Source organism: Prinia subflava, chromosome 1 (genome assembly GCF_021018805.1).
Source record: "Prinia subflava isolate CZ2003 ecotype Zambia chromosome 1, Cam_Psub_1.2, whole genome shotgun sequence".
Lineage (NCBI taxonomy): Eukaryota > Metazoa > Chordata > Aves > Passeriformes > Cisticolidae > Prinia > Prinia subflava.
In genome coordinates, this window is record NC_086247.1 from 126385455 (window position 1) to 126900675 (window position 515221).

A 515221-nucleotide genomic window follows, 5' to 3' on the forward strand; every position below is an offset into this window, starting at 1 on the left:
CAAGGAGCGTGAGTGTCCATTTTGAATGTGAAAATGCTGTAAATTTGGTCTGACTGTAATTTCCTAATGATATTTTGTGTGCTACGAGGTGGTAATGGAAACTTCTTATTTCTATATTGCAGCTACAGGTTCTGATGATGGCTTAAGTTATTTTTGAATACTTGGAAAAGAGGAACAAGGAAACAGCCATACTTCCATTTACCATCAGTGCAGTAATTAAAGTTAAAAGCATCTAAGTAAAACTGTGGAAGAGAGAAGAGGAAGAGAGTTTTACTTGGAACAAGAATTCAAGAACAATTTGAAGAAAGCACAGTCATCTTCTGGACCCATTTATTAAATATGCAACATCCACTAAGGTCAAACTCTCCAACAAGAGGTCCTTAAATGTGTTGGAGGAGTGCCTGAAATATTGGATATGGCAGTATTGAGAGTGCAGAGAACCCAGGGAAAACAATCTTCTCCATCTGTATAAACCAGTGACTCTTCTAGACATCTACTCACAAAGAGGGAAGGGGTAACAATCGAATCAATAGAAAAGTGGTAATAGGCAAAACTGCTGGTAGGTATCTAAACCGAGGGAAGATTTCAGTTTAACTTATTCCATTGCATTCTTAAAGATGTTTCCCTCATTATTTCCTTGATACTAACTTATCTGAGAAGGTTACTGAAATTAATATAGAAAGGAACGATCATTGTGTGATGTTGAACTAAGATCCTCAGGAAAGGATATTTTTTATAAGTTTCTAATTGCAGGTGTGTTTTGAAATAAAGCTTATTCTGAGATAGCTTTTTCTCTTGCATGGAGACAATGTCAATGCCTTCATGCATTTAAAGGTGCTGGGTGTGAAAAGCAGAGTACTCACAGCATGTACATCTCCTACACCATTTAGCAAGTAGTGCCTCTGAATCCTCACGGAAGGAATAAGCTCATTCATTGCAGCTGATTTCAGTGGTAGATATCCATGGAATAGGCCAGATTCTCTATTACAGGCAAAAAAGTTGTAAGATTATTTAACCATGAAATCCTAAAAATAGGATTTAAGCTTCTTATAGCTTTTTAAAATTTTCAGAATAACACAGTTCACTGCAATGGTATGGCTGTTTTCTAAATACAGAGTAGCTCCTCATTTTCATCACGTCTCACACATAAACTTAACCCGTATTTAGAAATCATGTATTAAAATTAATTTTTTTAAAACATTCATTGACATTCACGTAAAATTTGAAACAACTTCTAAAAGTTTGCATCAGTTTTTAGTTCACTGATCATGAACATTTACTCAAGTCACTAAAATATCTGAAGCAGAAAAGAAGGTGAGGAAGAGAGGAAGTTTTTCTCTTTTCTGACTTTGTGAAAAAAGTCTGCTTGAAGGTTTCTTGAATTTAGTACACCAGCTTGAAAAAATAAAACATTTTCTGGACTGTTCAAAATATCCAGTTCTTACCAAGCTTATATAGGAAAGTGTTTATGTCTCACATTTATTGTTTTAAGCACAGGATTATTGTTATACTTTCATTAATGAAAGTGATTTTAAACTCTCCAAGAATAACACATGTGAGAATTATGAACTTTGTTACTGTGTGTCAGCATTTATGTATTAGCCAAGTTGCCAACACAACACTAAGATCACTAACTAAAGTCCTGTCACAGCATCTTAGAGTTAATACTCTCAGCACTGCTTCAGTTTCAACAGGGCAGCAAAGCTTCCTTGACCAACCTTCCCCAGTTAAATAAGTAGTTTCTAAGATCACAAATATTTATTGGGGATCAGCCCTTTGAATTTAACAGATCTGAAAGCAAAGTTCTCTGAAGAACAAAGGCATCCATACATCCATTTCTACATCAGGGGCACCAGATTTACAAAATTAACTTCTTCCTTTTCTCTGAGGTGTTGAAAGTACAGAATTTGCCAAAAAGCTGCTGACATTTGCAATCCTGCTGAAGGCAGCTTCTAAAATAATTATCTCTGGTAGACCATGTTCAAGATGAGATCTTGATGTTGCTCAAGAGGTCTACAGAAAGATCTATTTTAAATCAAATTCCTGTTTCAAGAGTTTGAGATACAATTACTGGAAAAGGACCCAAAATCTTTGTTTTCTGATTAGCACTATATCAAGAAACACGGAGGTGCCTTGACATTAAATGTAGACCTGCCAACACAACATTTATTTTGAAGTTACTTTCATAAGTCTAAGTGACAAGGAAAGGCATGGAGGAATATATTGTTAGGCTTTTTTGCCACTCATCAGGAACAAGAGAGAAAGTCTGAAGAACACACATTTCCTATCAACAGAAGTCTGATTAGTAAATCATACATGTCCCTCGGCCTTAGATGCCAATGCAAAAGTTAATCCTATAGGAATCAGTACACCTTCTTAGTGCCATGTTATAAGGAACCTATTATCCTAGAGAAGGCATGTCCTCAGGGACACAGTGCATTATCTTTGCAAACCCTGTTCTCCTGATTCCTCTTCCTATCTGCTGACAAAGGGCAGATACCAAATAAAATAAAACATGGGGTAAAATGCATAACTGATTTGAAATAGTGAAATGTGCAGTTTATTTACACACTCTCAATCCTAGCTAGCATTAGGCATAACTCCCAGAATAAATTCATTTTCTCACTAAAAAAAGACTTAAAACCTAATGTCTCTGATATTTGTCATCCCTTTATTTCCTTCACGTTAGTAATATGTGAGAGACCGGAATGTTAATGGTAATGACTCAAAACAAAAAGCCACAGAGTGCTCTGCTGGCCTTGAGCAAAGTAACCACGCGTGTGCAGAGGAGGTGCACATCCACCACAGAGGCTACAAGCTGGGGTTTGAGCCAGTTAAAGGAAGAGGCCAGTAACAAGCAGATCCTGCAAGGTGAGATAGTGCTTTTTATCATGCCAATGTTCTCTCTTAGGTAATTGGCTCAGATGTGAAAACTCCTCTCTGGGGAAGTAGGGGACATTCACACATAGGTCATAATTCACTCAGCTGCACTGATGAGAGGCAGCTCAGCTGAGTAATCTCTTAGGAGGGGTCATAAACCATCAAAGACCCCCAAAGTGCTCCATGATCCACAGTGTTACATCAAAGAGTTAAAATTCCTCACCCCAAGAGGAGGTACCTGGGCATTCCCACCAAACCTGAGACTATGTTAACCCATTCAATCTTGTGTCTTGTGGGCTTTCCCCATCCTCAATGGATCAGGACTGCCACCAATACTCATCAAAATTGCAACCAAGTATTGCTGTGGACCCACAGATGGTAAGTGTATACCCTTCTACTCTTATCCTTTCTTTCCTTTCCCTTATATATTTTCTTTAGTGTTATTTTTATGCTTTTTTTATTATTATAGATAATAACCAAAATGTCTCTACTTCCAGAATAAAACTGTACAACAGGTACCAAACAGCCTTTAGATTTTCTTCCAGATCAGTAGTTTAGGCCTTTTCCCTGGGTTTTCAGTTTATCCTGCTAACTTAAATCCCATCCCACCCCCTCTGTGCAATGCTCTGAGGTCTCTGACATTTTCCTGTCCCAAGGCTTCTTAACTAGACCTGCTAGAAGGCAAGCATAAATGTTATCTGTATCCCAACCATTCCCCCTTCCTATATGACTTCTGAAAGTATATTTCTCAAATTTTTATTTCTAAAAATAAAATCCTAAACAGTACCACAAAAGAATGGGCAATGCCCAGTCTTACAAGACCTACAATGATGTGAAACTGATATTCTGTGTGATGCTAGGGAAAAAATAAACCAAAACAAAAATATAAATAAACAACCCCCCCCACCCAAACCCCATCACAATAGTCAATAGATAAATTCATAAATTTTGGGCTCTTTTTTTTTTTTTCAAAGATAATGCAACAGAAAACCATGTGCATGCACAGTGTGCTTGAAATTGCAGATATGGAAGGCACTTAAGGCTTTGTCCTTCGTGGATTTGAGCATTTTCCTACTCCAAGGTAGCCAACATGACGCACTTGCACAGCTCTGGATAGTAGGGTTCATGTTTTGCACAGGCCGTCCAGCCAGCTTTTAAAGACATAATCAGAGGGATGTAATCCGAAGGACCAGTGCATATTGTAACATTTGTTCCAGTACAGACCATTATGTCCCCTTTCCTTCCTTGCCTTTTCCACAAGGTCAGAAAATTTCCTCTGTTGGGAACAGAAAAATCCCTTTGACTTTCTCTGTTTTTAGTTATTTTCACTAGTAACATTTTGTTATTTACTTTCAAAAGTACATAACAATCAACAAGAACAATTATACTCACAGGAAAAACACAGGAACACAGCTTTTTATGGCTCTGTGTTTTGACATTTCACTGGCTGTCAGGCAATTGCTGTTTTCCCATCCATCTCTTGAGATGAACATTCAAGAAACAGCCATCACTGCTCGAATACTATCTTCTTCAAATAAGCAAGTAATAAGCAAGTGAAAATAACCTGTTTCTCTTTATGAAGTAAAAAATGATAGGCCAAGAGTGACTTGAAGAACGCATTATTACAGATAAATTTATTTTCCAAAGCATAATTTTGGTACAAGCTGCATGACAGACACTTCCTTGATTTGCTTTTGCCAGCTAAGAAAAGGCCTCTGTGGAGGAAAAGTAGCACTTCAAGGTTATAAAGCTTGATGTTTTAAACAGTTGCAGAATAGAGTTTCTTTGTTTCACATGCTGTCTGTTGGTTTGTAATTTGAGCAAATCCCAGGGTACTAAAACTAAACTGACTCATTATGAAAAGAACCATGTACAGGCAGCCTGCAGCCACACGTACCTTTCAGCTATGCACATCCGACTGCCTCTTCCAAAGCCCTCTCCTCATGACTCCACAGCTCCTTTGTCTTTTCCAAGCTCATCCCTGCTTGTTGTCCTGCACCATGGTGTGTACAAAATTCAGCCAGAACAGTCCCAGCACTCCCTGAGCTGTTATAGTGGTTGGTGTCAAAGGAAAAGAGGGTTTTCTTCTCATCTAAGTGAAAGGAGGAATCCCACAATATTTTTCATTTGGCTTCACACGTTTGTTTAGCATTGCACAGGTCTCTATGTGTCTTTTGAGATGCAGTTGGTGCCTTATTAAAGACAGTCCCTTATTTAAAACAAATTATTATTTTTCTTCTTTATATGAACTAAATAGTGCAGTGTTAGCTAACTGCAGTTGTGTTATTAAGGTAACAAAATTACTCCACTGCTATCAGCACAACATGATAAGGTATAATGCAGTACTCAAAGCAATATTCAATGGAGCAGAGAAGTACCCAGCAGAAAATTATTTTTTTCTGTTTTTTCCAGTATATTAATTTTAATTGCGGTCAATACAAGATTTTTTTTTTTTATTGCAAGCCAACCTGCTATTTTTACCATCTTTTGTAAATCAGGTCTCAGAAACATTTTAATACATAATTCTTTATATGATAGATTTTTAGTACATTGGTAAGTTGATTGCTTCATGTCTTTTTATGATTTTCTTCCAGAGGAAAGGCATAAAATTCGGTATTTCAAAGGCTCACTTTAACAAAGATATTAACACTTTCAACAGTACTTAAAATTTGATGACCACCTGAATACTCTGGGGGTGTGTGCTAACATTTTCAAATGTATGGGTTTGTCATGGAGGAAGGATATAGAAATGTGTCTTTTACTTGAACTTGGGCATAAATTCATGGCAAAGAATGTAATCAAAGTTATAGAAGTATTGACAGGTCTTAGATTAGAATTAGGAATCACAGGACCATGAAATCAACCAGGCTGGAAAAGAACTTAAGAGATCATGAAGTCCAATCTATGACCTAGCACCACCTTGTAAACTAGACCATGGCCATAAGTGCCATATCCAGTCTTTTCTTAAAGTCCTGTGTGTAATTCAAACACTGACTTAACCTGCATGGTAATCATTCATGAGTTCCATAAACCACAGTGGACATGGCTAAATCCAACCTAAAGTAAACCAGTTTTAGATATAACACTGAATTTGAAGTATGTGGGGGATGGCAGAGGATGTCCTGAGCAGAGACCGTGAAATTTGTTTTATTATAAAGTTTGTTTTCTGATAAAGATGTATAGGGTAAGTTTTATATGCAAAATACTAGAATTAATAACTTACAGAATCTCCTGATTTGTCTTTATAGAGTCAGTATGTATGGGTGACAGAGCTGAACTTTTGTGCAACACTTGCTCCTTCTGGTCAGCTACGAAATCACAGTATTTACAATTAAGCTGTAAGCCTGCCTCTTCCTTTTAGGATTTCAGAAAGTATCCACATTCTCTCTGCATCTGTGTAAGCTGTAGAGGTTTTCATAAAGCAGTTTCTAAAGGAACAATCTCATAGTGCTGCCTAAAACAAAAGAATTCCCCTCCATTAAGCCTGCTTCAAAGTACACTGAAGTTAATGGAAGAATACAGACTGACTGGAGCAGATTTTAGATCAGTGACATTTTTGGTAATGGCTACTGTACATTACTCCTATACTGGACTAAGAGGTGTTCATATTGAAGCTGACTGTGTGCCCAAAGGCTGATATAGCTGTAAGCAGCATTTACAGTGCATTTTCACCCCCACAATGAGCATGCAAAAGGAAAAAGAATGAAGAGATTTTGACTTTACCCCTAACTGCTGAGGCATGAGAACATCACTTTAGCCAGCCCTTGATACAAAAACCACACTCCGCTTCCTCTGAAGTTTAAGAGCTTTGCAAAGTGAGTCAGAGGAGATGGAGATCAGCCTGAATAGCAAACATCTCTGCAGGGCAGCCTCGGGCCCCTTTGGATTCTGAATTTGAGTGTGTAACAGGGGCACAGGTTGATGCTAAACTGAGGCAAACATGAAGAGTGGTCAGAGCACTCTGCTCAGGTGCTGCACTTCTCCCATGTGTACCTATGAAACCGTGCAATGGGCAATGATGCAGAGACACAGCAGAATGCCAGTGACACTGCACTCCTGCTGGCCTCTGCTGGATGCGGCTGCCATGTAGCAAGCCAACACTGCAGTGCAAGAAGAACTGCTCTCTGGAGAGCCTCTCAATCCTCACGTTGTAAAGCAGCAGCAGCAGCATTTTCAGATCAAGCCACTGCATTGTATTGGTAAGCCTGGGTGGGTAATGGGGGCTTCTGTCTGCACAGCTGGATAACAGCACTGCTGCTGCCTTTCACAACAGCTAAAGCTGAGTGTCACACCCCTGTAGGAATTTGGAAGCAAGATATCTGCCCTGCCAGTAGCAGTAATGCTCTTAAAACTGCTTGATTGCAAGGATGTGCTGTTGGAAGAAAACTTTATACTTCTTCACAGTGTTCTTAACAGGAATAGTTGGGTTTTTCTTACTTACATATATCACATATGGTAAAGGTCTTTAGCATAAACAAAGCAGGTAAACAAAACAAGTCAGCATTTTTTAAAAACTCACCGTTTGTATTCTTATGATATTTCTTATTGTATATTTGGGAGTAAAGAGGATTATCTATGCATAGATTTACTGTAGGCACCTTTGTTTCCTTAATAACCTTTGTGCCTCAAGGTCTCCAGCAATTGCACTGTCCTCACTGCAGAGCAGATCTGTGTGTTTTTCCTGACTCTTCTAAGTGAAAGAGTAAAGTTGCCTAAGCCAGGAAATGAGGGTCTGTAACATGTCCATGTGTCTCACTCTCCACTGCATACTAGCACAAGGGGCTACCTCCAGCTTGTTGGTCATAATGAAGACACCCACATTTTTAAAGATGTGTCATGCACAAAAGTTAAACACGAGTTCATTCCTCTTTTCCTCAGGAGCAGTAGAAATGCCTTCACGTGTTACAGGAGATCAAATTGACTTGCAAGAGTTTGTCTGAAATTGACTCTTCCCTCAGGCTTTTGGGGCAATTAATTTACCCACTCTGTGCCTCCTTTTCTCTATCTGTCAAAAGACCAAGTCAGTATCATTCCTGTGAAGGACTTCCACGTGTGTCACTTGATGATACTGTCACTCCTATTACTATGAGGAGGTCCAGCTAAACCTTTATCATAATCCATGATTAGTATAGATACAATGCTATTATCTTATAATTATGTCTACCAAACTCTAACAAGAACTCCTAACATTTAATTTGTGCCAAGCCTTTCATTTGCCACACACAGAGAAATCACCTTTTGCTGGGCTGGGTTTGCGTGGCATTCAGGAAATGAGTAATTTACAAGCAGAATTTATCCTTCCCAAACTGAAATTTGGGGAACTGCAAATTTGAAGCAATGTCTGGAGATTTGTTGCAATAGACAGGAAGCTCTCTTGAACAACATATATGTACTTTTTTATTGTCAACATCTTGCAGAATTTTTATTTTCAAGTGCTGCATCTGGGAAATCCTAGAGAAATGCCAACCTCCACAACAGTGCACACAGAGACAGAAGATCCTCACATAAAGGATTCTTACTAGTGTCCCTAGCTTTCCACAGTGGTATATAGCTCACTGTCTTTGGAAAAGGCAAAAATGATTCAATGTGCGATTTTCTATGCTAAATCACTTCCTGGCATGCATTTACCATGCAGTTTACACACAGTTTAAGTCTAGAGATTTGTGTCCAAATATGGCTCTGGATACATCTCCAAAGCCCTCAGCAGTGCAGACTATGACTAAAAAGTGCTTTCCCCTGTTGCACTCAACATCCACACACACTGCTTAGAAAAGGAATTGAAACTACCTGAGTGTGTGGAGCTTTCAGCAGTCCATTCTGAGTAATCAGAGTCCAGAGCAAAGCAGATGTGTCTATTGAGGGAAGAGGGAATGTATGAGGGTTTATTTTGGCACAGTCTGCTGATCCCCAGCTCCTGGGTGCAGAGGACAGGCAGTCTCCAAAGTAAGCTCATGATGGCACCTCAGCATCTGTAGTTACCAGGAGCTTGACGGGCTGTGCCCTTTCTTTAATCTCTAGATAATTCAGGAGCTGGTTAGGGAAAAGAATTAGTGATTTAGAAGTGTTGGTAAGTATTTTGTAGCAATAGTGAGGGGAATTAGAGGGGAATTTGTTAAGTAGAAAGATACAATGATATTGATTTCCATGCTATTTCAGAAATTGGGGCCTAAGAGAAAGAGGTTAAATACTCGCTAATATACCAAAGGGCATTTAGTGTGTTTCTGCTCCATAATAATACCTGCTGGTATTTACAGCCATATATATGTTATTTTCCCCTCAATGCTCTATTTGTTTAATGCTAATGCTCTATATTATTTAATCTTTATCTTCAGTAATGTCAGTGGGAGCTGTTTTATAAGCAAAGACATTTGAGTTTGGAGACCTCCACATTTAATAGTTTGGTGTGCATATATAAACCATATAAAACATCCAGCCAGCCTCTGCTCATTGTGAAATAGTCTGTGTCTTTGAACAGTCTAATATGGACATCTTGATTCCTAAAAATGAATTACCACATGCAGTAGTGTGTGATTTTCTGCTAAAGGCTGAAATAAGAAAATGTTCTACAACAGTCTGTCTTTCCAACTCCATCAAAGCTCTCAAAAAAGAGCTAGAGAAAGAATCACACTCTTGAAAAGCTAAAGGAAATGAATGGTCCATGTCTCTAGATCTCCAGTACAGTGACATTTCCCTTAGGATATGCCAGATATCCTCTCAAGACTGGGTGATTCAAAACATTCTGAAATTAATAAACTATTATTGTTGTTATTATTATTGTTGTTATTATTTCAAAATACTTGATACAGAGAAAAGCAAGAAGTTGTCTTTTAATTTGACTAACTGGTAATAAAGCAGATACAGGTGGCCAGGACTCTTTGGCAGTAGCAGATCCTACTGCTTTCATGAGGCTTGTATGTAAGAAATCTCCTGTCAGAGTCCTTTTGCTTTCCTTTCAGTGGTTCAAGTTCAGGATCTGAAAATATGAAGCAAGCAGTATTTATAAAGCTATAGGAAAAACTGTCTGGATTCTAGGATTTGAAAAGCTATTCTTATTGTTAATCAGCTAGGATCCAGAAAAAGGAGCACTTAGACATATGCAGTAAACATTATAAGCAAAAAATATTCTGTCCATGGCCTTGCTGTGAACAAAGCCTTGCCTCTGCCTACACAGAAAGTAGTGTTTTATGCTACGTGGTATGTATGTGTGTACTTTAATTTATGTGTAGTTAATTATTTTCAAAGAAGCTGTCCTTACAGGAGGTGAAGCTAAAGAAACACTAGAGGGCAGGCACCCCTTCCTGGACCATCCACACAGTAGGAACGCAGATAGGGACTAGTGTATCTACAAGGAGTACAGCAGACATTGGACTTGGATCAGTTGCCTGGGAATAACCCCAGTTACAAGGTAGAAATTGCAGTCTTATCAGAAAAATCAACATGAACAAGCAGTTTGCAGCTAGTAATCCTGCTTGTATCAGGTGTCCTTAAATCTAAGTGTCTTCACATTAGTGAACTAGTGTATTTTCTGTGATCTGAGTCTGTTATTTAGAGCTTGGAAGTGGAATTTCTCTTGAAGCTTAGGGGAAAACTACTCTTTGGTCTTCAAGGTTCACCTGAGGCCACTTTGAGACAAGTTTGAGGGTTCTGTGCTCTTACTCCTGCTCCCTATTGTTGAAGTAGTGTTCTTAAATTCTCTAACACAATAAATGTGCATGTTGTGAAGGACTCACCCATGTTTAAATGCTGTGGTTTTAACTTCAGGTTGAAAGGATCTCTGGGGTAGCCTGTCACAGAATTTGGTAAATTAGCTTCATGCTGCATTGAGAAAGGAAAACACATGTTAATATCAGAAAAGCTGCCATGCCTAGAATCAAGACCATTGAGAAATGAAAGAAATTGAAGAAACGAAACCCCATTAAAATTTTTAAAACAAAAAAAATTTGAAACAAGTGAAAACAATAAAACAAAGGGGTGACAGGAAGTACAGGGAAATGGACCAAACCTTGTCGAATTCATACTCATTGAAATTGCAAGGTTTCATTTCCTTTCATGAAATGAAATTAAATCTTGAAATCAGAGAAGAAAGTGTAGCAAACACTCTAGAACAGAGATACAATAAAATTAAATGCAATTAAAAAAAAAAAAAGAAATTTGGAAATGGAGTGAATACAATGAAATGGATTGGGATGACATGAAGTGCAGAGAGATGGGCCATGCCTTGCTGAATTCATCCTCACTGAAGTCACAAGATTGAAATTCTTCATTTCATCAAAGCAAATGAAATTTTGAAATCAGAGAACAAAGTGTAACAAACATTCTGTAAAGAGATTTGAAAAAAAGGAAATTTGGAAATGAGCGAATAAGAGGAAATGGACTGGGATGACATCAGGTCCAGTTCCAAGGACTGAAACTTGCCAAAATTATACCCACTGAAATCTCGAAATGAGGAAACCAAGTGAAATGAAGGAACAGGAGAAGAAATTGAAGAAATGAAATGCCACCAAAAAAACAAACAAACAAACAAAAAAACCAAAAAAAACACCGATTCGAAGTGAAACCAAGGAAATGAAAAGGGATGACATGAGGTGGAACGAAGTTTATTTATAAGGAAAGACACGTGTTCCTACTGAAGGGGTGTAGAACAGGGCGCAGAGAAGGAAAAGGAGAAACCAAGAGAGAAGACAAGGACAGCAGTACCGCTGCACCTCGGGGCGCCCTTAGGTGTCTGTTGGGCAGATGGACCGTGCGAGCAGCGAGCGGCTCTTGGCGACCCGCTGGGCGCGGCTCCCGAGCGGCGGCAGCGGCAGCGGCCTGGCCCGGGCGCTCGCCAACACGGGCTGGCTCCTGAGGGCCGGCTGCCGAGGGCTCCTGACGGCCGGCTGCTGAGGGCTCCTGACGGCCGGCTGCCGAGGGCTCCTGACGGCCGGCTGCCGAGGGCTCCTGACGGCCGGCTGCCGAGGGCCGGCTGCCGAGGGCTCCTGACGGCCGGCTGCTGAGGCCTGGCTGCTGAGGGCCGGCTGCTGAGGGCCGGCTGCTGAGGCCTGGCTGCTGAGGGCCGGCTGCTGAGGCCTGGCTGCTGAGGCCTGGCTGCTGCGGGCCGGCTCCGGGCAGCGCCGGGAACACCGCAGCGGCGGCGGCGGGCCCGGCGCAGGCCGCGGCTTTCCCAGCGGGGAAATAGCGGGTTACGGGGATGTCGCCGCCACCTGCTACCTCGGGGAAGCGGTGAAGCAGGAGAGGAACGGTGCGGACAGGACAGCCAGCCAGGGAAGAAGCAGCACCGCAGGGAGAAAAAGGGGAGGAGGTGGAAGGGCTGACGCTCCAGGCGAGCCCCTGCTTTGTCCAAGAAAACCAGAAAATGGCAGCCCCAGGAGTGTGGTGCTGGTAATTGCTTTTATGTACTAAGGCTCCTCAAAAAAGCCCAATATACCTGGCGTTTTTTCCCTGGGAAGCCAGTGTTCTGCGCCACCTGCAAGAGGGAGTCCCTTGAAGCCAAATCATGGAAGTTTTTCACCCCTCATTGTTAAACAAAGTCGCTGCAGGACTGGGCTTCCTATCATGTCAGTACAGTACATAAAGAATACTTTCACATCATGTAAAACATATGTTGAGGCATAAATAAAAATCAGATTAGTCCCTCCGTACACGGGTGGTGCCAAGGAGCAAGGTGCGGAGGGAGCACTGTCAGGGCACTGTTGTGTCCCCCTTGGCATGCCTTTTGTGTAGTCCTTCTCTCTGAAACCCTTGGGTCTGTGGTTTTCTCAACCCTAATGCTAGGTGTAGCCCAAACCTAATTGCAGCTCTGGCAGGACTGTGGCCTTAGAGGTCCTTTATGGCTTCAGTTCCCCTTTTCCCTATCCTGTGGCTTCTGAGGAAGGTTGGATGACTTATAGAGCTGGTATTTAAAATCAGGAGGTTGTTTCAGCCATAAATCTGTGTTGGCTTTGGGTTGCTGCACAGCAATTTGTTGTTGTGAGAAAGGCCGGTCAAGGTTTGAAGAAAATTTTCCTTGAGTTTCAAATAAAAATTTTCTCTCTTCTTGGTGGAGGATGAACGTAGTGGTCTGATGATTAATTTTTTCTTCTCAAATATTGCAATCCCTGGCAAAAAGAAAAAGAAAAACCCAATACACACCCACATATACAACAGTACTTTTATTACTGATCGCTACTTTCACTCTGACTATACTTGTCTGCACAACACAGCTCATTTACTAAAGATAAATATGTGGTTATACTTTAACATTATTTTGTACTGTGCTTAGAAGAAGTACTGCTTTTTGGTTCTGTCTTTCACTTCTGCAAAGTAACCTAATGAAGAAAACTCCTGAGCCTAGAGAAAGCCCGTCTGAAGTCAAAAGCATGGATGTTAGGAATTTATACACTCATACCAGCCTGTAGGAACAGGAGCTGTGAATTTTATTTTACCTGAAATACTCATCACTATGTAACAACACAAATACACCCTTTTTTCATGTTTGAATTCTTGTCTCATTAAGCAGTACATCCCTGACAGGAGACTAAACCTGTGCACACACAGGGCAGCACAGCAGCGGTTTGGGGTTATAGTGGGGCACACTGGCTGCACACTAGTCTCACTTTGCACAAGTAGAAGTGACAAAAAGAACCTCAAAAGAGGGAAATGTGTAAGCTCTGCTCTCCGTTCTTCCTGACGCATTTTCATCTTTGCATTCCAGGGCACACCCAGGATGCAATGTTAATTAGAGCTACCCCATTGCCATCCTAGAATGTGCCCAGGTGTTATGTCCTGCCATGGGCCATCTCCTCAGCCAGTGCCGTGAGCTTCATCTTTTCACTCAGAGGTAAGGGAAGGTACACCCAAGGATGCCTCTGGGCATTTGAGCAGCATGAATACCCTAAACAGTCAGTAAAGTATTTTATCTGGACACAGATACTCCCCTATCCATGTTTTCTGTTTTGTCTCCACGATCTAAAAGCTGGCCCCAGATTGTCACCTTTCTTACAGAAGAGCTCCTTTTATACTCTGAAAATCTGGAAGAAAGACGTGGATCATAAGGGTATTGCAACAGGCGCAAACACAATACAAACAATTTTTTCCTATTCTAGTACTCAATGCTCAGGAAACCTGAAGGAAAGTTTTAACATTACAACTTTCTCTTCTTTGTACTTATTTATTCCAAGAATAGAATGGGTTTTTTTCTAAAAGAAGGTCATGGTCCATTGAAGGATAAGGGCATATGGAAGTATGTCCTTACCAACACAGCTGTGTTTCTGAACAAGGATTTGGGTGGGCAGCTTCCTGGAGATAAATCAAGTACCCACAAATTACTTCTGGAAGGTCACATTTCTGTGCTCTTTTTTTCAGGTGATTTTGGTTCCAGGCCATACTCAGCTGTGCTGTGCTGCCAAGACAGGTTCCTTCCAGCCCAGGATCCCATGGCTGGAACACTTCCAGCTCCAGGAGATCCCTGCTGCAGGACAGCCTTTGGGAAGGGGCCAAAACTCAGTCTTTGCTTCACAGATTATACCCAGACTATCCAAACACTGAAGCACAACCTGGCCCCTTTCCTGCTTAGGAGGAGGGGAGTAGGCTTGAGTGGGCACTTTGCTTCTGTGTTCTAAGGTGGCCCAGGCTTCCCATCAAGTGTGTGTGGGCAGTCTACAGGCAAACCAGCTGTCCCACTGTAGCCACCTGCTGTGTTTACTCATGATTTAATAAATTTTGGGAAAAAAAAGACAGTTGATACTTTATACACGTAAAGCAACCTTTTCTTGTTTTGCAACTAAACTGAGATACTGCCAGACTGACTAGGCCAGCTTTAGGTCCAGGTAAAACAGGTACCTGCCAAGGTCAATGGGATGAATAGCACAAGTGCTTCTGTTCCTCTACTCGGGGCCAAAATTTTACTATCTGAGACTGTCATTGCTGCTGTTGCCATCATGAAAAGATGAGGTATGCACCTGCCCCTCCACAGGCACCAGGAGCAGAAATGTTCAGCTCTGCAGAGCTGTGTGTCCTTCTCTACCCCCTTTCCTCTCCCCTGTTCTCCTCCCTGTCGGTGGCAATGTGAGTCCCATGGTCTGGAGGCAGCAAAATTCAGAATTTGCTTATGTTTCCAAAAAGACACAAAACTGCCCAACACTTTGTAGAGATTGTGTTAAAAGCGTATATTTTCTCCATTTCAAACACAGGTAACAGACCACTAATGTGTTAGTTGCATGAAGACACATTCCCTCCTTACCTCTCAATCCTCTACCTATTTCCTCCAGCCCTAGTTTCCTTCCTAAAATCAAGGGTTTGCATTCAGAATTTCTAAAGCTGTACAATTCTATGACTCTCCATTGATTCAGCAGAGCAAAAAGTCTATGTACTTTCACACATCCCACCTCTGCCAGCTTTGTTACCATTGATTTTTGGTGCCTATATTTGTACCTTAGAAACTGAAACTCACTGATCCGAAGTACCTACAGATCCATATGCACAGTGGTGAATAAAGATCCCAGAGAGATGCAGAGAACAGAAAAATAGAGATATGACTCACCACTCTGCAAAGACAGGGTCTTCCAGACAAACTTCATCTGCTGTACCTTCCCTTTCCTCCCATCTCTGGGAAATTAGGTGAAGCAATGGACTTGCAGCACACACTTACTCAGGGAATTGTTTATTCTTCCATTGTACAAAAGAGCTGGAATATACAGTCTACCCATCTGTGTTGCTAAGAAACAGGGCACTGTTGCCTTGGGACTTGATTCAGAATTCAAAAATGAGAAGAGTGTCTCAGTAGACTGCATAAATGCAGCTTGAAACCTAGCAACAGGGCCACAAGTTCAATATGCTTCTTTTATATGCTAGAAAACAAGGGTATTAGAAGGAAAACATGTGACTGAGGAAAAGAAATTGTAATTTGAAAATAAAACAGTGGTGTTCTATCACCTATTATCCTAATGGATGGAACTATGTTTTACTAAACATACTTTTATGACCTTAAGATCTGATGCTGCCCTGTGCTTTGAGCAGGTTCATATTTACTGAAACAACTGAATAGAAAGGAGCAATAACATTTACCCCAGTATTTCCTAAATATTCATCTTGTTCAGTATAAGTGACAACACAAGAGCCAGGATAGCAGAATTAATTTCCATTTGTATTTCAGTTTTCAAGCATTCTGCCAACAGAACAGTTTAATAGTTGCTACACACACCTTGAAATGGTCACTTGAAATGGCCTGGATTGTATAATTGGGTGTGATTACTTAGCCACATATACATAGACTGTTTCCTCTATTTGCTTATGTGCAAGTGAAGTATAAATTATAAATCAAAAATACATTATACACCCTTTCACCTTAACAAATGGTCATTATGTGCTGCTGGAAATTACATTGGTACAGCCAGATATTTCATTGTAAAACCTGTTCTCTCTGGTTGCAGAATGTCACTACACCACTGAAACTTTGGCCAGCACTCCAGCAGGGAAGGCCAAGTTTGAACTGAGTTATGCTTCTCAGCTGATTAAACAGAGCTTGCTTGGGGGTTTTTTTGGTGGTGTTTTTTGTTTGTTTGTTTGGGTTTTGGTTTGGGGTTTTTTTCCCCTTTTTGATGTTTTATCATGAAATTATAGAGAGATATTCTTCAGGTGATATGGCTGTGTACATAATGGATTTAACTGGAGATGAAGAAGGAAGCCAAATTCAGAAGTACAAATCACCTAGAGCCACCCAGCAGTCATCATATTTGCTCCCTTGCTTTTCTTTTTATAAAATATACTACTTCAAAAACAAAGAAAGGAACAAAAGCTTTCATCCTTAAGTGTTTCTAAGTTAACAGCACTTCCATGCAGGTCCTTCAGCATTTATATTTTTAAATTTTTCAGAGTCAGGACCAAAAGACTACCAAAAGACTCTGGGACAATACTTTTTTTTTTTGGTTGGTTTTAAAAAACATTCAAATTTCTTTGAGAGGGTACACGTTTTTCTCTGTCTTTAAGGAAATTTACATGTTTTCAGGCTTTTAGCTAAATAGGAGTTTGGAGGTTGTAGTTGAGCTTTGTGATAGGACTTTGTATTGGTTCAAGTAAGAAGGATTTTACAGAGATCTTGAAGTAAATTATAAGATATAATTGAATGGTCTTTATGGTGTTCAGATATCTACAGCTTTACTGAAGAGAAAATATCATCAAACAAGCTTCCTTAAGAATTTGAAGATTTGTATTCGTTAAATCATTTGAAGAGATGAAATAATTTCTCATTACCAACAGATGGCAGCATATTACTTTGCAAAATAAAGGCGTTTAAAACCCAGGAAAGCCAGAGTAAGCCTTTTTGCTCTACCATAGAATAGCGAGAGGGCTTGACATTTTCCTACACAAAACCACCTCATCTTTTCAGCTAAATATAAGCTGTTTGTAGACTTAAATAAGATTAAGGAGATCTTAAGAGTTCAAGCTGGAAAAAGCAGTAAAGCTAGTCAGGATCCTAGTCTGAGCTGCAGAATCGTCTTAGGGACAAGCAAGCACAGATGGAATATCATACCCAGATTTAACCCTGAAAACTGGAGCTATGGCCGACAGGATCTATTCTTTTTACTTTGAGAGAAAGTGTTTCAGGAAGAAGAAAGATAAAGATCCAGAAAGAAAGAGCAAAAAAGAAAGTAAAATCTTTCCATTCATTATGTCTAAATAGTGGAAGAAAAAGGGATGAAATATATTTTTTTCAATCACATTATCAGTCAATCCAAGGTTGTAAGAAAAGCACATCCCTTGAAAGAACCATAGCATAACCTTTGGAGCACATTGTGTTCTTTGATTTTTTTAGGATTTTTTAAACTTTAATTGTTCTATGCTGTATTGATTCCAAAGAATCAACAACAATAACAAAAAGAGAAAGAAATAAAGAAAATAGGAAGTTTACTTTTGATTTTGAAAACAGATAATTCTTATCACCACTTTCCAGCCTGTTTTAGAAATGGAATCTTTTCTTTCCTTTTGGCTCTCAGCTTCTTGGGGTAGTGACCTACTTTTTTCCTGTATTTCTGTGTCAGCTAAGACAAAAAATTTCAGGGCACTTTTTTGGGATATACCCTAGCAATGCTCAAAAATCAGAAAGAAGACACTAGGTGTTTCTGATTAAGGCCTTGCACTCATGCAGAATCTGAGTATGTCCACTGAAGTCAGTGTAAAGGCAATGTGAATCAGAATTATTGAAAACCACTGCTGGAGCCACAGGAAGAAAGATTACATTACAGCAGTTTGCATTCTGTATAAAATGCTGATCAGTATGTGACAACAGAGTAATATTTCATTGTTCCTTAACTAGGATATACAGTGGTGTTTGAGGGTGAATGGAGGCTTAGTGTTCCCTTGCTATAACTCATTTAAGTAAGGAACAAGCCTACAGATTTCATAAATCCACTTCTTACTTCTCAAATCTTATTAGAGACTGAGTAGAATAAATCCTGGTTTACACTAAAATAACTTTCATTTCCCTCACTCTGAGTAGTTGTTCCTCAAACCAACTCTGAAATATCCCAGCTGACTCCAGGATCAATGCCTACAGGTCCAGGCCAAGGTGACACATCCGTGGTTGCTAATTAGTCTTCATAGTCGGTGTCATGCAAACAGAGCTCTTTTGCATTCCAGTGATGGAGTTGAGAAATGCAAGCCAGCTCAGAGCTATTTTAGGCTCTTCTGCACTGCACAAGGAGTTGTGAGGATAACTCCTTATCATCATCCCTTTCACAGAGATGAAGGAAAAATAGAACAATCTCAAAGTTTTGGCAGGGGAAATTCTTATTTCTTGAAAATGAAATAAACATGAAAAACAGCTAGGATACCTAAAATATTAAAATAACAAACCAAACAATAACAAAACCTGAAACCTTAAAACTAGCATCAACACTTGTCCAATTTGAGTCTTTCCTTTTATCTGGGTATGCCTTCAAATATCTTCATTATAGTTTACTGTAAGATATTTTATGACACAAAAACAAAAATCTCATCAGGCTTAACTGTGACAATTACCACAAAATCATTTATAATGGAAAATTTAGAAAGTAACTCATTAAAATCATAAGAAAAATATTTTGTTTTTCTAGTCCATTCTGATAGCAGTCTTTCATTCTGCTGTTTCCAAATGACGCAGAACTGAAAAAATAAACACATAATAAGTCAGCAGTAGAAACAGCAAAAAATAGCCAAAATTTCTCTTATTATTTGTAATATTCTTCTACAGCTAAATTAAACTGGACAGCAATTTTCTCTCCCTTATACTTCTTCTCTCCAGTAAAGGCCAAAATAAAAGTGTATATATGTGTATTAATCAGATTGTATATATTTGGTATTTCTACACTTTAAAATAGCTATCACCTGAATATATTTAGTGTTCTTACACTTCGAAACAATTATCACCCCATCATGTCAGTCTAAGCCAAGTTATGGCCTTTATCACAAAGTTGTAAATCCCTCACAAATAGGATTTAATTTAAAATTGCTGACAAAACCAAAACAGGGAATCCACATTGCTGTGGATTTGAGTTATTGCATTAGTTGCTGATGAAATGTTCTCTTTTCTGAGTTGGAGTTCAGTGGGATTGGATTCTCTGAATTTTGAATTAATAAAAAGCTAGGCACTATAGCAGATAGACACTGTGATTCAGAACATATAGATTATATTTACTTGGTTAAATAATTTGATAGATGTGACATCCACAACTACTCTGGGCTTCCTGTTCAAGTGCCTCACATTCATACACAGCAGAGAGTTTAATGAGTTTAAGCACAACATGTAAACTATATACAAAATATAATAAATGTTCTGAAACCTACAAGTCCGTGAGGGTTTTATAGTAGTCAAAATGACAATGTCATTCCCATCCACAGAAATAAATAGGGGAGTGGTGGGAAATGTCTGTAAATACCTGGGAAAACAAGGGTTTAACATCTCTTTTCAGAGCTTGTCTTCTGAAACCTAACAGAAGTGCCTATTGTATCAGATATTTATGGCTCAGACCAACTTCTACAATTAAGAGCAATGCGTAACAAAATAATTTCATGGAAATATAGCCAAGAAAGATATTTCTTTTAAAGGAAGAAACAGCAGAAGAAATCCTATATCTTAATTTAGATGCTCCTACTGCCCATTGTATTGTTGCAAACAGAATCCTGAGAGTCCAGCTGTCCCTATTCCACACGCTCTGTCTCAGTCGTAGGAATCACTTCTATAGGCGGGCTCCTAACCTGGAGGCATTACAGCAGTATGCACTATAGCTCCTCAAATACTCTATGGGATACATCCTTGGGATTCTTCACACTCCACTATCTTTGACAGGCTGGAAGCTGGACAGAGGAGAGACTGAGTTGCAAGAAAAGCAAGAGGGAGTAGCCAAGTCCCAGAGAGCATCATAGGCATAGACATGATATGGGAAAAGGAACTGAGGCTTGATTAGCGCTACCTTCAGACTTGCAGACAGTGAACAAGAGAATACCTACTGGTTCTGTCCACTGTGAATAAGTAGGGACCTAATAATTGTTCTGTGCAATTGTCTTTGAAAGACAGTTTCTTTGTTGTCATTTGCTAAATACAAATAATTTTTGCAGGATGTTTTTACTAGTAGGAAACTCATTTCTAAAACAGCAGACAAAATTTTATTTTACTAGAATTAAATAATTTGTTAATGAAGTTAATTCTTTAATTATATAAGTCATTTCCTCTTACAAATTATTTTTCCAGTAATATCTGTATTTCTCTGATAGATGAAAATAATTGTATTGGCTCTACTGAATAACTTTAAGTCATGAAAGTCCTTTAGCTAAGCATAGTTTTATGCAACAGCCAAATGAGCACTGTCTTTGTAATGAAGCTCTGCAATCTCAAATGCTTTATAATATAAACACAAAATTCTACCATTAGAGGTTAGATATAAAAGCCAAGACTCCTTCAGGTAAATTGGCTAATAATTTTCCAACACACTAAATTGTAAACCGCACAATAAGGAGTTAAAAGTTCTGAATTCACAAGAGTCTTTGTTCAGTGTTTCAGAAGCCAAATCAGGTATAATTTGCATTACTACAAAGGTGTTAATAAATATACACTGCTTCCAAAGGCTGAATATAAGCTTAAATAGATTGTGTATATGCACAGCTGTAAATCAGATTAATTTATAAATGAAAATCATTAATTCAACCACTATATTATGTTAATATGTCACATTGTCAAACCTGCTATATATTCACATCAAGGTGGATGGAGTTTGTTTTCATTATTCAATGTGCTTAGCCTCCAAAAATAGATGGAAAGCAATAATGAGTCAGATTGATGTGAGCAGATCAGTGCATGAAAAAGCCAGGCATTTATTTATTTAGCAGTAAAATAAATTTCAAAAGAAAATACTTATCTAACAACACCCAGATGTTACTTTTATTCTCTTAAAATATCTCTGCCAAGCTTCTCCTGTTGGAAGCTTGTTGGTGGAAGCACCCTGTCAGTTATGAACTAAACCTGTGTATTAGAGTTCCCTTGTGAAAAAACCATGAAAAGACATAGCCTTTACCACCCTTTGCTGAAATGCCAACTTTAACATGTTCCTTTATGAATTCTTTACAGTTTTATTTCTCCTTCTGTCTCTGTTATGTTGCCTTGGTTTTTGTCTTTTACTTTATTCTCTCCCACCACAGGGGTGGTAGGAGTGTCGCGGTGCCCACTAGAGTCCACCGACTCTGTCCCCGGCAAGCCCAGGCGCGGCGACAGGCGTTCAGTGGGGTCAGCCTGCAAGCAGCGCAGGCAGGGCTGACTCCCTTGGGTTCTTATCCCTGAGAGGCTCTTGTGAGCGGTGTTGAAGCGACAGGCAGTGGAAAGAAAGGAGGAGTCAGTTCTGAGTGCACAGAGGGTTTATTAAAAACACCTCCTCAGCCCAGAACTGGCCGAGGAAGGGAGGGTGCAGTGGGTTTTTGTTAGGGGCTGGCTGGGAGGAGCAAGGGGAGTGGTTGGCTATCACTAGCCAACCGGGAACAGTTGCTGAGGGACCCAGGGGTGTGGAAACATAACGTGGACTAATCAGGAGAGGGTAGGAGGGGAGTTACAAAGGCGGGAAGGGTAACAGATACATCTAACAAATGTGTGCTAAAAATAACTCACTGTGAGGGAGAGTGAAGGAACAAACGAATATTAATGAGGGGGGTGAGGGTACAGAGAACTGAACTATTACAGAGAACATATGCAACAAAACTAATTAAATTAAAGCACTGCCACATAGGAGGGTATACCATCTGTGGGTGGCTCTGCAGACATTGGACGCCTTTTCTCTTGACTAAGCTGAATGTTGAGATATTAGATGTACAGCATTTTTTAGTGAACTGCTCCAGAATTCATGTCTTTATGGCCCATTATACAGAGACTGCTGCAGATGCAGCAAGAAGCCGTTCTTCATAACACGTTTGTACTTTATCCTATCAAATGCAGGTTTTTTTAGAGAAAATACCAGATTCTACAAATCTTCCAAGTGAACATTTTTTCTGTCTGAACCTGTTCAATTTCAATATTTCCTTGTGTAATCTCAAGGATGTTGATGTCACATGGAGCTGGTACACACTACTTTGTACATGAAACTGTGCATCTATTAGAGCTTCACCTTGTATCTTCCTGACTTCTCTCTGTCAAATGTCTTACATTAGCTGCATGGTTCTCACTGAAAGGAGGTACCACCTGTTAGAGTGATATGCAAATTGATTATAACAACAACGCACTCAAAAAATTTGTTATTATCTACTGCTTTATCTTACAGCTCGTTCAGCAATTAGCCATTAATTCAAGAATGTCAACCCCATTGCTTGGTGAAATGCAACCACGTACTTAAGAGATTCTCTGAATAAATACAGGTTTAATTACACAGAGAAGGGTCTTAATGAACTGAGATGGTTGTCCTAAAACATGAACCTGTGTGACAGGTGATTAAAACCTGCCGATGCCCAGTACTTGCTGTGCCAAATCTGATAACAGTGTTCTGTATCTGATAGCTGTATACGTGCTCTGGTTCCAAATGCACCTCTTGTAATGCAAGTGCAACAACATATAGTAGGGTTTGACTCTCAGTTGTCTCGTCAAAAAAGTAGTGAAAAATTCAGAAGGAAGAGCTATCCACTGACCATCTATCAGTTTATTTCTATGACTTTATGAATGCTATCTGTATAAAACTAAAACAGGGAAGCATCTTTGGCACTCGCAATACTGCATGTTTTCAGTTAAAAAAGAAAAGTTAAAATTTTCCACTTCAAACCAAATGATGATACATGCTCATGTTAATAGAGATCAAATAAAAAACAAGTTTATACTGTAACAAGAAGGTATAAATCTTGTATGGTTGGCTGACAGACAAACTCCTTTAGTAAGGAGTGAGGCAGACAGTTAGATTGTAAAAGCCAGGGCAGTGAAGCCAAGTTCAGTGGAAGCTTACGAATGAAACCACAGAGATCCCTAAATCCAGATTGGGATGTGTCATCTGTCAGGCAAGGCTTATCTGGGTGCATAATCCTCACTAGACACAATATGAGCTGCTGTTCTTTAAGCAAGAGATCAGCTCCAAATATCCCTCACTTTTAAAAGACAAGCAATTCATGTTCTGGGAGGCTTCAAATTATGTCCCCTGGTTAGAGATATTCTGCAATTTCCCCAGTGCTGCATCTTGAAAAAACAGGCAGTACCAATGAATGCTAGCAATGAATGTTAGCAATGAATGAAATTACTAGCAATGAGTGAAGTTACTGCATATCAGTAATCATCTGGAAATTCATAATAGGCTTTATACAGAGCTTCTGTAACAGTGATTGGTATGGCAGAAAACCAAAAGCCTCTCTGAGTTCAAATCGCTTGGATCGGGACAGTTAAATATACAGATGAATAAGCTATTAACAAAGCTTTGAAGAGAAACAGCTAGATACTTCCATCTTGAAATGGAGTGGAAACACAATCATTGGCATTAAGTAGAGAAAATGGAAGTTAGCAAAGGTGAAAGTGCACTTTTATGTGCTGAGGTCTCTTCACTTGGACAAACTACTCTTCATCTGCATAGTATGCCTGCAGAGAGACATGGTTAAAAAGAGCTGTGAGTATAGCCATGTAGAGCCAAGTGTTGCTGCTGGAATGAATATTAGTACCTGAAAACCTAATTTTTATTGTTAGGGATAATGGTGTTTAGTTTCTGGGTGGAAAAATGCATTGCATAATTGAAGGCAATTGACACAGAAGTAGAGACACCAGAGAGTTAGAAACTAGCAGTATTTATGGAAGACAATATATGAGTAGGTTATGTATCACAGGTCTGAAGGATGCAGAAAGGTCCAAAGTTCTTTTGGATTATAAATTTGGAAGGCATAGATATAATATAAACATTCATAAGAAATAGTCTACCTAAATCATCTGCCATACAGAGGTCATGGTGGAAAAATTCCAATACTTCAGGAAAGCCAGGATAAAGTTACAGGAAAATCTTTTTTGCCTCCTAATCCCACTCATAATGACAATCATAACTCATAATGACAATAAATTTATTTGCTGACAGACTGATATTGTCTTAATTTAAGGATGTTGAGATAGATAGATTATATTTCCACCTCAGAAAATTCCTTTTATATTTTGGTCAGTGTAGTATTCCTGAGTATCTACTTCTGACTGAGAGAGACTTTGATCTGAATGGTATCACTCTGTCTCCAGCTGCCACCAAGGCTTACTGCTGGCCTTAGAGGGAACAACAGAGGTTTCCTAATCTGTAAATACTCAAAAACAAACTAGAGATAGACTTTCTAAATCAGCTGTTACCGTTTCAGAAGAGACACAAGAAAAACTTTGTAGGGACTTCTCATTTCAGTCTGTTTGCTGATAGTAAAATGCCTGCTTTCTGTCCAATTTCCAGCTTTGGTGTCTAGGTCGCAGAATGTAATTCTGACCTCTAACAAAACTGAAAAAAGTCGACAGATTCAAACAAATTATACTTCCCTTTGGTGTAGGAGTATCCTCTCACTTCCCCACCTCATGTACATTGTAGCATGCCCAGGTCTGGAGATATATTTAATTGATATGATATGTGAAGAGGATTGTAACACTGTGGTTAGGTTCACATTAAAGGTTAGAACCTTTAGCTTGCTTAATTCATCTCATTCACACCTGGCTCTCTGCCAGGCTCAGCTCACGACACAAGTGCAGATGTGGTACTGACTTACATGTACAGAGCAGAAAAATCCACCATCAACCATCAAAGAACTTGTACATCCTGACTCTGTGGAAGGGGGAAAGAAGGGCAGAATTGTCGTTCCTAATTCTTAGAGAAGTGCTGCAAAGGAAGGCAACAGAAGAGCTCTTAGTTACTTCTAGTGAACCACTAGAAGTATCATCTAAATACCGACCAAATCATCCTTCCTGGAAGAACCAGGAATAAGAGAATGAAAAACGAATGGGCTGATTCCATTACTCAGCAAAGGTCATTGTTATGGAAGATGGAATTTTGGGTCCTCCTAGGCAGGCCGTGTCTCCATATGAGTCATTGTAGCGATTTGTTTCCTGTGCCCATTACTCACACTCTTTAGAGACCACAACTTCCCTTGTGCTCTTCCTGTCATATCTGCCCCAACCAGGCATGCAAATGCAGTAAAAAGAACATGGGTTAAGTCTGAAGACTGAAAGGGCTTTATAGATTTGTGCTCAAGCAAAATCAATTTATTCCCAATCCACATCTTCAGAATTTGTGTTATATCTAAGTCAAATATACTTCCATGTGTTTACTCATTGATAGGAAGCAAACAAGGTAGTCCTCCAGATCCTACAAACAGCTGCCTCAGCACAACTGAATAGACAAGTGCTTCTTAAGCCAACCTATCACGAAATTGGTAAAACCTTACATGGTTTACCATGTAAGGAATTAATAAGCTTGCTCAAAAAAAGAGCACAACTTGTTTCCTATCACACAGGTCTTGCAGCTTCCTTTCTATTGACTAATAAATCCAGAATTTCCCACAATGTCTTTCAGTTGAATAGTCTTAAGGACAAGTTGCATACATAGAGCTGGTAGGATTATTGTTTTCAGTTCTGTGGCACAACACGGGACCTGAAAGATATATCTGGAAATCACAATAGGAGCTTTATGTTCCTTTAAAATGCACCACATGCTTTACATTATGTGAATTGCATAATTTTGAAATAGATATGTTCATTCTTTTCAAAGTCAGAAAGTTTTCTTGTATCATGATCACTGAAATAGTCAAACCTTCCCTATGTCAAAGACCTTAAAATCAATTAATTTTGTTAAAAGATTTATGACAGGTCACTGGTTCAAAACTAAATTCAGTTCACAGCTGAATAATTCCTGTTCTTGCCTATCTGTGTGAACAGCTGAAATCCACATAAGTAAGCCTTGTGAACATCAGAAAAGACTTTTTATTGCTCCATGGCAAAGGGCACTTCAAAAATTACTCCTCAGTAACCCACAGCAATGCCTGGTCTGATGTCAGACACCTGTTAAAAGAGAACTTAATTTGTGACAATAATGATTTATATGAGATCTGCATTTTCAACTTCCTGAATCCACTTTTTGACTTGTTAGCAAAGTTACAGAGATATAGTATGCCAAGAAAAACACAGTTCAGTACATAAACCAACTATATTTAGTTTTGTATAAAAGAATTTGGGATATACTGAAAGATAGTCTTTGATATATCTCTAATGCTAGTCTAATTATATAGTGTAACAATACTGTTTGCTTTTTCAAATGACTATTTTTCCAATTTGGTTTACAAAATTTAACTGTGCATGCATTTTAATTCAAGGAAAAACCATTCTGATTTGACCTCTTACGTAAATAGGTCTCAAGAACCTTCTTTTTTCTTGCTACCTATTCAAGCTAATAAAATTATTTTATACTACTTGTAATTTTTTGTTAGAGATATTTTGGGTTTGCTATATGGTGAACTGTCTTATGAAGAAGAAGCAGCCACCTTTACAAATGAAGTAAGTAAAATAAATACATACTGGATTAAAACAATATCATATCTCAAGCCTAAGACGAAAGTGAGAATGTTAAATTTAATTTCCAAATTAAAAGCAGCTGTTTGCTTTTATGAGGGAACATAGAAGGAGCACAGGTTGACATATAGCAAAAATAATTTAGATTGAGCAGAGCACTATGCTAATGCCACTACAGGGTTTTCAGAACTAGACTCCCTGGTTTTCAGTTGTCTCTAATATTTTAACACATGGACATTTCTAATGTCTCAGTAAGACATCTGCAAATGTCATTTAGATTAAAATCTGCATTTTTTCACCAAAGTCTGGAAAAGCCCCATCTCAAGAAAATCTGGATCCCTGTTAGCAAAAAATTGTAACAGCAGCCTTGTGGGGTTGCACTGTGGTATTTCCATCTGTAGTGTCTGACTGTCTTACATCTCATTGTGATTGGGCACCTCAAAGTTAGGGTGTAGCTGCCTGCATTTTATTTAAAGGTATTTGTCACACAGAATGTCTTGGTCAGGTAATGTAAGTGGAAGCATACATTTAGGCAAGGTCTAAAGCTCTCAGGAAAATCAGGAATATATGCAGAAAAAGTCTTGTTTCTTGCCTGTAAAAAAAATGAGATGAGTTTAAACTGGCATTTTGCTTGGCATATCCTCTTGTTTTGTCAGTCCTAACATTGAGTATAGCAGACGTCTTTCAAATCTCTCTAATGGTGCTCAGATGGCTTTCTTTGCTGAATTTCTAGAATTCATTTTTTGAACTATTTAAAAGTCTGGTAGGCCAAATATTTGTTTTAATTATACAGCTTGGAAAAAAGACCTTTTTTTTTCTTTTAAACTGGAAATTTGATTTTTTTAGCAAATGCTCTCTAGTCCTTGTTTTCTGAGAATTTTTTCCTATTTGTTTTCTTCACCCCACTCAATTTTCATAAATCCCTACCCTGTTCCTCACCTGACTCTCTTCATTTCCAAGCAGTAGAGTCCTGCCATGATACAAAAAGTAATGCAAAGTCCAGGGCAGGGGTCAGGTGCTTTCCAGTGAGTGCTCCCATGAGTATCAGCTGGAAACCCAGGCTTGCACCTAATCCTTAGAGCCACAGGTTTTTCAGGCAAAGCCTTGTTTTCAGTATTTCTTAGTGCCCCTAAGCTCAATGCATGTCTCCTATGCAGAAGGCTCTGTATGTGTTTGTTTTGCTTTTAGACATGCCAGGCACAGTAACAGCATCCAGCAGCACTCCAGGGTTACCTCCCTGTTACCCTGTTGATTTCCAGCTTCTACCTGTATTCCATTAAGAGAGGGAAATGTTTTTGATGGAAATAGAGATATTTCTGCTCTCCCACTGGCATCATAGTAAATGAAACATAAAAACAATACTGAAGTGATGAGGAACAGAGATTGTCAGAGTTTCAAGGGGCTGTTTTCTATTAAATGTAACCAAAAATATTTTAAAAATCTAATTTCCATTTCAAATGTTTACATTTTGCATTAGATGAGCCTGATTCAGTGGAACAAACACTGTTTGTCTAACAGGATGTAGACTCTTGCAAAGTGTTCTGGTAAAACAAACCCATTATCTGAGAACCATGGGCTCCATCGACTTTGTTAATCCCTCATTCTTTCATCTTTAATCAAAGACAATGACTCTGTCCCAGCAAACACTCATTCAATGAGTCTTTTCTTTGGGGAAGGGGTTATACAAAAGGAAAGAAACACCTTAATCCAAACCAAACATTCTTACTCTATCAAGTTCCTTCCTGCCATCGGTGTCAATGTCTGTTTTCACTAAATAGAGATTAGATATTACTTATATAGGGTAAATGCAGAATTGCAGAAATATTTTCAATAAAGCCAGTGTATTTAACATCTCAGGAAAGAAACTTATTCTGCATTCCAATTCAGTACAACTCTTCCAACTAAATTGGTGGAGCTGAGCAGCCAAGATGTGCTCTATACCTGGGGCACTATCAAAACTTTTCAACTTGTACATAAGATATACAATTTGTGGATCAGCTTTTCTTACACATGAGAAAAATGACAAATATGGCAGATGCTCTAGAGAATTTAGTGATCAGTACCAAAACAACAAAGATTTAAAGACTAGATGCTCTGAGTCCAGGAGGAATCCAGTGTATCTCTTTTGCCTTCTGTCTAGCTTTCAGGACACCTACTAAGATTTTGGGTCCCAGTGAGAGGAAATGAGCTCCATGAGGTAGCTCACTGTGTGTAAAGATGGTGCATAAATGCCTTTATCGTTTCTCTGTAATTATAGTTTGTTATGACATGTGATTATGATGCATTTCAGAAACTGTGCATTAGCAAATATCGGGAAATACTTTCTGTTGGAAAAGAAAGGTGGTCAGTTACAGTTACAGAAATCCAACCATAAAGGAAATTATTCTAGCTTAGGTGTTCCTGACTCAGACATATAGAATTATTGTGTAACAGGCAGAATCAGCTGCTATTCTGGAGTCAGAAAATTGGACAGATCAGCACTGCTCTGATGCACTACTTTGCTGGGGTTTCTTTGCCATGTCTGTAGCCACCATCCTTACCACAGTATGCACTGGCCCCTTGTCCCGTACTGTTTTCTTAAACAAAATACAAGAGCCTCTCCCTTCCCTGCAGCAGCAGCCTGGCTGCCCCTTTACCCTTCATCTCCAGAGGTCGCTTGGCTCTGAAGCCTGCCTGTCATGGTGCATGCAGGGACAGAGCTGTGGCTGCCCCTCAGCTGTGGCCAAGCAGCAGCGCCTTCCCTTGCCAGCCATTCGTGCCTGTGTTATCTGCTGAGAGTCGTAAGGGAGACAAAATGCTCAGCAGGACACATGAGGCCCCTCTGCCATGTACCCTATAGATATATTCTAAAGGGATGTGTAAAAACTGCAAATTATGCATACAAACAAGAAGACTTCCTCCTTGGTAGCTCTCCGTAGTTCCAAAATCCCTGTGATTTTTGGGTTTTGTTTCTGTTTTTTTACCATGTCTCTTCACAAGACAAAACCTGTAAAAGTATAAGGACTTCAGAAGTAGACTAAAGTGCCCAGAAAACTTTGAAGAGAAATTGTCAGTGGTAACTGCAAAGCTGAGGAGTCTTCATAATTTCTTGTTTATACTGTAAATGAAATATAGTATCTTGGGTTTTATTTTACCTATACAAACAGAAGTGCTACCACAGTTAAAACACTAGAATAAGACTTTTGAATTAACATCTACTTGGAAAAATGTAAAGCCTGTCATTCAGTTTCTGGTAATAAATAGTGCCAATATAATAGGTATTTTTCATTTTCATACCCTCCAATACTTTCTTTGAATTAATCTTATATTTTTTGATTCTTTGTAAAGAGGATGAAAATTTGGAAGGCATTGCACATATCCAGCAGTACATGTTCCAGCACTTTTACTTAGATTTATTAAGATTTTATTTTGGATGAATGTACATTAAAAATTAGTAGAAATTGGTTCTTTGTGTCTGACCAATTGCACAGAAGGATCATCTACAATTACAGTTATAAAGAAGTATGTGCAAAAGCGTGGAAAAAAATGGACAATAAAAAAATCCCTGAGAAAAATTATAAAGGATGTCCTTGAGCTTCTCCAAAAATAAAATTTCTCTCTTTGTTAAAAGATGATGACATGAAGCATAGGCCTTTCACATTACTGTCCTTAAGAATGATAGAATAGAATGGCTTGTGTTGGAAGAGACCTTGAAGATTCCAACCCCTCTGCCATGGGCACGGGCACCTTCCATTAGACCAGGTTGCTCAAGGTTTGCAATCCATGTGAGATATAATCCAAAAGGTCTGCATGCTCCATATACATGATAAATACACTTCCCCAGCAGCTACATACTGTGCACAGCTGCTATGTAACCAACAAAAGACACAACAACCTCCACATTCACCAGGCAGGCACCAACCTCTTTTATGGCACAGAGCCATTCTTCATTCCCGACCCAAATGACATTTCACTGTTTTTCCATTTTTCAGTACCACACAGAAAGTCACCATCTTACATAATCCAGAGCACTCCACGACTTGTAGGTCTGTGCCAATGCCAGATCTACTATGCATCAGAACTTTTCTTTTTAACCTCTGAAATGTTCACCTCACCTAATTAAGGACTTCATCAATTTATTAGGGATCTATGAAGAAAATTTTGCAAAAGGCAAAATCTTAAGAATTTTAAAAAGCAATGCATCCTGACATTCACTCTGGTCCCTGTTGCAGTCTGTGGTAAAACTTGCCTGAATGTTAATGTGCCCAAATTCCTCTTTCACAATTTGAGAGACCTAAAAGAAAACAGCAGGAAGGGTCTGAAGTGATCCACTGTTTCAAAAAACTGAAAAGTCCTAGAGAGTGGCCAAGATAAGGAGTACTGGAACCGATGTTCTCCCTAAATATGAGCCTGTCACTGCCTGCAGCTGAGAATAACGACAAATAGTAACTTCTCCCATTAATTTTAGAAAAGCCTGGCACTGTTTTTACTTCTGTGAGAAACTGCCTAGTCAGCAAAAGAGATTGTGACAGAAATCTCATGCTTAAAGAGATAATAGATGAGGTATTTAACATACACAGTGCTTGGGATCCAGTTAAATGAGGAATGTAGGCTGCAAATGCTCAAGGGGATCTATTAGCAACAATGTCCTGCAGTGAGAGTACCCTGCAAGGTAACAAAATCATTTGTAATAACGGTATTCCTCAGAAAAAATAAATCATTAATGTGTCCCTGCTGTGCTAGGAGTATTCATGACTTATGGAGAGACAGCAGTGGTAACTGAGCTGAAGGAGTAAAACAAGGAGTCCTTTTTACAAGACTGATGGGGTTATTTTATACCAACCAGGTATAGCAGGGAGTAAAACCAATATGCCTAATGATAGCTCGCTAGAGAGGTTATTTAAGCTGTGCCAGAAGATTTCAGATGCTGAACTTAAGCAGCCACCCACCGAGAAAGCATGGAGAAAGAGCAGTAAGACTTGAGACTTAGTTCAGTTTCCAGGCTAAAAATTGATTTTATATAAACAGTGAGATTTGATGGGTGTTTGATCTTTGAATTTCTCTTAATTAATATCTGAACATGCTGTGAAGATTAGAGTTCATTAGAGGCTTGGCATTTGCCCCAGAAATCTCAAAATTTTGGAAGGGTTCTGCCTCAGTCACTACTCCACTGTACATGACCAAGGGTAAGAATTCAGTTCTAGATTCAAAAAATGGCAGATTTTTCAATTTCAGATTTTTTTTTCATAATTTTCCAACCATGTTTCAGAAATCTTTCTGTGTGTGGGAGTCAAGTCCCTTAAAAATGAATGAGAGAATTTTTATCAACACTAATGAGCATTTAATTGGAACCTAAAAGAAAGGAAACTAACTGCATACATCAGCTCTTTCTCAAGTTATACACTTTTGACAATAAGAGTCTGTGTAATCTGTGACTGACTTTCTTCTAATATACTCAATTTTTCATTGGCTTACTGAGGGATGATACCCTTTGATAACAGAGTTAATGGATTTCCTGGCACTTACAGACTTTTGAAAATTCTGACTATCTCCTTTGCAATTACCTAAACTTGTTAATGTTTACTGAATGTTTTTTGAATCCTCTGAAGGAAAGTTTTAGATAAGGCACTGCTGGTTTTTGTCTCTGATAGCTTAATTTGGGATTTGCCTTGATACTGAACAGAGCATTCAGGGGAAAGCTAGAAATCTTCTGGACTTTGGAAGATTCAATCTTACTTCTTAGGCAAGAGAAAGAAAAAAACTTTGGTACTCATTATTTTTACTTCCCTGATGATATATGCAGTTATAAAGAGTTTCATTTGTAAATTCTGGGAAAACAAACAAAAAAAATGACAGCATCTCTCACTAGTCCTTTGAAAATGGTCCTGGAAGGGAAGAAAAAAATGTTTTTGATTTATTCTAGAAGCTCAGAATTTACATGAACAGGAAATATATCCAATGATGGTCTATCACAAGCAACTACCAAAAGCAGGAAATTGAATGTATTACTTTATGCTTTTCAACATTGGCTTTAGGATTTTAGAAAGAGTGTCTCTCTTTATGAAAAACATGAAAAATTCTCTTATCCAGTTCCTCTTGAGATTTGGATTTCCTTTTTTTGCCAATGCAGTAGTGTTGTGTTTTTCTTATTCCATTAATTCATCATTCAGTAAGTCAGTCAGTCATATCAAAATAATATCTTTTTGAAAAATTATAAAGAGAATGAAAAGACAGAAACTTTCATATTCATTAACTAGTTCAATGAGTCCATCTTCTTCCACTCAGGTTTTGCTTCCTGGCGTACAGTAGGTTACCTATTGTCTTCACCCCTCAACCACTGCATATGGAAAAGGGATATTAGTGAGTAAAAAGATTGATTAAAATATTTTTCTGCAGCACCACAGCAGTATAATATAATTTCTAAATTTCTGTTGCAACAGTATCCAAAATATCCAAAATAGATTTCCAAAATAGTATCCAATATAGATTTCTGGTTTGCATTGATTTCTCCTAAAAAACACCTACAGTTATTTCACATTTTCTAAGATTTATCTGTGTATAAGTTTTCCAAACCTTGAAAAACAGCTCTGGTATACTGATTTTGGTAATAACGTGATAATTTTGAAAAGCTGCTTTGGAGCTTCTGCTCTATTTTCCATCCTATATACCTTCTAATTATTAGTTGTGTAATAGCCCAGTGTCCACTTATGAGCTCCTCCATACAGAAGAGTCATGGACACACTGGAGCAGGTCCAGTCAAGGGCCATGAAGATGATTAAGAGTCTGGAGCATCCAGTGAGAATCACAGAATCACTGAGTTGGAAGAGACCTTCAAGACCATTGAGTCCAATCCAAAGAGAAGAGACTGAGAGCTGGGACTCTTTAGCCTTTTTAAGGAGCTCAGGCAGATCTTACCAGTGTGTAGAAGAAGATTTGTTCTAAATGCAGTTTCACTGTTTCTTCCGTCAGGGCTCCAGGGCTGCTTGTGGCAGTTAATAAGTTTAGTACAGTTCTGAAGTTTCTAAAACAGTATCTCATTAACACTTAATTCTATTTTTTTGACTCTGTTTACTCACTTCTCCACTCTGAAAAGTCCAAGACTCTGCATCAGGATAGTCGCATTGAAAAATGTAATATACTCATTTAGTCACAAACTCTTTCTCCATGAGACAGTTTGCTAAAGAATGCCTCTAAGCTGTGACTCTAATGTTCTACAAGTTCCACAATAAGAAACTGAGTGGAGATAAATGTAATTGGACCTTATAGATTGGGGGGGTGGGGGGAGGGGAAAGCAAGCAAGCAGGCAAGTAAGTGGTATGATTTTTATTGTATTACAGGAACCTGTGATCAGATGAAAACCTGTAGGCTAAGTGCCTTCTTTTGTATGACTCTTTTAGCAAACCATTGTTTATTGTTTATAGCTGTATTTGCACTCATATTTGAACAGATTTTTTCTGTAATATGAATGCATATTCAGGGAGTTAAATGGGAAATCTGTTCAGAGCAATTACAGAAGTCCTTAATGATAACATTGCAACACAGCTATCAAAAATGTTTACAATTATACACAGAGATGAGATTGAATTCTGCACTGCCTTGTACTGTGCAAGGCATAAACCAGACAGAAAAACAATTGATATTTCAGAACTATCCAAGTTATCTAGTATTAATTTTTCATCTGCTTTTGGTTTAAATTCTTAATACTTCTGATAGGAGAGCTGTCTGATATGCTGAAGAAGTAACTAATGATCTATCCTGGAACAGTTATAAAGGAAATTACAGTTCTACATGGAAGATTCTGCCACAAACATTGTTTATGAAAGTTTTAAAATGGCATCATGGGTACTACTGGAGAAACAAGAACAAGAAGAAAAGTGCAGAATACTATGAACAAGAAAAGAGGACTGAAAACATCTGTGGAAACAAGTACCATCTCTACAAATAATATTTCTAATGTCATTTTCCAAGTCTTTTAATGTACAGAACTATCTGCTTGAGGCAGTGTAGAAGGGTGAGAATGAATATATCCTCAGCATGCCAGCTGTTGCTCTGCAGATAGATAGGCTATTTTATGCCAGGCAACATTTAGGTTTATAAGAAACCTGTGCACGTGATTTTGGAATAGTTGACTCAATGGGATTCCACTGCCAGGAGCAGCAAGATCAAATATACTATCTCAGATTACAATTACCAATTCATTGCACAAGCAGGAATTAAATTTACAGTCAAGAACATCAGGATGCAGAGGCAATAATCCCACCCTATGAAGCCACCCCGCTGTTTTTTCTTAAGCAAACATAAATGGGTAGATATTCATTAAACTGTTTGGAAAGTGGTAACCTGCCAGCTCCACTGACCACACTTGATTTGGGTGGGTGGGCACCTCGGTGAGAAATCTGATTAGTAGGAGACAGCGCAAAAGCCCCAGTGAAATGTTTTGTGAAAAGAGAGAGCCCTGCTGTGCAATATTGTACTATCTCAGCCATGCCCTGCTGGGATAACAGATAAAGCAGGAGAATTTTTAGCTATAAAAATTTACCATATGACTGCAATGCAGCAAAAGGATTAAACTTCTTTTAGTGACAGCACTCAACTTTAATTGTATCAACATCACCAGAAGGGGAAATTCTGCTGAACAGAGAAAAGATCCATCATTTTCACAGTCTTCAGTGCTGCTACCAAATACACAGCCCAATTCTGGCATAACCAAGTTCTTGGCCATTCTTGGTTTTTATGTCTGAGAAAATATTTGTTGCACATTCAAATGCTTATCTGATTCTTATGACAAAATTCAGACTGTAAAGGAGTATAAACTTTTGAATACACGCACTAGCGTGCTGGTGTAAAACTATGGCTTGTGTACTTTCATCTGCATTGTGCTTTATTCCTAAAATGGGTATAATATGGTGAAATAGGACAATTTTATCTCATTTTGACTAGTACTTTGACTCAATCTCATTGAACAAAGCCACTTGTTCTCCTGCACTGTCAAACCTTTGGGCTTTTGACACACATTTAATTTTTTTTTTAAGAAAACAATACAGCAATGTCTTTATGAATAGCTATTTTAAAAGCTCTGAATGTCCCTTCTGCTACTGCTCTTATGCCACTAACAAAGACAAAGGAATAACCAAGAAAGACAAAGCCTTAAGCTCCTATGACAAATTTTACCTGTTGACACTTAGCATTCTGAGACTATGAGTAACTTGATGTGCTCTGCCTGAGTTTCCTTCCTCATTTAGTTGGCAATGTATTGTGACATTTACTTTCAAATTAGATCCAGACTAGACAGGAGCAATTTTATAGTCATTACTTTGTTAGGTTCACTCTAAGCAAACCTAAGCTTGAATGAATACTACTTTATTATTGAAATCCAAAGTCTGCATCAAGGCAAAAACAGCAGCAGGCAAGAAAATACTCTTAGACAAGTCCATACTTTAGTAGAGAAAAAAGGAACTTAGTCATTCATTGAAGTCCTGGGACTTTAGTTGCCTAAGGCTGCTTGAGAAAAACTGCTGAGAAAATCCTCCCTGCCTGTGTTCGGCCACATTCTTGCTCTTATCGTTTTTGAAAATGTTTACTGGGATGGTTGATTTCTCCACCTTCTTGAGTTTCAAGATGAGGCTGATCAGCCTATAGCTTCTGGATCCTCCTTTCTGTACTTCTTGGAGACAGGGAAGATATTTGATTTCTTCCCAGTCTCAGGAACCTCTTCTGAGGGCCATGACAAGATAATTGAGACATTGGCCAGCTCCCTCAGTACATCTGGCTGCTTTCCACAGAGTCCCAAAAATTTATGTCCAGTTAGTTTAGATGTTCCTAACATAATCATTTTAACAAAGAGAGTTCATTCTGAATGTTTCAACCGGCTTTATTTGTCAGATTTCAAAAATTCTGCATCTTCAGTACATTCTTCATTTATTTCTGAGCCTTACAGTAGCTTGAGTAAAGCATTATCAGTTGTTGCAAGCAATCTTACTAACATTTCTACAAAAATATTCAGAATTTCAAACACTGCAGTTGTGTTGCTACTGGAACAAAAGCATTAAACCTGTTGACCCAGAGTCCTTTGCTTTCAGCTGTGATTTCATATTAGATGTATTCTCTCTACAGTAAATATTAAGACTACTTTTCCAATCTGTGAAAATTATTTAAGTAAAAATAAAATTTATTTAACAAGATATTGCCAGTCTTATAGGGCACAAGAGTGACTTAAAATTTTGAAAAGCACTGCTATGAGTAAATGCAATAATCATGTTTCATATATGAGACCTTGTGTCTCATTCTGTGGAAAAATTCACATCTTTCAATGAAAACAAGGAATTGCTTATGGTTTTCTGTGAGCTAAATGTAAAAGTGTAAGTTCATTTTAGTTTTAACAATGTGTATAAATTTGATTTTACTTAAATCTTGAAGAACCTCTATAACTGTCTAGGCAGATCTTCATGAAAGTGACGTAGTAGAATATACCTGCAAAGTGCTTGTACTTAAATTAGCTGATTATAAATGTGTAGGTAAGTTTTACAGGTCCTCACTAATATACATGCATAGAATATATTGTTTTACCTTCTCATGCATTTTTTGTAGCTGTAGCCCATGGGATCCAGAGGGGTCAGGGGATTAATAGATAGCATCAAAACAATGTAGAAAAACATTTCTCAGCTGCTTGGGAGCGGCACGTTTTGACAGCAGTTCAGCACGAAGACGTGCTTGCTGACCTTGGCTGTGTGCTCCCCTTGCTCTCTGCAGCACAACCATTTGGCACTGTGGCTGTGAGTGGAGATGTCCTGCACCATAACCCTGCAGGACTGGGAGGGCTGCATGCGTGTGTGCGTGCTCGTTGTTATTTCAGTGCTGGCTGAAGGCAGTTTTCAGTAAAAGAAAAAAGAGTACCATAAAAGCTTGCTGAATAAACATTCAAGAAAACTTAGATAGCTGTAAGCCACTGAGACTCATTTGCACTAGAAAATAAAAACATCTATTTCTTTAAAAGCTCTGGTATCACAGGTTTCTCAAGCATAGGCTCCAGAAAAACATAACAAAACAATAGAAACAAAAAAACCTGGATATCTTCCATTTCTCATAGCAGTACATTAATGAAATAAGAGCTACATTTTTGGTATTGATAAGACAGCATTTTTTCCTTTTAAAATGTTTTTCTGTTGTGTATATTTTTCTGTAAAAAATGTAGGAGATATAAAAACCTTTGTCAGAAAGGTTAGTTGTCTCTAGAAGTATTTGCAAGCAAAATATCATGAGGACAATTGTGTCATCTTTTCTCAAGTATATAGAGTGCTTTAGGCCAGAATTCTACAAAAATGTAAGAAAAAACATTTTGATTACAAACATTCCAATTCATGTAAATCATGTGTACAGAGCTGCAGCAACATTCTGCCATGAAAAATTTATTCCTCCTTTCTGTACACTATCTCCCAAAGAATCCCCAGGCTCTTTAAGAGCTGCCACAAACACCAATATCAACACATTTCACACACACTCCTCAGTATTTAGATTATTTCATTGTAAACAATTATGGAGGAAAGTATTACCATCATTTAAGAAATAGGATATTTGAAAGAATCTTGCAGAATAAAAATAATATTAAATAACAATCTTGCATGAAATATAAGACTTTTTAAAATCTTGTGACCCAGTTTAAAAACAAGTTTTTTAGACAAGACTTCTTCTATTATATGTGCAGGAATCACTCTAATTTTGTGTCAATTTCTAAACTAGGTCTAAGTGACAGCAATGACTTAACATGGAGGTAACCTCATACAGTGATTTCCTTTTCCTAGAAAGCAAAACCATAATTACTCTAATTGGACATGACTATAATAAAATTCTGAATACTTGGTAGATGTGTAAACCATTCTTTAGGTATTATAGTTTGTTTGGGCTTTTTTTGCTTAGATGTCAGTATTTAACTACTTGAGAACCTTATTCTTAAAAAACTAAAATCACATTCTCTGGCAACTTTTCACATATCTCAAAAGTTCCCTCTAAATAGGACTAAGTGGAAATGCAAGAAGCACGAAGAATGCTGTGAGGATTTGGAGCACAAGTAGGTTTTGTGAAGGATGCCATTTATAAAACAACTTTAATGATGATCTTTAGACAGTAATGATGGCTTTGAAACTGGCTTGTTTTCTTAACCAATTCCAATGCAGAATGTTGCTCCAGGGTACATGTTTTCCTGACCATCTCTTTTTTTGTCCGTGACAGTACAATCAGATTAAAGGGCAGTTTATTTCCAGGACTGATGAAAAAGAGTGTGCTGATGGAGGATTGTAACACAGGGCTCAAATAGTGAGCAAACCTACTTGCTGAATGAAGTAATGTGTTACTTCACAGCTTAGCTTGCCTTTCAGCTCTTATTACTGAAAAGGAAATGCATCTCCTAGTCACTGCTTGTCATTATGACAATGCCAGCAGCAACTGAATTTACTCAGGAGAAAATTCTGTTCAGCCTCTGGTGTCCTTGTAAACAGATTCTATATGTTGTAATGATTTTTGCCTCTTCATTTTACAGGGTCCTTTAAAAAGAAAACTTCTATTATGCCATTCAAGGACATGATAGCCTTCATTTGGATTTTACAGCAAATATAACCTTAGAAATATCAATGGGCAAGTCAAGTCGTTAATCTGTTTCATGAGTCTAAGAATATCTTTTACCTATATATGTATATATGAGGCAAAAGCACACAAACACATAGATGTAAGAAAAAGCAAAGTTGTACAAAATACTCTTCACCTATCCTATACATGCAAAAAACAATTTGCGTAGGAGTGAAACTGGAAATAGCTAGAAGGAAGGGCTAGAAACAACTATAAAGTTTTCTGTAGTCTCTACTCAGGCAAACCTCTCTTTTCTGTGGCAAAATAAAATATCTTTATGGAAATTCAATTTGTACCTTTGCTTGTAGATAGCTGTATACTTCTCTGTCTGTGAAATCTTTTGGTTTTGTTCCTGACCTCAGCTTTGGATATACATATTTCAATTCCACTCGGTCATCTTAAACATGCATCTGTTGTCATATTCGTTAGTAATGAATGCATATTCTTATGTACATTTATGTTTGAAAATGAGCTCCATGAATTGTTGCTGCATGTGATTCATGAGGAGAAGCATAATATGCAGTGTTCTCCATTGTTAGAACTGTTATTGCCTTTCATATCCAGAAATGGCTGGGAGGGGAAAAGTCAGACCACAGGACACCACTGCATGTGCCTTCTTACCTGGTGTGGGTGGGACGGCAGTAGGCTCAGAATTTTATTGGCCATAAAGCCAGATAAAATATTCTGAGGGAATGACATTAAGGTCCAGTGACATAAAATTCCAGTGAGGTAGAGATAATGATGTTGTATTCATTCTAGGGTTTCCCAAAATATCAACATGGACAGGTCTGTAATTATGCTGTAATTAGGTCCCCACCTGTGCTTGTTTTCAACTCCTTCCATTTCCTACCTAGGAGGTCTGTGATGCATGGAACAAGGAAAATCTAGTCCAAATTAGAGCAGGTTGGCAAGACTTCCAACAAAACAGTTTTCCCTGATGAAAAATACCTTAATTCCTTTGAAATTTCCGTGAAGCAATAATCTCTTCTTTTTGTCAGGTAGGCTGCTTAGGAGACCAGGTCAATCTAAGTCTGTCCTTGCCAACAGCTTCATTATGATTTATTCTGAGGCTAAGAATCCCAAACAATCAAACAGTGAAGCTAGAAGTACAGAACTCTTTTAGCTAAGTGTAGAGGGTTGACTCCAGATGGCAGATAAGCCCCGCTCTAGTGGGATGAGGGAGAGAATCAGAAATAAGAAATAAGAAAACTTGACAGTAGAGACAGATTAATAGGAGAAGGGGGGAAAGAGGGGGAAAAAGCAAGTGATGGAAATGCAATTACTCACTACCAGCTGACTGATGCTCAGTCTCTGAGCAAAGGCTACTTTGGACAAACCCCCACCAAGTTTTATTGCTGAATATGACATTATATGGACTCCCATGCCTGCTGGGGAGAGCTGTCCCAGCTGTGTTCCCTCACAACCTTTTGCCCATCCCAAACCTACTGGCCTTTGGTGGCATAGATGGAGAGAAAGCCTTGACACTGTGCAAGTGCTGTTCAGCAGCAGCCAAAACATTGATGTTCCAGCAACACTGTTTTGGTCACAAATCTAAAACAGCTCCATATGGGCTGCTATAAAGAAAATTAACTCCATCCAATGAGACCGTGTACGTTAAGATTTTTAATAAGTGTTTGGCCTTGAATTCCACAAAACCAATGCCATTTCAATTATAACTGTTTCCTTCTCATTTGCTAATCTGTCCAGTTTTTGTCAGGAAGAGGTGATTGCTTGAAAACAGTTATGGCTTCATATTTACAATGACTTTTTTCTTAGTTATAATCTCTCCTTCTCATGCATGTTTGACAAAGAAGAGAGAATTTAGGAAAACATTCCATATTTACAACATTTACATTTAGACGTTGTATGCTATTTGCTATTTTCTGCCTGCCCTGTGGATCCCCATGGGCTGCAGGGACACAGCTGGTTCACCATCGTCTCACCATGTCCTGCAGAGGAATCTCAGCTCCAGTGCCTGGAGCACCTCCTCCCTCTCCTCCTGCATTGACCTCGGTGTGTCCCTGTTGTTTCCCTCACATGTTCTCATCTCCCCTTCTCTGGCTAGCAAAAACTGCATCCACTTTGTTTTGACTTTTTTTCTTAAATATGTTATCACAGAGGCATTACCAATGTCTCTAATTGGCCCAGTTTTGGCCAGCAGCATGTCCATCTTCAGAGGCATCAGGGACTGACTCTGCTGGACATGGTGGAAGCTTGTGGCATCTTCTCACAGAAGCCACCTCTGTGGCCCCCCCTACCAAAAACCAGGCTGTGTAAAACCAACACACATATTCAATGTGTACCTGCATAACTTGGTAGTGTAGAACAGGAAGGAACAGCATGAGTCATTTCTGCAAAAGTCAGCATGAGGCTTTTGTATCATGGTTTAATAGGATTTAAGTGATGCACTGGCTTTTTACTGGGTTTCATCCAATGGGGACTGTGGGTCAGAGTCTTAAAATTATGAATCCCTAGCTAAATATAGATACCTAGCTCTTCACTGGAAGTCAAACAGCTTCTGGAGACTTTAGCATCTTATTTATTTTTATATGTCTTAAACATCTGTATCATGTGGCTTTCGGATTTGGAGTGTTAAGATTATTGTTTTCTTATCTTAAAGCTGAATTAATCCCACTTGAAATCTGGTGAAGGCAGTGGTGGCTATCTAATTTGTAGTTAATTTTCCTGTAGAGTCAGTCTTTAAGGGCTCTTTTATTTTCCTGAACTGAATTAAATTTTGCTTTCCTGAAATGAATTGAGGGCTATTGCACTATGTACCTTCTATCTACTAGTAACATTTTCTATAAGAAAAAAATGGATGGTTTGTGTTAATAAAGATTATTTTGTTAGAGAAATAAAGTTCACAAATGTGTCACAAAAGTGTCACAAATACAGCCTTCAGACAAAATGTTCTGTGTCAGCTTACAGATGCATTGCCAGGTGAGCAGCCAATGACATGGGAAGAACTGGTGGGTGGTTAAGTTAGTTTGCTGCCTCACACACCAGCTCAGCTTTTAATTCTCTTTATAATTATATATGAGAACACATTATACAAGCAATCAGGATCGGGGGAAGTCCTCTTATTTGTTATCTGAATAAAGTACATTGACATTAAATAACTATCATGAAGAACTAAGTCATTGTCTCCCACAGGAGAGCTGTTCTTTTATCTTGTCTCAGAGATTGATCGTTTCAGAGCCCACAGACAGGTCTCATCTTCTTTACCATGTTTTTCAATTTACATATGCTAATGGCTACTCTGTAGATGGTACCACTTTCCTAAAGCCATTCTTACAGAAAATTAAATTTCCCAGAATTGATTGATGACACAGTTAAGAACATAACTTTATTAAAAAGCATAATTACTAATATGTGAGCTAACCTTGACAGAAAAAGTATCACATAAGGAGTAGACTTAAACAAGTACTATCACAAAAATAGGCAATATAATACATTTATTTTGATCCCTCAGATCCCATAACTGATGAACATAACAGCTATTCTGCTGCTGTAAAGATTATCAGAGTTATGCTCCTCAAGGAAATAAAACTATTCCTTGATTCTTGTAAGTGGAAACGTAACTGCTGACTTCAAGTTTTGTAGGAGTATTTTAAGTTTTCTAGTGTAGTAGTCATAGATGTCAGTACAGTTTATATTGTTGAATGAGGAGGAAAGAAACATATTATGCAGAAATGCCTCCTTCACTACTGTGTAATTTAATGTCATGTTTATTTTCTGTGAGAAGTGCTGTGCATTAGGGTTTAAATTTCTCATGTACACATCAAAGAGGAGGGAAAGAAGAAAGTAGTGTCTGTGTGTACAGCTAAATATTTTACTGAAACTTTTATGGCACATACATAAACTTCGAGAATCAAAAGAACCTGTTGGCATGGAGAAGATAAAGTGGCACTACACCTCTCCCATCTGTGATGATTTGGTGTCTACAGTCCTATGTTCAAAGCTCTCAAGTTGCTGAGCTCTACAGTTGTGCAGGGTTCAATAACAGATTCAGCAATGTTTCCCTTTTGACTTTGCCAAATGCCAGTGACAAACCACAATCATATTTTATTTACATTCAAAAACTGAGGTTGAATTTAGAAGCAAGATACCACATTACAAGACATGGGGAAGAGAATGTCCTTAGGAACCACTGGATGGCATTGTTTAAGAAGTCTGCAGTGGCTAGAAGGAAGAGAGGACAGGTTTTAACTTATTTCTAGGGCTTCTACCAGTCTAACATTACATCTACATGTAAATGGTATAAATATATTTGAATTAATCAATCCTGAAATGGAATCTCTCAGACAAGGTACTTAACCAGGCTAGTCTTCATGTTCCAAAGGAACATGTCAGTAGGTTTTAATCTTAGAATTATAGAATTGTAGAATGGCCTGGGTTGGAAGTGACCTTACAGATCATCTAGTTCTAACCCCCGTGCCACGTACAAGGGATGAAGATTGGACTGTTTCCATGGTCCTTCATCTGTTCTGTGATAAGACTGGACAATACTTTCCAGAGCTACTCATGTAACTTCTTTTTGTTATTTTTAAAGGCTACACAAAGAAAAAAAACTCAGCAATTTTCTTACAGAAGATTTTAAAGATCTTAGCAGAGAATTGATAGTATCAGGTCATGAACACAGAAAACCACTCCATACATATTAAAATTTATTTTCTGTTATGTGACTTACATTGATCACAAAACTATGGTATCACAGTCAAAATTGTGCATAGTTGCTTTAGGCAAATTTACAGTTAAACTATAGTACAAAACAATAAACCTATTATATCCACCAATATCAATAGGTATGTTTTATATTTATGTGAAAGGTACACGTGTATGCATTTACACTGATACACACAAATATATTCTTTATATGAACTTATAAATATATGCACACAAATGTAAGTTATGATGAACTGCTTCAGACCAGCATTGAATGGAAGCAGAGAGGTAGAGATGGAATGTAAGATGAGAAGTAAAAAATGAAAAAGAACATTTGATGAGTTAAACTGTTTTCTAATTTGTAAACTGAATCCTAGTCAATGGTCTGGAATATTGAAAAATGCCTGGAGCTTTGCTAGGCAGAAGAGAATACAAAGAAGCAGTAGTTTATAGATAGGTTATGGAGCTGGACAGAAAACAAAATGTTTTAAAATTTCCACTAATGGGTGGAAATGTTCTAAGGAATATTTGGCAATTCCTTTTCTATTTGCTTTTTTTGTCCAGGAAGCTTATTCTTGTCATTACCATGTCTACATGTGTAAGTGCATGAGTACACACATACACACTAAGGAGATTAGATCACTCAAACAAGATGATAAATCCCAGATACAAGCCATGGATGTTCTCCATTTATACATAAAAGACAACCCCTTGGGGAATCCAGCCACTTTTCAACTGCAAAACATTTAATGGTGCAGAGAAGATGTGGATCTTGATCTTGCAAACACTTAAACATGTGCTGCAGTGTAAGCTGTTAAATAGTCTGAAGAAGTCAAGTGTGTAAAGCTAAGTACATAATTTAGTTGCAAATTGAAGGTTTTAAAACACAGCAGAATGTATTGCTTTTAAAACTCCTAATTCTTTTTTTCTTAGCAATACCATACAAAGCAGGAAGAGATAATCACAGCTTGAAAGTCTTTTAGTAGAATTCTTGTAACAGCAAAGATTACAGTCAGAAGGGGCAACTGTCATAACCTTTATGCTCACAGATGCTGAAAAGATGCTGGTGGTCTAGGGATTATCTTCAAATACACAATGCTAAGACTCCAGTTGAACAGCAGGATGTCTGTTCTTAGCGTTGCAGCAAGTCTGGAAACAAGGAGGCAAGAACATCACAAAGAGACACAGATCTGTAGAAGGGGAATTCCTAGTTTTGCAAATCAGCAAATGTAAAAGCTCTAGATTAAGTCTGTGTCATCAAAGAGGAAAGATGTGAGTACGGACTGATTGATTAGATTGCCTTTGCAGAGAGGGCTTAAAGACTGAGTGTTTTAACTTCATTAAACATGCTGTTAATGGGTTGTGAACTTTAAAATGACCCTTCATCCTCGAAATACAGATGAGCTGGCTTCTACATATGCAGCAGTATTCTGCTGCAAGAGAAGCCAAGGAGGTTATTAAGGACTGGGTGGGAAAGAAATGCTACAGAGGACATTTGCTTAAAAATATTTTCTTAGTTCTAAGACTGTTACTTTATGCAAGGCAAATAGCAGTCTTTTAATCTCCGCTACCTTATATTTCTTCTTCTTGAAGAAGAACCTTTTTCTATGAATAGGTAGAGAAAAATGAACACATTTTAAACCCTGTTCCTTTGTAATATATGTAAGCCTAGACCAGTTAAATACAGCTGAATGAAAGGAAGTATTTCATTGTACTAATTACTTTTACTTCTAAACATCTTCACTTCTGAGTGATAATCACGTTAGGCAAGTAATGAAACAAATCACATTTGCTTTGCGACAGTTAAAGAGCAGCATTGACCAGGGTAATTATTCTTTTCCTTGGAATGGCATCAGCTTGGAATAGTCCTGGTGGGACACAGTAGGTGTGTTTGAGACACATTTTATCTATCAATCTGTACGTGAAGCTTTAAACTGTGATATTTTACATTTTCACAAGGGACTCCTAAGCATTCCTTTCCATCACATTTCAAGGCAGGTTACAAAACAAATTTTTAACAGGTGTTTGAGGGCTATTGAAGACATGGGAACTTTTATTATCCAGTGCTTTTCATTACCTTGTTTCTTGTTTTTATATTTGCGGACTGTATTTTAAATTCACGATAGTGGATTCTGTGAAAGTATTATATGCAGTGGAGAGCTAAAAACGCACAAACAGGACTGAAAGAAAACCCACTTAATGCAAATTCTTTTCCTAATTACTGGAACTGCATAAAAATGAGATAAATCCAGCAGCCAAATTTTATCAGCACAGTCATGTAGTTCCATGGGGCCCACCAGTGTAACAGGGACTATTACAACAACCAATATTCTCCATTCTTTTCAACCTTTCTCCCTCAACTTGCAATCAGACATTGATGCAGTTTAATTTGGCTTTGATTTTTACAGTTTTTTTCTGGTATCTTTTATGTTGATTTCATGTGACAGTTTCAGCAATGACATGCTGAAAGTATTCTCCAAGCCCCTGGGTGGTCTCTGAGCCATACAGAAAAGGAGCTGAAAACTGAACAGTATTATAGAGGAATAGGCCTAACTGGAAGTTATTATTAATAAGGAATATTTATTTAATTTTATATTTTCATAGCTCAGGCATACAAAGATGAATACTTAGAATACCAATAGCAGTAGCAGTAATTCTGTCAGTCCTTAAAGCACTGCAACTCCAAGCTCTTCCAGGTGATGAATTTTACTTAATTTTAGACTGAGATATGGCAGGAAACAGATCTGTTTTTTAGCAGCACTAGCCTTTCCGCTGCTGACAGAAGACATAAGAGTTTGTGGCTTTGCTCTAGTCACCTATCAAAACTTTCAAGTTTGTCAAAATCACATTTCCTCGTCAGAAAAAAACACAAGATGCTGACATTTTCTGAATATTTTCAAGTTTGAAGGAATATTGTATGATACTACGTATATGATGCCTTGACATTAGTAATTATGCAACACCTATGAACTCAGGTTGAGAATATTATCGTTTTTACAGCAAGGGATAAGTTGTCCAACAGACTGGAGCAAATCTTTGCTTAAGGAACACAAAGGAGTTCACTCCTAACTCAGCTGCTTATGTGTTTTCTCAGACACAAACAACAGTCTTCCAAATGTCATGTCAGCCATGATTTCCCTTTAACAGGTCTGAAGCCAGACACATATAGCACAGAAAGGATGCACTTTTAACTGGAAAAAAACCCCAAGAAATTATGTTATGGACATAGGGTTTGGGGAAGGATTAAGGCAAAGACAAATGTCTACACATAGGTTTTGTAGGAGACACAATTTGGGGGAAACAGATTCACTACAGCCTTGTCTAGCTGAAGAAATAAAGTAGCTGGTTTGTTGGATTTTTAAAGTAGTCGTAATATCTCAGTCTAGATTTTATTGATGAAGTTATTGTTTTAATCATTCTTGTCCTGTGTAGTCCTTGGAACAAAACTTGTATCATAAATAAAAAAAAGAAGCCATAAAGGATGTATTTGTCCCCCCACTGACCATCTGGCTTTCATTCTCAGATCTACTTATGATCTATTGTTAAAAGTACAAAAACTGAGATGATTAACAATATTAAATATCAAAATACAGAAGTTAATTTTTTTATCCTTACTCAAAACTCTGTCTCCATAAGCCATTTAATTACCAGCTTCCTTCTAGTCACATCTGGGTGCCAGAATAACATTACATTTAATGCAGTTAATGTCAAAATTCCTAACTATAGAGGAAGAAAGGCAGTGAAACAAAATCTTCATGTTACAGTAACATTGAGAGAGTTGCCAGAAAGTCATACAATTTAAAAAAATTACATAGCATTTACCATAGTTATACTGCAAATAAAATGAGAATTAATATTTATACTAATATATCTTTTTCTGTATCTCTCAGTATAGCTTTCCTTTCACATTTCTGTTCCTTCCTATTGTTAGCATAAGGTCCTGAGGTGTAGATTCATGAGCCAGCTCAGGTTCCCCATTTAAATCTGGTGACGGTTAGGTAGCTGTTTATCTTGGAATTTTATGCAACCCTTTTTCTGCATTTCTACTCTTTACTAAAGATTAAGAGCATAACAAAAATCAAACCACATATTGCTCAGTACCAGTGCCCGAGAGGGACCAGTACCATCCTGCTTAGAGAAAACAGAACATACAAGTGAAATAATTCCTTGTCCTCACTTTTGTCCAATCTGATGCTTTGATTTTCCTGAGCCAGACACCATAGCTGTGTTTAACACTGCTTCATATCTAACACTTCATCAGATTAACAGCACTCAATTCAGAGTAAATAATTTAGCACCAGGTTTTTAAATCTGGTATACTACTGAATTAATATTTTAGTAGATTTTCAGATTTTTTTATTTTTTAGAAATCAAATGAGCAACACTTCTTTGCATGAACTTGTAAACCAGTTTTTGAACGTTTTGTTCACTTCTTTAAAACCAGGTCTGTCTTTTATTCCTGTGTCTGTGACTGTCAGTGTGTGACTGTCTGTGACTTCTGTCAGATCATGTCATGCTCTATTTTTTTAAGCATAATAAAAAGCCATGGTGTTAATGTTAAAATTGAGATGGCCAAACCATCAAAGAAGGAAGTTAACAGGGCACCAGGCAGAGATTGTCCTTCCAGTTTCTTCAAACTACAGATGATAAAAACCATTTTCATAATTTGCTGTGCCAAGAAAATTCTATCTGTAGTGAGATATCTTACTCCTGTCCAAGAAAAAGACTTCATTTTATCTGGGGAACAGACAGGAAACAGATTTTCCATTAGAGTGAGGCAGGGGGATCTGTTTTCCACAAAATACTTGTTTAAAGCCTCAACAAAGCCCAGTGGGAGGGGGAAAAATCACATCTGCTTCTCTCTGCGAGGACACTTCTGTTTTTTCTTAGTGTATAAAGATACAAATGAAAACAGGCATGCTGGGTGAAATCCTCAGCAAATACCAGTGGAACTTCATGTAATAAAGCTAATTGATAATCTGTACTCCTTTAGAGTGCATCTGTTCTTACCATCCCATGCTATATTAATTCAATAAATATTGTCTTTCTCTACAATGCAGGGAAAGGCTTATGGAAAGTCTAGCTCAGTGTAGTAGTTAAAGCAGAGGAACCCCTCTGCCTGTGCTTGCTTCCTTTTATGATCCTCAGCTGTGAACTCCCTCCTTCAGAGACCACAGAGACCTTTTCATAAAACAAAGGCTAAGAATGTGCTTTTCCTGGTTTGGTGAATGCATTTTTTTTTTCCAGGCCAGCCACAGGTTATTTGTTTTCATATTCAGGGTTATCAAATAGCCATGGATTGTGTGTAGGATGTGCCCCTAATGAGGGGCATATTTCTGTATTTGGACACAGCCAGAGGTGGCTGCTCAGTGACTTTACTGACTCACTACCCAGAAAGCTGTCTCCACATATGAAGTAAAAGCTAGGAGGAGAAATGATAGGCCCAGAAAGAAGGAACACAGCTTTTGGCACTAGGCTATGGGATCTGGGAGATTTTTAATACCTCTTCTTCTAGTGGGATTTTATTAAAATACATTTTAACACTTTTAAACACATCTACTAAAACACATTTCAGTGTCTACATGATCAAAGCTTTTAGTACTAACAAAATCTGAAAATTTGAGAAAAATATTCTATTACTTGTTTCTCATCTGCATCTTAGAAGACTGAATAACTTAGTCAAGATTTTACTCAGTAATGTTAATTTTTATTTCACAAATATTAGAAATAGCAGTTCAAAAACAAGTAGATGAAAGCCAGTAAGACTGAGTATGAAGCACACCATTACCTATAAGATCAATGTTTTGCACCTTACTAAAGTAGCATTTATTCTGTATAGAGTAAAGAATTAATTCTATGGTGTCTTACTTTTTAAAAATTGCTACTAAGTGAGCTGTACACACACAAAGACAAACTGCATGGGAGACAGAAAGGGATGAAATAGTAGTTGAGAATTGTATCATAATCAGCTTAGCAATGTAATTACATGTCAGTGCTACATTTAGTATGCATAAAACAAAGATTATTCCATTAATATCCCACTAGCCAAGGGACTTCCCAGAGTTCAAAATATTCTGGCACATTCTGAGTAAATACAGCTGACAGATCATGAACTAAGAATATAAAAATACTTTAGAAAAATGAAAGAGTAAGAGGTTGATCCGAAGATGATTGAAGTTAATAGAAAGCCTGAAAGTGATTTTGACTCTTAATAACTCCTGAAGACAGATCTCCCATCATTTACAATAACTCTTATGCTACTTATCAAAGCCAAATTACATAAGATTTTTAAACTGAAGTCCTTTACTGCATCAGTCAAATAGAGTATATACAAGAGGTCAAATATAAAAGAGAATTAGGGACTAAAACATACAAAAGATGTCATTACTTCTGAAAGTAAAACAAACTGTCAATGCTGAGTACATTTACATGGCAGTTTAAAAAATACCCTCTGCAAATTTTAAAAGCATTTTGGAAAACAAATGTCATTCAAAAGCCCCTCAGTCTTCTGAAACAGCCTCCAGCAGAATAAACATGAGTGAAGTTAACCTCTTGTGATGCTGCAATATTAGCCACAGAATGACCAAAATGAATAAATGCACATGACCATTACCCCTTCTCTGTTTCTATTTATTTGGTGTCAGAGATAGGAAGGGGGATAGGATCAAATATCTTATTCTGAACTGGCACTGGCAATGTATCTTAGTGTGTCTTCCAATGTTTTAGTGATGTTTCAGGACGTTCGTTTCAGAGCTGTTAAACCATGTTTTTAAATCAAATGAACCTTAGCTAAGTTAAAAGTCACACAACCTACAATTTGAAGGGAAGACTGGAATTTGACTTTAAGGGCAGGATTGATTAGGATGTTAAAGAATGTTAACAATTTATTGCTAAAAAAAAAAAAGTACCTACTGTTCACATACATGAACTGGCACAAGCAAAAAGAAAATATTTTTACACAAAGAAAGAACTAGAAACATTAAGGGGCAAATGCAAGAGAAGTCATCCGTCTCTGATACTTCTGGATCTGCCCAGGGCTGCAGGCTATCTCTCAGGCATCTGCTCCTTACAGGAGGGGTGTTATCTGCTGAAGGCAACTCTTTCCAAACATTCAGCACTTGGCAATACTGCAATAACCCTTTGAAGCTTTGCAGGGAAATTTTCTCCCAGTTTCCAAGTTCTGCTCACAGCTTTATTTGGAGTTATCAGCCATGCTCTGTCTCTGCACCGATAACTAATACAGCAACATAGATTTAAAGGGTTTATTCAGATTTACCTTGCCTTACACTACAGACATCCTTAATGGTACAGCATGAAGGATTCATTTAAGAAAGACTTCCATTTGTACTCTTAGCTACACAGTTGGAAAGAAAAAGTTTATAATTAATTAGATACAGTGGGCAATTTTAGCTTAAGTTTAATCAGATCCTTTTCTAAGTATTTCCCTGAGTTTACAAAACCTGGCTAAGAACTTCTGAGTGTCACAGCAAGAAAATCGCTGTGTGTCAGAGCTGGTGATTCATTGTTCAGGACAGCATCCACCTCCCCAGCTGCCTTCAGCTCTCAACCTCTGCTTCCCCTCTTTTGTGCCCTACCATTCACACTACTTGTTATTCTGAGGAACCTACCACGAGTACTGCCTTTCTTGTAGGTGATCTCCTGGAGTTGAGGGTTTTGATACAAATAGGAAAAAACATGTGTGGCTTTGCGTAGAGACAACTTTTAAAACTCAAGTGATTTTTCATTTCCAGTTTAAGCCTGAGCAGCTACACACATCTATTGGTACATATTTTGGCAAATACTGCTGATTGTTCTTCTCAACTTGGTTACCTAAAATAGTCCTTAATCAACATGCTATCCACTTGGCTGCTGTTCACTCTGGACTGTTCCCCCAAATGCAATGTGAGATAATGACATTTGTTAAATAATGTATAGACATGTACTTTGTTTACATTAAGTTAATGATCTAAGGTGTACTGCTACAAACATCCCACTGGCATGGTAGCAACAGAAGTGTTAGATGACAAAGTTGCAATGTTGGCCATGTTTATGAAAAATTCCACTTTTTCCCTTGGACATTTTTTCTGGGATTCCTGTTACCCATACACACATGCTGGAGCTGCAGAGTCATGAACTTATTCAGATAACCTTAAACCAGAACAATATCGTTTCAGATCCAAGAACTTAGCATCAGCAGAGATGCCTTCTTTGTTATCTGAGTTTTTAAACTCTATTTTCAACATTGCCCAAGTTGTGTTCCTTGTCATCCAACATGTCTTTTTTTCTTTGATTTATCACTATACTCTTCCCTGCTTTATGAGACAGTCATGAGTCAGCAAAAGCACTTCTGCTCAGGCTTTGTTCAAATAATTATTTTAATTTATTCATAGACAGGACTTTGGAATACACCTTAAAAGAAATATATATTCAAAAGTTTTACTGAACAGGCTGAGATTACTAAACTCTAAGATAGCTTTGGAATAATTTTCAAAACGAACCTTAAATCTCTCTTTCTTCATTGTTAATAATCATAAAATCCACTCTAAAAAAAAGGCTGCTTTGTGCTGCAGCATTTAAATGCTCCCTAGAATTGATATCATTGCTCCTTACGCCATGTTTTCAGTGGAATATTGAGTAATGACTTGGACTACATAACCATGACAGTATCTTAAATTCTTCCTTCAACATTCTTGGTTTTCCTCCCAAACATCCTGCTATTTAATAATATACACATACAAAATTGCAGTTTGACTTCACATTCCATTGTAAATGAAAGAGGTGTTTTCAGTAGTGCAACACAATTTTACCTAGCCTATGATTTACTTAATTGAAACTATGTAAATTACTAACAGAAACTATCTGAAATTTAACCTGCTGGAAATCCCTATTCTGTTAAAATAGGACTGTCCTAAAATTACTTTCGTTTTCCATAAATTCACTGTCACTGACACAACACTGGTACCATGAGTGCCAAGTACTACTTTTGACAAGTTGTCAGCTCTTTTAACCACAGTATGCTTTTTCTCTGCTGTCACTGCAAGTAAGAGGCTACACGGCTGATAGTAGCAGAGGGAGCTGGCAGAAGAAAACCAGTCTGGAAAAGATGAAAGGTGCCTGGACTCCAGCAGCCATTACTGCCACCTCCTTTATCCCCTGAATGATCCATGACAAAAGGTGTTAATCCTCCTGTAAATACCACTCCATCATGACCAGCAGGGGTCAAAGAAGTAGCTCAATGTTTAAATTTTGTCAAAGCTTCTCACATCTCTCTTTCTAGGTCTTGACTTTGTAACTTATTTTGTAAAATACCTCCTTCTTTCCTCTTGTTTCCTTTATAAACATGTGGTTTGGGAAAAAAAGAGAAATAAACCCCAAACTAATTTCAGACGTATGCAGCATTTCAGGATAAAAGTTTGTCGTATCTGCTGACAAATAACCAAGACAGCTGAGTAAAAAATTAGGAAAACTTATTGTTAAAATTTCCTCGAATCTTTAGGACAAAAGTATCTGCCATAGACAACTGACAGGAATCCAAGACAACAGATTAAATTCTTAGGCTATGCCAGTGATTCCTTTTAAAAATTCACTGCCATTATAGAGCTGAACTGTTTCTTGCAATGAAGAAGCTCAGGGTATGTGGGCAAAAGAAGACTGAGGTTACCCCAACAATGCTGCTCTGCCTCTGCCTTGCCTCCAAGCCCTGATACCTCCTCCTGCAGGGAAAGCTGCTCTGCAAAGAGCCATCCAGGCCAGTACCCCACGGGAGCAGCCTTCGCTGACCATTGTAGCCTGACACATGTTCAGTGGAGGGCAATAAGGTGTGTTCTATTGTCATCAACTTTTATTTTTTAGACTTGGGCCTACATGTGGTACAGAGAATGTGAAACATTTCTGTAAACTGCTGCACTGCTTGGTGTGTGTAAAGTAATTCAATGACTGCACTACTTCAGGACTACAGTGGAAAATACCAGCACTGACAAATCTTAGATGTTGAGATTTGTCCTGCCCTTTGACAGGACCATCTCTGAGGAGATGCATCACTTAGCAAATCCTGAAGCTTGGGCTCTTGCAACTGTTAAATATTTGCTAAACTCAGTCCGCATTAATGGTAATGAAGATTACATATAGTAAGGGTTAAAGAAATATAAAACACTCTTGTTCTACCGAAGGACCTCTTTGAAACCAGCTCTTCTGCAGCATTTTAGTGTACATGCGAAAATAAATACAGTTTGGGTTGGAGGGCAATAGGACACTGCTCACGATGCTGACGTGCTTTGGGTCTGCTTGGACCTCTTTAGGATATGGACAAGCATCTTCACAGAGCCCCCGACGAGAACCAAGGACTGCTTCGTTCGTTTTCTTGCAGAGAATCCCCCCGAGGGAGCCCCGGGCTGAGGATGACATAGCGGGCCGGGCACAAGCCCCCGTCTGTGGCGGCCGCAGAGCCGGGCCGGGCACGGACGGCCCTGGGGCATCCCGGCGGGGCCGGGCCGGGCCGGGCCGGGCAGGGCAGGGCAGGGCAGGGGGGCGGGCCGAGGCCCCCGGAGGAGGGGCTGCGCGGAGGAGCGGAGTGGGTGCACGGAGCGGCCGCAGGCGCCGGGAGCGAGCCGGGCCGGCAGCGAGCGCGGCCGGGAGCGCGGGGAGCGGAGCGGAGCGGAGCGGAGCGGAGCGGAGGGGCCATGCCGGGGAACGCCCCCGCAGCCCCGCGCCTCTGGCTCGGCGCGGCCGTGCTGGGCTGGCTGGCGGCGGCCGGGGCCCGCCGGAGAGGTAAGGGAGCCCGGGCACAGGGAGCGGGCAGGCAGGTGGGTGAGCCGGAGGGGCAGGGACAGCGCCGGGCGCTCCCCGGCCCGAGCATCGCCTGCTGCCCGCGCACAGGCTGCGTGCCACGGGCTTCACTGGAACAGGCTGAACTTCATACCTGCCAGAGTAGGAACTGCCTTGTCACAGCGCACTTCTGGGAAAACCTGCCCGGGGGAACTCCAAGGGTGCTGCGTCTCCCACCCGCTCTTCCTGGCGCTCTTCGCCTGCGTGTTGGAGCACAGGCAGTGCCTTGGCACATCCTTACCTGGGACCTCTGTTAAACCCGTGTCTGTATAGTTCCAAATTTCGGATAGAAAATCTACATGAAGTGTAGATACAATAACGTATTGCAATGAGAATCACTAGAAAACGTTCTATAAACATATATTTTACACTTTCATAAAGGTTATACAATTATTTACTACCTTTGCAAAGCATCTCGTGGCATGTGAACAGAAGTGGTTGAAAAGTGTTTTAATACCCAGACTAACGAGGTCATTTGTAAGAATGTATTAATTTGTGTGTGTTGATTCTATTTGCTTCATTGGTCCATGCATAAGAGTCACCACGTTCCTGTTCCATGGGATTGCAATATACTGTCATTGCTACATTTTTGCTCCTGTTCTTTTATAGGTCTCATCAAAGAAAATGGTATTTTTTAGGTAGTTACAGTAATTTTTATATTTTCCTTTAAAAATATTACTCTAAAAAGTTGTTCCAGGTTAAATTCTTCCAACAAGTGATTTCTTTTCTATTTTATTATTTTGGAAGAGTTTGTGTCCACAAATAAATACTTTTGTTAAATTCAGTCCCAGTTCTAATTTTGGGATGTTGGGATGTTGGTATTCTGCATCCTTTGCAGTCAGTAGATGCAAGAAAAAGCACATTCACACTCACAGTGGGCACTTACTAAAGACACTGTTAGTTTATCAGTGGCCATTTGCCAGACCCCAACCTTTGGGCAGCAGGACATATACACACTCATAAGCTATTTGTACCTGAGGAACTGGACTGCCAGTGCTGCCACTCTGCCCTTGCCTGTCTGTACTCTGCTGTGACTCCTTTCCCTTCTCTACTTCAGTTTGTACCTGGTAGTCCTCAGTTCCTGGCTGTTCCATTGGGTTGGAAACCTTCTGGACAGGTGGCAAATCACTGACCTCTCTTTGCACATGGATGGAACTGAGATGTGAACAGGAAGTTGAAAAGCTTGTCCTTTGTGGAACTCATTTTCCACTTGAGTTCCTCAGAGATAGTAATCAGGAGCCACTTGAGATCTTTGTGGCAAATGAGCTCCTGTGTTGACTTCAGAAACCTCTTTGACTTTTGGTTAAGGTGTTCAGAGAACCTATTATATGACTCAGTTTACAGCTGTGTGGTAGAAACTTAAACATGTTTGCAGAGATTTCATCTGTCTCTCCCAAAAGGCTCATCCTCTAGCACAAGGCTATCCACGTCTTTAAGATGTTGCAGTTTAGGGTCCTATTTCTCAGTAACCATCAGGACCAAAGAATTCTGGGATGGATCAAAGCAAAGCTCACTGCCTAATCCTGAAGACAGTCAGGAAAAAGCCAATACAGAATCAAATTATTCCTGGTGTGCAGAGACATGGGTTGAAGAACAGTAGAGAGCCATATGCAGTATATATAGGGTATTTGTGGAATAAAGCACAGAATATGATACATAAACTCAAATGCTAGGGAAATAGCTGCATCTTTTCCCAGGATGCTGCTTCCTTTCCTCAGACAGTGTGTAGTATCTGGATGTCCAAACAGAATGGGAGAGTTACAACTGTCTAGAAACAAGTCTCTATTAATAACCTATTGATAACCTTTTGTATGTATCTCCTCTAGCTGAAGTGAAAACAGAGGTGCATAATCTACAAAGGAGACTGGATATCATGGTCTTGTTTCTCAAGTATTCTTTTATGTATTTTATAATTGGAAGTTATAGAAAATGTTTAAAATGGAAGCTATTAAATCACTAATACATTTAAAGGCCCATAAAATAATTAAAAAGAATATTCCCATATAAATGGAAAGATTTTCATCAAGAACAATCATGAATAAATGCTAAATTTTTTTAAAACTTACATGAGTTTTCTGTTTTGTGTGAGAGCATGTTAGGATATTTTGTGATTGTGGATGAAGTCAAGTCACCAGTAGTGCACAAATCTTTCCCTAATTTAATGTTCTTCACATCCTGGACAGAGCTGGGGGGTAAGCCTGCCCTGTAGGTAACCTCCCTTAGCACTTCAAAGCTATCAGAACTTGTTTTCAGTTCCTTATAATTTTGTCAGATTTGAATCATCGGGAAGCCGACAAGAAAGATAGAGAAACACTATTTACAAGAGTGTGTCGTGACAGGGCAAGTGGTGATGATTTCAAACTAGAAGAGAGTAGGCTTAAATGAGATATTAGAAAAGTATTCTTTACTGTGGGGGTGGTGAGGCACTGGAACAGATTGCCCAGAGAAGTTGTGGCTGCCCCATCCCTGGAAGTGTTCAAGGTCAGCTTGAATGGAGCTCTGAGCAACCTAGTCTGGTGAAAGGTGTCCCTGCTTGTGTCGTTGAAGGAGGAATTGTATAATCTTTGAAGTCCCTCCCACCCAAACTGCTCCATGATTCTATAAAATTGCTGGGTGTTAGACACAGGCCAAGCTTTTCTGGAGTATTTCATCAAAGTCAGTACTCATCATTCTGAAAATAATATTTGAAAGAATGCTTATATCAAAATCTGTTTTTATTTAAGGTATCCTGAATAAGGAAATCATTATTTTAGTGGAAAATGTAGCCAACTCCCTCTTAAATTCTTAATGTAAATTAAAATTAAACTCCCTCTTAAATGCTTCTGGTTGGTGGAGATCTGTTCTACAGGGGTAATGTTTTTGCAGAGAACATGACATTAATTTTCTATGTGTCTGTCCATACGTATGATAATTTATTTGTTTCTGCTGTTGCTGCAGTTTGACAGCACTTCAGTTCACTCAGGTGTGTAAAAAGGTGGGTTTTATTTGTATTATTGATGATGACAGTTATTTTCAGTTGTTTTACAGAATGAAAAAGAAAAAAGAAAAAAAAAATCAACCATTATTACACAATGTAACACTTCCAAGCAAAAACTGTGGAAATATTAGCATATTTCTAGAAAGAAGAAGAGGATACACTGGATTCATAAAGAGCTGGATGGCCTTTTAAAGTGATGTGCATAATAATAAGAAACTTATAATTTGATCTTTAGTAGGATTTATAACCCTATTACAAGTGACTACAGTCAGCTGTTTTAAAGATCTATCAAATGATGATCTAATTAAACTGTGGAGGGAAAGAAAATAAAGACTTGTCTAATGTCTGGCCTGATTTATTAACAGAGAAGGTAACAGATATTAATTGTTTCAGGAGCGATTCAGTTACAGGAAAGAAAACTAATGAGGGTGCTGTATGAAAGGGAGAATTCCAGTCAAAAATAGAGGACAGGAAGAAACTTTCATCATGGTTCATAAACTGCTTGTGCTGTAGCTTGCTTAGAAAACATTTCGATAGCACACATGACTGACCTGTGATTCTTCAAGGGCTTTTCTTTACATTCCAGTGAAGGGTAAGTTCTCTGTAAGGTCAAATTGTATGGACATGAATAGCCTACAGGCTACTGCAAGAAACTCAGAATCACAGTGGTGGCACAGTCAATCACACTGACTTCCAGCTGCCCTTAGAGGATAGAAGATAAAGCCATTGTTACCTGCCTGGGTAGCCTAAAGCCGTATCAGATTAAATCTTCAGTCTTTCAAAGACTGTAGCATTCTCATACTGTGCTCAAAGAGATAAAGTCTATTCTTTCACTAGGGCATCTTCTCCATTTAAAGGTGGGGAATTACCTGATTTTGAAACTGTTTTATATTTGTGGTTATCTAGAATGACATGAAAAATGTCGAAGATAGTAAACTATCTTATATTAATAAACCAAAATGTTTCTAATCAGTGACACAATTATACCATGCAAAAATATGCGACAAATACAGACAAACCTGGGACCAAAAGCTGGAGTTCAGAGCATTCATATTCAAAATGTAACATTAGACAGCTTTGCTTACAGCTGCATTTTTAAATTCAATAGTAGCATAATAAAGGCAAAAATTAAGATTCACTGCATCATTCAGTATGACCCAAAATTCTGTTCACAGTTACTATCAGTTCATAACCATATTTAAAAGCAAGGTAAATAGATAGGTATACTTTTAATGTCACTTATATATAAATGTTCCTTTACTTTATTTTTCCATTCTTTCACTTCCCAAGCACATTCTTGAACAAGAATGACTATTCAGTATGTTGCACGTAAATATACCATTAGGTAGAACTTTTGTTATCGTTGTCTTTGACAGAAGTCAACTCACCTGCCAGATCAGACTCAAAAATTCTGGCATTCTGCTTTATTTCTAAATGAGTTTGCATTACAAAAAAACAAACCAAAAACAAACAAACCAAACCAACCAAACAAACAAAAAACAAAAAGCAACACAAAAAAACCAAAAAAGCCCACAAACAAACAAACAAACCCCCAGTGATAGACTTCTTCAGATTTTGATCCTTCATTTTATCTATAAGAAAAATTGAGAGTTTTTTGAGACCACAAGGCCACTTAGATGTCAAAAAACATGTTTGGCAGTTGTATTTTCTTTATGATGATTTAGTATGTCATTCATGCAAATTGAATTAAAAAGTGTAGTCAAGTATCTACCCACTTTAATACACACTATTGCTGTGTTCTGCATGTATACATGAAAACTGCATGCAACTATCTAACTATCTCTCATCCATTTGAGGGAATTACTAATTTCATGCAGAGAAGTTTTGTAAAGTGGTAATCTATTCTGAAAAGACCTTTGGATAAACCTTACTCCTCCTGAGGTAAATTTTTTATGTTCTCTTATATCTGATGCCCCATTTGTATTCAGGTTTCATAAATAGCAGTGGAACTAGAAAATCAAAATCCAGTTGGAATGTATAGACGTATTCCTTTGCACTGGTTTTGCATCCAGGGTAAATGCTTATGTGGCTTTTAATGCACTTATTGTTCACTAAAAGAAGGAAAGTTATGACACAAGGAATTCTATTAAATTTCAGAGTGCTAACATGCAAAGTTGTTGCTACTAAGACTTCAATATATTCTTTCATAAAATTAGTTTTGCATGAAATTGCAACATATCTTGATTTTCCTTTAAAAATGCTTAAGATCTTTTCTAAAATACTTGTTGGGCATTCCATCTTGATACTCGAAATACTCTTGCTCCACAGTTCTTGAATGCTCTCCTGGCGGACATCAGATCCTGCAGAGCCCTTACCGAAGTGTGGATTTTGATTCATCCCACCTCCAGCAATCAGCTATTCAGGAGTTGATCTGTGACCATTCCCTAACACCGGGATGGTATCGCTTCATGATTTTTGATAAGCCTGCTGAGATGCCAACCAAGTGCGTGGAGGTATTGTTACAAATCATTTTGTTCTGAGAAATAGACATTTTGGTGAAGAATTTTTCAGTAGGATAGGTATAAGAAAGAGTATGATTGTGGGGACTGATGTGAAACAATATGAAGTTCCTATCTTCTCTAAATACTTGGTTATATTAAAATGTGTTAACTGGAAAATTAAGTCTTAATCACTGAAAATTTTACACTGAATGGGCAATAGCAGAGGATGATAAATTAAATCCCTTTTAGAGCACTCAAAGACTGTAATTTCCACTCAGTGCTAAAGAAATTTTCTCAGGGGCAGCATAGCAAGGCTATCATGTTGTAAAGCTGGAACTGTGTGATGGTCAGTGTGCTGGGAAGGCCATCTGAGAGCAGTATAAAGGCTTGCAGCCACATGATCCCAGTAATTATGGAGCTTTTAAAGTCATCATGTCACAGAAAAGAGATTACTCCTAAAGTGACTTGAACTAACAGAGCTAATCGAATATTAGTTGCCTTGTCATCTGCAAGCCTCCAAAGACTCAAGAATTACTTGAAATATTTAATACTTCAGATGTCTAGTTCTTTATTTCAGGGCTTATTGGTAGCTTTATTTTGGAGCTCTGTTACATTCTGAGATACATCTTTTTAGTTTCCCCTTTTTAAAACATTTCCTTCCTTAAAAAACCTAAAAATGTCATTAGAATATTGTAGCCTTGATTTTTCTAATGAATTGAAATTTCCTTGTCACAGTCTCTTAAAAAAATAAGCTAAAATCCCATCAATTAAGTGCTTTTAAATTAATACAAAACAGTTCAAACATACTAATACATCAGCTGCCCACATCTCTTAGAAGAAATCCAGGTTAGCTGAGCATTCAGTTGGTGGCAAAGGACAGATAAAAGGTGACAGCTTTAACGCCCTTATTTGATACTCAGTGTATTTCTGCTCCACACTGCATTTGAAGAGTGCTGTGCTCTGATAGCACCCACACAGTCACTTACTGTAGGTTAATGGTGCAAAGTAGCTCCCCAAGCCGTAACACAACTGTGAGCTTTTCTGAGCAAAACACTCAGATGTGGCTTCCAGTTAAGTTCCTCAGGCACTAAATTATAGCCTGTCTTTAGAAACAAACACAAATTCACTTGGTTAAATAAAGGAATTAAGTCTTTTGCATGCATTTGTGTTCAGCCTTGAGGAGGACAGTCAGCAATCCCTCTGTTACACTGGCTGAACTTTGCTGAAAGCTCATGTAAGAAATTAATTTCATACGTACCTCTCATTAAAGCACAGCAACAGGTTGCTGTAGCATTAACCATTTCCTGATGTTCTTCTCTGGTGCTGAAGATGAATCACTGTGGGACTCAAGCCCCTGTCTGGTTGTCTCTGAGGGAGTCCGAATCCATGCCTCGCCCTGGTGAGATCAAGCAGTTAACAGCTTGTGCCACATGGCAGTTTTTCTTCAGCACTTCAAAAGACTGCTGCCTTTTCCGAATCCCTGTCAGGGTGAGGAACTGCGGAGATTTCTTTGTTTACTTATTGCAGCCCACCCAGGGATGCATGGGGTACTGTGCAGAAGGTGAGAAAATGCATGCTTTAACTCAGCTAAATGGGTGTGTTTATAAGTAAGTGTTTTTCTGATCTATATCTGTCTGATATTTGGTGGAGTGGAAATGTCAGGAAATAATTTTGCTAAAATTTCTTGCAGTACTTACTTTTAATATTGAAATAATAGAAGAAATGATCTGAAGTGGTGAGATGGATTCACTTCACCCCTCTTTAACTTACATGTAGCATTTGACTAATTTCAAAGGCCAGAAACTTAAGAATTGAAATTTCCATGTAATGAGATGCAGTTATAGGACACATCTAGAAGTCAAAATTCAGTGCACCAAAATTCAGTGTAATTCATGGCACTCAGACTTGTCCAAACAGCCATTACTGAACCTGCATAGAATTATGTAACAGAAAAATTTTTGTCTTAAGAACTTGAGCAAACTGGTTTTATATCAATTATTATTTATCACTGTTAGGAATATATTTTGTTGTTGTAATTCTTATCATCTTTCTGGAGCTTATACATGTTGTTGCTAGAAGAAAATTCAACACAGGAATGCTCTACTGATACACATTTTTTTAGTACTATGGGAATGGAGACCTTTGCAATGTCTCCTATTGTCTTGGGTGCTCATGCTGCAAAAGTATGTTGGTATTCTCATCTCAAAACTTCAGTATTTCATTATTCATGACAGATTTTTCAGATAAGCAAGCCAGGGTTAAATCCTTACAGTTATAAATACTGTGAAACAGTGACAAATTAGTGTAGTAAGAGATTTTTACTAGCTCATATAACACACCATTATGAAAATACTAGCAATATTTTCATGCATTATGTGCTGTATTGCTTGGAGTCATATTCTCTGTTACTGACTACTTTCAAAAGCTTAGTAGCAAATCTATCAGTGGGCTTTAAGGTGCCTTGTTGGCCCATCATAATACCTTTAGATCCAATCCTTAAGTCTTTCTCCAAGGGTTCAGCAAGCATGTGCCTGAAACAATGACGAACTCCTGCACAACAGGACTTGCATTTACTTTGGATCCTGGTACATGATGAGGAAAGAAGATATAAAACCATAGCTAGACAGTGAACTAGCAAATTTTTACTACCTCAAAACAAAGCAGGCAAAAAAAGCATAACTCTTGTTTGCCTCTACTGAACACTAAATCTGAAACACATCTTGAGTTTAAATGCACATATTTAAGGTGAAGTTGTCATGTGAAGCACATTGTACTGTTGTACTGCTTTTTGTATCTAGGTTGCCATGTGTACTGTGTTTTCTCTTTAACCCCTGACAGCTGTAAATATGTGATGCAAATTTTCAGTCTGTCCTCTACATGCTAAGGAATTCAGACATTACACCACTGAAGTGTGGAACAGCAAAATCTAGTCTTCATTCTTTTTGGTGAATGGTGTTTCCAGCGTTGCTGCTGCCCTTCTGATTAGTTTGAGTAGAGTGACTAACTGGCATTTTCATGTTTAAGTCAAGTTCCACTTATTTTTTGTAGGATTCAAAATACAAAACAATAGCAGTGCACAAGCACTTTTACTTAGGCTTCTGGAGGAAAGGTGATTTTTTTCAAAGCAGGTCCGCATTGAATTTCTCTGTCCAGGGTTAAAGAATAAGTGTTCAGATGTGAATTTGGAGAGGCAAACTATATATTTAACAGAGTAGTATAATTCCTTTTTATTCACTAACAATGTGCATAAGTATTGGCCAAGCACATCAGCAGTAAAAGTTGTAGAGGTGGTAGAATGTTCTGTACCCTTCCTCTTAGATGATTTCCAGCACAAGACTGTGCTCAGTGCTGTCATCGCTGTGCAGGGATTGAATTACAAGATTGCTTCTATTCTGAAAATTTGCACTTCAATTAGTGTTTTGGGACATTTGGTCTATAATCTAAGAGCACTGGTGTTCGTACTCTCTGTGTGTGTGAATATACGATGTAAAAACACTTTATAGTTGTTTCAGATGCAAGGCCACAGATCTGTGATCCTGAGGGAATGGAAACTGAAGGCATCTGTAGCAGTGAGTATTATGTTTTGATTTTCAAGGTTTTATGTGCGTCTGTGACCCAATAATGTCAACGTTTAGTGATATTCTGACTTGAATAAAAACATGTTCATGTTGTTAACATTATTCCTTGGTTCGTTGCAAAATGAGCGGTTTGGAGGTAATTTCAGGCAAACTTGAATTACAAAAGTTTTTTCTCAGAATATTTTGAGTAGTTATCAAAATGTCAAAAAGCAACTGTAATGATGCTGAGTGACAGATTACTTTGATTCTGCAGCAGCAAAATATAAGAAGAATCTATAAATCATATTGTTGCTTATTCTGTTCCTTTCTAAATAGCCTTTTTCCTTTTTTCTTTTTCTTTCCCCCACTTTCTTCATAAATAGTGAAATTATTCTTCTGTAAGGCAGATTCCTTTGCATGTTTCTCTCTCCTGTCTGGTAAAATAATCAATTGCATTTTATTCTCTTGTTTATATTTTTTGTTTAGGTTTATTTGGATTGAGTTTTTGCCCTCTCTAGCACCTTCCTATTGTCTAGAATATAAAGAGTTTTTTCTCCATTTAATAATTATTACAAGGAAGATACACATTTTTCTTTGATTCTCTTAAGAAATTATATAGTTTTTCCACATATTAAAAGGTAAATAGTGTATTAATTGGCAAACGATATTGTTGACATTGTCAGTGTCATTGTATACAATGCTGTTTTGCGCAGAATAAAAAGCACAGACCACATTTCTGTTTGACTAGGTAGCCTGGCTCCTACATCATCTCCATCTGTGTCACCACCACTTCCATCTGTTCCTGAAGTTGTGGCAGAGATGATCAAAGGCAGCCTCTACCTGAGGTGTAGCTTTGGCATTCCTTTGGCAAACAGCTCTCTTGGATTCATTGTAACTTGGTCAAGACTTTCTCCTGAAGGTGTCAAAGAAGAACTTACACATGAAACAGCAGTTCATGCCTTCTCACTTCTAGAACTAGATGGGATAAGTGTCAGACTTGGAGACAGGGTATGTTAAAACATTATTATGATTTCTTTGTGTATTTGAAAATATGGCTCAGTAGACACTAACAGTTTTTAGAGAGATGTCCAGCACCTCGCTGTATAATTTTTCATGGCAGAAGCCTACTGCCTCTAGTTATTTACACCAACTGCCCATGTGAATGTGTAAATATCACAGAAATATAACTACCACTGCCTCTGAGGTTTTGAGACTGGTTGTCTCAATACAGTGCAGTGTGCCTCCAGGAGGTAAATTTTTATTCAGATAATGTAAATTAAGAGGATTTGGGGATGAAACTGCATATCAGTGAGAAGCTGTAAGAGCCAGAGGTTGTGAAAAGCTATGTTGTTGATTCATTAGATATATATTTTTCTCTGGATGAGCTGCTGCTTACTCATTTTTTGTCTAGGATTTATGTTTTAATCTCTGCCATGAGAAGCAGTGGGATGCCTTACCCTCCATTGTACCAGGATGAAGACATGGTAACTTTGAGAAGCCTAGACATTGAAAAATCAATACATCTTCTACCTATATATACCAAAATATAGGTTAACTTTTCCTGGAGAAAATAAAAACAAAAAACCCGTAGTTGGTATGCATATGTATGTTCAAGCCAAAGCCAGGCTGCCTGGATGGCTTATGGACAGCAGTAGCAATTGTTACTCTCCAAAATTCATTTGGAGACTTTGCGGAGACTTTCCTGACAGTGTTGGCTTGGTGACAGTCAAAAGGAAAGGCTCAATCATGAGCTACCTCCTGCTGCTATGAATCACTTCTTTTTTTTCAGGTTCGGAAATACTGCAGATGTGGTCAACACATCTCAGAATGGATACAGCCAAAACAAAGGCCAAAACAAACACCAAACCAAAGCAAAACCACAATGTCTGATAGGATGGAACTGGTTCAGTGGAGGGAAATCACACTGAATTCCTCATCTTGAAAAAGATTATCCAGGTCTATAACATCAGGAAAATCATAATCTAAGATCTGATGGTCACTAAAAAAATTAAAAGGCAAAAACTAGTAAATGAAAAAAAAAATAAATAAACAAGTGTAAAATACATTTTCATGGATATCATTGGTTGCAGAAATGCTCCAGAAAAGATTTTTTTAAGTATTCATTAAATATGACTTGTATGCAGCCGTTAGTTAAAGAAGTCTCTGCATCACTGGTAGAATATGCCAGGAAAAGGTCCTAGGATGCTCAGTCTGTTTTTATTTTTTTCTTTAGCTGTATTTATCAATTACCAGTGGCACTGGTACCTTTTGGTGCAACCAGAAGACTGGACCTGATGAATCACTGAATTGACCATGGTGGCCACGTTTTGTCTTCATGTGACCTCTTCATACTAAAAATGTATTCTCTTATTCTGGTTTTACCCTACAGGTCTACTGTAGCAGTTCTTCTTTTTTCATGGACAAGCCAGATATTCAAAGCTCTTCAGTTGAGAGCAAGGAATTTTTTGCTGGAATTAAGGTAACTTTGTAAAAACACAATGTAGTAGGAATTTTTGAGTATTGCTACTGCAGTCAGCCCTCTGACTAGAGGGCTCTTTAAATGTATAAACTGTGAATTAGTAGAGCCTGTTGTTGACTGAGGTGGACTTAGATTTGTCTAAAAGCAGGAGAGTCGCAGCGGTTTGTGTGCTCGGAAGGCTGAATTGGCACCTTGCACACACAGTGCAGGCCTTGGTTTCCAGCAGCTGGAGCTGACTGGTGCTGTGCTCATAGAGTTTGAGGGCACAACCCTGAGCCAACCTGCTCTGGGTTTGAGGAGGGGTGGCTGGGAGGTGTCTGTGCTGTGCTGCTTGGTCAGAGGCCAAGCACCAACCTAGTTTTAGTTCCTACGGTGAATAGAACTGTAGGGACCCATTTGCTGGCCAAGGATGGGACCCCAGTCCCAGAGAGACAGACTGCATGTCATTAATTCCATATTGGGTGTAGTCCTGCTGACTTAGCCTGAGCTTGTTTCTTAGGATTGGGGCCCAGATGTCACTCATGGAGATGCAGTTCTGCAGTGTACTCTGCAAAGAGGCAATGTGTTCTCTTTGTTTTCCTGTGAGCCTGCATTCAGGACTCAACCCAGCCTACCAAGCTCAGCTGTTACTGATCTCTAGCTGTTTGTACCTTACCTTCCAAGGGTTACTCATTTTTGTGGTGAAGATGTGGTTTGCTAACTCCTTCCTTCCTAGCTAACCATTTTTCTTGCCTTTTCCTTATCCTTTCCCCTTTACCCACCTCTTCAAGACTATGGCTGCTGTGTCTGCATCTTCTCCTCAACATGCTGCTGCTCCTCAGCCCATGTAAATAACCAGCACTCCTAGCTGGTTAGGAAGCAGTGCTGGAGTTTACTCACAAAGATAGCATTTTAAGTACAATTTCTTCTGTGCTAGATACATCCAGAAACATATGAAATATCAGAAGATGGGAAGCAATACAGACTGACAATAGAAAGTAGCATTCCTATTCCTTGTCCTGAATTTAGCCAGCTAAAAAGTGACTGCAAAATCTCACTAACATTAAACAGTGTTGATGAAGGTAAGTATTACCCTGATTTTGTTACATTTTGTGTATTTAATTATATTTTTGTATATTTTTATAAATACTGTGCTGGTTTCTTTCTTCTTCAGAGTTGTTACACTGTAAAATACTTTCTGGAATGTTAAAACAAAGTATTCAGAGTCTGCATGATGCTGCTGAAAATATGAAAGAATTAAGTGTTCAAGTTTGCAGGTGTTTTGATAGACATTGATGTCAGAGCCACATTCTTGAACTTGAATAGACAGAATACTGTAACACTTGTAGAGTTTATAATTCAGGTAATTTTGTTTACCTGTTGCATTGCCAGTATTATATATGCAGTCAAAAAGTCATCATTTTTTACTTGTATAGCCATTTTCTGTAATATTTTCTCAAGCACAAATCCTGTGAACCAGAAGGAGCCTTGCCTGTGCAGACAGCCATTTTTTTCACATTATCCAGCCTATCATGGTTTCCATTTGTCTGTCAAACGGGGGAATGCAAAAAAACATTGTCTTGGGTGTGTATATGAAGAGGTAGAGAGGAGGTTTTTTTGCATGACCAAGCCAAACCCAAGAAAAATGCATAATTGTTTTAATTTGTGAAAGTAAATAAGTTAATATCTATGTTAACAGTAGTATGGAGAATGTTGCTTATTTAGAGGAGGAACTCACTAATGATGTATTTTCTTTAAAACAGGTAAAGAGCAGTTAGGTCTAAACCTGGCTCTTTCTTCTTGTCATGTGGATCTTCTCCAGAAATCCTGCAATAATGGGATCTGTAGTCAAGCTGTAATTTATTTCACTGCTGTGACAGACTTCATGCAGGATGGAGACAGGATTACCAGAATTGCAGCTGAACCTATATCCAGTGACAATTTCCTGTGGAATGGCTATGTTCCAGAAAGCACACAGGTTGAAAACCTTCATGTTAAGATCTGTAAACTGCCCAGAAATGTGTCTGGTGTTAGTGAAGCTTTTATTTCAGTTGTGACTTGCTGATTCACACCAAGATTTCTAGGTGGTTGATTTCAGTTGCTTTATTATATATTTTTTTTAATTCTGTGTTTTCATTTGATTTTTTTATTTTACATTTTAATATTGAGGTAACTACTCAGATTTATTACAAGTATAATATAATATTATATACTTTTTAGAATGTAAACTACTATCATAAGTTAAATAATGTAACTGAGTGTATTTATTTCCTAACCTGACATGTACAATTTTTTTCTTTGTTTTGAAGATTACAGTTAAGGATCTACCCACTGCCTACTGTTACTCATTTACTGATCCTCATATAATTACTTTTGATGGAAGGTAATTACTGGCTTGCTGCTCTTAATTTTAAATGTGTTGGGAGTTTTTTTGGATGGGTTTTGAGGAGTGTGTTTTATTTCTTTAATTATTTCTATATTTATTCTAAATCTGTGCTGGTAAGTAAGCAAGTAAGCTGCAGTTTCCTGCAATTGCACTGAGTGTTTTACAATTTCTTTTGACAATAAGGATATATGTGCTTTGGTTGGTAAAAGCTTGCCAGTCATCATGAGGTTTGCATTTCTAAAGGCAAGTTTTGGGGTTGTGGCAGGAGAATGAAGCAAGTGGACAAGAGGAGTTGTAGGTGTGGAGTGAGTCTGTTGACTGCAAAAAATAGAAATGTTCATATATTAAATATGAACCATGATAAAGTGATTGAGTAAACAAAACTTTTAATGCAAAGGTGTTTCCAAACAAAAGCATAGTTTCCCTATTTCTGTGTGTCAGTATCTGAATCCTTGTAAGTACCAAATTATGAGAAGCTGTCTGGTGTCTCAGTAGCATTTTGCTGTGTTTATTAGTGGCATTGAAAGCAGCTTGCTGCTTTCACTTGCACATCACTGGGCAAAAAGGATTTTGAAGTGAAAACAGTTTTCTTAGCCACAGCTGGTTTTGGTGTGCTTCTTTCTTACAAGGTATTTCTGATTCATAAAGGATGTCTGAACAAACACAGGCTCCACACCTGGGAATTTTATATTCTTTGTTCAGCAGAAGCACATTTCAAATGACAGGGTGAGAAGAAGAGGATGTGTTGCCTCCAAAAAAGGATGTTCAGCCCATATATGATAACAGAAGGGGAAATAAAAGTTGTGATTGGTTCTTTGATCGAATTTTGACTATTACTACTAATAAAGTCAATGGGCTTATCCTGATCTTGCAGTTTCTCCTTCAGTGAAGTTTTAGGGCTGTCTTAACTGGGCATTGTAATCACGGATGCATTGTGATCAAGCTTTCTCATGAAGCAGTGTTTTACTGAAATGTGATCTGTCTGGAAACATGATGCTGCAGAGAAAGAACTTTCCTTTTAAGGATAAATTACGTTGCTACTTTATTTTTCAAACGGAGGAAACAAATTACCTACTGAATGATGGACAATCCGATGCAGTCCCAGTAGTGCCGCCATCTGCAGTTTGTCTGCTGGCCCATTATACACAAAGGAAATTGACAGCCTACAATCAACTGTCAAATGCCATTTATAGCCAAGAGGCTATTAAACTTACAGCAAAAGTTTGGGGGTTTTCTTTCTGTTTCTTTCTATTTTTTTTTCTTGCTGCTATATCATTAAATTGGCTATTTTAACCTTGCTTCAGGGGACAGATGGCTAACCCTAAGGAAAAAAAGCAAGTTGCTATTTATGGTATTCATCTTAAATGATCATTGGGAATAAGCACTCCCCATCTCCATCTTAATAAAGCAGACCTTTTTAAAAGGATGTGACTTTCAAAATCATTTTGTCAAGGGTACTTGTGCAGTTTTCAGCAGCTGCCCCCACATGCACACTGCTATGCATTTTATTGCTCTTGCTGTGTAGGTGTACCATTGTACAAACACAAAGCTTGAGAAGTACCCTCCATATGCACTGTTACAATCAAAGAATGGCAGTAGCTTCATGCTTATGTTTCCATTCACAGCCATTGTCTACATATATTCTGCTCACGATCCTTCTTTTCTGCTGTAAAAATAAGATTTTTTTAAATTATTTTTTTTTTTAGAGCTGCTCAGAGAAAGATATGATGGCGTTTGCTTAGGATAAATCTGTGTTTTTCTCTGTGGGCTGTATTGTTTTTTCTGACTTGGGAAAATGAGTTTCAGTATCAATGTTCACCAAATATTAGAAATTTGCTTGAAAATAAAGTTGCTGACATGTAGTGATACAGTTATTTCACAACCAAAGTGATATCACATGCTATTCTTTTAATTCCAGAGTCTATGACAATTTTAAAACAGGAACATTTGTTCTCTATAAGAGTACATCTCGGGATTTTGAAGTTCATGTTCGCCAATGGGACTGTGGAAGTCTTCACTACCCAGCATCCTGCAACTGTGGCTTTGTTGCTAAGGAAGGAAGTGATATAATTGCCTTTGACATGTGCAGTGGTCAGCTCCATGAATCACAGCCACACTTATCGGTAATAAACAGAGACACAACAGGAAGCAATGTCAGAATCACTGAATCCTACCTAGGAAGAAAAGTAACAGTAAGTGGTAAATAATTGCTCACAGAATAGGTAAAATAAAAAATCATGTTTCTCATGAGGCTGTCTTCAATCTCTTTTTAGGTTTTGTTTTCTTCTGGAGCTTTCGTTCGTGCTGATGTGAGTGAATGGGGAATGAGCATTACTCTTAGGGCACCCAGTTCAGATTACAGACATACAGTGGGACTCTGTGGCACCTTTGATGGAAATGCAGAGAATGACTATCACAGTGCAAGTGGCATGGAAATCCCAAACCATGCTAATGTTCCTTTTTCTTTTATTAAGGAATGGAGGTAACAAAATGCTTCTGTTGATAAATCAAATGTCATCATTTTTGGTCCTACCTTTCCTTTACACTCTTAAAAACTTGTTAAAATAATAATAAAAAATCTCCTTAAGTCTTCAAGTTGATATTAGAGTGTCATAATTATGTTCCATAATTAATTTAAGAGAAAATTGAAACTGAATTGCCAAATAAGTATTTAAGCACTATGGTGTAAGATTAGTTTGATTTGGTTTGGAACAAAGTACCAAGGTATACAGAAAATATCTACTCACGTCCATTCTTTTATAAGTTACTCTTGAGATTTTGTATTTTTTAACTGGTGTTTAAATATAGTTGTGTGTTGCAGACTTATGCTGCAGAAGTATGAAACAACCAAGAATAAAAAAAGTTAATACTTTAGTAACACAAAGAAAATAGTTCAGATGATACAGTTTCGCTTTTTCCTTTCCTCACTAGAATTTCACCAGGAGAGAGCTTGTTTGACAAGACACCTGCTTCGTTAACATCCTCTAGAAAAATTTTCTTCTGTGACTGTACACTTGAAGATGCACGATTATATCAACCAGCAAACAAACTGGAGATGGTTACTCAGTCAGAACCTCCTCTGTCTTGTAAAGAAAGTGAAAATGGTCGATTTCTTTCTTTGATACCAGGACTGGATGTCACTGCTGAGTATCTTGGTCCTGCTGATCTTGTCAGGGGCTTAAAGAAACGTTCATCTACACACGAAATGAATTCATCTACGCTCCTGCAGAGGCAGAACAATCAAACCAATCTTCACAAAATATCACAAGTAAACTCCCGTCTCTCTGCCACCTCAGTGGGAAATACAGAAAGAAATACAGGTACAGAAAGAGAGGGAAGTTCAAGCTTAGACATTAGGAGAAATTTTCAGCATTACAGCAGTCATTTTGACAAAAGTCAATCTGCTACAAGTAGAGGGAAGCGACAAAATTATTATGAATACCATCCAGTATTCATCTTCCAAAGTCTCAGCCAAACAGACTTAGAGGGATATAGTTATTTTTTCCCAGAGGACCATGCCATTGACACAGATGAAAAGCTCCTTCCTTCTTGGCCCACACCTTCAGGGCTCACTGAATCCAGTGCTTTGTTCCTGTGCCAGCAGGCAGTAGCTAATTCCAGCATAGGAAGATCCTGTGGTGCCCTCCTTGGCCGGCGAACAGGGGATGCCATCGATATGTGTGTTAAAGATTTGCTGCTGAAAGATGACCTCGGTTGGGCAGAAGCTTCCTTAGCTCTGCTGGAGAATGAATGTGAGAAAAGAATTTTGGAAGAAATAAATTACAACCCACAGGAACTTGAAGAGTCAGTTGAGAGCCTACTTACTGCTTTAAAGTGTCCCAGTCTCTGCAGTGGTAATGGGGAATGTACAGAATGGGGCTGTGCCTGTTTTCAAGGCTACAGCTCATATGACTGCAGCATACTGTCTGGTAAGTGGGGGAAAATGAGATCATGTTCTCAGTGTTTGTGCAAAGTGTGGTTTTTTTGCTGCCTTCCTCTCCTGCTTATGTACAATGACAAGGGTTCTCAATTATTTAGTTACAGTTTACTACAGCTATAATTACTTTGCATTCAGCCACCTTGTTTCCAAGGACAAAACATGAGCTTAGTTTCTAATAGGCCAGATTGAAAAAGTCAGTTTGAAATGCAGAGACTTGTAGCCCCAAGAGACTGGCAATGTTTGCACATGCTGTCTCCTTCAGGGAAAATATGCCACATTCATCCCTCCCCTAGATTTGTATAGTTTATGTGATCCTGTTTATTAACTCTAAGTGGGATGTTTTTGTCGATGTTACATCTCTGTAAGCTGTTAGATGGGATGGGAGCAGAATTGCTGGTGAAGAAAAAAGAGATATAGCAAATTGTGCTGGGCAGGAGTTTTTTTCATTTTCACTAGTAAGATATTCACTAAAACTTCAGTTGAACAATTACACTGGAAAAACATGAATAGTACTACCAAAGTCAAAGCTCTTCCAAAATAAAACCTGTTAATACTTTGGTTTGCAATGGTGTTTTTGTTTTAATAACTTATTTAAGAGCAAATAGAGAAAAAGAGAATAGAATAATAAGAAATATTTGACTTCAAGAGGAATAAAATAAGCTAGTTTTACCTCATAAAATCTGTTTTTGAGTATTCTGATCTGTCAGTTTATTTCCTGAAATAACTCCCATCTGAGATTTTTTTTTTTAGTTTTTAATTTTAAAAAATCTCTATATAAATTATTACATAACTGTCTCCTTTCCAATGCCTATTTATAAGGCCTTAGTTTCATTTCAGTTTTATCCCAGAAGTCTGATGTAAGCAACCATAGGTAAGAAAGCAAAACACGTATTCACAAGTGTTTGTTATAATTTGAAATTTCTCTGCTTCAAATACTGAGGTTCCAAGAGAAAACAGAAGCTTAGCTTTAACTTTAAAGTTTCAGTTTAACAGTGTAAAAGCTTTCTGTTTATGCTTCCCTTCAGCTGGATTCAGATTTTCTTGTGTACATAGTTTTCATGGTTGGATAGAAAAATAAACATATTGCATAATGTAAATGCTTATGAATGAGTTCTCATACTAGCATTTATTGTCTAATCTCTGCTTCCAAGACCAGGCTCCAGAAATTACAGAGCTGGAGAATGCTGGGCTGTGTGATATTCGGCAGTATGAGTGCACATCAGTGAGAGTGTTTGGACATGGCTTCAGGGACTCATTGAACCTGAAATGTGAAATCATCAAATTGCAAGTAGGTCTCCCTGAATAGTGACAATTACATTTTAAACTTCTTAGAGAACAAGAGACAAAATATCAAACATATTATTCATTGATGTGGGCACAACCCAATGCTTTAGTGGAAGCTAAAAGCAAAGGCACTCAGCGCTTTGCAGAAACACTCAAGACTTTGCAAGATTGCCATTTCCTCCATGATAAGAGAAATACAAAACATAATGGGAATGTTCAGCAGCTGGGAGGGAGATAAGAGCACACTGCAGCTATCCATCAGAAAAGGGCAAGGGCAGCCCTATTAGTAACAACCAGTACATCGTTGTATTTTTAAGTGCTTATGGAGAGGAATTGAAGTACCACTTCTTTGAAAAAGGACAGCAAGGTTAAAACCATGACTAGATTTCTGTCTCAAATCTAATGCTTGAAATAGCCTTTTATAAACATAATAAATCTGTTAGGAAAAGATAAAGGCGTTTTTGATATGTTGTCCATTTCACAGAGGTAGAATACTATGGCTATTTCATGATATATGTCAAGTTTGAACAGAAGATTAAAAAATGTTTCACTGTAAACTTTAGGGGAATCTGTGTAGAGAGACTGTTGTTGCTCATCTTTAAAAAAGCTTTTCAAGGCAAATATATAAGCAATTTACAAGTTGTAGCCTGGAATACATGGTCAGCAATTACAACTTTTTATGCCATGTTAGACATGAGAACAAAAAAACCTAAAAGTAAAACTGTATTTTATTAGTGTGATGATGGGGGTGAGAGCTGGCAAAAGGGGAACCATTCAATGGGAAATTTTGTTCCTGAGACAATAGTTTTCCTTAGCTATTTCCAGCATATGCTGAAATTATTTTGACAGATTAGGCAATGCTGGCTATAGATTTTTCTTAAAGTCAACATGTATCCCCTCACGTTGGCTTGAAATGATTGTTGAGAGTAAGTTTATGCTCCTCTTATATTAAAAGACTTTTAGACCAAGCTCACAGTAAGACAATTATTGGGAGTTCACTTATCACAGTTTGAAATTTCTCAGTTTTAACTCATGGCAATTTGTTCTGAAACCTCTCTTGGCAGTGCTGTATTTGGCTCCCTATGCAAAAACTTCCTAATTAGTCATTTTTAATGATGATCACTGACAAGAGCCATTTTACTGCTGTAATTGCAGTTGAGGAGAAAGCTGCAAATTTTTTCCTTGAGAATACAAAAGAAAGGAACTTTGGAGTACTGGTTTTTTTGTTAAGTTTTTCAGGCTGCAGAAATAGTGAATTTAAGGAAATGTCAATGGACTTGCAACAGTATAGGACTGCACATATTTTGAGATTGAACTTAAATGATCAAAATTTTGTGGAGGAGGCATATTGACAGAATTTAGAATTTCTTTTTCTTTTCAATATTTTCACATTTGAAATGTTAAATCAAATCTATTGTTCATAGGCTCTCTTACCCAGTTTAGGGTAGACACTTGATAGAATTTTGGGTAGGAAATAGCCAGGAACCTGTGAGTACAGAGATAGAGAATTTGAAGGTAAAAGATGAGAGCATGTTTAATCTCTGCAAAACAAAAATACAGTTTTATTTCCTTCTGTTTTACATTGAACTCCAATTTCTATGAACCTTATGAGCTGGAATGCTTACAGATCTGAAGGCTTTTTAATTGGTTTTTGAAAGGTTAAACCGTTCCTGAAAAATTATCTGAACTTGCCTCCAGCTAGTAACAAAAGGTTTCTGAAAAAATAGACTGTATCACATTTCAAAGGTTACAGTACTCAAAATTAAATATTTAGAAATATTTAGTTTCTATACTTACCTTCGCTGTGAATTTCTTAAATGAGTATAGGGTGAAAGAAAAGAATGTGTGGTTGGAACAGAAGTAGCACATAGACAAGCACACTTTGTCTTTTAGCAAAAGTGTTTCTTTTTCTGTTAAAAAAAAAAAGGCAAGGGCTATACAGCAGATGACTCTTAATGTGAGGATTGGGATTGAATAACTGTTTTGATTGGCTCCAGTGACTAAAAAAAATGCCAGCTCAGGAAAAGCTACTTAAACTCAAAATGCTTTTTGCTTGCTGTTCTCTTGATTCATAGTCTGCCTGGATTCTTAGTTCCATCTCTATTTATTTATTTTCCATATGCTTATCCCTACCTCCACATGAATGCTTCAGCCAAATAGTATTATCCTCCTTATTATTATCTTGAACTCTCAAGATGGATCCTCGGATGCCCTGTCCTCACAGCAGTTTAGAGGAAAGGTCTGCGGGTCAATGGTGTCTTGTTCTGTTGAACAACCTATTGGCCTGTACAAGGGCTGAATGGCAGGTGTCAGTCTTGCCCAGGCACCCAGAATGATTCCTGAGCCCTGCCAAAACCCTCATCTGTCCCTTTGACTAAAGCCTGTCCTCTCATGGCAGTAGAGATGGAGTGGAACAGAGGCACTTGAACATCAGGTCAGTGGTGCTTGAGGATCACCCACTGCTTCACTCTCCTATTACCTTCCACCAGAAGGACTGTTCATCCTTGGCACTGCAGTGCCAAAGGGCCGTGTGTCAGGAAAGGCTTCTCTGCCTGCTCCTCCACAGTAGCAGGCTGAGGTAAAAATCTGTGTGTGCAAATACTGTCATCTAATGTTTGCCACTGCATTCTAATCCAGACATGTTAGACTTGTTCAAACACATGGGGAGTTTTTCTCTGGTAAAAATGTTTTCGTGATGTATTTCAGTGAAAAACAGTGAAAAACAAATTTTCTTTCTTAACATTCAGTATAGTGATAGACAATTGATTCCTGGAGAACCTCTAACTATGCCAGCTGCCTTCCAAAATGCCAGGACTGTGGACTGCCGGTTACCAAATGATGGCCAGCAGTCTGATGTGATGGATCTGGTTGATGACAAACCCATTGCCAGATGGCAAATAAAGGTACTCTCAGAAATTTCAAATATCCATTTACAAAGATTTCTATTAAGATGAAAATACATCATGTAGATACTATCCTTTATTTAGTGGTACTAAAGGGAGAAGTCAACTCGCTTAACTTGGGGTCTCAGTCTTGTCACCTAAGCTTAAGTGTTAAATATCATTTGATAGTGTTCTCCTGCAATGGGACTGGTAGATACAACCTAGGTCCTGCAGAGACACACATTCTTCAAGAGCAGAAGTTAAAGGCCAAGTAGCTACCCTAGAGTATTTCAAATGACCTTGGCTCCATGTCTGGTAGCACTGAGTTGAGCTCAGGGACATGTACAAATCCCTGTGAGCAGATACCTGAGCTCTCACACAGATGGAGTCAATAAGGTCGGTACAGCCCACACACGATTCAATTTACCTTAAAATGGACACTGACATGTGGTTGGTCAAATCTGCCTAGACCCCTTTGCAGGTTTGATTAGATTTCTGATGACTGTTGTAAGAGTTTAAACCACATCTATGTCAGTGTCTATTAATGAGTGGAAGCTCATGCTAGCAGACCATGTGGGTTATATATCGATACCTGTATCAGTTAATCCATTTTTACTGCTCACCTTGCAGGTTTCTAATGATGGATTTGTTTATAGCAACTCTAAAACAATGATATTATATGATGGAGCTTGTCAGACATGTGAACCACAAGAGTCTGGGCTATGTACATTAAAGGTATGTGTTTCACTACTCTCTATTATGAAAATATGCATTTTTAGGCTGAAAAAATATAGAAAAATTAGCAGAACATACCCTGTTCTTGTTTCCAACAGGGATTTTCAATGCACAGGAAGAGAAGCTGAGATAATTTCAAATGTAAAAAATGAACCCAAAAGCTCTTCATATAACTATCAAGTAAAACCAAACTTGCTGTCAGTGGTTTAGATTTAAAAACAAGCTTAGTTGTTTAATGGAAGGGCAGAATTACTAGATTTTATTTGATAGTTGTAAATTCAAAACCAGTTTTATAACCAAACCCATTAATGAATCACATTTTCATTTCTCTAAAAGGAGAAAACATGCAACATAGATGGACTCTGTTATGGTGAAGGAGACACAAATCCAACCAGCCCTTGCTTACTGTGCAGACCTGACTTATCGAAGTTAACTTGGTCAGTTGTTGAAAGTAAGTTCTAAATAGTTCTTTTTTAATACTAAGTAGTTGAAAGTCTCCAGAGTTTTTAAAATTATGGTAATAGTGATGTTTTAAGTTTAACTAGGTAAGTGTTTTGGCATTTATATTAGTTTCGGAAAATTATATTGTCTTTTCCACAACATATATGTAATATTTTAATTTACTTTCCCTGACTCTCTTGCTGTAGGCATTACAAATAACTAATGAAAATTAACAACTTTCAGCCTGAGTAGCACTTTGGAGTCTTGATATTTAGCACAACTACGTCCACTTATGTTTGTCTTCAACATACAGGTGCAATGGGTATTTTTCAAGAAATTATTCAGATTACAAACAAGTGGAGATCACAGATTAAATGACATGTCATTTATTAGACAGTTAATTCCTTGGTATCATTTACATTGATGGCATAGATATATGGCCTAAATACTTGAAGGTACATCCAAGGATGTTGTACTCCAGTCCAGTTAGAAACCACACTATGAGGGGAAAACTTAGGTCTAAACTTTTCATTTTCCTTCTCTGTAGTACAAAATTCTAACATAGGAGTTGTAGTTCTTTTGGTACAGATTTTAGTCTTTGGATATACACATCACCTTGGTCCCTTCGCCAAATGGAACATTTCTGGGAGCTTTCATATTAACTGTCCAGCCTGCCCTGCCAACCCAAGTCTGTAACATCACAAATACAAGCATCCTATCAGTGTCTTCATGAGTGAAGGACTCATGAAATCAAGACTCTGCCTTGATTAGGAAAGGTCCTGTCTGAATGGGACTTCTGGTGCCTGTCTTGGTAAATCTTGTCCCAGTTCAAACTTGTACTGAAAGCCAAGGTGGATATAGCTATTGTAAAAAGATGAGATATGAATGGAAGGAATGAAATGAAACTCATCCAGCAGACAGAGAATCAAGGGATTGTCATGTTATAGCCATGTTATGGACTGGAATTCAATACAGCCAAAGTCAGAAATGAGTGAAAAATGTAAACCAGAGGCAACACCCCAAGCCTAAGGATCACAACCTCTTCTGCAAAGAGGATGATGTTGGAAATGACTGAGTTTAGCAACTGAAACACTGATCACACCTTCTTCTTCCTTTGTGGTTTTTGCCACAGTGGGTGGATTCCTGATAGCAGCAGGCACTCACTAGTGTTGAAAATATCAAGTGTATTTTCTGTGCCATTCAAACGACAGTAGAATTTAGGAGAAATAAGTAGATGGGATTTCTTTAGTAGGAAGATATATTCCTTTTAATTTTTATAAGAATATTGCAATTTTTCCTCAGAAAAGGAAAATATCTCCTTTGTTACAGGTAACCAGCCTCCAGTGCTTGAAAATTTTCAGGGTATACTACAGACATTTTATGGAGAAGATTTTTTATATCAGTTTTTGGCTTCAGATCCAGAGGGCTCTGCTATTCATTTCACATTGGATTCTGGTCCAGAAGGTGCCAGTCTTTCCCCATCAGGTCTCCTTTTGTGGAAAGCTGTGGCAATGAATGTCCATAAATTAACATTTTCTTTGACAGATGACTGCAATGCAACGACTAAGGTAGAAATAGAGGTAATGAATATTACAGTAAAATGATGCTTACTAATAAGATATCTAAGTTATCTATTTACAGAACTCATTGCTTGTTCATTAAAAAAAAGAAAACTGTCTTATTGGGCGTGTCTTTTAGGTCAGTGTAAAATCATGTGATTGCCTAAATAATGGCTCATGTGTGACAAACATTAATTTCCCACTTGGAAGTGGAAGATATCTTTGTGTGTGTGTGGCTGGATTTGAAGGTGATCTCTGTCAAGTGAATACTGATGACTGTAAACTTAACCAGTGTGGTATTGGCAGATGTGTGGATGGAATAAACAGCTATTACTGTGAATGTCCACATGAACTTCAAGGTAATTTGCTATTTTATTTCCATGCATTTATCATGTTTAGTGATAAACACGAGTTTTTAATTTTATGTCTACAATTTTCTTTTTAAATTTTTCACTGTAAATAACTTACTGTTGTATTATGAAGAAACCTTATAGTCTTGTGGTACAGATGTATGATATACTTCAAGATTTTTCTTGCATGACTATAATAGTTGTTTGTTTTAGTTCATTATGAAAGCTAATTTGCATTGTTTTCCTCTGCAAAGGTAAATTCATCAACACAGGGAAATACAGGAGATTCCTCCTGCAGATAAGCATGTAGTCCCCACAGCCCAACTTGTCCATATTCTACAATTAGCAAAATACTTGATATGAGATGAAAAAAATGTGAATAGCAAAGCTTATCAGCTGTTCTTATTAGATGCACTGAAATGATTGGTTGCACTTTTTTTTTTTTTCTCAGCACTTGCATACATTGTTCTTTTATAAACACACCATCAAAGTCTAGTGACACAATATTATAAAAAGAATTATATCTGTATTTCAATACAGGTAAAAATTGTCAAGAGGATGTAGATGAATGTGCATCCAGTCCTTGCTTCCCTGGAGTATTTTGCTTCAATACTTTTGGTTCCTACTATTGTGGTCCATGCCCAAATAATCTGCAAGGAGATGGGAAGTCATGTCATGGTAATGTTTGATTTTCAGAAGAATGGTATTGTCTTACTGTCAGTCAGATAGAATATCTTTGATTGTGCTTCATGTTCCTAACGATAACTTCAAAACTCTCTTCAGTAGTCAGCAAAGCAGAGCTGTGTCTCTGCTGATGGCAATATTAGACTGCACTGGGTCAACACAGCTAGTGTAGAAAAAAAACAGATACAAAACACACCCTCATTCTTTTACATCAAAATAGAACAATACAGTGGAATATTTTTGGCATGTTTTCTTCATTTATTTTCATAATGTGATAAATTATTAATAAATAATGGAAAAATATATTTCTATTAGATTGATTAACATAGAACTGTTTACTCAAGTCAAGGCAGCTGCCAAACATTTATTTACATGCAATTACTAAATGACTTGTATTTTTAAAACACTCTGTTAAAAAACTTTTAAGAAACATTTTTAACTTTTATCTACTTTCTGAATTTTGAGTTGATTTTATGTAATAAAATTTTAACTCTGTTTGTAATTTATTTAAATTTAAACAAACATAGCTATTTCTGTGCAATACTAATGTGTCTTCACATCTTTTCAGAAAGCTTTGACGACACTGATGTTGAAAGGAAGGATTCCACGGGAGAAATTGGAGGGAATAAAGGTGATTTTTTTCCTGAAGAAAATGGAATTTCTGATTCACATACTGATAAGATTATAGCTGGCAAATAAGGGTTCTAGTCAGTTTTATGCTATTTACTTTATTTTTCAGTTTGAAAATTTATTAATTTATTAATTACTGGGGTTGTATTCTATTCTAAAAAAAAGAGACTGAAATGTCAATATCAACAAATCCCTTGGGTCAGTCAAGCGATTTTATTAACAGTGTGATGTATGACACTCTTACAGTTGCCTTTTGTTTTAGTGACCAACCACTGACATAAAATAGGTAACATGGGGATAGGGACATCTGTTATATGAGATAAACAAAAGTTTATGGCATTATGTTGAATGCCATTTTCCTACTTTAACTCAAAGGAGAGGTGAAGGATATGGCAAGTGAATGTCTTTGTTCCGAAACTCCCTAAGTGCTGTTCCTGGCATTTCCAGGTCTGTGCCTGCTGGGGGTTTCTTTGTAGGAAAGTCTCAGGTGTCTTTTCCCTTTATCTCTGAATTGTTGTTGGGGGGAAGGAAGACTCCCTCACTGCAGTGCCAGTGCTGGATAATTCTTCATCAGCTGCAAAATGGTTTGCTTTTCAGCCATGGGAGATCACACTTTATTACGATTCAGTAAAGTTTAACCTTTTGTGAATCATTATCTAGTTATAAATAGGTTAGGGTTTCATTCATCCACTGCCCCATAATGCTAAAACCCTATATTCAGTATTCTACCAGTCTGAGTTTACAGTGCTGTACTTCTTTCCCCAACACACATTTTCCCTGGGCAGAATGTGAGGAATTTATCATTCATTTTGCGCTGTCTTGAATGAGGAGACTGAGTCAGTCTCTGATTTTCATTAAACAGTGGAAACATTCCACTACTAAAACCCATGCAGAAAGTTTAAGAAAGGTGAATACAAGTTTGAAGAATAAAACATGGTAATACTTGTGCTACAAGTTGGTGGCTTATTCCCCTGGAATACTGTCCATGGTGCATCAGTATGTATAAGCATCTACATACATGTGGTTTTATCTCTGCTTCTAGTGCTTAGACACACTGATGAACCATAAGCAATATCTTTTCTTTAAATTCTTTCAGTTACCTCGTTGAAAGCAATATATGCAGCTGATAATCTGCTGACAGTAAATCTGTTTATTGACCTAATATGGGAAAATCTCTGCTCCTATAAATCATGCCTCCTATGAATCGTGCTTTGTTCTTATCTTCCAGCCAAGGAAAGGCCACGGTGAGGGTGGGAGAGGCTGTAATCAGAATATCTTGATCTTCTCTAATTCTCCCAGTTAGGTTCTACTGCATACTTACGTTCTGACATAGCACAAGGAGAGATTTCCTGAAGCACAGAATGAATGGGCTATATGTTTATCTGTTCAGAAAATATTCCCCATGCTCAAAGGGAAAAAAAAGTCTGATGGTATTCACATACTTCTCCTCCATTTCCTTCTAAAATACTGTAGGTTTGAAATAAATTCCCCTGTAGCCCCTCCAATGTTCCTAGGCTAGCCCAAACCTTAGGGGGCTTTGGAGGAATATTTCACAGACAGGATAAAGGGTTCCAAAAGAGGCTCTGACCCCCAGCTGCAGTTCAAGACGTTTATTCCATGTGGTGTCCAGAGGGGAAAGAGTGTGTGTGCAGATGAAGAGGTTCTTTTCTTAGCTCCTGCCAGGGAGGAACAGTTTGGGACACAGCCAATAGGGTCAGAAAGAGGAGGAAGGGTTAAACTACATGGTTACAAGCTCTAGGGGTCCTTGAGGGGGGAGAAACCGTTCCCCAGGGGAATGTAACATAGGTTTTCAACCACCATCTTTTGAGAAGGTTTTAAGCATGTCAAGTTATATTCCCAGTTCTACAGATGTCCCTAAGAGATTTATTTCTACAGGAATGGTCAGCAGCAGCACACCACCAGCCTCCACAGTAAAAACAATCACTGCCTGGAAGACACCTGATTCTCAGAGAAATGCTTCTGTACAACCTGTGGTTACTGGAAACATTGCTCATGCTCTAGGCACCATCAGTGGTCACTTTGCTGATGCTGGAAACAGCTCTTGGATACGTGCTGTAAAGGCTGCATCTTCAAGGAGCCATGCTGTATCACCTGAGAAGAAAACAAGGGCACAAGTTGAGACCTTTAGCTATTTTGAGAGCAGCAGGAAGACTGCCCCTAGCAGCAGAGCAAGTATAAGCAAAGGACATTCTTTGCCAAACAAAGCATTCGAAGGTAGAAATGCTCAGAGAGTTCTGCACCAATTAGCTAAGCACAAAGCCAGCAATTTACCTTTTACCCTTGCTGAAGTCACTGTCCCACCAAAATTGCTTCCTGAAGAACTGAGGGAAACGGTGATTCCTAAAGCAGTGACCTGTTCTGATTTACCCTGTTTTCCTGGAGTACCCTGTGAGCCAAGCCAGGATGGAAGTGTCAGGTGTGGTCGTTGTCCTTATGGTTATTATGGAGATGGCTTCACTTGCAGAGGTATTACAAATTGTTGCACTTCAACACTTTGAAGAAAAGATTCTTGAGATGTCTTTATAACTTGCAAGTATATTGTTACTGTATTATCAGTGGAAAGTGTGGTGTATTGAACTTTCTCATTTTCATTATTATTATTGGCATAGCCTACAGGCTTTTAGTTGTATGGATGCCCTTAAAAATACTTTCCTGATGCCTCTTAGGCTCTGCATTTATGGGAAGTGTTTAATGGATTCTCTGTAATCAGTTCACTACATTAGGCAAGACACAGTGTGCTGAAATGCCATTTTCATTTTCCTTATTATTTTCTTTGTTTTCTTCATTACCTTTTAGCAAGATGTAGACAACCCTGTGGCAAAAATATGGAATGTGTGGCACCCAATATTTGTAAATGCAGGCCTGGTTATGCTGGTTATAGCTGTCAGGCTGGTGAGTATGGCATGTTAATTTTGCCTGTGGTAACTCATATGCACAAATGAATGATTTGCAGAGTGATGTTAATTTTTTTTTTTTACAGCTCTCTGCAGACCTGATTGCAAAAACCATGGGAAGTGCATTAAACCCAATGTCTGTGAGTGTTTACCTGGATACAGTGGTTCCACCTGTGAGGAAGGTAAATGTAGCAGGTTTTGCTTTTAAATCCATAACTATCCAAAGGATGCTGTGAGCAACTCCCATGGCTGTTCATTCTGACAGCATGAAAGTCTGTTTATTTTACTGTCACTATAACAGAACTCTTCAGTTACATTTTGGTGTATGTCCTGATTTTCTTGATATACACTGTAAATGTTGCTTATGATTGGATATTCCTAAATTTAGCTTCCACATTAAGTAGAGCAGTTCACCAGCAAATCTAGTTGCCTCTAAGCTAAACACTCCTGAAGAGTGGGAAGCACTGTATGGAAATTGTCAGCTTTCATTTCTTCAGGGTGACCCCCACTGTTGGGTCTCTGTACTACTGAAGTGAAGCTGTTCTTGTTACTTACTCTTGTCCAAAGGCATTGCATATATCCTTATTTTGTTTTCATTTTTTTTCTCACTGACAGTTATTAACATTGCTTTTTTTTATAAATCATAATCAGTCCATGCATCTTTGTAGAGGCAATTTCTTGAACATAATTCTGTATCTGCAGCACATTGTAAACCACCGTGTCAAAATGGAGGCACATGCTTGGCCAGAAATCTCTGCACCTGCCCATATGGTTTTGTGGGACCCAGATGTGATACAAGTAAGCAAAAGAGAATAAGAGAAAAACGCACAACATTTTTTCATGTTATTCAGGAGCAAGAAAGCAAATTATGGTTTAAATTTTTTATGCCTTCTGTCTAATGCTAGCAAATGACATAATAGCTGTGCCTTTTTGAAAGTTCCCATACCTATGATTTTTGAACATCAGGTAGTATTTGCATATAACTGTGAAAACATAATGCGCCATAAAAGCTGTAAATAATTTATATTTTATGATTCACAAGCATGGAAAAATTGAGTGCACTGTGTATGTGATACTACCTGTAGAAAAACACAGATGTTTCATATGTTGTGACAGCCTTTTAACATCTATCAGCTCAGATTGATTAAATACTGGAGTACATTCAAAAGCTGGTGTCAGTGAATGGTGTGTCAGAAAGACTGGGATACTGAAAGACTGGGAAAACTGAATTCAGAACCACAAGATGGTCTCTTCTTTCCTTTTACCTGGCCTGAAAATTGAAAAATTTGCTGTGATCACAGCTGAAAGATTGGAATTACTTTGTCTCACATAAATTGTCTTTAACTATCAAGTCATACATGCTGCAATTTGACAACCCCAAATTTTGGGTGGATTTTATATGGGCAATTTTTAACCTTCAGAGAATCCAAATTTAGATATGCTGTTTATATATTGTTCACTGAATGTGCCATAATTGACCCTGAATTCAGACAATCCTCTGTCTCCTCCTCAAATCCCAGGACTTTGGTTTTCAGTTTTCCTTGTTCTAATTTCAGTTCTGGCAAAAATAATGCTGCTCTTTGTGAAGGAGTACTAAAGAGAATGAGATGCTTTCCTGAAGAAGTGATTTATGGTTTTCCCCAGCCATGATATTTTAATGTATTTGCTTGTCAGTCTCATGTTCCTGGGTGCATGCAGCTGCAATTGCATCATGTAACACAGTCCATTTGTCTCTTAGTATTGCATTTCTCATTTAGTTTAGAATTTTTGTTTAAATTTCTACATTTTTAACACTAAATATAATCAGACCATGTATATTTGCATGGAAAGACATTTTGTTTACTTTTGTCATCTGTGCTTGCTATTATGGATTTAAAACTAGATTACTCTGTTTAGCAATTCCTCTTCAGCTAGGAATTGTATGTTACTTCCAGTGTTAATTTTTGGGAAAGAACCAAAAAACGAATCAAGAATAATTTGTAAGGTATTTCTTTCTTGTTCTCCCACCCTCTGTCTCCTCCCCTGCCTTCTCTTATATTTTTGCCCACCTTCTTGGATGGTAGTGGTTTGCAACAGACACTGTGAAAATGGTGGTGAATGTCTCACTCCAGACATCTGCCAGTGTAAGCCTGGCTGGTACGGACCTACCTGCAGCACAGGTAACACCCCTGCAACTTCCACGGTCCTGGGAGAGCACCCACAGGCCCTCCCCTTGTTTGAAATTCGGAACTGCGTGGCTCACGTGGCAGCAATGGGCAGCTGCTCTCTGCTGCAGAGCCCCACACTCCCTGGAGTCTCTGCATGGCAGTTCTGCTGCCAGCAGCTCCTCTGGGAAGTCTTATGGTGATCCTTTAATTTGGGGTAAAGATTTTATGGGAATGCCGTTACCTGCAGTTACCTTAGCTGTTTAATTCCTGTTCCTGAAACAGACACACATATTTTATAGACTTTATTTGGATGTCATGCTTCCCACTCTTCCTGACCCTATTTCTGCAGCCATGTGTAATCCTGTGTGTCTCAATGGTGGTTCCTGTACTAAGCCAGATGTTTGCCTGTGTCCCCATGGATTCTTCGGTGCCCACTGTCAGAATGGTAATATTTTCTTTTTTTCTTCTCCCCACTCTTTAGTTGCCATTATGAGGAAATCTGTGAGAAAACATTAGGACACAAAATTAACAATCAAGTCATGTACGTGAGAAGTGGTATAAAACAGAGATTACATTATTTTTTAGATTTTATAGCTGATTCAACAACTGTCCAAAGAGAATGAAGACTCAAAATTAGTCTTGAGACTAAGACTCAACATTTAAGCAGCTTTCATCCAGTTCCATTGTATGTTATGTGTAGTCTGGTTACTTTTGTACACATACAGTTGCCAACATTGACTCCTTTTTATCCAATTTTGTCTTTACTATTAATTTTTACACTAAATCACATTAATATGCTTTTTACAAGGCAGGACTGATAGTGCTTAATGTCCATACGAGCTGTCAGAATGTTAGTGTTGCACTCTTGTTTTCCAAAAGTATATCACTAAGTCAAAAAGCAAACTACAGCCTTTTCCTCCTGTTTGTATCTTTTAGCTGTCTGCAGCCCTCCTTGTAAGAACGGTGGTCATTGCATGAGAAATAATGTCTGTACTTGTCCTGATGGGTACACTGGCAGAAGATGTGAAAAAAGTAAGCCAGTGTTAAAATCTTCCTGTGATCAAAAAATAGCCAATAAATTATTGTGTCATCAGTTAAATGTATTAAACAGCAGATATTTTTGATTTTAAGGTGTCTGTGAGCCAAGGTGTATGAATGGAGGAAGATGTGTAGGCCCAAATATTTGCTCTTGTCCCTCAGGATGGAGAGGAGAAAGATGTAACACTCGTAAGTACCTTGTGGTTACCAGGAGACCAATACCTTAAAAGTAATATGGGACTCAGGGCAACTTTGCCCATGCAAGTAATACAGAGTTAGTGCCAAAGAACTTAAGAATATATACACATTGAAAAAGCAGTTGTCTATAACCTGGCAGCAAAATTTAGGATGGAGAACTAATACCATGCAGTTCTTAGGTTAAATCATGGCTAATCACAGCAATGTCTGTGACATTCTTGAATAGCAAATATTATTTGTTTCTTTTTGGATTCTTGTGTAAATAAAAACATCTGCATTTCTGCAAAGAGAGAAGTCAAAAAAGTGAAAGAAATCCAGTTCATACTGTAGGACATGAAACTAGATGTAACAGAAAAAGAAGTTCAGTGAAATATTGGAAAACTGTAGAAACAGTTGGACATGATGTGAATGATGCAGTGGGCACAAGCTCTATAGGACAGGTAGAAACAGGACTGTAGCACACCTGTGGGTTACATATCTTAATGAAGATATTAACGGTGCATAAATAAACTGCGTCAGCATGGATAAATGCACAGTCTGCATGAAAATCAGCATGAGGATGGGTGGTAGAAATCCCATAGCTAAAGTTACTAAAGTCTGTCAGAGTACCCACCTGAGGCTTGAGAACTGATGTGGGCAATAAGCTCTAAAATGGCAGGGACAAAAAGTAAATTTCCCTGTATTACTTTCTGTAATTATTGGAAAGGGGGTGTTTTTTTGAAAAAAAAGTATTACCGGTATTTACAGGGGTGAGATATTCTTGGACACTGTGGAAGAGAGACTTGATTATCAAATAGTCAGCTATGATTTAATGGAAATAGTGGTGTATTAGATCATGGCTTAATAAGCAGGGGCAAATAGCCAGACAAATGCGTCACAGAAAATAACTTTTGATCAAATATTCTTGAGTTAATTCATTGGGTGTTCAGCTGAATGATAGACAAAAGATCTCTTGCCAAGGTGTGTGCTTTAGAAAGGTAAATTTGGAGAAAATAAAGCTTTTAATGGTGCTCTCCTAATTCAGTATTTCAGGTTTTTGTAGCAATCTCTGACACAGCAGAACCTCTGAATGGGGGTTTTGGTTGTAGGGTTTTTTGTTTCTAGTTGCCTCTCTTTAATATCCTGTTGGCCTTAGACACAGATTTGAGTGAAGATGATGTGACTCTGGTGTATGAAAAGCGCTCCACCTCTGGTGAGCATCCTGAAATCTGAATAATAACTGAATGTAACACCTTGGGATATAACAATACTTTGTGGTGATGTTTGTGCAGCAATCTGTCTTCAGGAATGTAAGAATGGTGGGGAGTGTGTTGGACCGAGTACCTGTCATTGTCCTCCACAGTGGGAAGGAATCCAGTGTCAAACACGTAAGAATGGTGCAACCTGAAACCTCTTGCTTCTGCACAATTCTGAATGCTTCAGCCATGCACAGTGGAGAGAAGTCCTTCTATACCTTGGGTGTAGTTTATCCACATCTGTGTCAAAGGCAGGGTAAAGAGTAGAGATTGCTCTGCCCCTTCTAAAACGCTCCAGGATCTGATGGCACTCTGGGACAATGGCAGTATCTGTTGGTTTGCTCCAGTGCTATGTGCTGCTGCACAAGCCCTGCGAGGCCATTGTGATTGCTTGAAATAGCAAGGATGTGCTAAAAAACACCTTACTCATGTTCTTTGCTCAGTTTCATTCATGCCCTCAGCATGTTCTCACGTTAAATCTGCATCAAAGCTAAAGTGGGATGGGATAGACATAAGGACACTGTTGGCACCATGTGACCTTTGAGTCTCCTTGTGCTGAGGGGTGTTACCCTGTGAAAATACTTTCCAAGGTCTTGGTCCCTATAACAGACAGAATAAGTATCTAGAGATAGCATCCACTTTTCCTTCAGCAAGGTGTGTCCATGAATAAAGCCTCATATGCACCTCTCCTGTTTTAGCTGTGTGCAACCAGAAGTGTCTGTTTGGAGGCAAGTGTGTATTGCCCAACATGTGCTCCTGTCGTCCAGGCTACACTGGAGTCCTCTGTGGGAAGAAAATTCAGGTAAATGTAGAGCCAAGACACCATCACAATACAGTGATTTGGGAGTTAATTAACCAGTCCACCCGTGGCCAGTGAAGCAGCATGATATACAGCAAATGTGTATTTTGTCTGATTCCTTCCTTTCACCCTGCAGTGAGGGAAAATTAATGGAACTCCTAAGAGCTTTTCCAGTAAGTTTTAGGTTCTAATACGTACAGAATTGTTCTCAGCATCTAATGTAAACTTCCCTTGTTTCAAATTAAATCTGATTGTCCCTTGTCACGCAGTAGGAATTGATAACTATCCTCTTCACAGCAACCACTACTTTCTTTTCCAGCATCTGGCCTCATTTTAGGGAATAGAGTCCTACTTGATGCAAGCTAACTTTCTTTGCTTGCATCAAGTCTAACCCTGATCTTTTTCCAACTACATTGCCAGTCAGTTCATCAAGTCTAACTTGAGAATAACTTTACTTTTTTGTATCAAAGGGAATGATGACCATTTCTATGTTTTGTCATGCCGCAATTTTCTGTTGGATTCTCTTGCTTGGGTGCTGATGCTCCCTCACTGAAGTAATTTGATTAAGCATTTTGTCACAACTAACTTTTTTGTGATGTCTGAAGTAAAAGCATTCTGCTCTTCTTGCATCTTCTGTGGTGTTTCTCCTCTTTTCATTTCAGTGTATTTAGACATTTGTGCTGCCAGCAGAATTGAGAGATGGGGTAGATGTGTGTCAGAAATTGAAACAAAGAAATGCTCATACATATTTTGAAAGTATGCAACTACACATCCTACTGCTTTGAAAGTATTCATGTCAATGAGACTGTAATGTTTGTAATATGGGTTTCCAAAATGTAACAAAAAGAGAAATAATTTTGATTTAAACGTTTTTATAAATATGTCCTGCATAGAGTTAGTCTATTTTTAGTCTAGAAAATATATATATATTGTCAGTCAGTCAGTCAGTGCTGTATCATGCATTGTTCAAAATGACACATTTTCTTAATGAAACAAAAAAACTGTAAGCACAAGTTTAACTTAATGTTGTGATTCTGCATATCAGGCAAGCAGAGATTCATTTAAATTGTTTCATAAACTTTATCATAAAAATGTGTTGCCTCAATAAAATCTAGTTTTAATATTTGTTTTCTCTCTCCAAGGTACAAAGACATAATGGTTGAAGAAGTGTGGCAATTCAATTGCAATACTGCATGGATGCACGAGACTTGAAAATAGCAAAAGGGTTGAAGGCAATTACAGAGTTCATTTAAATGAAAGGAGTATTCAGAAGATATTTAAAAGATCCATATTAATCTTTTAAAAGATTCATATTAATCACAAATGTTGGTGAGCTTCAAAAAATCTTGTAGTCACTAAAGCTTTTGTATATAACTGTAATTTTTTGCTACCTCATGTACAAACCCCACAGCCTCTGATGTCTTAATTGAATTCCCAGATCTGATGACTGAGCACAAAATTCTGCAGTTTATTCATGTAGTCAACTGGACTATGACTTTTCTGTTGAGAGAACAAGACTGTAGCAGCTGTTGGGTGACTCTAGAAGGGAAGGCAGCACTTCTGCACTTGTGAATGGTACCTCCTGTTTGCAAACACTATTTACATACATATTATTTGGCTGTGGACAGAAGAAAAATAACTGTTTTTTCTTGTTTTGTATTTACATCAGTCTTGTTGTAATGACAAGCCAGTAGCAGGGGAGGAGGGGAAACCAGAACTGAAGCTGGGCTACTAACAATGAAGGCAAGGCCTCCTGTCTTGATAACAGACATCCAGGTGCAGAATGACTGATTTATCTATGACAAGCCTTTGCAGCCCAAAAGCCAGATCCCAATTTTTCTGTTTTGACTTCATTACTCACAGTCATGAATTTGAAGAGCCAGCTACTGAATTATTCCTGTCTCTGTAAGACTTTTATGCCCCTGTCTGAGATGGCAGTCAGTAATATGAGGAAATTTTGTTCCCAGGACTCTTAGAGAAATGTAACAATGCTTTCAGTAACGCTGAATGTTAAAATAGGAACTGATAAGAGGAGAAATTTGTTGTACATCATGCCATCCATACTCATCATGTGAGAAAGTATTTTTAAAGACTTCACAGAGGATTTTTTCCATTACCAATTGCTTCAATAAACTGTTAGCACCTACTAGCTGCCAGATAGTTTTTGAAAAAATAAAATTCCAGAAGTTTCCTACAGAGGAGTGCTATATTCTCCTAGAGCTGTGAAAGACATTTCAGTTCCTGCCATAAAAAAGTGAGCTGGTAATAAACACAAACTTCCCTTTAGCTAAGCCATTGAAGTTTACTGCTTTGATTTTTTTAAGCCAAAACTAAATATAATGACTTCCTGTTCTCCTAGCAGTATTCAGGAGAATTATATACCCTAATTTTGAACAGGAAGAAAATAGAGGTAATTTTGCCATTTATTGCCATTCTGGGAGGGTGTTTACCAAATCATAGCTGATAGCAGCTCTGCGCTTAGATTTCTCCTCACCTTTTTTAGTCTTCTTAAGTCATCTTACAAAGTAAGCTGGTGTTTGGAGAGCTTAGCATGATTGCAGAATGGATCTCCAAGTGTCTAACTTGTGTATTTAAAAAATGTCCAATTGCCCACTTGCATTTTAAATGTCAGCATTTCCATAGTTGCTTTCAATCAAGCGTCGATGTGGCTGATAGCCTGGTGATCTGGGAACCATTACATTATTTAAAACCTACTCCTCTTGAACCATTTCCTTTCTCATATCTCACAAAGACATCAATGAACAAAATCTGACTAGCTCTTGAAACTGTTTTGGATACACAAGATACTGAAAAAGTTTTTAGAGTACAAACACACCAATATCACATAATCTCTTATTGTAATCATTGCTGGTCCATGTGTCAGTTATTGAGATGCTGTGCAAAAAAGATAACATCTGCCTGGAGCACTGCTAATAGTACTTTGGTTAATGAGTTTGTGCAATCCTTCACTCACAAAACCTAATCAATACATATATGTGCATTTCTACGATTTCAGCCACAATAAAGGGGTTTTTATTATAATTGTTAGTGTTTGCTGTTTATTTTCTATGGTTTTAAAGCAGAAATTATTTCTTTTACATTTTCCAAATGCAAGATGTGTGAACAAAAGCACATCCAGAGTTTTGCTACAGTAGCTAAAAATCCTCAGTGCTAAGCTGTGCTATTTTTGCTATTTTCCAGCAAGCACATGGTGCAGAAAAATTATTAGTACATGCAAAATGCCAGACAGCTACTTCAAAACAGACAGCTGGCCAGTAATTATGTGATTAGGTGAAACTGTTTTGTTACTACATTGTCCATCATACACATGAAACAGAATTAACTGTAATTAGAAAGCACATGGCAACAATACAGAAAAATTGCTCAGTGTAACAAGATGTGGATTTATATAGACGGCTTGTGTACAGAGGTTAACAGAACTGCTAAAACTATAACCTGCAATTAGACCCAACAGGGATGTGGGAATAGGGAGAGAGTTGACACAGTTCCACATTCTTCTGAAGGAAGGATCAAACTGAAGATTTTGCAGTGATTCTTACCACATTATGCACAACATCGGTATCTTGGTTGAATTTTCTTCCTTGATTTCTTTAGACACTGAAGAGGGCTGGAAGGTACCTGTGTACATCACCCATTTATTACCTGGTCGTACTACAGTTGTTCTGCAGGCCAGCAGAAATTCTCCCAAGTGCACATTGATTTTTGCCCCTGATCTTTAAAAGATCTTTTAAAATACAGTACAGTGAATGTTCTCTGAAGGAAGGGCTTGTGTCACAGAAAGTACCACAAATAATCATGTGGGCTATGATTTAAAAATAAAACCACAAGTGGGCCCTATGGGAAACGTTCTTTCTTTTACAAAAGTTCATTATATATTTTCACATCTGATAAGAAAAAGCAAGTTAACATTTCAATTTACCAGAAACACACTCGTGAAGAAGTATCAGCACAAGCCGTAAAGTAGATAGGTATAAAAACTGAAGCTATCTGACAAATTGGCTACACCCATTCCATTATTTGTCTGAATGGAAAAACCACAAAGTTTAAATTCTCAAAACATGACATTGGGTACATATACAAACCCAAATGTAGAGGTTAGAAAGTTTTGCTAATAACGAAAGTTGTTAATGCAGTTTCTGTCATTTAAAGGTGTCACATGCTGGTATCAGGTCATTTTACCCAACTTCTGCCCACAGCTCAGTTTAGCTAGCAAATGATATTTTACAGCTAGACCAAGTAAATCCATTCTTACCAGAAGCACTTAGAGCAGAAGAGAAAACATAAATAAAAATGTGCATGTAAGTAAACTAAAAAGAAACACCACCTTTCCATGCACACTCTAGAAAGACAGGGTATCAAAAAATTTTATAGTTGCTTTAGTGAAAACCAGAGTATCTGTATAAGGTGTTTGAGTTAGCTCTAATGAATAAGGGAGCTAACATGTTTGTGTTGCTTTCTCAACCTTTTCTTGACTGCATGCATGACTTATCTCCCCACAGGAAGACATAACCATCTCCAAAAATTACATGCTGTAAGTAGCATGTTCAACCCTCCAGTGAGCAGAAAACAAACAAAAGACAATTACTGACAGTTCTTTTAGTCTTTTTAGTATGTTTAACTGTGGAAATAAGAAACTGGGGACACAGACCGTCATTAATAATACATTCTAAGATTGTTTGACTCTAACTAGAAAAATCACTTGTAAACTCAAAGTTTAATTGAATGATAAGAAGAAATATTTCTTAAAATCAAAACCAAAGAGAGCCCACAAAGAACATTGTAGCCAGTAGATGGTGCTACGTTCAAGTAGTATTTCTGAAATACACCATTGCATTCTGTGTGGCATCAAACTACTGCTTACTTCAATCATTTCTAAACAGGAAAGTAAATTACCATTTGTTTTGGTCTGTTCAGAAACACCAATTATAGGTCTCTCAGTGACTGCTTCTGGTCTCTTGCTCCTGACAATGCCAATATCTCTTCCAGCTTCTAGTCACTATTACTGTCACTTTTGTCTTGATAGTAGAAGTCAGTCTTTTTGGGAATAATACTGAGATGTTATACCTCTTTGTATTTACATAGTGCTAATTATTTATTCTAAATTTTGGGTCTGGTGCAAGTATTTTTTTTCCCATTCATTCCTCTGCAAATAGTATGTCACCCAAGGTATTCAGTCTAACTCCTGAATTTCTAAATTATGGCATGATGCAGTGGACTGTGACACAGAACTACATCATCATCATCAACATTATAAAACTTTGGAACCATTGATGAAATCATCTTGTTCTACACATGAGAATCACATTTTCACCAACAGGTGTGAAACAGCCAGTGTATCCCAGCAAAAACAGCACAAAAAAGGTGCATTCCTCTTATGTTGTGCCCTGTTCCTGCAGGAAATCCTTCACAACATCTCTGCAGCAGTATCCCCTGAGAGCCTCCAAAGCAAGTGCAGGAGAAAGCTCAACTGTGCCACACAGCAATTGCTCATAGCAGGAAACAGGAGTCTCAGGAACTGCACCACTGCCTTTCAGTTGCCCTCTGCATGCTTGGGCACTGTCTTGTAGAGAAGATTGGTAACTCAGAAGACCCAATTACCTTTGCCTCTTTGCTCAGTGGCTTGTAATCCTGGGAGAACCAGCTCCACGTAAGTCACTGCCCATGAGAGCTACATGTTCTAGTAGTTAACACAGTTAAAATGTTGTTCCAACATATAGACTAAAGTAATGCATAGCTAAAATTCTCCCATTAAAAAAAAATTAAAATTCCAATTTCATCTAGAAGACAATGAAAATCAATCTCTCAAGAAAATAAAAATTGATCTAAGCATCATTTGCAAAGTTGATTGATTCAGTTTTGGCAAAACCTTCCTCAACAGGACCATTCAAGAAATAGCACAAATGAGACAAGGAACAATGAACAGGAGATTCAGTCCATTCTGCAGCCCATTCAAAAGGCTGCAAAACCCAAATGAAGCCAAACAGGAACATCTCCAGAAGACAAGCATCAACAACCCCCACATGTGATTTGTGACAGGCATGGCTTTTCCTCACTGCTAGTCTGCAGCCTCCCAGTATACTGCTCCTGTAACAACACAGTCTTGAATAGCATAGAATTAACACTGTCTCCAGAAGAAAAATACATTTCCCTGTCTCACTGGGGTAAGGAAAAGAAATTATTGGAAGTCGAGAGATGATCAGATAACATGACTGTAGAAGTAGTCAAGATAAGGACTCTAGGAGTATCAGCATGGATTAAGCTTTTAGGAAGCAACAGCAGAATTGGCTGAAGAGGTATTGGTGGGGAAGTGTTAGTTGTTGGGTTTTTTTTAAATACTGTTTAGCTGATTGAGATCCAGATCAGATTGGAGGGGGAGAGACAGGAAGCAGACATAAAGTGATAACCCTGATTTAAATTAAGATGCTTTGCAGTTTGGTAATGTTCCAGAACTCTGCAAGTTTCCTCTTGCAATTGGTTAATCTCAAGGCAAATTATATTTGAACTAACATTCACTTCTGATGATCTGAATTGAGGGGTTTTTGTTTCATGTGCTTTTAAAAATTAATTATACAACATGATAAGTTTAGTCAAAGGGGAGAAAAATCAAGAAGAAGATCATAGATCTATTCTGAAGTACTTGATTTGAAGAAAATTTTATTTCAAGGTCAGCTGTATCAACCAAGGCATAATACTTCTGCTTATGAAGAAAAGATGAGGAGAAAACGTGTCATACGCTGCACACAGCTGGATATTTGTAACAACTTTCCTACAATCAGCAATACCTTCCCTTCATATAGAAAATCAGGTGCTTAATATAGTGAAGACAAAAAGCTGTCTCAAGTCATGTTACCATGTTTATTTTAAGGTCCCCCACTGCTGCAGCCTTCCTCTCTGTATAGTTACATGAAGAAAAATGCAGCTCATCTTGGCTGAAGTTCTTCATTCCTTCTTTTTCTTTGTACACTGTGGTCCAGCGTACGGCAGTCGACATCGACACACGTTCGGAGCGATGCATTTCCCTCCGTGCTGGCAGGGCAGTTTACATACAGCTGAAACGAGACACCAGATACACAGTGTGTCTTCAGCACAGCACAGGATCATTTTTCTTTTTGTCTCACTGCAGCAGCACAATTGTTCCCTGGTGACTGCACTGGGACTGTATAAATAAAAGCATAATGGAAGAACTGAAAAGCAATGTCTCTCAATTTATGGCATTGTGTCCTTCGCTGGAATACAGGCACAGTCTAGTCTTATTCATGCTCCATTTCCCTTTTAAAATACTGTAATTTCTGTTCTTTAAGGCATAGGCTTTTTTTGAGATGGATGCCCCCATAAAAATGAGATAACAATAACAATTCCTGCTGAAACTTATTCAAGCCAGTGCTTGGATCCACACCCATGAGGAAAGAGTCACCTCATCCTAGCAGTATCTCACACACTGCCCTCCTCTTCCCCCACAAGAGCAGCGGAGGGCTGAGTGGGCACAGCTTCAGATGTCTCCTGGTACACACCAGTTCAGCTGACAAGCCAGGGGCTGCAACTTGCTTATAAGCATGTACACCAAAAGAAGTCAAACTTGATGCAGATCTAGTTAGTTTTTGGGAACACTGATTATTTTGACATTAAGAACCTGAACACTTCTGCCATTACTGCAGCTGCAGAGAGCTAAGCATTCTATAAGTTCTCTGCAACTCCCACACTTGGCTTTTAACATCACCCTCTATCTCAATACACTGATGAATATAAAGGATAAGCATTTTGATGGTCAGTGGGAATATCAAAATATTACTTGTGAATATTTGCTTGACCATATATAATTAGAAGAACTAACACTAGCTGATTTAGTGCCACAGCCGTGCCCACTGCCGTGTGAAAATACCAGATGCAGAGGACTTAATCCGGAGATCCTGCACCCACAATATCTAGTTCAAACCCAATGTTTGCATGAGGGCTTTTCCAGTCTCCCAGAGAGCAAACAAAAAAACCTTTCCTTTTGTAGTCTCAGGATTATTGCCTTTAGCACCAGGGCAGTGCTGTTTCAACCATACAAGGCCCAAGAAACGTAGATTAAAGACTCTTATCACCAGCTTTTGTGAAGCAAAGTTTGTGAAAATGGAAGTGGTTTTTGGGCAAGAGTGTCAGTACTAATCCTGATTACAGGCAGCTTTCATTGTTCTAAGAACACAAGGAATTGATTCTATCAACTTATCCTCAAAGTAAGAAGTATGTTTCAATTTTACATGTCTACGAAATTTAATGAAGCTTCTAACCCACACCAGTAGCACTTTTACTTCTGTAATTTTCAGTTCCTTATACTGGGGTCTCAGTTTACAGACAATATTTCCGAAATACCAACAAAACATACCAAGCAATTAATTTGATGACAATCAAAGTCTGAATCTCTTTCAAAGTGGAAAAGTTCTGTGTTTCTGACCAGGTTGAACAGCCACCTACTCCCTATGCATACTTGTAAGAGCTGCAGTATGTGGAAGCAGCTGACAGTTACTGTTCTAAGATACTTTCCCTAGAAGCTTTGTTAGGCCCTGAAGATTTGAACACTTTGATTGGTAAATCAAACAAGCAGAGGAAAGGATAAATGAAAAATGTCAGAAGTCATTTACCTAAGTGACATGCTCTACCGACCCATCCAGCTGGACAGCTACAAATCCCAGGAGCCACACAAGCCCCATTATTCCGACAACCTTGAGGACAAATTGCTACAAGAAAAAGAATGGGTAAGTCAGCAGGATTTATAAAACTGATGTAAAAGAATCCTGACAGAATGAAAGATTCAGGATGATACAAGACAAAATGGCAAAACGCATTTTCTTCTAGGCCAGAGATTCAACTGGTGTAACTCCAAAAGCATTTCCAGGACCATGGAAATAGGAAAAAAAAATAGGTACTGTGTAATGAATCTTGGTTTAAATGTGAGCAGTTGTACACCTTAATGCAAAATATTTTCACACTAATTTATCTGTGTAAGTACCCATAATGCAGACCACTCGTTTCTGTAGTAATGCAATGACATTTCCATACTTATTAGTCCCTTAATACATTTAAAATGTTTTTGTTACTGCAGTTTTAGAATGAATATCAATATTTGCATGAATGTAGACACATACCTTCCTGGCATCTTGATCCTGTCCAGCCAGAAGCACAGAGGCACTTCACGACTCCATTGACAGAGATGCATTCCCCCCCATTCTGACAGCCTCCTTCACAGCTTACTGTAGAAGACAGCAAGCACCAGGCATTTCAGAGGCAGCACAGGACTTTGAATAATGGTCTTTAAACAGCTCATCTGGCATCAACTACTGGTTTTATCACATCTGCAAAAACTGAAATTTCGACTGCTCAGAGCAAGATGGTGTTCTACTCCTCACCAGTAACATCACTGTTCATCAGCTGCACCACAGGAATTACTAACATGCATATTTGTATCAAACTTGCCAAATCACAGCTGATCAGCCAATAACATGTGGTTAAGGATTCACATATTTCCTTACCTGACAGGGACTACATGTAACAAGAGGAAGAAGAGAAGAGGATATTACTTTGTCAAATGAAACTATGACTATAGTCAAGTTAAGCAGTGCCTTCCCAAAGGCCAAATATTTGAGTTAGCCTCCTCATTTCAAAACTGTTCTACACATCAAAGCCCTGAAGGCCTCATTAATGAAGCATTACTTATGCCAGACATATGATTGGTATCAACTGTAGAGAGCACAGTCACTGTTCTGTACAATCAAATACTTCCTTTCACAAGTATGAAAGTATATAAATATCACCTTCACTGTATTGAAGAGAAACAACTATCCTTCATTATAAAGATGGACAGTTTGGATGTCTGCTTGATAACATGTAGATAAAATATCCAACTCTCTTGTTCAACCACAAGTATTGTGTACAATTTCAGCTAACGGATTTTTGGCACAAATATTGAACATTCAAGGACATGCAAATCAAATCCAGCACAGCTGGAAAAGCTCTTCAATGTTTGTTTGCATATTACTCTGTCATGCAATGTAAGTTCCTGTATTTCATTTTGATTGTATTTGATGAATCGTGGTGTCAGAAAGAAATGCATGAGGACTGGATGAAAGCAAATATTACTCCAGTCTTCTAGAAGGGTAAGAAGCACCCAGGGAACTGCAGGCTGGGCTGCCTCACCTCAGCCTCTGGTGAGGTAGTACAAGAACTGACTCTGGAAACCATTTCCAGCCACATTAAGGACAGGAAAATCATCTGTGGGTCTTCACAGTGAGGGTGACCAAATGCTGGTACAGATTGCCCTGGGAATCGTGGAGTCTCTGTCCTTGGAGTTATTCAGGAGCAATGAAGACACGGCCTTCACCAGCTGGCTCTAGGTAGCCCTGCCTGAGCAGGGAGCTTGGAAATCATGACCTCCAGAGGTCCCTTTGAACCTCACGCAGTCTGGATTTTGAGATTCTGTAACAGCACACTGCCCCACACCACAAGTCTGTACATGTGCAACAGTGATTTATTTCTTGGATTGCCTTTTCCAATACATGCATATATTCAATAGGCTTCACAAAACCACAAAAATTGGTCTTTGCTACTCCTTCTCTGTCATCTCCCATTAACTCTCAACAACACATTGCCACACATATCTTCAGTGACTGGCCCTCGATGTTGCCATCTTGCAGATACTACATAAAAGTTTCAACCACTTAATGCAGAAATATGTATCTATATCAGCTATCTCAATAAATTTAGAAAGCATCTGTTATAGAGCTAAATGGAATATTTATGTAGCACATAAAAAGGGTATTTTCCAAGGCAAAAAACTCACTCAGATTCTCACAACACATTTAAGCACGTGTAGTCCATCCCATCCTCCTGCAAGCATGCTGATCCTCTAGGCCATGCATGTTTTGACAGTAAGGTCAGAGATTTACAGAATTAAGGTCATTATTTCAAAGTGCATTAGGTCCAGGACTTGAGGCATCCTAAATTAATTTACTCTGCTTTCAAACTCGTTGTCTTTCCAAGCTACCGCTTCCTTGGGTCTTACCTTTGTGACAGTATCTACCCCCATACCCAGGTGGACATCTGCATTTTCCAGGCCGGAGGCACTCTCCCCCATTTTTGCATTTTGGATAACATGTAGCTGTAAGACAGACAACAAAGAAAGGTTGGATAAATATTGGTGAATCTTACTAAAGTTACTACTTAAATACATAAGAAATTTGCACATTATAATATTTTCATCAGTTTGAATTAGTATTTTCTAAGATATATCTACCATATCCTCTTACATTGCTGATAAGGTGAAATAATTTTCCTGCACAGGAAACACTCCATACTAAGCTTTTAAGCACTCAAAACCAAGGAATGTTTTGGGCCTGGACAAAACTGGCAGAAGAAAGACCCATATTAAAAAGAAACATAGCTGAACTGCCAAAAAAAGCTTTTGATAACTGAGGTGGAGAAATAACAGGTAAGAAAATAGGTGATAACAAGAAATGATTCAATAAAAAGATGTTGCAACTTGAGAGGCATCATGTGATTCTTAAGAGGAAATATCAGCCTTTTTACTCTTTACTGGATCCCTGTGTTCCTCTTCAGAAAAACCACATGCTCTGTTCCTTATATCTCCTCTAAAATGTCTCCACAAGTAAGTCAGGGTTTCTTTCTCCACCACGCTCCATTTTCTTCCCTTTTTTTTTGCCTCAGCTGACTTTTCAGAAACCTTTCTGACATGTATAGTGTTTGTTTAGCAAGCATCCAAGGTAAATGTAACTTTTCTCATAACTCTAATCATCTGTTGGGAGAAAAGCATCTATGATCATCATAAATCCTGCAACTTTTTCATTGCTGACAGCTTGGACAGGTTTGATAAGGTACAAATAAAAATCTTAATTTTGCAAAATTCCAGATAAATCCAGTCAGATTGCAAATAAATCACCTATCACATAGACTCTTTGCTAGTCATAATCATTCCTGAATCAGCCCTGCTCTCTGAGAAAACATTTGTTTATTCACACACAGGTTTTAGAAATTCATCTGTTCCTGGGAGTTGCATCTGAGTTAACTGCTGGTGTGAGATGAGCGTTCTACTTATTCTTTGATTCTTTGGATGGGTGAAAAGTATGAAAAAGATGAACAATGAGTAACATCCTGATTTTGTCCTCATATACTTATTGCGGTATCAAGAAAACCAGTTGAAGAACAGAGGACTTTTCACATTAGTACCTGCGGAATGAGTATCAGCAGGTAAAGAAAGGACAGATATGTATGAAAAAAACAGCCAGTGCTCAGCTCTCTGTAACTTTTACCAGATGCTCTCATTTCTTTGGAAGTGCCATACAAGAGCTCCCAATTTAAGAAAAAAATCTGTTTCTGTGTTATTTCACAGAGTTTTCAGTCTGGTTTTCTGGACAGAACAAGGCATGAAGCTTCATTTAACTTTTTTTTTCCTACATTGATGACCTTATGAGCGCAGGGATTCAGTGGTTTCCTTAACAATTCCAGACAGTTCTCCTCTCTAGTTCAAGAACCGATCTGCCTCTCCATCAATATTTCACCTCTCCCCAAAACCCCAAAATGTCTAGGAACCAACAGTTTTGGAACAGTTCATACAGCATAGTTTTTAATCTCCACTACACAGCACATTAGCTATACATCATTTGTCACCACCTGCTAGCCTCAGCATCAAAATGAAACATGACTGATTACAGTGCTGAATGAAATTTTCAGCTTCTCCTTTCAGAGTTAAAAAAAATAAATTAAAGACATTGAAAATTAGAACAAACATTGTCCAATTTTATCACCTCTTCACACAGGACAAAATTTCACATATGCTTCATGTTTGCAACCTTACTCTTCCAGGACATCCTCCAGCAAATTCAACACTCATTTCTTCCAAATGTGAACTCTGCTACACACTTTCCTCCCTTCCAGTCACTTAGAAAAATATGATCATGCAAAGCAAAGGAACTCCTGCCACTGAGTGATTTTTTAGCATTTGATAGACACAAGCTCTACAGTTAAACTTTTAAACAAGAAAAATAGAAAATTAGAAATCTAACGTGTTACATTGAACAGGGTTTAAACTAAAACTCTTCTTCACGATGTTTGCTTTTGCATATTAGGTGGCATTTTCAGAAATACTTTGTCTCTCCATGGAAACCAACAGGAACAGACTCCACCCTAGCTTTACACCTCCTACGATGGAAATGGGATGCACAAATGACCCTGTGTGTCAGGTAACATGCAGGAAGGAAACGACAGTACTTTTACAAGCACAACGTATTCCAAATAAAAAGAAATCCAGAAAATAACCTGCTTTCTACACACTCCTTTGATGCTTTTGTTAGTGACTAGTCCTGTCTAATTGCACCTAGAGACACTAGTTAAAAGTTGCTGTGGCTTAGGGCGCTGTCAAGACTCTAAAAGCATTCAAGAGCCATCGGGATGCAATCCTGTGCACTGCGCTCTAGGATGACCCTGCCTGGGCAGGGATGCTGGACCAGATGACCTTCTGGTCCCTTCCAACCTGATTCTGTGATTCCTTAAATACTTCCAGGGAAGTATTGAAGCCTGCAGTTAAAGCAGTAGGAGGAATAAAACACCAAAGCCTGTCCAGCGAGCGGCCTGTTACCCACCATCCAGGTGGCAGAAAGCTCTATTTATGTGGACCCACGGCCATTTCCGACAGCGGGGTCTGCTTACTAACACGAGGTCTTCACGCTCCACGTGCTGTGCTCCATCAGTTTGCTATCGCTGCCTCACCTTACCAAAGGGTGTCTTAACTCTCTTCTTCCACCTCTCCTTCTTTAGGTCCTCCCCGGCCCCTCAGCACCCTCCTCACACAGACCCAGCCCCATCTCCCCAGCCCTTCCCGAGGGATCGCTCTGCGGAGGGCCGGCATGAGCCAGAGCGGAGGCAGCGCTTGTGCCCGTCCCGGCCGGCGCTCGGCGGCCCCCGGGGCCGGCGCACCCCGCCCCCGTTACCGTGCTGGCAGCGCTCGCCCTCGTAGCCCTTGGAGCAGAGGCAGGAGCCGTCGGCCAGGCAGAGCCCGCCGTGCCGGCAGCGCGGGCTGCAGGCGGCGGCCGTGCCGGGGCACAGCGCGCACAGCCACAGGCCCAGCAGCAGCCGCAGCGCCGCCCCGCCGCGCCGCCGCGCCATGGCCCTCAGGGCAGCCGCGGCTCGGCGCTCGTCCCGCTCCGCGCTCCGCTCGCTCCCCTCTCGGCCCCGCTCCTTCACGCTCCTCTCGCTTTTACCCTCTCGGAGCGTTCCCACTCCTCCTCCTCTCCTCCTCAGTGCCGGCCTCCCCCGCCCCGTGTCACTGAGGGTGGGAGCCCCCCCGAGCGGCGGCAGGGCCGGGGCGGCGAGGAGAGGAGGCTGAGGGTGACCTTGGCACCCTCCATAGCTCCCGGGAAGGAGCCTGCAGCCAGCTGGGGGATCGGCCTCTGCTCCCAGACAACCAGCGACAGGACAGGACAAGGGGACAAACTCTCAAACTGCACCAGGGGAGGCTGAGGTTGGCTATTAGGAGGAATTTCTTCACAGAAAGGGTTTCTAGACATTGGAATGGGCTGCCCAAGGAGGTGGTGGAGTCATCATCCCTCGTGGTGTTTAAGGAAAGACTGGATGTGGCACACAGTGATTTAGTGGTGGTTCAGTCATAGACTGGACTCAATCTTCTCAGAGGTCTTTTCCACCCTGACTGAACCTGTGATTTTCTCTGCAGGTCCAGAGGCCTCCAGAGCAGAGGATCAGCCTCCAGGCAGTCACAGTGTGTTGGGCAAGGAGCCCACCTTAGCGCCCTACCTGCTGGCACACCCAACATCTGCTGGCCCTGCCACCGCTTCCAGGACAGCACAGCTCTGAACTCCCACCCCGTTAGAGACCCGGCAGACTCCTCTTTCTGTACACTTCCATCTTTAAAGGTATGTACCATACATGAATATCATGACACGATATTCAAAGGATGATTTCGGAGAGAGGACTGAATGGACTGAACTCACTGACAGAGGGGAGGAATACAGGTCTCTTAGAATCAGAGAATGTTTGGAAGAGGCCTTAAAAACCATTTGGTTCCAACACCTCTGCCATGAACAGGCACACCTTCTACTTCAAAGGCGTATCCAGCCTGGCCTTCAACACTTCCAGGGATGTGACATCCACAGCTTCTTCTGGGCAACTTGTGTTAGTGCCTCACCACCATCACAGTAAATAATTTCTTCTTCATATCTGATCTAAATTTACTCTTTTTCAGTTTGAAGACATTTGCCCATGTCCTATCACTCCATGCCCTTGTCAAAAGTTCCTCTCCCACTCTCCTGTGGGCTCTTTAGGTACTGGAAGGTGCTCTAAATTCTTCCCAGAACATTCTTTTCTTCAGGATGAATAGCCACAGCTCTCAGCCTGGCTTTACAGAATAGGTACCCCAGCCCTCTGAGCATATTGACTGCTCTTCTCTGGACTTGCTGTCTCTGGGAAGAGTACAATTCTGTGACAAAACAGCAATATATTTCAATTTGATCATGAAAATATTTCTGTTACAGAGAACACAAACATAGGCGATCATAAAACATTTTTTCTCTCATTATTTCTAAGATTTCACAAGCATTTCCTATAATTTGAAAAGTTTCCCAGAGAAAACACACACTTTCAGCACCAAGATTCAGCCCAGTGAAGCATTTTCAGATGTGTTGGAAGGACCAGTAGTGGGAAAGAGAAATTATAAGCACCAACACAAACTGTCTACAGAAAAGTGAAATAAACCTCATGACTTTTGGAAAACTAAGGGAAAACTAAGTCTTGTTTTCAATTCTGAGAGCTGACTTTGAATTACTTTTGCAAGTGGCATAAAAGAGCTTAATTTGTTTTCCAGATGAAGCAGGAGTATGATTTGGTAACTGCTTTCACTTTGACTAGAAATTAAAATTTGTGCAATTGCCTTGTAATTGTCAGAATAAAAATCAAAGGTACTTCTGTTGTAGAACTGGTTTTAATCCCTTTTCACACCTACAGCGTGTGGAACATACAGTTCATAGCAGGAGTAGAATACAAGGCAAATCTGTTGCCAGTAGCACGAGGTGCTGTCTGGCTCCTTGCAAAGTTTAAGGCACATAAAACATTATCTTTACAAGACTGCATTCAGACTTTCAAGTAGCAAAATACCATTAAAAGATTAAGCAAGAGTAACCTGAAAGTACAACACTGAATAAATGCCTAAAATGTGCACAATTCCCTCTTGCTCGTGCCTAGGCAACCAAAGGAACATAAATACAATTACATTTGTCCTGTGCAAACCCTCATAGCAAATATCCTTTCAAGTAGTAACAAAGAAGCAAAAAGCCCCGGTGATTTAATTGCTCGTGCACAAGTTGCTGTAGTGTGTTGATTTGCTGTCTAGAATAAGAACATCCAAACCCCATTCCTACTGCAGTTCCAGCTGTGGTGAGGAGAGCAGGGTCTCCTGTTTTCATGTGCAGTATTGCTTCTTGCAAGGACAGGAGCAATGGGATTATGCAGTGATATCACTTTTAGTAAAACTACTTGCCAGAAATATGTGGTGGAATAAATTCTTCCCAAAAGGAATAGCTTCCTTTATGCCATCCCCACAAGAGCAAAATGAGAGAAGAACTGAAGACGCTGACTCTGGGCTGTATTTTTCTCTGGGTGTATCATAATTTTGCACCTCCTTGACTTCTGCCAATAATTTTGTGCATATTGATTTCTTCACAGAAATATTTTTTCCATTACTGTCTTTCCTCTGTAAGACAGTTTTATGTGTAAGTGTGCCTTTCTGATCTAATGCCTAGCAACAACACCTTCATATAGAATTCTTTTCCGATTTTAAGAGCTATTCTTCATTATTCATGATTTTTAAGGCACTATTTATTTTCAGTTCCATATCTCATCTTCTCTATTCCAGAAAGATGACTTTTGGTGGCTCAGGTTAATTAAGACCCCCTTTTTTATTTCTCTCCTCGTTTCCTTTGAGGATCTTAAAATAATTAATAGCAAAGAAAATAATCATATTTTGAAATATGGCGAGTGCCCCATCAGAGGGATAATTAAATGCAAAGACTATATTAAATAAGCTTGCCCAGGTGTTTCACTGAATAATGTAAATTTGTTTAAACATTATCTTCTGTAGGGAGGATTAGGCTGCTTCACCATTTTTGTGCATCTAAATTCATCTCAGGGCTTATCAAATTTGCTGAGTGCATGTCTGCATTTACAAATGATTGAATCATGTTAACAGAAGTTCCCACTGAAAACAGAAATGCTTCCAGGCATCCAACATGCTTTAGCTTAGAGGCACAATCTGATATAAAAAACAACAAAAAAACCCAGCAGGTAATGAAGTTTTTAAGTAGAAAGTTAGACAAAGGGAATTTAGATTCATTCTTTCTTGTCATGATGGTCATATTTAATACCTCTTTTAAAAATAAAACCAAAATAAGGCAGTTTTAGCAGTAGGACATTCACAGGCTCATTTTTGTGTCAACATCCTCCTGATGTGCTGTATCACAGCAATGTATAACAGCCTCTTGAGGAACACTGCTGTCCAGCCCAAAGAAGGCAGGGAAGAAGTGAACAACTCTCCATTATAATGAGAGTTAAGGTACTCTGTAGATTGGTGTACAATGAGAATAAGGATGCTCACCTGGAGCCTGGGATTCTGCTCCATGTAAAGCAAAACAGGTGCAAAACTGGGATCCCCAACCCTGTGGGAAGACACCACTTCTGGCCAGCTTAGAGCTCTTGCCAATTTCAAAGACTTTTTTGTCATTGCAGTGTGAAAATATTCAGGAAGTATAAGCTCAGATCTTCACATGCCATGGGAGTTTATGAGCCAGCCAGCTGTAATCCAGCACCACCTCCTCTCAATAGTAGTAACCTATAGGAAAACAATTAGCTTAGAAATTGGGATATAAAACCTTAGAGGATGCTTGTGCAGATGCACACCCATCTAATAAAATGTCAGTATATCAATAATCAACTAGAATTGCTGGGATGAGAGGTAATGTTGGAAGGTTTATTACTCAGCTACCTCTTTACTAGCCCTGTGCAGTGCCAAGCCCTGGCACAACCATCGCTGAACTGTTACAGCTTCACTGGGTGCTGTACTTAAATACACCTAAAAATGTGTCATCCAGAGATGATGCTTTGTTTGTCAGTGTCTCATCACAGGTAGCAGCCCCATTTATAAGTGCTTTTCAGCATAATTTGGTCTCTGTTCTACCACATGCAGATGAGCCATCAGGTAAGGGTACAGCTAAGTAGCATTGATCACAGCTGTATGTCAACTCAAGCCCACATCAGGGCTGTCAGACAAGAGGACTTATGACCAGCATCAGTCTTCTTTGCTGACAGCTTGAATGCTGATCTCTCTTCCAGTGCAATTGGGCTTCGGTGGCATTTGAATGAAAGTCACTCTAGTTCTGCTGAAAGAAGGAAAATGATATATGGGTTTATTTTCAAACATGCCCATGTGTGAATTAGGTGAGCAGAAATATTATACGTGTACAGGCTGTGTACAAGCATTCATTCACGACTGCCAGGCACATCTCTTCTTGGTGTCCAAAATTAGGGGCCTCTGTGGATTGCATGTACAGATTGCCCCATTAGTGCACCTGGCCCTGGGTCCGTAATATGAAACTCTATTTTAATTTATATGAAATAAATACCTTAATCCAAATTATGCCAGCCCTGCAACTTCAAAACCATTATTATAATAAGTAATTTTCTTCACACAATAACAAACTCTCAATACATGATCTTTAGTCAACAAGACTGATGTGCACTGAAGTTCCTGTTCACAGATTTATCTTGCTTACTAGATAGAAACATGAAAAAGGTGGATGTTAGTGAGATATTTCAGAATTAACACTTCAATCATTGCAATTAGTTATAAATCTCTCAGATTGCCACCTTATGCAGTCATTTGCAATTAGAGTGCAGAATAAATCTGTGCCTGTGGACTCTGGATAACCCAAAGCAATACAAGAGTATTGTCAAAAGAGCAGCCAGGCTGACTGGGAGCAGTTTAACTCTGTTTGAAGCTTTGTTCTGTGCAAGTCAAGGTCACCCAGTCACTACTCCCTCTTTTGAATCTTGGACGTAAATTGCCTGAGGGGAAAAGAAACAACATTTCTTCTGCCCATTAAGAGTACTGAGAATAAAGATCAAGGCTTGTCTTGCTGCTTGGCACACAGCACAGCTTTCAGCAGTAACCTTAATTTGCTGTTGGATCTGGTTCTATCTTTCAGGATAGTTTGATGATGTCTAAGCTAAGAAACCTTCCATTTCTACAGAGTCAGTAGAGCAGTGACTCCTTATCTCATTTCACACACATAAAGCATCACTTCAAAATTGCAATTTTATAAAACAAGGCCCTAACTTTCCACTGCAGGCCACCTTGGTTAGTCACTGCAACCAGGAGAGACCAAATGTCTGCACAAATTAACATCCAATTTAACTTGACAGCTAAGGCCGGTCTCACCTTAATTTAGGGATTTTCTGCTCATGATAAAGGTGTGGAGATCAGGCCCATTCTATAGATGCACCCTCTGAAACATGCTGAGCAGATACCCATCAGTGGAACCCCAAACCTAAGATTAATATTAAAAAATGACTCTTAAGGACCAAAGTCCAGAGAAAGCAAGACTGCAAGACACTTAAGTATCACATCCAGCTTCTTTTAGAGCCATCTGGAAACCTCCTTATTTTTGTCGGGACTATACTATCAGACCCTATATTCTGGCAAATAAGGGACATGACACTGCAAGGTTTCCTGTGAAGTTCTCTTGAATTTCTATTTGGCCTGGAGTTTAGAGGACTCAGTATCTCACAGTACCATCAAAGCCAAACTGAAATAGTCCTCATCTGCTTTTCTTTCTGCATTGCATGAATTTGGCTTGCAAGTTAATGAAAACAATTTGATTTTCTCACCACTCATGGGCTCTCAGCCATGTCCCTCAGAAATAAATATGGGGTTTTTTGGTCACAGAATCATATATTTTTTCCCTTTAAAAAATTTGGCATAATATTCAATGAAAATAGTTATTGAATAGTACTTGATGTAACTATTGAACATAACTCAGATACCACACTACTGTCTATAGTCCAAATACCAGGAGACTTAATGTTGCTGTAAATATGTTGAAGTGGAAAGTCCATATTCACAATTCATCCTGATTAACTGAGGAAAAAAGGCAAGAGGCTAAATACTAATTCTAAGATTTTTTTTTAAAATATTGAGTAGTGAATTTTACAGAATTCAGCCTTATATCAATCAGCTTCCTGCAGTATCAAGTACTACTGATGATTTGATATTTATATAGTTGTTATTGTATCACAATTCCCACACGCACTTTTGCTGCTGTAAGTCAGAGCAGACACTACCAGAGTTGTGCCAGAGTAAAACTGGTGTGAGGGGAAGCATTCAGAGAATCATCCTCAAGACACAGAGATATCACTTTGTCTGCCACAGGAACACTGCCAACCTTAGGGTGAATGTGGCTACTGTTCAGCAGGGCACAGCAGCCTCATCCTCCAGTGTGAAACAGGAAATGAATTTAAAAAAACCCCAAATCTAATTGATATTTAAATATGGTAGGATGTAATTACTCATGCTGGAATTCACTCAAAGCATCAGTACGCTGAATGCTCCCTTATTCAAAAAAAAAAAAAAAAAAAAAGTACAATCAGTTCTTTAGTGTCCACCAACAGAGAAGACTTAGGTTTGGGAGCTGATTGTTAAAAAATTGGTTCAAAACATATTTCTCATATTTTTCTTGTCATTATTATGTTTGTTATGCTTCAAATCTACATCTGAATAAAGAAAGTGGTAGCTCAATTAAATGCTACTTAGAAGTTTAGAAGGCCTTTACAAGTTTAAAATTAATTGCAAATGTTTCCAGTTTCCATTCATTTCCACAGCACTTCTGAGGCAAAATTAAACAGCAGAACCACTTTACAAATGGTGAGACAACAAAAAGTGTTTGGGCAATTCATATTTAGAGCTGATAGCAAAGCAGAAGTATATGTGCTATTGTTTGGTCCACAATTGATACATGACAGCGTGACTAATGCAAATGTGTCTTCATGTGATCTGGGGTTGTCAGGCCAGGAAATGAATATGTTAAAAGAAGGAAGTCAGACAGTAATTTATTTCTACAGAGCTGTCATTCATCTAAAAACCCTGGCAAGCATTATCTTTCCTAACTGCATAGGTATGAGCATGTCAAGGGAGCACACCTCTAACTTAAACAGCTGGAATCTGAGCCCTAGAAACTTAGAAAGTGAGAATTCCTAAACATAAATCCTTAATGGCTACAAACCAAACAGGTTGATATTGAATTAAAATTCATGGTAGTCAACAAAAAAAGGGAAAATTATCATTAATACCAACAAAAATGTCTCAAATCTACTCTCACTCATATATATGTAGGTAACAGGTGGAAGAAATTAGTATATCCAGAAAATTTTAACATTTGTAGAAAAAAAAGTCTTTGTCATTGTCCGTCTTTAAACATCACATTACATAGGTAATCTCCAGTTATTTGGCTCAGCTCTCTCTGCCATTTATACACCACTGTGCTCCATTTAAACCCAATCCCCTGATGGACGCTAACTCTGATGGACACTTGTCTGCACTGATTGAATTTTAAGATGTGTGATAGGGAGTTAAGAATGTAATCCTAAAAAACTCAAGCAGATAAAACAAATTTTTACACTACAATTTCTATTTCTAAATTTTATTTATTTATTTTTGGCTGTGTACCTTTTGAACTCCTAGGGTATGTAACAATTTCTTAATTTCACTTTCTATAAATGCAAAATAGCAACTTTGTACATACGTGCATAGCTGGGAACACATGTTCATGAAACAGAGCCTGAGGTGGCCTGGCATGCTGGCACAGTCCTACTCCAAAAATCCTGAAAATCAGACTTCCAAGACATAAGATTCTCCATTTGCTGGGTTAGACATCCCCTCTATGAGCACTTGCATTACCTTAGGTGATTTTGACATTTGACATTTTTTAAAACAAATTTCTTAGGCTGTATATCTTCTGGGAAGCTTCCTTCTCTTTGTTACAAAATTACAATTGTAAGCTATATGTGAATCTCCAGTGTGGAGAGAGGGAAATCTTCATTTTCTCACCTGATCATTTCACGACTTCTCATTTTATTCATGATTATTCTTAAGTGGTTTAAATCCAGCACTGACATAGCTGGCACATACCAAAGTCTGGGATTCTAGTCCCCACAACTGGCAATTCAGTGTAAATAAAAGAGATGTCTTTCTGCACCTGATTGCCATCCATTGGGAGACTTAGAAGTCCTTGGATGAAATGTGCCCCATGGGCTCAAAATGATCACATATTTGTGCTGATGCCAGAGCTGTGCAGTGGAAGTTGCACCACATATATAAAACTTAGATGCTGAACAGAAGAGCTTAGAGCTGTGGCAAACACAGCTCTGGCTTGAAACACAGTAGAAGAAAGCTCAGCAAAAAACATTTCAGACAATTTAAACCAAAACACTGACTGTTCAAATTCAACTGAGTACACTTGATGAAGATGAGACTAATAAAAGCCCAGCTGCTTAGCACTTTTGACTTTCAGCTCACACTACTTGTATACGAGATGGTTTTTGTTCCAAACTGAATGTTGCTGGCTGGAGATTAATAGGTAGGCTGAACATATGCTCTCTGTCTTGTTTTTAGGAGAAAATAATAACCAAAGTTTAAAACATGAAGTCTGAAAACCAGCCTCAATGATGCAAACATTTCAAGGCACCCTCTTCCTCTGTGCAATGATTAATATTAATGTGAAAATCTTTCATTTTTATGGATTGCAGCGATGAAAAGGTCCAGTCCTGCATAACTGAGCCTCTTCTGTGCCTTAAACAAGACAACCAGACAATACCAAACAGACTTTCCCCCTTTTTAGGTTTTTTTTTTTTTTTACATACTTTCATTAAGGGTCTTAGCAATTTTTCTAAGGCAAAACAGAATAAAACAGCACAAATACAATTTAGTTAATACTGTTAGATTATGATATTTCCATCCTCTCTTTAGGATGTTGCCAGGAGTTTTTATTTCTAAAAATAATTTCATACCTGTATTTTTATTTTACCACAACTAAAACTAGTAATAAACATGCCACAAATAGTATTTGCCAGCAGAATCTTTCAAAAGGTAGCTTATCTGCATAAAAAAATTGTGTAACATTCTCTTACATATTTGCTCTTTTTTGGAGACATGCAGTTCTGTATTAAGCCACCCTATATAGGTGACTACAGAGGTTGACAAAAATACTTCAGTAAAGGATGTCAAATGTTGCTCTGTGAAGTTATTTTAAGGGCCTGTCAAGGTGGATTGCAGAATTAATGTAGGCTGCTGGACCCTGTTTTAAGAGAAGTCATTATTAGAGAGTGCTTGACTTAATCTTCACAGGGGTGATATTTTCATGCTTTTTTATACTGTATTAGCTTATGGGCTAATGTAAACCACATGGCTGATGAAGTAAAGATGAAATTTGTTTCTTTGCTGTCCAGTAGAATTTCTAGAGTTGGTCACTTGCTTTGAGAAACTTGGTGTCCTGCTGCCCTGGCACCTTAAACTCAGATGGCCCTGTGTGTGCAAATCAATATATATTTGCAAGGAAGAAAGTGACAGAACAGGCATGCTCTTTGCTTAAATCATACATCCTCCAACTCCCTTTTTAATGGCACTCAGAGGAGCACATGGGCTGCTGATCACAAATGGGGGCCATCACTTCCCTCCCCAGCCAGCCCAAGGGTGGCATTCAAGTGTTCCAGATGCAATTCAAGCTGCCCTTTACACTTAGTAATCAATAGGAAACATCCCTAATGCTTGACTCACTGTTAGAAGTGTTTTTTTACACTGCCAAAAGAAGATAAGGCTAATGGGAACCTGCACTATCCCAATGGCTCCAAGGACTCTGGGTCACTGCACCCCTCCTTAGCCCTCTGAGTCATCCAGCACCAGCATCCTACACAAGCAAAAACTTCCAGCACAGAAAATCAACCTCTTGAGAAAATTGTGTTGTTTGTCAGAAAGAAACCAGAATATATGAAAGACATAGCCAAAGCTCTCTTTGCTTAAACCTACATGGAATTATCTTAGTGAGAAATTAGAGAAACCAAATAACCCTAAGAAGGGAATGTTTCCCATTATAAATCAAAACCAGGTAGCAGTCATTCTGCCTGCTTAAAAATCACCCCACTGGAGTCCTCCCAGTGCAACAGCAGCAGTATGGCCCAGGTACTGGCAGATAGCAGGCCAGTGCTACTATCCCTGGGTGTGCTTGTGTATACAGGTTCCATGAGTTACTGTCATTGTCCCAATGAGGCTTATCACAGAGATAAAATAAGCACTATGTAGCCAAAGCCAAGCAAGACTGATTTTAAAGTAGCACCAAACAGGGGAAGCCGCAAAAATTGAAATTGTAGAAGCATGTGTTATATTTCTGTTTTATAATAAGAATAAAAATAGTGGTCTGGAAAGAGGAAGTTTTATTTCCTATTTTCAGTGCTAAGAACACCTACATGGAATAATTCCATATCCATAGCTGTTTCTCCTCTACAGCTATTATCTGTGAGCTGACATGGAAGTCAACACACAATACAGTCTAGTGCAGTGAATGGACTCATTATGAGACTGTAAGAACTTTTGTCTTCTTTGCAATCCTCACACTAGCTACTGGCCATTATGGATGTGCAATAGAAGGAGATGACCCAGCAATCTGCACAGCCCACATAGTGCACCACATTGTCTCACTGGGACTTGCTGGGCTGTCCACAGATTATGGATACAGCAGAGCTAAAGTGGAGTGTAAATATCTTAATGTCTTCCTTGCTTATGTCATTCCTGAGCATTAGCTCTGCATCTGTAGAATATTGTCTGAGCTGCTACAGATATGTCTATTCAAATGTGTCTTAATATTCAGCTGACTGTGCCTTTTTGACATGTCCCATCAAATAGCCAATAATGATGTATTTTCTTGGCATTCCTAAAACTGCTTCCCATGTCTCTCAATTACTTGCCCCCAGCAAAATGGCTGCAGTTATTAGCTTGTGCTTCACTGTGTCATTTGTGTTATTCTAGTTCGATGTGAAGTATGACTTCCTGCCACTTATTTGCTGATGGCAACTAGCTGCCTTTCCTTCCCCCCTGAGATTTTGTTTCCCCTCCAAAACATACTAGATTTTTTTGCTGGCCAGAAGCATAATTATTCTTCACTATCAGTAAATTCTTCAGTTTCTCTTCTGTTTAGGTTCTGTTCACATCCAGCATATATGTACGATATTTACTTAGTAACAAATAAACTTTTAGAGTATAATTAAGAAGTATTTTCAAAGTACCAAATCCAAACAGCATACAATATGCGATCTGACATGGTCAACAAAAGACAACCATAGAAAAATTACTTGGAACTTATGATTTTTTGGTTGTTGCTGTTGATCACCTTGAATTGTAGTCTTTGACTTCAAAATACAATTTCATATTAACATATGCACAGTAATGATACAAACTGCCTTGGCAGAGGTATTGAGTTTGGTTTTGTGAAGAATGAGTGTTTAATTTAATCTCCTTAGAATCAGCCAAAAATAAAGCCCACTGAAAATCATTCCTGTCTGTGTTTTTTCCATTTATCAGAAGAAAATAACAATTTTGTAGATTTTTTAAATTCAATCTCCATTAAACACTGGTTTCAGAAAAAGTCTTTTGTCCGTTTCTGGGCATCACACGTAGCTATCCTAGAGTTTCTGATGAAACTGGTAGGAGATTGTAAATGCCTAACACTGAAGTGGAAACAAATAAAATCCAAACAGTGAAAAAAACCCAAGAAACAAACAGCTGAAATCAGGATGAAAGGCAGACAAAGCATGAGGCAACAGAAGCACGTCTATCCCACATAACCCCATGTTCTGGCCTACTTCATTATTCCCTTTACTGTTTTCTGTACATTGTATTTCCAGACTGTGCAACTGGATGATTGTTTGTTGACTGTACATATTACAAGTGGTACTTCAGCGTTCTGCTATTTCCTGATCTGTTTAAATGACAAAGTGTGCCCAGGCCTCTCAGTATTCAGCTGTGAGTCCCCCCCGTGCAGTCATCCTTCCCCTCCATACTCAACTTGGCAAAGTGGCAGCTGTAAGCCTGCAAACCACAAATGGGTCTGACATGATGAATTTGGATGTGGTGAACCAAATCTGTAGGTGAACAGCAAGAACAGATATGAAACCAGCACGAAGTTCATGTAGGTTTGCACTAAACAGTGCCAGGGACTGTTACTGGGAGAATGATAAATGCTGTGTTGCAGGACACTGTTCACATGATCAGGCTGGTCCCTGGCCGTAGGAGCCAGTGTTCTCCCAGGTGGGAGAGGTATTTTCAAAGTACCCCAAGGACACTCACAGGGATGAGCTCCCTGAGCACCATTCCCAGCAGGCAGAGGGTGCCCCACCATGTTGTTTTACAGCCTGTTTACAGGGGCAGGGTAGATCATGCCTGTTGGTCTCTTCACCAGTAAACAAACCTTAATACTTTTAATACCCTAATCTAGATGTAGCTTTACAGCCTTAACATCCCCTAATGTACCACAGAGGTATCTACCCTAGATTCACTGTTATCTAATATATCACTATATTAAGATTTGGACACAGGAAAAACCACAAGTGTGATCCATTTCTGACTGAAAGAGCCTTTTAGTTCAGTGGAACAGCAGCCAGGAGTTTAATTCTGTGCCATATGTTATTATATTTGTATATACTGGGTTAGATATGTAAAGTGTTAGCTCCACATTATGTTGTCAAGGAAGAATTGCTCAGCATTCATTTGATATTATGCACGACATCAGATTTAAAAGGTTTAGGAGGAGAAGTGAGAGAGAAAGTGATATAAACAGATTAATAGAGAACTGTTTAGACCAATTTGTATGGTGTATCATCTAAATGGATATTTGTTTTGTTACTATTTATACTGTTGCTTATTTGCTACAATGTTTTTCTCATACTTTTTGTTTTGGTAGCAAAAATTCAGCCTCTGTCTGGACTACATTTGAGACTAGATAGTAATAAAAATATTCATAGTGCTTTTCTTTATTACTATGATTACTTTTAGAGTGACTCCACAGCTTGACATGATTCGGGAAGAAGACATTCACAAGAAAGCTTATGGAAGAATGAGGGACCTGTCACTCAGAGAGACCAGCTATTAACCTGAAAATAGAGGCATGAGGAAAGCACCACTGGACTGTCTATCACAGCTTTTTAATTCCCACTCTTTTCTCACAGTAACATATATTCATTCCACTTCTGATTTGCTCCTAAAAGCAGGCTTACAGTCTGCAGCCTAACAAAAGCAACACAGAAATAGTTGCAAGCTTTACAAAACAACACAAATTACTTTTCATAGCATTAATCAATTGTCCTACATTTTACTGGGGAAGAGTCATCAGCATAGACAATAATCATTAAGAAAAGAAAACAAATCTGTTTCTCCATCAGGTTCAATATTGCTAAAAAGCAAAGAAATGAGAAAACAAAACCAAACAGTGTGAAAAATGTTTATAACCAAGACAGCTGGGTAAAACAAGCAATTTGAATACATTCTGGAGGCAGAAAATGTTCCTCTAAATTGCCTGCATCTGAGGGTTCACATGTATATGTAATTCACACAGAAATCAATGTAAAGCTCTAGCTATACTTTCTACTGCTCAGCAACTAAGAGAGCCTCAGCGTGAGTCCCATAGAAGACAAAGAGAGAATGATACTTTTAACTTGGCATCTGTAATTTAACACAAACTGTAAAGAAAATGGATGTATTTTAAAATGTTTTATATTTGTTCCAACATCTGAAAAGAAAGGATTGTAGACTTCAGTTTGAATTCAGTCCTGCAAAGTGCTAAGAAAGAAATCCTGGTGTCACGTCAGATGCAGTTTAAAAAACCATCATCTATAGGAAGCTTTACATGCACCACACTTACCTTACTTGTTCTAGGATAAGGCTGTGTATCTCCTCTGAAGTAAATGCAGCAAAAATTTGCTTCATTTTTAGCAAAGAAACAAGCACACACTGCAGAAAAAAAATTTACCCTCCTTTATCTGTATGTGGGGGGTTTGCAGATATTCAAGCATCTCCCTGTTGTGGTGCCAAAGGATTGGTTTTGGTGTTTTTGAACAAGTGGCTCTGAAGGAAGCCAGCAGAAACTAATTGCAAGCCACATTAAATAAGAGAATCAGATGGCAAAGTGGGGAGAAGTTAAATAACTTTAAAGTTACAATGGAAAGTTTACCCATTTCATTAAAAGCTGCTATATATAATGCTGCAAGGCATCGAAAAATCTAGTTTTCTCTTGGCAAATTATTTCAGCTGTCCTAGGCAAAGCCCTTCCTTAATTAAACAGGTGATATACGTCTAGCCTTTGAAATCGGGGTATCTGCCTGCAGGGATTACTCCTGGTTCTAAAAGATACACTGTTAAATAAACAAAATTTAAGGCTAGGCATTAAATAAAGCAAGAAGTAGAAGCTCCCTAGAAAACAGTTCTCTGTTGCAAACAGCTTTCTGAACAGTGAGGTTTCAGCCAGAGAATGTACCATTTTGGTACACAGTGCCCATGACAGGAGGGACAGGTAACAGCAAGGAGGGTGAGAGCTGTCCCTGACGGATGAGTAAAGCATTTCTGTGCTGTCCAGGGGGGCAGCAGAAATTGAGGTGGTAACTTTGGGAACCAGCATGCGTGTGGGATGGCTACAGCTTCTCACCTGCGGAGCAGAGGCCTCTTGTACCCCAGCATGTTACAGGATACAACTGACAAAGTGCTGTCCCCAAAAGGCACCTTGTCCTTAGCAATGTCCTTGGGCACAAAACAATGGAAGGGCTATGCAAACATGAAATTGAGATTAGGAAATGAGTTTCCTAGTTTTAACTGCAAAAGGATCTGTATTGCCCACCAGTAGCACTTACTGCCCCTGCAGCTTTGATGAGACTTTGATGTAGTTACGTGTTACAGTCTCACTGTGAGGCGAGGGAAACCTGCTGTGGGGTGAAGGCAGAACTGGTGAGAAACACCTCAAGCACTTTCCAAGAGCTCTTTGACAGAGAGGAAGGATGTTTTTCAGAGGGTTCACCAGCATCATAGCCCAGAGGTCTGGACTTTAACCTAACCCTCATAAGCAGCTCAGAGGGGACTCAGCTATCTTGAAAGATGTGCAAGAAAATCCAACATATGTAAAGTGGTGAAACAGTGGGATTTTTTGTGTCTGGTTGAACTTAAATACATGAATAATGTTTTTGTGTCTGTTGCATGGTTTGGCTGATGTAGTTTGTGGCTGTTAGCAGCTCGTGACTTTGCAGAAAGTCCTTGTGGCTCTGCAGCAGGGTCCAAGGGACGGAGGTGACAGTAAGCAGTGTATTTCAGAAACCTAGGTATGCTCTACCCAGGGCTAGTCACTGCTTCAGCCCCTAGCAATGCACAGGTTGGAAATGCATGGCTCTGCCCTAAGCCCACCTTAGTCCCCATTTCCTTCAATCTCACACACATTCCAAGCAATCCAGTTAGTGCTTCTTCTCTTGATACTGAAATTGTGATGGGATCTGATTAACCTGCTCCTGATGGATTCAAAACAGGCCCAGCAGCTGTGACTTGCACAGTCAAGAAGAAGGCAGGAGGTATCTTTCATGTTTGAGGGAGACTGCATATTTATCTGAAGAAGCTGGTATTCCTGAGCTTAAAAATAAAACATGCTACCAGGAAAAATGTCCATGTCCCACAGTACTTGTTAGATTTTCTGTCACTCCATGAATGCAGGAAACACTGTCAGCCCATTTACACCTTTGTAGCTCAGTAATGAAAGTCTTTTGTGAAGGAAAAAGAAAGAAAAGCCTAGAAGAGCTAAGCCAAGAAGAGAGTTACACCCTAAACTGAGCAGTCACACAGTCTTCTTGTCAGTGGCTGTATCTCAGTGAACTTTATAAGTAATTCATGATAGTATTTTTTGGTTTTCTTACTCCACAGCATAGTGGCACTGTCCATTGAGACTGTGATTCCTTGTTGGGCTTTACAAAGAGTCAATGGCTGACCAAAAAGAGACAAAGATGGTTTGTGAATCTGTTGAACTGAGGGGCTATTACATTTTTAGCTAAATTTGAGAGGAGGAAAACGTCATCTAGAACAAAAGGAGCATACTCAACCCATATGTCAGAGCCTAATAAATCCTGTCTTTAATTTTGGGATTGTGAATGGATCAATTAAATGGATGTTACATTCCTGAATGAACCCTTGTATTTTTTATCCATCTGACGCATAAAAGCATTTTCCTGAGTGGTAACCAGGGGCTCAGCAACAAAGCACTCTTGAGCCCACTTTCATTTCCTTTCCCCAAAGAGCTCAAGTCTGAAATAGTCTTCAGATTAAACCAGAAATGAGGACTTGACACTTAAGCAAAGTAATAAATGAAGCCTCTCCACAACAGTGGCACTTCTGGCTAAATGATAAAATATGTAGACAAAAGCTTTTCATTTGGAGTATTTCATGAACATATTTCTGAGAGGTAAGAGCACTTCAGAAGCCGAGAAATATATTCTCCCCCCTTTCACAAGAAATAATTATTCTGTAGAACATAGAAAGTGGCAAGGAACATAATTCACCTTCCCACTCTGGGGAAGGTGATAGGCTCTCTTCAGAGCCAGGAAATCAAGTGAAGCCAAACACTGACATCGCACCTGCAGCACCAACTCACCTGTACAGAGTTACACCCTGAACTGAGCAGTCACACAGGCACAGATGAGCCGGCCAGGACCAGCATGACTGCACCTTTGCATGGCCACGATGAGCAGCAGGCTTCCTCCAGTGCAACACTGCCCAGAGGTGAAACATGATAATGGAAACAGCTGGGCAGAAGAAAGGAAGAGCAGAGGGCATGGTGACAAGGGTCTTCTGAGACACCTGGTGCCATGAGCTGGGTGTGCTCTGCCCCAGCTGCTGCCCTGCACTCAGGGGTGTGCACGGCAGGTCAGGGAGCCACATTTTCTGAAATGAACCAGGAATGCAGCAATCCCCACAGAAATATGTCACTAAAGACAGCAACCATGCTCCTGGCACCACTGCAGTTTCTCCCTGCTCTCCACAACTGATAACACATACCAAAGGCAGAGATTTCAATTCCTGCTGGTTTTTGACACTCCAACTTCCACTCTCCTCCCAGAGATTCACAAAATACCAGCTACCTCCTCCTCATCACAGAGCTAAAGTTAGTTCAGCATGTGAATATTTGATCACTGCAGTGACAAACAGGAAAACTTATCTTTAATTTTGTTTGTCTGTGGGACTATCTGCTTGCCTGTGTGGTGTCATTAACAACCCCTGGGATCTGTAGCTCCAAAAAAGTCACCAAGAGGATAAAAAGTTTCAGCACTTCCCGTAAGAGACAGGCTGATCAGGACACTAGGGAAGAAAAACTATTCATAACTTGCATTTACACAGGGCTCTTCCTTAGTTTCCAGGCACCAGAAAAGATGGGTTCATTTTCACCCCTCCTTTTTTGGATGTGGGAAGACTACAACATTGAGAGAGCAAATAACCACACTGAGGTCAGACACCTGTGGAGCAGAACAGAGGAGCTGGGGCTTGTTTATACCATCCTCTGCCACCAACACACAGTGACGCAGCAGTGAAGCCAGTTTCAGAAACCAGCTCCAAATCTGGTGCTTTAAAGAAAAGATGCTTGTGTATCTCATGAATAAGCTTGTTTATTCTGCTCCCTTCATGACCATGTCCCTCACCTGCAGGGCGTGCTGCAGAGAGATTGTCAGGTTTCTCACATTCACCTGGCACTCAGTTATTTGACTCCTGCATCATGCAGAGTTCCATTTACATAAGGAGCTTTGCAAGGCATCTCCAAATCAAAATCACATGAATCAAATCTGTGGGCTAAGTAGCTAACAAGTACAGTCGTAATGGAACAGGGACAACAAGATTTTAGCTTGGTTCTAGAGAACCAAATCAGCATTCACACAGTCTGTCTGCCTGACTCCAGCCTGCCTATTGTCTTTGAACCTGCTCAACACCACCAACCAAACACAGAAGACAACTGAGATGTCAGACCTTTGCAATTGCTGCAAAAATTGATAGTCATGTAAAAGAGAGATGTCAAAAATACTTCCACTGGAGGAAAATCCACCTTTTATGAACCACAGAAGACTCCACATAGAAATGATCCAGTTGCAAAATATCTAATCTAAAGGATTTACTGATTTATCTGACAGTATAATTACTGTTAAAAATGGAAAAGAGAAAGTTCCTGCAGTGTGATAAAAGTTTTAAAGGAAGGAAAATTAGGGGTGCCTAGATTTCCAGACACAGCATCCCTCTAAGAAATAAATCCCAAATTAGTCAGTGCCATAAATAATCCCCTAAGAGCCCATGCTTCGGAGATTGTGGGCTCAATTATTTTTGTCATGAGACTTAGAAGAGATTAAGCAGATAGGGGCAGAGCATGCTGATTAAGGAAAAAGTGGTTTGCTCAGCAGATGTCTTGTCAGAACCACATCCTTTAATCTGAAGTACAAACACCCTAAGACTAGCATTGCAATGATGTGTTTTAGCCATTAGAGCACAGATTATTCTGGGGCACAGCAGCAGGGAATATGAAGGAAGTATGGTCATTAGGGTGCAGAGGAACTATATGGTAAATATCTTTCTGTGAAAGGATAAATGTGCTTGTCTAGGCAGTTTCCCATCAGGAGGAACTTAGGCACAGCCCTCCCTCGTTGCCAACACTCAAGCAGTGTTGTGGTGCTCTGAAGATGTGCCAGGGATGGACTCATCTCTCTGCTAGACCTTTTTCAGGAAAAAGATGCTCTGTGCAGAGCCCATGAGCCAAACAACAAACTAAGAACAGGACCAGTGGTGTGACCCCAACAGAAACCACCCCCGTTCCTGGGAAGCTGGAGACAGATCAAACTCATCTCTCTCCAGAGAGCATTGACACATGCAGATTTACTTGGGCATTGAGCTCAACTCCATGGCTCAGATTTGGTTGTCTGAAGAAATCTGTAGCCAATCAGAGAAACTGAAGATGAGGCTAAGAAAGTGGAAATCTTAAGTCCTGTCTATGTGTTCACTCACGTAACATGTAAACTTGTCTACATGAGAAAATCTTTTCATTTTTATCAGCTGTAATAAGGTGCTTTGAAGTGTTTGTTCACACAAAATTAAAAATAGCAATTTCTCTTTGTCCAAGTATGGGATAGACTCAACCTTGTTCTTCCACAGTTCAAAGGAGACTTCGTGCAAACAGGCGCTGTGCAGTCAGGAACCAGAGACTAGAGACAGTCTTTTGCAATGTTAAATCACAGTTTCATCATAACCCCAAGAAAAGTAACTTTTTCAGCAAGAAACCTGGGATAGAAAGCCCACTGACAATTCTAGTGCTTGGTTCAAGCTGGCTGCAGTCAGTACATTGCATTAAGATAGCCCAAGGAGGGATGGAACTTAGATTTCTTTGCAAACTCTTAGTATTATAATTGCCTTTGTTTCTTCCTCCTAATGTAATTAAATTCTGTGTAGGATTTGTCAGAATTTGCTTGAAGGCTTGAATTTTTGATGGGACACTAACTCATCTAAACACATGTTGTTTAACAATATAAAACAGCATGGGAACTGCAGTACAAAGCTCTTTCATTTCTGAAAATGTAGATACCTGGCAAAGATTATCTTCTGTACAGTATTTTATCCATCATATATAATATTACATAAAGCTAATTTACCTGAGACTTTAAAAATAATGATGTTTCCCTTTTAGTTAATCTGTTCAGATTTCTGAGCATTAGTTTGGTGGAAATCTTAATAGGGTTTGATTAAATATTAACAATGTATTATTACCCATACCTATGTTTTTCCAGCTAAATGTACAATGACCTGAGGGTTCAAGAATCTGAGTGTGTATATTTGAGGGAGTAAACATGTGCAAAAAGCCATTGCCTTGAATGCAGGCATGAAATTAAGATTAAATAAACAACTTCTGTCTATGGACGTGAAATCCCCACACTGATGGGGTCTGACAAGCAGGGCTTGTCACTCATAGAGGTTTCCTGAGGAAAGGCTCAAGGGACTTTGCTGCAGGATGCACACAGGGTGTGTGAGAGAGCCCATCTCTGCCACCCCATGGCCATGGAGCACCCGCAGGCACTCGCAGAGCGCCTGCTGGGGAAAGGCAGAGGAGCGTGGAAAGCCATGGGGGCTCGGGCAGAAGGCATGAGGCAGTGTAAGATCTATCAGAGAACTCTCCTCACGGGTACTGTGTCTGCACCTGAAACTCAAAGGACACTGCCACCCTGGCACTGCCACCCTGTCCTTCTGTCCCTGCATTTCCAATGGGGAATGTGACTGACAAGTTCACCAGATGAGCAGCTTGAAGGTACATTGAACAACCACAAAGCTAAGGGCATTTTCCAGATGTCCAACAGGACTGTCACATCCAGTGCACGAGCAAATGGAATGGGTCAGAGTGTCCAGACAGTCCTTCACATTACATTACAGCCTCTGGATATTATTTGCATCCAGCAGCCTCTCCTGTTTAATTCCTCCCAGTTCCAGCTCCGTGCTGCTTCTGAGCAGGAAGCAAAACAGCTCTAGAGGTGCCAGCCTTTCCACATCACATTAAAATCCTTGGCAGAGTGATGATTGCCCAAACAAAAAATTTAAATAAGTATTTATCCAATCTACAACATTCTTTTTGGCATTAAAAGAAAAGAAAAAAAAAAAAAAAGAGCATCTTCTTGTCTTATTTAAATTATAGTAAAAGTTTCAGTAACATTTTAACATAACATTTGACCAAAGATCTCTACAAAATTTCATAAACTTCACAAAACTCTTAATAAAAGTTTTAAAAAATCAGATACCTAATAAAAGTTATCTTTAAATATGTAACCAAGTACATGAACAAAATTTAGAAAAAAACATTTCCTTGATTCAGCTAAATTGTGCTCCAAATCCCAGTTCAGTGAGTCTTCTGCTGACTGTACTGGGGCTTACACCTAATCTATAGCTAGTTTCTGGTAGAGCAATGAACATTTTATTCTGCATTGACTGTTCACCTTGGTATTTGCAGAATGTGACTAAAAAGGATATTTCCACCTGAATGCTTTAGGTTTGCCAGAGGTGTAGAAATAAGTTTTGCTATCAATTTTTTAAATGAATATTATTGGCCTCCTACTGTTCATGTTTCTTGCTGCAGATTTCACTACAATCTGATGTATAAATTGTGTACTCTGGATATGTGCACAGGCATATGTATTCGTGAGAATAAATAGAAACAAACAATATGGAAAACAATGTGTTAAGTGATCTCCAGCCACCTAAAAGGTGCAATTATTTTTTGCTTGGAATAGCAAAAATTCAATTAAGTAAGTAAGTAAGTAAGAAAATTAATCTTAAGATGGCTTTGTTGGAAAACACCCCAGCGCAGAGGGCAAATGGGAGGTTAGAAACCCATAAGGAGGAATGGGTTTGTGTTAATTTCCTTCCTTCAAGTCTGTGAATATGTTTTGTGGATACCAAGTATTTCACCCACAGAATATAGAAGGGTTTAATGTTTGTTCCTCCCTCCTTCACAGTCCCACTCCAGCTGCTGGCCCAGGCAGCCATTGGAGATCTATTATCAGCTGATTCACCTTTGAGATAGGTACAAAAATTATACCTAGATAAGACAGTGTAAGGACTGTGAGGCTGTAAGGCTCATTTTATACATGAGCAGATGGAAAGTTTCATCTTGGCTATTCCAGGAAAACACACTTGAGTTACTTGTATAAACATTAACTTTACTATTCACTTTCAATGCATCTCAAATGACAGTTAAACTAGAAACTGTATTTCCAGCACCATCCACCTGACATGTCCAGGCTTATGGCTTCCAGGCACCATTGTGTTTATTGCTTAATATGCTTTCAGATACACCCTACACCTCCATCACACACGTTATGAATGGATGCTGCACCATTTGAAGGCAGAAATTAGGTCAGAGGAAAGCAGGAAAGGCCGTTGAATAAACCATGTCAGGAAATTATTTGGATAAAAACACACTGAGGAGAGGTGATGTATACCAATATACAGAATCTGCCTTTAGCTTGAAATACTGTCATATGAAACCTTCAGTCTGTATGTCACTTCAGTTTGAGCCATTAGCCATTTTTCCCAGTCACCCTGTTCTGGAGGGAACATGTCTCTAGAGACAACACTGGATGATACAGTCATTATTTATCATCATGACACCCCTCCCGGGACTGTTAACAAATGGGTCCTGGAAATCTGTCAAGACCATCAGTATATTACAAAGATGGCAGAGAGAGTCAATATATAATAATTCTTCCACAAAAAAAGTGGTTTAAACAACGTGCTATTAAAGCCTAATAGCCTATTCATCAGCAAAAAATCAGAACAATCCTTAGACTCAATGATCCCATCAATGTTTAGGTCTTCTATTATAGGCTTTCAGAGCTGATTAACTAAAATATTAATTCATATAGGTGTGCACATACACATATACACACCTCTTCATGTGCTGGAGGTGAAAACTACAGTGCACTTTTGTGCACACAAGAGAAACAAACCTGATGGGTGAAGGCTGTCAGAACAGCAGTGGTACTGCCACTGCTAATGTCCAGTTCATAGTTTTTGTTTTCTAGTAGGCAAACCATTCACCAATCCCTGGTCTCATACTGAAGTCTTTAGCAAATTTAAATGTCTCTATTCCTGATTTAATCAATTTTAGGATTTCAAAATCCTGGATTTAGCTATGCCTGCAAGATTCCATTGAATCTCTATGGTTTTTGTGTAACCCAGATCCTGCACTCACAAACCACAACAGGGACTGAAGCTGCCTGTAGGACCCTGCTCCTACACCATAGCGAAATACATTACCTGATAACATCCCTATAGTTTGAGTTTCCAAAATATACTTGAATCAGCATTTTCCTGGAAAACTCCTCATTTTTCTTCTGATTCATAATAGAATACATTTTTCTTCCATGGATACCAAATTTCAGTCAGCACTGGTAGTTTAATGCTATGACTTGGGCATCTGAGTAGTAATTTGCAAACATCTACAGATTATACAGTCTATAAAAAGAAAGATCAAGATATTAAAATTACAAAAGCCAAATGTGTCTCTTAAAAATGGTTTAGGACTTTGAATGTTGTACTACATTAATAAAACAATAAAACTTCCTTCCTGATTATTTGATATTACTTTTTAATGGAATTACGTGCGAAAGGGATAAATCATATTTTAATCCCACCAGGAAAGAGCAGTGTATCTTTCTATCCAACTACTTAGAATTCTGTTAGCATTATCTTAATTACACTTTACTTCTTGCTGCATTTGAATGACTGCTTTCCTTATACATAGCACATTTAATATTTCATTAGAAGGACATTTGATTTTAAAATTACTTAAAATTATTCGTTTTATATTTTTAATTTAATGATTAAGTTGACAAAGGAAAACACTGGTGTATTTGTAACAGGAAATGACAAAACACCCTACTACATTTTACTTATTTCTATAAAAAAGAAAAAAATTGGAAATAGTCTTTTCAGTCGAGAAAACAATAGCTAAACAGTGCTGTAAAGTTGATTTTTGTATCTACTTTAGCATTCCTCTGATACCTACATACAGATAGTTTTGTTATTTTCCTTTTGAGGATTTTTTTTAGTTAGTTCATTGACAGTGATTCTTGAGCCATTTAATTTCTCCAGGTTCTGCTGTTTCCTGTCACTGTCTGCCAAATGGGGAAGTACAGAATCTAAATCTGTTAAATAAGAAGTAATATTTCTGCCCAAGAAGAAAGCACAAAAGCCAGAAGTCCACTGAGGTGAATATTCATTTGTCTTTGAAATGAATGGTTTCATTTTGGAAGGTGCAACACCAATGCAAATCTCATTAGCTGTCCAGGGGATATTTAAAAACCCATCCACTTTATCAATGTATCAAATATAGATTCAGCACTTCAGTGTAAAGTACTAGCAAAAGTAACACACTTGTACTTCTTGCCTGGTAATTCCTATTGGGATAGACACACACACACACATATATACATACATACATATATATATATATATATACACACACATTTGGGGTGGGTTTTTTTTGTGTGTATATTACATGTATTACCTAAACCATATATTATATAAAGTATGTGAACATTATTTATCTGTTATATATTACACATTGTAGGGTATTTTATTATGTATATAATTTACTTTTTTAACTTTTTGTTCTCCAACAGGATTCACCAACACACTTAGTACATGATGTATTGCATCAACTCCAAAGAAGTTAATTTGCCATTCAAGAGGATTTTGTTTATAAAAAACTTAACATTTCCATAACTTTGCACATACTTATATGTCCAGATCTTTCTAAGTATGACTATGCTTTGCTAGTTACACAATTATTCAATATTTGCCATTTTTAATGCTTTTTTCAGAGGGACATTTGATGTTATTCAGTGAAAGTGCTCACTAATCTCAAGCTAAAGTTGCAATGCTACATGGCTAGTGGTGATGAGCAGAAATAAGGCTCATCAATCGTAAAATCAGGTCTAAACTACCCTGATACATCACTATTTAGCATTTGTGGAATATGAATGTTTTTCAGAGCAGAGCTGCAGACAGTTCCTTGCAGAGGTCTGTGCTCTGCACACCCACCGCTATCCATCAGCCGCGCAACAGAGAGGCCACTCCTGCTCTCCCACAGGAACACGAACCCCAGGAACGTGGGTGTGTTCCTTTGTAAATCTCTACAGTAGTTAGCTCAGATGGGCAGGCTTTGGTAACGAAACCAACAAAAAACCCTGCAGTGCTGCACTACAGCAATGCACCAGAGGTCATGGCCACAGCCATCTGCTGGAGTGCCGCAATAAAAGCTGCCAACCCAGATCCAAACTTTCCTGAAGATGTAATAGCAAAGAAATGGAGGCTGGATTGCTGGATATAGTTAACCAAACATACATGGAATGTTGGTGTTGAACAATTATCCAGAAGTAGTAATGCATGAGATTCCACCAACTTATGTTTCAGTTTCAGTATCACATCATCAGTAGCACAGAAACGCTCTCCAGAAGACTTTTCCAAAATAAAACAGGAATGCCAGGACCATATTTAGTGAAACTAAACTTAAGAGCATTTCATTGTCAGATGAAGGCTCCACTGATTACCCTGTAAGGTAATACTGCAAATATTTATTATTCATATAGTTCAAGAGATTAAGAAAAGAAACAAAATTAAACAAGGTGCTATTCTCATCAGCGTAAAACCCCAGAGCAGTTTGTCTATTGCATGGTCACTGCAAATATATTCTGCAGCAGCAGAGATGTTCTGCAGTGCCTTAGAGATGTAAAAACTGTGGAGAAATATCTGACACACTAACAAACCTGATCACTGAATTTGTTGTTACACTAAACTTTTACACCCTTCCAGTGAATTTTCCCTCCCTCAACTATGAAGTGATAACTCATTCAGTCCAGGCTATTTTTCAGAGCAGATATCAATTTTTTACAAAATTAAGTGTCTACAGAGAATAGATGCCACTCCTGATACACTGGTACATGTAATTCTCAAATATGGTCTTGTTCATACAACAGGAATATTGCTTTTCATATTCTGATTTGCATTAATAATGATGATTAACATACAGGTCTTGAAAATATTGCATCCTAATAATTCTCTCTGTAATGAATGAGTAAGAATATCCACATTTTCACAATAAGGAAGTCTGCTTTTAAAAAGTCACAATTTAAGAGTCTGGGAATGAATTCAGCAATTTTTTAGTTTTGAGGGCTGGGTCCAAGCCATTAAGCAATATGATATAACTGGCTTTAAATAAATTGCTACATACAAAATTCAAGTCTACTATGTGAGTGTGCTAAAAATGACACAGGGGTGCATGTCTGAGAAGTAAGATTTTCCCAGGCATATGTTAGAGACTGAATTTGGGATAGGTTTCTCAATGTACTGTTAACAACTCACTATCTAAGGATGATCATGCGGTAAATCTCAACAGTCTAAGCAGGTACAATTGTAATTCCTTCCCTAGGTAGCAGCAAAAAGTACATTTTGATGTTAAATATTGATTTTATGTATTTCAAATAACTGATGAAGACATCTCATGAAAAACAGGATCTGACAAGAAAGCACATTTGCACAACGAAAAGGAGATTATTTACATATTAGTACTCTCTAACACAATATGTATTTAAAGCCATCTCTCTGACACTGTTGAGGGACACATGCTCAGGGGTAAAGTCATGGAGCTGTCTCAGTAATAGCATATGTGCCCCTGGCACAGAGTTTACAGTTCTAGTTTTTAACCAAGATCATCTCTTCATGGTGTTTTCCTAGTCCAGAGGATAAACAGAGTACCTCACAGAGCATCTCTGTGTCTAACACACATTTCTCCAATTCTGCCTACATTCATGTTGGTTTAATGGCATCAGCTGCTGTGCCAGTGCCATCCTCTCCCATAGACTTATGGTGACCTTGCAGAGGTCTAGATTTAGGAACAATTCAAACCGACTGAAATCAGAGGCAGTCACGGGTCACAGTTTCAGAAGGATATAAAGTAATGTTGATTTACAGGGATTAAAATATTACTCTCTTTTAGAGTAGTCTTGAAATTCATAACTGTATAACCAAAACATGTTTCTTGGTAGTAGAAAAGCTTCTCCAAAAACTTTCTTTCTGCCTGGATCTTGAATTCACCACTTCATTCTTCACGTGCTGGGCCCCACGCTGCCATTGCAGAGCTGTGGACTCACCTCCTGCAGCTCTGCATCGAGGGGTACTGGGGGAAGCAGCTGATGCCCTTGCAAGGCCAGTCTGCCATTTGAGTCTGTGGAATTCCAGCTACACAGACACAAACAGGGGTTGCTCAAGATCTTTCACTAAATTAAATGTCTCATATTCAGACCTGTTACATTTTAAAATCTGAAATAGACCTCTGAGTGGGAGTATTTCATACATTCAGAATTAAAGTAATATACTGGATTTATTACACTGGAAGTCCATTTCATCTGAACAGTTCAACCAGGACAGCCCTGCTCTTTTCTGGGAGGTTGTTCTTGCATCTGGCTGCACTTAAATACTGGAGTGGAGCAGGCAGTGAAGGGCTGGGAAGCACAAACACATTTTTAACCCTCTTCTTCAGAGAGCACTTTTCAGCTCCTCAAGCATCACACCCATCTCACTAAGGAGGCTGCTGCCACTGGCACATGCTGCAGGCTAGTGGCATCGCTGATGGAGGGAAGGCAGCAGCACTCCATCACCTTGGCACATTCATTCTCCATATTAAAAAACCCTACAACCCATCCCCCACCCCCCCACACGTAATAAAAACTAGGATATCTCAGACTGCACTATAAATTATAACTACATAACTATATATATATAGCTATACATATATATTTATTTATATATACATATAAATTGCTAATAATAGTGGTGGGGTGGTGGGGGGGTTGTTTGTTTGTTAGGGTTCTTTAGGGGGTGCCTTAGATGCCAGGGGGCTTCTTTCTGTTTTTTAAATCAAGGACCCTGCACACACCTTCCCCTGGGTTTAGCTGGTCGCACCAAGGTTACTAAGTAACCTTGAGTTGTATTCAGCTTTTCTACTGTTCTTTTGAGAAGGAAATTGAATCCCTCCCATGTTTGAGAAGCCCAGCTTTCAGTTTAAATAGGATTTTTCAAGTATTAGCATATCAAACAGTATAGTTGACAGCATGCAACATAAGATTAGCACATTTTATTTTTTTCTAAGTCTTAGCTTCCTTCTGTCCTACTAATTTGCATTTTTAGTGAGAGCAAACCAAAGGCAAGCTTGGTAACTATCTGTAGGAGCAAGGCACCAGGTATATTTACACAACAGCTTAATTTGCTTTCAGGACTCAAAGCGTGGCTTTAATCTGCTTGGTCCTCCATGACCACTGCTGGCCCTCTGGAAGCCTACAAGACAACAACATTTCAGCCCTGACCCCTGGCAATATTTATCAGTGCTGAAGGGCTGGATCCAGGAATGGCACAGAGGATGTTAGAAATGTTAAAGAAGACAGAATCCTCTCCTGATCATAAATTGTTCAGGGGACATGCCAGGTCACTTAGCATGTTAAAAGGGACAGGGAAATAGCAACTCTGCCCCATTTCTGGATTGGCACCAAGTAGAAGTGGTTGTAGACATTATGAGTTTTAGAATCTACATTCTGCAGCAATATTTTGGGGTTTTAAGTCTTATTTTAACATTCTGTTGCAAATTTGATGAAAAGCTCACAAATTTAGTATCAGTGTGGAAAGTGAAATAGTTGCATTGATTGTCTCTACATGTTTAAAGACACTGAATGCAAAATTTGGTCACAGATTCATTGCAGGTATGGATCTCAATACAGATAGCCACTAACATTCCACAAATAAATGATTTGAGATAGACTTAGTAACCAAGAAATAATATATATTAGTAGGATATGAGCCTCCAAAACTCATGAAAAACATTGTAGGTCTTTACTTGCTTTTTTAGATATTACCATCTATGTAGGTAATCCTTATATCACTCCTGTGACTAGTACCAGAACAAGAGTCTTGTGGTATAATTGTCATGAGAAAAGACAGACTGAGGCAAATTACATTCATTTCTCAACCTCAACTATATTGCTAGGGCTACTAGAAGCATTACTTCCTAAAAACCTCTCAAGTATGACATATATCATTACCTTCCAGGTACCCATAACTGCAGTCAGTGAAATGTTACATTACAGTGATGCCAAAGCTCCTCAATCAAGTTCTGCTTTTCCTGCATTAGGTGATTCACTGGTTCATGAAAAAGCAGCTCCATTATGGAGCAAGGTCAGCTCCACAGTGCCCATGACAGCTCATTAAACTGCGTGGCACCTGCTACCCATCCACAGGAAAAAAACCTCAGCTCTGAGGCTTAAGAAGAAAGGATTCCTGAAGAAAAACAAGAAGAAAAAAAAAATCACAACAGAAATGTACCAGGATCTTTGCTTCATCTGACATCAAGAGATTTCTAGCAAAATTAAATGTGTGATTTGGTATTCCTTAAGTTGCCAGATAGACATCAACTTTACACTGGGAGGCAATTAGTGTCATTCATAATCAGTGTAACCAGAGCACTCGCAGGTGAACATATCCCAAAACCACATCCCAAGTATGCACTCAGTTACACAGTTATACAGAGATCTGTATGAAATTTTGAGAAGTAAAAGGAAAGCAATGTACAGACAGCCTGGGAAACTTCAACATCTCTCAGAAGTTTCTGTCAATTAGGTCTTTGAAACTAGTCTATTTCAAGATGTCAGACCTTTCAGTAGTTAGATCTCAAAATCATCTGCTTTGAGTGTTCCAGAATAACAATTTCTGGGCCTTTAATTTTGTCCAAATTCATATTTGATTGTCTATTCTCATCTGTCAGTGCATTTATTCAATTTTAATGCTCTTTATACTCTCCAGATAGGCAAAATGGTGTTTGAAATTTACCTGGTAGAATTTCACCTTCGTTCTCTCTACCTGCTTTAAATGGGAAAAAACCCCCAAAATCACAGCACAGGAGAGGAATCCAAATCATGTAGTTTGAAGTTTTTTGATCAAATCAAACTGTTCACCATTAAAGGCATATTTCTGCTGATCCAACTCTAGATGAGTAGAACAAGACAGAAGCAGATCTTCCCATCTCTTCATGCTTTTATCTAAACAAAGGAAAGTAGTGCTTAAAGGTTGTTGTTCTCCCATTTACAGTGTTCTGTACAGGGCTGGGACAATTATAAAAATGGTTATGACAACTCTGGGGTGGAAAAATGACTCTGTGAAAAAGAAAATAGCATGCATGACTGTAGTTATTTTCCCATCTAAACTCAGTTTTTAAAAATCAGCCTTTCTTAAGAGATTCACAAGCTGAAACAAAAATCCTCTACCCACAAAGGATCCCCATGTATTAATCAAACCAGAAAACTGGTGTAGCACTCATGAATATACAATAGGTTTCTCCAGGACAAACATTAAAAATATCCCACTAAGTTATTCCAAAACATCTATGTAAGGCTATTTGTAACATTTGAATATTCTGAATGTTCCAAAGTGTTGGGGGTTAGATTTGGGGTTTTTTTCTTCTCACAGATTTTTTTCCCATAAGTTTCCAAGAGGCCTTGATGACTACTTAGTCAGAACAAAAGGAGTGCTTGAGGGATATGGCAGCACAAAGCTACACCTATTGTTTCTGAGTCCCTGGGAGTGTCCCTCAGAGGGGAGAGATGATGAGCTTTGGGAAAGGCAAAAAGACAGATCTGGGGGAGGGGGAGGCACTCTTGCTCTCAGCGCCGAGGAGGACGGTCAGGCTGCCCCCCGCTGCAGGAAGAGTTCATGGCCATCACTCTGCCTCTGCCTCGTCCTGGGAAATCTACCCTCATCTCCTCGTGTACCCGGGAATCCTGAGCTGGCTTTCTCCAGCCTCTCCTTCCACCACTGCTGCTTCTTCGGAGCTTTGAGGTTCCCCTGCTACTCTGTAGCCCTGCACTGCCCAGCCCTGCCGGGACACCCCTGCTGCTCCAGCTGCCAGCACAGACCTCATCTCATCCACCAGCCCGGGACTTTCCTCCCTTCCAGTTCGGCCTCTCGGAGTCCTGCAGGGGCATCCAGATCAAACTGCTCTGGGCTTTTGTAAAAGAAAGCCCTCAAGGTTCTCGGTTCTGTTTATTATTGATGCTGTAGTTGTTGTTTTTTTGTCATTTTGTCATATATACTAGTAAAGAACTGTTATTCCTACCCCATACCTCTGTCTGAAAGCTCCTTTTTTTTTTTTTTAATTGGAATAATTTGGAGGGAGGTCCTACCCCCTTCCTAGCAGATATCTGTCTTTCAAACCAAGACACAAAATCATGTTCTTTGTTGCCTAGTTTTTAAAGATCAGCGTTTTTCACCAACAATGGCTCCTAAAAGTAACTTTGCAGATAGGTATAACTGGGTCTGTCTGGGATGCAGTTAATTTTCCTTACAGCATCCCAGCCATACAGCTCTGTGCTTTGGGTTAGTGGATAAACTGTGCTGATAACACACCAATGTTTTGGCTAATGCTGAGCAGTATTCACACAGCACCAGAGGTTTCCTTTCTCTTTGCCTCTTTCCCCTTTGTTTCCACCCAAACCTGCGGGGCTTAGGCTGAGAGGGGACGTGGCCAGGACAGATGCTCCCAGCTGACAAAAGGGGTATTCCATATTCCCAGCTCAGGGAATAAAAGCTCAGGGAAAAGAGAAAGGAAGGCTAATTAGGGTTAAGGGATTTGTCTTCCTGTTGTAAACACCTGCCTGCTGCTAGGAAATAAATTTCTTATTTTGTTTTGCTTGTACACACAGTTTTGCTTCTCGTATTAAAACGTCTTCATCTTGACCCAAGTTTTCCTGCCTTTGTCCCAGTTCTCTCCACCATCCTGCTGGGAGGGAAGAGTGTAAGAGCAATGGCTCATCCAGTGGCAGAGGCCAACTCATCACAACAGCCCAAGTTTGAACTCAGTTACTTCAGTAGTTCAGACAACACTAATTTATTCACACATGGTGTTCAGCTTTCAGATACTCAAGTTTATTACAGACTTAACACAATAAAACATAGTATAAAAAAAGTAGATTGCAAAGTCTTCACATCATGGAATGCCAAGTTACAAAAATTGAAGTCATATCCTTGAAAATACATGAAAGCTTGTGGGAAAATATGGTGAGATAGAGGGGAAACTTGTGGGAGACAGGAAAGAAGGGGAGAAAAATATTAAGTCAGTTAAGAAAAAAAGATATACGTGATCCAAGCTTTTTAAATAGAAAATTTAATATCATTCTTTGAGTCAAACAAGCCTGTCTAGAAACATATTCAGAATGAAATTAGGTCCAGATTTTGAACCTCTGAATAACAAGATCCCTTGTGCCCCTGTCAGCTTACATTAGCTTGTCCTACAAGTCATCCCAAAATACTCTTTGACTTCTAGAGAGTTTATCATGCTTTAGTGGATAGATTGTTTGCTACACAGTTACAAGAACATCTTAAGTTACAAAAATAGTTATCACTCATTAGTATTTCTATACATATCTCAAGCTATTATATGCACACTCTGTACAGTGGATGTTAACAGCAGTTAAATTTGCTTCCTTAAAACAAACAAAAGAACTAAATCACAGTCAGTCAGACCCAAAATACTCAGGCACCATAATACACTTCCATGTGTGGTACTAAACATCCCTGCCCGTGCAAAGCAATAGCAGTTTCAGTACCCAGGAAACACATGCATCCAAACTGTAGGACCCTTGTGATGGTTGGAAGAGGAGAATGTGAGGATCAGGATGCTACTCCCACTGAACAGTCTCCCACTGGACTGCAGGGCTCTCCACACAAAGGGTGCAGATCCCATGCAGACTGTTCTTCCTGGCCCACAGGCCTGCCTACCCATGGGAAAGCAGATTCACATGGCAAAAGCTGCAGGTAGTAGAACTACCCTAAACTATCCTCTGGTAATGATCAGAATTCCCAAATAAACATAAAATAGGAAGGGGACTTCTGAAGTGGAACAAACACTGGAAGTTTGCCACAGCCAAATAATTGTTCTCAACATCTTTTGGCTGGGATCTCTTCCTTCTTCCCTGGGGCGAAAGAAAAAAAAATGAGACTTTTTGGAATGACCAGGGCCATCACTAACAAACATTTTGCTGGTTGCAAGTAGTCCATTGCTTAAGTATATTGGTTGCACTTGCAATATTTATCCTTCCCTTTCAGTAGTTTAAAGCCTGGAAGCATTACTAAGGTTGTGGCATTTTGTTAGTCAGGCAAGTAAAAAATTAGTTCTTAGAGGTACCATTGCTAGTCTTGCTCATCTCTTAACAAGTGCAGTTCAGCTGATGTGAAGCTTCCTGCAGCTGCCCAACTCTGCAACAAGTCACCCATTTCAGAAGGTGCTGTCTGGGGACAGATATCTTGCTATAGATAAGAAAGGGTGAGAACAAAACCACAAACCACCACCGCTCAAAAAATGGAGGAAAAATAAAAGAAGTCTTAAATGCTGAATAAGATATAACACTACTTCTCTTTTAATGTGTTCTGAATATAGAAATTTCTCTCATGCCACTCCACGCACCATCCTTTCTATCATGAGGGCACAACACTTCAGTCAGGTCAAAGACCCTCATGGTTCCATCCAAGCACTTAAAGGTGTTTAAATGGTTCCCTTTATATACCACATGCTAAAAAGCCCAGGCATGTTTGCAATGCACTACTATGAAAAAATATATTCACTTGTAGAACTTCAAGGATAATTTGAAGCAAAGTCAATTAAAACATGTACTCAAATCTGCCAATATCAGGCTGCAAAATATAAACACTACAAGGTTGATATCAAGGTCATGCACACATCAGAAGTGCATTAAGAACTTCCAAGTTATACCACAGAGGAAACAGATACTTATGGTTTGTCTTCACATAAGATTAGAAATTAAGCAACCTTCCCCATGACATTGAGATGAGTAAAGAAATTATGAATGAACTTCTACTGGCTTTTTCCCACACCAGGAATTCAAGAATGTCAGTATTTCATCTTTTAGTAAGAGTGCTTCCCTTTGAATTTCTGCAAATAGATATTTGATGGTTAGATCTTTGATGGTTTGGATCTTGGATGGTTATTTATTCATTCTTTTATTTTTAGAGCAGTGTATTTGAAAGGTGCAATAACTTTATTCTCCAATGGCCAACATTCTTATGCAGCTAAGTGTTCCATACTTACTTGAGTTAAAATTTTGAAATTTTACAGTTATTTTAAACAGAATACATTAAACTGACTTTCAATAGTGCCATTACAGTGCAATATCTGGGCTATATTTCTTACTGTTTTAAAAAATAACTAACAGAGCTTCCATTTTAAAGTGCAACAGGTTTTGGTAAAGGAATTGCTACAAAGTATTCAAGTGAAAAGAATTCTACTAGAAAGAAACACACTGCAATATTGGTAAAAGGTATTTGATAGTGTTTGAAGACTAGAGGAAGTTACAAGTGAAATATGAATCACTTCAGAAGACACACATAAGATAAACCAGGAAAAAATTTGTAATTTTTCAAGCCAACTTTCTGGTGAGAATTGTATTTATTGATTTACAACTGAACTGAAAGGCTTGCCTTCTTTATTTTAAGATTAAGATAAAACAAATATGAAAAATGAAAGGTCTGGTACTTGGATGTTTCCAAGCTCGGTCACATAAAGCAAGTACAAGCTAAATATTCACATAGCTGCTTACCTGCTTATCTGATGACGTTACATTAAAATCAGTAGATAAATTGAAATACTTGCTTTACTTGGTTAATAATATGCTGACAGTTATGCAAGGGAATGCTACCATTTGGAATCTTAAACCTTCTATTCTCTTGCTACTGGCTTAATTTGAGAATTCAGTGGATCTTTAACCCACAGTTTGTTTCTAGAGAGGAGAACTCTTCATAATTCAGTAAATCTATCACAAATTAATGTTTAGATATCCTAGATGAAAAAAACTGAGTTTTATCTTCTCCCTTCTGACACCTACATGGAAAGAATAACTCCACTCAACTTTTTAATTTAAATCAGCAAATTCTAAGCACTTCATGCAAAGTTAGGAACAACAGATTTATCTATTGATTTTGCTCAGCATGTCCACCAAAATCAAAAGCCAGTTTGAGCATCAACATTGCATAAAGTGTAACTTCCCCCTGCCATGCTTGTTCAAAAGCAGCATTCACTACTGTCACAAATTAAGTTAATCACTGTGCCATTCCAGTTATTTTAGATTACTTTTCATCCTTGGAAGTAAAACTTGTTTTAAATTAATGTAACTATCTGCCTACAGCTGTTTTCTTCTTTTTCTATTTCAAAAAACCACAAACAACAACCCCCAAACAAAAACAACACTCTAGTGTGTAAATATTTAAGCCTAGAAGAAAAGAGCCTGTGTCACTTGCAGGCAGACTTCAGTTCTGATATGATTTAAACGAGAATTCTCTCTCTACTCTCCATTATTAGCATATCTTTCTACAACAGGTATCAGGAGTTCACCTCTCTGCTTCTAGCTAGCTCCCCACTCTCCTGGTCTTTAGTTATCACCTGTATCTTTTCAGGCTATCAGACAAGCTTACAAATGCATTTTAGCAGCTACAGGACTGAACCTCATTTTCACTCCAGAGAGGTGAGTTAGTTGTGAAGTAGTTTCCCTCATGACTGTGAGCTGTAATAAAGAATGTTTACTTTTAAGGGCCAAAAAATCAAGAATAATCTTCTGAATATAACTACAATAAGTCATCTCAATTGACTACTCCAGTTATAGAAGTTCTCTAAAGGCGAAAGATGAAGTCTTCATCTTATCAACAACCACATGAAACCGACAGTTGAGGTTCCAAAAGTTTTCATAGACTCTCAAAGTGCTCATAGCAACTCCAATAGGGTAGGGTGGGGGGGATTATTATGGTTACTTAATGTCTTTCAAATCAGTCTTTCATCACCCACATTTTTCCCCATCCACCCCCTTAGGTCCATCTACGAGAGACCAGCAAAGAAAAGACTAATGTAGACATGTATCTTCGCTGAAGTACTGGAGCATCAGAGATTGTTAGTGGCAAGTTACTCAGAAGCCTTTTTCTATTGAGTTTATTGCCATGTCATTTTGTGTAGCTTATTTCCAGGAGATAGGAAGCATAAAACCAGTAACAGCTATTTTAAAAAATACATTATTCATTACAATGCAAAAGTCTCAATAGTACCTTCTTACAGCTGCATCTCACCCAATTCAGAAATAAAACCCTGATCTAGCTAATTAAAAAGCTTACTCTCAGAACAGTCAGCCTTCAGGAGCCAAACAACTTTGGACTCGAAGTTTATAATCACCACGATTGACAATTACCCCAGAAATTCGCATGTGCAAACTGTGCTACAGAAACTGTTTCATGCTGTCAGTCAGTAATCTCACAATTGCATAAGCATTTACTCCTACAGAAAGAATTGCTTTATCTTCCCTTACATAACTTTGCTGTGACCACTGAGTGCTCTGGAGGTACAGATAACTACTGCATTTGCTTACTGAGCCTGCGCAGGCAATAAACACAACCCAGCATACTAACACTTAAACGTTGCTTAGCTACATAGTATATTAAAACAGTAAAAAATCACAAAAATTTACACCAAGCTCTCCAAACCCATGCTCAAAGTTTCCCACCTAGTTCCAACCGCACAATCTTGATTTTAATACCTGTTCTAAAAAGCTTACTCAAAAACAGACTGGTAAAGTCTTGCTCATTTTCTAGAGTATTTTTGTGTTTTTCCTTTGTCAGTAATTGCTGTGGGGGTTGTTTCTTGTTTAGTTTTAAACCCAGCATTAAATCCAACAATATATATTCTCCTTATAGCAACCCAGAGGTAGCAAGAGGGAATATGAGTGAAAATAAGCCAGATTCTAGAAACTGCACATTCAGCTATAGTGTCATCCTAAAGAGCTTTCCTGGCTTTCATAGACTGCATGTCACCCCTAGTCATGTTTAGCAAATAAAGTGTAGAATCTCAAAATAAAGGACTATTGCCACTGGGTTACTAATAAGGAGTTTCATATCCAGACACCTCAAAGTAATCTTGTTATTTAAGTAGTAAGACTGCATTTTCAATTGTCAAATGTCAAGAACTGAAGTATAAACTTAAAATTTATGAGTATTATTTTTTTAAAATGCTCATTAGTGACACACTTCACCTAAACACAGACATACACAGTTATTCTAAGTTGATGTACCACACTGCAAGGAAAAGTCTCAGTTCTGTTCAAGAATCTGATATTCACCCTCTCCCCCCCACCACACAACTTGACAGAAGTGCTTACAGTAACAGAAAGCAAACAGAAGGGGAAACACAACATTTAACAAGTGCACCTATTTACAATTTGCACCTTTCCCTCCTTGCATCTAAAGTGTACAGATCTCCACGTTTGCTATGCTGTACATCGCATGTACTCTCCCCTCCACGTGACACCAGCTCTATGCAAAGGATCTCTGCAAGCACCAACAGCAGTCATTCCACACCAGCCATCAGGTGCTTTTACTGTGGAGGCTGAAGGACATTTAAATACTCTGACTGGCCCAGCTGGTAGGTCGTGTTTCCTCCACAGTCCACATACTGGTATCTCTCCTGGGATATTTGCTCAGGGTGGCCTAAGTACGAGGTTGTCACTGTCACTCTTAAAAAGACAGAAGAGAAGAGATTTTGAGTTTCCTATTCTAGAAATCACTGTGCTTATATTACTAGGGTTATTAAGGAAAAAGTTTTAGAACAAAGTATGTTTTAAGTAAATTTAAGAACATTACTGATTTACCACTTTAGATTTTCTCCATGAGAGACATCTGGTTCCTTTTCTTAAAGATGCTAAAGCTGAGTTTTACTTGTAATATCTACCACTACAAATAATATTTTTCGTTTGTCACGAGAAAGCAAATGATTAAACAAGCTACAAGCCATGCTATATCTTGTCTAAAGACACGCCCCTGTCTCTTACCAAGGAAAGACCCCACCATGCTGAAATTTATGCAATGTCACAAAAGCAGACTCTGACAGAGTACTAAAGCCAGGAACTCCTTCAAGATCAAAGATCTCAGCAAGTTTTGAACAGTGGCTGATATACAAAGTAACTTTAAAGGTTTTGAGACATCAGTAGCCCCACAGATACAGCCCAGCTGCAGAGCAGAGGCAGTAACAAGGATTCTCAATCCAGTCTGCACCACCAGAACCTGTCAAAACACATAGTTCACTTTCTGTAACTATAAAGCTACTACACTAGATAGCAAGTTGACTTCATTTTATCTATGTTGCAAAGACACCAGGATGATTTGAGTATTTGAGTATGTAATACTATTTGAGTATTATTTTAATAATAATAATTATTAAATAATCATTCTTCTGAAGTTGTTTCTCACACATAGGAAGAATACCATACTTACTGCATCATCACTACTATGTTATGTACTTTGATAGATGGTAAAGTACAGAAGTCACTGCAAAAAAGGGAGAACAACTGTTAGATTCACATCAAACTTTTCCAGGGTAGTTATCTAAAAAGCAAGACTTCTGACTTCAGCTGGAAATTCTGCTGTCTGTATAGAGGTGCTGGTGTAATGGTAACAGAATCATTTACCAGTGACTGTATGCTCCCCTTTTTTGCATTCATAGTCTTACTTTCACATGTGTTTGCTGTACTGTCTTCATATGTGTTTCCTTTCGTGTAATGTTTGCCAACAGAAGTGTCCTCAGATAGTGTTCATTCCATCTTCCAGAAGCTAACCAAGGTTAACCTGAGTCACTACATTTAAAGCCTGTCAGTATCACTTTGTCACCTTTTTTTTGCACTCACCCACTTCTGTATTATGCAAAGTAACCTTTAACCAACATACAGAGATTCCAAAGTCAAGGTTATTGTTCTTTTGCAAGATAACCTTTTCAGACTTCCATTTTCTGACACAGGCCTACATACCAGTCATAAAGAGCACCATGTAAGTGCATACTTTTAACCCCTGCTTCTTAAATCATTGCTGTTGGTCACAATTTTATCAGCTCTAGAATGAAAAGCATGTGATCATTGCAGTAAGATTACTTGGCAACCACCTACAATATCTGCATGCCTTTGTCATTCCTTCCCCTTGCACCAACAAAAATAAGATATAAGGAGTCAGTAAACTCAGCTCATTCAAACTGTAAGAAAATACAGCATTATCATGAGTTTTACAAAGGCTATGAAGCTTATTTATTCCTCATGCATCCAAAGAGTGAGCAGATTCACAAGATTCAGTGTTCACATAAAGCTAACTTACATACTCTTAAAAGGCAACAGAGGTTCAACATTTTCTGTTGATTTGAAATTTGTGCCTCTCTTGGCATTTCACACCTATTTCATTTTATTGCAACACTTCAAACCATAAGGTTTTCTTCCACCCCAAAGGGACTGGCATCCACCAGAACTGCACAGACCTGAAGTCTCAATAGTTAAAATTAACTCTTTCTGTTAATCTGGATTTCAGTGTAAGGGAACTAAAATTGGGGGTTGTGAACAAGATATAATGAGGTAATAGTCTGTTGGACAAATGAACTTTCAGAAGCTGTGAATAAAACCACTGAAAGGGCAGGCTGTAAACATTGCTTACCATTGTATAACGTGTGAAGAAAAGTCTAATTTGCATACCACTAAATACACATTTCCTTCTACTGTAGAGAAAGTTGTGGGAAAGTTACTAGAGAATTTGTCAGGGGAACACACCTGCACTTTCACCCCCATAGCAGCAGGCCTAACTAGTGCTGAGGCCTGAAATACTGTAACAGAGATACCATTTAAAGGGTTTACAGCCAGCTACAGCAAACTACTATATGAATGAAGCAATTGTGGATTACCTGTCTTGCAGTACTTAAAGAAAATGCCCCAACAACTTTTCAAACAGATTCCTGCTAACTTTGAAAAAAGTTCTTTTTAACACCACTGCAACTTTTAATAAGATCCATGTGATATTTACAAGTGAGTATACTTACTACATGTAGCTCATTTCATCTTGTATGACTGTGGGCACCATATAATCAATCTAAAAAACACAATGAAAAAGAGATGAAGACACAAATAAGTAGATTTATACATGAAGATTAACACCTGTTTGATTTTGAGAGTCTAAGCTACTTACCTGTTTCATATCCAGTGGACCAATGTTGGTGATGTTGTTTAACCGTGCTTTGCCAATAACTGTTTTTGAAAACTGGACTTGGGCTGTGATATTTGCTACTTCAACAGAGTAATAGTTGTTATTTGTTATATTGAGTGTGTTCTGAAAAAACAAACACAAAACAGTAACAGCTATCCATTCTGTGTATCTTGATGAGCAACAGTAATATCAGAAATTCTGCACATAAATTTTCTTGCCTGCAAGGATTGCAGAGAGGAGCGGGGACACAGACCATCACTTGACTCCTTTCTGAGTTTGTTTAGTGAATATATTGAGTAACACAAACTTCTGCACAACTTTCTTGGTAACAACTGTCCACTTCAAACACTGCATTTCTTCCTATCAACAATTACTCCTTCCAGGAAATTCAGCTATCAAAGGACCTCTTTCTCCCACAGCAGCTTTGCTTTACTTAAAATCAAGAACTCTACCAAAAGTCTTTAGGCAATCCTGTATCAATGTCATTACAAAGAAATCAAGAACTATGTGGGAAAAGCTCCTTTAAGTTTTCATGTGGATAAGAAAGTATTTTTCCTCAACACCAATTTTGACAGAGGCATAATACCAGGGCAGTAGCAAATAGCATTCCTACATACACACACTACATTTCAGACATATTCCAAAAGTAACACCGAGAACTCCAAAGTTACTATTCCCTTGAAAAGAGAAGACCAAGTGCCAGTTTGCACTACACCTCTATCAGCTATAGCTACAGCAACCAGCCATAACAGGCTCAGTTACATTTTTCAAACTGGTCACTTATTCTAGTTCTTAAGGCACCAGCTAAGCTTTTCAGCCACACCAGAGTTTCTATGTACATTAAACTCTTAAAGCAGAATCTCCTGTTGCATTTATGCATTACAAACACCCAAACAGTATAAAGTATTATTTATATGAAATAATATAATGATTGTTATTCATAATAAAATCTTACTTACTGTAATATTTAGATAGATTATCCGCCTCTCCTGTTCGTAAGTGACATATACGGACTTCACACCAATGTACTGAACGTCAATCGAGCGAGGAAACAAGAAAAACACAGCCAGCCCAGAAAGCAGTAAACACACAGTTACAGAAGCAGTCACATAGAGCTTTCTGGAGGAAAAAAATGCACATATCAGAGTCAAAGCACATTAAAAATGGTGACATGCTATTTTCTTTTAAGTGATAATGAGCAGGACTAGTCACACAACTAATTCAGTCTATTTCCAGCTTCCATTAGCTTCTAAAAAGGGAAAAACCCCTATGCTGCACTTCCCATCTACCTCTGAAACAGCTGTTACTCTTGCACATACATCAAAAATCACATTTCAAACCATGTGGTTATCCCAACATTTGTAACTTTCAAAGGAGAATGAAAAGGTAAATATTGATGTGCTTTGAAACAAATCCACTTCCTCTTAATATTTATTTATAGCACAGCTTCCATCATTGTGGAAGCCTCACAAAAACCACACCCAGAACACAAAATAGAGCTCTTATGACAGAGAATCCTGACTTCCAGAGAAAGTGTTCGGACTTAGCTAAGGAGCAGGAAGTTCACAGTCAAGCTAATACAAAAGGATATGTTTGTGTGGGCGTTGCTTTGTGTGTGTGTCTGTGTGTGCGTGCATAGGAGGGTGGAGTGGTAGTAGTGGTGTGAGAGATAATAAAAACTTTCCACAAATAAAAAGATCTGCTTCAGCTCCAATTTTGTCCAGATTTGAACACTAGAATAATGTTTCTTATTTGTACTACCATTACATCAGATATATTATCCAGAATAGTATTATGTGAAGCTAATATATTTCTTCTTCCTGGCACTCATTTCTGTGTACTACAAAAGTATCAAAACATTAAAAAAAAAGAAGTAAAACCCAAAACATGTCAGAACAAGAAGCCCTGAGCATTCTAGTGAACCCTCTAAGTAGATCCTAGAAAAAATATTTAATATGCTGTATCATAAGTTGTTGATTTTTCTAGCTGCAAAAATCAGAATGTTACAAATTAATTTTAGGTGACTTATTTTGTAGTAGTGGCTCCAAGACACTCCTGATTAACTCAAACTCTAACAGTGAAGATGTGTCTGCTTATATCAATTAGGATGCTACAGAGATTGGGCCATAACCACATCATTACCGTAAACATGTGCATGGATAGGTCATACAGGATCCCTTAGCTGTGTACCTAGCTAAGATGTACTGTGATGGATGTATGAACACCTGTTAATAAACAACTCTCCAAGAGTTAGAGGTTAAGGCTGCTCTTCCTGTAACGAATGTAAGAAAGCATTCCAGTGATTTTTGTTTGCTTTTTCTTATTGCTAGCTCTTTTGAACTGTTGAATTTTAACTAGGAGAGAATAATTAACTGTAGATTCAGGTATCACAAACAGCTATTGACTTACGTTCTTCTTGGCCTCAGTCTCTGATCACTGTATGGAATTAAGGCTACCAGCTGATTTTCCTGCCCTGGAAACAAAAACACCCTTTCAGAATTTAAACAAAGAATAAGCGTTGTCGCAACTCTTTTAAACAAAGAGTACAAGTTACAAATTAGTGGCATCAAAGAATAACACTAAAGATAAACATTTAAATTCCAGATAAGGAGCCAGGTCGAATGCTACTGTAGCTGATGTCACTTTCTGAAATAGAGCATGGCTTATGCAACATCCAGCTGAAAAAACACCAAGTCCAAAACAGCAATAAATTCTGCCTCTGTGCTGCACACATGACAGGAGGCAGCATTGCCTCTGGCACCACTTCCTGGACAAAAAGAGATGTAGAACAGCTCTGAGCTCTCTATGCCAGACCCTACTAACTCATGGGACAAAACATTCAGAAGCTTGGGCAGTAAGAACTGGTCCAGAAGGTATTCTGCATGTACTCTTCTGAAAAGCAGGGGTCAGGTTTGGTTAAAAAACCCCAACAAACAACAAGCCCAAACTGAAACAACCAAAGTTGTCAATACATGTGACCTGGGCAACACAAGCTATGCATTCACTGCATAATGGAAATCAGGAGTATATAAAACCATATTTATCATCGTGCTGCTGAGCTGCGGCCACCTGAAGTCAAAATAAGCATCTATTGGAATTTCTCCATGAAAGTTATGTCACTAGACAACATTTTTTTAACAGGGTATCTTAACAGCAGAAGAGCACATGCACAGATGAGTAGTTGAAAATACACCTGCTGCATCTGCCAGTAGAGCTTTTGCTATTTGTTGTGGAACTGTAAGAGAACAGAGGCCTCAGGGCCAAGTCAGATCTGCAATTTTTATGCCAAATGCAGAATTTGATCACTGAGTTAATCAAGCACTTGGCAATGATTCCATGCTGAATCACTAAGCCAAGCAAAACACGCTAACCAAGCATATAGTAGCATGCAAAACATCAACCTTCTAAAAAGCCTGTACCAATTTAAAACACATTTTCATCTCTACTTCAATGAAGCATCTTCAGCCTTTGAAAAAAATAACCCAGTCCTGATTTCATACATCATACTAAAAAACTAAAGCTGTCCAAGTAACAAAACATAATTTCATGGATTTATTATAGTTTAGCCATCATATCATGTATTAATTATAGTCTTACTAGTCATGCTGTCATTCTTAATTTTTCCCCTCTCCCCTCAAATGACCTCCAAATGTGGAAAAAGCTATTTCTGCATTTTGAGTAAAACATGCTATTAACAAGCACTTCAAATTAACAGCACAAACTTCTTTACCCTTTCTGGCTAAGGTAATTTTTACTTTCATAGCTTTTCCAGGTGTCAAGTTTGCTGAATTCAGAGGTACTCCAAGAACACATTGTAGTAGAAAGTTTAACAGCTAAAAACACAAATCTCCTATGGCACTTGCAACCACTGAAATACGAGATGCAAGTGTTTGGGAACTGTATCATAACCCAATCTCACTGAAACACTTCCAGAAGGGCAAAATGGCACAGACATCACTCAAGTTTCCTGAGCTGCTGGTCAAAATCAGTTCCAAGAGCTTTTACACCAAATAATCTATTTTGGATAAGAGGTCTGCCAAAAGCAAACTCAAGTATGAAACCATCTCATCAGTTCATCCCCAGTCAAAGGGAAAATCTCACAGCTGAAGCAAAAGGCTATGCCTTGGCCCACTGCATTTGTCACTCTCCTGCCTGGTTTCAGATATCCCACACTCTCCTTTCACAGGTCTCTTCATAAATATTTAGGTAGCTTATCATTTAGAACAGAAGCACAACAAAGCAGCATGTTTTACCAAGAGGAAAAGCAAAGGATGAGGGTAAAGCAAACAAAACAGGTAAGGAGACTAATGCTGTGTAGCCAACTCCTTCCTGAGGCAGCCAAAGAACCTATACATTTTTAATTCCAAGCTGGAGTTATCCACCTAGCAAGCAAGAGTGGGACAAAAGGAGGATAAAGGAAAACAAGGGGCATTGGCAGCAGTGAGGGCAAAAAAAATCACTATAAATCAGGGAAGAGGGGTTGCAGCCCAGGTCAACTTTTCCATCTCTGTATTTGCAGCCATTTTTGCAGTTATGTATGGATTCAAATAGTTTAAAATAGGTAGTCAAAAAAAGATGCAATAAAATGTCACGAAACTAGAGGTTTACTAATCTAACTTGCAAGAGCTAAGGTTATGTGTGGATTCAAAGCTGAGGAGGAAGAAACAGTTGCACAGTACTGACTAGAGGAGATCCAAGTTGTAACAGTCAAGGTGTAACAGCTGACCCAATTTGTTACACTCATCAAGTGTAACAAAATGCTCAGTGCTAAAAAAAGTCAAAAAGATGAGAAAACTTCATCTTGACTTGAAAAGCTATTTGTTATGAATTATTACAACTACCTATGGTTATGATGTAAATGTATAGGTTAAAAAAAAAAATAAAATAATAAACACAGAAACTTACCCCGTGGAATTCTTCCTGTTCCCTGGCAGGTTGGGCAGGTGACACTGTCTCTCCCTGTAAATTCCACATAGGGAAACTGCGACACATCTCCACATCTGCTGTCTTCATTGTGCACTTCCGAGTGAACTAAGCCATTCCTCACGTTATCAGACACTGAGCTTCCATCATAGCCATCTTCCTTGCACGTATGCATAGGCAGGTGAGAAAGTGACTTTCCCATGTCTGAAAAAAAGTCAGAAGAAAGTTTTCAGGAAGAATGGTTCAAACATGGCTTGCATTTATTCCTCTGCACCAGGTAACTGATAGTGTGTGGCCACAGTCTGACAAGACTCCAGTTCTCCTCTGTTCAGATCCCTTAAGACCTATAAAGCACTGAGGCTTTTGTCAAGAGGGAGTCAATCCCAAACTGTGAAGAACCTGAATTAACTGGGAGTTTTATTCAGATTCTCCAGTATGCAAAAGTTGAAAGGGGATCGATGAGAGACTTTAAAGTTAGACTAGTACAACTGCTGGCTAAAGTTGCAACAGCTTTTCAAAGGATTGTTGCTGTACAGGCTTTAACACAACACACTAATCATTGTATTAAAAAAAAAAAATCAAGGCTGGGCCATAGAAAGCAATTTTGAGTAAATTCTACACACTACAGACCCAATTTTAGTAAATTTTTTAGCCTGGACTTGTTTCGAGAACATAGGATTGGCTATTAGTTTCCAAGTTAGAAATATAAATCGCCTGGTACTTAAACTGATGATTCCCTTTAATTCAAAAGAGGATTAATTCCTATGGAAGTCAAGTAAAAAATGGGAGTTACTTATCAGCTGCCAATATATAGCATTTACAAAGATTTGTTCAAAAAAGAGTTTTACTCACAAAAGCATTTGTGTTAACTATGTGTATTTTTATTTTTTCTCATTACTGTAGCCTTTCAGCCATGACACTGAAAATACCTTGAAACACAGAACATTTGAAACTAAAGTCTGTAAAAAAGTGCAGTAAGCAGACACTTCTCCAGTTTGCAACATGTGGGAAACAACCTCCAAGATAAAAACAAATAAACCTCTACAGCAATGGCAGTCCAGCTTAACCACATAACCCATTTTAGTTACTTAACACAGAGCCAGCAGTCACTCAGTTCATCAGTGTTTTGAGGAACTGCATGATTTTAAAAGTATATGCAAAACTGCACTTTTTGTTTGTTTGTTATGTTTTGTTTTTTTCCAGTAAGAGGTATTTTTAGAGTGGCAGCTAAGAAAAAGGAAGCCCTAAGAGGAAGATTAAAGAGGAAAATAAGTCAGAATATTTTAAACCAACTACTCAAGCAAGAACAGATATAGGTCAAATATAGTGATGGCAATGCAATCACAACATTAATTTATTACATTGCCACAAAGGCTAGGTGAATGTGGGAAAAAGAAAGTAAGAACCAATGCCAACTAGTCCCGGTTACTGTCCCAGCAAATATGCAGGATTATTTTTTGAACTTATGTCATTAACCTCTTACAAGCAGGAAAGCTATTTACCCTTCTGCTGCTACAGCACTTTTTAAACATTATAAGTTTGGGAGCCATTCAATAATGGAAACTGTTGAACTGAAAATTAAAACTACTGAGCTATTAGAAAAAACAACCTGAAAAAGCTGCTTACACTGTTGACAATTATTTCATATGAGGTTTTTGTTTACTTTTCGCCTTGCAGCTGACCTACAGCCTTCGAGCTATGGAACCTGAGTTTTGCAGCTTAGGCAATAGCTGGCACAATTATAGATCTCAAAGCTCAGGGATCGTGCTGTTCTGCCATCACTTCATCCAACTGACTACATCCAACACCCACTGAGAACTGAGTGCATCTTCTAGTTTTAGCCTTTTCCAGAAGGGAAAGTTCACACACTCCCTGATCACACTGTGACATGAACCAAAGTGCAGCAGCCAAGGATGACTGAGAACTTCTTTCAGGAGCACATCTTTTATTTGAATTAAAGTACTAATGCAGCTACACCCTTCAATGCCAACTGTACCTGAGCTTCAATAACTGAATTCAATGGTGCCAGAGACCAGGGAGAAACGTCTCAGTTCACCAACAGGAAAACACAGAACCACCTTCAAGCAAAATTGGATTCACCAACATGCTTTTTCCTCTTGCCACGCCTGAACCTTATTCCAGCTGACCACAAATCAAGAACTTCAAGTAAAAAATGGGAGTTATTTAAACATAGTGTTGCCAATATATAGCATTTATAAAGACTTGCTTAAAAAAGAGTATTACTCACAAAAGCATTATTGTTAACTATGTGTATTTTCATTTTTCCTCATTACTGTAGCTTTTCAGCCATGACACTGAAAATACTTTGAAACAGAACATTTGAAACTAAAGTCTGTAAAAGAGTGCAGTAAGCACTTTTATACAGCACTTACAGGCTAAACAGTAGTAACTCTGACAATATAACATGTATGTCACAGCTTCTCTACTGTCACCAAAGTCAGCAGTCCTGCTTCATGAACAGCTCTGCTTTGGTCCAGTCTCTCTTGCAACTGATGTTACATTCCATTCCCCTTGGACTTATCTGGGGTTTCTGTGAATTCACAGTTTGTTAAAATGAGTTTGGTAAATTCAAAATGTTGTGACAAGTGGTTTTTGTTTACTACTGCACCCTTCAACTTGCTGTGCACTGCAGCACAAGGGTACATGGACAAACCCAACCAGCGTCACAAGACAGACTGAACCACATCCTGAGCCCCACGCAACACTAGGGGAGAAAACCCCTTTGTTTATAAACTCAGTGAAACTTCATAGAGTCAAACGAGATGTTTATACTCCTCCAGCAAGTTAGGCTGGTGTTCTTACCCTTCATATGTAAACATATAAACTTGAGATTACAAACCTACTTCTTTTTCAGCACAACAAAACATTCCGAATCGCAACAGCCGTCTGCCCCATCGGCTGTGCCTGAACCGCGAACATGACAAGCTCCTCCGAAGCAGAGGACACAGGGTAAGGAGTGACTTAGCAGCCACAGCCTTGCCCAGCTCGGGGGCCACGACCAGCGCTGCCTTTCGCGGCCCCTTTACAGACCCACGTCTCGGACACTGCCTGGGCGGCAGGGCGGGCGCTGCCAAAACAAAGGAGTCAAAAATCCTGCGGTTTAGGGATTTTCTCGTCCATCAGCGCCAGCTGCCCTCGCAAACATGGCGAAGTTTCCAGCCGGCAGGCTTGGACCAAGGCCCGGCGAGCTCGGCTGCTGCTGGGCTGCCCGGCCGGCCCCGGTGCCCGCTCGGCCCGGGGTGGTCTTGGCGCGGGAGGGACCCCGGGGCAGAGCCGGGCAGGGAAGGGCCAGGCCGGGCCAGAACAGGCCGGGCCAGAACAGGCCAGCCCAGCCCCCCCGTCCCGCCGCGGGCCGGCCCAGGCCCCGCCGAGGCCCAGGGGCGGCGCGGCGACCCCCGCCCGGCCGCAGCTCGCCCAGCGCCCCGCAGCCCCCGCCCGCTGCGGGAGCGCCCCTCCGTCCCCACCTGCGGCGCGGGCTCCGCGGGCCGGGCCGGGCACGGCACAGGGGCAGAACCGCAGCCTCCCGGAGCGACGCAGCTGCCGGCGCTGGACCCGGATCGGGCGTGTGCGCAGCCGCGGGGCGGGGCCGCGCCCAGCCCGCCCGGCCGCGGGCGGAGCCGGCTGCGCGCTGCTCTCCGGGGCCCCGCGCTGCTTTCCTGGGCCCGCGCTGCTTTCCTGGGCCCGCGCTGCTCTCCGGGCCCCGCGCTGCTCTCCTGGCCCCGCGCTGCTCTCCTGGCCCCGCGCTGCTTTCCTGGCCCCGCGCTGCTTTCCTGGCCCCGCGCTGCTCTCCGGGCCCCGCGCTGCTCTCCGGGCCCCGCGCTGCTCTCCGGGGCCCGCGCTGCTTTCCTGGCCCCGCGCCGGGCCAGAGCCGGGGCGGGCCGAGGCTGGGGAGCGGCGGTGAACCGCTGTCCCGAGGGTGCGGGCCCATCCCGTGTCCGAGAGGGGAATCAAGGGTAGGGAAAGGGGAATAGGGAGTCGCGCAGCCCCGCTTTGTGGCAGTTGGGACTAAAGGCGACAGAGCTCCACCCGGAGTTTCTCTGTCCTATTAACAGAATCATCTAGGTTGGAAAAGATCTCTAAGATCGTCGAGTCCAACCTATGACCAAACCACCGTGGCGCCAAGGGCCACGTCCAGGCCTTCCTTAAACACCTTCAGGGACAGCGACTCCACCACCCCCCAGGGCCGTCCATTCCAATGTCCAATCGCCAGTCCTGTGAAGAAATGCTTCCTAATGTCCACCCTAACCCCCTCTGCTGCAGGTTAAGCCCGTGTCCTCGCATCCTATTGCGAGTTTGCCGTGCTGCCCGCAGTTATGAGCGCCGTCTCCTTCTGTCCTCAGCTGCGTGGTACCTTGTGAGGCACCATCGCTATTTTCTGTGTCCTCTTCAGTAGCTCTGGTGGAGTTCCTCGCCCCCCTGTGCTCCGGGAGAAAGGAGATCCTTATGAGGGCAAAGCGGTGGCAGGTCAGCAAGAAGAGGTGTCAGGAAGGAGTGCAGTGGTTTTTCATCACTTGAGGCACATTATACAATGTTACTTGTACAGGGGATGCTTATCCAGGGCGTGGGCCTGAGATGTTCTCCCAACGATTTGCCAGACAAGATAAAGTGCGTTGGAAGTGAGTAAATGGTGATGGATTCTCTTCATGGGTCTGCCTCTTGGTCCCAAAAACCATTACCTGCTGTCTTTGGAAATGCTCCAGGCAGCTCTGTGGGAATGTGTAAGGGATGAGATCCGTGCAGGTGGAGACACAGCTCAGAAGGAAAGCAGGAAGAAGTTCTGCCTGGTTTGGGAACCTTGACCCAGCTGCAGGAATGAATCAGGCTGGGGGTAATTGTGTGATTCACACCGTGTATTGCAGTGCAAGGACAAGCACAGGGTCAGGGGTCAAGGGAGAGAATGAGGAAGACAGGTTCTTATGACTGTTCGGGGGGATCACGAGGCTGGGGCAGGGTGCCAGGCTGCTCCAGAGGCTGGCAGGAGACAGGCTGCCTCCAGCAGCTGCCCAGAGCAGGTGCAGCTCTGAGGCCATCTGCAGCAGAGCCATGCCTGCAGTGTGTACAGCACCTGGCAGTGCTGTGATATGAGCAGCACAGAAAAGAACTTTTTCCCAACCAAGCATGTACTTAGAGAAAAAAGATTTTAATTTATCGTTAACCAGGCCAATGCCAGCCCATTTATTCTTTTTATTCTTGGAACCTCTTGGTGTTTTCTGGGAGTTTAAGAAGTCTTGGCTTGCAGTAGTCTCTAGCTTTCATTATCCAGTTCAAGCAATGGTGAGTCTTGCATCACAGCTGGCTTGACCCTACTTACCTAGCCAGGCATGATCAAGCTCCTGGCAGTATTGGTAAAAGCTGACATGTTCCATGTCTTGGTAGATCTCCACCTGAATCTTTGGCCCATCACTCTTCAAGGTTCCTGAGGTACCCATATAAAGCTCTTTGTACAGCAAGATTGACCATGGTATTTTGTGAGTTCTTAACTACGAAACGGTATGTGTCAGATACCTTGAACAGGTGCCTGGCATGCTCAGGATCAATACAGAGTTTGTATCTCACTTTAAAACATCAGCAAATCCCAAATTTGGAAGGCTCAGGTCTAACTAGTAATTTCACTGGCTATTAGCTTTTGGGTCTTGCTCAGCTTTGCATTGATCCAGGGAGCACAAAATGCACTGTGAAAAATACGCATAGCTTTCAGCTGTACAAACAGAAAGTAAGAACACCAAGTCTTTGTCTTTTGCATTGTTTTAAATAATAGCAGCAGCCAGTCATTGACCTGAATCATCACACAACAGGAGATATGCCAGGAAAGGTCGAGAAAAGAGGTTTTTCGAGTAGCTTTGGGAGATCTCACTGAATTCTGGCAATTAAATTCTCTCAATACAATTTTTTTCAAGAGAAATATTGCTAGTAAATTGTAATTAGCATGGAGATTTTTATCAGATTGGAATTTTGCACCTTAAACTGCAGCAGATTTTATCCAATACTTCCAGCCCTCAAAGTAACTTATAAGGCCCTATGCAGGCAAGAATATTATGAGTGCTGGACAGAGTTCTTTCCCCTGCCATGAGAGAAACAACAGTTGAAATCAGTAAGGGCTTTAGTGATACTTCTCCATTACTGTAGTAAATAGACAAGTTTCTGGTTAAAGACTTACTACTTGGCAGAGCCCTTCCTCCCTAGCTTTGACACAAACAGAATGGTTTGGGGTTTTTATCTCTTTACAGCTGTCATGATGAAAGGGAACATATCTCTGACTATCTGTTTGCTTTGTGTTATTTTCACTTTGTAACTACATGTTAAAGATAGCACTGTAGAAAGAGAAATGGAAACACTGTAAGGATCAAGCTCAGCCATAAACCCTCAAGGTCACCTTAATTTGGTATTGGTCACCTTTATTTGGTATAAGGTAAAACAATTCAAGGAAAAAAGAATGAATAACAATATAAACGTAAAATGTCACACCAGCTGTATAGTCTTGGAAAAAAAAAGAAAAATATGTCGTAAAAAGATATAAAACTTAGAAGCAGTGCTTAAATATGTACTTAAATGTTACTGAAATGAGACACTGAGGTTGGGATAATCAAGACAGGGTCCCTGCAATTATGAAAGAGTATTTTGCAGTAAAGAGGTACAGAATGCACAACATCCAATATTGTGTGAACTGAATAGATTATGTCTAGATGAGGATTGCATGATTAAACAGAGACACAGAAATTAATCAGTTCAGAAATACATGGTAGAAGGGTGGTATGCAACACTAGTGCTAGTAGGAGAGGTATGAAACAAATACTAAGATGGCAGAAGGAGAGAAGCTGAAGCTGAAATCATCACCTTTGGACTGAGTTATGGGACAGCTGCAAATAATATGAGCTCTTAGTTCTCATAGATCACTAAAGGAGTGCAGTTTATACTTCTGAGAGTACATCAGTAAAGAAATCCAAGCAATGAATCTGCTTTCAAGTTGAGTTTTGTGGCTGGGATATGATAAGTGAGTCAAGGCCTTGAAAGGTCTGGGGTTAGCAATCCATAAAGGAGCTGATTGCACCAGTGTGCAGCCTCCCAGGTCCTGCAAGCAAGAGACTCAGACCCTAGAAGTACCAGTGAAGAATTATATTTACTTCTAATTTTCTCCCAAGAGGAATAGCAATCCACTGACCTTGGTTATTGGAAAAAAAATTCAGGCTCTCCACATTTATTTCATCCTTTAGTAATATAAGCTACCAATTCTGTGGATATTGAAGATAATGAGGCCTGTTTTTCTATGGAGTTTCTTCTTGGCTGGCTATTATTTACTGGAATTATATTTTCTGTTATGACTCCATATACCTAACATCTTCTACTGCTGAGCATTTTGACAGCAACAAGCAGGCTGCCATGCTCAGAAGTGGAAATTTGTAGAAATCTGCTGACTGGCTAGGAAGCTATTTAATGTTGTCTTCTAAATGTTCAGTTCCTTGTATCTCCTGCCTGGTTATCTATTTCTATGAAATTTCTGTAAGTGATATTATCTCTCAAACCCCACTGAAGCTGGATAATGCTTTCAAGGTTACTGGAACTTGGGATAGACAGAGATTGCAGAAACCTTGTTTTCATAGCCTACCAGGCTGTAATTGGATGGCATCCTATCTGAATGCTGAGCTGGGAACAGAACTCTTTTTTATCTTCAAGCAATCTCCAAGTCCAGAAAAACAAACAGACAAAACAAATAAACAACAAACAACAAAATCAACAAACAAAATAATGTGAAAACTGTAATCCCCATCTCATCTAAACTGTAAAGAATGGGGGATTGTCTCCATTTGTCTGTTGCTGGTGGTAAAGAAGATACTTAAGATTTCCTGTAATTACTTTAAGTTCATCATTACTTCATTGGGGGTTTTGTATATACGGAAAAGCAGGCTTTGCAGAAACATTACAGTTGTTTGTGTGGATTTGGTTTCTCCTCCACCTTAAGTAGTCCAGGGAATAGTTATGTTGCCATGTTGTAAAGACCATGTGTTTTTCTGAATTTCTCTCGTTTATGAGGACACTGGAAAGAAAATGTTCATTCCCTATACTACAGTTTTCTTATCAAGAAACTTTGGAAAAGAGATACAAATTAACCAGACAAAAATAAGAAACCTAATTTTTAGTGATTTTACTCTTTTTTCCTGTTTTTTTGCAAGTCAACCTAGTCCCAGGATGCACTAGACTGATTTATAAGGGTTTGCAGCAGTGACAATTGCAGTTTTGCCAAATATGATATTTCATCACTGAATGGCAGTTAAAGTAACACTCAGGCCTAAACAAAACGAAGAACCCCTTTAATACTAACATATATTAAAACTTATGTGTATTAAAACAAATTCCACTGTCTTATTTTGGACCTTTAAAAGTTTTGTTTTGAAACATCCTGTTTCCTCCTAAAGTATTATCTATACTTGAGAATTGCTGCTTTTAATGGTATTTTATGGTAAATATTTTAGACACTATATTTGAATGTGATTTGGTACAGATACTTTCAATGCTCTGTATTTTCTGATGGTGGAGCCTGAGCACTGAGTTATTTTGCATGAATAAAACATAAGCAGTGTTTTATAACTGATGTGTTTCTGATATATTGCACAGCTACAAGTAGCTGTCATTGTTGCAACACTCCACTGTTCTGCTGTGTGCTTTATAGTTGCTCTTTGTTCATCACATGTGCATAAACCTTAAATTCTGCATTCGTTAACAAATGAATGAGATGATTATATTTTGTAAGAACATGGGCTTTGCCCGTTCCTCCACAACTTTGATGCTGTATAAGAACTGTGTTGCACTTGCTGCAATACATGCTTCCTATACCTTCTGGGCAAAATGGTCCTTATTTCTCCTGTTTACATATCCTCACCTTTCTTTTTGAAAAAACATTACCTGAATATTGATGAGGAAAACCTAAAACTGACAGCAATCCACAGATCTAGACAAAGAATAGATCTTTGCATTGACTGGGATCAATGTCCTAGTGATTATACTTTTAATGGTTTTGAATAGCTTCTTCTGAATAAGGTTTTTATAAATTACATGCAGAACCATTTGTCTTTACCTTAGAGGAGTGGCATTGGGTGGCAAATGTGGCCACCTTCAGCCATGCATATGGGCATAGAATAATACTATTATCAGCAATCACATTGGTCTGAGACTCATCTAATTTACATGTGATCTGTGCTGCGGAGTCTGATGGAGTAAAGTACAAACAAGGATATTCTATCTTTATTATTTCTAATGCATGACTTGTCTAGCTTTATTCAAATTGGCTTTCTGTGGAGCTAAACCTTTTACTGAGAGACTTTAAATTGTGTAGCTCCTCAGGGGAAGACTTCAACTACCAATGGAATATTTGGCCTTTAACCACTCAAAGTTATTTGACTTTAAAAAGAATATATCTTAAAAACATATTTGTGAACAGTAATGGCATATATATGAGTTGCATAAACCTCTGAGAAGATCTAGTTTCATTTGTCTGGAAAGTTGTGTGAGTGATGATGACTGTCTCTCACTTCACTAACAACAAAATCAATATAATATTGATTACAATATAATAAGTAACTAGGTTTTGCTGGTTTTTCTTTATGTTTTTAAGTTGATCAGCACCAAGAAAATCCACTTTTACTTTAAAAGTTCCCATATTGTTCTTCTAAAACACCTTGGGAGAAACCTGTTATTGAGTTCTCCATCCTTCATTTAGGACTGTCCCACCTGGTGTAAGACTGAAGAGTCAATTTGTGCAACCTTCTGCACAGTTTATTCCACTATTTATATAAAGATATTGATTTTTGCATCAGTCTTACAGATACATGAAGTACTTTTCTGAGCTACAAAATATGATAACAGATAAGTAAGAGATAACAGAAGATGCAGCATCAGGAGCAAAAATGTGAACAGATAACCTTGAGGAAAATACTTCATATACAGCCTAAAGCCTGTTCCTGGCATTTTAGCTTAAGTGTTCTTTATTGTATGCATTGCAGCAGTAAATATCCTGTTTGTCAGTAGCATACATCAAGGCATCTTTGATAGCCTGCCTATTGTAGCAAAATGATAAACTGTTTGGTCAGCTTTTAAAATCACGTTGTGTTAGCCTGCCAGCTAACCAACCTGCAAACACATAGGTATTTTTGGAATGCTGTTCAAAACACTACCAGTGTCATGGTTTTGTCATTATGATCATGTCTAGCCCCACACAACCTCTTCTGCAAGTTTGCCAGGTGAAGGTGCTAGAAGATGTGAGGTTTTATTTCTTGGAAAATAGATAGAGGCAACCAGTACACAGAGGCTACTTATGTTTCTAGAGGTTTCCAGCAAATACAATCTTTACTTATTACTGACTGGAGCAGAGTCAGAAGCTTTGTAAGGAATTTAGAAATTTGTGTCTTAGAAATGGAACACCCTAAATTCCCTTACTTCTTAACAGAGACTTCCACATAATGGCGATGGTCATTTTCATTCTTGCCCACTCAGGTGGTCTATAGCTTTAATACTTCATTTAATAAACAAAAGCTCTTTTTTTCCTATGTCTATCTCTTATAAATTTTATATTAGAAAACATTTTTTATTTTAAAAAACTGCATTATAGTTCATGAAGGCAGATGAAAATAAATCGGTTTTAAGCAAATGTTCAGCTGAAGTTTATCCTCTAAAGTTCATTTTATTTCTTTAGAAAAATACTTTGATAATAATTTTAGTTGGGATATTTACTGTACCAAAGTGCTATCAGAGACACTGTTCCTGTTCATGTTTCTGTTGTAATATGCTCTGCAGTATTTTAGTGGAATATATATAGGAGAGATGGTACTAAAAATTACTATTTTAACTTATCATGACCATCAAAATAATTTGTCATGGAGAAGATGATCATACAATTGCATTGTGTTATCTTAATAAGTATAATTTGTTATGTCTGATTTTTTGTCCTCTTTTGCACTTCAAAATAGGATCCTATTAAAATGTTTTTCATTACTGTCATGAGAACTGCATTGAAATATTTTATTGATAATTTAATCAAGCTATTATTGCAAGATATCTTACTACAAAAGTAGTTCAGCTTTTGTGGTGGGTTGACTCTGGCTGGGTGCCAGGTACCCACCAAAGCCATTCTATCAGTCCCTTCTGGACAGGGAAGTGAAAATATAGCAAAAGCTTTGTGAGTTGAGATAAAGAGAGGGAGAGTTCTCTCACCTATTTTTGTACAGGTGAAACAAACTCACCTTGGGAATGTCAATTGAATTTATTGCTTACAAAATGAGAGCAAGATAATGAGAAATAAAAAAAAATTAAAAACACCCTCCCCCCACCCCTCCTTCCTTCCCAGCTCTACCTCCTCTCAAGCTTCACCTCCTACCGCCCAGCAGTGAGAAGGAAACAGAGAATGAATCTTATAGTCAGTGCATCACATGTTCCTGCTACTGCTCAGGAAGAGGGATCCTTCCTCTGCTCCACCATTGGGTCCTTCCCACATGAGACAGTCTTCCATGAACTTCTCCAGTGTGAGTCCATCCCATGTGGATCACTCTTCCATGGGCTGCTTTCCTTCAGGCACAGTCTGCTCCAGCGTGGGTCCCTCACAGGGTCACATATCCCCCCAGGAGCCTGCTCCAGCGTGGGCTCCTCTCTGCACGGGTGTGCAGGTCCCTGCCAGGAGCTGCTCCAGCGTGGGCTCCTCTCTGCACGGGCCTGCAGGTCCCTGCCAGGAGCTGCTCCAGCGTGGGCTCCTCTCTGCACGGGCCTGCAGGTCCCTGCCAGGAGCTGCTCCACCATGGGCTCCTCTCTGCACGGCTCTGCAGGTCCCTGCCAGGAGCTGCTCCAGCGTGGGCTCCTCTCTGCACGGCTCTGCAGGTCCCTGCCAGGAGCTGCTCCAGCGTGGGCTCCTCTCTGCAAGGGTCTGCACGTCCCTGCCAGGAGCTGCTCCAGCGTGGCTCTCCCATGGGTTTGTTTCTCAGGCATCCACCTGCTCCGGCGTGGAGCTCCTCCATGGGCTGCAGGTGGATCTCTGCATGCCCCTGATCCTCCATGGGCTGTGGGACACGGCTGCCTCACCATGGGCTGCACCATGGACTGCAGGGGAATCTCAGCTCTGGCACCCGGAGCACCTCCTGCCCTTCCCTCTCCTTGGTGTCTGCAGGGCTGTTCCTCTCACATAGTCTCACTCCTCTCTTGGTGGCAATTACATCTGCACAGTAACTTTATTTTTTTCTTATCACAGAAGCAATGCTATCATAACTGATTGGTTCGGCCTTGTCCAACAGCAGATTGTACTGGAACTGCCTGGCACTGGCTCTGGCAAACATGGGCAAAACTTTGTCAGCTTCTCATGGAAGCCACCCCTGTAGCCTCCCCCACTGACAAAAAAAGGGTGACCTTGCCACCCTAACCAAATACAGCCTAGATGGACAATCTACAAAGTGTACGTTCCTACAGAATAGTGTCTTTAGTCAGTACACAATGACAATGTACTCATTCATGTAATACCCAATGTAATTTAATAATTTTTAATGGAAGAAGAGAATTCCATTCCAACAAAGAGCAATGCCATTTCTAAACATGATAGTACCATATAAAACTATCCCTGTATTTTGGTTTTGTAATAGGGGAGAGAGCTTTAGTTGAATGGCATAGGGAAGATTTTAAGAATACAGACCTTAGTTTCTTAAAGATTAAACTTTTCTCTCTTTTTTTTTTTTTTTCAATGAATCATGCTTATTTCAATATGTACATAGTGCTCACAGATCTCTGATTCTAGATAGAGTGTTCATTCATAATTGATTGCTTCTCTGTTGCTATGGCTTTAGATTTCAAAAATTAACCTCTACATTTTCCATCCTTTTTTGAGTGGTGGATACCACAAATATTAAGAATTTGTTGCTAAATAGATTAGAGAATTTCCATTTTATCTTGCAGCTATGACCCTCATAGAGCTTTGGTTGACCTTAAGTCTTGTCTTAGCAAAGGATCCAGGATTATAAACCTGCAGTTAAAGGTTTGGTGTCTCAGATAAAGCAACAATCATTCAAAATAAGTAGATCTAACTGTGCACTTCATTTCTACTTGTTTAGTATGTTCTGTGTCCTATAATATTTTAACAGCCAGTTTCCCATGTGTATACATATCCTAAATAGTGTCACCATAATGGGAAATAATCTAAAATAATCAGAAATAATTTTGTGCCAGTTGTGAATGGAAAAACAGCTGTATAACATTTCTAGGAAGTCTGAGGAAGATTTTAGCAGTGGTAAAAATACCCCTTTGACTAACTACAGGTAATTCAATTAATAGCTACCTTGTTTGAAATTGGAGCCAGAGTTGTAATACAGGTAGCCCAAGTATTCAAAGGAAAATGTACATTTGTGCTTGTGCATAAGGCAAACAGCAGAGTGGATGACATGAACTGGCCTAAATTAGACCATGAGAAAATAAAACTTAGCAATGAATATGTTTAAAACCATATATAATTACTGATTAAGTTGTTTGCAAAATGAGGGGAAAACGAAATGCTTGAAGGACAGATTTTATGAATTGAGGAGTTCACAGTTTATTTTGGAAGTGTAAAGATTTCACTGATGTAACACAGTCACTGAAATCTGTGTTTCTGAGAATGTTTATATGCAAAGTAGAGTGTTTGGACACTTCTGTTAGCAAGCATGAAGAGCAGAAGATTTTATCTCTTAATTTAAATTAAACGTATGGAAAAAGTTGGCCTACATTTTTCCAGTATGCCAATTTGATTTTCTTTCATGTAATTTCATGCTCTGTGAGAAGAATAATGCTCTTCAGGGAGAACACACCAGTATGAAGATAGGTGGACTTTGGTGGGCAAGGATATCTAGCTAACAACTAGTCACTTTAAAAAACAAGGACAAGAAGCAAGAGGAGCATTAAGCACTGGTACAGCAACACTGAAGAAGAGGAGAAAGCAAGACAATAAGAAATGCAGGAGTCCTTGGGACAATGACTGATGGCCAAGGAAATTCTGAAGTATGGCACTGAACCAGAAATTTGTTGCTGAAAGAGCAAAGAATGCAAGAAAAAAGATCATCATAGAGCTCATAGGGAGGTGCAAGCTTCTAATGGAACATTTGAAGGCACTTCAGAAGTTCTGTAAAACTTACTAGAGCAGATTGAGAGAATGAAAAAAATTTATTATATCACATAAAGGAAAGGGGTCAAATGCAGGGAAGTGAAGAACCAGAGAGGAATGAGTGGAAAAAATGGAGAATAAAAGAAATCAGTCATGAGTGAAACAGGCTGCTAGCCAGTACAGTTCCCTGGATAAACATTTGGGCTTGATTACCTTATCATGTGGTTAAACTATTGTTCCCATGTGGATGTGTCTGATCCACAGTGAGCTTTACAGCAGACTAGCTGGTGGCTGGGATGAGCATCCAGGGTGCTGACACATGGACACTGAAGCTGCAGGTCCAAGGGGCCCATAGCTGAGGGGACAGTGACTGGAGAGATGGGTCAGCTGGCAGAGGGGCCCATTTGTGCATGTGTCTGAACAGCACAGCTGGAGTAGCTGGAGTTGAGTAAGAGGACTCTGAGCTTGGTACTGGAGGGGCTGGGGTCTGATAGTTGGTGACTGAAGAGACCACAGACCTGGACCAGCTGGCAGCAAGCCTTGTGTGTCCATGCTAGCAAGTATTGGGCCTGGTTAGCTGCCAAGTAAGGCATGATCAGGCCACCAGTTTTGTTCATGTTCATGTTAGTGGTTTTGGTGTAAACCTATGGGTGTGCAGGGGCCAGTGAAGCCACTGCCATCTCCTTGGGCTGCTCTGTGCTGCCAGATATATGTCTGTGCACATTTGGGATACCTGCCTAGCCGACCTTCTGGACCTGGGAAAGGCCACAGCAGCATACTCAGCAGCAGGAAAAAGCCCTGGGGTCCCACAGCCCACCAGACTTAGCTTACCTGACCAGCCAGCTCCATGTCCTTATATCTGTGTAACTACACTGTGTGTGGGCTGTGTACAAACAGAGCTGCATGTTGGCACATGCACTTGTCAATGTGGAGAACTCACTATGTCAGTAATTTGTGGCCTTGCTTTTTAGCTCATTCTCAGAGGTGGTGATAATGATTTTATAAACATACATATGTCCCAAAATTTGAAAACTTTCTGGAGATAACTGAAGTTAATATGTAAGTGCAGCAGAGAAGTCTGAAATGTCTGTCTGAAATGTAGTTGTGTTTATAGGAGCCCTATTTATATACTATGGTAGCACGTTGATTTAATGTCTTATTTCAAGTCCACCTTGTGGATCTCTGGGAATGACATAGCTTTTGCCATCAATATGATCAGACTGAAAAGTTGTTTTTCTATCGTCATTTTTATTCCCAAAGGTACACTTTTGACAGTTGATTTGTGACAGCTGACATCTCAAAGCTTATATATGGCTCAAGAGTTAAGCAGCACAGGGCCAGACAGAATGAGCTAGCTATAATCTCTCAAACATACAATACTCTCTGACATGGAGTGTGAAAATCATTGACTTGGGAAGAGTGTCATATAGAAAAAACACTAAATTTAAGTTGAAAATTACTTGAGTTTTGACTTAGAGAATGTTACACTTCTAAACTGCCTGGTATATATTTTTCATACCCTTCTCTTTCTTTTCAAGGATCTAGTATTAAAATTTTTATTCCTGTATTTCAAATCCACTCACATGTCCCTGTTGATGAAGAAAAAGGAGGGGAGGGAAGGGAAGGGAAGGGAAGGGAAGGGAAGGGAAGGGAAGGGAAGGGAAGGGAAGGGAAGGGAAGGGAAGGGAAGGGAAGGGAAGGGAAGGGAAGGGAAGGGAAGGGAAGGGAAGGGAAGGGAAGGGAAGGGAAGGGAAGGGAAGGGAAGGGAAGGGAAGGGAAGGGAAGGGAAGGGAAGGGAAGGGAAGGGAAGGGAAGGGAAGGGAAGGGAAGGGAAGGGAAGGGAAGGGAAGGGAAGGGAAGGGAAGGGAAGGGAAGGGAAGGGAAGGGAAGGGAAGGGAAGGGAAGGGAAGGGAAGGGAAGGGAAGGGAGAGTCAAAATCTTTCCCATCAGTTTTCAGATTTTTTCAGGGCTGAGCTAGAAAAAGGGACAACTAAACTACAAAGACCGACTGTTTTCTGTATTTTCCTGGAAAAGGATAGTTGAAATGAAGGCAGAATTTATCAGGCTTTTTTACCAGGAAAGGAAAACTGAAATTGCTACACCCTGAGTTACTATACCAAACCTTTATATCTGTTTAAAATCAGTTTGATGTAAAGCTGTATTTTTCCTGATGGGAAGAAACATATTTTGTATCTTAAAAAACCCAGAAGCTTACTTTGAAGGTTTGGAAATATTTAATTCCACTACTAAGTGTGATCATATATAGATGATGTTTTTAATGCCTTGGTATTGATCAGCTTGGACTTTGGGTGAGAATGGGCTGCCTTCCTCCAAGAAAACAAATGATGAAACAGATTTTGTAGGTAAAATGTAACTGATGACCACTAAAAATGTACAGATGGGTAAGAGGGTTAGAAGCAAAGACAAATACATGGTCTCAGTATATGATCATCTAAGTATGTTTTGAGAATAGTTATGGTCATAATATGGAGAGAGAAAGCTGAGTGCCTGGGAAAGGTTATTTCAACCTCCTTGAACTGGGAAATTTCCAATAATACATGAAAGCAATTCCCAGACACTGAAAGGATTTTTTTTTTCAGAAAGTAGGAAGGACTTTCAAAGAAGCCCAATTTCATAGAATTGTAGACTCGTAATTATAATCATAGAATAATGTAGGTTGGAATGGACCTTTAAAGGTCTTGTAGTCCAATCCTCCAGCTGTGAGCAGGGACATCTTCAACGCCATCAGGTTGCTTAGAGCCCAGCCCACCCTGACTTTGAATATTTCCAGGGATGGGGCATCCACCATCTCTCAAGGCAACCTGTGTCAGTCTCACCACCCTCATAATAACAAATTTCTTCCTTATATCTAGTCCAAATCTACCCTCATTTAGTTTTATATCATTACCACCTGTCCTATTGCAACAGGCCCCATCTTTCTTCTAGGCCCCTTTACATATTGAATGGTCTCCACTGGAGCCTTCTCTTCTCCAGGCTGAATGACTCCAACTGTCTCAGCCTGTTTTCACAGGAGAGCTGCTGCATCCCTGTGATCAACTCATTTGGCCCTCCTCTGAACTCCCTCCAACTGGTCCATGCCCTTGCCATGCTGGGACCCCAGAGCTGGATGTAGCCCTGAAGGTGGGGTAACACCAGAGCAGAGCAGAGCAGAGCAGAGCAGAGCAGAGCAGAGCAGAGCAGAGCAGAGCAGAGCAGAGCAGAGGGGCAGAATCCCTCACCCTGCTCCCCACGGTGCTTTTGGTACAGCCCAGGACATGTTTGGCTTTCTGGGCTGCAAGTTCACATTGCTGGGTCATGTCAACATTTCATCCACCAGTATCCCCAAGTCTTTCTCTGCAGTGCTTCTCCCAGTCTCTTCATCCCTAGTACTGATACCAGGGACTGTGCTGGTCCATGTACAGAACTCACTAGGTTCACATGGACCCACTTCTCAACCTTGTCCAGGTCCCTCTGGATGGCATCCCATCCCATCCCATCCCATCCCATCCCATCCCATCCCATCCCATCCCATCCCATCCCATCCCATCCCATCCCATCCCATCCCATCCCATCCCATCCCATCCCATCCCATCCCATCCCATCCCATCCCATCCCATCCCATCCCATCCCATCCCATCCCATCCCATCCCATCCTGTCCCTCAGACATGGCAATGGCAGTGCTCTGCTCTGTGTTGTCTGCCAGCTCACTGAGGGTGCTCTCAATCCCGCTGTCCATGCTGCTGATGAAGATATTGAGCAGTACTGGTCCCAGTACAGACTCCTGAGGGCAGCACTTGTCACCAGTCTGTGTCTGGGCATTAGCCTCACTTGTGGTAATTGGCTGCCTCATGCATCAGGGATCAGAGGGAAGACGTGCCATTTCTACCCAAAACAGATCAATAAACAGGTTTCAGTAGAAAGAGACATATATATACTCTGAATGTATTGTTTCATTTAAGAATGTTTAAGCAGGGATCAAGACCAACCACAGTGTTGGGAAAAGGCTTGCTTCCCTTCAGTAGGACAGCTACTTTCCATTTTGACCTAATAAAGAGAAGCTGTATTGTTTGGTTCACTAGAGTACAGGTCAGGAAACTGAGATGTTTTATGATCCCATTGGGATGGTATCAATCTCGCTGAAGTTATAAACTGAAGTACTTCTCACTGAAGTAGAGAAAAATATTAATTTACAATCATGTTTTTAAAACAAAACACCTATTAGAGTATTTTGGAAGGTTCAATACTGCAGCTGAGTGCCTGCTGTGCTGAGCATGCACCTGTTCTTAGGTTTAAGTTATTTTATTGCATTTCTAGGTCTTACTAAAGATTACAAATAAGCATAAATTCTGAATACCCAAGAAGGGTAGTTTTCTCCAAACACCTGATGTTTGGTGAGCACCAGGCACCACTCAAGCTGTAGCATGTGATGCTCGGGGGGTCTTCCTGGCTCTGGATAAAAAAGTGCATTATGAAGACTAAGTCTTCTTTTGGATGTAGATGGTATTCTAAGTACTTTTTAAATTCAGAGTTTAAGTTCGCTTTGAAGATCTCAGGAGAAGCTAAGCAAGCAGAAGGAGACAGAAATCACAATCTGAAATTTGGTTACTAAACTTGGAGATATTCATGCAGGATGTAAGACCAAGTCTGCCTTTTTTTTTTTTTTTTTTTTTTTTTTGTCTCATGTACCTTTTAATAAAAGAGGGTCTACAGGTTTATCTCTTTATAACAATCCCTCCCTTTTGCATTTGCTAACTCTGCTGTCTGCCTGTACAAGCACAGGCTGAGCAATAGCAGAATACTTCTGTTGCCTGGGGTTAGGGTGACTTCAACAGTGGGAGAATCCTTTGGCAGTCCCTGTCTGAGTATCCCATCAGTGCCATCAGTGGCACCAGTTAGCACGTGTGAATCCTCTTCCAGCTCAGCATTTTTGTGGCTTATAGTCACTGATACCTTAGACTAAATGTACTGGGTGGATTTATCTTCCTTTTGTTTGTTTCTTCAAGCTGCTAGGGCTAAATAAACAATGTATTCTTTAACTTTCTATCCATAAATTGTTGAAACTTGATTATGTTTGTCTTTGGGTAACAAAAAGTTCCATTAAAGTAAGCCGTGTAACATGTGTGAAGATAAGAGTTTTCTTTGCAGTCTGATTATGGCTTTGGAAAACAATTTAAAGCCTACTAGCAATTGTAAATCAATATATGTCAATTAAATGAACATGTGGCTGCCAGATCAAATTTGTTCTGTATTTATTTACTCAGTTTGGCTGCTACTAGTTATTTCACCTTTTATCAAATACAAGCAGCATGAAGCTAACAATGAAGAATGATGCAAATGTAATGATCCTATTGACTGAGTCAGAGATTCGTGACTTGAGAGATTGACTGCTCCTACTGAAACAGAAGATACTTAGGTAATGGACTTAGATGAACTAAATATCAACAGAAACTCTTACAGAATGGGCATCATGGTATTCTTCTCCTGAGAATATCTAGATAATAGTCAATTCTTATCAGCAGCTGTACCACAGCCCTGCTTCTGGGAACTTTAAAGCTCACCATAATGGCCTTTACAGCTCAGAAAGTTCAGAAATACCACAGAATGAAAACACAAGGTAGTCTCACTTTAAAATTCCAAAAATAATTTACAGCTATGGTTTTCCTCAGCCTTATGAAAGATACAGCCTCTTCTTTCTTTTTCTTTACCAGTTACATGGCCAGGTTTCCTGTGATTTCAGCCTAGCTGTGATCCTACGCTGCAAGTGGACAGTGAATATAGAGAGCTGTCAAGTACAGCATTATTCCCCCTTTGGAACAAATGGGGAATCAATACAGCCTGACCTCATTATCTGCTGGTGCATCTGCATTGCTTTTATAAATTGTTATTCCTAATAAGTGACTAACTCATCGTCCATTTGTCTACATTAATGTGATTATTTCATGTTTTTCTCTATTTCAAACAATCCTCTAGATAATTGCATAATTACAGGAAGGTACCATTTCTGTGATATTATGGCCAAGTAAAATGTGTGATAGGAACTTTGATTCACACACTAGAAGCGCTCTTTCCACTTACGCTTCTAAGAGGTGTAAATAAGATTTTCCTCTTTCATTCAATGGCCAGTGCATATGAAATCTCATTTTCCTGACGGAAAAGAAATCCAGTAATTTATTTACATGAACACTGAATCACTCAACCAATCTTCAATGCTATATTTTAAAAATACATGTATAAGGTAGACTTGTTAATTTTCTAAGCTTAGGAGGCAACTGCCAGTTCTGGTGCCCCAGACACATACCCAGCTCACAGCACCAAACTGGTTAGGGGCCTCACCCTTCACCTCCCCCTGTGCTAGGGCTCTATCTTTGTTTGGTACATGGTTGTAATTTGAGTAAGAGATACCTGTATACAGAGAGAAAGAATCAAATATAAGATCTGATAGTAATGCTCTTTCTTCAGCACTAGCAGGACACAACCATCAGTGATTTGCCAATAGATTGTCAAAGGTGTAATCTAGCTAACTTTCTATAAACTACAAAAGCCAACCAGTTGCAGTAGAATATGCTGTAGTCTCCTGAGGATCACTTACATGGACTTTTATCTGCCCATGTACCTACAGACACAGTGACAAAATGGTCTTTTTGTTCCTGTGGTTTGCACAGAGCAATGCAATCTGTTCGTTGCTATAATGGACATTAATCATTATTCATACATATGTGTGGAGTTTTTGTTTATTGGTCAATATGACTTTGATAAGAGGCATCATTATTACAGTCTCCATGAGTTAATGAAGTGGTTAATGCTTCTGTCACATGTCTTGAGAAGGAAAGCCAAAGAGTGGGGTGAGATGATGCATTGAAACTTGCATTGAGCAATTCACTGGGTTTGTTTGTTTGTTTTTACTGAAGCCTTTTTAATAATACAGTTATTTATATTTTTATGCCTTTTTTAAAAAAATAAAAAATTACATCATCTGATTTCTGGTTTCAAAACAAAAATATGTCCTCCATATTTTATCCACACAACAGGGACAGTGCAGTGGCAGCCTGCTGACATGCAGCCAGATTCAGACTCATCAGAGATCCTCCATTAAGAATCAGAAGACTCACACAAATGTATAGTTTAATTTTTTATCTTCTTTCCTGTTCAGCTGGTTCTGCCTAGGCTCTCAGACTGTATTCTGACACTGAAATGCTTACACTTGTACTGATCTGCATATATGTGAGATGTTACTGGGAATACAAGGCCAAAACCTGAAAGGCTTTGAGTCAGTGATGTTCATGTGCATAAAACTGTGCCAACATCTGCAAGATCAAGGCTCAGGGGAGCAATCAGCACAGATGGTTTTGTGTGGTACATATCTGTCTGTTAGGGCCTCGCCTGAGACCAGCAACTCATTTTCCATTGGTCAGTGAGTAACGTTTCATATCAGCTCTAGTTTATATCTGGTCTGAACTGAACTGGAAATGATGAAACGGGACTTGACCTCTTAATGGGCCCATTTCTCTTTCCAAAAATTTGAAATGTGAATACATTATTTTTTTAATAGACTTATTTGAAATTAATTTGAAAGTCATGCTTTGGGTACTATTCCTTTTATTATACATTCTCATGAAACATATAGTAAGGATAATTGAACTAAATGAGTATTTGAATATTTTCATGGTCTAATTCACTGTAGTTCTCATCTGGCCAGAGTTAACGTGGTTTGGGTTTTAGTGTTTTGGTTTTGGTGGAGTTTTTTTGGTTGGTTGATTTGTTAATTTATTCTCTCATTTTAGAAAGAGGTTTTCAGGTTCTGCTATGTTACACAAACCTTTCTCCCTCCTCAGAGGTGGAGTGTAACTTCTTTTAGGACTACAAGGCCATTTTTTGCATGCTTGTGGCCTTTCCTTCCTGAAGGCCCAGTGAGTGACTTTTGGTCTCCAGCTTATTCCTTTGAGAACCCAAAATACTTTCAACGTATAATTCAGCTAAATTAGCAAATCTTGTTTCATTAGAAGCCCCTCACTAAATGAGCAGGGAGCCTAATTAGATGTCAGCCCCCTGGGGTACACCAGCACCTGCAGAAGCGGGCTCAGATCTCAGGTGTAAGCCTGGGGGTGATTTATCTCTCCCCTCCCACCCCTTCCCTTACCAGACTTATTATTTTACCTTTAAATGCTGATGGATTGCCAGCTCCTGAGCTGTGATGGATTCTGTGTGGCAGGGTGGGTGACAGTGAAGCAGCTGTGTGAGAACAAAGACTGGTTTGTTGGTGCTTGTGTGATTCTATCTGTAGGGGTTCTTTCTTTTAGTGGCAGCAATTTAGACATGCAATAATTCAGCAGTTTTGTAGTTATGTTAGACTTCTGCACCCAGTTTGGGAGAATAGCAAAATTTTGGCATCTCTTTAAAAAAAGAATGTTTATAGCATAACTATCTTTGTTAAGAGCACATTTCCACTATTCTTCATCGATCCACTAATCTTTTCCTTCTTAGTGCAGGGGAATTAGAGTAACAGAACATGGATGAGGAGTCAGGTGTGGTGGGGAGAAAAGCATAGTGAAAGGAAGTAGGAAATACATCATAAAATTATCTATTTAAAATACTTTCAGCATTCTTTGCTGTTCAGAAGACTTTCTACAATACTTGCAAAATGCTGTTTTCTGCATATTATGTAGAATATTTCTCCTATCTGTTTGTAACTTTAAGTACACACTGCAGTTGGATGGATAACATATTTCAATGTTGGTATTCTTATTTAAACTAAAATGCAAAACTCCATTCATTTTGAAGACAAAGGAGACCAAGGGCAAAGTAGTAATTAACATGTGAAAAAGGTTGCTGGGGGAAAAACCCTTTATATATTTGTATGCTAATGTGAATTAGAAATGAATAAATTTGTGGACTTTATTAAAATGATTTAATATTTACAGCTTTATTCAATATTTGAAATTATGCTACCAAGTTTTTAGAAACCACTTGTGCTCTCAGCAAGTTGACACTATGAGAATTACTTTTAGTATTTGTTCTTTAGTCTTCTTTATAATCCTTCCAGTTTTACTTTTTAACTGATCACAGTAAAGATGTGATCATTCTCCTACTCCCTTTAAAGGTAAACTACCCTAAAACAATTTGCATGAATCTATAATACCTGTTATAATATCTGTTGGCATATGGCTTCACTTACAAAATATAAACACAGACGTTATGAACAGAACTTATGGGGGATTTTTATTTATTTGGTTGGTTTTTGTATAATTGAAAAAACGCCTGAACTTTTAACCGTGTTATCAGAAAAAAAATATTGATGTAGCTGCTATTGGGGAGGGGAATAAAGAGAAAGCAATATGGAGTTAATGGAAAACTCAGTGAATTAATGGGTTCTTCTGACAGCAATTTTCCATCAAAGAGACAAGCTCCTGCTCTATGGTAGTAAACAAGAAGGAACCACAGAAATTGCCAAGTTACCTTCTAATTCTCAATTATTTTTCAGGTAAAATAATAAAAAAACACCACAAGACTACTTAGGTTCTTCGGTCTTGGATGTGTCATAGCTTGATCTCAAATAGTCTGTGCAAGGTTATATAAATAACCAAGGCTTCACCAATGAAGTCTATTTTCATTCCTATTTCTCTGTAGTCTGTAACAAATTTACTCCTTTTTTGTGTGTGTTACTCTGAGTTGAAATTGGATTTTTGATTACATATTAAATTTAAAGGCTAACAGTTTCTGAACAGAAAGGAAATCATGCTTAAAAAGAGGAAGAGAAAATGGAAGGGAGGCTGTAAAGGAAGATTTGACTTTGCTTAGTGTTCCCAATCAAACCTCATGTTAGCTGGTGCTTTTATGGTTTGAGGCTTTTTCCACCTAAATGATTTTTATTTATGGAAAAAAAGAAATCTTATGAACTTTAAAGAACTGAACTGTGGTCTGAAAGAAAGGTAATCTTAGATCAGATAGAGAGGTAAAAAATTAGGAAAAAACATTGTGTCCACCTCAAGTTGGAGAGAGGGTTTTTCTTATTGTCTTTTCAAAATTTTAACCTACCTGAGAAACCATCTGATTTCTAAACCTTCAAGGGGTGTGAATTTTCTGGGGATTGCCTTCTACCTATCTGTAGTGTAGTTCTGTAGGGCACATGCATGCACAGATGAAGTTTGTGAAGTAAATTTTGAAAAATATTTCTGAATGTTTTATAGATACAGAGATGAATTCTTGCATTTCATACTCAGTGTTGTGAACTGAATTCTTCAAAAAGAATTTCCTATTGCTCATTTCCACTGTGAGAAATATCATGGTAACATACTTAGCATCTGTGTTTATCCAGTATATCAACAGATGCATTACTTGGAATTACACCCTCTCCTTTAGCAGTTCATCTTGCTGTAGCAGAATCCTTATGCATGTTCCAGTCAGCAGAAGGCATAGGTTACTTATTATAATTATCTAAAGTTATAGCTGTCTTATTATTGTTATCTCAAGAGCACTGATGCCCAGTATGCTTTATTTTCATATTCAACCTGATAAACATAGTAGAACAAAAAGTTTCAGGAACAACTGTGGTTGTCTAAACCAGCAAAGCTACATGGCTGGAAGTGAAATGACAGATTGCATCTCTTACTACTGAGAGACATAGGGAATTTGTTATATTCTTTATTTTAGGAATTGTTAAACAGGACTGAAAATAATCTCTATTATTACCCTTTAGATTCACTATCTTACAGAAAAAAAAATGTTTCCTGCGCTTTTAAGATTCTTTTTGTACTCAGAGCATGGCTATGTAGTAGAAGTAAAGCATCATAATGAACCAAAATACTGTTCAGCTGAACATTTATTGGCAGGACTTAGGAAGTAACATAAATTAGTTGAAGTCCATTAATGCTCTAGGACATGTTTTGGAATACAATATCTGTGGCAGATTATATACAAGGATGATGTGACTGTCAAGCAAATTAAATGAATCATCTCCAGTGTGTGAAGTGACAGAATAATAAAATTTAAATACAAATAATGACTTCATTGATCTTAATTTAGGGTCTGCACCCTAAATCAGATGCAGATATGAGGTAAAATAATCTGAAAAATTACATTTGTTCTGTAAATTCCGGAAAATGATCTGTTTTCCTTTTTTTTTTTGTCTGAAGGATATTTAAATACCAATTTTTTGTTTGATCAGAACAGAGCTGAACAGTTCTACTAAAGCTAGACCTGCATCAATAGTATATTTTTAAAATATATATTTTTTTTAAAAAAAAGCGTTATGTCAAGTCTAATATAATATTGTCAAACAACATATTGTCAAAAATGTGGTTGGCTGTGGGCTACTCTGCAATATTCTTGTTATCAGAGCCAAGCACTTAAAAAAGCAGATTGTTGGGAAAAACCTTCTCAAAACTGATTCAGAGTTAAACTGAAAAGTGTAAGCATTTCTAGGCTTAAAATTTCAGCTAACAACCTGGGTGGGAATATGACAATTCCTAATAGTTGTTTATGGATGCTTTTATAATTGCAGTCCTGCTGCTTAAATTAACTACAAGAAATTCAGTTAACAAGGTAAATCTGACAAGTGGGTCATACAGAGCCACCTTCTTGATTTTTCTTTCTTTCATTCTTTCCTAATAAATGAAGAGAAATTCAAGCTGTTTGTGCTCAGATCTGTAAGATCATTTGCAATACAAGTGATTGCATTTCAAATAGGATTGGGGGCACTTTTTTTTTGCCCTGAGTTTTGAGGCCAGTATTAACATTTCATAGTTTCCTTAATAATGGAAGGCACAACAGGGAAAACCAGTATCTATCTAATGAAAAAGAATATCTAGTGATTGCTATGAATAAACCAAGAGATCTTCTAAAGTGTGTAATGGCAAGCTGCAGAGTTAAATGAAAGCGAGTGATGCTCATTAGAGCCTGCTATGACACCTAGTTAGATTCATTAGTGCACAAACAAAGGTTTAAACTGCAGAAGACAGGCATGTAGTTTCATCTGCAATGGGTTGTAAGTGAACAAAAGGAAAAGGGAACTATTAAGAAAGAAAATGGTATTGCAAAAGTGCTATGTGGGAAACTAATTCATTGCTGGTTGCTTACCTTAAAAAAATTCTCCTTGGGCCACTTTATTTATAAGCATCTAAAAATCACGAAATCAAAAATGAAATAATTAAAGCCTCTAAACTTACCTTCTGATTGCTAACAAGCTTTTTGCTTTAGGATTACCTGTCTCAAACCCATAAACCAGCTTTCCATCAAGGGATACTTCTGCTGCTCTGCTTTCCAGCAGGACAGCCTGCAGCAGGACTGTGTGATGATATCCTGTTTCAAAGCATGCTGCCAAACTTTATTTTTTTATATTACTTCTACCCTCATTTGTGTTAACATTTTAGGTTATTAATAAAAAGAATACTAACCTGCTAACTTCTTGGCACTATTTATGTAACTCATTTCTTTTTGACCTGGCCAAATACAATGGCCTAGATGATTTCATTGCCTTTTTGAGCTGCTGGCACAACAGCATTGAATTTAATAATATAGCTACGATGGCAGCTCCTTACAACAGGAAGGGAGTTCCTGGGAACTCCTTTGAAAGGGACTTCCTCCATTGGCACCCACAGCGAGGAGCAGGCTGGGGCACACTCCTTTCCTGGGCAGGGAGAGGAAGCCGAGGGGCAGTCACTGCCTCAGGATTTCTCAGCTGGAAGGAGGTGGGAAACCAGGACCAGAGGAACTGGGCACAGGAGGTGCTGTCCTGCCTTTGGTTCTGCTGGTGGAGAAGTGGTGAAGGGTGGAGGAGCAGATGCAGCCCAGCACTCTCAGGGTTCTGTCAGTCCTGTGTCTGCAGCATCCCTCACCTTCTCCAGAGGGGAACTCTTTACTGCAGGGAATGTGAATTGGAGAGGATCCTCTTCCTCCTTCCTCAGTGGTCAGATATATGACTACTAGAAACCCGCAGCAGTCACTAGACAGAGACAGGTGAATTTTTCTCAAAAATATGTATAGATTAGTAAAAAAGTTAAATTGGTCTTGGTGCTAAAATTATTAACAATAATTAAAAAAAAAAAATTTTTGTCCATCTACAGGCCTGCTTTGCAAATGAGCTGCTGTAAATACTGCAGACAAGCATGCAGAGTTATATCCCTCCTGTAAATTTGCAGAGCAGTTGTCTGTTCTGAGTTTTGTCAAATGGCAGGAGGCTGCTGTTTGGATCTAGCTGCTGGAGTAAGAACCTGTTTTGCAGGAAAGTGTTTTGGAAAGAGTAATTATGTGGGAAGAGTCATTTAAGTGCACTACTTCATCATAATTAATAATAACTGAATGAATGAGTCTAGTGAGATTGAATTATTAAGCCAAATTCAGTGCTACAATGTGCAGCAAACCTTAAGCCTTTCTGCTAGAAGGCTTAAAATTTTTCTTAGATGTTTGAAACTCCAGTGTAGCTTTGGCAATGGTGGTGATTTATATAATAATAAAAACCTGAGTTCTTTCAGTAATTGCCACATCTCTTTAAAATTTCTTGCTGTCAGTCACAGCAGTTTCAAAACATTTAGGCAACTTCTGGGCCATCAGGTTTGAAGTGAGGCAAATGATGGGTTCACACTTCCAGGCATCATGTTTTATGAGAGCCTGTTGAAAAAGAAAGGTCACCAAATGCCCCAAAACAAAGAAGGAATTTTAATTATTGGTCTTAGCAAACGAAATAATTCAAGTTATGCAAATTATCTGAGTAGTGTCAGGTTAACTCCTAACACCATAAATCAAACATATGGGTGAGCCGTGTAACCTTGTGAACTAATCAAGGCCTTCACAGATCTCAAAAGGGTATTCTGCAGATTATAGGTTCTGAAAATAAGACGATCAGGGGTGGGGGGTAGGGTTGCCTTTCTGGACAGCTCTCAAACAAGAGGAATCCTGTGTTATGACAGCTGAAGAGCAGAAATTTTCTGGGGTTCAAGACCCTCCTCAATGAACTCCTTGCACAGGTTTGGAAAATTCATTCCTTTTCTAATCAACCCAGCACTGCTTTGGCAGCAGGCCTTGTCTCTACCTATGCATTTTTTCTAGAGTTACAGGAGCTAGAGTCTCTGATTAGGAATCCAAACAGCCAGGAAACAGAAGAAATTGAAAATAATGCTTTATTAAGACAAGTCAGCATGCTGATATGATGACACAAGTGTGGAAAGACAGAAGCATCGTGACAGATGCTTTAGTGTAATCCCAATGTGGATATATTGCAAGCAGTGCTGTACTCAGTGGCAGTGAGGAGCTGCTCTGCATATGGATAAAGCAGAGGGATTAGAAGGTACTGTGTTACTGTGGTCAAGAAGTTATTAAAGGGAAGTAGTCACAGGATTTCTTGACTTTGGGGTGACCACAATTCTGAGACCAATAGGACTGGATTTATTCTTTCCAGCCTCTAGCTCAGTGTTCACTAAGCTCATTTAAATGAGAACTCAAATTTATTTGGAAGAGATATGAAGTGTGAACTCATCCTTCTGTGCTGCCAACATGGCCTGAGCATAAACAGAATGTCCATTTGGTTTTATCACAGTTCATACATATGTAGTGCCAAAGTCAAAGTGAATGTGTTTTGTTGAGTCCAGCATTTCTCTTTTCATATGGTGTCAAAAGAATCTGTTCCCTTTTAATTTTTGATGGGTTTTGTTTGTCTGTTTTTTGTTGGCTTTCAGTTCCTCCAGGAGTCATCCCAAAAACATGTTCTACTGGGACATTGTGCTGCATCTCAAGTGCTTAAATGCCTGCTGAGTGATGTGTCTTGTCCCCTGGTGTGGCTAATGGCAGGTGAGGTGCAGAGGGAAGAATGTGCCTACCTCAGTGTGTGATGCTGACCGAAGCAATGGGAGAGACTCCCCATGGCAATTCCTTTGCAGCCTGCAGCATGGGATTTGCTTATCCCATCTCTTAAGAGGCAGAAATGCTACAACCATAAAATGATCCAGCTAAGTAGAAATATGGAGGTAATGTAATACAACACTGTTACAGAGTGGGTAACATTAATGAATATATAATTTAATATAGGTAAGTGCAGGAATGAGCTGTTGATTAAATGAGACACCATTACTTCTTGTTACTGGGGATTCAAAAAGATGGAAGTTTATTTCTGTGCGACTCAGTTATTCTTTTTTCCTTGACTGCACAGTAAACAGCAGTCTAACTAATGGGCCTGACTCTTTTAAGGATAAACAAGTGCCACCTTCCTGTCTAGGCATGTATGGTATGTAATGACCAACTTTCCAATTCAATGCCTTTGAAAGCCATAGTTAAAGCCCAGTTTTCAGTTTACAAAGATCATTCAAGAAAACCAAAAACTAGTTTTGAACAGACAGTGTGCATCCAAGACATTTTTTAGTGTAGTTCAAAAAGAAAAACAAGAAGAAAAATAATTGCTGAATATCTAGACTAAAAATAAATGATACATCTTTTAGGGATATTAAAGACATGTGGTAACAAGGATGACATTTTCCATCTTGAAGATCTGAAAAAAAATGCCTTTACTGTTAGGCATAAATCAAAAAGACTTTTATTTAACATTTTACAAAACAGTATGCCAACTGACCTCAGACCTCAATGAAACTAATTGTTATTAACATACTTTATGCATTCGTGTCATCTAGTCAATCACACTGGGAAAAAGACATTTTTAAACAACACTGTTAACAGGATTTGACCTGTTTCATCTTGATCAGTTTTAGATATTGTAACTTAATAATAGGTAGCCCATCTCTCAGAGCTGGCAGAAAGTTCAGGGGTTTGGAATGGTTTGGAGATGCAGTTAGATACAATAGCCCACAGATGGAGATGCTGCTTTCTTTTGATATTATTTGGTTATTATGCATACCTCTATAGACGGAAATTTAAACAAGAGGAAGGTCTCAACAGTCATCACTATGTGACTTTCTTAAAAGAGAAAAAAAAGTAAAATCTATTATAATGCGTTTCCTTTTGAGTTTTATGAAAGCTATTAATGTGTTATTAAAAGATGAGTTGAAAGATGAAGTAGATTGTGCAGATAATAAATTCAGCTTTGGAGATGGGAAATTACATTTAATTTTAGTATTCAAAAGAAATTTAAATATCAGGCTATTTTTTTTTTTAGTCATCTTAGGTGTTTGCAATATTTAAGATAAAAATCTTTATTTTTGAAATAACAAATGATAGGTGTGTCAGTTATTTGGGGGTTAATATTTGTATATCTATTCTTTACAAGCATTGCTGAGTTTATTCTTTTTTTATTGAACTTTATATCCTTCATGCCTTATAGCTCTGTCTCATAAAGTCCTCTGTCATCTATTCCCAGATAAATACTACCCTGTGTACCATTACACACTTTTACGATTTTTTTCTGCATGAAACAGTGATTCTTGATGTATTTCTGCTTCCATTTCATGCTATCTAAGCCTCTATAATTCAATTGCATGCTTTAATCAGTGTTACCATGAGAGGATAAATTTTCTGTGGTTTATTTAAACTACATTTTAATTTTGCTGTTGTTACTCCCAGGGGTCTAGAAGGCTACAGCTGACACTGGGAGAAAAGGTGATCTAGCACAGGCAAAGTTTCACAGTAATGAAAAAAATTTTTTTTGGTTTTTTTCAGTTTACCACCACTCTCTCAGAATAACCTGCATTAGCCATTGTAGGAATTCCAGTGACAGGAGCATGTCTACAATATTTTTAACACAGATTTGACTTTAAAAGGAGGAACCAGTTTTAGGGGAACTGAAGGCGTGGTCATAAATTATTTAAATGTTGCCTCACAGCAGGGTTAGGGTTCTGAGAAACCATATAGTACTAACTTCTCCTGACTTCCAGGGATTAAAGTTTATTTAGAAACTGTCTTTTAAGCAGTATATTGCATGATGTAATGCCCATAACAGTGCAGATAAGGACAATTCTCCCCATGTTGTGAGAAACAATAGGGAAGGGCTGTTCAGAAAACTATTTTTTTTCCTGCAGAAAAATCAAATGTGAATACTGCAGAAAACAATTTAATGCATGTAGTAGCCATGTCCCAACAACTTCATAACTCAAGATGAGCACTGCCTTTTGCAGTGTAACTTACAGATTTCAATGTTTTAACATGGGGGTTTGAGGCTGGTTTTAGAAAAGATCCTGTCTTCAGGAGCTGTTTTCCTATTTTTCATTTTTTAACAAGTAAACCTTATTTCTGAATAAAGCAGCAGAGCGGGATGGAATTACAAGAACCCCAACACGGAAATAACATATAACTGGGCCATTATAGGAAATGACTATAAACTTCAGGGGCACTCAGTGACATTCTTAAGACTGGTGAATTAAATTTTCATACTTACTGATTTGGCCATTGAAATATTGTATCATACTTTTTTTTTTTTCCCTTTTAAATGAATGGGCTTTCAAAGTTTTACACCAGCAACAGTTTTCTACTTGCAGTTTGTTGGGCAGACAATAGATTTATGTAACTACAAAATGGTTGAGCTGAAAAGCAGCTGGAAGTAAAGTTTAGAAAGCCAGATGAAAGTTGGTGCACTGGCATGCTGTCCATTATCTGCTCACCATTAAGATTCCAGGACTTAAGACTGTTAAAATTTACAAAAATTAGGTGGCCAAGCCTGGCAATGAAAACAGAGGGTGAAGTAACTGATACTGGTTGCTAAGCTATGAAAAGGCTTTTGCTAAGAGGTCTGTATGAATGGAGAGCATAAATAGCAGCATCTTTGATATACTAAAGCTGCTAATTTCCTTATTGGTTCTTTGCAGATGCAGTGCAGGTTGCCTTCATAAAAAATATGTTTGCTCGTGTCTAAAGGGTGATTTTCTAGTGAAAATGACTGCTTGGCACTTTCTGCTCTCTATACCCCCCTAAAGGCTGTCTCTTAAGTACAATAGAATCCCTTTGGTTTTGTTTTTAAGGGCCAGGATAGCCTTTTATGCTAGAACTCTTAAGTGCTTAGTTTGCAGGTGTTCTTTTAATTTTTTTTAAGCAAACACACCACATAGAACTAAATCAAAGTATGTGTTCATATATATATACATATTTTAAAAGCTGTTATTTTAAGCAGCATAATTGAAGGATAGCTATTTGGGAAATTGTTTCAGGCAACTTGCAGTTCTGCAAATCAAAAAATAAAGGCACAATTAAGCTTCACACACACAAAAAAAAAGTAGTCTAGAAACTCAGAAGGTTCCTCAATATGTAATATTATCAGCTGACTTATTTTTCTTAGTTTTCACAGATGAATCAAACGTAATCAGCTAATTCATCTCTGCAGAACACAAAATTACAATTGATCGAGTTTGTATTAGTAAAATGAGTGAATTGTAGTACTGCCTAAAATTTAGGGGAACTCTATTTCTGTTTCATGCTAATTAACACAGCATCCGTCCCCTCACTTCTCTTCATAAACAAACCCACAAAACTTTAAACCACAATTTGTTCCAGAGATGTGCATACTATGTCCATTATACTTTTTAAATAATGAAATATAATAATTGATTCTTCCCATTTCTTCTGAGAGGGAAAAATAATAAAATCATCATAATGATCTAAGGAATCCAGTCATTACAAAGGCTTAAGACAACCTAAAGTAGAAAGTTTTTTTGAGAACTCTAGAATCTCACTGAAGTTCTTCAAAGCTAAGCATATTTTCTAATTGCAATTAAATCGCTCTATTAGAAAGGCAAAACAACTGTGGCATACCAGATTCCATTTATTTCTCTTTGTTTGTTTATTTTATTTTGGAGGGGTTTTGTTTGGTAATTTTCTGTTTGTTTGTTTGTTTTGTAGCTTTGTTTTGGTTTTTGTTTCTTGGGGGAGGGATTTGTTTTGGTTTTGATTTTTTTAAGTGGAAGATTTTGCTGACGTCCATCTCCATCACACATAATTGCTTACTTGGCAAGATGAATGCCATCACTAAGATCATCCCTCACTTCCTTCTTCTTCCCCCATATTATGTGCTGAGCATGGTACCATATGTGAAGAATATCCCTTGGGTCACTTGGGGTCAGCTGTCCCAGCTGTGCCCCCTCCCAGCTTCTTGGACACTCCCACACTCCTTGCTGGTGGGCTGAGGAGCAGAAGAGGCTTTGGCTCTGTGTAAGCACTGCTCAGCAATAACTAAAACATCCCTGAATTACCAACATTTTGCTGCACAAATCCAAAATATAGCCCCATATTAGACAGTGTGAAGAGAATTATCCTACCCCAACCAAAACCTGCATAATTCCCTTCCTACATTTTCTCTGGAAATGGAAAGTAACTTGAAACCTAAGAGATCAAAGGGAGTCACCAATGAAAGGGACTTCCATTTTGCAAGCTGGTTAATCTTGCAAATTGGTTAATTGTGTGTGCAAGCAGGTATTCACTAATTGGATGCTCAATTATCCATTTTTCTCAAACAATGGAAAATTGTGTACATAAAATTAAAGGTTTTATGGACAGCTAACTCTTCCCCTGGTAATGAGATTAGGCAGAGGCCATCTTAAAAGACATCATCAACATTTCAAGGCTTCAGAGAAGTCAAGGGGATGAAATTCTCTTATGAATAAGCACTGTGTAGCATTGCCTAACAATTAAAGTATATATGTGGTAATATTAATATCAGAAAGCAGCAGAACCCAATATAAATGATAATTAGGAGAAATGACAGCTCTGCAAAAAGGAGCGATAGCATCATTAGTGCCACTAGGGGCTTTGTGAAGCACACTCTTGACTGAGCAGCTATAGAACAGGGAAGGGGGTGGGGAACAACAGCTTTTGGTCAGGCCAGATAGTTCTCTGGAAATTCAAACCATTACCTAGACAGACTGTAATGATTTTCTCATTTTCAGAAGGGTTTACGTATGGCTTTTCAATGTGTTTTTAGTCAGAGATTTTAAGCGCTTTTTGAAAATAGGACTTAAGCTTGATTCCTGTGCTTTTCTTTTGTCTTCTCTCCATATTGTGTTAGGACAATTACTCTACAGCTACAAACTGATAGCACTGGAGGCTTTTAAAAATACATTCAACCTAAAATATAATGAAATATTTTTTGTGGAGTAGAAGATAGGATTACAGAGATCCCATTTAATGTTTCTCTCTTCCTGTCACCTGAGGATTTTGTCTGCTTTGTGGGGTTGATGTGAGTTTTATCCGCATTCATAAACAACTTCCTAAGCTCTGAAGTAAATCTAAGAAGGGATAAATAATAAAAAAACAACATATAAAGTTGAATACTGTTGAATATATTACTTTCTAGCCAATACTATGCCCATAATTTTAAACTACATCACGGGTGAATAAAAATTTTAAGTTGTTTTATTTAGAATATATAATGGCCAATAGTGCTTTCATTTTATTAAAAAAATAGAAGAAATAATGATATAATTTTCTGCATACCTCAGAGCCTATAAAGATGCTTCTGATTGGGTGCATCAGTCTTGTCAGCATGTGGTGTGCATACAGTGCAAGAAAAACAAAAGCCTGTAACCAAAGTCCAAAATCCCAGAAGTTCTCAGGTACTGAAACAATTTTCTGCTTTGATTCTGCATCCTCTCCCTCATCCTCCTTTCCTCCTCTGTTTTTCCTGTGTGGGTGATTACTGTTGAGTTTTGAGTAGGTTAGAAACTGTGGACAAAGCAAGGCCTGCTCCAAGTTCCATCCAACTAGGAGTCTTGCAATCTTCTGAGTTCAGGTTTTTGGATTTGGTTTTTTTTTTCAATTGTCTAGAAAACACCAACACTACAAAAATTCCCAAACTCTAGCTTCTAAAGCCTCGAGCCTTACACTGGACAACAATTTAGTTTCTCAATGCAGAGTTTTTAGTTCACAAATTAAATTTCTATTATTAGTTAGGTTATAAACACTTGTGTGGCTTATCAGCCAATATTTCTGGCTTGCAATTACGCAAATATATTTACGTGAGCTGACTGATGTGACTAGAACCAAGCCTAGGATGACAGGTGAGAGTATAGCTAGATTTTGGTCTAGAATTGGTGGAGCAAACAGAATATTCTGAGTCAGAAAGGATCCACAAGGATCATTGAGTCCTTAAGTGAATGAGCCATATGGGGATTGACCCCAGAACCTTGGTGTCATTAGCTCCATGCTCTGACCTACTGTCTAACCCCAACACCTACTGAGCCAATCTCAGGGTACATCAGACATGGCAGCAAAGAAATAATGTCCTCATCAAATCAACAGCAAACTTGGCTTTGAACCTCAAGGATGAGAGGCTGTCTATTATTTACTTATGTTTTATAAATCTCTTTTTTGACATTTTATTCCATTTTAGATAATGCTACTGATTTCACTTGTAGTGCTTGTGAACAGAATTTTGTGTAGGATAAGACAGCTGAGTTATTTCTGCCTTTTCTCTTAGCTACACTTATCCTTTCATTACATGCTGTGACCCTATTGCCTCATTTAAAAACAAAAAATCAACTCTGATCTGAGTAAAATCTCAAAATAAATCCAAAAAAGAAAAAACAAACAAACAAACAAAATCCCCCCAAAACCAAGCCACCAACCCCCAAATATTTCTATAGTCAGGAAAGGAAATTTCCCTAAGGTTTTAGAAGACCCAGTGATAAGAATAGACATGCACAGTTATTACCTCCCCCAAGGGATTTTAGAAGATACAAACACAGCTCTGCAACCATTTCTGCTGGGCAATTTTTATTATGATTTATCTTCTTCTGGTAATGCCTCTGTGATACTAGTTTAAAGCATGACAACACTCTGTATGACAGTAAAATATCTTTGAAGACTACTGCACAAAAAGGTTTTTATATTCTACATAGTCTAAAAAACATGCTAAATACTCCATATCCACATTTCCAAAGTAATCCTTTATGGACCATTCTATACCATGACAGTTTATGTTATATCACTGATCAAGTCAGCTTAGACAATGTGACATATTTTCTGAGGTATTAGTATAATGCTCTATTGAAAAATTACAAAATTAGTATTTGTGTATGGTTTTCAATAATGCAGTCTACTAGAAAACTGCTATCTTTTGTAAAAAGAGCATTATCACAGTAAGATTGATAATAAAGTGCAAATGAAAAACTCGCTGTGGAAAATAATTCCTATTTGGCAGATACACCATATTTTGATTGTGTCCCTTGGAATAATGAACCATTTTTCTGAGCCAAAATCACGGTGAGGTGTGGACTGCCGTTGGCCATTCTTGAGCAACCCAATAAAGGAGAGGTTTAGAATGAAGTTTAGAATTGAAAATTATGTTGTTTATATTGTAGTGCATTAAAAAAGACCACTTCTAATGGTCATGATCAATTCATATGTCTTAGTGATAGGATGACTTGAGACCTGCTTTTAACCCATAATCCATAAAAGTTTATGTGGTCAGACCAGATGCAATAAATTGTTATGTAAAGCATACTACTTATATAGCGTCTGCATAGGCATTAGGTATTGCTCTACTTGAAAAAAAATCAGTTCAACTTTATGGCTAAAAATTGAAAGAAATGAAAGCCTACGTGAACTTTTCTCACTACATCTACTCCCAGGGCCAAATAGCCTGATCTTACTCCATGTAGCTATAATAAGTGGATTCTCCTGAAGGAAAAGTAGGGCTCACTGAATGATGTTACATTTCTTCTTACTGATGAACTACTGATTTTTTGCCAGGACACTTAAGGCTGTGGTTGGGGATACATTTGTAGCTCTCTAAAGGCAAATTTTGGAAAATTTTACCCGATCTACTTCAACAAGCCTGAATTTTTACTGTTCCTGAATTAGCTATGAATTGTGTCCTTTCTGCCTTTGAGATGTGGCCCTTTGTTGTACATTTAAGACTTGTTCATTCTGTCAAAATTTCAGTCATGCTACATGTCTGGAAATAGGATTATCCTCATCTTTCCTAAGGGATGATGAGAGTAATGAGCAATTAGTTCACAGAGGGCCAGCTTTTCATGTAAATCTCTTCCTTCCATGTATCTTCTGCTTTCGTTAACAGAAATTGACCTTTATTTTTCAAATTGCCAGCTCCCTGGAGTTTCTCTAGTCTCCAAACTATACTGAAAAAAATAAGCAAAGAAAAGAGAATGGTGCAGTAAATTATCCTTCGTCAGTTTAATGCCAGTGTAAACCTGAAAGTGGCAAAAAAATTTTTCTCTATTTAGTAGTTAACTAATGTTAAGGAGGTTCATTATTATTAAATAAAGGTGATATACAGCTGGTGTTTTATACAGGCATTACAAATGTAGTAAAATTGTGCAATGAAGGTTCTTGTCAGGTTTTATAATGCTAAAGTTGACATGCTTTTGTTTGGTATATATTGAATGCACAGGGAATGACGGAGCTTCAACTTTCCATGTAAGTCATTGTGAAAGAAGAGCAGGAAGTCCAGTGCAGAGTGTGTTCTGTGAGTGTGGATCCAGGAGCAGACTGTTCTCCTCACACTTCTTGTACCTTCAGCATAAAGCAAGGGAGAGGTGTGTTAAAATACTGACATTAACTTGGGATGAAACAATCTGCTTTCTTCCCCGTGTGGAATATAGATGATCAGGGATATATATCCCTTTGAAAAATACGCTGAAATCTTCATGAAATTAATAACATTTCTCTAATAGCAGAGGTAGGGTAGACTTTGAGCTGTCCCATCTCATGGCTGACAAAAGACATTCCTACAAGTCTCCTGCTGCAGCTGTGTGCCATCCTGTCCTGCTCATAGGAATGTGCTCAAAACACATTGCTGGGAGAGCCAGTATGATAAGATTTCCTTCAAGAGACCAAATGTGTTTATTGGCATGGCAAGCATAGAGGATCACAGACAGGAGCTGATGCTTCTCACTTTATTTCCTCTTTCAATTTCTTAAAGTGTCAGTGTGGGAATGGTTCTATTAACCTCATTGATATGAATAAAATTTTCACTGCTTGTTGCATAAAGCTTTTAGCAGCAAGGTTTGCAGGCCTTAGGCAAAATAAATTTACCTCAGAAAGTAAATCCCCATGGGGATTAAAATATTAAATATTATCTAGTTCTGTTGTGAAACATTTTCTTCCTACACTTGCATAAATGTCATTTGCAGCTCCCAGCAGCCCCTTTGTGCCCACTGTTGCTGTTCTGCCCTTTCATATTGCCCAGCAATACGATTTTGAGACCTTCTTTCCTCCTTTCTTGCCAGATGTCTCCAGTCTTTCCTCCTGTCCCTACACAGCTTCCCATATTTCTTACTCTTGACATCTGAAAATATTTATTGCTCTGATCACCATTGCTGGAGTTAGTAGTAGATATAAAATATCATGATATCTTTCTTAATAGCTGATTCAAATATCAGTTCTCCTAAGGCAAGCCTTTATGACATAGCAAGAATTTCCTCAATGACCAATTTATATTTCAGTACTTTCAAGTATTCAGTTTTTAGGGAATACACAGAAAAATAGATTTGAACAGAAATGTCCAATGTCAGTTTTCATTCAAGTATATCTTTTATAATTATTTCTAGTAGATCAAATGTGCTGTTAACCATTCAAATGACATTTTAGGAAAAGAAAATTCTCCAGCAGAAGAGATTCTGTTCAAAGATTCTCATTTGTTAGGAAAACTAAGAAATAGGTTTCCTAATTTGTAAATTTCAGATATGACAAAAGACATTTTTGTTTCTGAGGCATAACCAGAGACATCCATAAATAGATGGAAAAATAAACATAATTTCATGTTTTTCTGTTGTAGGACATGTGGCCAAAATACCAAGGGAATGCCTTCAAACTGCCCTGTTGCTTACACTTGTAAGGAATAGGCTGTGAATAAAAAAAGAAATTACCAGATATTTGATTTTATGTTGGGGATAATGTTTCACATAGGGGAAGGAAAAAACCATTTATTCAGTAATAATTTGTTTTTGATTCTAACATAAAGCTAGAAGACAATGGTTTGGAAAAGAGCAGGCAAGTGTTGAGCTGCATGTTAGGCGTGGATAATGTAAATCTGTCTGTGCTTCACCATTGCCTTAAATGCTTCCCTGTAATCAGGGGTGTAGCTGTGTGTGTGGTGCTGGAAAATTAAAGCTTTCTAGACTGAACAGCAATGACAATTAGGATCTGAGGCTAGTGATTTCTTGAGTAGACTTCTGCCCACTGGAATAACTAATTAATGTCACATAAAGCATAGGATACATAAAATAGTGACAACTCAGTCAATTTATCACAGCTTTGCTGAACAGAGGCAAGAGCTCCCTTACTGCACACCAGTTTGTTGGATGGTTTAGTTCCTTGACCATGAACATGTACTTTCTGTTGTCAAGTCTCTTAGAGATGATTTTTTTCACCATTTATTTTTTGCATGATTACAAAACTTTTGAAAGGTTTCACAAGTTCTTAAGAGATTTATCAAGAAGATATTTCTTTAAAGTCTCACAGAACACTTCAGCCAATTTCTTTTCAGTTTCTTTTCTCATCCTTGGTTTGCTCTACAGGGTCTGAAAAAACCCCCTGAAATGATGAGCACACCTTGCAAGGCTGATATATTGTTTAGAATGTGATGGTGATTCTGCATCCTAACAGAATATTACATTTCATAGCTGCATGCTTGTTTCCAGTGCGAAATTAGGATTCTTTCAAACAAGAATGTCTGTATCCATGAGATGCTTAAGACTTCACCTGATACATATTTTTAATAAGATCTATATACGTGCATATGTGTATATATAGAGAAAGAGCATATAAGTTATGTAGTGAACAAACAGAGAGTAAGTTAAAATACAAATAGTGTTAAGGCGCATACCAGTAAAGGTGTCAAATATTTTAAGATGAATACAATGAGTAGAAACCCTAGTTTTCTCTTTTGCTGAAATGGAGGACAAACCAGAGCTTTTGTGAATGAAAGGAAGAAGAGTTTTAACCCAGGCAATCCTTTTTGAGTATTGCTTCCTTTCTCAGCCTCCCTGCAGTACTGCCCCTGAGAGCTTCAGTTCATGGCCTATCTCAGAACAAGTCCCTGTGGCTCTGCTCAGGCCACATGCATATAAATACTATTAGTTTTCAAATACAGCTAAGAAACTTCATCTCAGGCAAAAGTCATTATGGTCAGAGCAAAAACCTAATATTTGGTATAAAACATTTCTTTAGGGAAGGCTTGGGAAACTAATTTTGCTCTGTAGGTAGTGCTGATACTTTAAAGTTACCAAATGACCAACTTGTATGGCCAAATGGGTTAGAAATGATTTGACCTTTATCTTTGCCCTTTCAAATAGAAATAAGAACTTAGGATGAAGTTTTGCTTTGACCATGCTGATTTTTGTAGGATTTGTCATGAATACCCCATTTAGAAGAGGGATGAGTCATTTTGACTATCCATTTTTAATACTCTGAGAGAGAAGGGAAAAAATAATCCCAAAAATAAGAGTTTTGCCTTAGAATATTAAATTTAGTGTTATTTATTAAAAAATAAATAAGGAAAGAGAAGTGAATTTAGGAAAGGTTAATAATATTTCTGAGAGGTCTCAAGAAAAGAAGGCTAAGGTGGAGGATGTAATTGCCATCTTCAGCTACTGAGGGAGTGCTTACAGGGGACACAGAACCACACTCTTCTCAGGTGCCCTGAGAAAGGATGGGAGGCAACAGATCCGAGCTGCAGCAAGAGAAATTCTTATTAGGAAAAACAAAAACATTCTCTACAATAATCAATAGTCAAAATTGAACAATTTTCCCCAGAAAACTTGGAATCTCCATTCTTGGTGATTTTTGAAACTAGGTGCTAAGGAAGCTGATCTAGCTTTGAAGTTGTACTGCCTTGAGGAGGGAGTTGAGCTAGATGATCTCTCATCAGCCTAAATTATACTGTTTAATTATATTGCTGATTGTAGATAGTGATATTTCTGAATCATAGCAATGATGTGCTTCTCCACTTGAAGTGTTACCTTTGCCCTTGTGATTTAAAAATTAAACAACTTAAGCCTGATTTTCCCCTAGAGTTTGCAGCAAAATTAGGAAAGGCAACACTTGTGTGCAAGGATGTTTCTACATCATATACTGAAGCATTTTAGAGATGATTCAGGGTAGAGTGCTCAAAAAATCCAAATGCTGATTTTTAAAAAGAAGGCACAATTGATATTTTATACATTGGTTTTCCTAGATCTAATAAAATACAATATTTTTTCTAAAAGAAACTTCTAATAATGGATATTAAACTGGTAAGCCTGGAGAACATTTAGTTTACATGTAATTTTAGTTTTAATGCAAGGAGTTAACATTTGAATATTTTTAAACTGTTGTAAACGCAGTGTTTTGAACAGTGATACTGCTAATGTGATAGAACAGATGCTATTTTTGCATTTATAAAGCAGGTTGCTGTAAAATTCAGAATGTTGCTGTAGATTGATCACATTATTGCAGGACATGCAATCAAGCTTACAATTACTCAGCCACAGGTATTGGGGCTAAGCTTATATTTAGACAAGCATTTGACATGTCAGTCAATATGATACCATGAAAGATTTACTGAAGTCGATCACACCATAACTCATTTTTGCCATGTGAAAAAAAAAAAATAGGGAAGACAAATAGAAAAAGTTCTCCTCTCCACTTGGACTATTTAGATTCCACAGAATATCTAATGTTCCTTTAGGAGTTATGAATAAAAGTTGCATCAATTAATTCCTTTCCTCAAAGTGCATGAAGAAAAATAAAACCTAAATAAAAAAATATTTTGCTGCAGTAGTTACTGCTTACTGCAAATAAAGATAAATCTGCTGGGGATATCAGCAGATAATAGGATAAGCCTCTTGCAACTTTTTCTGCTTATTTCAGAAAGGGCATTAAAGTTGTGATTTGGGTGCTTGTTTTCCTGGCTTTGCTTCTCATCCATGTCCTGAAGGATGAGAAGTGTGAAAAGTCTAGTTTCTTTTCTGGGCTTGAAGTTTCTGACATCCAGGAAGGAAAACTAAATATTTCAATTATTTAGAAGGAGAAATGTAACAGTGATTGGAAAAGCTTTTCATAATATGAAGTGAATATTCATCTTTTTAAAATACACTTTTCTTCAGGAAAACGTATGAGGTTCTGTCATTGATTGTTTAATAATTCCAGACATTGATGATTTACGCCAGACCTGGAGTGCGCAGTGTTTGCCTGCCATCTGTCCCAGCTAATCTCCAAATTCCATCTACAAACGTGGATGACTTACAACTTCCCTGATTAATGTCATCTATCATTTTCTTCATAACACAGAGCAATTAATCTCGGCTGGTCCCAGGGGTCCACCGCAGTAATAGGTTTGTGGGGGGTACAAACAACCCGCAAAAGTCTGTTTAGAAATAACACCCTTAACACCCTTTCGTCATCCCCCACCCCACTCCCCTTTATTCTTCTTTGATTTATTATTCCTTTTTGTGTGTGTGTATGTGTGTGTATCTCCTCTCCTGTCCCGCCCGTCCCCGTCTCACTCCCGTGACGGGCCCGGCTCCAGGGGCTCCAGGGGCTCCAGGGGCTCCCGGGGGCGCGGGGCCGGCCCGGGGGGCGCAGACCGTGGCCCCACACCCGGGGGGCGGCGGGCAGGTGCCCGCACGGGCTGGCGGAGGAGCAGAGGCGGCGGGAGGAGGAGAGGGCGCCCGCAGCTGCATTGCGGACGGAGCCGCCGGCTCCCGGGGAGGGGCGGCCCCGTGATGCCGGGGGCGGGTGGAGGCCCGCGGAAGGCGGCGTGGGCGGTGCGGGGCAGCGGGGGCGCGGAGCCTCCGCCCCGCCGCAGGAGGGAGGGAGACAGGCAGGGAGGTGCCGCCGCCGCGTCCCGGCGCGGGCAGCGGAGCGGCGAGGGGCGGTGAGTGCGGCGGGCGGGCGCCCACGGCAGCCGCGGGTGCGGCGTCCTCCCGCTCCGGGAGCGCCTGCCCTCCCGGGCTCCCCTCCGGGCGGCGGCGGGGGCGCCCGGGGAGGTGCGGGGTGGGGCGGGAGCTGCTTGCGGGCGGCCGCGGGGCCGGGCTCTCACCTGCGCCCTCCGCCTCGCCCTGTGCCCGCCGCTCGGCTCAGTGACCCCGGGACCGTGCCCGCGCTGCCACCGCCCCGGCTGCCACCGCCCGGGAGGTGCCGCGTTCTGGCTGTTCCCGACGTGGAGTTGCGAGGGAGCAGGGCGGGCGGCCGGGAAAAGTGTTTGCTGGGGGTTCTTGTAGGTGTCACGCAGAGTTTAGCACTTTTAGAGCGGCCGCTTGGCTGTGCGCACCCTCTTGGTGGGCAGGCAAAGCAAAAATGCATGACGCGAAGCCGTGGCTATAAAAAGTAAAAAAAGCTGTCAGAGCGGATTTGCCCAGCGCTCCGTGAGCGAGCCTTTGGCCCGGGACTGAAGCTGTCAGGGTGCTTTGTGATGACAAACAATTGCAATTTTAAGAAAAAACCCCGATCTCATCTGTCAGGTTAATTTGTGCGTGTTGCGGGAGCGGGGCTGTCGCTGCGCCCTTTACACGCGGGCAGAGGCAGCGCTGCGCTCCCGGAGCGCTCGGGCCGGCCCTGACGCGCCGCTGCCGCTGCCGCTGCGTTCTGTAACGGGGCCGGAGAGCTGATGGTGCGAGCGTAGCGAAGAGGCGGCTGAAAAGAGACCAGAGGGCACGGGGACAGGCTTATATCGGGTACACGACTTCTGGAGGCTCTTAAACAACCAAAAGGAATGTAAAGAACAAGGTATAAGTAAAAAAGAAAATAACTCTTGTAGTAAAGGCTGTTGGCATAAAGTGAAATTCAGGTCACGGGTGTTTCCTTTTAGTAACTCAGCCTAAGTGAAATGTAAATCTGTGTTATTACGGAACCTGAGAAAAGTGGCTCTGGGTTGTGGCTTTCTATGTTGTATGACCTATACATATAACCTATAATCCTGCCTAACACAGATTGGGAGACTTAATTCTGACTGAAATTTCTGATGTGGCTACATTAACAATTTATAAATTAGCACTAAGTTTAAAGGAGCTGCACTGAAGAAAGTTGGCTTAACAGATTTGTACTTCATTAAGATGTCCACTTTCTAAAAGCTGATCAGGTCATCCTTTAGTTTTAATGTGTGTAAGATAACATATTAAAATAATTTGCTGTGTATGTATAGGTCATAGGACCTATCCTGTCCTTTCCTGACTTTAGTTCTCTTTTCCAAAGTTTTCTATTGAAAATGCCATTTTTTTCTAGGAGGTGTCTTTGAGAGCATCTGGAAGAGTCAGGGACAAATGTTATGAAAGTTGCTTGAGGACGTCATGCTGTGCTTTGGGAGCAGGTGATTTTCTTAGGTACAAGTTGTCCATGACTTGTTCTTGCTTCAGCTGTACTGTTGCCTTTATTTTGAAACGATTTGCTTTCTCTCAAGGCCATTGATATAATAATAGACAATAATTTAAGACTTTCTTTAAAAATCCAGATTCATGTGACTGGTTAATTTTGTGAGACCTATTCTGACTTGAGATTCAGAACAACTGTTGAGATGTCTCTTTCTGTTAAGTTATCAGATGTTTAATTGCTTTTTTAGCACTAATCTGGGGTAATCCAAGTTTTCTGGTGAGATGGTATAGGCTATAATTCATCACTACTTTTTCTCCTTGGAACAGATTAAGTCTTAATATTGTCAGGGGCTTGCCTTTGTAAAATAAGAAAATTAGAGCATCTTTAGCAACTGTCACATCATTTCTGATGTTTTATAATTCATTTTCCTGGGTAATACCAGAAATTCCAGCTGTGCTTAGGAACTTGGATTCCACATTTATCTTCCCACACTCGTGCATTTTATGACGAGGGGGACTAGTGGGAGGCTGACAAAGTGATAATACTCTGACATAGTACTTCTATAGGCTATATATCACACCAAAATATGTGCCATATTTTACAGCAGTCATATGCAGTGTGTCTGTCACAGCTGGCCTTAAGAGCTGGGGGGAGGGATCTAGGATTGCTGCAATTAGGCCCTCCATCCAAATCCACAAGAGAAAAACAAAGTTTTTATTTGGATCCTATTGAAATATTTATGTGGACAGTAGAGAAAGGGATAACTTTAATTACTAGATTGTACTTGATACTAAAAATTTTATAGAATGAAAGAATTCAACTGACGTAGTAAAATCCCATGCTTTTCATTCTTTGTAATCCCTTAGGCCAATGTGTGTAGGGTGAAATACCTTTTCATTTTTGTCTTCCTGACTGCTTTAAACTTTAAAGTAATTGGTTTATCACACTTAATCAACAGTTAATCAATATCCCAAATGTATTTGGACTGTAATGAGGAAAAGAAAGAATTTTAGGTTTTGTTCTAACAGCTGCAAAATTGTATTAAATTGATTTTTATCCATAACACTCTACCTTCTCCAGCTCTATTTCATTAGGCTGACAAGTAAATGTGTAGATAATATAAAAGATATCCTCGAATTTCTTACTTTAATAGTATGAAAAAATTCTTGCTTCTTCATTTACTTTCTTCTGTGCTTGACACTTTTACCTGACAGAGGTTGAAACCAGGATTAAATGTCTTGTAAAGGAGATGCAGGAAAAGATGAGCTAGAATGCTAATACTCACATAGATCATAGGTTTCAGTCCACTGTGATGGATTGTGCTGATGTAAAAGTTACTCTTCCTTTCAGAAGCAAAAATATTCATGAGTTAAATATATTCAATATCTTCTTTGAGCTGTTAGTTTATCATAAGCATAGAATGCTTGTCAGAACTGTGCCCTCAATTCCAATTATCACATACAAGGAAGATACCCAAATAATATAGGAAGTGGTTCTCACACTTATTTTGATGTACAGAGCACGGGCAATTTTACAGTAGAGTCAACTTGCCATTTAAATTTTGGTTTCAGTGCGCCAGTTTTTCTTAATTGTGTGTATTAGACCACTTGGAAATAATTTGCCTATTACAAGCAGAAAATTAGTTTTGTAACATATGAGTGTCCACTTTAACTTTCATATGGTTGGCTGGTGGTGTGTGGATATATAGGAGCTTTCTTGAAATTTATGTATGAAAACCAAGTCTCTCTTTCCACAGTTGTCCTTATCTCCTCTGTTGTCTATTTGGCAAAGACGTTCATATCCAAGTTGCTGAAGTTGAGGTCTTTGAATGATGCTGTAATTAGTTCATTAGTCCTCATATTCCTGTATGAGTATATAACCTATATCAGATTTGTTCTGTGATAGAAACTTGGGGAGAAACAAAGGAAATATTCAATGGTCAATGTAAAGTAGCAATGGGAAAAGCAAAATCTAACCTTATGATGACTGTGTAGAGAGGGTTCTGAAAGATCTGATAAAAATTCTCAGGGTTATCTTTTCCTGAGATTCTCCTTGGGGTTGCTGTTCCCCAAGGTAATAAGGTTTTCCCCCAGGGTTGCTGTTCCCTGGGAGTTTCCTCGGGGTTGCTGTTCCCCGAGGTAATAAGGTTTTTTGTCTTCTCTTTGCCCTAAGTGTTTCACACCAGAGGTAGAGACGACAAGCTGAGTCCGCCAGTGCATGTTTCCAAGGTTGTTTATTCTTCATTATCTCAGTTCTGTCTCTGCTCTGCCAGGCCTCCCTGGCAGGGTACCTTATCTTAGTTCTGTCTCTGCTCTGCCAGGCCTCCCTGGCAGGGTACCTTATCTTAGTTCTGTCTCAGCTCTGCCAGGCCTCCCTGGCAGGGTACCTTATCTTAGTTCTTTCTCAGCTCTGCAAGGCATCCCCAGCAGAGCAGGACACGCGGCGGACTGGGCGGATCAGAGAGCCCTGCACTTTATGTACAGTACCCCTGACCTAACCACTGTCCGAGACGTATTTTTTATTTACAAAATTTTACCAATACCTACTACCTATACTAACATGTCAGTTCTACTCTAAGCCAATCCTTGAGATCCAACTCAGCAAAAGATGGGGGACGAGATCAAGAACAAGGAGCACAGGGGCTACTCCCCAATTCCTCCATCTTGCCTCTTCAACCCCATATACTAAAAATCCTAGATTCTACATTTACATTCTATGATAAACTAAATACTACTTTTTTTGAATTCTCTCAGCTTGTGATTCTTCATACAATGTGGGCATCCACTCCCATGGCCAGGGATCAGAGGCAATGTCCTCCTGGGCTCTGTGTGAGGCTGGTTGACCCCCTTGTACAGATCCCAGACCCCCCTGTCTGGTCTCCAAACCCTCCAGGGTGGCCAGAGGGATGTTCTAGACTCCGACAAAAAATAATAGTATAAACTCACATTAATTTATGATGAGAAGAAATGTTCTGATCACTCATCTTCAAGAAGAAATAACTGAAATTGGGTCAGGTGCTGTAAACGGTTAATAGGATGGTCTGTTGGTAAGGAAATAAGAGGTCCTGATTTGTTTGACCAAGTGAAATGAAAGGTATGTAGGACATGGACTCCAGCTGCAAACTTGGGAGAACATCGACAGAAGGGAAGCACAGGCTTTTGGTAAAGGACACAGCTGTCAGGAGAACTGAGTTCTACCCTTGAAAAAATTGTCTTGCAGAAATTTGGAGAACGTCCTTCTGTTGGAACACATGGGTTCCAGTGGCAGCAGAGAGTGGTTGGGAAGTACTGCAGAAGTTTGGAGATGGAGTTTGTCTGTTTTTCCAGAAGGGATTATATGTGCCTGGGAAATGTTTGCATTTAACTTCTGTCAAAGCTTTAAGTATCATGCCATGCAGCATGCCAGTCCAGCTCTCTTTCAGACTGTTTATAGTGAAGCTTCAGAAAGTCTTAATTCTTTTTGGTGCTTGCCAATGTTCAACCGCTCCTGAGTTCTTCTACGTCAGCTTTAAGCTGCTTGTTGCTCCTTAGCAGGTTAAAGCTGCATTGGGATTCTTTTGCCTTTCTATTCTTGATTCTTTTGCCTTTGCTTCAGCAGCCCTCTGAAGTGGGACATAAATCTCTTCTGCTCTTACTCCTCAGCCTGTGCTTAGGTCTGGCTCTTCCTCTGAATGGCCTTACACAATCTTACAAATTTCTTCTGAAAACATGTAATATTCAAAATGTTTTCAAATGAGAGCTGTTTTGTAAAGGAATATGAAAAAATGGGCAATGTAGACTTTTTTAGACATTCTTCTGTCACCCTTACATACCAAGGGCAGAGAGAAAAGTGAATGTAGTAGTTTGTGGAGCTGAAATTCTGCTAAAAATGCCAGATTTTTAAAATAAAAACTTTAGAAGAGCTTTAGTCTGGCGAATCTGGTTGCTTTTTTCATCTCTCATTGTGTGTTGTGTGCAAGAGAGTGTAATTTTGCTTTTGTGTGGCATGCCAGCATCTCTGGTGGAACTACTCACATTTCAGATAATAGTATGAGCTTCTATTTAGCTCTCTGTTGTTCCTTAGAGATGTCTTTTGGATGAATCCATTAGCAACCATAGCAGAGTGTATGCTGTACTCTTCCTGCTTCAAGTCAGTCAAAGTTTGGCAAACACTACTCTGTCCCTTGGAGAGCCCTTAGGTAGCCTGCATACTCTGGGACCACTTGTTTGGGTAGAAAGTTTACTTCTAATGTGATTTTATTTAGTAGAAGGATACTTTACATGAGTAATTTTAAGTAGATTCCAGCTGGAGAAAGTCTTTCTCTCTTCCTTGGCCCAAGACCAGTGGTGGTGGTATCAGTATGGAAGTGGAAATCCAAAAGTCATCAAACAGTTCGGTCTGAAATAGGAGCATGTTCAGCCCAGCCACAGTGAAAATAGTTGTGAGACCCATATTTATGCCAGGGTTAGGAAACTTGGATGATTTTTTTCATTATGTTTATGAAATTATTTTCCTCCTCTCTGGCTTTTTGCATCCTTAGTCTTGATTACTCTCCACTGTTTTGGTTTTATTTTTATTTAAGTAACTTCTCCCTTTTGCTTACTATTCACTTTATTCTGCCTACTCATATGTGTTTTAGTATCTGCAACTTCACAGGCAGGGAAAGCTTAAACTGAAATTTTTAATCAAATGCGTCTGCCGGGTAAAAATTCTAAGTCTGCAAGGTCTAATAGAATGATGTTGATGATGTTGAACTTACATCATGGGTAACTTACAAGTACTTGGTTTTTAAGAATATTTCTGGACAGAAATTTCATGGAGTCTTTAGTATTATTTTAGCTTAAAATTTCAGCTAGGTTGTAAAATTATTTCATTTAAGGTAAATTATCTAAAGGAGAAAATAAACACCTGGTCCTTGTCTCAAATAATTTACTGTATAGGGTCTTTACTATGCTAAGATTGTGTTGTTTATCAGAAATGCAGATAGTTCTATTGAAATTTGTCATGTCCTTGGGAGGCAAAATTACATTTTGTAACAAGAACAAAAAAGGCATGAAATTAATTCACTAATCTTAATTTTAAAAACTATTAATGATATCCTTTATTTATTGATCTTTGTGTTTTTCTAAGCTTGATACTTTTTTTTTTTTTTTTTTTTTTTTTTTTTGGTTTGAGGAAAGAAAATAGAAGTGAGGAGAAGTCTACCCCAGATCAGTCAGTAACAACTTTGTTATGTTATCTGCTGCCTTAATGCATGTATAGTTTTTATTGTCCTACTTTGAAGTTAGCCAATATAATAAAAAAGTTAATCAGAAATCTATATTTCTTAAAATAAGCATTCTAGAAAAATGCTTCTGGGTGCTGTGAATTTTCTTTTAAAAATGTGCTACTACTTTGGTTGAAAAGGCTTCTCCTGCTTTGCTTTCAGGGAGACCTAAAGTATACAGTATTTTATATTCCACCCAAATTGAGTTCATTTTTGTCACTGAAGGGAGATATATTCTCCCATTGACTTTAATATGTGTAAAACTGGATTCCAGTAGTCCAGTAATTATATAATATGGTGGAGTTCCTCCAGTTAGATAAATACAAAAAAAGATTAATCTTAAAATAATTGAGGATAGATCAAGACATTTTGAGAAATCCACTACAGTGACAATGTGATTATGTGGATTATCAGTTGCATGTAAATCTTACTAAGGATGATGGATAGAAATCTTAGATAAAAACAGTTGTAACAATATACCTTTTATGGTCTCTGGAATTAATTTAATAAATGTTTTGGAGATTGACTAATACACAGATAGTGACCTTTTTGTTTAGGTCAGTGTGAAGTCAAATATATCTTGGAGATTAGTATTGATCAGAATAAAGCCAAAATCAATCTTGGATTTTGAGGGTCATTACACTTGGAAATAGGATGCAATACTGCAAATGTTGGGGTTGTGGAAGGCTTTTACCATAATTATGGAAAAAATAATCTTTTGCATAGGTGTAGTGTCTAAAAAAACCAGATAAACTGCTAAAAGATTAGTTATTTAAATAAGTGATAAATTCAGCTCCTTTCAGCTTTCCTTAGTATGAGAGATGATATCCAACAGTGTTAAAGTTGGTATTAAAGTTCCCTTTTGCTTCAGTGCTGGAGGGATTTTGCCCTCTCTGGAAGTCATAAGTTGGTGTTTAGGAGAAGGGTAATCTATGTTTGTTTAGAGAGGTGGGGTTTGTTTATTTGTTTTTACCTGGTAAAATGTTTTCTAAATTTCTTTTTCTGACTCTTTTCCTTCCTTTTCCTCTCTTTCTTTTCCTTCCATCCACCCTTAGATGTTTTGGTGAAATTTAGTTTGTGCAATTGGTGAAGTAAAAGTGGAAGAGGTAAATTACAATACAGTACCTTTGAAATATTGCATGGCAAGCATAACCAATTTTAACGAAGGGGAACTAGTGCTAAACACTAAATCAGAAATCTTTAAACAGACCTTTTTTATTTTTGTCTTTAATAGATTATTTTGTTTGTTTTGTCTGGCATAAAGTCTCTGGCCTCTGTATTTCATTTAAAAATAATGTGGTGGAAATTTTTAAGGATCTTACCCAAAAGTTTTCAACAGAAGTATGTCTGTGAAGATCTGAATTGACTGAAATGTCTATCCTGTGTTAAATAAAATAGTCCAAACAGTATTTTGTCCAAGATTCCTCTGTAAAAGATAAAGTTTTCCCTCTTATTTTCAGAACCTGTTAAAAAATGAAGGTTGTGTTGTTTATTTTCTGCACAGAAGTCATCTTCTGATATAACTTTTTCTGCAGAGAGCACTAGATGGTGTTCTCCACAATTAATTGATACAACTGCATCAATATCTATGATCAAACGTTGGGCTGTCCCCTAGCCGTATATATTGAAGTCTCAAGAACTATATGTAAGCTGATAGATTATTCATTTATATTTATTTTAAAATGGATACATATTTCTAATCTTAATGATGTGTTTGAGTGCAAATAGAAGTCTCTATGTATGTGTGCATGTGTATGATTGAGGGACCATGTACCATTGTCCTTGAAAATAAAAGCCATATATAAATGCAAGCTATTGGTATTGGAAGTGATAGTCAAAGCTGCTCCATTTAAAGATGGAACTTTAAGATTAAACTATTAATAATGAGCTACATTCCAGATACATTAGTTCATATTCTAAGAGATCAAAGTGCCAAGATTATAGATAGTGGTTCTCAGGCTATAGAAGTCCTTTTAGCTGAGCAGCTCTTCTTATCAATGGACTTCTCTTGAATTTCTCATAATAGTTATCCTCAGAGAAAATCTGTGGTGGGTATATTAAGAAATTCACCTTATTTGTACCTGAAATAACCCTTTGAAATATATTAGCAGAAATTTCTAGAGCGCACTAATATATGCCACCTTTTGCTGCAATGACAGTTGCTTTGGATTTAAGGCAGGCTCGGCCCAAAAAAAGGGCAACAAATCACTAAAAAACCTTTCATAAGTGTTTTTCAGAGTAATATTGTTTAATAATCAGAATGAAGCTATTTTTAAAAGTATCTCAGAAGATGGGACTTTTAGTGCAGGAATATCTTTCTTCTTACTGAAATGTTTTGGATGAAATTTGCAAGAAGATTATTTTCCAATGAGCATTCCCACATGGAATGGTATTGGTGTATGGGTCAGTTTTACTAAGGAGAACATGTTTGTCCACCACTGCTCCCCATTCCTTTGTTTCAAGTACTAATAAAAGAAGATACTAGAGTTGAGTGAAAGAATTATCATTGTTTGGATTCTCAAAAGAAGGAATTAGTATAGTAATTATATTATAATAGTAAATTTATATGTTTTTCAATGTTTCTGTTTTTCTTCAATGAAACTAATGGATAGTAGTCAGAAAAAATAATGATTTTTCTGTTGTGTATATCAACCTGTATATTAATACTTGTTTACTCTAGGAATTATTGAATAAAACACATAAAGCACTAATCTACCTTGAGCTGACTAGTGAGCCCCAAATGTCTGAGTTTTTTGCATCAATCCTCTGAGTATGGAATTCAAATCTACTATATTTAATATGTGAGACCTTTAATGCAGAAAAAAATTGAAAAGTGATGCAGCCTGATTAGTTTATTAGAAACCTGATTAGTTTATTTTATTAGTTTTGCAGACCCCACTCAAAATGGGTCAGGCTTCACTATTTGAGCTGACTTTGAGTTTGGAGGCAGTAGGTAACTTGACCTATATTTTTGAACTAGGACTTTGGAAACTGGGCTGAAGGAAAAATCTTGTAAACTTCTTTCTATGCATGGAAATACTGAGGTTTGGATGCTGACTTAATCTCATTCCAAGAATTCATATATTAAATGTGCACCTGAGTTAGAGGCTACTTTATTTCTTCATCTGAGAGTTTTAAGTGAAGTTCATTATAATTTTATCTGTGTAAGAACAGAGGAAGCTCGCCTTGCATTTATCCAGGCATGTGTCCATAAAAAAGGTATTGTATGTCTGAAAAGCAGTTCCTTCTGATTTTTAATGGTTTGTTGCTTTTTTCAACAATGGAATTGAGTATTTGAGAAGACATTCTTTTTCTTTTAAAAAGATGAAGATTTTTACAGCACTGATAATGTGTTAAGTGCTACTGCTTTGATTGGTGTCACAAATCTCCAATAGTGTTTTGCTTGATCTCTGCCTCCAGCTATGTTAATATACTACAGTTTCTCAGAAAACAGATCACAATGCAGATCCTTTGCCTATTATTACCTGTTCATCACAGAAGACACAAATTGTCTGACTTTTGAGTCTGAAAGATTTACGGAAATTTTAATCTATTGTTAATTTAAAAAAAAAAGTTAGTAGCATTAGTAAAAGCATGATATTGGGGATGCCTACTAGTGATGTGTATTGCTACCTGGTGTATTGCTTTTTTAACTACTGTCATAACTCTACTTTTCCCAAGTGGAAAGATGGCCACCAGAATGCAAAAAAGTTTGAGAAAGAAGAGGTAGTTTCGGCAGGTTTTCTTTTGCTGATCTAGATTGTCCTCTCTTAATCTTCCCAAGCCTTTCAAAATCCTCTACTAAGTCCCAACAGCTCTTATTTGCTAAGATTTCTGCATAAAAGAATGGCCTATAATCCGTTTTTCTTATATAAGGGACACTTGTAGTATTCAAAAAGAAGATTTATACTTGGGATTTTGGCACTGACTATCACTAGTATTCCATTGTAATTCAGTATTTTACACACTGACTTAGTGAGGCTTTACAAGTTTCCTGTGAGCAGGGACAAGGACCACTTGAAAACTGAGGAAGGTGGGTGGAAGAAATCATCCAGCACACAGAAAATGATGGCACAATGTCAGCTGGTACCAAAGACATTGTAAAACTTTGCTCTAGATGGGGTCCTCTTTGACCACTTTTATATTCTCTTTACACCATTTGCAATATGTTAAATCACACTGCTTTCCAGGCAAACTCTTCCAAGTAGCAGATTGTAACAAACGTAGTTTTGTGGTTCTGCATTAGAAAAATGTAGTGGTTTTTAGACACAGTTTTGCCTGCCCCACTCAAGTGTTTAGGAACACTAGGGACTGTCACTTTTTTCTTCAGTTTTCCAAAAGAAGATTATCAAGACATGAAGGGAGCATCTCAACTCTCTGTCATGATGGCAGCAGGTTTGGTGACCTAGCTGTCTAGTAAACTTGTAGGTTTATTTGAAGCAAACTTATTTGGGGAAAAGAGCAAGTATTTACACAGTTTTGCTACAATCAGCTTTCTAGCGTCGATTCTTTGTATCAGAGTAGAAGTTTTACTCATGAGTATCAGTGATATTACATGCCTCCCATCTGAATGCTGAAGGATTTTCTTGTATGCTTGAGACATAACTTGTCATAAAAGTGCTACTGATAGAATAAAAGCCCTTTCCTATTTATTTTGTCTTAATTGCCAAATAAGAAGTACAGAAAATGAAGACTAACAATACTCACTGTAATAATGTAAAAGTAAAATCAAAATATTCAGCTGAAGTAATTAGAATCTTTTTGTTGCTTAACTTATGCGATTTTTTTTTCTTTTTTTCCTGTGGTAATGTCCTTATATGGACTGGACCACACCTTAAGCATGGCAGGCAGTTGCAATTCAGTGCATGTGGTGTGGAAGAGCAACTTTGGATAAAATCAATTTGCGAGGGATTTTAAAAATGAACTTCTGTCATTTTTGCTTGCTTCTTCCTCATGAACAAAGGAAACTTTCTTTTGGAAATACAAATGGTAATGTAGGCTAATGAGTAGAAAATTGCTTCATGTACTCCAAAAGAGGGTTACAGTACCAAGAAAAATCAAGATTCTGGCTTCAGGCTTCATCAGCTGAAGGATGCTGTTTGGAAAAATTCTGCCTCAGGTCACAGCTAAAACATTTATTTTACTAGTCTCATTATAAAGCTTTATAGACTTCCAAGAGAAATTAATAATTCAAAAGGACATCTGTTAGTAAATTATTTAAATAACCATTTTTAAGCTAATGGTCATTAGTTATCTGTGAAATATTTCTGAAGAACAGTTCTCTAATAGAAAAGAATGTGTGGCAAGACTACAAGAAAAGAATAAGCTGACAGTCTTCAATATATGAAACACATTCATAGTATTTAATGATTTATGCTTTACTACCTGCTGTAATCCTCACTTTTAGTATTTGACCTCCAGAGCATGTTGTGACAATGAATCTGAAAAAGCTGTAAAGCGTCTGTAAAAAAACAAAAGTAACAAAAATGTTACTTGCATTTGACACTTGTCAGTAATTTATTAAATGGTCTCTAGTTGGTGAGCCTCAATTTGTCTTTCATACCTTTGATTTTACAGATCTCTGCTCTAACCATTCTGTGTGCATTTCTCTTTCATGATGAAAGATACTTGTTTTAATATAAAAGTCACAGTATAATCTTTGAGCATCCAAGTTATTATCCCCTAATGTCTTTCCTAGTTCTTCTCTGTAATGGTGTAAAACAAACAACAACCAGAATTCGAGCTACTTTCATAAAGTCACATTTTGAGGATTCTTGGTTTGCTATTCAAATATTTTCCAGTTAAATCTCCTGCCAATCTTTCCCATTGCCAAAACTAATAGATTTTTCTCTGCTGCTGGACATCAAGGAGACATTTTCAGATAGCTATTCTTGATGACTCTAAAATGCCATTCTTATAAGCTGGTACAGAGCCCATCTCTTTGTGTGTGATTGGGGTTGTGTGTGTGTGTTTTTGTCATGCATCACTTTATGTTTATAGGCAGGGGAGTTCACCTGTAATTCAGCTTTCCACACTTGTGTGAGAGCCTTTTGCAACTTTGATCATTCAGAATTCTTAGCAGATATGTTTTTCTTCACTATTAATTTTTGAAACAGTTATCTTTTCTTCACTTATATGTGGAAGTGTAAATATCTCTATTTACAGATTAAATGTGTTGTATTTTAGCAATCATATATCCATATTATATACTTATACTTACATGATAGGTTGTAATGAATGAATACATCTCCTTTATAGATGCAATATATCCTCTCATTCCTGTATAATTTCTATCTCCTGTTGTGTCCTCTGTGCTACTGTTAAACATACGGGCAATAGAGATTCATAACTGGTCTATTTATGTGGAATAAAATACCATTTTACACAGAAGTGTGTATATATGTGCGTACATTAATTCATATACTCTCATATTTGGTTTTATCATCAATATAAAAGCTCAATCATGTTTAATCATGTTAGTGTTACTGGTAAATTTCATATGTACTGCTTAATCCTTACACTGCTAGTTTTGTAAAATTGTCAGAGACTTCCTAATTTTGTAGCAATTTTTTCTAGTATTAAAATATATCAGTGTTGCATGAGAGCTTATTGTGGGCCCCCCAAATCTAAGACTTACACAGAGATGCTTAAAAATAGCAACTGGCAGCAAAACTAATTTTTAATAATCCCACATCTGCAATGCAGATTCACCAGAAGACAGTAATTTTTGGGGGGAGGAGTGGCCTGGAATATAAAACAAAATTATTTTTCTGAAGTTTAAACTGTGTAAAGCTCTGCCTCTGTGGTTTTAACTGTTGCTGCAGTGGGATGGAGCAATTGTGATTTACAAAGTATTTACAGTAACTTTCCAAGTTTTTGGAAATAGCTCTCTGGAAGAGAAGTTCTGCAACTGGGAAATAACACTGAAGCCCAGTCTGCACAGATCAGTGACATTTCTTTCCACCTGTCTCTCTCTCTACAATTGCTGTTGTATCCTGGGAAGATTTAGTCACAGAAATACCAGAAATGTTCATACCTTCTTAAAATAGTACCCTGTAGTACAGGAACTGCTAAGGACAAGCAATATCTGTTCATCACAGGTGCCAGCCCTGCCATGGAAGCAGTGTTCATCAGCAGGGGGGTGTGCTGAAGACACGGGGATGTTCTGTGGGATTTGGGAATCCTCATTTGGGGGAAAGGTTCTCTGTCTGGCTCCGTAGCAGAGCAGCAGGGACTTGCTCTGGGGAAGGGAAAGGTTAGAGCCAGGTCAGAACTGTTCACTGTGCTATGGAACTGTGCTATGAAGGGTTATGATTTGAAGCATTTTGTGTGCAAGCTGGCTTGTTGTCTGTATGCAACAGTAATGCCACTTCATGTCATCCCTGGAGCCTGTCAGATATGGAGGGCTCCATCAGTGTTCCTTATGTTCACTTTTTGGGAGTAGTGTGTTTGGATATGCTTCCACACTGGGAATCTGTAAGCTCATTTAAAATATGGCTCTTAGCCTGTGGTGGGTAAGGACATCCTTGTTTGTTGTTTTTTTTTTGCAGTTGAGTGCAACAAAGAGCCTCTGTTTGTTGAGTAAACTCAGTAGAGAGTTCAGCTGTGTCTGAACAGCAGTAATAAGGAATATCAGGCTCTCCCAACAACCCAGAAAGGATTATACCAATTTTATTTCCAGCTGAGAGGCTGTGTTAACAAAATAAATAAAATTGAAGGAAAACAATGATCACCTTGCTTAAATCAGCTTGGAGAGTTTTTCTGAAATGTGTGTGAAACCTGGGAGTCACTTTTTAAGTCTAATTAGACCTGGAAAGAGGTGTGCGAGATTGAGCCAATGTCATCCAGTCAGCCTTGCACCACAGTGCTTCCAGCAGAGAGTTGTTGCAATAAAAAGCAGAGTTTGGATGAGTTTCTCTTGCTGTTTTGTTTTTAATTTTATTTATTTTGGGTTTTATGGGTTTTGTTTGTTTTTTCTTCTCTTCAGAGAAGTGCTTCTTAAATACTATTTATATGCTGTGACCTCCTTTATGATATTGATTATAATTTATGTTGGATTAGGCTGCATCTGCATTTAATTTTAAAAAGAATGAGCTGGAAAGCATTACTTAGGCTTGTAATTGTACTTTGCTTTCATGCTAAGATATGTAGTTTGTTGTTAGGAGAAGAAACAAATGTTTGCATGTGTCTTGAAATGGTCACAGTTAATGGATTTGAGTGCTTTTATCTGAGTTCCAGTTTAAACAGTGATGGCAAGGCTTAGTCTGAAGATTTTTGATAACAGTAGGAATAACAGTAGGAATTCATGTAGGAATTATCTTTTCTTGATTTAATCTTGCCTGTCAGCTATGAAGAGTTGTGCCTCGTGGTTTGCTGTTTGTTAATTAGCTTTTGTCTGGTAAGCACAGGATGGAAAGTTACTCTTGTAGGCAAAGTCAAAACCTCAGAGGGCTGAGGTAGTGCCATTTCTTACCCGTGGCCTCAGAAGGAGCCAGAATAAACAAAAAATATTGCCTGTCTTCTTCCATGATGCTTTTTTCTCTATAACTCCTCATCTGAAGGCAAAATTTCTGGGAAAACTGCACAAATTCATATGAACTTTAGTTTCTCTTGTCCAAGGATCTGATATCTGTGAGAATACTTTTTGTTTATTGGCATAAGAAATAATCAAAATAACTAAGAGGAAGACTCTGTGAGTGTTTATCTGTGAGAGATAATTAAAAACTAAACTTGTGATTAAAATTTAGTATTTGTTAAATTATATTGAGTTGGGTTGGTAAGAAGAGGAAGGATCTAGCATTTTTATTCCTTTTTTCCTTTTAAGTTGGAAATAGTTTTCCTGTATGGATGGGCCTTTTTCTGCAAGAGGTGTTTTTTTCCCTGCATTATATGCACCATATCTGCTGAAACAGGCTGCTTTTCTGTGTGCTTCTGCTTCTTTTAGCCTTACAGAAATGAATACATTACTTGAAGGTATAAGGTGACACATCCTTGTTCTACATAAGATTGACATCCACTTTAAGTAAACCACAAGTTGTACAGAAAGTGCTGTACACTTAAACTCTGGATGAGAGCTGAACTACTTTCCGTTAGTAAATTGTTCTTCTTACAGGTTTTTCACTGGCTTTAATGTAAAATAGGATTAAAACCTGCTGAACTTTAATCCTGTTATAACATTTTGTTACCTCATGTAGTTATCTGACTCCAAGTTAAGTATTCTGTGACAAGTTTGCCAAATTTGTCCATACCTGGTATCTCTCAGGCCAGTGTTGCACCACTGGTCCCTCTTCAGCCCCTTGCTGTGAAAAATGTTTCACTTTCTTGTTGCTCTAAATCAAAATGTCTTGATTTCAGCATTTTTGTTGTCCTTTTGCTTGTGGCACTACAAGGAGTTTCTGGGTGATGCAGCAGGTTACTGGTGAGCCCTGTGCTGGGAAGCCCCGATTGCTCCAGCGCCGCTCCGCTGGGGCTGCAGGGCAGAGCTGGGAGGGACCCTGGCTGCGGCCTCAAGGGGCCAGGCAGCGGCCAGAGCTGCTCTGCTGTTAAAGCTCAGTCACCTGAGCAGTGCAGGAACACCCCTGGCAGCTTTTGCACCAGCTGTTGCTCAGGGCACTTGAGGAAACTCGCGAGAGCGAAGGTGCACAGCAGTGGCCCATGGTCTGCCCATGCTGTCCCCCCTGCAGCTGCCTGAGGTGGGGGGCCAGGACCCTTCAGGGCTGCCTGTGCCTCTCTGGCTGGCAGAGATCTCACTGCCATTTAATTGGCATCCTGTTTTCCCCCAGGCTTGGCTGGCTCCCTCATCTCCTTGATGCCTGCAAAGCACAGCACGTCCCTCTGCAGAACCACGCTGCCTGTGACTTGTCATGCCAGCCTGCTGACATGGACCCTGTCCCTCTGGGGGTCCTATCAGCAGTGCTGTCCTCAGGATTGTTTTTCAAGACATGGTTATCAGTTTAATTTGCTTAAAATTTGCCATAAGGAGAAATAGGCTATGAGGTCCTTTTTCCTGGGAGGAATTTGCACCAGGCAAAGGCTGTCACAGAGCATTAGCTGCACACTATCACACTGTGCTGCTAAGAAAAAGAGCAAGTGAAACTAAAATAGTTTATGTGGCTGATAAAATTTCACTCCATTGTTCTGTATATTACGTCTGCTTCTAGGAAGACTAGATTTGTAAGGAACCAGCCTGATCTGGTGCTTTAAATTCTGAAATCTCAGGTCTCTGACACCTTTATCTCTGCTGTCTCTGTTTTGTTGTTGCATAAAATCATGAATTTCAATGGGGATTTAGAAGAAAAGGAGCTCTCAGCATATGGAGAACCTTTCCCACAGAGTGGGAAGTGGATTTAATGTACCAGGGTAAACTTACTGACACTGAAAAAGGCTTCTTCTGAGCCCTTGAAGTCGTCTTTAATGATATGATCAGTTTTAATAGTTGGTGGTTTAGAGACTGAAATAATGCATGTTATAAGATCTAGAGCCACTGTATCTAATACTTTTGACTAGATCTGGCATGAGGTAAAGTTTGCCTACTTGGACTTTCTAGAAGGACTGTTTGTCTGCTAAGTGCTGACAAGAGCTAAGCAGTCTTTAGTTTCCCCTGGAATCTCTTAAATTACTTGTTCTTGAATCAGTTCTGGGAAAAGAACACTACCTCATAACATAAAGAATATATGTTAGTTCTGACAGGTAAAGATGGGGTTTTGACACTGTCTCTTTTTGAGGAATTTTTATCCAATATTTAATAATCAATGCAAATTTAATAACTAAAATTTGTTTTGTTTAAATGAACATCACACCAAAATGTAACATGAATAAACGGTTATTGGTGGTTTATAGCAGGATCAGGAGAGAGTGGATCTATAAAGCTTATCTTTTCAAATCCATGATAAAACTGATGGTTTGCACCTTAGGCAGAGTGTATTGACCTGCCACCTGATCAAACCTTATCACTATTTACAGTAAAGCAACTTCATCATTTGCAAATATTATAAATTATTAATAGTGATTTCTTTGTGCCCATTTCTGGATTCTGTAAGGATTCACCACCAAAACCACCCTGTACAGCAGTACTGTTTAGCAATTCCATGCTTGAACTTCTGTTTTATATTTGTTAACTTTTTTTTCATTAAAAAACTCACTATTATTAAAATAATCAGACAATTTAAAAAACATTTTAATTATTGGCTGTTGAGATATTGTCTTAATATAATTGTCTGTACTGCTGACCTTTCTGTGACATTTGCAGAATCAGTGTCACACCAAGTACAAATCTGTGGCTCATCCTTTTGTGGTTGGCTGATTTTGTTTTAAAAGCACCATTAGCCTTGTCATTTTACACTGTTTTACTTTATAACTGTTTGGACCCTTCCTTTGTTAAGGCAACACTGGGGAGCTCTCTTGGCATTTTTAAATCTTTGGGATGCATGCATTCTGTTTCTGAAGATTTAAAAATATTGTAGAAATGGTTGTTATTTAATAACTTCTTTTTTAATAAGTAGAACATAATAATCACTGCAAAACACTGCTACATCATTCTCCTTCCTTTATATGTGGGAGAGATACCTTTTGAAGAAGACTTTTTCAAAAGGTAAAAGCTTTTCACTCTGAACCCATTGCTTAATAACTTGGGTGTGCCTTTTATTTAACTGCAAGAGCATCAGCAGAGCGTGTGAATTTGTGAAAGGTGGTGCTTTCATGACCAGACTAGCCAGGAGGGTTTCAACCATAGTCTTAAGAATTCCAGTTTGGTTGGGGGTTTTTGCTTTTTTTTTTTTTTTTTTTTTTTTGTGTGTGTGTGTGTCTGATGAAGCTTGATCCAAATAGATCTGTGTTTGTTTAAGTGTAAATTGAGCCACAATTTATCTTTTTCTCAAGTCTAGCTGTGTTGGTAAATTGGGTTGTGTTCAAAACTGAAATATAGAAAGAGTAATGCTGAAATGTTTGAGGATCTGCTCTATGAATTCTCTTTGAGGTGATTAGAATAGACAACTCCTGGCCCTGAAATCAACACAACTACAGAAAGGATTTTGGTTACTGAGAAATACCACAACAATACAAATGTTTCCTTTGGAAAACAGATTTGCTCCTCTTAGTTAAGAGGAGAATTTCTTTAAAGCATATTATTTATTTTAAAAGGGATAATGTATATTCTGGTCAAGACCTTGTGGATATTTTCATTATATTATCTAAACTTTTGGGAGTATTTAGGATTACTGGAAATATTTTGGATTATTTTACCACATTCTTTTATGTCTCTTTTTAATGTTTATGAATAAGAATTATAATATTTTAACTTCTTAATTAAAGTATGCCCAGTATGTCCACTTCTTCCTCTCCAGCACAGAGGAACAGCCTGCATTTATCAAATGATCACACTTTGTGGAGTTTCAGCTGCACCTTGACCAAAACTGATGGAAATTTCCAGATCTGGGGTTTGCTTATTGCTGTTAAAGTTGTGCTGCTTTGCATTCTTAGAGCAGTTTAGTCTCTCATAACCTTATTTTTAACCTTACTTTAGAGAATCTGTTTGCCATCCATGCAGCAGAATCTCTCTCTTTAATCACAGCATTCAAGTTACTTAGCAAATTTTGTTAAATTACTCTTGCACATTCATCCCTGGTTTTCCATGGGAAAAAAAAAAGCACTGAATCATGGTGCTGACTTCCTTTAACACCATTTAGTAATTACTGTTAAGCAGTAATTCAAGTACTCTATAATGAACTCCTAAGGAAAAATTGTTTTATTGCTAGTGTTTCAATACTGTTCACTATTATTCTTAATCTCTGTCGTTCTCAGGTGGTATTTTTTACTCAGGGAACTGAGCTTAGGTACTACAACTGGATATTGATATAATAAGTGCAAGCCCAGTCTAATTTTATTTTTTAATGTTTTCTTTCCTAATCTGAATCATAGTGAAAAAAAAAACCTGTAAAATAAATCCAATAACTTGATGAAAAACAACACGTCAGTTGGTCAGAGCAGGGTGCTGCTAATACCATGTCATCATCAAGAGTGTTTACTCAGAGTAAATCTTATGAAATCTCTTATTTGGGGCGAGTAATATCAATGTCTTTGAAAAATGTAATATAAGCAATTGTTAAATATTTAAACACTTAGGCATCCCCATTGTTTTGAGGAATTTTGTCATTACTTGTGGGGTTATGGGTTGGCATGAAAACATTTATTCCCGTAAATAGAGCAGTTGATCATATTGGTCTGTAATGGGTTTTATTTTATGAGCAAGCCACAGTGAGCTGTTCGTGCAGCAGCACCTATTAAAATGTTTCACCCCAAACTTGCCAATCTGAGGTGTGGCACTGTGTGTCTTATGGTAAGCTCTTTCCCAGGTCCTGTCAGGGATTATCAGGAGATGCTGGGGTCGGTGTAGCTGGGCTGTGTGGTCCTTGCTGCATGGTGCTACTGACAGGAGCCGTGCAGGAGGCAGTAGCTCCAGAAATGACATCTCTCACACAAGCTGATTTCACGTTATTTACTGTTGAGATGCCTTTGGATCCCTGGTGGAACTGCTTGGCAGGGCTTTGGGCTTTGTACTTTGAAAACAAAAGCCCTTTCTCTCCAAGGTATAAGTGACAAGTTGGTATTGAGGCAGAGCCTTCAAAAGTGCGTTTTGTTCATCAGCTGTCAGAATGTGCGAGGCTTCCTCCCTTAACAAATGGTAACAAAACAGATAAAAGCCCTTACATGGTGTTTGATAACATCTTTGAAAGTCTCATGGAGGCCTGTTAACAGTTGGTTGTAAGTGGGATTGTCTTCCATATAGTCCTTCAACAAAGAAGTTACAAAAATAAAATCCTATCAGTTTATCAGGAAGGAACATGAAAATGAAGGTTGCTAGGAACCTGTGAGCAGTCTGTTGTAACAAATGAGTGCCAGGAGACGTGGGCTTGCTTCAGGGCCTTTGCTACCACAGAACATTTTAAGACAATTTGATCATAAAAGAAGTAAGTTGAAAATTGTATCAGAAATCACAGAGCAGTTGTGGATATTACTTGTGTTTGACTGACAATATACTGTGGAGAGAATGTAGTGATAGGTGCTTGTCATTCAAAGGTTTTATTTTTAGTCTTACTTTCACAGCTGTTTTCATCTCTGCTACTGTAAATCATTTATACATTGTAAACAATTTAATTTTTGTGTGTTTGTTCCTGAAGTATGAATTGGAGTGTAAAATTCATGTTTATCATCCTACTGGTATCAATTTAATACAGACTGGTATCAATTTGACATTAGGCCCAAATTCTATTTGATGCTCAAGTTGTCTCCTAAGTAATTAGCAGTATGAAATGATACCTTTCTACTACTGAAAGGCTTTCAATTTTAGTTTTAACTTAGATTTCATTATTTTATCCTTTAAAATGTTCAGTCTTTCTTATTTTGTTGTTTTAAAACAAAGGTGTAAAATCTGGATTGATATGAAATCTTACATGAATTTTCATAGTTAATATTGTGGAGTCTTAAGGTTTCCCATGATTGCCAAAAAGTTGAAAGATTTTTGTAACTGAAAACTTTTTAATAAAACCTAAAGCAAAGCAAACCTGATTTTTAGTACTTAAAAACTCAATAAAATGTCCCATTGTAAATTTTGAATTCCCAGGTTGGGACCAGGATACTGAGCCCATTGTTTTCAGACTCACGGTTTCTCAATGCACATCACTAACAACACTATTGCTGTTTAGAAATTACACTGTAGCCTATTTCTGTACCTTAAATCTTTTAACTCTTTCCACAAGGGACTAAGAATTTCAAGCTTTAGATTTTTAATTTTTTGTAAGTGTCCTCTTACAGATTTTATTCTAAGGGCTTCCAAAGAGGGATTTTACTATATCATCTTCCATTCCTGTCGACAAGTAAACCATGCTCTGGTTTCTCTGATGTTTAGAAAGAGGGGGAAAAAAAGTGTTTTAAGTTTTTCTGTGCTATGATATTCTGCAACACTTGGCTTGCTATGTATATGCTCACTCCTGACTGTGACTGGAATTCAGTTAGGGGAGTTTTTAGGGGAAGGGTCTTGTTCTGTGAGTTCTCATGTGAAGCTGAGGCGTTTTTCTCTGTTGTCACTCAAAAGCAAAGTGATTTTGCACACCTCATTTATATCTAAATTTGGGGAGCGTAAGTTACATTTTAGTGTTTTGTCAGTACTGTTTTACAGAAGTTCTAGTTATTGTCCATGAAGAACTCTCCTTGCTTAATAAATTAATTTGGAAACTGTCATTCAACTACCAAAAAAAAGTTTAATTTAAATCTTTAAAAATGGGCCGCCACAAATAAATTTAATTAGGACATGCTGTCCCAGAAAAAATTCCTGCTTGACTTTGAAGATCTGGAATGAAAGTAGTTATTAGATGACAGCCAGCTACAGGAGAGAAGAAGCAATAGGTTTTTTGGTTGTGAGTTTTGGTTTTTTAAAGTTTAAATCACAATGTTTACTAATTTTTTTTCTTGTGTGTTGACATACCAGTTCAAAGTATAGAACAGTTCAGCATGAATAAAACTTTTCTAAAGTGATGGAAAATGGGGCAGTTGTTGAATGCAGTACTAGCAGCACTGCACTAACAAGCAGTAACAATATTACATGGTAAATTTGAGATACTTTCTCCTCTTCCCATCCTGTTTTAATATTTAATTGCATGTAATTGAAGAAAAATTACTGTGGCAAAAAAGCTGTCCTGAATGTTGTTTAATTAGAATGTGCTGTCTTCTCTCATGCCCTGCATTTTAGTGTAGACATAAACTGTTTAATACAACTTAAGTACAAACACTGATTTTTATTTATTTTCTTTTCAAAAGACCAATGGGTGACACTGTGACTTCCACTGGGTATAGCTTACTAGGTTTTATTGAAATCCTCCACTCTCCATACTGTAGCAGTGAAGTTCTTTTTGACAAAATAAGAATAATTTCTGCGTTTGCTTTTTTTCATGTTTAGTGTCACTGCAATCACCTGATGAGATTCTAAGGTTAATGACTGACTTTTAGGAGAAACTGAGTTTGTCATATCTACCTCTGAGCTGCATAGCCAGTGTCTGATTCCCAAGTCAATGTGAAGTAGATAAATAAGAGATATATTTTTGTTTTTAATTTTTTGGGTTCTGTCTGACTTTTTATTTTTGTTAATGGACCTGTCATGTTCCTACATCTTCTCTGCAATTTCAAGTGGAGATCATCTCATAGCTAAATAACCTTTTTCTAACTCATCCCATAGACCAAAGACATGGTTTGTATTTGTGACTCTATGCTCAGAAAAAATAGTTGGAAGGTAAGAGGCCTATAACGGAAAAAAATCAGGAGATGAGTAAATGCGAAAGTGAAGGGAGGATAGAAATAGAAGTAACCTGTCTAGTTGCAGCTTATTCAAACTCTCAAATGCTTACCAGGAAAATTCAAATGCCAGTTTTGATCTGAAAGTTTAGAGGAGTAGGTCTTGTGTGTAAAATCTGTGGAGTGATCCTGCTTCCAGTATCTGCAGAGCTGGTGGCAGGCAGATGGCTGGTGGGGCACTGAAGGAGAAATGACATGGTGACAAAATTTGAAAGGTGTGGAGGACATACTAATCACCTTTGGGGTTTGTGGGGGATGTGTTGTTTTCCCTGTGAGTTTCTGACAGCATGGCACAGTGAAGAGATGTAGTGGCTTTAGTGGCTCTCTCTTTGCAATGTCTCTTGACTAAGTAAGGCAACAAAACTTTGAGGGTTGTTTTTTTTTTTCTCTGTGACTTGATGATCCACTTGTTCATAAATACAGTCTTCTGCCTTCATGGACTGTGTTCAGAGCAGTAGTGTAAATCTGAGCTAGTTTTAATCTCCTTCAGCACCCTGGCAAAGATGCTTCAAGAGATTGTGTGTCATATACTGGATAACTTTCTTTAGAAGTGGTGCTTCTTTCCAGTGCTAGTGGTCGGTTACTTTATGAATTGAGCTTCTGAAATCAGTCACGAAAATCAGAGTAAGCCTCAATGGGCTCTTTCAAACAGCTCTTTTAAAAGATATGTTCCAGGTGTCCATATGGACAGATTATTTTGACCTCTTAGTACAATAAAATGCTTATATTCAGTTAAAACCATCTAATTGGATTCCTACTTATAATCTCATTTTTTCTCCATAAAGAGGTAATAGTACATCTTGACTTTTATTGTATTGCAGTCTGACTTATTTCAATTGAGTTTGCCTTCATTAGAGAGTGCTTAACTTTGGTGGAAGCAAAGCTTAGTTTCTTACTTTTATTAATATGGTAGTAATAATTTACTGAAGAGGCCTAATACTGTGAGGATGAGAGCAAGGTGCAGCATGAACTACCATGTTGTAATTTAAGATTGAGTATATGTAGCTTTTAAACAAAGACTGTTCCTGTGAATATGTGCAATAGGAAGGCCTGGGGGAAGTTTGAAAAGATAAATTTGCATGTAGCAGAACATTCAAAGACCTCTCCACAGTGGTATATAGGCGAGGGCTCATGGTACACACCAGCTCATGCTGCCCTTGGTTGCAATTTTCATAGGTGTTTATTTTTGCAGCCTGAAAGTCAGTGGAAAGTGAGGAAGCTGCATAGGACCCTGTCTGAGCCTGGCAGCCAGCAGTGCTCACAGGGAACACAGCTCTCTGTTCTTTGAACACCACCTTTTGTGTCATTCACACTATCAAGCACGAGACTGATGTGTTGCATTGTGTTCCCTTCCCTGGAAGTGCTTCAGGTAACATGGTTATATGCAAGACATATTAAGCCCTAAGTAACACAAAGAAGCTGGATTTTGTAGCTAGCTTTGGTACTTACTCCTTGCTTGGTCAAGAAATTGGGTTAAATGCCAGGTTTGTATAGAGCCATATGCAGTACAGTAACACAAACCATTTTGTATTCATTATCACTAGTTGCCCATTGGATGGTGTGAAGGTTGACTTGGATTCTTATAGTTAGCAATCAAAGTTGTCAATAATCTCATTGAATAGATTAAAATAAAGCAGCATTTTGTGAAAAAGAATTGTGTACATTTGTAATGGTAGGCAATTCCTAAAAGAAAAAATAAATAATTTGAGATTTTTAATGAAAATTATGTTATTGTATAGTTTTTTGTTACTATTTAAAAAATTATTTTTAAATGTATACTAAGACTGTCTTCACTAATGACTCCTCTTAATGGAAAATAAAAGGACACAGTCCTGCTTTAGGGTGTTTGAAAATTGCCTCAAGTTTTCTAAGTAGCTCCAGGCATTTTGACATGATAAGTCTAGGGCTGTTGCAGTTTCTGTTACAAATTCATGTCATATTTTGTGTTACATTTGGTAACATAGAACTTACATTTCATCCTTTTATATATTCTGTGTGAATAGGAGATACCTATCATTTAAGAGATAATAAATGGTTATCTGTGGGTAGAATTTATCTTCTATTACCTCTTAGCTATTTGTGATAATAATGTGTGTCATGTTATGGGAGTTGTAGATTACTAGGATGATAAAAGCAAATAGAACTTACTATAATTAATCTGAAATAGAAGAAAAAAATAGTTTAAATCCAAGAAATCTGTCCTGCTGTTGAAGTAGATTATTTCATTTGGTGTTCAATTTCATCACAAAACTATTGAAGTCCTCTTACAGGCATATCTAAGTGAAAGTTGGTTAATGAATTTTGTTGTGGTCTTTGACTAGAACCAGCTTCAAGTAATAGTGTGGGGATTTTTCCACAGATTTTGGGAGCTATTCACATCACTTGCATCTCATATTTACTTTATCTGCTATGTTTGAAATCAAGAACCTAATTTTTAATGAAGATACTTTTGGCTTGCACCCTAGAGGAGATTTACTTATGTTATGTATGTTAGCTAGGCAATGTGAATAACCTTTATGAGGCAAATTGTATATCCATGGTCATTCAGTCAGCTGCAGTGCACTCAGCAGGATTGCATGGGTACAGTAGAGATAAGAATTTGTTTAGTATGCTCTATTAGCATATATTCTTTCATTGGGAACAGTAGCCTGTTATACTATCCACTCCTTTCATTAAATCACGAGGATGCATGTAATGAAAATGATCATTATGGGATTTTTTTTTCATGCCTGGTGAATTGTTTATAAGGTCCTTTGTGTACCCAACAAAAACCCCTCTCACTGGGAGAATTGGTTTGGGTGAGTGTGTTAATTCTGAAGCCAGAGTAAGACTGTATGCTCATACTAATCAGTTAATTTTTAAAATGAAATCCAGGAAAGTAAGTAATCTAGGCTGAAGATGTGAGCAGTACTAGATACCCACCATAATTGGAGAAAATTGCTAGGGGCGAAATTGTGTAGGGTAAAATGGGGCAATAAGCTTTTTTAAGCCTTCCCTAGGGAGAGGAAAAAGCAGACCTTTGGCCTAAATTTGCATTCTGAGAAAAAGAAAATACATTTTCATTTCTTCTTATTAAATCTAATGTTACTTTTCCAACACCTGTTTGGAACCTTTGCTCTTGTAATTAGCAATTTTTTAAGAAACTGTAAACTGTAGAGGCACTGGTTATGGTAGCATTCTCTCACCCAAAGTTAAAAGTACTCATCTGAGTCTCTCAGGCTTCTTTATACTAGTACTTGAGCTATGTGGGTTTAGATGTAAACATCTGGTATGCTTTATTAGTGTTCCACACTCCCTTGCTTTTATACAGGATTTCTTGTAGAAGCTCCTCACATAAGAATGTTAAACAAAATATGACAGTTGTGTACTTAAGAAGAATATGACAATGAAAGATGGGTGTTAAAACTATGCATGCAGAAGCCTAATCTGAATACACGTTGTGTGAGAGATTTGTGCAGTGGTTTCCCTGCTTTCTGAGAGGTAATTCCCATGACAGTTTGTTGTGAGAACACTTAGAAATACACTTAGAAAGTGTATTTCACTTAGAAAGTGAAGTCATCATTGAGAGACTTAAAAACTCCTGTTAAATCAAGTGAAGATTTGTTGAAAGAGAGAATCTTCAGGAATAATTCCAGTGTCAACAGGACCTATCTGGCATCAGATTTTTCCCTGTGCACAATTGCTGTGGGATGAAACCCTCCTTGGGTTTCAGGGATCTTGGCCAACAGTTCCATACCAGAGAAGTGAACTGTGTTGCAAGGGGTTTGACAGTGGGTCTTTGTTGTAGATAACAGTAAAACAAGACCACATTATTGCCTGAAATGGGTGATGTTGAAAGCTTTGTCATACTCGGGTCTTAATTCAGAAGCAGATTTGAAGAAATGGAACTTATACTTCCTGTTTAAAGCTCATTAAGTTCTTTTTATGGCTAATAGTCTGTTTTGTTCAAGGTGATGTTTTGGGGCAGCCAAAAATATTTTAATTTAAGGTTTGTTTTGTAGATTTGTTCAAAGAATAAAGGGCATCCTCTTCCAGCTTGGTGCACTTGTGGATGTCTGGAAACTGAAGAGTTAGAACTAGAGGAATACCCATCCTTGCTTTCAAATTTACCAGTGATTCAAACATTTTCTTTAGTGATAAGCCTTCTGCTTTGGTCCAGAGGACTTGTATCCATCCATAGTTCTGATTGCATAGGGGAAAAGTATTTTCTGCAAGGAACTTTCTGTTCATGGAAGCATTCGGCAGCACAAGATACTACAGTTAAAGAGGTTAGCTAATTGTAGTTGGGATAGTAATTTTTTCTGTTTCCTCAAGTGAATATTCAGTATTGTCTTACAAAAGTGGCCAGATCTACTTGAGCAAGGCCTCATGTGAATGACTCTGGACTTTGATCTCCACTGCTCCAGGGGAATACAACTCTTACTGTAGCTCATAAAACACAACCTGGTCTTTTGTGCAGTTGATTCTGAATGTTAATGCCAAGATCTTAATGGATTAGAAGCTTCCAGGGAGGCATTAACGTTTTGTGACAGGAATTCTTTTTGCAGAAGATGGCCTTACTTTAGGAGATGTTAGGTAGGTGCTTCAGCACATCTAGTGCTTCCATGTTGCCCTTTGTTTTACTGTGCATCATCATCTTTGCAGTAATTTGTAAAAAGCTATATGGACTTCTGTGAGATGGCTTTCCCCAAAAGGAGACAGTGGAGAGTGAAATAATATGTTGTCCATAGGAGGCTCTAAATTGTGTTTCCCTTCCAGGATAATGATAGTCTTGGATTGGAAGATGAGTTAAAATATTTAAAATGTTCTACATGATACAGAAGGAAATGCTCATGCAAATGCCATGAAGCAGTATCAATTATTAAAACTAAGCTATGTGATGAACTGGTCATGCATAAAACTTACTTCAGGCTTTATTATTTGAAGTAGCTGAATGTTTTCATTATATCCAGAGGTGTTGTACATAATTAATTTATCTTTTTTTTTAACTCTTGCATTTAATCAAGCGATTTTTTTGCTGAAACAGTGGTCAAACTCTGGAACAGGCTTTGCAGAGAGATTGGTGGTGCCCCAAACATGACAGTGCTTTGAGGCATTTGAACAATGCCCTTAATAACACACCTTTACTTATCAGCCCTGAAGTGGTCAGGCAGTTGGACCAGATTATCATTGCAGGTCCCTTCCAGCCATAGTGTTTCTGTTAAATTCTATTCAAACATGAGCTGTGAGTTTGGTCTGCACAGAAAGTGTAAATTATACCTTCATACTGGTACATCTGCCATCCTCCAGAGGAGTGTGCATTCCTTCTGAAGTGTGGCTGAATGCTGTCTGCCTGATAGCACTGGGAGAAGGTGACCCTTGCAGTGGTGTAGCTTGCCCTAGAAAGTGGGCAAATAAAACACTTTTGGTTTCAAATAAAATTGAGAGCATAACTGTTCAAAGAGGATAAAAACAGGGCCCTGAGAATGAGATACCCTTTGGGAGACACTTTGACCAGTCTTGTGTAGAGCTGTGGGATTCTTATTTCCAGATGGATGCTGAATGATTGGCCTATTTAAATAAGCAAAGCAAAGGTAAAAATTATATATGAGTGATACATTCAGTTGTTTCTGTGTGTGTACACATCTATATTTACCAGCATTAGCTCATCTGAGTCTGAAATGAAATTTTGTCTGAAATTCCTGACATTTTGGGACATTAGATGGAGAAGCAGTTTGGAAGTCCAGGTCCCTCTGCTTTTGCAAAGAAGTTCATGTGCTCAGTATTTTCACCTTGTCCAGAACATGCCCAAGTGTGTGCTAGGTTTCTCTTCAGTGAAGCAGAGATGACTGTTTATCTCTGGGAATGCTGCAATGAGATGAATGTGTTTGGCACAGGACTTGTTGCACTCTGTGGCGAGTGTATGTCATGTTCAGAAGGGCTTTTCTTGTCAACCCTGGGTAACACACAATCTAATTCCACTGAGGAGTTGTTCTGGTTTTTCTTTTTCTCAGCAGTAGTCTATTACAGGGACATAAAGCAGGATTTTGTCATTATCTACACTTTTTCTAGCTTCATTCAGCTCCAGAAATGAGAAAATGCCATTTTAGACTTAAAAAAAAATAAATGTCCTTGCAATGTCTTTCTACATAATTTTGCTTTTGTCAGTGGAAACATGCACTGCTGTCTTATTATTTGGCCTGAGCATTTGCACAGATTGTATGGTGCTGTCACAATTTCTAGTAACTTCAACAACTTTTTTCTTTTAATAGAAGAATAGAACCAAATTACCCTTGACCCACAATTTTTTTTGTTTTATTTTGTACATCCCGCACTAATCAGCTTTCACATGTGCATCAAATTCATGTGGTCTTTTGCTGAGCCACACATTCAAAAAGGGTTTCATATTCTACTTACTTTTGGATAATAGAATATAACACTAAATGAAGTTTCATGATTTTTAAAAATAGAACTTCTGCAAGCTCATCTAGCAGCTGGATTTATGTTGACTTACATCAAAAAGTGGAGAATAAGGTGATTATTTGATAGAACTGAAATTCCTTAGATTCAAATGCTTGTCTATCAGTGGAATAGTAGGTTGATTTTTTTCCTTGCAGTTTTTAAATGTGATCTTATTTTTTTAATTGAAGAAATAGCTCATTTATTTTGTGTGCTGTTTCCCTGGATTCTGGCTGAATTAGAGCCTTCAAACTGCTTAAAATGCTTTGTTATAGTCATCTCTGCTACTCTCTCCAGTGTCTTTTAGGATTAAATGCAGTTGTGCTTGGAAAAAAGGTAATATGTTTCCAGCACAATGAAGCACAAACAAAGAATGCTTAAGTGGAGATTAATTTAAAGTTCTTCAGTGCCAATAGATTTTTTTCAGCAATAATCATTAAATAAATAGTCAATAAACAAGGCATATCAGTATGCAGACCTTCAAATGAGAACAATATCATGGCATGTAAAAAAAAGGATGAAAGAATATAGGAAAAACACAATCAGTTTGTGGTAAAGCAATATCAGTGGCTTTGACCACTTACTTAAAATTTGGGATTTGTTTTAGAAATTATTTATGCATAGTTAAGGCTTTGGGGGTTTCTGTTTATTTTGTGCATAGGAAGAAAATGAGTTGGGGAAGAGGGAATTGTTTCTGTTTTTAAAGTATGCATCCATCAGTTAAAAGCATGAAACATTCTGCAGTGTTTGTAATTTCAAAGTAATGTGTCTGCTTTTTTTCCCCTTCAAGAAAACTTAGGAATTTGATGTATATGAAGAGAACTTCTCTGCCCAGCACTGCTCTAGAACGGATTTCAGTACTTGATATTTTTGACACAAATGCATTTAATTGGAAGTAGAATCTCGTGAGAATATTTACAAAACATAAATTTCTCTCTCTTACAATTGGTTGGTTCTTTATGTTTTCAGTGCTATATCCCTAGTCTGCTTCTGCAGACCAGAGTTCCTCCAGCTCATGACAGGTTTCTTTTCTGGCCATTTAGAGCTCTTGGCCATTCCTATGTGGCTTAAATGTCTTTGTATAACTTGTGTATCTTTACCATTTCTGGTCATAGCCCTTGGTCTTTTACAGAACTTTTTTACTTAATGTGGAATTTAGATGGGAAGGGTGTTTAAATAGATGTACTTGACTTTGACGTTTCCCTACCCACCGAGGTCTGCCCATTTTTCATTCTATCTTCATCTCTATTTATACCTTCTATCACATATATTTTTTAGCCTTCTGTTATTCCTTTTCAAGAGAAATTTACTTTGTTATTTCAATTTTAACGTTTTAAAATTTTTCCTCTGGAGATAAGTATTATGTACCACTTCTGTAGAAAAAATAAACCATATAATGATCTTGCATAACTGAAATCAGTCTTTATCAGTAACCTCAGACATCTTAAAAATGGGATTTAAACTTTTTTTATTCATCACTGGTTTTAGGCTTAACTTTCCTTTGTATTTGAACGCTCAGATTAATTTGTATTCACCTTTATCAAGTTTAGCTAGCTAGTTTAAGAACATTTCTGTCAGCTTACAAGGATATGTTTGACTTATCTTTACTAATCTCAAGTCCTATTTGTCTTCAAGTCTCCAGACATCATGATCTTTATCATAAACTCTTTCATTCTTATTTTAGCAGAGTTAGCATATAAAAAAAGTTGCTGCAGGCTCATCCTGAAACAGCAACGACATTGGTTTCCCAGAACCACTGTGTGAAGCCATAGGGATCTGCCTGTAGGGAACCATGTATCTCTCTGCCTTAATCCTTTATTAAGATCAAATGGGGCAAGGACTTCACTCAGTATTAATAATCTTATTTTTTGAGTCAAAAACACTCTATTGTATCACTGTAATAATTTTACTGAAGGTTCCTGACTGATTGCAACCCAGAGGCCAACTCATGCTGTGCAGTGATTATATACTTTCTTTAAATCTGCTTTAAATCTGCTTTAAATCTGTGTAGTCTGATTTATTTCTTTCCTCTCTTTTACTATCAACCATGTGATTTAAAATACTTGAAACATGGTGGGCCTGTCTTTGCTTATTTTCTCCCTTATGTAAAATAATTAGGTGGGAAAGACATTAATATTGTTAGTAGCCTGGGATTTTTAAAAAAAATGCTGCACTAGAATGGAAGTTGTTCTTTCTCTTAGCTTCTTACATCAAAAAATTACTTAGGTAAGCCAGGTGTTGCTAAGACAATTCACCAAAAAAAAAAAGAATTCCATAACTCTTGAGTTTTCAACCTCGTTGTAGTTTAGGAAAGAGCAAGAACTGCAACAGTGAAAAGTTAAGTTTCCAACAGAACACATCAGCTTAAAGACATTAAAATAGAGACCTCAAGCAAATGAAGAAAGGACTGATGTATGCTCTCTTCCATGTATTTTGCTTCTTGCCAAAATGCTGTAGGCTTACACTTACCAAGTTAGGCCCAGCACAAGTCTTGTTTGCCTTTGCCACAGCAGAGTGGATTTCAGGCAGGCATCTCTAGGTGGAACCTCCACACCACCTCTGTATTGGTGAGCACTGGTGGTCCTTCTTTGAGTCTTGCTTGGTCTGATGGAAGGATGTGTGGGGACCAGCACTAGAATAGATGTTTGGGTTCAAGAATGCTTATTTACAAATAATTTATATATTTTATATATATATATATTTATAATACTAGCTATGTGATAAAAGTAATAGCTGCTAGTTGTTTTAGCATTAACTGAACAGTAATGAATCTTCTTATCAGCTGCAGTAGATATTAGCTTTTGAGTTTGGCCAGTGTGAGCTGAAATTTTCTGAGAGCCATACTTTCTCTGTTCCTATATATAAAGAAAATAGCCAGAAGAGGCTGTTTGAGAACCTTCATTTGTCTAACCAAGGATAGCATGGCTTGATGGTAGCTTTCTTTTTGGATTATTCTTATTTCCAGAGGTTATACCAATGGACATCATATGGTAATATTCTTCCTCATCTTCTCCATGTTTATTAAAAGTATTTTTAATGTCCTTCTTGATTAGGTTGTTTTTGGATTTAAGTTTAAAGTGTCGTCCTGTGCCTGCAGCCTTCTTAAGTCAGAATGCCTTAGCAAAATCAGTATATAAAGATTGCTAATTCTTTGAGAATTGATAATATGTCTTAGTATCTTTCTTAAGGAGGGATCTGTTTTTGTTGCCTGCAGTGCTGGTGTGCACCAGTGAGTTGGCATAAGCAGCACTTGGAGCTGGAGGAGACAAAGAGGCACTTCAAGGTGTCTTTCATTTATTCTAGATAGATTCTTCTTTCAAGGTGACTGACCTTGTTCATAAGCTGCATTGCCTAGGAGGCTTAGATATCTACCTTATATCTATTTTTAAATAGATTTTTTTTGTATGATAAAAGGTTAATCTGAACTTAGGAGTGTTCAGAAAGTGCAGCCTTCACTTGACAGTTCTAAAATTTAAGGCAGCTCATTGCATGAGTGCTTGGTTTAGATTAGGTTCAGCATTATCCCAGGAAATAGGGAGATATATAGCAAAGAATAACAAGTACTTTCTAAGATGCTGGAATATAAATGTCCTGACAAGAATGTATGGGTGAGAAAGATAAATGCTGGGGGGTAAATCTTTTCACAGAAGCTTGACATTTAAACCTGATCTGCCAGAGAACCAGTCATGGATATGAAATCCAAATGTCACTTCTGTGCTTGTGTGGGTTTGTTTCTTTATGTTGTGAATATCCAAAGCTGTAAAATGTGTAATCAAATTTACTGCAGCAGTAATGTTTGGGTGTTTTTTTTTTTGTTTGTTTTGTTTTTTTTTTGTGTGTGTGTGTGGGGGGGTTTGTTTGTTTGTGTTGTTTTGTCAGAAGGAAATCATTGTAGTGACTACTTAATTGTGACTGTCAAAATCAGGAATCAAATTAACACATGTGAAATGCACTTTCTTGAATCAGTTCTAGACCTTTTCATTGCTCTTATTTGGGTTTTCATGGTTAAACCAAAATATATATCAGTTTGGTTCACAAACTTAAACAAGCCTGGGTATCTGTGTTTTTTATGGATTTTTTTTCTTTTTTTTTTGTAATCTCAACATGCCAATATATTCCAATTTTTTCTTTAATATCAGTGTGATTGTAGAAAGCACTGAGTACCACTCATTTCTTCTGGGTGATTTACAGTACTTTGTCAAGAATGGCATAAGTTGAAAACCTTTAAGGCACTCAGTGAGAAGTCTAATTCCTGATCTCCCTGGAGCTACAGTACAACTTGGAAGAGTCCAGGCGTTCCCAGCCACCACTGATCCCTAATGCAATGCTAGAGCTGAGACCAACAGGTTCACCAAATTAAAATGCTACCCACAGTGTCTGGCTTGCTTGCTAGTAATTCCCATATCTGAATATCTGTGCACAGTTTGTTTTAGGTAATAAGAATATTAATCTGTAAATGAACCTCTGAGATGCAAGTATAATATGCTGAATAAATATCAATTATTCATTAAAATGCAAATACAGATAGGTGCTTTAGAGACAGTTTAGGTAGTCAAAATAAATGAAATAAAAGTGAGGACATCAGTAATTAGATACTTACAAGAGATGTATAATATTTTACCACAATTCCTGGACTCAGACAATATAAGGCTCCTTTTCCTTCAGATTTATGTTGCAGCCTCATGACCACTTTTTTCTCCTATGACTATTTAAAATATTCAGGTACTGCAGCTCATACTTAAATTTTATTAGATGTATTCTAAAGATAAATCTTTCTGTGGCAGTAAATTTTAGCTGTATTCCTTCTGCTCACCTTAATGAATTCTGCAGTTAAATCCCTGTGTGCCATGTAAAAACCCCCTAATCTCAGTTTACAGAGCAGCATGAATGGGAATATTTATTTTAGCACTTGATGAGCATATGTTTTCTAGGTTTACACAGGTTTTATACTTTGTTTTATACTTTCAGTGCTCAAGTAAACCATCAAACCCTGTACACACAGATGTCAGACAAGTAAGTTAAGAAATATGACAATGAAATTTTGTGAATTTTTCTTCTGAATGATATGAAGGGCTCATTATAGTAAGCACTTGTAAGGGTGTTGCTCAATTAAAGATTATTTGTAGACACTCTTTTGTGCTTAAAATGCTATCACAAATTGTGAACAACAAAGTTTGGGTCTTTTGTGACAGGGACACAACTGTAATGTGTCGTTATTAACTTTTAAACACCCTTTGAGGTGATGAATCTGCAGTAGTCTACGAATGGCTGTATAATAACAGAGACTGCACTTGGTCTGATAACAGCACTGTTATGGCTTCATTAAGTCATATCTGTGTGTATGTGTACTCCTGCATAATTAATGCTAAGTTTAGCCTCATGTCAGCATTTAACCCTTCATTGTCTTGCGAGTTGAATCAAGTAATAAGAAAATAATTGTGTGGAATGTTAGTGATCTGTTGAATCCCTTGAATTTAGATAGAAATAGAATCCAAATATAAAGGGAATATTGGTACCCTGTCTACTAATAACCATATCCTAAAGCAAATTATCTTAGAAACTATTGGGAACATGACTTTTTATGTTTTAAGCCTAATTTTTTTTTTTTTAATGAATTTAAGTGACTGATTTTCATAGTGTATTGAAGCGTTTCTTGTGGCCTTTTTGTGGAATAGTATTGTTAAATTTGGTCAAGTAAGATCCTCTTCTAAGTGGTATGAAATAAAATGTAGTAAGAATCAATTGCCTTTTAGTAATTTCTGTTTGCAGTATGATAGCACTAAAATGGGAGATTATTTTAATGTCGTTAGAATTAATTAACATATATTTGGCAAATATAAATTATGATTCAAGTCCTTAGTGAATTCCAAATTACATTCAAATTGCCCTGCTGTGAGTGTGTTTTTCAGGGGGCAATATCCAAGATTTTTCTGTTTGTGTCAATCCCTGAAACATAATATGAAAGAACCATTAGGTAAAATCCCATGGGAATTGTTTTGCTGTTTCCTGAAGCCAGGCATTCAGTGGCATCAAAACCAGACACAAAGTAGATGAGATAGTGATCTGGAATTGTAATGATGTGAGGAAATGACAAGGTACAAGAATTAAGTATTTCACAGCATTATTCTGTTCAAGTACAGGAAAGGAGGAGAAAAAGGAGAGTGGCAATAAAATGTTTTGTGTAAACACCGAAGCAGGAGTTGGATGACTGCCCTTTTCCTTTATGTATGTTGACCCTTAAGGTAACTGGGATGGTGGTGTTGGTAAATTTTCATACTGATGGGACTCACTGTTTGCATCTCTACCTGCTACAGATATCTTGAAATAATAAATAAGATGGCAGATCTCCTTTTCATATGGGGAAATATTTTGCTCATTCTTTTTAAATACAGCAAAGGGCTCAGTGTGCTGTAAATGATAGAAGTTAAATTCTCTGCATAGTGATAGGAGTGAAATAATACCACTAATGAAGGCTAGAAATAAAAATCCCCATCCCCTTCCCTTATGAAGAACACAGAACATGTATAAAACTTCATTTCTTCCCTTGAGTTTATTTCCAGTCGTTACATCAGGACCCTGAAATACTTGTAACATATCATTGCCTTTATATTACCTTTTTACTCATTTACCTAACACTTTCATCCATCTGCCTTGCTGTTATTATTTCTGTTCAGATGAACTCATCTCTCTAAAAAATAGTATATTTTATAATAGGTTTTAAAAAAAAAGGTGTTATTTTTCATTTTGATGTCATTTAAAGATGCTTAGATACTGCAACAAGTAATGTCCCTATTAGCCCTGCTTGGGCCTAAGGAGTCACAGACACTGTTAATAAATCTAAAGAGAACCTTCCAATGCCAAAATGTTTATAGCTGTGGTGGGGATTCTGTGATTTAAATTTATTTATTTAATGTAAGCCTAGCTGTAAAATTGCTATTTCTGAGCTTATTTTTATTCTATTCTGATATATGTGTGTGTGTTATGATATAAAGTACATTTCCAGAGGGGAATACTATACAGATAGTGTATACACATAGTAAATGCCAGAAAAGACACAAAAGGAAAAGAGCCAAAGTGGATTTGAACTGCTTACATGTCTGAGACACAATTTCAAGACAGATTAACATATGAAAAATTAAGAGATGAAAAGCTGTCTTTATACTTCAGCTGGGGTTTAATTACATAAATGATTCTTCTGATGAGCTGGTCAGGTCTATTGTATATAACTTAGGGATGAGGTTCCCAAAGGCTTGGAAGCTTCTCAGAGAGTATTCCCAAGTGTAATAAAGAGATCACCAACTCTGTTACACCCAAAAGAGAAAAAGGAGAAAGGGAGCTGTTGAAAATGCTGTGTGTGTGTGGGCATGCTCTGGACATATTTTACCTCAGAGAATTAGGATTTCTGTCAAGAGGGGTTTGTTAAAATTGCATGAGATGTATATACTTATACAGTTCAACTCTGTGGAAGGTGATAGCACTAGACATAATTGAGGACTATTTAATGGATGCACATAAAAGTTACAGAATGCAACAGTGTGCCATTGATAATATTGCTGACATTACAGTTGTTACAGAACAAGGTAGTTTGAAAATAAATGCAGTGTACATCGGTGGAAAAAAAATGTATGGAAAAGAATTACCTAGCAGTGACCATTTCTTTTGAAAAATGGGAGGTATGAATCAAACAAACATTGAAAGACTATATTTTGATTGAAAATGAGGTTTATCAAATTATGATTGCAAAAAAAGGAAAAGCAAACCAGAATGAGTAAAAATAGTGGTGAAAATAGTTCCACAGTCTATCAGCTGTCAGCAAAATCGGGTAAGAAATTACATTTTAGTTACAAGTATTTTCCCATGAACTGGTCACGACGTTAGTGAGCACAACTACAACAAAACTGCTACTTATGAGAAACTGTACCTTTTGCAAAGAGATGTGTCCTCTTGTGAACAGGAGGTCATCAGATCAAGACTACTTTGAAAAAGTTTGTGGAAGGTCCCTGGGTTTATATATTTTGGTAATTGCAACTGTCACAGAAATCAGAAAATTGTCACTTTTTAAAGTCTTAAAATGTTCATATTAACTGATAAACTGTGTTGTATTAGAATACTAATCTGGGGTATTCTGGCAGTTTAAATATATCTGTTTGTAAGTCAACAGGATTAATATTCATATTTATAAGTTTTGGATGCTGTATTGGTGTCATGGTGTTTCATTGTGCAATCTGTTGCAGATTCTTACCGCAAATGACAGCCCTTCACTGGGTATGCTTTTCTTCTGAGTGCTGTTAGTGGCAACACTCTTTATTAGAGGAAGGCTCAGAACTGGTTTTGTTTTTTAAAAAGTTAAAACTCAATTATGTAACAGGAGAATGGAGAAATCTACATCAACTGCTTTAAATCATTGGAAATGCATTAAAATCACAAGGGGTGGAATTAAGCCACAGGAACATGTGTCCTGCTTTTGCAAATGACATACCTCATTTTTAAATACTGCTGTCATGTGAGATTTAATAGACCTAATTGGCCTTAGAGATGAACTCTGAAGAATTTCAACTTTGAACTTAGGAAGGGAAAAGAATCTGAACTTTGTCTTGTTGATAATTATTTCCCATGTATCAAATAGAAAAAAAAAACCCATAAAGAGTTACAGTTACTGAATGTGAATTGTATCTTATTTCTCAAATGTAGATCAATTTAGTTTGAAATGTCAAGAATAGACAAACCACCCTCTAGCAGAAACTCTTTTGTGTGGTATGGGCTTGTCAGCATTTTATTATAATTCCATGCTTCAGGCTATAAAAATTTGCTTTAAGCCAGAATATGTATGTGAAATATTAACCTCATGATAAACTTGATTTATCAAATTTGGCTGAATTCGGCTTCATTTTGAATAGTTCAGAGGTTCAGCCAAAAAGAATTTTGTTTCTTTTGACCATTCTGCTGTGTGCATTCCTCAAATTGTCTGCTTGTTTGTGGCTGGCTGCTTTGTGCTGCTTATGGGATGCTTTTGGGGTGTTTACTTTATATGGCTGCCATTTTTATTGCTGAAAAATAAACACTAACATATGGATGAGATATCTCCCAAACTAACTCAGCTCAGTTAGACTTCCTAATTGCTTCAGTTGAGCTTGGTATAAAATTCCATGAATTAGAGTCAATGTGTGTTACGGTTTATATCTGGTGTGCTGCTCTGCCCCAGTTGGCCACTCACTCCCTCATTCTCCAGTGGGATGAGAGAGAGGATCAGAAGGGTAAAAGTGAGAAAACTGGTGGATTGAAAACAAAGACAGTTTATAGGTGAAGCAAAAGCATAGTGCAGAAGCAAAGTAAAACAAGGAGTGCATTCACCCCTCCTCTGGGCAGGCAGGTGTTCAGCCATCTCCAGGAGAGCAGGGCTCATGTTTAACCATTCCTTGGGAAGAAAAATGCCATCACTCTAGAAGTCCCTTCCTCCCTTCATCTTTCTCCCCCCAGTTATATATATATATATATATATATATATATATGCTGGGCATGATGCCATATGATATGGAATATCCTTTTGTGAGGCTGGGGTCATCTGTCCTGACAGTGACCTCCCAATTTCTTGTGCTTGTTCCTGCCTCATGAGCAGGAGAAAAGGCCTTGACTCTGTGTAAGCACTGCTCAGCAGTAACTGAAACTAACACTGTTCTCAGCAGAAATCCAAAACACAGCCTCGAGTGAACTAGTGTGAAAAAAATTAACTCTATCCCAATCCAAACCAGTACTTTGTGTTGAAGAAGATGAAGAAGACTAAAAGCCCAGTAAAGATGAGTTTTTGCGTTTATTACTGAGATTTACTGCTGAAGGAAGGTATCTAAGTCATACCACTAATGATGTAAAATAAACCACACAGAATATTTCATTCTGTTTTACAATGGGCTTCTTGCTTCAAGTCTTCAACTAGGAGGTGGCATACTGATATACAGAGCAGACTGCTTTTGGATAATACCAGACAGCTCCTTATTTTAAAATTTCCTCATGGAGAAAAAGGGAAATAGTTTTTGGAATGTGGGATTTCAATAAAATGTTCTTATTCACAATTGTGATGGTGCAAAGGACACAATTGCCTCCTTTTGCAGCTGTTCTTTTACAGTAATCAATAGACAACCATAATATTACAGCTTGAATGTGAAGAGAAACACTTTGTACAATAAGATCTGCTTTATGTTAAAACTTCTTTACCTCAAGTTCTGACTACATATACATTTCCCATGCCTGATTTATCTTTATTGACTTTTATCAGGACAAGCTAAAATAGGGTTGGAAGCCCTCAAATGAGATTAGGTATCATCACAGAATTTTCTCAATGTAGGCAAATATGTAGGCAGCTAGGAAAAAGTCCATATTGTGGTCCATCTTATATTCAACTCACTCAGCTCTTCTGTGTCCTTAAGATAGAACAGGGAGGTTACATTAGGAGTAAGGCTGAGAATTTCACTGAACTCCAAAAAAAAGAAATTGGGACGGAGAGGAAATGGAGCAGAAGAGAATGGCTAACAGTGGCTGATTTTTTTTCTGTTTAGCTGGCACATTTCTCATACTTAAGGAAATTTGGCGGTGTGATTGTATAAATGCAGAATCATTCTGCCTGTTGGTGCCAATGTTCTGCACTTAGTTTACTGGATTACATTTGTGACACTTGGTTGCCGGGCCAATCAATTTGACAGAAAGTTGGAATTTTTTGACTTTAGTAAACCTATGTGAAAAATTAATCTACATTGTTTGGGGCTGTAAGGCCTGACAGTCAAAAGATGGTGTCTATTTTTCATTTTTGAAAAAATAGATTCAGACTGAAAATACAAATGCCTCAATATACTTGGAAAGGAATGGGCAAGACTAAGCCATGATTCAGAAGAATGTTCTTTTAAATTAGAACTTTGAGATGGATGTAAGTAATGTGCTCAGATGGCATAAATAGAAAAAAAAAAGGGAATAGAAAAGGTCCCAAACACATGCCTGGCAGCAGTTTCTCACAGAAACAAAAAATAAGTGGAATGACCTAGTCATGACTATGCAACTATGTTAAACATGTTAAACATTGGGCAACTTAGGGAAATTAGAAAGTGTCCTGTGGCACGCGGGAGACAGTAAACTTTGAAATGCAGAGAGCTATTAAAATATGCTTTAAATGTCTTCAAATGTTCTTGTCTATGTAGAGATACTGATGCTTAATTAACTATCATTTTTACATGGTTTACATCATCACTATCTCTCCTTTAGTGAATTCTCAGGAGAACTCATATGGATAATTTGTTCAATTTTTGCCTTTTTTTATCTGCTTATTTATAGGTTGCTTCTGAACTCATTACATGAACGTTTCCCATCCTTATGGTATTGATTTAACATGCTCTGGAATCATGATGGTTGTGAAGTCCCTGGCTGGCAGTGGAGAATTAATGTTTGGTGTGGCAGAAAGGTGCGTTTAATTTGTGCTACTCGCTATTTTCCTTGTGGAGTATTAGCTTGTTTATTTCCTAAAACCCCTTTGATTCTTCTTACAGAAAATTTGAAATATCTTAAATCAATAGCAATTATCTTTGCCTGAGATGTAATTTACAGATAGAGCTGCAATCTGCATGAAGCAGTTCCACTAATCATGTCCACTACAATGGACGTGATTTTTATGTGGATAACAGAGAACTGCAGTTTATCTAAATGAAATGTAGAGTGTTTAAGGTTTATATTTTTGTTCCAGTTATAAATATATCTGAGTAAAGAAAGCTAGGAATGTCCCTAGGAAATAATAGCTAACTTGCTATTGTGCGCTTATGTTGTCTTGCAAGTCAAAAATTGATTCTGAAATTGTACAAGTCATCAGAAGTGAACCAAATTTTGGGTAACATATCTTTGGCTTAAAACATAATTGCAGATAACAAAATAATGTTCTTTTCTTCTACAATTTACTTGTATGTATAGTTTGGCCATAAATCCTACAATGATCAAAGTTGCTAAGATCTGTTTCTGACCAGGATATGAGCCAATTCCTCTGAAATAACCTGATTTTTAGTCAATTCATGATCTTTAGGAACAAAGCCAGGAGCTTTTTGTGGAGTCACTATGTTAACAGACAATAGGCTGACTAGGATAACAGTTTTGTGTTAATTATATTTCAATCTGTCCAAACCTATTTAAGTCACTTTTACATAGTGCCTTCTAATTTATTTGCTTTTCTGCTGTGACAGATCTGACCTCACAATAAGGTATATACATTACTTTCATAATCTGCAAACCCCTGTATTTTTCCCAATCATTTGGTTTAGTTCAACAAATTTTGGACAAAATTCTATGAAACATGGGGAAATTATGGGGCAAAAAATCACGTGGCAGGCAGATATGACTGGATTGTCATCATCAACAATCTTCTTATATTAACCATATAAAATATGCAGAGCGTATGGTGTAGCTGGTGCATTATTGACAGTTAGTTGTCGTAACAGACAGATGTGCTGTCATTCAAAATTTATGCCAGTCAAACCAGTAAAATACTGAAAACATTAAAATATTTGTTTATTATTCTGCATAAATCATGCATCTAACATGTTTTTATGAATATTCTAAAACTTTGCTGAATGGTTTTGTTTTGGGCTTTTTTTCTTGTTCGAAATAAGAAATAAAAATTAAACAAAATGTTAGTCATTGTATGTTAGCAATTGAAGATGAAATAAAGCCAGAATGTTCAGGTATTATCATGAGAAAGGGAGGGAGTATTAGTCTTTTTATTTCTATATTGTAGAAAATAACTGGCTCATTATTACAATTACATTCGTATTCATGATATCAAGGTCAAACAAAATAATAGTAATGGTAGAGGGATGTCATTTTACTGATTGTGGCAGATATTAATTGAGGTTATAAGAATTTGGTGGTGCTGAGAAGAGACAGGTGAATATCAAACCCAGAGGACCTTCACTCTATTGCATATTCTTCACCATCTGTTTTGGGAATTCCATATTCAGCCATGGACTGGGACAGGATGAAAAGTTACATCTCTTTGTTTTTCATTTCATCTTTAAAGATGCTGTTTTCAAGATAATATTATGGTGAAATGTGTATATTTTTAATTTGAGCTTAAAAGGTTGGATTTTTATAAGAGAAAAACATGTTTTCTCTTAAGTGTTTATATTTTGAAGCACTCAACTCTTCATTATTTATTCCAGTTACAATAGTATTTCCTTGGTCATTAATGAAAATCATTAATAGTTTCAGCAATGAATGTTGGCTGTTTCTCTCTCTTGTCTCTGAAATCTTTTATAATAAGAGGAACCATTTACTTTGCCCTTTTAGTGGTAAAAAAAAAAGGAGTCGTTTAAAAGATTTATGCCAGTAGAACATGGAGAGTGTTAAATGAGCTTCACATTGGTTCTAAACCTATTAGATGTTTAACTGAACAGTATTAATGGATGTTCAAAGGCAGTTTGATTAGTTTCTGCAACCAGCTCAACTTCCTAATAGGGAAGGCATGGTGACACATGTATTAAAAGAACTGTGCTGATTAAGCCGTGTTGCACTTTTACACAGTGCCTGACAATGTAACAGCATATGAAGTATAAAGTCAAAACTTTACCAGCTGAATCAACACAAGGATGTTTTGTCTTGGTTTTATGTAAAACTGTTGTTGTGATAGTTAGAAAATACTGCTTCCTAAGTTCTCCAATATCTCATTTCACTTTATATTTTCTACATGTTAAGTAAACATTCTTGGATGTAAGTTTGAATTGAAATCAGAAAATCAAAGTGTGTGTGTCTTAAATTACAAAAGCAGTGTTTGTTTTCTGAGTCCAATTAGATGATCTGATTTAGCTAAAGCTTTACAAAAATGTCATCTTGATGGACATATGGAGCTGGAAAACATCATCTGATAATTTGTCAAATGTACATATGTGTTTAAAAAAATCTCAGCATGGGAATAGTCTTTGCTTAGTGAAATAAAGTTCTGGCTCATTCCTTGATACATCTGACCTCAGCTGATCTCTCACAACAAAGGGAGCACCACAAGAGAGGTCCAGGGGCACCCAGCTACCTGGGGTGTCACTCACAGCCCCCAGCAGCCATCTAGGGGTGGGCGCTGGGCATTTTGGGCTGCTGGAGCTAAGGCCATGACAATGTGACTAAACGTTCTAGTCTTAGCCCTTAAAAGATGAAACAGTGTTTGCTGAAGGTGACCTTTTGTCTAAAAATGAATTGAATGATTGTAATTGAAATTGCAATCAGTGATTGTAAAACGTATGATTTTCCCATGTTATGGAAGTTTTCACTATTTTTTCTTTGTGCTACAGAGCACAATGTCTTCAACAGACTATGAATAGTGGCAGATTTATGAAACATTTTGAATATGGCTATGCTAAATACTTGGTCTTTGATACTGAGAGGGTTTTTTGTTTTAATCTTGTGGGTGGTGTGTAAATGGGAGGAAAAGGAATGTTTTTTCAGATCACCCAAGAAAAGTAGGAAAATAACTGAAATAGCTGGATGTTTCTGTTAAAATGTGTGTGTGTCAGGGCTTGGCTAAAATTATGGCATTTAAAAAGATTTACATTCTGAACTGTCAAAAAGAAAGCATTTGGGTTCCAGCTGGTAATTAACCCCTACCCCCTTTTCCCTGGCCTCAGCTCCTCTGGCAGGGTATGTATTCTGAAGGGAGGACCTAATCTGTCTTTTATCCTCTCTAATTGCTCCTATAATTGGATGTGTATGTCTATACCCACTGCAGTGGTTGTGGCCCCATCTTCTATCTCAGGAAGATGGCATTACTGAATCACATCTGCCTCACCTGGCACAAGGATCTCAAGTTTAGAGTGAAAGTGGAATTCTACTTAAACTTAGTAGGATGTATGGAAAAAGAGAAGAAAGGACATCTAAGGGTTTTATTGTTTCATTGATTTGTTCTTGCCTTTTTTGTTTTGTTTTGTTTTTCCTTATTTTTGTATTTTTCCCAGTTTCTCTTATTTATTCTCCGGGAGCCTGTGGCAGTTGGTGTTGCATTTGCACACATCTGAGTGACTTTTGGCCACAGGCTGCATCAAGTCTCACTGAAAATATCTGATTACCTCTGACCAGCAGCTAGCCCTGCTCTCCAGCTGCTCAGGGAAGAAGGGTATCTCTTATCCACCCATTAATCAGTGTAATCTGTTACTGGCCTTCTCACATCAGTCCTGTGCCTTCACTACCTTCACCCTGCTTTTTGTCCTACTTTCCCCCTGCCTGTCAGGTACTCTGAGACCTGGGAGTCCTCCCAGCTTCCCATGAGTCACATTACTTTTCAGTAGCTGGCAGGAAGAATTATATAGTTATCCATGGACATTGCTACAAGATGTATTTAAGGAATGGCCAGGCTGTCAAATGTTTGAAAATGATGTAGGAGGAATGTTTCTTGCCAGTTTGAATAAGCATCTGAAATCTGGGATTTGCAGTCAGTGTAGGGGTTCTCAGCTTGTCTGGGCAGCAGCTGCTTGCCTGCAAGAGCTCTGGAAAGACAAATTAAGCTGTGGAATGGCTGTGCTTGTAAAAAATGTCAATATTTGCCTGCTGTGTTGCTGACAATTTTTAGTTCTTCTTATAAAATGTTCCCTAATTAACCACTGGCATGAGATGCTTCATGGGAATTAGATGTCTAATTTTTCAGAAAGAAGGGAAGAAATATTTCTTGTCCAACTGGGAGAAATTGGCAGCTGTGCCCAAAGTCTTGATATTGCTAAATCAGTTCTTTAACTGAAATAGAGAGTCAGATTAAGGCTTGTAAAAGTTGCATGATAATTTAGTTTCTTTCTTATTGGTGTGACATGTCTAATACACAGCTCCACTGATTTTTTTGCTCTGTTTTTTAATGTGGGTTTGCATAAATATGCTACTTGAGCTGAATCACATTTCCTTTGCCATTAAAATTCTTCATGAGCAATGCAATTAAACAGCTTATGAAAATGGTATTCTAGTAGAATTTCATTTAGGGCAGTGTTTTTAGCACCTAAACTAGTGTATCTTAAGCCTACCCTGTGTTGAAATAAAAAGCTCACAGAGAAAGCTACATTATTAAAAATATACAGCTGCTGTAATGTGGGTAATCATATGTTACTCTTACACCCCTTAAGAACTTTTTTTCTGTGTACACAACTGCTTTGTGTAAGAGGGAAACTTCTAGGATATTAAGCATTGTTAAATAAAGCACAATGTTAAAATTGTGTTAATATTTGGATTTTGGCATCAGAACTGGTATTGACGGTTAGTCCATGTTGCAACATGCTTCTCAAGCTTCTACAATAGTGGGGTTTTTATGCTTATTACTAGTAGGTGCTTTAGGTTTGCTCTAAAATGAAAAATAGAGATGGTTGAAAAAATCTCAGATGCAGTAATTTTCACTAAGAGTAAAGTCTGGGGACAGTAGAAAGCCTGATATAGGGTCATTCCTGCCAGGTACAAGAAAGTATTGTAGTGAGATCCTCATGGATAATACTTTTATAGGAATAGGATATTTTACAGCAGCTACAAAATTAAGACTTCAAAAATGGAGGACATGGGCAGAATCAAAACTGCTACTTTGCTTCCTTCATCTGTATACACAGATGTCAGTATTCTAATGCATGGTAGAATCATAATTCCCTATTTTCTGAGGAAGAGGACTTCCATGCACCTGGAAGTAGTAAAGCAGCAACCAGCACTCTGGAATTGACTTTTCAGGAACAATGGCTCTTAGTGAATAAATTGATACTTCTCATTTCTCTGTTTCTTACTGTTTATTATATGCATAATGTTTAGAGAATATATGGATGTAATAAGTACCATATTTATAGTTATAGATGAATATTATGTAATAATTGCTATTGCAGTATTTAATAAATGTGTTGTAAAGTACATAGGCTAGCTGAAAAATAGAAACTTGGAAACTTGGAAGCTGTTTCTAAGAATGTGTGATGACTTGCAGTTTTTTAATTAATTAATTGAAATCTTTATCTTTGTTTACTCAGTAATGTGTCTGGATTAGTAAAAATGTGCAACATATTAAAACAAATTTCTAATTCTTTTTTCTATGTAAAAGGTTTAGAACAAGAAGGATTTCTTTTGCATTATATTTGCACCACATTTATGTTTTGAATAACATTTTCAGATACAAAGTGACTCCTCAGAAGTACCATAAAATGAGGAAAGCTTAAGGGCAAGTTGTACCTTTAGTGAATGATCATACTTCTATCTGGCAGTTCAGTTGGCTTGAATAATACAAGGTTTATGTGATTTATTATCTTACACTGCTGAAGTAGTCTACTAATACAAATGTTTCCATTAAAAAAGCAAGTGAACTTGCTAAATGAAAAAGATAATGTTTTATTAATTTTTCTTCATGGTTTTATATTCTTGTGCCCTGCAGCTCTAGTGCAGCTGCTGTAAGTGCAAATGCAAATACCAGTTTTCTTAATGGGGTAATTAAAGGCACTGGAGGAAAGTTATGTAATGGATACTGACTAAGTGTAAAATATATTCAAGCCATACCATATGATATTTTAAACTGTGGAATTGTCTCCTGAGGTTGGAAAGGCATTGCATATTACTTGTGAAATAGTTCTTTTTTTCTGAAATCAGATGTAAAAAAAGTAAAAGGCTCTTCCTTAATTCAGCAGAATCTAAATTATTTTTTGTTCATTCTACTTGAGTAGGGTAATTTAACATTTCTTCCCATTATTAACCCAGCTTCCTGATAGAGTTAAAACCCAGTATATTGAAGTCCTGGCTAACAGCTGCATTATTAGGAAGACCATTATGGAAAAACAGTTTCCAGGAAAAATGCTTTGTGTTCAGATCATGTTCATCATTGCTCTGCATATCTTTGTGTCACTGAATGCAACTGAGGACAGACTCCAAGGACACAGAGCATCGTGTAGTGTAGCAGGGGAAATAAAAGCTGTTTAACAAGTTCAGAAATCTGTGATTAGATAATTGAAGACATTTGTTTTCAAAACTACCATATTTTGAAGTTGGACTTTGTCTTTTTAAAACTACTGTGCAATATTTTGAGACAGCTTCCAAGACACTGGACCTCACAAATCTTTCCAAAGACGTAGTATTTGGCTTACTCACTAGAATAGTTTCCTTTATTAGCAGAGCGTAAGTCAAGCGTAATTCACAGTTTAACCATAGTGATAAAGTTATAAATATATGGAATTCAGTGTACATTTGAAAGGATATTTTCTACATTTTAAGGAACAAGGCATAAACTGGCTCTGCTATTAAAATGAAGGTATATGGGACTATAAGGTATTTCAAACAAATTGAATAAAAGTTTGGACAAAATATATAGTATGGCCTCAAACTGGGCCAAGGGAAGTTTAGTTTGGATATTAGGAAAAACATTTTCCTGGAAAGGGTTATCAAGCATTGCAACAGACTGACCAGGGAAGTGGATGAGTTGCCATCCTTGGAGGTGTTCAAGAAATGTGCAGTTGTGGCATTTAGGGACGTGACTTAGCGGTGGACTTGACAGTTCCATGTTAACAGTTGGACTCCATGGGGTCATAAAGATTTCTTCAGCCTAAATAATTCCCTGATTCTCTTATGAAGTGTTAGATTATGGTATTGGAAGCCTTGGAATGGGTGCTCCCATGGCATATGAAACTTGGTCTTTTTGCTTTAAGTGGGATCCACTTTGAAATGTTTCAGTCCCGAGCTAACAATTCCAGTATCACCCACAGTTTTTCCCTCCTTCCTGCTCTCAAACCACTCTCCTGTTCAAATTTGTCTTTTCTAATTCCTTACCTAATATTCTAGTCTGGAAATTTATTTCTACTACCTACCATCATGTGTGTTTTTGGAGACAGTGTGGGAGCAAAAGGAATCTGCTCCAGGTTTGCCTTGTACTGAGTACCAGCAAGGTCCATACTTGGCTGCTGCAGCAATGCTTCTCATGCTGGCAGCAGGATTGCACCTGTGTAATGAGTCTCATGCAGAATGTGGAGTGCAGCTGGAGTACTGATATCTTTGACTGCTGTCCTGCAATTAATGTCTTTGCTAGGAATTCTATGACTTGTGATTCTTAAAATTTTATTAGAATTCTATGGGTTCTTTTCTTGTTTCGAGTAGATCAAGAGGTATATCTCTGGTGCTAGACATTCTCTGCTTGCTAAACTTCAAACTTCTATCCTGAAAAACTATTATGATAGTAATTTTTAGGGAATTCATTGCCAGATGTTTATTTGTTAAATTGTGGATGTTCTGATTTTTTGTTTATTTGTTTGAACCAACTTCTTATTCCTCCCTCCATAAATAGAACCCAGGGAAAACAGACACTTTGGGTCATGACCACAAGAATCACCTTAAGGAATACATTTGGTTGCAGAATAGCTAGATTGAATTAGCAATAATCAACTAAAACATAGTTTTTCAATTCAAATTGTTAATATCAAGCACAGGCATTACTCTCATTAACTATATATTTAAGGCTAACGTTTTAACTGCAAAGCTTTTTACTGAAACATTCCAGAAGAAATAATTTTATTTTTATGGAGTCTCTAATAATTTTATTTTGTTACTGCAGGAAAAATAGGATTATGGTTTTCTCTTTCTCTTGGAGGATCTGTTTGGTGGGAGAATGCAATCACTTTGTAGATTTTGGTACTGATGCATTTCTCACCCTTCTGTTTCATGTGTCATGTGCTTTTCTCACCTATCATGGGAAATTTATGCTTTTGTCTGTTCTCTTTCCTGAATGCAGAAGGTAAATCTCCATTTCATTAAAAAAAAAAATATAAAAGTCTTTCTGGAGATTTTCATTTTGGAAGTATTTCCTGCTTACCTAATCTTATTTATTGATCTGATTCCTCCATTTCAATACAGTAACTACTTAAGTTGTTACATTGATATTAAAAACTGTGGTTCACTGTTTCCACAGGATAATTTTTTGCTTGTTTACTTACTTTTTTCAGCATTTCTCTTCTGGAATTTGGCTGAGGGCTTCTGCTAGAGTTGAAATAAATCTGTTCTGAAAATCCATGTTAGAGATATTATTTCTGAAGTCTAAAATCTCACCTCTGTAAGACTGCAAGGTACAGTCTTTTAGAGTCTTTTAGAGTCTGTTAGATAAGGGTCTAACAGTAGTGATTCACGAAGATGTGTGTGCTGTCGTTAATCCACAGTGATGGACTGCATATTCGCCTTATCTGGCATTATGTCAGCTGGACACTTAAAATTATGTCACAGAGTATTATATTAAAGTTATGTGATGTTGCATGACTGTCAAGAATCTGATTGGGAGTGATACTGTTGTTTAGTATATAGATACTTAGTGTATTTGATTGTGGTCATTTTTTGTCATGCATAGTGTTAGATATGGCAGCTGAAAGGTTCCAGCAGTGGAAGGTGGGTTCTTTTGTCTATTTTTATTTTTAATTTTGTACCTGTAAGCCTTTACTGAGCTGAGTTCCTCTTTGACAGCATGGAGGTGGGGTTACTGTGTACCTGGAGCTGGCAGTTTTCCCTGGCTGCAGCAAGGCACACGGTTCCGCTGCGGTCTGTGGGTGCTGTTGTGCCACCACCATGCATTGAGCACTGGGGGCTCTTAGCAACACCTGCTTCTGTGCTGGCTGGCTCTTTGTAGCACTTTTCCTAGGACCCTATGAATCCTACTGGAGAAAATATTACATAAGATTATTGTCAGTTTGAGCCTACCATATTGAAGGTTTGAGTTCTTTTTGTGTTTGTACTTCATCTCTGAAATCTGCACTCTTCTCCACAGGATTAACTGCTAACAATTTCAACTCTATCAGCCTTCAAATTAACTCAGAATACAGTGCCTTTCCCCACCCTCCCTCCCCACAGCTGAAATATCTCCAATGTTCTTAATGTTTCCTCACCATCACAGCTGAACACAAGAGCCAAGAGCGGTATAGAATGAGAGTTGAATTTTTTTAATAAAAATAATAATTTTTATAAAGTGCTTGATGGGACATATTTTTCCCTTGAAATATATTGACTGACACATCTTTGTACCTTCTCTTTAATTCTTTATTTTCATAGAATCATAGAATGGTTTGGGTTGGAAGGGACCTGTCCTGAAGTGTCCCAAACTGGGACAGGACCTTAAAGATCATCTGGTTCCAGCCCCCTGCCATGGGCAGGGCCACCTTCCACTAGACTAGGTTGCTCAGAGCCCCATCCAACCCAGCCTTGAGCACTCCCAGGAATGGGGTGTCGACAACTTCTCTGGGCAATCTGTTCCAGTGTCTTACCACCCTCAGAGTAAAGATTTTTTTTTTCCTAATATCTAATCTAAACCTACTCTCAGTTTGTAACAATTCCCCCTTTTCCTGTCACATTTTACTTATGTAAATAGTCTCTCTCCAACTTCCTTGTAGGCTCTCTTCAGGTAATGCAAGGCTGCAATTAAATCACCCCAAAAATTGTCTTTTCTAGGTTCAACAATCCCAATTCTCTCAGTCTTTCCTCCTAGGAGAGGTGCTCCATCCCTTTAACTATTTTGCACTCCTCTGGACTCACTCCAACAGTTCCATGTCCTCCCTGTTCTGGGACCCCAGAGCTGATGCAGCCCTGCAGGTGGAGTTTCTCTCATCAGAACAGAGCAGAGGGGCAGAATCCCCTCCTTGGCCCTGCTGCCCACGCTGCTTTGGATGCAGCTCGGGATGTGTTTGGCTTTCTGTGCATGTTTGCACTTGCCCGTTGCTGGCTCATGTCCTTTCTTTCATCCACCAGCACCCCCAATTCCCTCTGAGCAGGGCTGTTCTCGACCTGCTCATCCTCCCAGCCTGTGTTGATGCTGGGGGTTGCCCCCAGCCAGATGTAGCACCTTACATTTGGTCTAGTAAACCTCAATTTCATGTATTTTATACCCTATTTTGTATGTGTTGTATATACCCTCTAAGGTACTTTGACGTTATCTGATAATGATTAGTGGCCAGACTTTGATAAGATATGGGAAGTGCCTAGTGGAATTCTAAATAGAAATTTAGTTCCTATCAAGAAATGATAAATAATAATAATAATAATAAAAAATCCTAGGAAGGCATATGCATCAACTGGATTGAAGAACCTGTCACACTGAAAAAACCCCAAAACCTGGGATCATTGTTGAATGGTGTTGTTTCTGTTGTACAGACCTGTTTTAGGAAAGAGTGATATATTTTACATAACAGCCTGATGTTATTTTCAAAATCAGTCTCCATGAAATTTGCAGTTGATAACATGTATTTTAGCATTGCAGAATAACCTGGACTGACTGATGATATGGATTTTTGCAGGTAGGATTTGGCCTAAAAAATCAAAATGATGCCTCTAAAAAGAAGACGTGCAGGCCATATTTTCAGAGAGCTGCTGAATTGTTGACTGAGGAAAACAGTGACTCTAGAGAGGGCTTAGGGAGTCAGAGAAGAAAAAGTAATTCCTCAAGAGCAACCAGTTTGACAAATATTAGTTCAGTCTCTGGCTGCAAAATAGTGCAGGAAAGACTTAAAGTCAGCATTTAGTAAAAAGACTAAAAGACTAGTTTTAATCTGTGAAATCAATACTGGAAGTGTTCTCAGTGATTGATGTTGATAGTTTAAAAGCGTGCAGAGGAGCAGGAGAAGATGTAGAAAAATATCACATAAATATTGCTTGAGGAAACTGCAAAAACCTGTATTTATTTCATTGGTAGCAATGTTTAGTATTACTTGGTATAAGACACATAAATTCCTTCAGATGGGAAATAAATATTGGGTGCTAAACATATTCTGTTGAAATAAATGTGTTTTTGAAAACTGGAATGGATCGCATGTAGTGATATGGAAATACCTGGGGGAGTTTAACGTTCAGTAAACTGGACCAGGCAAACTCTGGTCCATTAAATCCTAGGAACATGTGAGACTCTGAGGCAGGTAGTCAGAGATGTGGTGTGAGGAGTACAAGTCCATTAGTGCAGTAGTAGACACAGATAGGCTAGGTTGGGATTTGATAATTCCAAGGCTGGGTTGAGATTCTGTAACTCCATAATTTTAATTTCATGAATCTCTTCTTTTGGTGAAGAGTTTAATTTTTATTTATTTAAATAATAATAATTTCAATTTGTTTCCTTTTTTAATAGTCAATGGTTTGTTTTGGGAGGGGAGTGTTGTATAAAAGTTATGAGCCCGCTTTTGGTGGTTACGAAAAGTCCATTGCTGACAAATCTGTTGGGTTGTGCACTTTGGTTATGATCAAATGGGGGAACTTTAGGTATGATGACAATAACTTCAATTAATGTAATAAAAATCACTGCCTTGCTGGGTGATAATATACACATATACACACAGCCCAACCCTAAGATCTCAAACCTGCATACCAGCCTGGCTTTGGAGCATTTTTCTTGGCTGTAGCAGCCATGTTTTTCTGATTTTGATTATTGTTGGCAGGTTGCAGAGGCTGTTCTCTTCTCTGCCTAAAGCTTCAAGATGACCTGGAAACTATTACATGTTTATAGTCCAAATTTTGTAAGTTTCTCAGTCCAAAACAGTGATTGGCTGGAAGGGAAGCTTATGAAAAGCATGAGAACAGGGAATAGAGTGCTTTATGAATGGAAGTGCTGAAGAACTGTAATTACCATATAAATAGGATTTTTTTATTGTTACTGAAGGAAGGAACATACTCCAAATCTGGAAGCCAGATAGCATGGGCCTAATCTAATTTAGATGTCTGTAGCTGAGTTCATAACATGGCACCTCTTCTATATTCAAAGTTTATTTTAATATTTTAGGGTAAGATTATTCTGACTGTTTTTAGAAATATACTTCCAGGCAAAATAAATTGTATCTTATTGACTAGGTCTTTATTGACTGTAATGAAATATAGCTGAAATGTAGATAACAACAATGGACACTGATGAATCCTATTTAAGATGTGTATTCAGAACTCCACAGGCAGTGCAATATTGCACATTTCCATCAAAAATGCATGTACTTTCTGAAATAATTGTGCGAAAATTATACCCATCCTTCCCAGCATAGCAGAATGAAAGTTCATGCACTTGATTAATCAAGAAAAAAAAAAATCAAATGCATTGTATGGTTGACTGATTTATGCTGAAAAATGCTCTTTATCTTTGAACTCTTGGATTGAAGGTCAGACTGGATTGTGTAACTTTTGTTTCAGAACATTCTGTGCAGATGAGATTGAACAGATACGCAAAGAAAAGAGATCTTTCAAACAAAGTTGAGCAGATTTCTCTAGCCATTGTCTGTCCTGGATACAATTAATGTAGGCTTGAGAAGGGACCCCAGTCCTAATAAATTGCACTAAGCTTTTAATTGGTATTTTGGAGGGAGCAGAGATAAATTCTGACAAGTGGTTCTGACTCATCTTCCTCAGCTCTCTCATCTTCAGATGTGTTTTGCTTAAGCTTCCTTTTTGTATTTGTTCAAGTACCTTTTCCCACAGATGTTGCTTATTTATATACTTCAAAGAAATAATTTTACAGGAAGAACAAGTATTTTTAAGTGATTGCCAACATACTCAGATTAAACTAGACATCGTTCTTTTCACCTTTATTAAATTTGTTTGATAAAATAGGTAACTTCTAAAAGCCTTTTGCTGTTTTTCACTTTTAATGTAACTGGAGTATTGATATTTTATGAATTTATACTTTCTAACGAAAATATTGAGATCTTTTGTATGAGTTGACGTGTTAATGCCATTAGTATGCAATATATTAAAATGATGGAGCTTTGGTGACTTAGTGAAAATAAGCAATAGGATGGTAGCTGCCAGGAACATTGTGTTTTTGCATCAGCTGACAAGTAGGTTCTATATCACCTAAAGTTTTTAGTCAACGCATTTCAAATTTAAGAGAAATTATTAAAATACATGGAGGAGAGTCTTACAACAGACATCCTGGTTAATCTTCAAACAAGGAAAGGAATTTTTTCTTTTTTATAATATTGAAGTATTGAAGCATCTGCGTCCTTCCCAACCCTGTACAGAATGTAACTGTCAATAAAGTTCAAAATGCAAGACTGAAGCAGTTGAAAGAATATTTATTCATGAAAAGTACAAGATATAACATCAATGGACAGGTTGTGGTAGCTTTAAAATGTCCATGGTAGAAAGTGAAACAGAGAACTTCAGAATTCAAGAACAATAATTTCTGTTGATTTCTACTCTTTTGTTGAATAGACTAAAAGGATGTGGGCCCCAGGTGATCAGGCATGCATTGACCACTAGGGTTTCTTCTGCTGTTTTGGACTATGCATTTTAACACCTTGAGCTAATTTGATGTGTGAGATGTAATAATTGATTTTGCAATTTAGATACTGTTATGTCAGCGAGTAAAGGAAACATCTTAAGTGCTGCATTTGTGGTATGTATCCTCCTGATTCATGGAAATTCCATGGAAATGCTATTGTGAAAGCTCAAGAGCTTTGATAATGCTTCTTGTTAATAAGTCAGCTCATGTTTGTATTCAGAACAGCAATTGGGAGTGGAAAAGGTATTCTTTTTGTAATTAAAAGTACTCATATGCTGTAGTTCGATGCAATTTCTTAATTATTCTGTTCGTGCATTTATACAGTTTCTGTTGGCATTTGCAAGGCCAAGCACTTATTCCAGGTTCTACAGGAGTGCTGAGTCGTGAAACTTTGCTTGCTGTACGTACTGCTTACTCAAGTATACACAAGAACAGGATTTGGGACTAGATTTGCATGCTGAAATGTTGCATCATTATCCCCATCGATAGATCTCAACTATTTAACCTGCCTTTACAAACAAATGGATGTTCAGCCATGAAAAGGGAGGTGTCATGTTGTGTACCTTGGCAGGAATTTCCATCCTGTCTGCGTAAGAAAGTTTGAAAGAGGTGAAGAGTTTGGCACACAACCAGGGCTGCCAAGGGCTTTGTGCTTCCTAGGACACACTGCACCTGGCAGCTTTGAGGCACGTGGCTGCTCAGCCTGCAGCTGTGTTCTTGCCCTGCTGGGGAGGTTCTGGTTTGCTGTAGAGATCTGCTCCCGGTGCAGTGCAGACACTGCTGACCTCAGGTGTTAGGTTAACCAAGGCTTGCTGCCTGAGAGTGTCACATGCCCCACCACCCTCAGATGCTGATGCCCTGAAAGCCATCACAGTGCCTTCCTCCCCAGCATCTCCCTCAGTGGCCAGGCAACCACAGCTCCCACCATGCCACCACCCTTCCTCACTAATGGCCGTCAGAAAATTGTGCTTTCAAGCACTGTATTTATAAACACATGTGTGAAGGTGTTAAATATGCATAAGGTAAGTTAGTTTTTGGTAAATAACTGGAATTGGTAATTAATTGAGAGAAGTAGAATGAAGGGCTGATAGAGGTGGAGCATATATTTTTGCAAGGATTAAACTAAAAGCTTTTAATTAAAAGATGCAAGGAAATGTAAACAAAGGAAGATATCTCTGTTGACATTTTGTTGTATAATCCAAATTAGCATCTTCATGTTATATCTGTAGCATGCTTGAAATTATACTTGCAAGCTTGGGTTTGTTTTGTTTTGTTTTGTTTTGCTGGTTTTAGAAATAAGGCAGGTACACACTGAAGGAGCAAATAGTAATGTCCAGCTTTTTTCTGCCCTCATGCAGTGATTAAGAATGCTACTTCTGAGCATACTTTATATCCCATTCAGATATTTGTTTTTACTGGGTTTTCAGTTGTTGGTCTTGACTTCCATGTCTGCCAACTAGCCTCTCTGAGGCGTCTACATACAGGAAACATACATTTATATATAAATGTAGGGAAATAATCAGGAAAATTAAATAATAAACAAATATTCTTGCAATACAAGGGGAATTACAAAATAGCTTTAGAGGTATTTATTATATAATCAGTCTGTAGTTAATCTCAGGACTCTCTAGTACAGCTAAACTTTTTTTGTTGTAAGATCTACTATATGAATAGAAACATACATATTCAGTTTAAACATTGAGTTATTTTTGCTTCCTTTGGTAATATTTAGTGGCTTCTCTTTGTAGTTCATGTTAGCTTCATTCTTTTTCTGTTTTTCTGCACAAAACAATATCCTTTACACAGTATGACTAAGTCTTTAGGAGAAGCATGTCCATGGGTGCTAGTATGAAATTAAATCTTTATCACTTTCAGTATAAAGTTTGCTTGGACTATAAATTAATTAAAGCACTATGTAATTCTGTAGGACTTCTGGTTTATGGATAATAAATCCATTTCTGTATTTTTTTTATCTTCTGTGTTACAGTTATTCCTTGACTTGGTGCTCATGTATTTTTTAATTCAGTGACAGAATCATAGAAGTCAGGACTACAAATAGACATTCTGTCACTAGCAAGAGATCTGCAAGGATTTTGATTTCTTTTTAGTTAGGTTTTTTTCACCAGTACCTCTTACAATAAATTGTCTGATAATGTGTTCCTGTTTTGCTTTTATATGTAATATGAAGTGTCAGTCTGTCTTTTCAGGATTAGGACACATGTTCCATAAACTTTCATGCCTCTTTGGCCGTCTGGTTAATGAAATGATAGATGAGGAAATAACAATGAGAGATAAGTATGAGAACTCTCCAGGAACACATTGTACTAACATAATACCATACTTGAACTGTCTGATATTTTCCTACACTGTAAACTAAAAAAAAAAAAACCAAACAGTGACAAAGTCTTGGTAGAATGATGGAATTATATGAATCCATGTTAATTTGTATGTGCTCTCACATGTTAAACAAAGTGTTTATAAGTTTTATAGCTAAGATATAACTTGTCATAATATCACAACTTATAATTATGAGTTAATAAGAATATCAAGCACTGAATAGAGTTATAATTTTCCAGTCATTTATAGCTTACAACTCTCACATTTTGCATTAAAAAATTTGCCTAAAATACCTTTAGTGACCTTGACTGGGAGGCTTCACAACAGTGCATTTGGATTTATTCCAAATTCAATTATTTTTGAAAATAGTAGAAGCTACTCTTATATGAATTTCTTTAACAGTAACCTATAGTTTCAAATGACTGAAGACTGAAACGTTAGTATTTCTCTGTGTGTGGTCAGCATTTTGTGATGCTTTGTTAGAATAATTAGAAACCATTGATTTACAAGCAATGTATCTTTATATAGATATCCTCAGTAAACATAAACTTTATTGTAGTGCAAAAACCATGGGTTCTGAGCAGCAACACTGACTGGTGCAAGACATTTGTCTTTTCTGTGAACTCCCATTTCTGAGCAACCACCAAGATTGCCTAGCATCTCTGTTGGTGATCAGCAGGTTTGCTGATGACACTAGGCTGTGAGGTGCTGTCAACAGACTGGAGGGAAGGGAGGCCATCCAGAGAAACCTTGGCATGTTTGAGAGGTGAGGCCATGTGAACTTTTTAAAGTTCAGCATGGTTGGGACAATTTCAAGTGCAAATACAAGCTGGGTGGAGAATGGATTGAGAGCAGCCCTGAGGAGAAGGACTGAAGAATGTTTGCAGATGGGAAGTTTGACATGCCCACACAGTATGTGCTTGCAGCTCAGAAAGCCAACCACATCCTGAGCTGTGTCAAAAGCAGCATGACCAGCAGGCTGGGGGAGGTGATTTCGCCTCTCTGCTCTGGTGATGCCCCAGAATGGAGTTCAGCTGCATGCATCTGTGCAGCCCACAACATAAGGATGTGGGCCTGTTGCAGTGAGTCCAGAGGAGAACCACGAAGATGTTCAGAGGTCTGGAGCACCTTTCCTATGAGAAAAGGCTGAAATAGTTGGGGTTTTTAGCCTGGAGAAGAGAAGGCTATGAGGAGACTTTACAGCACCTTTTGATACCTACTGGAGGCATGCAAGAAAGCTAGAGAGGGACTTTTTACAGGGGCGGGTAGTGATAGAACAAGGAGAAATGGCTTTAAATTGAAAAAGGGCATATTTAGATTAGATATTAGGAAGAAGTTGGTTATTGTGATGGTGCTGAGATGTTTGAATCAGTTGTCCAGAGATGTGGTGACTATCCTATCCCCAGAAGTGTTTAAAACCAAGTTGGATGGGACTTTGAGCAACCTGGTCTAGTGGAAGGTGTCCCTGCCCAAGGCAGCGGTATTCAACTAGATGATATTCAAGATAACTTCCAACCCAAACCATTCTGTGATTCTCTGAACAAGATACAATCAAAAATAATTAAAAAAAAAAAAAAGAAAATATAAGCCTTAAGTCCTGGTTTGAGAATTGTTATTCCTGTAAATATCCAAAGTTAAGTTTAGAGTTGGTGCACAAATCTGTGCGAGCTCGTCCCACACCTGTAGACCCTAGTGGTCTGTAGAATGCAGCAATGGAGAGTGTCTGGTCTTCAAAATATTAGTTGAAAATATATGGAAGTACTTCTCTAGTGTAAGAGTTGTCATTTACTCTGTACTGAGAGTACAACTGGTGGATGACTGCAGCCTTATTGAAGAGATCTTGAAAATTTCTGGTGTGGAAATACCTATGGGAATCATTTATGAGTAATGTAAAGAAGCAAATCTTTACATCTGTTCATCAAGAAGTCACTGAAGAAGAACTAGAGCTAAAAAATAGAACAATCAATGTTATGGTAAGAAAACTCTGAAGACAGAGCACAGCATTTTAACAACCAGGCCAGTGCTCTGTTCGAAAATTAAATAAGATTATTTCAACCATTCTTTTGGTTAATTTTTCCTCATTGTCTCTTTATTTTTAGATGATCTATTATTTTTGGTAAAAATAAATTCTAGAGCCTTATCAAACTGAAAGCATTGAGATATGATGGTAGATCAGTTCACTTTACTGTAACACAGCTTTTCTGTTGCGGATTTATTTGTGCATATATCTTGCTGGGTATTAGAGCCAGTATCTAAGCAATCTACTTAAACATACTGTGTTCATCTCAATTTGGAGAAAATAGGTCAAATTCTGACATATACTATGACTTCATTAAATTAGAATAATGTCTTTCTGCTGCCAACAGTTTGATGACAAATTTAACTTGAAAATATTTAGGGTTCATCACCTTTGCTAATGTTGAGAGAGCAGCTTCAGCTTCAGGCTTATTGTAAAAGGTAAGAATTGTGTTTTGTCCATTTCTCTAGTTGTGTTACATTAAATGAGAAAAGGATTTTGCTCTGCTTTACTTTAGAAAATGTATTGTGTAAATGAAATTCTGTTGTTCACCACTAGGAGTGTTGTCCGTTGGGATCGAATTGCTGCCAGGGTAGTATAACCCTTCACCAGTGGCATAGGTAAGGTGGAAAGATGTCCTTAGCTGGAGAGTACTGTAAGGTATATATGTAAGTGTTGTGAAGCCCTGCTTTATAAAGCCAGGAGCAACTTCTCATATATTCAACCCTGTGTTAGTGCAATAATGAATGGAAAACAGAAGGTAGAAGCTAGAGCAGGGCAAGAATAACCCACCCTGCACATTGGTCTGAATGATCTCGGAGATCTTATCTTGGTTTGGCCACAATGGTCTGCTTATTTATAAAGGGGCAAACCTTTGTGGCTTCACTATGAAGAAATGTACTGTCAGCTCTAATGAAAACTGCTGGTCTCAGAAATTACATGGAATGACTGAATTCATGTCAGAATACAAAAATATTGCTTATTTGTGCAGAAAATAATAATATTCCAGATGTTTTATACACATTCCAAACATTATACTTACTTCTGTGTACTGAAAATAACTGCTTGACAACATATTTTGTAGATAAGTACATAGTAAACCTTGCTTCTCTTTCCCCCATAGTGTATCACAGATGGAGTAAATGGGGCTGTAACTCCCCTGGGTTCTTAAAAATGCACTGCCTTAGTTCAGATGCTGTAGCTGCATCATTGCCTTGCTCCTAAAACAGTCGGACTCAGTCTGGCATACTGGATGCAAAGCCCTGCTAGATTAAACTGACAGCTTTGCTTAAAATCTCTTTATGGATTGTTAATCACCAAAACAGAGGCTATTCTGCAAATATTTACTGGGCTGCAAGTGTTCTTATGCCTGGATAATCTGGTAGACTCGAAAGGCAATGGTGAGCAGCTATTCTGAATTAAGAACCACATAAAATACCGAAGTGGTAGCTATACCAAGAGTTTTGACTTACCTAATTAAAATTCTTGTATTTCAACTTAACATAAGTCTCTCCCTGGAGTTCAAGGAAAAATTTCAGGATTTATTCTTAGAATAATAATTTTTAAATCACAGGAGAGAGGATTGAAGTGAATAAAAGCTTTGTCTAGAAACACTTTGGATGTGTTGAATTTTCTTTTTTCTTGATGATGTATGTTGAAACACTGAGTAGAGTTGGAATTCATGAAAATCTGTTTGTTTTTACATCCACATTGCTTCTTTTTTTTTTTTTTTTCCCCACAAACTAATATGTAATAGTTCTAATATGTAAATGGTCTGTGAAATCTTTTTTAAAGATGACTTTTTTCCTCAATTTTTTTCCCAGAGGAATTTTCCTTAATTGTGGTTTGGTGTTTTGCTACTTGCATAAGTTGGTGTAATAAAATTTCTTAAGCTATTAATTCAGTTGAGGAGTTTGTTTCCTGTCAAAGGATTTGTTTTTAAATCTTGAGTTTTACTCTTCCCTTCACCCTATGACAAATATATAGAGGAAATTAGTGTTCCAATCTTCTTGGAAAGCACATTTCACAGGAAAGGGAGGGCTATATTTAAAGTAGGAAAGGAAAGTGTTAATTGTAATAGGATTTTGAGAAACGTAATTACTATACAGAACCTACGGTATAAACAAAATTTTATCAAGGAGGTGTCTAAATAGAAGAAATGAAAGTTGTCACATGTAGTAAGATACATATTTTGCTAATACAGCTCATGGGTTGTATAAATATGTTGTGTTATTTTGGTGGTTTCTGAATCCTAGTGTTGACTGAAATGTCTGGAAACTTAGTCTTTTATAAAGTTTAGCATGCACAAAAAATACACTTCTTTTTATTTTTGAAATTATTATTTTAGCTAAAGTGTTTTTATGTTCAAAATCCTGCATCACAGCCACAGAAGTCCCAGTTGAAGGCAATCTAATGGCAGAGGTGAGGAAGACAGCACTTGAGGGATGCTAGAAAGATGAAGGTAGTTCTTATTTCAACCATATGGCTAAGTGCTTTTGCCTCAAAAGGATGTCAAGTGAATTTTTTAACCCATACAAATGGAGTGCTCTTACAGCTTGGCACCTCTGTGCCCTTTCAAATTGTGAAAATTCCTGAATGACTTAATAAATTTTGAAGTCTTTTAATTTCCTCAGTTTTTCTTACATGTTTATCAGACTTCTACTGTGGTTGAGGTAGCAATTTGAAATCAGGCACAAAATAGAAGGATGTTTTGTGAAGGTACTATTAATATAAAACTTTTTGGTGAGCAGTATCTCTTCTAAAGACAAGGCCCAGCCTCTGTAACACACTGCAGGTTTAGCTGTCATCTGCTGGAGAGTGCAAGGCTTCCTGATGCACCCTCCATTTCCATTTCCAGGCCCCCTCCCACAGCCTAAGCCTTGCCTGAGCGCCCTCAGCTCTTTCATTGTCCAACAAGCCATGGCTATGCAGCACCCTCAGAACTCTCATTCTTTTGCACTATTGAATGGGGTGGTTAAAAATTACAGTTATGAAGTTTATTTTTGTGGCTCTTCTGCAGATTTTGGACAGCACAAGCGTAGGTCTTGCACTTTTCCTGTGCTGATTTCCTGATTCACAGTCTGTGCCAGGTCCCACTATTATCAGGACTGGGGTCATTCCAGTAATTGTTTTGGATGGAGAGCATAGGAGGAGTCATGGATTAAGTTCATTTTCAGCTGATTAACCTTTTATTTGCTGGTCTGTCTTCTAATTGCATTTTTGTTGACATGACCTATAGTTATGGTGTCATTACAACATAAATACGAAGTTTACATATTAAACAATTACTTTGAGCTTTACTAACTAACTAAGAGGCAATGTGATAGAGGCAGACATACTTCTGGAAATTTAAGCATCCAGATTTCTGTTGCTATCAGTCTCTCCTGTTTGGGATTTGTAGTTGGAGACATATGTTTTTAATAAATTATCTGTCTGACCAGCTATGTATAGTGAGCATCTGGAAGCAATTTCTTTTTAAAGTCTTTGTTTTTCTTTTTTTAACCTGTTTTAGTAGACTGTCATGTACAGTTGGGTTAATAGCTAAAGGACTTGTAGCTGTAATCTTCAGTAATATTTGGTGTTAGTTGTATTATTACCTTTGTGAACAGAGTGGATGAATATGAGATAAATCTTGTACTTGTTTGAAGTGGGAGGCATTTCACAAAGATATTCAATTTATCTCAAAATGTGCTTCTTAAGGTAATGAAATTGTTCCCCTTTTAAATTAAAGGCACATCTGAAATGTGAATTTCACAAAACTCAAGATTTTTTTCAATGATTTCAAAATTTTAATTTACACTTTAATTTTCATGAATTGAGTGATTTAATTATGTTCTTTTTTGGGTTTAAAATTATAGAATTGTATGATTGCCGCCCTGGTTTTGAAGACTTTTCTAAGCCTTCTATATTGTTCTTCATATTGGAGTCAGAATTTTTACTTTATCACACTTTGTAGTATAAACAATGGCTATGTTTTGCTAACTCTTTCATTGTTTACATATTATTAGGTGGGAGGAGAAAATTGATTGACAGTTGGCTTGACCAATGTGGTTTGAGAGGTGGAATTCCATCCTCCAATCCACAGGCACCATAAGAAATGTATAAAATTGAGTTTTGTAAATAAACTCGCCCCTTCCCTGCTTTGCTCACCAGCGTGTCCTCGTGCAGTTCTTTGCATGTCGTCTGTGACATGTGATAATGATAAGTATTACTTAGGTACAAGTTACATTTCTGGTACTCTAGTTCACATATTTTAATTTGCTCCAGTATGAATTTATGTGTCTATTAATGTTGTGATTTAGAAATGGTGTTTCCACTGAAACATCCCAAATCATGTGCAGCTTTTAAAACAGTTTACCACTAAGCTAATATCACTATTTGGAAAAACAAAGATACAAATAAGGTAATAGTGTACTCTGTCAAACATGTGATCTTAAGCTGCAGTTGTTTCGTTTAGCATTTTATCCCTAGAGTGGAAATTACATTAGACCCATTACTATTATAAGTTGTATCATTCATAAGTCAGCCACTTGTAACATTGCTTTTTTTTCAGGTATCTGCAAAAATTAATATCTATTTTTCTTTTTTTTTCTTTTTTGTTTTGTGGGTTTGTTGTTGTTTTGTTATTATTTTGTTTTGTTTTAGTGTTAGTTAATTGTTTCAGATATGGAAAAAAAAATTCATGAGCAGTTTCAAAAGGGTAGGAGAGCAGTAGATTGGCCTGAACCTGAAGAGTGGGAAAGTGAACAATGGAGGCATGTTTTCATTAGATTAGAAATATTATTCTTTGAAACTCAAGGTGCAAATTATCCTGTGCCATAATGTTCTTTTCAAACACACAAGATAAAATTTGCATATCTAAATTGGATCAGCTTGAATGGGTTTCCCTGCTGTCTCATCCCCTCAGCTACAGTCTTTCTGGAATGGCCTGCAGGTGGATCCAAATAGTAATTTTTAAGTCTATTTTTAAGAGCATCTTTGAAATATTTTTTTTTAGTTTTATATTGATTTCTTGCAGTGAACATCAGCAGAATTTCTCCTATGTCTCATCTGAGTGTAATCTACATGATAATTAAGGGTTTGAATTTAACTGTGCTTACACTAGCTTTAAGAATAACAATTTAAACTGGGTCAATCACATCACAATTGTTTCATATTGTTAAAATAATAACTTTCCCTTCCCTTTCCCCCTTTCCTTTCATCTAAGAAGTAGCATAATGTTTTATTATAAATGTGACAGATTTTGCTGTCCAAGGGAAGACCCTGCAAAAAATCTTGTTCCACAATGATGGGCTTTTCTTCTGTTTTTCAAAGGTAGACTCACTGATACTGTACTGATTTGGATTTCTGTTCTCCCTGTCCATAAACTCTCACAACTTTGATAATATTTTATTACATTAATCTGGATGGGAGTGTATCTATTATTTTCACCTCTACTAAAACAATTGTATTCTTAATCAGTTTTTATCGAGTGTGAGGGGAGATCTCATCACGGTCTGCAGCATCCTCCTGAGGGCAAGTGGAGGGGCAGGCACTGATCTCTTCTCTCTGGTGACTGGTGGCAGGACCCAAGGGAATAGCAGGATGCCATGTAAGGGGGTTCTCAAGCTGGATATTAGGAAAAGATTCTTATCCAAAAGGATGGGCACTAGATCAGGCTCTCCACGAAAGTGATCACAGCATCAAGCCTGGCAGAGTTCAAGAAGAGTTCAGGCAATGCTCTTATGCACATGGTATAATTTTTGGGCCAGGAGTTGGATTCAGTGCTCCTTGTGGGTCCCTTCAAACTCTGAATATTTTATGATTCTATTATTCTAATTAATTTCATCCAGCTGCTCAAGTTTTGTGTTCATTTGGTAGTATGACTTCTTCTGACATATCAAGGAGAAATAGCAAAAGAAATAATTTAACTTCTGTGGACAATAAGGCTACAGCTCAAAGGCAATTGTTTATTTCCTGTAATATAGTTAGAAAGTTTTAAGGGTAATATTTTTACAGTGTCCTCTGATGTATGTAAAAAAGGTTGTAGCACAGTCTTAGGCTTTGATGGTTTCTGTACCAAGTGGTGGGTGACCTAAAGCTTATGCCAGTTCATCTATGTTTTATTAGCTATGCATGTATATTAACTGCCAAATGTTGATGTAAGAATGAGGAGTATGCTGTCAAGAAGCTCCTTGGACTCCATTAAATGAACAAATAGAAGCAGAAAAGAGTTTGAAGTCAACAGTTTCTCTAAAGTCTCTGTCCAAGGTGCTGACAATTGTTCATGTCAGCATTGTGGGACAGTACCTCGTGTGCTGAGGGACTGGCTCAGGTGGGTAAGCTGTGCTTACCTGCCATCATTGTGCTTAGCTCAAGGTTATATTCTGAGTGGGTTTGGGCTTTAGAGGCCTTTGGTTTAGGTTTGGGTTGGGTTTTGAAGATTTTTTCCTATCTTTGTTGCTGCTGTTGTTCTGTTTGTTTTGGTTTTGTTTCTCAGCTTCTTGCTTGGTCTATGTAGAATGTCAGAGTGTTATAGAAAAATCAAATTTGGTTTGGTAGTTTTATGTACAGGTAGCTAAATCTCAACATTATCAACTCTCTTGGTTTATCCTCTGGCCCTAGTTTAGGTCGGTGTTTCTGTTTCTTTGTGTAGGAGGTCTGACGTATCTTTTCAAATCTATAAATAGTTCTCTTTTATGTATTGTTGGAGTTTGTTCTCTTGTTCTTGCCCAAGTAATTTGAAACTTTATGAGAATAGGTTAGGATTACTGCTGTATCCCATGATGATGATACTCATATATTGGAGAAAAAACCAGCCTAATTACTGTTTCTGGATGCAAAATTAGCATTGCATGGGTTTTTTTGAAGATCACAGTAACTGCCTTCTCCCATCGGAGTGATAGTCAAGGAGATGTGATTGGCCTAAATGCCAGTGATGATGTCTAATTCATGGAGCCTACACTGTTAAACTACCACAGTAAGAGATTAATGGTACTACTGCAAAAACACCTTGGATATCATTGGTGCAAGGAATAAGAAGCAAGATATTCCAGTGGTTATTTTTGGCGTGTAGGATTAGCTCTCTTGCTTTAGGCTTTTAGGGAATACAATAAAGTCTAAATATTATTTCCGGCATGGGGAACAAAAAATACCAGCATTTGGGGAGAAGTTTCTGACTGTGTTGTGATGGGGAGAGAAGGAGTTGAGCTCTAGACAATAGAGTGCTGTTGTGTTCAATTTGTTAGTGGACCACAAGGAAGGATGGGCTCTGTGCAGGAAATCTCACGTGTGCAAACACAAACATGCATGTCTTGAAAGTTACCTGACATGTGCCCCACTTAGTCACTGCAGTGACCTGGCACAGCGGATCTGGGGAGAGGAGAGAAGGCAGCACTCCCTCTAACTGGTCCCAGAGTCAGGCTTTGGGCAGTGGATTAGTGACAGCCTGCACTTCTCTAGATTTGGGCACTCTGCATCTGCAAGCTCTTGGGTCTGTGTGTAACCTGTACTTCCCCACAGTCTGTGTGTGTGTTTGTGTGTGTCAGCCAGACAGCCACACACCACCCGTGACATCAGCCCGCAGTGCCAGTGGGTTGCACCTTTGCTGACTTTCAGGTGTTGTTCTGGCACTTGCTGATTCATGGCACTTACTGATGTTCATAAAATCTTAACATAAAGCACGTTTCCAGATGTCACATCATGGACACCAGATTGTAATTCTGAGAATAGATTGAGTAGAACGATATTTTTGAATTTTGTAACTGTTTAACTTCATTTATGTAGCCACATATGATAACATAATGTGTTTACCAAACTATAGGTGTGGTGTTTGGTTTTTATGGGAAGTCTTAGGCAATATGCCATCACAGTTTAATAATCTGTAATGAAATTGTAATGAATAGGTAAGTTGTAATAAATTTCCTTGCTGTTGTCTCTCTGATTAATCCTTAGTCTTTTAAATTCCATTTACTGTTTGTAATCCAATGTATTTCTGTAGAGCAGACAGAACACTTGTGCTGAGTGTCATTTCTAATCTTTTAGTTGTGTTTACCAACAAACAGAACATGGATTATTAGTTCATTAGGGAAAGTCAGAGTACAGAAAAGTTAATTAATAATGAAAGAATTGTTTGTGTGTAACACAAGAAACACCTTTAAAGTTTTCCAATGATCTTTGTTAAAAAATGGTGTGTGTGCTTTGCAAAGAAATCATTTGTTCTGTGATAGTGATGCTAATTATTCTCAGCACACACTAGCTATGTCAAATTGCAAAACAAACATCAGACTCTGTATGTTGTAGGAATTAAAACACCATCAGTTGAGTTAATGAAGAGCGTACAATGAATATGATCTCATTTTTGTAATGCAGTTTAAGTGAAAGCCTTTTAAAGAACTGTTGCAAAAATCATAATTTAAAGGGGGAAAGAAACAATAAAGCAAATGTTTGCTATCTGTTTTAATTACTTTCTGCTTAGAGGTATGCATTAGGTTTATTTATAGTTCGATTTCAAATTATTTCTCTTAAATGGTTTAAGAATACAGTGTCTAATGATCCATTCTGAAATCAAATGAATAGAGTCTTCTGTATTCCATTATACAAAGCCAAAGAAAGTAATTTTGATTGTTTCATTGTGATATCATGTGAAGATCACCACTTGAAATTATAGATTAGCATAAGCATGGGAACCTGAAACAGAATATGAAACACAGAAGAGAAAGGGAATTAGTGCAGTTTTCTTTTTTTTTTTTTTTTAATGGGAAAAAATGAGGGTAGATTTCTGAGTTATGTGCCAGCCGTGAATGCAGTGAAAATGCCATCCCCTATTAATATTTCAATGATTTTTCTTTCTGTAGAATACCTTACAAAGACAGCAATATGAAAATCTGCCTGTAATAGATCTCCTTGAAAATTTTAAATTTTTGGTGGAAAGAAAATATTTTGTCCTGACCAAAGATACTAGCAATATTCTTCTTGCATACATGTAAGAGGGTTTGGAAGATTTTTCTTCCTCGTTTCTACCAAAGATTCAAGATGTGTGGTTCTTCTCTGTGTCAAAATTATTTATGCACTTAGAAAACTTAGGATATGAAGTCAGAAGCCTGAACCCTTAACAAAAGCAGGGAACCTTTATTGTACTTCACCAGTCCCTTCAGATCTGAAAATGAAATATTGGGGGTTTAGAGGAAGCCCTGTCAAAGTGTCTACCTGCAAATCAAGAATAATGTTTCTTAGAGATCACTGCAATCAAATAACTCAATATAATTAAGTTTTATACTTAAAAAAAAAAATCTTGATTCACAGGATTGGAAATCATGCATGTTGTTGACTGCCAGTCAACCAGTTATTGACAGAGAGAGGATTTGGTGTAGGTGTGTGCATGTTTAAAGTGTTTGACGTAATGGAGCTCTTTCCTGAGTGCTGTCTGTGTATTACTTTGCTATGGCAACCCTGTAGCTTTCCAGGAGATGAATTTATTGAATTGCACCCTCCTTAAGCCTAAGTGAGGTACAAGGTGTCTGCCTATTCAGTGAGTTTCAGTATTGAAGATGTATTCAAAGACTGTAAGATATTGAACATCTTTTAGATAAGACCATGTGCAATATTCAGATTTGGGCAAAATTCATGTTATGGTTTTCCTTGTATACCTGTAGAGAGAAGAAAGAACTAAAATGATCTGGGGATTTAACATTCATTTATCCTCCAAAGTTTCCAAAGCAGGTTGCTTATAATGTTTTTCCAACAGGTTTTGGAGGATGCAGAATATAATTTTTGTTTTCTTTATATTTCTTCATGTGAAAATCTAAATTATTTGGGTTTGGAGTTGATAAATAAAAATATTATATAGTAATATACTAGAAATAGATTTTGTACATATTTAAGGATTGAAAATACCTCTGAATTGATCTGTCTGATGGAGACATTAATATTTGAGCATATGTAGAAGTCTCTGCAGGAAGTGGGTGGAGGTGGACCTGGCGGTGAGAGTATTTTAGCAACATATTGCAAAAATTGCCATTTTCCTTTCACTATGTGGGATGTCTCAGAAAAGTAACCTTATGCTTAGGTACTAATATATCAGCCAGACAACTGAAGTTGTGTGTTGTATCTGTATTTATAAATGGGGACTAAGAGAATTTAAGCTGACATAAATTGTGTTGGTATCTACTTAAAATATTAATTTTAATATGCATATTTAAATCATTAATATGAAAGCACAATAACTTATTTCTTTTTCTATTGATACATCTAGGAAACAGGTTTTTATGTGAAGTTTGACTTTTTCTTTATACATGATTTTTTTTTTCCACTAGTAAATCATGTCTATCTATTTACCTGAACTCAGGCTGTTGTTTTAGCAGAACTCGGCATCATTCAAACATTGCCATTGTGGTTTCAAAGTGTCACATCATCTTAAGCTTGATTTGATACCTTATAAGGAGGTTTTAGTTGTAATGCTAATGCTGATAATTTAGGATACATTTTTCAGCACCACTCAGAATGTGTTAAATGTATCATGATGTATATGCAGAAAATTCAATTGTATGTGGCTGTGATATCAGGTATCTTGGTGTGCAGCTTTGGCAAATTATTTTGCCATAGAAATATTGGTGCAATGAAATGGAGGCGAGGATCGTGTTCAGGAGCAGAGGAGGAAGAAAGGCAGCCCTTAGGAGAATGGGAGGATTTGTTAACACAGCTCACCCTTTTGTAGTCTGTGTGATTTGAAATGATAACTTTATTTGATTAATATGTATTTGGAATTTTCTGACTTGGTGGCCTTCCTTATTTAGATTTAGATTTTTTGCACTGTAGCTTGCTCCAGATTTGACTTTAGTGAGTGACCTATAACTTTCAATAGTAAAATTGATCAGTGGGAACTGATTTGCCTCCTAGTTAAAGGAGCTACCATGTAATGGAAGTATGACAGATGGAGCAGACTCGTGAAGTTTTAGACAGTATTACAGAAGGAACGCTTTATTTTGGGATACTATCTTTAGGGCTGTAACTTTAAATATAACACAAGATTCTGCAAAGTATTAATGATAACATGTGGTTCTATCTTAGGAATTATTTAGTTAGCAAATCCCAATTGAACCCTATTTATTAACTTAGAATGGTTTAAATCTCACCTCAACTTACCCTGTGTCTGAATGGTGTGAGATACATTATTAATAATAATGGAATGGTGTGAGATGCATTAATCAGTTTACTGAAGTTACACTCCTCTTGTTTACCGCTCTGTTGAAGCCAGCATAAAACACACAGCTGTACTTTTGGCCAGCTAAATTAGGACTCTTAAGAAGTTAACAAGTTATTGAAAGCTATTTCCACCTATATTATGTTTTTCATACTACTGAGTCTGTGCATTTCTGGAAACCACTGAATGTATTGGTCAAGTTAAAAAAAGCTGCACCAATGAAACAACTCGCTAAAGAAATCAGCCTTGCTTAATTTTCTGATTAATTTGTATTACTTAACTAATTTGAGAATTGATAACAGGATGTTTGAGTGATTTATGGCCTGAAAAAGAAGACCAACATTTCCCTCCTTGAAAATGGAAATTGGCTTGTCAGACATTTAGATGAAGAATGATCAATCAATAGGATTTTAATAAGGAAAAGGTTTAAAATTGACTGAAGGTGGCTTTTGTTTAAGGTGATTTGGTATGTGCATATTACTAAGCTCTCCCTGGAGAGGATTTTCAAAGGCAACAATGGTACTGATTTTCTTTGTTTATTTCATTCTCTTTCTGTTCCCTTTGCTGGGGATTGCAGTATTTACCTCTCCATTGTGGCTTTGAAATCTCCCTGCCTGCTCCTCAGGTCCTGTGAATAATTTTACTTATTTGCATTTAAAACTATGAGTTTTAACCACTATTTTTCTCCAGTGAACCTGTTATCTAAATAAACATTTATCTTCATGCTAGACATCGGGGCTAGCTATTCCCAGTGATTTTAGGAACACAAATTATAAAGTACATGCATGCATTGGAGGAACAGAGTTGACTTGGAAAGATCCATTACAATCCTGTATTTTGGTTACCTCTTTGAAAATCTAGTATAATGGGCTTGGAGTTAAAAACTAAATGACAGTTATGGTCAACTGGGTTGATTTGTTTTCTCCATTAGTGAAGTCACTATTGGGCTTTCTGAAACTGATGTAACTAAAGTTAGATTTAAAAGGTCCCATTTTGTGGGCAGTCTTATTCACATATCTATACAAACTGTAGATCCACACCTAATGCATTAAAAGGATAAACAGTATATAGCACACCCACACAAATTCTGGTTGTCAGTATTTCCTTGCAGGTTTTTTTTTTCTCCAGTTAGGTTTCCTATCCTGATTTCACCCTGTTTGCTTGGCTCTTCCTATCACTATTTTCCAAGTTTTCTATCCTAGTGACTTAGAGGCTGCCATTAGGTACCGCTTTTGTACCAAATCTTATTTTGTTTCCCCTCAGACTATGTAAGCAAGTGCATCCTGGTATCACAGTTACAGAGGAGGTTCTAATTTGTGCAGACTTTTCTTTGGAGGTTGTGATGGGGAGAGCACACAGATCATTCCCAGCACAAATGAAGTTCAAGGTTTTCTGCAAAACAGGGGTTACCAGAAGTTCTTAAGTCAAAAATTCATCATTTTCCTTATGATAATTTTTCCCCTTTCTTATTAATGCAGAAAAAGTCATGGAGCCAGTTTTGATCTTCTCAGCCAGTTCTTGTCTTTGGATAGGATCTTCCTCATATGGTTGGCATTGAAGCCCATGTAATCTGGGCAGAAAGAGCAATGTTTATACACAGTTTAAACCCAGAAAGTAAAATTAGACAGTTTAATCTGATCTTCTTCACTTCTTGGACCATTTCATTTCACTGTGATACTGATCTATTTAGCCCAGTCACCTTTGGTTACATTACCAAATCAAAACTAACATTTTTCTGGAAAACAAAGATGATAAATACACTTTTTCATCATGTATCTTGATCCAAAGCTGGGTGCTCTCCTTGATAAATTCATTGTTTTCTTTCTTGAATTCCTCTAGCTTTTTGATCTCCCAGCAAGCAATTCTAGACATCCTGGCTGCACCTCAGTGTGCTTTCCTTACAGAGAATGCTTGCTTTCTGTGAGTATTTCATGCCAAGGATGTTGATTTTGTTGCTTACATTTTTTTTTCAATTGAAAATCCCACCCTATATCAATGAAAGAATGGCTAGGCAAATGTCTACATATGAAATAGATTAAAAACCAAACAAACACCACCCTTCTTCCCCCAGTATAATGACACAATAAAATGAAAACCTTAAAAAAGATAAATCAGTCCAAGAATTGCTATCTTACTTTAATAAAAGCAAAGCATTGATAAAATCAGAACTGGATGATGAGATGTTTCTAATCATTCGTGTAAGTAGAATTTTCATTAATTTTTCAAAAATAACTTTCTCATAGCAATTTTTAGTAGTAATCAGGAAACTCTGAAGAGTTTAAGTGTGCATTATTAATATACTCCAGTCACTTTGTACATGTAATGCTTTCTTATTTCTGTGCAGCTTACACATATAACACATAAAGTTCATAATTTATTATCCAAATCCATGATCTAAAAGAGTGAAACAAATTTAACAGACAGCCATGATGATACCTCTAATGTTTGCAAAAACAATTATTCTGGGAAAACCATAAATAATTGTACTACTTGTATGAAAGAGGTTGGATTGGTTTTGTTTATTTGTTTTAAAAATTGAAAATTTACAAAGAGTAGGTGGCACAAAACCAGGGTAAAATCAAGGCCTCTTAACTGCTATAAAAGAAAAAGAGAAATCCATAGTAGCATATTATGACATGGTCGAGTGTGACACCTAGAGGCCATATGTTTAGGATTCCTAAAGAATAACTACAGCTGTAAGTTTTCCACAACACCTGTAGTTTTGGACTTAAAGACTGGAGCAGGCATATTGTGAGAAACTAATATATATATATAGATATATATATTCAGATTTTTCATGTTTTTCGATAATGCCAGGAAATGTGAGCAAAGTTATTCCAGTATTTCATGACTAACACTTTGTCATTTTCATAAAGGTCTTTGAGGTTAGTCGTACTTTTCACAGGAAAATGAAAAGGTGCTAAGTTGTCTGATTTGTGTCAGTAGTTTACTGCAGGGGGATATGGGCAACTGAATACCAAACCAATATGATTTCACCAGAAGCCATTTATTGTTTACATTGCAATCTCAGTTAAAGATTCTAAAATCTACAGTCCACATGGGCACACACTCCTGGTTGGCCAAGTCCCTGGTTCAAGAGGCAGGTACATCTCCTTTAGGACATCCAGTTGGTCAAATGTCCATCATCACATCACGTCTTCTGAATCTAGTGTTTACATTCCTTGTGGACAGTTTCTCAGGCTCTCTGTTCTTATTTTAATCCTGTTATTTTCTTAGCAACCTTGATGAATCCCTGAGAACCCTGAAAACAAGACTGCAGGTGGCTTGATAAGATTTCTCATGAACAGTTTGGCTGGTGCATCAAAATGGCCTGCTACACAGATGCATTGCTACAGTTTACGGACTTCTTGTAGCTGCTGTGCCTCAAATAAAATAATAGGATTATTTAGTTTGGAAAAGATCTTTAAGATCATGGAGTTCAGCCACTGACCTATCTCTGCCGAGTCCACCTCTATACCATATCCCCAAGTGCCATCTCTACGTCTAAATAAATAATTGTATCTCTTGAGGCTTCCATGTTGGTGCTCTAAGGGACAACAATGACACTATTAAGTTTGTGATATGCATACTAATGTCAATTGTAGTTTATTTCTATGCTTCATCTAGAGGCTTTTTCTCAGAAATACTTAACCACTTATTTGGGAATGTCTAAGCCATAAACAGCTGATAAATTATGATTGTTATGTTAGAAGATGTGTTGCCAGGGGCTGGAAATAGTGGTTGCGTTGTTAACTGGAGGGAGGTCCCATGTTCACTGTAGCAAATAGGAGAGGGTAATAGGGCATCAGATACACTGGGGTGGAAATGGCCAACAGCAGCATTCCCAGAGAGGCATGCTGACAGCAACTGAAACTTAAAATCAGGATATATTCCCTCTCCTTTGAGAAGCCTAATTCCTGCAGTTAGGTTGGTGAGGTTGATGTTGGTGTTTGTCTTTGGCCTTTCCCTGTCCTGAGTAATAGATGAGTGCATGTGTGGCATAAGTGACTGAGTATGTCCCAAAAACAGCCCTTCAGAAATCCTTATTTTTTTCCCAGACATGCAAATACTTTTGCATAGTAAACATTCCTTCCATTTTGCCTCTGTGACCTATTTCTGAACAGTTTTAATTTATTATATCTTCTGACAAAAAAAAAAAAAAAAAAAAAAAAAAAAAAAAAGTGGAATTATTCTTTTTTAGTTCATTGATTTTTATGACTGAAAAAATGGTAAAACCATAAAAAGTAATGTGAAAATAGTTTACTTTGATAATCTATATTTTAGTGGTTTTGAACTATGCAGTCCTATAGTTGCATAAACATAAGAAAATATTTGAGTGTTTGTGTACGTGTGCTTACCCTCTCTTGTGATGCTGCTTTGTTCTGCTGTCAAAACCCACTTTGATTCATTGTGCCAACTACATGGATGATCTGTTCCCTGATGATGTTTCCAGATGATCTGAGTCACATACAAAATATTCTCAGAGGCCTTCTTTATGCATTCATTAAAAATTCCAGGTGGAATCCATTGTATTTAATAACTGTGAAAAGGGTGCCTTTTCCCCTAGTCTCTCCATAAACTTGAGTCTTCCTCTGGTGCATAGCTCTGGCTAAAAAGCCAACATTTTACTCTTAATTTTTCAAAGGAATATTTAAGCTACATATGTTTTAAGTATGCAATACAGTAAGTCAATACAGCTATTGTCATAGATTTCCTGAAGTTCTTAAAACTTCTTTAGGCCTTGAGATTCTTAATCCTGTTTGTCATAAATTGTGAAGCTGGCATTATTTTCATTATATAGAATATTCTCAAGTCTCTCTACACAGCCCGTTAGATAATGTGCATGTGATTAACTTAACTACAGATGTAGCTTTAAAATTGATGTAAACCACTGAACTCAGAAAAAATTTTGTTTTAAATCAATGTTCTCTCTAGTTCAAAGCAAAGGCTGAAGGGGAAACCATGCGTTCTAAAGTGAATACACCTTCACTGTAGAAGTGAATAAAATGTGCCTCCCGAAGTGCTTTTAGCTGAGGGTACAAGTTCTGGATCAGGATGCTATAAATTTGTTAAGATCATGGCTTTCTATGTATCCCTTATCAACCCATAATCTCCTGATTGTTGCCTGTTTTTCAACAGCTGAGGAACAGTAATCCACACTTGCTTATCTCTCTTAATCACAGCCTCATGGTGCTATAGCTCCCTGAGCCTTTAATTCCCTCTTAGAGGCGTAACAGAGTGGAAAGTAAACAAAGACGAATTTGCAACCTTCAACATTGCTAATTTCCTCTGATGTCAGAATATTTAAACAGGCAAGGACTTGGGAATTATTTGATCACAACTGGTTTTAATCTAATGCATGTGAAAAGGCTGAGTCTGGGAAGGTTGTGCAAAATGACAGGCGTCCCAAGAGAGGTTGACTGAAGGTTCCTTCTTTAAACAACAATAGCTCCATCATTTTTCCACTCTGGGTCCTGTGCTCTTACTGTGTATTTTTGTTTGCATTTTTAATGTAACTTTCTGAATATGATACTGGTTTTCTTGAAAATTCTTCATTTGCTTCCCAGCTTATAGGTGTCAAAAGCCCAATCTTTAGGCTTTTTATAGTGCCTGTTCACTGCGTAGTGGGTGGGAGAGATAAAGATCCCTCTTTAAAAAGCTTTGTCTCTCTCCACGTTTTTGTACCATCTTGACAGCCTAATGTATCCTGCATACTTTCATATGTAAAATGATTGATGACTTGATCTTCAAATTATTTTAAATTACACAGTTGACGTTTGTGCATGTGTATGTGTACATACTTGCTGGACAAGAAAGGATGTTATCTTGTGTTATGTATTATGTGCACACTTCATCTACCATAGAGGTGATGGGCTTACACATACATACACATTATCATGCACACATATTCATCTGTCCTCATAGCAGAAAGCTGTGTGCCATTACCTGGAACAGATTTGATAAATATATGCAAGACAAGGTAGCGTTTTTAATTTTTTTTTTCTTTTCCCTACATTTTCTTCAATTTCCATCATAAGGTCTTAATTGTCTGTTTAATGCACGTGTAATTATTTTTTTATTGTTTACAAAATGGTTAATGCAGCGTACATAGTATTATCAGGACAAATGTCTGATGCCCTCTTAATTGTTATATATTGTTCTGTTTATATCTCTTCTGGTTGAATGACTTGTGTTTCTGAAGCATGTCTGATGATGATTTCTCTTTTCTTCTTGGTATGCATCACTCGGGATATTCCAGGGAGAGCCGTGTCTGGGAAGCCAGCCTTTTGCAGTCTCTCTGCACTGAGATTACAGCGCTGGGCTATTTGTGTTTCTCCTCATCGCTGTTTCTCTGTCTCTCACTCTCTCCAGCTGGTGTAAATGACTGCTGCTGCCTCCCAGAGCAAGCTAACCTGCTCAGTCAGCTGGAGCCCCCTGCGGACAGCTGTCTCGCTTTCAGCTGATGGAGCACTGCTGTAGGCGCTGAATGGAAGAGCGCGGAGCGGCCAGACCAGCACGAGGAGCTGCTGCTGCAGCAGCCGGAGCCGCCGAGGACTCTATTGTTCCCTGGTGTTAAACAGTTTTGCCTTTTCGACTGCCATGCACCGCCGCGGGAGAGAGCTTTCCGGTGCCTTTCTCCCCGCCAAGAAATTCTGAGGAGGGGAGGCCGGTGTGGAGGAGGTTCGGCGGCGGTGCCCGGGTGCCGGAGGCATGGGGCTGAGCGCGGGCAGCGCTCCGCTCCGCCGCGGTCCGCGGGCTCCTGCCCTGCCCGCCCCGGCCGTGCGAGTCCTGCTGCTGCTGCTGCTGGGAATCCGGGACGCTCGGGCACAAAGTGAATTCCAAACTTCCTCGGTGTATCTGTGGAAGACCGGTAAGTCAGGATGCCGTGGTAACGCAGCAGCGGTGTGTTGAGTTTTTGTTGTAAGTGATAACCTTTTTGTGTGCTTTGTGTGTGTGGAGGGAGAAAGTTAATCTAAATAACTAATGTTTACTGGCAGGATTATAGGGGAAAAATAGGTCATCTTGCAGGATTCCACCATCCAGGCAAATGTTGCAATTAAAAAACTCGTTTCGTGAATCTGTGGTACTGTTACTGGGATCTCTTATACATTTTCTGTGTCTTCTGAGGTTTTTCATTTCGTTTAGCAGCTCTGTGTTGTACCTAAAGGTCACAGCAGTAGTGCCTGTCCACAATGAGAAGGAGCAATTATTACAATTGGAGTCAGCATCGTTAAAAGTGCTCAAAACACATTGACTTTTCACAAAGAAAGATGTGATTCAGCACGTCTAATCTTTGTGTCCTGTGCTGACATGTAATATATTCGGTGTGGTAATTGATGGGGAGTTGGGTGTGTTAAATTTAGGTTTGTTCCACGGTATATAGGGCACGTGAAAGCTAATGATGGATTAGGTGAAATAATCCAAGTGATGCCAGATCTCATAACCAAAGAGCCAAAGGCAAATAGGCTATGTGGATTCAGCACCACAGTGGATGGATAATTTCCCCTACTTTGATCCTAATGAGTTACGTGTCTGTTTTAAAGATTGCATAGTCATAACAGTGTTTCAACCTTAACTCTGCATTAAAAATCAGTGGGGAATTTTCCTGTGTCTATTAAAATATTACATTAATTCAGGACTTAAGTGGTGATGAGTATTTTAGTTGTCTTGATACAGTTTTAGTTCCTATGTAAGTAGAAACAAACTCCCATTTAGGAAATTGAAGAATTTCTGTCTAGGAAATATTTCACATTGCCTTTGGCAGTTAGCTTCCTTTCCTGTATGTTGCCAGGAATAAAACAATCCAAAAAGTAGTAATTTGTTTTAAAAGTGATTTTTCATTAAAGGATAATACAATAATAAGAGAAATTCCAAATTAATCATTTCTCTGAAAAACAACTTTGAGAAGACAGTCTCTTTCCTGGATGGAGGGACACAGCCTTCTGCCACAAAAGCAGATCAATTTACAATTACAGTGATATCCTGAATTTTTTAAGAGGCTCCATCTATCCAGCAGCTCAGAGAGGAGATTAAAAGGAAATTCATTTAAACAAGAAGACAAGCTTTCCAATAACACTAGAAAGAGAAATCTGAAGAAGAGAAAATCCTTTGCAACTTTCACTTCTGACTGCAAGATGAGTTACACAATGACAGTGACCTTTCTTCCTTTTACACCACTGACAAATTAAAAACAGTTTACAGTCCCATTACAGATCTGTAAGTGTTCAACACACACTTAAAAAGAGATGATATATGTGCACAGGCTTATGCAAAGGCACAGTAATAATATAACATTTTCATAAAGCATTTCACATTTACCCTAAGTTGCTAGGCATCAGCAGAATAAACTCTCCAGCATTTTATTATGTCTCCATCTAACAGTGTGATGGATTGTATTTTAAAATGTTAAAATAGTAATAACATAGTTTGAGGATGATAATAATTTTACTGAACTACTACTCAAGAACACGTGCAGTCAGTTTGCTATGGACTGAACTCCACTTTGCACATAGTACACGTGCTCTGAAGCCATGTCACTTAAGCAAGAAGGCAACTGTGTTGGCTTTTGTCTTCTCCCCCTTTCTCCCTTCCTGGCAAAGGCTGCTCTTAAGAAACTCTTGTGTAGAACAGGTATGATCCAATTACTTTGCCTGATGAAGGGCTAGTTCTTCCCTTTATCTTTCCTTCTGTGAGGTGTCTCTCATCTGTTTTGCTTGCAATAGGAAATACTGCAGCCATAACATCAGTGATGAGGTGAAAACATGATGGAAAACAAGTAATGAAAAACAAGAGGGGCTTTTTTCAGATGATGAATGACAAGATGCAGTGAGCAAGACACTGCATCTGTGTTTGGCTCCAAATTAAATTTTTGCGCTCTTTTCTTAGCTGTGTATTCTTTTGTTTATCCCTTCCAGTTGTGGGAGGATCTAGAAAGTGAACTGGAGGAATTGCTGGCCAGTGGTCTGAAGTGACGTGTAGTATGGGATGTACAGAGTTCAGCTAAGTATCAGAGAGAAAAACAAAACTGAACAGTAGTGAGCTCATGCATTTCAGATGATATTTTCCTTCTCTTGTGGATGAGAGAGGTCAGGGAAATGTGTGGCTGAGACTTTGTCAAGGCAATCAGCTTGATTATATGCCTTTTGGGACCTCTTATGTCCATTTTTTGAGAACCACTCTGTATTGAATGTAGTCTGTCATCAGCTTTTGTAAGTGCTGTTCATGACTTGCATCTGCCTTGTTTTTATTTCTAAAGGTTTTTGATATAATGTCCTGGTGTATGCTACTCTCTCTTCTGTACAGCTTTACTGCATTATGTTTTCTTAAGAATGCCCTTGATAACAATCTGCAAGGATTATGAGGTTTGAGTTGAGGCATGCTTTGTTTTATAGAATAATAGTTTCCCTTTTGTTTGTTTTGTTTTGTTTATGGGGTTTGAAGGGGGTTTTTTGTTGGTTTGTTGGAAAGAGGTGCTCTAATTCAAATTTCAAGTGTTTGCTTTTAGTCCATGAAAAGCTCTCAGGGGATATGATTTCCTGTTTACTACCATCCTCCTGTCTACTACCATAAAAATCTGAGTTATTGCAATACTCAGTTTAACCACTTGAGGTTTTAGTTATCCTTGATTCAACATATACAATGTTGTGAATAGTCTGCTTTAAGCAGGGAGGTTGAGCTAAAAGTTATCTCCAGAGCTCCCCTCAAATCTCCACCCATCCTGTGATATGGGTGCCATTGCTGAGTCATTTTTACTTCTCCAGCTTTTGTTACTTTTTTTGATTTCTTGAGAGAATGGATGTTTGGTATACTGGTGTGTTTAATGGACCTTCAGAATTTTGAATGGCATTTAAATACCTACAGGTGATTAAACTAGCTTTCTCACCAAACTCCCATTCCATCCTGTGCAGACCTGGTGTATGCATCTTGTTCAGTTACAAATACACAGCCAGTTCATTTTGTGTGGTCACTGGGAAAGACATCTTGGTTTTTTAACATAAACTAAAGCAGAGTGATGAAACAGCAAGATTCCCAGAGCTGAGTCATGGTGTGTGTCTGCTTGATGATCTGAGCTGGACAACAGCAGCTTTTAGCAACTCATGCAAGAGAAGTTGCAGTACTGAGGACTCATGATTAAATTGGTGTGAGGTTGACACACACTGCCAGGCGTTGAGCCATTTATGTTGAAAAGATGTTTAATGACATGTTTTGTTCATGAATAATTTCCTTTCTCTGATGTAACTGATTTCATTTGCAGTGAGCAGTTGTTTCCTTCAGGTTCTTCACTACTACATTGAACTTCTATGTGTTTCTTAGATACCATTTTTATTCTACCTTAACTTTTATGATTTGCTTTAGAATTTTGCTGGATATTATTTAATTTAATCTGAAGAGGAGTTGTCAAGAATTGAGCCAGGCTCTTCTCAGTTTTGCCAAGCAATAAAACAAGAGGCAGTGGGCAGAAACTGATTCCTTATCTGAATATAAGGAGGAATTTCTTTACTGTGCAGGTGACTGCACACTTGAACAGATTTTCCAGAGGGCTGTGAAGATATTCAAGAACTGTCTGGATGCAGTCCTTTCCAGTGTGCTCTGGGATGACCCTACTTAGGCAGGGAGGTTGGATCCATCCTTCCAACCTGACCCGTTCTGTGATTTACAGATTCAAAAACACCTTATAATATTGTGGTACTGCCCACCATGGGCTGAGATGTTGATGGATCTCTAAGTTTTGCAGTGAACAATGTGATGACTGCTGATTCCTAAAAGAAGACAACCATAAAGTTTTCACTTTTTTCACTTTACATGAAGATGTATATTTTTCTTAGTCTGTCATTTCATCATGCAGGGCATATATTTACCATTCCTTTACACAACTTACTAAGCATAGGTGTTTCTTGCCCCATCAGAAGTCTCTCTTGCTTCTTTCTACCGTCTCCTTCATATGTTTTTTGTTAAATGAATTCACATGCTGATCTGTGATAGGTCAGTGTTGGGTGTAATGCCTGCCTAGAGTTACTAAGATATATATAGATATATATATAATATATATTATATGCTATATAATAATTATAATTATTACAATTATATTCTAATTACATTATAATTACTAAAGAATGCACAAAATCAGAAAGGTTCGATCACATTAAAAATGCATCTTCCAACAGATGGTTTCCACTGGGGTCAGAGGGGTGTTGCAAACTCTGCAGGCAAGAGCTCTTCATAATCACCTTTTGGCAACAGCAACTTTTCAGGCAACAGCATTTGGATGTGATTTATCCTTGTTCCATTGCCTTGGCAAGAGGGCTACACAAGGGTGCACATTACACCTTTGAAGTGGAAGATGCAGCATTGGATTAATATCTGTAGAACAAAAAAGGCATAAGAAAAAATTCCAGGAGGCAGTGTCTTTTCCATTATTATATGTTTTAAAGACTTGATCAGATCTCAGATTGTATCTCTACAGAATTATTTGAGATATCTGCAGTTGTTGATACCAAGACTTGGTCTTTGGTATAACAATGGCAGTTGGACATTTTCCGTTCTTTTTAACAAGGGTAGAACATGAAATAGGCTTTCTGTGGGTAACACTCCTGATTCAAAGTGGAAGAGAAAAAAGTCATTGTTTCCTGAAGATAACAGTTAGGTAGCTATATTTTCCTGCTTATGTTGTGTCTCCTAGGTGAGAATTGGTCCTTAGATGATAACTTGCTCTATCTTTGATGCAGTCGAGAATCAGAGGAAAGGCAATAATATGCTTAGGCAACATACCAAAGATCTTAGGTACCTTTGGGGTAGTGATGGCCTGGAGGGAAACCAGGGGGCCAGATGGGGTCAGAGGGGTGTTGCAAACTCTGCAGGCAAGAGCTCTTCTTAATCACCTTCTGGCAACAGCAACTTTTCAGGCAAGAGAATTTGTATGTGGCTTATCCTTGTTCCATTGCCTTGGCAAGAGGGCTACAGAAGGGCCTCACGGTTCCAGAGCCTTCAAACAGATGTTTTCTGTTTCAAGGGGTTACTTTGGGATCTTGTAACCAAATCACACTTCACTGCTTGATATGAACTTGGGTCTCAGTACTCCTCTGATTTTCAACCTCTTGGTTTCCTACTTACACACAGAGAGGAACAAACACAACATCTGTACTATTGCATCCTTCTCAGGTTTTACATTCTAAGGGCCAAATCTATTTTAAAAATTGTTTGGTTCCACAAGTGGAATTTTCAACGGTTCTGAAATTCCTCTTCTAATATCTTTGGTGCCTAAAACCCATAAAATCACTGAATAAAAGTGTCTTTATTTTATTTACCCTATGTATGACCATAGGACTGTCCTATTGTCACTGCACTTAGTGTTCTTATCTCATATTAATTCCTGAGGAGGACAGGAGTCCTTCCTAGGACTGGCATTCCAGCAGGCATTTCAAAATGTACCTAAATACACACTGACAGGAATTATCAGAAGGGAAGAGGGAGAGAGAAAAATTACCAAACCTCTGATTAAAGCACTTGCAAAGGCTGTGTCATCTTCTTTGTTGGAGCTGTTCCATTACATAGGTGAAACTCCCCCACTTGTTCAAGTGTTTCTTCTTTATTTGTTTGTTTATAAAACCTGAGTAAAGACTTGCAGTAATTGCGCCTTGAGACTGTAGACAGATAAGCCTGTGTCAGTAACTAGGAAACTCCTGATTTTAAAGAGATTATGAAGAAATGATCTAAAGATGAGAATTAGATGTTAGGGAAAATGATAAATGAGAAAAAGATGGTTTATCTTGAGGCCTATCTGTCAGGAAGGAAATTCACATATGATGATGAAAGAGGGCAGTAAGGACCTCTTCAAAGGAAAATAAAACCCTGGTTATGGCATGGTGAACTTCAGCTGGTGCCTGCATGTCCTTGAAGAGAGAGGTCTGTCAAGATCCTTAAACTGTCGTTGATTGTCAAAGATGTTTTTTGGGATTCATCTCTTTGATTATCTGGTCTTCAGTTAACAGAATAAGATAAAAGGAATATTAAGAAAAACTATATTTCATCACCATTTCAAAGAATAAAAATTATTCAAGCAAAATGTGCTCAAGAAACATTACTGCTAAATATAAATGATTCTCCAGGATAAAATGTGATTAAGTGTTGGTTACACATACACTGCATAAATTCATATTAATTAGAATTTATCACTTGTTTTACTTTCTGTTATGTGCATCTAAGCAACCACACTCTTTGCTGTCATCTCCCGGTTAAATCTGACTTTTATGTAGTCAAATGGGGTCTATCTGGGTCTTGAATAAGGACATACTCATTTTCATTAGGCATGTTCATCACTGTTGCTCTTTGCCCCCATTTATAAAATATCCTTTCAGATATTTTATTCAAAAGAAATTTTGCAAAGCATATATTAAGTCTTTGATTAATACAGAAGACTTCAAGTGCAGCCTGGCAACAGAATATTTGGCAGAGATGCAGAAAATGGTTGCTTTAAGGAAATTATTTATAAATGTTGTTTAGTATTCTGTCTTTATTTAACAAAATCAAAGTAAATATTTAAATGTTTGGATATAAATGTTGTGCTGTGAAATTCTTTTTCTTGTGCAGCTACTTTGCCATATTTGAAGTAGGAAAATAGAAAAAAGTGTGGCTGATATTATAAAGTCCTAGTTATGATAAACAAGTACTATATGTAGGGTAATGGTTGATTTCACTTGGAGGATGGCATTTTGAAGCTGTCAGAAAAGTCAAAAATGGTAGTTGGTGATGTTGTACTGGCAGCAGAAGATGTCTGGATTGTTTTTAGCAAGTGCCCTGAAGTGCTTGTGCTGACTGGATCAGCTCAATCCCTCAGCTCATAGGGATGCTAAAATAGGAGAATGCCTCAAAAGCTGTGGGTTTTATTCTGCAGGCTGGTATCCAGTGTTGAATTAATTTGGGCTTTTTAATGTCTTACACACCAGGGCTTAACTTTACAGTTATTTCACTTGATGTCATTTTTTTATCCTGCATGTCCACTGAGTTCTTCAGATAACAGAAGTGTATATCTTTTAACACATAACTCCAGACGTAACAGAAAGCCCAATTCCCATAATATAAAGTATTATCGAGGACAAATAAAAATCAATATTTTAAGTTAAAAATTTCTGTGGTATAAATTAAATTGTGCATTAAATTCTGTGTTGTAAGTAAGTAATTTCTGGGTTAAAGGACAATACATATATTTATCTTGTTTATTGAAGTTTACATCCTGAATTCACATGTCTTTTTTCTCTTTCTTCTATTCTTCTGTGGTCTGTTCAAAACAATTCCTCTCTTTGTGACGGGGGAGAAAGACCCTTTTTCTGGATGCATGTCCAGTCAAAATCTCTGTTTCTCCTTCACAGACTCGTGAAACTGGAAAAAGTGGTGGGTTCCTTAGGTGGGTAGAGATATGTTAAAAGTCTCAGTAACAGAAGTTTAATATCTGGTGGGTTTTGTAGCACCTCAGAGAAGGCAATGGGCTGACAGAGCCTACAGTGGGAGGCAGCAGTAGCTTTGACTTTGGTTGTGATTATGGATTCTTCTTTCTTCTTATGTCTGTTTCTGTCTAGTAAGGCAGAAAAAATATGGAGTTACTAAAGTAATGGAAGAATTAGAAGAGAGAACCATATCGACAAATCCTGAAAAATCATGTTGTTGGGTAAAAATTTTCCTACATAATCACAATTAAAATAACTGTATTATGTAGATATTAAAACTTAGTCAAATGAAAGTTAATGCAAGCACTTTTGTTACTGCTAGCACAAGTTACTCTCCCCTAGGAAAACCAATTGCTTACCATTTTCATATGAATGCTGTGCTGTGTTAAACTTACCAGTGTCTGGGATTTCTAACAAATCCAACAGCCATTTGTTGTAGCAATCAGCATGTTCTCAACATTAATTAGCTCTGTGATTTTTGGTGCTGCTGACATTGCTCAAAGTGTCAGTAGACCACAATAGCAGGAGGCTTTTTAAATTGCTTTCTGTACTTTGTGAGCATTGCCAAGATTGTTTTGGTGATTTCATGTCTGTGGAACAGAGAGGGAAAATGTGGTGTGTTTGCATGGATTCAGGGGAGGAGTGCCATTAGATGCAGACCATATTGAGTGGCTCACGATGAGGTTTCTTGTGTGATCTCTTGTGAGTGATGTTGCTGGAAAACAAGCTTTCAAATGTCCAGATACTAGTAAGAGATTTCCATAGGTATTTTGTGGGGGAAAGAGATTATGTGACCATTCCTCACAGGCTGTATTATATAAAGTGAGTTTGAGGGTATTGGAAAGAGGTTCTGATGTAATGAGACAAACATTTTTAAGATTGATGGCACCTGCTAATCCAATGAGAAATTTCTTAATGAGAGATATTATTACTTTCTGCCTCCTGTATTATGCAAAATGAAATGTTTTTATTAGTGAACAATAGTATAACACTCCTTATGTGTGCTGGGGAATAGCTATTTTACCACCGAGCCCTTAGAGAAATAGAGAATGGAACAGAGAGAGATTGTTTTATAATGACTTGTGTTTGTACCGTGCCTAGCACAACTGAATTATCTTCATTTGTCGGCGATCCTATGTTCCACAGCTTTATACAAAACAACATAATTAAGACTTGTTAAAGATGTTGTATACAAAGATAATTTATTAACATTCTAAAGGAGCATCCAAATATTGTCAAGTGCCAAAAGTAGTTCAAGTAGCTGACATCAAGATACCATACTAGAGGATACTGGAGGAGAGAATTGTTTTCACAGGAAAATAGCATTATAAAAACCTTGGGAAGTGGATTCTCTGTGTGATAGTTCCAAAATGCATCACTGGGAGAAGAGGAACGTTTGTAAAAGCTACTTAGCGTTTCCGCATTCACAGATGTAGCAGTCATCCCTTCTTGCGAGTAGCAAAGCTCTTGTTTTGAATTTTATATGAATGTGCTTGATTATCCTAAAAGATCACTTGTATTGTTTGTCTTGTTTTGCAGTATTCTACTGGTGGTTTAATCAAGTATACATTGTGGGGAATTTTTTGCTTGATTTAATTTTCTTGTGGTTTTCGGTCAAAATAATTCCTGGATTTTAGGAAGAGGGTGGAGCAAGAAGGTAGTCATAAAACTGCTACATCTTGCAACTGGGAATATAAACCTTATTTGCAAAAGTTGTATTGTAACCTGGTAAAGAGACTGGATCTTGAATCCAGTGTCAGCTCTGCACATGGTTTGCAGTGGTGACACTGGGAATGTGTTTTTCTGTTCAAGTGCCGTTTACATGGATATAGTTTTCTGTAGGTCTGTGCAAAAACAAAACAGAAGAAGCTTTGAGTCTTGAGATTTTTGATACAGTTGTTAGGCAGTACCCAAGGTACCAGTGCTTTTTCACACTTGTAGTATGTGGCATATGCAAGCAACAATGGATGTAGTGGAGAAGACCAGGACACTTGAGAGAAAGGGAAAGAAGTTAACATGAGTGGAGAATTCAAACAAAAAGCATGGGGTAAGCAACCAGCAACAGTGAACAATGCTGTACAGGTCCAGTGGAACTACTTTGAAAAAAATAAACACTAGATTATCTAAGTCATCGCCTTCTTCCTGAACATGGCACAGTTTGAATTAGTGATCATATCAAATACAAAGCATATTTGTCTATACCACAAAGTCCTTTTTAGAAATTCCACCTTCATGGCTGTTGAGCTTGCTGTTTTTAAGAGGCATACTTTGGAGGCTGTAATTGAAACTACCAATTTTTTTTGCTTGTTTGTTTTTGTAATCCTAAGTGAAGTTCACAGTCAGCATTGCTTTTTAGATGGCAGCATTGGAAAGATTGAGTTGCTCCTGCAAGATGTGCTTGGTGCCATGCAGCAGATAATGAAAGGAAGAAGAGGAAGAGTGATAAAGTGACAGAGCATACAAGGAAGATTTGTAGTCTTTAGCTTGACATGGATGAATGACTCATGGCTCCCCCATATTTCAACTTGATATATGAATTTCAACAAGTAGTTTGGGTACCTGAACCATAGAGCCAGGAAATTCAGGTTATTTTCTGTGCTGTACTTCATGTCTTTGTAGGGACCTGCAGGAGAATGTTACGGTCTGTGCTGTTCTCTGAAAGGCCACAGAGTGCATTTCATGACAGATTTGTATAGGTGATTTATATATTTATTAGTGATAAGTGCTTTATTTTCTCCTCTTCTGTGTTAAATATACTTTAAAAGCTTTATGGAGGAAATATAGATGATGAATATATGTACTGATTATAATTGAGTCTTGGTTCTTTTGTCACAGTACAGATTTGAGCTATTCTACCAGGTATACTGCCAATTACATGGGATGGAAGTAACTTTAAAATTGTGAGTTGTATAACTATAATACAACTTGTTTTTTGAGATAGTATCACTTTTGTTTTTTTCTTATCTTAACTCTGCAAGAAGTTCATTTTATTGCTCAGAGGATGTGATATAGTGAATGTCTTCTCTTGAAATCACTGAATTTTCTAGATTACATGCTTCATAATTTCTTCTGAGCAGTATACTGCTTAGTTCTCAACAGGAGAGTAATAGTCTATAAGGGTCAGGGTCTACAGAAGCCAAAATTGGATAGTAAAAATTTTACTTTTTGGATGCAGAAGTAGGTATTTAAAATAGGTGTATTTTGCTGAAGCCTCACATATAAAAGGAAATTGATGATTAAAAATGAAGTGACAAGTCAATGAACTAAAAATTACTGCCATGCATGCATGCAGCAAAAAAAGTCTCCCTAAACAATCTGTTGCTTACATAATGTCTTCATCACTCATTTAAGAAGTAGATTGTCTCATACTGATAAGAGTATTATTTTGATACTAGAAAGGCACCAGTGAACCTGTGTCTCAGAGGAAATGACATTTTGTTACTGTTCACATATAGATGCTATTATTTGGTGTAAGCCTTTTTAAGAAAGATGATAGATCTTGCTTTTAAAGTAATTTGCCTTGTGAACTTGCGGGTTTAGCAAATTAAAGGCACTCTTCAGTATATAATCCCATGTCTTTCTAGGTATGTTGTTTCTCGGACAGTAATACACTGCTATCCAGGATATAGTTATTATTATTTTTTATTTTATTATTATTAATTATTCTATGTATGGAATACAGTCTGTATATAATCCCATGAGAGTGATGAGTAGCAAAACTACAGGCAGGGGTTTATTAATAAAATATGGGTTTAAGGACAAGTTGAGATGAAGAAAAGGTACCATTTAATTAAAGAGAAAATGTTAAAAGGAAGAGAAAAAAAATAGTTTTCAGTCTTGTCATGCCTATATTAGTTGCTAATGCAATTCTGTGTTGCAATTTCTCTTCCCTTTAGGACAGACATTCATCACATTTTATGCAAGCGTTACCAGAGAAAGTTAGTTTGGAAAGAAAAGACAAAATATATTAAGAAGCCATAAAAAAGATCTTCTGCTTTCTGTATAATGAAATAGATAATACAGTGCCTTTTTGTTAACTGTGGTTTTTTTCATTGAAACTATGTAAAAAAGATACAAGTTATCATTAGCTAAGGCTTGTTAAAGCTTCAGAATGTTATTAAAGTAATTTAATCTAGTCAGGCATACCTGAAAAAAACAATGAAAAAGCCCAAATATACAAATTTGAGTGTAAACCATAAAAGACATCATGTCATATATAAAAAAAATATAAATATTTTGTTTTCTATCACTTCTCCTGTGTCTGGACCTCACATATTTTGCTACAATTGGTCATAAAGGAGGAGTCCACTTGAAGTAGAAGTGCTGCTTTTGGTTTTGAATTTTTAAAGTAAAGATAAAGAAGACTCCCAGAAGATAGAAATTCATTAAGAAAGTCAAAGACTTTTTGGAGAATATGTTCTGTTCAGGGTGGTTTTCTGTTCAACACTTTGTATGTCTTTGAGCACACTGGAGCTTCTAATGAAAAAATAATACAGTTCATTAATGTGGAAAAACTTCTGAAAGTAGCTACCATCTCACAGCATTCTGGGAATTAGTTTGAACATAATTGGTTGGATGTCAATATTAAAAAGCACTCTAATGAAAAAGAAAATGCTCAAGCTATGATAGTTTTCTGCTTCTGATGAAAATTTTAATGAGGCTGAATAATTAACCCCTTCTTTCTTCCCAAACTGCCATGTCTTGCCCAATTCCTGCCTTACATTTATTGTAAATATTTTAAGCAGTTGATTTTCTATCTGTGTAATAGAAAGACTGCACTATATGTATGTTGCACTATACATAAAGCTTGCTGCTTTTTTTTAATCAATTTTACCTTCATGGCTAGATTACTCAAGTAGAGTATTTGTCGGTTGTCATGCCCCTCAGCTATGACTTAGCTGAACGGTGCTTCGTGAAGTGTGATCTTTCCTGATAAATCCACTGACTAGTGCAGCACAGGATCTGCCATTTACATAATGGTCACTCTAATTGGTTTAATGGGAGTTCCAACCTCAGGCTGAGAATTACTTCTCTCTCAGATGTGGTCATTGCCCAAATACATACACTTTCCAGTCTCTGAGTGGACTCCTAATCACTTGTTAAATAGAGTTATGAAGCACATGGAAGTTTTTTCGTGAAGACCCTGTTTATAAAAAAACACCCAACATAACAACAAAGAAGAATAAAACAACACACACAAACAGAAAAGACAAAAAACTATGTGGACATTTTCCTCTGATGTCTGAGTTGCCATCAGTTTGATATGATATGCATTTTTTTTCTTAAATGTATTGAACTCTATGTGAAAGATGACAAATGAAACATTTAGAGTAGTTCTTTGAAACACAGTAGGTTTTTGTAAAACACAGGTTTTACTAATTTTTGAGATCTATCATCTATGATTATTTTTTCCTTTTATTTTTGGTACATATAATAGTTTTTAGGTCCTCGTGCCAGTTTCTCACATGGCTTGTATTAGCACTTCCCTGTCCTACTCTTCTTTTGTTTCAATGGACTGATGGATGCTAAATGAGAGGTTTGTTGCTGTGACCTGAGTCTGTTTCTACTGCCTGTTCAATAACTGCTCAGTATTCTGGAGAAGAAACATGTTTTTACTGCCATAGGCCTCTGCCTGCATCAAGAAATAGTGGTTCATCCTTTTTGTCATGTTGTGTTAATGTACTTCCAAAGAGAAAGATGAACCATGAAGATGGTCTTATTTCTCATGCTGTCAACATCTAATATTTTTTGTCAAAGATGAATTGAAATTAGAAGACAAAGTTTGAACCAGTTGTGTGCTTTTGAAAAATATATTCTAGTTGCAAGCCCTAAATATCAGGCACATCATGATGGCACTGCAAAACTGGATTTTAATATTCAGCTGCACTCCATGGAGACATTTGGTGCTTCAGAAGGCTGCTGTTCTTTAGAGCCTGCGGCCCTGAAGATAACCTGGAATGCCAGATAAGGAAATTGATAAAGCTGTCAGTGGTTTGCTGTGCTCTACTTCCCAGACTCTGAGCCACCTTGTCACATGTGATACCCATGATATCATCCAGTACATGACATTGAGAGATCACAGCTTTTTTCCTCAGTTCCTAAGAAAGTGAGAAACTTTTAGTGTAAACTTAATAAACAAAATATGACACATATCTATACCATTTCTTAACATGTTTTTTTTCTTTTTACCTAATTCCATTTCATTCAACAACTATATGATTTTTTTTTCTTTTCATCACAGTCAAGAGAGAGGTAAATTTGAATCTTTCTAGAAGGAAGTTTAGTTCAGCTAACTAACTGTTGTAATAACAGTGTATATCTGTTTGATTTTTCCATTGGGAAGATAAAATTTCTTGGTCCAGCCTAATATGCATTTAGCTCCTGTGAATTTAATGTCATGTCTCAAGGTAGCAATGCAAGTGCTTATCATTTTTATTGGGTTGTAAAGGAGGAAATAGTCTCCATGAGACAATCCTAGATTGATTTTTTGCATTTTGATTTCTAAATTTTTAATAAAAATTCATCTTTTTTAATATGCATTTTGTAGTATCGTTTTCTTCATGCAGCTTAATATACTGAGACTTCCTTTGCTACATCCATTAAATTTTCATATAGATCACAATGATGGGGCTTTCCCTATCATAGAGGCATTCTTAAACTTTCTTCTGGCTTGTTTTATTTAAGGGAATATGTCTTAGTTGCTGTTGCTGAAGCAATATCCATTCAAAGTGCAAATGTTAACTGTCTTGTGTTTAAAAACGATGTTAAAATTTCTGTCTCATTTTTGCTTATACCAAGAAAAATATTCTATAGAATTGAAATAATGAAGAATGCTACTTGCTTATGTGGTTCTTACCACCTCTGAGGTGGTTTTGTAGGGGAAAAAAAATCAAATTTCAATGCAGTGTAGGTAAAAAGGATTTTACTCCTTGCAATAACACAGACGTCTCTGCAAATTAAATTTTCCAAGTATAATAGCCATCATTTTGAAATTTGGTGAATGAGCACCCTTGGCTGTTGGCAATGATTTTGTGTCTAAGCTTTTCATAGCTATTCTGTTTTCAAAGCAGAGAATGATATGTGTGTTTAAAAATAACTGGTTTCAAGAAGAGTTTCAAAATGAGAACAAATTCTTTAAAACCTTCATAATGGAAAAGTTTCAAATTGAAATTTCAATACTTAATGGTAGCCATTTATAAGACAGAAAGTTCAGTATGATTCCAAGCTCCTTCTTTTATTTGCTTGATAATAATGCATCAATCTGCAGTACTGGTTGAGATACAGAAATTGATCCCAGCAGCACAGAAGCAACACCCATTTTGATTTTAAAGGTCATGCTTGTGCAATGCCTTTTGATGAATTAGTAATTAAGTCATTATTTTTTGATAATTTTGGTTAGCCTTTGTTTTTTTGAGAACTATTAAGATGGTTTTTCTTTTCCAATTTAGTATCCTTATGTAACTCTTCAGTACAATTTGGAAAGGTAAACAATCTTTCAACTGCAGGGATGTAACAAATGTATAAGCGTTCTTCTAGCTCTAAGACTGCCTGCAGTTTCAATGCCATCCAACTATTCACACTTGCTAACAAGATAATTTTGTAGTTTCTTTACAAACAAGAAATTGGGTAAGGCATTTTGAAATGCAATATTTATGCTCTGCCTAGTTTTATTAAGATTCTCTTTGCATATTATTAGACTATTTTATTACTCATGTGCTTGTAGAAACATATTTCACAAGTATAACCTGGTGCTTTTGTGTTTTTTAGAATATTCCTAAATACTTTGTGGTGATTGTGAGTAGCCTCTTGGAAATGACTCTATTGTTGTAGTGATGCTGCAGAATTACTTAATGTAGTTTTCATTGTGGAAAGATCTTTGCTATCTGTTTCTCAGTGCCAGGATTTCTGACTTCCTGACAGATTATTGTAACTCCAGCAGATGGTCTTAGACTTGATCTTCAATCAGTAAACTCACACTGAAAGTTTGGTGTTGATCTGCTGCATCCTTAGCCATGGACTAATAGCGGGGCAGATGGATTCACCCTGTGCAGGGAAGTTGCCATAGAGTGCTCTTTGGAACAGTAAGTGTTGCTGTAAGTGCAGCTAGTGCTGCTGACACTTTGGATTGTTGTACTTGAGTTTTGATGTCTTTAATATCCTCATGTATGAAAAAAGACAATTTTATTTCACTTTTTAGAAAAGCCCTTTGCACTTTTCAAAGGGAGGTCAGCTAATTAACCTTGCTTAAGAAAAGATGAGGACCTGAGCACAAATAAGGAAATAGATATCTGTATTTTGCAATAAATGTATTAAATAAAGAAATTATTTTATATGAGTTTTCAACTTAATTACATATTATGTAATTTTTAATTGCTTGCCTTAAACTTTTTCTGAACATTTGAAATGAGCTGTCTAACAATATATTTTTGAAGAGTTTACATTGTCACAAAAGTATACTTAAAAATACTGGTTTACATTTGCCAAGTTCTTTATTGCAAAAGAGATTTGTGGGGTTTTGCTTTAATTTTTTGAGAAGCACATATGTTAAAGCTGTCAATACAATGGTTGGTTATAAGTAAAGCTCACAGCACTATTAATACTACTTTCTCAGCATGCTGTTTTCATAGAACGTGTTCTCTTTGTGTCAGAGTATTCTGCCATTAGTTCAGTGGATTCGATGACAGGTTGTTATAACTGCACTTCAGAATATAGAGATAAAATCATGATCTTTATAAATACATTTCTCTGTCAACTAGAACTAGCTTCTTCTCTCAAAGTGTAGAGAAAATTTTCTGACAGTTTTTAAAAAGTTTGGATTTTGTTCTTTGTTAGAAACAAAGTTTCTAGGTAACAGGAAGAAAGCAAACATTTTCATATTGTATTTTTATGTGTGTTTCCTTTTTGACACATTGACGCCTTCAAGTATGAGCCTTAATTCCATCATCATAGGTTTTGATTCCTGAACTAATCTTTCTTCAAAGCTCTTGATGCTATCTCTGCTTGAAAGTACAACCTGAAAAGGTACTTTCTAGATTTATTCCTGGTGTTTGGAAATAACACTGTTTTACATAATGAAAAGTAATTAAGTGATTCTTAAATGAAAAATACACAGCTTACATGAGATTTTGTTTTTGTTGTTTTGGGCGATCTTCCCTCAGTAAGGAATTATTGATGATAAATCATTTTAGTAATTATTATATTAGTATATTAGTATTATTATATTTAGTAATTATCATATTAGTAATTAGTAATGAGGAATTATTTGTGATGGATTAGACTTGTGATGCATTTCAACTCCCTGTTCTTCCTAAGGTTGCATTTCAACAGGGAAATTTCTTCCCCCTAAGTATAGTATCTTGGATATTCAGTGTTTAGAACTGCATTAGAAAAACACACCATATGGTATTGCTTGACTCTCCTGATTGAATGCAACAGCTGGAGCACCAGCTGTTACTTTGCAGATTCCTGAGTAGACTGTATAGATTTCATCTGCAAGTGCTCAGGCATTCACTTTCATATTTTTTTTCAGGGTGGATTGTCTGAAAATTAGATTGAGATGTATTTGAAAATCTGAAAGACATCCAAGTATGAATATTGTTTAAAAGTAAGATTCTTTTCGGTTAGCAATTTGAAATTTTGTGTGCAGAATAAAAGCATGGCATTGTCTGGCATTTTTGTAATGCATAAACTTAGGTGAATTTTTGCAAAGTTGCACAAGTAGAAGTCATCAATTTTATATCTTGGAAAAAAGTAAACCAAGAAAACAAATCTCTGGATGGAGTCAGGCTACACGTATTGCATTTCCTTGTAATATGAACACATAAGTGCATAAAAGCTACATTGCGTAAAATTTTCATGCTTGAATGCTTCACATTTATTGGGGTTTTAGAGTTACTGAAGTATTTTAACTTCATTAAAATAATGAAATAATGCTTTTCTCAGCAATGTAAAGACTTGGTTACAGTAAAAGCTGAGGCTTTCATTGACATATAGAAGTTTTTTTGGTAACTAGATCAAAACAACAGAACAATTTTCTGTGTCAGAGGTTGGATAACATTTGTATTTATTTATTTAAAGTTTCCAGTAATTATTTAATCTGTTGCATTTTTCTGGTGAAAGTAGAATCAGCAGAGCTAAACAGGGACTTTGGAATGCTGGAAAAAACAGGGTATTTCCAGAGTGACTGTTAGAACATGCAAAAAGTCTTGAGAGGCAAAGATTCAAGGAAGGAGTTTGTACTCTCAATTAGAAGCAGATTGGATGGTATTTGTATTGGAAAGACTATATTGTATATCTTTAGCTTATTAGTGTCTGTTCCATCTTCTTTGCCCCAAACTGGTGGATGAGAATCTTTGTTCCCTTCAGGTGTTTATTTTGTGGCCTTTTGTATAACTGCCTTACAGATAGGTGTGAGTTTTCTGACTGCTCTCTGACCCCACAGAGTGGGTGGATGGTTTCAAACATTCACAGGCATTCTAGCTGGTTGGGTTATTGATGAAATTGCTGTTCAGATCTGATGACAATTTAATACAGTACATGATAACTGAGCTGAGTGACCTTTGCTGCAATTGATGTTGGCCTATCTCCCTGTTAAGTGACCACCTAATTTATCTGACTTAGAGGAAGTACTGTGATTGTTGCATAAACTGTCTTGAACAAAGAGATCTACCATTCATCCTGAAAAGGTTGAGTGGACACTAGTAATCAGAAAAGGTCAAAGAACCTGATGTAAGATTGTTTAATTTTAGTGCTCTCTTTTGGTGGTAAAAGCATATGATGTAACCAAGTGTCTATATCCATGTAGGTGAGTCTCGTGGAGGCAAACCAGTAGCATAGACTATTTTAAAGAGTGTCACTCAGGCTGTCAGTTTATAGGTGTTGGAACAAAATACGAGTTTTAGACTTGGACTTGTCTTCAGTTTTTACAGAAGACATCTAATTTTTTAGTTATATTGTAAAGTTTGTGAACATGTAGTTAGTATTTCATAGAACCAGACACAAATACTTACCTTTAGTAAAAATTGGTAGATATTGATCTGTTAAAATGTGATATTTATGTGAATTTGTACAGGCTATTTTCTTCAGAGTTTCTGTTGTTTCAGAACTTGCCTAATTCAGATGGCATTAACTACCAGTTCTATGCTGAAGCTCAAAATTGTCAAAGAGAAATGAAGAACAATCAATCTGCATGTTTTTCTTCAACAGATATTGTTCTAATCCACAAGGATTATTTTCTGTTTGATTATTCTGCATTTTGGAGTGTTTTAGCAGGAGAAGATTAGCACAGTGATGTTGTTGCCTTCTGCTTTCTTTGTAAACCTGATCACATTAGTCCATTACTTGTGATGTCTGCATACAGGGAATTTCCTGCCTACTTAGACTATTGTATAGTAAGTTGGGACTTTTTGCCATGTATGATTATGCTCCCTCACCTCCTCTTTTTAAAATTTTATTTTTGTGTTTCAACCTGAAGCATTTGGAGATAATTTTTTTCTCTGTTGGATTCAGTTCTAAGGCTTAACCATGTCTGTTTTGAATCCTGGGGGTTGGTGGAGTGACATCAACGTTTATATAGATGCAAACATTGTTTCAGAATCATCTAAGTGGCCAAGTCTATTCTAACATGAATGTATGTGGAACTCTTGACTCTAGGCACCCAGTTTTCTAATGTCTGCAGAAGTGAGTCTGTTTGAACTGTAACTACAGATATCAAATTACTTCAAATCATTGAGATTGTATAATAAACACTTTTTTAAAAATTTAAGTATGTAAATTTCAATGTGTGTTTCCATAGAACTAGTGCATTAATGCAGAGAAGGGCTATAGTTACACAGCTATAAGGAGATTCAGATCTTCTTGGGATTGTCCTAAATTGACCTGAATGAAGTACCCTAGAGGTAGAAATAGAGCCACTTTCATTTCTTGTCCTTGGCTTGGTCAATGATGACACCTATGTAAGCACAGGGCAGTTTAGTCTGTTTTACCATGTTTTTATTTTACCTTCACTGATTCCATAGGACTGCAGTCATCATCCCAGTGCGTAGACACGTGTATATGCGTGTGAAAAAGCTTATTTACCCACGGCACACTGTGACTTGATTGAAGTTTCATTACAAGCTTGTTAACAGCTAGGTTAAAGAGAGTGTGTAGACTGTCTGGGAGTTAATTAGTTCCCATCAGCAAAATTATTAGCACAGTAGGTCAGAGTTACTCCTGCCAAGTGAAAGCTTCAATAATCAGTACAGTATCTGGGTCAGAGACCAATCCGATCATAAAAACTGTGATGGCTTGGCCTGGAGGGTGCAGGGTCAGAGCCACTGGTACTGCCAAGCTCGTGATGTGGAGCTGCTCCTCTGTCACTGATAGCATTACATGCTGAACATTAGCAGTAGCTTTTTTTTTTTATGTTTTTGCTGACACTCTGGAATATCAGGCACTGTCAATAATTATTTTCAAGCATGAGGCAGCAGCTTCCATGATGAATCACCACCACAGGAGATGTGTGAATTGGGATGTTCTTTCTTTAAAAATGTAGCTCTAATAAGGATCCCATCACACAAAGTAGGAGTTAACAGTCAAAATATTTGAGGTTACTCTTCAATGAGCTAATCTGTCTGAATTTGCTCATAAGTTTTTGTTAATATTTAATTCAAATGGAAATAATCTATTATTTTGCACACGTGTATACCTCTGTTCTGAACCTGGTACAGGGCATCTTTAATGCTGAAGTGTGTTTGGTGAGGAAAGTTGACAAGGATGAGAAACGATCCTACTGACGTGTCTTTAAAATGTCTATTTATGCAGTTTACCTAAGAGTAATAAGACAGAAGGGAAATTAGACTGGGGACAGTTGTTATCTTAGAAGTGGATCAGAAGCTTTCCCATTTTGGAAAGGACAGCTGTAGTATTGCTCCATCTGTGAAGAACTACTTCTGCCAGTAATTACCCCAGAAATGGGGGAAGAATATCCAGCTCAGCTCCAAAGCAGACCCACTGTCATACATAATACATCGCTTCTATCAAGGTTGTTTTCTTTCTGAGAATTACATGTGTACTCACAGGAGAACATTTGGGCATCTTCTGTAATAAACTGAAACATAAAGGTATGGGCTTTTTTCCAGGAGGGAAATAAAATGTGAGCAAAGTTGCATGCCAGAAAATATTGTTGATGATAGTTTTGTGGAAAGCAAAAACATATGGTAGATGCAAATGGATAATTCAAGGAAATATTTCCCTGTTGAAAATACACTATTGTTTTACTTTGATTTTACCTATTCATTAGAAAAATGATCAATATTTTTTCCAATGTTTAAAATAATGCTATGAAAAGATTTATACATCTGCCTATCTTACTTCTGTTTATTACTGTAGACTAGAAATTTCAAGATGTTCTAATATCCAAACTTTTACTGCTGCCAGTGGAGGTGTCCTAGTGCCAGTATATCAGTGCAACATCACTGTTTTGTCTGAAAGCTGAGAAGTTTTTTACATTTACTATTACTCTCCTCAGAAGGATAATATTTACATACATTTTGATTTATTGCTCTATTCTTTATGTCACTTTGAATACAATTACATGTAGTTCAGATTTTTTTTTAGTTTGTGTTTCATCATTTTCTTAAAAATTAGGTGAATAAGACAAGTCAATACTGTTCTTCAGGAAAGTGTCAATAAAGGTTTCTTTTTGATCTATTAATAGCAGAGCAATGTGGCAATTTGAAACTATGTTTGGCATATTAGGAGTTCGTAAAAGATAAAGTAAAACATATTTTGAAAAACCTTAAGCCCTGTTGTAATTAACCATGGGTCCACAAACATTTGAGATTGGTTTATAATAAGTTAAACTTCTCAGATTATGAACCCACATAACACAATGTTTAAACAGAGAAGTATGCTACTACCTGTTCAATTTCATACATATTTTTTTGCTTTGTTATAAAGAAATATTCTTCAGAAAAAACTTTTCTTTGCCCTTTTCTCTGCATCAGCCAGCAGTCTTTGCTGTACTCTGTGTTTTCAGTTTGCATTCATAAGTGGTGTTTTTTTAATAAGGCTTAAAAAGTCACATTAAAAAGAATGGAAAAGTAATGATTGTTTTGGTGCTCTTTGAATTGCTTTTGCATTCTGAAGCCAAATGTTCCAGTGAAGGTGCTGTATCCTCACGTTTTCCTCTCAAAACATGTTTATGGCTTTTACAAAAAAAGAAGGAAACAAATACCTTTAGATATTCACATACTATTATTTTACCTAGTTATCTAAATCCCTTAAATGTTATATTTTCTGATGGTTTTCTAGTCCCAGTGTATAATTCTAACACTCAAGAGATATTTTCTTCCCCATTTATCATAAATTTGCCACAGTCTTGCAGCAGTATTAGCAACATTTATTGTAACATCAACAGTATGTAAATTAGAATGGTTTTCTTTGAGATTGTATTTCCTTAATTGCTGCGCAGATGTTTTCCTTGACTGGTCTGGAGTATATTAATGTACTACTAAGGAGACTTTCTCTTCTAGTCCTGATGTCTTAGGCTTATATTGTGCCGTTCTCTTTGAGCTGGCATGCCCTGCTCTCTGACACAGGCCTGTGCTGCCCTGCTTCTTGACCTTGCTATTCTTTGTCACTCCTATCAATGTGCTGGAGGTGCACTCTGCTTTCACCTTCAAGGTCCTGTGCAGCTGGTTCTTCTTTCCACTCTTTAAAGCTTCATTAATTTGTTAGGGAGCAGTTTAGTCTTGAATGGGAAATGGGTATCCCTCTTTTGTTATATGTTGGGTTTTTTTCACCTGTTAGTGCTAGGAAAGAAGCCAAGGTCTCTTAAAGGGCAAAGTGTCAAACGGCTTCTGGAATTATTTTTAGTAAGCGTACTTTCTTAGTTGTCTTCCTTACATTCATCTAATTGCTTTTTGTGTGACTGAAATAATGTAGTAAATAAGAAATGTCTGGATATTTGTGATATAGAATAGAACTATAGGACTCCTGACATACCAGTCTGCATCCAGCCCTTGTAAAAACACAAATCTTTGGAACTGCTCTTTTTCTTACAGGCAAGCTTTACCAGGAGTTTGGTAATAGATTACTCCAATAAAGTGTGGTGCTGGAGGAAATAGCATATGCTGTAAAATTAATGAAGGCATAGGTATAGTAATAATACATAGAACTTACTATTTCTTACTAAAACTTTTTTTAAACATTGGTTGTAAATGTTGCCCTGATGTTGTTTTAAACTTGGCTATCCCTTACACTGCTCTTCAAGTAACAATATATAGTTAGCTTTAATTTTTTGTCATGTTGGAGTTAAATAGGCCAAAGAATTTTAAATATACAGTAAGTGAGTGCTTAGACAAAATAAAAGCACAACTCCATTGTTGGCCATGTGTTTACACGCTGGACCTCAAACCATTATTTGGGCACATTTCTATTTTCAGGAGAAAGTGTAAGAAACAGAAGCCCTTGAATGCAACAACCAAATGGGTTTGCCTTGCACTATGATTCTCTTAGTTCCTTTACATTTCTTTTTCCTTCCTCAAATCATGCTTCTTGTAGCATGTGTTTCTTCTGTTGTCATCCATTTCCCCAATTTTGGACAAAATTTCATTAAATAATCAAATGCAAAATTTAGATCTGGAAGAAATTCAGAGACTAAAATATTTCCCCAAAAATGTGTAAATGGGAATATCCAGGAGGGAAACCCACAAACTACTGTCCCCACTGAGGGTAAGCAGCTAAATGACTGTTTCATTTACTGGCCACACTTCAGCATTCTCTTTCAGTTCTTCTGCATTTTTCACTCAAACCCAATCAATCTAATGTCTAAATATGTCTCTAAATTCCATCCTACAGCTGAAATACAAGATTTACCCTAAATTCACTATTTATGTCTAATATTTTATTTTTAATATTTCTTCTCAGTGTATGACCTGATTCAAAATTGACTCAGTCTTGAATTCTGGCCCTCAATCTGTGATGCTGCAAAACAGCAGTTCAGGGAGAAGTCTTGCTCTCCTTGCCATGTACCCACACTGATAAGTAGTGCTGGCTCTTGAGTGAGCATGGGGCCATGAACTCCAGTTCATCAGAGTCATTTGAGCTAAGGAATTACTCAAAAGAAATTCTGTCAGTGGCTGTGGGGCCTATGCTCGCTGCATTGGGCAGCAACCCCTCTTACTCCTTGCCTGAGACATTATATAATTGTCTGCTAAATTTTCAGGCTCTGTTAAGAATCTGGTGCAAGCCAAGTTTCTAAATAGTTATAGTGGGCACTCAGCAATGTGTGAACAGAGTGGGAGAGCCCTGTCAGGGCATATTGCACGCTGTGGTGTGACGGGTAAATTGCTGCTGCTCTGGAAGGAAAGCTTCCTCCATGCTTGAGTTGTTGTCCCCAACTCCAATACAGCTTACAGAAATCATAGGTTTTGTTGAGACATGGCAAGTAACTGCTGCAAGTCTTCTGGCAGCAGTGGCAGGACATCTTCCTCTGCTTCATCTTCGCAAAACCTAAATTCTGCTTAGGGGACCACAGGTAGTGAAGGAGACCAATGACAGTACCGGCAAGTGATCTGCTTTGTTAGACATTTGGGATGTTTGAACAAGTTTTGTTTTCCTTTCTGATTTTAAGATACAATTCATTGACTATAAACAGCAGGTTTTGACACCCTACATTTCTACAAATACACAGCAATGTACAGAATATGAGAAAAATGCTGTCAAAAACTGGTCACGCTAATGAAACATGTAGAAGAGAGAAAGAGAGATGAGAAGACATTTTACTTTAAATCCCGAGTAACATATAAAATACTTCTTAATACTGAATGCATTATTTAATGCAATTGTTTTGGCTTCAAAATTTGTTTTCCATTCAATTACAGCCTTTAATTCACGGGATGATCTAAGTCAGCTATCCAAATACTTGAATGTAATATGAAGCAAGTAATATGTTTAAGATATGCAGATCTCGGAGACAGGGGAAATATGGGAGTGCAATGAGAGACAATCAGAAGTGGGACAAAAGAAAGCATTTGATTGCTGAAAGATAAATGCTAGATACAAAGGAAAACAGGAATTTGGAGATACAAAAAGAAGAGCAAAGAGAGAATGAGGTGGGTTAAAAAAATCTAATGAAAAATTTACTATTGACCCCTCAGGCTGCTAGAGTTGTTTTGCTGTGATAGGTAGAGAAAAAGGGATAAATTCTGAGAAGTCCCAATGTGTTTGGATTTTTGATGTGGATACCAGGGTGAGGCAAATTCTTTTTAAGCTCTCTTCATGGAGATACTGACTTGAATTAGGTGACTCTTGGATAGAAATTATACCCACAAGATGTGCCTTATTCTGCTGTAGTATGGATAAATTGATTTTCTTCATGTTGTCATGAAATATAGGAATAGCACTGTTGGCAAATCATGACATCTGTCGCATTCTGTAGTACAACTACAAAGAAATGCAAAAGAGGATCCCAAAACCACTATTCTGTGTACAATTTGTGGCCTGTAATTGGAGGCCGGTAGGTAGCAGTGTACCACAGGGATGACACTGTGTCCAGTCTTGCTCATCAATGACCTGAGTGATGGGTTGGAGTGCACTCTCACCAAGTGTGTTGGTTACACCTAACATGGAAGAGTGACTGGGATGACAGAGGGTCACACTGTCTTCCAGAGGACCTTGACAGGCTGGAGAAATGTGCTGCCAGGAATCTCTTGAAGGTTCAGCAAGGACAAGTGGACAGTCTGCAGAGGAACAGCCTCAGGCACCAATATTTGCTGAGGCTACCCAGCTGCAAAGCAGCTCAACAGAAAAGGAGCCGAGGTCCTGGTGGTGCCAGGCTGAACACGAGCCAGCAGTGTGCCCTGTGACAAAGGAGGTCAGTAGTGCCCTGAGATGCATTATCAGGAGTGCTGCCAGCATGTCGAAGAGGGGGTCCCTCCCCTTTAGTCAGCACCAGTGAGATCTGTCCTGGAGTGCTGTGTCCTGTTCTGGCCACAAAGATGATTAAGTGTCTGGAGTATCTCCTCTGAGAACCTTCCTTAATGCCTGCATATCCGTGTTTGTTGCAAAAAATATGTCACTAGGAAAATTCAAAAAAGTGCATTTGCTGTTTGTTAATTTGTGCTTTGGTTTCGGATGGTTTTCAATGAAAAACTGAATGCTTGTTGGACAGGATTTTGTGCAGCTCCAAAGGATTGCTGTGGAAAAAAAATGAATACACTTAGTTGGAATGTAACCCTTTCCCTGTTTTCAGGGAGTTTCTGTTGTTTTTATTCAATTTTGAAATTCAGAGAGAATAACAAAGTAACAGTATGTGCAGTAGCTCTTATTTTGTAATTTAGAAAGATGCTTTTTCAAAGTAGTGTCAGAATGCTCAAAATCTGTTTACTGTAGCTGAGAAAATACGATTAGAAAAACATTATTGTCAACCACAAAGTCCTCCTCGAGTCTATACTCAATTAACTGCTGATTTAAAACTGATTTTAAAGAAGACAAAGCATAGTTTATGTATCCTCTGTGGATGTGTTACGTAAGTGCTATGTAACTTTACATATTGGTGTGTGTGCATTTAGGTATAAAAAAGTATAACTGCAAGTTACATTTGTACTCCAGTGCAGAGGTAAAGGTTTTGCTGTTATATTTTATTTTTAATTTGCTGTAACCAGCTTTATTCCAAATTTACTGGTCTCTCATCATCCTCAAGAATCCCATCTGCTACTTTTGCACTATGACAAATCCCCCCAACTGCAAACTAAAAGAAGGTAAGCATAGTCCCCATTTATAGGTAACACAACAGGACTGGTTTTAGGTCAGAGTCTTAGCAATATGTTAGGAAAATAAAAAAGTGACTTCACCATTAAAAGCAGGCATAATAAATGCAAATAAGGAGTATAGATATTTGAAGTATGATGTGGCCTCAGATGTGTGCAGTGCATTGGAGATATGGCAAATCCATGCTCAAATCCCTGCCTTACCTGCTTTACCTACTGTAGTCTTGTGAGTTTAAAACAAAGGATTCATTCTCACTACAAGTGTGGCTGATCTAAGCAAGTTTCATGCATCTAGTGAAATGTTTTCTTCTGGATCTGAGAACTTTCTGATCCACATTACAAAAATATGTGTGCATATATAGGTATGCAGAGAAATAACATATTAAGAATTAGTTATATACCATCAATATAACATACTATATAACACATTACTATTTTTATGTACTAAAAATACAATAAATATATTCTATAGACAACATACTATTATAATACTATATAAAATTTAATATGCTAGACATCTTATATACATACATGGTCACACATGGCAACATTTTGATTTCCTGACCAGTGCATTTGGTTTCCCTTGTAAGCCATCAGCTGTCAGTGTTATAATTCTTCTGTATGGTTATAAATCTTTCTCATTTGTTTGTTTGAGATAGGACTAATTAAATTGCAAGCTTTATGGTTTGAAAGGTCTGTTCCATTTAGTAAAATATTCAATCAAATTTTCCATTCTAATGAGATGTATGCAGGTGTCAATTCTGTCTTCCCCTTTGTTGTTCCTTCAATATCCTTCTGTACTGTGACAACACCTTTTATCCTGACTGTCTGAAGTTTGGCTTGTATGAGCCATCCCTCTTGTATTGTGCTGAACAGATAGGAATCCCTATTATTGTCAAACCCTTCTCTACAATACTTCTTAACAGGAGCTTTCTTTATCAGACTACAGTGAAAGTTCAGCTGGTGGGATTTTTTTGCTTCACAAAGCTCAGTATTTTAATTTCTAGCTCATTAAAAATATATTGTGATGGCAATTCTGGCATTTTTAATGTATTCTTTTTCAATATTTGAACATGCAATTCTAGGCAGCAAAGTCAAAGCGCTGTAGAAAATTGAATTAGAGGGAACATTTAGTTCAGCCTTGGAAAAATTACTTTGTCTTAAAGCAATGTTAGTAGAAGTTTCATGATATTCATGGGCAGTCTGATACTATGTCTTTCTTTTACATGAGTTTTTAATTTCATAATGTTTTAACTTCCCAATGTCTCAGCTAAGTTTCTGGCAAGAAATGAAATTAATTATTTGTCTAATTTCCCATGGAAAAATTTTTAAATTTTCTTTTTTCTGCTGTGAAGTGTGTTTTGCCATAATTATCTCCTTTTTAAAACCAAAGATAGTATTTTATCTTTTTTTCAGTCCTTCACTCCAGGTTTTGTTTGGTATTGCCCTTGTTGTTTTTATTCTCTTTATTCTGTGCAATAACTCTAGTAGAAAGAAGTCCTAAATAAGCTTTACTTGCATGACATAATTTGGTTTATGTTTCTAAAGGCAGCTGATAAAATAACTGTACAGAAATCAAAGTCGTAATTCTGAGACATTTCAGAACAAAGTTTGGTTTGGTATTCTGAATGTTAAATACTTGTGATTTAAATCTTGGGTCAGACATAAAAATGAGCAAAGCCTTTTTGTCAGAACCAACAGTCTAGTGGGTAATGCTGTGTAACAGCCCAAAATGATCTTCTGTTACTGCAGACAGCTGACTCCAAAAAGCACAACACAGTGGGAAATAAAACTAAAGTTGGGGGAATACCAGTACATGCTCTGGATGATGCTGCTGGCAAGGGGAGTGTAGTGACATAAACAGGAAACAGAAACCATTCTCCTTGCTTGCTTCTAGCAGATTTTACTTCTCAGTATCTTGTCTTTCACTTAGTCATCCACCTTCTGTGGGAATGCCCCACAATCCTAACAAGGAAATAAAGTCTATGGCTGGTAAAAATGGAGCAAATTACAGCTACATGAGTATGAGGAGCTTCCTTTTTGTCGGCTACCATTTGCAGAGAGCAAAATACTTGTCAGGGAGAATTTTGCAAATTTGACTACTATTGAGTGAAAAACTTGTAAGATTTATGAAATATGTTTTGAGGAGGAATAGGATGACGTGTGCTATGCTTGGAAGGATTGATTATTTCCACTTCATTACAAAAATAGGCAACCATGTACTACTTTTCGATTCAGCACTGTTTTAATCCTGTAACATTTAATCTTTCAATTGCTTTGTACAGTTAGCATTATGACTGATATATCCATCGGCACCATAAAAATATAGGTAAAATTTCACAGCAATTATCAAGCCAGCACTAGTAAATAAATACTCTACTCTAGTGTTTTAAGTCACAGAACATTTGATAATTTCTAGTGGTAATAAGAATTCTGAAATTCCATAATTCTGTATAAATTATAAAATAAAATACGTTAATGTTATTTACTGCTGTGTGTTGGAGATTTGACTGAGGAAGAATGATCAGTCACATTAGAAAGTTGTGTTCTCTGAAGAATATGTTTTGGGCAGCACGTTTTATTGTGAACCTGAATGAACAGGATCGTGCTGCCATTTTATACAGTCTTTAAGTAAGAAGAAATTGCCATTTTTTTTTTCAGCAGCTGACAGTGTAAGGAGGAATGCCACCTTGAATGAATCATTTCCCTTTTGCAGCCTGACCTCCTCCTTCTTAGACGTGAAGGTGACAAATCACTGAGTGAAACAACAGCGGGGATCCTTATTAATAACAATGTTCAGCACTCTTTGCAATCACTCGGAATGCAAATTACTCTAGAAGTGTAGATTTTTTTAAAATCTGAAATTTGCATTTTCTGCTGGCTAGGAGGTTTTTCTGGATTGAAGGGAACCTTCAGGTGTTAGGTCTCTTGGTTTGGCTTTGGGAATAGTGTGGGTTTTGGTTACAGGCATGTTGTCTACACTTCTTGATGGACAGAGGAAGAAAAGGGAATGTGAGGCAGTAATTCTATGATGAGAATCAATTTCCATTCAACTTTTAGTTAATGATCTGGCCCTTCTATTTCTTAGACAAAGTAAAAGAAAATGTTGGTTTAATTTTTGGTTTGTGCAAGGTTTTTTTTTTTCTTAAAAGCCCTAGTTTTTGTTGGCAATTATTTTTTTTATTTTTCTGAAAAACGCTCACATCTGCAATGAAAAGTCCAAGCAAAGACTGTGAAATGGGCAGGAGATACCTAAATAGGATTAATTTAGCTTTTCTGAGAAATTTGTAAGCAATTTTGATTTTAGCTATGTCTTCTCATAAACCTTTCCTAACCTAAACCTTTCGTAACCTATCCTAATTTGAGGACGACAGCTTGTCTTAAGAGGAGTACCTGTTAACCAGGCCTGGTACTACAGGATGCCCGAGGTATATTTGCATTAGTGTTTAAATTTGGGACAGAAATGCATTTTTTGCATGGAGTTATGCATTGATCTCCATGTGCTATGCTTCTCCTCATGTTGGAAATCACTGGGCACATATTAAGTTCCTTTGGGTGAAACTAAACTGAATGGTGCTGTTTGGGAGTGCAGTTGATTTGTCTCCTCCTCCTAACTGGAATTTGGTCCATGGAACCAAACCAGAGCTAGTCCTTGAAAACATGGATTTCTGTGCTACATTGACACTGCTTGCTTAGAAACCTCACTTCCACCCTGTATAAAAGTAGCATATTCAGGACTGGAATGGAGTTCTGTGATCACAGTAGGCTTCTTCAGTTTCTGAGAGGTTTCTTTTCACTTTTTGTAAATTTTTGGGCTCCTGCTACGTAGAATACGTAAAACATCTACTTATGCTTACTGGTGAACGTGCTACTTCCTTCTCCAGTTGGTCTAGGTTGGTTTCAGTGTGTGACTGTTCATCTGTGATTGAAAAAGGATGCCACCACAGTTTATAGACTTATGATCATTTTCTTTCTTTACAATATAACTCAAATGTGTTTAGCAACTACAAGGGAAGGCTGTTTCTATCACAGATCTGATTTTAGCTGCCTTTTTGGAATGGGAAAGAACTAGATTTTCTAATAAAACAATTCACTCACTAGAAACATGTCCTTTTTAGTTGCCTTCAAATCATATGTAAATCAAGGACAGCTCTGGGAAACAAGTTTTATTGGCTGAAGACTTTAGTAGAAATTACTAAATGGTTCTGAGTTGCTGAGTTTGAGGTAGGGAATCTAATCTTGTCATTTCTGTAGTATCAAATAATGATGTAAACACTAGCACAGCTATTCTCCATGCATGAACACAAACAGTGCTTAGTTTGTACTAAATTCATTTCAGAAAAAAACAAGAAACTTGCAGGTACAGAATGTTGTTACTCACTTAAGTACACTTAGGTAAATTAGAAAGGGTGAGTGACACACTGAATGGTCCTCAAGTTTCTAAAGGTGGCTGTGAGTTGAAACTGCAATTCAGTGTGTCAGGCAGTCTTCTTCACTTAATGTCATGGCAAATACAATGCAGTATGAATGGTATGAGCCCCAGCATCAATCGCTGGGCTACCATGCTTCACAGTGAACACCAGCTACAGCTCGAGCCACTGTTTGCCAGACTTTGAGCCCAGCAGTCCAGACAGTGTTCCATCCATATGGAAATCTGTCCAGTTCGCATCTTGTTAATGAGGATACTGCAGGAGTCAACATCAAAAGCCTTCTTGGAGTCAACATAAGTCTTCTTGAAATCAAGTTGTATTGCAATGTTTTCTCCTCATGCACAGGAATGATCTTCCCTTGGTAAATGTATTTTGAACATTCATGATGCTTCCTTATTATCCTTACTGTCGTTGTGAGTGATTTCTCAGAAAATGTGCTTCACGACCTTGGCTGTAAATGTGCTGGGGCTGGCCAGGCCTCTGGGTCCCTGGATCTGCCCAGCTGTTACCACTTCTCCCATTCTCCTCCTCCAGGTTTCTTTTAATCGTAGACACAGCCTTGAAGGCACAGCAGCCTGTGTTCAGCACCAACACCTAAATAATCTCTAATTCTATGTTCATATGTCCAGTTTCTTTAAGTAGTTTTGAGCTTGTTACTCCCCAGTTTGGGCTGCCACACCTCCCAAACCTTGCTGTGATGGTCTGTGAAGAATAAGACAATGAAGTTTTGTTGAACCTTGTCACTCATTGCTGTATCATCCTTCACTAACCAGGCCACACTGACCCACCCAGCTCTTTGATCTTGCTTTTGCTGCTGACAATGTATTTAAATGAGTGCATTTCAAAGATGTGACATACACAGCCTATATACATGTGGAGCTTTACTTTCTACAGAGCACATCTTGTTCTAGAAATTTGTGAATGTTTTTTAGCATGTTCAGCCAATTCCACAATATATAGCATCTATGTCCAGCACTCAGCACTTAACTGAACTTGAATATTAGGGTAATATTTCACTTGATTATTAGGACAATATTTCTCTTGTATACCTCCTTTAAAAGGTATATTAATATTTTTATACTTTGTTCCTTTTCTTATCTTTCCAATAATATTTTGATTGTCATGCAGGTCTCATATTGTCTCTTTACAAAAAGAAAAGCTTCCTAGGTAAACATTCACTTTTATTGTAGACAGTAATGTACTAAGTTCATTTAATTTGAGTGACAGTTGCATAATTCTGTTTTCTTGACAAGTCCATGAAAATGGATGAGCAGGGTTTATATTCAAGAAAAGAATGAAGTTCATCAGATTTTGAGTAATGATAGTAAAAATCCTTTATTGTTACAATCTATATAACAATGAATTCAAAGGTTTTCTATTCATTTGTAAATCAGAATAATAAGCCCATTTAGAAAGTTCCATTTCATTTTATCATTGTAATTATTTCAGCATATGAAACTGGAATAGTAAAAATCAAGCTTTCAGGAGGTTATTAGCAATGGCTGCACTTGACTTATATTGCTCCTACCCAAAAAGCTTGCAATGGAATCCAAACAGAATGATTTGTATTAACCTTTCTCCTAATAAATATGTAAATATGCTGAGCTGATTGAATCTGGAAATTAAAATGTATCATAATATATTTATATATTATGATACATATGAGGAGACTGAAGATTGTGTCCTCAAATGTAAAATGAGAAAAGATAGCTGTTTAAGTCTGAAAGGGAACCCAAGATTTAAATCATACCTATTTAAGTATTCTGTTCAATTTGTTTGCTATTTCACTCAAAATACAGAAGAACCGGCTTCTGGAAAAAGTTGCAGGAATTGGCTGTTTAAGAAGTTTCCTATCAAATCTGCTTTCCTATGTCTCAAAAATCTCCAAGCACAGACCAGGTTGCTGTAAGATGAAGGAATTACCTGCTGGTGTAAGAGGAACACACATGTTTTGCTGCTTATTCATCCAGACAGTCACATAGTCTTTTTTTTTTTTCAATGCTGCAAAAGCAATATTGAAAAGAAGCACAGCTTTCTACCCACCAGCAGCCCGGCACCTGTACTACTTGTGGTGAAGCACAGCAGTTCTTTGCTTTAGGGAAGGCTTCACACATGGATTGTAATTTGGTTTATGTAGGTTTATGGTATCTGGGCATGGACCACATGCTTGTCTTGGTATTACTCAGTAGTTCTGTAGAGTAAACTCTCCATCACTGTTGGAAAGAGTAACTTTATTCTGGCCAACTCTGTTTATGCACTCCCTTACAGACTTTCTGTCACACCAACTGCTAAAGAACTGTAATTTCTGTATTGGTGATTTTTGAGTTAACATTGCAAGAGGAAAAAATACTTTCATAAGTTAAGGAGTAATTTAAGCATCTCATGTGCTGCATGAATAAACATCCTGACTGTGTGATACTGCCTGACCCTAAGAGAGAAAGGGGTCAGCCTTTTCAGGCTCAAATTTCCTAGGCTGGTGTCTTTCAGAGTGAATTGTGTTTAGTTTTGAAAGGGAAATAGAATCCAATATTTATAGAAAAAATCTGGATTTGCTAAAACAGTAAGTTTCTCTGTGCTCACAAAAGGTGAATGCAGTGAATGAAAGGTGATGAACCCAGTTAAACTATGCATATTTAAATAGTATTAGGATCAATGTCAGTGATCCCTTGGAGTATTAAGACCTCTTTTCTTTTGAACCTTAAATTTTATTTATAACCAGCACTGGGACAATTCTGTGAAGCCTATTTTCTGAATATCATCATGGTCAATGCCAATTTAAGACAATTTGGAGCCAAAGGATGGAAAGGGGAGTCATTAACACACATACACAGAAATCAATCTACAGTATCTGTTTGCCAGCTGACCTCAGGCCAAAATAGATTGAAGATCAAAACTAGTCAAAAGGGAAATTCTGTGTCATTATGAAATGCTTCAACTTGTCTTCTATTATGTGAGTAATGAACCTTTAATTTTGGATTAGCATGTTTACAGTTGCAGCTTGATGTCTGAGTCACAATTATACATGGTTTTGATAAATAAAGATGGTTTAGACCAAGAAGCAACTGTGAAATGTTTACTCTGAGTGTAAATATTATTTTAGTTCCAAGTACAGAGAAACAAGAAAAAAGTTTTCAAAACTGGATGGTTAATCTTGATCAAAAGCCAGCAGTAAAATAGAAATAGCTCCAGCTTTCAGCCATCTGGTAGATATTATTCTCTGGAATATTTGGGCTTGAAATGTAAATTTTCATTTTGTCCAGTTCACCTAACTATGAAAGAATTTCAAAAATATATAGAAGGATTTAATTTACTAGCAAATTATCAGTGCAGCTGACGAGTGCTATAGCTCAAGCTTTGTAGTTAACCATCGACTTTGCATTTTTGAAAATTATAAAATTAATGTATGTGAAGTGCTCTTTTTCCCATGGTGACTGTTTCTAGTAGTGAAAATTATTCATTTGTTTTGCTTCGGTGTTTTTTCATTTTGCTTGATGTCCCAGCATTTTAAAACATGGTAAACTGCTAGTGATGGTGAGATGAAAAACAAGATCTTATCTAGTCTTATGACCTAATAGTGCCTAAATATTTTATTTTATTGTTTTCTGTAGCTATATTGCCCAGTTTTAGTAATGGAACATGTTAGTGAGAGGTTTTTTTCAAATTTCTTATGTAAGAAGAAAACATATCTTTTGAGCATTTTAGTTAATACTTAAGAAGATGGATATTTCTATAGGGTAAGGCTGTTTTGGTATACTTACTATTATATATGTGTGTGTGTATATACAGTTATCATTTTCTCTCCTACTTTCCATTCCAAAGGTTAAAAAAAACCCCCTTCAATTATATTCAAACAATAAAATAATTGTTCCTCATATACAACACCTTCCTGCCCCCAGTTCCAAACCCCAAAATACCAACCTACCATGCCACCATTTTTTTTTTGTTCTCCTTATCTAACCAAAAATAGACAAACAGCAATTTAAGATTTAAACACAGCAAGTCACATGCTGATGATCTTCAAGAAGATCAGTTAACTTCAAGAAGATCAGTTCTAGTAGTCTGAGTTTACACAGCAGAGTACCTGGCCCATTACCTTGCCGTGGAGAGAATGGTCACAGGGGCTCAGAATTAGATATCCTAATGTGGATGCACACCATTGAAAAGCCATGTTTTTCACGTGTTAATTGAGCATCTGATACCAACTCCAGCTGTAGATAGATAATAAGTGGCATATATTGTCTCAGAGAGGATTTGTGCTTTCTGGTTATGTGGACATAATATAGAACAGTGCTAATAGAAACATTTTCTTTTGAAAAATCATTAATATTGTGGAGACATTCTTAAATCCCTCTCTCTTTTTTTTTTTTTTTTTTTTTTTTTTTGTATGTATATATGGTTAATTCTATCCACATTTAACACTGTTTGGTCATTTTAGAATTGCCTTTAAAGCACACCAGCTTGACCTATAGTTTTCTCTGTTGTGCTGACCATTTTGTTTGGAAAGCACCCAAGCTACTGTTACGCCCATCATTACAAAAATTTTCAAGAGATATCTGAGCTAGAAAAGTAAAAACACTTTATCTGTAGATCTTGGATATATTTTAACATATTGACATGAGCTTTCTTTGCTGCTCTTTAAACAAGTGCATTGCACTAAAAAGAGTGAAAGTGTAAAAATGTGAATTGCTATCTACTGTGGAAAATAAAAAATAAAAGGTGAAGACAATCTCTTCTTGGCAAGGTTGCACTGTTACAGAGCAAGTAATCATATATTGACTGGAATACAATACATTTCTTCAGAGAAATGTAAAATCATTGCCTGCTGACAGAGATGCTCAAAACTCTATAAGCTTCAAGTAAATTGGTGAAATAAGAAGGAAAACACTTTGCAAGAGAGAAAGAAAATTTGACAATTTTGCTCCAAATTTGAAAGTCATCTTGCTATAATACTGGTATCTTGCTTTGACATACAGATGCTTATAACTCCTGGTGATTTGTGACACCTCTGTCATAAACGGATGTAATGAAACTTGGGGGTTTTATTGCTGTTCATACAACAAATAAGTCTGTGCATGCTCAGGATTTGTGTAGCATTGCTGCAGAGTACTAGTGCCAGATTCTGGCATTGTAGGATATTTTTGTGTAACATAATGGTACATTCCACTTTGATATGTATATATATTAAACTAAAATATAGCAAAGTAATTTGGCAATAGTCTTATTTCTAGGGGTGGAGTTTTTAATATTTGTCCAGCATCATGTTCAGCAGTGGTCGTACTAGAGATACTGTACTGTAAAACAAAAGTAAAACATCACTAACAAATTAAATACTTTGGTAACTTTATCAAACAGGCAGGAAGATAGCTTTGTTTTCTTTAAGCTTTTCTAAATTTAGTTGCACAGACTTCTAGATCAAATAATACTAATAATAACTTGGACATCTTGCAGAGTTTTGTAAACTCTTAGGTAAGAATACATTTGTGCCGATAGTTGGGTTTGATTGATCCCACCTCTACTGAAGTGGATTACATTGCCCTCAATGGCTTAGAGGTGGGTGCAGGACGTACTGATACCAAAGTTCAGGCTACCATTTACCTATTTCCTTCATGGACACACCCCATTTTTACTTGTTTAGTTGCCTGTGCATGGCTGTTTGGAAAAACAGTCTGTATCTGAATGTCATGTGCATAGGGAGGCAAATAAGGGATGAAAAGGTAAAATGTGTTGGGAGGATTAAGGGAGCCTGTAGTTTAGGTCTGGATGTTGCACTGAGATTTGTGAAAACAGGGCTGGGAAAAACCCTGAGAAGGAAGAGACTGGTTCAAGTGGATCTGTAAGAGTGGTGAAGGTGGAGAGGCTGTGTGATGTGCAGGGCGAGGGTCTGTATGTATGCAGGTAATCAAGATTCTGTATAGGGCAGGAACATATGCATAGTTTCAATAAATGAATTAACATCTTTCATTTATTTTGTTTTTTACTCACTCTCACTGAGTTAAAGTCCAAGTACACAGGTTTCATTATATGTTATCTGCACTTATTAATTAATCTCTATTGGAAACCGAAACATACTGCTTCCAAGTGGTTACTGAAATTACTGCACATATTTTCCATGTTTTTAAATCTGTCTGTGAACAAGTTTGTTTACAAGATTGCAAAACCATTGGAACAGTATGGATGTGTGTCCTTTACCCCTGCAGAAAAAAGACTTGTGAATTGTCCTATTGAATGTCTCATTGTCTCATTGAATGATTACAGCAGTTGCTTGACCTTGAGAGGAACAGGACAGTGCTGGCATTCTCCAGAGGCTGGTGTTATTAGTGCTGGCTGACCTCAGGGAACTGGGTGACCTCCATTTCACCTTCCAGTCTCCCAACACCAAAACAAAGCTGTATTTTGCAACAGAACGTGAATAAAGGACAAAGGATGGCTGTTTTTATGTATAGGGGAAGAGTGAAAGAGTCTGCCGTAGCTTTGATTAAAAAAACACAAGGCAATATAAATATGTCGTGTAAAAAATGAAAAATCTAGACTGCTCTACACACTTTGACACTGATTTCAAACTTAAGGTTTTCTCTTAGAGGACAATGGGCATAAACCTCACTGTATATGCTACAGTTAGTGCTGTTTGTAAGGAAAAGGATGGTCCATAGTGTCCTGTCTCAATTAGAGAATCATCTTTCCCATTTCATCTACTCTGTGCAGCCACCACATGCATCCTGTCAAGAATTCACTTTTTAAAATTGTGTTGAGTTTTTTGACAAAGGGGCTGCTGTTGACTTGAAATGTTAGACCACTATTATAAAATCCAACAATATTCCACTAAATGCTTCAGGAAAAAATATGACGATGTGACTGTTGCTATTTTCAGCTAACTGCAAAAATAAATTAACAAATTATTTTCCTAGTTGTTATTGATAATGTTTGGGATAGAAGCTTAAAGTCTTTCAAGCTGAAAAGAAAGAGCAAACTCTAGCATGTTCTTTTTCTGGTCAGTGACTCAAAAGTCATGCTTGGCTTGCAGCTGGGCTGATTCTGCATCTATCCTAAATAAAGAAGATAAAAAGTAATCATGGTGCTATTTAACATATCAGTTTTGGCCTCCTTTAACAGTAGTTGTCAGTCTGGCAGGATTCCAAAAGTTATTCAGATATGCATGGATCAGATTCTTGGGAATTGCTGTAGGCTGACAAATGCTTACCAGTTCTAGTGTATAACTTGCAATTGTGAAATGGCATATATCTGAGAGAGTGCCTCATCACTATATTTTCTCTAAGAAAAGAAATTTAGCCTTTCTCCCTTATTATTTTGGCTAAAGACCAAAAAAGTTGAAAACTGAACTACAGTGCTAGATTAGACTTTTATGTGAGATACTTTGAATCAGGCATCTGATTTTCAGACAAACAATGAATTAACACATACCAAATCTGCTGCTATTTGATTTCAGTCTGATTAACATTGCTTTTTATCAGCACACTAAATGAACTTGATTTGATCCTACTGGTGGAAAAGCTGATTTATGTGGCTTTTGTGTAGATACAAATTAGATCACTTTAGGCAGGTTGGCCTTGCTTTGCAATCCCAGAGAAGGGAAGGCCACAAAAGGTAACCAAATAGGCTTGGAAGGCAAGGCTGTGGTGGTGGTGAGCTCATTTCTGAAGGTATCCACCTTTGTGTCCTCTGCTGTACATTACAGTGAGAGCTGAAGCCTGTACACCTCCTTTCTGATGTGCCTTTGGAATGGTTCTCAACCTGAATTTTAATAGAACTGTATATATGAAATTTACTGAAACAGATTCCTTGCTGTGAAATAAATGATGTGTTGCAGCATAATGTATTGCAAATACATTCCGGCTAAGACACTTATATATTTGATACCTACAGTCTGAAAGCTTTGGTGTCTGTTTACATGCATGCAAAGATAGTCTGGTAATTTTAATTTTGTGTGTATATATATATATATATGCTACATTCCTGGTTTTGTTCTCCCTCAAATCTCACACACAAACTGCCTTTTCTTTCAGGGGTCGTTGCTTGTATTGTTTAGAGTTCAGTGAGACAACAATCTTGTCAGAATATTGAAGCCAGCGGCATTTTCAGATTGGAATGGATTCGGCTAATCAAATAACTTACTGACTTTTTTGACACTGAAAAATTATGATATATTGTATTATAAACTGGACTTTGGCCCAGTACTGACTAACACACCTAATTGACCTTGGGTCATCTAGTATTTGTAGGAGCGTGAGAGGAGAAAGAACTCTATATTTGAGAGCAAGCCTCAAGAGGTTTGGGAGATTTACTGGCAGGGGGGTGGAGAGGTACAGGATGAAAAGAGTTATCTAACATTTGTTGTCCATAAGGTGCATATATTATATTTTTTCCATTAATAACATTTTCTTTTGCTTCTAATATTTTAACCTTTAACTTTTATAATTTTAACCTCTTTCATGCAACTTGGAATGAATCCAAGTGGCATCATGGTTAAGCAATGAATGATCTATTTCAGAATTGAAGTTGTGATAGGAAAGTAATAATTAAAAAATAATTATAGAGGTATGCGTTTCACATATTCATCCCTGGTCTCAGAGCTATAAGTATGTGCAGATGGAAGAAGTTATTTTTCATGAAACATTTGGTGACTTGGGGGTGGCAGTATTGTCTGATCAGGCAGTCTAGAAGTGCTGCATATATATGGGCTATAAATAAAGACACAAGTGAACATGCCTCTCTGGCTATCATTTGTTCTTCCTTAGCTACAACTGTTTTTTCCATCTCACCAACCTAAAAGTGATCATTTAGGTTAGACAATTTAATAGAAACAACTGATGTCCTTTGAGGACATCTCTTTGGTGATGTTCGGGCAAGAGTTTTGTTTACTGTCAACTGGTTCATCTTAGTCTAAGTTGAATTCTTATCTCAATATTTTAACAAAGTGCAGTGTAACAATGAGACTGTGTAACCTTTTCCTTAAGAACTACATACACATGGAATGTGATCCCAAATTATAAGCCACGCTTATGGATCTGAATACTAGCAATGTTAAAGCTGGAGTTCTTTGCACTGATGATCAGTATTGAAGGAGCAATTAAACACTGACGTGTGCATCTACATGATTACCATGAACTTTCATTCTAAGCATCTACTAAATGTTAAGAGTAAGAACTTTGAGCAACAGTAAACAGTAATTTTGGCTCTACACAAAGTAAACGAGAATGCCTGTGCAGCAGAGAGCTGAAAGATGTGTTTCATACCTTGAAGGATGGCGATACCCCAAGAATAGGAAGAGATGATGGGTTGCTGTGTGATTTTGGAACCTAAGAGCCATTAGGGTGATTCCAATTGAAAAAACTCAGTCCTTAGCCTTCTTTGCTATAGCCAGCTCCTTGTTATTGACAGTTCCAGAAGCCAGCTCTAGACCTCCTATATTTATATGTCACTTGGATGATGTAATGGCTATTTCTATGTTGCATTCAGCTGTGGAATTTGAGATTTTTGGATCTTCTTGAACATTTAATCTGAACCACGGGTATGGGGTCAGATTTTTTTTATTTCATTTTTTTTTTTTTTTTAGTTTTCTAAATTTAACTTCTGATCTTATTTATGTCCTACAACCAAGCTGCTTTTCTGAGGGCTTGGATCTTTTCTTTGCATTGGATTTACTGATTATTCCTTATGTTAAAGCTCTGAAGTAAATGATTTGTAAAATGTATTACGTCTTGCTTTTGGACTAAAATTTTTAATGTATAGAAAGGCTGGCATAAAAGTGTTGCAGTTTGTCTGTCAGATACTAGTAGTTTATCCATTCAGGTGTCATTGATGACACAACTGCATTCCAAACCCTGTTTATCCTGAATTTTCCACAGTGAACTGCAATTTTATAATCTGGAAAATAGGATGAAAGTATAAAAGGTCTGATATTTTAAGAAGGAATTGTGAGAGGAGCAAGCACTCGGGTCAGTGAAGGAGAGCAGTAGGCTCTGAGAAGGATCAGACAAATACTTCAATACAGCAAGGGAAGAGTGCTTCACCTTTTGACATGTGTGGCTCCAATAGCTAACCAAGGGGAATGACTGGGGATCCTGAGCTGCTTGGGGAGAGTGCTTTAGGGAAATAATGGATCAGAGACAAAGGCAAGTGTTAAGTATTGACATGTTTCTTTGAATTTTTGTATCTCCTGTGTTAAGTATTAATTATAGCTGCATGTGGGCATATGTGTGTGCCTTGGCTGTTACCTAAACTGGAGATCTGAATCATGCAACAAGAATACTCCTGGCAGAAATGTAGCTGTGCCTGAACTACTCGGCAGGATGAAGGGCTTGACAGTGGCTACAGCTCCTGAATAAACTGGTCTGTACAGTTCTTTTTCTGTGATGGCATAATATCCATTTTTCCACATGCTATGTGGCTATCCAAACACAGCCTAACATAGGTGTCACAGATGTGATGACAGTACAAAACAAATACATAGTTTATGTGAGAGAGTTCACCAGCCCTGTAAGTCTATGACATACATTTAGAGACTGGGACACAGCCAGATCCTGAATGAAAGCTGAAGATATGAATGGGTGGAAGGCATTTAAAGGTTCATAACCTCAGCACTCTAAAAAATGGTACAAATCCATAAAATGGACTCCAAACCAATCATCCATAGCATCCATAACAACTAGACTCAATTAAGCTAGTTGATAGAGTCTAGAAAAAATATAGAAATTAATACCGTTCTATCTACTGGTTGTTATTGTCCTGTAACAGCCAAAGTCAAGGGGCATGAGCAAGGTCCTAAGGCTCTTACCAATGAAAATATTAAAGGATACTTATTTTACAAGACTGGGGGAAGTCAGTAAGAATATGTGCCCTAGAAGAAAGCATAAATAGGTTTTTGTTGCCTATGGAGCAAGCGTATTAACTGTACAAAAAAAGAAAAAAAAGGCAAATCAAAGCCAACTTCATGCCAGCTGCTAAAAAAAAAAAAGGCATGTAGGAGAAAAGGTTTCTCTGATCAACAATCTTGCTGGAGAAAAATTAAGGTCCTGTAAAGAATAAAATAAGTTTACTGTACTCAATAGAAAGTGATAGAAGACCTCCAAGGAATATAAGGAAACTAAAAATACAGTCAGAGAAAGAAGAATATTCTCTTACTTTATGGTCTCAGGTTGATTAATCAAGAACAGTATCTTTCTGATTTTCATAGTAATGGCAGGAAAACCCTGATAGAATGATGTAATTCAAAGGGCATGGTTAGCAATGGGTGCATGCTGCAAGTGGTGGGAACAAAGTTTCTGTGGCAGATGGCCTCATGTTTTGAAGAGTTCACAGGATCAAGAGGTTTAGACGCTGAATCACTGCCTACTTAATTTGGAAAATCCTCACTGCTTTTCTTGAACAAAATGACAGTGGAAATCTTTGGGGAAACCTCACAATATTCATGCCCTTCATTTGCCCTGCAAGTTTTGCTCATTCCAGAAGATCCAAATTTGGTCTCAAGTTATATGTAATGTAACAATTTTTTGTTCCTAACCCAGTCCTGAAATAAATACATAATTTCATAATGTTGCAGTCTTTGAATGTATGCTAACAATATGTATTTGAATCCTTACTATGTGTTTTCACTCACACAATCCATTTTCCTTTTGATTATTAAAGCTGGTAGAACAAAATGATTTCTGGAATTTGGTTTACTTTTCCCATAGATGCACTTAATTTCAATAAAGTCATTTGTAAGTAAAACCAAGAGAGCTACCATCCCTAATATATCAGTAGACATAAAAAGCCTGCAGCTGGAATCAGACTTGATCTGGTTGTTGATATATCCACTGTATTTGGGTCACAGTATGGCCACAATGAAGTCAAATAGTCAAATGATAGTGATAAGAGGAAGACTAATCACTTACCTAAATACAATTGAAAAGATGGCTTATGTACAAGCTATTGGTTTTCTGCCTTTGATAAACGCATGTAACTTTTTTTTTTTTCTATCTGAGGCTTAATCTGCTAATGGTCTTCACAGAAGGTGATTACTTTTTGGCTTGGTACAGATTTGATTGGACTTGTGTTGTAAGTGCAGTGAGCATAGCCTTTGGGATAGAATCAGATTGTCAAATCAAAATGTAACAGTCATCTTCTGGAGTGTATTTTTTGGTAATAGAAGTCTCTCTAGACTACATATATTCAACATAGCCTCTTGTGCAGATTCAGTACTGTCCTAGAGCTCTGAAGCATTGTTTAATGTAAAAAAATCATGAGTGCTGTTGTTGAGTTTGGATTTTTCTTTGGTTAGAGAAAATGCATATATGCTTTCTGAACATAAGGCTGACACATGCACAGCTCAAGAGTGATCACAGCACTACTGTTTATGTGAAAGCTGCACAAACACTGTTGCCTGATATGTGACTCACTCTCTTGTTTATCCTTCTTTGCTCCCAAAGTCAGCATTTCTAACTATGATAAAAGCATAGTTTTCCACCTTTTGGTAGTGCTTGTAAACCACTGAAGATCTGCATTTTGATTATCACATGAATCAGAATATTTTTCTCAAAGATTTAAATTGAGATCCTGAAAAGCTAGCAGTAAATGCAAGCAACAATATTTAAGGAGTACAGAAATGCCAGAAAAGAATGTTATGTGTAAAGAAGCATTTTTGTGCATGACTTTTCCTTTATTTAGACTTTTGGGTATGATGATATTGTGATATGACTGACACTGTGTCTGGTTTCAAACTAAATGAGTAGGTCACTGTTATATTTTAAAAACAATGGCCTGTCTAGTGATTTACATTTTTTTCCATTATAAAATGAGTAACTTGTGAAGCTCTTAAAAACTTATATAGCACAGCTATGACAGTTTAACATCTAATCAGATATCACATCTGATCTTTAGACTGATTTCCCCATCAATATTCTGATGTTTGGGGAAAAAAAGAAATAATAGTCAATAGAATTAACTGTTGCAGCTGCAAAAGAATAATGGTTGAGGTTTTGGCTATTTAAGGAAGGAAAAAATGAAAGTGTAGTAAAAAATTATTATACAAAACCAATTCCTATAAATTGAAGATTTTCTGAATATATTATGTAGCTGGAATTTTGTCTCGTTGTCAAATTCAGGATCATGGCTGGAGGAACAAAATATTAGGAATCTAGCTTGAAGGTTCCCTGTGGCCTTTGAAAATGCGAAAATAAAATGGTGGTTAAAATGTTCTATTTTGTGTGGCAATGTAATTGTTTTAATCAGGCTCTCTCATTATAAAAGAAACCAAGAGAAGCCATTCAATATCTAAGACTGATGCATAAAATATGTACTTGAGACTATCAATGAGATGTGCAGCCTGCCTTGCAGAAAGGGCTTAAATGAGGCTGTTTTGCTCAATCAGAAAGTGAAACTTTAAAGAAAATGTGTTTTATGTTATCCTTGAACAATTTAAAAAGAAAAAGATCAGAACAATTTATGAGAAAATAAACAGTTAATAGTGCATGAACAGATAGATTCAAGGTGGAAAAAGACATACATACATACATATTTATTTATTTATTTATATATCTGTATACAGTAACAAAAAGCAATGGAGAGGAAGACTTGGAAACAGGTTTCCAGTTTTCATACAGAAAAGAAGTATACATAGAAGCAGTCAAGGTAAAAGGCCTAATTCTTTTAAGAAAACATCATGAATTTCAGAGCCCTTTTAGAACAAATGAAAGGCATTTTTAAGAGAATACATGAAGTGTTCACTTAAAGCAGTAGAGGTTTGTGTTTGCTGGAATTGCTACATTCCTATTTTAGAAGGTCATTGCCAAAAAGACCAAAGGCAGAAAATTGCACCTATATTGCAGTGCTGTCTAAACTGTTCTGTAAAAAAAAAAAGAAAATGTGATTGTGTCTCTGGCTTGCATGTATATAGCTATAGAAGATGAGACTGTAATTGCAAATTATCCAGGAGTGACATGTCCTTTGGGCCAGTCTTGCTTGCTTGCCTGTTTTCGGTACCCCTCACGTTGCTCATGCAGTCTGCTGATCCCCAGTAGCATCTGAGCACCCTTGTGTGGGAAAGGTTTTTCACATTGCAGGAATAACCGTATCAATTGCAAAATGGAAGAAGTGAAAGGGAGGTAAAATGATGACACAAATAAGCTTGTTTTTATCTCCCTTTCCCCTTTGTTACAAATTGAAAAAATAATTATTTTGGATGTCAGTCAAATCTGTGCCTACCTTAAGTAGAAGCAACGAATTGTCATTTAAGTGTTGTATGAATGAATCAGGTTTCATGTTTTCTAAATTTTGAGGGGATTGTCAGGTTCTCTCTAGAGAGGCTCGCAGCTTCTACAACTGCTTTGAAACACAAATTGTGCTCCCCACTACATATTTCTGTCACTGCTTTGCTGAGTGCTACCCTAACCACTCAGATGAGAAGAATCCCAGTATGCTGATCAGCAGCATTTTGTCCAAGTAACTCCATTTGCCTCTGCTTGCATCTTCCATATAGGCTAAGCCATAGCACCACAAAGAAATCCCTTGACAAATATATCTGCACTTCCTCTCTGCTCTGTTGTGTGCCTGTCTTCTTCTCCTTGTTCAAAGGCCCCAGAGAGTCTCTGCACATCAGCATATCACTGCCCAGCTTAACAAATGAGAGAGCCCTTTCTGAAAGGAAAATGGTGTTAGGAATTCGAGAGCACTGAAGAGGCTGATTCAATGCAGTGTGTTTGTCACAAGGCAGCTCTCTGACACAGTCCCTCTTCTCTATTCCTCTCTGTGCTTTCATCTGCTCAACAGCTTCAGCATCATCCATTACAGCTGTGCTGAACAGCACCTCTTGCTTTTGGTCCTTCTCACCCTGGTATTTTCCCAGTGCCTTTTGCATTTCCTCATTGATTTCTCAGAATGATTTAAGCTCTGTTCCCTGGTAAACTAACTCATCCACTTCATGTTTCTGATCCCTCCCTTGATCTCCATGTTTGTAAGTATTGCCTTAGCTACCTGCCTTCCCAGTATTGCTCCCTTGAGGAGTTCTACTTAAACTCATTGAATCACATGGTGACAGGAATTACATTTTACACAGAAATTTTACACTGCATTAACACAGAATCATCATGTTGAGAGTGAGTTGATCCTCAAATTTGACTATGGGCATCCTGAAGGGTGTTTATCTTCACTTGTTTTTCAGGAATTCCAGAGTTAGGAATCGTGTGACATCATAAGATGAAGTATTTCACTACTTCTTTACTCTTTTTTTCTTTTTCTTTTTTTTTTTTTTCCCTGAAATCTAACCAGCTGGTGCTGCAGTTAACCACAGTCCTCTCCTACTGCTCATATGGCAGATGTGAGGAGTAGTAGCTCATCCTCCTCACCTTCAAAGCAGCCTGTAAAGGCTCTTTTTTCTTTCTATGCCTTCTGAACAAACCCTCTAGAAACTGTAGCATTACACCATTACACAAAGTTCCCAAATAATTCATTAATGGCAAGAAATAGGTATATTCCATAGAAAAGATTATTTTTGATCCATGTTATTTTCATCATAAGGAATGATGATGTCATGATATCATGCCTGTTTTCTATCCTGGTATTCCTTTATATTTCTCATTATACATTTTTTCAGATGATAAGTTTTTAAAACCTTGGATTTATATTTTTTATTCAAGGCTGTATAATAGGCATGAAATATTAGTTAAACACACCTGGGTTTTTTTTAATGGTTTCCTCACTACAGTTGTACAAAATTTTGTAAATAGGCTTAAGTAATGCTGTAAACAAATCAGTAGATTCACATTAGACTTATCTTTTAAATTCTTCTTATGTAGATTAAGTATCAACATTTTTTCTGGTTCATAGAAGCCACCTAATTAAGTAGTACACTAATAACTTCAGAAATCTATTCTGTTGCTCCAACAGTCTTTGACTGTTGCTAATTACAATCTCATTAGTCCCTATTTTACTGTCAAAACATGTTCATGAAGTGTTTCTTCTTAATATGGCTAATATTTTTTCTATAGTAGAAATCTCGTTGGGGCTTGAGTTTTTCTTTCAGAAATCAAACACATTAGAACTTCTATTAATTTCCCCCTTTTCCCCAATATATGAGTCTTTGACATTGCAATTTAATAAATGAAAAAATACAGATTTATAGACAAAACTCCTCTTTACTCCAAAGAAGAAACTCTTTAAAAGATATAACAATCCTCTAATTTATTGTCTATTTATTCATTCTTTTTAGAGACTTAGTAACAGTTATCTTCTCACCTTTTTTCAACTTTTATTTTTCCAAGTTCACTCAGAGAAAAAGAAATGTTTGATGAAAGAAATAGCATTCTTAAATACAAAAAGAGAATGGCTGATCTGGGATTTACAAATATATTTATTGATGCTTTTAAATAAAAGCTATATGCAAAAAGCAGTATAAGTTTTATGAGATCGTGAAAGATCAAATGTTGTTACAGGCTTGCAGTCAAGTCTAGCAAATAATCATTATTCTGAGAAAGGGAATGAGCACTGATGTAATCACTTAGAATAATCTCCAAAATAACTCTAATCCTGAAAATAACTTTTTTTGAATTTGTAGAAGGATAATGAAAAAAGAAGTATTAGGTGAAATGCTTATAATACAAAATCAGGATAGATAAAATACCCTAAACTCACGAGAGTGATAAAATTTTGATTGTTAAAAGAAGTTTCTGTAAAATACAAAAAAAAGTTGAGAAATGAAGTAGCACAATAAAAGCTATACATAGCTATACATAAGCCATAAAGATATTTTGCTGAAATGTAAGCACACAGGCACTCTGAAGTGGAATTTCAAATGCAAGCACTCCCCCCCCCCCCGCCCCCCACCCCTAATTAGAGTTCTACTTTCTCATAAAAAGTAGTGTACCCTGAATTCAGAGGGACAATTTTGAGAACATTACCAGAAATATCATTATGGCTTAGGAAGTTGAAGCTCTGAGTTGTTTTGAACTGAACCAAGATCTAAGGGATAGTGCTGCCTGACATATCCACTGCCCTGAGAATTTGTTCAGCTGCCTCATTCTCTTGTTCCCAAGACTGACTGATAGAAATACATTTATTTACATTCCTCTTTGTGTCTTAATACAATAAAGTATCCCAAGTATTAAAAATCCCTCCTTTATGAAATGAAAAAGTAGTTTGAAAATAAAAATCTAAAATATTTCTAAGGCTGGATCCATTATGATGTCAGTACTCTGATATCTGGGGTTTTTCATAAATGCCACCCATGGTGTGGCATTGTGCGAGTATTGGACAATGTGTCCATTAGAGGTAGCTACATTTTCAATCACAGTGGATACTAATCAATTCTTTATAAATCAGAAAGTGTCATAAAAGATTTTGTCAGTGTTAATTTTTTTCATTGTTTTAACTATATAATTTTCTTCATATGATTCAGAGTAAAATATCATTTCTGTGCCTGATTTCATCATTTTTGGAATTTCAGAGGTCTGTGGAAAAGCCTGTGGAAGAGGAAACAATGAGTGTGAATTTAATTTGGCTTCTAACATTGGTTATGTAGATTAGGAGTTTTTTTCAGCGTCCTGAATTGAGAAGAAGCAAGATAAATATTTGGGGAGAAATATTTGTAATGTGATAGCAGAACTGACTAAGAGAGAACATGAGATGCAAATTCACATTTTAGGGGTTTGGTTTCTTTCTATGGTATAGCTTTTATACTATTAGTTAGATTGCCTAGGTATTAAAAACCAGCATTTTGCCCCAACTATTTTTGTCTGTTTGATGAAATGGGAATGTGTGTGCATATGCCAGACTATGTAGCCAAAGAAAGAAGGAATGCTTCAGTACTTGATAAAAGTGATCTCTATTAGATGTTTTTCAGAATGGTTGTGTATCATTAATTCATGTGTTTGTGATTCCTGATGTAATATTATGAAACAAGAATCAGACATCTCATTATACCAGCTGGGTGGTTCAGTGCATGTAGAGCTGATGCTATTCAGCTTATGCTCAGGCTCCACACATGGAGTTGGCTGGCATTTCATATGTTGAGGGAATAGGGACAGTGGTTTTTCATTCTTTAAGGGTTTTGGATGTGTATGCATAATTTGGTTCTTTATCATTAGGCTGTTACAGTGAAGAATCTCAAGGTTTATTTATATTTGCTCTAGTCATTCTACAATGGTTTGTAGATGGACAACAAAGTTGTGACCTTCCTGATTTTCTTCAACCATCTTTTTTCACATCTTTCAAAATGACAGCTTGTGCAGCCTCTGTTAGCACAGGAATACCTTTCAAATACACATTTATCTCCATTTCTTCACTGTACTTAAATGTGCAGGGATAAGGCTGTGCAAAAATTATGATCTGTTGCAGGGTTTTTTTGCCTTCCTAAAGCTGATAAAGAAAATTCTAATAAAAACAGCTACCTTGTTTTGTGCTAGGTAGTCACTTTTTAACATGAAAGAAATAACAACAGGCATTCATTAAGTGACAGCAGTATCCAAACTGAAAAGTTTTGATGATACTTGTGTAAGTAAGGTGGGCAAAGACACATCACATGCACCCAGTGGTATGACAGGAACCTTGTGCTGACACTGAAGCCAGAGTGAATCTCAGTCATTTGGCACTTACATTCTGGTTTCACACATGGTGTTTCACAACAGGGACTGACTAATGTGATAACCTCACACTAAGGTGCAGTGTCAGCCTTGAAATAAAAGGTGGAGTGTGCTGAGCTCCCAAAGGGTGCAGCCAATTAGCACATTCTGTAATGGAGTCTTGCTGTCATGGGATGAGAGGGTTATTTCCTTCAAACAGAAAAAATATTCATAATCTCCTTAAAGATTTTCTTCTCGAGAGCTGCTTCATATTTTCTGAGTAGGGAACCATGAGGCAAAAATATTATAAAGCCTTAAGATTTGGATTGTTGATAGAGGTATGTGAGGTTTATTTTCATATTTATTGACTAGAGTGGTAAATAAGAGTAAATTATTCCAGTATTTAGATCTGAGGGAATTTTTACCTTCTTCCTACATAATTTTCATTCTTTTGCCTCCCCCCTCCCTTAGTTAGTAAGGCATATACAAACACTTGGTGTTTTGTGTATGCAAAACTAAAAGTAAACTAAATTTTATCAAAACTTGATTGCATATACACATTTTTCCATAATTACTTGATAGGTGCATGTGCACAGCTGTAAATGTATTTAAAAAAAAAGATGAAGCAGCAGCCCTGGAAATGTCATCACTTTCTGCATCATAGAAAGCCATTTAATCTAATTCAGCATAATAATGAAGAAAATTGTTCTACAGGTATTTATCTTGCATATGATTTACTGAAATATCTAGAACTAAAGGAGAAGAAAGCCTAGAGTATCTCTGGCTGTTTTCCCTTTGAACAAATAACAAATTTTAGGAAGTTTTCCTTTTCCTTTTAGGCTTTCTTTAGAGTTTCTATATGCAACTGTTTTTCCTCTAAAGCAATACTTTCTTCAGAAGATGTGTCTTTTCATGCTCTTCCACGTCAAGTTCAGTAAGAATATGTTTTTTATGGAGTTCCTTTTGTCAAGTGTGGTGTCATTTGGGACACACAGGACATCATGGACGTTGCTGGAGTTGATGGAACATACATGATAATTTGGGGACAGAAGAAAGAATCCTATCAGAGTGGACGTTTATACAAGCTGATTAAAAAGAGAGCATTCATATCAAATCAAAACAAAGGTGAATTAAACAGAATATCCTTTCAGTGACCTTGCCTGTTTCTGGATGCCTGGGGAAGAGTATGAAATGAGGACAGTTATGTACAGAGACCACCTCTAAATATTATCCTTGCCTCCAGCAAATTGTGTCTTTCTAAACCAATGGTAATCCCTTTCTGTGCAAAAACTATTGTGAATTTTTTCCTCTCTGCCCATGTCCTACTGCTCCTTGCACACAACCACCTGCAAGAAATTTCCAAGTTGTTTTTAAATATTTTGTGAGAAACATCCTGTTTTGTTTGATTTTAATTGCAATTTTGTTCTACCTGTTTTTGAAAATCCTCCTTCATTTATTAGAAAATGTTGTAAATAATTAGTTTATGAAAAACAGGGCTTGTCCAAATCTTAGCAGCATGGATCCCCCCATCTTATTTGTATGCAGAAGTGCAAATGCTAATCCCAGGGTGGCTATCAAACACCTCAGATCTATGTAGTTTTTCACAGGAATATTGTGCAATTATGAAACCTGTAAAATAAATAAATGCTTTAAAAGTTCCATTCTTTAGGCATTATTAGATTTTCTGAAACAGGAGACAGAGGATGACGAAGTTGTTGAGGTCAAGAGCTTGGTGCATTTCAAAGAAATAGGTATTTATTCATTAAGGAGATCAATGGCAGGTAAAATATGGTCACATAGAATAGAATAGAAGCATTCTGTAGTGAAGGACTTTACAAAGATAATCTATTCTAACTGCCTGACCACTTCAGGGGTGACCAAATGTTAAAGCCTGCATGCTGATAACCCAGCTAGTAATCCAGCCTTTCTCAGGGAACATCACAACACCCTGACAGGGACAGTTTGCAGCATGTAGATCTTCTCTTGTTCCCAGAGTTGTTTTTTTATTCTCTTGTTTTCTTTTTGGTTTGGTTTGGTATGGTTTTGGTTTTGAGTTTTATTTTGTCATGTTTTGTTTTCCCACAGCCTTAGTGTATTTATTTAGGCCACAGTTTCCAGGATAATGATACAATTTTCCAATTGTGAAACAGATTTATTTACTAGCTGTGCTCCTGTTGTGCTTTTTGGACTGGTGTTGGAGGGGTCACAATTCTGACCTTGGCACGACCATCAGAACATTTCCAAAATAACAAGGGTAGAGGAGCATGCAGTCCTCCTTGTGTCTCTGAAGGAGGATGTCAGCAGAACATACAGGGTAGCCTCTACCAAGAATTGCTGCTTAGCCATTGTTTGTTACTGTCTAGCCACTTGGTAGTGTCATTTGGGGCTCGGATTGTCTGGATTGCAAATTTAGATTTCATCTGGCACATTTTCTGCAAGTGGTTCAAAAGCTGGTGTCATCACTAATGTGATATGGCAAGTTTGGGTGATGAGCTTCCCAGGTGCTAGCTTCCTTAGTCAGTGGATGTTGATCTGAGTGTTTTGAGCCAAACTTTTAAATGGTGATGTAAAAGTGATCCCTAAGGGATCAGAAGAGTGAAGAGAAAGTCTGAGATGCACACATTCAGTTCAGTTGCTTCCTTTGCCCTTTACAGGTGGTTGAAGGAAGGTTTTTCATTTAACCGAAGATCTGCAATGAAACATTGACTACTGAAAAGGTGTTTGTTGGGAATGTTAAAGAATGATAGAAAATAAAGTTGTCATGATTCCATATGCATGAAAAGAGTATGGCCTAAGCTTTCTCTGAGACATATGTTTAGAGGTGTGATTTCAGATCAAGAAAACCTTCCCTGTGTGGGTATCAACCATCTAGCATCTTGGACCTCTTGAAATATACAGACAAAAGCAAACTAGACTGTAAAATGGTTATACATGTGTATATATGTATATATTTATATACATATATATGTGTGTGTATGTGTGCTTCTGAGGCTTTGATGGTTGCAGCCAAAGGATTGTAGCTGTGGTCTTGTGCCTCTTCTGAAATATATTAATGTAATTCTCTTTGATTGAGAAAATAATCTTTTTAATCAACTGAAAATGCCATTAAAAATGATATGTCTTTTGATATGTTTGTTCTCAATATGTATGTATCATGGAAACTTTTATTGTATTATCTTGACTTTGAAAGTAGTTCTGACACGTATGCAGTGTCAAAGAAATGCATTATGTATTTCCCATGAACCAAAAATGCACTGAGCTGGAATGTGAAAGCCCTTGGTTTTGTCACTGATTTTTTGAATTCTGTGAGTTGAAGCAAATTTTCAGGGATCTAGTTCTGTGCTGTGCTGTTAGAAGTAATAAATTCTTAGTTCAGAGTATCGTTGCAGAATATAGATTTTTTAATGTACAAAATATTTTTTCTTTTTCCATTGCTTCTGACTGATGGTGGTGGAAGAAAGGAAAAAATGATTTGTGTTCTTTGGGATGACATCATTGTCTCTGGGCAAGTCATCTTCACTCCCCATCAAGATTGCCGAGCTGCAATCTCAGTGTTTGCAAACACTGTAGCCCCAAAATACTTTCATTCCCATTTTTTAAATAATTCCCTGTAGTGTTCTCCATGTTTTCAGTTAAAACCCTAGGAGGTCCATATGTATTAAAACCTCATTAAAGGCTAGAGTAATTCCAGGAATAAGCATCATTGGATAGAAGTAGACTGCATGTATTGAACAGATGGGTACCACAAAGTAACAGAAACAGCCTTCCTCCCTTGCTACTATTATGTGTATGGTAGAAATCAACCCTTTAATGTCCAAAAGAGGGCATATAGATGCCATTCATATTGAAATGTTGACGTAAGGCCTCACTTAGGACTGAGTTATTCTTTGTAGATTTCTTTTAAATCATGCAGTACATTTATTGGGAATGCTTTGTGCCATCTGATAAAAGAGCATATATCTGAGGGAAATATCCTTATTTTTGTTCTTGAAACATCTAGGTTTTATGTGATGACAATGGGCCCATCTTTCCATGCTTTGCAAGTGTTTTATACAAATGTTTCTTGCAAACCATAATCAAGACATCAGCCTGATGGTTATTGTAAGCACAACAGAAATATGGACATCCTCTGTTAGAGAAACAGCTTTAATTATTCTTTTGTTTTCAAACCTTTATGCTTGGAAAGCTTCAGAGGAACAAAAAGAAGCTGAAGAGTAATTAAAAGACATCATTTTATTACAAACCATTCCAGATAATTTGTATTATCTAAAGAACACAAAAGGTAATTTTATAGGAAATCTCTTGCATTGCCTCAAAGTCTTTCTCTTATTTCTGGTCTGCAGGTTGATCTGTGTAGATGATAGTGAAAATCCTGTTGGCTGTAAAGAGCATTTGAAGTGAACATGCAATTAATACTAAATTTGCTTGGATAAGTGTTCCATTTTTTACAGAGGAATTATGAAACCTGATATCGTTCCTAATAATAGAGAAAGGTCTCTTAGTATCTTGATTAGTGACTGAAACCAAGGTCTTAAAGGCCACCAAGGGAGTAGTAGAATCACTGTCTGAACTTCTATTGTTGGATTTTATCTATTAGTGTTTGAATTATTGAAAGAGCAAAGCACTAAAAGAGCTGGGTTTATTTTTCAAATCTCTCACTCTAGTGTGTATCTCCTTATTTAAAAATCAAAACATACATTCAATAAAAGCTACTGCTCTAAATAAATTTAATTCAGATTTATGAATCGGTGTATTGTTACATCATAAAATGGTGTTCTCTGCAGCTTTAAATTAATAATGATTTGTAGACAGAATATGTTTTATGTTACCTTCCTTTAAAAGGCAAGAAAGCAAGTTCAGCCACTAGCACATTTCAAACAGCTTTTTATGTCATATTTTACTCTGTTAACATAGAATGATAACAGGTAATTTGGATAATATTAATAGACTGCTTCAAATTAATTTATGCTGGAAAAATGCTTCTTGGTCCATTAATGGTATTTTTACTCTGAGTTAACATCTAACTTAAATTTAATTCTGGACTTGCAACAGTTATCTTAATTTTAATGCATGGTCTGGTGCTGTGGTCCAAACATTAATGGGATCTGACAAGACCTTATAAACCTTTAAGGAGGCAGTAGGAAAGATGAGCAGCATGGCACCCATATGGCCACTCATTTAATCATCAACAGCTAACACGGGGTCATAAGTGATGCCATGGCATGGCAAGCTGCTAGGGATGCGTGGAGTATGGGTCATCTGGCAGCAGCAGCAGCCACTTCTGCAAATGCCTGCTGCCTGTGGGTCAGGGTTGGGATGCTCCTTGGCTCCAGCAGTTCCCGTGTGACTGGAGGAAGCCCAGTCTCCCATCAGCAGCATTCCAGCATTCCACCAGCGCCGCCTCCGGGCGGGGTGTGGGCAGGGTGCCTGCCCTGCCAGCGCTGCCCAGGGTGGGGGTCTGCTAGCAGGGTGCCAGGGGTAGGTGAGCAAATGCTTGTGTGAACGTCTGTAGGTGTTCTGCAGCAAAACTTTGCACTAATTTGTGTGGATTGCACAATTACTGTCTGTTTTGAAAATGGTTAAAAATCCCTGCCTAGCTGAAGCAAGTAGGTTTTGAGACAGTTGAAGACCTGCTACCTGTGGTAGCAACATCAGAAAAAAATAAATTAAGATGGTTTTGTTTGTGAAATCCACTGTTTTTAATGCTTTTTCATTTCTGGTTGACTGTTGAGACATTTCTTCTTGTCTTTCTTATTGTTGCAGTACCTAAGTTCCACTCACACTTCTTATTGGCTCTTCTCTACAGTTTTCCCTTTTCCTATTTGACGTAAACATTCCCAGGACAGCCCAGCAAAGCATGCAATCAGAAAAAAACATTAGTCTAACTGTCATGCTTACAGTCATCAAGTTGCTCATTCTGAGTGTGCATTGTACACATCTCCCCTGAGCCCAGTGCAGCTTGTGAAATCTGTGTAGTAGCAGCAGGGCACTCTAGGGCTCTGAAATCACACAAGGTGTGGCACAGTAAGGTCAGGTGTGTTTGGATCTTAGAAAAATAAAACAAACATAATTAATTGAATGCATCTTCCAGAAAGACATCTAGTTTCAATCTCAAAGTTTCTAGAGAGATAATTCTTCCTGGTGATTTGTTTGAATGGTTGAAAGAAAGAAGTCTTCCGTCGGATTTCTATTCCACAGTGCCCTGCCTGATAAGATATACATGGTCCTATGCTAAACTAATGAAATTCTGGTTGACTGTCATGAAGTCAGGTTTCTTATTGCTATAACCTCCTACTCTGAAGTGTCTTTATTGCCTTTAAAAATCTAAACTGGAAGGAAAAATGAAGCGCTTAGTAATTAAACAGAGCAGAGTGATTTGCATATAATAAGGAGGTGCATGTGATTTGGAGTATATTTTATTCTATTTGCTACCCAGTTGACTTTTGGTTCTCTCAGTGGTGCCATACTGGGTTGAGCTTTCCTTTGCTTATAACTTGCTGTTGAATAAATAAATGTGCCCATCTTAAAGTGTGACCACTGTCTAGATGACTGTGACTATTTTTCACTGCAAGGAAAAGAAGCATCCTAAATAGTACTATTACAAGGTAAGAAGAGGGACAAAAAGGCATTGGGATCGACAATTAAATAATGTGGTCAAGGTGGACAAATTTAGGTTCCTGAATTTGATTTATAGTTATTATATTATACTTCCCCATGAGGCAATTGTTGTTATCCTATCCTAAATTTTATGTTTTAAAAGGAAGCAAGAGCTTCTCCAATTCTCCAGTAAAACTGGAATTGAGTCAAATTTTACATTATGATGGAGACTTAGGCACAATTCAGATGCATCCCTGCTTGAACACATTGCTTCTTCCATAGTGTATCTGAAGAGGATGAGAGATTTTATGGCTGCTAATGTAGCTTGGATGGATAACTACCTATTGTACATCCTCCAGAAAAATAAACAGTGGCCATATGATCACTGTCAATATCTTTTGTGACATTAAAATTCCCATAACAGGTTTTATTCTTTGTTTCTGAGCCCACTGAAGATTTTGATGTTGATAAGTTCTTAAAAATTATTAGGAAAGACTCTCAATCAGTCTTATTCCTTTGTAAAGAGTCTCCTTGAGATAAAATGACCTTTCTGTTTTTCAGGGCCTTTTGAAGATATTTCAGCATAATTCAGGCTGATAAGTATCTTTGCATCACGTACTTGGCAAGGCGGCCAGTGTTTCTTTGTCCAACACTAACCTTCCTTCTCTACTCATTATCTCTGGTGAGGGCTGTTTTAATTGCAGTTATCCCTTTGGAAAGATATCTCCAGTGAAGTTCATTATTGATTTTGAAAGATCTGACCTGTTAAAATTTCCTTGCCAATGAGTTAACCTTCTTTCCTGAAGGTGAATTAAAATAGAGAATGACATTTCTAATTTCCTAAGTGATGTAGCCAAAGGAGCTGTGCAAAAGTGGTATAATGTTATCTCAGCCTTTTAAAAGGATAGGATTTGTTATTCAGCTTAGTGAGACTTCTTGGGATGTGCAACAATAGCTTCCCACAAAGGTACTGTTGCCTTCTGGAATGGCCTTTAATTGAATATTATTATATCATAAAAAGACACTCTTGGACTTTCTTTCTTGAAGTTCTGTTTTAAGTTACACAAGGCATTCAGGTATAATAAATCATTAGCAAAATTGAAGAATGTGAAGTAACTGTTTACCTACCTAGAAATTTGATTGACCTGATAGCATATCATCATTTCAGCAGTTTTGATGACTGGCATTCTGTGGAAAATTATTATCTCAATAATTTTCTCCCTTAAATCAAATTTGCAAAAGGACTGATCCTTCACTATTTAGAAAAGGAGATTATATTTATCTAATACTTTGAAGTACTGAGAGCAAGAATTTTAAGAATCAGTATAAGCATACAGTGCTCAATGAAGCTTAAACTATGAGATTTAGCACTTGTGGTAATCCATAAAGAGTGCATTATTAAGATTTCTCAATGTATAATTTTAACTTTTTTCTGCCATTTTGTATCTGTCACATCTGTCCCATAGTGAAGTTAGAAAATTTAGGAGATTCTGGAATGGATTCATAACCAAATACTGCCTTTATGACTTTTGAATTTCAAGCTGATACATTATTTCACAGAAGATGAGGTTGGGAGGGAGCAGTGGAGGTCACCTTGTCCAAATATCCTGCTCCAGCAGGGCTACCTAGAGTCTCCTGATACATTCTTTTCCTCCCATCTTCTCTTAACTGGGAGATTACTCAGTAATATTTGGTTATTATATTTCTCAGTGTATGAAATATATCCCAATAATCAAATAAATCCTTCCAAGCCTACAAAAGCTTTAAGGTGATGTTAAGAAAAAAGTTACCTGTCAAGAGAAAAAGAAAAAAATCTTTTAGCATCTGCTAAAAGATTCTGCTGTTACTTATAAAATAGCCTCTCTGAAGTAACTCTAAAATTCAAAGGTAGTACTGGCAGTGGAAAGGTAGAGTGGGTTTTGCACTAGGAGAGAAGACTAAAGGAAAGGTTGGTTGCTGTGTTTCTGTCTCTGCTTCTTTGATGGATGAGAGGAATTTTAAGGTATCTTCTAGATATTTCTGAGCGTATTCTTCTGATACAGTCCTTAAAATACTTGTGAACATTTTGAACTAATTTTTCTGTAATAGTGATTCATTGCATTTTAAATAGGTCATCTTGAGTTCTTGTGATAGATCAATGTGATAACAGCAGCTCAAGTTCATGTATTTTTAAGCAGCAGTCCCTGCTGTGATTAATGGGGATTTCTGTTTAAAAGTCAATGTTGATATAGTCTAAAGTACTGAAATAACTGCCTACACTAATATTTCATATTACTTATTTTTTAAAGAAAAATTGAGAAAAATACTTACACAAAAGGGGTTTTTTTTAGATATATTTCCAGTTTCATAAAAATAGACAAAAAAGCTTACATAATACAATTTTCCAACACGTTTGCCAAATGGAAGTAAGTCACTAAGTAATAGTCACTTTCTTGAACTAATTATTTCTCCCAGCTATGTCTGAATGAAAATGATTGATTACAGGGCACTCAGATGAAGACATTGCCTCTTTAGCATACATTGCAGTGACAGGTCTCATATGGTCCTGGTAAGACTTCTTCAAAACTACTATAGATCTATTCCTGTCTGATATACAGAGACACCTGTCTTCTGAGCATATCCACAAGACTTAGTTGCCTGGCATTCACAGAGTTTTTTGTATTCATGATGTCTGTATGATGAATGCACCACAGTTTTAGGGGAAAGTTGCCATTTAAAATGGAAAATGGGTTTCAAAGGAATTTGGCAAAATGCAGATGATAATGAATAATAAATGAACAGAGGATATGCTTGGGAGAATGTCTCTCAGCAAGACATAAAGTCTTAGTGCAGTTCAAAAGAGTTATGACTGAATTGTTATTTCAGCCCAATAATAAGGCAATTTAAATAATGAAATATTTAAAGGTAAATAAAGATAATTATATACATTTGACCCTTTGCATAATGTTCTGTATATGCAGTTTCATTAAACTTTCTTTGCTCCAATGAATTAGAAGAAAGCCCAAAGGATGACAGGTCCATTGCATTATTTAAGTGGTATTCATTAAGGTCAAATCTGCTATTTTATTTCATTCCATTAGTGGCAAAGAATGCTATAAAGAATCCAGAGATACAAGAAACCTTTTTATTTGAGCTTTGAAAATCTGTATTAGCTCTCTTGTGGCCAAAGAGTCAGAGGGAAGACACAGATGAGAAGTATACATGCTGTGCTCTATGAATAAGATTTCTGTCAAGATTAAGAAAAAGTATCTGTTTATCATCTGGGCTTCTTTTTTATTAAAACACACCGCTCAACACAACTGGGATTTGGAGCAAAACTCCAGGGAAAGATGTTGAGTGTGTGCTTCCAGAGGCAAAATGACAGAACATGTGTTCTTACTGCTATTTACTTATTGCACACTGTTTTTTGTTGATACCTCTAATGGGCTTTAAAAACTCATTTTGTTGTCCTTGCCTTACACTGAAGAAGCTGAAGTGCAAGGTGACAGAAGTGGTGTACATAGATCAATTGCAGGCTAGTAGTGGGGCTGAGTACTTAAATCTCTTTGTGACTTTATGCAGCTGAAATGTAGTGTTTTCTTATAAACAGCTTCTGGCTACCTTGTCTGACATCATACCTTGCAGGAAGTCTGACCTTTTAAACAACTCAGTGTGCAAAGATATTACATTTAATTTCTGATTTCTAGTTCTAGTAGCCTAGTTGGAAAGCTGTAGCCAGTTTCTGAAAAGCTGTATAAAAGAATTTCTTCATTTCTCAGTGGAGGAGTTTTTTGACTTGTTTGCCCTTGGCTAATGTAAGCAGAGCCTGGAATTACAAACCACTGGGCTGGCACAGGCATGATGGCCTGTGCTGACAGACGTACCCTGTGGTTGCAGCAGCCTCACAACTAGCACTTCTGGCCATCAGCACCACAGCAGGAGGCTATGATGAACAAGGGAAAGAAATCAAAGGGCAGAAAATGAAACAGAGGCAGAAAAATAAAAGCGTTCACTTGGTCTTGATGAAAATTGAAACAGAAATACTGTTTTTTTTTTCAAAGCATCAGTCTGTGTGCACTAAAGAAAGTCACATTTAAGAAACTGAATTGCAAAATTATTTATGATAAGAATTGAATCTGATTTAAAGTCTCTGTTACCTGTTCAATATGACTAATTATCACAGATTACATGACACTGCATAGAAATAAACTCTCCTGACATTACCAAGAAATTGGTGCTGCAATACATGCTGATGCCCAAAGGGTCATGACAAGGACTAGTAGTGTGTTTACAATAGATCTAGTTAGGATTCATTTTGATGAAAAGTGGAGAGCGAGCCACTGTTGGTTAAATTAGTGCAAAAATCTGCATTTCCTCGTATGGCCAGTGAGACTGCTCATTGACAGTGAGGTTTTCAGGTTATGTGAGATGTTATCTCAGCAGTGTATTGGTTAAAATTTGCTTTAAGATTTGTGGGAAAATTGAATATAAAATGCTTATAGGAAGAAAACAGTGAATCTTTGTTCTGAACCAAGGAGAAAACTTCATCTTAATCTGTACAAATCAAATCCTCCTCTTTACTAGGCATTGGATTCTGAATTGATTTTCTCAGTAACTTATCTCTTAAAATCAGATTCTGACAGAGACAGAGCTGTAAAAGTCTACAGGGACTCAGATAAGAATAATTCATGGTGATGTTTTTTGTTACACATATTATTATGGGCTTTCATTGTAAAATAATAATATTTACTCATGATTACAGTCTGAATAATAATTGTGAGTAACTGCTGATTTCATGGATTTACTTGTAATTGGCCCTGCTGTTCATGGGATTGGTTTTTCTTTCATTTTTCGTTGCCCACTGCATAAGAAAAATATAGATGTAATCTATGTCCTTTCTATCATCACATTTCTGGTATTTCTATAAACTTTGGTAGCATGGAAAAATAAACAGTAAATTTAGGAGTTTCTAATATGAGTTCTAAGCCCGATCTTACTTAGAAGGTGGTTGAAGAACACATGGATTTTCTTTATCTGATGTCCATGCACAAGTATTATTTATATGAGAAAGTCTGCACTAACATGTCTGCTGTGGTGTGTGAGCTGGAATTGATGGAAGCTGGGAGGGTACCAGGGAAGACATCATATATGCTGACCATATTTCTGTGCCTTCCTCGAGCTCCAGTTCTTTGCTGCTGGGGTAGGGAGGTTTTCACCCTGGCTCAGCAGAGCTGCCTCACAGGGGAGAGGCAGAACAGCTTTCAACTGGCGGTAATCAGAAGAAAACCAAAACAGACGTGTGCCAGAGATACAAGCAAAGGTTAATAAAATCTTTCATCCAACTTAAAAAGCCTGCAAGAGTGTTTGCTATGTATGAGAATCATCATTTTGTCAGAAGAGAGTTATCTGGCTTTTCAGCCAGCAGTGTGACTAGAGAGGCAACATAAGGAGAGCAATGTGATGAATGTGTTAGGATGATTTAACACCACCGTTAATGAAAATAAGAAACATTCATGAACCAGCTTTATATGTAAACAGACTGTTGGCTAGAAGAAACTCTATTCAATATCAGAAGTATTTATTCCAACATGACTAGAAACTCAAAGCAATGTAATTGCTTTGTAGAACATAGAAGCTCTATTTTTCTTTAAACCATGCTGCTTCAATTAAATATTCCTTTTGTGTATTCATTTAATATTCATTTTGTCTGCTATACTATGTAAAGGGAAAATGAACAGTGGGAGGAATTTATTCTAAAGAAATTTAGAGGAAGAACTGTTTTAAAACTGAATAATATTTTGGGAATTAGCTTAAGTTTATAATGAGCCTAAAGGAGAGGTTTTCTTTCCAGGTGATAACAACAACACAAAGCCAGATAGTTCTGCACTGTGAGCTGTCAACCTTTCATGTTTGTGTATGTGCCAGCATATACTTCAGAAAAACATGTTGCACTACTACTGCAAGCTGAAGGCTCTTGATAGCTTTGGTGCAGATTGCAAATTTCAGGGTGTTAGGCGGCTGTACAGTAAAATTACTTTAGGCAGAAGTGTGTTATGAAAAGTGTTTATCCTGATACAGTGTATTTAAAAAATTGAATGTGTACAGCCAGAGCAACAAAATAAATATTAAACAGTGACAAAATAAGAAAGTGGTTAAGGGTTTTTTAATATAAATATTCAATTAGGTTCTCAGCCCTGGCTGTCTAGGGCAGATGAAGAACTAGCATTATATTAAGAAGAGGGGGAAAATTTTGAGACTATTTAATTTCTTTACATTTGTTTTCTTTTTTTTTTTTTTTTTTTTTGTACTGTAGAAATAGATACTTCTTAGCCTATGTTTATAAAAAATGAAGAGTCACTATCTATCACCGTGGAGGCCCAACCAGGAACACAGACTGGGGACACAGATCTGGGTGCGACAACAGCAGCAGGGCAGAAGACCTGCCCTTAGTTTATTTTTCCATTATATACCTGTGGCAAGGTGACCATGGATTGGCGAAGGGTATCGCCACCTCTCCTGTCACATTGGTCCAGGAGGCTGTCATTCAACCTCCCCTTCTCTTGGAGAAAGTATTCATAACATTGCCAATATTTACAAAACATGGTCCTGTGTTTACAATTCACCAGCGTGAGAAACTGCACGTTTCTCCTTTAATATGAACGCTCAGCAAACCAGGAAAATTCATGGCAACATCTCACCCTTTTAAGTATATTAAAAAGAAAACAAAAAAAGAAAAATGAACAATTCTATGACAGGAAAAAAGAAAGAAAAAAAAAAAAAAAACCTGTATAAAGTTCACCGACCTTCATTTAGGTGACGGTGTGAGGGCTACATGTTGGTCTGATTCTGCCTTTGCTACCCAGGGTTTCACCCTGAACCCCTTGCAATAACCTGCTCAAAATATCTCGAGCATAGTCTAACATAATTCAACCAACACCCTCATATTTTTAAATTTTTATAAGATACAAGGGAATATACGGTGCAAAAGGCAGGAGCATTCCAAGAAAAATCTAACCACTCAAAAATTCTGAACCCCAAAAGTTCTGTCCCAAAACCACAACCCCCAAACAACGTGCCCTTTCCCCACAGAGGTCACAATGGCTACCATACATAAAACTGAGCCGTAGCAAACAATTCCTCTGAGTCCATGATTAACAGTCCGCTGGCTCTCAGCATCACACTGCTTCAGTTTGTCCTTGTCCAGCAGCTCCACAGGATCCAAAGTCTCTATGGAGGCCATATAGGAAAAGAGAGGATGCCAGTCCGTGTCCATGTCAATCAGATCTCGAAGAGGCTTCTGTGATGGGTGGCACTAGGGTGGCACAGGATGCACAAGGTTTCAGGATCAAACAGGATCAGTCCAATGCACCTGAGGCAGCTCAGCAGAGTGTTTCAGTGGCCACCTCCATGGCAAAGATCCCAGAGCCTGAGGATAGAGAACTTAGAAAACACAAATTGAGCAATTGACTTTTTCTCAAAGAATGCATGCAACATAGGATGTGGACGTAGAAACCCACTGCAAGGTCCAAGGAAAACTGACCATAGCTATGTGGCAACATCAACACTTCCTACACTTGAGATGATGGCTGTACACCAGCCAGAGAATTTTGCTCTTGTTCTAGAGCTTGGGAAACTGTTTCGTCCCCCTGACGTCTTCGTCTTTTTCTTCGCCTCCGAGTTTTCGGGCTTGGCGTGGGCTCAGCATGACCCACTGCTTTGCAAGTTTCTGCAGTATGGTCTGAACCCACACCTTGTGCGCAGAAAAACAAGGGAGTCACTTTCTGTGCCTCCTTTTCCTGTTCTCCACTAGGCTGAATATCTGCCTGTGTCTCATGTCCATCATTCTGCCTCTGTTCTGCCAGCTGTGAAGCAGCCGTTGGGGTCATCACCATAGAATCACAGGTGTTTAGAACTGCACAGGTCTGGACCATCTCCAGGATATTAGAAGTCTCCGGAATGGTTTCCAGGAGCCTCTGGCAAGCAGAATTAGCATGGCTTCTTGCTAATTGCTCCAAAATTATCATTGTCAAAGTTATATCCTCGACTCTCGTCTTTAAAAAATGCATCAGACGCGATATAAATTCATTAAAAGCTTCCTCTGGCTTCTGTGCTATGTCTAAGAAGTCTTCCTTTGGGGAGAAGGATAACTTGGTTTTTATCAATGCAGATATCCCTATGTATCTGCACGAATCTAAAACCCTGAAAGAAAGGCCAGCTTGCACATCAGGGCAAGCATATTGACTCCTCCCCATAAGTAGGTCAACTCCGACCCCAAACAAGGGATCATCTCGAGGCAGGTGGCTATTTTCGACAGCCATTTGTCCAGCTAGGAATTTCCAATTTCTTTCAAAGGTAAAAACCTGTTGAGGTTCAAGCATCATTGTTGCAAGACCTCTTATTACATAAGGAAAGATCAGATTCTCAAATTCTGCACTGATCCATTGAATTGCCTCAGTGAAGCTTATATTATCTTCTGCCACGTCCCTTGATAAGGGAAGCGGGACTGCCCATGATGGGTCATCATGGCTATGATGCTGTGGAACCACGTCCACAGCTCCCTGAACTGGCTTGGGCAAAGCTGCATCTTCTGGTTCTGGTTCACCTGCGGACTAACAGCCTCATCCGATTTCATGTCAGGAAAAGCGTGCACATCAGACAACGCTTTTGCCCCGTTATCATCTCCCACAGCCGACCCGGCCCCGTAGGGGGGGCGGGCGGGGGACAGTGGCTCGCTCAGACTCCTCTCTGAGCGGGGGGGGCGATTGTCGCGCTGGGCAGGGAGGCGTGGCCGACCGGCCACAGCCTTCAGCTCCTGTTCCATCAGCCGATGGGTCGGTGGCCGGGGCCAGAGCCGGCAGCAGCTCTGCGGCTCCAGCGCTCGGCCCCGTCCCCTCTGAACGGAGGGGGCATGCGGCGGGGCCGCGCGGCGGCGCGGGGGGGCTGTCCATCGCGGGTGGCCCCGCAGCAGCGGGCAGCGTTGCGCCCAGCCCTCCCCCCGCGGCGCCGGACCGGCACCGGACGCGTGGGGCGGGGCGCGGTGCGGTGGGCGGCGGCGGCGGCTCCGCTGCGGGCACCGCACGGACCGCCGGCGGCGGCGACCCCGCGCACAGCATTTGGCGCGGCGGGGGGACGGGGCAAGGAGGGGCCGTCCCCGCCGCTCTCGCCTGCGGAATCCTGCGCGGAGCAGGTCGCGGCGGGGCGGGGCGGGCCGGGGAGGCGGCGGCAGGGGGCGGCGCCGGGGGCGGCGCGCACGGCGGCCCCCCCGGCTCCCCGCAGGGGGCCCGAGGCGGGGCGGCTCCGCGCGGCAGCTGCAGGGCGGACCCCGCAGCGGTGGCGGGCAGCGGGGGGGGTCGCCGCGGCACGGCGGCCCGGGGCGGCGCGGGCGATCCCCCGCGCTCGGCGTGGGACCCGAGGCCGAGCGCTCCGCCCCCTCGGCACCCCAGCTCCCCGCCCGGCAAACCGCGCGGGGAGCGGACCGAAAAAGGCTTCCCAGTCCTTCCAAAAACCCCGCTGGGCGCGCCCAACCCCCGACATGGGGGTGGCGGTCTCCTGCATCGGCTCTAACCCTGCATCAGAGCAATCCTCGTCAGAAGCGACGGAGCTCACAGGGGAGCCAGTCCTGCTTCCTGTCGAAAGCCCAGAATCAACTTCAAAGTCCTCCCCAGCCTCTTTTAAAAGTGGGAAGACTGTTGTCCATGCCCGTAAAAGAGTGCCTGCCTTAGAGTTTCCGTCAAGGACGGCAGAGAAAAGGCTTTTTCCCAGGGTTCTCCATGGGCCAATATAAAGTGCCTTTTCAGCAGTATAAAAAATTCCATGTTTCTTTCCCCAGCTAAGCAGTTCTCTCACGTGTTTCCTGGTCAAGTCAGCGTCACAGGACAACAAAAAGGAGTGGAGCAGTTCCATCATCAATCGTTCCTCTGAGAACATCGTGGGTTTCTTCTTCTTGCAGCTGTAGAAGGCAGATTTTTTTTCTTTCTTCTTTTTTCTTTCCTCACTAGCTTGCAACTTGACCACGTGGGCGCCAGTTATCACCGTGGAGGCCCAACCAGGAACACAGACTGGGGACACAGATCTGGGTGCGACAACAGCAGCAGGGCAGAAGAACCTGCCCTTAGTTTATTTTTCCATTATATACCTGTGGCAAGGTGACCATGGATTGGAGAAGGGTATCGCCACCTCTCCTGTCACATTGGTCCAGGAGGCTGTCATTCAACCTCCCCTTCTCTTGGAGAAAGTATTCATAACATTGCCAATATTTACAAAACATGGTCCTGTGTTTACAATTCACCAGCGTGAGAAACTGCACGTTTCTCCTTTAATATGAACGCTCAGCAAACCAGGAAAATTCATGGCAACAACTATCTATTATAGTTGTCACAATATTAAAGCACAGAAAAAAGCACAGAGCAGCCAAATAACCTCTCTACCAAATGAAATGTGATGTTAAATCTGCCATGAATTCCAGCACAAGAAACCACATCAACACTGGGAAAGCATGTTGCATTTGACACTTTTGTTAGGGAATACACAACCTTGTCTTAGACTCACCAGTTTTCTCATGTATAAAATTTACTTTCCTCTTTGCTGGAGGAAATTAAATATTTGGTTCTAGTAATTGTGATGTTCTAATATGACAGTGCTGTTAGGGAAACACTGAATAATGTTCTGCCTTTTGTGATGTTGATGTCAATTTAAAATGGTTGGTTATGATATGGTTACTCATAGGTTTGTATCGTGTGTGTTACATTCATGATTTTTAGAGAAATTTGAAAACAGATGGGTAATGTTAATTACCATATTGTGAATAATAGAAGGAAAATGTGTGACTGTATTTTCTCAATGGATGTTAAGGGAGGGGAAAAATAAAAGGGGCCACATTTTAAGTGCCTTAATAATTATGTGCATACCTAGAAAGATAACTAAGAGGCTGATTTTTATGTGCTTTGATTTGCCTTTATTCCACTGTTTGAAGTACTCTGGAGAGTGGGGGAAACAATATGCAATTTATAAATTTGTTTAATTTATATTACTTTTTAATGATTTTTTTTTAAATTTCATTTTTAATTTGAGAAATTTCAACAACTTGTTCCTCCAATTCAGAAATTCATTGAATTGCACTGTGGCTTACACTCTTCCTTATGCTATTAGAAAATTAAAAAATTGATCTAAGAGTTAAATAATTTGTAGGCATATTTGATGCTTCATTATATTACTCTGAATCACAGGTGTTATGTTTTATTATGTTGAGAATCCTATCTGTTTTTATCTCTTCTATATCCTGAATCCATTTTCTTTGATGCAGACACTGCCTTGCATGTTCTTTTCAGCCTCTGAAAGAGGAGCCAAGAAAGACAAAAGCATTAAGTAGAAACAGCAGTCAAGGTGATCCATAGCACTCCTAGAGGGGAAAATTTGCTGGCAAACAGAGCAGGCAGCAAGTCATACAGCACCCAGGGAGTCTTGCCATGGCTGGGAAAGATGCAGAAATAAAGGTTTTGTCTATCAGTGTTCTTCTACTGTGTTGGCAGTCCCAGTAGTATAAATTATAGAATCTGTCTGTCCAAATGCAGCCAGCATGTGGTGTTGGCAGCATAGCAGACTCTGCATTAAAAAAAAAGAAAAAAAAACAAGAAGAAAGCTACCAGTAATTTATCTAGAATTACAGCATTTTGCTGTATTACTTTTTGCCAGTGTGATAGACAATGTGTCTGTATCAGTGAGTCTGTTCCCCGTTTAGACTTTGACAACTAGCTACTGCCTGTGATATAAATAATTTGTTGTAGCAGTGGTTGTTTTTCCTTTGTTTAAAGCAAATATAGATAGTACAGGTATACTGTACCAAGTTACATACATGCTTATCATATTTTAATTTCAGCCAAGCGGATCTGCAAGTGATTTTGGCAAAGCTCTGAGGCTGCTGTATTCTTAGTGACCTGCTGTTTATCTAGCTCTTTGACCTGCTCCACTATCAAGAGCTGCAGTTTACATTCAGTGTCATTTTCTGAGTCCTTCAAATACTTCTTGATCTGTGTCTTTTTGACCTCTCTTGAGATTTACTGCTTAGGCTTGAACTCTGTCTTGTAATACTTGTGTCCTTGTGACTCAGCCCTGTATCACCCAGTTAACCTTTTTTGCCCTCTTCCCAATCTTTTCATGATACAAAGGAATTTGAGGTCTCCAATATTAGGTAAGGTTAGCTAGTTTGTGAACTTAGAAAGAGTAGGTTTTTGCTAATCAGTTTCTCAATAGTCCCATTAAACACAATCCTCTCAAAATACTGAAAACTAAGCTGCTCATTGTCTCATGCAGTCTGAGTCTCTCTCCCTGGCATTAAACTGTTAATGCTACTTACAGGCACCAAACCAGTAACACAAAATGGGTCAAAACCAATTCTCATGGAAAGTACAGCAAAATTCACTTGAAATCAGTGCAACCCTCATTTGTCAAAAATACAAGTAATCTCTGGCTCAATGCTTTGAGTTGTGCTTGGAGTTTTATGTCTGAGGATAGTTGGGTAATTATTTTGTTTTTCTTTGTATTTGTATGAGGAGAAGAGCTCAAGGGATTTTCACATAGCTTTATTTGTCCTGAATCAAAGTTCAGAGTAAGTTCTTTTTAAAATGGAGATAGTTTTAAAACCTAAAACAAAATTTACAATATTAAATATACTACACTGAAATACAATGATAGCTTACTTTGCTTTCAGCTGCAAAATTGTCAGTGCTTTAGTGGGGGTATAGTTTTCTGGTTTTTGACTCCATTGTGATCAGTCCTTGAAATTTCAGAACAAACTGCAGGAATGCTTAATTCACTTATGTTGCTGCGCTCTAAAAAACTAAATGTTAATCCTTCAAAGGCTTAGAGAGAATCTTAATATTGTATTTTACAGTAATCTCTTTAGAAGACAAAGAATTACCAATGACATTTTAAACTCAGTAAGACTTCAGTGACAACTCCCAGAACAAAAAGAAACAAGCTTCCTATTTATTTCTGTAACTGCCATTTGTAAAACTCCGATTAAACAGAATGGATAAACTATAGTATTTTCATGAAACAAGTTCAGCTCACTACAGGCAAGGTATGACTTGTTCATCTAAGTATGTTTAGAACAAATCCAAAGAAAAGCAGAAAAGCTGTTTTGCATTCACAGCAGTAGCCTTTTTCTCCCAGTGTGAAATGGTTTGAGTGCACATACATCCCATTGGCAAGGCGTGTCTGCATCAGCACACAGCAGGGACAGCAGAGTGTCTGTGTGAAGACTGCTTCAGCGGGAAAGAGAACCTAAAGAATATTCATAAAGGCCAAATTAAAATATTATATGGAGCTTTGATTAGGCTTGACAGGTTTCCTAAAGACATTCTTGTTGTTACTCGTGCTTAACATCATCTGGAGATTTGTGAAAGGGCAGTCACCCCTCACCTCCTGCAGACTTTAAGTAATGGTGGGTGAGACTCTACACTGTGTTCTGCTGATCTCTTTCATTCTAAGTTGCATATGTATGCTACATTAGTTTCTGTGAAATTAATTTTGTTCCAATATTTCCTATTTACAAATGCAGTGGTAAATGTACTACCTCTAATAATGATATAATATAAAAAGCATAGCACAGGTAAACTGCATGTGATTTTCTCATACTTCTGAGAATCATTAAAAACTTTAAAATGGGTAAGCAATACTTTAGGATTAATTTCTTTGATTTTTTGGAAAAGTCACAAAGCTCTTTTACTCAGTTCAGAGATATTTATTTTCCTGTTTTCCTGTGACTAATTCAAAAGACAACCATGTCTCACCTTGAAGCTTGAAATGTTTTGGGGGCCTCTGAAGTTGGAAGTGAATTATTGTAGGCTCTCTATAGTTGGGAGGGAGATGGGCAGTTGTAAGGAAAATTGGAGAGAAACCTCTCCCTCTCTTTTTGTGACTTCCACATACAAATGCATAGCAACAACCTTCCTCAGCAAGTGCTTGAGGTTGACTACAGTGACTTGTGGGTAAAATAACAGGAGTATTGGTTAATGTGGATGCAAGAAATTGTTTTCAAAAGAAAAGAAATGTATTTCTTGGTATAATTTTGGTCAAAGCAAGTTTCTATTAACACAGCTAGAAATACATGAATTTATATTTTTTATTCTTTAAAAATTAAAAAAATAATGAAATATCAATTCGCTTACACCCTAAACAAGATTAATTAATTAAGCTGTTGAAATAGCTTGGGTATTCATAGGTGTTTTAAAATCAGTTCATTGGAAATTAGCTTGATACTCTTGTTCTTAATGAATCCTGAGTATGGAAGTGTTAGGGTTGAGGTCTTTTTCCCTAATGTTTTTATTTTTCTATGTATTCCATAATCCCAAAGGAAAATGTAGCTAGTTGTGAAGAATGTTACCAGTTGTTTTTTTTTTGTTCCTGTACATATTAGAGCATGCATTAAAAACCAAATATTCATCCTTGATTCTATCACACAGAATTAAAAAAAAGGCTTTTTGTTTTGTGATTAAAACATTCCAGGTTAAAAGCAACACAAACAAGCAGTTGGTTAGAGCATGGTGCTAATAACACCAGGGTTGTGGGCTTGATCCCCAGATAGACCATTCACTGAAGAGTTGGACTTAGTGATCCTTGTGGATGCCTTCCAGCTAAGAATATCCAGTGATCCTGGGCATGGAAAAGAGAAACCATTTGAGTGAGAGGAGGGTATGGCAGGGAGTACATGGCGAGGACTGCAGGGCCAGAGGCATTTCTAGAGGCCAGACAGCACGGGACAGTTTCCTCCCCTTTGAAATCAGGGAAGACTTCGGGGGCAGGGAAGAGGCTTAGAGGGCTGAGAAGAATTATGTATTTGCAGGGTTTTTTTTGTTTTCTGCTTTTTTTTTAACACCTGTCCCCTGCCCCAAATTTTAACCTTCTGTGCAAATGAAATCTGGTTTGGTCAAGTGTGGAAGCACTTCAGTTTTTTGAGGGAGCTCACTTAGGACAAAGTCCAAACAGATCTTTGCCCCAAAGCTTTGGTTCCCTTTTAGATCCTGTCATAGTCATATAAGGAAGTGTGCAGTAGAGTGAAAATTTAAGCTTTTAGTGTACTTGCAGTCTTTTTCTCTAAATGGGTTATTTTGTCTTTAAACTTAAAAATCAGCCTAATGTAGATAAGAGGGAGGGTCAGATACATCACTAAGAGCTCTGTGTCAACATGCACACAAAAGTAGAATTACTGAGCAGTAAGGGTCAAAGCTCAAAGGGTCCTGTACATGTGGTTTATTGATACTCACCTGTAATGATTTAATAAAATGTTTTACTACTTCACAGGACAAGCAAAATAACATTTACTACATGAGTCTATTTGTGCATCTCATATTGTTTTGTATTCAGTTCTAAAAACATATTTATAATCTAATGAAAGAACTTATTTTTGCCCAGTTCACAGAGTCACATAACGGACTTTTTGTTCTTATTTACATTTCCAAAGGTAGTATTTATTGCATCAAGGCTGAGATTTTTATAATTTTATATAGTGTAAACCTGCCTTAGAACTGGATTGAAGATACTTTGATGACAAGCACTTTTTTAGATACAATGTGATTTTTTTTGATTATTGATGAACAGAGATGTGATAGAATCCCAAGTGGGCAAAATTTTCATCTGGGGTGCTGTAATGACCTGATCTTTAAAAAGAGGGAACTCTTCATTGAACAAACCATATACAAAGTGTACAATGTGATTTTTTTTGATTATTGATGAACAGAGATGTGATAGAATCCCAAGTGGGCAAAATTTTCATCTGGGGTACTGTAATGACCTGATCTTTAAAAAGAGAGATTTCTTCATTGAACAAACCATATACAAGTTGTACTGACATGGTAAGGTTGAAATTTGTAGTTTGCAAGATGAACAATTTATCTTTATTTCAATCATGATTGCTTTTTGTATCTTTGCTCTAGTTGAAGATTTTCTGCAGTCTTTACTTTTTAAAAAATGGCAGGCGTTCAAAGTGCTGTTTTGAGTAAATGGTATCTCTCAACTCAGTGTAAATACAACCAAATTAAATACAACAATTATTATGTCACTTGTGGGAGGTTGGTTACAGTAGCACAGTCTTGATGCAATGGAAATTGAAATGTGTTTATATTTAATATACATTCATTTTTCTGGATAGCTTGATAGAGCTTGGCAACTATAATTCAAACTTAATTTGCAAAAAAATATGGGGGAGTTTCCATGGGCTGAATCTGCCAGCTGGTATTGCTATTTTCAGCCAGCTAGTGTCCATTTTCAGGATTTTAGAACTACAGGTGAACTGTTCAGTCACAATGTCCACTTTAAAAAGTGACAATGAGGAGCAGAGGCTAAATGTATAGCCTATCATCAGCCCATTCCCAAACTGTTTCTGAAGTTAATGTTGAATGAACAGATGAAAACTGTGTAGAAGCCAATGAGAGTTTTAAAGCTCATGGGAATCAGTAATAAGATGTGGCCACATATTCCTTCCAGTCATTCAGTAAGAAGATATTGTAAATAATTTGTATCTGCCATAGTTAATTTAATTTATTCCTGTGCTTTACCAAAATTATGCTGCTAACCTGCTTTGAAAATAGCAAAGGCTCAGCCTTGCTTCTTCAACAGCTTTACTCACAGAAATAGTCTTGTACTGGGGTCATTCAGGTGAATGAGGATTGTGTGGCTTGGCCCCAATTTCTTCATAGGACAGAGCACTCCTCAGTCAGAGAAAATGTCCTCTCTGTGATCAAGTGTCTGTAGATAGACAGGTTTCCTTTGATAAATAATTGCAGGGGTTTTTTTCTGAATTGCTTATTCTTTTGCTCTTATGTGGTAAGTCAATTCACTGCGTGTATGAGGGGAAATCTTAAAAAACCTGAAAAATATAGGATTTTTTAACTTCTGACTTGTGGATTTTATGCATTGAACTGGGTGATTATTACAGTTTTTAATAATGGAAAAACAATTATGTCATCTTTCAAGGATATAGCCTTTTATTTATTTTTGATGACATTTATTATAACATTTATTATAACAACATGTTGCATGTCAAGTATTTACCGTAGACCTTGCAGATTTAAGAAAATAGTAGGAACCAGTTACTCCTAGGTGTAAGTTGCTCCTGGGGACATTCTGATTGACACAAGAGGAAACTTTTACAATGAGAATAATCAAAAGTTGGAATAATCTCTCCAGGGAAGTGAACACTATTAAGATACACTTGGACAGGGTGCTGATGCATCTTGTCTAGACTGTTCTTTTGCTAAGAAAGTTTGAACCAGATGATCCTTGAAGTCACTTCCAGTCCAGTATTCTATGATTCTGTGATTCAATATCTTCTGTTATTTCTAGAGTTACCAGTTGATATGTCTGTCTTCAAGAGCTTATTCTATTCTATAATAATATCACAGATTGTGTGGAACAAACATTTTTAAACTGGATTAAATTTTTTGTTGTTGTTATATAAAGGAAAGACTAGAAGTGGCCTACTTGAAATCACCACTGTTTTCCAAAATGTATTGTGTAATTGTTCTCATTTTTGTATGCAATATGGAAGGAAGAGAACACACTATTAGTTGACATCAAGGTATAAAGTGTAGTGCTGTAGAAATGTGAAGGAAATATTAAACAGTCCAGGAAAGGTTATTCAAGTGGATGAGAGAGATCCAATTCATCCTTGAAGAGAAGCTCTTTGGCTCCTACCTTGGCAGCATAAACTAAGTTGTGATTGCTTAGGTTATAGCTCTCTAATGTGATTAATTCATGTGTATGTCCAGGAATTATTCAGTATTAAACATTCAGTTTGTCTGGAATAAAAAGTGAAATGTATCTGTAATTATAAAAATTATGGATATGTACAGTATATGAAGGGTAATCTCATGCTTGTATTTTCAAAGTTTAATTTTCTCCAAGGGTGAAATTCTTAGAGGAAATACTGTGAGCTTGCCTTCTCAATATGGCAGAGAAATAACTTCAGTGTGCAACGTCAGCATCTTCTCTTGTTTTCCAGGTCCATGGGGGAGATGCATGGGAGACGAATGCGGTCCAGGAGGCATCCAGACACGAGCGGTGTGGTGTGCCCACGTGGAGGGCTGGACCACGCTGCCCACCAACTGCCGGCAGCCGGAGCGGCCGGACAACCAGCAGAGCTGTTTCCGCGTGTGCGACTGGCACAAGGAGCTGTACGACTGGCAGATCGGCGCCTGGAACCAGTGCCGGCCTGTGCTCTCCCGCAGCCACGAGAAGCCCCTGGAGTGCCTCCGAGGGGAGGAGGGCATCCAGACAAGGGACATCACCTGCGTGCAGAAGTCCAACGGGGTTCCGGCTGAGGACGTCATCTGCGAGTACTTCGAGCCGAAGCCCCGGCAGGAGCAGGGGTGCCTCATCCCGTGCCGGCAGGACTGCATCGTGGCCGAGTTCTCCCCCTGGTCCGAGTGCTCCAAGACCTGCGGCAACGGGCTGCAGCATCGCACCCGGCACGTGGTGGCCCCGCCGCAGTTCGGCGGGTCGGCCTGCCCCAACCTCACCGAGTTCCAGATGTGCCAGTCCAGCCCCTGCACTGTCCAGGAAAGCCTGTACAGCCTAAACGTGGGGCCCTGGAGCGCCTGCTCGGTGCCCCACTCGAGACAAGTAAGGCAAGCAAGGAAACGAGGGAAGAACAAAGACAAGGAAAAGGACAGAGAAAAGGCAGTTCGGGATCCTGAGGCTCGCGAGTTAATTAAGAAGAAGAGGAATCGTAACAGGCAGAATAGACAGGAGAACAAGTACTGGGACATACAAATTGGGTACCAAACAAGGCAGGTCACGTGTACTCACAGAAATGGGAAAACTGCTGCTCTGAGGTAATCGCTATTTATGTTTGCTTACTTTAATTTTTATCTGTTTGAAGTAAAACATGCATAAGTGGATTCTTTTACATAAGCCCAAATCTCAAAATGGGCTCACGCTATTTACACTTGAACATCCATCATCAAGATCAAGTGTTTTCTGTGATGTGAAACATGCAAACTGTGCTGCTGATCATACATGTGCACTGATAACCTGTGTTTGCTTAAATAGCTTTCCCCCAAATGCTTGAAGATACATGTTAAATGTTTGCTCTGTTTCTTTGGGTTCAGGCAGGTGTTTGCTCTCTCACAAGTCATGCGTTTTTGAAAGAGATGGTCTTACTCCTTTTAAGGCTCTGGGCACAAAGACTAACAGGAAACTGGACCGAGTCAGACTTACAATAAAAGTATCAAACAAAAGAGAAGGATGCATGAGAAAGTAGCAGCTACTCATTCTAATATATTTTTTAAATAGATGAGCATGAAATATTGTTTGTCCTTCTTGATTCCTGTGGCAAAATTTCTGAAAGGAAGACTGTAAAACCTCTTTGTTTAATCCATGTACCTCCTCTTTTCCTTTTTCATCAGCACCTTTATGCTGTCTGCCCTGATTTTTTCCAATATTTATTTTTATATATTGATTCATTATTTTACTTTTCAGGAGTTCTGTCGATCACTGATGTTTTGATAATAATTTCCCAGGCTTCTGGATGCATTTTTAAAACTGTATCATCTTTGATTTGTTTTATCTGGCATTCTCTTGCTAGCTCATGTATTTCTTTCCTATCCCACAGAATGTTTTTATTCGACTCAAAAATCTTCTTTCAGTCTAGTCTTCCTTTCTTTGATGTGATTCTATTTCCTGCCCTCTAGTTCAATGCCTGATTAATCAATTTTACTTCAGCTGTGAAATGACTGGGATATCTTGCTGAATGGGGCTGACAGTCATTGCTGCTATGTTAGTGTTTGGGAACTTCTTTCAAGGTTTTTTACTTTAGGGTTTTTGTTGTGCCAGTTAAACATTCTATCACACAACATGTAATTGCTTCCACCCTTTCCATTAGAAATCAAATAATATTGTTCTTTTCAAATGTGGAAAACATATTTTTTCAGTATAATTCCTTTCAAGAGATGATCCAACAGTGAAACAGGAAAATGATAATAACTGAAAGGCTTGGGTTTTTAGTTGAAGGAGGGACATATGAGTGAAAATGTGAATGAAATGCCTATGGAGTATGTCACAAGGAAGAATGCAACAATCCATTCTCTATATTATGGATGTATTGGAAAAGCAATAGTGGGCAAATCACAGCAATGCTGAATGAGGCTAGTCTTCTCAATACTGGGAATTGTGAGACTCTGGAGAAAATTCCTGGGCCATGTGTGGCACCTCCATCTCCAAAGGTTTATAAGAAAAGGCTAGAAAAATGTGTGTGTCGATGATAACACACCTGGAGCAACTCTTGATTAGGGAAGAGGGCCTGACTGCATAGTCTTTTTTCTGGTCTCTTCTAGGTCTGGTTTTCTTCAGTTCTTTAAGATTCTGATCCAAACTTGGATAAGGGTCTTCACAACAAATCTCAAAATCAGCAGCTCATGCAGTCCCTGATGTTGGCTGCAGCACAATCTCATTGTTGCTACAGAACAAAATGCCTTTACTCCTTCGTTTTCTAGCCTCCCTTCATGCAGCCCACTCTGTGCATAGCCCAGGAAAATCATTACCCTTTAAATACAAGGAATAATTTTTTATACATCAGTTGCTGTTAGATAGCAGCCACATACTCTTTTTGAAAGACCCTAAGTTTCTGAAAGGTTAAGAAAACTATTGAGTAAAAAACAGGGAGGAATGACGCAGTCATGCCAAAGCTCTGCTAAATGGTAAAAGAAAGTAAAAGTATAGTTGGAAGTCAGTGGCATACTTTACTCATCATCTTTACACTCACTCTTGAATTCACTTAGATCACCAGTGCTGTCTTAAGTTCAGATACCTCAGTGTCTTGTGCAATTTCAGGCTGGTGCAGGGAAGTGAATGAAACCCTCTTGCCTGAGGCAGTGAAGCAATGTAGGATCAATTCTTCAAAGTGGTGGAAATTATACAAATTATGCAAGTGAGCATTTTTATGTCTAATGGATAAGATTTTATGTTTTAATTGCACAAAAGATTTCTAGTAGTCTTCACATCAATTTTAATATAGAATTTTCTTTTTTCTTTGCATACTATAAACAACAAAATTTGGTGAAATTATTTATGTGAGAAATTCTAGTGCTGATAACCTAGCTTTTAGAGATCAGTGTATGTCACCTGTAAGTCCATTTGCATCATTTATGCTGCACCCTTCACTAAGCAATCAAATGCTTTATTCTGTGACTGCCATTCCAGAATCTGAAACAATAGAATTATTTTTCTGCCCAGGGTGTCAATGCAGCCAGCTCAAATGATTTTCTAATCTCCATCACATAGTAACTGTGTTACTAAATAATATAGACAAGTAAGGTGACTGGAAAACCTGTGAAATGCTCTTCAGCTTAAATAGTCCATTTTCAGTGAATTTTGACTTTAGCAATCAGAAACAATCAGCCCCCTGGCAGCATGACTGAAAGAAGAATAAAAACCCTCGGGTGAGTAATATTTTTTGCAGTGATAGCAAAATTGATATATAACAAAAAGGGTTTTAGAAAAGAACAACTTTCAGAAGGGTGCTACAGAGAAAATGGTTCTGTAACATTGTCAGCAAAACTTCAAAAAGACAAAATTCTCTTGACATATTAGCACACCAGGCATGGTAAAGAGAAGTGAAACAAGAAAATCAAAGTTTAATTTATACACTTTATTGCCAAGTGAACAATAGATAGTCTCCCATGAAGGATGAAATACTGGATTTTGTGTTGCTCGTTCTGCCATAACGTATATGTTACACAGCCTGTGTTTGCTTTATGTTCCCCTTGGTCTGAAATTCTGGCACACAGAAAATATTTGAAAAATAGAAATGTTGAAGGAAAAAACAAATTCGGCAATTAAAAGTGGCTTATCAAATGACTTCTCTGGCTATCTAACAAAATCTGGTCAGTGCTGCTGTTAGTGTAGAGGACAATACTCGATTGCCTGAAATGTTTCCTCTTTGAAATGGGGGTTTACCAAAGAGAGCTGTTAGACAACAAACTGGCAATGTAGAGAAACATAAAATGTATGTAGAAGCAAATTTTGTGTTGCAGATCTGTTCTTCCTGTTAGAAGGTGTGATGATTATGCCTCATGTTAAGCCTATAATTTTCTATTGCAATATAGATTCTGTTGCTGTTGTGTCTCAAACATTTTGCCATAATTTTCTTCCTGAGAAGGCTTTCGTGGGAAAGTGTAGCAAAAATGTTTGGCTGGCTTGTACAAACTGTGCAAGTCTAAGAAAAGCTTTTTTTTTCCCTTTTCATTTATTTTCTTTTTTTTAACTGTTTTTAATTCATACAACCTTTTTACTGAAATGCTTTTTTGGGACCCCACTAGATTGGGAAATTTGGAAGGACTTGAGCACAGGCATTTATAACTGTGAGAACATGGAACAGAACTAGAGTATCTTCTTGACCTGTATGTTTCTGCACCTCAGAAAAGATTTTGAAATCCAGTGACAGAGCACATCAAGTTCCCCTGAAGCAGCTGGTCCGTAAGTGTGGGGACAGCCTGTCACTGCTAAGATTCACTTTATTCAAATGGCCGGAAAGGAGACTGTAGTTAAAGCAGTCCTTCAAGAATATAAGTGCCTCTTAAAAAAATCCCAGTAATTTCTGCACTATTTCCTTTCTTTTTCCACATCATTTGTCTGTGGCTTGTTATCTTGCTTGGTCTGGGACCAAAAGATCTCTGAACGGGGAAAAGAATGGAGGAGACCACGTAGGAAGGAATCCCCACCAGCTCTGGTTGCAGTCCCCATAACTGGTAAATATTGTCTTGGCAACATCACTGTGGAAGAGACCTGTATGTGAAGATGAACATTGTTAATGACCTGAATGACCTGAAGTGAGAATTCAAGAAAAAACAGTATAATTTTATAAATATTCAGAGATTTTATTTCTTTGTTAGAATATAACCCTGTGCAATTACAATTCTGGAACAAAAGGAAGGGGCAGAAAAAAATTCCAAAATTTAAGACATGCCAACCAGTTATTTAGCAGATTGTCTTAGCCTCAATACATTTGATTATGTGATCATCTTTGATTTGTTTCACCTCTGTTAATCTGAGAAAGTAATTATTTTAAAATTATTTTCGTCTTCCTCACTGATTCTGTGCACTCATTAAATATTTAGAAAACTATATCCACATCTTGTAACAAATTTAACTCTTTTGGAAATTTTCATAGTGATCTCATTGCAGTGCTTTACTAAACTGCAAGTTTTGGAGAGTTTGAGCTTTTATTTATTCCAGTACTATAGTTGAGACATAAGAGATGACAGTAGGACCAAGATTATTGAATTCTCTTGCCGATGTTGGGCATATTTAATGCTTCATTTTTCATCTTACCTCACAAAGACGTGTATCTACTTAAAGCAAAGTCACGATATTCACTACTGGCCACTGGAGTTAAACTGAATAGCCAGATACTAAGGAATTTGGGAATGGCCAATTGAGTATTTAGACTAATGAGCAAATAATACTCAAGATATTATCAGGAAAAACAAGGAGAGAGAATTTCCTCCTCTAGAATAGCATTTTAGCTTTGTTTTCCTTTCCAAGTCCTGAAACCTTTTAACCCAATGCTCCCATTCCAAATCATAAAGCAAATGTCTGCATTCACTTTATGGACTTCCACTCCTATAAATTATAAACTGTGTGAAGGAGGAAAATAAAAAAAACCAAGCCAAACCATCATAAGCCTGTTGCTTTATTTATGCCATTGATTTGGAAAGCAGACAAGTCACCCAGAGGAATATGCTGTCAGCAAACAGAAAAAAGATTCAGACATACAATACAGCAGCGCAGTTTGCTGGACCCTGTTATGTACCCCTAGATACATTAGAAAAAACCTTAAGGGATTCTCTGTACTTCTCTGAGCCCCTCCATGAGACAACAGGCAGAAAGGGGGATGTGTGTGAGGGTGGCAGTGGTTAAGGTGCAGTAACTTCAAGGAGATGGGCTGCAGAAAGGTGAGGGAAATAGCAATGCAGAGAGGATGGGTTGTGGAGACAAAGGAGCATAAGCAACCTTTTGTTTGTCACTGAGGACCAGATGAGAGCTGTATGTCTGTCCCTGCTTTTTATGTTACTGCCAAGGCAGCTCTACTGCTGTTTTTAGAGGAAGCCTCCAAGCTCACCATACTGTGAGGACTTAAAAGCAGTAAGTGGTTCACTTACAATGCACCTGTAAATATCACAAATTTGTATAATGAGCTATATACAGTCCTCTTGATTCATTCATTTGTAATTATTTAGAACACATTCTGGTAACAAATGCAGAAGAGGGAGGAAGAAAGTAACCTTGGACAAAAAATGTCTTGTTAAGTAACCTCTTGATAACTAAGAACTGCAGGATTAATTTTCAGGGACATTGGGATAATAAAAATGTAAACTATTTTTAGAGAAACAGGATGCAAACATATTGCTTCCCTATCATTTTCCACTGTGCCTTTAGAATTTCCACAAATTTTCAAGTAGAAGCATCCTGTAGTTTTTTAATGAGATTTTGGTGGAGACAGTAATTTCTGTGGATATGCTTAATATTATTCAACGGGTATTCCTTTCTATTCTAAGTACCTGCTCCATCATCTTACTGAGACTGCTGTTTTGACAGTGTCTTGTCAGTATTGCTACACGTTTGACATACCATGCCTAAATCTAGATTTAAGATGGAAACATACACACCGTGCTGAATAATTGAAACAACAATGAACAAACCCTTTTTCCACACCATATTTTAACTCCTTTCATACAGTGAATAGTTTTTGTGTCATCTAGATGTATGACATTCATATATCTCTGTGCAAAGCATCAAGACTGGGTGCCTTTGTCATATATAGTTTTTATTCAAATACATGTAATTGTCTTCCTTAGCAAAATATAATAGGCTATAATGTAATGAGGGTTGTACTCCATGTTCTGATAATCTCTTGTGGCAATAAATCTCATGAATGAATAAATGATTTCCTTGAATGAATGCAGTGTTGAATTTTCAGCTTCAGTCTAGTAAGAGATTATGTTGCACAGTGGTAAATTTAATTAGGCACTGAGATCTTTAATGAAGATTCTCCTATACTGTACTTCTATGCATCTTCTGCCTCATTGTCAGTTGATGTTAATTGACCTCAGTGTGACAAAATAAATGAATGCTAATCAAGGAATATTTTTCTAAATTTTGGATTTCCTATATTGGTATTATATCATAATCTGTAAAGGGTCCTATAGGGAACAACTAGAATCTATTCCTTTTTTTTTTATTTATTTTGTGTTTTGGTTTTGTTTTGTTTTGTTTGTTTTTATGAAACTGCTAAGCACAGTCTGGAACTTAGAGTATTCTCTTGTTTTCTCAATCAGCTTAATAAAGTTATGGTATGGGAGTACATGAAATGAACATCCTCCTGGGACATGCTGTCCCTCAAGGTGGAAATGCACAGGACTCACACACAAAAGTCAAAACTCCCCAAAACAGCAGGGTTGGCTATTTCAGTGTTTAAGCCTAACTTTCAGCACTCCCACTGGAAATAAACTGTGGTTCACCTCCTAATACTGACCATTTTTCCAAATGGCCAGTGTGATGAAGCCAGTGATACTGCCAAATCTAAGCATAAATACAGGGACCAAATCTAAAATAATGCCTGAAACACAACTAATAGTAGTAATATAATTTTCATATAATATATTTCTTCATATCTTAATGTTAATATTGCATATTTTTATTCAGAAAGCTTGGTATTTTGTTTATTTTTTCTTTGCTGGTAGCCCTGTGAATCTGTTATTTAAAGCTGTTATTTCAGGTCAAAGCAAATTCTGATTAATGATACGTAATTCAATTCCCCCTGACAAAGGGAAATTCCTCCCTAAAGCTTTAATAAGTCATCTCTATAATTTCTTGCCAAATAACCTGCTCTGCCAATTTCAAAATTATCCGTAGCATGAGATGTGCATGCATGTCACTGTATCACTGGACTGTGAAAGATAGACTCTCATTGAACACTTTGGCTTTCTGTCTCCTCAGACACTCATGTATCTGCAACAGCCTCACAGCAGCTGTTGTTGACACTTGTTTGGGTATAGTAGCACCCCTTGTTGCTTTGCCAATATTAGCCAATGTATTTTCTCTTGACACAGTAGTTGGATTGTAATCTCTGTCTTCTCCTGTAGAGTAGAAAGCCTGAGTGCTTTTGTTTATTTCAAAATTGTTTGGCAGAATTAGTTAAACTTGTGAAGGATCATGGGAAAGTAGTCTTGTGAAAAACACTTAGGTGGACAGTATTTGAATTGTAAATGAATAGAAGTGGACTCATTGTTTGTGTGATTATAATGGCCCATTATACTGGGAGGTACCAACAGTTTCTCAGAACAATGTACAAGATGACCAATACTAAACAGTACAGCTGTATGGAAGATGAATGAGGACTATGTAATTTTCTACTAGGAAATATTACAGTATTTTCACTGACTTCCTTACAGAAACAAGTTGTTTCCAACCATAAAGTGAACCTCTCAAGGATGACTAGATTTTACAAATGACATTTTGTATCTTCAGAGTAGCTTAGGGGGGTTATCTAACCTCTGGATTTAAAATCATTCTATTATTATTGCTGCTGTCTAGTACCTGCAAACTAAATAGATTTTTTTTTTAAATTTTGATTTTATTTATGAGAAAACATCCATTTTATCTTTAGGTCAAATACTTATCACAGTCTCACTTGAAATCCAGCTATGCCTGTGGTCGAAAAATGGCATAGAGTTAATTTGATTATTTTACTTCAGAGCTTAACACATCCAACAAGCTGTATGAACTCTGAGGAGAACACTGCATGGAAAATAAATAGCTTTTTGCAGCCCATCAGGATGTTGTGCTTGATTCTTGGACCCGTAACTCCAAAATCCTCTTACTCATTCTGAGTATCTCTTAAGGTTCCATGGTGGTCAAGTAAAAAGCAAGGAAAAGATGCTCCTCATGCAATATTAAGATCTGGATTTAATTCCAGATAACACAATGGATTAATATTCAGCATAAATACTTCTCTGTTCCCTCAGGCTTCCTGCCCATGAGTGTGATCATTCAAAGTTGCAGTAGAAAATTGTACACAGGGGTCCTTATATTTCAAAGGTTGATTTGACCTTCTGACCTAACCAGATTATTTCTGTGAGGTAGTTCTATTAAGGGTGTGAGCATCTAGGCTGTGGGTCTGCCCGTGGGTCGTCAAATTTCCCAGCAGTTTAAGCCTGATCTTTTCTAAGATGTGATGCTAATGAGTGTGGTCCAGATTTTACCCCTTCCTTCACTGTAAGGTTACAGTTATGAGAAGCAGATGTGGTCTTTGGAAACTGTTCCTTATAGTCTCTAGTCCTGTAGCAATTTACTGAGATTTAAGAAAATTTTAAGCAAACTACTGGTACTCTCTCCACTGGGAAAAATAAAATATGCTTGTACTCAGCTCCTGCTTTTTTTTTGCCTTTATGATTCTTTGGTAGTTGGGCCAATGTTCATGCATGCCTCTAGGTTGTCTTGCAAGGATGCTGCCCAGCCTTGTGGCATGTTTTTGTGTGATTTACAATCGCTATTTTCAAACACAAAATTCCTTTCTGACTCTTTTCCAAGAGATTCCTCTAGTTTAATTTTGCCCTTCAGTCAAAAATGGCAGCCTTCTACAAGCCTGCTTCTGTGTACTTGTGCATGTGTGTAATTTTGGTTTTCAAGTGCTAAACATGTAGTTTTGGTGTTCTGTAAGTAATTAGTTATTGTTCCAAGCCTTTTTGCAGACAAGTTTGTTTGGTGAAATGGGCTTGTATGTCAGCAGTTCTCATCTTGTGGCTGGTGGTAAAGGTTGGAAACCATTTTCTACTGGTATTCAATGAAGAAATATTTCATGAGATCAGCAAGAATTCAAGAGAAAATCTCATGGTTCCTGATGATGTAGCTGACTGTGGGAGAGGCTGATGGAGTGCAGGACTTTGCAGCTAGGAAATGGTTAAATTATTCTGTCTGAGGGAGCCCACTGTGAGCTTTGGTTTTCTTTTTTAATCTTCCAGGTAGTCCTTGCTTTTCTTCCTTAGTATTTAGATGAAGCTTCTTAAAAACCTGTTTTGGAATTCCTTAGAATGCTGATTGTCCTTTGATCTGAAACCTTCAGAAGCAGCTACCTTTTTCTGCTGAACTGCTGAACCTCCTGTTGTGATATTCAGTATGTGTTTCTTCCAGGAGATAGCCTAGTTTTTGGTTGCATCTTCTTCTGTCCTTCAAAGTCTTTAATTCATTCATTCAGTCAGGCTTGTTTGTTCAAAACATAAATATGTTGTTGGGGTTTTGCTCTGGAGAATGCAAAAAAAACCAAACCAAACCAAACCAAAACAAACAAACAAAAAAAAAACCCCACCAAAAACAAACAAACCACAAAATTCCTTCCCAAAAGTTGGGAAGATAGAATAGGTTGAATAGGTTCTGACTCCACAGCTCTTCCTGATCTTGAAGGGCATGTGGTCTCTCATCTCTGTGACACTATTTAGTATGAGAGAGTCAAGAGGAGGAAGAATGCCATTTTCCCCTAGGTTTTGTGTGTGATGTCTGGCAATATGGAAGTCTGGGTGTCTCTTAACAATGCTGGCTGTGCTGAACTCTCTGATATGGGGTGTCTGCTTTCCACACCAGTGGCGAGCGTAGTCAGTCATGCCAGACTGGAGCAACTGGGCAGATCTGTAGGTACACCTACAAAGAAGTTTAGAGTCACAGGAGCCTAGACCACATGGACGTAATCCACTATTACATCTAATAGTCAACCAGGATTAAAAAATCACAGTTTTCAATTTAAAAAAATAAAAAAGTTAATTTAAGTCCTTTTCAGTCTCAGCCCTGTCTTTTGTTCCTCCTGAGTGCCAAGTGTTTATGTTGGCATCAATCTCTTGAACCGTAGCCATGTTATTCATTTCAGAATAATGGAAAACTCTGTATGTAATCAAATGGAAAATCAGCTAGAGAAAAAACAAATCTATCAGAATTCTGGGAGAATGAGTATAGTGAATGAAGAAAGGAATAGTAACTGTGAAAATTTCATTAATGAAAATCAAAGCTGAACACGGATAACGGGAAATCCAAAGTTGAATGTTGATAATAGTGAAGGAATGGAGGCATAATAATGCAGACAAAAGTTATTGAAGAGACTATTTAGCTTGCATTAACCTTGCCAGTTGGGCTCCATTACTTTACATTATAGTCAAAAACAATGAATAGCAGTTCTTGTTAAATACCAGTACTGAGTGAATTAACTGAATTTATTGTAAAGGACATGTTCTTTACTGTTCAATTTTAGATTTAAATTACAAACCTCACATTGCTGCTCCATTAAACTTGAGTATGAAAAGCAGTGTATCAGGAAAAGCACAAAATCAAACTTCAAAATGGTGTCTCCTTAATATCTTGGGTTTGTGACTCCTATTTCCATTGACTTATAGATTGCCAAGATATAGTAATGCACAGATATTTTAGAAGTGTCATCAGAATGAATATTTAACAGTCCTCAAATCCAGACCAGTTTTCATCTCAAAGTTGCCCATAGAGTAGAAAGGATGTGTAGTTGCAGGATATAACTGTGTTCAAATAAAACAAGACCAAGTGAAAAAAACAAGACTCTTGGACCTAACAAATAAAGATCCAACTGAAGTGTCTAAGCTGAAAAATGCCACAGAGAAAGAAAATACAGTTATGCGAGGCCTGAAGTCAAAAAATGAAAGTAACTGACCACTTTTAATGCAAAAATAGCTATCTACAGTTATTAGTCAGTAAAAAAGTTGTGTAATGCATTATTTCTAAGATGATGGATGTACCAAAATCTTATCAAGTTTTAGAACGCATTTGTATTAGTTCATGGAGGTGAGCACTATAAACTCTTCTGGGCAAAGATTCAGCTTGGGTTCCAAAAATCTGTAAGCCATAGTTTTCTGGGAAACCAGAGCATATCTTGGGCTAGTGTGACTGAGTACTTGCTGTCTTTCCATTTTTGCTCTCTATTTGCTACTGCCAAGGCAGGTTTCTGACTGCATGGGTTATTAGTTAGTTAACAGTTAGAACCTCCCAGCCATTCTGATGCTGCTCTTCATCTTTTCTCATTAATTCTTCTTTTTAATTACTAGTCCAGTCTGATATGGAGGAAACACCAGCAAAAGCAGCAAATCTCTTCATTGTGCTATTTATGGAATATGCTCATGCAGCAAAGAGTCCTACTGCCTGGTTTAAAACCTATTTATTTTTTCTTGCATTAATTTAGAGATCAGTCTTACCGCCATGCATTTGGCGTCATGAATGCAGTATGCACAGCTTTATCTCTTGCAAAAAATTATCAGAAAATCTCATGTCTAGTTGAATTTGTAGAAGAGGAAATTCCAATGGTCTCTTCCATGACTTTTCAACACAACTTAAAAGACAAATTTTGAAACTGAGATTATAAACACCCATAGAGGTCATTGGCATATAAAAACAAGTTTTCCTGGTTTTTTAAAGTTGTAGAAGTATTTTTCATTCTCTAATAAATCTTCAGGATACCTCAGAAAGAACTTTCTTTTTCTCTTGACTAATCTAATTTTTGCACATCTTTTAAACCTTATTTTTGACTGAAGAGAATTCTTTCAACTGCACAACTTGGTCATTTGTACACAGGTATCGTGGTGTAATTTGCTCCAGGTTTATGTGTCAACCTTTGTTCTGCCCATGTCTTTAGCCTTAATTATCCCATAAATTACTTTTAAATCCCTTGGCTTAACTTTCCTATCTTTAATTCTTAAGTGATATTTAGTTTTTATTTATTGCTGTAGAAGCACAAATGAGGCTGCGGAACGTGAGTAGAGACAAATTCTTGAGGAATGTGAGTAGACACAAATTCTTGACCACATGTCTTCAGAAGAGGTTGAGTAGTAATTATGTTCTGTAGGTTGTCCTTTGAACCAGCACTGCCTTTTACTTTACTTCTTTCATCTAATCTATGTCTTTGAGGTCAGGAATAGGTTTATTGTTGACTTAATAGCAGTAGGGACCATTCATCCCCTGTGATGTTTTGTTTTGTTTGGAATTGCTTTCTCTTTCCATCCTGCCATTTTAGTACTTTTATACCTTAAGCTTCATTTCCCTACTATATCTAACTGTTGTCTGAAATGGTACTTTCTCAGACCACAGCCTTAGTTCAATTTGTATAATTCCTTCTTCCCTGCCAAAAAATTTGGGATATTGTCCTTTGAATGTATTCACTGGATTGAGAGCAAGATGCTGCAGACTTTACATGTTACCCCTGTGCTGCTCCTTCTTCTATCCAGTCTGCTCCGTTGACTATTAACAGCAATTTTATGTAACCCATGCTTTTCTTTGAGCTTTCCAAGCAATTATCTGGACACAACTGTATGGGATAATAGTGAGGACTTATTTGTGTCCTTCCTGTGCCTCTTGAGTAGTACTTTGCATATAACGTGTGTTGTACTTGGACATTAGTCAAGGGCATGCAGATGTTCAGTGCAGAGCTTCTACTGAGTTGTGCGGTATCATGAAATGAATGTTAATTGTCTATTTTTTATCTTCTATTGTGTTACTTGCCCATTTGCCTTTTATCCTGTGAGAAAATTCACCCCAAGTCTGCATGTCTGAATAAGGCATTTAAATCCATGAAAAAGTGCAGAGAGCTTTACCTGAAAGTAAGCTTTGCTTTCAGTTATTTGTGGAGATCAAATCTGTAACATTAGGTACCAAACACAGAAGACACTATTTTTTTTAACCAACACATTCATATTTTGATTCAGAATCAGTCTGCTTGTTTCTTCTGGTAAAATAAATTTTGAGGTATCTGATTTTTCCCTTCCTTATTTCAACACATATTCTTCTGCTGCCTGCAGTATGAAGGAAAACTCTTGATAGTGGCAATTTCCAATTAGCTCTCACTGTTTCTTTAACTTGCTCAAAGAAAACCAAGAGTTAAAAGAACAAATAGTAGCTAATTTGCTTGTATGACTCTTTTGCAAATTTAATTATCTCTACCCTCATAAAATAATATGACAGTATGCACAACAGATAAGAGGTTGTATAGTAGTGACTTACAGTATCAGTAAGTCAAGTGCAAGGGGTGCATGGTTTTAATAAGCAAGTAAGGAATAAATAGATAACTCACTTGGCCTCTTGCTTGTCTCCCTAGTAAAATTTATGTTCTGGTTACAAGAGCTTAAGAACATCCTTGTTTATTTAATTTTAAATTATTTTATTTTACAAGTAAGTATTTGAAGAGAGGCATCCTTTAACTCTGTTGTTTTATTTTTTTTAAGGATCATAAATTAACAAGGGAATTAGTAACCTGGTACAATTCTGTTTGGGTCTTCTTCATGCCCACTTATGGAAATAATTAGTAACAGACATTAGCCTTTCTTATGTAACACTTCTCCCTAACAAGTTTTGAAACAGATGCAAAGGCCATGGATTGTTACACATCATTAGTTGACCTCTTCCCTCCTCACCAAAGCTACTTTGTGGTGGCAATTTTGTGCATGTTTCCTGGCAATGTGCATCTGTAATTGAACTCAGCCCCAGTCACAATGCATGTGAAGAGGTTGATTTGCTCTGCCCTCAGAGGTGTCGCATTGGATGGGACCTTGGAAGGGGAGGATACTTCATCTGTCCTACAAAACAATTTTCAAATACTGCCCATGTTAGAAACCATAAGGAATTTATCTTTTCTCCAGTCATTAAAATGTGTCTTTGGGGGATCAGTGGGTCTATATGTTTTGTCAAAGGTACAGAAACTGATCTATTGATTTTGACAGTACCGTAGTCCTATGCCAGATGGGGCTACATGTAGGTGAAAAAGCCCACTATTAAAGAATAATTTTCCCAAAAAAATCTGAGTGTCTTTCTCCACAAACAGGATGTAGTTTTTTGTCCTAAAGCAGAATAAAAATTGACTATCATGTGTTAAGCATTCTCCATCACCACTACCTTTGACATAATAAGAACATTAGAAAACTCCTGCTGAGTAATCCCCTATGGTCTGTCAAGCCTAGCAGTGTGTCCACCTTATTGTATTCAGTGGTAGAGGGAGATGAAATTTAAAGGCTAAAATATGACACCTGACTGTCTTTTGCAGCCCATTCATTTTGTATTTCTCCAATATTCAAAGTAAATGAATTAGAGATGATGGCTCACAGATTTGTCAATTGCTTTTTGGACAAGCTGACACTGTTTCCACAGCCAGGATCTTCTGCTAGCAAGTTGTAGAATTGATCTGTTTCTTGTGCATATAATGCTTTCATTTATTGTGATTTAAATCTCTCCGTTTCATCAAGTACACCTAGTTCTATTACGATTTTTTTTAATAGAGGTTCAAAATTATGTTTGCTTTATGGGTAGGATCAAATTTTATATAGCAGTAAAATCCTTGTAAATATTATTATTTTCTATGTTATTGTGTTCTTTTAAAGGAAAAAAACCCTAAGCCTTTGTTTATAGGACTGGTATTGAACAGAGCATTTCGTTGTGCTACTTGCAGTACCAGTAAATATTTTTCCTGTCTATTTAACTGCTTCAGAAGTCAGATTTTTATTCCAACCCAGACATGATAAAAAAAGAAGTCTATGTTGCAATTGTAATTAAGGAGACAAAAGTTATGTTCAGTGTAGTCTACCTTCCCTATTTCTCATTTTTTCCATTGTAAATCAAACTTTAAAATAGAAATGTTAGTTTTTGCTTAGATTATAAAATTTATAATGAAGAGTGATTTAGAGGGAGAAAATCTTTCTGACAACCTATGTAATACCCGAATTAAGCAATCAGATAGAAAATGGAAATTAAATGATGGCCTTCATAAGGAACAGGAAATAACTACTATGAGTAGAAGGGAAGACTTCAGTTTAGATTAGAGATAATTTCCTGTTTGGACCATGAGGCATCACTGTGGCAATATACCAACTATTAACAAAGTAAGTTATTAGTGACGAGGCATTCAGTATGTTTTTCATTGTGTTTTTAAACCATTTGTTGTCTGGAAATTAGAAGAAGATGACATAGAATATTTTGTTCTTTGCAAAAACACCTTTATTCATCTTGGTTTTTGATCCTCCCTTACTTGGAACATAGTTCCAAGGGAAAAAAAGAGTAAACCTAAAAATACAAGATAAGAAGTGAAAAATGTATTTTCTCTGTTGTACTTCTATACATGTAGGAAGACGTAGATTTTGATTTTATTCATAGATGTGGCATTATTTTGGTCACAGATATGGCCATACTGGTAATTTTTTTACTATAGAAAATCTTATTTGTCTGGTTTGAGTCGCTTTCACCAAAAGCCCTTTTGGCCGATTTTCAGGATCAAATAAATGTGGAGTTAAACTTTACAGCTTTAAAAATATTTCCTGACTTTCATGTAACCATTGACATTGCTTTTGCTGTAGGAGTTCGTGCCTGTCTGTGGATGTGTGTGCTAAAAACCATAATGCTCTCTTATTGCAGCTTCTGCCAACAGGAGAAGCTGCCCATCACATTTCAGTCCTGTGTGATCACGAAGGAGTGCCAGGTGTCAGAGTGGTCAGAATGGACCCCCTGCTCCAAAACCTGCTTTGACATGACAACCCCTAAAGGGAATCGTACAAGATCACGGACCATTAAGCAGCTCCCTGTTGGCAGTGAAAGCGAATGCCCACAATTAGAGGAGGCAGAGCAGTGCGTGTCTCAAGGAGACGGCGTGGCACCCTGCATTACGTAAGTTGGTTCATTTCAGTTCTCTGTTGCTAAAATGAACAATTTCAGTTAAGCTTACAGGGCTGGTAATGGAATATCAACCAAGCCATTAGAAGAAATAATAGGTAGGACTTTACCTTTTTTCTTTATATTTTTTTATTCAGTGTTCTTGAAAGCCCAAAGTCTGCAAATAGTTCTCATGGTAGTGTAACCAGTTCCTTCCCTAAATACAGGAATAATAAGTATATTTTCATTCATTTCAGTTTTTAAAAGACAACATTTGCATATACACAGATTCAGGCAAGATGAAAATATATTAATTGTATTGATTTGTCAGTGATCTTTTCCCTACATAACATTTCTACAAGAATCATTTTTTTCAGAATTTCTTGTCTGTTTGCGGACCAAATGTTGACACATGAAACAGGTGATAAACATCTGGTTAGCCAAAAGACTATTTTAGTGAGGCTTGTATTCAGCACAACAAAGGCATTACTAGGCCCCAAATGGGACACAGGAGAGGCTAACAGGGACAGCAAATAAATTTTAGGAGCAATGAGAGTGAGCACTTTACGATTCAAGAGATTGCTATATCTAATCAAAATTAATATTACAGTCCCAACTGTGTTTTTTCTTTATCAAACTAAGAATAGGGTCTGGAGAAACGTTACTCGATATTAAGCATCTTTTGCTGTGGTACATATTTTTCATTTAAGTGTTGAAATATCATCTTTCTTTATCTCCAGCTGCATTAGGAAGCACTTTGCTTTACTTAGCCTTAAAGTACTTGTTAGGTGGGGAATTCTGTGGCATTTCTTGCAGTTCATAATCCCAACTGGGGTTTTAACTGTGAGTCAAAGATCTCCTTTGCTGTGTATTCACTGATTAGGAAGCTTCCAGCTTCTCATCATCCATCAGTACCCAGCAGGGACGCTTCAGTGCTGCAGAATGATCTTCCTTTTAACTGTGAATAAAATAACTCACTGAAAAGTTTGTCTGTAGTCATAATAAAAAATACAGTTATAGTTTCACCTTGATATCCAGAAGAAAATTTTGTTTCTCCTACCAAGGTTAACAACAGGCTTTTGGGTTGTTTTGGCAGGGGGGGTGGAGTTGTGAGGTTTTTCCCTCATTTTCTAGCTCTTAACATTTCTCAGCAGTCACATCTCTTTCACATTTTCGATTTTGTTTATATAAATTGTCAAGCTGTAAACAAATGCTGCGAGTCACAATCTTGAAAGTTAACTTATGTTAGCATGGACTATGTCTCTGTATATCAAGTTTTTCTTTTGTCAAATAAAATATTTATATGTGTAGTATGTCTCTGGAATTGAATAGGAAAGTCTTCCTAAAGAGCAATGATTTTAAAAATTAAATAATACAAAAAAAGTTTCCATACACATAAAATGTGAGATTTAATGAACCTTTGTGTGCAAGAAATTGTGGTGCTCAGGCCTTTTATGAAATTAATGAGGTTACTGCGGTGTTTCAGGTTGTATAATTTAATACTGTGTAAAATGGCTCCGTGATTTCCAAAGACCCAATTGCCCAAATGTGCTCCAGGTACGGCTGGCGGACCACCGAGTGGACAGAATGCCGTGTGGATCCTCTCCTCAGCCAGCAGGACAAGAGGCGAGGGAACCACACAGCGCTGTGCGGCGGTGGCGTGCAAACCAGGGAGGTGTACTGCGTGCAAGCTAATGAAAATCTCCTCTCCTACTTAAATACCCTCAAGGATAAAGAAGGTAAATTTGATTCAATTGCAATTAAATTAGTCTGAAATCAGAGCACGTTAGTATTCCAAAGCTCTTTCACAGCCATTGTCTTCTGTCGTGAGTGCCTCCTTACCTTGTGAGTTACTGCTATTTTTTAATTCAGATGAAAATGCTTAATTGTTGTAACAGGGATTTCATTCTCTATTTTGCAAATATAGATTTCAAATATAAATTCCTACAAATTACTATTTCTTAGTACTACTGAAAAATACTGTGCAGGATACCTTTCCATAAGAACACGAATAGTTTGGTCAGAAGTCCTAGATTTGGTTTTTTCATCTGCTGTAAATTTCTTGTGTGTTCTTCGTCTGAGTGATGAACTTGTGCTGTGTGATGTGCAGTTGGAATATGCCAATTCTGGCATGTAAGCTCAATATAAAAGAACTGTAAAAATATTATTAGGTTTCATTCTCAGGGAATTGATTTTTTTTCCTTGATTTGGTCAAGTTTTTAAGTAACTCTCAGGACTTCAAGCCAATGCAATTTCACAGGTTTATTTACCTAACTGAAAGAGAGAAGAGATTATTCCTTGTCACTGTTAAAGCTTTTGCAGCTTCTTAAGAAAAGAGAGAATAGCTTAGAACACAAAATCTTTAATTCATTTGGTAATCTACATGCTTTAGAATAACACTTGAGTAATTTACATTACATCTACTTCTGTCTAGTAATGCAGCACTACAGACTCCGAAATCAGTGAATTAAGCTAAATGCATTTAACTTTTTAGTTAAATTTTATCCTCTACCTATTTCATACAAACACTTATTACTATTTTTAATTAAAAAACATGTGGCCAAATCCTTCAGGAAGAACAACATTAATATGCAAATCCTATGTAATGCCACATTTTGTCCAAGGCTGGCCAAACAGCAGACTAGTGAGGTTCCTGCTGTGGTTTAAAGGTACTCTCAAACTTGCCGTAGAGGTAGAGTTTGTGGGGAATGATAATGCCAACATCCATTTCAGCGTGACTGCTCAGATCAGTAAGGTGTGCCTTGTGAGCTCTGCAGCCCCACATCTGTATCTATTAAAGAAGAAGCTTTCAAGCCTCTCTGTCTTATGCAAATCAGCTCGGCCCAAGGGCTTTTGGTAAATCGCCTCTGCTGAACAAAGTTTAGATGCCTCTGCTGTAGTGTGAACTACAAAAACCTCCCAGCTAAGGAGAGGTAACAATAAAACCAGTGGCAGCTTAGTGTTCAGAATGATGATTAGGATTTTGGTGGGCTGTGAAGTCTCGCCAGATTAGGCGTGTGTGAAATTTACCCTTATCAGACTGTGACAGGAATACATGGAGCCCATCAGGAGGTAATCTCTGCAGGCTCCTGAAAGCTGATTAAAATGTAACTAGTCTTTGGATGCATAAACATGAGAACAGTATTTCAAGAGCTCAAACCGGGGGTGAAGTGGTTCTTAGTTTAAAAAGGAGCTCTGGGCTCTCTCCACATTAGGGACAGATTTTCAGAAGAGGTGCCGCTCCTCTCATCCTCCCTCTCTCTCCCCTCATGAAATAGAAAACAGTGAGTAATTTGAGGATGGGAAAAAGCCAGGGCACACACCCACCAGATTATGCCATGGGGAAACGCCTTCATCTCAGTGTAGTTTACTGTTGGTTGTAGCAAATGCTGTCTTGGTAAGGCTGCTTTAAAGACCTCCATTCTCATATACTCATGGTGGCGTTTCCCTGTTATTTCAGAAAGTCAGTCACAGAGCAAGTCGAAGGCTAGTGCTGCACCTCTGCTATCAATCACTTTTGAAATAACAGGTAGGTAAATTAAGGCCTCCAACCTGACCTTTCGATTAAGAGCATGCAAAGGAGGCAACGTCCCTTTTGGGGGACCTTGTTTGCTATATGCGTATAATTAACATGTTTATATAAAACTCTGAAATAGTTAAATGGATTTGAGCATTCTCAGGAAATTTCAGATCAGTTTGAAAGTGACAGGCCAAAATTCAAACTAATGAAGTTCATGAGCCAGCTGGGATGCTGCAACAGTTGCCTGCTCTACTCCTGAACCTTTTTAGCTAGTGGCTGCTTTTCCTCTCACTCAGCACTGGGAATTGTTTTGCAGCTTTTGTCATAGCTGCTGTTTCCAGTCCCTTCTGTAGATTTAAAACAGAAGTTAGGCCTCTGGCAAGAATTTGAACTTCTAATACGTGGCTGAACCAGAATCCCTCACGCCTTTCAGGTCAGTAGAAAGAAGAAGGAGCATTGATTGTGGTAGTTAAGCAGTGGTAATCAAGTTTCCTGGAGGCCACAGTCATTCTGCCATTTACTTGCCACTGACTTAAATAGTTTCATCTCTGTCCACGTACTTAACTGGTTTAGTCATGAAGTTTCTCTTACTATATGAAGTGGACTGTTTCATCTTATTCCGAGTACCTTTAAAACCCTTGATGTAGAATAAAGAGGAGGAAAGTTCCTTTATGGGCATAAATTTATTCTACATCTGCAAATACACATTTGTTGCCCTATTAAACACAGGGGAACTGCTTACATGCATGGAATTGTGCCACTTCTCAGAGCATAAAGTTCTGAATTATCTAATGTGTTTTGGTGAGAGCATTCAGCATTATAGAAAATGAGAAAAAAATGTGCTATTTAATTGTTGGTCATAATGTGTTTTGAGCTTGGGTTTTTCTTGGGATTTTTGAGTGAGAGTACTTTGAGAAATTTCTTTGTGTTGTTTGCTATGAAACCAGTGTGACAAATGACCAGAGAGAAATATGAAGTTGTGTCTGCTTAAACTGATGCATTCACATAGAAATTCAGTCCCTTTGCCAGCCTGGTCTTTACTGGGCACTAGTCTCTTGAGGGTCTTTAGAGAAAGACAGAGAGTTTGATATCTTGATAAATGTAGCAAATGCATAACAGCAGGAGTGTTCTTTTTCTTTTCAGTAGTTTTTAAAATACAATAATTCAAGGTGGTGTTTTCCAAGGATACACAATAAATTCAGTTAAAATTTTCTAATATAGAAGATGGTTTGAGGAATGGATAATTAAATCATACTTTAGTTTTTAGGTTACTACCCTCAAACCTGAAATTCCTTGCAAACTGAGTCTAATTTATTAGTTAGATTGAAGGAGAAAGAGAGATTATCAAAATGCAATAATTTTTGTTTTTATTTTTGGCCCCAAATTTGGTCAAATTTCACATAGATCTGGTAGTATTACACACAGTCTGATCAGCATTCAACATTACTTCCAAGGAATAAAGAACATCTTCATTGCTGACACAAGAGAGTCTGCCAGAGACAAGACAAGGTTTTAAACTGTAAATATATGCATCCAGTATCGTCTTATCTCAGAGTGTCTTTGCTAAACAATAAGCATTAAAGCCTATGCTTAATCATACTTTTGTGATGTTAATTTAAAGAAATTAATTTAAATTCATGGGAACAAGATTGTCATAAGATGCCCAGGCAAAGCTGTTTTCGTATTTTGCTATCATCTTAAAAAGAGATTTCTGAGTAATCCTGCATGAAATTCATCTTAAGTGCTCAATGATGAAAACATTCTTTAATAATCTGAAATAGAACTTTTCTTTCCTGTGGTTGAATTTTGTTGCAAAATCAAAATATAAGAGATAGCATTTGTACATCACTTAGGGTCTAAAAGCAGCATTTGAAAAGCATTTTAGCATATTTAAATATTTATTGATACCTGTGATATGAAAACACTGTTATTTAAATGTTCCTGATTAAAGATCTTTGTTATTTTTGTGAGTAAAATTCCCTGAACTAGTGTGATGATAAGTTCTTTATCGTGATGAAGGCTAGAGATGAAGCATGAAATTCCTCAGAGCACTTTCTCTATTCCCTGAAGCAAGACTGTGTCTCAGGAGTATGATTTGCCCTTAATTTAATTGGGCAATTCCCCAATTAAATCAAGGTTAAAAATGTATGGATAGCAGTTACTTGCTGGTTTTCTTTTTTTATTAGAAGCTATTCAATACAAATTCAACAGGCAAATTATGTTTACTTATATCCATTTTCTACACCAAATATGTATATTATGTTGATTGTCATGCATGTTAGGTGTGCATGTCAAACTTATTGTAAAATTCAATAATATGTCACAAAATTTAATTTCAACATAACATTAAGCTAATGCTGGTATCTTAGGCTTTATATTATTTTGTTTCAAGAGATTGGTGAGCTAGAGGCAGTAATATTAAATGACTATCTGTCGCCTTCATGCCTTCATTATGTAGAGCAACACAGTGTAAAACTGTGCCAAAGAGGCAGTGCTTAAAACCAGAATAGAGTGGGGATTTTAAATTCTATTTTCCCCTTTAAAAAGTGAGACTTGGATGCTTTTTTGGAAACTGTAAATACCGCCTGCTTAGAAAATCTGAATAGGAAGTCATACACACATGTCTACAAGCTTGACTGTACTTCAACAGCCTGGTGTTTACTTTCACATTCTATGAGGGGTTATTGATCTCATCTTTCAGAAAGATATTTTGTCATATACTGTATTTGTTTAATCTGAGAGTCTTTCCATCAAAAGTGGTGGCAAAATTAATGACATAATTTCCCCATGGGAATAAAAATTACTGAATAGAATGAGAGTGTTTTAAGTTAAGGAATTTCATGTTTCCTCAATCAAACAAAGTGAAATAATATAGCAGATTTCTAGCCGATATCCTCTGCTTATTATAATATTTTGTCGAGTCCTGTATTATGAAAGGAATTAAAATATTTCTTTCAATAAAAAGGTACATTTTTCAGTTACAGTTCTGAGCCTTACTCTGACACCTTATAGATTTGTTCAGTTACTTTTATTACCTGAAAGTCAAAAGAATAAAGTATGGAAGAAGAAGGGTGATTTTGGCCCATGTTATTTATCTTTAAGGAACAAAAGACTCTACCTTCACATGTCTCTCTATAGATTAATAACACTTAAAAAAATTGTCTTGTTCAGTTTTTACATCTACATATATACATTATGTATACATATTTATAGACATATATATATCAAATGCAAACCATATATATATCTGAAACAAAGCCTTTCTTGACTTAAATTTGCTGCTGCACAAATCTTACTCCTGAGTGTGCATTTGATGGTCTTTAGAGTAAAAGAAAGAAAAGTTTTTGCCATAATTTTAGCTGTGTTTTAGGTTAAAGCTTAAAAATAATCTTTTAAATATTAATTAACCAGGCCTTTGAAGTTATAATATCATATAGCTTACGTATACAAGTGCAAAGGGGTTTATGCAGCTTTTTGTTCAGTTCTTAAGAGAAGAAGTCATGAGATAGCAGGACAGAAATTTATGCAGACTGTAACGTGAACAATGGTTGTAGTGGTGTAATTTACCCCTCAAAGGAAAGAACTGGGTCTGAGTGGGTGCTGCAATATCAACAGTCTCCCCATCTCCACATAATGGGATTTGACTTTGTTCATGCAGAGAGTAAACTGATTTCCATTCCATTTTTTCAAGGCAGGCGTTTTTCCATCACGTCATCAGATTAAAATGATGAGATGGCAGCCTTTCTGACTGAAGGATAGTTCTGTCCACTTAGAGCTGAGGATCATGACCAGTGACATATGAGAAATCTTTTACCTTTGTTTTGACAGCTTCAAGGCCAGTAGACCGCAAACTGTGTACAGGACCTCTTCCCAGCACCTCCCAGCTGTGCCATGTTCCCTGTCCCACGGAGTGCGAGACCTCGGCATGGTCAGCCTGGGGACCGTGCACCTATGAAAGCTGTGATGACCCTCAGGCCAAGAAGGGTATGTAAAAGTTCAGTAGAGCCTTTAATGGGGGTATTTACTACTCCTAAGTCACTAGGTTATGCAAGCACACAGAATTTTGTACTAAGAAGTGCATATCGAGTGCCTTTGGACATCAAAATAGTCATTGAATTAGGACTACATTTGACATCACTGTTACCCCAAAGGTAGCAAAAATGTAGCCTCTTTACTAGGCTCTCAAGATCAGTTTGGGTTTTTACAGGTCAATCCCAGTTTCAAAATTTCCTCTCAGATTGAAAGGGATACAATTTGTGTGTTTAAACAATTTTGAGACTGTCTCAAAAGAAGGACAGAAGCCTCCTTTGAGGTGTGTAGCATATAAGGCACTCAAAGATTTACAGTTCAGTAATAGCTTAGGAATTCACCATTAGACAGTAAAGCTTGATCTGGCAAAGAGATGGCACCATTCACTGTTGATACGTGATGCAGTTTTACTTATGACATATGTGCTGGTTTCAATTTCAGCATGTTTTACAGCTTATTGCCATGCAGAACAGATTGTAGTAACCTGACCTCAAAACAGGAAGGCAAGAATACGGTGACAGGGACCTCATGTTAGAAGCCTGTGGGCTTCTGGCTGTAAATGAGAAAAACTGGCCGAGTCATTGCTGCAGAGATTGTCTGATAAAAGTTGGGAATACAGACTTGGCTTCTTGATTGAAAACAGTCATCAGGAAGGGCAGCCACATATGTCCACTGGAAGGAGCAACTGTGATTACTACGTTTGCTTAGCTGGATCTTTCTCCCATACTGGTAGCTACACTTCTGTCTGGGCAGCAATAATACAGGCTTTACAAAGCTGTTTTGTGGAGCTCTGACCCAGCCTTGATCAGTTCAAGAAGGAAAAAGCAGTTCAGTGTGAGAATCTACCAGATTAAGTTTCCTCTGAGGACAGCTGTCAAGTAGTCTGTTATTTCTGTTGCTGTTCCATCACTGAAAGATTTGCTACATTTTCAGGGCAAAATTTAGGTTTGTGAGACTGATTTGGACATCTGTCTAATAGAAATACATTAGTATGTACTTTGTGCAAGCCTTTATTCCTGCACACACGAGCAGGGATCTTTTCTCAACTGCCAATGTTTTCTTCTTATCTGGAAATGCTTACATTTTATTTTATAATTGCATTGACAGTTCTTTTGAGAGAATGATGTGAAAATTGCATAAGCACTCCCACTTTTAGCAGCATGTGTGTCTACATATTTCCAGACCATTTGCATCCTTTGTTGCTCTGGATATTGGAGTTCTTTATTTTTGAAATTATATCAGCCTTTTGTGTCAGGTTTACTAAACCTTTTGCACATAATTGGCTGAAATCTTCAATTTAGGAAAAAAGAAAACAGCAACTGAAGATAAATGGAAATGTATTTATAAAGTAAATAATTATTATAATTGAATTAAGATGTCTTTAAAGAATCAGGTCTTGCACACGTGTATTTGAAAACTCTCCTGTTAAGTTTGTGTCCTGGTAGAAATGACAGAGTTATATGATGTATTTTATAAAAAATATCTGTATATTGCTAACTTGCCTGAATACTGATATAAAACAAAAGAGACTATGAAAAGATGTGAAAAGATAAACTATTTCTTGAATCCATTCATTTTGGTTAGGTTGTTCTGACCGCGTTTAGTCTGTTTTTTCCAATGGGCCATCCCGAAAGGAGAGAGGGGGTTGCTTTTGGTAGCTGGCATTGACCTGGCAGATGACACAGTGCATAAAGGCCTATCATTTTCTCCATTCCAAAATGAGTTTAGGTAGTCTTAAGGAAATTTTTAAATGCTTGCAAGGAAATATTGCGATGTTTATTACTGAAAATGTATGCACAGGACTTCAGTTTATTTCCATGTTTTTCTCACAAAGTCGTCTTTTTATTCTTCCATTTTATTTTGGAGGGAGAAGGAAATGTTGATAAGCTGATTTCACTTGAACATCCATTCTTGTTGAAACATACCTAAGAAGAAAACAACATATTTGAGAAATGGTAACCCAGCAATGTAGTCAAGATTTATAAAATGAAGTGGATCTTGCAAGAGTCATGCTCAGGAAATGATCCTGTCTCCTTCCTGGAGTATGCATGACTATGATAAACAGGGGTTAAAGGCAAAGCCTCCTGAGAAGGCTGAAATCTAAAGAAGGACTTTAGACCTTCTTTAGTGAGTTCTTCTACCCAATTATCTAAAAGACATTGTTGTGCTGAGTGTTTGTGGTATGTTTTACAGAGAACAGAAACAGAACTGTTCACTCTAGGTGCAGACAGATACAGAAAGTGCTTCACTTCACATTTTAGAGTTAAATTGTTATTTTCATGGACCTTTCAGGCTTTAAACTAAGGAAACGTCGCATCACCAATGAGCCTACAGGAGGAACAGGGAACTGCCCTCACCTGTTGGAAGCCATCCCGTGTGAAGAGCCCTCTTGCTACGACTGGAGAATCACGGGGCTGGAGGAGTGCATCCCTGACAACGAAAAGCCTTGTGGCCCTGGGACACAGGTCCCTGTTGTTGTCTGCATCAACAGCGATGGTAAGATGGATGCTTTTTCCTACAGTCCACACCAGCCACAGTGAAGATACTAAAATGTAGTCCAAAAGGGTATCAGTTTTTGTTCTCAGCTTTCTTGATCCTTAAAGCCAAGCTGTCTGGAATAGACATAAATGTCCATTGATACTGGAGAGGAAGGGTAGGACCCCTAGTTTCTCTAGGACCAAGCTGCTTTACCTACACTGTGTAGGTTTTCAAAGCTTCACAAAGTGACTTAGAGAAAATTAAATAGAAAACATCTATTGTTTGCCAGTAGATCAGGTTCATGCCTGCAGTGGCTTGACTGAATTCCCTGATGTAATCCCACTAACAAAGCTGATCCTCTGAGCCCAGAAACAAATAAAATGTGAGCAAAATAAGCTGCATTGCAGTAAGTATAGCTGGAAGAAAAATAATAATGTGTTTATTAAAAAAGATGTTTTGATGTGTGTTATGGAGTTGGGTTGACAGTCCAAGCTGTCTTGCTTCTTCAAAAGGTCAAAAAAAATACCACCATTATTCAATTATGTTCTGTGAGACAAAACAGATCTTGCATGACATAGTCATAAAAGCCAATTTTGAAAGCTGCTTACAGAATACTTTAATCTACTGAAGATTAATGAATTACTGTTGTGAGAATAGTCCTTATTCATTAGTAATATTATAGTCTAGAGCAGCATATAAATTAAAATAATTGTATTGACTGCAGTGTAGTATGGTAAGCAGCTTCCAACTTCCAGCAGAGGATAAGTAAGAGGACACCTCTGATGAGTGCTAACAGCTGCACAAAATATTTTGAAATTAAATCAGTCAGAAGTAATAAGAACTGATTATAGAGACATGTAAATCTTGAGCTTTCAAGCTGAAGGCTTTCACTTGTAATTGAGTTTCGGGGCTTAAATTGAAATGCTTGGAGTTAGAATGTAAGCTTTATTTTTCTGCATACACCTAAGAGAACTAGTAACCATTTCTACAGCTCAGAAAGAGATTAGCCTAGAATTGTAATATTCAATCTATCATATTGTATGTCCTTAACTCAAAAAATTTCTCTTTGCAATTTAATAATTTCTTAACTATTTGCAGGGGGTTTTGTATATATGTTCAGATGAAAAAATGACCTTTTCCTTGTAAATCAAGATGTTTCCTAAATAATTGTGAAGACACTTAAAAAAAAATCTGTGAAACAAAAAGACTGGGTTTTTTGGTTTACTAGATTATGGTTAGTTTGGCTTACCTTTTTTTGAGGAATTGTGTTTTCTCATACATCTAAACTGATTTCTTTCTAAACTGTAATATAGTACTTTATATTGACTATAATATTGTATATTTGGAACATGCAATTGAGCCATTAAACTTTGAGATATCTTTTATGTATATGATATTTTCTATTGAAACTCACAGGATTTGCTCTTGGCACTTTATGGGCTTTGGTTTTGGCCAAATTGACTTTGAAGACTTGTGTTTAACTTTTTTATTCTCAGTATTTGTTTTTGTCTCTCTGTCTTCTGAATTATATAGCATTATATATTGCTGTAAATACATGGCCTTATACATTTCCTGTATCAGTAATCTGCCTCAGAAAGAGTGAGAAGTCAGGGTTTGGCCTGTCAGCCTTTAAGATTGAAGAGTTGTGGGCATAGCTTCAAAGAAAAATTGCAATTATGTCTTGTTTTATAAAGATCTGATTACCCAGTCATTCAATCACAAAACTATGTGTTCAGTTATGTTTGAGAGAGTGCAAAAGCAATAGAGGGTAATGTAATTAATTGCCCCAGGTCTTCTTTGAAATTCCTTCTTGTAGTAAACAATCTTCTGTGTACTTCACCAGTATTACCAAGTGTCTCCTACTTCAGTCTCTCCCCTGAGAAGGATTAGCATGATGCAGTAGAAGCAAACAAAATAAAGAACCACCAACCTCAGCTATCTCCCCCTCCAAGCTGACTCTGCTCAGGCATCTTATATACTTTGCTCCCACAGCACCAACCCACTAGAAATCCTGTAGACAACTCTTAAATACTTTCTAAACACCACCACCTCTTCCTAGGTAGTTCCCATCTAGTACTTTGGCCTCCTACCCTGACAGTCAACAGAATATCCACGGCGTCCTTCACCAAAAACCTGTTGCAGGCATCTAGATCCTGCACTGCAAAATACAAGAGAGCAACACTTTGCAGTCAGGCACGTTTTGCTTCAAGCCCCACAGCTTCAGGCTAGTTCCAGTAAAATAAAGTTTAGAGAATGCTACTTTTCCATTGTCTAAAAATCGTGGTTTAAATTATTCTTCGTTAGAAATGTGTGATATTCATTGTTCTTTGAGGACTTCTAGGAGAAGATTGCATTGACTGTCATTTAAATACTGTACCTCTATTAATAGGGTGCATAATTTGTATAATAATAATGATGTGCTGCTATATTTTTCATCTTAGTAGCACACAGGGAATTTAATTTCAATTTTACAGATAAAAGTGACCCTGAAAGGAAACAGTATGGAAAACATTAAGTATTGCATAACATTGTTATGTTACTCAAACTAAACTAATCTTTGGCAATATTGTCTTCAGCCTCTTCAAGAGATTTTCTTCATATTATTAGGTATTAAGCCAGTCCTAAATCTTAAAGTGCCTAGATAGGGAAAGTTGAAATGTATCCAAAAAAGGGCGTATTCTTCCCTTGACTTCTGCTTTATGAAATGAAAAAGGCTGGTAGTGTATATTTCAGACTAAGCACTGTTCTCTAGAGGGATAAAGCTCTGTAGCCTTAATGTAAAATAAACCCAACACTGATTAGTAGCTTCTCTTCCTGTGCAAGGTTGCATCATTTTACATATCTTAAATATGATTAATTGGGAAAATATGTCTTGACCTGGATGTTTGTCTTCACAATTAGAATCAAGCAGCAGTGTTTGTGAAGTTGTTTCATATTATTGGAATTAGCTTCTCTCTTCATTTTGGTGTTTAGATAAGAGTCATTACAGCCTTTGAGACAACAGCAAACAATAGGTTATCCTCCTGTGTCATTGCTGGAGGCCTGTGATTGTCACTCTTTCCACAGTGGATGGCAGCAATCAGAATTTTCATTCAGGCTGAAAAAACATGACATTCAGTACCCCAGGTTGTCATTGCACAGGCTATAATGAACTTTGACGTATTTTATTATATAAATGGAACTTCAGTCTTTTGCTGTGGAAAGAATATTTTCAAAATAAATATTCTTAGTGAATCTTCCAGGAAATTTTACAAAGGAGTGTTTTAGGTGAAAACAACACCTTTTGGTTGTGGAAGCTCCCAGACTGGACAGAAAGTGATCAGAATTCCTTCACTGTAGACATAATTTTAATGATTAGAAATTTATTGCTCGTGTTCCAATCTACAAATTAACTTTTGATAATGATAGAATGACTTTTTAAAAATAAATTTGTGTTCATCTTTTTGCGGTATAGGTAATGTATGCAAGGCATACACAATTTTATGCACACACACACAGAGCACTGTACATAGCATCTATTATTAAGTGTATTAACACAGTTTACACTCAGAAGAGTAATTTTAGAACAGATTAATTTGCTCTGTTTCTCTGTATCTATGACAGTCTATGAAGAATGCAGTTTCAAAAATATCTCTGTGTTATTTAAAGTCCATAGTGGGAAAGCTGGCTGCTTCTCCACTTTGTTAACAGACATATTAGTGCTACGGATATGTTAATAAGGAAAAATAATTTCTGACATAAAAATCTGCAATATTAGCTACTGATGAAATGCCTTAAAATGCTTTTTCACATTTTTATTCATTTTGTGTTCGAGCTGAAGGCTGTAGCTCAGGTACTGGCATTGGCTGTAGTGTACTTCTGATCCTGGCACAGTCATCTGAAATGAATTGCTCATTTTCTAAGAATTTGTAAATAATAAATTGGTTTACAGCCTTTATAGTATACTGGGCTTTGTACTGCTTGCTGAGTATGTGTTACTCTGGACAGAACAGATCTCACTTTTGAAGCGCAGATTTCTTCCAGATCTTGTTGTCTCGGGTTGGTTTTCCTAAGGTATATTGGTTAAGAGTCACTTTTCCTTGAAAGACCGTGCCAGAAGCAGAAGAAAAACTTGGAGTTTGCCAGCTCAGGTTTATCAAAGTTGTTTATTATTTCTTATCTCTCTGTTCTTTTAGCACCTTGCCAAGGTCCTTGCTGCAGTAAGGGCACGAGGCAACTCCCCCCAGGTCAGGAGGACTCGAACCTTTTGTACCTTTTCCCTGACCCAACCATTGTCCACAACGTATTTTTTATTTACCACTGATTACCAATACCTACCTCCTAGGTTAACATGTCACTTCTATTCTGTGACCCACCACAGCAGAGGATGGAGGACAAGGACAAGAAAGAAGAGGGATAGGGCCACACCCTGATTCCTCCATCTTGCCTTCCCCGACTCCATTCTAAAAACCCCAAATTCTACATTTGCACCCTATGATAAACTAACTGCTATTTATATCAAACTCTTGGGGTCTGTAGTTTTCATGCAATGTTGGTAATTTTTCCCATGGGCTGAGATCAAAGACAGTGTCACTTTGGACCCTGTGCCGGGGTCCCGGACCCTTCTGCCGGACCCTTCTTGGACCATCCAGGGCAGCCAGAGGGATGCCTTGGACTCCGACATTCCTGGTGCTCACTAATTCTTGGGTTAGGGTAGCTCTGCAGGGAAGAGACAGGAGAGGACTTGTTGGCATCTTCTGCCTCACTGCTGAGAGTCACTTGCCTTGGAAGAGGGAGCCATGGCGACGTCAAGGCTCCTCATGTATATTCAAATTCCTACAAAAAGTCTTTGAAGTGGCAAAATTGCTGCTGAAGTTGTGTAGGCAGAGGTGCATACTGATGTAGCTGTGTGCCACAAGTTCCTTTCTGGACCTGTATGGAGATGGGTGACACAGATCTGGTTTTTCTGAGGCTGAAGTGCAAATTTAAACCACCACTGACATCAGTATTTTCTGATGTAAATGGGAGGATTTTACCAGTTTTGCAATACTGGGGGCAAAGCAGTGGTGTTGATATTAATTAAAAGATATGGAAGATAGACTAGTCTGTTTAGTTTAGACACATTACAAAACAGTTAGTTTAGCTACTTTGTCTGGAGCTGAAACTCTATTCCGACCAAAATGGAATAGAGGACATTTGCAGAATACCTGTCCTTTATCTGTGTTTATTCACAGCTAGTGAGACTAACAGAAGACACTATACTTCAGCAATAAAACATCCTGTGTTTTATTTGCCTTATTGTTTTCCTCATGAGTTATTTTTGAATAGATTTCTTTTTGAATATTTATTTTTGAATAATTCAATATTAATAATTAAAATTTTTTTTTTGAAATACCTCTTTTTTTTGTTGTTGTTGAATTTTACTTTAAAGTAAAACTTAAAAAATTTCTTCATCTAGTTTAAATTATCTTCTATAATTTCCTGATCAGTATCTCAATTTCCTTCCTTAAATTTTTGGTCGTGGCTTTATATCATATTCCAATAAACAGCTAATGAAATAGGTAGAATATATTTCAGCAAAACTGAAATTTGGCTGGTGCAACAATTTTTATTTAAAATGTTTTGGCTTGTTAAGACTTGGGTCTTTCTGTATATTTATGGTTTGAATCAATTGCTAACTGAATAGTCTTCTGGTCGTCATTTATTTTCATGATGGGAAACAATAAGCGATTCAATGGACCTGAGCATAGGTATTTTTTAGGTGTGCCCACATTTAAAGAATCTACTTTTCTGACATTTCTATTGTGCAGCTTTATGCATTGAATAAAGAAACCATCAGAGTTGTTGGATTTTATGTTGGTTATTTAGAAAACAAAATACCACTTTGTGTTACTTTATGACTTAGTTCTTTGTAAAGAATGAAAAGCCAGATACAAATTCAAATTGCATTGAATTATTCAGTTATGCCTGTAAGAAAACTCAGACCAAAATCTGGTCAATGCTCAGCAGTCAATTAGCAGAAAAATACAGTAGCTAATGACAGTTCATTTGAGCTCATAGTGCCTTATGCTTACAGGAACTTGGTTATGTTGGCATTAGTCATCGTTTCCCAATATATGTTTCCTAAATAATATCATAACAGCATTGTTTTAAACTGTTCTTTGCTGCTGACAGCTTTTGGGATGACCATCTGAGGCATTTAATCAAATGTCAGATGCATACTTTATTCCTCACTGTAAACACATAGGCTATGAAACGTTTACACAAGTCCTTCCTTCCTTTCCTTTAATTTTTCTGCTAACATAAGAAACTATTGAATATGTGTCTAGGATGCTTGGTATATTTAAGAATTTCTTAGTGAGGGTAAAATACAGTGAATTTAAAGGACCTTAAAACTGACACTCTCAGGCCATTATGTTTCAGACCACTGGATTTTTAAGGCATTTATATTTACCAAGATTTGTTTTATTTAATATAAAGGAATATAAGGAAAAACAAGAGTGCTGTATACAGTTTAAACTATCTCATTGAAGTCTCAGAATAGTTTGAAATCGATAACTCTTCTGTCAATAAAAAGTCACATTTAATTGATGACACCTATTCCTTTTTGTCTCTCATCTTGATATTAGGGAAGTCACTACTGAGTTTCATAAAAGAATGAACACTTTTAATATGTATGTAACATGTAGTAATTTAATTATATGGAAAGAATTAAATACAAAACTCTCTTTGTCCATGTCTTTAATAGTTTGCCTGCAATTTGATGTGATAATTTCAGTTAAAGGGATAAATAAAAGAAAACCAACATTCCATCTGCATAGTCCAGTGAACAATTAGCACTTATGACAATCCAGTAGACCCTTGTTTCCAATTTAACATATATTTTTGAAGATGGAGTTGCACTTGGTATGGACAATGCCTAATGAGACAATAATGTCCATAACTTATATATTTCAGGTAAAAAACAGGTGGGCCAACCTACTTACCAAAATCTGTTTCCGGTGTCATAGATCTAATGTGACTGTCTGGTCAGGCAAGTTTAGTGTATTTTGATCTATTTACTTCTAGAAAGTAATGCTGCACTTGTATAAACTTCATTGGATTTCTAGGACTAGAGGTTGCTGGAGTGGAAAGTGCAAATATTTTGAAAATGTATCCAAGACAATGCAATGTTTCATATGATCCATATTCTTAGTAACTTTCCTTTGTTTTTGATGACACAACCAGCAGGATAATGCAAGAACTGTATGTGACTAAATTAGAAGGAAGGGATTTTGATGCATATATTTTGATTTATATGATATTCAGCAATGCAGGAATCCAATTCTGATTAGACTCCAAGCTTCATCATGGTAAGAATACAGAAAAAGATAATTTTAGATACACTACATAAAAATTGGAATTTTTTAGGAAGGTCAATTTAATGCTGTACCAGTTTTTCTATTTATCACTTCAAATTATACTATTATGAAACAAGAAAGAAAAGAGGATTAGGGAGTTATGAACAGACTATGAAACAGGATTTCTAGAACTGTATTGAACTCCTTTGGTTTTGGATTTGTGTGTCAACTTGTTAACTCCCTAGAACATACCCAGAAAATATTTGAAATATTTTTAAAAAACATGTTTAGAAGAGATAATTTTACATCTAAATCTGTTATATATAAAAATAATGCTGCATAGCTATACATGAAGTACCACTTTCTCAGAAGATTATATGACATAGCACTAGTCAATAATTTTTATGATAAAATGTTCTAAGACATTTATTTTCACCAGGTTTGATGGGAGTCAATTTTCCATCTGAGAAAATGTTGCACAGGCCTATTTGTATTTTACAACAACTTGCATACTTATGGTCCATTTTCTAAATAAATGTTAGCAAATTTCAAAGCTGTGAAACCGCTGTGTTGATAAATGGTTAAAACCATTATCATGAGCTAGTCATGTTGAGACAGAATAAATAGGAATTTTACTCTCAGTACTTCCAGCCTAGAGCAGCTCACTCTCTGACCTTTCTCATAAATCATAATTTGTGCTGAGTACTGATTAATGAAAAATCACTCTTATCTGCCAAAAAATACTTGATTTCACAAGACAACTGATCCAGTGGCCAATTAAAGCCTTAAGGTGATACGTGTCATTTTGAAATTCTTGCAACTCCTGTGCACAGCACAAGCAGCATCTTCACTGAACAATTAAGAACTTCAAACTAAAACATGCTCAGACACAATGATTGCTCAAAATCAAGGTAAACAACTGATACCAGTCTCTCCAGTGCTCCCAGTGATCTCTTTCAGATTTTGGAGTGCAAGTAGTTTGTGACTCTAAGCAACCCCAGCAGAGGGAAGAGAGATTTGTGCCTGGGACTTGGTGAAAAAGGCAAGACAAGAGGAAGAAAATTGTTCTGGCCAAACAATTAGGTTGAAAGCTGGGGAAAGGTAGGCTTTGACCCTGGTTTCCTCCAGGGCAGTTTTCTGAGACCAAGTAAAAAACTCAATGTTATAAAATGTCTCTACATGAAAAGCATTAGGAATGAATTTGGGTGAGGGATTTAATCTGCCAGGGGTCAGCCCATGGGAGGTTTTGACGAAGCAGCTGGAAAGAATTTGGCAGTGCTGGGTGGAAAGGACAGTGATGTAACAGACTAGGATTAGTGTCTGGAGAAAATAAAGCTGGATAAGAAGCCAGAGAATGGGGAAGAAAAAAATTCATAACTTCAAGGGCTAGAATGCAATGAATTTTAGTCTGCTTCTGCTTTTGTCCCATGAGATCACCAGACAGAGCCGCAGTTTCCAGCAGCAGTGCAATACCCATGGCAGAAATAATATTTATCATTTGACTTCTGTTTTAAACTAGAAAACTGGAAAGAAATATTACATCAAAATTTTGTATTTTAGTTTTCAAAGGTGAGCCCTCAAACATTAGGAAATTAAGTTTATCTGATCCTTATGTGAATATATCAGAAGAAAGAATTAATTATTTAATTGTGCCAGCATGACCTTTTCTCCACAGAATCTGCAACCTATCTGTGAGACAGATGTATCTCCTTTGTTGATTAAGTGGGCATTTTGTACTAATGAATGCAGTGTCTGTGAAACAACTAACCTTAGTTGTCCTATTCTTCAGGGTTTAATTTTTCCTCTGCTTTTGTTCAGCATCAGCAAAATAAAAATAATGCTGACCCACCATATCTTCAGTGTTCTGAAAATAACTCTGTGCCAGTGAGCATCTGATAGTCATGACAGAAAGATCTTGGGAAAAATGCCAAATCTGTTTTAATAACACTTTTAATTAGTATGTGATAAATAAAACATAAGATCATGACTTGAACAAAGAGAATAAAACTAAAAATATCAAATAGCTCCCCATTAAAAACTTCCCAATCTGTGACCTGAAGGAGGAAGGGATCCAGTGGAAAAATAATAAGCATGTTATTATACAGTCAAAAAAACTGCATTATACAAAGGCAGCTTTCATTTTGGCATTCATTGTTTGGTTTCTTGATAGAGTTTTGGGGGTAACTTGTGGATTAAGTATGTAAATCTTGCCCTAGGAATTATCAGATGTTTGTGTCTAATTTTATTTAGACATCCTTTACATCCTTGGTACATCAGTACCAATGTACTGATAGTATTTTATGAATAGCAAATTGCTGCATAAGTTTGTTCCAAAGAAAAGATCTTAAGCAGAAACTCAATGGAATCTCTTGTTCTGGATGTCTCAGAATTGAGGGGTTTTTTTTTATTTAAAGAGGGGGAAAAGAAGGATTACATTAGCTAGAAGCATCTCATATGTGATGGGAGTCTTCTAGAAAACCAGTATTGAAATGGACCCCTATTTTCAGGGTACAAGGGATTTCTGTGAGTAGGTGTCAATCTACCGTGACACGTCTCAGATTTCTCTGACTTTTGGACATTAGCTTGCATAACTTATTAACAGAGTAGAAAAGTTGTAATGCCCCTATACTTGCAGAGGTGTTCCTGGGTTTTTTGGTTTACTTGTGACAATGCTATTCTATTTCCTTCCACAGCATAAGTTTATAAGATATAGTAGTATTTACCTCTAGTTTTCTTCCTGACAGCTCCTTCTCTGAATCCATACACTTAGAGGCTAGGAGAAAGAAAAAGTCAAAAGAATGGGTTAGTTTTAGTCTTCTGGGGAGGAATCAGCTACGAAAATATTTCCAAAAGAGAAGATTAATTCATAGTCTGAGCTCCCTAAAGGCATACTGTGCCTTCCACTCATAATGATGAGAAGATATTCATTGCAAGATGGATGAAAAGATGTTCTCCAAAGACTGCATTTTATCTGCCAATAGTAGGACACAGACAAAAGCATCCATGAAATTAATTTAAAAACCATTTCTCAGAAATGTGTAAACATGACAGTGGCAGTGATCTCTCTTACACCTCTTGGGTCCTATGTTTTAACTGTGATTTAATTGAGCTGTCAGATTACATAGAGAGTGACAACTCTTTACTGGCTGCAGCTGGATGAATAATGCAAAGAAAATGTTTGCAATCACCTTTTGCCATATGAAATATTTTTTCTTACTCCCTTAAACCCCCTTTTGAGTTACATGTGTCTTTGTGTGGCAAGAGGTATGCCAATGTATATGAGTGCACAGTTGTAAACTTGCTGCAAATTCACAGTGTAGTAGTGAAATACTAGATAACTGACCAACTGAAAAATTCATTTAATATTCTGTCAGGAGCAGACCATTAATCATTCTCGTCATCTGTGAGGTAAGCTTTTGCGTTATGGAGATGAATAACATTATTATGTTAGTGGCCAAATTCTAGGAAAATATTGCACTGCTGAAGTACATATGAACCCATTTATGATGCAACTTTTTTGAGGTTTTTTAGCTTAAATAAATTTTTTAACCAATAAATAATGTTTATGCTGGAAATGAGAAGCCTGAAGTTTGTGAAAATCTTGTTTCTAGAAAAACCAGGCCATTTAAGGTAGTTGCTGAAAATATGCAGATTAGTACCTCAGTGTAGGGGATTGTTGAAAAGATTGTTGTGGTGAGCACTGTCATTCTACTGACATTAGTGGAACTGTCACATTGTTTTCATATTACTGATTTTCTTGCCTATTATTTCCTTTTTATGCTTCTATTCCTAACTCATATCCCTGAATGTTAATCTAGTTCAGATCAGCACATCGGAAATATCTTCTCCAATCAAACTGGTTTGAAGTAATTGACATTCCATTGCCCTTCCCAAACTTGTTCTTCAGGTTATTTTGACCTTATTGGATGAGAGGGGAAAGGTGTAAAACAGCACTTAAAAATAAAATACTTATGAAGCCTTTTAAAAGACTACAACAGGCTATGTGTCCATATATGATGAAGATAAAAATTTGCTGAGAATACTGAACAGTGAAAAAATAGTACAATAATTTCTAGTGATTAACAAAATGTGTTGTTTTATAAATAATCAAAAAGGCATATAGCCATAAATACATGTTGCATTTTCTAATCCATGTATTTTAAATCCTACTGTTATTAATTTTTAAATAACAGCATGACTATTACTAAAGCTTGTGAAAAGATTTTGCTTTGCTTTTAAAGACAGTAGAGCTTCTGTAACATTATAAAAAAAATAGAGGAAGTATTTTTAATCCTTTTTCCTAGAAGTCATACTTCTATATAAATTTGTCCCCATATGAATTGGGGCTTGATTGGGGAAAGTTTATGAGAATGCTCTGTTGATCTTGGAACTAGCTCTATCTCTTTAAGGTGCTTTTGACAAATGTTTTCAGAAATACAGGGTGAATTTTCAAGTGATCTCATCCTCCAGGTTCGCACTGTCCTCTCTTTTCCTTACAGCTCTGTCAGCACTTTTTTTCTCCTACCCCCATCCTGCTAAGATGGCCGATTGGTTTGACATATTGATCCCACTTGGTCCCATGACTAATATTGATTTTATTCTCAATGGGACCATAGCCTGTCATCAAACTTATTTTTTCTTTCATATCAAGATGACATTTGATTGGCTTATTTGACACTGGAAGGCAACTCTGCTTGGTTATGATCAATACACTTGTGTTCTCTGTTTCTTATCATTCTCAGTAAGTCTACATTAGCAAATGAACCATGAAAATGCTTCAACTACCTGTCAAGCAGCAGGAAAATTTTACTCCTGTTGTTAGGCAGTGTTTGGGTACTCTGCTGGAGTCTTTATTAGAATTATTGAACTTCTATCCTTGTGGTACAAGTCTACTATAGCACCAAGTTAAAAGGAGATTTTCAGCTAAAGGCATATCATGTTTCAGTTTTTATTTGCTTTGCTTATATGCATGAAGACACTTTCCAAAGCTGATCCAAATTAATTGCAAAAATAATTTCTTACACTATCTTAAATGTGTCTGTGAATCCTCTTATTCAAAGTTAAAGTGGTCTTAATTCTATTTGTCAAGAATTTTCTCTTGCATTATGAATAAGGATAGCCATACAAAATGTTAATACAGTTTAACTAATCTCCTTCAAAGTCCCAGTTTAATTAATTTGGATTAATTCTTCATTATCCCTGTTTAGGTCAGGCTTTTTCAGAGATACTGACTTTAGTAGTTCATATACAGCCTATTTCACACTGTCGAATATTCAGTGCTGTCAGAAGTGAGGAATCAAAGAAGTATCTTCTGTAAGAGGAGTTTTCCATTAGTCTTTGGTGCATAATACAAAATATATATGCACTCAGTAACTTCCAGGGTTGTGTCAGAGATAAAAAGGCTGTGTTACTTTTTAAGCCTCAGTTAGTGCTACAAGACACCCTCAGTGTGCCTTTGTGTGTGTAGTGAAGGAACTTACCCCATCAATATGTCTACTTTTTTTTTTTTTTAAACTGAGACCCTCACTGGTAGCCAAGTGATGGCTGCATGCTTGGGGGAACTGATACTGGGGCTGCCATCACCCCTACCACTCAGAAATAAAGCCAGATTTGGAAAAATCTTTTTCAATACTTTCTGAGTGAACTCAAGTTTTCAACCTGAAGAAATTCAGAAAAATATAGTGAAAATTTAGAAAGGGCAGAAAGGAATAAGAGGTAAAGTTTCAAAGTGATTACCACAAATTTTAAGATGGCGAAAAGAGAACAGTTATTTTTCACTTTTCTCAATCTCATTGAATAAAGAAGTCAAGACCAAATAAGAAATTTTCCATTTCATGGGGAAAAAAACCCATAGTGTTTCATGGTTTTGTTGTTGTTGTTGTAGTTTGTTTTTTCCTCAGTTTTCTGTATATTTCTATTTTAACATATTTATAGGATATTATTATTTCATGTTGTTTAATCTGGCCCAATGTCACTACATTTTAAATAAAAATGTGTTAATTGGGTAAAGAAATACTATTTCTTTCCCTGGTTTTATTTGTATCTGTCAAATTTAGACTCTGTCTACATGATTGTAATCCTGAAAGATGACTCTAATATAAATGCAGGTACATATGTTCTGTTATTACCAGACATGACAATGGGATTACTGCAAGCATTAATATTGTATCTGAAGGTGTTAGTTCATTATGTTCAACCATTATTTTTGAGTTACTACCAAAGAATATGCAAAGATGTTTTCCATCTGAAGCAATTATAACAGGAAATATCCATCTTTAAAATATGTTCTTAATTTTTGTGTCAGAGTTTTCCCTTTATTATTACCTTCATTTCAAGGTATGGAGTGTTATTTTGGTTTTGGTTATTCCTGTAACTGTTTTGTATATGCTGCATGATGTATTGATGTATTAATATATTATTTACCTGATGTATTAAGGAATACTGACCTGGATTTTTTTGTCAGTGACTCACTTTTCTTGAAATTTGCGTGATTGAAAATTTGGATGAATTTAAAGACAGAGGAGAAAGCTTGTAATCAGAACTGTCTTACCTCTGGAGAAGAATGGCTTTCACATCTTTCAGCTTTCCTATAAACCACTTGCAGAGTGTTAACTGCTTCTGCCTTTTTTCTACACAGCTGGTAATATGCTGTGTTGTGGGAAAGGTTAGCAAACACATGCTACCCTGAAAGCTGTAACCAGGCTCATTTACTGGGTTGGTTACAGCTAAGTAGCTGAAGTGTTCAGGTACTATTTTTGAAATTTTCTGCATGAATGTGGGAGTTGTTGAAGCCAGTGTCATCCCACTCATCAGAATTTTTTATCCCATAAGGTGAATAAAGAAGAAAATTGCATATAGCCATAACTAGAAGTTATTGCTTGTAAAATGTAGTGTTTCATCTAATTAAGGAATAGAAAATAATCAAAAGATCATGATTTTTCTTAAGTGCGTTAGCATGCTGTTATCTTTGATTGGAAAAACACTGGATATGGTGTTTTTAATAGCTCCAGCTATTTTTCTTTTGTCTAATATTACTTCCTATCATTACTAGTCATTTGTCATTGCAAGTGTTTGCTTTAAAAAAGTCAAAATCACATTTTAAAATTTAATGTTTTACTTGAAAAGGTATACGTATCTTCCAGTATTTGCATAGGGAAAGGACAGAATTCTGTGGCCTTTTTTATTTCACTGGTTTTCTATGCAGGAAGGGTAAAGATGTAAATAAGATGATGGTACCTGTGCTTGTGCTCACAAGTTCCTTGTTAAAAAAAAAAAAAAAAAAGGAAATAGAAACATACATGTTTATGAGATTCACAATCAGGTTTTTGAGTAAGTGACCGAAGTATCATGTTTACCATTTTTCTTTCATTGAGGAATAGACTGCATGATATTACACTGAAACCAAAACCACAGTAAATTTGCACAAGCAGCCCACCAAATCAAACAGTTTACAATCCTGCAATGTTTACATATCATTAAACTATTACACCAACTTTCTGTCATTTTTGCATAATGAACAGATGTGAGTAACCAGTGTATTTGTCTTCACTGAAACCAGTGCCGTTTCTACTTAGGCTTCTTAGAAGAAAATTACTTCAAGAATATTAACCATCAGCTAATTAAGATGTACTTAATTAAATGCAAATGCTACTTAGCAAAAGCGATTGAGAGAAAGGCATGTGATTAGGGAATTAGCAACTGATTTAACACTTGGAGCTAGCAGCTAGGCACCTAAGCATTAGAAATGAATGTAGAGGTTTCACTTGATAATAATACAAAGGGAAGATGCACAGTCTTTTCACATTTTGTTTGTTCGAAAACCTAAGAGTCAGTGAAGTAGGACGTGAATTGTAGTTAATGTTACTTTGTTTGATAATTAGAGAGGTTAAAATTGTGCCAAAGTTGAAATTTTATTAATATTTATTGACAGCTGATTCAGTTATGGAAAATAATTATGAAGGTAATGCACTGTTGCTACTGTTTTGAAAGACACTGCCATTTTACTAACATTAATTTTTGGAGCAAGTATGAATAAATACCATCAACATGATATGAAGGATAGTGAGATCAATAAAATGTTTAAAGTTGCATACTGTATATCAAAATATGTGTTATTTGGTAATATTGAACTAATTCAAGGGCAAAAATTGTTCTGTCAGTCAGATGCTGCTGCTTGTGCTGCTTTTTTTTTTTTTTTTTTCTTCCAAATACTCTTAAGATTGTTGAGCTAAACAAGACTGTAAATGATAAATTTCATGTAAATATTATCATTTCTTCTTTCTGTGGCTTATTTGATTAAGTTTTCAGAGATTAACTTCTAAATTCTCCATATTGAAAAATCTGGGTCAGCTTTTGGAAGTTGTGTATACATTTTAATTAGAAACACATGCTCTAAGAAAGACAGTGTTCCTCAGAGAACCTGAGTTGGACAGGCAAAAACAAAGACCAAAACAGAATTGCATATATATATATATATATTTAAATCAGTCCTGGCTCCTTTTCTGATCATTGTAAAAAGAAAACATCACACTACTTCTGGAGCTTCTATGTTTTTCTATGTTTTTCTATGTTTGGAAGGAAAGAAGGAAAACATCATTTGCTGTCACCGTTGATGCTAGCTAGGCATGATTTTTCCTGTTGTTGTGAAGTTCTAATTTAGTGATTTGAAGGAAATGCAGAAGTACTAGAAATTAAACCAATAATTTCAGTTTATCCTGGTGATTGATTACTGTCTGCTCAGGTACAGATATAAGGTGTTCTAGCATGTGAAGATGTATGAGGTTTTGTTAAGTTTTTTGTAATGTGAAGAATTTCCATTTTACATTAGATTAATCATCCAATGTGTTGACCAGGTTATTACGAAAGAAAATCTAGTATGAAATTTCACATTTGGATAAATTTTCACATTTTCTTATTTAGAGATTTTCTTGAATTTTTAAAAAATTGTCTTTAGAATAGTGAAAGTTTAACTCTTTAATGCTGCTTCTGTACTCTTACAGTGTAGTCGTGACGTTCATGTAACTTTGAGGCAGGTAGATTATGGACTGATGACTTTTTAGTGGAAAGGATATGGTTTGCTAACTGTGACTGTGGTTAAAGTTAGTTCCAAGTGAAAAGAGGACTGAGCACATAGCACAGATCTGGTTTTAGTAAGTTTTGAATATAGATAGGCGTATTTTGTTCTTAATGGGCAGAGTCGACATGGGATTTTTGGCTCCTCAGCCAGTCTGACACATTTTGAGATTGACAAGAGAGTCAGTGTAAGGTATAGGTCTTCATGTGAAAGGAATGCATATGGGAAACTGCATAGGAGCTCAAGATAAAGAACATCCTCAGTCATTTCAGCCTATACAACTCACACTGGGAACAGCTCAATACTTTTCTGATTATTTTTCTACACAGGAAAGGAAGGAAACAGTCAGCGGCAACCAGCACAGCTCACAGGTTTTGTTATCATGTGAAGTAATACTGCTTTTTTCTCCTGCATGTATCTCCTCCATGCTTAGAGTCATTACTGAAGGCAGTTAAATAATGACAAAGCCTTCTTCACCCACAAACATGTTTAAAGTTAAGCTCTAGAGTGCTTTTCCAAATATTTCAGCTGCCCAGCAGTTTTCCAATGGATGACACATCATATAAAAGATACTGATACAAGAAACTTTTTTTCTTTCAAGTTGAAGATATAATAGTAATTTGAACATAATGAAACAAGCAATAAATAATATGAGGCCTTCAGTTTTGGCATTTGGGCTCAGTTGTGTCATTACTTCTTTTAACAACTTTAAAATACAACTGTAAATTTTTTTTACCACTTATGATTTTATTTTTTTAGCACTTATGATTTTTTACCACTTACCATTTTATGATATTCTTGTCCTTTAGTGATTACACAGGCATGTTAGAAATAATGTTGGATATTAATGTTCAAAGCACTCTATTGATTTAATTCCATTTATTTTTATTTTATTGTCAAAATTTACTTAGTTTATATCAGGTTATAGGTCAGTCTTTCAGAAAAAATAGCTGGTTTCATTGTTTAGAACTGAGACCAGGCTCACTGACTTATTACACAGGGCTCCAGGAGCAATTTTATTTTATGCTGATTTTTTTCCAGTTGTTCTCTATGCCTCATTGAATCTTGCAGTGATTTTACTGTTCATTTTAAGGCTTAAAAAACATTTTGCTCTCTGTTAAGCACTTGCCTTCCCATTTACTACAGGTCAGAATTTGACAGCAATTTTTTACTGTGCACTGAAGCATGCACCATGTTAAAAGATGCACAATAAGCAGGAGAATTTCTTTACCCTGTCTCTCTAGTGATTCCAGCCCTGGGAATGCTTTCCATTGGAACTTTCTTAAAGCATTTTACCAGAAACTTAAATATCAGACACATTTTACAGATGAGTAGACAAAAACACAAAGGACTGACATGATTCAACTACATTAACCACAGAATGTGGTCTAGCCCAGCCTTTAGCATCTAGACTAAATTTTCACAGATACAATACCTACTTTGTGAGTGTAATAAAACAAGAATGGTGATAGGAATATTGATATTTATTAATCAGTTCCTCCTGAATGCTATTCACAAGCTACCTCTCTCGTCTGTAAAAATTTGCCTATTCTGGCAAATTTTCTGCCCTAATTTGGGGTTTTTTTTGCTTGGTTGGCTTGGTGTTTTTTGTTTGTTTTTGATTTTTTGTTTTAAAACAACTAACTAGTTGTGTAGTTCAATAGTGGCTCTCGTGTGGGCACACATACCAGGAAGTCTTTGAGCCAAGAATTTGGCCAAAAGGAGGTTTTAATGAAGTGACTTGCTTTTCTGATTGTCCAGCTGGATCCAACAAAATTTTTTGAGGAAGTGATGTGGATTTAAAAGGCTACCCCTCATCACTCCTCACTGATGTAAATCTGTAAAAAAAATCCCAGGAAAGGTTTAAACAATATTTGACATTTTAAATTCTTGAAAAAAAATATCTCTTTTGCCTCCTGCCATTTTTACATGCTGTCATTTCCTTAAGAGCAATTTGGAGATTTTAGTCCAAAATGTGTTTCCTGCATGAGAAATGTAATTCAACAACATAGGCATTGTTTGTAAATATGGAATATTGCTAGATTCCAGATTTTAATGAACCAGTCAACTGATAAGTGGTGAAGAGTTCTCTTGACAGAAATATCATATTCTGTTTTCATCTCTGTTCTTTTTACTTTTTGTCATTTTGTTGTTTAGAGTAAAGGTAACCCAGGGCAGAGACCTTTCAGTAATGTTTTTTGGAGTTCTGTCTTCAGTACTCATGCAACATAAATTTATACCCATAACGTTCAAACAAAATCATAGAATCATCAAATGGTTAGGGTTGGAAGGGACCTTAAAGATCATCTAGTTCCAACCTCTCTGCTGTGGGCAGGGAAACCTTCCACTAAAACAGGTTTTTCACAGCTCCCTCTAACGTGGTCTTGAACACTTCCAGGGATGGGGCATCCACCATGTCTACAGACAACTTGTTCCAATGCCTCTCCTCCTTCACAGTGAAGAATATCTTCTTTAATCTTCTCTCTTTTAGTTTAAAGCCTTTCCCCTTGTCCTATCATTACATGTTTTTTTTTAAAAAAAACCTTTTTATCTTTCTTGTCAGCCTTTTGTAGGTACTAGAAGGTTCATGTAATGTCTCATTGGATTCTCTTCTCCATTTTCTCAGCCATTCCTCATGGGAGACATATTTCAACCCTCTGGTCACCTTCAGGGCTCTCCTCTGGACTTGCTTCAACATCAATGGCAAACATTTTCAAATGGGACTTTTTCTAAGTAGTCTTTACACTGGCATTGTTCCCACCTTATGGTTGAGTGATTCCTGGTGGTTGACTACACTACACACTTTTAAGAGGAGGGCAAAAAAGGTCAAGTTGTTCATAAAAATCATTAGTGAAATGTCAGAAACCATTTAGTATAAATAAAATATTTCCCTGAAGATAAGAAGTACCCATTATAAGGCATTCCTTACGACTACATTTCTATGCTATTGAATTCATCAGATAAGAATTGGACACTTGACAAAAATGAAATGCCAATATGTAACATAAATATCTCTAGAATATTTTCTGTACTAAAAAATAGAAAAAAATAAGGCCTTTGATTTTGGGAGACAGTGTAGGCTTGCTTTCATTTGAGATATAAACTCAGACTGAAACTAAGTTAAAAATATTCTTCGTTGTGGCACTAAATTAAGCTTGAGTTTAAATGTAAAAGCCTTTTAAATTTAAAAGGTGATAAGTTCAGTATAGTGCCATTTGTTTGTGCTGTGATATACTTTATTGTAATAGCATTTCTTGCAAAGTATACATGTGTCCTAGCAGCTTACCCTATTGAGTCTTATTTAGCAATGGAACAATGTTAGAGGAGGTTTCACTCCCTTTTCAAGCTTCTTTTTCTATCTGAAAAAGAATTTTACAATCGTCTCCTCTTTTGTCCTTGAACCCAAAGAAATGCCCTTCTGATGAAGCAGAAAGGAATCCCTCCTGCACTGGTGTCAGTGTGATGACCTGCAATATAACAGAGGGAGCAATTGATGCAAAGACTGACTTCAGTGAGGGAAGCAGAATTTGGTGTGGGAGGGCCATGAAGCCTTTGGCAGGGCTCAAATTTGTATTTTAATATGGGAAAATACAGCTGTTGAGACTGACTTGATCTCAAAGGTCTTTATAATTCAGATGAATATGACTACTTTAGGCTATTTTAAAAACATGAGCTGTAGGATTTTTCCTGGTTTTCAGAACCAAGGCAGACTGATGTTTGTAGTTCTGTTGTGCCTAAATATTCTGTATGAATAAAATATTTGGCACTGTTCAAAAAGATCTAATATTGAATGGATAGCCCTCATCTTTAACTCCTCCACAAAGAATTTGGTTAACGCTTCTGGGAGTCATGGTCTGATTTAGAAATAAAACACCTCCTGGTTTCAGGAACTCAGCTGGAGAGATTCTTATTTAAAAGGTTTTAAGACTATAAACTTTGAATGACAAAAAATGTAGTTTCTGTTTTGATTAGTATTGGAATCAATTATTACTATACATCTATTGAGCAGTAAAGCCTAATTTGAGACTTGGTAAAGCAGAGCTTTTAGATCTTTAGCTTCATTTATAGTGTGCTCAGTTCTCACTGAATTAGCTTTCAGGGTAGTAGTTACTAACAGTAACTGATGCCTTTGTGATTCAATTACAGGGTATTTAATCAATATATCTAACAAATATTTTCTTGTGTTGAAGACCTACATTCATTTGCAAATATTGATAAGACATTTTGTTGACATTGGCTATTAAAACAAAGGGGTTGACATGATGGATCTTAGAAAGTGCGTAATATAGACAACTCCCATTTTGTCTTGTCAGGATCATGTAAAATTCAAGAGTGTTTTAATGGATGAATCATAATAGAAGATTTTATGCCCTAGTACAGCAAAGATCATATAGCACAAAAGGCACTGAGATGCTTTGAAATGCTATCCTTTTTAGAAAATTAAAATAAATAATAATGTTTACAACTGAAATGGCTCTTTCATGCCTTATTGTATATGGTTATCAAGGCCTCAGAAGTCCAGTGTACTCTTATATGCAACATTTTCAGTTCCTTATGACAGGCATTATGTTGTGATAGCAAGGCTATGATTCTAAAAACTGGACCCGAATTTCTCTCCTTCATTTTTTCCATTTGCTCCAACATGAAGATTTATCACGAGACTTACTAATGTCAGAATATGTGGTCATTCATTTATTCTGCCCTTAATAAATATTAACTTATTTGATCAAGAAATGATGTCACCTCACAAAACCATCCATGTTGTGATTAAGGTGCTGTTTAGACAGATCTCAGACACAGTGTGCCCATGATTATTTGATTGAAAACAAAAGCAACCCTGCTACTTAAATACTAGTTAATGTTTCATTAAGCAATTCATACCAGCCTGGATCTGCTTATTATAATGAAATGTGTACCTGCAGAACACAAATGCATAGATCTTGTTATACTTCCACGACACAAAGAGTGATGTATTGCTGATTTACTAACAAATGAAGATCTTTCTGACCAAACAACACTCTGACTGTAATTTACTGCACCTTTTCATATTTTGATGGATAGCTGCAATTCAAAGGGTGAATTGTGGATTATAAAACTGGCTAAGTCAGGATGGTTTTCTCCTTTCACAAATCTGGATGAAAACTGGGTCATTTCTATACATGCATCTCCATGTACACAGTTTTCCATAGGTGTGTTATATACTCCATAACTCACATTTGGATTTTGTGTGGGATCAAGTATGTATTACAAAATGAAAGCCTAAGGACCACCCGGGCTGGCATTCACTTCATGAGAATATTGAATCGACTCAAGTTTAAGTATGCTCTTCTAGAATCCAGGCAGAGGAGACAAGTAATAAAAAATCCATTTACCTTGTTCATACAGAAGAACAGAATCTAATTTATCTGTGTGCCCATCTGGACTAGATTGCTCATTTTAAGTTAATTTAGCAGATGATAGACTGCTGCTTTTTTTTTTTCTTCCCCCAGGAGAAGAGGTTGACAGGCAGCTGTGCAGAGATGCCATCTACCCGATCCCGGTGGCGTGCGAGGCGCCGTGCCCGAAGGACTGCGTGCTCAGCGCGTGGTCCGCCTGGTCGTCCTGCTCGCACACCTGCTCCGGCAAAGCCACGGAGGGCCGGCAGCTGCGCGCCCGCGCCGTCCTGGCCTACGCGGGAGAAGGTGAGCGCTCCGCGCTGCCGCGGGCCTGGCAGCACCCAGCCGCCCCGGGAGGTCACAGTCATTCCTCCATTGACAGAAACAAATTATTAGGTCGTGTTGGTCGGTTTTTAAATGTAGCAGAATTATCTTGCACTTACTCCTGGTACCTGAAGCTGCTTTAAAGAGGGTTGATTTTGCTCATTGCAGTTCATTTTACTGTATTTTTATTAGGCACTTAATGTTACTCTTTCTGTTTCAGATATATGATTTTCTTGTTTTCATTAAAATTAAGCAAGACAAACAGTTCATCCGATACAACATCAGCAATCCTAACTGATGTCCAGTTTGGAAAGATATAAGTGTCCTGAATGCTGAAAAGATACGAATTTTAATGGGTCAAATGTTAGTAAAAAGGTGTTAAAGTTTCTTTTCTCTAATTGGTAACTTATGTTACCCCACTAACATTGTTATTCATAGCAAAAGTTTGGAGTTTGCCCTGCCAGCCTTCACTGGTGAATGGTTTCCATTTATTCAAGTGATCCTTGTGCAGTATCTGCAGCATATGCAAAGAGAAGACATCGCTGGAATATAAAGGAGAAGACAAAACAGATTTTAGATAGGAGTTCATAGCTATTCTTTTATGATTTTCCATGGTTCCTACAGCTCTTTTTGTTTGGGTTTTAAGTAGTTGGAGGGGTGGGAAGGTTTAGGGGAAATGTATTCTGTATATAACATGGTTCAAAAATGGCCATGTCAGGCGTGCCAGGGTCCAGCTGATTAAATGCCTTGTGCGACACCAGGAGCCAAGAGACATAACCAGCAGAGAGTTCTTGGAAGATGTTTACTCACATGTATTACTGAGAGAGAATTTAAATGTCTCAATATAAAAGGATTACAAGCATGTGTTAGTTCTTCATTTATACTGTTACACATTTTATTACTTTTATCTTAAGATCAAATTTAGCTGAAAAGTGAAAGCTGCAAGGTATGGAAGCAGTGAAAAGGAATAGCTATACACTTTGCTGTTTGCAGGCACAGCTAACGTTGCTAAAAGTGTACTGTGTATTTAACAGAATTTGGGTGATTGTAAAAAAAATAAATGTAACAGAGCACTTTCAACCTTTTCTCTGAAAGGAGGCTTTGCTGGAAATGTAAGTAGGAATCAGAACTGTATTCTATTTTAGTAGGTGATTGAAATCATAAATTACTTAGATGGATATATGTAACAAAGTAGAAACACTTTTAAAATTATAAAATAATTGGGTTTGTGGTGTCCCTTTTTTATAGTGTGTTGAACAGACTCTGTGGGGAAACACAGAGACATATAATTCATATAAAAATATATTCATGTGCTTCTTGCTTGTCCATGTAGATCAAGCCAATAGATTTTCTATATACTTCTGTAATTTTAATGGAGACAGAAATGTAAATCCTGAGAAGCATGCCACAGAAGTCAAAACCTAAATTACTGAAAAATTATTCCACTTTCTTATGCTTAATCTTAAAAAGTACTCCTTTTCCTGCTTTATAGTTAATACAACCTAGATTAATGTACAAGGCTGCAGATGCAGCAAAGCTGTTCAGCATCACCTGGATTTTGAGCTTGTGAATTTCATTAATGTTTGTTGTGCAGTGATCAGAATCAGCACAGAGTGGTCACAAAACCAACAGATCTCAAACTACAGAGGCTGCAGTGAAGAAATCCCCCAAAGTAAGGCTGAAAAAGCTAACTCATTACCTGGGTGTTGTAGTGCTTCAGCTTTGCTCAAACCCTGGTTTCTTCCCCACTATTTCAGATGAGGTTATTCTGTGCTTTTTTTAAGGATACAAGCTGGGAGGTCTACCCAGCTTACCCAGGACTGCACTCTCACTTTGATCAGATCTCTTCAATACTGTGCTCCTTTGCACTCTGTACAAACTCTAGAGAATGAAAGTATATAAATAAGTGAAAAAGCCTTCCAAGGCTTAGGGTATTTTTATTACTCTAGCTAGAAGATAGTTTCCATATTTTCTTGTATTATATTAAAAAAATGTATCAATTTAACTTTTTTTTATGCTTCAGTTGAATTAGAGTTACTGTCATTTTTCTCCTCTTGTCATGCTCCTGTTACGCCTCTTAGTCATTTGTTATGTGACCAAACAACTGAATGACTTTTCACTTTCAGAATTCCATGACTGAGATCAGCTGTGCTCCCAAAACATAAAATACTGGGTCCTGGGAGGTAATTTCTTGTTCTAGAAGCACAGAATATATTCATGTATTTGAACATCTGTATTCCACTGATATAAAAGGAAGCTTCATGTGAACATTTTTTGGAAAACAAAAGTTCTCAATTCTATTCAGAACTTAAAAAAGATGCACAGAACTGTAGATGGAAGCTCTGTAAGCATCATATATAACTAAAAATTCCAAGTCTCATAAATGTAAGTCCAGTAATTCCATTTACACATTAAAGCTGAGTTCTGAAAACAGCTATCAGTTCTGTTCACATGAACAGTCACACAAGTTTTCTTTTGGATTTCTGAACCTTTTCTTGAGCTGTTGGTAAGAGTGACAGACCAGGCTAGGTAAGCTATTCTGTAGTAATTTCTGGATGATATTGCCATGAGATTTTACTCAAAACACAACAGGACACAAATATTGTACATAAATACATACTATTCTTATTATATATCAGAATTGGATATTAGTTAAAGAAAAATATGCAAGACTGTCGCAAATCCATAAATAAGACTAAATTTGTATTCTAAGATGACATAGGGAGTCCAGGTGTGAGTCCTTGATCACACACATCCTCCTGCTACTCATTCAGTCCACAAGCCTGGAAAGATCAAAGCATTGCAGGCATTACACACACAATGAATACTGAAATCCATCAAAGTACCTGGTACGTTTAATTCTTGTTCATTTGGGTGCTTAAGCATGAACACCTCCCTGAACTTTTTGAGAATCTATAGATACATGTGAAATAGGTTTTTTTATCTGGCTCTCAGATGGCTTTCTATCGCATATTGTCTGTGATTGTTCAGTTTCTCTCCTCTTTGAGATAAAAAAATACTGTATTCTGCCATTTTTCTTGTTAATATTGGCATATAACTATCTGTAATAGAGCTATGTCATTTCACACCTAAGAATTTTTTTCCCCTCTTATTACCCAGCTATCTCTGCTGCTGAATTGGTTTGAAGAAACCATCAAGTTAACATGACTGACCACCAGGAAACAACCACAATCTAATTTTTTTTAATACTTTAGAATAGGAATAATTCAGTAGTATTGTAATAATTTCTCAGTGTAAAGAATAGGTTCACAGGAAAAATATAAGCCACACGTAAATTACAACAAATATAAGCCTTATATAAATTACAACAGTGACAGTTTTCTAATGAGCTCTGGGATGCTGACTGCCCCTCCAGCACCACACTGATTTCTGCTTGAGCCAGGAGCTGACCTCAGTTGTACACCCTCTCATCATCATTTCCTCATTCCAAACAAGACCCTTTTTGTGTGGTCAAACCACACCTGCAGAGCCTCGAGCATGGTGTGGTCATGCACATCTGGGGTGGGCTTATTTATTAGCATTCAGTGGAAAGAAAGGAGTCTCTCCACAAGATAAACTCTGACTGTGCTTTGTGAGATGACTCCATGTGGAAACGAGTGTCACAATAACCATTTTTGATATTTTTTCTGAGATCATTGTCCTCAGCTTGAAGGCTTGAAAGGCAAAGCGATTTATAAATTTGCCTGTCTGTGAGACTGCCTATAGTGTTAGCTCATTTGTGTCACTGTCAAATATATCTTCATGGTACAGTAAGAAGCTCAGAAAAGTCCCTGTCTCAAAATATAAAATGACAGCAAAGGACATGGTGATGTTACCTGGTACATCATAAAGTTGTTCTGCATAAATCTAGTAAAGTGTCATGTGCAGCTCAACCTGTCTCTTGAATGCAGGGTGTGTCTACTTTTGGTTTATATTCTGTTTAATATTTTTGTCCTTTTTTTTATTTCCTGCTTACAATAAATCTTATATAATTAGTAGTTAGCACTAAGACTGTTTCACTTTACTACTGGACCTGAGACTAAAAAGTACTAAATGAATCTTAGTTCTTCAGTAAATAATAAATATATAGATTGATTTGGTATTGATTATACATTGCCATGGAGTGACACTGGCAAATTGGTGCAATACTGCCTAACACTAATGTTGTGGATACATCCAAAATTTTATCAATAAAACCAGCTTTGGAAAAGTAAAGCTTTAACACCTCACCTCCCCCAAAAACACAAACCAAAACCAAAAAACCAAAAGTCGAATGCAAAGAGGAATATAAGATGACTTAAAAGCTTTATTTATTAAAATGAGAGGGAAAGGAGAGGGTTTTTTTATTATTCTCTTAGGGCAGGGATTCTTATGCATGACAGATTTTAGTATGGGTATTACATGCTCAAAGTGCAATGTCAGAAGGACTATTTGAAATGAACATATAGCACAGACTACTGAATATCACCATTAGATAGTACAGAATATCAGTTGTCCATCTCATCAGATATTCTGTTTGACAGACCAGCAACTCTTACTTCTCATCTGTCTGCAAGAATGATTTATTGAATACGTAAGAAATAGCTGGATCAAAGGAGTTTCTTCTCAATATTTAAATTATTGTTGATATGCTTTAAAATTTTATTCCTGTTAAATTCCAGTACAGTTTGACTTCATATTTGCAAACAAGTTATGTTAGAGTTTTTTAATGTGTTTACTCTTCCAACACTTATTGAGTTTGTTTTCAATTTTTGTACTTTCCTGGCTTGACGTAACACTGCTTGGTAATTAAATCTGAAAGCAAAGAATTGAATAATTGTTTCAGCAGCAAATTGCTCTTTCACAAAAGAATAAGTTTTGGAGAACATGAGGGGTTCCATGAAACAGGAATAAAAAAACCTCCAGTTTTGGAACTGTGCAACCTGAATTTTCAGGCAAGAGTTACTAAGTGACCTGACACCTGTGTGAGAAAGGTGAGCCAGGGCAGGGTGTGTTACTGTGCTGCCTTTGCTCTGGAGCCCATCAGCTCAGGCTGCTGACTGTAGTGAGGGGTCAGGGGTTCATATTCTATCCTGGAGAAGACTTGAGGACAGACCTCACATTTACCGTGGGTCCGCTCTGCATCCTGACCTGTAGTGTATTTTGGACAGGCCTGCTTGGTTTGTGTGACTGACACAAACCAGGGGAGGGAACATCAATGTTTGCGGAACAGGGGTAGTCTTGGTTCTGACTGTGTCTGTCTTCAGGAAGTGGAGCTGCCTTGGGAAGTGCCTACAGCAAGGAAATGAGTAACACCCATTTCACTCACTAGAATACAAGAAGCATTTCAGTCACATCTGTTTTCTCAAACTTCAAGATTATTCCAACTGTTTTGAAATGCGTTTATAAAACTATATGCATTTGCAAAAACAAATGATATCAAAATGATTAATTAAAATGATCCTAGATGTTTTAAAAATGTTTAACATTTTTAAATTTGAAAATTATCAAGTCAATGTCACAAGAAAAGATTTATAATATCCTATCATTAAATATCCTAGAGCAAATTATTGTACCCATTAGCAGCTCCTAATCAGGTAGAAAAGCAATTTAAGTGGATGACAATTCTGTCAGCTATTTTATAAGCAGTATGCAAATCCCTATGCAAAGCTAGTCTTTCACTTCAAAGTTTACTTTGCTTAAAAATCCAAACCCAAAACTAAATGCTTCTGCCCCAACTGTTTTTTTTATCCTTGAAATTATGACTTTTACTACTGCTAAGCAGTTATTTATTGTCAAATGATCATTTATTATTAAAGGAAGTGTTTACTATTGTATATCCCTTTTTCCTGTATTCTGATGAAATCAAATGTATATTTTATTTTTTTTCTGTGATACTCATTAACTTTCATGTTGCTGTCAAACCTGTCCTCTACTGGGGATATGCTCATAAAGTTACCCCTACACAGATGTTGTAAAGGTCATCTCTAACTGCCAGTTTTCCAACCCCTTCTGCATTTTCTGTACCTAGTTAAATTTGAGGAAGCACAAGAGAATTCTGTTTTCCTGGAGAGAATGGCAGATTGATTTTTATTTTAGTAGTATTATTTCCACATTTTTTTCAGTCTTTGCATGTTTTTTTTAACTCCTGGTTTAATCTGAGCAGAACTAGATTCCCACTGAGCTGCAGACATTCATGCCCCAATGTATTTCATTTAGAAGTCAATGTCAATCTCATTTTTTCCCTAAATATGTATTCTTGCATAGCTGTCAAAACTGAACCAAAGTTGTCACTTTAGTCTCAAATGGCTCAGGATTCTGTGGTCAGTGGTGTTTAATTCTGGGATTATTTTTTTTTTAATTTTTATTTAAAAATTATTTAAAATATTTTTTAAACACACCTTTTTTAATTTTTAAATTTCATTAAATGTTTTCCTTGTGGTTTATCTTGGGCTAATATCAGATGAAAATAATTAATTTATTAACCTTCCCAATATCTCTTATATTTTTCTTATATAACCTTTTTAATAGAGGGTCTAGACTCTTCACATGGATCAGTTTTCTTTTCCATTACAAATAATTTGTGATTTTACAAATTTTTTTCCTGTTCAAAATACACTCACTTTCCTAATTCATTTGCTTACATTTCTATCTGTTGATGTTAGTTGATTTTTTTTCTTGAATGATGATGATTAGATAACTTTATCAAACTTATTATATAATCATAATTTTACCTTTTTTTGAACTTCCTTTTTTAAGAAAATGCACCTGGAATTTTGTTTTTATGCTCTGTACATTGACATATACTTGAAGCAATTCTGATAGACTTGAGTTGCATCCATTTTGAACCAAAAAAAAAATCAAGTTATTCTTTAATTAGATTCACATATTTGTCGGTTTTTCTAATCCCCTTTTTAAAATTTAAGATTAGCTACTCTGTGGCATGACATCTCAACTAATATGATGTTTGTTGCTGCTTGGTTAAATAAGTATTTTTAGAAAAACAGCCAGAAATTAAAAATATTCCTAGAGAAATAAACTGAGAATTATGATTTCATCTTGTATTTTCATTAGAATTAACCTCTTCTCATGTTTGCTGCAGATCTAGACTGTGCAGAACAACTTAGGGTGTAAAGTATTTTTGTAGTGGTTACTTGACTTTCTTGTGTTGGATTATTTGAAACATCCATTGTTTTTTTGATTACATTTACTGTTTATGTTTAATTTAAACAACCCCTTAAGGTTTAAAACCCCTTGCTTCCTGCATATCTGTAGAGCAGACAGTCAACCTGAAGTTCAGTGCTGAGATATAAAGAATAATATACTCTACAATGTGCATTTGGTGTGAGCTTGCATTTTTGTTTCTAGAGAAGTCATATGGATCATCAACATTAACTAATAAAAAGCTCTTCTTTCAACTGTCTTTCTTACTTCTCTTGTCTTTTAGGAGAGGCTAAAATGTTGCATAGATTTTTTGCTGCTTTTCCATCAGTTGGGGATAGGAGTCCCGTTGTTCCTTGTAGGCCAGAACTTCAAACCTGGATTCTATCTGTCTAATAACACAGATGTTTAGCAGACATGATGTCTGCCCCCAGGGCTGGACATCCAATAGCCTGTGATCAGCTCTGGCAGGAAAGAACTCTTCATTTCTCCTGGAGGACTGGGAGGCCGAAGTAGTTTTGAAGTGCTTTAATATTTATAAAGTGACCATATTATCTGAAACCAAATGCAACAAAGTTAGCATCACCTGAGCTGTTCACAGTCATTGACACTGAATTACATTTAAATCATAAACTGCAATAGGCTTTGTTATCTTAATCTGGACCTGAAGTTGCCAGCTGTGTCATCCTCTTTGGTTTACACAACATGGATAAACATCCACTAGGAGCTGGACAAGAGCTCCAAAATCTTTTTAATTGATCTGTTAATTAGACAGAAACAGTGGTCTTTACACATGCATAACTAGAATAATTAACCATTTTTTTCTGCCTAAAGCCTTCATACGTCCTTTTGTGATCTCTTGCAGTCTCTTCTAGAAGACACCTAAAGAATAACCTGTAGATTACTCCAAGTACATTAGTATGTTACAGAAGTTATGATTATGTTGTTATCCTTTTGGTAAATACTTACATACTGTCCATGAACAGTCTGTTCTGTGTAGCTTGTCGACCAAAATTTGTCAAAGTCAATATTGGGCATATGAAGAAGAGGAAAAAGGCAACAGCATTTCTTTCATGTAATCAAACTGAGTATATATAACTAAAAATATTTCAAAGTGGGTTTGAGGTATGTGGGGTTTTTTTAATAAAAAAATATATCTCCTTGCAGTGACTGATCTTTTGCCCTCTTTTGGTGTTCCAGGAGGAGTGCAGTGCCCGAACAGCAGTGCCCTGCAGGAAACACGCAGCTGTAATGAGCACTCCTGCACTGTCTATCACTGGCAGACCGGCCCGTGGGGACAGTGCATAGAGGACACGTCTGTCTCTGCTTTCAACTCCTCTGCCAGCTGGAACGGGGAGGCCACCTGCTCTGTGGGCATGCAGACAAGAAAGGTCATCTGTGTCAGAGTCAACGTGGGACAAGTAGGCCCAAAAAAGTAAAGATCTTCAAAAATATCTTAATGCTGTAATTGTGTTGGGATTTTACTGCTTTGTATTTTTGTCACCAATGACTGCTTGCAAAGGCGAACAGACCCTCCTTGTGTTCTCATGCAGGAACATATCGTCTTCTAAAAATGCAAAACTGGCACAACAGGAAGACTAGATAATACCTTCCTCACTATGGATTTTAATGGGTGGTATTTACAGTGGTGATTTTGCTGACAGCTGACTAAATCCAGTTGGTTCCTTGCCACCATCAGGTTGAGTCCCAATAAAACTCTTGGAGTCTGTGTGTGACATGCAGAGCAGCACCATTTCCAAGATCCTTGTGTTGCCTCCAAACAAGCAGCACAGTGTATGGATTAGTGCAGTCCCACTCAAAAATAGTGATATGAGTCTTAAATACAGTAAAGCTCTTCTCAGAACCAGACCAAGGAGGTGTAACATAGTGGAAATGGACATGACATTAATTAGAAACATTAGTTTGAGCATTCGATTCACAAACTTTGTGATTTGTTTCCCATTTATGCAGTTTTTTAAAGTTATTCTTTTGGCCCAATGATTTGGTTTTACAGTTTAATGTGTGACCAGGGTTAAATACAGATTAGCTGCTAGTAAAATGCATTTGATAATGTCTTTGTAGGGATTGGCAGTCTGTAAATATATCCCACTCAGAACAGATTCAAAACTCTAAGAACTGGTGGCAGAGGTCATTTGGAAAGTTCATGAGGCAGCTATTTTCACACTAAATATTTGCTTGATGCCTGCCATTAGTTGTTTTATTCTGCAGTGGATTTAAGCCTAATTTACTTTAAATGGAAATGTGGGGAGTAATATCTGCACATTCAGTAATCTAAATTGTTGTGTATCTGTATTAAGTTGCTGTTCTATTTAGTCATGATACCATTATCTTTTGTTTGGTACATTTACATAAAAAACCCACAAACCTCTAATGATTTATCATCCTTTTTAAGCCTACTGTAAATGCCTCTACCTTTGATTTGATGTTAAATTCTGGGAGGAGGACTGTTTTATTCTTTCATAAATGAATCAAGTGAAATGAAAAAAGGTCTTGCTTGGTCCTTCAAATTGTCACATCGAAATCACTGAATCATTCTTAAAGACCCAGACCTTTAACATGAAAATGTAAATAGGAACCTTGTTTTAAACTCCCCTTAATAAAAAGGATTACTGTGGTATGATACAATCAATATTATTGGCCTTATCTGCCTCACAAGTTACAGACTCCGGCATGTATCTTTTCTGTTTAATTTGACCTTGAGTAAGGACTGCAAAAAAATCAATACTTTGTTTTAAGCCATGTATAGCAAATACAAACAATATAAAGCATAGAAATGGTGTTCTAATTGAACTAATTGCCTTGCCTAAGTATCTGAAGAGAAATTGTAGTATTTAGTGCTCCTGAAAGATGAAGCTCTCAGTGAAATGGTGAATGTGTATATTTCAGACTGTTTTGTACAGTTATAATTTCTCCTGTTTTTAAAGGGAAAATCCAATGCAAGAAAAGACATTAGCAAGCCAATGTTCGATGCTTTTCAGAAACATTTTTTATTTTAACCTTAAAAAAAATCTGACAATATTGTTAATGTTGTGATTGGTAGCAGAGGGTTTTTTAAAGTGTATCTGATCACATCTAAGTACACCCTTGCATATAGAATCTGATTTTATGAATCACATAGAACCAAGGCACAAGTTGACTTAAATTTGTAGAGAGAACTTACAGAGAAGTGATAGAGATTTGTGTTGCTATAGCTATGTTATTTCTTGTTTTGCCACATTGGTGGAAGGGGAGAGGAGAGGAAGGGCAGAGATCCCCTTTTAAGAGTGCACCAAGGAATTGGTGCTGGTTCATGGTAATTGATCATATACTGAGAAGAATATATGAATTGATAGGGATATGCAGAGATAACTGATGGAAAGTGTAAGCAAGTATTATTGTTGAAGAGTATGTTCCAGTAAAACTGCACATCAGCTTTGGTCCTCCTCACATTGCACAGGCACAGCTCTCTGCTGACCATGGAGACTAGATTCTCTTGATAGTTTACCATTAGACCTGCCTCTCCCACCTCTCTGTTCCCAGCTGCCCAGCACTGAAATGAGGAAAAGCTAGTCATAGTAATGTTCTTCTGTAATGATCCAAAAGCTCCCAAATATGGATGTAATGTTTTTCTAACACGTTTGCATATTCTTCAGACAGTCCAAAGTCTGTATATTTCTGGAGCAGTAGTAATTTTGAAATTATATAAATATTTTCAGTACTTCTGCGAGAATTATTGTATCATTCTGAAACAAGTATTGTGGCATAGAGAGTTGTTTTCCTTGATGAAAAAAAGACAGAATTCCCACAGAATGGGGAAAATGACCTGGGTAATGAGTCCCATATGTGGCAGTCCAATAATCCTTTTTATATGCTGATCAAGTCTCTTCCTAAAACAAGTAAGGTTTTCTGCTTTTTCTGACAATCTTTCTCAGTCTCATTGATCTGGCCATTTTAAATCCTTTTCTAGTTTCTCTCATAATCACAGCCAGCTTCTACCTATTTGTTTCTGGGTTAGTAATGTTATTTATTTTAAATATGACTCTTTCCAGAGTTTATACTTATGATAAAATGATGAGACCTGAAAATGCATTTTACTAAACTAAATGAGATGGCTTTTCTTCACAATAATGTTGAAAATTACCCTGAAAATACAGTCTAGCATGGTGAGTGAGGGATGATGATTATTTAAATCCTGATGTGCAGAACACACCAGATTTGGCTTGCTTTCACCACATGTATTTAATTGCTACTAGTTTTTATATGTGTGCTCCATCCTGGTGAATTCTGGGCAACAAGCACTGTCCTCATGTGCCTGCGGGCATTCAGTACCTCACATGATTCACTACTTCATTGCAGAGTGATTGTTTATTTGATAATGCCTCTCTGTAATTTTTTTGTTAGATGCCCTGAAAGCCTTCGACCAGAAACCGTGAGACCTTGTCTGCTGCCCTGTAGGAAGGACTGTATAGTGACTCCATTCAGTGACTGGACACCGTGTCCTTCTTCATGTCAAGAAGGTAATTTTGGACATAGAGTTTTTGCTAAAAAGAACAGTTATTTCTATCCATTTTCTATATGCATCTGTTTGGAATTTTTTCCCACAGTTCGCCTTATATTATAAACTCCCATTTTCTTCTTCCACTGATAAAGAGATAACTACTTATGGGGTAGACACATAGCTCTTATCATCACCTTATCATCTCAACATCAATACTTATACAATGTTATTATCTTGTCAGATTATAAAATAGGCAGATTTTGGTTTTGCAAAAGTTTATGCTATTTGTTCATCAGAAAAACCTAAGTCTTTATATACAAGGAGATAAGTATGTAACTAAATAGATGTACAGTTGTATATAATTTTTTCTGGCTGCTTCTACTCCAAGGAAAATTGAAGGAGAGTTAATAAAAATCAACAGACTTTACAGGGATGTAAATGGTCTGAATTACACATAAAATCCAAACCATTTAATACACTTGGGAAAGCTCTTTAAAACAGTGCAGGTCTCCCCTGAATTTTTATTACATTGAAATCACACGTGAATTTAACGTGATGACAGGCTTAATATTAGCCATATTTTATGCTTTTTTTCCTCTTCTTAAGCTTAACATGAGGCATTTTTCTAATATGTACAGTTACAGACAGACTCTGTAATACTCCCTGTTCCACAGGGTGCTAATCCCTGTGTGGGACATGGTGATTGCTCACAGCTACCACATTGTCAGGATGTAAAAGATATAGTTACAGCAAACATACAGACTTGGGCTGTCACGGCCAATTCTTTATGCCTGGTAAAGGCCCGAAGCATAAAGGCATTTTGCAGTAATGCCTATCAGTGTTTCATGCATTCTAACAAATGAAAAAAGGGGTTAGGAAGACTAAATTCATAACTTTTGAAAAAGAGCAGGGAATTGAATCCATTACATCTGAATCTATGAAAGTAGATATCTATTATTATATATGTATTATTTTACAGCAGTATTAATTGTTCTTTCTGAAATATTTTTGTTGGAGGAGTTGATACTGGGAAAAAATGCCATCCTTTTCTGTTCCCATTTCTGTGTGTTTTAAGAAAGGTCTTGATGCAATGAGCATATCTTCACAAATATTTACCACAAGCTTTGATGCAGGCTTCTATAAAACGGTATATTTGTGAACTACAGGTGTTTTGTCTATTCAGTGAGTGAAACTCTCTTTATACTACAAAAACAATTTTTATTTCATGGGGTTTACCCATTTGTGCCAGCAAGCAGGTCAGTAGCTTTGCTGGGCTGCACGTCTGTCTTGCCCCTTGTGCCAGCTCCTGGCATCTCCTGGAGCTGTTTGACTGGGGAGTGCAGGGTTTCCTCTGTGCTGAGGAGTGGCCAGGTGGTGGAGAGCCACCGCCGGGATTCTCCTACTGCTCACTCCTAATTACGATTGCTTGGCCGTGGTCCAGCACGCTTCTGGGATCAGACAAGCTGCAGCTGCTGTAATAACCCACCCAAAGCTGATATCAGCCCAGTCAGCCAAATGTCTGCTCTACTGCTCTCTGTGAAAAAAAATAAAAACCCTCCAAGATTTCTACCTAACATAGGCATTGCTGTGGAACTAATACAGATCTGTAGCTTTTCTCTTAATTTTCTGCCTGAAGAACCGATATCTGAAGATGACTGAAAGCAAAATTTCTACAGGAACTATTTACTGTTTATCATTAATAATGGATGGCTATAATAATTAAAAACTGCAAACTGTAAAGGAATTCTAGAGTGGAATTCCTGTCTCTGGTTTTACATGCAAATGATGAAAGCAAGCTTACACCTTTAAACTGTAAAATGTAGCAGCAAACTGAGCTGGTTTAATTTTTGTTCTCTTGAACTGTTTACTTATTTCAGCTGTCTTTTCATTTGTTCGGTATTGCTGGTATTGCTTTCTGTTTAATTCTGCTTCCTGGCCATGAGCTGAAATTGAAGTGTTTTTTCTATTAGGCTTAATTTTTCTGCTTATGGGCAAAATAGCATGCCAATGTTGTGGCAATTGGTTCAAAGCCCGTGTTTTTACCCTAATTAGTTTCAACCTTAAGTAGCAGCAGTAGAAACCAGCTGTTTCCTCTTTGCAGGGGGTGTCACAGTAAGGAAGCAGTCCCGTCACCGAGTCATCATCCAGCTCCCTGCCAATGGTGGTCGGGAGTGCCCAGAGTCTTTGTTTGAGGAGAGGGAATGTGAAGCTTCTCCTGTCTGTCATAGCTACAGGTATGTGAGAAAATCAACCAGAAACAGCTCAGACATGATATTTAAACTTGTACTACCTCTAGAGCTCACTGAATTCCATTTCTTAGCAGTAGCTGTTCCCATTTCTAAATGGTACTCTAGCATGTACCATTTAGAAAAATAAGGATACACATCTAAATCAAGGTTTCACAACAGATATGTAGACTCAGTTTGGCCCATAGGGAATCACTGGTTCATTTTGTTCCAGTTCCTTGGCAAGAATATTGCAATGACTAAGAATTACTTTCCAGGATAAATTTTTCCTAGAAACTGTTTTGACATTATAAACACGTAAAGCAAATCTTTCTAAAATATCCAAGGTGCTGAACTGCTTGTATGTTTAGGAGAGCTGATTTCTGGTGCCACACTGCTTAACCCACTATCTGCTTCATTTTTCTATCCCTGTAAGTCCTGAGACAGTCCAGAGCTGAAAATACCCCCATATGCCCTGTGTCCTCTGCATTGGCCTGATCTTCCCCACAGAATGTTGAGAATTATTCCAGAAGGTGGAACTATTTTTGCCTAAGAAAATGTTTGGGTAATTCTGTAATGTCTGTCTGAGTGTGTGGGAAGGTCTAGACATGCAACAAGATGTTGTTGATGGAGACAAAGTTTAGAAAATTCTGATGCTGTAGTTAGATTTACTTGACAAAATAATAATTATTTTCTCAATTAATAATAATTCCTATGAAATTACTATCTGTTGCAGAGGTACAAATAGAATTTAAGTTTAGTTTAATAAAAAGAAATTGAGATTAAAGAAATGTGTTGCTTTCATCATCTTATAAGAATTATCATTGCAAATTCATTAGGAGATCATACTCTAGGCAACTAAAAGATGTGAAAAGATTGAAAAGAGCATTGGGAAGCTACCAAAATCAGTACTCTAAACACCAGACAAATAGAGCTCAAGAACTTTTTATGGTCAAAATGAAATTAAGAGTTATATCTTTTAAAATGCTGGCTGCTCCTCATCTCTTTAGTATCTTCAGTATCTGAGCTGCATGATAATGCACTGAGCATAAGGAAGAAGAGTTGCTAGAGAGTGGTAGATGAGGTCATTTATATTTCATGACACGAACTAATACTAAACACATGTTCCATATATTTCCTTTAGCATCTTTTTGACCTGCACACATGCTGTGACAGATGGACTCACACACTCAGCTGGCTCATGCCTTAGTTAGTTGCTGTCCCATAGAGGCAGGTTACAATGAAACTCGAGGTGCCAAACCATTGAAATAGCTTAAAACATGCAAACTGCTGATCGCTGGAGCTGTGGACAATTGTGGATTATTTAAGAGTTGTGACAACAAACAGGCTTGCCTGGATTTGTTATATTTGAGGGCTGGGATATTCTGCAGCACTGCCAGGGAACTTCGTAAAAGTTTCAAAGCAGTTTATATTAATGATGGAGTAATTTAGGCAGTGCAATATTGCACTTGTTATTGGCGGTGGTTTACAAGTTCTTTTTGTTTGTGTATTATTTTTGATATGGTGGACCCATTGTGGTGGTTTTGTTGGCTGGCTCCACATTTGTAAGGTGTGGCTACTCAGCAACCCAAGATCCCAGTAATTTCCTGAGGCACCTTTGCAATCACTGAAGTCCACTGTCCCAATACTTCTCTGCAGCGCTCTTTCTTTTCTGTTTCATATTTCTCCTTTTTTCTTTCTACCTTTGCTTCCTCATTTCTTCCATGTGTTCTTAGTGGCCTCATCCTGAAAGAAGAATAAAAGTTAACAGGATAGGGTTAAGTTTATGGTACTGTTACCGGTTCTTCTGTGAATTGCCTGTGACCATTTAGTAAAAATAAGCAACAGCTTATGGTGATTTGTAACACTATCTAGGGCTTGTGCTGGCTGAGGTTTGATGGCTACGAGGTTCAGCTGGATTGGTCCCCCTCTCATTTCAGGTGGAAGACGCACAAATGGCGCAGGTGCCAGCTGGTACCGTGGTACGTGCGCCAGGACAGTCCGGGAGCACAGGAGACCTGTGGACCTGGGCTGCAGGCAAGAGGTTAGACCCTTTGTTTCTGTCATTTATTCCTCAGAAATCCATGGGTGCACTGGTGTGGGAAATGCCTTACATTTTAGCCCTTGTAACCTAAGATTGATTTAATCTATCTTTATGTGAAGGAAAATACTGAGAGTGCTCAGGGCCGTGTCTCAGTATGTTTTGAGTGTCTGCCAGTGTGGAAATCCTACAGCCTCCTCTGAAACTTGCTCCCTGGTGCAACTTGTGTGTGTGACCCCTTATCCTTTCACTATCTCCAATAATATTTTGGCTGTTTCTTCTCTATACTCTCAAATTAAGGTAGTTACAGAGAACAACGGGAGCATGAGAGATGTGAGACTGCATTTACACTGTTAATGTTCAGTTCAGCCATTTCTCCAGCCTGTCAAGGTCCTTTGAATGGGAGTCCTTCCAGGGAGGTACTGACTGCTCAAACAGCCACTGTCCTCAAACTTGCTGAGCATGCTTTCTGTACAGGTTGTTAAAGAGACTAAACAGAGCTGTGCCTGGAATTAACCATTGAGGTGAAACAATCTTAACCAGCTGCTGGTTAAGGCTTCTAAACCACTGACCCTTTGAGCCCAATGATCCAGGTATTTTTGCATCATTTTCATTAAATAGCAAATAATTTTTACATCCAAATCCAGCTTTGCTGTCACCAGTCCTCATAGAGAATTTTGTGGCTTTAATAGAATTGTGTGTGTGTGACTCTTAAATACAGCCAGGATAAGAGCTTTTGAGGTACATTAAATACATTCAATAGGAAAATGCAGTTCCTATTTACTGTGTTACAGTAATTGAATTGCTTTGAACTGCTGGTCAACCTTGAATTCCAGGAAGGTTTTTCTCCTTTGTTGTTTCTGAGTGCAAACTTCTATTTGTTAAAGCACTATTGGCTCAGCAGATTGTGCCTTTGCCGAGGAAGGACATTGCTAACTGCAGAAGTGAAATGTTCAGGTCATTAACTTCCTTGCACTGTTAAAGGAGGTCATGGTATACTTAAAAAGTTATGGAGTAAATCTGAAGCAAGTAGCTCCTACCACTTACTTAGAACGTGTCACAGGAGATCAATTTAGAGCTTACCACAGAATGAAACCTTAAGGCATTGCCTGCTAATACAAAAGACTTCTGGCTGTGGTAATTATCTCAAAGGTCTATCACAATGGAATCTATTTCTAGCAGCTCTGGAGGATACATTCAGATTACACACTGAGAAAATAAGATTTCTGTCTTTGATGTCTTTTTGCTATCTGATGGTAGGAATTCAGATAGTCAAAAGTGTTGTCTTCTGTGCTTGCATGGCAGTACTGAAATCTCCTGACTTTGTCTCAAAGCCAGTTAATAAAGAAAGACAGTCAATAATAGTGCATGCAGATTGGATTTTATTTCTGTTTTGTGTCATGAGAGTTTCTTTTTGTTTTCTTAAATGTAATTCCAATCATGTAAAGGGCACACATATATAGAATAGTACATGATTTTGAAATTATGGGCCATTTAGTTTTCAAATCTGTTAGAACAGACTGGCAGAATTTCCCCTTGGTACTACTCGGAGTTCGATCTTGTGAAAGATGATGTATTCAAGCAGTAATCTTGTTCCCACAAGCAGATAAAATGGAAGCAGCTCTCTAGTGTAATGTGGTCAAGTGGTAGGATGAGTAATCCTTAATTAGGAACCCCTAGAGCTGCTAAGCCTGAAGAAAGCTGGTGTTTTTGATAGAATTCTGTGATCGTTTCTGAGATCAATTGTTAAAAATTAAGGTTTTTGTTTACTACTGCTTTTTGTCAAGTCTATCCCTTGTATAAGTTCCATTGTAGAATTCACAGAGCAAATTATTCAAGTTGCAAAATGAAAGTTTATTTGTACTTCAGTCCAGATATCAAAATATGAATCTAAATATTGCTTAGGTTGTTGCAGAGGTGAAAGTAATAGGCATTAAAGACGGGGGGGGGGAGGGGGGTGGTTTGCCCACTATTTTTTCCCATTTATGTAAGTGATATAAATTAACATGAAATGTAAGTTTCCAACTCATGTCTATTATGTATCATGTCTCAGTGTTGCAAAAGCTCACAATGTGTTGACTATACCTTTTACTTTTGTACTCAGTAATATAAATTGATAATCTGTGGGACCTAAACACAGCAGTGTAGCTTTTCCTTGGACTGACACAAGTAAAATATTTTCCTTTTACAATGAATATGACTTGGAAGTACAAGTTGAATTTTTGCACAAAAGTAAATTTCACTTTGGAAAACAAAATTTCTTCTCTAATTCTATAGATTATTAGCTAAAGTTTTTTAATTCATACCTCAGAAAATTGCATTTTGAATATGAATAATGTGGTTTATTTGATAATATAATTCATCTCCTACACAGGGCATCAACAGATTCCCTAGCCACACTTATCTTTCAAATTCTGCCATCAAAATAGCTATGAATTTTTAGTGATACACATTGTTTTGTTTGGTCTCCTGCACAAGAGTTGATTTCATGCAAGGTGCTCACTGAAGGGAGGCTGATCTGAAAGCAAACATCTGCCTGACAGAGCTCTGCTCTGGACAGATTTCACCAGTTCCTGAAGGAAGACTCCAGAGAGGTTTTATCTCCTCTTCCAGTTAATTCTTGGCTTCCTCCTCCACATTTGGGTATCCCTAAATAAAATTTCTACAGGCTGTGGAAAACTTTGCATAATAATATGTTACTAAAAATTTTTGTTCTATAGATAATTTCTTTAATGGTTATTTTGTGATGTAGATACAGGAAAGACTGAGCTACTACTGTGTAACTACTTTTATCCAACCCAAAATCACAAAATGCTAAACACTGAAATATGAAATCCATTTGGTACAACATTCTGGTGCTGCATTTATGGTTGCTACTGTAAAACAGATATTTTGATCAGTACATTTAACTGTTTGTTGGTGAATTCTGTACAAATATTGGCCATACTGTGAAAATTGGTGACATAGCAGCATTTCTTTTCCAGTTGAGAAATAGTCCTCTTTCAAGTTTCTGGTGCTCATGAATGCAGAAATCACACTTTCATCCAATGATGTGCCAATTTGCTTTTGATAACAAAGCAAAACAATAATCTTACGGAAGTAATCTCCATTATTTGGTGTCCCATGCATTGCCTTTTCATTTTGTGTTGATACTCAGTAGAGCAAGTAATTCCATTCCTCTATGTGGAAAGAGTTCTGAGTTCCTCTTTTTCAGTGCAAGGGGATGTTACCATTGCTATCAGCTTGTCCTGTTTATGATCTGATTGCCCATGCACGAACACTGTAACACAGATTATCAGCAAATGTGGTAAATGAGAAAGTATAGGAACAGGGAAAAAGCACATCTGACCATGCATTCATTAGCAGTTTATTTTGAACAAAATAGTCTGCTACTGTTAATATTTTAGTTAGAAAGATAATTAAATCTGATGGAAAAACTAGGAGTTATAAATCATTAAAAATGATTGCTTTGGTGTCTGATCTTGGGAGTCTGTGAGTAACTAGAGCATATGCATGCCTTGCTTTATATCACAGCTTTACTGTTTGCACTTCCATTCCTCAGCTTTTTTATCACATTTCGTCCTTCTTGGCAAAAGAGATACTTGGGTGAATCATAAAGTTTAGAATTGTGATTCATTGTTAAAGACAGCTTTGTTTCTGTCTGTCTTGTATAATGAAGAGGTTTTTTTCAAATCATGTCAAGTTAAATGAATGTCGCAACATCGTTACTTGGGTCAATGCAGAGGAGAAAGAATAAAAGGGCTTGATGGTTTCTAAGTTTTGTTTTAAAAAAAGATTTTCTTTAGAAGTATTTTTTTTAAAAAATGTATTAGCTATTCATGTAAATAATGGGCAAGTATTTATAGTTAATCCTAAGCACAGTGAAATAGCATTTAATACTGAGCAGCAAATTCATTGCTGTAGTCATGAACTTTATTTGAAGAAGGCTGGTTTTCATAACAATTGTATTGAACTCCCATGATGAATGAAAATTGAATGAATTTGTACTACTGATAAAATGGTTTTTAACAGTGGTTAAGCAGGACAGGAATATATTACAGAACTGAAGCAACTTAAGACTTTTGTCTTTTGTTCAAAACCCTCAAGAGGAGATGATATGTGTGCGTCAGCAAGGAGTTTGAAACCTCTTTTTGACCTTACCTAACAAGAAAAGGAAATACAGAGAAAAGCCATATTTCACTGTAACAACATTTACCTTTATTTTCATAAGCTGTTTCTCAACTAATAATATAATTTGATCAGATATATTGATGTGTCACCTGAAATCCAGGAGAGAGAGGCACAGTGGTGGCAAATACAAAGCACGCCCTCCCCCTCCCCAGAAAATAAAAATAAGACAACAACCACCAGCCAAAAACCAAACAAGAGAATAAATGTTTAGTAAACCCAAGGTACTAACTTTGAAATTTTGAACAACTTAGGCAGGTATGCGTTATGTTATGCTTATATTTTAAATCAGTCACTCAGTTTCAGTGATTTATGAAGGAACTTAGAAATACAGCTCAAATCCATTTTAAATTGTACAGGAAACCTCAGAAAGTTAATAAAACTTGCCAGTAGGTCCTGCTGCATCCCAATGGTATTGGAGAGGGCATGCAGCAGATGAGAAGCTTGAGTGCCCAAACTGCAATAACTGAATTACATCGTGATGTATATGGATGGGTGCACATGGTAAGGGCCATCCCAGGGACTGAAAAGAGATTTGCAGAAGGATGCACAGCCTGCAGTCCTTGCCACCATGAATCTCCCTCAGAGTGTTTTAGGAGGAATGGGATGAAAATTGCAAACTATGTCAGCATATTCTGTAATAGAAAGAGGAAGGTTATTTGTAAATTTAAACAGAAGTTAAAGTAACTGGTTGTGAGAGAAAATACTTGAATAGCTGTGCTTGATGTCACTGGGGATTTGCCTTTATTAAAGACCTGGTGTTGAGCTCTCACTATTCTTCATTCACAGGGTATGTAGTTATTTTAAAGACAGAGGAATGGGAGGAAGCTTCCCAGGATGGCCATGGGCACACAGAGAGGCCTTGCAGGCTTGTTAAGGCCGTGGGGAGGCTTGGAGGCAGAACCAGGGGTCAAAAGCTCTTTTCTCACTCCACAGCTAAGCAGGGACAGCAGCCTCCCTCTTTGCTTACGGAGGCAGGGGACTTTGCTGTTGTGGTTGTTTTATGCCTTTATTGAAAGCACAGGGAAGATGTCAAAATCATGGAGTACTGCTCTTTGTAGAGCTATATACTACTATTTTGATGTCACTGGGACTTAACAGATGAGAGTGCTCTATTGCCTTAGTCACAGTGCAAAATACAGTATTTTAGCAAAGTACAGTGATCAACATCAGGTATCATAAGTAAGAATCTGGACAACTGCTCAAAAGCAGTGTTTGCATGAGAACCTATTTTTTTATTTGCAGAAAAAAGAGAGACAATCTCCAGGCAACTTTATTTGGCAGAAATACATTGTTATAGTATTTGGAACATAAAGAACACTCAGTCTTATATTTTCACAATATTGGGGGCATATGCTCCTTCTTAACCTGCTTTGTGGTAGGAATATTTTGTCACACTGTGTCTAGTCTGCTGTGTCCTGCATAGAAAGAAATAGACACAGGTGAAATCATAGCTTAGACAGCATGGATAGAAGGTATAAGAAAAGTTAGCGTGCTGAAATAATTCTTGTTTTCTAGAATTAAAAAAGAATCTTGTTGTTAAAAATACTTAGCAGTTGAAAAAAATTATATCACAAGCATGTTGCAAAAGAAAGGACAATAGAGAACCTTCTTTTATAAAGAAATATTTAGGTATAGGAGCCACTGAATCTCACACCTCAGTGAAATGTCAGTGAAGTATGCTAATGATGCTAGCACTGGAAAGGTTTATATAAAAACTCACACATGACATGACTTGCTAAAATACAATCTCAGTGTTTCATTATGCCAACAAGAAATATATTAATCTGTAGTGTCCTGTGGGGACTTGGTGGAAAGAATGCTATTCAATAAAGTTTTAATTACATCAAAGTCCCTTGTCTATAAAATTTAGACTGCTATTTATTTCACACCTTTCTTCTGGGAGCTAATAGTTGTTAAATACCAGAACAATTTTATAAGTGAATGGTTTCTACGTTAAATTTGATTTTTCTGTTAGCTGTACTCTTGTTTTATGTTTTCACTTAATAATTACTGTGTTTGATTCAGTAATGGAGGAACCATGCTCTTTCCGCTCTCTGCTAATGTCTGTAATAAATATAATGTGGTCGTATAAGCAAAATAATTAGCTTGGTATGGTATAGCTTTAGAGTAGTTGAAGACACTTCTCTGTAGAGTGAGTAAATCATTGATCTCAGCAATCTCTACTAAACAACCAGAGGATTGATCAGAGGTAGAGGATGAGTTTGTCCAGATTAGCTTGTGAGTGGAAAAAGTAACTCTAACAGTGAGACAGGCCAAAAGAGTGTATGAATGGGATGTATACAGTTGTCAAAACCCCTGCTTCTGATAATGGAAAAATAACCACTTTTCAGCAGTCATAAGGAGTATAAACATTTCACATTGATAACTGAATCTGGAAAATAACATCAGGAAAATGGAATATACAGCGAATCATCCAGGTCTTGTCAACTTGAAGTAGCATGAATAGTTACAGACAGGTACTATGAAAATTAAGATTCGAGAATTGATTTAGTATGCCAAGCTGTCCTCTAATTTGTGTTATTATTAAGTTGAAATATTTAGGTCTTGAGAATGAAGAGTTTTCCTACTTTGATTGCTACAGTACAATTGACAGTTAATCTGGAAAAAACCAAAGCATTAATCCTCAGGGGAGCTTTTCACCTGGGTCTGCATGATGTAAATTAGATGCATTAATATGAGTCTGAAAAGATTTATGACATAATGGATATGTGCTCATGGAGTAATGTTTTAAAGCAAGGAAAGATGAGGGAATGAATATTGGTTTTAGAAAAAGTCAATTTAGCTAGAAAGAAAGAATATTCTTTAGTGAGCAACATTTATTGTCTTATCCAAGGGCTAGATGGAGAGGCAGTGTGCAAAATGAGTATTAATCTTTTGAAGAAAGTTATAAGAGGATATGGGGCTAATTAACTGACTGTCTTTTAGCCCTTTGCTAGGTATAGTTTTTACTGCTAAAAATAGTGGTCTGTGTCTCCCTGGGAATGCAGGGAAGTTAATGCAATTAGTTGTGCTGATCAGTGCATATAGCAAGGCCAAACTCAAGACAGAGGATTTAGGTTTGACTTCTGTGAATTTACACATGGTAAAACTAGTCTGAACTATGTTTTTACCTTAGGGATATTGAGGTGTACTATTAGCATCTCACAAGAATCCAAAGCTATAGCCTAGGCTTCTCCTGGAAGATAGCAGTTTGACTTGTCTTTTCCAAAATACGTGTGCAATCTTAGAAATCCGATAGTATGGATTTTCAATTTTTAGATACTTGATTTTTCTCACTGAATCACTGTAATTATATCTGAAAAATATTTCCTTGTGTAAACTACACTAATACTAATAGGATTTGGCAGAATAATTGTATTAGACAGTGTGCAGCTGGTCAGTCCCCCAATAAGCACATTTAATGCAGTACTGAGCCTATTACAAAGAGTGCAGGCAGCCCTGCTCCAAAGGGCAGTCAAGGATCAGGGAAGTTGTTTGCTCAGTATCTCAGGAAAAACACAGACCCCTCCCTTTCAGTGTTTTACGGTAAATGTGTGGCAAAAACAATTCCCTTGGAACCTTTGGTTATGTTGTAGAAGGCACACAGACTTGAAATAGAACACAGGGGTCATCAAGTTCAGCTTCCTAAGTCATCATGAGGCAGAAATTTAGTTTAGAACTGCCAGACTAGAAAGCTTTTTTAAGAAATCATAGGTCACTAGACCATTACAATTCCCTTAAAGCAATCTGAAAAAAAAAAATTCCTTACCTATATTTCCTTTTTTCGTCCAGGAGGAAATCATAGAATCATAGAATATCCTGAGTTGAAAGGACCCGCAAGTATCATCGAAGTCAACACCTGGCCCTGCACAGGACAGGCCCAAGAGTCACACCAAGGGCCTGAGAGTGTTGTCCCAATGCTTTTTGAACTCTGTCAGGCTTGGTGCTGTGACCACTTCCCTGGGAAGCCTGTTTCAGTTCCCAACTGGGTGAAGAACCCTTTCCTAACATCTAAGTTAAAGCCCCCTGACACAGCCTCAGGCCATTCCCTCACATCCTTCCAGTGGTCACCAGAGAGAAGAGATGGGCACCTGCCCCTCTTCTTGCCCACCTATAGACAGTTTTCTCTTTTATTTTGTAGTTGCATTCATACTTCCCTTTTCTCCAACAGTTGAACTTGGGTTTTTTTCAATTTGTTCTAATAAAACAATTATTGTCAGCACAATTGAAGAGCTGTCCTTAAATTGTGGAGTGTAATATAAAAAGCTATATTCCTTCATATGAATACCGAATATTTGGATGCAATTCTGCTGCAACAATAGGTGACCCAAATTATTTTACAGTCGAGCTACCACATCTACTGTGTGCTGTCAGATGCCAAGAGGCATAAATATAATTCTATTGTGTGAACAAACAACTAGATGTTTCCTATCTTGTTACTATATAATAAGTCTTATGATGTTTTGGGGAAGGAACTAAAGTTAGGTCTACTGAGCTTAGAACAGATAAGCAACCATGCTTAAAAAAAATATTTGAGAAGCAATTATAAAGCATTGTTGACTTTCGTGAAGGGGTAGAGTGCCTCTTCAGCAAGTTTGCTGGTGATATAAGACTGGGATGAGTGGTTGATACCCCAGAGGGCTGTGTAGCCCTTCAGAAGGATCCAGAGAGGGAGATCCAGGAGAGATGGGCAGAGAGGAACCATCCGATATTCAACAATGTCAAGTGCAGGGTCCTGTGCTGTGGAGGAAAAACCCCGTGCACCAGGACAGACCTCCTGGAGAGCACCTCTGTGGAGAAGAACTGTGGGGTCCTAGTGGACAACGAGCTTTCCATGAGCCAGCGATGCCTTTTGTGGCCAAAAATGGCAGCGGTGTCCTGGGGTGCACTAGGAAGAGCATTGCCAGCAGGTTGAACGAGATGATCCTGCCCCTTTCCTCAGCCCTGGTGAGGCTGCCCCTGGCAGTTCTGGGCTCCTCAGTACAAGAGAGATATGGAACTCCTGGAGCAGATCCAGCTGAGCATGACAATGATGATTAAGGGACTGGAGCATCTCTCTTGTGAGGAAAGGCTGAGCGAGCTGGACCTGTTCACCTTGAGAAGGCTGAGAAGGGATCATGTCAATGTCTATAACTATTTGAAGGGAGGATGTCAAGATGATGGAGCCAGGCTCTTGGTGGTGCCAAGTTTTAGGACAAGAGGCAACAGGCAGAGACTGAAGCACAGAAAGTTCCACCTGAACATGAGGAAGAGCTTTTTTACTGTGAGGATGACTGAGCACTGGAACAAATTGCCCAGAGAAGTTGTGGAGCCTCCTTCCTTGATGGTATTCAAGAGCCTTCTGGGCACAATTCTGTGCCACTAGGGGACCCTGCTTGAGCAGGGACCTCCAGTGGTCCCTTAACATTAACCATTCTGTGATAGTTAAAGATTATATTAATGAAACTGCCCTCCCTCTTATTCACAAATCCTTATGTTCCAACTCCTTACTTTCATGTGACCTGATGTTTCCTTAAGGAACTTGTTTTTCTTAAGTAAGAAGCTTTTGTTCAGGGCGTGGCTTTCATGTTCTATAAAGTTTTACCCCAATGGCTGATGATCCTTCACTAGGAAACATGCTGTATTCTTCAAACCTTTTTCAAGACCAAAGATTGCTGAAGAACGTCAGGCAGAAATAACGTTGTAAAGGGTTAAGTGATATCCAGAAGTCAAATCTGCTTCTAAATTTTAAGCCTATCCATCTTTCTAAATTTCAATTTGCTGATAAAAATTTATAACTTATACAATTAAGTTAGTTAAGATGATATTGCAAGTTTTTTAATGTCTAAGATTGTAGATTGTGTCAGTGATATCAGAAGAAATGATAATGTGTAAAGTGGTATAACAGGCGTGGATAACATGGTGCAACCTTTAAAATATTTACAGTTGTCAGTAATTTTTGTTTTCCCAGTAAGTCCTGATAAATTATTTTAAACAAAATCTTAACCGAGAAATGTCAAATGTATTCATTCAAGCTAAAACTGGCAGGAAATATTAGGTCATTGTATATGTATTCTGGGCTTTCAGTGTGATTTTCTGATAGCGTATTGCAAGCTTTACCTAACTGAACAGAGACATTCATTAAAAAAAATGGTGAATTAGACTCCATCTCTTTTTGTTTCCAGCAATTACTTGTCGTAGACAAGATGGAGGACAAGCTGACGTCAGTGAGTGCCTTAAATACTCTGGCCCATTACCACCCCTAACACAGATGTGCCAGATTCCCTGCCAGGATGACTGTCAGTTCACAAACTGGTCAAAATTTTCTCCCTGTAATGGAGACTGTGGAGGAGTCCGGACGAGAAAACGCACTCTTGTTGGTAAGAGAAACAAGCAAAATAATGCTTCTTTTATTAAATATTGATAATGTTTTGTTTAAAACCTGAGAACTTCAGAGGTTCCCTTATGGCAAGTGTTTGTCATAGTGGCAGAAAGCAGATCCAGTGTCATGCTCTATATACTGCTGGTGGAACAATACCCAGGAATAGAAACTTGTGCCGTGTGTCAGACACTCTTGATACGGGTAAGTGGCAAGAGAGAAGATGGGAGAACATAGAAGAATACAGTTTTTTGTTTCTAAATACAGTGAACATAGTAGTTTTGAGGTTTTTGGGGGGGTGGGGGGGGTGGTTTGTTTGCTTGTTTTTGTGTGGGGTTCTTTTTGATAAGTCAGCAATCATTTCACCTTAACAGGATCAGATGCCCCATTTGCCCCAGATAACTCACTTGCCCTCCTCTTCCTACACCTGGTCTCAGCTAAAGCAGGCTTTCTTCTCTCATGGTGTTTTTTTTGGTGTATTTAGAATTACTATGGCATTTGAGTGGTTTTCAGCATTTTGCTATACATCACCATTTTTAGCCTTAATCTTTGGCTTACCTCTTTTGAACTTAGCTGCAGACCTGAATGTCACATTTATGATTAAGCCAGTCCTTTATCTGGCTGAATATTTGCTCTCCCAATTCTTTCTTTTACCATTTTTCATTGTCTACATCCAGCACCACAGACTACAAGAGACAATACACTGCTTAATTTTTTGCTTTACTTATTGAGATAAGTAATAATGGTCTTATTTTGTGTCCCAAGAAGCCTCTTTAGGTTTTACTTAGTAAAATAAAAAAGATTTACCAGTGATGCCCTTGCCACAGACTTGTCCTAGTTCTACATAATGGACACTGCTCCACTTTGAAATTTTTTTTTCTTTTCTTCAACTTCTTTTTAATCTATTGTTTGGTGGGTTTTTAAAATTATTTTTTCTTCTGCATAAAGTGAAAAAACTCCATGCTCTACTTCTAAATTATAATTGAAACCTCAAGAGTGAGGCTTGGCCTCTGTCACAACACTCTGCCAATTAGTCTGTATTGTCTGTGGTGGAGGAAAGCTAGCTAAGGGGGGGTGCCCATTAGCAGGCTCAGAAAGAATGTGGTAGGATCCCCCTGTAAATCAGAAGACCAGTGGACAATGAATAATTCATGATCCTCAAGAAGCCTCACTGTGACTGTCTAATAATTCCAGTAAGCTTTGTGTCACGTTTGCTTCCACAAGGAAAAAAGGAGCAAAACTGATTAAGAGTATTTTTCCTTATTTTAAAAACAGAACAAGAAAATACGTATTCTCCTACCACATTATTAACACTTTGTGATACTTCCTGTCCTCTTTTGAGCAACCTCTTCAAACTTGCCCACTCTGTGATATGTGCTATGGTGTACTCTCTGTGGCAATGTCTTACCCAGACTAATTCGTAATGACTTGGAATGAATTCGTAATTATTCCTGGTAAATACTTCCAGAGGAGAAGCATACATTTAGTAAGAAGTTGTGTTGTCAAAAGAATGATAAACCTTTCTCCAGGTACCCATTTTCTATTCTAGATGAAGGCAGTAGCAAATACAAGAACTAGGGATGCTGGAAAGTTATGTCCAGTGCCTCGTTTTGAATAGCAAGGAAAATGCTACAGAATATTAATTTTCAGTAATATCTAAATGACAACTACTTAGATACTACTTAGTAACAACCACTACTTTTGTAAGGACTACTACATTAATTTATATGAACTGCCTGGTATGGAAAGGAAAACTAAGCAAACTTTACCAAAGAGAAGATTGAAATATATTTAAAGGAAAGAGGAAATTGAATGGACGGGTATGATCCAGTTCAGGAAAGAAAACAAGAACAGAACCGAATGGAAACAAATTCAGAGAAGGAGCTTATTCTATTGGAGGGGAAGAATGGTAATTATGAACAAATAACTGGTAACAGGTGATTAAAGAATTTTGACATTTTGAAAGAAGGTATTAGTGTAGCAAAGATGCATGTTACCTCCATCTTGACTTCTTCCTTCAACCTGAAAAAGCTTGTTCCAGATAGAAATCTTGTGACTGAACTGCACACTGCTGGTGAAATAGGAGGAAAAGAGTGTATTTGTTTAATTGCTAACTTTTTCCTGAACTTTACTCCTGAAACATTTTCATCCAAATGAAATATAAACTACATCTTCTTTTTAAAAACGGAATTTCCTTTTTGCAAATTGTAGGTATCCAGTACTTTAGAAATTCAAGTCAATAATATAATTAAATAAAGATTAATGTAACACGTATTAGGTATATCTGTGTAGTTGCAAGCAGTTGTTACAGAAGACTAAATGAAATTTTTGGGAGATAAGCTGTAAACTGATACAAAATTGCTAATAACTATTTTTTCTTTCTAGGAAAAAGTAAGAAAAAGGACAAATGTAGAAACTCTCAGTTGTATCCCCTAACTGAGAATCAGTTTTGCCCGTGTGACAAGTACAGTGCTCAGCCTGTGGGAAACTGGTCAGACTGTATTTTACCAGAGGGTAAGATGGAATTATTGCTGGGAATGAAGGTACAAGGAGACGTCAAGGAATGTGGACAAGGCTATCGCTACCAGGCCATGGCATGCTATGACCAAAACAATCGACTTGTGGAGACATCACGATGCAACAGCCATGGTATTTACAAACCTATTTCCTTTCATCTGTTTACTTATGTGCTTTATTTAAATTTAATGTAATACATGTACATTAGCAGTAGAATTAGCAGATTAATACTGATTGGTTGGGCTGCTTGTCCCAAGATACCTTCAAACACAGCATGTTTTTTCTGACTTTTAAAATAGCAAAATTAAGTAGAATCATGGTAAACTCCTAACTAGGTATTTCAGTTTAAAAAATTAAAATCTTCCTTTTAACCGTGCCTAGAAATTTGAGAATAAAGCCACTTAGAACAGGCAATTTCACAAAAAATAAACAAGCACAGGACTACTTTGGAAAGGCTGAAATGAATTCTACAGGTTCTTTAGATAGCTTTGAAGTCCTTAAATAGCCTTGTCTCTACCATTTGCTCTTCAGCACCTTAACTAACAGGCATGCACTGACCTGAGTTCAACAGCACACAGCACTTCTTCTCTGTGTAAATCTGTCATGTGTAAAACCATCTAGGATGATTAAAGACTTAATATTCTTTGTATTTGGATTGCTCCAAGAAGGAACAGTATTCCTTGCTAAAGGGGATGCATCTGTAGCATTAGGATCAAAATTGGCAATTTCTGGTTTTCAGTGAGCCAGAAATGTGCTAATTGCCATCAGTGGAGTTTTTGTGTTCCTTTTTTTCCTGCTTGCTGTGCAAACTTGTATCTGAGCAATTGGTATGAAGAACTGGATGTTAGTGCCATTAAAAGGTCAATCTAAGTTTAATTCACATATCTGTTCTACTCTCTTATGTTAAATTAAGATTTTAAAAAAATTATTTATTTATTTATTTGGATATATTTAAAATAACTAATCAAAGAAATTGAATTAATAAGGCAATTTTAATTTGCACTACTAATTCTAGTTTAGAGATATGCTGAACTAGAAATACAATGTATCGATTCAAGGCATTAGCATACACTATGTTAGAAATTCATGATTCTTCAACATTAAGTTCAGAGTGACCTTTGAAAAGTGGGAAATTGTAGAAACACTTCAGTATGTAGGAAACTAAGGGAAGTGATGGCCCACTGCCAATCAGTTTTTAATGACTTGAAGAATGGACACTGCCAGCTTTTGTGTCAAAAAAAAGGAAAGAAACTGTTTGTCAAAGAGCATGTTGTTGGTGTTGTGGTAGGTAACATGCTGCTGCTAAGAACAGCTTCTTGTGTAGAACAAATATAGATGTAGCTGCTTTCAAGCCCTAGTGGTGCATTTTGAGGTGCAATTCCATTGCAAGAATCAAAGAAATAGAAGAGGAATAAAAAAGTATTTAAAAAGTATATTCCAAATCATTATTGGTTACCCTGAGGTAATTCTCTCTTCATGATGGTAATTTCTGATCCAATAGATTTTGTCAGTGAATCTGGCCTAAATTCACAGGGACCACAATGAATAATAATACAGTAGAAAAGCTGCTTACAATGTATTACTGTTTTTCCTGCTATAGCTAGGGCTACTGTTTACATGCTATAAGCACTCACTGGCATCATTTCAAAAACACTATATAGCATTGCTTTGTTTTGCTCTTTCTTTCTCAAGTTTCATCTCTTTTTTCTCATGGGAGACTTGAAGACTCTTTTAAATTTGTAAAATGGAAGTGTTTTCTTGTCATTACTGTATTTATTGTAGGTTGGGAAGCCTGAACCCTTTGCTTTGAAGTGTTGTTTTCTTTGAATTCTTTCTTTCTAGAACTAGATCAGTTCACTAAGGTGTTTGATTCCTTGGTATTCTGCTACACCACCCCTACCTCACACCCCTCCTCTGTTTTCTCATCAGTTCCATCTGGGAGGGAGAATACACCTTAACTTGGTCCATGGTGTAATGTGTGAGCAGATGAAGCTTGGAATTCATATTGAACTAATCATATATTCCTTCTACTTTCCTAAAATTATTTGACAGGAATTTAATGTATACAGGGAATGAAGCATCTAACATGATTTTGATGATAAAGGTTTAAACTGATGCTAATGAATGTCACTAAATTTGTGGTTTACTTTCTAGTAGATCCTCTGTTATTGATAGGTATTGTACATACACATAGTGTAGGCCTCCATAAAACTTACCTAATTTATTGTCTGCCTTCGGCATTTTTCCAGGTTTAGCATACTTTTGCGAATAAAAGGGAGCTAGAGCAAATTATATAGATTTTTCAGTTTTATTTCAGTATATGTTTACTGCCTTTTCTGAATAACTACTTTTTATTCATGGATTACTTTCTGATGATTTGTTTTCTTTTTCTCAACGTGTACAAACTCCTGCTTTGCCAGTTCAATCTTATTTTATATCTTTCCAGTATTGATTTATGATGCTTTTCTTATTCTTATGCCCTTGTTGTGTGACAGTTCTTCAGTTTGGCATCTTCTCTAGATTTCAGTTTTGGGTTTTATATTTGTTTGGGGGACTTTTAGAGTTTTGTTTTTGTTTTTTTGTTGTTGTGTTTTGTTTTGTTTTCTTTAAGAACAAACATAAAAGCTGTATTATGCCAAATTAACAAGGGATTTCTGTAGTATCACAACAGTACTCCACCTGCTAGAAAATAAAAGTGTCTTGTAAGTTCTCATCAGTCTGCATTTGGCTTTTCAAGCAGAATTTGACAGGACATATAATTCAAGCCTGCTTGAGTTATTTTTTAAAATTTTAACAGAAGTGTTTATTTCTCTACAGCAATGATTTTTCACTGGATTTTTTGCCAGTTTTGTAACTGACTCAAAGTGTCATCAGGTTTTTCTGCTATGTTATCTGTTTTAGTCTTAGTTCCTGTGGGTCTCTTATTTCTTTTCCAAGTAATATATTATGTAACTGCAGCTTTTATATGATATGGTTTGATGAATTAGCTTGCACTAGGAAAGAAAACAAGACCAACATTTAAGAAAAGATATTTCCTGTCTGGTATCCAACTTGAACTTTTGTTGTCTTCTGACACTGTGAAATCCTGAAATGGGAAATGGAGATAATTGAACTTCTTTAGCTGTGACAACCACCTCTAAATCTGACAAGAGGGACAAACTGCGCCCACGCTGATGTTATTAATACGCATGAAATATGTTTTGTGATAATATTCAAATGACACAAAAAACTCAAATTGTGAGACTTCCAAAAGTTTTATGTAAATATTGCCATGTAAATTTACAAGGCCACGAACAGGTCAGTGTTGCAAGTCGTGCTGCTTTGAGTGGAAGGAATCAGAAGACAGACCTGCTCTGCTGTGCCAAAAAATTAATAAGCTGTTTGTTTTGCAAAATGTTGCTTGCTTATCATCACAATTCAGTTGATTTATTCAGAAAATAAAACATAAACAGAAGCAGAAGAATAAATACTTTAGGGTCTTTTTCCTGCCTTTCACATCTCATGTTCAACAGATTTAAGAGTTGACTGCTTCACAGATAGCAAAGAGCTAAAGGACAGATGTGACACAAGAACCACCCTAAATTTGCATACCTATCTGAGGATTCTTGGGATGATTTTTGAACTTTTGGCTGCAGTTATAAAGTCCCAAGTGCAAACAAGTTTCTCAAAAAGACAGGAGTGACTGTAAAAGAAAATGAAAGACAAAATATAGTTAAATAACTCAACTGTTATTGCTAGGTTAGAACTCTGGGAAGAGGAAGGCAGAAATCCTTCTGCAGAGGGTCTTTAGCTTTCTGTAGCTTAAGAGGTGCTTCAAAACTAATCCCAAACAAACAGTTGAAAGTAGACCTAAGTTTCAGCTGCAGAAAGACAAAGCTGTTTGGTTTTTTCTTACTTTCTTCTTTATGAAGAATGTTACATATGCCAAATATTTTGACTTTCATTTTCAAAATATTTTTTTTCTAGTTAAATTTATTGGTAAGAAACTTTTCATTATTCAGTGGCCATTTGACATATTCTGCCTCTGGTATTTTTCATCCATTCCAGCTCTGCAGAGTGTGGGCAGGAGCTAATAGCTTACAGGTGTCAGCAGATGTGGCAGCATCAGCTAAAAATGGTAACTGAGCTGTTGTTTACCTTTTTCCCTTAGTGGAAGACACATAAATTGCCCTTTCTCTGCTTCCTGCTTTTCAATACTACAGAGATAAATTTATTGGAGAAATATAATAAATAGAATATTTATTGGAGAAATATATTAAATAAGAAATATAATTAAAATATATACTATTGTTAGTCAAGTGTGAGAGGGTTTTTTTCCATTAGAAAATCTGTAGTTGTTTTTCATACCTTTATCCCTGCCATGAGTAGTATACTAGAGCTCTGTGGATAATGACATGTGTCTGCCAACAATCTGTTTCTGTGTATTTGTGAAAAAATTGGGAGAGATTCTCTTCTTTGTTCCTTTAAATTGTATGTTGGAATGACAAAAACTCAAAAGCAAGCCACTTCCATGCTTATGACCTGGACTATTTGCTCTTCAGTATTTAGCTTTTCTCCATCATGTATCAAACATGACTCCTGACCCACATAAGCTGAGCAGTGGCTGTGTTTGTGTGTGAAGGCAAACAGAGCAGCATGGCAGACAGATGCAGCATTTTTATATAGGTCGTGTTACTCCTCTTAATTCATGTCCGTTTACTGTTAAGACCTTAGGCACAGTCAAGCAGTCAGGATAGTTTGTCTGCTGCCTTATTAGTGTGAGATTATTTCCCCCTTCAGCATTAATTAAATGAGATGCATTGATTTGTGCTGACTCTACAAAGCCCTCTGTGGCTACAAGGCTTATGTGGAGGATTAGAGAGGAATATCTGTGTATCAGTGAATACTTTTGCAACAGCTGCTAGGAGTATCACTGTGAATGGAGGAATTTTGTATTTAATTACTTATATGTGCAATAAAATAAAATCTTGTATGATATAACAGAGTCTACATAGACCAAGATGTCTATCACAGCTTGCTTTATCCACTTTTATTAGGACTTTTAAATGTGTTTTTTTCACTCTCAGTACTCTAACCTGAAGCAATGCAAATTTATCCAGGAAAAAGAAAATCAGTGTTAAAACTGAACTGAGACTTTCTGTTGGATGTTTATTCAAAAGTAAATATATTTCTCATAGGAAATTCTAATCCAGTATGGTAGTAAACCTAGATTCTCCAATTTTGATTAAGACACTTTACTCTTTCATAACGTATAGATTTTCTCATATTTGTAAAAATCTTTGTAAAAAAAATATTTATGCCATGTGTTCTCTAGCAATATGTTACCTCTTGCCCTGCACCAGAAGTCCTACCTCAGGCCTCTGAACTCTGGTGCCTCCACATCTGCTTGTCAACAGTACATCAGTCTTAAAGCAGTCATCCATCAATCCAAAGAGCTGTAGTTAGTTCACCAGAGGAAGAGTTACTGATGCAGGAGATAGTTAAGCATAAACAATTGCTATCAGATTTTGAGGCTTTGAAGGGTAATCCTGAAAAAAATCTCATGGTGTTCAATCTATCTTTCCATAGCTCGACAAAAGTATGAATATCACTAGAAATACACATCTTCTGATACAAATGGAATGCAAATACTTGTGTATTTCTTTATCCTGGAAGATGAAATCCATAAACTTTATATTTTCTGGGGAAAAAAAATCTATGAGAACAACATACACTATTTTGACATTGCAGGTTTTTTTTCTTTGAAACACAGCATGACATTTAGTCATGAAAGTAGGAGCATAATTCTGTCAGTCCTAGGGACAAAAGAGTTCATGTAAACATTTTGTGAGATGTTTATGTTTGCACCCTTCAACTGGAGTAGTCAGTCCTTTCCTACACAGTGCACATGCAGTTTGTGGGGAAAAGTCGTATATCCACCTACTTATCCTGCTTTGTCATTAGAGAAAGCATGAAGTCCATTAAAGTCCTCCCTTATAAATTATCCATCACATCTGTTAATGACTTTGCTCTAGGAGTCTAGATTTTATAGCCAATTAGCAATGGGATAGTAAACTTTTCCCTTTTACTAATGAGTTCAGTTCATACTCCTAGTGGTTCCAAGCCATTTGTTAAATTGTGGTTCAGTAATCTTTAATGATAGAATAGCCATGTTCTCACTCATAACAGACAACTGCCCGTTTCACAGCCTTACAGGAGCTGAAATAATTTAGAAACTACTGCCCTGGGAACAGACACAGGCTCTTACACAGAGGCAGCTTATTCCTGGCCAATGCAGGGCTTTACCCTGTACCACAGCACACCACGGTCTCGTCTCTCCAACATCCCTTGGATGTTGTAAGGAGAAGGAAGCAATGCAGGAAGCATGCAGTGAAACGCTTCAGTCAGGATGAGAAACAGCAGGCAAAAAGTGAGCTGCTGATGTCCAGAGCCCTTAAAGTGTTGGTTTTCTATTTCACTGTCCCTTCCTCACCTTCTCAGCTCTTCTTCATAGACATTTCACTGCTCCTGTTCTTTCCTTCTCTCTGCATCTAATGTATTTTACCTTGGTGATTTCCTGCTTGTTCTTTGAACCTCAAAGCTCTGGTATGACTTTTGGTGCAATTACATTAACCAACCAGTCTGTGTGATATAACTTGGTGATATTCCACTATAGAGACTCTTACCACACACTAGAGGCTTGTTTCTGTAATAAGGTTTTATATTAACACACACTCAGTTTGTCTAATGCAAGCTGTGCCTTTTCAAGGTTGATTTGATCAAACTGAAAACAATACTGAAAATTTCAAAATGGCTCCTTCACATCCCTTTCATACATACTATGTATCTGTATCACCAGTCTCATTTGCATGTAGTACTTCTGGTTTCTGCATTTCCATAGTTTTTTATATAGCATTCTGTCTTCTCACTCTTCTCATTTGCTAAAATTTTTATAGTCTGAACAAAGTTTACAAGCACAAACATCTGAAATTTAATAACAACAACAACAACAACAACCAAGTGTAAACTTTTCAAAGTTCCCGAACGTCTGCTTTCTTGGATTTGATGGAGGATTGCTATGAACTTATGGAGATCATCCTTAATCACCCTTAAAGATATGCTGACTTCATATACAAAGAAAGGTATCTGAGGTGATGACAAGTCCAGAGAAGCTTCTCCTGAAAATTACCATTTGATAGGTAGTAAGTGGAGTGGAATGAGCAATTTGCAACAAGTTGGGTTTTTTTAATTCACTCTTCTTTCTTGGCTAAAGTGCTGTCTGTAAGCAATTTGAAGTGTGCTTCTGCCTCAGTTCTAAGGGAGTCCAGTAGCACAGCTAAATGTTAAATAGTCTGTTGAGCAAAATACTGAGGCCCCTGAGAGGAAATATATGCCAAGGGATGAGTATGCCAAAAACTTTTTGATGTCAGATATAACAAGATCATTTTCATTCTGCATACTAATTACATATGGAATGCAAATCAGAGAGCACAGTGTTTGTGTTTCTTCCTTTTGTTCTCTATTTTGATTTGTGAGAACATTCTTCGTTTCACTCTCTGGCCAGAGGATACCAGCGTAAGCTCTTGAGAGCATTTTGTTCTGTTTGTGCTTCACCACGATACCACTTTTGGCAGGATGTTTATTTCTTTTCTCCTCTTTCTTTGTTTTCTATCCCCATGCAGTGCTTCCTTACAATTCTCTTGACTTTATTTTCTGAGCCATTTATTTCCTCTTCTCTCTCACTGTCTTTTCTTACCCCTTCCTCTATTCCTCCTTAGTCCCTCTTTTGTTTTGCATTTCCTCTGTTGTTTTGAATTCTGACTCTTTGCCATGAAAAGTAACATCATAGAAGTATAACATATCCTGAGTTGGAAGGGACTCACAAGAATCATGGAGTCCAACTCCTGGCCCTGCACAGGACACCCCAAGAGTCACACCATGAGCCTGAGAGCATTGTACAAACACCTCTTCAACTCTGTCAGGCTTTGTGCTGTGACACTTCTCTGGGGAGCTTGTTCCAATGCCCAACCACTCTCTGGGTGAAGAACATTTTTCTAATCTATCTGATCTTTGTGTTCTTCACTTATTTTCTTTTTCTTCTCTTTGGAGAAGCTGTGAAATTCCTTTCTGGACCCTTAACAGTGTTCTTAGTATACCAGTGGTTAGGAGATTTTAATGCTTTTCTTGCATCTTACAAAAGAATACGTGTTTTTCTCTGCTCTCCAAAAATGCTCCGCACTTTCAGAATCTCTAAGCCATCCTACCTGGTTAGAGCTCCTTTTTGGTGCTTTCATTGATTGACTCCATTCTTGTTCTCTTCTTAACACGTTTTGTCATTTCTTGTTGAAAGTTAAAGCAATATTTCAGAATTACAAGAAATTTCATAGAGCAAGGAAATCTTCACTTAGTTCTATCAGACAGTAAATATCATTAAACAATTATTGTTTGGAGATAATTGTTTCTTTTAATTTGTTTTGGGTTTTTTCCATTTTAATTCAGTAGCTTCCTGACTGTGTGAGTTCATGGTTTTGTGTAACACTTGTTGAAAGCTCATTTCTGCTGAAGGTACAGACTTTGGTATTTATGAAATCAAACTTCAGTGTAGGATGGAGCTCTGAGATAGGGTGCACCAGATTTCTAGAACTCAGAGATGTCAGGTAAGGTGAAATGCATCTACTACTGCAGGGCAATCTATGTCAGCACCTCAGATGTGCAGAGATGTGATCCTCAAAAATGTATTCTGTCTAACACAGTGTCCCTTTCCTATATTTTCACTGAACTGGTCACTCAAATAGCAACAGCTATTCAATAAATACACTTGTAATTCAAGGTAATAATATTCTAGTCATTTTAAGGAAGATACATTTGGTCAGCAGTAGTTTCACAGTGCTCAAATCCAGGATGTGCTCTGTATATTTATTTAAATATTTAACACTTCTAAACAAAATAAAACCATACAGAATAAAACCATCACCTGGATTTCACCATAAAATACTCTAAATGTCACTGTATTTTTTTTAAAAAATCTTCTTTTCTTCATATCTAAAACACATTAACTATATCTAAACAACAAATTAACTAGAAATAGGTATATAGAATTTAAATCTAGTATTTTGATTCTTTACAGACCATGAGATTGGTTGTTATTGGTTGGTTTTAGAAGAGACAGAACAACTTTATTTAGAAACATAGGTTAAAAACAATTTAGATCTGATAAAAAGCCTGATCCCTTTTGAATTTAAAAAATTGTGTATATCTGACAAACAATTGAAACATTTGAAGCCTAGCAAACCATGACAATCTTTTGAGGATGATCTTAGTCAAGTATGTGCCAATTTTGCAACTTTTCATTAGATATTTTAACGAAATATTTTAATACAATTTTAAATTTGACAAGGTTTTTCATCTGTAAAGTGGTCATTTATGGTAAATGATGGTTTATGGTAAATGCTTTGCAGATCTGACACAGGAAAGGGGAGAAGAGAGTTCAGGGTATAGTTGTAGTAAACATGCAGTAAAGGCCAGCTTTTTATTTGATGTATTATAGCTTCTCCCTTAAATATTGGAATAAATTACCCAGGTTGTAGAGCTATGGCATATGTTGCTATTGAAAGAAAGACATTTTCACTTATTCACTGAATTGAGGCCTCATGTTACTCCCTGCAGACCATGTCATACCCCCTTCCAACCTCTCTGGACCAATGACTTATCCAAAACAAACATCTGCTTTTCCATTCAGTGCAATTATTCAGTGTGCTGCTGGGGGCAGATGGTTGTTAATAGGCAGATCATTAATGTGGCAGGCCACTCTCTCTTTCTAGCCTCAGAAAGGTCACAAGGTGTTAAGTTCCCTTGCTCCAGGCTGGCAAGATGCATTTCTTCTCAGCTGGATTTTTGATGTATAACTGCAATTGAATTACTTGATACAGTTGTGGAGTATCCTTTAATTAAACCTTTTTTCCTTAAAAAAATTATGTATCTTTTATACAGAATAAAAACAATGCCTCCAAGAGATGGTTAGTGTCAATTACACTGTAGCTGTCAGAAAGTTTGAATGCTGAAATCTGGAAAGTGTGAATCCTAATCAGATGGGATGATGAGCAGTGAGGATGCTCAGCTGCTACTCTAACACAGTCTCCAGCTATATGTGTCAATTTTCTGCAGAATTTAATTTATCCCTAATGATGAAGAGATCTCTCTATTCACACAGTCCTGTCAAGTCAAACTTTGGAGAATCTAAATGAAGCAGACGAGAGCTTCAGGGAGAAGTCTCAAACTGACATGCTGAAGAGATTTCACTTTCTTTTCCATTCATACAGGGTATATTGAAGAAGCCTGCATTATTCCATGTCCCTCAGACTGCAAGCTCAGTGAGTGGTCCAACTGGTCTCGCTGCAGTAAATCCTGTGGCAGTGGGGTAAAGGTTCGGTCTAAATGGCTCCGTGAAAAACCCTACAATGGTGGAAGACCCTGCCCAAAGCTAGATCATGTCAATCAGGTAATTTCATTTATATTTACATTATTGATACAGCTTTTTCCATACCTCAGATGTATTTTATCTGTATTTTTGTTGTAGAAAAATGGTGTAATGTAAGGAGCAGGTAGAGGTAGAAGGAGTATGTGTTGGTTTAGAGTTCCTCAGGCAGTAAAGGATCTTAGTTACTTCCTCATATGCAAGAGTTTTGCATATTTTGTGAACTGAAGAATAGAGACAATAAAACATGCTTACATGCAGATTTTGAAGACTGTGTTTGCAGAGAACTCTTACCTGAAGGGGTTCTCCAGGAAAGATGGAGAGAAACTTCATACAGAGCCTGTAGACAGGACAAGGGGGAATGGCTTCAAGCTGAGAGCAGAATTTTTGGAAATTCTTCACTCAGAGGGTGGTGAGGCACTGGAATGGGTTATGCAAAGTTGTGAATGCCTCATGCCTGGAAACGTTCAAGGCCTGGTTGGAAGGAGCTCTGTGCAAACTGATCCAGTGGAAAGTCTCTGCTCATGGTAGGGGGCTTGGAAATAGATGATCTTTAATGTCCCTTCTAATCTTCTGTTTTGTGACAGGGAGTAAAATGTCTCATTGCAGTTGCTCAAACTGGCAAGATTTTTAGTGTCGCTCCCTGATCAGCTTAGATTAGAAAACAAAACTCTCAAATAGTCACACAGGATCATCCCAGTGACCCTTAGAGCATTCTCCTCAGGATCATCCCAGTGACCCTTAGAGCATTCCCCTCAAGCTGGAGATTGCCCTTCTTAGGTACCCTTGCCCTGACAGTGCAGTCCCAGTCACAAATGCACTTCTGAAGTCAGTCTCCCAGTTTTCCCACAAACTGCACTTGATATTGCAGTATGGAGCAGTCTGGCCATACAGTCTGGATCCTCTTCAAGTGAAACTCAACCATAAAATGTGATCCAAGAGCACACTGGGAGTGCTGGAATGCTTGGACCACTAATAAGCACTTAGTCTTTGGGACCAAGTTTAGCACTAGCCCAAATTAAACCCCTGAAGTTTCTTTCCTTGGAGGGTTTTAGAAAGGAAAAACATTCCTTGTCAATTAACTTATGCTCTTCAAAGTTGATTTATATTCATATTACTGTTGAATTTAATTTAGTCTGCAGAGGCATATTAACCACATGGTCTCTTCTGTAAATATTCAAAGATTTTTAAAAAATGTGCTCTCAATTTACATTTGAATGAAAATACATGTACTTAATATTATCCTATTGACATTTGGTAGAACAAAATGAAATGGCTTGTTGATCTAATTTTCTACTTTACGGGATGTAATTAGTTCTAATTTAGAAAATCATAAGTGTTAAACCACAGCTAATAAACTAAGTTTGTGATCTACTTTAACAAAACACGAACTAGAATGAGGTTTGCTGGATTTGGGTCAGTATGTAAATATGCTTTAAATTAGGAGGAACGTGTTTCAGTAGGAGCAAATTATAGTCTGTACAAAAGTATTTTTCCTTCTTTAATATTCATGTAATACATAATAGGCTTGTATTTTTCTTCATGAAAGGTGGTTTTGCTGGAGGTCTGTTAGCCACTTTTATGCAACACTATTGCCCTCTGCCGGTCCTTTGACTCATTTGATCAGTGGTTACTTGGTATTTGACAAATAATAGTTGATTCAAAGTATAATTATTGTAAAAATAAAATTGAAATATAGTACTTTAATGAGATGGACGTTCCACAGATAATATAAGGATGTTGAAGAATATAAAGGCTATATTTTTTCATTTTTAAATACATTCCCTTTCAATTCAGAAACATGCAAAGAAATACACAGCTATTCCAATTCTGAATTAGTTATTTAAACTAAATATTATCTACCAACCAACTGGAAAAGAACTGACTTTTCAGATTCATCATTCAATAATAATTCAATATAATGCTTTGTAGTTACATATTTATTACTTATGTATGTGACAAGCTTATTTGCATACATATGGCCCATAATGGTGAGATTGGATCTTTGGTGCCCACAAGTATGTGCAATATGATTTACATAAGAACTATGCTGTAAGATGCCATCAAGGAATTATGAACTGGGGAAAGATTACAATGTGTTGTCTAGCCCAGGGAACAGGAGATGGGAGGGAGAATGTTGGCAGTCTGCTAGCACATAAAGGGCTGTTGCAAAGAAGGAGGAAATAATCCATTTTCCATGGCCATCATGGAGAGGGTAAAAAGCAGTGGGCTTACCCTGCTGCAAGCAGATTTGGGTTAAACCTTGAGAAAACTTTCTAATAGTAAGGCTAGGGAAACACTGGAATAAAATGCCTGAGACCTTGTTGTCATTCAATGTCTCTCAGGGCTGATATGTGTGCCTGTGATTTGAGGAAGGACTGAATACAGTGAAGGTTGGATGTGCCACTCAGTGTCTTTCCTTCTGGGCTGTGCATGCCAGGGTGGCTCCCAAACCACACTCCAACTGAATTAATCTTGCTCAGTGCTCACTTCAGTGGGCTAAAAGCATCATAAATACAGTAATAATAGAGTCAGGTTTGATATAAAATCATGTCAATGGCCATCAGATGATTTCAAACGAAGGGACTAACCTGACATTGTTAGAGAAATTAAGGACATCCATCTTTTCATTGATTATAAGCATTATTTTCCCCCTTATCAGGAGCAAAATGGGTATGCAGTTCTTATACCCCCCATCTGCTGTGGCCTGCAGTCATAGCTACAAAAATGCCAGTAAGGTCAGGAGAGTACCACTCATATGTGCAATGCAATATAAAGTCCTCCTCTGGCTTTCTGTCAAGATATCCAAATTTTATGTTACTGCAAAAGCTGTTGAGTGTGTGGGGTTTATATATTCTTTGTTTGCTAACCGGGGTCAGACATACAGACATTTCCCTGAATTAAGGCTTTCCTATTCTTATTTTGGAAATTATGGAGAAGAATTCTAAAGAACAATTTTTCAAGGTCCAGTACCTTCCTTAACATGCATTTCCAACACACAATGCTTTTTATTGTTCATGTAGTTCAGAGAAGGCCCAAGTATTCTGACTGTGCTGGTGGTCTTGTGCATGGTCTGATCAGCTGCATAGTGATATGATATCAGACTCTACAGATTTAGTGTTCAAGACATTCTATTTTCTGTGGTATTTTCTTGCAGGTTAACTATCAAACCATCAGCCTTCTTTTTCTGTGGAGGAAGGGCTGCTGAAAAGAAATCAAGAACTTGTTTAAGACAAGTCTTAGATTGTCCAGCAGTTTTAGTTGTGCTGACTTGATACCTAGAATACATCAAATTAGCTGGTAGAATTTCAAGGCAATGGGCTTTAAATAATCTATGCATAATTAAGCTATTCCATGAAGGACTTGGGAACTTTGGAAGGATGAGAATTGACAGTTCCACTTATTTCTTTGAATCTATTGCACTTAATACTGTCAGAAGGATTTCAATTGATAGAAAAGTCCAGTGTCCTCCAAAAACACTGAGGATTTTCTTTTATCTGAGAGAGACTGGATTCCCTACTGTGTAAATGTTTGATGCTCATTATAAGCAAAAAGGGAAAACAGTTCAACTATCTAACCAAGAAAGAGACCAGGTAATATACAGTTTCTTCCCACTAGTTATGATTTATAAAATGTATTTTCTTTCAAGGGCAAACTTTTTGCAAATTACCTTATGACAGCAAAGGAGATCTGAGAGAAAAAATTAATTCTTTTTGCTTTGCAGAAGTAACAGAATATTGTCTATAATAAAAGCTAAATTGATGCCATTTAAATACCTATGCTTCACTCTAATAATTCTAACTTTTTCTCTTTGCTTTTTTTTTCCTTTTGGGGTTCATGAAAATACTTTCTTCAGGCACAGGTAAGTGTTTGTAAAGTAGACATTTAAGCTCAACATGTTCTTCTTGCTCAATATGTGCTGTGTGTCCCTTTTTTGTAAAGTATGTTTGAGTCAGTATATGGAACATTGTAGAAATTGCTGTATGAGATGCCATTTAAAAATTGGTATTCAAATCTAAACATAATACTAGTGCTGGTACACAAATATATTACAGTGATTTTAAGCATATACACTGAATAAATAAAGTGAATCAGCATATATTGGTATAATTTCTCTTGAGGTCCCTTATCCTTAGAAATACAAAAACTCCACAACTAACATCTGGGATAATAATATAATAATAGTGGGATAATAGTGGGATGGAATCCTGGAGAAGAAATGTGAAGGATAGAGCTAAAGTGCTAGTAGAGTTTAAAAGCATTTTTAAAAAAGTTGTACTCATGAGCTAGCCTAGTTACAGACTTTATGTTAGTTGTGTTGATGTTTTTGCTGGAAATGGCACAGCATGGGCTTAGTGTCAGAGAAAAACAGAATCCATCATTCAATAGTTTCTATCCTTTTGTCATTTCAGTAGCTTTCTAGCAAGTATTTAATCTGTATTATTAATATCGTGTCTAAACCATCAAGTTCATATTTTTTATTCTTCCCAAAAAGAGCATTAATGCTTTTTTGTATGTTCACTTTTGCATGTTTATTTTACTTGTGTGCACCAAAACTGACACTGCATGTGGATTCCAGGTGTATGAGGTAGTCCCCTGCCACAGTGACTGCAGCCAGTACATATGGGTTACTGAGCCCTGGAGTGTCTGCAAGGTGACCAACGTGGACTTAAAAGAGAATTGTGGAGAAGGTGTTCAAACAAGGAAAGTCAGGTAAAACAATATTGCACCTTCTTCATTCTAAAGAACCTTCACTTTCAGTTTTATCTGTATTTAATTTGATATAATTCTCTGTAATAACTAGTGTTGAGTCCAGACCTGGACCCTGGCTGATATAAATCAGAATAGATTCAGACAGTGCATTATGACTCTGTCTACTTGTTATGGATATAGAACTTGATTCCTAAAGGCATCTGTATAAATTAAGGATTAATATTAAGAACATAAATTTTTTAAAGTTTTATTAGTTCCGGATTTCAGGTTAACAGCTGAAATACACACAAAATATGTCTAAAACATAGATGATTTGTGTTATTCTGGTTTAGAGGTAAGCTAATGTCAAGCAAATCACCTGCCCAGGGGCTCTCAGAAAATCACTGATAGGGACGGTCTAAATTATTTGCATGCTTTTACGTTGCTGTCATCTGTGAAAACAAGGATTTTTTTTTTGCTCTTCAGCTTTTCTTGGATATTCACAGATCAATACTTATTTCATTTATGTGCTGACAGAAAAAAATGCCTCAGAATACTGTAGAACAAATACCTTATGAAATCCATGGCAAATGAAGTTCATGTGCATATCTGTTTTCCAGGTGCATGCTAAACACTGTGGATGGTCCTTCTGACACAGTAGAAGACTATCTGTGTGATCCTGAAGAGATGCCACTTGGTGCTAGAAAATGCACATTGCCATGTCCTGAGGACTGTGTTATGTCTGAGTGGGGATCGTGGTCTCAGTGTTCTTTGGTAAGAAGGATAATGAGGTGTCACATTTATAGTTTTGGGAGGATACTTTAAAATTGTATGCATGATGTGTTTTTCAAAGATACTGAACTGATTACACCTGTAAGTATCTATATATAGTGTCATCTTTAGGGTTGTTTTTTGTTGCCTGCAAATAAAGTGTGACAGTTTTTTCAATTAAGCTAAATTCCTTCAGAACACAGACTGAAATGTGCCCAGTGGTCACTCTTCCAGGGTGGGGTTCCTTCTGTGTGGTGGAATAGCTTTGGCAGTGGCTTGTGAGCCTAGCTGTGAGCCCCTGCATAGCAGCACAGTCACTGAACTAAAAATGTCACTGTCCTGGTATGAGTGACAAAGTCTGCAGATCAAGACTGAGCAGAGCAAAGCAATTTTAGGTCTCCTCTCCCCTTCCTTCCTGACAGCAATTTCAAAAAGAAATGTCAAAAAACCCCAAAACAAAAACAAAAAGTGTTTCAGGACCTCTGAGAGGCTTTGGTGCAGTACATTATAACATTTGGAAAGTGAGCATCCCAATATCTTGTTTATTAGTAGAATAGTTCCAAAGTACTAATACTGAAATATGCACTAGCTAGGAAAATAGTCATCTTACCAGATTAAAGGAAAAAGAAAAGGGTTTCTCTTGTACAGTAGCATGAACCTGTAATTTTACACTTGTGTTTTGTGAAGGAATTATTTAAGAGGTTGTTGTAATGCTGCATAAAGAGATATCAGAGTGCCAAAATATTTAAGCTGTTTCCAATCTTACTTTCAAGCCATGCAATGGAAGTAGTGTCCGTGAAAGGTCAGCTGAATGCCTAAGACAACCAGATGATGGAAAGCCTTGTCCTGCTGCCACCGAGGCAGAAGCCTGCACTTTGAACAAGAACTGCTACCACTATGATTACAATGTGACAGGTATTTGTGTTATTGTGCTCTAGTGACAGCCTGGGACCACATCTTACAGCTCATTTCTATTCACCGTACAGGATTTTGCTGCTTTCTGTTCTTACCCAGAGGCAGCTGTGGAACTTGTACTGAAAACTGATCCAGGCTGTTTGATTCAGACAAAATATTAAATTGAGAATTTGCCTGTGAAATGTGCATGCTGTAACTCCAGGGAAAGTATTTCTCATATAATTTTGTGATTTACTCAAAATCCATACAGACAAAACCAAACCTGAACTTTTCAGGAAGGTACCATGACATTGGCTATTTGCAGCAAAGGTCGCTGTTTCCAAAAACATGTAGCAGCCGGGCTCCGTGGGCCTTTGAGTGTGTAAAAATTGTTTATGAGGGTTATATTAGGCCATCAGAATTAGGTGGGAGACTGGTTCATTATGAATTCTATCTGAAAGTCTGCAACGCTAATGAATTCCTCCTTTGCAGACTGGAGCACATGCCAGCTCAGCGAGAAGGCTGTCTGTGGCAGCGGTATCAAAACGAGGATGCTCGACTGCGTTCGCAGTGATGGCAAATCAGTCGACCTGAAATACTGTGAAGAGGTGAGTGGGTACCTGTGAGAAAGCTCCCTTCTAATGGTGCTAATTAATACTGAGTCAACTGAGCTGTATGGCATCTTCACCAGATGTTTTGCAACACTGTTCATGGATTGTTAAGTACCTCTGAAATGAACCGAGCCATCAACTGATTTTTATACTATTTCCGTTGGTTACTTTTAAGTGCCTCTGTGAACATATGCTAATTATTATGTCCTGAAGGAAATGACTTAGAAACAATAATTAATAAAGTAGAATAAAGGTAATAAATCTCAATCAGAATGCTAATCATAATTCTAATTTGATACAACTTCTGCATGGAGTCTTGGACACCTGCCAGTATCAATCATGTACTCAATGTGTTGGAAAATATTTCTCACATGTCATTCTGCAGCTGGGCTGAATGCTAACTTCTTGTATCCAGCTGCGTGATGCAAAAACTGCCCAAGCTAGTGCGAAAAAATGTGCAGCATTAATAATTAAGTAGGAGTATATATGGAGAACTAGCTAGCAGACAAGAGCCCTTAAGTTTTGACAAAGCCATTTTGCAAATGTTAAAACTAACCTCCAGTCTGGTTCCCTGACATTTTGGGTGTCGGTTCTAATACTTTCAATTGCATGGAGACTGTAATATGAAAAAAACCCGTGAAGACAACACCAGTACTACTACCAATCCTACATGCATTTCTGATGGAAAGTAACTTGACTTGCTTCAGCTGCCATTCCCCCACCACCATGACATCAGAAATAAAATGACTGGCAATGGGGGACAAAGAAGGAAAGGCCTTCACAGCAGGTTTGGCACCAGCAGCCCTCTGGCTACTAGCTGTTCTCAGGATGTGCCTTTAGAAAAGAGTCTCATCAGAAGTGGAGGGCGTCAGGAAACTCGTAACTTACTTCAGACTATAATTTTGTAATGTTGTATCTGACCTACTTAAACTTCTCCAATCTTCTCCAACATCCTGGATTCCTGAATCAATAAGTTCTTATCAAAGGCAGCTGAGACTTACTTGTGTCCCATGTTCCTCCTTCCCTTGTAGTTCTTGGGTTTCTAATCAAATCTAATAATTTCACAGAATCATAAAATGGATTGGGTTGGAAGGGTTCTTAAAGATCATCACCTTAAAGATCAAAGCCCCTTCTGTGGGCAGGGTCACCTTTCACTACAGCAGGTTGCTGAAAGCCCCCTCCAACCTGGACTTGTGAACACTTCCAGGAATGGGACAGCCACAAAAATTATATCTCAAGAAAAAACTCAGGATATGACTACCTACCAGCAAGTTGCTGTGAAGTTAATAAGGCAACGTAGTAATGCTTTTTATAATGTTTTATTGTGTTAAAAAAGAGAAAAAAATGTTGGTCATTTCTATCATTTCTAAGAGATTGCAATATTGATTAATTAATACCAAGACATGGTATAAAATAGCCATCCAAATTAAAATTTCAACAGAAACAAATGTTATTTATTTGATTTGATGGGAAAATATATTTCTTCTACTATAAAACCAAGAAATTATTCCTGTTAAGCAAAGATTTAAAACAACATTTACAACTGATTACGTTTTACACTGAAATCGCAATTCAGAAAATCTCTGGAGTTTTCCTGCATTTAATAAATGAAATTTATTATTCAGAGAAATAATGAGGGCAGGAATAGAATATCTCAAGAGCTACTTGCTGTAAATGATTGGCCAACAGACATCACTGCAGTGGTGTCCTGGTTTTATCAACAGCCACTGTGCTGCATTCTTATTCACCCTTTTGATTTGCTAGATCATACGGAGATACATCTTCGTGTAGAAAGCTCTGATCCACTCCCTAGTCACACAGTTAAGACTATTTGTTGAATTATGGATGTGTAAGCAGTGGTCCAACAAGGTCAAAGGCTGATCCAATAACTGAGTAAAACCTGTTAACCTGATTAACAGGAAAGCCAAGCTGTTCAGATCTTAGCAGACCCTTCACTTGCAGGTCATGAGAGGAGAGTATTCAAGAAATTATCAAAATGTGAATACATACTATACACTTCTTGCTAGTTATCCTTCACGGTGGGGGTTTCTGCTGTGTTTTTGCATTATAAGGGCAGTGCAGAAATATTGAGTGAAGTTAGAAATAAGGTGCATGTGATTGGAAAATTTAATGAATAGGAGAAATATGAAGCAATTTTGTAATGACCTAGCTAATGAATTTTCTCTGGGCTATCATAAAACTTTGTACTAGATGTATGAAGAAAGATTTGCTTAATTTATGTGTAGGTACATTTACTGAATTATGTTTATTCTTATTATATGCAAAGGAGAGAGCTCATAACAGATAAACCTACACTGATCCCTAAGAAATGAAGACACATTATTGCTATGAGTTTCTATATAAAAATGGTTCAAGAAAGTAATAAAGCCATATATAAAAAAACCTTTCATGCTGAATTTTATCTATGACCATCTCCAGGTATGACCATCAGCAGAGTTGAGTACTAACATTCCATCTGAGCCTGTTCTGGTTTCCTTATGTGCCCATATGATCTTGTGTTCATTTGAGTTGATCAGCTAAAGGAGGTAACCAGTCATCCTGATTACTGCCAAGATAAATCAATTTCTAGAGCTTATTTCCAAGGCCTGGTTAATGTAGTTCTCTTCGAACTCTCAAAGCATAGTAACACTGGATTCCTTGGTTTCTACTTATCACAAGAACTTGACTTCTCTTTCTTTAAATATTTGAAAATCAAATCACCTAAAGCAAGCTGATTGTGTTCATAATATTTTTATAGACTTATTTTCATTCATTTGCCATTAATTAAAGATGAGAAAAGCCTAGAAACCAGCAGTTGTGTCTGCATTTAAAAGCAGACTTTGCTGGTTTATTGGTGAATAGGCTGCTTGTCAGATTACATGATTAACCTCCAGCAGCAAGGTTCAATCTTTGGTGCCAAACATTCCTATAAACAAATACAGATACTTCTTGTGGATGACAGGAGTTACAGAGCATGCTGGTGTGGCAGCCTGCTGCCCCAGGCATGTATGACCAGCAGCACAGAGCTCACAGGGGTAGCTTTCAGTACTTGCAGTTGTTGAATCAGAAACCACAACTCATCCAGAACAAAGGCTTTAAGGTAGGGGAGGTACCGAACATGTTTTCAAATATTTTCTAAGCTCTTCAAGTTGAATTGTGGTTCAGCAGTTCAAGGAAGGAGAGGGATGAGAAAGGGATATGTGAATACTATTGAATTGCAAACTGCCAGTTGTTCCCCAGATCTATTTAAGCAGCACTTCAGTATCTAAGACATGCAAATAGGAAGTCACTGTGGGTAATCTGGCCTTCAGCTTTCTCCTCTTTGCTGTTAATATCTTTCTTGGACTTTTCCCTCTTGAGCTGCTGAAGTCCAGCTGAGAAGACCAGTCTTGAAAGAGAGCAGTCATGTTTCTATAATTGGCAGGAATCAGTTCAGCAGGCTTTAAAGTCTTTGCTCAGAAGGTTTGACCCGAATATGGGACTTCAAAGAGGGTTCTCTAGCTTCCTAATCATCCAAATTCCAGATTATCCAAAGGTTTCAGGTGTTGTCTGTGTATGATAGCTGTATAATCAAGGCTACACCACCAAGAAAAGCCAAGAACTCATTATTTGATGTATAAAAGCAGAGGTCTAAACCCTCATTTGTCTCAATAAATGGTACTGCAAATAGCAAATTTAAACTTGATGAGTCTGTCAGGAGGAGATATTTTCAGTAGTTGTGGTAGTTTATTTATGGAGGACATCTTAATGTTGTACCTAATTATTGCTCTATGCCTGTGCTTAGTAAGAAACAGTGGGTTTATCTCCTTTTTAAGGTCTTAAATGCTGGTTTTATATCATTAACTTTTCCAGTCATTAAAATCAAAAGTTTTTTTAATGTCTAGTTTGCTGCCTTTTTTTTTAACTAGGTGGGGATTTTTTCTAGTTAAAGATATTCATAGCTGCCTAGGATTCTGAAAGGCCTCCTTGATGAAACAGGTCTGCTGGTGAGGTCCAATGAAGAGGACAGTCCTTTGTGCTGGAAAGCTGTAGATCTCTTCATACTGGCAGGACTGATTTTCGTTCACACTTTAGATTATACACCCTATAAGTGACCTACCCTTATAACTCAGCTATGCAGGATGCAGGCATTATTATGCTAATATTTTTGCCATCAGTCATGTTTCATCTTGCAACATATATTCTCATGTGATAGTGAGAATATCTCTTTCCTTCCATGGATGGCAAAAATCTGGAGTGTGTGAGTTTATAAGAAAGTAGAAATGGCTGTCCAGGATCAGACCAAAGGACCATGTAGTGCCACAAGCATGATTATAAAACTCTTCCTTCCCTGGGGTGGGACGTTAGGATGAATCATACCCAGGGAAAATCTGGGAACAGAATATATATTTGGGAAAACTTGAGTCTTGAAAGTAATTTCTCTTTCCCCTTCTCCCAGCCTCCTCCAGCAACTGGAGCTTTTCCTTTATGGATGTTAAAAAGCACAGACATACAAGAGTTTCTCTCTACATCTTTCACAGCCTCTACTTGTTTTCAGCTCTTGAACCGCATTTGCCGGATGGAGTTTCTGTGTGTTTAAACTTTCAGATTTCTCTTCCATTAACTTGTTCAGTCCCTCTTGAACTCCTGTAAACTTTTAGCATCTTCAACATCTTCTGAATATCCAATATATGTTCATCTCCCTCTTTTAGCTAGTTTTGAACTTGGCTTCTAGTATCACTTCAATTCACTTATTAATAACTGTTGAGTACTTTTGCATTCCTCTTTCAAAATACTTCATAAATTATTTTGGCCTCCACCTATTGTAAAAAGCAATCCCGTAGAGATGAAGCTCTCCATTTATAGGTTCTATATGTTTGGAAACTATTTATAGACTGTATATTCTATATATAAACTATATACTTGTAGTTTAGAAAAATATTGATGAAAATGGGATTTATGCATTTGTATAAAGATCAGTATATACATTAGGAGTGTCTTAAAGTGAGAATTTTAAATGTCCTAATTACTTGACTTTTTACTTTGCACTGATGATACAGGTCTGGAGTTTTGTGCTGACCATTAAACATTTTCTTTCAGCTTGGTTTGGAAAAGACGTGGCAAATGAATATGTCCTGTGTGGTGGAATGTCCTGTCAACTGTCAGCTCTCTGACTGGTCCTCTTGGTCTGAGTGCTCTCAAACATGTGGCCTTACAGGTCAGTACATACCTTTGGCATATTTTAAAGATAGAGTTCTTTTATTTTTTCTTTAATAAAAGTAATAGTACCTCTCTTTGCACAACTGAAAAATGTAGCTAGATAGGGAGAGTTACAAGGATGTAAATCAGCCTTATTAATGGAAATAATATACTTGAGTGAGACTGTGTTCACTGAAAATAATGGGATTTTGGTCCAAATATTTTCTGTTTCTGGGAAATAGACTGGGATATAAGAATTATATATTGAGTCAAAAGTAAATGTTGATTTGAATATTTATTTTTCAGCTGGTGGGGAGAGGAAGAGGAGGGAGGGATTTTCTCTTAAGTTTCATTATTAGTGATGAGATTGGGCAATTAAAATTGTTTCAAAAACAAATTGATCTTTTCAGTAAGTTCTAGGCATATAATAAGTCCAGTGTCCACAAATCTTAACTACTTTTGTGCACCCACACAAATATCCATCTAGCTGACGAAGAATTTTGTGTGTAAGAAGCCTGCTCTTTGCTGGTTTTGACTTTTTTCTCCAATACTTTTCAATAAAGTCTTTTCTTCTCCTGTAACATCTCAGTTGGAGCAGCTGTGAATTCAAGAATGATGAGGCTCCATTTGGCAAACATCTTTCTAGCTGTCTGCAGTGAGCACAGCTGTCTGGGAGATTGATATTGCTCTTCTTATGCATGGTGGCTTGTGTAGCTTGCTCTGAGAACAAGATTCATGTCATTATCATTAGAGTACTCAATTGCAAATGCATGAGATTGAAATGTGGAATTAAAGATTAGTTCTTTTAGCTGGCTAACATCAGGTGTTATATAAGTAAATCTGTGTAATGCCCTTAGTTTAATATAAGCCTCACTATACAAATTTAAATAAATAAATATTTTTTCAGACTTGGTTCTTATATTTATCTATAAATATATTAAAATACCACAGCTGTGTTGATTTTGTGGAAACCTTTGTGAGGTGACAACTCTAGACCAGCTATTCAACCATTCCTTCTGACACAGAATGAAATATTCAGTTGTATCACAGGAACTCTCTGTAATGAAACATAATGGTCTAGTGTCCACAGCAAGATAAAAGGAGAAAGAATTGCTAAAAGGATAAGAATGTCTTCCTCTTTCAGTTTATATAAGTATTTGAAATAGAACCTGTATCTCAATTAAGCTGGGTAGCATATCACTCATGATTGAACAGGAGATAATTGTTGGATAAGCCAATTAAATTTTAATTTTCATTGGGCCTGAGTGAAGAATCCTCCATCCTCTGCAAAATCTGCATGTAATATTTTCCACACAGACAGTGACAGAAAGTTGCAAGTTCTTGTTTGCTGGAATCACACAATTATGGGACATATTGTGTTTCTGTGTTAATTTAGGGAACAACACAATATGCTGGCCTCTTCTAGCAGCAAGCTCCAGATGAGGAGCAGGAGTCACCCCTGAAATGGACAAATATATTGTCACATTCATAAAGAATATTTTTCTTCAGGCTTCTGAGCTAGGAAATTACTGCTTTTGTTTGCTGTTACAGGAGCAATCCTAATCGGACATCCTCCTGCACTTCTTACACTACAAACAAATGACAGAATATAAAGTGTCTGATTAGGAAAATATGAATTCGTGTAACAGACAAGAGCCAACAGATCACCTTTACAATCCAATTTGTCAAATCTGGAAAAAAATGCTTTATTCAAATACAATACTTCTCAGCAAAATAGAACCATCTTGAGGAATAAATCAGTCTAAACACTTCATTGTTAATTATGTTGCTGGTTTTTGTTACAGGAAAAATGATCAGAAGAAGGACCATAAATCAGCCATTTCAGGGTGATGGAAGGCCTTGTCCTTCTCAGATGGAGCAGTTCAAACCCTGTCCAGTAAAACCTTGTTACCGATGGCAATATGGCCAATGGTCGGCATGCAAAGTAGAGGTAAGAGCCATGTGGGACTTTGAAGTTACAGAACGTGTGGATCCAGGCATATTCATGATATGCCAGGACACCTCCTTATCAACTCTGTAAAAAAATTGCTTCCACCTCTCTTATACAAAAACTAAAGTTTGATTTTTGCTTAGATTTCATATATCAATGGATGCAGCAGTGTCCTACAGATATCCAGAGTATAAATGTAAACTTTGGTACCTGAGCAGCATCTTTACTAATAATTTAAACATTTTTATTGTAAAAGCATATCAGCAGAAATATATTCACATATTAGAAGATATCTTCACTTGACATACTGCTGAGGTTGCAATTCAAAGACATACTTAGTTCCATAATTTAAGGCACAAGTAACAGTGAGCAGAAAGTTTGGGGGGTTTTGTTTGTTTGTTTGTTTCAGAAGTAATAAACCATGTCTTCTCTTTTTTGTCTTCTTTTTCTCCTTATTGAATGAATAAGTAGTTAAACATAACCAATAGAAGATAGAGTGACATATAACTCAGATCTAGTCTTTTGGCACTTTCTTCTGTCCAGTATCAATCAATATATGTTGTCCTTCTGTAGGATGCTCAGTGTGGAGAGGGAACACGAGTGAGGAACATCTCCTGTGTGGTTTATGATGGATCCAGTGAAGATGTTGGCAAAGTAGTAGATGAGGAATTCTGTGGAGAAATAGAGCCTATTATAGATGGTGATAAGAAGATAATACTTGAGGAAACCTGCACTTTCCCTTGTCCAGGTAACAAAGCTATTCAAATAAATGTTGCGTTTCAAGATTGGTTGGGTGTCGTTACAGATATACAGATATATACAGATATATCTGTCGTTACAGATTACTAACATTAGCTACAGGAAATTAAATCTTTTTCATTGGGTCATCAAACTGATTGGATTCATCCAGCAAATGATAAACAGAGTTACTTTCTAGAAGTGGCTTCATGACAATAAATCAATTAAAAAAATACTAGATTTTAAATTTATAAAATCATGATCTCTCTGTCACAGATTGTATGTAAGATGTATATATATTTGCACAAAATCTATTGAAATAAAAACTGTATTTATAAAAAAGGGTGTTGGTTTACAATTAAATATCGGTGTTAAGGGTTAATCTAACAACTTCATTAATACGTTTCCTGGTGGCTAAAAACTTGGTGCCTTTTATAGTGTTTTAAGGAAGATAAGCTAAGGCATCTTCTTTTTTTCTTTAAAGGTTCTATTCCAGATGAAACTAAAGTTTTGATCTCTGAGAAAACATGAGTGCCTCTAGTTGTTTAACTCTCTGGATGTGACATGCACTCTCATTGCCTTTGTGAACTGAATCTAAAGGAGCTGTTATGAATGATCAGGTCCATGATGTTCATACAGAGAACGATTAAGAGCATATAAGAGCTGTTTAATTTCCAGCAAAAAGCCTCCAGTTCATTCCAAACAGTTAGCTGAAAGAATTTGAAATATACTGAAATATATTGCCGTTGTTTAGTAGCCATTAAGTATGACTCGTCAGAAGAGGTGATAGAACTCCTTTAGTTCTAATGTAGCTGTCATTTCACCAGCACTCTATTTTCATTCTCTTGAAACTCTCCTCTTTCCCAGAGTTTTTTACCCAGTTCATTTCACATTGGACATAAGGTAAAGTTGTCTCAATAAACAAAAATCAATGAAAAATTGAGAGATTTCCATCACTTCTTTGTACATAGCATTCCAATTGCTTAATTTTAATGTATTTTTACTTCTTAAATAGAAACTGGAAGAATACAAAGATTGTAGTTATGTTTTCATATTAGTGAATTTTATAAAAAAATATAGCTGCTTACTGATTGCTTTAAAAATTTTGCTGAGCAGGGGCCTGTTCTTCAACAGTCTCACATTTAGCCAGCAAGAATAACTGCCCTGTGGGGATGTGCTAATGATACGCTCCAGCTAATGTTTCCAAAAATCACTACTTGTTTTCCTATTATGTATACATCAGTTCGTCAATTATTCAATTCTTTGCATGCTTTCCTAAGGTTGGCAAATAAAATTCCTTCATTAATCAGGCATCCGGTCAACACAGTACTGATTATATCTGTCATCAGTATAATGCAAGGTAGCATGAATTTTTAATGGCTTTCTCACTGAAATAATGAGAACTAAGAGGTTTATTTATGAGTTTGTGCACAGTGTAGTCCCATTTTCAACTGCAGTTTTTACAAAATGGTTTCTTTGTGTTGTGCCTCAGATCTTCCTTAAATGTTCTTTAGCTGATCATGGTAATTAGAGTCATTAGTATAGTTTTATTTTTCAGCTATACACTATAGAATTCTACAGATCTATTATCCTAACATGAAATAGCAAGAGCAGGCATTTTAATCATGTTTCCATTTCCCTTTCTTGCAAAGAATTTTCCGTCAGTTGCTTCTACATCCATTTAGAGAAAACCTGCATGGGGATATGCAATAATTAATCTTTTTAGCGCTAGACAATGTTTTCTAAGATCAAAGATGAATTGAAAAAAGATATGTAAATGTAGCATAAGATGTACAATGCACAATATCTTAAAATGTACAAAAATCTAGACATTGGGTAGAGCACTGCAAAGAGATTCATAATGAGGGTGATCTCATGAAAATGCTACAAGCAACTAAAACTGCTTTAGAACAAATAAGCTCTTGTATAATCTTTTTATAATATTTTCTATGACAGATATTCATATAGTATCAAAATATTATCTTTTCTACACTGGGAGTCAAGTTTAAAAAGAAGAATGAAAGGAACTAAAAAGAAGGCAAATAAGGAAGCTGTACTTGGACTTTTTAAATTATGTATTCAAAAACTCTTCACATACAATGATCACTCATAAAACTGCTCTTTGGCAGGGGACTGTTACTTGAGAGAGTGGTCAGAATGGAGCCTTTGCCAGCTAACCTGTGTTAATGGTGAGGACCTTGGTTTTGGAGGAATACAAGTCCGATCTAGAGCAGTGATCATTCAGGACTTAGAGAATCAACATCTCTGTCCAGAACAGGCTTTGGAAACAAGACCATGTGATGGTAAGCACTAAAATGTCTGTAAGGCTGGTTCCTGTAAGAGAAAAATACAGAACAACCATAATTTTGTTTTGTTTGTTTTCATGATGTCGATTTTAGGTAAATCAAATTTGATAAGCAGAAATGCACTTAAATTGTTGGTTTCCATACATGAATTGTAAAGAGAAAAACTTTCAACTAGTAACTATCATATGTTACCCCTCTAGAATTATTCTTTTTTAATAATGACATTTCTTTTTATATGGGACAAAGAGTTTCCTTATATGCTTAGTAACATTAACAAAAAGAAATCTCTGAGTTTTGATTCATAACCAGATTTAGATTTCTCTCTACCCTTTGAACTGTTAATTGCCTGACAATGCCATTAAAATGTCTCAGCCATGCTTACCACTGGTAGTAGACAAATTGTCTAAGAAAAGTAGTTTCCTGTACTGACTTGCCCATTCAGAGGCTGGATCAGACAAAAAGGGATTTTATATTTATAATAGAGAGCTGAGGTGCAGAAGGACTTCATGATTCATCCCAGACCATATGAGATGTGCACAGAAGAGCTGAGACATGAAGCCAGATGTAGCCCTGGCCACTTCACCAAGCACTGGAGCACTGGCTGAAGCTCAGTGATAGCCGGAAAGGAACCTGACCCTTAAATGAGTTTTGCACAGCAGATGGGCCACAACCATTACGAGGTTATTGGAAACACTGATCTTACCTGTTAACTGCATTAGGCTTGCTCATGATCCTAGTTAATGTCTAGGACACATCTGGTCTGTTCCCTGTGTCCAGTAAGTGCAGGAGACCCTGGGAGCTCCACGTGTGTGGTGCAGTGCTGGATGAAGGAGAAAGGGGTTTCCTTAACTGTACAAGCCATTAATCATAATGAGTGTGGCCACAAAATGAGTATGGTCTACTGATGAGTGTGGCTGCTGCCCGTGGTGGTCTAAAACCCTGTCATCAAATCCCTTGAAATGCCAATGTTCTCTCTACAGATGGCCAGTGCTACGAGTACAAGTGGATGGCCAGCCCATGGAAGGGATCTTCTCGGACTGTGTGGTGCCAAAGGTCAGACGGTTTAAACGTCACAGGTAACTACTCCTTTTATATAAACACACACACACACACACACACACAAAAAAAAAAAAAAAAAAAAAAAAAAAAAAAAAAAAAGGCCTGGAAAACAGGTGGATAATGTGTTTTCCCCACAAACTGAAAAAAAAAATTAAAAGGATCTGCTAAAAACACTTCCTGGGGTATGAATCAAAATCGTCATCTTTTTGCATATATAAAGATGTTTATTTTCTAGAATCATGCAGCATGTAGTGCTAAAAGTAAATATAAATATTACCCTCTGTAGTGGACCTTAAATGTTTTACAGTGTACACAATTTTTATTTTTTTTTAACAATGGCATCTTTACACTTCTAAATGTAGAGTTTCAAATTTCAAGCCTTACAACAAATAAAATTTTTATGTATTACAGGTAATTTCAGTGCCTATACAAAGGCAGAGAAATTTGCAGAGCTTGATAATATCATCCATATATGATATGTTTCCTTAAAGTTAAAAAATATAAAATTTTAATAAATGTGCTAATAGCAGTTTATTTCTTTACTTCAATGCCATAAATCTGTATCAGGACACATAATGGACTGCTATGGGATGTTGTGACTTTTTATGAAAGCCAAAGCACAAAAAACGTGGATTAGGAATGACTGAGATCTCAGAAGAAAATTTTCATATGAATTTATCTATATGTATTTATATATTGGCAATAGGGATTCATTTAAGCTAAGAGTTATGCACTTATTTAAATATTTTTTGTGTCAGACCAAGTGATAGTAAAAGAATCCCAGAGAGTGTAAGCATATCCTCAATGCCAGCTGCTGTCAGGTCAGTCACAGCAGGGGAGCTGTTAATTATGTAATTATGTACTGCCACCACAATAGTTCTTCATCATGGAGTCCACCATTACTGCCTGTGGTAACAGTAGAACTAAAATATTTGTATTATTTTTACAAGATGTTGAAATAATAGCCGAAATTCTCTTGAAAATGTTATCTTGTGGTGTAGGACTATTAAAACACATCTTGTTCACAAGAAATGCCATAGGGTATTTTTATGCACCCTGATTGCTTCCTGCTTAGCTAAGATGTTTCTATGGTAAGTAAAACTCTAAGTGAGAATTCTTACTGAGATTAATATAGGATATTATCTATGAAAGGTTCTATAGGATTTGAAATAAATAGCATCTTGGCGATTATGACTCTGAGATGTTAAAATCAGAATATATTCATAAATCACTGTCAGTCACATGAAAATAATAATTTCTTCATATGTGACTGAATACAGACTTGTGATAAATTCTCGGAAAGACAAATGTATTTCTATGTATTATTGGCAGATTTTTCATAATGGGACGTCCAAGGCAGACAAACCTCAGACCTATATTGTATAACTTTTTTTTCAAAGTTTGTTTGCATACGGCTTTAAAGCTGTGGTAAATTTCTGATTTGAAAAGAAGACTAATGGAATATTCCAGAACATGCAACACAAAACTATATTTTTCATGTATTTCTGTTAAATGCAAAACTATAGTTTTCATGGATTATGATTGTTTTCAAATGCAGCACATAAATATAATATTCTATTATATTAATATATAATGTAGAGGGAACTTCTCTACATTAAATATACAGTAGTGAACCAGATTTTAATTTACATTTGTACATTTTATGAAGGTGTTTTGTATAAACTAGAGTATTTAGGAGCTCCTAGATGTGATAGATGCACATACATGATTAATTTAAATTGAAATTACCTATTTTAATTCAGAAGCAACCCATTTCTCTGCTTACTGCCAGCCTTATTCCTGCACATTTGGTTCTAATATAGTGTATTTTAATTCAGACGTTTTTGAATAATTATTGTGAGTTTTGTTGGTATTTTAAGGTTTTTTCTATTTGCTTACTTGCATTGTATCATTGTGCTGAATAGCTCTTTTTTACTTGAAGGTGTTATTTCCCATGGGCGATGAGGCAACTCTTTCCTTCTGCTTCCTTGGATGACTGATATTTTATTACATAGATTCCCACAGGCATGTGATTTGTATGCTAGGATGTATGATTTTCTTTTCTGGGGGTGGGGAAAACTTATGGCAACCAGCAGGGTTTTCTTTGTTCTTCACCAGCCACCCCGTTAACACTTGGATCTACATAACCACAACTAACTGCATCTGCTATGGTTGTGACCAACTTCAGCTATCAGGATTTCATCATCATATCACACCAGTATAAAAATGGTATTAATTTGGGAGATGCACCCAAATTGTCCTGTAGCAGTATAAATTTTAAATAATGTGATGCATGTCTCTCTTCTATAAGCTAAAAGGGAACACAGGTAAATTGAAACTGATTTTAAATGCATTTTAAAGTCATTCTGGCTGAAATGATAGTGAAAACCTGATTGCGTGTATTGGTCCATAACAATAACTGCACTAAGCTGTAGAAAAGAAAACGAAGTCTGTATAAGAAAAGAAAAGACTGAAACCCACAATACCATTAGTATTGTAACATTCGGTACATACTTTACTGATAAATCTGCATTCCTTTCACAAAATCTCAGACTAACATGAAGCCTAAAGGCACATGTAGAAGTGACCTAGTAGCAGCAGAAAACAGGTATCCTTTCATAAACAGGATGAGTAACTTGTTCTCAGTTCAACAGCAAAAAATATAAAGAAAAAAGATGCTTTTATTTCTATTGTGGCCACAGTTTTATTATGTAAGTCATAAGGAGGCCCCTAGAGAACCAAATTTGTTCCCTTGAGTACAACAAAACATTTAAAGTGTTTTTTAGGCAATCCACCAAAGGAAAAAAGGGGAAAACAAAAGACTCTATTGCCAAATATTAGTTCTCTAAAATGCACATGAAATTAAATACATTTGCTGTATCCTTTCTCTACATTTAAGAACATACTTGATACCAATTATCCTTCACCTTGGAATAAAAGAAGGACTCTCACATTCAAATTAGCAACAAGATTGTCATCCGTGATATAGTGCAGCAAGTAATTTCTTCAGTGGTGAGGTATTGCCATGTGAAAATATGATTTTCTGTCCTACAGGGGGCTGTTTAGTGATGCGCCAACCAGATGCTGACAGGTCATGTAACCCACCGTGCAGCCAGCCCCACGCTTACTGCAGTGAGGTATGTGCTACTGCATTGGAGCGTACAACACCCCCGTGAGGGCTTCCCACACATCTCTTGATGACAAAGATTACGCCAACAAAAAGTATTTTCAGAGATTTCACTAGTCACAAATTTGTTAAAATCGACCTCGCGCAATTTTCTACCTCTCAATTAAATGTTCAGTAATCTCTGCTGATATGGTATGAACTTGCATAAAAGTACATGAAGAGGTACTCTCCAGGCTAGCACTCATCAAAACAGTCTTCTCTTCCAGTCATCCATGTTGTTATCCTTTATAGCTCCCAGAAAACCTTGTTTTTCTGCTACACATTGTAAAACACTTGTTCCCCACAGACTAGAACATGCAGTTGTGAAGACGGATACACTGAAGTCATGTCCTCTGATGGCACACTCGAGCAGTGCACGCTCATCCCAGTGGTGGTGATCCCCACCATGGAGGACAAAAAGGGGGATGTGAAAACCAGTCGAGCTGTGAACCCTACCCAGCCTTCCAGTAACCAGGCAGGACGAGGAAGGACCTGGTTTCTACAGCCTTTTGGGCCAGGTGATGTCATGCAATGAGCAGTTCTCAGTGCTAAGTACTGCTGCAGGGTCTGGCATTTATGTTTTTGTATATCTAGGAAGACCAGAAAAACCCTTGACTGTTCATTTAAGAAAGCAGACGTACTGTCAGTGAAAACAAAGGAAGAGACATAAGTAAACACCTAGCCCTCTCACTACTCCATTAAAATATTTTGTGATATTTGACATTGCAGATTTTCTTTTAGCCATCCTACCTGTTAAAATTCTCAGAAGCTATTTGAAATGTGACTGTAAAAAGGAGTTGCTGCAAAGGTGCAAGCCATTATATTAAAGTATGGCTTCTTAACCAATAATTCTGTTGACAGAGGAATGAAAAGATGGTACTAAAGACTGCAAAGAATAAAGGCTTCTTAAAACTTGCAGCCATAGCATCAATTGTAGGAAAATAATAAGTATGCTAATTCTTTTCTGACATATCCATATTTAAACTAATTCATGTTGTCAAATGCTAACCATATTATTGATATTTAGCATAAGCCTGCTCTAAGTGTCTACAAGCAGTATTTGCTTTTATGATGGACAATATTCTTTAGAGCTGAGCAAAGACTTATATGCAAGAGTGACATAAAATATAGGAGAGTTATTTCATTTAAAAAACTTCATAAAGTCCATCATATATCCAGATGTCAGTAAATATTTTCTACTGCTACTAAATATTTAGATTAAAAAAACCTTATTTAACAAAATACATTCATGTAAAGAGATATGTCGCTTGTCCACAATATTATTAATACAGAAGAGAGTAATTGATTATCATCTTAAGTGTCTCTTAAGTCACACAGGGATAAATAAACTAATACACTTTATTTCTAAAGGGCTTTTGAGTGTTTTAATTGCAGAATTGAAAGCACTGTCTTTACATGCATAATCCATAACATGTTTCAAGTTGAGATTTATAAAAATATTTCTAATAAGCAGATTAAATAATGTTTCAGTTAGAAATGAGAAATACTTATGTTAGATCCTATTAGTCCTACTGGTATTTACTACTATTTGTACTTTGATATCATATTTGATACCTGCAATAAAATGGTCTTTACTCCAAGTACTTTAATCAACAATAAAAAATAGAAAATTAAACTTTTCTGCTCCTCTTTTAAAAAACAGCATCTTACCAAATATGTTATCATTTACTTATTTTAGCTAACCCCTCCTGAAAATGCACAAGAGTGTGTTGTAGCACGCAGAGTGACAGCAATAAGCAAATATCAGACAGTCACCTTTAACAGTTCAGGAATATGGATGCTCAAGTGAGCTCAGGGAGGGTTTTGAAGCAAGGTACATTTAAGAAACTTCATGAAAAGTCACCAATTTTATGTAATTTGAGTTGGGAAGGGAACATAGCTCAGTTCAGATAATCTCAAATATACTTAATAGAGCAAATACTTTATGCAATGAAGTTATGAGCAAGTGTGAGAGAAAGTGAGTGTCTTCCAATTCGGATGAGATTTAGGCTTGATTGTTTTGTTTCAGGATTGGATATCTATTGGAAAGGTTTGGGTTTACTTCAGCATGATTATTCTTTTCGTCACATTTCCTAAGTCTAGATCTAAAATAGTTCTTTCATTTTCTTCCACAAATTACATTGCAGTTCCAGAAAGGAAGATACTAAAACTGTCCTCTTCAGTTGTCTGAGCTGAGGTATTACCACAAAAAGATGAATCTGAGATACCAATTCCCTTGCATACTTAGAAATAATCTGTCCAGAGGGAGTTCAGAAAGCCTGAGATAGATGTCAGTAGTTGCATAACAGGAATGACCTCATTAACAGAGTTCCTTTCTTTGAAGAAAACAAATAAATCTGTATACAAGATATTGCCAGCATTTTTTTCAAGGAGATGTTGCTATTTTAAAAGAACACAACGTGAAAAAAAACTTAAACCTCTTACATTTACCAATGGAAATAAGTCAAGGAGAGAGGAAACTAACCTATTTAGCAGTACTAAAGTCTGAATTCTTCTCATTGATGTTATCATATCATAGGACATGTCAGGTCAAATCTACTGTTCCATTAATCTTTAACGGATCAGTTATTTCAATTATGTCAGTTATTATCAGTTGTAATGTTTCATTAGGTTGATTAAGTAACAAAGGTAAAATGTTCTGATATTGATTGGTCTTGAACAATTTGTCCACATGACAGCAAGACTTTGGATTGCTACAGACCAGAAAGCCTGAGCTTAACTGCTTAGCAATGGAGAGCACTAATGTGTAACCAAGAAACCTTAGTCTCACTTCTGTTAATATTATTGTGGAAATAGAAACTGCATTGATGATGTCCTTTGGTTCTGCAGAGCTAATTAGAAACACTAAGTGTTTGGTCAGAAAAATTTTAACTGTATTTGCTTACATTGAAAATACACACAACTTCATGAAATAGAACTTGTACCACTTGAAACTGAAATAATTTGGTTTTATAATGATGATTTTTTTTTATTGTCAGGGAGAGGCAACAAGGCTAGCTAACCCCCTGGAAAACAATGTTTGCAAAAAGCCATTTAGAAATTTGAAAAATGAGTTGGATAAAAGTAGTGAGTCAAAAAGCATGCACTCACCTTTAGTTGTGACATGATCATTTGGGGCAGAGCGAAACCCCACAGACAAAGCCCCATCATTTTCCTTGTAGACATGGGTACATCTGAGGCAAGAGGGAGAGTGGTATGTATGCCTAAACCTCCAGGGACATCATGTCCAAAATACAAACTGCACAGGCTGCACATAAATAAAGTCCTTATTAACAACAGACAGTTGTTTTCTTTATGAGCATTGCTTGTCTTTTTTGTGTATTTTTATTCTGTGAGCAGAAGATATTTATAGCAACAAAGCTTGCATTTGATAGGGAAAGAAATTTAAAAACTTTACTACTTTATGCTGTAGTAAAAGTTGTGTATGTGCAGCTAAGGGATGGATGACGTGCAGCATGCTAAGGACATTTAAAAACATACAAGTAAATAGGAAAAAGAATAAAAATAACAGGCACATTGCTTTACCAGAGTTAGATTAGAAAGTGATGCTAAATGAGTCCCTTATGCACTGCCCCATGATCACACTGAGGGATTGCTCGCTACCAGAGTAGCTGAGTTTCTGGGTCTCTCACCTTCTGCCTCTGCCTCAGACCTCAGCTCCCTTTGAATTATCCTGACTTCAGCTGAAAAGCAGAACACAAAGAAGTCATTGCTCAGTTACTTAACAATATTTACCCTGATTAAACTTTAATTGCTAGTGAAGACATTTATTTTGGATTATTAAAGTATTTCTATATTGTATCAGAACTAATAATTCAACAAGACTAACTCAAACACTACTGACTAACATTCATTCCTTTTAGATGGGAGGCTGAAGACCTGGGTTTATGGTGTAGCTGCTGGTGCATTTGTTTTACTCATCTTTATTGTTTCTATGGTCTATCTAGCCTGGTGAGTTCTTTAATTATTTATAAGAAAACAGTCCTCTCACAGACTATAATGAAAATGTTTACATCTGCTGCTGTAGAAACCGCAGGCACTTCTGTGAACTGGTGTTTAATTTGCTGTGTCCTTTTGTCCAGACTCAGGTCAACAGATTCTGGTTATACACGAGATGATGGATCACCACATGCTCTTCTGAGAATATAAGAACTTACAAATATGGGGAAGCTTAGTGTACGGTTCATTTTTGCTCAGTTTATCTCAGTTGTTATAAACAGTGTCCAAAATAATTTTATTGTGTCTGTGTCAAAAATGCTGAGAGAAATAGCAAGAAGGAAATTGAGTAACCAGGCAAATCATATTTTATATTTGACAAGATATAGAAATACAGAATCAGAAGAAAACCTAAAGACTTTCTCATCTTTTTAATACATGAAATAATACCTTTTTGAACTAGCCACCTTTCAAAATGTGCTCCCTGAAGTTTTCTGGGTCCTGTTTGGAATTTCTGATCCAGATGACAGTACAGGTGAAAGGTGAGGGAAGTATGGTCATATACATCAGGCTCTTGGCTTTACTGCATTAGTAAGCATTTGGGGGGCTCCTGGGTATATTTGCTACTCAGTAAACTTTGCCCAAAACATCATTTCTGCCTGGGTGATATAAAAACTTGTTTGGTTTCTTTTTGTTGCTGTTGTTTTGGTTGTTGCTGTTGTCTCTTCGTTTGGTTGGGGTTTTTTGTGGTGTTGTTTTTTTTTTTTAATTAGTTGGTTGGTTTTTTGGGGGGATGGGGTTTGAGGAAAAGGAAACCCATTAGCATTCAACAACACTGCAGATTATTTGGACTGGAATCTGTGGCTACTGCAGGTCATTGTAACAAAAGGTTTCATATAAAAGGTTCAGTTTTGAGCAGCCTAAGTGACAGAGCTGAAATTAGATTTTTGGACAAGACTGAGGATGCACAGGCCTGATTTAAAGAAATGCTTGCATTACACTCTAAAGGAAGATAAGTGCTAAAGCATGGATAAACACTCATTTTCCTTTGGCCTGGTAATTTTTTAAAACTATATCAAATGAATTGGAAATACTGCTAGATTAAAATCTAATTCAAGGCTAGACGAGGAATGTTATGGCTAACAGTGATACCTCTGCTATTAATGGCTGGTTTGATTATAACATCTAGAATTTATTGTAGTCATTCCAACAAGTACAATGAGGTAAAACCAATCAAAAGATGCATCTTTCCTGCAGAAGCTCTTGATGTGTCAAGAGCGGTCTAATATTTGAGTCACATAATTTAAAAGAACCTGATTGCAGCTTTGATACCTGACCAAATATTTCATGGCAGGCTCTGAATTCTTCTGAAGACTGAGTGATGTTGCAAGAGTACCTACCAAGGATTTCATCAAGTCATATCAGCACCATAGCAGCTTTTTTCTGAACAACTGAGCTTTGAATTAGATATTTCTTTAGGTTGATAAAGATATAATTAGTGATCCCAGTGAAGGTTTTAGCCTTACAGTTTTTATAAACAAACAACTGAATGCATTATCAACATGCTCATCTTTCATTTAAGACTGAAATACATTTTTGTGTGCTATTAGTTGCTTGTTCTATTTACAAATTATCTTATTGTTTCAGCAAAAAGCCAAAGAAGCCCCAGAGGAGGCAGAACAACCGACTGAAACCTTTAACCTTGGCTTACGATGGAGACGCAGACATGTAAAATACAACTTCTCATGGTGACAAATGGAGTCTAAACTATAGGAATGAAGTCAGAGGTGTCCAAAGCCACAGGGATTTTCTATGGAGTGGATTAAATGTTTTGAATTTTTCTTTTTTATAACTGCACCATAGATAAAGAAGGATGGATTTCACAATGCCTACTGATATTTTACTTTACTTTAGACCATCAGCACTGAGAAGTCAGGCAGAATCTCAAAAGACACTGCAGCTGGAGATCTGTGGTGTTTCCTCAGTCTGAGAACTGAGCAGCACTTCTGCCTCCAGAATACTGTAGCTGACATAGTATTAACACTTGGAAGCCCCTGCATCATTAACCAAGTATAATCAGTACGCATGACGGGTTTGTACCAAGCTGTCTACGACTCTTTATAGTCAAACATAACATATATACTCAGTTGAACCATATGTATTATTCTATCAGATTATATATGTGATGAAGAGCATTTTAGTGCTTAGTACAATATTAACTTTTAACTGGGATTAACCCACTGAGCAAGTTCAACAGTTTGCCAGTTGATGATAACTTGTGTTAACCTGTGTCTCAGAGGGCAAAATTCTTGAAAAATTCTGTCCTGTTACCACTCCAAATTATAAAGGCCTCATGTGTACATCCAGAAAGGAGGCATTCTCAGATTCACTATTTTCTAGTGGTTAGTGTCTGGAAAAAAATATCTGCTGTATATGTTACAATATGTTTCTACTTTCTCTAACTCAAACTCTTGCCTGCATCTTTTTTGCTACATGTAAGGCAAATTTTTGCACTATATTAGTGCAGCATGATATGCACTTAACTAGTATTGCCATAGAAACTGCCTCTTTTCAGAAAAAAATGATGATGTATCTTGTGCAAGGAGTGTCAAGTAGACAGGTCTTGAATCCTGAAGAGAGTAGTGTTCAGTTTGGACTGTGACGGGATGGGATCAGCTGCGACCTTTGCTGTCCACACACCCTTCCTCAGCACAGCAGCCACTTGTGCTCTACACCATGGCAGTAATACAAGTGTCTAGTTTTTGCCCCATCTACCTATACTGGTATAGATTGTCCTGCTGGTTTCTAATTGTACCTTGAAGGCTCTTTGTGACTAAATTTTTTATATTTGTTAACTTTATTAGAAAAAAAGAAAAGAAAAAGAAAAGTGGTTGCCCTGTAATCCTGAGTGACATATTTCTTGTCTAAAAGGGTGTTGTTCAACTAAAATAAAATGGTTTTACTTTTCTTTCCTCCTGTTAATGAGAGCTTTTTCACTGTTACTGGCAGTGCAATACTCAGAGACGTTATGTCTTTTCTAATTACGATAATTCAATAGACTCTTTTAATTATTCAGTTAAACTCCTGAGTGTACTGGCAAGTAAACAATAAGATCAATAATTCTGCCATTTTAGTACTCATGACTTTTTTAAAAACTCTGGCAGTATGAAAACTCACTGTTAACCTCTTCCATGCTTATGGCTTTTCAGTGTTCCAACATGAAGCTCACTGACTTGCCACTCCTGTGACATGGCTGTCACGGATGTGATCCGTGACCTGGGAAGGGTAATTCTCCTCAAGTGGCTTCTGTGTGCAGCCAGAACGTGCAAGTGACTGTGCCACTACTAAGCAATACAAAACTTTATCAGGCAACCTCTCAAAAAGAATTGTTACATAAAGTTCAGTATTAGGTTCTCAGGTCTTTTTTATAACCTAAACCACTTCTGCCTATTCATCACTCTATTTACTCAAGAAGCACCAGTTTTTGCACAGTGAATGAAGCTAGCTTTGCAAACTTTGGCCCAGATCCACTGAAATCAATAACAAGACTCTCATGGACATCAATGGGTAATATCAGTTCTTAAAAATACACACCTTTTTTTCTGTGTATGATTCTTGAAACCAATGAGCATTTTGTGGATATTCAAGAGAGATTATGATCCTACTTTAACTTAGCTGCCATATTATCAGTGTGGTGTTACTGCATCAATACCTTCATCCCATTGTGTAGGTATTCCCCAAATGGGAATGATGAGCAGGGGAACAATGGTTACAATCTTTGGTGCAGTTTTAAGCTCTCATTTTATACCTTGACTCAGCTGCAGCTGATGAATTTTTGTGGGCCCCTGCTACAGCAGTGGTTCATTCATATATGTGTTTCAGGACCAGAGTATTCAGTCTTACATCACCTTGTAAAGATTCATTGCAAAAATACAAATGTTGGTAATTTTATTTTTCAGCATTCTTGAGTAGAAAACAAGAAAAATCTGGTTGGTTCCTCTTTTGTCAGAAATACAAAACAAAGCGTGGGAAAACTATTAAGTATTAAAGAACTATAACTACAGGTGGAGACAGATTTTAATAATGATTTCTGCTCTTTTAAAAGTCTGATTCTTTGTTGTTGAATAGTTTTGGACCAAGCAGGCATTGAGGGAACAGGGTTTCTTTCATTGGCAATGGGTCATCTTTATTTATGACACTGGCTGGTCTTAGCAGGAGCTGTTGCCTAGTTCCTGCCTTGAAGAATTTTATGTCCTAAATCTAAGCATTTAATATCTTGAAGTTAAAGGTATGACATCTCTTTTTTCTTACCACATTAAATGGATAAAGAGAGAGCTAGGAGGGTTTTTAAGTCTGTTTGGCCTTTGCAATCCATGCAAGTATTTTAGTATGTGTTGCATTTTATATCTGATCAGTGAATATCTGGTGCACATTTGCATCATACTAGTGCTGCATTTGAAATCTAGAGTGCGTTTTTATTAATATTTTTTCTATGAACAAAGTGCATGGAAATTTGAAGCCAGAATGGCTTCCCTCATTATCAAGAAAAAAATACTAGGCTGTAAGGAGGGCTGAAATTCTATGTAAATCTAAATGTTGCAAAGGTGATTAAGCCCTCTAGCATTGAAACAGAAACAAATAATATGGGAATTATCAATATAGAATGAAAAGCAATTTGCTTTAAAAATCAGAGTGCTTCTACAAATCCAGTGCCTAAAGCAGCCACTACTGTAGATTATTAGTTTGTGAAAGTAATGTTTCCAGTGATCAAATAAACCATTCAGAAAATAGCAAAGTAGATATTTTCCTGTTGATGTGGTGGTTTATATTTTCCTTTTTAAAACGGTAGTTTATAGCTTACCGTGTCTGCTTTGAGTCCTGGAGCAGTTCCTTTTGCAGCTTTGATGCAACTGCACAAGCCTGTTTATATTTGGTATAAAGCATCAATTTTGAAACCCCCTTCCCCTGCCAAAATGTAATAAAGTCTTTTTTTCCAATCTTACAATTTGAAGATACCAATTTAAAAACTCTATGTGTAAATCACTGTAAAATATACCTTGAATTAAATGGAAATCTGTCTTTTTACCTTTATGTAAATTTTTAAGAGTTAAGAGTTTATTTTGCCTAACTTAATTTACTTGAATATTTATTTTGTAGAATGAGGAGGCAGCTGTCTGAGGAATGTTTACCTTTTTTTTTTTGGTTAATGTTAATTTGTAAATTGTGTAATGCATTTTTATTTTTTAAATTATGTATATTTCTTTTTTAATGCACAAAATGTTTACTTACAACTACTACTGCAAATTTGTGTATAATGTCACCTAGCTTTATTCAGTTAATACAGATGATGTGAAAATGTAACAAGTCTTACATTTTCATCTGGGTTATTTTTACATAACTGATGTATTGCTGACAATAAATATAAACACAAAATCATTTAATGTCTTTTTTTTAATAAATGTAGTATACTATGCTGGGATAGATTAACAATAAAAGCCAGATTCCAAAAATATGACCACCTTTCAAATAGTCTCTTATTTTTTCTGAAAGGCATTAACAAAGATATTCTTGTTAAAAACTAGTCCTTCTAATTAAATAGAAAAATACTTTCTGATGCTATGGTAACAATCAAGTCTGTTGCTACAGTCCTAGTTGACTTGGAAATTTATAAAACGTATTTCCAATTGACAAATATCCCATAAATGAAATAAAGATTGATAAAACTTTTTCCTTGCAATTTTTATATCAGAAAAAACAACCCTTCTACAGAGAATAAGGGATCAATCAAGATCTCACTAAAAGACATCTATTCACTTCAAGTGAAGCTGAATCTGTAAATGTCCCTAAAAAAAAGAAAAAGAAGAAAAGAAGTAATTTTGCACTTTTTCATAATTGCTTATATTTGATCTCTATGCTCTCCAAAACTGGGGTTTTTTTGTGTCCATTCTGCTGTCTAATTTACACACTGTATCATGGGGGTTTGTCCTGTTTTAGTAGTTATTACCTCCCCAATAATATTTCCAAGCTAAACCCTAAAAGACTTAAACATAATTTTGAGAGCACTCAGCTCTGATTTTCAAGGCATTTCAGGATTTTCACAAGTAACTCCTACCTACATTTTCTCCTGCTGGAATCCACAGTAAAACCACAGAACCTTTGGTCTTGAATTCCCACCTACAACCTAATAGAGGAATAGAGGAATTTTTAGATCACTGAAATGTGCTTAATTCAATACAGGGAAAATTTTGTAGCTAGTTAAAAAACATCAGAGAGAAGAAAATTTAAAGTCTACTATAAATTTAGAGAATTAGCTGTGGCATACTAATGATGATAGAGTCTTCATATTCAGTAAAGAAAATGTGGTAGGACTTTGGCAACTGTTTGCAAGACTTTCAGATTAATGGGAAATGGTAGTCTTTACTTCAAAAATAATCCTTGAACATTATAGGAGAATATGATTTTCGAATACAAGTGTAATGAAAGGACATGAAGTGAGAGGTAAATCAAGAGACTTAGATAAGCTTTGTAAATTTTTCAATCTTCTAGTAATGTGAAAAACTCACAATATTGGAGAATCTAGAAAATTTAGAAGATTATCCTGCTGAAAACAGCTGTGAGCTTGAGCAGCCATTCAGGATGTGCTTGGCTATCAATTTAGCTACAGAAAATGTTATCTCTAAATCTTCAGATTTATCTTCAGTTTATTTGATGCAGGAATGCTGGCTGTCTATCCAAAAGCACATAATAACCAGGCTAGTGACCAAACACTTGCATTTTTTGTGGGATGTGGGGTAGGGATGGGTTGAGTATGTATGTGTGTCTATCTTAGTCTCTGCTTGCTCATTCCTTTATTTTGTGGCAGAGGCTGAAGGTGTGTAATTTTGTTTACCTTCATTTGGGCAGTGCCCCTGGCTGTGGAGGCCTTTCCCATGGTGCCTTTCTGGTGAAGCATCTCTACATCCTTTTGTAAACGGGCGTCCTTTCTAAGTCCTGCTTAAACAGGAAAGGTGGAAAGCTTCTTCAAGGCTCACCTGAAATGGCACTGGGCTTGTGACATGCCAGGCAGCTCTGCCCTGGGGCAGGACTGAGCCTGGTGAGAGCACAGCAGGCTCAGGGTGGCCTTTGGCACCAGCCCGTGGCCATCTCCACCATGGCTGTGTGACGCTGACCCTTCCAGCCTGACGCATAAACCATTCCTGGTACTGATATTCTGACCTGCCCTGGCAAGCTGATGCTGTTGGATCCTGCCTAGCCCTGCGTGTCCTGGCCTGGTTAGGTGACAGCTCTGCTGTCAGGGCTGTGTGGACAGCTGCAGGCTCTGGCACTGAGGAGGCAGCTGCACAGAGGCTGCATGGACAAGAGCTCCAAGGAGGAGTCCCCCAACACCCCCAGCCTTCTTACGGCTCTGCTGGGAGCCCCAGGACTGATTTGGCCCCCCTTAGGCAAGGGAAAAGTCCTTTGATTTGTCACTATGGTGAAGGTAAAACTTAGCCACAGGATCATAATCCATGATCATAGCCCTTTTTGTTTTCCATTTTCAAAGAAATATGATTTCAAACAGTTCAATTACTCAATTTATTTAATTATCATTAGGGGTTGATGTATATAAAAATCTTTGTCTTTTCAGAGAAAATAAGATTTGGTACTTGTCCATTTACAGATGAGGGGTTAGAGGCTCCCACACATGTTTTAATATTTTGTGGATTTTGTTCAGAACCTACCCCTTAAATTTGTTAGAATTATATTCTGGAATTGAAATTATAGAATGAATGAGGTTTTCTTCTATTTTCAAAAATATCCTTCAGAATGTCATATGATTCTTTAAAATGACAGAAAATTCTTTCTCAATCACTTTAGCTTACAAATAAGAAATGCTTCATCACTATTTCAATGTTGCATTTCAAAACAAATATAATTTTTTCCTTTTCTGAATAATTATAATTAGAGAGAAAACCCTCTTTCTTACCTATACATGTCAAAATGTGACTTAATTCTCAGGTTCTTAACTCTTCCCCGTGCTGCTCCTTAAGATTTCCATACGCAAATAGCAAAATGATGTGAACCTGTGACCAGAATTTAATTAACAGTTCTGTGACTGTACATTCAGTTTGTTGGTGGTCCAGTACTGACAGATTATTTTTTAATGCACAGCCTAATGAAGTCCTACAAAAACCTCTCCCAAGCTGAACCCAAACCAATTTACAGAACTTGTGTCATGTAAAAACTATGAAATTTTCATTTAAGACAAAAGGTTACATATTGTGTCTTGCTTTCTTACTCTAACTCAATTCCCTCAACAGCTTTCTTCCTGTGCCCCCATTGTGTCTTGGTGCTTGACACAAATGCCAGATTTCAGCCTTATGTGGAACTTTTCTGATCTGCACTGAGTGCTATCATAGCCTTAATTCCCTTTTGATGTGTCTTCTCACTCTTAAGATCGCAGTGAGACAACAATGGTTGCCAGTTGACAACTGACAAGCACACGAAGACACGCTGTCAAAAGTAAAAATATGCATATGGAAAATGTGGATTTTGAGGCTGAAGTAATTTTTCCTCTCTTCCTGCAACTAAAGGTGCAACTATGTATTTAGAAACCTTGAAGATACCTAAATCTACATACTTCAATCATGCCATTCTATTGTTGTTACTTTACATTTTTCTCTGTTGTTCCCTTTTTATATTAATTTTGTGTAAATTTTAATTGTAAAATCATAGTAAGAGCTCTCTCCTCTGTGTACACAACAGTAGAAGGGAGAAGCCTCTCTTTGAAACTCTGGCTGTGATGTGACAATAAACAACCATTAACATAAGCTCAAATTTTCAGTATCTGTTATTTTTTCCAAGAAGTCTGGGGTGAAACCTTGGTGTACTTTGAAAATATTCTCAGGCTATAACATTCCTAAAGAGTGAATCACCACAGGGATCAATCAAAATCCCTATTCCATGAGCAGTTCCACGGCAGGGGGTTATTCACACTTCCTGTTTTGGAGTGTTATTTTAAACACACATGGCCGTTTTGATTTTAATTACTTTATCTATAGCTATACCAACAACTTTAAGTCATGGGTAATATAGATGATCTTGAGGTATGTTTAAATTAGTTTCTAAGATGTGTCTATCATCATCCATGTGTTAACAGAGCTGTATTCAGGTAGATATGCAAGGTCAGGAGGGACAACTCCATACATGTATCTTTCAATTTTGGGTGTCGTTTTCAGTTTTGGTATTTCACAAGATGAAATTGTCAGAATTTAATTTGATTTTTACTGAGATAATAGAGATTTAAACACTCCATGTGCTCAGGACTGAGGAAAATGACTTCTCAGCCACAGGTCTGCTCTTTTTCAGCCAGAAGGCTGAACCTATGTAACCTCCAATTTGGTTATTAGTCCCCGAAACATAAACTAACTGTTATTAATAAAGGCCCTGTGACCTACTAGCAAACAACCAATTTCCCATACAGAGTCTGATTCCCAAGAGTCTGAAAAACTGGTAGGAAATAAGGTTCCACTGATTCAGTCTTACCTGTTTTTAACAGAATTACATTGGTGTCTTCCTCACTGCTTTGTTCTTCAGTCTTCAGAATGAAGAGTTCTGTAGCTCCATTTTGTGAGGAAATTGGTGACACCAGGATTCACTCAGCTGAGGAAAGAAAAAAATAATTAGCTGGCAGTTTTGTGACTGCCTGAAGTTGAATTTAATGAACTGCAGCAAAAGCTTTCTGCAACATTAGAACAGCTGCTGGAGCTGAATCCTACACTTCTGTCTTAAATGGCCTTCACTTACAAGTTGATGAGCAAAACATTAGCAGCAGTCATTTGTTCAGTTTTACAGAAATATAAAAGGAAGGCTTGCAGCACAAGTGAGAAGTTAATCATCAGTCTCAAACTGACTCTCCAATCCTATTGCAGAAGTGCTGAAGAAGCCAGGGCAAAAGTCTGATGGCCTCAGGGCTGTAAATGGGCTCCTTCAGAAAGGCAAAACATTATTTACATTAAAAATTGCCATACTCCATCTCTCTAGCTGCATTCACTTTGAAATGAGGTGGTACTGCAGGTGACAAGACTTTCATCTGCCACCTTAGATCAATGAAATGGCAGTACAGGTTTTTCTCCAGAATACTTCATGGATCTCATCAAAATGCTGTGCCATGACATATTAAAAATTGCCTTTATGTTTAACAAATTCTTATGAGCTATGAAGCTGTCTGCTATTATTTAAGGATTTATATACCAATAATAACACTATAGAGATTATAAGAAAATAATATAAATAATAATAACATTTATTATTACATGATTTACATTTTTTAAAGCTTTTTATGTTCTATTTAAGCAGCTTTCAATTAGCATACAAAACATCCTGGGCAGTGTCTGCTTACCTGTATTGAATTATGTGTATAACAAGAAATCATGTATGCAACAGGATTGGGAGGGTGGTTGGTTTCCTGGGGTTTTTTTATGTAGTAGGACAATTAATAGGGTTTTTTGGGGGGTTTTTTTGTAGGACAATTTTTTAAAAGTACACTAAATTTCTTTTAAATAGGGAAAAAATGTTATTTTAAAGATTTCTCGAGATCAATGTATTCAAATTGCTTTTCAAAAAAGCCTCCCAGATCTACCATTTACCATACAATTCCTAAGGAGCAGGAAGTCCACTCTGGTCTCAGTTTCTCTGTGGAGAGTTTGCACAATCAATTGCTTGTGCATGTCTTCAAATTCTCAGAGCCCTGTTTGTTTGTTTTGGGGTTTTTGTTTGTTTCTTTGGGTTTTTGTTTTTGTTTTGTTTTTTGTTTTGGTTGGTTTGTTGCTAGGTTGGTTTGGGTCTTTGTGTTTTTTGTTTTGTTGGTTTAATTTGGGGGTTTTCTTGTTTCGCAGGTGTGGGGGTTTTTGTTGTTTTGGGGTTGTTTTGAGTGTGGGAGGGAGGAGAATCTTTCCTTTTGTTCTTTTGGTCAACATTGAACATATTTGACTGTCAGGCACATGTATCTACGTCCATGTGGTTTTATTCTCTCATCTGGAAATCTTTTAGCCCAGGTGAACTAGTTGCTAAGAGCACCAACAGGGGATATCAAGTTGGAGTAGCAGGAAGGATGCCACATGTCTACATTTAATTTGTCTTTGTACAGTAGAACCATAGTTTTATAAAGATAGCAGTAAGAAGCAGTTGTTCTGTGCAGAATAGTGTTCAAGGCTCTAACATGGTGATTGTAGACCTGGAGCTGGACAGAACTGGTTTCAGGAATAACAAAGTAGTGTTTAATATACACAAAAGACACCACATGTAGTAAATTGGGTGTAATACAGAACAACAGACTAATGCAGACAGAGCAAAGGTGTAAAAGGGTTTTGGCAGACATAAAAATGGCCCCAAATTGATCCTAGAGTGAGGAGTACCCCAAAAATCACATTCCTCAGGCTCCAGAGGCTGGCAGTTCACTAACACCCCACCACTGCCATTACTATGAAGCCCCACCAATGTCAGCATCCAGAAGGGCAGTGGAGACATCAGCCTGACACTGGGAGGTAGGCACTAGGAGATGTATGTATAAACATTTTAATTGCATTCACCTTCTTTTTTAAACAGTTAGATATGGACTAGTAATGGTTGGAGCGCTTCACTTTCACTTATACTAACAATTTTTTAGCTTTACTTATATAAGCAAGCAAGGTTTTGAGTGCAACAACTCTGTAGCTGCAGAGAGAATTCTGGGGCAGATGGATGAGAAAAAAGGATAGATGAATTTTTGAGTTATATGAATAGACATACACTAATCTTCTCTTGGTACATCAAGTTTTGAAAAGGAAACAGAAAACCTTAAAAGCTAGATACGCTCTGGCTTCAAATCATTAGAAAAATGTGTAGAAGTGAAAAAAAAAAAAAGGTTGTCATTACCTTGGAGGCATTTCTTGCTGTTTTTAATGAAGAAATTCAAGGTAGCTTTGAAGGATATTTTAATTTAGAACTGAAGCAAAAATCCTAAATTTACTAAAACTGCACTATGTGCAAAGCAATGTGATTAAAGAAAAGAATGAACAGTTATAATTTTTATACAAAATATATAAGTATTTATGAGCATGAATGAGACCTTCATCTGAACCATAATGGCAGAAGTTGTGTCACAAGGGTGACCAGTAGTACTAGCTTTGTTCACCTAATATACCAATGAGCAAGAAAACTCTTCAACGTGGACAGAAAACTGGCTAATGCCAAAAAAATACTGACTGAGCAGACATGCTAAAGAAGCCTGTGGGCTAGTTATGGAAGGTATTAAAATTATGAGCAACTAGAACAAAAAAGTGCCTGAAGTGAACTAAAGTGTAGCTAGAATTGACTGCAAAACACTGCAAGATAGCAGTAGGGGAACAAAGAAAAGCAAGGGAAAATATGTCATAAAGCAACAAGCCACAGCAAAATCTGATATGATCAAAGACGTGACAAAACTTGTGCTGTGAGGTTTCCTCAAGAGCAGAGTAGAATTATTGCAAAATATCTTACATTTGTTATAGTTAATAGACAAATAGTGCCTATAACAACAGCTCAGCAAATGACCTGTGAAGACAGGGGCAGAATAAGCAAAGAATTGCTCAGCAGTACTACAACATCTTATAAAACAACTTACTACAACTTTTTTTTTTTTTTGCATTTACACTCTCAAGCCAAGAATTATTTGTGTCAGGACTCCCTAGGCCAGCAGTTGTCCATCAGCCACGGTATCTGGCAGGCTTAGGTGGCTTTAACTTTTATGACAGGGACCAATTTGTTTTTGAACTTTGCCATCTCTTGGCATCTACTGCCCTTCTGGTTCCAGGGTGGTAGGTGAGAAGCAGATCTGGGGTATGGTCTGCAGCAGGCACCATTGCCACAAATCATAAAGGACAAGAAGCAGGGGAGCTGGTCAGTCTTCATTTTCCTCGGAGTGAGGAAAGGATCACAGTGCACAGGGACGCACCTGAAACATGCCTGCCAACGCCACAGGCTTGAAGAGAGAGGAACAAGAGTCTTATGAAAGGAGAACTTGAAAGAATATAAATGTCATAATGAGGGGAAATGTGAACAGTTTAAAATTCCAGCACATTCAGATATTCAGTGTTCCTTCAGAATAAGGCAAGAAAAAAACACGTAACTCAAGTGCCTGTAGACAAAAACTTTGATACATGGTCTGATATATGGCCTTGAAGAAGGTCAAACTTTAGCTCCAATATTCATGATTCTTACAATGAAAACATACCCTCTCCAGGCAGTAGAGAAAAGAAAGCAGTAGAAGTCCCATCTGACAAAGTATTCAAAACAAACTGCCTACAGCAGCGGGACAAACAATCCTGCTGGCCAGGGAGGGCACCCAGCCCCCTTCCATTAGGGAGTGCTGTGCTGCTGATGGGCCAGGTGTTCCAGGGTGACACCATTGCAAACCTTGCCATTATGACAAGTTGTTTTGCTTGCTTATAATTTCATTGATATTTATGCAATTTAATATTGTTTGAAAGCTTCTGCTAAAATTGGATACTATATATTGACTTTCCAATTAAAAATAAAACCTGACAGCCCTTTTGTAAAAAGCCTTACCTTTTCAGATGTAGGCCCTTATCTTCATCTATAATCATGATGTAAATTTTCTGTAGACTTTGGCGGTGTAGTTGGCACCTGGATATCTTCTTTAGCAAAACAAATATCTATTTCATAATCTTTCAGTAGCAAACAGAGTCAGGTTTCTGTTTCTTCTCCACAAAAAATCACTATATTGCTGCAAGATGAAATAGCTTGACTACCAGGTTTGGTTTCACCTGTAAACAGAGCCTGCATGACTTCCCAAAACTCTCTCTAAACCTTGGGATTCTCATGCACTGGACTCCCAGGCAAAGTACCTCAAGGCAAAATTATATCTGTAGCCACAAAAGAGGTCCAATCAGTTCTGATTCCCAAAAGTTCCCCTGTGGTTTAATGAGAACAGGGCCAAGGCACAAGGCTTGAGCACCAAGTCCTGTACATGTGTACAGTGATATGAAGCATAGCTGTGTGAGCCTGTGGAAAATAAACCACAGACAGTGGAACCATTTATAAGCAATCATGTAAAGGGTAAAAAATTTAGGGAAAGGATGCAAAGCTTATTTGCGTAGCAGAGGGCCAGAGCACCACTAGAGCTCTTCAGGATGTATGTAATAGCAAATGATTCAAAGGATTAAAAAAAAGTCAGCTTCACTGAACTGGGTATAAAAAGAATTCACTGGTCAGCCTGACTCACCAAACTAGATGAGACATTTAGGTAAACATATAAACTTTACAAAACTTCCTAGCACTGAACTCCTTAATGTTGCAACTTCTTCTGTTTCATAAATAAAAGCTGAAAAAAGCCCGTTCTGGTTGCGTGGCAAAACAACAGAAATTAGGATAGCATTGACAGGTTGTGAGGACCTTAAATTACTCAGGAGATCAAGTAATAGAGAAAATGTGAAATGAAGCAGTACAAAATAAACTTCTTCACAGTATCTGCTTTGATCTTACAGTTTGCACTAGAAACAGCAGTTCCAGTGAGTACTGGGCTGTGAAGAGCAGAATGCTGCAACAGCATTATGAGATTGTGCAGCAGCAGCAAGAACAGACAGACAGACAGACAGAGCTCCCACATCTGTATGTTTTTTCTTGTCCAATGCTAACAACTGTTCAAGAAACAATAAAAACCAGAAAGAAATGAGAGTATTCACAGAACATGGGCAAACTGGTGTGAAAAAAAGCATCTCCTCCCAGAGGCAATACCAGAGAATTTCAGATTCATTACAATGCAGAGTCTACCAAGAATGTTATGGTATCTTGACAACAGTTTCATTTAAAGGCAATAAATGAAGTGTTTATTTCAACTACAAGGGGAGAAATAGAAAAATGTCAAGGTCGTAGAGGATCTAATATGTCTGATTTCATAACATCAATTGTAGTTCTTCAAAGATTTAAAATTTTAAAAAGAAATGAAACATGCTCCTTGGAATATACATACAGTAACATAATACTGTAAATATCTTTTTCCTGCTCAATTTTACAAAAAACTTACCCTTGCTATGTTCAACACACATTCACACACCAGCTGGTAAGTGGAGTGACCACAGCCTGGGTGCCAAGGATGGCTCACCCTGCAACAGTTGGGAATTTCCCAGGCAATGCATAGCTGGAGCCATCCCTGGGCACTGCGGGGTGCTTTGGTGCTGGGTAAAGGAGAGGAAAAGGAGAAGTGCAGCTCTGTGGGGCCACTTGTGCTGTGTTGGTTGTTCTCAGTTCTGGAGAAGACACTACTGAAGACACTAACTACTGCATGGGCCATCATTAGAGCAGGTGTATCCACAAGGGTTCCAGAGGATGCTGCCAATGACTTAACTACTCAGGGAGGTGCACCTTTGCTTCCAGGTGTCACTGTGGTACTTGAGATCCTGCAAAATAGAGAAAGTCTGTTAATGTTTTCTTAGACTCCATGTATATGTTCTATAGAACGGTTTGACTTTTTGAAAATAATATATTTATACTCCTACATGCTTTTTCAAGTACATATTGTATGGAATTGCTTAGTCTCCTTTTAACTAGTTCATTAAAACCTGGTGCCCCCATCTTTTTTACTGCTGTGAAGGTATAAAACCAGTTATTAAAATCCCATTGTGTGGATTCCCAATGTTCTTGTCTTAGAAAAGAACCAAAGACTCAACAGTTTCAAACATTTTTCCCTTTTCCATTAAAGCCCCTTATAGTCTGAGGTAAAAGCAATTTAATAAAACCTCCTTCTGATGTTCACAGCTTTAAAAAGAAGAAAGGATTAACTTCAGAAAAGTTCAACAGAACACTAAAACAAATTGGGGGCATGTTTTTTTTCTTTCACTTTGGTGATGTTCTCTAAACTCTTTCACATGTCATCAGACCAATTAACCAAATGGAGACCTATCAGTGAAAAAACTGAGCCAGAATGACTTCATCATTTAGCAGGAATAACACTTTTCAAACAATACCATACACCTTTCATTTCTAAGAATCAAAGAGGGACTTCAAACATGTTAGATTATCAGCAAAGAACCATAACTGATTTAAAAAAAAGTGATGGACCAACAAAAAAAGATTAATCAAGAGGTGCAAATGAAAGAAATGAATCTTTAGCAGATCTTTTTAGTACAAACATTAGTCTTTGCATGTCAAAACACGAATGATGAAAAACTTCACAGCATTTTTCAAGTGCTAATTACCACAAACTTTGGACTCTTGAAAAATTTACTGGTAGTTTAAAACTGATTTTCTTGTATATATATAAAGTTACGCGTATATATGTATGTGTGTGTGTGTGTTAACTGGAACTACCAGTGTGTTACATCTTGTTACAAGACCAGGAGGAAAAACAGAGTGTTGCATCAGAAACCTCTCCACAAATATAAGTTTGTGTATGTCCGACACCCATTGCTAAGGGCCTAGCTCTGGAAACCATACTAATAATACCATTAATAAATGAAAAATGGATATAGGAGCAACTGAACACAGGGTACCAGCTATCTGAGCAAGGTAGCCAAGGTACCCATGAGCCAAGACATACTTCTAAGCCCAAGATACAAGACAGTTTTTGAATACATAAGGCCTGAACTTGGATACGTGGATGACAATACATTTTCAAAGGCTTCTCCTTTGAGGTCCTGACTGTAACAGGCACATTTTTAGTGTTGCAAAAAATCAGAGAGAATAAAATGCTGAGAGGCCCCAGGAGGTACCCAGGTGTCCAGTGCTCTGCCTTGCATTTCTGAAGGGCTGAAAAAGGTAATGACACCCTGTGGATAAGTATTTGTTGAAGTGAAAGAAGGACAATTATTAATTTTTAAATTTAATATTATTCATTAAGAGCTCCGCTTGTGTTTTTAGTTGTTTTCCTCTTATCCTACAAATCAAATAACATCTCTCTCAGAAATGAAAACACATTCACCACCAAGAAAAGCAACATCTCTTTTACTATCAATGCTAAGCACAGTTCAGCTCAGAGTGAAATCTCCCAATAACTAAGGTGGACACATTCGAAGACATGTACCAAGTTAAAGAGAAGAACAAGGAGAGACCTCCCTTGGAACAAGTGGTCCCTGAGGTGTCCTGGGAAGCTGAATTTTCTAAGACTAGGCCAGTTAAACCAGCCCTTTACCAGAGGTCAGACCTAGGATAGTGAATGGTGGGCCTGCGACAGAGACCCATATACAGAAAAATAACTTTGATACCTGGTTTATAAAACCAGGAACTGCCCTATGTTTACATTTGGAGTCTACAGTTATTAGCACTATTACCAGAGGTTTTGTTACTCTTTCTTCGTGCCAGTGCTCCTACAGATACTTCCAGTTCATTCCTCAGTAAGAGATGGGTGTGAGAGCTCCTGCACTGAACACATCAATAATGAACAAGGAATACTTTTTGGATGAGAACTACACAACTGAAGTGTCTCTCCTGTCCTCTCTTTCTTTCTGTGTTTATGTTATCCCTACTTATTGTTGTCCTTGCAGAGATTTTCTTTGGAGAGAACACTGGGATTAAATTACTTTACTTTTGGCTGACTGCAAAACTGCTGTCTAGTAACCAGTGTCACCAATCTCCCTCCCAAACCACAGCAAATAACTTCTAAGATAAACTTTGCTGAGCTGACTTTGTCAAACAGCGCTGATGCTGAAATGTGCACTGGACTTATTATATAGGAGGAGAGAAGAGTATTTGGCAATAGGTAATAAAATAAAACATAAAATAAACATAACATAAAATAAAAGAAAGACAAAGCTCATGAGATTATAGCCAGTGTGAGCTTATATGTTTTGAGAATGAATAAAGATAGAAAATGAGAATGGAAATTAATACATAGGTAGTGTCAATATTTCATATTTGGTTATTGGAGGGTCCCATTACCTGAAAAATATTGAGCCTTTTATTGTGGAAACACTTTGGCTGGCTCTGAAAACTCTTATCTATGTATCCACCAAAATCTTTAGATGATGAATGTTTTGTATATAACAATTTTATTTTTTTTTCTGGCTATGGACCCATCTAGTCTAACTTAGTCTTCCCACCTAGACACAAGACCTGAATCCTTACAACCTGCCAGCATTCCTTCTCTTCAGCATCGATGGCAAACAGTGGGTCTGGCTAGAGAAGGACAGTGCCTTTGCTGGGGCCCTGGGGAATTCTTCACTTACTGATACAGGGACTCTGCTGCTGTAGCGTGACAATCCTGCACTGCTAACCGTGGTAGGCAAGTGCAGAGATTAAAATAAAAATTTAAAAATAAAAATAAAAATATGAAAAATAAAATAACATAAAATTAAATAAAATGAATAAAAAATTAAATTAAAATAAATTAAAATAATAAAATAAAATAAAATAAAATAAAATAAAATAAAATAAAATAAAATAAAATAAAATAAAATAAAATAAAATAAAATAAAATAAAATAAAATAAAATAAAATAAAATAAAATAAAATAAAATAAAAATACTCATTGGGTAGCGAGGAAGGAGGCTAGCTCTTTCCCTGTGAGAACACTGCCTTTCGGGTGCAACGCCTGGCAAATGCTGTAAGTTTTAAAGGATTTAAACTGAGGATTTTCCGGCCGTGCTGTGCCGCCCGCGGGGCGCCTCCCGCGGTGTCCCCGCAGCGGGTGGCAGCGGCCGCCAGGCGGCGCTGCGGGACGCGGGATCGGCATTCCCGCAGGAATCCCGCCGCTGTCACCCCCTGGGGATGCACGGCCTGGAAACCCGCCCGGATCGGCATTCCTGCAGGAATCCCGCCGCTGTCACCCTGTGGGGATGCACGGCCTGGAAACCCGCCCGGATCGACATTCCTGCAGGAATCCCGCCGCTGTCACTCTGTGGGGTGGGTGAAATCTCCCAATTCCCAATTCCAGGCACGGCCTGGAAACCCACCCAAGGTGCTGTCTGTGTAGCAGAAATTAAATCAGGGCAATGTGGAGATTTAGAGACACGGGTTACTGCGCTGGGAAGGTCCCATCAGAGACCAAAATTTCCCTTTTCTGTTCCTGCTCCATTGGCATCCCTTTGTACGCTGCATTGCACTGTCCACTACAGTACATCTGGCACACCCCTGCTCCACCAAGGAGCACCACCTGGCTTTAGCTGTCACTGCTGCCACTGCCACAGCTCTTTGTGCTGCTTTTTTGCCAGTTTAGCACTCCTGGAAACACGGACAAGGAAATCTGCAGGATATAGATCTCCCATCTGATATCAGACATAAATTCAGAGCTGAACAGAAGGGAGTAATGACCTCCTTCAAGCTCTTATATCTCTTATTCGTGCAGCCCTGTGTGCAATTGTCTCTCACTGCCAGCAGCTGCAGCTGAATCGTGACACATGGTAAAAGTGTAATGAACACATAACAACTTTGAGGAAAAGTTTCAGTGCTATGAATAAGCTTTAAAAAGAATCTGAAAGTAAAGTGACCCGACAGAAGGAAACAATGCAATGGCGTTTTCTGATGAGACGATTCAAAGCGCAGTTCATGGTGCTGGTGAAGAGCAGGTACAATCACATGCACCAATTGCAGCTTCTGCAAAGAAATGGAAGAAAAGAATAAGAACCAGAACTTTAATAAGTTTTATAAACAATTTGGGGGAATGGAGTCTTAAAGGCAAAAGTGAATCCTGGGTAAAAAGACCAGTCCTATGAAGGGAGTGGCATTCTTGCAGAAATTAAAGTCTGCAGAGCAGTTTTGTCTCTTACTCCCTGCAGAAGCTCAGCAAAGTGGACAAACGGTACAGGAAAGAAGCTTAGACACAAACATTTGCTACACATATAACAATAAGGCCTTTCAAAACAAGGGTCTTAGTTTCCACTAAATATCACATCTGTCAAAAGACTGTGTTAGGAATGTGTTAGGAATGATACAAGTGAAATACAATCACTCCATTACATACTGATTTTGATATTTTGCCTCCTTTGGATGAATTTTCAGTGGAGTTTTATCACAAATTCAGGGTACCAATGCCATTCTCCACTTTATCTCAATGGTCCTCAGACCTCAGCTGAGTCACCATGGTTCTGATGGTTTAGAGGTCTCTAGCCCAGTTTGTGCAAACATGAGGCAATTCTCTATTTCTTTCCTAAAACGCTAATGGTGTAGTTACTGTGTATGGAAGTCAGCATTTTTTCCACCCTCAAGAAGGCATCAGAGAGTATATGCAGTAGCTTTTCTTTATTCCTATCCCTTTCTGGACAAAATTATCAGTCACCACTTGCTAAACTAATTATATACTTTGCCTGATTATTTCAAAGCTGAAAAGAATTTAAAGATAATTAGAAAAAAGATACAAAACAAAAAAGACATATTTCCTTAAAAATATTGCAGAAAGAATGCAGAGGTTCTAGGATGGTTCTCAGGCCTGGAAATGAGTCCTGGTGGACAGCAACACACTGACCATGACTCAGCTGCAGACCCTGGCAGAGAAGCCAGCTGCACACAGGGCTGCAGTAGCAACAGCTTGAAGGAGGTTATTAGTCTACTCTTCTCAGCCCTGAATTTATATCTATCTCTACAAGCTGCTCAGAACCAGAATCTAATGTAGTAAACAAGGATGACCCCTGATTCTTTATTAGTAATAAATAAACATATTCTTCTATTCTATTGCAATCTGCATGGACTAAGCCAGATTACAATCATGACTGCCAGTGTTACTTGCTGTCTATATTAGGTAATTATCATATTACCTTTACCTGTCATAAAGGGCTCAACTTTCAAATATTTAATTATAACCAATAAACAAATACTATAATTTTAAAAATCCTATAAGTCTCTTGAGAATAGTTTTAATAGTGCCCTTTACACCTTTAAATATATAATATGCATGAAATGCAGGGGATGTAATAGTCATGTCAATCCTGCTGCTAGTAAAGCTCATTATAGCCATGATTAAGCTGTGATACTTATTTATGTAGCATGAATACTGATATTTCTATGTCTGAGCTTTCTCAGGATGAACATATTTCTAGAAAAGGCAAGAGAGACCTTTTCCACATCATACCCAGTACCTTACCCTCACCTCCCCACCACCCTGCTAACATACACTGCTTAATTTTTCTTTTTCTTTTAAAAGTCCTTGAAAATAAGCTGGACAGGGCTAAAAAGTCATCTAAAAAGGAATGAGCAGTCATTTTGGTAAAAACTCGTAGCTTCTCTGCACTGTTAAACCACCTGGAGCTCCAAGGACAAAGAAGCTGCTCTGATGGTCAGCTTGTCAGCCCCTATCCATCCTGTGAACAAATAGCACATTGGAAAACTATTCCTTTGGCGCTGGCTCTAAAGAGGAGACATAATAGGATTTTGTAAAAACACCCTCTCCCAATCTCTCCTGAAATATTGGACACTGAAAATCCACTTGCTGTTCCTTCGTAGCTCTCACTCTATTTAGGACTCACAAAAGCATACTGATTATGACTTGATTCTTTGTACTCCCTCTTTTCACCAGATAATACCTTGTCTACAGGCAAGAGAATACAGGGCTTGGGTACACAGAGAAGCTGGGATGCAGGGAGCCAGAGGCTGCACTTGGAGTGCATTAGCCATTGCCTCATGGCAGCCCAGCTTGCACTAAAGGTACCTCGAGGGCATTCTCCCTCCCCTTTGAAAACAGGCTGTGCTCCTCCAAGGGTTAGAGCAGACCAAAAGTCTGAATCCTTCCTCAGCTCACTGGACAAGACTTAGAAAGACTAAATTCAATCTTTCTGAATTTGCCTGTGTGATTTTAATGATGGTGGTTCTTTAACATACCATCAAAAATGGTTGCTTACAAGGATAAGTAATAGCACTAAGGAGATTTTTTTCCCAGAGGTGGCAGCAAGTATTTATATGAGGCAATGAAGTGTTTCTTTGTAGTCAAGCACTTTGCTGTGTGTTTGTTGTGTCAGTGAACTCAACCAGACTTTCCAGAAACAAATAAAATATCAGGTTTGCAATAGAAATTCTCAAGAGGGGATTCTTAGCCTGCATATTGCTTAAAGATTCAACTGGATAAAATGTGCTTCAGAATATGTAAGAATGTAGGGCATGTTCAGGCAAAAATACAGCTTATTGTTATTATTATCATATGTTTTCCAGGTAAAAAAGTGATAAAATTACTCTGCTTCTCTGTCCTGCAATAATAAATAAAATTTTTGACCACACCTGACAGAAAGGTTACTGCCTCAAATACTTCTTTATTGTAATGAAAATGGATGTCAGGGTAGAGAGGTGCTCTTGATGACAGAGTAACAGCCATATCAACTCAAATACATATACATCCACACATATTCCTTGGAAAGCAAACACTCACCCTGAAGACATCCTCAGGAAACCAGGCACCCAAAGCTCGTGCCTGTGGAGCTGTTTTTCCCCAGGGCCTCAGTGAGGATGGCTCTGTGACTACACTGCCTCCATTCTTTGGCTGGACAGTGACACACCCTGAAACATTATTCTAAAAATTCCACTCATCACTCAGTTTCTTAATGCATGAGAAAAGATTAGAGAATCTGTGATTTGGACAACACCCCCCACATACACAAACATCCAAATACCCAAGTTTTCATTCCCTTTTTTAAAGCAATTATTTTCTTACTGAGGCTAATTGAAAGAGTGAACTAGAGAAGACTTACAGGTGCACTTCAGCCTTACCTAAAGAGTAGAAGAGGCAGTTTTCCAGTATTAACAAATATATGTTTATTTACAAAACAGCACAAATCTAATTCCAAATGCAGCACACAAATCTAAGTCAACAATGGATGCTGACCATCAAAACAGAAAAAGAACAGTACTACATTAATAGGCAAAAATAGTATTTGTATTTAAAAAAATCCTTTTATGCACTGAATCTGTCTCAACAATATTCAGTGGACAAAATAAAAGTCAGAAAGCAAGGGTACCTTAATCTTAATCTCTTGCTTGTAACTACCATAGAAGTTCCACAAGAGAGCAGCACATACTTAAATTTGAGAAAGAAATGACAACTGCTCTTTTCCCATCCTTTCCCTTCTTCCGTGATTATTATTCCACTGCAAAAAGATAATGTATGCAAACACGCCCAGGCTGTTGGTAGGACAGAGGTCCCTGAATGTCAGGGAAATGCCATCTCACTCCAAGCTGACAAAGTAGAAGGTGGTCACATGAAACATGATAACTATTAAATTATATATTAAAAATTATAAAATATGTCTCACCATGAAGCTTCTAAAGGACATATTCATTTATAGTATATTTTTGCTAATGGATCACAGACATATGCAACACTTAAATCCATCTTTAGGGATATGAATCTGAAAATATTTTGAGGTAATTAAACTCATTATTGTTTCAAGAGCATTGGAAAAACTAAGCATGAGTAGAAAAATTTTTTTTTATCTTCAATTCATGGAAAAAATATTCTTTCCATTTTACTATGCTGGGAGCCTTAAACTAGTAGCAGACAAAAGTATGAGCATTTCTATAGGCTTTTATACCTAGAGAAAGAAGAATTTTTAACCTCTTGAACATCAGAGGGTTTTTTTCCTGAAAATTCCAGAAAAAACTCCACACTTTCATAGATGTCTTTAGCTGAATGCTTTCCACTATTCCATAAACCCTGTAATTCAGGTGAGAACATTACTGGTCACTACAGAAACAATCATAACATCTCCAATACCCAAGCAGAACAGCAGAAATTCAGTTGTCACTCTCGAAAAAATAGGGACCAGAATTTTCCATGTTAAGGCAGAAATACTTGCAGTAGCATTGAGGAAGAAAAGAAATATTTTGAAGGCCAGGTCTCTGTTCAGATTAAAAACTTAAATTAAAACCCCTCACTTAAAACTGTTCCACACAGACACTTAAACGGGTCCTGTTTAGGGGCCATGACCAGGATTGGGCTAAAATTCTTTCTATTTATATTAAAGAAACAAAAATATCTGACTGCCCCCATTAGCATCTCCTGCCAGTGAACTGTTGGGCTGACTGTGGTTTCCACCAGTATCACAATCTGTGAAAGGCAGGCTTCATTCAACAGAGATTTAGAAAGTGTCAGGAGGCCAAAGGGACAGAAAAAACACCAGGCACATACTTCAACTCAAGCAGCGCTTGGGGGAGAAGGATATTTGTATAATTTTGAAAGTGATTTAGAAAAAAACAGCTATCACGGATGTCAATTAACAGGAAATCAATTGCAAAACATCTCCAGATATCACATAGGCTCTTTCCTCACTTCAGTGCTTTCAGAAATCACAGTATTTATCATTATCTGGGCATGATGCTTGATCTCTCCTCCCTCCTGGCCCTGCCTCTGGGGAGGCAAGCCTTCTGTTATATAAGTCTTTCAGCTTCTCTCTGTGATATTAACTTACAGAATAATGAAAAGAACTACTAAGGGACAACCATACAGGAAACAAAACAAGGATTTCTGATCTTTTCCTCCTCAAAAGCAGCAAAGAAATTGTGCAACAAGAGGTGGGTCATCAATAAAGAAGAAGCCATCTGGATGGCTCTAGCTGTTTGACTAGCTTTTTGTCTTTCTGAGGCTAAGTCTCAGAGCCTCAGAGACAACCCCGTCAAAGAAACCTGTGGCAAGATTGATACTTGAGCAGAAAGCCTGTCACGTGTAATCTTTTTCAAGAAACCAACCATGCAAACAACTGCAATTTGCATCTTCCAGTCTAAAGATTGCACTCAGCTGTGCCACAGCAGCCTTATAAATGAACAAATAAATAGTCTTCAGTATGATTTTGTTTTCTTGGTATATCCTAGATATTTTGGACTTCAGACTTCAATAAATGCTCACACTCCATCAGTCCAGGATCCCTAATGTGACCCAGAGGATTCATGTTAGTCCTCAGCTCTCTGGGTTATTAGGCCATGTCAATCTACCAAAGATAAAGAGCAGGAGAAAAAAACAACAAAATCATTCTGAATAAGGCCTTTGATACAACTCCATCAGAAACTGAGATTTTTTTCTTTCCTTATAATTACAGGTTATTTAAAACAACAATGACAAGGATATAGCAATGATTCATGCAATCTGTCTTCCTATTCCTTAAATCAATTCAAAGATGCAAAATTCAGCTGTTTTTCTTGTGCAAAACAATAGGATCCCAGAGATTTTTTTTTCTTTTCCATTAATCTTTATAAATGTAGTTTTATTAATATCTGATAAAGAAGCACCATTTTTATTTTTTTAGATGTCCCTTTGTGCTAGGATGATTTATCTGCAAATGTAATCTACTGCTTTTAGAGATCTTGTGGTTGGTGATGGTCTCTGCTCCTCATAATCCTTATTTTCTGAGAAAAAAAGAGCTTCATCACAAATTCTAAGGAACTTTATATTAAGGGTTATCATGGTTTTGCAGTCATTAGTAGTTTATCTCACTGTGCCGTTGTTTATAACAGACTGCAGGCATTTGCAAAGGATGTGAGCGCAAGAGAACTTTGTTACTTGGGAAATATATTAGGCTGATAGGTCAAGACTCATTTCAGGACAATCTATGAACCAGACAGAGTACTGTGGGACAGCACAGTGTGTTTGATACTTACGAAATTGCATTTTAGGTAATGATACACTTCCCAACTTCCTAATATCTATTTTCTAATCAATTCCAATCTGCTTCTCAGGACAGTAAAAAGATTTTTTTCTTGCTAACACATACCTTTCTCTTACCTGTGTTGCACATTATAGGCTGAAGATGTATTAAGAACCATAATTTAACCATATTGCTGATCAAGTTTATTTTTTCTTTAAAAAAATTCTTCACTCACAGATTTGCCAGCACACTGTTAAAAAAAAAAAAAAAAAAAAAAAGAGAAAGAGAAGAAGAAAGAGGTTGGATATTAGGAAAAGGTTCCTCACCCAGAGGGTGGTCACTGGCAGAGGCTCCTTGGGGGAGTGGTCACAGCACCAAACCTGACAGAGTTCAAGCAGTGTTTGGACAATTCTCTCAGGCACATGCTGTGATTCCCAGGGTGACCTGTGCAGGGCCAGGAGCTGGACTTGATGATTGTGGTTCCCTTCCAGCTCAGGATATTGTGTGATGATTCCAAGATTCACAAATAATGGAAAGTTTTTATGACTATGTATTATATAGTTTCAACTTAACATAGTATTCAAAACCTGGAAATATCACTACTTTATATAACACAAAAATACTCCATCAAACCTTTTCCAAGGGAGTCTCAGCTGAGTCACTTATTCTTCTGACACTTTTGAAAGATAAGGACTTGAGGACACTGATTTTGCTCCTATATTTTGCACATTTTGCCCATTCTTTTTCCAGGGGAGATGTAAAAAATGTGTCCCATTATATAAAAAAGCATGGCACATTCCCAAGTTTGGACATAAATGACAAAGCGTATTTTACATGTTGTTCATGCATAATTTATATTATTTTGAGAAACTTGTTCCTTTTCCTTGATGCAGCATAGCTAGGTTATATGAACTGTAAAAAGAAACTCTAGTTACTATTTGAATACACTTGATGTCCTGCTTAGTGGGGACCTCACCTCTCTGTGAGATATTTTGGCCTCTCAGGGTTAAGGTCCTGGGGATTCTGCCAGAAGGCAGGTGCTGGGCTGGCAGACAGTATGTCCCTTCAGTCATGGGGGTGTTGTCCTTCACTTCTTCTGAAAGAAAAATCTTTTGAATAGCTGTGCAACAAACTCTTTAAACTTGCCTCTTTCGCTGGTAGTAATCCTGTAAGAGGCCAACAATTCCTTTGGGATCCATTCCCACTCCACCCTCCCCAAGGTGGTTCATGATCTTATGACCATCGTGACTTCAAGTTTTGTTGTTATTTATGAGGAATAGCAACAGAATTATGCTATGTTCTTACTTCATCCCTTTGACAGAGCAAAGTATTCTCCCATTTGATCTAATACGCTATAAATGTCTGTGTTTCCTTACCTCCCATGCCACATTCCTGATCCATATATTTAACTGCTAATCCCAGCCAAAGGCAAACCATGGTAACTCTCAGAAACTGGATTAGCAGCAGAGCTCTGAGCGTGGTTTGCAAGGAGATGCTGTCTAAATGATCCTCACAGTTTCCATGGCCTATTTAGTTTTTCAAGTGTGGGACATGAGAACAAGAACAGATGTGTGACCTGCACTGGAAGAATTGGATGGGCTGGCATAACACACAAATCACAGTTCTACGTAAAAAGAAAAATTATGTGAAGTGATGGAATATAAAATATTTTGAATTATTAGAGAATCACTTTTTTCCTCTTCTGGTCAAAATTTTCTATCTTTTATTCAATCTTACATGTCTGTTAGAGGACAGGGACTGCAAGGCACCATGGGGACTATTGCAAGACAGGAAAACACAGGACTGTCTTTGAAGTTTCAACTGCTTCATTTACAAGGGACTTTCTTTATCATCATAGTGTTATTTTTCAGGGAAGGAAAAGAATTTCATGCCAACTGATTTATAGATGGAATTATGCAGAAATGTGCATTTTTAAAGTGGATCTCTCTGATTTTCCCATTACATCTGCCATTTAAGTACAACTCCTGCCCTCTGCAGCTAGACCTCTTGTTAGTATGGCAAGTAGCCTGAGAGCAATTTCTGTCTTCTTCCCACTATCTGCTCTCACCTCACTGATTTCTGCTTAAGGCAACAGAACTACCTCAGCAGCTGTTAAAGACAGATGCTCAAATAATCAAATACCTAACCAGTTATACAAACTAATTTCATAAGCAATCATAATTTCCACCTGCTTTTTCAGAAACAAGAGGAAAAACTTATTTTCAAAATGGAAATGAAATTGCCTGGCCATGTGCATTTTCACTTTTCAAAAGTAATTATTAAACTGCTTAACTCTGGCAATTTCAAACCTCCTGCTGTGAGAAGCAGGTATAGAAAAAGGAAGAAAATTCTATTATGAGTTTCTAAAAGGACAGGCTTGAAGCAAGATTTGACTACAAAAGCCTGCATTCCCAGCTGATTCTCAAGCCATGGTGGCTGTGAGGCTGCACCTCCCTGATGCTGATTTGTCTACCACTGGTACAACACATACATCCAGAAATGCCAATGGTATATAAAAGAGTGGTCTCTGAAATCTTGAAACAAATAAGTCTGGATACCAAAACTTTTTTTTCCATTTTAATAAACCCATTGTAAAAAAAAAAAAAAAAAATAATCTCATAAATAAAACAAAGGAAAATGTAGTAAATAGGCCAGTGGTCTCTCTTACAGGATATAATTATCATCTGTCAACAGCAAAAGAGAACATTGTTCAATTGCAACATGGTCCAAGAGTTTGTAGACACTTATTTCACAAGCCCCCAAATACAGCAGCATATTACCTCTTCTTATGGGTAGAAGATTGCTGTAAAAAACCCTAAATGTCTTGCCTTTAGAGACAGAAGATTTTCATGAAGACTAAGAAAAGACTGCATCTTTCCTACTCTCTGAGATTTTTTTTAATAGGCCCATTTTCCCCTCTTCATGTTGCATTCTCTTTCAGAAAGCCTAATTACCTTTGGCTAACATCATACTGAGCCAAATTAAAATGAGATGAGATTGGACCTAAATATTTTTCTTCTTTTTCAAAGCTAAAAATTAAATTAGCAAGATAGAAATACTGAAAATACAGGACAGAATGAGCATCCTGGATTTCTTTATACCTCACAAGACAAAGAACAAAAATATTAAAGAAAGGTTTCATCTTCTTTTACAATATATGTTTTGTAAGTGCATCTTGTCAGATTTACTTGCAAACAGGAAGTTCAACATGCTTGCAATATTCCCTACTGATTTACACTAGGCAGTGAAAACTACAGCCAAAGGACCTCTCTGAAGTCAGTCAGGATTTTGGCTCATACAAAGGCCAGTCTCTGTTCAAATGTTCTTTGTGAATAATAAATCATGTGAATAGCATAATAAAAATGAACCTTTCTCTGGAAGCACTTGTATACTCTAATTTCTTTCAGAGAAAAATTAGTTTTCCCTTTGTGAACCTGGTAAAATAAAGAAAAAGAGTTGATATTTCTCCCTATACTCACATATTTTAAGGATAATTGTTTTAATTTTCATAATTGATCACTAGAAATATTTGAATGAAAAACTGCTTCTTATTTTACAAGAATCATTTGGAAGGTAAGCAAATCAGAACACTGCTGTAATCAGAATGGCAACAACTATACAGAACTGGCTCTGAAATAGTTTTTAAAATGGAAGTCAGTGAATAGCAGTGATCTTACAAATATTTTCTTGAGAAAACACCACTGTATATTGTCAACACTGTATAAATCTACCCAATGTTCATGGGGTAGCAGGAAGAAAGTAAAAAGCAATACCAATGTTACAATCAAGGTTGGAAAGAGAAACTAAAATTACTGGAAACATCGAAAAGTTCACCAAAATACAACTGAAAACCTTGATTGCTTGTAACAGAAAATGAAAAAGTGGGTACTGTCATACTGGACACCAGGAATGCAAAGGGCATTAGCTCCTTTTACGTTGCCATGGAAAAACTGTTCGTTGCTCAAATTGCCATCTCTATTAGTGCAGCATCCCATGCCACTTTAGACAGCTATCAAAAAAAAAAAAAAAAAAAAAAAGCAGCACAACAGAAAGGGTGAATATGCAAACTGTGGCAAAACCAGTTAGCTTCCAGCATGACTGCTGCATGACAGATCTGGAAGTCAACCATAAATACCCAGTGGGTCTGGCTGAGCCACCAAGCACATTCATTTCTTGGAAAGACTGTGTAGATGGGAAATGTAATTTATCATTGCTGCTTGTTTCTCGGGAGAAGAAAAGGGAATCCAGGCTAGTAGGAGGCAGGAAAAGTGGGCAGAGGGACAAGCCCTGGAGACCTCCATGAGAAGTTAAACAGCTGGACAGCTGGAATTGTGTTTTCTGTTTCCCTTTTTGTAACCTTCTCTTTCCTAACTTGTACTTTTCAAACTCAGACCTGTAGACCTAAAATACTATTTTTGGATTTACAACCAAGCCTGCCTGGTGTTGGAGGCAGTGGACATAAGTCTGAAACCTACAAACTTTCAGTGTTTCATACAGATGAAGCCAGGAGGAAGGAATGTGCTCTCTGCAGCCTTTGCTTCCTAATTGCAAAGAAAGACTTTAGGGACCTGGCATGATGATTAGGAGCAAGTGCACTCCAGCAAGCATAAACCAACCCCTCCCTCTGCCATGATCAGAGAGCTGAGACAAATCCCATCGCTCCCAGGAAATCCTGAGGCATCACAGCAGCAGGGCAGACAAGATGATAATGAGTGGTGTAGAGAAGAGAAGGTGGCAGTTCCTCGTTAACAGAAAAGGGGAGAGAGAGTCAACAAAAGGAAAGCATGACAAAATTCAAATCTGAAAATTATTTTTGTTTCTTCACACTGTGTTTTTAAGCAGACCTGTAGTTCAGGCAAATTCATGTCACTGGTTTTTGACATTAAAGGTGAAAGGGAGAGATTTGAGTAAACATTTCAGATCATTTTACATCCACAACTATAAGTTAATGGTAGGAAGAGAAAAATGGAAAAGTAATTTTATCAGGATTATATATATATGAATCCTTCTGTTGTTGAATTGTTCTGTTTGAGGCTTTTGTTGTTAAATCACACAGTTCAACACACATGAGCATGCAGTTACATGTAAAATTTTGCAGTCTGTTATTAAATAGGCTGCTTTTAGTCTTCATGTATATTCAAAATACACAGTCTTCCAAAGATAAACACCTCAAAAATATGTTCTCTAGTTTGTCACTTATCAATTTGTCACAAGTACTTTACTAAGAGACAAAAATAAAAGGGTAGGCATTAACTTGTCAGCCATACTATCTACAAATAGCAAACCTAGGAATAGAATCAGGAAATAATATAGGTTAATATTCATTGCATTAAAAAATTAAATAAAACCCCATTATGATTTTTCAACAGTAATAACATAAAAGATGAGAATTCTGATTTTCTAAATAATGCAGTATAGAATTAATACAAAGCCAAAACTGTCAAACTTCTTCATCAATATTTAAATTCCTCTTAAGAAGCATTACTGACTTCGGTAGTGAATAGTAGCCTCACTTTAATAATTTGATCAAAATATCTTTGGTTATGTAAATATTCTTAGAATTTGATATTATTTCTAATTTTTAATACATGGAAATATGTGGCTTTAAATTAATGAAAAGCTGTCATAAGTATAAGAGGCTTAAAAGGGTAATAAATTGCCTCACAATTTTCAGCAGTCGTCCCAATGTTACTTGCATTTACAGGGAACGATGCTCTTGAAGAGCACACCTTTGCAGTCTTTATAAGATAAAATTACCTGTAAGACAATGTCTGACAACTTCTGAAGGACTCTGAGAAACAGTGCAATCAATTTTTAAAGGCAGAACAGTGGATACTTTGTAAGGCAGATGTTTAAGGTATAGATTGGTTTTTCATTCATTGGACCAGTCCTCAGTCATTATGAGATGAAAATAGGAATGGAAGCCACAAGTGTGTAATGAGCCCAGAGACCATTGCCACAGGTGCCTTAAAAACTACACAGGAGAAGACCTTAAAAAATAACAATAAAACCGGGAAGTACATTTTGTTTACCTTCATTTATGACTCCTAGGTTCTTGAAAGCAGGTGGTGTGACAAACACTGAGTTGCATTTTGTATGAAGGCTGAAAAATATTTTAGTCTTTGTACCTATTGTAATGTTGTTCTGAAGGCAAAGAAATAAATTAAACACCATGTACAATAAAGAATAAGAACTTGTATTAATAATGGTAATTTGTTTAACTCCTACTGATTACTTGAACTAAGAAAACCAAATTCTGTAAAGAAGAAAGTATTAATTTCTGTGAAGAGTTTTATTTGTGGCTGTTCAGAGGAAAAATACATATAAAGGATGAAAGTAGTGATTCTATGAAAATACTAAGATACAGAAAGATTTGCTGAATAATGTTCCATTACATAGGAAAGAAAAAAGAATATTCATGACACATACCCAGTGAATTAAAATTACTTCCAGTAAAGGAGTCATACACAATATACAGTCCTGGACAATGCTGAATGCAAATCTTCATGACACAAATGAAGAAAAGATACTTGGTGAACAAGAGCATCCTAAAGATTAAAGGAAAGAAAGAAAGACACCTCTAGACAGTCACTTCTAAAATAGTGTTAGAAAAGATGGTGAAAGTCTGGAATTCAAACAAAATTATGTGAAAACTTGTTTCAAAGGGAGAAAAGGTTTTTTGCTCAGGAGTTAGCAGGGCTCACTGAAAGAGCTTTAAACTAGATTTGAAAGGACAAAGAGATAAAACAAGGCTCACCAGCGAAAAGCCTGGGGGCCGTACACCGATATTTGAGGGACAATATGCTAGCAAGATCCTTTTCTCCTTGTTCTTAAAACAGGACCTCACTGTCCTGTGATATGTGATGAGAAAAGGCTATTACTGCTTAAAAAGTGTTCATTTTCTAATGATAAAAACATACAGATAGGCTCAGCTGGGACAAGTTTATGGAAAAATTAGTGCCCTCTTCATTACTTATTGTGATGATGCACAATTTCAGCTGCTACATAAAACTGTGAAAACTAAAATAAGTTTATTTATTGACACTAAGGATTTACATGTAAGGATCAGAGATTAAAATTGCAATTCCATCCCAAGCTTGTATGTGGAATATCTTGTATTACTTTCCTTAAGTCAGAAGAGCCATTATCAGGAATGCAGCTCTTTGTGGGTAAGAGTGGCAGATGGTGCCTAGGAGTAAGTGGTGAGCAACTTACAGTAAACAAATTCTTTATCTGTGACGGGTCATGGGGAGAACTAACATGGTCCCCAATTCAATCAGGGAATTGTCTGGAAAACAGTGGCATTCAAATGTACTAGTCATGCTGGAACTTGCTTGAAAGGAAAAACAAAGCCAACAAAAAAGCTTTAGATCACCAAACTGAATCTTATTTTTTCCACAGAAATTTGTCATTCTTCTGGGACTGACAGCATGGTGCTATTTGTAAAGGTGCTCCAGTGTGCTCAGCATCTACAGCTGAGAGCACTGTTACTGGCTTAGCATGACTGAAGCAGTCAAATTTAATCCAGGTGTTTACTGACACACCACAGGTATTGTTAGTAGCCTCTACAGATGGGCTATTATGTGCAAATAAGGGTTTATAACCACTTTAACCATGTGTCTTGCAAGGTGGCACTCAGCACAGGTCTGGGTTTTCCTTATCTTTTGAGAAGATGAGGAGACTTGTGTCAAAAACAAACCCATCTCTTCGAGTAAAGCAATCCTAACCGAGGGTGTGTGAGTGAAGCCCTTCTGGGATTTCTCATTTGCTGTTCAGACACGATGTGTTCATGAGGCCCTGTGTCTGTCTGCACTACAACTCTGAATGAATTGTGGCAGAACTACAGCTACCAAATGCACTTTCTCTGTGGTTTAAATTTGGACTCAAACAGCAGCCTGTGCCCAGGTAAAACTGCCACTAGCTATGAGTGGAATATGTTCCTGCTTTCTCAGGTAGATGATGGGCTTGCCAATGTTACAAATTGATGTCTTCTTCTTTCAAGTAGTAGTAAATAACTTTGCATGGAAAAATAATCTATTTATTTTTAAGATGAGATATAATCACTCTGGAGATGTTTTTATCTTGAAAGAGAAGTTGGTAATGCCATCAGTTATCTTCTCTGTAATTCCATTTTTATGAAACAACTCTAACGTTCATTGAATAGACACTAACAAACTAGAACACATTACCTCTCAGTTTATCTCATGCACTTTTAAAAGTCTCAACTCATCCTTTTCCTGGTAAAAAACCAACCATCAAAGCTTTTGTAGAATGTAGTTAGTCATTTCCCCAGAGAAATTACAGTGCCTATCACAGGCATCAAGACCAACAAAATCACTTCTCTTCCCTCCCCACCATGCTGAGCAGTAAAAAAGCATGATGAGTTTTAAGCAAATAAAGTCCAAGCATCAAAAAAATTGTCATCATTGCTGATTTTTTCCATGTACAACAGTAACAGAAAAGAAAATTCAGCAGCAGGGTTGAAGAAATTTTTTTGGATTTTAATCCTTTGGGTTTTTTCAAATCAGATGCAGTACAAATCATCATTAAAATGACTCTCATTTATACTGATCAATTTTGAATCTGAGCTTTCTTGTATTGTTTAAGCCTGAACTGTCATTTATTTGTGTTGTTTTGTTGTTTGACATTAAAAAAAAAGTAGATTTTTACATTTTTAACACTCCTTAACCGCTTTGTATAATCCCACTTAAGCATTTTTAGCAAATTAAATTAAACTTATCCATCTGCATCTGTGCTTAAAATGAAGGCAATCATCACTGAGATTTATGTTTCAGACTAGGGTGACATACAGAGCTAATACTCTATGGACTTCTATATCTCCAGTGCTTGTGGAATAATACGGTGAGAAGTATGACTGTGAAACAGAATCTGAAAGCTGTGGAGTGGTGCTCACTTAACTCAGCAGATCCTGAGTGCTCCTTGTTCTTTGATGTGCATTGCAATGAAAATATTGCCTTCAGAGAGGTCTGGAAGTGCTGTCTTCATGGAGGTTTAATGTTTGATTCCCAATGTCTGAATAACACAGCAATGCCTAGGAAAAAAATAGAGCAAGATTTATTGGCCCTTTAATTAATATCTGCTCAAGAGAGGTTTGGGATGTTTAAGACGTTGCAAAATATAATATTTGTTTTAAGTTAAATCCAGGGCATCAGGCAGAATTTAGATAAATTATTGCACTTTTGAATCACCTGCATATAACACAATTCTCTATGTCTTTGGGGATGTTATTCAATAGTTCTTTATGAAAATTGACTTACACTGTTTCAAGTTTTCTTGGTCTTTTGTCAGGTACTGATTTGGTATTTCCTGATATTACAAATTACAAAATAAATTATGTAAAACACAAAGTGAAATATACAGCTAATTTTTACTGGAAGGGTAAATTAACTGCTAATTGGAAATAATTATCCAGTTGCATCCCATTCCTGGCTAGAAAGTACTAAATAACTTTGGGCAATTAACTAGAAAACATATGACGTCATTGTTTATTGAGGTCAAAAATGAGAAAAAACATAGGAAAAAAACAGTGAAGGTAGTTTAGATGAACAAGCATTACTGATATATCAGATACTGTCACTCAGCGATTTTTTTGAAAATTCTAGGAAGTTGATGAAATCTCTTCATATGACCTTTGCATCCCATAAAATAACATTTATTTTTCTGACAGAACATTTTCCCTAACAATCTACACAGCAATATTTCTGTATATTTCTATATAGTTCTATGTATTTCTATGTATTTCTATAAGGAAATGTTTATGCATTTCATTATCAGCATGTTTTTAACATGATATACATCAACCCCCACTGGCACTGTTTGTGAAGTACAAATTCTATTTGTTCTACATAAATACATTTATTCTGTGAGCTGTAATTATTGAAACATTATTCCAAATTTCTGTGTATTTTAAGTTCTGTAATTCCAGGAAAACAGTGAATCACATTGCAAGAATGAAAGCAGGTTCGTTCTACTTCAGATCATAGCTCAGAATGCACAGATGTTTCACAGAGCTATAATATGTACAAAATCTCTCATGCCCACCTACATATTTTCTTTTTTTCTATCAAAAAACATGATACATTTTCAGGTTCAAGAACATGAGTTTCAAGATTTTCTTTTTTTGCCTGTTTCCTTTTTTTTCTCTTTTTTTTTTCTTTCATTTTTGAGCCCAGCAGCCGTAAATCTTGACTGCCCCCTTAATGAATGATCAAGGCCTTGTAAAACCCTTCAGCCTGGCTGCCATAGAAATGGAAGTAATAAAATCATTTCTTAAAACCCTTGATTATCTCATGTTTCCATTTTATACCCTGGTAGGTCAATTAAATTTCTCACATGGGATGTTTAATGAATAACAAACAATTTTCATTAGTTTAGTTTTTGCTTGTATTCTGTTTTGGAGAGGATGTTCATAACACCCTTATAAGTAAATCTCTAAAAATGAATTTCTGTTGCTCCTTTTCCAGTTATGTACTGTAGCTCAGCATGCAAATCAATTCTGCTTCTCTCTCACACACGCATACTCACACAAATATTTCTGCCTCTTTCTCAACAACCAGGGCCCTATGCTATAAAAAGAAAAGAGGGATTCTGAAATGGCTTGTTATCAGGAGCAATCAGATGAACTTATTAATATTATTTATAATTGCTGCATTGTTGCCTGAGGAGCTGGTTGCCAAGGGAATTATTAAACCCACTGATTTCCACTTTTGTAGAGGATTTGAGAAAAATTGCTTTTAAAGGAAACATCTTTCATTTTATCCACAAAGTAGAAAAAAAGGTAAAGTAGGCAGAACAAATAGAACTTCTTTAAGATGTCTGATAGAAAATTCCCCTGAGTAGAAGCTTCAAATGGATACAATAAACCTTAGTTTTTAGAGGTTTTTTGGTATCCACAGGATTCAAGGCAAGAAAGATGAGGGATTTGAGTCCCCATTTTGCTAATATGTCTACAACAGAGTGCTAACAATAATCAGAGATACTGTAACCAGCTGTTCAGGAGGAATACCAAAAAAAAGGTCAGTGTAAATGTGTTAATTCATTACTGACATACATATGGTTAGAAATATAAAAGATGAAGCACACCATACCACCATCTTTTAACTCCTCATTAAACTCTTGCCTGTGCATCCTCCGTGCTGGCCTCTATAGACTGCATGTGTGCTACACATTTGATTCAGTTTCTTCCTGAAGCTGCTCCTAAGGCACACAGACTGGCCCACATCAAGAATAGATTTCTCTCAGTGTGGTAAGAGCCAAGCTAGCAGAGAGCAGCTTCCCAAAGCACCCTTCAGCTGGAACAGCAGTCCCATCAGACACTGCTGGAGCTCACCATTTTGTCTTTATCCTCCTTTGTACTAAACATCAATGAGTCCTGTCCTCAGTTCTAGTCTCAATCCCACCACTGACCCTGAGAAGACACTACTGAACTGGGGTTAGGCACCAAACTCTCTGGAACTGAACAAATTCCAGTTCTATTAATTTAGTGAAGGCACTCAAATTTGAAATACTCCATTAGCCCCAGATCACAAGAAGCAAACAAATAGTTTCAATGTAGTGCATCATTCAGCCCTGTGTGCACATAAATCCTATCAGTGCTGACTCCAAAGGATCAGCTGTTTTGGAAAGAGTAAATAATGAAGCAGAATATAAAAACCAGGCAGACATGATTAGCAGTTTGAACATTGCTGAGGAGGTCGAATCCAAGAATCAAGGCATTCAACAACAGGAACAAGCACAGAAAGATAACTTTTCCCCCCACCTTGTAACATTTCTTCTATTGTCAGCATTTCTGATTGTCTTTCCAATCTCTGTTCCAGTCTGTGGTTGTCTTCCTCTTCAGATCACCTTTTCTGCTTCAGAATTGGAGGGTCTAACATAAAGAACTTTTGTTTTATTTGGGAAGGGATTTGTTTATAATCAGCTTCAAATTTTATTCCCATTTTAAATTCTAACTCTTCAAACTCTGACTATGTTGTGACCAGCAGTTGCCCTTCCTGAGCAGATATTTCACCCTGCATCACCCAGATTTCCACATTCTAAAATGTAAGCAGGCTCTGCATCTCTACATTGAAATATTTGAAATTTTGCCATAAAGTGTTACCCTTTCCCTTTGTCTCATGGCTAGATGTAATGACTTGAGGCATGGTGCAACATCAGGTCCAGTGATGAATCACTTCCCTACAAGAAAGGGGTATAATTTCTGTCTGGAAACACAGTCTTAGCAGACAACATACAAAATAAGCCACAGGTATCTTTTCTTTAAATTGTGTACACTACTGAGTGATAACTACTGTTAGCAACAACTGTGTGGAATTAATTAAAAAGTATTATAAGAGTGGAGTTACTGATATGTAAATACATATTTTCATCACACCATAAATTTATCATCATATTTTATCATTGAAACAGACAAAACCACTTCAGGCAGGTTTGCAATTGTAACCTTTCTTCATCTAGTTATTAATTTTTAAAATTTAAAAAACTGAAATATCAATAATTTCATTTTGTTGAAACTGTTTCAGTAAGCAGTGGGAGTATTTTAAAACATATTGCTCAAGCCATCTTTGATGAACACCATGCTAATCCACAAATATTTCATGTCTTATTCTATAATCACAGAATGATTCAAGGATAACAAGGATTAAAGTTTAGAGAATTACTTCAAAAGCATTTGAATTTATGGTAGTTTATACAATATTTTTAAATTATGATAAAATAATGAATTTTTCCTAAAGGATTATTATAACATGGGATATGCAGTATCAACATAGGAGAAAAGATGATGATAGTACTCGTGACAGAAAACTTTAAATATTTTCACAAAGACTTGATGGTTTGTGAAAGTCAGTGAAACAAACACTGATATTCTTTGTCCTTTGTAAATTAACATAGTATTAAAGATGTATTTGTTTGCCTTCCTATATTCTTCCTTATATCAGCATCTCTGAAATGTAATGTAAAACCTTTGTTCCATATTACGAAACATTAAGCAATAAAAGAATATAAAACTTCTCTGCTCTTCATTCCATAAATTACATAGAGAACATTTGCACCAAAAGGTAAGTTCGTATTAGTCCTAAGATGGATCATAACAGAGGAGCTGTGCTGAAGCATGGATAAAAAATGTCTTTAAAGACCACAGGCAAAGTGTTAGTAGAAAATTATTTCTGAAACCTTGAAGTGTGTACAGACTTCCAGAGATCAATTTCACTGTGTCCTAGCTTGGATCTACATGATGCAAAATCTTTGTTGTTGCTCTGAGATGGCCTCAGCAGTTTCCAAAATTTAGAAGCTTTTTAGTCTTAACTGTAAAAAGTTTCTTTTTGCTCATGGTTTAATGGCAAAAATGGTCCTTGATAGCTGAAGGCTTCAAAGAATATCCTTCTATGTGTGTGTGCTGAACTTTCTTGCCTCTTATATATTTGAACTTTCTCTTTTTTTCAGATTTTTGAAGCTGAAACATCATTAAGAAAAGACAATTTAGGTACTTCAAAAAGACAAATGTTAAATAATTCTCACTGCTCTGAGTCTTCTGTTAGCACAGTTATAATCTCTGATAGCTCAAAGCCAGATGTTTTCCAGTCGGATGAGGGTGAGTACAAAGCGGAATTTGATGTGACTAATTAATCTTAAAGAGAATATTTCTAGATCTTTCAAGATGGTGAGAGAACTATTTCAACAATTCAAATAATTTCAATAATTCAAATATTAAACAACTTCTCTTTGGCATCTGCTTCCCCTATAATATTTGACCTTTTTTTAATACAACTATTTCTCCACTTCCAGTAATATCCCTCTAAAGGGCAAAACACATACCTCCTCAGAGCAGCACATGAGCAGCATACTTAAATCACATATTTAAGTATGATTTGTGCCACCACATGTTTCTTTTTTTGCCCCTGTATTGGACTAGTGATATTTCTTAGAGATGAACATAATTTTCTGGGAAGTTTTTGATTTGGAATTTCTTCATCTGATAGGAAATGGTCAAATCATCTAGACAAAAGTTTCAATAGAAATATACTGGTTTTGCCCAAGGCTGTGTTGGGAATGCTCTCTGGGTAAGAAAAGATAGTACGCAGGACTGGGTTATTTATAGGTTTCTTTTTTTTTTTTTTTTTTTAATCCACTGGATTATCAGAGAATGGATGTAAGTTTTTCACAATTCAAAGTTTTATTGAGGTTTTCCAGATTATTCACTTTTGCCATTAACTGTCCTGGACAGTGAAGACCACCTTCTTCTACCACCACCTGAAAAGCAAAATTTCATGCTATTGTGGGACAGAATCAATGAAGCTCATAGCAGAAACCATTGAACTCCTGTTTTCAGGCTGTTCTAAGAAATAATTGCTAATATGAGCTATTGTCAATTTCCTTTTGGTCACTGGAGCAGTAAGCTCCAGTGCTCAATGCTTGAAAACTCAATGCTTGAGTTTTCTGTCCTTTTCTCCAGCAACATGGACCAGAACTTTGTCATATTTCTAGCAAGCAGCCCAGAGCCTCTCATTCTGAGGTACATCTTGTGTACCTAAGGCGAGTTTTTGGTTTTTACTTCCATCTGTCTAGAAAGTTTCATGAAATATTCATGCAACAGGAATTTGTTTCTAAGGAGGGCTACATGCCTTATTTGTGAGCCACTAATTTCAGCAGAAGCTGGAGTGCCATAAATGAAGCCCTGTGTGTATAAAAGCTCTGCCCTAGGATTATGCTATTTAAGAGTGCCACCTTTGTTGCTGCAAAAGGAAAAGCAGTGACACTCCATCCAATAATTACTTATAAAATGGAATTTCCCTTATTGTCTCTAATTTCCTTTTTTTTGTTGTTTTTAGCCCATAAAGCAGAAAACCAGCATTATAGGTCATCTGAAACAGCTCTTTGTTAGGAAAATGCATAATCTTGAATAAACAAGGACACCCTCTCTCTTTTTTCTGTTGAGCCTTTCATTATATGCCAGCATGAAACCCAGAGGACAAGCGGCGACTTCCCTATATTTACTGTGTACACACACTTACAGAGTTTCCTCTGTTACAGACCTTTTATGAAAGTTTTATTCCACCAAATTTCCTATGTTTATTTCCCATAGAGTGTAATCCAGGTTTGGAAAGAGTACAGATGTTACCTCTTCTATCACTTAATCTCAGTGGGTAAAATGCCAAAGACCAAAAAAGAAAACAGATGGGCGGAAAGCCTTTCAAATCTCAGACTGAACAGGCCTGTTTGTTGGAACCAGCTAAGAGAAAACTGTCTTGACCATTTTTAATTTCATTTCAGACATTTTAGAAAATGAGCAAGGAGGAAATTAAAAGACTTCTTAAAAATTTAAATTATTGATTTAAGAAAACTTAAGCAAATAACTATAGTAACTGCAATCTACAGGCCCTTATATCTTCCAACATTTTTCAGAAATTTTTTCAGAAATACACTATATTTTTTATTCTGTCAAATTTTTTGGGATTTTTCCATGCTCTGAAGAACAGGGTTTATCCTGATAAGAAGGTAGAGAAAAATCCATTCCACTAAGTGAACTTTTTAGAGTGTCATGTATTTAAGACCTCTTGACAGCAATTAAAACAAACATGAAAATATTTGTTTCAGAAAATATTTTAAACAATCTGTCTCTTAAAATACATTGTTTACTACTTTCATCAAAGTAGCCCCAAAAGGCACTGTGAAAATAGAGGTTATAGCTCATTAGTTGTGGCTGCCTGTGTGAGGCAGTCCACAAAAATAGACAGAAAAAAACACCTTCCAAAAAACCCTTGACACTTTCTGATGGTACACGTCGTATTGCAATATTCGATTTCAATAACACATTGAATAATTTAAAAATACATGTTCAGGCTCAGTAGCACAGTTTTGTACAGGCCAAGTTCAAGAGGGGATTTTAACAGCCCAAGAAGATCTTGTGCCAGCAGCTCCATCTAAAATGTGTCCTACAGCGTGAGCTCACCGAGACACAGGCGGGGACTTTGTGTGCACATCTCGTCTTGCGTAGCTCTGAAGCTGCTTAGACTCTTTTAATGCCTTCTGACAGCAGGATGATCTCCCTGGCAAACATGTTCCTGTGCTGCTTATCTTGCCAGCAGCGCTGAAGGGAGAGAGGTTTTCTGTTTCTTCTATCAGCTTTTAGTTATTTTGCTGAGAAGTGAGGATGGCGCGCGCTGCCTGGTACAAACACGGCTGCGGCAGGAGGAGCCGGTGGCGTGGCTGTGGCTGGGAGGATCACATGTTTTGTGGGCTCGAGGGGAAGTCACTGATGACTTGCTGAGTAGGAGAATGAGCCTATAAATCAGTAAAATCCTTTGCAAATCTCTTTGAAAACTGAAAATCTTTAATCTCCTAACAGAAAAATCAGGGTCACAGATGTTAGAAGACTGCCTATGGGGATACCAGGGACTTTTTCTCCTGGGCATCATATTGCATCAACTTGCAACATCTCTTCAGCCTGGGCACTGCAGGTCTTTCTAATATAATTGTTCTTATCTCCCCTGTGTACCAGCAGCAAGGTTTTTAAAATGTATATACGCAAAACTGGCCTTCTACAGGTATTTATTTGAAATCTGACATTTTTTCTGGAGGGTCATTGCACTGAAACAAAGACACATACACAAATTCCTGTTGCTCCAATTTGACAAAGTTGTGCCCCTCCTGTGACTGCTGATTCTTTATGATGTCTCTGAAGCAGCACACATGGCATAATTCATCAAACCATAGCAGGCACTAAAAAAACAAACATGAAGGAAAAGAAAACCCAGACCAACTCCAGAGTTTGATTATACTTACCTAAAAAGCCTCCTACCATGCAGTTCTTGCATTAAGATGTAACTTTGCAAAAATAATTCCTAATGGGTTATAATGTGCTTATTTTATATTATTATTTTTTTTAAATGTCCCACTTCTCAGGGAAAAAGCCATGATGTGGATGTTGGAACATTATGAAAATGGATTCATAAGCCAAGTCTATCTGCTTGACTGTTTTTGTTAAATTCTGCAATGAGTGAAAGACTCAGCATGTAGCCAACCAAAACTGCTTCAAAAAAGAAAAAGAGAAAAAAACCCCAAGGGAATAAGGGAGAGAAAACATTTCTGACATCTATTTAATGATCATGGAGTTACATAACTGTAAAATCCCCAGAGACAAGACAAGGTCTGGATTCAAATAAGAATCCAGTCTGATAAGGCCAAGAGAAAGGGATTAATATCAGTCTCATGGTCTTCCTACCACACACATCAAATGAGAGCAGGCTTATGAAGCATGAGCCCGGAAAGACGTTTCATCTTGTGTGCCTACAGCCACCATCCATGACTGCTAGAGCCTGGACAAGGGTAGGAAAGGTAAGATACAACCATAACTCTGCTCACAGTGTCAGCAAGGATCCACCTGACTATAAAACCAGGGGTAGAAAGCCTTCTCTCCTAAAACTAGCTGCACTCCTTTTATGTTTCATTTACAGCTTTTCTGATGCAGTTGGTGAGCTTCATCTCTGAATGCTCCTCTCTTGCACAAGTGCCTGCTGCCTGGTGGCAGAGCACTCTGCAGCTCTCCATCTCTCACAGCTGGCTTTGTACTTCTCTTGTAGCACACTTTGGCAATCTATTCACTCTCCAAAACTGTCTATCAAAGCAATTAGTCCCTTCTTTTACCCCTTCTTACAGTAAAGGCTTTGGCATTATGCATCATCTCATCTCAGGCAAAATCCTGGTCTTACAGTGACCAAAAAGAGCTTTCTTCATTCTGAAAGTTGCTCCTGAAGTGTTATTAATTTGTCATCCACTTATCTTCAAGCAGCTACATTTCTCTATCAAACACAATAAGTACAACAATAAGTAGACTTTTAGATCAACCTTAAACAAGGAACAATAAATCCAGGGGTAGAACTGAGATTAGATTAAAAAACACTCTGGAAATTGAAACTGGACCAATGAGTTGGCAAAAGATGAACATAAGTGCCCATAAGATCAACTTAGAGGACACTGGCATGTGCACAGTAAGTTTTAAAATGCCTGCAATGTACTGTGGTGTAATTAATACAGTATGCCTGGGGTAAAAAGCAAAATATCTAGTTAAAGAAGGGCCACTCCCTTCCAATTAGATTGGAAATAAGGTGTGTAATATGCTGGAAGCTGCAGAGTTCATCTCCAAGCACAAATATGACAAAGATAAGGTGAAGAGAAACTTTGCACTCTATTTGATCTCTAAACTTCAGTGAAATTCTAATTAGACAAACCCTGTTCTAAATGCTTCCATTCTGGCTCTTAAGTGCTGTTTAGCATTTTAGCACAGCTTATTGGGTTCTCTTTCTCCTCGTGCATACTATTCCCCATCCATAACCCTCCTTCCTTCATAAAAAGGAAACCGATTACTGATGATTTGTCACAGAGCCTCCCATCAGCCATTTTCCTCAAAGGTAAAACACTTTCACAACCATGGCAGTGCTATACCTCACTGAATGCACCCAGGAGTAAGTCAGTCCTGTAATGATAGTCCCACCTCTATTTCAGGAAGACTCTTAAGAGCAGAAGCTGTGAGAGAAACACAACGATGACACTAGCTGATTTTTTTTTTCCCCAGGCAATAGTACTACATTTATCTTATCTCAAGGTTCCACTTACAGTCCAAGTTCCAGGTATCCAGGGAGGCATATTCAGAGGAGGCTGTGGCAGTCTTTGGTGATGGCTGATGCCATCTGTCCCATTACTTGGGTTGGTGTTTCTTTGACTGGTGGTGTGTGCAGGCAGTTGTTTCTTTACACTGTACAATTTTTGCCTGGATGCATTACCCAGGATGTGCTAACCAGATCTCACCTCTACCAGGTCTGGAGTTGGTGCCATCCTGTCACTCTGTTCTGTGCTTATCTAGTGGCAGAGTCTTTCTGGGACCTTGACAGTGTTTGAGACAGGCCACTGTGGTCTTCAAGTCCTTACACAGTGTGCAAATTGTCAGCACTACTGTCATCTGCCATCCACCAACAGTGTCAGGCAGGAAGACGGGCATCAAGTGGGAAAGAGATCTTTTCCACAGACCTTAGAGACACCATGTTAAAAGACACTTAAATACAGACTTGTTTTATACTTCTTCTCGTCATATTATTTTACCAGACTTCACCACATGAACCCTCCATGAAGCCCTTCAGGAGATCTGACATTGTGCCTCCATTAAGTTTCAAAACTCCTTTATGCTATGTATGCTCTGACACAAAATGCTAAAAAGTCTTACCAATGTGTCATTAAGCAATTTCCCCACTCCTCTGCCAGCAACTTTCAGAGCAAGACACAGCCTGGTGATCAGAGAAGAGGCACATTGGAGGAATATCTAGGTCTCCTCATTGCCCAGGGTCACACTCCTCTCCCAGCACCACCAGGAAGAGGTGAACTGGGTTATCCCAGTTTGTTCAAGTCACAGTCACACTCCACTACAGCACTCTAATTATTCTTCACACCCATCAGATCAGTGGCATGCCAGAGAGTACAAGCATCTCCATACTCCAAATAACCTCCACCAGTTTCCACCACCTCTTTGTTACGACTCCACCAAAATTATCCGGGATCGTGCCTGAGCTGCCTGTCTTGTGTCTCATGGATTTGGTTTTGTGCAACTTGGTAAATGGCCCAGAATGATCTCAAACCATTTTAATTCTACATTAATAAAGTTAATGGTCATTTAGGACCAGGTTTTCAGAGTTCTTTTCATGTTTTTCTATTCGATATAATACTGATTTTATTGACACTAGAGAATTTTTGTCATCATAATAATCTTAATGATTTTTTATATAAAATAATCACTTTCTAAGAAGTAAGTTGCCCATTTTTATTTTTTTTTAATGTCCACTGACATCAGCTTTTAGTATATATTACTTATGATCAAGTGTTCAGAGTTCTTTCATGTAGTCTCAAGCTAAAAGCCCTGAGCAGAGCTGCTTATTCAGAGCATTTTGCACTGAGGGCAGAGACAAAGTTGTTCAAGTAGCATAAACTAATCCAAGAACTCAGAAGTGAGATGAAAATGCTTGTGATGACCTTTCACTTTGTACAATAATTTATCTAAAACAAATGTTCCTTTAATTTGCATTATAATGGCAATCACAGGAAATGACTGGCCAGCTCTCAGAAGTTTATCTGCAGTAATTAAACATTTTCTACCCCAGAATTTCTCATTTCATTGATGAAGCTAAAAGTGCAATTCACTTCATCTGGAAATGCACTTCCAGAAGGTCAAAAAATAAACTTGTGCCATTTCCTTCACCTTCTATTAAAGATGTATCAAACTACCCATGAGCATTCATACTGCATATCATTGAACATGAATGGGCTCAATGACCTGTGCAGAACAAGGGTATTGAGCAACCTATTAGACATGCTGACAAAACCACAATATTTGGGCCATATTATACAACATAAAAACAATTACCTCAAAGTTACGCTCAAAGATACAGCTTACTGAAAACTGCAGACAACTTTTGTTCTTCAGGAATCATTTCTCTAATACAGATGGATAAATGCATTTTTCTTGTCTTATCATTATATTTAAATGTAGTCACAAAGTCTGTCTTATAGCATTGAATAGCCACAAGCTGTATTTAGAATTTAAAAATGAGTGCACACAACAATTATTGTTGTGTCTTCTTTTTTTTTTTTTTTTTTTTTAATTTAGCCCTTTTTTTCTATTCAAGAACATTCAGAGTATTTAAACCTTCCAATAAAGCCTTTTTTTTCTGTATTGAATTTGGAGATTAAGAAGCAATCTGATAATACTAAAAATCTAGTTTTCTTAAAATTTATAACAATAACTTCATCATGGAAAAAATGACAAAAAAAACCTCTAAGAAATGTTCTCCATTCTAATCAGGCTCAGATAAGGTTTGGGACATGAACAGACCCCACTGCACAAGAATTCTGCATTGAAGAAACTCTTTCATGCCAAAATATCTCAACCTTTACCAATCTAACTGCTTAAGGACATACTTGAATGAATGAAAGCAAAAAAGAAATCTCATTAAATGTTCCCAGCAGCTCCAAATCATTATGAATTTTCCTATACAGCATCTGATAATTATATTAGTTTTCCAATAATGCAGTCAAATGCCTCTCATTACAACTAATTGAGAAAGTACAACAGATTACCCAATCTCACTGTTTTATGAAAAGAAAATCTTGTTTGTTCAGCTCTGCAAACTGTTGAACATGTTGACATACACAAAAAGTCACAAATATGTCAGGACTTATCTTTCTGTAGGTTGGAATTCTATTACTGGATAATTCTTCCAAATAAACTTCTTAAACTGACCTACAAAAATTCACAAGGCTTTACATCCCAAATAATTCTTTGATTAGGATTATAAATATTTCTAGTCAGCAAGTCTAAATACTTTGTTAATTTTCTGTAAGCATCAAACTCAGAAACTTTACTGGTACCCCTGAGACTTAAACTGTCTCCGACCCTCGGGGCCACAGTTCTCATGACAGCCCCATTAGCTGCATACAAACATCTCTCTGACAAACCTGCAGGCAACAGGACGAGGCATAATCAGAGCTGTACAGTCTTTGCCACTGGCATTGAGGAGCATGCTGGAGGAAATCCAGATGAAACTTGCAGGGCTGGCAGCCAGTCTGGTTTCTCCCCAACAGAACAATAAAATTCACATTACTATTGTTATCATTACTACTCTGGTTACCCAGCTAAGTGGAGCTCTAGCCTGTGTGAAGCAGTGGGGTGGGAAGACAGAGCTCACAGGACCTGCTGTGCTGGTTGTGGCAAAGCTGCCCTTTCAGCCTGGGCATTTCTGCTCAGCAGAGCGTCAGCACTGTGAAATCCCATCAGAACTGTGAAGCCTGTTTGGAGGCATACAGCTAACAGCCATTAATTCTGAACTCCTAATTCTGAGCTGCTGAAGTCCTCAGCAGTTTATATTTACAAGATTAAAAAGCAAATTGACAAAGAGAAAGCTGAGGCAATAAATGAATATGGGGGTTTAAAATGCCTATAATATGTCTTCACCCAGAGGCTCCAAGCTCATAATTGTTTGAAACCAGACACAGAGGGGAGTTGTAACCACTGGTGGGATTCAATTATTCATGGTAGCATTTGGAGTCACAAGCATGACACCAAAACCTGGAACCAGAGAGAGTGTACAATTACTGCTCCAGCTCTGCTTTGATACCATCTCCTGGACATTGTCCATGTGTTTCAGAGACTCCAGGGCTGGAGGCCACAAGGAGCATATGCTTCCTATTGCTTCACACACTTGTGCCTGTGGGGTCACTGTGCTCAGCTGAAGGTGCTGGACTCCTACCTCCATGTGCAGGGCAGCAGAAGGCAGCCGTGGGTCAGTGCTGCAGACCTGCCTCTGAACAATGGAGAAAGCAGAGCTGGTGGATAAAAAGTTGTTAGGATGGTGCAAGAACATCTCTGTGCAGCTAAGTCCAAACACATCTCACCATTTCAAATACTTGGCAAAACAAGCTGTAGAAACTTTGCCTTTGTCTGTGAAACTGGCTCCCATCTAATAAGCACAAGGCTACAATAATAGGATGCCTATAGTAATATCAATAACAATAATAATAATGTTGATAAAGGAGACAGTTCTGCAATAAATATTATGATGATTAATTTTCCAGAACTTTCAAATGGCTATTTCAGACCACTGTCTTTATATATTATGGATGCTGCATATATGTTATCATTGATTTTTTTCTTTTAACTTTGAGCTTTTGAAATATTTATGGCTTAAATCAGCACCAGACACAAAGTATTCTTGGAATAATAATATAGCACCAGGGAGATAATGATATGGCGATAATTTAAGAAGAGCTTCATGGAAAGAGGTACAATTATTAAAAATGTGGTAACATGAAGACGCCACAAAAATCACACTCTGTGAGAGAAAAAAAAGTTTTGCAAAAGAGCCAGAAGATTAATTCTAAATCTAAATTAAGCTTTCCTTTCTTCTACACATCATTCATTTCTGCCCTGGTAGCAACTTTCCTGCTTTCCTGATTAGCAATATTTACACAAAACACAAAACAACAAGTTTATTTAGAAAGATGGGCAATGGGGAAGAATAACAGCCCTGCAATGAGGCAGCAAATTATGAATGTGTCATGTCTCCCTGCTCAGGAACCACTGTCTGCCATCCTGGCCGCTTCCATACATGCATTACTTGGTTAATATCTAGTGCAAATATGTCTCTCGGTAATAATCTATTGCCCCAGAAACTTAAACGTGGGAATGGCTTTTCAGTGACTTGCTGGACAGACTCAAAGTTCCTCTTTTCTGTCTGCATCCAATGTAAACATTTTTCAAATTCTTGAGATAAAATGGTAGTTATTTAAAGGTCAGGTAAGTAGAAAATTAATGAATATAGTTAAGAGACCTGAAAACCATCTAAACCAAATCTGAACAGAAATGATAGCCTACAAGAGCTATCATTTGTGGTAGGAACACAGTTAAGCTTCACTGCTAAATATAAAAAGTTACCGGGTCTCTCCCTTCTATGTTTTAAATAATTCAAGCCACCTGGAATGACCAAAACCAGCATTCAAAATGATGGAGTGTGTATCTGTGCACATGCATGTTTGTGTCTCTGGGGGAGGAATAAAGCTTGAAATTAAATAAAAAATGACTTTGCTCTCTAATTTGGCATTTTCTCCATATGGGCAGAGAGAGTCCCAGGAGCAGAACAGAAGACACAACCAATAAAATTTCAACTAATTCAAAAGAAAATTTAAATTCTCCTTATCATGAAAACAAGTGTTTTAAATGTTGGCAAATGGAATTATTTATCAACAGTTGCATGGCCTCACAGAATGAAACCTAATTCAATGCTATTGTCAAAGAAACCCTATCCCTTTCTTTAATGCAAAGATGGGAATGAAAATGAGTACTGTACTGACTGATAAAGGGGAGCTATTGCTTTCCAATAAGGTAAATGGCAGCAGCCTGATCCCAGAGTAATTTGGCATAAAGCTGGTTTTCCGGGTAACATGAAAAGGACATTGTGTGTGGAGTCTCTTCCCATTGATTCATTCCCTCTTTTCAGGCTCGGGTGCTGCTGAAACAGATTGTCTGCTCTAGCACAAACCCAAGTGACATCTGATTCACACACTGGCAGCCATTCAAGCCTATCTGGTCGAGCAGGCTTCCGTGAACTGGGGACTTCAGGTTTTTTCCACGGTGTTTATCAGCAGTTTTCATGCTGTTGAAATGATCTTGGCAGTGCTGCTCACAGTAATCCCTCACCCCTCAGTGCCACAGCTCCTTGGAAATACAGCTCTCCGTACTTCTAGGTGTGTTATCTCAAAAGACTTCAGCCTGGGAAGGCTGTGCAAATGATCAGTTAAATCGGGACCCTCAGACAATTTGGATGATGTGCAAAATCAATGCCGTGTAAAAACTAATACAATTTTTTAAAATGCAATTAAGTTAACTACCTGCTTATTTAACACTCACATTTAAATCCCCCAAGGTTTTGGAGCCAGCAAATGGTCAAGCACTTCAAGCATCACCTAAAGATATTTCCTTTGGGTCTCAGCCATCTCCTAAGGTGCAAGGAGCCTCTTTGAGGGTTCAGCTGTCAAAGAAAACCCAATGTGTTAAATGCATGTAAGTAAGATGAGCCCCATGCTTAAACACCTGTTTGGGGTGACAGTCAGTAGAGTAATGGAACAATTTGTTGTATATATGAGGGGAGAGATGCACTTTAACTGCACCTACAATCGTGTCCAGGAGCTGGATAAAAAAGATGCCAAATGAAACAAATTTTGTTAACAGCACGCCTCAAAATATCAACAGGTTAATATCTTGCAACTTCGTCCCTGAGGGAAGAAAAGGAACCAACCCATATCTATATATAACCATCAGCACATGGCGTTTTGCATCACGACTTACATGCTGTCCAATGAAGATTCATAAAAAAGCAAATTAAGAGCAAAACCAGAAACTGGGGAATCCTGGAAATAACTGAGGATGAAAGCATAGCACATTCTAGGCATTTATTAAAGCATTTATCTACTTGAGACATAAGCATCAGTTCTTCAAAGCCAGTCTGAATCACTGCTACAACCAAGATATGAGCAAGCTTAAACAGGACCAGACAAACCTATTCAAAATTACAAAGGCTGGATGAAAAAAATCACCATGGGTCAGTGCAATGTCAGAAGAAGTGGAAGGATTTGATACGACTATGCTGAAAGATACCCATGCTCAACACACATCAAAGAACTTCAAAATTCAGCATTTTGTATCAAAATGGCCAGAGCTGAAGAATGAAACCTACTTGAAAAAGGTTTCTACAGCTGTTCCTTGAAACTGCACTTTGACAATCTTAGGATCTCTTTAGTAGCAAAACAGGTGAAAGAAAAAAGGTGAAGTCCAGCCTTCAAAGTAGAGAATGCTTCCTTGTTAAACAAAAGATAGGCAGTACATATAAAAGCTCTCCTTGAAAATAACACTTAAACTCATTAATATTGTGTGTGTCATTTGAAGATCAGTGAAACATGAAAAAGGTGATGGCAATGTTCTACCAGCAAGCGGAATTAGGTAGTAAAATTCTATTTATTTTTCAATAAGAAATAATTTATTGCTAAGACTGAACAATGAACAGAAAATATTCTTTCTTTTTTTACCTACCAGTACAATTCTTATAATCATTCAGACATGATATACGCTTATTTAATGTGGTATTATTCCAGATACAAAGCTCATCAGATTTTTCCTATTATCAATTATTAAGAGCAGATCAATTGGTCATTCCAACCTTTGAGAAGATGCAGGGAAAACACCCCAAATATTTATCTTTATGTCTAAAATATGCGTGATAATGTAGAGAACACTTTGGAAATGAGTTTGAGATCTGATATTTAGTGACACTTTCTATTATCTAGTACATGTAACAGAATGTGTACTTATGGGTTCCATAAACAGCCAGTGGACTGCCTGGTAAGGTGTAGTTCCTTGTCATGTCAAGAGAATTCTTCAGCAGTTGCAACTACTTGGATTCACCATTTCTGTATTGAAAAAGGAGTCTTTACATGATGGAGGGATTATGAAAGCAAGATCACTAAGTCCTTTAATTTTTTCTATTGATTTACCTTTTGGCATGGAATCCAACATTTCTTTGCTGTAATAGGAACCTGCACCCTCTTGTCATCTTTGTAAAAAATTATCTTCTTGATCAAAGCCTTCCTTTACTTACTTTATTAGTCATTAAAATTCTGAATTAAACAGACACATCTTATATTAACTCCAGATATGCTGACTTAAAGACTGCCTCCAGTCTGAAACCAGAACACGGTTACCCCTCATATGCATACACAGTATTTTTTAAACATTTCTGGTTTCTTCTTGCCTCACATGATCTGGTATACTTACCATATGAAACAAAAAAATCAATATTATGTGATTTTGATGCTATTCTGTATAAAAGAACTTGGGCTATAAGGCACAATCACAGTCTGAACATGATCTAATTTAATATAATGCCCTCATTAGACAAACTATATTTTATTTTGTATTAAATGCATGATCCTATTTAAAAGCCCTCAGAAATTAATCATTAATCAATGTGGGAAAATTGCTTGGATTTTTAACATGTTATTCATTTAAAAACAGATTCCCCTGGAATGGGTTCAAATACAAACATACATTTTCATCATTTGATAATCAAAACCTGACTACAGACTTTGTATATGACTAATGTGGCTCTCCATGCTGCGCTACCAAACAAACATCCAAGCGGTAAGTCAGAAGGCATCACTAGACTGGCATTCCTATTGCAGTTCCAGGTGTAATTTTATTCTGTGTACATGTGTACATATTCACAGGATAACAGGCATTATGAGAACATGGACTATAATTTACTAGTTTTTAATGGAAAATATCCTTTATTTGAGCGTTTGTTTCCAGTCAAGTTCTCTGTGAGAGACTCAGACCTCAATGATGATAAGCTTCAGGGAAGTGTTACAGCAATTAGCAAGTACAAGAGCTGGTTCCATGGGGAATTCAGAAATAAAAGCTTTCCTGCTGGGATAGGCAGTATTGAAATCAAAATGTTTTGTTATAATACTTGATGTTATTAAAATCAGTCTCTGCTGAATTCTCTCACATGGGAATGAAAATTCTTTTGTGTGTAGTGACTTGCAAAATTAAGAAATGTCTAATGTCAAAGTAGAAGCTTGAAGTAGTTTTATAGATTAAAACTTTAAAAAAAATCAGAATCATATCAAGAAACAGACATTGCAAATGTTTGCCAACACTGAAAGCAAGTAAAGTTCTCATATCTTTGTGAAATTTATTTGGAATTTAAATGGACATTCACTATATGGAACAAACAACTTGATGTTCATTTCTTATTACAGCAGTCCTATTATTGTATAGAGTGTTTATGGACAGGCATAGTAAAAATATGTAAATTTACTATAAAGAGAGTATGTTCTTTGCTTACTGTGTAAAATTAGCATTAAAAATTTGTTGTCAGGTTTATTCACTTGCTTTGCTACAAATAGAAGTTGAATCAACAGGTTAAATTAGGTTTTAGACAAGAAAAGGAATGGAAGCAGCAGTTTTTAAAAGCAGAAGAATCATTCTGTAGACATTCAATAGCTACTACTATGCAGCAATCTTGAAAAGGCTGGTTTGGCAATGAAAATGTGCCTTGCATATCCTTTAAGGGACATACAAACCATTTCCTTCAATTAGCAAAGTTAAGTTGATAAACAGAAAAAATGTCTAATGTCTTATTATGCCAAATGAAAATAATTGTAATTTGATTAGAGTTCTATCATAGTACAACTTCATTTTTTGACATAAATTTCTAAACTGTTTTTAATGGGAATTTGAATAGGTTGGATAGGTTGTCATGAAATATCTAGCTTTTCTTACTATCAGAAGTCTACATTACCATCTCTGCAGGAGCAGAACACCAAAACTTTTCCCAAGTTCTATGTCCCCAAAAAGACAACTGCATCAAGAAACGAAGAAGTTTCCTAGGTAAAGCCTATGAGAAGATGTATGACCCACACCCTTCTGCCGTGGTGATGCACCTACAAAGCCACAGGAAATCAGCTGTTTGCAAAGGACATGGGCATAGAACAATTTAGAAGGACAAAATGGGACAGCTGGTATAATAATTTGTCATCTGAATGGCTTTGTTGCTTGCCATACCAGCACAGGTTAACTCACTGGAGTTCTTGGTTCGATCATTCCCCTCCTTTTTTTAATCACAGCACTTTTCTTGACGTCAGCATGTCCACTGCACTTTACTTCACCATAGATCTCTTTTCCCCCAAATTCACTGCTTCTATTACCTGTGCCCACATAACTTACCCCACTCTGGCAGAAGGGAAAGAATATACAGCCTCTTCCTCATGAGGTAATCAATAGTGCTTCAAAGATAAGCCAGCCAGCAAAGGCTTGTAAATGCATGTCACTTCTGTCTTCAACAGCCCTCATGTGACATTTGCAATGCTTTTAGTTTCAATTGACCTGGCCCAAGGGAAAGATGTCAAAAAGCTTCTGATGAATTGGAGCTCCTGAAGTTACTGCTTCACTGGAGGATTACTACATTATGCTAGACTGCTTTCCTTGCATAAATACTACACCCTTAGTCTTTATTAACCTGTTATATACATCATGGATGAACTCTCCCATAAATGATATCTAAAGGTGAAATATTGTTTTTTCTATAACTCTCCTTGTTTCTTTGTTGGTTGTACTTGGTATTAATCAGTTGTTTCATCTATGGTGAGAGATAAAATGAAGAGATGCAAAAATAATTACCTTGATGGAAGTAAAATAAGAAAAGAACAATAGAAGAAACATAAACCTTTAACCCTGTTCTCTTGCAAACTGATCATAAACTCAGAAATAATAATCCCTCCCAAGGTTTATCTTAGAGAGTGCCATGTATGTATCATCTTGCAAGTTTAAGCTAGTAAGGTTTGTGATAAAGTCCAAAGCTCAGTGACTTTTCAAAAATACAGGACTAGTGGTCAGTAGAGCAAGACTCAAGCACAAAAGAATGGGAAAAAGGTTCTTGAAGTCCTTATCACTGCCAGAGCTTAGTGACATTTAATGGTGTCAGCTTGAGCTCCACAAGCTCCACTTAAGTCTGTATATGTTTGAGTTGAAAGTTTAAGGAGAGGGGAAAAAAAGTTAAAAAACATCTGAACACAAACCCTCAAATCTGTCTCCATTATCAGATATTTCTGAAGGCATAAAAAAAGGAATCAATAAACTCAAACACCCAAATTGCTGGTGCACACTGAAATGGAGTAATAAAATCTGCTATTAACTTTTAGAAGCAGGAAAGTTGCACTATAAGTCATATTTTAGAAGGCCGTATCTGTGTGAGCCCCAAGGGCTCACCTGGACACGCAGAGCCCAGGGCAGTGCCTGGATTCTGCTCAAAGCTGGGCAGCTGAATGCACTGTGGAGCTCAGGGTCTTGCACTGGAAAGTGACATCTTCTCTCACATTCCCAGAGGGACAACAGACACGCTTGGACTTTAAAACTGAAGTGTTTTATTACCTTGTCTGTTTGCACATTCTAGCTGCTAAGTATATAAACATGAAATACTTACCACAGAGTCACAGAATAATTCAGATGGGAAAGCAGCTCAGGAGGTCTCTAGTTGAGCCTCCTGCTCAAACTTGGGTCAGCTTGAGATCAGACCAGTTTGTTCAGGGCATTTTCTACTAAGGATGGAGACTGCACAATCTATAAAACTGAAGGAAACAAATACAGATTTTTATGTACATTTATATATAAATAATACTGTATTTAATTGATACCTAGAGTTAGAAAATCAACTGATCATTTTCAGAAAAGGCTTGAATATCAGGTTTTAGGGGATACATATACTAAACAGGGCTGTGATTTAAAATTAAAATTCATTGTAAAAGAGGCAAACAAGAATGATGTTTATTTCCTTGTGCCATAGATGCAAGAGTGCTCCTAAAAGCAAAAGAAAAACATTTCTGGGTGAAATATAATACACAAATGTTATAATAACTTGACTTCTAATGGCACTTTGCTCCTGCTAAGAAAATAACTTTCCTTAAAAAATCAAGATCTTTAAAATGTAGTGGTACACTTTCAAAGGCACTAATACCAAAACTGTCACTTAATTGCTGCAGCTCTCTAGCTCTTCACTGCCACCTTGGGCAAACAGCAAATTGACGGTTCCATTTTTAGAGGCCAGGATCATGAGGTGCAGTTCTATCTCTACAGGTATGTTTGAAGTTTGTTCCTTCTGATTTGCTCCTGTGAGATTTCAAAATAGCAAAGCTGCAGCTGTTTTCCTTGTTAAAAGGGTTACATCTTCAGCCTTCTCTCATACCTGTAAGAAGCTGAGTTCTGCCCTACTGCAAAACTCTGCTAATCTCTGAAGGTTAACAAGCACTGGACAGCAAGGCGGTAGGGAATGATTTCAGCCTTGGTGTCCTCTCAGAAAACACATGGAACTGTCATCTTTTGCAGTAAGGGAACCTAAATCAAGTGAGTCTGAATGGCTTCAGCAGTGGCAGCATGCCCAGGCGAGGAAATCTTTGCAAAAAGGACAGTCCCAGGATGCAGGGCAGAAGTGTGGCTGTTCAAAAAACTGTATTTAAATTGATACCAGAGACCAATAAAAATGAGAGCTTTCTGTCTTTTTCTTTCTTAATGAAACTCTACCTTTACTTGAGCTTCAACCAGTCTTGGGGTCTAATGTTACACAGAATTCTATCCCTGAAGAAAAGCAGAAAGATAACAGGTCTGATGTCCACATTAACAAAGCATAACTTCCTAATCAGTCTGACCAGACTGAGAATGGAATGATGAGATGACCAAATGTGGGTCTAAAGACGTAGTTGCCAGTTATTAATGGAAAAACTGATATTTCAGTTTAAAGGACTACTATTACTTCTGCCAAATTCCCTGCTGATGATGCCAGACCTTCACCATCCAATCAGTCCTGCCCTGGAGTAGGTAACTCACAGTTATTGATGCACTGACCACAGTCAGACTCTGGCTGAGGCACTGTTACCACACTGGTCAGCAGGCAGCATCACATCCCACACGCTCCCTGGTCCAGGATGACAGAGTAGCAGTCACTGCCACAACATGGCACTCTGCTGGGCAGATCCAGGAGCAGGTACTGCCCACAGCCACCCAGGGAGACGCTCCTGGGGCTGTGAAGAGCAAAGCTGCTGGACAACCAGCCTAGTCCACTCCTCAGAAAACACTTCAAGGCAGTATCTGCATATAAGTGGTGCTGAAGTTACTTTACAGATTTAGTCTGTCTCTGAGAGTTTCTTCATTATGAATAACTGTGTGGGGATGATCTAAAAAAAAAAAAAAAAAATTAAAATATAATTCTAACAATCTTACTTCACATCTGCATGGCTTTTCAAAAGGCAATAGAAGTGGGTGTCAATTATTATGTGTAGCAACAAACAAAGCAGTGTTGGCAAGCTCCCTCCTGGGAAATGAGATGGTCAGAAGAAATTTTGTACCTGCTGGGACCCAAGGCCAGTATTGACTGGGAGGAGGTCTGTCATTCCTGACCCAGCATGGCTGTAGAGGGTTGACTCTGGCTGGATACCAGACATCCACCAAAGCCTCCCTGTCACTGCCCTCCACAGCTGGACAGGAGAGAGAAAATATAACAAAGGGTCCATGAGCTAAGGATTGATAGAGATCACTCACCAAATACCATTGGCAAAACAGACTAGAATTAGAGATAATAATTTAATTTATTACTAGCAAAAGCAGGATAGTGAGAAGTAAAACAAAACAGGAAGAACATCCTCCCCCCATCCTTCCCTCCTTCCCAGCTCTACCTGCTGCCCCAGAGGCACAAGGAGACAGGGAGTGGGGGTCAGTTCTTCACCTGTGGCTTCACTGTGATGCCCAGGGAGAGAAGTCCTTCCCCTGCTGCACTGTGTGGTCCCTCCCATGGAAGGAGTGAGAGTGCATCTCACAGGCAAAAACTCCCTGTGACCTGCTGTGGCACAGGTTACTCTTCCATGGCATGCAGTCCTCAAGGACAGGCTGCTCCATCACGGGCTCCTCTCACCACAGGTCTCCCACAGGGTCACACCCTCCTCTCAAGCACCCACCTGCTCTGGCTGGGCACTCCTCCAGGGGCTGCAGGTGGACCTCTGTGTCCCTGTGGACTCCCACGGGCTGCAAGGGCACACCACATCTCACCATGGGCTGCACCGTGGGCTGCAGAGAAACCCCAGCTCTGGTGCTGGATCACCTCCTGCCCCTCCTTCTCCACTGATCTTCATGTCAGCATAGTTGTTCTCATATTCTCACTCTGCTCTTCTCCAGCCACAATTATAACAGTGCATTTTTTTTCTTCTTCTTAGATCTCTTATCATAGAGGCTTTGCCACCATTTCTAATTGGCCCAGCCTTGACCAGGAGCACATCCATCTTTGGAATTGTCAGGATTGGCTCTGTCTTACATGGAAGAAGCTTCTGGCAGCTTCTCACAGAAGCCACACCTGCGTCCCCCCCACCACCAAAGCTTGGCCATGCAAACCCAATACAGTGGCCTTCTAAATAACTTAAGCATTCAGCAATGCAGTCTTGTATTCCTTTCTCTCTTAACAAAGGCCAAAAAAATACAGTTGAATATACAGGGATGTGCTAAAAGAAAACGATCCAAGCTGTATCACTTTGCCAGCCTGGCTTCTCAGGCTGTTGTCTTCTGAAAGGAAAACAAATCTTGGGGGAACAGGAGTCTTTTCTCTGTGCTGCTGTCCCATACTGCTGGCAGCTGCCTCACCCTGCTTCTCTGAAAGGTGACAATTCCCCTGGCTGGTCTAAAAAAGGTTTTATTTAGAAGGAAGAAAAGGTAGTCTCAGTTTTGTTTTGACTCCAGATCTTAAAAGTGGGAATCAATGGTGTGATTTCACACAGATTTACATAGGCAAGCTACAATTAAAGACAATTCCATAACATGAGCAATGCAGCTTAAAGGGTGGATTTAGCAATGCCATGTATTATCCACACTATGCTGGGATTAAAAAAAGAGTCAAGATACTTTTATGGAACAAATCCAGGCTGAAAAAAGCGTATTTCACCAAACCAATTGGCATTAAGTCAGTAACTAAGAATGAATATTGCATTCCTTTTCAGGAACAGAACATTTCATAATACTGCAGCTGATTCAATATTTGAAAGAGTTTGGTGTGCAAATATATAAAGACATTAAAAATTCAACTGATCCCTAAAATATTTAAGAAAAAAAAATGGTTATTTCATAACACATCTTTCACAGCAAGATGTTAAAACAGAAGTTTGGAGTTTGAGTCAAAAAAATTTCAGATATTGGTGACCAAAACACTGATCCTTAAAATAAATACTAAGGAATAGCATTTTAACCCCTAAAATGAAAACATCCTGAAGTCTTTCTTCTGGGTAACATTATTGTTATACTCTATCTTTTATAAATGCTATCTCCTCAGCTGCTAATTAGTGTTTCTTATTCCACAAGAGTTTTAAGCTCTTGCAGAATATTGTCTCAAGTAGCCTTTCCAACTTCTGATGATTCATGTTGTCTTTGTATTTTATTCTTTCCAAGCCACTGGAATTGGCTGCTTTTAACTCAGTGTTACAGACCCAATCTGCAGACTATCTCCTGCCAGAACTCCCGCAGGTATCCCTCCCATGCACAGAAATGAAAACTCTGACACTGATCTGGGGAAAACTTTTCAGATCAAAGTAGTAAGTAATTTGCCACAAGTTATTAGACTTGCTACATTTTGGTGCTTATCCAGACTTCTCTCCTTTATGAGAATAAAGACATTTCTCCCAAACTCTTTTCAATTGTTCAGTCACAGGGCAGAAAAGATGATTTCTCTTGGTATCTCCCTCTGCAAATTTCATTTGATACAAATGGTATGATATTCACTATAAAACCTGCACAACTTTATGCTGTAAAGTAATATATTTTATGTTTCTAATAGAAATTTGCAGAATATGTAGCTGA

The 515221-nt window shown here is 37.6% G+C and overlaps 5 protein-coding genes and 1 long non-coding RNA gene across 7 annotated transcripts; 3 read left to right on the plus strand and 3 right to left on the minus strand.

Annotated features, from left to right (window-relative positions):
* Nucleotides 1-4500: 4500 nt before the first annotated feature.
* LOC134547577 (uncharacterized) lies at nt 4501-54526 on the minus strand. The gene is made up of 6 exons (XM_063391738.1): nt 54287-54526; nt 22482-22555; nt 21490-21725; nt 11578-12287; nt 10611-10695; nt 4501-9853 (listed from the first exon to the last, which is right to left on the minus strand). Exons 1-6 carry the CDS (start codon nt 54524-54526, stop codon nt 9717-9719), a joined length of 1482 nt encoding a protein of 493 aa, XP_063247808.1. The 3' UTR covers nt 4501-9716.
* Nucleotides 54527-54653: 127 nt separating this feature from the next.
* VWDE (von Willebrand factor D and EGF domains) lies at nt 54654-92648 on the plus strand. The gene is made up of 31 exons (XM_063411435.1): nt 54654-54889; nt 60213-60397; nt 61715-61946; nt 63889-63954; nt 64691-64950; nt 66332-66421; nt 67338-67482; nt 68164-68378; nt 68710-68783; nt 70705-70978; nt 71060-71268; nt 71718-72715; nt 73878-74014; nt 76758-76913; nt 77523-77627; nt 77964-78078; nt 79398-79648; nt 79767-79986; nt 80518-80655; nt 81230-81292; nt 83098-83778; nt 84109-84204; nt 84293-84388; nt 84909-85004; nt 86270-86365; nt 86703-86798; nt 87290-87385; nt 87485-87580; nt 88861-88956; nt 89523-89626; nt 90766-92648. Exons 1-31 carry the CDS (start codon nt 54802-54804, stop codon nt 90784-90786), a joined length of 5595 nt encoding a protein of 1864 aa, XP_063267505.1. The 5' UTR covers nt 54654-54801; the 3' UTR covers nt 90787-92648.
* Nucleotides 92649-96485: 3837 nt separating this feature from the next.
* Nucleotides 96486-103935, minus strand: LOC134558000 (von Willebrand factor D and EGF domain-containing protein-like). The gene is made up of 5 exons (XM_063411423.1): nt 103624-103935; nt 100683-100778; nt 98770-98874; nt 98266-98361; nt 96486-96693 (listed from the first exon to the last, which is right to left on the minus strand). The coding sequence occupies exons 1-5, from the start codon at nt 103796-103798 to the stop codon at nt 96584-96586; spliced, it is 582 nt and encodes a 193-aa protein (XP_063267493.1). The 5' UTR covers nt 103799-103935; the 3' UTR covers nt 96486-96583.
* Nucleotides 103936-104014: 79 nt separating this feature from the next.
* Nucleotides 104015-129492, plus strand: LOC134558015 (uncharacterized). The gene is made up of 4 exons (XR_010082242.1): nt 104015-104153; nt 104364-104562; nt 127428-127543; nt 127958-129492. It is a non-coding gene; the product is annotated as an uncharacterized LOC134558015 (long non-coding RNA).
* A 5788-nt stretch (nt 129493-135280) lies between these two features.
* TMEM106B (transmembrane protein 106B) lies at nt 135281-151996 on the minus strand. 2 transcript variants are annotated; one of them, XM_063411464.1, is made up of 8 exons: nt 151844-151996; nt 148341-148562; nt 145845-145908; nt 144395-144554; nt 143418-143558; nt 143272-143321; nt 141696-141749; nt 135281-140938 (listed from the first exon to the last, which is right to left on the minus strand). In XM_063411464.1, the coding sequence occupies exons 2-8, from the start codon at nt 148558-148560 to the stop codon at nt 140800-140802; spliced, it is 828 nt and encodes a 275-aa protein (XP_063267534.1). In that variant the 5' UTR covers nt 148561-148562; nt 151844-151996; the 3' UTR covers nt 135281-140799. The 2 variants fall into 2 exon arrangements, with proteins under 2 accessions (XP_063267534.1, XP_063267527.1); XM_063411457.1 differs by lacking the exon at nt 151844-151996 and adding an exon at nt 151219-151392.
* A 39019-nt stretch (nt 151997-191015) lies between these two features.
* On the plus strand, nt 191016-461231 carry THSD7A (thrombospondin type 1 domain containing 7A). Its single transcript, XM_063411466.1, has 31 exons — nt 191016-191213; nt 192560-192657; nt 231987-232113; nt 267789-268287; nt 342165-342996; nt 358619-358867; nt 360410-360591; nt 366201-366356; nt 368694-368897; nt 390761-390952; nt 399311-399545; nt 402512-402627; nt 404710-404842; nt 406774-406877; nt 417230-417424; nt 419809-420072; nt 430239-430417; nt 433427-433432; nt 434973-435106; nt 435706-435859; nt 436630-436771; nt 437243-437358; nt 442441-442558; nt 444345-444490; nt 445064-445238; nt 447358-447531; nt 448515-448610; nt 451648-451730; nt 452067-452277; nt 455644-455731; nt 457364-461231. Exons 4-31 carry the CDS (start codon nt 268128-268130, stop codon nt 457446-457448), a joined length of 4929 nt encoding a protein of 1642 aa, XP_063267536.1. The 5' UTR covers nt 191016-191213; nt 192560-192657; nt 231987-232113; nt 267789-268127; the 3' UTR covers nt 457449-461231.
* Nucleotides 461232-515221: the final 53990 nt, after the last annotated feature.

Excerpts from the sequence above, each read along its gene's own strand:
- LOC134547577 (XM_063391738.1), bottom strand. The coding sequence starts at position 54,526 with ATGTCATCCTCAGCCCGGGGCTCCCTCGGGGGGATTCTCTGCAAGAAA. Across the intron at positions 12,288-21,489 it reads AGTAAAAGACAAAAACCAAG|GAGCCTTAGTACATAAAAGC; the intron begins GCAACATAACAG and ends GGCTTTTTTGAG. Across the intron at positions 9,854-10,610 it reads ACCACAGCATTTAAACATGG|ATCCTGAACTTGAACCACTG; the intron begins GTGAGTCCTTCA and ends TCATATTTTCAG.
- VWDE (XM_063411435.1), top strand. The coding sequence starts at position 54,802 with ATGCCGGGGAACGCCCCCGCAGCCCCGCGCCTCTGGCTCGGCGCGGCC. Across the intron at positions 86,799-87,289 it reads CGGTGCCCACTGTCAGAATG|CTGTCTGCAGCCCTCCTTGT; the intron begins GTAATATTTTCT and ends TGTATCTTTTAG. Across the intron at positions 87,581-88,860 it reads AGGAGAAAGATGTAACACTC|CAATCTGTCTTCAGGAATGT; the intron begins GTAAGTACCTTG and ends ATGTTTGTGCAG.
- LOC134558000 (XM_063411423.1), bottom strand. The coding sequence starts at position 103,798 with ATGGCGCGGCGGCGCGGCGGGGCGGCGCTGCGGCTGCTGCTGGGCCTG. Across the intron at positions 100,779-103,623 it reads GGGCGAGCGCTGCCAGCACG|CTACATGTTATCCAAAATGC; the intron begins GTAACGGGGGCG and ends TCTGTCTTACAG. Across the intron at positions 98,875-100,682 it reads GGGTAGATACTGTCACAAAG|TAAGCTGTGAAGGAGGCTGT; the intron begins GTAAGACCCAAG and ends TGTCTTCTACAG.
- TMEM106B (XM_063411457.1), bottom strand. The coding sequence starts at position 151,246 with ATGTTTTGTTGTGCTGAAAAAGAAGTAG. Across the intron at positions 143,559-144,394 it reads TAATCTATCTAAATATTACA|AACACACTCAATATAACAAA; the intron begins GTAAGTAAGATT and ends TTGTTTTTTCAG. Across the intron at positions 140,939-141,695 it reads AACATAGTAGTGATGATGCA|AGTGACAGTGACAACCTCGT; the intron begins GTAAGTATGGTA and ends TGTCTTTTTAAG.
- THSD7A (XM_063411466.1), top strand. The coding sequence starts at position 268,128 with ATGGGGCTGAGCGCGGGCAGCGCTCCGCTCCGCCGCGGTCCGCGGGCT. Across the intron at positions 445,239-447,357 it reads CTGCACTTTCCCTTGTCCAG|GGGACTGTTACTTGAGAGAG; the intron begins GTAACAAAGCTA and ends GCTCTTTGGCAG. Across the intron at positions 448,611-451,647 it reads AGACGGTTTAAACGTCACAG|GGGGCTGTTTAGTGATGCGC; the intron begins GTAACTACTCCT and ends TCTGTCCTACAG.